This window comes from Eublepharis macularius, chromosome 8 (assembly GCF_028583425.1).
Source record: "Eublepharis macularius isolate TG4126 chromosome 8, MPM_Emac_v1.0, whole genome shotgun sequence".
NCBI classification, from domain to species: domain Eukaryota; kingdom Metazoa; phylum Chordata; class Lepidosauria; order Squamata; family Eublepharidae; genus Eublepharis; species Eublepharis macularius.
Genome location: NC_072797.1, coordinates 137,654,635 through 138,231,350, shown reverse-complemented (window position 1 = coordinate 138,231,350; position 576,716 = coordinate 137,654,635). Strand labels below are relative to the sequence as shown.

Genomic DNA, 576,716 nt, shown 5'->3' with positions numbered 1-576,716 from the left:
GCAGCAAGCGAGGCCGGCAAATCTTGCCAGGCGGCTGGTGGGCCTCCATGGCAGCAGCCTTACCTCCTGGGCCACTGCATTAGCCTCCTGGGCCACTGATGACGACACTCATCTCCGCGGCATCTCCCTGCTGGCGCTGGAGCTGCTGGGCCTGTTGGAAGCCGGACATCTTGGCAGGGTCAGACCCTTATACGGCCCACAGGCTGGACATTTCCCACCCCTGGAGTAAATGAATACAAGTTTACAAAGACAAATTATTAGTAAGGATCCAATATGAGGTTGAAGAATTGCTGAAACAGAACATAATCAATTCTAGGACTAACATTAAACAACATGAAGCACAGGTACATAGGAGTACATATTTAAAGTAGCAAATAATATGTAAGGCAACATAATGGTAAAATCTATGGTTCCTAACTCATTACTGAAACATCTGGGACCCCTTTCCTACAATACCAACCTCTTAGCTGATAAAAAAGGCCTTTTTGAATAATTTGGTTTTGTACTTTTCGCAGAAAGCCAGTAGTGTGAGGGCTCTCCTGACCTCAGGCAAGCCGTTCCATAGTGTAGGGGCCACCACAGAGAAAGCCTGCGTGCAGGTGGCTGTTGATTTCGCCTATGTACAGGCCGGCACCGGCAAGAGACGCTGTTCAGATGAGCGAAGCTGCTGTGCAGGAACATAGGGAGGGAGGCAGTCCCGTAGGTATGCTGGACCAAGGCCATGAAGAGCTTTGTATGTACTAACCAATACCTTGAACTGAGCATGGTAACTGATAGGAGTGACTGTAGAATGGGAGCGATGTTCAAGCTCCTGTTCGCTCCTGATAATAGTTGAGCCGCAGCATTTTGCACCAATTGGAGCCTCCTAGTTAACTTAGGAGACCAATGCATAATGCATTACAATAGTCAAGTGTTGATGTTCATAGAATCATAGAGTTGGAAGGGGCCATACAGACCATCTAGTCCAACCCCCTGCCCAGTGCAGGATCAGCCTAAAGCATCTCTGACAAATATTCATCCAGCCTCTTCTTGAAAACTGTTAATGTTACCATAGTGTGGGAAATGCAGCGGAGATTTGCAAGAGCACGAGCTAGTTTGATGAATGGTTTGGCTGGCTGGGAGAGTGGTTCAGAGGACTGGGATCGAAATTTAAGGCTATACTGATTTTAATAGTAGTATGTGTATGCACTTGCATTCAATGCCTGCCTCTTCCTGCCTCCTGTGCTCAATGTTTTATACCTAAGCCTACACAACAGACCAGAGAGGAGTGTTTGATGATGATGGTGCGCCCGCTGTGTGAACAAAGTGATCAGAGTGAACAGAATGCAGAGGAGCCTCGGTGGGCTGAGCCAACATGTGACGATGCCTTATAGTTGTGGCAATGCACAGTTGAAATTGTACATTCCCACAAAATAAAAAGGGGGGTCTGTGGGAAATGGATTTAATGAAATGTGCCTTCTATGACTGTTATGCACTTTTACTATTCTCAGGAGCTAATGTAGTATTTGTAACGCAACTTGCAAGAAAATGAGACTTGAAACAAAAGACCAAAGCAGAATGTATGTTATACATATAAATCACTGTGAGAAGTAAGATCAAAGTACTGTGAAGCTTGCCACCAGGTAGATTGCGCTTAACAAGCACCTGATTGTTCCTTGACACCTGTTCCTTACTTGATACAGAAACCCCTTTGTGAAACTGTCCATGCAAAATGTTGCAATGAAAGCTAGTCAGATTAGCAGAACCTTCCAAGGCTGAGAAGAAAACCACAAAGCAGAGGAGGGGAGCTGAATGTAACTTTAAGCATATTCCTAGGGAAGGGAGAGCGCTTCTTTCCCATGGAACCCAGAGAAATATTCCCCGCTTGAAGCCCACAAGGTTGCCAGAAGCGACATCGGGGTGCCTTTACTAAATGTTACATAGACCGAAGGAATGGGCATGAATGAGAAGCCTATGGAAGAGATGTGTGGGAAAGGAAGAAAGATGTCCCTTTCAGAGATAGAATCAAGGACAGATAAGATAAGAAATGGCAATCGGGCGATGTTGCAATTGTGCTGTTGACTTAAGTTGTTTCTTCCAATAAGAATACCCTTAGACACTTGTATCATGAGAGGTGGTTGCCCACTTGAGCCAATGGGGAGCCACTGTATTTTCTGAGTCAACAGAATAACAAATATTATAATTAACCAAAAGGTATTAATTGCTTTGTACTGCTATTGTAGCTTTGATGAGCACTGGGCATGAGGGGACCTTTCACTCTTTGTGTAACCATCGTTCCTCCATCGTTTAATAAACGGTTATAGATTGCTTCATCCGCAGGACTCCGCGTCTGTCTCTTATTATGATTGGCTAAAGGGACATTCGGGACACCAGTTGTGTCCAACAATAGCATGGATCCAGATAGCCAGGTTGGCTGTGTTGAGATAAGAAGCCATTTTCCAAGCTAGAGTGAGATTGTAGTAAGCATTTTTTGCAGCTGCCTTAACTTGTTTTTCTAGTAGGATCGCTGGATCCAGTATAACCCCTAGGCTCTTAACCGAGTCTGCAAGGGTCAAACGAACTCCATCGAAGGTGGGGAGTACAATGTTTGGGACTTACCCAGACTTAACAAACAGAGCAAGTATTCATCTGAGTGGGTCATCTTTGTATTGCATTTTGAACACATTGTGAAGAGTGGTGTTTGGGACATGATGTCCAAGACAGTAAAAAGGAGAGAGAGAAAGGAGAAGTAATGAAAGAGTGAAGCAAAGAAGAACCTCTCTCTGAGGCGGCGAGAAAAGAACTGAGGGAAAATACGGGGGGGTGGGGGGCGCTCCAACTACAACGCAACTCGGCGGGAAGAAACCGCGCATACACATTGCTGAGTCAGCGCGCCCTCTAGAGCTTTTAAGCTTTAGAATCTCTTTCCGAGGCTGGCCTGTGGCTGCGCAGTCCCAATGTGTGCCTGCACAGAAGCACGACGATGATTAAAGTGTTCTGCGGTACCATGCCCAAGAATCTGCTTGCCAAAATTAAAGGTCCTGGAAATATGTAACATGAAATACAAAACAAACCCAGGAACATTTGTCACAGAGGCAGTTCTTCATTTCTGGACTCAAAATTGAAGGTATGTTGGGCACCATGGGATTTGAAACAAAGTAACTTGTGGGTCTGATACTTACTATCTACATCTTCTGTTGACAGAGCCACTTATTTGAGGAAACAATTGCAGGCAGTTCAAGCAGTGATACTACTGCTTTTCCCCAGAATCCCCCTGGCCCAGAGAATTAAGTGAATCTAGAAAGCTAATCTCATGTAAGTGACTGCCAGAAAGCTCTCAGATTTGCTGCCTACTCTCAGTCTAGCACAATAGTTCCTCCACACACATACACATCTTTTCTCTCTGCCTGACAACTGAGCAGCCGATTAGTTAACTCCACAGGGGACAAGATCTGGGCCTATGGCTCCAGATGCTGATGCCATCACACAACTGCATTTTCTCCTTCTTTTCTTTCTTCCTAAAAAAATAATGGAGGAAATGGCATGACTTACCTAAAGCTGAGGGTGAACCGTGTTGTGTTTCCTAAAGCAGCTGAAAACAAACCTAGATGGGCTACCTTTTCTTAGCTCTCCAAGCAGCCCCGATCACTTGCCCAATTATTTACTCTATTTACCAATTCTTTGACCTGAAGGCCAACAAACAACCTATTTCCTGTTTCTAGAATTTATTCAGAAAATGTATCTATTTAATTGGCTCAAGTAAAGGTTACCATTTGGGCTGGTGTTTCTCTAACAAAAATAAATAAAATAGCATCATTACATAGCAGAACTGACAGAATAACATTTTTTTATCCTTATATAACATGACAAAACAAACAAAGTACATACATAAGGAAGTTCTTAAAGGGTTTAAATTTGCTCTGCAAAGTATTCACAAACTATTTCCAGGCTGGCTGGCCTGATTGCAGAAAACGGGATGTTTCTGTGCAACACAATGATTTACCTGCCTATGCTGCCACCTTTCCGCAAAGAGCATCTGGTGTTTTGCCATCACCTTCAATCTCTTTGGTATAGATGGGCAAGCTTTGCCTGAAGAGGGATTAGCAGCAATTTTTAATCTAGTGGTTAGATTTTAGACAGAAAATAGGACAGAGGGTGGAAGAACAGGCTGTTGGACAATATTGTTTCTCCAGAGCCGCAATTTGCAAACCCTTTCACATAAATGTCTGAAAAGTGCATTTAAGCCCTTTGTGTTATTCTGTGTCTCATATGAAAGAGACTACTTCACTGCTTTTCAAAACGAATACTATCAAAACTAAAAAGTCTAAAATGTGTTATTTAGATCAATAGTTTAGAATTTATATGACACTATAAAACAATAGTTTTAAACCAAAATGACTGAAAATTTCACACCGATACTCAACAAAATTTATGACAAGTATATTCAACTTATAAACAGCTTCTCTTCTCAACTACATAGGTGCTCCCAATAGCTATAAAGTGTGACAAGTTTTCCTACTGATACCCCTACATATAAAACAACTATATAAAACTGCATCTCTCTTAAATTGTAAAGTTGTTTGACTTTGTTGCATCCCTCAAAGTATAACAGTTATCCATCATTCAGCGAATTATGTGGATTTATCAGATTACTATTCTGAAACTATAGAGAACTGCTGCTCTACTCTGTATCTATAAAAAAGATAACCATAGCTGTTTCCTTTCAATATGCTCAAGTGCAAGAACAGAAAAAAGACACCAAAGGGCAAATCTTGGCGCACACACTCATTCTTTGCATGTCTCAAGCAGCAGAAGGGGGCTGTACAGCAACTTTAGCCAACCAGCTGAGACGTTCCTACAGGAGGAGGAATTCTTGTTCTTGAATTAGGAGCTAAAACTTCCCTTGGCCAGCTGGAAGAATTGGAAGCTTTGCAAGGCTTGGCTGAAAGCCATCTTTCCTTGCTTCCCCCACTCCCCTGGGCTGCACTAAGCAGGACTCGGCTACATCTGAGGCCTGAAACTGTTATTCTAGAATGCATCTTATCTAGTCATTTCATTCTGCGTACATATGGTGAACTGCTTGACACCATTAATTAGTGACCTTAGCATATATTTGTGTATACTCAAGAGTGTAAAATCTGAGAATGGTATCCTCCTTCAGCCTCAAAAGGCAGCAGTATTGTTGTTTGACTTTTTAAAAAACACACGCATAAGCAAATATATTTTAATGTTCTTAATTTTCCTAAAATAGAAGCATCACAGCAGTGAACCATTTAGATGCATCTGGGTAGTAATCTTAGTATTTTAGCAAATAACCGTTGTTTGTAAATTTTTAATGCAGCTATTGTGATTTGAATCATTTTATTTTAATTTTTTTAAAAAAAATATTTTCCTAATTCTGGCAATTACCACTGGAACGAAAATGTGACATTATAAAAATATGTTGCATTGGGGATGAGGGAGTGAGAAGGTAACTGGCTCTCCAACTGTAAAATATTTTTTTCATTTGTCAGTCTCTTCAACATGAAATAAATGAAAAGCTTATGTAAGATAATACTGCTTGCACATGAACATCCAGATGCCAAGAGACCCAAAGCAATTCTCAGTTTAACGTTTTCAAAGGCACAGACTAGTGATCACACGATACTGGTGATACTCTCTAGTTACCCTTGGCAACCCTTCTCAACTGTAACGATGCTCTGCCCCTACAATAGCTCACTGGGCAGCTTTCTCTTCACTTAGCTGAATGCTTTGGGACCATCTGCGTCGGTAAGCATAAAAGGCCAGCCTGCCTGTGGGCCCGTCACTCTGAACACCACCTCTCTGACCCTGATTAAATACAACTTTCAATCCTTTTTGTCCTCCCTGTTGACTTCTCCTATTAAGGGAGCCCTTTGACAAAGAAAGCGGAAGAGTGGACTAACTGCCCCCAAGAAAGGTGATGTCTGATACTGCTCAACACAAGGATTAGCAAGCCAATACATAACAAAAGCAAGTTTGGGGGAGGGGGAGGAAAGGGGGAAAATGGTTTTAGCCAGGTCTTTGACTAATTCAGTACATACACAATTCAACAGATAACTATACAAGAGATCTGCTTTGGAAAAACCTACTACAGCAGAACAACAATTTGGGGAGATACCTTTAACCATCTGACACAAGGCCATGACATTGGTAAGAATGCAACATTCAACACTGGTGTTAAAACACAGTGGTATTTTTTTTTAAATTAAGAAGCAATTTCTTGCAGGAACACGTATAATTAGGAAATGCAAATTCAAGCAAACATATCAATAAGCCACTTTTATGGTAGGAAAGTTTCATTCATGTGAACAGGGCCTTGCTTTTAAGTAACCATTGCAACATATTAAGAAACACCTAGAAAATGTTGCCCAGAATCCAAAGAACTGCACAGGCTCATGCAAAGGGCTTGTCCTAGCCCAATGGAATTCTTGACTTCAAAGAGAAACAGTTGACTTCCATTCCATAGCATTAGCAGCTTTTCATGTTCTTCCAAGTTGCAAGGGAAATTTACCATGTGACACTGGGAAAAGCGAAGAAGGGTTGCTTGCTGCTAAGGGGGGGAAAGTGTAAAACTTGCTTGAGCTCATGAAACTTGTTTCTTTGGACCCTGGCCTATTATGTGCCTTATTAAAACACACTTATGTAATTAAAAGCCACGGAGTCATGGAAGGTTAAAGTTAACAAGGCTAGACAGAAGCCATTTTGTTTGTAAATACTTTAATGTAATACTAGTTTTGCTCCTTACATTCGTTTCTTCACTGGGAACCCTTTTTCTGGAGTTTAGAGTAAATCAGATGCACTTTTTGGAATGGTTAGAAAAAGTAGGTCCAAAACTGTCTCAGGTACAACCAACTGGACTTGTATGAGTAGAGAATTGCAGATTTGCATATCAACTTAACCATGAGTATGTATTATAAGGTCACAAGCATAAAGTGTTAAAAGTATTTGTTTTCCTTTTTTAAAAAAATAAGTCTGAATATAGAATTTTTACAGAAAGTAAAGTTTCAGTATAGTCATTTTCTTGACATTACCCATAGACAGGGAAGACCTGGCCACCAATATATAGCAAGAAAGTCAAGCTGAAGAAAGTTCCATAGCAGAACTATGGAACTTTTACAAGATCAATAGTACCTGTTGCCTTATTTCTCCAGGTTTTACCTAGGATGGCTGACCAGGTAAGCAGCACTTTGAAACAGTAAAGTGATATGGTTTCTCTGCTATAAGGCAGAATAGGAGTGGCAAATTTAGAGATTTCAGATTCTTACTATGTTCCCAGACAGAAAAGGTATAAAAGTTTAGCTCACTTCAACTAAAGTTGTGTTTTGTTTTTTAAAAGGCAGTTCATCCTGCTACCAACATTACACTGGCCTAAGAGTAAATCAAGTTAACTAGTTTTCCTGATTGAAAGTGATATTTTCTGATAACATAAGCACAGCTGGACACACCACGGGACACCAATTCTCTAAGCGGTTAGAGAATGAGAGGGTAGCAGGTCCCTCCAGTGTTCACGTGCCTTGCATGAACATGAATAAGATTTGAAACACAGAAGAACAGGAGACAGAGCATCCAATTTTATCTGTGGCAATTTCTCTGCTTGACCTTAGTCAATAACCAAATCTCTCTCAACAATTGACTAGGCAAGTATTGAGTACTTAGGCAGACTGAAAAATATCGAAACAACACTTGGTGGGGCACACCATTTCTGATATTTGGTAAGTAGCCCAATTTATAACGAATGAAGAAAGCGTGTGGTTCTTTAATGATTTTAAATTAGGAATGCAAAACAAAAATGTTCAAAACATTTAATGGTGTCTTAGTAAATATTAGTATTCACTCATAAATCATGGTAATTATAAATTGGGCTACTTACCAAATATCAGAAATGGTGTGTCTCACCAAAATAATGAAGATTGCCATAACACTGGCCATTTCTCTGCTGCTACCTCATTTTGAATATACAGAATTCCTTCCTTATACCTTAAATTTCTGGTCCTGGAAACCGATTTTTTTTTTTACTGTACTCTGCGCTAATAGATTATGGAATCACTAGGAAAAGTACTGAAGTATGTCATTATTATCCACACAACAAAACACCCTGTGAGGTGGGTGGGGCTGAGAGAGCTCCTAGAAGCTGTGACTGACCCAAGGTCACCCAGCGGGCTTTCAAGTGGAGGAGTGAGGAATCAAACCCGGTTCTCCAGATTAGAGTCCCATGCTCTTAACCACTACACCAAACTGGCTCTCCTACACCAATCTTGCTCTTGTATTTTTGTTCAAAATTCCCAATAAGGAGACTATATTGTGGTGTTGATAATATGAAAATATATGTAAATATAAACAATTCATCTATTAAAAACCAGGTGATCAATCAACTAAAAAATCTAATCAGTTGACAGTCCTAAATACATTGTAAGAGAGATTTCTCCTCTCTTCCTGGCACAAGGATGGTACATACTAATATTTGCATAGTCATTTTGCATTGATTTAGAAAGTGTAAAAGCTTATATGATTGCTTGCTTACAGAATTAGCCAAATAATTTTAAATAGTCTCAGATATGAAAGACAAAGGTTTATTATTCCTATTATTCCGTGGTGTCACAGTATCTCTGAACTGGACTTGGTTATATTTTTACTTTCTGACATAGATCCCTATGTTTCCACAAGAGTGGCTTTATTTGCGTTAGCAGCAAGGAAAATTAGACTGAGCTTGGGACTTACTGTAAGTCATTGATTTTATTGTCCATTTTATTCAATTGTGATATTGCTGTGCTCTTTTGTTTTACTGTTTTACTGTTTGAATTGTTATGGCCTATGGCTAAGACAATAAACATGAGTGAAAGTGATATGAAAGCTACCATGGTAAGGGCACATACCAGTAAATTGTTCTTCAAAAGAGATGGACTAGGACAGTGCAAATGCAACCACAGACATACAGGAATGACCTTGAAACCTTTAAGTAAAATTAATTTCACAACTTGACACATGCAAAAAAAAAGCCATTATGGACGGGGTAGGCACCTATTCTCCCTATATGTCCCAAAAGGTATACATGGGTAGGATTAGATTCTAGAGGAGTTAGCTGTGTTAGTCTGTATTTGCAAAATAGTATAATAATAATAATAATAATAATATGTTTATTGCTTTTCCGGCCGAAGCCATAAGCCATACAAACACCAACAAAATATGAACTGTACACTTGAACATACCCAATTCACACAGACATAACTTGTCATTATCACTTTAAACTATCTAAGCTCATGAAGATTTTGTTTCTTGCAAAATAGTAAAGAGTCCAGTAGCACCTTTAAGACTAATCAACTTTATTGTAGCATAAGCTTTCGAGAACCACAGCTCTCTTCATCAGATGCGTGGGTAGGATTGTCCAAGAATGCACCATTTGAGAGACAGTTGTGTGTGGATGAATTAACATACAGGATGTGCACATATGAAGGATAAGAGAGAGAGAGGGGGGATCTTACCATATAGGGGAAATGTAATTATAATCTAAGCTAGTATAAGGGTTAGGGGAATTCCTTTTCAGAGTATATGAATAAGAGTATAGCTAAATGAATATATTAATGGGGTATACTATATATACTACAAATGATATATAATGTTAGTGGATCAGGTTGTATATTATACAATGACTATGTAATATGGTGTTGTGTGCTGTGCCACATTGGTGGCATGGCACACAGTAGGGGTTTTATAATACATATTATATTGATAGTAGTATATTTGATAGAATATATGTTGAAAAGAAATAGAATATGTTTAAACTAAGATTTTTGTTATATATTATAATATATCATACTGGTCTGCTATATTGAGGGTTATAGGATGTATACTATATTGATAGTATAACTGATAGATGTATACTATATTGATAGTATATTTGATATATATGATAGAATATCTGGAAAAAAATTAGAATGTGCTTAGAGTAAGGGATCTTATTAAGTAATAAGAGGGGTTAAGGGTTGGAAAGCTGTTGGAAGTCGATAGGGAGGGGGGAGGAAAAGGGTGGGGGATAGGGTTAATTAGATATTAAGTGATTATATGTATTAAATTTGAATGGTATACTCACCAATAATTTTTTTTTAATTGAAAAAAAGGATGTGCACATATGTGCAACCATACATACTCACTTTGATGCTACTACCAGACAGATAGTACTATCTTTTACAGACCAACTGTCTGATTCAGTATAACACAGCTTCATGAGCACACAAATGTACAATACTTTCACTTGAACACTCACACATAACAGTGGAGGTGAGACAAGGTTTGTAAGGATTCTAAAAAATATAGGCTTGGATCTTAAGCCTTCTTTCCTCTTGTGATCCTCTTCAATCATATCAGAGGCAGTCCTCTAGCATCAGGCAATTTTGGCCTTCTTGAAAGACACTGGCCTTATATGAACAAAATGCCTAATACCAAAGGAGTATGCTCCAAAGTGGGGCAACTGCCTTCGCAAGAGGAAACAAGGCTTAGAAATTTAAGCATTAGCCTTCTCATACTGTACTGAGTTTTTTTTTTAAATGGTACCTGAAAGAGTATGTGTACAGTAAAAAAAATCCCACCACACACATACACAAGTCCTCTGCATTGAAACAAAGGTCTGGAATTCATTACCCCATCTAATTCATTATCCCATCTCATTACCTACAATACATATTGTAACCATGTGGAAGAAAAGGCCAAAGAGATGGTATGTTAAAATATTCTAGAATAAAAGTAATGTTTTCCCAACAGAAGCTTTTCTGTAAAAATGTAAACATTTCCAATATCTGCTTAGTTCAATACATATCTTATTCAATTGTATGTTATCATTCTTCAGCACACTGATATTTTGCCCCAATTTAGCTTTCTATATAGATTGAACTGTTATTTAAAAAGCACTAATAAGAGTGAAAGATGAATGTAATTTCTATATATACTTAAACACGCAGAGATCTTTATGTATTCGATAGCCCAACATTGTGAATACATCGGAGGTATGTCCTTTGATTGTCACTAGTTACCAATTTAGACTACAATTTCTGTCTTTCATTGATGGCTTTATTAATATTAACCACTTCTATGCACCATCAGTTTCTTTTGCTTCTTCTATTGAAATGTGATGTTTTAATGGAATAGGCAACTTTTACTTTTGACATGTTCTTCATTCTTTTCACATGTTGAAGGCAAAGTAATAAATGGGAAACTGTTTCCAATAGTTTTACTTTCTATGTTATCTGAAGAAAAACAGATTCATACATACCAAATGGACTGTTTTAGAAGATACGGCTGCTAAAAATGAAAGACTCTTCAAAAGTAAAAAGTGATTATTGCAGATGAAATGAGAAGCTGTAGAGGAAACCTTAACTGCCTGAATCAGCAAAAAAACCCATCAAAGGTTTGTTCAGAACAGGAAACTGGAGATTTTCTTTTCATTTGCATATCTTTTTTTTCCAGACTATGTTTTAAACATAGGAGGGATTCTGCTGGACACATAATTTCTAGTTTCAAGCATTAGTTTTTGTTACACAGTGGTAAATATTTTCAAGCTAGGCCACTCCCATTAGTACAACTATTAGAATAAATATTGTAAATCCAAGTTTCAGTAATAAAGGCAAAAGTAAATAAATAAGGTTCATAGACAACTGAGTCTCAAAATGTAAGGAAGGCCTTTGGTAATGATTTTCTAGTCACACGAACTCACAGCCCAATCCTAAGAAGGGGGGAAGTGCATAGGAAGAGAACCAAGGCTTAGGTAGGCGTAAGTGGTTCCTACATGGGCGCAAATGCCCTTCCGCTGGCAGAGGCACGAGGCGTGCTACCGCTGCCATGCCACTGCCAGCGGAAATGCCTGGCAGGTGGACGGAGGTGGAGAAGCGGTGTAGGGCCCCACGTCGGCGCAGGAGGGGGCAGGGCAGAGTTAGTTTGCTCCCTAAGCCCTTCCAGAAGCAGGAATGCCCACAGCGGCACAAAAGAGCTACGCCACAAAAAAATAAGGCGTAGCCCATAGGTGCCCATTGAATGGGGAAACCTCAGCCCCCTCTCCGAGCGCCCAGCCCCGCCCCCATGGCCTGAAGGAGCATAGGATGGGAACTACCATGGGGGCCAATCCACGTGCACTTCCAGCATGGACAAGCCCCCCTCCTCGCACCCAATCACCTGCAGATGCACCCTACAAAACATCCGGCCGCGCTGCCCATGACCCCAGGTAAGTGAGCACACGGCTGAAAGCTCTGCCCGTTTGCCTTCTACCATGGGTACTCTGAACACAAGGTGGGAGAGAGGGTACCCACAGTGGCGGGCACTGAGTGCACTTTAGGGGCTTTGCAAGAAAACTGGGAGAACTTTGCACTTGCTCAAGGGATGAAGGGCAAAGTCCAGAATGTCTGGCTAACAATAACCACTCAAGTTTCCTTGCAGGTTATCAGACTCTGAAGTTCCATCTCAGTAAGGAGCGAGGTAGCACTTACAGGTAAGAAGGAGTTAACCTAGCTCGCTGATTTGTGCTGGCTGCCCCATCACCTGAACTTGCCTGACAGTTTGCCTTGGCGGGAGAGAGGATGGCGGCAGCAGCCTCTGCCTGCCCCAGAGGCAGATGCCCAGAAAACTACTCTTGAGCAGGTGTTTGTAACTACCTGCTAACTTTCTCCCTTAAAGGTAAAATTACCCCAAGGCAGAGCACTTCCTAGCTGCACCTGTGGAGCTCCTGCTGCTGCTCTCTACGTGCATCTTCTCAGATGTTGGAGTGTGGGCTTTGGCTCAGCCGAGTTACTTGCTGCACATCTGTGCCTTTTCCTTGCAGGCACGTTGTGACTCAGCCGGAAGACAACCCAGCATGTCTGCTTCAGCCCCCCCCCCCCCCCCGTAATCCTCTGCGAGTGTCATTCAGATCCAGCCCAGGAAGCAATATCTCAAGGCAGTCAGCATCTCCGCCCCACCCCTGGGAGCGCAGAATGAGGGATGCTCAAAATGCGCATGGCTACCGAGGGACAGTGGCACTTTTCCCAGTTCAATAAAATGTGTTGAAAAACAACAAACTTCTGTGTTTGCATGCCTGACTGACATTGCCATTAACCCTTCTCTGAACACCCTGTCACACGTGTCCACTCACCCATCCCCACAAATATATCAAGCAGCACCCCATCCAGCCTCCCTGCCCCCTTCCCCCCCTCAATGTAACTTCAGGCAGAGGGGTGGGAATTGAACTGTGGCCCATGAATGTCTGCAGAGGGGGGGGGGGAGGCACTGAAGACTTTCATTCTCTGATAGTCTGAGCTGCTGGCATCTGATAAACCAGGAAGATGGTCACTGCAGGTGGAAAGCTGTTGCCAGGGGGTGGGGGATGTGTTTGCAGAAGCAGGGATGGACTTGGCGTGGGGAGGGTCTGTCAGTTCACTCTGGGAGGGGGCATCTCCCCAATACTGGGACATGGCTGTCAAGGTTTGGCTCCCATTCTCGCTTTGTAGAGATGTAGTGATGTGTTCAAGTTGCGCAGCAGCAAGTCTGAGCATGCTTTTCATTCCTCTCCCTTCCAAACGGCCTCCCAACCTCCCGCATGGTTCCCAATGGGTGTTCCTGTCACTCATTGACAGCCCCACCTCCCCCCCACCTGCTTCTCCAGAACTTGGGGACTACTTAGGGTTACCAGTCTCCAGGTGGTAGCTGGAGATCTCCCAGAATTAAAATTGATCTCCAGGCAACAGAGATCAGTTCCCTACTATCTGGCCCTACTTTTCAGGGACGGGGAACCTTTTCTTTTGGTGGTGGCAGTGGCGGCGGGTATTTGCAGGCGCACCAAGCTGCAGCCACCAGCCTGGCCCTCCCCATTGGCCGTGCCGCTGCTTGCCCCTCGCTTAAATGTCAGGGGAGGGGTGTGGCCATTGGCTGGTGTGAGTGGGGTTGTCAGGGGAACGGTGGGCAGGGGCGGGCCCTCCCAGACGGGCCCTCCCAGGGACTCCTGCATCTCGCCTTGCCATGCTCGGGCGCTGGCAGGACTATCCTGCAAAAGTCCATACGGAGCCATGCAGCGGCGCCCCATTTACACCGGCGCATGAGCGACGACGCTGCCTAGGGGGTTAGGATTGGGCTGCCCATCAATAAAAAACAGTTATGGATTAAGAAACATATAGGAAATAAGCAAGCATAAAAGTCCCACACTATTCAGGTATGACTGAAAACAGAAAGACACCTGGATATTGCCAAAATACTGCTTTTACTTTGATCCCTTCAACAGAAAAACTTTCCAATATGACAATATCTACATAGAAAATTTCTTTTTTTAAAATCATTCTGTTTGTGTATTATGCACTTATCTCTTAAAATATGTACAGAATAGAAGCCCAGCATGGAAACTGAAATCTGATGTGAGCGAGCAAGCAATGTCCTCATACATTAATCATATTTGTGACATGTCTACCTGAACAGGAGTAAAGTTCACAGCTAACCTGAAAAGAGGGAGGAATAAAGTTTGGAAGCACTGACTGGCCACAAGTTAATCCTCAGAATGTGTGTGTGTGTTATGTACAGTTAAGTCACCTCTGACCTATGGCGATCTTATGAATGAGAGACCTCCAAAATGTCCTATCATTAATCCTCAGTATTTATTTGTTAATTTCTGGATAAGGACTTTTGCATTCTTTGCAACATCTACCTCATTACTGGTTGTAGATCCAGAGGAGTTAGCCATGTTAGTCTGTAGTAGCAAAATAGTAGAGTCCAGTAGCACCTTTAAGACTAACCAACTTTACTGTAGCATAAGCTTTTGAGAACCACAGCTCTCTTTGTAAGATGCAGCATATCTGCCGAAGATGATGCATCTGACGGAGAGAACTGTGGTTCTCGAAAGCTTATGCTACAGTAAAGTTGGTTAGTCTTAAAGGTGTTACTGGACTCTTTACTATTTTACCTCATTACTGGTTGGAAGCTGATATTTGGCTGTTTTCTAAACATAACTCTGGTGTAGGAAAAATATAACATAATTCAAACCCCAGAAGAACTGCTTCATTTGCCACAGCCATAAGACATTTATCCAGATGCCCAATGATAGTATTTTATATAACTACATTGTTTGTAGGGTAGGGGGGGAATAAGTTTCATAGAAGCAAACAAAGAGAATACTTTTTATTTTTTAAAGTCTAATCCAAATGAAAAAAGCAAAAATACAGTAAAATCAATGCAAAAATATGATCTGAGACTGTAAACATTCCGAGAAGCAATTACCTCAATGTATTAACTATACATTAGGAATAGGAAGCTTTCCAAGAAACCATTATGGACATTGTACAATCACACAAAAGAGGACGACGGAAATATTGCAGAGTCCATACTAATGTTCTACATCTGTCACAAAGGAAGGTATCCGAAAGAAACTCAGAGAAGATTTCTCAGACTTGTCACCTAAAAACACATATACAATTTGTCACTAACTAAGGGGCGCACAAGACAAATTGCTAAATTTAACAGCAAATTAGCCACCTAAAATACATGATATTTACTTCAAACTGCTTAAAGAATAAAATTGCTGAACAACTGTTTTCTAACATCAGTCATTATTTTAGAAGACAGGGAAGCCATGCCAATACAATACAGTAACTAAGACAGTCTTGAAAATCCATGCATGAGGCAGCAGTACCAGGAAAACTGACCAACAAGATTGATTAACCCGAAAGTATAAAAAGTAGCATGTGTCCACTTTCCCTTAGTATGGATTTTGTAAGGAGAAGAACATGCTTCCCAAGGGCATTGAAAATTTCAAAATGTCAAATATATGAAAAGGAATTATAGCCTTGTAAGTCAACTTCCAAACATTCTTTGCCAAGCACTTCTAACGAAAGGTCTTAAAAAGCCAAGGAAAGATATCCCTTTGAGGACATAGTTACTACTAAGAGCAGAGAAGAATATGATGGACAAGTTCTACCACTGGGAAAGAGCAAGAAGCTTCTCAGATCTAATCATGGGAATTTTTTAAAAAATTCTTTAGACACGGAAAAAACAACAAAAAGTAATCTGCATCTTAATGCCTTGGATTCTACTAAGTCATAAGCTTACAGCAGGGATTTTTTTTAAACATCTAGATGTATGGCTTTTACATATATATAATGTTCTTTATGTACAAATTCTGACAGATTTTCACATTTTCAGACATGGGTTCACATAGTACCTACATACTATTACCTATGGAAAAAATGGCTAATGTCGCTGTTGGTTAAGACCTCCTATGTGAACAAGAAAATATTATAAATTGCATCAATGCTTTTTATTTGTATAGATGGCTTCTGCACAACAGATTTTTTAAAAAACAAAGAATAACAACAGGCATGGTATAGAACCATTTAAAAAGGCTTTTTTATTTTCGCATTTATGAGCTGCTCTGACAAGACCACACCTTCATCCAAAAGAAATAAATTGCACCCTTATGCAATCAAAAAGTTCCACATAAACCAGAATACAAAAGGACATGAAACCCCTGAAGTTCTTTCCTTGTTCTAACTGCACATGGCAAACTGCTTTTGAAACCAAGACTTTCAAAAGTAGTTTCTGATAGGTCAAGCAAAGAACAGTTTTTAACTGTTCAAAGTTCCACTGAGATAGGTGTTTGCATGAACTTAAGTAGTTCTTTGGATCCTGGCTGTAATGAACAAATCCAACAAGGCACAAGTGTCAAACTGAACTCAATCAATTGTCATATTTTTAAAGAGTATTATAAGTATAAAGGATAGAAGTTTACAGAAGAAACTCTATAGCAGGATGTTGAACTCATTTGTTATGAGAGCCAGATCTGACATAAATGTCACTTTGTCAGGTCGGAGCATGGGTACTATAAAATTTAATGCCAGGTACTAGAGATATGAACTTTATACAGGACAAAGGCAAATCCAATTAATGATTTTTTTTTCAAAATACAAACATGCTTAAAACATTGCTAATCGTACGTACAATAGTTCCTTTAATTGACACTTCTTGCTCTGAACTACTGCATCAAAATCTAGCGTCTGTGCTGTAGCAGTTGAGTATGCTATTCAGGTGTGTCTCTGTAAGCTGAGAATGTACTTTTGATTTACTGACATTCATTACAGAAAAGAGCTGCTCACCGACATACATAGTCCCAAACACAGGCAGAATTTTAGAAGCAAAGGCCTTAAATTAAGCTGGGGGTAATTCAGATCCCAAACTTGATAAAATCTGCCAATGTCAACTTCAGAAAGCTTATTCTTGAGAACAGCATCACACTTTGTAGATCAATTATTTCCATCTGGAGCTCCGCTGGAACTTCATGGGCATCCACTGAAAATGGATTACAGCAAATTCCAAAATCTCTGTGTAGGTTCCTGAAGGCAGAAAATCTTTCTTGGAATTCATTTTTAAGTTCAGAAATTTTTCTCTTGCACTTTTCTGTGGCTATATGATCACTAGACAGAGATTTCATGGTGGGAGAATGTATCAAATTATTTTCTTTAAGTTGCTTTCCCTCCAAACGGAAGCTTCATTTCAAAGGCACAAATGCTGTCCCAACTTTGTTTCGACCTTGCATTAAGGCTAAGCTACAGCACAAGCTTCCTACACTAGTAGAAGGTTTATTCTCAAGTAAGCAAGGCTAAAATGCTATGTAGATTTACTTAGAAGTAAATCTCCTTAAAGGTAATGGGCATTTCAAGTAAACATACATAGAATTAGGGTTATGCAGTTAGGACACGAGAACTGATTCTAAGCCTATTAAGAGCAAGATTCATGTCCAGTGGCACCTTAAAAATCAACTAGATTTCCAGGGTATGAGCTCTTGAGAGTCAAAGCTCCCTTCTTCAAATACATTTAGAAATACCCTGGAAATCTAGTTGGTCTTTAAGGTCCTACTGGATCTAAACCCTGCTGTTGTACTGCAGATCAATATAACTACCCTTCTGGAATTAAGCATATTAAAACTACTACTGAATTTAATGAACCTTACTTCCAGAAAAAATGTGCAAAAGGTTGCAATTCTCTGCACATTTATCTGAAATTAAATTCCAGAGATCTCGACGAGGACCCTCCCCCCCCCCCATTTAGGACAACGCTGTGCAGATGCACACAAAGTCAGGACCATATACCAATGAGCTTCAAAGCAGCTTACTTCCAAGTAAACCTTCCTAGAATCTGGCTGCAAGACTTTACGTCTGTGTCACTTTGTTTCAGATTTTATCAATGGTCCTGTGCACATGTCCTCAATTTTGTGAGTACTGAATACATGAGCAAGAGCCCAGTAGCACCTAGAAGACTCACAAAATTAGTGGTAAGGTATGCGCTTTCGTGAGCCACAGCTCACCTCTTCAGTTGGTATTTGAAAAAGTGAGCTGTGGCTCACAAAAACTCATAGCCTACCACTATTTTGTTAGTCTTTTAGGTGCTACTAGACTCTTGCTCTTTTCCACTGCTACAGACAGACTAACAGGCTACCAATCTTGATCTATTCCTAGGTATGTCAGTTAAAAATAAAAGCCACTGGATTCCATGGTGGTTTGCTCTGAGGTAAAGACTGAAGCTCTCCATCAACACAAAGTCCTCCTTATAACTTCAGCCAGGCTCAAGTTTTGCTGGCTGCCAAAGAAAGCACATGCCTGTCCTGGACCTCCTTCCCAGCTCTCCGCTGGCCCAGCTAATCAAGGCATGGCAGCGCGCAAGGCTGGCTTCCTCCTTCACAACTGCGCACCTAGGAGCACGGCAAAGGCAAGGGAGTGGGCCAAAGAGCTACTTCGCCTGGACTGGCTTTCAGGAGACTATGAGATACTCCTTGCAAGGGGCAAGAGAGTGGGAGGCCAGCACCCTGTGCTGCAAACTGGGAGCAAGGCTGCAAGGCAAAGGCAACAGAAACAAGCAACTTACAGCCAAGGGAGTGCTGGTGCTGCTCCCCATATTGGAGCGGGTGGGAGAGCTGGACATTCCTTCTGTTATTGGGGGCTTTTGCACCTTGGGGAGAGGAGACTTCCTTTCCAAAAGCTCGGTGTAAAGAGCCAAGATTCCCATTGGCTTCAGTAAGCAAACCCTGAGTTGAGGAGGGAGTCGAAGGAGCTGCTCGGGCAACCCCTTGGCATGTCAGTAAAATTTTCCCATTAACTCTTGAGGCTGTTGTCTGCTCCTTCAACCCAGAAGCAGCAGGAAGCGGCAGAAAAGGAAAGATTCTGACTGAAATGGAGCAAGGATTTTTTTTTTCTATTGACCTGCAAATCTAGATTAGCATCTCACTTCTCTTGCGTTAGTCTTAAGGATGGCTGCCATTGATAATTAGCATTGGAGCAGCCTCCAGTCCCCTGCTTTTCCCCCTAGCTGCTTGTGGGCTGGATCCAAGCCCCGGAGAGGCCAGATCCAGCTCGAGCCGTATGTCTGACACTCTTCTCTATAGGAACAATATAAACAATGCAATTAGACATGTGTGAACCCAGTTTTACCACGGATTTCTTAGATGATCTTTGGATACACAGCTAACATTTAAAGACTATAGTTGTATGCATATCCTGAACTGGATGTTTTGATTTCTTCAGATCTTGGAAGCTAAGCAGGGTTGGTTCTGGTTTGTACAGGATGAAAAACCACCAGGTACTATGCAGAGGCAGGCAGTGGCAAACTGCCTCTGTTCATCACTTGCCTTGAAAACCCTATAGGGTCGCCATAAGTCAGCTGCAACTTGGCAGCACTTTACATACACATGTATGTTAAAATTCCAAACTTAACACAACACAGCTACATTTCATTAGTTCTTACAACTAGCAGCCAGTTTTGCTAAATAAAAGAACTATGGGCCGCATTCAGAAATCCAGACAAGTCTCTGATTTTGACTAGCAAACACATAGCTTGTTTACCAAGCTTACACATTCTTCCATCCTCCTCCCCTCATTCCTCCGCCTCTTGTGTATGAATGGAAGTGCATCTGAGCAAACTGGAGTTTGTTTCCTCTCCATACACACGGATTCTAAACTGGTCCAGGCATCTGCATTCAGACATCATGGAAAACTGGAATTTGATCAAAGTCTTCCCAAACCAAGAAGCTTTCAATCCTTCTCCTCACCTGTAGAGTATGAATATTGTACACACAAGCTGTGCTGGTGCCATTGCAAACAAAGGAGGTTGGACATAACATCTGAATGTGGCCATGGAACGTCTGAATGATCAAATTCTCTTTAAAAGAATTGTGTTCATTTTTATATTATTAATACCATCTGTGAAAAGATGACACGTCGGCATACATAATTTTAAAAGTGTAATTAACATCTTGACACATTTTCAGAATCAAGGCATTCCAGTTTCATTGAGAAAAAAGCAAAAAGAAGGATTTAAAATGAGGTTAAGTGCATCTTTTGTTAGTAACCCATATTGCTCCCTGTGGTCTCATAAACGGGCTGCTGCTTTAAGTAATACAACAGGCCTTTAATTTAAATTTATAGAAAAGCTGAACTAGAGAAGCTTGCACTCAAACAATTTTAATAACCTATTAAGTTGCGACTTCAGATTCATGTTCCTCAGGGAGTTGTGCTATCTGGATAAAGATAGATTTTTTTTCTTTTAAAGATAAATAGCATCATTAATCTGCAACATTTCTTTTCTATTATCTTTCAGAATGAGGAGTTATTTTGTTCTGATCTTGAGGTAATTAGCCTTCATTCAGCAGCTAGAAAATGACTGTGTTCAGAAAATTAAAAATATGTCATTAAGTCGAATTTACCATAATGTCATTTATCTTTATATAGTTCATCAGTGACAGCAATGGGCCTGGGAATCCATCAGCTTTTTCCAAGGAAGCATTAAAACAAATTGAAAAACAGAATAATCCCAGGCACTGTTTAACAGAGTCAAAGCCATTTGGGTAATTAAATAGCGGTATTTAAAGTTTTAATTTAGATTTCCACTTCTGTTTATCAACAGTCAAATGAGATGTTCATATTCATCTGTTTGTAATAAAGTGTTTCATAAAGCAAGAAGAGTATGTGTTATTAAAAATGAAGATTTCTTATATATAAAAACTTATTTTCCTGAAACTTTTCTAAAATGATATGAGAATCAAGTATGTTTGTCTTTCTTCCTTTTAAGAATGAGTCCTGAGAGGGTATTTCTCCCAGACTTTTAAACTAATTTGTCACTGCCATGGTGCAGCATAACGCAGGCTCCCTGCAAACTCTGGTTTGTGAATTGTGACCCAGACTTTTGAATGTCCAATCCTACCAATGTCCTCCTCTCAAACTACTTCCCCTTTCCCTTCCCTTCAGAGGTTTAGCAATAGTTTCAAGTTGTTATGTATACGGATGCAAACTATGGCACAACAGCTGTTTTCCTTTGTAATCAGGATTTGCAAATCTACTTCAAACCACAGTTAGCATTTGTCAAGTAACATAAGGCCCAAGGTTACTGTTGAGAAGGGAAGAAAGAAATGGCACTGGTGAGCAAAGGAGGAGGGAAGGTCATGTTTATTTGGGAATGTGGTTCCCAATTTGATCACCACAGTTTGGAAGGGATCAGTGTAATGCTTGCATCCAGTCATCATGACATTGCGTTCTCTGAAACATTTGTTTTCATTGAGTTGGAAGCTTGACTAAAAAATACTACCAATCACAAAATTATCTTCAGTAGTTTTACTGCATATTTATATGCAGGACAAGTGGTGGTGATGGTAGGGACTGCCATCAAGTCATGACTGACTTATGGCAACACCTGGTGGCATTTTCACAGCAAGAGACTAACAGAGGTGGTTTGTCATTGCCTGCCTCTGCAACCTGGATCTTTGTTGGAGGTCTCCTTTCCATTTACTATCCAAGGTTGACTCTGCTTAGCTTTTGAGATCTGACAAAACATCGTACATTTACACTCCAACACTACAGAGGCATGTGACTTTCAGTGTGTTTGTGACTGTGTTTGTCCTCTTGCCAGCCATACCACTGAAGACCGTCCACCACCCATGCAGGAGCTCATAAAGTGTGACACAGGTCATTATGTAAGAGCCAAACCCTGTGCCTAAAATGCTGAATTTTAATATCTATACCTGCCATTTGAGAAATGTTATTGCACATGGAATGTTTTAAATGTTTATTTATAATGTTTTTATTGTTTTAAACTGTGTTATAAATTGTATGTTGTTACACCTCCCTGAGCCCATCCGACGGGGAAAGTGGTCTAGAAATGTAATAAGTAAGTAGGTAAGTAAGTAAGTAAATAAATGACTGAGACTGATAGCAACTGAAGGGGCTTCCTGTTCAGAGACCATGTGTAGCTAAGGCATTATGGTCAATAAGGTTACCATTCAAGATTGTTGGTTGTTGTGGATTTTCCGGGCTGTATTGCCGTGGTCTTGGCATTGTAGTTCCTGACGTTTCGCCAGCAGCTGTGACTGGCATCTTCAGAGATGTAGCACCGAAAGACAGGGATCTCTCAGTGTCAAACTGGGTGACACTGAGAGATCCCTGTCTTTCGGTGCTACACCTCTGAAGATGCCAGTCACAGCTGCTGGAGAAACATCAGGAACTACAATGCCAAGACCACGGCAATACAGCCAGGAAAATCCACAACAACCATTGTTCTCCGGCCGTGAAAACCTTCGACAATATATTCAAGATTGTCTCTGCAAGATAAAAACGTTCATTCCATACAGATCCATGAGGAGCTGAAGCTCCCATCCTGTTCTGCAACATTAATTGGAAGTAAAGTCCCTTATGGAACTAAGATATGGGAAGAAGTTTTATTGCTATCTTCTGTGATATCCTGCAAATTTCCTGAAGACATCAAAGAGTAAAACAATTCAGAAATTTAATGATTGGGGGAGGGGGTAATACCACTTTATAGCAAGTTCCATATCTATAATACTGGGTCCCAGTTATCTAAATGTCTTCAGTCTGGTACCAAGCATACAGGTGAACTGTGGGAAAGAGTCCAATATCCCTTCCATATTACAATAATTATAATAAATATGAACAAGTACAATGGATACAATAAATACACAATCTAGCATTTACAATAGACACTGGCCGAAAGATACAAATCCATAGTACAAATCTTTCTTCTGGTTCACAAATACAAAGAGGCCACCCATCTTAAACTTTCTGTCATCACTGAAGGTAGGGCCTCCGTAGAAGTAAACAGCATGGTTAAATATGTTATTTTCCTTTTGCTACAGATGTTGACATCAAATAAGATGTTAAAGCGCAATAACAGTACTGTGGACACCCAAGTAATTGACTATACGGAGATATGGTGTTACCACAGAATACTTTGTCTCATAATATTCAGTGAGGCAGAATGATGTGTTTGGATGCTCTTTCCCTGTGAAGCGCCAGGTATGGTGCTGGATGTGTAAATACAAAGGAAGAATCTTGATGCACACTGCACATATTTTTGAGCTACACTATGTCAGGGCCACCAAAGATTACTTAGACTCAGTCTCCTCAAACAGAACCACAACTATAAGTAACACTGAAAGGAAAATGGTAACAGATTGAACACGCCCATAAATTGAATTGATAACCTTTGAGAGATGACTGCTAGATCCACAGTTCTAAGGCAAGATCAGATGTTTAAGTTGCTCCGCACAGAGGCAGAGATCCTCAGAAGAGGAGAAAGAACCCAGATGCCCTACACTGTGCCCTGGAGATTGCTATCTATGACTTTTATTAGCCACAGAGCACAAGAAATGCCAATCGTCTCCTGATTCGCCCTCCTAGAAAGGGAAGATCTTAGCAACCCCAGATTGGAAGAGGCTGGTGTGTGAACCAAGGTAGAATTAGTGAAAGAGACAAGCTTTTCAATGAGTTTTTGATTACGATACCTATAAACAAGCACAGATCCATCACCCAAGACTTTTGAGAAAGAATTATCCAGGATAGACTGTTGAAGGTTAATAACACCTTGGAGTACTTATCAGTCAGAAGATATTATAAGTAGTTGTGCTCTGTTACTTTCGCTTTTGGACCTGTCATATAGCAGGCTACCTCAGGTTGCCATTCTAGCTCTGGCAATCTATTTCTACACTTCAATGAGTGGATGTAAATCCTGGAGGTGTTAGTGATTAGTATCAAAGGGCCACCAAATTTATCACGAATCCTTTTAGCAGTAAAGAGAAAGAAACACTGTGTGATAGTAGTAGAGCTGAAAGAGAAGATGTAGAAATTTGATTTGGTACTGTGAAGAGTAACAGGCAAGGCACCAGTCAACTGAATACTCATTACAGGATCTGAGGAGAGGGGAGTAAACCCTGCAGGTACAAAACCATGCACTCAGGTAATCCCTTTCTTGGATATTCTTAATATAAGACTTAACATCTGTGAATTCCAGGCCCTGGATGGTATCAGGATTTAGTCCAATCAGATAGTTTTGAATCAAGGGTCTTGAACCAAGTGGATTTATAAGAATCTACTTTCAATAAAGATATCCAGAGTTGGTATAGAGCAGTTTAAGATACAAATAGAAGGCCAATTTGGCCTCCGAAGATGGCTGACCTAGTTCTGCTCACAGGGACACTCTGGCTACAGAGTTCATACGCAATTGTTGTTGATATGTGATAGGTTCAAAAGTTTATAAAGTCCTCGTTCCAATGAGTTATGGGAAGTGGGCTTTTGTCTTTCCAATATAAGTCTTTCAGCAGTTGTAAAGGAACAGAGGGTCCATATCTGTTGACCATCGGTTAGGTTCCATGACAGGTATATAGTTTAAAAGTACATAAACATCCTCAAACATAAATGAATATTCTAATACAAAATTAATACGAATAATGACTTCTAGGGGTGTGCACCAAGAAAGTTTTATAGGTAGGTAAAGTTTATTGCATTAGGCCAAAGGCCGTTACAAACAATAAAACAGTAACAAAAATATGAGCGATGATGCAGATAAAATATACAGTACAAACTTGATAAAACACTATAGGAATTACACTATAGCCTGTGGACAGCCCTGTGCTGTCACGACCTTCTCTCGGATTTTCCCTGCTACAAGGGCAAAAAGAGCAACCCTGTACGAGGTCTCTGGGTCCACATCTGCTAATGCAACGTTTTCGTTATCTTGTCTGAAACCTAAACTAGCTAGGATTGGACTTAAAAATTTCTTTCTGGGAGATGTGTAGAGTGGGCAGTGTAGTAAATAGTGACACAAGTCTTCTGGCTCTGAACCACCACACGGGCAAAGGCACTGAGCAACTGGAATCTTGGAATAACGGCCTTCGAGTATGGCTGTTTTCATGGACTGAAAGCGGATTGAGGTGAAGGCTACACATAGTTTGCTAACTGAGATCTTGATTAGGTATTGTGCCCGAGTATGGTCCAGCTTAATTAATTTGAACCAAGGCGAGGATTTATTTTCTTGTATAACTCGCTTATCAAGGGCAGCATCTTGCGTGTATATTTGCTCCCTGCTGTTAAAGTCCGCCTGAAAAGGCCCGAAGATTACATCTGGAAGGTTGTATGTTTGCAAAATACTGTTATATGTCAGTTGCCATTTGGGGTCTTTCTGGCTGGCTAGGAAACAGATGGTTGAAAGATGATCTGCAGGGGCTCTCTTCAGTTTGTGCCAGTAGTTGAGGAAGGCATTATGTGCATGTGCCTAGAGAGAAGGAAGGCCCAATTCAGCTCTTAACAATGCAGCTGGGGTATTTGTGGGTAATAAAAGGAGCCTTTTCATGAAGAGATTTTGGATTCTCTCCAGACTGGCAATGGTAGTATCATTCCAGCCCCACACCTCTACACCATAGAGAAGTTAGGCAATTGTCTTGCTCTGATAAAGCTTTAAAGCTGGATCAATCTGAAAGCCCCTTTAGAGCGATAGAACCTGAGAATTGCCCCTACTGAACGGAGGGCTGATGATTTTATGATTTCTGTATGCGCCTTCCAAGAGTGTGTGTCACTGAATGTGATTCCCAGGTATTTGAAGGTTTGGGTTTGCGCAATTGGAACGTCGTCTATTGACCAACGGGAAGTAAGTCTCCGATTTCCGAAGACCATCACCTTGGTCTCAGACACCAAGAAAGTTTCTGTTTTAGCTTTGGTTCTGGGGGGTTCTGGAATACTTCGTTTTCATTACAGGTTTATTCTGGATCAGTCTGTGCCAGCTCAGAACTGATCCATTTATTTTTTTCCATTTTCATGAGTTTTGACTCGCGCCCTTGCAGATCTTTACGCAGATTAATGAAACTGGCGTTTTCCCGTCAGGATGGAAACTGAGTATTGTAGCTCCTATTCATAAGAAAGGTGATAAAGCAGATCCAAAAAACTACCGTCCCATAAGCTTTTTGAATATTACAGCAAACCTTTATAGTAAATATCTTCTGCATAAATTGGAGGACTGGGAAATTTCTAATCATGAAATCCACCCCAATCAGTCTGGCTTTAGAAAGGGCCAAAGTACAGTTGAACACTGTCAAAATCTTTATCAATTAGCCCTATCAGGCATAAATGGCCCCAATAAAGCCCTTTTTGTAGCATTTGTAGATCTTGCTTCTGCATTTGATTCTATAGATAGAAATCGTCTCTGGAAGAAGCTAGCTAGCACAAATATAGATGAACGCTTGCTGTTTCTTCTTCAGGAATTACACTCAGACATCTTCGCCAAATTCAGGGTGGGTACTTCAGGCTCTTTAACAGATGAAATTCCAATTCTTAAAGGGGTTAAGCAGGGATGTGTACTTGCTCCCATGCTTTTTAACCTGTACATTAACGGCATAGTGCACAGGTTATCAGGTCCCGAGTTTGTTGCCCCCTCATTTGGTCATCAGAAAATTTCGATTCTTTTATATACTGACGAAATGGTCCTGCTCTCCTTTACCCAAACTGGACTAAAAAGGTTACTGCACCAACTAGGTGAATACTGCAAAGAGGAGGCCCTCAAAATAAATTATGACAAGACCAAGGTCATGGTGTTTAGAAGGCGGCCCAGAAGGACCACCTGGAGTATTCATGGAATCCCCATTGAACAGTGCAGCTCCTATAAGTATTTGGGAGTGACCTTTAGCGAGACCCTAAGTTGAAATATACATCTGGATATTGTCAAATCCTCCACTTTAAAAATAATAGGGGCAATTCTGAGATTTTACTATACCAAGGGTGGATCTCTTGTAGACCCTGCAATAAAACTGTATTTATGTAAGGCAATCTCCCACCTCCTTTATGGTATAGAGGTCTGGGGTTGGAAAGAACATATCATAACCCATCTGGAATCAATTCAAAATCTTTTCATTAGACGATTGCTTGCACTACCCAGGGGGACCCCTGCAGCCCTAATGAGGGCAGAACTTGGTCTGCCTTCAGTTAGGGCTAGGGTTCATTTGGCCATACTTAAATTCTGAAGCAAGGGTAATACTGTTATTACCAACACTTTCAGCAAGCAATGCTTTCAGCTGATGACACACAGCGACTCACCCTGGGCAGCTTGCCACAATAATATTCTTGTTCATTATACCATTCCAGATGATTTGTTGGGGGTCATAAATAATGGCCCCAACTTACGAAATTGGGTCTACAGATGTGATGCACTTTTGGACAGTCTTACAATTTCCCAGTCCAGATCTTCCCCCTGGTTTAAACTGATCAAAAGAGATCATGTTAGATCTCCTTATTTAATGAATATCACACAGCTTTACTTACAGGAAGATACCCATCAAACCCCAATGGCTCTCTCCGTCTCTGCATATGTGGTGCCTCAGTTCCTGAGGATCTTCTACATTAACCTTATTTTGTCCCATGTATGCAGAGGTTAGACCTAAGTTTCTTGCTAACTTGTTAGTGGGGCGTAACTTTACCTCTGATATTGACAAATTAGTTTTTTTGTTATCTGATACTGATTCATTTGTCACTAGCAGAGTATCCCTGTTTGCCTTAGCTGCAAAAAAGATTAGGGCCAAGATAGTTTCCTCAGAAACCTAACTTTTCTCATAACTATCTGGTATTTATTAAGGTCCCATTTTAATTGTATTTTATTTTTATTATTTTAATAACTGTTTTTTATGCTTGTAAGATAGATTTCTAGTTTTAGTGTTTTTTAACTTTGTATTGTGACGGCCTTTGGCCATATACAATTAAACCTACTGCTACTGCTGACTCGTGCCATGCACGCATAAATGCACACTTTCTTCTCAAAGGGGAGGTGAAAAAACAGGGCTCTGGAGCAGCTATTTTTGCACACAGCAGTACTAAAATTGCACAGAACACAGTCCTCCCTCAAAACCATCAACCCATCAAGTTTGTGAATGGGGTTCCGTGTTTATGGACCGTGAGGAATGTGATTTCGAGACTTAAAGTGATCTTTGTTTGGTTTTCTTCAATATCTCAGGTGATGGCTCCAAAGAATGCCTCAGATATGAAGTAGTACTTGGAGAGTGGGATTTTTTTGCCTGTCAGATCTGACCTAGACTTCAATCTAACCCTACATGGGGGCTCTACCACAGCAGATGGTTTAGCTACTGGAGGATTGGAGCCAGATAAAACTTTCTCCCACAATGCAGCCTTTAAATGGAGAGCCCTCTTCCTTCTGGCCTTAGGGAAAAATTGCTGGGAGAATGTACAGGCTCCGACACTATGGCCTTCTCCCAAGCACAGCAGGCAGAGATCATGCGTGTCATTGTGGGTCATTTTTGCACCACATTTGTTACATTTCCTAAAGACTCTCATCTGAGACATCTGGAGGGATTATAAGGGAAAACAATATTGAAGTCAAACCGAGCTGGGTCAAACCCATTCCAACAACTAACAATATCCAAATCACCAACTCTAAGAGTGGTCAAGGTCAAGTTCAAAGTCAAACCACAAAACAGCAAAATAGTAAGGCGCCCACAAGCAAAGCTCTCCTTGTGGCGGCTAACAGAGAACTGAGGGGAAGAAGTTGCCTCTCCTGGTTAATCATGTGGCCATCTGGGTGGGAAAACAAGCTGCTACAAGACCAGGAGAAGCAGCCCCCTAATGGAGCTTTAGAGAACTGACAGAAACTTCTCCAGTCAGCTGGCCTGTGCATGCTCAGTCCCAATGTGTGTCTGCACAAAAGAAAAAAGATTAATTATTTTAGTTGCTGCCTTCCCTAGAACAAAGTGTATAAATGGTCAGGATTTAATAAAAAACATTCCTAGATGGAAGAATCAATGTTTTTATATTTTGGGGTGACCAGGTAGTGGTATCTGATTTATTTCCAGAGTAGTAGTAGTAGTAGTAGTAGTAGTAGTAGTAGTAGTAGTAGTAGTAGTAGTAGTAGTAGTAGTAGCAGTAGTAGTAGTAGTAGTAGTAATAATAATAATTTTATTTTTAACCCGCCCTCCCCACAAGTGGGCTCAGGGCGAGGTACAACACTGATTAAAATACAGCTTAAAATCAATTATAAAAATAAGATATACAGATAAAAACAGATAAAATACTGTGCCCCTTTCGGGGCAACCGGAGGGAGTGGATTCTCCGTACCCCTTGTGGAGGGAGACCGGTGGAAGGCTCAGCAATGATGGGCTAAACTTAGTCTCCACCATATGCCTGGCGGAACATCTCCGTCTTACAGGCCCAGCTAAATGATATAAGATCCTGGCGGGCCCGCGTGTCCTCAGAAAGAGAGTTCCACCAGGTTGGGGCCAGGATCGAAAAGGCCGTGGCCCTGGTAGAGGCCAGCCAAGCCTCCCTAGGGCCAGGGACCACCAGTAGATGTTTTCCTGATGAACAAAGTGCTCTCTGGGGCACATACAGGGAGAGACGGTCCCTTAGGTATGCTGGTCCCAGTCCGTTTAGGGCTTTATAGGTCAAAACCAATACCTTGAACTAGATCCGGAATTCTACTGGGAGCCAGTGAAGCTGCTCCAAGGTAAGCGTAATGTGTGTCTACACGAAGCTCCAGTTAGGACACGCACAGCAGCATTCTGGACCCGTTAAAGTTTACGGATCAAGCCCAAGAGCAGTCCTGCGTAGAGCGAGTTACAGTAGTCTAACCTGGAGGTGACCGTTGCATAGATCACTGTTGTTAGTTCCTGGGCCGAGAGGTAGGGCGCCAATTGCCGGGCCTGCCAAAGGTGGAAAAAGGCTGCCTGAGCCACAGCCGCGATCTGGCCCTCCATAGACAAGGAGGAATCCAGAATCACACCCCAACTCCTAACCGATGGTATGGGCACAAGTGGTGCCCTCCAAAGGTCAGGAGAAGGATCCCTGCCTCTGACAGTCCACGGCCCAAGTACAGGACCTCCATCTTCGCGGGATTCCACTTCAGCCTCCTCTGTTCTACCCACCCAGACACAGCCTCCAGAGCGCTCAACAGGGTGTCAGGGGCAGAGTCAGGTCGGCCACCCATCAACAGATACAACTGGGTGTCATCTGCATATTGATGACAACCCAGTCTGAAACTCCACACCAACTGGGTGAGGGGGCGCATATAAAGATTGAACAACAGGTGAGAGAGTATTGCCCCATGGGATGCCGCACTCTAGTGGTTGGTGTGCGGACAGTCTCTCCCCCAGCGCCACCCTCTGTTTCCGACTATTGAGAAAAGAGACAAGCCACTGCAAGGCTGTCCCATGAATCCCCACATCGGGGAGCTGGTGGGCCAACTCATGGTCGTCCATGTCGAACGCTGCTGAAAGGTCTAACAAGATGAGCCGCACCGCCCCGATACAGGTGTCTACGGAGATAACCTGTGAGGGCAACCAACACTGTCTCCAACCCATGACCTGTACGGAACCCGGACTGGTATGGGTCCAGGACAGATGTCTCTTCCAGGAACACCTGTAACTGATCTCCCACCACCCGCTCACTCACCTTTCCCAAGAACGGGAGGTTCAATACCAGGCAGTAACTGGATGGGTCAGTGGGGTCCAAAGATGGTTTTTTTCAAAAGAGGCCTCACTACTGCTTCCTTTAGCACCCCAGGAAAAACCCCGGAGCTCAATGATGTATTAATAATGACCTCCAATTAGGCCCCCAACCCATCGGCACTGGCTTTCACCAGCCACGACGGGCAGGGGTCCAGGAAGCACGTAGTGGGCCTCACCAGCCTCAGGATCCTGTCCACCTCCTCCCGGGAGACCAGGCTGAAGTGATCCAAAAATGGGCCGGAAGACAGCCAGGGGGCCTCCAGTTCCCTTACTGTATCAATCATGGCCGGCAGATCACGACAGAGGGATGAGATTTTATCTGCAAAAAAGCTCCCCAAAGCTTCACAGCTAATAGCCGAATTTCCAATTTGACGGTCTCCCTGCAATAGGGAGACCAAGGACTGAACTACCTGGAACAATTTTGCCAGGCGTGAGCTTGCAGATGCTATGGAGGTGGCAAAGTATTCCTTCTTTGTAGCCTTCACAGTCACCTCATAGGTTTTCATAAATGCTCTATAACATGTTCTCGCCTCTTCGCCCTGATTCCGCCGCCACACTTGCTCTAGTCGTCTCAGTTCCCGCTTCATCAGACGTAGCTCCTCTGTATACCAGGGAGCCAGTCTGACGCGGGCATGGAAAGGGCAACGGGGAGCAATTTTGTCGATGGCTTTTGAGAGATGGTCATGCCAGTTCCCCACCAGCTCATCCAACAAACCACCAGGAGGCATCGGATCCCACAGGGCATTCTGGAAGCCAATTGGATCCATAAGTCTCCGCGGGCGAGCATAAATCTACTCACCGCCCATGCAGGAGGGGGCTGGCACACCCAGACGAGCCCTCAGGACATGGTGGTCCGATCATGGCGCCGCTTTAATAGCGTCCAGGTCCACCTGAATCCCTGTCCCAATGATCAAATCCAGCATGTGGCCCGCTTGATGTGTAGGAGCTGAAACAAATTGGGAGAGTCCCAGTGCTGCCATGGAAGACACCAGGTCCATGGTAATATACAAACAGAAGTAAGATTCTGAGATGCACTAAGCAGAAAAAAACTATAATGCAAAATGGAACTCATATTTTAGTTAATTGTGATCATCACTGGAACTGTCACAAATTCTGAGAAACAAACTAGATATTACATTCCAGATGCGTATAACTGTTACATATTTTTTTCAATGAAAAGAAGCCATAGGAGGCTGCCATTATGAGTGGAGGAATGAAGGAGATGCTTAGTCTTTTCCCTTCCTTCCCTTTCACTAGTCAAAATCCCTGTCAACTGCTTCTCTATCTCATAAGAAAAAAGACTTTTAGCTTGCATATTCTAGTGCCTGAAATGTAATCAACGACTCAAGCACCAAGAAAATCTAGAGTTTCCAAAATTAATTCTTACCTAAGCTCTCAATTTTCAAAAATGAGGGAGGTCTGAAAAGAAGGTGCCACTAACCTCAGAAAAATCCACACAACATTTACAAATGATGATTAAATAGAATACTTGAATCCATCCCACCTCCCACCGGCAGTAGTTCCCCTTTAAAGTCTTCTTCACCAAACATGTATTTTGATCTTACTATATTTATAATCGTCCTGTGATTTTTTTAATACCCGGAGGAAGTGAATCTCGTGCAAAACATTCATATTTCCCCACCTAAAAACAGACACACCCTCAACATCAGGTCTGAAGAGATAAGGACCTTCAGGGACGTTTGATTCCTATTAGAAAGCCACATCTGGGGCTTCAGAATTTATCTGTTTCAGCTCCATTCTGAACATCAGCAGTGAATAAAAACAGATTATGATTCAGAATTGTTTAACAAATTGCTTCAAGATATTGACTTCAATTACATTTGTTGTCTTGGACATATTTTTAAAAATTTGACAGAAAAAATCCATACCAGCTCAAGCTCTGGTAATTAAAGCTTTACAATGCTAAAGTAATCACACGTTAGAAAACAAAAAATGGCCATAATGCACTCTAAATTCATGCTGTCTGATGTTTAATGAGAAATGATATAAGCTGCTTTGGATTCCCACCAAGATGAAAGACTGGGTATGCAGGACTCATTTGGAAGGGGAACGTGCCGGAGGTAGCCCTGAAAAGAGATCACGTGGATTTTGGCCCTGCCCACGTGATTCCTTTTCCTCAACGCTGCCTCCCTGCTGCCCGTCCCTTTAGCAGCAGGAAGCGGAGGCAGCAGCTGGGCTGCTGGGGCTATCTTTGCAAAGGAGGGCAAGCTACTCTGATTTCACTTGCTTTAGTTTCATTCATGACTTATGAGTGAGTGTGAGAGAGAGAGAGAGAGAGAGAGAGAGAGAGAGAATGACTGCCTGCCTGCCTGCCTGCCTGCCTGCCTGCCTGCCTGCCTGCCTGCCTGCCAGCCAGCCAGCCAGCCGGGCTGCTGGTGTAAAGGAGGGCAAGCTGCTTTGATTTCACTTGCTTTAGTTTCATTTGTGACTCGTGAGTGAGTGAGTGAGTGAGTGAGAGTGAGAGTGAGAGTGAGAGTGAGAGTAAGAGAGAGAGAGAGAGAGAGAGAGAGAGAGAGAGAGAGAGAGAGAGAGAGAGAGACTGCCCGCCCGCCCGCCGGGCTGCTGGTGTAAAGGAGGGAAATTTGCTTTGCTTTCGCTTGCTTTAGTTTCATTCGTGACTCCTGGGTGAGTGAGTGACTGCCTGTAAGCTGGGCTGCTGGGGCTGGCTTTCTAAAGGAGGGTACGCTGCTTTGATTTCATTTGCTTTATTTTCATTTTTGACTCCTGATTGTGTGTGAGAAAGTGTGTGGACTGGAGGGGGAGGGGGGGAGAGGGAGAAAGTGTGTGTGTGTGTGTGTGTGTGTGTGTGTGGGTGGGTGGGTGGGTGGACTGGAGGGAGAGAGTGAGTGCGGGTGGTATAGAGAGAGAAAGAAAAATCAATCCACAGATCATGAATATAAATATCCACAGATATCGAATTCATTTCATCTGAGGCTCAGCTCTACTGCTTTGGTTATCTGCCTAGCGTGCCATTTTCCTACTTGAGTTGCCCAGGAGATGCAGTTGAGGTCTGAACTGTGTTAGAAAGCTCTGTGCTGGCCTAGCAAGTCCACAAGGTGCCCACTTAGAGAGGATTGTAGAGTTAAGCGACTTACAGTGCAATTTTAAGCAGTTACTGCAGTCTAAGCCCATTGAAGGGACCTCTCCCTCAGTTTGATCGTTGCCACTGCAAGGACAGGGTTGTTCCTTAGTGTGTACTACACTGTGCAGTGACTTTTTTCCTCTGAGGTTATTTTTTGTCATCTTTTGATTGTTATCTGTTGATTGTCATCTTCCAGAAGGGCCCTAGGAATACGTATCTGTATTCCTCTGGAGGGAGAAAAAGGGCACTCTGGAGGGTGATAAAGCCTCCCCCAGTGATGTCAGGGGGTGTGGCATACGCAAATCAGTTATGCCAATGGCACACTTCCGGCAATGGCAGTTGCTACTGAGTTATGCTACTGAGTTCCTGCAGTTCTTTTTCTACGAAATGACACCTGTGGGTGGGTATGTATGTATGTATGTATGTATGTATGTATGTATGTATGTATGTATGTATGTATGTATGTATGTATGTATGTATGTATAAACAAACAAACAAACAAACAAACAGGCAATTTATTTTGAGCAGCATCTTAACAGTGGCTTTGGATAGGACACTAACACATGGAATAAAAAAAATACAGGCCTCATACTTCCTATTTCCTCCACACCTGTGTTGCATCCCAATATGCCTTGTGGTTGAGTTCAAGTAATACTGTTAGAAATTTAGGATCACTTCAAAAGTGAAATATAATAATCATGCTATAGATACATGTATAGATATAAATCATGCTATAGATACAAGTTTGAAACTGCTATGAGTGCGACATGGGCTCTTAACACGGATTACAAATACATCTAGGTCTAGCTGCTTTGGGCCCCTATTGTGGAGAAAGGCTGGGTACAGTAAATAAATAACTAGGAACTATCAATTACAGCTGATGATCCCCAAAAGTGGTGGTGATCAGAGCACCACCTTCTCCAACTTTTCCATACTACACTTCTCCCACCTTAACAGAGTGATATGCAAGATTATTATTGTTCAAGGCCAGACATTGAGTCTATGACTATCCAGCAGAAAACCAGGGAGACACTTCAATGCCATAAATACTTATGTAGAAGGGAACATTTTGGTATGAGCAGCTTTATGCATCAGATATCTCCAAAACTGCCCTAGAAATATAAATACAGCTCACACTTGAATATGTGCAGTTATACTTCCCTCACCACTAAATAACTACAATCAACATCCATTTATATGTGTTTACATAATATGGCAGTTTGCCAGATAAAATAATATGAACACAATACAATTTTAAGTTAGTGAATTTTGACTGCTTAAGTTAGCATTCTGTACAGATCCATTCAAGTACACTAAAACATATTCTGGCTTTCTTTCCAGGTGCTGTAATGAAGTTGAAAATACTATTTAATTTGAAATGGTGAAGGATCCACAAATTCACTCACAACACCAATCTTTGATTAGTGACTGTACCTTTTCTTACCTGGTTTTATGCATTCCAAGCCTGCTAGGCACAATGTGAAGTTGGAACAAAGACTTCACCCCTTTCTCTTTTTCTCTATATAAACAAAAGGGTTCAGGAATGGAGCAGGGTCACTGGCAACCACAACCAGTGGCTGGCTATGACAGCCAATCAGAATTTGTGGACCCAGACACACTGGGTTGCCATGAACAGGATTTTTTTCTTCATACTCAGTCCTACAGCAGACAGGATGGAAATTGGGATGCTAGTATAACCACACTTAGAATTACTGAAGTTACATGTATAGTAAGTTCTGCAAACTAAGCTTTTGAATACGAACAGCTATGGAAAAAACTTTCTATAGCTCTTCCAGTTTAATATGTAAGGCTGATCTTACTGTATTATCCATATAGCTTGAACATTACCAAAACTGATAAGTATTTTGACTTATGCAGAAACTGCGAGTCTTCTCTTGGGTGGGGGGGAGCCTTGTTTGAGGGCCTTTATTAAAAGCAGGGAAGTATCAGGAACTCAGAATTGATGATGCCTTCTTCAGTCTTATCTAAGGAAATAAAATACAATATAGTAGAGCGGTAGGATTCAAATCTGGAGAATTGGGTCTGAATCTGATTCTCCACTCCTCCACTTGAAGACAGCTGGGTGACCTTGGGTCAGCCACAGCTTCTCAGAGCTCTCGCAGCCCCACCCACCTCACAGGGTGCCTGTTTGTGAAGATAATAATGACATTGTAAACTGCTCTGAGCATGGAGTTAAGTTGTCCTGAAGAGCAATATATAAACACAAGGTTGTTATAAAATTTAGTAAACAGCATATCAAATAAACTAGGTAGGAGGCATGTCCTCCCCCCGCCCCATGAACTATCAGGATGAAAAAGCAATTTTCAAAGGACAAATTTAACAGGGGTCTTAGACCACATATGCAAACCCCTTTCAAAAACAATCCCTATAAAGCAACACTGTCCCCTCTAAAGAATGAACAAAAAGCACCAAGAATACTGAAGTTAGTAGTGGTAAAAAATATTGTAACATGTAAACACTTCCTTTGCAAAATCCAGCCAGCTGATGTATAAGTAAGCACAGAACTAAATTTCCATTTTAAAAATTTACATTCAACACTTCTAAGTATAGACTAACTTATACCACAATTCATCTGCTCAAAAAGAAAAGGCCCAGTAAGGCTTCCCATGACTAAATGGATTAATTCTTTAGTACATCACAATTACTGTTTTCCACACTGTTTCACTGAACATCTAAACATTTCAGTGAACATCTAAATAAGCATCCAAAGCTTGTTTTGTGCAGTGAGAAGATTTAAACCAAAGAATAATCCCAATGTTAAAAAGTTCACACTTTGTATGAAGTAAAAAAAAAGTAATAATAAAGAAAATCTATAGTACAGATCAGAATAAGGAACAGACATTTTAGGAAGATTTATGGGTGACATCTATCGACTAATGGATATCTTTGTCAAAGCAGTAATGTCAAATGTCTGTTGTATTTCTGGATGTCTCTTTCAGAGTAATGTTTTCCTCCCTGAAGTTGGGAGCTTAACTTCACATCGTCCCACACTTTTAAGCAAAGAAAAGCTCTGCTTGGCAAACAGCAAGATCTATGAAGAGAACTATCTTGCAAGTCATTGCGAAGCTTCTGATCCAGTAGAAACACGGCTTATTATAATACCAGCTAACAGCTGGCTATCTATTTTGGTATCCTGCTTCTGACGGTGGTCCTCCCAGGTGTTTATGAGGAGAAAAGGCAGTTCCTTTTCAAATGCACTGCTGCAGACTTAAAATTAAGTTTGAAGAACTTCCACCAAACAGAAACAGAGGAGCAGCCTTAACAATTTTCTCAACATGTTACCTAGCACAACTTAATTCTGATGACACATAATGACCACCACTTCCATGAACAAGCGTATTTTAATCACAAGTTGTGTAACACGAAAGCAACCAAGTGAAGTATGATCATTCATACCTTTCTGTTTTTTAAGTTCAAAGACAGGAAAGAGTGATCACACTTGAGTTGAGTTCCTTGCATGTTACACAGCTCGCAACAGTGGTTGTTTGTGGAAGTCACAGTCACAATGTATCAATAGTATCTCCTAATCATTATCTTAGGTCTTCAGGTTTTTTTCTCAAATGGACCTAATATAACTTTTAGAATGGAATGTATCATATGTGAATGTTGTTAATGCAAAACAGAAAGTACACATCATCTGTAGCGTTTTCATTTGAATTAAAGGCACAGTAAATACAGAACCTGGTTTAAGTGACACCCTTGGCATCTGAAGTCTTCCACTATATTAGTGTATTTTCAGGAAGCACACAAAATATAGTCATATTTAGGCATACAAACCACTCTGTATGCATGAAGCCAAAGACAGAATCTTCTTTGAACAGAGAAAATGTTATTTGTTATATTTTCCCAGCCTTTGATAGCTCTAAAATATCAGGACAAACCAAGCACATGCTTATTTTTACAAAATAATTTAGTAATATTAGAACAAAAAATACAGCCTCTTGTCAAGTTTCACGTTATCAATTCAGTTATTTTAATTGAAAAATTTACCTTAGGATCAGCAGATAAATTTTTATTATTGATGCTCATAAATTTAATGCCGAGGCCTGTTTATTAAGACAACTTAAATGCCCCAAGTCAAAGTCATTCTCGCCCCCGCTCCAAAGCACAGTGTCTTGAGAATTGTTGGCAGTGGCACCAAATTTCAAAGTAATTATTACAGGGATGGCCTCTTGCCTCCTGTTTTGCTCCTTTGTATTTTTCACCTGGATTTTACATTTTTAAACCACTGTCTTCTAAGGAGCTCAGGGTGGCATGCAAGTTACCCTCTTCTTTCTTTTATGCCTCGCATCCTTCCTATGAGATGGGGTAGGCTAAAAGATAGTGACCGACCCAAGTAATTTTTACAGCTGTATGGGGATTTGAATCCAAGTTCATCCATTTCCGCTTTAATCACCCCGCACACTGGCTTCGCCTGTGCTCACTCCTTGTAATGGTCACATCTGGTTCAGTGCTTGTACGGCAGACATTCCCTCCAACTCAAAAGTTCCAAAGGGTCAGAGGCTATTTGAGACCTGGAGAGGCAGAAACTGCCAGCTACTTATGAGTTTAGCCTAATCCATGCAGGGTACAGGTCCACCCTCCCATACGCAGCAAGTAAAAAAGAAGCTTGGAGGGGGCCATATGCCAGCAATACTATTCCCAATGAACTTCCACTCTGAGTGGGAATACCTAGTTGGCAGCAGAGGCCAATGCATTTTGGATTTGACCTGCCGTTCTATCCAGCTTGATATATGTATTCTGCATGCTAAGAGGGAAAGGACTGTACTGAGGTGAGGAGGCAGACTCTTTGCATTATGTCTGAGAACAATGAAATTAGCATCAGCACATGCTAAATCTACAAAACCAAAAACCGTGTTACCAGTGCAACCAAAATAACAGTTTTGCTGGTATCTAGAACCTATGGTTATTTTGTCTCAGCAGCAAGAGGTAGTATATTTTTTCCTATAAATTCATATCAGAAAGATTAACACTATTAACATGCAACTGATACATTATATAAGGCAGCAAGTTATTGCAAGAGAAGCAGTGCTTTCTTAACTTTAATTGTGTGAATGGGCCAATTATCCAGTTAGCAACGTATTAGTATATTTTCTCTCTACAGAATTCAACATGTATAACACCCGGCTTTCTGGTCTCTTAACTAGGTAAACCAAATCCTTGTTTCAAATTCTGGTTGAAGGCTGAGAAACAGCTGCTTTTCCTATACTGGCTGTTCTACCAATGTGTAGCCTGTTCATATATGCATATGAGAATGCATCTGCACCAATCACAGGCAGGAAATTCTAAAAAGCTCTGAAAGTCGGGAAGCAGAGTGTTCCTATTCAAGTCTGACTACCACGGACTGTCACAATCAGCACGGCCAGTTAACATACTAGCAGATGTTATGATGTATAGACAAAATCCTACTGTGTAGATAGAGGACAAGCACGATCCTCTCAAATCATTATTAGTAAGCACCTCTATTATTCTTTGTGAATTTTGTGCCCTCTTGTGTATTGCAGATCAGTGAACTCATTTATCAGGATGTGAGAACAGGAAACAATCAGGTGAAGAAACAGTTGAGAAGCACTCTCCCGAAAGCTGTACATCTCCATGGTAGTAAATCTAATTCTTAATGCTTCACGAGTAAGTACATGGGAAGGACCACATCACTGCTCTGCAAATTTCAGCAATTGATCGGCCTATAGCATAAGATTGTAGACATAGCTGGAGACCTAGTGAAGCATACCAAAGGCAGACTGAGGCACTGCATGTTCTGGGGGGCTGCTGCTACAGGAAAACAGTTTTAACAACCAACAAAGATTCTGTTGGCAAAAACAGGACTACTCTTGGTTGAATCACCATAAGCAATGAAGAGACATTAAAATCTGTGCACAAACCACCTCTTATTGCTGATTCAGATAAAGCCTTATCATTGTTCTAGCAACAGAGCCCACTGTGTAGGCTCTAGAAAAACGGGCTCTAGAAAACTGATCTGGCAGTTGCTAGTCCCCCACTGGGGGTGGGGGATTCCCTGCTCCCACTCTTCATCCCCACACCCGCTTACCAGGCCAGCGGGGCCTTAGGAGGCAACACCACCATGATGGGCCTCTCTGTTGCCTCTGTGGCAGCTGTGAGGCCTTGGGAGGGCCGTGCTGCCACGCCAGGCCTCCTTGCCCCCTCCGTGGCCCCTCAGAGGTCTGGCACAGGCATAGGGTTGCCAAGTCTCCTTACCCTTCGGGCGGAACACTTGGCACTCACCATTGGGCTGTCCTTGTGCGCAAAGCACATGCACTCCTGGCTACATGATGACATTACGTGACGTCATTGTGTAGAATATGTGAAGCCCCAGGGAGCACTCCTGTGCACTGCAGCAGGCCAAACTGGGCCCAATTCAGGCCAAATCAGGCCACTGCGCAGCCAGGAGTACTGCTGAGGTGGCATGACAGGCCCTGGAGTGCTCCTACACTCCACAGGGGCTGATTTGGCCCACAATTGCCCCAATTCAACCTGAATACAGCCATTGTGGAGTGCGGGAGCACTGCCGGGGCAGCGCAATGGGCCCTGGAGTGCTCCTGTGCTCTGCAGCAGCCTGATTCAGCACAAAATGGACCCAATCGGGCCGCTGCAGAGCCCGGGAACACTGCTGGGGGAATGCAATGGACCTGTAGTGCTCCTGCACTCTGCAGAGGGCCAAATCGGTTGTTTTGGGTCAAATCAGGATGCTGCAGAGGCCGGGAGCACTGCTGGCATGGTGCAATGGGCCCTCAAGCGCTCTTGTGCTCTGTAGTGGGCCAAATGGGCCTACCAGCAGGGAGCATGCCCCAGGAGGTGCGTTCCACCACCTTATCTCCTCTGGCCAGGTAAGTGGGGGCGAGGAAGTAGGGTGGGAGTGGGGGATTCCCCATTCCCAATAGGGGACTAGCAACCCTATGCAGGCGGCAAGGAGACATAGCATGGCGACAGGCCCTCCCAAGGCCCTGCAGCAGCTGCATCACCATGCTGGGTATTCCCACCGTCACAGGAGCCTCCTCAGGGCCTCCAATACAGGCAGTGTTGCCAATGACTCATCTTTTATCCCACCAGAGCAGCTTGCAAGTGCGCCTGTGCACGGATAAGAAGTAAGTCGTTGCCAATATGGATTGCTTTTTATATAGTAGGATTACCTGTGGTAACCTGCACTAAAAACCCTAGAAGGAGGGAGTAAAGGGCCACTTTTCTAGCTCTCGCAAGCTTATGCAAGCTTCTCTTACTAAGGGGGACAAGAGACCCTCTGCTTAGGGGTTGGAAAAGCATAGTAACTATTGTACGGTCTCCATGGAGCTGCCACAGTAAAAACGGAAATACAGGAGATAGCAGTGGAAGAATCTTAAAATGGCCTTTCGGAAAAGCAAAATAAATAGCTGCGGAGTCCTCAGTTCCAATTCTAATGAAGTAATAGCTATTCTGTTCCCTTTGGGGGCTAGCTGAAGATGTTAGATGGTTTGAGGATAAGTGATTACTGGATACTAAGAAAATTCTATGGCTGATTCATGGCAAAAGACTCAGCAGTCCAGTCTCCACCAGGAAATAAGAAGTATAGGAAATATCAAATTTAACGGAAAGCAAACACTTCAGTGGGGCTTAGAAGCTTAGGCAAGAGAACGGAAAGGAACTGAGGCCAACATGAGAACTGAATTAGAACGTATAGCTTTGGTTGGGTTTTGAATTTAGCTTGGAGATGAAAGACTTAGTTTGGAGGATGACAGCAATTGACACAGCCAATAATGGGAGGCTATGGTTTCCTGGAATGGTTGGAACTGAAGGACTGTCAAAAGTCATGGTAGGTGAGTGAAGACCTTTACTTATGGTAAGAAGAATCTGGTTGCAATTTTGATACCTCATCCTTCTGGAGAATACAATTGAAAACTCTCCTCCACTGTACTGAAAAACCAAACATGGAGCCATGCATGATACTGCAAAACAATGAAATATAGAATCAACCAATCTACATTATTTTCAGAGTCTAATGGTATTCAGCTGCTGCTTAGGTAACCCAAAAATCTTTAGATAAACATTTGGTCCAAAAACCTGTCATATTCTGAAAGATTATTAAGACATTCATCCCCTCATCCCCCTCCAACCCAGTGGGACTGATGATTTACCATAACTATTCTTATAGGTACAGAAAATTAACACTTCTTGCTCTTAAGCAAAAGTGTTAAGACAATTACTACCAGGGCTTTTTTTCCACGTGGTGGAATGGCATTCCAGCACCTCTCCCAGCAGCCCACGGCTTCCCCGTGGGCCAGCTGAAGCCAGGAAAGCCCCCAACGGGCTTTAAACTTCAGCTGAGAGGAGGGGGATTCCTTCCTTCCACCCACCCTCCCTCTTTCCTTCTTTCCATGTCTTTCCTTCTTTCTTTCCTCCCTTCCTCCCTCCTTCATTCCATGTCTTTCCTACTTTCTTTCCCTTCCTTCCTTCCTTCCTTCCTTCCTTCCTTCCTTTTTCTTTCTCTTCCTCCCTCCCTCCCTTTCTCTTTCCTTCCATGCCTTTCTTTCTCTTTCCACTCCTTCTTTCCCTCCCTCCCTCGCTTTCTGTCTTTCCTTTTTTCCCTTCCTTCCTTCCTCCCTACCTCTTTTCTCTTGCCTTCTTTCCATGTCTTTGCTTCTTTCCTTCCTTCCTTCCTCCCTCCCTCCTTCCCTTCCTTACTCTTTCTTTCCTTTTTTCTTTCTCTCTTTCCTTCTTTCCATGTCTTTCCTTCTTTCTCTTCCTCTCTTCCTCCTCTCCTTTTGTCTTTCCTTCTTTCCATGTCAGTCCTTCTTTCTTTCCCTTCCTTCCTCCCTCCCTCCCGTTCTCTTTCCTTCTTTCCATGTCTTTCTTTCTTTCCCTTCCTTCCTTCCTTCCTTTCTTCCTCTCTCCATCTTTTCTTTCTTTCTTTCTTTCTTTCTTTCTTTCTTTCTTTCTTTCTTTCTTTCTTTCTTTCTTTCTTTCTTTCTTTCTTTCTTTCTTTCTTTCTTTCTTTCTTTCTTTCCCATGCTTTCTCTCTCCCAGGGGCAGCCACACTGTGCGTGATGACATCACTTCCCAGAAGTGGCATCATAATAGGGTCTCGGGAGTGCGTGTGCGCTTTGCACGCACATGTATATTGACAGGGGCGCCATCTTCTGCTGGGAATTGCCCCAGATTCCTCCACCTCTTTCCCAAGAAAAAAAGCCCTGATTACTACTCTGTTTGAGTTGACAATAACAATTAGTCTGCACCAGAAGACATCTATGATAATAACAACAACAACAACAACAACAACAACAACAACAACAACAACAAAATTTATTATGGTCATTGACCAGTAAACAGTTTGAAAGGAAACAAGAAAATAACAATTAAGAAAACAGTGATGTTAAAAACAGAATACATTCCCATATAAACAGAGGTTTAAAATTTCAAATATTCTAAAAATTAAGTTAAAAAATCAAAATTGAAAATACAATTTAACCTATCTATACTTCTTTATCTCTCTCCTAATTCGGTAAGTCAACCATCCAGAGTTGGCAACTATCCTGGTCAACTTTGGATTGTTTCCCGTCAACATAACTGAGAAAATAGTTTTTCTGTTGTGACCTGGATAAGCATAGGGTTAATAAAACTTCCCTGATGTTACGGTATAAACTACAGTAAAAAAAGACATGTTCTAATGTTTCGTCAATTCCTGTCCCACATATGCGTCTTTCTTCAAGGATCTAGTAAATCTAGCCTCCAGGATAGCTGAGGGAAGGGCATTATACCTTAATGATAGGAATTCTACCTATGATTAGAATTCTCTAGGAATTTAATATATGATCTTAAAATTAACTTACTAGAAGTACTTACATCAAATAGAGGATTCTTGATACTGCTATCGTCCACCTGTCCAACTGTCTTGTCCACCTTCAACATCTAATATTCTTTGTTTTAGAATGCATCTAGCCTGAGCATAACCTAAGGGCTGCATAAACTGTTTAGTAAAACCATAGTAAGACAGTTTATTCTCTACCTTCTTCCGCCATGGGGGGGACAAACCTGTCTTGCATCATGGTATGAGTAAGGCCGGTGGGTGAAAAAATCAATTTTAACCAATAGTAGAATGCAGAAATCCATAACTTTGCCTCTACTGAAACCAGACCAGCCTCTAAACGAATTGCAGCATTTGAAACACTTGTTGAAACTTGGAAGATAGCTCTTAAGAATTTCAATTGTGCTCTTCCAAGCAAGGTCAAATCAGTCTGAAGGGATAAAGGTGCTCCATATAATAACTGGGGCAATACTGTAATAGAAAATAGCTTAATAGCAGCTTCTAAATTATGGCCTCCTTTAGACCAGTAAAACTTTTGGATAGCATCAGCACTTTTCTGAGCATTAGCAGCCAGGTAGTCAATATGGCATTTCATGTGACTGGATGACTGAAATACTATTCCAAGATATCTAGAACCTGCTCTATAGAACAATTGTCTATACACTAATTAAACACCCTAGACTTGTTGGCAAATGCCATTATTTTGGTCTTAGTGTAATTTATTTCCAGACAATTTTGTCCGCAATATTCAGAAAGAGCACGTAAGGCTCTATTAAGGCCGACAGGGGTCCAAGAGAGCAAAACTGCATCATCTGCATAAAGTAATAATGGTACATGCCTATCTGCAAGCCTAGAGAGATGGAAATCAAGTTTATGAAGACAATGGGCCATGTCATTAATATAGATATTAAATAGAAGTGGCACCAGTATACATCCTTGTTTAACTCCTCTGTTTGTACTAACCATCTTTATTAGACGACCTTGTGAATTACATCTTACAGAAGTAGTTTTTTGGAGAGCTCTCAGTAGAAACAATAGGCTCCTATCTATTGTAGTAGATTTCAACTTATCCCATAGTATAGTTCTTAGATAGAGTCGAACGCAGATTTAAAATCTATAAAGGCTGCATACAAGGAGATTAAGGAATATTTTGAAATTAAATAGTCCAGTACCACACATTGATCTAACCACGATTGCCCCTCTCTAAAACCTGCTTGTTCCTGTCCCAAAAGACCTTCCTGCTCCATCAATTCTTTTAACTTCCAATGTAGATGTTTCAAATAGAGCTTACTTATTACGCTCAAGAGACTAATTGGCCTATAATTGGCAGGATTCTCTCAACTTCCTTTTTTATAGAAAGGCACAATTATTGCCACCCCCCAGTCCTTAGGTATTCTACCCGTTCTATCTATAGTGGTAAATAAAACAGTAAGAACTGGAATCCACCACTCAGGGTTTCTCTTAATTAGGCTCACTGGTATTTGTTAGATTTCAGAGTCAGTATAAGATTCTTGATTTCTTGCGGATGCACAAGAGGCCACAAAGGTAAGGTATCTATAGCCATCTCTTCCATTACAGCCTCCTCCTGCCCTTGAAAAACTGCTCAAAATACTTTCCCCAAGTTTAAGGAAGAATTGTATTGCTACAGACTGAAGGAGATTTGATAGAGCAGTTAGAGACTGTACGCCAAAATAAAGAGGATTTTTTTATCTTTGGTTGCTGAGCTAAGTTGATCCCATGCAAGGGCTATGGCTTCTTTCTTTTTCCGTACTGTCACAGCCTTATATTGCTTTTTCAAATTTTTCATTTCACAAAATCACAGAATCACAGAGTTGGAAGGGGCCATCTAGTCCAAACCCCTGCCCAATGCAGGATGAGCCTAAAGCATCCCTGACAAATATTCATCCAGCCTCTTCTTGAAAACTGTCAGTGAAGGGGAGCTCACCACCTCCCTAGGCAGCTGATTCCACTTTTGAACTACTCTGACCGTGAAAAAGTTGTTCCTAAGATCCAGCCGGTACCTTTCTGCATGTAATTTAAGCCCATTGCTTCGAGTTCTATCCTCTGCTGCCAACTGGAACAGTTCCTTGACCTCCTCCAAATGACAGCCTTTCAAATATTTAAAGAGAGCAATCATGTCCCCCCTCAGCCTCGTCTTCTCCAAACTAAACATTCCCAAGGCCCTCAGCCTTTCCTCACAGGGCTCAGTCTCCAGACCCCTGATCATTCTTGTTGCTCTCTTCTGCACCCTCTCAATTTTGTCCACATCCTTTTTGTAGTGAGGCCTCCAGAACTGCACACAGTACTTCAGGTGGGAGTGGGACTATGACCCACTGCGATTTCAACGCAATGGCACTTTTGATACAACCCAAGACTGAGTTTGCCTTTTTTGCCACTGCATTACACTGACTGCTCATATTTAGTTTACAGTCCACTCTTACTCCAAGATCTCTCTCACATATACTACTACCTAGAAGTGTATCCCCCATCCTGTATTTGTGCTTCACATTTTTGTGGCCCAGACGTAATACTGTGCACTTATCTATGTTGAATTGCATCCTGTTCACAACCATCCACTTTTCCAGAGTATTCAGGTCTTGTTGAATTTTAACTCTTATATTCTTGGGGTGTTTACCACTCCTCCCAATTTGGTATCATCAGCAAATTTAATGAGTAGCCCATTTACCCCTTCATCCAGAGCATTGATAAAAATATTGAAAAGTACCAGGCCGAAAACCGAGCCCTGTGACACCCCACTGGACACCTCCCTCCAATCTGATGCAACGCCATTGATCACCACTCTTTGGGTGCAGTCCTCTAACCAGTTCCCTATCCACCAAACTGTCCTACAGTCCAGTCCATTTCCTTTAGGCTATCCTCCTCATCATTACACCTATATTTAATATACATGGTGTTACAAAGCCTGACAGTTACAAAGAAAAAATCTTTACAGTTAACTCTGTGGGCCTCTAAGATCTGCTTGTACATCTACCCCTATAGGGGCAGGACACCAGACTGGAGTACCAGAGTGATGGCCATGAATCATCTGAAAGTCTTGATGGGTGATAGGCCAGAGGTAGGTGAGTTAATGGATCTGGAAGTGCTACATGGTGTTAAGAGCACCTTTCATAGTTCTATACTCATTATCCTACCAAGGCTTTGAGTTATATTTATTAACACTATTTTTTTTAAACAAGGCTTACCCATGACCTTTTGTAATTCCTTTATAATTTGTGCATAGGTGTCCAATTGTGAATCTTCATAGTCCACTCTTCCCAGCCTATTTAGCTGATCATCAAGGACACCCGAGTTCAGATATTCTGCAACCACTGCTTCCCTACTACGATTCCAGGGTACTCTATAATATTCATTTCCTTCCAGAGTACCTTCCAAATGTAATAATTTGGGAGTCAGGATTAGGCATCACAAATCTCAAAATAATAGGTAAATGATCGCTATCCAAATAAGTAGAAACTTCAAATAATTCAACCAGACTTAGTATATTTCCTGAGACAACTATGTAATCAATAATGCTCCTCCTGTCACCACAGCCATAAGTGAACTCTGCCGGATAATCTGTAGGGTATGAACCATTTAAAATATGGCAATTAATTCTATTTACCATTTGTAGAAAACTATAACTGGCAGAATTAGACTTTTGATCTTTTGAGCATCTCACAAGTGGTAGAGAAAGTGTTTGCTCCACCGGAGGGTAAGTATTACATCTTTTATAGACAACACTATTATCCAGCCCTATCCTCGCATTGAAATCTCCCGCAACTATCAAATATGCCATAGGATTATGCCTAATTAATTTCCAAATATACATTTCAAGACCTACCCAGTTAATTTCAGTCTGAGGAGGACAGTATATGTTAATAATTAAACATAAAGACTGAATATGTTAACACTAATGCCATAGCCAGATGATTAAAGGAGGCCAATTTACAGTGGAGGGGTGATGGTGGGTTTTATCACAGTTCTTTGAATTCTTCTTTGATTACCTAAAATAAGGATATCACAACAGATTGGGAAGTCTCCAAAACCAGACCAAATGCCGGTCAACTCCCTGAAGATGCAGGCACTTACAGAACACAGCAATTTGCTGAGTGGTGGTAGGCACAAGCCACCCAGTATGTAAATCTGAATGGTGTTAAGTGACATTCTGGCACAACTACCACCAGAAGCAGAGAAGCATATTTGTGGGTCCTTAGGAAGAGAACTAATGGGCCCACCATCATGGCTCCTCTCCCCACTATTCCACCACCCCTCAATCTTACCACTGCCTTCCTCTTCCCAACCCACATCATAACTCCACAGAAGAACTGAAGTACACATTTTCCAGCACTCCTGTTAGCTCCACTGCCAAGTGAACATCACTGCATGGGTATGGACAGCTGTATAAACAATACGTGAACTCTATGAACCAGAGTTCAGGAAAAGTGTTTGGTGTTTTCCTGAAAACTATATTGCAAATGAACAGCTGTTCTGCCATAACTTGATGCTCAATATTTCTGTAATATTTGTAATTCTTTAACTGTTTTTTAATTCTGAGGACTGTTCTTCATGTGTTTTGTTGCCTAACGGTAATGTACATGTCTTCTCTCATTGTTTTAAGTTTCTCTTAAGTGTAAGAATGCTCTATGTAATAAGTGTTGCAATTTTCTTTCAAGGTTTAGATAAAATTTGGAGAAAACTCTCCCTTTTATCTTTTTGAGGGGAAAGAGCTCAAGAAACTGACTTGTTTCAGTCTGTTTCTTGGTTCAGTTCAGGCTTTGGGTCTGAGAGAAGCCTGTAAAGTCATCACGACTCTGCAGTTTCAAAGCTAGGATGGAACTGGGCAGCTGCAATGAGGTCATAGCTTCAAGGTCATGTACTTACATTGCATCATTCTAGTAAAGAACTTTGGGTGAGAATACATCCACTGTCTCTGTCACTGTCCTTTACTGGCTAATCGGGATCAGGCGAGTTGCTACAGTTTTGGATAAAACAAGGGTCCTCATTCTAGCTTGTCTGGGGGGAGCCTGACAACCCCCTCCCACCAGACCCTTGTTGTTTTTGGCCTCTTAATGGTTGCTGGAGGGTTTTCTGCTACCTGCTTTTGTGCTCTGGACCTGCTCACCTGGATTGGTGACAGCCGATTTCTATCTCTGGCTTCTGAGACTTTGGACCCTTGTTTAGACACCTTTGCTTTAGCCTGAAAGGTAATCTTAGGCTGGGGGACTGAAAGTCTGTTTAAGTGTGTTTGTCTAATTATCTAGTGTTCATTGTTTTCCTCTCTATTGTAAAGTTATATATCCGTGCCCGTACTTCTATTAATAAACTCTTGTGTGCTCTTTGGGAACTTGCAAGCTTCAATCTGAATCTGGTATTTTGGCCCATTTTGGTCACAGTTACCCAAATATTTGTTTAGTGGAACTCAAACCTTGCAGGGCTGATGTCCTGGTTAAACCTGGTAGGGCTGGGAACTCCAAGCGGCTTGTGGATACAGATGTCTGTTACATCAGCCATCAACAATGTAGATGAAGATGGGCTATGCCTGTCAACCTTCCCAAACCTATGCCAAGCCCAAGCCAGGTGACTATGGCAGCGCTAGCCACTCTCTTGGCCATCGTAGTCTACCTCACAGGATTGATATAGGACAAAAGGAAGAAATGCCACAGTGAGATCTCCTGGGAGAAAATAGTGGAACAGTCATCCCTAGCCAGCTGCAGAATAATATGTAGAGGAAAGAACACGCCACATTTTGAGCATGCAGCTAAAAACATACAGTGTGTTTCTCATCTACACGTCAAGGTGATCACTGGGGATAGCAGTCAATGGTGTGTGATTGGCAGCAGCTTTTGTTGATGCTTGATGGCAGTTATTTAGCCTTACACCATTCGTCCCCATTCTTGCATTTTTAGGGGGTATCAGTCACTCATTTTTCTGATCAAAACATGTTTCTTTGAATGTTAGTGGGGGGAAAAGGCCTTTAGTCCTGCATCCTCCTATCTTGTTTTGGCAGTGATGGGGGAAATTCAACTACTCTTTCTGTTATAACCCCATTTTTCAAGGTATATCCCAGCAAGGTAACTCTCCTCTGTAATTAACTGAACAAGAGTTTCATGCTAGTGAGAGAATACTACATTTTATGCTGAGGAGGGGGAAAGTAGAGCAAGTTTAGAAGTAGCCGCCACTTTGAGAAATTTGCCTTATTAGTTGAAAGGTCAAATCATTAAAAAGTAATAAAGGATTTGAAATCTAAAAATGCAAAGAAAAATATTTTTTTCATCTACACCTTGTTTCAAAACCAGATTAGCAAGATACTAAAGAATTAATAAGATGTTCTTAGCATGGAGTATAAAGAGAATAAAATACATCATCGAGTATGAAAGTGAAGTATGCAATATTTACCATCTATAGGAAACTACACTCTGGAACTGTGAAAAAAATCAAGTTTTGAATATATTGCACATTTTAAAAAATATTTAATGTAAATCAAACATTTGGCAGATACAGGCTTTTAAAAAGTTAAATTACAAAGCAGTAGTAAAAACAGATGAAAGTACACAGTTCAGAAAGAAAAATTATCAAAAGAATGTGAAATCCCACTGGAAGAAAAACTTCTGAGCGACAGGAGCCCCAGTGAGAAAGTTTCTCAATATATTGCACATATTAAATCTCTACAGATTTTGTATAACAGCTACAGAAATCTTCTAAAAATTAAGATCAATAATAAACATAGGAGGATTGGCTACAGCAGAATCATGTTCAATACCGAGAGCTAAGGTACTGGGAACAGGATCCTGATGGTCAAAAAGTAGGATATACATAAATATTTTATGTTATATTTCCAACAGAGAATGAACACCTTTTAGCCTTTAATGATAGGTAAAATGAATGAGCTGCTTATGTTCTAATTCTACTACAGCTGTATGTTCTAATACTACTCCAGGCAAACTGGAGTTACTGCCAACTATGTTTGATGTATTTGCAACACCCTAAAGATTAAACAGTATAATATAATAAATCCTATTACAGTGTATAATCTCCAAATTACATTAAAGGGGATAAAAATACACAGCGTATTAATGAACTTTACATTTTCCACAACACCATTTATTCTGCATACAGGAAGCCAGTTACTTTGGATAAAAGTTTATGAAAATCCATTTCTCAGGGCTATTCAGTTCAATGTATTCTGTTCATCCTTGGAATCAGTTACTTTGGTAATGTTGTCAGCCTTAGAATTGGATTACTTTTCCATTTTAAGGATTTACTCACATGGCATACTGTTATGTGAACATCAGGGAGCGGGTAAGGAAAGAAGAGACGAACAGAAATTATTCTGAATACCAAATACAGGTGAATACTTGGAATAATCTGACTTGTAATGCCACAGGAAAAAAGATCAAACTAACAATTATCTCAGCAGGCAGCTTTTAAAGCACTGATGGTATTAAAAATATAATGCAACATGTCCCAAGACAAATCACCAAGATTACATTCTCATTTAGAATGCCAGATGGGTTTGGAAATGGTGAGAAGAGAGACCATGTCTGATAAAGTTCCTCCAATTTAAAGCACTGCTTTATCTTATCCATAAAAGAAAAGAACACTAATTTTTTTATACTGTAGAACTCAAACAACAAGCCACCACCACCCCCGGAAATAAAAAGAATACTAGCCTTGTATAAAGGGCCTCTTTGTAATGGATGAGTGACCCTTCTCTCTGTCCCATACAAATAATATGGAAACTAATGTAAATCTGTGCAATGAGAAAAACTATACAGACTATTGACTGCAAGGCAGTGAGGGCTTCCAGTAGCAAAGGTAAAAAAAAAAAAAAACCCAACAACAGTTCTGCATTTACATCTAAAGATTTGTCTTATTTTAGAAATAAATTATTTGGAAAATAATTCTGGCCAAATAAAGAAAAAAACATTAGTTTACATGCAATATCACGGTTTTTAAAAGGGTTTTAAGATGTAAACAATTTTTTTTTAAAAATTGAGTAAAGCACTTCTAGAAGCCTGCCTACACAAACCTTACTAAAGACAACCAATGTACATGGGTACAAAAAGGGGGCGGGGAGATTACTCCAAACTTTAAACTATAACACACAGATACTGACATCATCTCAAAATAACTGGCACCACAGCCTCATAGATGCATGCAAAAGCTGCCGCACTGCTTGATCTTGCACCTGTTAACATCTTATTTCTAGCCAGCATCTGTAGCTTGTTGAACTCTGGCACTGAATATATAAATAAATGTGAGAATGGGTCCCTGATCGTCTGCGGTCTGTAAGAGATATTGTTATGGTGATTTTACTTCTGTTTTATTGTGGGTTTAAATAGCACTATAATATGGCCTGCATCACTAAAAAAAAAGGTAGTTAATATAACATATAAGTAGTCAAGTGTGCTTTTTGTTCACTCCTATTTTCATGCCTTTTCTTTTAGATACTGTGATGACAGCGAGGTCAGGTCTGTAACAATATCCAATTATGATAGTATATTTTATGGATGGTGATGTGACCAAGACTCCATCCTGTACAGAGCATACACATCAAGTTAGAATGTTGGGCTAGAATCTGGGAGACCCAAGTTCAAATCCCCACTCTGCCATAGAAGCTTGCTGAGTGCCCTTGACCCAGTCACACTCTCTAACCTACCTCACAGGGTTGTTGTGACGATAAAACAGAGGAAGGGAGTGTGTTGTAACACAATTTGGGTCCCCACTGGGGAGAACAGTGAAGGAAATAAATAAATACAATTGATCTCAAACCTGAACTTCTTAGCGTTAGTGAGAAATATACCATTACCATTACAATTTTCTTAAGGACTCATTCCCACACAAGGCTGAGCAGTTTCCTGGAATCCAAACCATACTTACTAGGAGTAAGTCCCATTGGCCCCCACAATAGGATTTACTTTCGAAACTGATCTCATCAGATCTCAGAAGATAAGCAGGGACAGCCCTGGTTAGTACTTGGATGGGAAACCACCAAGGAAATCCAGGGTTTGTAAGCAGAGGCAGGCAATGGCAAACCACCTTATGGAGTCACCATAAGTTGGTTGTGACTTGACAGTACACACATATGAGCTTAGGATTGCACTGTAAAAGACCAGCCTTAAGACTATTCAGTGATGTGTGAGTGCAGTGATCTATGTCACAATACTAACCGCACTTTGAAACTCCTTGCACTTCCTGAGGTATGAGATTCCGGCAGTTACCAGACCCTGACCCTGACCCTGGCGAAACGAGGACGGGGCTGCATTCTGCCTGGCTGTCCCAGGAAATTTCCCAGAGACCGGAGGAGAGCTGCGAGATTTCCAGAAATGTTGAAGTCATTGGGGGAGGGAGAACAGGAGGGGGGGGGGGGTTCAGGAAAATAAAGGAAATTGGGGGGGGGCTGAAATATGTGCAATTCTGAACTTTTTTTTTTTGCTGTATTAATATAAAATGCATCATTTATAACTTAGATAGCATAGTTTTCCACCAGCCAGACTGCAAACACATCCAGTACTTAGGAGAGAGGAACAAACTGCAGCATCCTATACCAGCTTAGCAGATATTTCAATTTTTGCCAAAATAAGAGTTGAAATTAGAAGCCAAGTTTTCTAAGTGTATAACTGAGATAGAAACAGCCTCATACAGTCAAACATATTTGGATACTGAATTAATTTTTAATTGAACACACTGAACTCTTAACAACTTTATTATCAAACTCATCATTGCATTGATTGATGCCAAGATTATCATTTAAACAGCAATAAACATATCCATGAAAATATGTTGTGCACTATACACAGGAACACTTCATTATCTAATCTTGTAGTTTGCCATAAAAATCTTCACACTACATATATTAATTGAGTAAAACTTTGTCTTAAAATGCATTTTACGTATTTCAAAGGATTGGTTTCCTGTGTCCCCCAAAATAGCACTGGAAGCATCCCTCAGGAACCAACCCTCCCTCATTTTTCTGTCCCCCCTCCTGGGGCCTTCCCATCTCTATTCCACAGCATACTGTTATCAGATATCGGTTCCTTGATGTCATTTTCTGTCGCTGGTCATCCTCTGTTTCGGATCATGTCCCAAACCCTGTTTTCTCTCAACTTGGATGGATCAGAAGCATGGCGCAGCAAAGTCCTGTAGAAGCATAACTGGGCTTTGGCATGCACTCCTAATCTTATTTTTAGCATCTGGTCTTATCAAAATAAACATGAATATGGCTAATGTTGCTACTTTCACTACAGCTACAAAATGACTGATATTCTGCATGTAAGTGTACTGCCTCACCACAAATATGCAAAGAAGGTGGCAGCAGTAGCACAGTGCTCTATTTTCTGGCACAGATCTTACCACCTTTCTTCTAAAGATCATGGTACACTTTGTTTATAACACAAGAACAGAGCTATGACATAATGCAAATAATCTTATATGTCTGACCCCACTGAGCATGTTTATTTTGTATGAAAGCTATTTTAAGCTACTTTTTGATTTGCCAAAAATGTAAGACTCATGTGCTATGACGCATGACTCTTACCAAAGGCACACTATGAGGTCCTTTCCATCCCAAGCTGGTACAAAACAACTTGATACCAATTGATTATATAGTGCCATACAATATTAAACCTTTAAAGTCAACCCTTTTCTGACAGTTAAGAAAATTCACTTATGGAAATTACCAGACTGTGTAGTCCATCATAATCCTGCATATAATGGATATGGGACGTGTCTGTTTGTTTGTTCGTTCTGGATGTGGATATGGTGTATGTGTGTTCACTCATTCTGGATGTGGCAGATACCAGGAGGGTAGGATAGGTTTCCATTGCTGAGCCTAGGGGGCATAAATTCTCTGAACTCTTCCATCTTTACCTCTTCTTGTAATCAGGGTTTCTCTTCCCCTACGTCCTTTCTGCTAATGGTAGACGTTGCTTCAAACACACACAGACACACACACCCCACCTGATGAAACAAATGGAGCCAAATTTGGGTATTTGCTGCATTGTAAAAAGATAGTGGATTCCTATAGCAAATACCCAAATTTCATGGCAGTTGGTTGAAGTTGGGCTCCCCCCTGCCCCTCCCCCCAAAAACTAATTTCATTGCCACTGCAACCTCTCCATCTTCCCGTTACCCTCAGCACAGATGGCAAGAATGGTGTGGAGTAGGAGTGAAGGGAAGAGAGACCGGTCAGAAAGAAGGCAAAGAAGGAAAGAATGTGAAAGACAGCAATCATTCTAGAAATGGAGAATGTGAGAATGGGTTACAGAGGACGAAGAAAAGACAGAAACTTGAGAAGACCTATGGAATGTAGAACTCATTAGAAAGCAGAGCAGTTACTGGGCACCAAGAAACACACTGGAAATCACTGGCCTAAAGTAATAAGATCTGTGTACAGTTAACATGCATGCCAAATGACTATTCAAATATTGTCTATTGACTGCATATTATTGGACCAAGACCAAATACTATCAAATATTCCATGAAGTCAAAATTAGGGGTGTGCAAAATAAATTGGGGAAAATACATTAAATACTTTAACTCCTCTCCCTCACTCCCATTATAAGAGGGGGGGAAAGGAGAAAAAAATAAGCTAAAATACTGCTAAATATATTTGATAACCTATTTTTAGGGGGACAGCCTAAGTGAAACTTTGAACATTTTGTATTCTACATTATATTCTTTCACACAGTATTAGGTATTAGTTTCACTATTTACTTAACTGTTAGTCTATTTTAATATCAGTCTAAATTTCATAGATTAGCCTATTATATGTATAGTAAATTGATCCAATCATATGCAAAGAGAGCACAGAAATGATAAAGAGATAATAAGGACATAATATGCAAAAATAGTATTTAGAAAAAAAAGAAAAATTGACAATTTCTTTGACCAGATATATAAATCACATTAATTATAAGTAACAGAATATATAAGCGTCAAAATAAAATTTCCCCTCCATCATCAAAGAGTTACATCTAAGTAAAATATTGAAAGGTATCTTTAAAAATTGTCAGAAGGAGAGACTCCAAACATTTTGCTTTCAGCATTTTACTCAGCCTGATAAAACTTTTGTATCTTAAATTACTAATTTAATTATTTTATTTACCTCTTAATCTGGTTTTAATATTAGTTATATATATCAAATCTTACAATAAGAAAAGAAATTGAGTAACAAAATATATAAATTCAGAATATATATAAGTGAAACTTTAACCCTTCTGTAGTCTATTTAATATTAATTGTGTATTCTAAATTTGCTTGGCTAGCCTGTTATTTGTATAGTAAACTGATCCAGTCATACAAAGAGTACAGAAGAATAATAAAAGCATAATAGAAACATAAGAAAAATAATAAATAAGAAAGAAAGTTGACAATTTCTGTGGACTAGTTATGTAAAAACTGAAAGTATATTTTTGCTTCAAAGATCCTTGAGGTCTTAATAGAGAGGGCCTTCTGTCCTGGGTCAAAGTTGCCTTGAACCATCATGTAGTCTTCATGGGAGCCCAAATTGTTGCTTCTAAATTCTATTTTTAAAATTTGTTTTCCTTCATCTGCCCTTTTTACGGGGTCTGCTTGTAATGGTTGTGATAGTTCAGCTTCCTTTTGTGACTCCCTAAATTTCTTCAACTATTTCTTAAGCTCTTGAATACCTTGATTGGTCCCTTGAGTTCCCCGATTTGTTTTTTGCCATCCAAAAGGTAATTCAGATCGAAGCTCCTGATCTTCGGAAAATCCATTCATGATCTCATCGCTTTGTTGTAAATTTGGTGATGAGTCCTTATTAGTTAGTTAGAAAACCAGTAAGAAAGGGACAGTTGATCCAGTTGGCATAACAAATGCACACTCCAATTTGGACCCCCTCCCCACACACACACAAACCACAAAATCAACAGCCCAAGTTAGCACAAATTTGTGCATATAATTGAGAAGAGAGACCCCAGAAATGTTCTCTTGCCACTGTGGTGAGAAGAGGCAGAGACCATGTGCCACAGAGGAAAATCCACAGAATCATCCAAATGAAGTCTACACTATGCTGTTGTGTAATATAATATATAATGTGTTGTTCTAATGTTAACTTTCCTCGTTGCAGGTCTGGGAGGGATGGCCAATGATGAAAGGCTACTGCAGCCTGCACCTCAAGGCCTTGAGCCAGTGAAGGCAGCTACAGAGAGAAAGGATAACTTGGGTTTCCCAAAAGTACACAGATCCAGAGGAGTTAGCTGTGTGAGTCTGTAGTAGCAAAATAGAAAAGAGTCCAATAGCACCTTTTAGACTAACCAACTTTACTGTAGCATAAGCTTTCGAGAACCACAGTTCTGTTCGTCAGATGCATGGAGGGTATAAAGAAATTGGTCAGATATATATAGGTGGTGAGGGGAGATGGGCGTAGATGCAATCAGTAGCTTCTGATAATGGGATCAGTTTGCTTCTGATAATGAAATCAGTTACTTCTGATAATGAGATAACCATTCATAGTCTCTATTCAATCCAAGTCTGACTGAGTCAAAGTCAGAATTGGATTGAATAGAAACTATGAATGGTTTGACTCAGTCAGACCATTCCTCCCATCCCTCCCAGGCACCAAGCCTACTCCCCTTCTTCCAAAGATAGAGATAAAAACCTCAGTGAATCTACAACTCTCAAACCCAGCAGATGCAGAAGTCCTCCAGGTGCAGCAGTAGTCTAGGTCTAAGCAGGCAGGAATTCTCTGGGCATCAGAAATCCATTTCAGCAGCAGGGCAGATTCAGGCCAGAGAGAGACAACAGCCAGCAGCAGACAGGCATTATCTGAGATCTTCAATGCCAGACCAACACACACACCACTCAAAACGGAGGCTGCTCTCAGGCAAGCCTGCCTATTTATCTCCTGGCAGGACTGTTTAAAAAATGCACTCTCCTTCTAAAGAATCTCTTCCTCCTTCTTAATTATTGTTTCCAAGACTAAAGTAATAAACAGTGAGCCATCACCTACTAAAGGGAAATCTGGAGTTTACTGCCAGAGTCACAACTTGATTTTACTATAGCTGCCAAAAATTTAGCCACACACAAAGTAACTTGTTTAACTTCAATTTTTAATAGCCAAGAAGATTTAGCTTCAAGAGAGATAAAATACTTCTTAAACATAGGAAGGATCAATTTAGCTTTCCAATCTAGAAATTCAGGACACTCCAAAAGAATATGATCTATAGAATCAATTTGGTTATTGCCACATCCACAAAGTCTGTTAAGAGTATGGAATACCACAAAACCTTTCGAAGAACACCACTGATGGCAAGGCAATCAAATGTGGGAACATAAATGTCCTTCTGTATTTTGTGAGAGTTAACTCAAACAAATAGTTTGGCACTTTTATTGGAGGACGGATACCAACTGAAAAAGAACATGCTCTGAGAGCTATAACCAACATGTTCTTATAATCAAGATCCCGCAAAAGTCTTTTAACTTACTCAATTCACTGCTACTCAAAGTTTCTTTCATATCATGGTTGATTTCCAAACATGATAAAACAGGGTTGTACATACCTGTAACTATTGTTACATTCGCAGCAAAAATGAACCATCAAGCAACTATTTACATACAGATGTCTTGAAAATGTACACATAATAAAATACTCTACAATGATAATGAAACACCTTGTGTTCCTCTGCTTTCATTACCCTTATCATACATCATGAAATACAAATCTTGGATTGTATATCACACAAACAAAGAGTGTAACACTGCCCTTGCCGCTGCAACGTCTCGTGTGACATCCACATCCATTGCATAGTGCCTAGCAAAGGTCTCCGAAGAAGACCAGGTTGCAGCCCTACAGATATGAGCTACTGACACACAGACACCCCCCCCCCGCCCCCGAAGAAAAGCAGCAGAAGCTCTGAGCCGCAGCGGGCTCTGAGCCACAGCGGACATTGTACGCCCACTTGCTGGCAAGCTCTCTAGATTGCTGACACAATCTACCATGATAAGGTTTGGGACGAAGCCCACTTCACTTTATTAGGCCCACCAAAACAAACAAAAGGATGTGTGCCCGTGCAAAACTCCTTAGTCTTATCCAAATAAAAGGATACAGCTCTTTTTAAATGCAATGCCCTCTCTGCTCCAGACTTAGGAGAGGGCTAGAAAACAGGAAGGACAATCTCCTGTGAAACATGGAATGGTGACACCACTTTAGGCAGAAACTGTAAACTAGGCCGAAGTACCACTTTGTCAGGATAGATTCTTAAGAAGGGAGGGTCCTTCCTGAATAAGGAGAGCTCACTCACCCTCCATGCGGAAGTTATAGCTAACAAGAAGCACACCTAAAGGACATGTAGCCAGAGGCTCAAAAGGTTTTAGCATAAGTTGTGAGAGCCCCAACGACAGTGACCACTGGGGAACAGGGGGTGTGACAGGTGGATGAAGGTTAAACATCCCTTTCAGGAATTTTTTAGAAGGGTAAGAAAACACTGTATGCCCTTCAAATTGTTCATGAATGGCTGGAATAGCTGCCAGGTAAACTTTCAAAGAAGATGTGGCCAAACCTATGGACTTCAAAGAACACAAATAATCCAAGATGTCATATAATGAACATGTAGATGGAGACAGGCCTTTCTTATCAGCCCAATACATAAAGCGTGTCCACTTTGATGAAGCGGACCTCCTGGTAGAAGGTCTCCTGGCATTCATGATCACCTTTTGCACCTCCTGAGAACAAGTTAGGGATTGGGGTATATACACCTGACTGTCAAATGGAATTTCTCTGGGTCATGGTGAAATAAGTCCCCCCACGTTAGAATGTCTGGGACCACAGTTAGTGTAATGTAATTCCATTTGGACAGTTCTAATAACTTTGGCAACCAGATTTGTCTCGGCCAAAAGGGGGTTGCAACATGAAAGATGACAGGCCATGGCAGATAGACCCCCTGTATCCTCACAGCAAAAAATCCACATTCTTGGTTGAAAGGCTTTTATTCAGGAATCAATTCAAATCCACAGATATGTCCATAGGATTGCTCAGCAGGAAAGCAAGCAGTTAAGCGGGTTGACAGGAATACTTAAAAGTGTGAAACCCATTCTTCTTATAGAGCCCAATTGCTCATCCCCCCTCCCAATAGTAAAACATAACTTTCGGCACAAAACAGTCTATGGTACTCCTCGCATAGTTTACATCCCCTGTCTAGACACTAGGAAGGCATAAGATTAAAGTTGGAACACAGTGATTCATGAAAACAAACAGTTTACAAGGTTAGAAGCCCTGGGAGTTTCAAAGTAGTTAGATAAGGCACCTGCAGCTTTAGTAGGCCTGTGAAAGCAAGGCAATGTGACATCAAGGTACAGGATCAAACAATGGTTCACAGTAACAGCTTAAAATAATGGCATGGATGAGGTGCAGACATGACAGTAGCACTACCCTGTGTATCATCCAAAACAGCACCAATGTAGGCCACTGTTCTACTGGGTTCCAGTTTAGACTTGGAAAAGTTAATTACCAGACCTAGTCTGTGACATGAGTTCACCAAAAGTGCTACATCCTGTACTAGCTTTTCCCTAGTTAGGGCTGTAACCAACCAGTCATCTAGGTTTGGAAAGATAAAGCAGCCTTGAGCCCTGAGATGCACCACCACTGGTGCCATACATTTAGTATCCTTGAAACAGTAGATAACCCAAAGGGTAATGGAGCGTATTGAAAAACTCTGTCCTGATATTTGAATCAGAGATACTTCCTATGGTCCCTTCTGATTGCAACATGAAAGTATGCATCTTTAAGGTCCAGTACTGCAAACCAAACATCCAATAAAGGGAGTATAGCAGAGAGGGTTACCATTTTAAATTTAGATACCTGAAGAAACCAATTAAGGCCTCTAATATCTAAGATAGGCTGTAGGCCACCATCCTTCTTAGGGATCAAGAAGAACCTTGAGAAAAACCCTCGGATATGTTCTACCTCATGCATCTCTTGGATTGCACCTTTTTCTAATGAAGCAATTTCAGCCTCAAGTTCCTTTAAGGTATTGTTCACAGCAGCAGAAGGCATAATGAGATCAAGAATCGCCACAAACTCCAACCCATAACCACACTTAACAATAGTTAAGACCCAAGAGTCAGTTGTTATAGACTCCCACTGAGAACAGTAGGTGGACAGTCTCTGAGTGAAACACGGACTTTGGTTGGGTGTAGCTGGAACACGTTACAGCAGGATAAACTCAAGGAAAAGGCACACAGTCCAAGTCACCAAAAACAGAGTTGAAATCCATAAACCGAAGTCCAAATCCAGTCCAAAGATCAATTTGTTCGAAAATCTCCGTTAAATGATCAATAAAGCATAAGAAAAACTAGCGAGCTCAAAGCAAAGTTCCTCTCTTCACAGTGGCTAAGAGAGAACTGAGGGAGAGGGGGGTCGCTCCTCCTAGGTCATGGGACCCGTTTTCGGTGGGAAAAAGAGTCTACGTGTCCGGGGAGAGGCAGCCCCTAATAGACATGGGCACGAATGGGAAAAAACCCACGAACACACTGTTTGTTGTTCGTTGCCATCCACGAACAACGAACAGAAGCAAACATGTCCCCTTAACGAACATGTTTGGTGTTGGTGGCCCTTTAAACATCCCTTTAAACTATTAGCTGGCAGGTGGGAATTCCCCCTTGCCATCTGCCAGCTGATAGTTTAAAGGGCCCTTTCCTGCCACCCCACAACCCCCACCCCCACCCCCCTGCCTCACCCCAGTCACGCCAGGCTGCTGCTGCAGGGCGCAAGAGGGACAGAGATTCTCTCTGTCCCTCTGACAGCAGGCAGAGCCAGCGCTGCGGGGCTGCTTCTGTCCGCTGTCAAAGGGATGAGGAGGCTTCCCTCATCCCTCTGACAGCGGGTGGAGCCAGTGCTGCCGCAGGGCCGCTTCTGCCCACTGTCAGAGGGACGAAGCAAAGCCTCCTCGTCCCTCTGACAGTGGGCAGAGCCACCACCACCACCACCATGGGGTCACTTCTTCCTGACAGCGGGCAGAAGCGGCCCCGCGGCAGCGGCGGCTCTGCCCGCTTTCAGAGGGGCGAGGAGATTCTCCTCATCTCTCTGACAGCGGGCAGAAGGAGCCCTGTGGCACCGGTTCTGCCCGCTGTCAGAGGGACGATGAGAGACTCCCCTGGTCCCTCTGACAGTGGGCAGAGCCGGTGCCACAGGGCTCCTTCTGCCCGCTGTCAGAGAGACGAGGAGAATCTCCTCGCCCCTCTGAAAGCGGGCAGAGCCCTGTGACACAGAGATCTCTGTCTTTTGGTGCTACACCTCTGAAGATGCCAGCCACAGCTGCTGGCGAAACGTCAGGAACTACAATGCCAAGACCACGGCAATACAGCCCGGAAAACCCACAACAACCATCAAATTAATTCTGTTCAGGAATACCAAATCTGGATCAGCATTCCTTTTTCAATTCAGTAATCCCAAATTTCACTGAATCAAGTAGAATTTGGTATTTTAAAGGAATTATCAAACCCAAATTGCATACCCCTAGTCAAAATGCCACTGTCTATGCAAAATCAGAGTCCGGTAGCACCTTTAAGACTAACCAACTTTTACTGTACCATAAGCTTTCGAGAATCACAGTTCTCTTCATCAGATGCGTCTATGCAGAAGTTTACCTTCTGTATTTCATTATGGTATAACATGTTGACAAGTATGGGCCCTCCAGCTGTTAAGTCAAGCAGCATAGTAAAGCTTCTCTTACTGACCATGTGACAGTCACCTCCAAACAGGAACACAAGTTATCATTAGCCAAGATTATTGCCAATATAATTTCACCAGGTTGGATCCTACCACTCTTTTCTGCTAAGTGAGGAATTTTGCTCCAGCAAACCTCTCTCTCCAAACAGGTCAAGACTCCTCACATAGTGGACAGGAGTTATAGGGTCCAACCTATTGTTTCACACTGTTAACTAATTTGTTTTAATAATTAGCATAAATATCAAATCTGTTGATGACGAAAGCATCTTTTGTTGTTCTAATAAGGTTAAATTTTTACTAATACTTAACCAATATTTCACCAGTTAACTGACCAAATCTTAAATGGTCAGTCCTAGATCCATGATACAATATATGACTGAGGACTGTTCTACTGTCTAATTCACATATATAGAACAATAATTTGCCAAGAAAAGCATTTTGCAATTCTCCTTAGACCATATTGTAAGTTTTCTCCCCATTCCCTTCATGCAAGCAATCCCTTCTGACCACAGGAAGGATTACTGTTGATCTCACATGACTAGTATCAACTAACAGCCACACAGGCCGGGGGACTGCCTCTTCTGTCCTCTTTTGCCAGCACAGCTCTGCTGACAAAGAGGGGGCAGGGGGCAATTTCCCACATTCTCTCCTCAGTGAAAAATCATCAATTCTTGCTTCTTTATTGCTCTTCCTGGTCATATATGTTTTTGATACAGCAGATCATGTCATCCTGTTGAGGCATTTGTAGGCAGAAGTAGGTATCAGGGAATGTGCCTTGAACTGGTTTAAATGGAACAGATTTAAAGGGTTGCTACTGGTGACCAGTTATCTTCAGTGAGGGAATTATCTTGCAGAGTTCCACAGGGCACAATCTTACCCCCTATATTATTTAACCTCTATATAAAGCCTTTAGGAGAAATCATTAGTCGCTAGTGAACTGGATGCAACTAATATGCAGATGACAACCAGCTCTATATCTCACTACCCAAATACCCTGTTGATGCAGTAGAGGTCCTGAGTTACTGCCTGAACATTGTGGTCGAATGGCTGAAAGCAAACAAATTGAAACTGAACTCAGACAAGAGATGATGGTTGGTTGTGAACGTGGAGACTTGGTTAAGAGCCATGTGGCTATACTGGATCTAGTATTGCTGCTACAGAAGCAAGTAAATGCAGATACAAAAAAGGCTTTCTCCACCTCAAGACTAGCCTGAAAGATGGCCCCCTACTTTGACACAGTTGATCTGGCCACCTGGATTCATGCAACAGTAACACAGAGAGTAGACTACTGTAATGCACTCTGCATAGTTCTCTATTTAAAGTCAATTCAAAGACTCCAGCTGGTGCAGAATACTGCAACTCATTATCAGGAGCTAGGCAAAGCATACATATTATTCCCATTGTACAGCCACTCCACTGGCTACCATCAATTCAAACACTTGGTTCGATTCAAGGTTTTGGCCATTACCTACAAAACCCTTCCTGGCCTCGGCCCCTCGTATTTGCAGGACCTACTCTCCTCCTATGCTCCACCTTGGCAGCTTCAGTCACCTGAACGGGGTCTTCTGCAGATACCACCCTGCAAATGGACAAAATCAAAAGCTTCCTACACACACGTATTCTCTGTGGTGCCCCCCACCTTATGACTGCCTGAAGAAGTCAGGAAAGCTCCCACTTTCTTGGCTTTCCACTAACTTTCCACTCAGATTTGCACAGTTATTCCTGAATAACTCAGGTAATAGGGCTACGCTGTGAGAAACGGCTCAGAGAGATATTCTGTAAAAAGGACAGGAACTGTAGTATGGGGTACTGTCTGTCATTGTTGTTTGATATGTTCCTACTGTTTTCACATTGTTCAATATGTCATGTCAAATTTCTTGTTTTGTTTTAGCAATGTTTCACCTCTATATTTGTATTTATGCTTGTTTTCAAATTTCTGCAAACCATACACTAATGTGTTATTTATTTAATCACCCAGCCACTGATCATATTGACTTACACTGTGTAATTTACCTTGAGTCTCAGTGAGAAAGGTGGGCTACAAATAACAAATAAATCTCATGCATTGTAGGATCCAAACCATTATCAAAATCTGAACAAAATGAGAGCATATCTCCTTAAGTGGGATCTATCTTTTATCCTTTCCACCTAAATGTGCACGCTTAAGAGTCTCTAACTGGAACACTGAGGACAATCAAGTACGTGTGTATGTGGAAACAATTTATCAGGATGAATTCTCTACACCAACAACTTAACAATATTTAATCACACAAGTCCAACAGAATCAGTGAAGTTTCTTGGCATAAAACAGAATTTAAGAGGTCACAGGACTGATACTGAACAAACTATTCTAGCAATAATAAGAAAATAATTCAAAATAGTGCAGTAGGAACAGTCAACATGAAAATACCTATTACCAGATATCTATGACATCTCCAGAAAAACAGTAACAATTATATAAGCTATGATGAAAATACAATTCATTTTCTTGAAGGGCATGCAAATTATCGCTGATTATGCCAAGAAAAGTTTTCTTAAGTAAACTTTTCTAAGACTGTGAAAAATGGAGGCTGTGGATTAGCAGCCATGGAAAGATGAGGTCATCTTAACATACTGAAAGAGCATTCTAAAACCTCAATGGCAGACAATAGCACAACTTCAACAAATCCTCTGAAGTACCCTCCCTTGTTTTTTTATACAGCTTGGATTAGTCTCAAGATTTCTTTAACAGTTTCTAAGTTGAAAAATACAATAACCTTTTGTCTCAAACACAATGAGAAAATAACAACTCTAAAGAAAAAGAATCTATTAAATTTTTATTTACACGATCTATATATTAAATACTTTTTAACTATACTTTTAGAAGATAAGGTTTCTAATAAAATCTAGGATATGGAAACAGCTGAAAACTTTATTAGTATTTTCAGAATTTCCCAAATTATTTTGAAATTCAAATAAATTTCACAAGTCTCATCTCAAATATGCATATGTCCTAAAGCACCTTCATTTTTATTCCAGGAATATTTAGCAGTATATCAGCAAGCTGCTAAAGCTCTCCTTTATAGGAACCTATTTTTTAATGAACATATAACAACTCTGCCAAACATTTGCCTTTGGGAAACAGATACATTCACAGGGTCTGCCTCAGTCTGAGTTTTTCCACTGGCTTTTACAGAGTACAGATCAGTTACTTCCAAGCATTAAAAAATACAGGGAAATTATTTTTCTCATTCTTTTTCTCTCAATAGTTGTGTTTCTGTTTTTATAATGGGAACTTTAATTTCAAAAGAATACTGCTTAAGATGCACTTCTTGCAATTTCTATAGAATTCTAAATTTTGCCAGATTTTATATAAGCTTTCAATGTTCTTGACAACTTCTTGTTAATTCAGTAGAAGTCAACAAGCCAAGCCGAGAGGTGCAGAAAACATAAAAGAAGAAATAATTAAAACACAAGGAGAAAGGAGAAACTGTGCAGGAAGTTGACGGGTATAAACAGAAAGAGGAACTGTGGGTGTGTAAAGAAAGAAGTACAGCATACACTCTGGACCCTAGATGGCTTAAGGATTTTGGAACACTACTTAACAAACAGAACGCTGCAAAGTAGAACACAGTTTGCAAATAAAAATCAGTATGTGTTAAAAAAAACCTCGGAATAGGTATATTTTTCAGATTTCCAAGTCATTTTTCCCTCAGCAATAGATTTTTTAAAAAATAGGCAGTGTTCCTCTCACAGTCCTCTTAGCGAATGATATAATGCAAAAGAGCTCTCCTCTTACCATGATTCCTTAAATACCATTAATAAGATTCAATTTGACAAAGTAATTTCTATCCATTATTCTTTATTTAAAAACTTTAAAATAATAGGTACAAAATTACTCAAGGAAAGGAATTAAAGGCTATTACTTCAGAAGTTAGTATTTTAGTTAGAAAAGAGCATGGAAGTACCATCATAATGCAATTCAGCAAGTATTTTCTTAAAAGGTGTGAGCGTGAGCGTGCACACATCTGTAGAGACACAGAAAGACTTTCCTTCTATGTTGCAGAGGCTTGCCACCAATAAAGAAACATATAAAGCAACAGATAGATGTGAGTGGAATGGGGGCAAGAGATACAAAACTGATGTCAATAATTTCAATTTAAAGTAACAAACACATTAAATTTTTCAATTTCCACCCAATTCTGAAACCAGCGAAGAGTAACATCTGGACATCTCCTATCCTTAGGCTGCAATCCTATGTAGATTTCCTTGGAAGTCCCACTGAGCTCAGGATTTCTGAGCAACCATGCACAGGAATCCATTACACTAGGTGTGGACTACCCTCTGATCCAGCAAGCCAAACGCAGCCCACAAACTAAGCACTACAGCCTGCTAAAGGCTGACAACCATCCTGGTTTTGCACTTCCAAGCAGGAAGCAAAATCAGGAGATTTACTGAACCTCTGGCAACGCTGCCAGACAAAGCTAGTGGGCCAAATTTAGCTGGAGCGAGTCAAACTGGGAAAGGCTGCTCTTCAGCAGCAAAGAAAAAGCAGAAGCCTCCGCCATCCCTGCTCTCCAAATGACCCATTTCTCTCAGCAGAAGAGGAGAAAGGGAACAAAGAGAGAACACTTGACTTATTCCTAATTTTCTTAGCTGTTGCTCCCCAAGCATTTGAATCGGTTTGGGTATATTCATTCCACACGTTTGCCCTCTTTTTGCCTTTTTATTCTGGTGGAGTTGGTTTATTTTGTTCTGTATGTGCTTTAAATAATTAGGATTTTCAAGTGAGGATGCTGGCATCATTGAAGATCGAAATGAACCCATGAGAAAGTCTTTGCGTGGGGAAGCGTAAAAGGGGAGCAGCTCCACCACCCATACCTAAGCCTTCCCTGCCCAGGCTGACCCAGAATTAGGAGGCGAGGCGGAGGCTGGCAACAGTGGGGCAAACAGGTCTCTGCCGGAATGGGGCCTGGAGTAACAGCACCTTTATGCTTTTCAAACCATGCTGCTTTTAAAAAATCATTTTCATTTATATTGACCTACCAGTGTAAAATATATGCAGCAGATTGTCTGAATTCACAGCTTTCATTTTAAAAAAGAGTAAGTCTTTATCCCCTTCCCTCGTAACGGAACAGGCTAGAGGTGGGCTGATATAATGCTCCAAAACTGACGATTTAAAAAAAAGATAGAAAACAAAACCAGAGGGAGGGGGGTGAAAGTTGGGGCGAGGAATGGTTCGATGATGATGAATGTTCAATAATTGAAAAGTGGGCTGGAGGTGGGTGGGAATGGGCGGGACAAACCAAACCAAAAGAAACATGCACAAGGAAGAAATCAACTCAAAACTGGCTTCCAGAAAAGGACTGGAGTAAAAGTGGTCTCAAAGAAACTGGGGGAAAAACAGGGGGAACTCAAAAAACTCAAAGTGAAAACTAAAGGCAAAAAAAGTGTGCAGAAATCAGGGGATAAATCAAAGCAGTAAGGGGCCAGTTCTGATAGGGGGAAAAAACTATGAAGAAAACCCCTACATCTTCTCTGGTTTAATCCATTGTAAGTTTATGTCAATGGCATACATAATAGGCAAGACTGGAAAAGCTGCTAGATACTTGGAAAGGGGCTAATACCATTAAAAAGTCTGGCCTTTTTTTTTTTGAACAGTCATATTAAACATTGTTTTGGAAACACCCCTGTGTTCCAGAATCAGTTTGCCATGTCGGCGCTGCTGTGTGAAGAAAAACCAACCTGAAGGTCAAGGATTGAGCTTGCAGGACTTATTTCATTGCAGAACTTTGGATCTTGTCCGAAAATGTATATGTTCACTAAAAGGATCCTCCTCAGCCTACTGGCTTCTACTAGTTGTGCCATTTTAGCCATGTTGTGACTGTTAAGGTTGTTGCTCTTCTTGCAGAGAGAGCACTGGTTTTAAGTAAGGAAGCGAAAGATATCACACAAATTTTACACAAAATCCTATATACATTCAACAAGCTATTGTGTTAAAAGATTAGTGTGTTTTAGACACTTATTTACTCACTCAGGCATTCAGATATTTTTCTTTTGACTCAAATTAGTGCTTGATGAAGATATGGAGAGTTCTACTAAGCAGCTCCATATGTATAATTTATTCAGAATTCTCTTAAATCATAACCAAAATTATAAGTCTGGAAATCTAATTTCTGTGAAATACCCATCATTGAAAGGTAAATATCTTTCATACATGCCACAAGGAAGAAAAGCTTTCTTCCTCCACCCATGGCAAAACTGTCAATCATCTTGATGAACAGCAAATAAATGAATGCCCTGTGATGGGATTCTGCATTATCCTTTTAAAAAATCCATCCACTAAACATCAACAGGTAAATAAATGCTTATACCTGACAGCCATCAATTTCAACTATTCATGCAAAAAAAAAAAGTGAGTTAGACTGGTAAACCTCGAAATTAGAGAAGTATTAATCATCCATTTACAGCTAATACGATTTTTAAAAAAAGTTAAAATCATCTCCTCCTCTGAACTCTATTTGCAACAGATAACATTCTGTTACATTTTAAATCAAACAGATTAAGTTATATTTAAATTGAAAATCTGCTGCACTCAACAAATCAGGCAAGCAAAATTCCAAAATGAGTGAACTGCATTATAAAACACACTATTACAGGTAAATTGTAAAATTCATCTTTCGTGCCACAAAAGTTATTGTGTAGCCAGCCACTGCATCTGCACTTGGAAGCAGAGCTAAGACAAAAAAAAGGGATAGGCTTGTTAAATATATTTAAAAATCTATAATATTTTATGAAAGCACTACTAAGTTTTGATATGGTGAGGGGAAAACACCAGCTGCTCCCTTATGAAAAAGTCACTGAATATTGGCACTGGATATTCTGACCTGTCTTGCTAGCCAAATTCCATTCCCTGTTGTTTTAAGAAAAAACATGAAAGCTCATACCATTTTTTTCTTAGTAAAGAGAAAGTATCTTCAATCAACATTTCATTTTTGACTATCAGATGCTTCCTGATTGACTTCTGCTAAGTCACTACAGCTAACTGTACCTTTCCATTCCATCTGTAAAACATGAACAATACTGAACAGAGTGGTTAAATAAATTCACTGATTACATTTAACTATGAGAATAATTCACTTTATATGACGAGAGGTTCAGAAATGCTTAGTATTACTTTAATAATGAATTTACCTCCACAAGAATACGTTTTCATCTTATCTATACAGCAAGAGCCATACTGACCTATATATATGACATTTATAAATTATGTATACCTAAGCTTATTTCAGCCATCTTATTAAAATGAGTGGCAGCACAGCGTTCATCTGGACAACTGTCAGTTGCCCTAGTTTTAGACGACAGTGGAGCCCCTTAGTTAGCTACAAATATTACAATGCTGACATTGAAGGGAGACTGTACCACCTCATTTATCCCAATCTTCCATATTTGGACTCCTCTAATTATTACACAAACATTATCTCCCAAATCATATGGATAAATCCATATACATTTTAGGCCTTCCTTTAAGTCCTATACCCCACCCCCAAGTTACCCAGGTGAAGAGTCAAGCTATTCTGTATTAGAAGCTTTAAACAATTTGTTATATGGTGTCATATGATAAAGGCTAAGAAATTGTCCTATTAATGAAATAAGCTGGTCACAAAACAAGGTTTTAATCTATTTCTCTGAATCGCTCTTTTGTAACAAAGAGATATATGTGCATGTGAGTACAAAATAGTTGAAGAACATTTTTCATCATTCAATCCCATCTAAAAGGTGTAAGGCAAAACTATTTAATCTAACAACCGAAGTCTTCAATTTATAAAAGCCCTTTAACAATGTTGTGAAAAAGACATATGAAGAATTGTGAGGTTGATGTCAGATTTATACCACCAGCAATCCTATCGAAGAGTAGAAAACAAACTTTTTCTCTGAGAGTCAGCTCTTTTTCAAAAAGCAACAGGCAGCATCCAGAACAAATTATTTCCTGCACAGCTTTTAGAAAAGTTTAAAAATGTCTTCTGTAATAATAATATTCAAAAGATTTGATATGATTATCTTTTGAGTTTCAGCAAGAAAGGCAAATTATACATGAAGTAAATAAATATGATGGCTGCACTGCATTTGATTTCCCACAGACACGGTACAATGTACACTTAACCACAAGACATTGAATGATTTAAAAGTTTACACTGAACAGCTATAACCAACTGATTCTAACAAATTTCATTCCCATAACGCCTTTAACTGGTGATGGGAAGCATTAGGATTGACCGAACACATGATTTCATTGTGTATGCTATTGGATATTTAAGAAAATAACATTTGGTCAGATCCAAATAACCATGAGCAGAGCTACACTGGGGAAGCAGGGTGCTTCCTGCCTTCTTCTGTATTTCACATCCCCTCACGCCATCCAAAAAAGCCTTGTTCCTGAGGGTTGGCAAAATCTGGAAACAGCGTGGACTACACAACACGGAGCTGCAACTCAAGTGGAAGAGCCACAAAAGTCATGGTTCCCTCCATGCACAACAGCAAACCACTTGTGGAAGTGCAGCTACCACTAAAAAAGAGCCTGGGACTGTAAACCTAAAGCCTGGAACTGTACACTCTGAAGTTAATCGCACTGAAGTCAACAGAACTTCCCTGAGTAAATGTAATTAGGACTAGACTGTAAGAGCTGACCCTGTTTGCTTCAAATGCCTATTCAAAGTAGAATTGTCACACTGGGAGATTTTCAGGACATTATTTGCTATTTTACAGGGGGACGTTGCACAAGAGAAATCAACTGACACTAAAAGCAGCGAGAAAGACAACCCTGTAATATTCAAGACTTTGTAAATATAATAAAGTGGAGATCCCATACAGAAAAACTGCTAATAAAAGATTTCACTAACTCTAGAATTTGGTCAGTATATGCAGTAAAAGTGAAATACACAGCGAAGGATATTTGCCAAGTGTCAGCAGAGATGGATTCTGAGTCCACTTTTACTCAGGAGCGTTACCTGAATCAAGCTGGCCTGCTCTTCAATAAACATGGTTAGGAAGGGAATCTGAGTCACCCTACTGCTAGTTTCAGAAACAGATCTTACTGGATACAAACAACTTTTCACACAGAAACTTTATATTTATTTGTATTGGTATATTTATTTGCACTATGTATATGGAATTCCAATTTCATGTTTGTTAAAATTTAATTAACCTCCACAAAAGTATTAGATGTACTTTATAGAAATGCAAAGTGAATAAATGAATGCCATGCTAGGGTTAATATGGTCATGCATTTCCCCATGAAGGTTGATTTGGGCCCAACCTGCCAACAGAACCACTCAGAATATACAGGACCGCAGTCCAGTTTTACTATGTTACATGGACAAAACAGCCTCATCTTCTGACCAAAAGGCAATTCGCTATGGTATCATTAGCTTTTTAATAAATACTGAAAGAAACTCACATGTATCTGAGAAATGTAAGACCTTCCCTGAAAAATGTCCAAGTAAAATTTTAATCTTATTCAACATTTTATGAAAGACTGTATATTCTAAAAGAAATATTTGTTCTCTTAACATCTGAAAGTTCAGAACAAGACTGTGTCACCACACACATTTATTTATTTATTATTTATTTATTTTATTTGACTTATATCCCGCCCTCCCCACGAATGGGCCCACATCACCACGCACATCCATGCACAGCGAGGGTCACAGGCCTGGACACACATTCAAAGTAATTCCATGTCAAAAAGAAAAAATACTCTGTTTGTGGCCATCCAGAGTCATCATTAATCTGAAATTTTTACCACCAAATTAAAAACAGCAAAGGCAGTTCTGCACATATTGCAAATGAAAGTTTTTATTTTCTTCTGAGGAGATGCCAAAGATGATACACAGACAACTGTAGTCTGGTCAAATGCCCACTCTTCAATAAAATCCACAACACAGAAATAGGTTAATTATATATGTATGGGGATAATTTACATATGTTTACAAGGAGAAACCTTAACCAAGAGTATGTAAATAGTTCCACAAAATAATGAATCCCCAAAAATCTTATATCCAGGAGTTAGCCGTGTTAGTCTATAGTAGCAAAATAGCAAAGTCCAGTAGCACCTTTAAGACTAACCAACTTTACTGTAGCATAAGCTTTCAAGAACCACAGTTCTTCTCTTCATCAAAAATCTTATAATTAATTGTATAAATGCCGATCTCCTGTATGTATGTTAGAAGCAACATAAGCATGTGGAAGACAAATTACTTCCCCCTGGGAGCCTATCAAAACCTGAAGAAACTCATCAAAGCCTGGACATCTTTTGGAAGCATTATAAGATCTTTGTTAGAACTGACTTTGGGGTGTGGGAGTTACACTAGTAAAAAGGCTTTACTGTTATTTCTGAGGTAATGCTTGTTAATCTACTGTTACTCTTGCCAAGTCTTTGATATAGCTGATGACGAACACAAATGGAAAAATAAACCTTTTTGCAAACATTTAAAAATGAAATTGCCTCAAATTCAGATTGTCATAATAGCACACATTGTATCAATTTTCATGGTAATTAGACATGTAATTCTGGATATATTTAAACTTTTAGTGTCACATGCTTCTGAGGCAAAATTAAGCTTATTATCAGACAATGCCAGTGCCTTGAACAATACAGCACATTCAACGGCTGAAAGGGACTAGGCCTGTAGTAGGCCCAGATGTTATAACCAGAAGTATTCACTACCTTGGTACACCCTCCTTCTATATTAAAAACGAAATTAATTGATGTTTTCAAAGAATATTGCACTTAACCTATATCACAAAGTATTTTCATTGTCACTACTACAACCAATATTTCAGGTATCAAATTTCAATTTAGAATTGATGGGAAATACAGCAAACCATAACAACTTTGGAACTCAAAATAAAAATCACTTTAATATTTCTGTAAAATGTACAAGACTGTTGCCTTATGGGAACAGTTCAAACAACATAATTGTACATGCTTATCCATTGTTGTATATTGATTTTTACAGGCATATCAATGCTAATACCGCTTTTCTATTCAATGTGGACCCAACGGCATTTACAACGTTCTTCTCCCTCCCTCTCCTTTATCCTCATAACAACCCTCTGAGGTAGGTTAAGCCGAGATACTGGTCCAAAGGCAACCAGCAAACCCACGAAAGTGTTGATTTGACCCAGGGTCGCCGAGACCTTCGTCCAACACTCTAACCAGTACACCTTGCCAGCTCTCAACATTTTAACAGAAGAAAACTGGTTACATTTTTTGGATGTGATGAAACAGCTCTTATTAAGCCATTTCTGGCATAAACTGGCTAATGAAAGTCAGGGTGGTTCAGTGGGGAGGCGTAGGGTGGTTCAGATTCCCATTCTGCCAGAAAGATCGCTGGGTAAATAGAGAGGTAAAATTTCTGGAAATTTTGGAACCACGGGGGGAAAACCCTTACTCCCCCTCCTTTAAAAAAAAACTTAAGAAATTTGGGGGGAATTGAACTATATGCAATACTTAATGTCCTATCAAACCTGAACTACTTTTACTGCTTTAAAAATATAACATGCATCTTTTATAACTTAACATATAAAATTATAATATTTGACATATTTATGGAATTTCAAAGTAATTCTGCAAATTAGAGATGGGAAAGAACCAAAATACAAGCCAAAGTTTGTGACAAACCAGCCCTTCATCAGAGCCCATTTCTGACGAACTGCCACGAACTTTAGGTTGGTTCGTTGGTTCATTTTTTGGTTTGTCACTGCAGACAGCCTGGCGCTGATCAATCAGTTTCCTAGGCTACAGGGGATGGACTTCCTGCCGACCTTGTGTTGACCTGGAAGTGGCCTTCTGCTGACCCAGAACTGACCTTCTGCTGACCCGGGAGTGACGATTTGCTGGCCTGGATGTGACATTTTTATGAACCAAATGAACCAGTTCGTGAACCAGGGCAGGTTCATGAATATTCGTGGTTCGTGAAATGCAACGAACCACAAACCGCACCGTTTGGTTTTTTCCCGGTTCATGTCCATCACTACTGCAAGTATACCCAATACTTGAAAGAGAACTGCAAGCTGATGCTTTTTGCTACTGAGCATATTTATCTTAGTTTTTGCTGTCTGAACAATAGGAAAAATAATAGTTAAACAAAAAGCACAAGCTTTGTGGTAAATAACACAGAATATATTTGGTTCGTAAAACAGTCACACACAAAACTAATAACAGTTTTTGATATCTAGTTAAACTTTATAATATTAAAGAACTGAACTATTCAGTAATGTATTACCAGCATATATGTTATAAAATTTTGTGCCTAAAATTAGCCACATATAAAAATAAATATATCAGCACCACAAGTGTCTAATCAGAATCAGTTTTTGCAATTTCTGATTGTGAACCTTCACTTTTATCCTCCTGTAGCTCTTTGGTAAACTTGAAATTTGCATGAATTGAAAGAAGCTTCTATATTCTTTCACACTTTCAGAACAGAAGTGTATTTTGGATTTAGGAGCTGTGTATGTCCATGGCATACCCACCTTGTCTTTAAAAGCATTTCACTCATTTTTAGTCATTTAAGAGAAAATATTTCATAGGAATTTTTTTCACTACCTCCTCCCCAAAGGGCCTGGGGAAAAAATGGATGACCTTGGGTCAGTCGCCCTCTTCCAGACTGTCCTACTTCACAAGCTTGTGGGGATAAAATGGTGGATGGGAGAACAATGTATGCCACCCTAACATCCATAGAAGGTCAGTGTAAAAATGTACTAAACTTCTAGCAGATGGTCACTAGTTGCCTTTTTTAAAAACAAATTCAAATTTTACTTGTCGAACAGAATGGGATTTCCCATGCCAGATTTATAAACGGGGAAAGCAAGAAGTTACAGCAAAATCTTCAGATTATGTCGTCATTTTCAATGGCATGTCTTCATTAGTCTTCTTTCTACGGAGGAATGCACACCATAAAAGACTGCATAGAATGCAGGAGTTTCTTGAATGTACCCAAACCAATACTTGTTATTTAAAAATTCCATGGTAATTCATAATTAGGTGGCTGCTGTGTGATGAAGATACACGTGTCTTATAATGAACTTGAATAGCAAAAGGTAAAATCTAGGACACAAAATAACTTGTAGTTAAAGAACTTTTATAGCTAAATTAACATTTTCTAAATTATTTCTACTGCGTAGCTGAAAACTAAAATCCAAAATGTTGAGTATACAACTTTGTATTCATTTTAAGATCCGCAAACTGCTAACCCAATACTTACTTCTTATTAGAACTAAGAAAAGCTTATGTCATTTCTGATGTACAACTTTTAATAAAGAATAGTTGCTCATCCAATCTTACTGAAATAGATTACCCCAGGGGTCTTATATCTACTCTCTAAAATTGTTTTGAATATTGTGAAAATAACTGTGTGAGTGTAAAAACTAAACATCTCACAAGTACTCTCTAAATTATAAATCTAAATTATAAACATGAATAACATGAATGTTTCTCTGAATTCAAGCATATGATCAGGATATTTCATTAGTACTTTTCTTATTTCTGCCTGAACTATTAGTTTTGCTGAATCTTGCAATCTGTTCCATAGTGTCAGCAGAAATGCCTCTAAAGGGTCTTAACTACCAAGGTGGCATTTCCTAGCTTCCGCTAAATGAACTATTGTTGTGAACCTTCAAAACAGGGTGCACAACTCGAACAATAACATGGGCTGTAATTGATCTTGACTAGAGCTACACTGGCTGCCCCATTACAACATCTGGTTCCATTAAGGCCCATAACTGTGTGTGTTGGGGAGGGATCAGAATGCCACCTCTAAGCTGTTCTCTGGGCTGAGTCAGCATTCCAACCACCAGTATACTGGCAACATTTTGCCGCACCCTTTCTACAAAGCATGGTAATTTCCATCTCAGAGATGAGAACTCACTTCTTGGAGAAGAAAGGGAGTCTATCTTTTTAATGAGTTTATGTGCCTTTTCCCAAGCACAGATTGTTCAAATATCTTTAAGATATATTTTTTCATTTATATTATTGGCAGAATTTTACTATGTAGTATTGCTTACCTGTTCCAGTGACTCTCTCTGCAAGCACATAGGGACACAAATCCATACACATATTCTAGAATTTAACAGAATTCAAAGGTGGTCCCCCCTGCCCCTTTCCTTGACAGACTACACATGAATGATACAGCTAAGGTAGCATCTTCTCTTATCTTCTTCTTTCCACTGTAACAGCACAAGAGAAACAACCCTTTATGGCAAACAAGGAGCGCAAAATGTTTGAATGCAAAGACTACCACTTCAAGACCACAATTACAGGAAAGCACTTTTTTCTTTTGTGGCCTCTGTGCAACTACATATATGGCTTTACAAAAAGCAGCTCAACAGAACCACATGTCCAAAGAGAGCATCTCATCATGATGTGTAATCAGGGCTTTATTTCTGGGAAAAGAGGTGGTGGAACTCAGTGGGTTACCAGCACAGGTGGCAACTCCTGGCGGGAGGTGGTGCCCCTGGTACCACACGCACACACAAAGTGCACGCATGCTTCCAGGACCGCACAATGACATCACTTTGGGTCAGCTGGAACAAGGGGAGGAGTTTTTTAAATTTAAACAACCCTCAGTGAAAATGGTCACATGGCTGGTGGCCCCGCCCCCTGATCTCCAGACAGAGGGAGTTTAGATCACCCTCCGTGCTGTGTGTGGAGGGCGATCTAAACTGTCCTCTGTCTGGAGATCAGGGGGCGGGGCCACCAGCCATGTGACCATTTTCAAGAGGTGCTGGAACTCTGTTCCACCGCGTTGCGGCTGAAAAAAAGCCCTGTATGTAATATTTAAAAATTATGGAGCAAGACTAAGAGATATTGCAAATGATGCAAACTAAAATGCTATTCAAGATAAGCATCTCAGGGAAGCTGATTGGCCCCATTTGTTCAGCGCGTACAAATAATCTTTGCAAGATTACTGGGGTTTGTAGAGATTAAAAGGTCTCTCACATACAGAATGTGAGAAGTTTTAGCTTGCCCTTTGGACTATGGAAAACAGCCCCTTGGATACTCACCGTGAAGGGTCCTTCTCCTCTGAGGTAAGGAGGACATCCTGGGTGTTTCCACTGTCCAATCAGGGAGGCAGGAAAGTTGATCTTTCTTCCACTTCCTGGCTGTATGTGGGAACACCCCCTGTGCTTCCAGTTCCGGAGGTATCCCCACAGCAGTCATCGTGCCAGACACTATACAAGGTAAATATCCCTGAAACGAGAGGGACTTCAAACAAAGAAACTGTCAAAGGGCTATGATTAACCAAGACCCTTTATAACTAGTAACTGTTATAACAAGAGAATAATTTCAGAAAATAAAGGTCGTTAGTGCAGCGGTAGAAGGAAAAACAGTGTTAGACAGAGGACGAAGAGCTCGGGAGGGCAGGATGTCCTCCTTACCTCAGAGGAGAAGGACCCTTCACGGTGAGTATCCAAGGGGCCGTTCTCCCTCTGAGTCGGAGGACATCCTGGGTGCTCCCAAAGCAGTCTCTTCAGGATTCGAGTGGGAGATGCTCTTCGTCCTCCACGACATGTTGCAGGATTCTTCTACCAAACGCTGCATCCGCTGACGAGTACGTGTGTAACTGATAATGTCTGATAAAGGTCAACACAGACGACCAGGTGGCCGCCCTGCAGACTTCTTCTATGGAGGCGTTCCGTCTCAGGGCTGCGTTAGCGGCTGTACACCTGGTGGAGTGAGCTGTAATGCCTGATGGGACTTCCATCTTGAGAGCCTTGTACGCCTCGCTGATACAGGTCCTGATGCTGTATGCGATGGAAGATGAAGACGTTCTCTGTCCTATTCTAGATGCAGCAACATTAACGAATAGTGAATCTGTCTTATGAATCTGTTCCGTCCTAATAATGTATGCCTTGAGTGTTCTGCGCACGTCCAAGGTGTGCCACTCTCTTTCCCTCGGATGCTTAGGATCCGGACAGAAGGAGGGAAGGACAATCTCTTGCGTACAATGAAATCATGTATACGCCTTGGGGAGGAAGGAAGGGTCCATCCTGAGGACCACTTTCTCTTTATGAAATATGCACAGATCTGGTCTAACAGACAATGCGCTCAGCTCGGAGATTCGACGTGCTGAAGTAATGTCCACTAGGAATACAGTTTTTAATCTCAGCCACCTGAGAGAGATGTCTCGCACAGGCTCAAAAGGTGGTTTGGTAAGGGCCTTGAGAACGATGTGTAAGCGCCAGGTCGGAAAACGATGCACCGTAGGTGGGTTTAGTAAGGTGGCTCCCCGAAGGAATTTCTTAACGTGAGGATGAGTGGATAGCGGACATGACTCAAATCTTGGAAGTACAGTGCTGATAGCGGCAATCTGCTTCTTTAGGGTAGGTGGTTTCAGACCTCTGTCCAGTCCTTCTTGCAGGAATCCCAAGACGTCGCGTATGGACGGGGACATCGGGTCGATCGTCTTACGTTTTCCCCATCGTACGAAGGCCTTCCACGAGGAATTATAGATCCTATTTGTAGATCTCTTTCTTGCTGCTAGCATCGTCTCCACAATACTCGCTGGATATCCTATTCTAAGTAGAGACCGCCTCTCAACCTCCATCCGGTCAAGGACCACCATTCCGGGTGAGGATGCCAGAATGGTCCCTGTTGTAGCAGATCCGGACATACTGGTAAGTGGAGTGGCGAATGGGTCGACAGCAACAGGAGAGTCGAGAACCAGGGTCTCCTAGGCCAGTAAGGAGCCACTAGGATTACTGTTGCTGCTTGCTCCTGGATCCTTCTCAGTAACCTTGGTAGAACCGGAAGGGGAGGAAATGCATACAGCAGGCCCTCGGGCCATTGTGATGTCATGGCATCCGTGCCCTCCGCCTCCGGGTGAAGGTATCTGGAGAAAAACCTCGGTACTTGATGATTCTGAGGTGATGCGAAGAGATCCACCGCCGGAGTGCCAAGGTGGTCTGTCAGCAGTCTGAACGTCTCCCTGTTGAGAGACCATTCCCCCGGGTGTAGAGACTCTCGGCTCAGCCAGTCTGCTTCCACATTGTCCACTCCCCTGATGTGTTCCGCCTGCAGGGATAGAAGATTGTCCTCCGCCCAGCTGATAATCTTGTGTGCTTCCCTCTGAAGACGGGATGATTTGGAACCTCCTTGCCGGTTGATGTATGCTTTGGCTGCCACGTTGTCCATGCAAATGAGAACATGCTGGAGGTACAGATGTTTCTTGAAGTGAATGAGAGCCAGACGGATTGCCCTCAGCTCTAGGACATTGATGGGTAGCCTCCGTTCTGTCGTAGACCACCGGCCCTGTCCGGGTAGACCATCCAGCGACGCTCCCCAGCCTGAGAGGCTTCCGTCCGTGAACAACTGTATGGGCTGGGGAGTCAAGAAACCCTTGCCTTGCCTGAGGTTGGAATCGATGGTCCACCAACGTAGGCTGTTCTTGACCCACAAGGGTACTTGTATCTTGATGGGTCTTTTTTGAGCTATCTGGTGTTGGTAGGGCCGCAGTAGAGCCTGTAGGGACCTGGTATGAAAGCATCCCCAGAAAATAGCTTCTGAGTTGGCCACGAGCAGACCTAGCACTTTGGTTAGCTCCATGATGCAGGACTGGTGTTGTCTGACGACGGCCATTGCTCGTTGTTTGGTCTTCTTGATCTTCTCCTCTGGAAGAAAGAAGGAGCACTTTCGCGTGTTGATAACCAGTCCCAAGTGTTCCAGACTTTGAGACGGTTCTAGGGAACACTTGGACCTGTTGATCAGGAAGCCATGCTGTTCTAGTACCTGTATTGTCAGGAGAGTGTCCTTGATCGACTGTTCTCGGGAGCTGGACCGTATTAGAATGTCGTCCAGATATGGGTGCAGGTGGAGGCCCATCTCCTGTAACCGGACAATTGGAACTACCAGCAGTTTCGTGAAGACCCTTGGGGCTGTTGCTAGGCCGAAGGGCATGGCGCGAAACTGGAAATGAAGTCCCCCGACGCAGAATCTCAAGAAGCGTCGGTGAGGTGGAACAATGGGCACGTGAAGATAAGCCTCCGTCAGGTCCACGGATGTCAGGTACTCTCCCCGTCTCAACGCCTCCGCAATGGACCGCAGGGTCTCCATCCTGAAGTGACGAAGTTTGATGAATCGGTTCACGAACTTCAAATCCAGGATGGATCTCCAGTCTCCATTCCTTTTGGGGACGGTGAAAAAGATGGAGTACACCCCAGTTCCTATCTGGTGTTGAGGTACCGGCTCCACGGCTTTGATGTCCAACAGGTGAAGTACCGCTTGGATTGTGATCGCTCTCCTGCTCGGGTCTTTCTTAGGAAGCGCTCCGGTGGAAGAGAGTAGAATTCGATTGAGTAGCCAACTGATACCACCTCCATAGCCCAGGCATCCACCCGAGAATCCTTCCATTGTTGGCGAAACAGAAGCAGTCTCCCTCCCACCGGGGCCTCTCTCGAGTCAGGGCTTCTGACCCGTCCTCCGCTTCCAATCTGAAGCTGCGGGTTGTCGATGTTTTGTGAGATCTGGAGGAGAAGGCACCTCTGCGTGACTGTGACTTCGGAAAGGACCAGGTCCTCTTGGTCTCTTGTCGGTGTCTGGGCAAGGTATGGTTCGTCCCGAAGGGCTGAAAGCGAAAGGAGCGTCTCTCATTTCCTCTGATAGATCGAGGTAAGGCTTTCTTCTTGTCCTTTGTTTCCACAAGTATTTTGTCTAGCGCAGGGGTGGGCAAATTGCGGCCCGCGGGCCACATGCGGCCCGCTACAGAGTTTTTTTTGGCCCGCCAAGACCGTCAGAAAAATCTGCCTTGAACCGAGATTTCCTTCCCGTGCACGACCGAAGATTCGTCTCATATTTTCCACTAGGATGGCTACGTCAATACGCATGCGCAGTGTAGATACGCGCTTTTCCGGTGGATCTGGTTAATTTCAATTTTGTCTTTGCAATAGTAAAACAATAAATAAATTGAATAAAACTACCACTATTTTATTTAATTCATATTTATTGATTTTTATGATACAATTTATACCTTTTCTGAAATGCAAAGTTAACTAATGAATGCAATCATTTTAAAAGGTGTGGCCCTCCGCTAACCTCCACTCCCACAAAGTGGCCCCCGAGCCAAAACAATTGCCCACCCCTGGTCTAGTGGGTCTCCAAACAACTTCTTCCCCTGGAAGGGATAGGATGACAGTATGACCTTGGATTGAATGTCAGCCTGCCAGGCTCTGAGCCATAACAGGCGGCTGGTGATGGTGGTAGATGCCATAGCCCTGGAATAGAAGGACATCGCGTCTAGAGTGGCGTCCGCTGTGAAGGTGCTGGCCTTCAACATCCTGTTTGCTCCCTCCAGGAGGCGCTTGCAGTTGTCGGGTAGCAATTGAATTAGTCTCCTGGCCCAGACCACTGAAGCTCGTGAAACTGTAGATGCGATGGCTGTTGCTTTGATTGCCATAGCAAGCGCCTCGTGGGTTCGTTTCAGGGCTATGTCACCCTTCTTATCCAGACTGTCTTTAATCGCCCCTTGTCCATCTTCTGACAGGAGGCCGTGAGACTGTAATGCGGCTACCGGTGCGTCCACAGCGGGAACCTGCAAGAGCTCGGTGGCAAAATTGGGAAGAGAATACAACTTCTTAACATTATTAGAGAAATGCTTGCAAGAGGTTGGAGTGGCCCACTCAGCCTTTAACTGTCTTTCATAGAATTCAGGGAAGGGGAAAACTTTGGACTTCTCCTCTGATCTAGGGAAGAACTCTCTACTCCCCTTGGGCCTGTTCCCGGGGTCCCTAGGAGAGGCCTCTTCCTCCCCCCTGGATGGCTCTTGGAGTTTGAGGGCAGACAGAGTCTTTGCAAGAAGGTATTGATACTCCTCTGCCTGGAACAAGCTGTTTGAGTGTTCACTGTTAGAAGACTCCTCATCCTGCTCTTCCTCAGAAAGGAAGTCCCCGCCATCAGATTCCTCACTAGGGGAAGGGATCTCCTCTATCCAGCCCTTTCCCCCCATAGTGGCATTGGATTGAGTCTTTCTAGCTGCCTTGGTGGGCCAAGGTGTTGTAGAGCTGGATCTCCCTTGGGAATCTTGGCATCCCCTGGAGCAGGAAGGCTGGGAAGGCTGGAGTTCTTCAGACTTCCGTAGGGCCAGGATCTCTTCTCTCATAGTGGGGCGTAAAAAACCCATCACTTCTGGGGGCATAGATAAATAGGCGGCACTTACTTGGGCATCCTGGGTTTCTGTCTCACGATTTTTTCCCATTTCTCCCACCGGGAGGTTGGGAAGCGCGTTGGTCGGCTTAGGCGAGAAAACGCTAGCCGCGCTGTCGTTTGCCGCCAAAAGGAAGCTCCCTCCGTCACTGTTGTTCGGAGGCTCTTGCTGCTTGGTTGAAGAGCTTCGCGGTGCCCTCTGCTGGAGACGGGCCCATTTCTTTGAGGGCTGATCTTCGCTGGGAGCCATCTTCTCGCCGGGGAGCCGCTCAGCTTCGCAAGGCAAGCCGGCGCCGGCTGAGCACACCCCCGCCATCAGTAAGACAGCTCCTGGGGGGTGGCTCGCCCTCTCCATAAAGCTCTCCTCCGAGTCTGACGAGGCTGCAGATGCCATCCTGGATCTTCAGCCTCCAATCTTCTCCTTGACTGTCTCCTCAGTAGAGGTAAAGGAGAAGGAGTGTAGAAATGAAGAAGTAGTAGTAGTTAAGGGGAAGAAAGAAAGAAAGAGAAATGGAAGGTATAGGATAGAAAAAATTCAGAAAGGCAGTGCAGAGCTAGCCTAAAGCAAACTGCTCCCCCTGGAGGCAGGAAAGGAACTGGAAGCACAGGGGGTGTTCCCACATACAGCCAGGAAGTGGAAGAAAGATCAACTTTCCTGCCTCCCTGATTGGACAGTGGAAACACCCAGGATGTCCTCCGACTCAGAGGGAGGAGGAGGAAAGAATGATGACCTTGTTAAAGAAGTAAGATTTCTAGCAACAGCTGTCACAATCAATCACCCAGGGTCACATCATCCTTCCCTAGACTCAGTGGAAAACACTCTTCCTTCCTTTGACAAGAGAAGCATCCCTCCAGTTTTCAGAAAAGGGTAGTAGGTAATACAACCCATCACCACTTACCAAGACACTACAGGTGACTGACTGACTTACTAAGGGCTTGTAGAGAAACCATGGAAACCATGGTCTTGAAGTGGTAGTCTTTGCATTCAAACATTTTGCGCTCCTTTGGTGCTACACCTCTGAAGATGCCAGCCACAGCTGCTGGCGAAACGTCAGGAACTACAATGCCAAGACCACGGCAATACAGCCCGGAAAACCCACAACAACCATCGTTCTCCGGCCGTGAAAGCCTTCGACAATACATTTTGCGCTCCTTGTTTGCCATAAAGGGTTGTTTCTCTTGTGCTGTTACAGTGGAAAGGAGTGTGTATAATGGTAAAGAAAATGAGTTTACAAAGTGTAGTATAATGAACATGGACTACAGTATTCTGAGTTCAAACATTCATTCATCCACATAGCTCATTAAATAGCCTTGACTGGGTTACTATATTTTAGTCAGATTGCAACAAGGATAAAACGGGAATATCCATTTATTTCACCATGAGCTCCTACTTTTTAAAGGTAGGGTTCTAATAGAATAAGCAAAAACAACCTTTAAAAATCCCTTTCATGATTTTAACCTAAGGTTAAGATTATTTACTGATGTTTCACAGACTTGGTTCAAAGATTAAAAGGAACTGCTCTGAAGACATTAAAAAAAATAAACATGAGCTCAAACCCTGGGCCTATAGTCTAATAATCGAGCTGTAGTGTTCTGCACCAGTTGGAGTCTCCAAGTTGCCTTCAAAGAGAGACCTATGTAGAGTTCATTATAGTAAAGTCTCCTGTTACCGCAGCATGGATCCAGGTGGCCATGTAGGCTCTGTACCCTAGCCACCTGAGGCCATCTTCTAGGCTAAACTAAATTTGGAAAAAGCTTTTTTTGCACATGCATTAATTTGTTTCTCCAGCAGCAATGCTGAGTCCAGCATAGCCCCTAAGTTCTTAGTTGAGTTTCCAAGGATCAACTGAAATGCACCAAAAGTGGGGAGCACAATGTCCTTCAATATCTCTGCCTTCCCAACCAGCATCATCGCAATGAAAATCTTGAGAGTATGCGCAAGCAGTGAAAAAGGCAAAATATAGGGATTATTAGGAAACAGATGGAAAACAGTCACTAACACTAACACAATGCCCATTTTACAGGTCCACAGTGCAGCTGAATTTGGAATACTACATTCTCAAAAAGGTATCTCAGTTGGAAAAGGCACAGAGAAAGGAAACAAGACAAGGATTCTAAAATTATGGATGTCATGGAGAAAGCTGATAGAGTACTTTTTCCTCTCACGCACATCATGCTACAATTCCGGGGCTCACAATGGAATTCGTGACTACTTGACATTAAATGAAGCAATTCCTTGTGCAACGCTTACATTGCGTGTGGGGCTCAATGCCCACAGGATGCAATCATAGTTTCAAAACAACATCACGCAAATTCATGGAGGACTGGCCCCTTCGGGGGCTACTAGCTTTGATGGCTAAATGGAATATCCACATTCAGAGGTATTCTGTCTCTGAATACCAGTTCCTAGGAGACAACAACAGTGGGAAGCTTTACCATCCATGCCGTGCTAGGACTCCTGGCCGATGTGGGAAGCTGGATGCTAGCCTAACAAGTCTGGAAAATGACAAAGCAGGAAAGGGCTGAGCCCCTTCTTCTTATGAGCAGCGGCTGGATGTGAAGCGGGTCCACACATGCCTGGTAGGCAGCGATTCCAGTTTACGCCGTTCAATAGAACCCAGGGACATCCTTGAGGAAAACATAATGTGTAGTTAGGCCCTCCATGTGCAACCAAATTATAGTGAGTTTATTCAAGGCAGGTAAATGGTTTTTACTGTACTGTCCTACTGTTTTTGGTACTGAAATTAGAGGAAGATTACTTTCTAATGATGAGCCTTTACACATAGACTCCCCCTCCAACCACTAGTTAACACTACCCAATTTAGCTTCCTGGAAGTGATGTCATTGCACGGGCTGGAAGCGTGTGCATGATGGAAGAAGGGGGGAAGGTAAAAGCCGAGTCCCCTATCTCCCACCAGGAGGACAGGGGGACCTGGAAACTGTATTGGGGGGGAGAGGCAGAGAATAAAGTAAAATTTAGCAATAAATAATAACATGGAACAAAAGACAGTATTTGATCTATTTTTTAATTCATAATTCCAAGAAAGGGTTTCCAGCTTGGATTTTTAAACCTGATTATTGAATTAAAATGTGTATTTGATACAATCAGTGAAAAGCTTTGATCATATTAATCAGAACAGCACTTTCAATATTTGTTGCTGGGAAGAAGAACATATTGGAAAGAAGACCTCATTACCAAAGGATGGATAAAAATTTCTTAAACATCCTTAAAACTCTTGCTCTCAAAATGGAGAATTTCCTTCTTTGATCTCAACAACAGAACATTAGAGTGTTCAAATCAGTTCATATACATCATCTTCTTGTAATCCACCCAATAACCCGGTAAGATAATACTAACTAACCTATCATCCCCATACTGTAGGACAGAGAAGGAGGGAACTGAACTGTAGGAGTGGCTTTTGAGTTCATGGTAGGGATGAGATTTGAATCAGGCTCACTGACCCTATGTCATACAAACTCCTAAGTAAAATTCTTCTGTATAAGAAACAAGACAAATCTGTTCTTGAATACGCACAAGGATGCACAGTTGAATGACATATAAACAACAAACACTGCCATTTCCTTCAAGAATAAGTAAACTGAGAATCCAGTGGCTTCCTACTTGACCCATTCATGCTGTGTTGCAAACTGCAGTAGACATCATGGGTTGCAAGAGAACGGCCACTCAACAACTATGCATAAATAAAGTAATTGAGAGGCATAAAGTAAGCCAAATCAATTTTATAGTTGATCATGAATGTAGTTATCAGTTTTAAAGTGGTGGGCTACAACTTAGGCAACAGCTCCAAGGTAAGACAACTAAATCTAATACTATCCTACATAACAGTAATAATTCTTTTGCATAAGAAAACAATATACGCTGTGTCTTTTAATCTAATATTACAACTTCTTTGGTCCAAAGTTCAAGGTTAAGAATAACTAAGCTGCCTGTGAAATATCAAAGCAGCTGCCCCCTTTTTCCATATAGTGCTGCTATCCAGCCTACTAGAATGAATTTCAATCAAGTTTTTAGCCAGAATACCACCAAACCTATAAATCTGGAACTCATATGAATATTCTTCTCAGTGATGTGAAGCACATATTTTTCCATAGCTTATAAACCATCAGAATCAAGCAGAAATACAGATATTCAATAAAAAATCTGCCAAAACACTATACAACAGGGTTTAAAAGTACATGCTGTATCACTAGAATGAAAAGAGAGTTACATTTTGTAAGATGTAACTATATTTACTGTAACTAGGTCTCACTAAATCTTTTATAAAAAGTAGTTGTGTAGTTTATGCCGCCAGACTGTTAAAATTTGGCCAGTTACGTAGATAACTACATAAGAAATGGCACAACAAACCTCTCAACAGCACAGGCATTTGTGCACACACAAATGCACGATGTTTCTTTAGCTGGTGTCATATATGCAGATTTAACATCTCAACATGGCAAAAGTGAGTGGAGGAAAATACCCAGTTACAGAAGAGGCAATGTAAGTAAGGTTGTTTCACATATCCTGCCTTCCATAATGGTGTCTATGGTTCACTCTTCATTTTACCCTCACAACAAAAGCTTTGCATAGATTTATAGCAATTGCGTCCAGCATTTTTTGAGCATGTTAAAAGTTTCTCTCATTCATTCCATATTCTTTTTCTGAAGACCAACTTGGCTACAAAAGTCTGATCATTATTCTCTCCCTATGTTTTCCTACAAAATAATTTCTCATACATACTATTGTTCATTGCCCCTGTAATATTCTATTAATTAACATTTTTTGTCTATACCCACTTCTCTACAATTACAAGTATGATCAATAACAGTACTACAGATCATATTTTTGGCTGCTTTTCTAAATCATCAGAACACTGGCTTAGGAACATTCTAAAGAAGGATCTTAACTACAGGTAAAATTTTGAATAGTAACTTTTAAGATAACATACTACATTATAAAGGATGCAGTTATACACAAATTTAGGGGGATGTCCTTTCAAAATACACAAAGAACAAATGTTAACAAATTTGACAATTTTACTGTATACCTCTCAGACACAAACATGGCTAATACATATTACTACAGTGCACAGAAAACATTTTTCTAAAGAAAAGACTTTACAACACTTTTGTAACCATATCTCCTCTATAGCAAATGTTCTGAAAGACAACAGGGAAAGAAAACCGAGTGACAGTTCTCAATTACTAAAGATTTAACAGCTAATGAAATATTAGGAAAGAACTACAGTTCTAAGGATGATATTTCAGTGAAACTCACAACATTTGACAGGGAGCACAACACACAGTGTTCACTATTATTTTCCAAAGCCCATCCAAGTATATAGTATCTTCTTGTCTGTAACCATTGTGTATTTGGATGTGGCCTGTTGATTTCAATGGGAGAATTGCAGCGTAATAGAACTTACAAGAAAGCTAGTTTACCTCTGAATTTTATGTAACAAACTACGATTGGAGAAATACTGTGTGCGCTGATAATTTTATCATGAAGTGATAAATAAGCCAACCAAAAGGTTATAAAACAAACATCTGCAATTATTAAATAATCCCAGTTCCCTCAAGGCAACTTCCAGGCTGTTGTATTACATGATAGGCCTCATACTTCACACCGCCAAATATTCAAATGTTTTCCAACCTTTTTTTTAAATCAGAAATTATCTGAATTTAGTATGCCAAGTAATTTCCATGAAACAGAAGCTGTTATCCAAAGAAAAACCTGAACGTTTTACTATTCTGTTATTGTTGACACATTTTAAGATGTAACGGTAAAACTATTTTATTCATGAGACAATTTCATCCTAAATTCTAGAAAATTTGAAAATAAGCAGCCTGGAAGGTGTAGAATGAAATTTTGAACATATATTATTCTGTCTAGAAGCATTTAAGCCACATATAGCCACTGAAATACATTAGATAAGGAGTGTAAACTGTGTGCTCATGTGTGCACGCATGCACATACACTCATACATTTCTTAAAAATATAGACCAAAACAAATCAATGCCATATTTGATTAGATGATCTTAAACAATGTTCACTGCGTGTACCATCTGTGAAACAGTCACTTGCGAGACTTTTAAAAATGAAGCAACTAGCACATATTTTAAACAGTCATATCAGATTCTCTAAAACTAATACCAATGTTTACTTTTTATTAGTGTCTGAATATTTGATGCCCAAGAGTGATACAACACATTTTGTACCTCTATCTTAAAAATTTGATTATCAAAACTAAGTTCTGTTTCTGGCTGGCAGGATTTCTTCAAATAGGGCAAAAGACAGCATTCAAAGCTTTTAATTAAGCATGATGCTACTAACTTAAGGAAAAGTAAATGAAGAATTGAACACTATATTAAAGATACAGCTCTAGAAAGGCTTCCTTTCATTCTCAAACATAATTAAACACTAAAAAAATTACAAGACGAAGATTGAAAAAAAAATCATAATGAACCTCTCAGATGAGAAACTAATTGGCACTAAGTACACAATGGCTTACATTTAATCCTGTTAATAATCACACAAAAAAGAAATAAAAGACTCACTTTTCAGCCATCTCTCTGGACGACTGGGCTAAAATAACAGCATGACTAAATCTGACATTGACCCCTTGGCCCTGCTAGAAGTTTAAAGAATTCCTTTGAGTCTTCTGAGATCATTTCCTCCCACCACCACCCCCTGCTCAACGACTCCAAAAGAGTGGGCTAGTCCCATACATTTGACAGCCTTTTCGCAGAAAGGTAGAATAAAGAATGGCTACGCAGAAACTTGTTCTTGCTGTAATAGTGACCTAACACGATTTAAGACACACTCAAGAAACAGTAGAAACACTACATTAAATATCTAATATAAATTTCCTTGACAAAGTTTGTTTAGACAGAACAAATAACTTCTATAGTAGTAAAAGAGGGTCGACATGAGAGTCAGAACAAGTGGCCAACAAACAAATTAAGTCTGAACAAGGAAGCACATATTTTAAAATTACAATGAACATAGACCCTGTTAAACTGATTTCAAACCTGCTGAATGGGAAAGTGTTCTGGCAAATTATTTTCATGGTTAACCTTCCAGTTTCATATTATTATTATTTTTAAAAAAGAACACTGGAAATGTTCATGTATAGAATCTTACAAGGATGCAGTATTACTATTACTAGTGAGTACTATTCTTTTAAAGAATGAAAAAATATAATGATCTAAAGTATGTTATAAAACACTTTCAATTTTTAACAAGCATGCTCATTTGTGAGATCCTGCAGAATAACATTATAGCACTGTATGCCAGTACAGTATGATAAACTTGATTGTGGTAATAATGTTAAACTTCATAAAAAAGGTGGTAGAAAATGGGTTAGCAGAAGAATAGAAATCCTTGCACACTGTATTTGATAGCTAAATAAGTTATTGTTTGGCTCTCATGCCCCCTGTCCCTAAACTTTCAGTTCAGAGACCTAAAAGAGATGTGTCTAAAACCTCTGCTTCATAAAGAATAATGTAATACAAAGAATAACGTAATACAAAGAATAACATAATACAAATTGGCAATAATCCTTTTTACATGAGAATATTTTAAGAACTCACATACTACAAATGTAAACTGATTTTCTCTCTCTGCTTCAGTGAACTGCCCTGAATGTCGTTCCTCATATCCTATCATTGTCTCCCTGAACAGAGCGCAGACCCTATCTAATCCTTTTAACTTTTTTCTTCTGTTAAGACAGAATTATAAATACATGTCAGAGTAACTGTGGACACTGTGGATAAATAAAATAGATGGCCACCAGGCCTACATTATACAGCATTTTTATCTGATTATTATAATTGTTCATACTATGTAGAAGGATAATTTAATTGTCAAGAAACTGTCTACTTTATGAGCCGAATGCATACCTCACATGCAAGAAACGTGTCACCTAAATGAAGGAGTTTGATCTAAGATACAGCAAATCACTACTTTAGTATACTAAAGAACATTTTTCTTCATGTATTGTTTAAAAAGCTTGCTGATTATTAAATACTTTCTAGTTTCTGTGGAAGGAAAAGATTTCAGCAGGTCCATCCATACCTGTCCAACAGATCCTAATACATAACAGTATGTTGTTCCTACTATACAGAGATGAACGGAAGGAAGAATCCAAGCCTTATATCCTCTGTTAGGTAGCCAGCACTTTCTCAGGACTCCACTGATCCTAGGTTGTACTCCCAGAAGATACATCCAGGATTGTCGTCCAGTGGCACCTTAGAGGCCAACAAAATTTTCCGGGTATACGCTTTCAAGAGTCAAAACTCCCTTCTCCAGATACTGCATCTGAAGAACTAAGCTTTGACTCTCAAAAATTTATACCCTGAAAATCTTGTTGGTCTCTTAAGGTGCCACTGGACTACAATCCTACTGTTCTACTGTAGACCAACATGGCTACCTAACTGATGCAATACACAAGCCTTGGTCATTATACCTGGGCACGATGCAGGATAGGAGTCTCCCACAGCACCCTTTTAAACATAGTAGGGCAGTACAGAGGCAGAATCCACATAGAGGTGCACTTTTTCCATGCACGGAGTTTTATGACACAAGAGGCACTGGACAGATAACTATATACTAGCTGTATCATACTAGCTGTGAATGATGGTAAAAGTCATCTGAGGTTGATTTCGTCACTCCTTTAGCTTTGCAAAATTAAATGTTTGGTGTGTATTTCTATATCCTAAGGGTCAGACTTTTTAAAAGGGAAAGTGCTTAAGAGAATGTGTCAGGTCCAAATAAGGATTGCTGGCAAATATATATTTATTTTACTTAGCACATTTCTATGCTGCTGCTGCTGTAGAACAACCTATGTCTAAAGGCTGAAATGGTGAACTAATGTAATGGAAGACGTTTTCTACAACCTCAAGTACTTTAAAACACCAAAAAAATAAATAAAAAATAAAAATTTGTCCAGCGCAGACAGACAAGGGGAGGGAGATAGTTGATCATTTACACCAGATAAGAGGCTACACTCCAATCTGTGTAACACCTCTGCACTGACTGGAGTTTATTATTTAGTACCGTAGGATCAGAATGTATATTTTTTTATGGAAGATGACAATTTACAAAATAAATCAGTTTCAGCACTGCAATTTTGAAAAAGTTTACTTAAGATCTAGTTCTACCATAAAACAAAACTTATTTCCAGACCTGACACACACACACACACATTAAAAAAAACCCTTTTAAAAAGATTTTCCAGTAACTGATTCATTAACAGCATCATCATAACATGCAACAAACTGAACAAAGTATCACTCTGGCTCCAGGACACTCTTGTTGCCCAGGAGAACTAATTAAGCAAGAAAATCACAATACAGTATTATTTATAAGGCCTTTTACTTGGATTGACATTTGATGGCCAGGGTTAAGCGAGTAGGAGTTTTACTTGTCTCTGTTTCATAAACACTTGCATTGTTTGTTACCCAACAACCATCTTTGAAAGGGAGTTCATCCTGAAATACACGCCATACATGAAATCTGGTTTTTACACCACTCTGCTGATGGAAATATTATCATAAATGTGTCATGATGAGGCAACCACAGCACAATAGATGACACTGAATCAGGGCTTTTTAACTCAAACATAGTAGGACAGAAGGTTAACTAGTTCTTTAATTTTATTTATTTTACATTATTATTTAATGTTTTAGTATGTTTTAACATATTTTTATTACATTCACATTAGCATCTACTTTGCACTTTACAGTATTTTATTCAGCTGTTCTTCATACTTTAAGAAACAAATTTATATATTTTCTTTTACTGATACTTTCCCAGAAAGACAATAAACAAGTTATCAAATTACATAACACCACTACATTACTTAAAACGTGATTTTATCATGTCACAAACTGCCTTTTGTCACCTGGTAAAGCAAGTGTGCTGCACAGTTGCTATCATCTTGTTTCTAAGAGAGCAACTAAAAACATCTGCCTCTAAATAATTATAAAATTTCATGTAAAAACAGACAAAATTAGTTTTCCCACCAATCTTCAAAGCTCAAACTACAATGCCATGCTTCTCTCAGACCTATACGAAATATAAAGAGATCGGGATCAGGAAGAAAGATCAAACTGATTCAAGAAGTGGAAAAATTCCCTTCTTAACAACCAACAAAATGACAAAAAGGGGAAAAGTGAAAAAGCACCCAGAATATGACCATGTAAGCATGGGCACTCTTGCAGAAAACGTAGTCTGAAACCAAAAGCCACGGGAAATTTAAATTAGTTAAAGCCAAGGTCCACAATAGGCAGAGAAATCTACACAGATTGAAAGAGGGCTGTTTGGGCTGCAGGTAGACTTAGTCTAGATCACCAGAGATTTTCACAAGAACATTATTAGTTTTATTAATTTTTTTAAAAAACAATCAAGAGATTCAAGTGTATCCACATTACACTGCAAAGAAGATTAACTTTTTTCTTTTAATCAAATATCCATATGCATGTGTTGTTCCAAGCGATGGGTATGTGGATTCCCATAGCTTATTACAGCTCCAGGGTGCATAGTGCTATAATAATTCATGCACAAAAAGCTTTTCTTATGTTTAAATAATGTTAGCATTCCCATGAACAAAAGAAAGGAAAAATGTAAGTTGGAAATAAAGCATCAGATTTAAACTGGATTTGTTCTTCTCCGTGAAAACCAAAACAAACTATATCACTGCAAAAATTATTCACTAGTTCAGTGGCACTTTGGTGCATGGACACAAGTCGTACTTAATGATATCTGCCTTAATTCTGAATTTAATTCAGCATAGCTCTAATTTACTTCCACCTTTCTTATGTATGTTAGGGGGGGAAATCAAGATTTAACTCTGAATATATATTTTTAAATAAGAAAATCACACTCTGTTTTATGCATACATGATCTACTTGAATTAGAGTCAATCCTTTAAAATAATAACAACATTCGATTTATATACCGCCCTTCAGGATGACTTAACACCCCTCAGAGCGGTTTACAAAGTATGTTGTTATTATCCCCACAACAAAACACCCTGTGAGGTGGGTGGAATAGAAGACACCTGGCAACCTGAATGTGCAATTACATCCTGAAATACTAACAATTATTCCCAGAAGAACTTAATAAGTAAAGAGTGGAACTTTGTAATGATAGTTTACTTAAAAATTTATTATATAAACTTTGAGGTACAAATGTATACAAGATACAAAAGATTTAGGTCTACAAACAACTAGCACAGGTAGACTGTTAAATCTAATCCTGAAAAGACTGACACTTATCCTTCCAAGTGCAGATTCTTTCAAAGGTATACAGTGAGTTCTTTGCAGCACTAGGCCTCACAACGTCCTCTCAATTTAAAAATGCTTACCAAGTTTTATAGTATTTAAAAATAAGTTTTGGTTTCAAGCCAAAAAACCCTGTTTATCAAGTGAAAATAATTCTCCAGAAAATATTTTATGGCCAAAGTCATCCCCTCTCTAACTTAGTAAATGTTTACCTAAAAGATGTCTTAAGATGACAAGTATGGTTATTGACACAGCAATAGTAAACTGATTAAAATAGTTACTTTTTCATGCAGTGCAGCTTTTCTTGCTAGTAACTGTGTACAGTTGTTCAAACTGTGCTTTAGCCAGCCACCCCTTAAACTTTCTTTCTATGATTCCAGAATGTCAGAAAATGGGATGATGTAAATTTTAATAGGACTTTACAGAAATAAAACGTTTAGCCTAGTTTTTATTAAAGCAAATACTTCTTTTATTGTTCTGATAGGAATATTTAAAGCTGCCTTCCCAATCACAGAACTTATACACCCCCAAGGTATAGAACAAGCAATATTTGTACCTTTTTTTTCTCTACTGCATGAACTATTTACTATGTAGTCAAAAACAAAAAACACTATTAAGGAAATGTTCTACATTAGGTATTGCTGCATTTTTCTAAAAAATCCAATGCAAATTGACATGGGAAAAGCAAGAGCAAACATGGTAAAGAGGTGATTTTCAGCTGAGGAGCTGTTTCCCAGCTTGTTCTTTGCTTTTTCCCTTCCGTTGGTACAAATAGAGTTTAAAAGATGGTTGCTTAGTGGGAGGCACATACTACAAACATGGTTAATACCAGAATTTGATCTTCTATTAGATTGCCCTTTTTGAACTGACTCAAGTGTTCACTTACATTAGCAGTAAATTGCTATTGCCAAATAAAATCTCATTCCTATTTCTGAGGTTAAATTTAGTAGATGAATCCTTACAGAATCTGTATTTTGTCTCCTTAACGCCAAGTGTATAACAGTTTCGCTGCATACAGGTAAGTTCAGCAAATGGTATTCACTAAAATAGGGAGCTGCTCTTAGAAACTTGTTTAGAAAGAGCAGGGCTGATGTCTTTTTCTCTCTTTAATCCATGATTTAGAAGCCCCATAAATGGCAGTATGAGCAGAAGGCACTGCCAGATAAAAAGCAAACTGATTCAAAACATAGATCTATGCTAACTAAACAAAATTCCATGAAAATGCCTCCTTCTGAATTTTATGTAAGAGTCACCATCAAAAATTCTATTTAAGGCACATCTAACCATCACTAGTACCTATACAATATGATCTTCACATTTATTGTTCTTCATTTCTCATTTCCTAAAAACTAGTTCTATTAACAGGTGTGGGGGCGAGGGGAATCCTGTACACTTTGGAAGCCAAAAAGAACAATAAATAAATTTGTTGTTGTTTTGCCATTAGTCACAAGGGGGGAAAGTTAAAGTACCATGGTAAAACACAGATCTTTCAATAAAGCAGAACACTATTCTGCAAGCATTGTGCCCTCCCCCACCCCTGTTTCTTATAGATTCTGGACTGACATAGGATAGAATTAAAAAGTAGCCCATATGGAAAAGGGTGTGCGAAATACTGGTGTAACAAATGGTAGTTGCAAAAGACATGGAAACTAGTAAAAAAAAAAAAACCTTAATGTTATACCAGCTTCCAAAATTTCTTTAAAATGCCAGTCAATGCTGCTATGAAAGTTCCAAAGCCTCTAATGATTATTTCAATTTGCTGGGCAGCTCCAAAATGAATTTCAGTTTAATACTGATCACAAAATACTATTTCATTATTTCACAGTATGAAAATACTGGAATGTATCTATAATTAAAGACAACAATTTTTTTAAATGTGTTGTCACAAACTGTTGGACACTGTAGGATGTTTCTGAAATATCTGGTTTCTGTAGAGATCTTCTGTAGAGACCTCACAGGGTGATTGTTGTGGGGTAATAATAACACTTTGTAAACCGCTCTGAGTGGGCATTAAGTTGTCCTGAAGGGCGGTATATAAATCGAATGTTATTATTATTATTATTATTATTATTACCATTTTTTGCAAAGGAAAACAGAAAAGCAGCCATGTTATTCAGCCTCATGAGAGACAGAGCTAGCGCTGCAGCACTGAGAACAGTTTCTAACTAAGATTCAAGAAAATCAAGATTACTCCAGCTATCGGTGGGTCAAAAATAACACTTTGAGGATAGTGGTACAGATGTTCACTGCTGGAGAACATCGAACCTCTTGCCAAAAAAATTTAGACACTACAGTAACACTTTTGAGCCAACAAGACTCAGGAATGTAGCACCTGTGTAAATCAGAAAAGTTTTAAAAGAGTTGGAAGGGGAAATTTCCAACTTATCACTGGAAAAAATTCACCAAAACAAAAAGAGGGCTTTAAAAAAGATAAATCAGCATCACGCAAGGAATGATCAGGACAGGATGTCTATTTCTTCATTAAACCAACAACTTTATCCATACAAAGCAGTGAAAAATTAAGGTGAATGGCAACAAAGGGATAGTGCCCCTACAGAAACTGTAGATATTTGCAGAGTTTTAGATGTCTTCGAGGAAGTCAAAGTGGTGTAATGACCCAACTACTTTGCCAAAATAGAATTATACCACAATCAAATTCAGAAATGTTCACATTCAGGTAGGATTAAACCAAAATACAAGAATGTTCACATTCAGGTAGGATTAAACCAAAATACACAGAACACCAACACGGGGGGGGGGGGGCGAGGAACCAAACACAAACACTTTAATGGTTGTATCTAGCAGCATGTACAAGCAAAGAAAGGATTTCAAAAGCATAGATCTGATCTTTCCCATAGTGTTATTCCAGAAGACAATGGATGAAATAATTTATACCAAGTTCTACGATATCTACAGTCATTCAAAGAGAAACGCAGTTTTTGTAAAATCTACACAAACTGGCCATAATACACCAAGGAGTTTGGCCTATTTAAACTCACTGATTTCAATGGGCTTAAATATACCTAACTCTATATTTGCTTATGAAGATAACTGTTATCAAAAGCGTTATTTTCTGTGTGTCCAGAGCTTTGGGGATACCCAATGAGGATTTTATTTCCCCAACGACAAATCACGAACTGCTTCAAAAAATCCCCTCGCTTTCAAAAGAGATTTGCCATGCAGCATGTGGAGTGGAGGGCGGACTGCTCAAAGAACCCCTGGAATGACTACATGGTTCTTTGGATCCCAGCTATATTTTACAGCAATTATTTCCATCCCCCTACTATGGTTAAATATCCAAGAGAGACTAAAGATAGGGAGACAACCCCCTTCCCAGAAATCTGAATGCATAATGGTGGTAGCTCAAAAGCATTAAACCACGGTGACAACTGCATGCTGGAAAAACATTTTTCTGGACAAGATACAAGTAGCTTTTAATCTCTTCCTTAAGTACTAATTTCTGGTGCTCGTGCAACTTCAACAACTCCAATACAAAAAGACTTTTTTCCAGGTGATTGACACAGCAGGCCTCTGTCAGTCACAGCATTTATGTTTTAGTCCCCAATTTATAATCAAACTAAGCATGACGCATACTAAGGCAGTACCGGAAGGACAATGTATCAGTACAATCCTCCACTACTTCAGGAAAAGGTTATGCTTAAATTCTGAAGTAGACTCTCTTCAAATTTAAATTTTGAAAAGCAGGAAACATAACTTTATCCATCCTGAGCAAGCAGAGTTTAAGAAAGAGGGAGGCACTACTGTTCACTGCTTGACCCTTTATCAGCCCGTTCAACCTAGCATTAAGGGCCCCACCAAGGTTACATTCACAGCATTTGTGGATCTGACTGCTACCTCTGACTCAGTAGATCAGAACCAACTGTGGGCAAAACTAGCAGGCACTAATATCAATAAACAACTATTGTTCCTAATTCGGGAATTTCATTCCAATATATCTGCTAGAGTTAAGGTAGGCCCCACAGGCTCATTAAAAGAGGGGATTCCAATTACAAGGGTGTGTTTTGGCCCTCTTGCTCTCTACTTGCCAGGGCCTTTTCAAGGGCCAGGGCCTTTTTGGTCCTGGCCCCAACCTGGTGGAACTCTGTCTGAGGACACTCGGGCCCGCCAGGATCTTGTATCATTTAGGCGGGCCTGTAAGACAGAGATGTTCTGCCAGACATATGATGGAGGCTAATTTTAGCCCATCATTGCCGAGCCTTCCACCGGTCTCCCTCTACAAGGGGTATGGAGAGTCTGCTGGTTGCCCCAAAAGGGGGACAGTATTTTATCTGTGTTTATAACTGATTTTAAGTTGTATTTTAATCAATGTTGTGCCTCGCCCTGAGCCCACTTGCGGGGAGGGCGGGTTTAAAATAAAATAAATACTTAAATGACAGTTCGAAGCTTATCAGGCCCTGAGTGCGTCGATTCTCCTATATGCAAATGACATGGTGTTGGGTGTCCCTACCTTGCATCAGTTTAAGGTGGATGCTGTACAAACTGGGCAATTTCCCTATGGGTGAGGCCTTAAACATCAACTTTGCCAAGACCAAATTGATGGTCTTTGGGAAGAGACTTCACCAATTTAAATGGTCAAATCCCACTGAACAATGCAGAACCTTTAAGTCTCTTGGGGTGACATTTAATGAAACCCTCTCACAGAAAGCCCATATGGCCATAACAAAAGTCTCAGTTTTGAAAACCATAAAGGCCATCTTTAAATTTTACACTTTGAAAGGAAGATTTTTAGTTGAACCAGCCCTGAAACTGCTCCAGCATAAGGCCATTCCGCAGCTTCTATAAGGTGCAGTGATCTTTTTATAGAGGATTCTAGCTTTGCCGCGTGGTACTCCAGTGACTTTAGTGCAAGCTGAACTTGAGTTACTTTCTATCAGAGCCCATTTGCACTTGGCCTTATTTAGATTCTGGAGAAAGCAAAGGAGTCTGCTGTTAAGGCAAACCAATGCACAACTGCATTCAGATGTCGTTTGTTCTGTTGGTTTTAACAATATCCTCTGTTGTTATTTCCTAGTGGATGACTTTCAGGGAGTCCCTTGCCCGGTCTCAATATATGAATATTTAAAAAGGATGCTGCATTGGACAGAAGTTCCAAATTTTCTCCCTGGTTCAAGTTTTTTAAGAGGGACCACGGCAGAACTTCTTATTTGACCAAAATCTCCCTTCCTAGTCTTAGAATGGCTTTTACTTCTCTGAGGTTTCAAACCATGTCTTCAGCCATTCTAGACTGTCATTACATACAAATACTAATAGATGCCCATGTTTCTATTTGTGGAGCTTCAGTAACAAAACTTTAATGGATTAAATTTAAGTGGATAAAACAGAGCATTTTAACTGCTGCCATTTTATGATTTCTAAAAGGATTAAAGATTTCAAAGCCACACATACGATGAAAGCTGAAATAAAGGTCTGAATAGAACCTAGCTCTGCACTAAATAACTCTTGCATTTCAAACTTAACAAAAGTAGCATGACTACACTAAATAACACATTTCTTAGAAAACTCTGGCTTATGTTGGTATTAGGGTTTCCAGGGGCCTGCTGGTGGTGGATGAACTCCCAGCAGCTTACTCGTCTGTCTGCCAATTGCTGGAGATCGACAGGAGGTGGCAAATTACCTGGCAATGGGGACCTCATTCCCCTGGTGGGAGCAGGGGATCCCCCACTCTCAGTCTCCGGCCCCCCACCTCTCACCTGGCCAGTAGAGGGAAAAGGTGTGAGGATGAGCCTGGTAGCCCTGCAGCACGCTCCGGAATACTTGCTTGTCATGCCAGGAATGATGTCATTCCCAGCGAGACACAGAAGCTATGGGTCTCGTGCGGGGCCAATTTGGTAAAAATCAACCCCGAACGCTAGATTGGGAGCTGATTTTTATCAAACTGGCCCCCGTGCGGGAACCAACACTTCCACATCGCACCAGGACGTCATTCCTGGTGCAACAAGGAATTGTTCCGGAGTGCACCCCCCAAGGCCCCCTGTCCCCTGGTTTCAAGCCTGGGAGACCTAGCATCCGTCTCTGGCAATCATCTGCCAGCGGCACACATCCCATGCAAATGCTCCCAGCTGGGCGCGTCATCACTGCTTAAAAGAATCGTCCCTATGCAAAAGATGGGAGCACTCCCACCGTCGGCACAATGACATCACTTCTACAAAGAAAAAGCCTGGTAAGTACTGGCCCCCTTCTCACCAGTTGCCAGAAAGACCTGGCAACCCTACTATGTATTTGTGTGTACATCCTGATCTATCCCTGTCATGATAGTTGGCCTGTAGACCTCAAGAAAAACTGAAGCCTTCCAGTAATTTTCCAATAGGTCTAGATGCCAATCCCCCTGCAGGCTTGTATTTCCCAGGATCCTTCCCACTTGTAGGATTAGATTAAGGAAAAATGGAAGGCAAAGAAAGGCCAATCATCACCAAGGAGGCTGGGCCATGAGAAAAGTAACATAAGGACTCCTGAAGGGAGAAGGTGTTCTCCCAGGAGCTGAGTAGGAAAGAGGTCACTACAAGCAGGAGAAGTTCCCTCCCCACAGGAGGGTGGGTTGGATCCAAGAAGGTCCAGGTATTATAGGGATCGGTCAGTTAGAAGCGTTAGGAGGTTTTATCATATGCTTACTCGCTCTTTTAAGTGTTAATTTTGCCCTGCTTGTTGTAAATATCTCTTGTTAAACTGCTTCCCACAAGCATTTCTTTTCCCACCTGTTTATTATTTTATTTATTTATGTCATTTATAGTCTTTCTCACTGAGACTCAAGGAGGATTACACAGTGCAAGATTAGTACAATCAGTATCACAGACATTACCATACAGTGTCAAGGACGGTTCCATAAACAATGCCATAGGGTAAATATATACAAGTTTACAAAGTCTCAGCATTAGAAAGGATCCAATACAGAGTTGAAGAAGTGCTGAAACAGAACATAAATCAATTCCAGGACTGACATTAGACAACAAGCAGCACAGGTAGTACATAGGAGTACATATTTAAAACAACAGATAATATGTAGTGGTGAAGTCTATGGTCCCTAACTCATTAGCAAAGCATCTGAGACCTCCTCCCTACAATATAGCCCTCCTATCTGAGTAAAAAGCCTTTTTTAATAATTCGGGTTTGCATTGTTTGTGGAAAGGCCAGAGAGTGGGGGCTCCCCTGACCTCCTCAGACAGGCTGTTCCACAGGGTAGAGGCCATCACAGAGAAAGCCCATGTACAGGCTGTCGTTGACTTCACCCATGTGCAGGCTAGAACCTGCAGAAGATGATGAGTGAAGCTGTTGTGGAGGAACACAAGGAGGGAGGCGGTTCCACAGGTATGCCAGACCAAGGTTGTGAAGAGCTTTGTATGTAATAACCAATACTTTGAACTGAGCATAGTAACTGATAGGTAGTCAAGAGAGTGGCTGTAGGATGGGAGTGATGTTCATGCTCCTGCTTGTTCCTGTTAACAGTCGAGCCACAGCATTTTGCACAATTTTGCACCAATTGGAGTTTAGTATTGCCCCTGTTTAATAAAACAGTTTGCTTTACATTCTCTTTATCTGGGTTCTCACGCCTCAAGCTTGACCAGTCACCTAGCAATGTCCTCACCAGCAGATGCTGTTAAAGAGGGTGAAGAGAAAGGGGGCATGCTCTGAGCTCTGTCTAGCTGAACTCTCAGAGCAGAGTGGTGGCAACCAGTAAGGCCCTTGCCTGCTCCAAGGCTGAAGGGAGCAGGAGGAAGAGGGGTGTGTGTGTAGATAAAGGACGCCTGAGGGAACACTCATGGTAGACAAGCCCCACCCCCATGGCCTCTTACCTGCAACACTCTCACTGACAGGGTCACAATTCAGGTAATTAATGACAAGAGCTCAGGTAAAAGAAAGCAAGTGAAATAAATGAAACATCTATATATGACAATGACAACAAATTAGGATGTCTAGGAGAGCAATTCCTTTCCTCCAACTAATATTTACTTGCTGCTGCTACTCCTCCCTCACAATACCCATTTCAACATCCTACTCACAAGCAATTGTCCAATCACATTACGAGTTCTAAGCTAAAATTCTGAACTTCCATTTTGATAATTAAAATGTTATTTTATGAAGACACAATGTGAAGTAATAATTGAAAATGCTGACTGTATTTCCCTCAATTAGTGTATGGTAATTAGTGTATGCCCCTCAAATGGCCACGGGCCGCCGCAGCCATTTGAGGGGCAGGAAGGGCCAGAGGAGGCAGCTCTGGCCTTCCCCACTGCCCTGCAAGCCGCTGCGAGCCCAAAGGAGGTGGCGCAGTGTCACTGGCCCCAGCCTTCCCCGCTGCCTTGTGGGGGCGCACAGCAGCGGAGGAGGTGGAGAAGACCCTTCCTGCTCCTCAAATGGCTGCCGAAGTGGGAAACCCAAGTATTTTCAGGGTGCACACCCCTAATGTTATCTCAATTGCTAAACACATATATTAAGCTATGACCCAAAGAATCCTAACTGGTGTGTTTGATGGCCTGAAAAGTATTAAATCTAAATCTCAGAAGTCAATGTTCATACTTAAGTGGCTGACAAGGAGCACACTAACAAAATTCAACTACAAACAAGCATAACAGGACATACAAGAACAGGAAAAAACAACAAACTGCCAATTAAATGTTTCAGTATTCTCCATACACAGTGCTTAAAATATACTGTGGAATAAAGCTTGCTTGTTAGGTGCTACTGATGTGTTACAGATTGTATTTTAACTTTTGTACCTAGCTCATTCCCTTCTACATGTCCTCAGTATTTGTCTAGAGGTTTGGTTTAAGAAATACCAAATGTCACTTGTCAGATTATTAGAAGATTTAGAACCACTTCACAGAATTTTTTAAAATGGGAATACCCAACACAAGGAAACTGAAATTTATATAGATAGCAAATGCCTGGTTTTGGTTACAAGCATTTGCTCAGCACAAGTGCCATGGGCCTACAATTGCCTAAAATTCTTTGCCAAGAATATACAAAATAACAAAAGCACTCTGGTGCTGCATATGAACAGGTATACAACACAAGGTCAATGTCTGAACTGTGCCATTTGTCTTAGTGGTATTTACTGGAGTTACTATATTCCATCCCAGTTGAATTCTTCGACAATTGAGCTAGATTCAATCCTTCTCACATGAGCAGAACAATTTTTCACATGTTTGGGGGATTTCTGAGTGGCTTTGCAGGGGCTGCAACAAAAAGGAAGAAGAGGCAAAAATCCTATGGATTCATGCCAATATCTGATTTGTCCATTTCATTTCTTTCAGTTGTGCACTATACTGTGACATATTTAATTTCTTTGTTCATAGTATTATAGCTGTGAGTTAAAATTGCTATCCCAAATGTTGCTTGGGTCTCTCTCTTCCTACTGATAGTTTAGTTCTTGTTCTGAAACAATAATATAATTTCTCTAACCTTTGCAACTGCAAACTTTTTCCCCTGTACATCCACACTACTGCAGTGTGAATTACACTGCAGGTAGAATATAATTGACAGTCCTATCCTTATTTCAAAATCACTTCTATCAATTTGATGCAATTTGATCACTAGTAAGCTTGCTCAAGACCTCCTGATTGTTCTGTGATGATTCAAGAAATCATAACACCTATTTCTAACAAGAAACAATATTTCCTCGAGTCTCAGTAAGAAAAGCGGACATAAATATACTACACTCTTCACACCTTGGTTTTCAATACCTAGACTTGTCCCTTTTTTTCCTCTTTCCATTATGGCCATCAGATCTCAATAGTTTTCAACTCGATTTGGTGTTACCAACTACAAGAGTATACTAACCTTCTGTGGCTGACATTCCACAGCCCTTAAGGTTTAAGAGGATGCTTTTGTCTGTGTCATCTCTGGCACCTCCCAACAACATCCAGCTCTCCACATCATCACTTTCAGAGACTGTGCTTGCCGCATCTCCATCCTCATCACTGGAGCTGTCCTCTATTACTAGGATCTTGTGGATCATGTGAACACCATCACGGTGAAAAGAGACAGACTTCTGAATTCTTTTCTCTTTTCTTGAAATCTCTGTAGGCGGTCTCTTTGACTTCAAGGTAGTCTGAGAAGAATCTTTAGTTGGTTTCACTGAAATGGACTCAGGTGGAGACTCTGGGGTTGTTAGCTTCAGGAGTTTGCTTTTGTAAACACTATCTTCATCAGGTGTATCAGACAAGATGAAGATATCAGGACTATCTGAAATCTGAATGACCTCGCTATCTGAAATTACTACAAAGTTATCTTTCTGATCCTGTTTACTCCCTGAACTCTGAATCTGCTTCTCTAGAGGTCCAGCTTCTTCAGTTCCTTCTTGTCCGCTGACATCTGCAAGAGCCTGAGCATAATGCACTTGGCTGTAAAGATGAAATTCTATTTCACTGTCAACACTTGAGTCACTGGAGCTCTCTTCACAGTAAATTTCATCTTCAAACGCTTCTACATCATCATAGCCACCAAACATTGTGGGAAAGTATAGTTGTATCTGTTAAAAAAAGAACAACCCCATACAATCGTAAGTTGTTGAAATAGAAATTTAAATAAAACATAGTTGTTTCCATCCTTAAAACTGTAGCCTTTAAAACCATCCACTCTTTACTTTGTTTACAGAAAACTAAATACCCATGTTAAGGTCTATATATAATATTATTTATTTTATTACATATATAATGCCCAGTGCAGGCTGATCCTGCACTGGGCAGGGGGTTGGACTAGATGGTCTGTATGGCCCCTTCCAACTCTATGATTCAATGATTCTATATTCCATCCTCCCTACAGAGGATGCTCAGAGCAGGCAAACATCTCTAAGCACTCTGTGGTTGACAATTCCAGGGCTTCTCAGGTAGATCTTAACCTGAACAAAGCTGTCGCTAACCCTTGGCTAACTCAAGCGTGGGGTGAACTTCCCCTACTTTGAGGTAAAATTCTTCTCCCAAAGCATACGAGGCTGTTTACTGGGCAGGGAAGCCTTTAGTAGCATGGTTGGATTTGTAATTTCAACTTTCTTTACTTTTCTAAGAGAACATGATGTTACCCAGTGAAGTCTGGGGGGTTTGCATTTCCCTTAAAAAAGAAATTGGGACATGAGGCTTAAGGAGTTTTAAAAGGAAACTAAGAGGGTTTTGCACAGATTACTTTACTGGTCAGGCAAAAAACACTTGGTATGGTTTATTAGGTTGCTGACTTGGATGAGAAAGGTTGGTGTTATCAGACTTAAAACATTTAATGTAGGTTCTTTCTTTTGACGCTCCTTCACAAGTTAGGTGCTCCAATTTTGCCCACACACAGCATGTTCTCCTTCTTACTACAAACCTCAGGGTACTCCACTGGGTCAAAACCCTTTCAGATACTGCACAGTAGTTATACCAAAGCTATAAGCCTTTTCCTTTGGCAGCAAGGGAGACTCCTTTTTACCCACTTCCTTGGCCCACTACAAGTTCCCAGATCTCTTGTGTTTCAGCAAAAGTTAGTGCTGCCTGTCCCACTTTAGTCCAAGGACTAAAAGTGCTTCATAAACTTAATGTTTTTTTCTGTAAGGGTACACACAGAGGACTCTGGCCGTCTCTAGTCAGATGCCAGGCTCTAACACTCGACCCCTCCTGTTAGCACCAACTGCCAGCTTATCATTCTAGCACCAACTGCCATTTCAGGCTAGCCCCAGAAGGGGGAAGGGACACGCCCATCACCCTCCCCTCCTTGCGTTTCAAGGATCCACCGGCCTCCCACTGGATGCAGTACACAGCAATCCCAGAATTTTTAAGCCAAATCCATCACAAAAGTCTTTGCTAAATAATGTTTTAGTGTAGTGGTTTGGTGTAGCAGTTAACAGTGGAAGGTCTCTGATCTGGAAAGCCATGTTTGATTCCCCCTTCATCCGCTTGAAACCAGCTGGGTGACCCTGGGTCAGTCACAGCTCTCTTAGAACATTCTCATCCTCACCCACCTCACAGGGTCATTGTTGTGGGGATAATAATAACATACTTTGTAAACCGCTCTGAGCAGCATTAAGTTGTCCTGAAGGGCAGTATATAAATCAAATGTCATTATTATATTATTATAATTATCTAAATTTATTTTAAGAATTTCAATCCACTAGTTTCTATGATAAAAAATATGGCTGAATCCAAACTACTGACTAGAGCCAAATAACAGGGGAAGAAAATTTAACCCCAAACAAGACTGATAATGCAATCCTAAGCAGAGTTACTCCAGTTTAAGCCCATTCAATGGGTTTAGACTAGAGTAACTCTGCTTAGGAGTAACTAAAATGCTGAGTTGAAAGACGGGGGGGGACTGTACAGTTTTAATAAAATCTCATCCAAATGCCTGAAAAATATGTGGTGTATATAAACATCCCTGACCAGAAAAAGGTGTGAATTAATTATCTGAAACCTGGACAAATGCACTTCAGCACCCCTCCCCCCAAACACTTCATTAGTGGGCAACACCCTTCATTAGTTGCCAATTTAAATACAAGATAGACATATGTGCAATCATAGGTAATTCCCCTTTTGAACAAAGTTAAAGGGAACTGCAATTGGTTACTCAATGAATCCAAACTACAGCTGGCAGAGTGCAGCTGACACAGAATAGTTACTTTGCTTCCCCACTCATATTGCAGCCCTGATTCTACCCTCCCACCCTCTCCCCCGATCTGTTCCTAAGGTTCAAAAAAAAGTCTTCAGCAGAGAATCTCATATTTTCTGTAACCCCTCTCATTATCCTATAGCCAAGGAGGTACAGTTCTTTTTTTTCCGTATTACCAGATTGTTTTTATTCACTGATCTAAAGTGGTAAAAAGTACATTTTTAGGCAACTGCCTATTATTTTTTGTCATGTAATCAAGAAATGGTAGCCATTTTATATTAAAGTCAGTTTCTTTTGGGTAGTGTTCTGCTTGATATATTCTATCATGTATTTTATCTTGTACATAGTAATCCCATTTTTTCTCCAGCCAGTCCTCTATTGAGGGCATTTTAATTGTTTTCCAATTTGAAGCTATTAAGCTTTTGGTGACCACAAATAGATTGTTAATCAATTCTCTTCTAATTAGAGGGATCTCAATCGCGTCCCATTTGTCTAAAAATAAAATTTCTGGGTCGAGAGGGATTTTATAGCCTGTTATTTCTTTTATGTATTCTAAAACCGTTTTCCAAAAGATTTCAATCTGAGGGCACTCCCACCAACAATGCGCAAATGTTCCTTCATTGCCGAAGGAGGTACAGTTCTGATGTGAAATAGACACAGTATCCACTAGCTCCATGTGTTTTCTAAACAGATACTGCCAGCGTAACAGAGAATCCAATCACACAGAAATGATGTTACATTGCAATAGCTGTGTACCAATCAACTTTTTACCATAAACAGGGGTGATGTTTTCACTCCAAGCATTACATTTTAAAAGTTCTACACAAATGCCACTGCAAAAAAAAAAAAAGTCACAACCATTACTATATTTCCATGAAAACCACACACACCTATGTGCATAAAATCTTCCCTCAGGGTAAAAGTTAATGTTCTGGGGGCAGCACCTCATGATGTGGCACCTCTAAAAGGACCCGGGAGGACTTTGGGAAGGCATTAGAGGGTGGATGCTAGAAAGAGGAGCCAAAAAGCTGCTGTGTACAAGCGAAGCACTCATTACGCAATGGCCTCATATTGCCATGACTCAGAGAGAGTGGTGAGGATCAAACTGGATGGAAAAGATAAACTCTCCTGTAGGCTGAAGAATCTAAGTACATCTAAACTACATTTTCTGAAACAGGCAGCAGATTCTCCAATTGTGTCTTTATGTGTGTGTGTTTATTGAGTTATTCTTACACTGTTTTAAGTGTTTTATTTATTTTTTTTAATGTTTGCCGCCTTGGAGACCCTATTCGGGTAGAAAGACAGCAAACGTTTTAAATAAATAACCTATTGCTGCCTAAATTTGCTGCCCCATTCCCAGATAACCTGCTTTAAACTATGTTCTACTTAAAGAAGGAAACAACGCAATTAAACAGATTTGCCTTGTAATTACCGGCAACCAGATATTTGCCCCCAAATAACTAAGTGACTCACGGCCAAACCAGATATAATGGCATCTACAACTCCAATCTGTGGGCAACAATGCCATCTTAGATCTGAATTTGGCAATTTAAAAATGTTGCAAGGGTGCAGCAGAATCAGGCAATCTTGTTGTCGTCCCCTGCCCCGCATGCCTTTTCACGTGCTGAAACCACCCCAGCTCAGACTGGGCAAAGATTGGGCCCTCACAGCCTTTTTAAATGGCAGAATTCAGCTCTAAAATGGCATTGGCATCCACGTTGAACCCACGGATGCTGTAACATCTAGTTTGGCCCTCAGAAAGCCCTCAAGTGCAGCAAATTCCCTCTATGTCTAGACAATCAACAAAAATCTCTATCGGACATGATGAACTGAATGATACTAAACTCTCAATCTTTTGCACTATATGTTTTATTTTGGGGAGTTAATCCAAACCCAGTACACTGCAGTGGGTCTTGGCATATTATTTATGCTCTGTGTGAAGCTTGTCTTTGCAAGAAAATATTATTCCCTTCTATTTACCCTGTCCTTTACTTGTGGCTGAATGATAAAAGAGTGAAGCGAATTCTCATTGGCTGGTTGCATTTGCTGCAGCTCTAAGATTTGAAGGTCCAGGAGAAAAATCAGGACACTGAAGGTGGGTTTAAAAAAAAAATTCACAGGAAAACTGAACAAAAAACTGGTGAGTTATTTTGTTTTAGAATTATGAATTAAATGTTGTTTAAGCAAGGTTTGGTGAAAGATAATCAACACCACTATTCACAGCAGAAATCAACTGCAGGTTAAACAGTCAAGCTAGTCAAAAGCTCTCTGAACAAGAACTGCCCAGGCCTAGCTTGAGGCCTAAACATCAGGAGGGAAGCCTCAAGGCAGACCACAGGATGGTGCTGACACAGTTTTCATGCCGCTCTGTCCTCCATAGCCACCCACCACATATCAGATGCTGAAAGCACATGGAACACGAATGAGGACCTCAGCTGTGTCTAAGTTCACATGGAAGCAGACAGCTCTTCACATAACCTGAGCCTAGACCCTTTAGAGCTTTAAAGGCTATAAACAGCACTTCAGATTGTGCCCAGAAGCAAACTATAAAATTAACATGAAACACTCCCTGCAGCCCACCATAGTCGATTCTCAGGCAGTCACATTTCTAAAGAGCTATATAGTTCTAGACCTACTTTAAGACAGCTAAACATAGAGCACCCTATAGTAGTCTGGTGTGGCTGTCACTATGGCAGGAATTACCATGGCTATGCTGGCTCCTGTCGAGGAAAAGTCACAGCTAGCAAACCATCCTAAGCTAGTAAAATGCTTTTGTAGCCACCAACTGTACATCCAGATGCAGCACCAGTTTCAAAAACGCACTCAAAATACAATCCTGAATCTTCTGGACCGGATGTACTCCCAAGTTAACAACACTGTCATGTCTGTGCTCCAACTATGCCATTATTTTCATGCTGAACCAGTGATGCTGATCTGAACCAATGTTTCATGTTGTAACTTGATGCCATATTATCAATGCCATAACTGTTTTGCATTCACAGGCTTATAGAAGTTACAGGTGTCTTATCTAGCAGACTGCAGAAACTCTCAGTGCTCACTACCATGCACGGTTATGTTACAACTTTGATCTCCTGCTTTCTCAGTGTCTAGACTTGAAAGTACAAATATGTGAGATGTTCTCAGGACGTGTTTGTGCCAAAAGTCCTGTTTTACTTTTGGGAGGAAGGAGGAGTAAATGTGTGAGGAAGGGTTTTCTCACATGTTGCCATTCCTGTCAAATTGATCCTTACTGCTTAGTAGCTTACCTTGCTTCTGAGTAACCCTATGGACGTATCTGTGGAAATGATTTGATTTCTGAATAAAACCATTTTACCAAGAGCCTGGATTCTTGCTGCAATGGTACAGGAATCCATCTGCCATAGCCTGTCATCCATAGCCTGACAAACACTTTCATCTTGTCTGGATTAAACTTCAGGTTACTTTCTCTCATCCAGACATGTGTAGTATGAGCTTATGCCTACAGTTCAAAATACACACATCAGATTTTGTTCCTTTGTTTCTGAATGATATAGCTCTACCGACAAAATTACAATACTAAAAACAACCAACTGGCACACAACTTTTTAACATTTGTGAAGTACCTAGAGCTTTGAGGTGCTCAGTGTGTAATAAATATTGACAGACATTTTTCACAGTTCAATTATGACCCTATAATAGAAAGCTTTTTTCACATTTTATAACACACAAAACCCCTAAACTGAAATGGCGCCAGCAAGCAGCAGCTAAACTTCCATATCTTAGGTAAAGCTAACAGGCCCTGGCACTATAACGGCAGGCAGCTTGCACTCAAAAGAGCACAATATATTCTGGGAGGGACTTAATTTTCCACACTCCGGGCTCATTCATATGAGTCTTAGCTTGAGAGGGTATTCCTTAGAAGAAATGCCTTGAGTTAATAACCATCCCTATGGCATCAGACAAAGCCAAAGATGAAGGCTCTTGAGTCAAGCCATACTACCAAGCTACAAAGATGTGGATGAACAATGTCAGTGAACCAACCAATGTTAGATGGAAACACAGATTGCCTGTGACAGAATTGCTGATTTTCACAGTATATAACTAAATTTAAACACTATATAATAACATCTGAGGACTAACATTAAAATGGTGAACATTTCAGCTCTCAAGTGTTAAGTTTTTGGTACTCATGCCTGCAAAAAGGTTTGAAAATTGGAAAGGACTGTGAGAGCCAGCTGAAAAATTTAGGATACAGTTTTCAGCCTTCAAGGTTTTGCATTTTAATGACTATATTTTCTAACTATTTCTTCCACAAAACCTAATTATAAACTTAAGCTTCCTTTAATTTTATCAGAGCGATGACAAAGGTGTTATAGTATATAAATATGGAATAACCCTAGTTATCATTACAACAAAAAGCTAACCTAGCCTATAACCTAAGTTCTTCCCTGTTTCTCATAATTTCATTATGGCATTAAATAGCTTCATTGAATGCAGCACTGGAGCCAGTAAAGAAAGCACCTGGTTAAGAAATGAATTCATCTTACACCACTGAATGGTGTAAGCAAGCAATGACAAGAAGTTCACAGACATGCATTTTTAGGTCATACAACAGAAGAGTCTATGAAGCGGTGGTGATAGCAGCAAAAAAGTTACTTTTCTACTACCACTGCATCAGCTTGTTCATGACTATCCCAATTGTTTAAGGTAGCTCAGCATCTGCCGACCCTTTATTGTCTCTGAAACAACCAGTTGTGATACTTTCGCAAAGTATTTTGCTGATAAAAATATTATGAATACCCGTTGATCTGCATGCCAGTTGTAACAAAAGTCAAAGGAAATACCTAAATCTACTGCCTGGTCTGCTTACATACCTTTATGACCCAGTTTTTGTAACGGATGCTGAAGATCTGTGAAGACTGCTACTTGTGCCCTGGGTCTCTGCCCACCTTGGATGCTAAAATCATGTACAGACCACAACAAGCCTTTAGTTTCTATCATCAACCAATCAATAACTCAGGGCACCTTCACTCAGCCACTCAAAGAGTTGGTCATCCATCTACTACTTAACCATCAGAAAACAGAAAAGTGATACAACCTATTATGACCCAGTCTTATCTCCCTTTCTAGGATGTGGTTGAGAAGATGACTTATTCAACATGAGCTGGAGTACCAGACCAACTCCAGCTCATGTTGGATAACTCATCTTCTTCTGGACCCTTTTCAGTCTGGCTTTAGGCTAGGCTATAGGGCAGAGACGGCCCTGGGGGCTTTAGTTGATGGCCTCCATCTGAATGTAGACAAAGGCCATGACTCTGTTGCTGCTGGATTTATCTGCAGCCATTGATATAGTGGATGATGCTATTTTGTTGAAGCCACTGGAGGCAGAAGTAGGTATCAAGGAATATGTTTTGGATTGGTTCAAATCATTCCTCACAAACTGGACTCAAAAGGCTGCCATTAAAGACCCGTTATCATCAGTGTGGGATCTATTTTGTTGTGTTCCACAGGGTACAATTTTATCCTCTCATGCTTTTCAATCTCTGCATAAAGCCCTTAGGACAAATCATTTGTAATTTGGGGGTTGCCTGTAATTAATATGCTGGTGATAGTTTTATATTTCCTTATCCAAATATCCTGGTGATGTGTTAAGAGATCTTGAATTGCTGCCTGACTGCTCTGGTTAAATGATTATGAGTGAACAAATTAAAGCTAAACTCTGCAAAGACAGAGGTAACCATGGGTGGGAAGGTGGAGCTCCTGAAAGACACTGCGCTCCCCATTCTCAATGGGATTCAGCAGACCCCTGTTGACTCATTTAAGAGCCTAGGGGTTATATGCTGAATCCAGCATTACTGCTGGAGAAGCAAGTTAATGCAGCCTACAACGTTGCTGGCAGGCCTCCAGCATAAACCCCTGCACTGACGTGGGAGTGGGCAGGATGGGTATTAGGTGGCTTTCTAAGCCACTTCAGGCTGGCTATTGTCAAACTCTTGGAGATAAATGAAGACAAATCCAAAATCATGGTGTTCTCAAAGTCAACAAAATGATTAAACAAATAGAAAATTGATGCATATGAACTACAGAATCACAGAGTTGGAAGGGGCCATACAGACCTTCTAGTCCATCCCTCTGCCCAATGCAGGATGAGCCTAAAGCATCCCTGACAAATATTCATCCAGCCTCTTCTTGAAAACTGCCAGTAAAGGAGAGCTCATCACTTCCCTAGGCAGCTGATTCCACCTTTGAAATACTCTGACAGTGAAAAAGTTGTTCCTAATATCCAGCCGGTACCTTTCTGCATGTAATTTAAGCCCATTGCTTCAGGGCCTATCCTCTGCTGCCAATTGGAACAGCTCCTTGCCCTCCTCCAAATGACAGCCTTTCAAATGTTTAAAGAGAGCAATCACATCCCCCCTCAATCTCCTCTTCTCCAAACTAAACATTCCCAAGGCCCTCAGCCTTTCCTTGTAGAGCTTAGTCTCCAGACCCCTGATCATCCTCATAGATGCAGAGGAGTTAGCCGTGTTAGTCTGTAGTAGCAAAATCAAAGAGAGTCCAGTAGCATCTTTAAGACTAACCAACTTTATTGTAGCATAAGTTGATCATCCTCGTCACTCTCCTCTGCACCCTCTCGATTTTGTCCACATTGTATTGTCGAAGGCTTTCACGGCCGGAGAACGATGGCTGTTGTGGGTTTTCCGGGCTGTATTGCCGTGGTCTTGGCATTGTAGTTCCTGACGTTTCGCCAGCAGCTGTGGCTGGCATCTTCAGAGGTGTAGCACCAAAAGAGAGATCTCTCAGTGTCACAGTGTGGAAAAGATGTAGGTCATTTGTATCTACTCAGGAGGGGTGGGGTTGAGCTGAGTCATCCTGTAAGAGTTTCCCAGGGTGTGGAATGCTAATGGCGGGAGGCTTCACTGTATCCTGAGGAGGTTCTTTTGCATATGGATTGGTACTTGATGTGCTAATCTTCTCTGCAGGGCTATTGTCGGGGATAGAATGTTTTGTTAGCCTGGTGTTTTTCAGAACTGGAAACCATGCTCTGTTCATTCTTAAGGTTTCTCCTTTCCTGTTGAAGTTTTGCTTATGCTTGTGAATTTCAATGGCTTCCCTGTGCAGTCTGACAAAGTAGTTGGAAGTGTTGTCCAGTATTTTGGTGTCCTGGAATAAGATACTGTGCCCTGTTTGAGTTAGGCTATGTTCAGCCACTGCTGATTTTTCAGGTTGTCCAAGTCTGCAGTGTCTTTCATGTTCTTTTATTCTTGTCTGGATGCTACGCTTTGTGGTCCCAATGTAAACTTGTCCACAGCTGCAGGGTATACGGTATACTCCTGCAGAGGTGAGGGGGTCTCTACTGTCTTTTGCTGATCGTAGCATCTGTTGTATTTTTCGGGTGGGTCTGAATACTGCTTGAAGGTTATGCTTTTTCATAAGCTTTCCCATCTGATCAGTAATTCCTTTGATATATGGCAAAAACACTTTTCCTGTAGGAGACTGTTTTTCCTTGGTTGTTTGATTCATCCTGGGTTTGATTGCTCTTCGGATTTCATTTCTGGAGTAGCCATTTGCCTGAAGTGCGTGGTTTAGATGATTAATTTCCTCATTGAGAAAGTGCGGCTCACATATCCGTCTTGCACGATCCACTAATGTTTTCATTATGCCTCTTTTCTGTCGGGGGTGGTGATTGGAGTTTTTGTGTAAGTACCGATCAGTGTGAGTTGGTTTCCTGTAGACCTTGTGACCTAACTGAAAGTTTGCTTTGCGGATGACCAAGGTATCCAGGAATGGGAGTTTTCCCTCGATTTCTTTCTCCATTGTGAATTGTATGTTCAGGTGGATGTTGTTGAGATGATTCAAAAACCCCATCAATTCTTCCTCCCCATGGCTCCAAATGATAAATGTATCATCCACAAAACTCTTACAGGATGACTCAGCTCAACCCCACCCCTCCTGAGTAGATACAAATGACCTACATCTTTTCCACACTGTGACACTGAGAGATCTCTGTCTTTTGGTGCTACACCTCTGAAGATGCCAGCCACAGCTGCTGGCGAAACGTCAGGAACTACAATGCCAAGACCATGGCAATACAGCCCGGAAAACCCACAACAGCCATCTTTGTCCACATTCTTTTTGAAGTGGGCCTCCAGAACTGCACACAGTACTCCGGATGCGGCCTGACTGGTCAACTAATTCAGATATCTAGGAATCGTCTTCCAGTTGAATTTATCCTGGTTCAAGCATATTCAACATCGTACACAGAAAATAGGCTTAGCTCTACTGACTTTAAGGAAATTCTTCTTTATCCAAGAAGCTCAATATGTACTAGCACTTTTGAAGGCATACAAGGCTCTTGTAACACCACGCATACTATATGGTTCCCTGATCTGGTTCCTGGGCCCAACAGAACAACTTGACAAGCTCCAGCTAACATCTTCCAGAAAATACTTGCTCTACCACCATGTATAGCCTCCACAGTCACATGACTTGAATTGGACCTTCCAAAAATCTCAACACAGATCTGGAAAGCCATAGTCAGTTTCAACTACAGACTGCAAAACTCTGAAGACCTTCCAGTCTTCACTAAATCAGCAGCTCAAGAGTACTGCTGGTTAAGGCAGATCAAAACTGTGGACACGGAAATGAACAAATTAGGTTCATGGGCCCCAAGAGCTTTAACTGGGAAAAGACAAGAACTACTTATAGAGAAGCTGCTTAAGCAGGACTGGGGCTCCCTTCTAAAGGACGTGGCACGAAAATGCTCCCTGCTTTATGTGGGAAGTTCAATCAACCTCATTACCTCAGTATGTTGGTAAGGGTCTATGAGCTGTTAAGCTGAATAAACTGAAACTCCACGCTGGGTAAGGCTCCCAAACAACAGCAGAAAGTTAAGCCATGAAACAAGACAGCTTAGCCCATAGGTGCCCATGCAAAGGGAAAAGTCAATTCCACCCCACATACCTGCATGGCTCTGACCAAATGGCCCAGCGGACCTCAGGATGCCATCTACAGCTGCAATCAATCTTTTCATGCCCCAGCAGCAGCCAATCCCCATCCCCAGCAGACTGCAGGGTACCGGGTGCAACTTGCGGGGTTGCTCTAGATGGTGTGGGACTGCTCAGGAGAGGGGCATCTCTGAGGGGGTCTCACATTTTCATAAAGCACTGCTGGCTTCCAATAAGCCACCCAGATTGTTAGTACATGGCTGAGATCCAGGATGGATGCTAATGTGCTACAGCCAAGAGTGCAGCAGAAGGAGAATTGTGGAGCCACATCCTGACCAAAATGATGGATCTCTGGGGCACTCCATCATCTTGCTCTCCCATGTTGTTAACTGGGGGGGTTCAGAGGCGGGGCTTTAGCCTGCTTCTCCTTTCTGCACGTGTGACATTTGAACCAGGACCTCCAGCCATGCTATTCCATTGCCTTCCCACCAGGACAAACCTATCCCTCACCCTATCGGTGTAATATTCCCAGGCCTACCCCATGTGGGCAGTGGTGACATCAGAGCTGCAGCAGGGTGTCTATTGCCTGCTGGCATATTCTTGAAAACCTCCTCTCCTGGTCCTGGAGTTAGGGGGCTGGTTCGGAGTGTCAGGGGCTGTGGGTTAAAGCCTGGTCTAGGTCTTTTTGTACTTTTTGCCTTTCTGCCTATACTTTTTCCAGGGGGAGTGTGCAGTTCCAAGTGGGGGCATTTGTGAGTGGGTGGCACTTTTGCTGCTAGTCTGGCCCTCACTAGTGATGGAGGGCATCCTGTCTGCTGCTGCCGCGAGTGTTCCTTTCCAGGGCTCGGGAGGAGTGTCTCAAGCCAAGTGCTTCTGTTGGGGTGCTGCAGTCGCTGAGTCTTTCCACCCTGTCCACTGGCTCTCCGAGGGGGGGGGGGAAGAGTGGCACTGACAGGCAGCGGCTGCATTGGCAGCCAGAAATCAGCTGTGCCTGTGTGTGCCACTCACAGAACAGTCATCAGCTGCTGTTGTGTGATTGGTGGATGCTGGTGATGTTTCTATGGAGACAGGAGAACTCGCTTTGCTGCTGTGCCCGGTCAGATTCATACACTGATGTATCTCCCTGCAGAATGTCCTTAGGGAACAGACTAGTGCTGCAGAAGTTACAGAGGCATCTAGGACGCCTCTGCCACAGCGCCCCTTAGGATTGTGCTTCCGGCCTGTGAAGATCATATGTCACAGACAGAGCTGGAACGGATATGCTGGATATGACCACGAAAGTCATAGAAGATGCCTTTGCACACAGAAACAGGGCTAGCCGACCCCATGACTAGACACAAAGGGAGTCTAGAGGCCTAGAAAAGAACCACCTTGGAGAGGGGCGTGGAACAGTCGAGGAACACAGTTGTATGGCCTTGTGTAGATTAGAAAAACCATCTGACTTGTATCATTAAATACAAAGTACTACGGCCCAGGTGCAGAAAGAGTCTGAGAATGGCAGGAACGTCTAACTTCACAGAAGTTAGAGACAGCAGAACTCAAAGACTGATATATTGCTTGACGCCCAAAAGATATTCATGTATATGAGAAACTTGTGAATTATTTTTATACATTTTAAGATGTTTCAAATATGGAAAACCTTGTCTGGTGTTTGAAGTTATAAGATAGTAAAAGAATATGAGCCTTTGAAGCACGGCAGATTCTGAAGCCCTATAAATATGACAAGCTAAATTGATAGGGATTTTCTTCCGAGAAGGAAGAATCTGACGAAGAGAGCTGTGGCTCTCGAAAGCTTATGCTACAATAAAGTTGGTTAGTCTTAAAGGTGCTACTGGACTCGCCTGTGCCAAAAATGGGCATGATGTCCTCAAACAAGCCATTCTCTCTCTCTCTCAGGCCTCTCTTCCTCAAATCTTAAATTTGAGGCCAACACTGGTGTACCTTTGTGGAGGTCCGATACTATGTTTAAAACACTCAAAATAAACTACCTTATGCCTGCATGTTTGATTATCCACGCATGTGCCTGTGTGGATAAATGTCCAACACTGGCACTCTTTCCACACCTGATGAAGTCGCACACTACACCTCCAGAAAGCTTAACACCCAATAAATGCTCAGGAACAGAAGCCACAGGACTAACATTTGTTGAAAGCCTGAAAAATCTATGTATTGTACAGAATAGACAGAAAAATGGACCCTGAGCCCTAGTGTAGACAACAAAACCAATGTGCTGGATCCTACTGAAGTGTAAGACTACTTGCTGAAGACGATATTTACAATCTTCTTTTCTCCTAGTACTTCTTGAGAGCCCCCCCCCCGCCAAAAGCTGATGCTATGGGTACTGGGGGGCTTGCAGGCAAAATGCAATGGGGCATGGATGAACTGCAGTGAGAGGGGAATCAAGCTGGAAACATTTGCGTCTGCAGGAGCCTTTTTCTTGCTGTGTGTAGAATCTAACCCCAAATTAAAAAACTGAAGGAAGAGTAATTCTTTTGTTTCTGTTTCTGCCTTCCGCTTTGGACCGGCGCGGCCCCTGCAACCACAAACGTGTTCGTCTGGACGGAGCCGCGCGGTCTCCAACACGTTTCCAGAGCCAAGTTTGCCTCTTTGCCCTTCTTCCCCCAGGCTGCCTGCCCGCCCTCAGAGCACGCGATCGAGGGGGGGGGGGGCAGAGGATTTGTAAAGGCCGACGGAGAAGCACTCTGGATAGGAAGCAGTAGGGGGGGGGGGAGTGACCAAAGGGCGCCTCTGAGCATGAGCGAAGTGCTCTCTCCTCAAGAGAACCATCGTTCCCTTTATAATTTTAAGAAAACAAAACCCAAAACCCGTATCTTACAAGAAGTAAAATAAAAAAAGCGGCACCAACTTCTCACCGCCCGCCCCCGGTCCTCCGGCTCCTCAGCGCCCGAGAGGCTCGGCTGCTGACTGGCCGAGGGGCGAGCGGGAGAGGCCGGGGCGAGGGGCCGCCGCGCCAACGGCCCGCCTGAGGGGAGGTGGGGGAGGGGAGCGGAGGCGACCTCTCTCCCGCGCTCGCTCACTCTCTCTCGCGCGCGCGCACCCGCGTTACTCACTAGCGCTGCCTGCTGCGACCAGGAAACCCCCTCGCGACCGGAATAGGCACCTCCCCCTTCGCTCTCCTTCCGCCTCTCTGATGGGGCCGCGCTTCCGCCTGCTGAGGGGAGGCCTAACGGAGGAGGAGCCGCCACTGCCACTGCGCGTGCGCGCGCACTCCAGGTGGGAATGGCGCGTGCGCGCTAGCGAGCGAAAGAGCGGCCTCACGCGTTCTATGGAGGGGGGGGCAGAGATGAAAAGGCTCAAAGGCGCGCTCTGATTGGCCTCCTCGGTTACCCCAACCGGCCGGAGGAAAGTTGGGTTCTTCTTCGTTTTGATTGGGAAAGCGCCCCCGTGACGTCACCCGCGAGGCGAGGGCGGTGCTGGGCGCACGTGGGGGGTATGCGCGCCGCTTCCGCCTTCCTCGCGCTCTTCTTGCCTGGAGCCCCCGCGCGACTGCGGTGCGTTCCTGTAGTGCTTTGAGCCGACCGGCCGTTGCTGCTCCGGTTTTACTTTTCCAGCGAGGAGAGGTCCTGTTGCTTCGAGTTTGGAGTGGAAATTAGAGTCTCCGTATATGCTGGCCTTGTCCTTTATTTATTTCTGTTATTTATTGTCCGCCTTTCTCACTGAGACTGTGAAATTAGCTCAGCCAGTATAAAGGGCATTTCTGTAAACAACGACATAGAGTAAGTAAATGCAAGTTTACAAAGACATAACACTTTCTCTCCCAGTTGAAAGTCTCCCTTCACTTGAGCGTCTGAGACACTTAGAGAATCTCCTGAGTGCTGGCCACAGAGCAGCACTGAACAGTGAACTGGAAGTGTGGTAGCCTACCTCAGTTCACTCCCTCCCCACCACATAATAACAACAGTATTTGATGTCTATGCTGCCCGTCAGGACAACTTAATGCTCACTCAGAGCGATTTACAATATCATTATTCTCATCGTGACAATCCCCCTGTAAGGTGGGTGGGGCTGAGAGCACTGTGACTGGCCCAAGGTCACCCAGCTGGCTTCAAGGAGGGGGGAATCAAACCCGGCTCTCCAGATTAGAGTCCTGCTGCTTTTAACCTCTACACCAGACTGGCTCTCCCCAGTTAGTTCCCCTGTTAGATTGGATTGCAATGGGGGAGAGTTGGGAAACTCACTGCCCTCTTAAATTGTCCATCCCCGCCCCTGGAGACTGCACAATCACAGGTCCGCAGTTTATACAGGAACAGATCTCTGTGATTGTGTCACCCTCCTCCCCCCCATAGTTTGGTTTGCATTCTGGATATGCTCAGAGGGATGCCTCTAGAGGCCAGGTGTAAGACTTAAATGGCCATTTTGTGTAGCAGATAGTATCAATATCTATCACTGAAACTGGGTCCACATGGTTCATAAGTGGATCAGGGAGAAGCAGTGGTCAGAGTTGTAGGGGGAGAAATGAACAAAGTAGACGCTTGAAGGGAGAGATGTTGACTGAGGGAATATTATTCCATCTTCCAGAAGATCCCTGCCACTAGTACTCTTTGGCAATCCTTGAAACACAAAGGCGGAAAAATATGATCAAGGTAACGTAAGACTGAAAGGTATCCTCTTCCCCCTTCACATTTACATTACTTCTTTCTGGTCTGACCTGTATTGCTTTGGTAGTTCTTTGCTGTTGAAGAATACCCCCTAAGGAACACCGAGTGATGGCTCATTCGAAGAATATATGAACAGTTGATGTTATGTAATGCTTTGACATTTGGCATTCCCATGGCATCATCTCACCACCAATGTGGAATAAACTGTCAGAGCATGAAATTATTATTTTCAATATTCTAAGTGTACAAATGTCATTCTGCAAACCATTCACTGAGGTTAAGATGATAGTCTTTGTTTCTCTCCATTCAAATGTGCAAAAAGTGTTTGCGTGTTAGGGGTAAAGAAAACAGCTCTTTCAAAATACAAATCCCCTGGGCCAGATGGTGTGCACCCAAGAGTACTCAAAGGATTTTCTAGACAATTTACAGAGCCTCTGTCCATCATCTTCAAGGCCTCCTGGAGGACTGGGGATGTGCCACAAGATTGGAGAAGAGCGAATATTATCCCAATCTTTAAGAAAGGGAAGAAGGATGAGCCGGGAAACTACAGGCTGGTCAGTCTGACTTCTGTTGCTGGGAAGATATTAGAGCAGATTTTAAAGGGATCGATCTGTAAGCATCTGAAGGACTGTTTAGTGATCCGGGGAAGTCAACATGGTTTTGTCCCCAACAGATCTTGTCAGACCAATCTGGTTTCCATCTTTGATCAAGTGAGGAGCTTACTTGATTGTGGGAACTCTGTTGACATGATTTATCTGGATTTCAGTAAAGCTTTTGATAAGGTTCATCCTTATCATCCTAATGGGTAAACTGGAAAACTGCAGACTGGACGATAGGACAGTTCGGTGGATAGGGAACTGGTTAGAGGACTGCACCCAAAAAGTGGTGGTCAGTGGCGTTTCATCAGATTGGAGGGAGGTGTCCAGAGGGGTGCCACAGGGCTTGGTTTTGGCCCAGTACTTTTCAGTATTTTTATCAATGATCTGGGTGAAGGGATAAACGGGCTACTCATTAAATTTGCTGATGATACCAAATTGGGAGGAGTGACAAACACCCCAGAAGATAGAGTTAAAATTCAACAAGACCTGAATACTCTGGAGAAGTGGGCGATTGTGAACAGGATGCAATTCAACATAGATAAGTGCACAGTATTACATCTGGGCCACAAAAAAGTGAAGCACATATACAGGATGGGGGATACACTTCTGGGTAGTAGTGTATGCGAAAGAGATCTTGGAGTAAGAGTAAAGTATTTACAGTTCGTTCCTGGGCAGATACAGTCCCCAACTAAATTCATCTACTTAACTCCGATGGACTTGATTAACAAACTGTCCCTTTGTGCAGCAGTAGAACAAATTTTGCATTTGCCTTCACATGCCCCAGCAGCTACCAATCAAGGTAATCAAACATTTTGTTGGTCCCAGGAACTAGCCGTTGGAATCTTTGTTCCAACAGCTAGGTGGGCCATCCCACCTCAGGGCATGTTTTACCTATAAAGGTAGTGCCCTGGCCCTATTCAAATTGTGCATGCTTCCTGGCTGCTCCCTTAGGGTCGCTTCCCTAAGCCTCTGTCTCTTGGTGCACGCTTATAGGATCCAAAGCGCTGTTCGCTTGAGGTTTGCCCTAAGCCTCTTGCTCCCTTGGCCAAGAACACTGGTGTTTGAAGCTCTCCCTCCGTGGACTTCCCTGTTCTTTGGATAGGTGATTATTGCCTTGCAACCCCGGCCCCCCCCAATCTATTCCACCTTCACCACTTCTTTTCCTAGGCCTCTTGTGTGTTTGTGTGTGTATGCATTTACCCCTTGAATAAAAATTACCCTTTAATTAAGAACACCGGTTTTATGTGTGTATATCCTTGGGAAGGGACTCTGTAAATTATTGATGAAGAGATCCCATGATTACCGGCCTCTAACATAGTTGTCTTCCTTGCTTGCTAATTCCCCTCCACAAATTCTATTTACTAACAAGGAGACCAATTCAGGTAACAGAGGACTGGAAGTGCTCAGTCTACATTACAATCCCCAAAAAGGGGGGATGCCAAAGAGTGCAGCAACTATCGAACTATTGCGTTAATTTCCCATGCAAGCAAAGTGATGCTCAAAATTCTAAAGCAAAGGCTTACCATATATGGAAAGAGAAATGCCAGATGTTCAAGCTGAATTCAGGAAAGGAAGAGGCACTAGAGATCACACGGCAAATTTACGATGGCTAATGGAACATACCAGGGGATTTCAGAAGAAAATCAGCCTGTGCTTTATAGGTTACAGCAAAGCTTTTTTCTGTGTGGATTATGAAAAGCTATAGACAGTGTTAATAGAAATGGGGGTGCCACAGCATCTGTTTTGATGCACAACCTGTACTCTGGACAAGAGGCTACTGTCAGGACAATATGGGGAAACAGAATGTTTTCCAATTGGCAAAGGTGTCAAACAAGGATGCATATTATCTCCCTACCTGTTCTACCTCTGCAAAGTATATCGTAAGGAAAGATAGATTAGATCTAGAAGAAGGTGGAGTGAAAATTGGTGGAAGGAACATTAACAGTTTGAGATAAGCAGATAACACCATGTTACTGGAAGAAAATAGTGAAGACTTGAAATGACTACTGATGAAGATTAAAGGAGATAGCACGAAAGCACAATTACAACTGAACATCAAGAAGACAAAAGTAATGACTACTGAGGAATTACACAATTTTGAAGTTGACAATGAGGAAATTTAAGTTGTTCAAGATTTTCTATTCCTTGGCTCAATCCTCAACCAACAGGAAGACTGCAATAAAGAAATCAGAAGAAGATTGAGACTTGGAAGAGCAGCTGTGAGGGAGCTAGAGAAGATCCTTAAAGATAAAGATGTCTCTCTGGGAACCAAGATCAAGATAATCCAAACTGTGGTATTCCCCATTACGATGCATGGATGTGAAAGTTGGAGAGTGAAGAAAGCTGACAGGATGAAAACTGATTCATTTGAAATGTGGTGCTGGAGGAAAGTTTTGCAGATATCATGGACAGCAAAAAAACCCCAAATAAGCGGGTACTAGATCAAATCAAGCCTGAATTCTACCTAGAAACTAAAATGACAAAGCTGAGGCTGTCGTACTTTGGTCACATCATGAGAATACAAGATTCTCTGGAAAAGTCAATAATGCTAGGAAAAGTGGAAGGCGATAGGAAAAGAGGAAGATCTAAAATGAGGTGGCTTGGCTTGACTTCCGGTTTGGGATTAATGGCGATCTGAGGAGCCTAGAGATCTGGGCTATTCGAGGCACTGTTTTTCTGGAAAGCAAGGTGCTGAACGCCTGCTACCAACCCAACTTCAGGGAGAAGTTGGGCTTGAAAGCTACGCATCCCCGAGAGAGTGTTATCTCGGTGAGCGGGGGGCGGGGTTCTGAATCAAGGATTCTCCCCACCAGCTTGAGGTCCCCTCAGAGAAGGGCGAGCTACTATCTCTGCAGTACCTCAGGAGTCATTTAATTGGCTTAAGATCGTCAGAAACCAAGCTTCAGTAACAGCTTTAACCAACTATAAGTGAAGGATACAGCACAGACAACCCGCAGAATCATCACAAGGTAAGGATCATTATTGTACTTTGTAAATTAAAGCGGCAGTGAAAAGACCAAGATAAAAATTTCAAAAGGACAGAATTTAACAGAGTAAACGACAAGGAACAATTGTTGAGTAAAATTTTTGGGCGCTGGTGAAGTTTTAAGGACTAAAAAAGCGAAACGAAATATTGTTTATACATACTTGCGGTTAGAAGAGAGATAGCCAGCGTGAGAGAGGAGGTGTGGACTAGGGGAAACATCACGAGACGGGAAGTAAACAGGCGAGGAGACAACTTGGCACCTAGAGAGGACAGCAGAGGGTAGGAAGTAAGAAGACCGACTGGAAGAAGGAAGACCCGGAAGCAAAACAAAGGAAACACTGGAGAGGCTACAAGGATTACAGGAACAGGAAGCACGCCATTTTAAGTGAGGTATGAAGCAAAGCCAGTTACCATAGAGAAGTGGCAGAAAAACCATAGAGAAAAAACGCCCGACATTTTGGAATTAAGAGAAACTATTTTTAATTGCCAAATAAGAGACATTTAAATACATTGAAAGAAGAGAAGAATAAAAGAAGTCAAAACGGATTTAAGGAAAAGAGCAGATACGTGGGGAGGCACGAAGCCAAGTCCCACGATGGCCGGAAAAAAAGCAGATACAAGAATGGCAAGCCTCAGTAGATGCAGCGATTGAAGGATTAGAGAAAAAAGTCACAGAAAATCATAAAGAGCTGCTGCAAAAAATGCAGGAAATGCTTGCAAAAGATTTAAAATATATGAAAGATACTATTAAGGTGGAAGTAGCGGGACTGGCAAAAAATATTGACGGAATAAAAAAGGAATTGCAAGCAACTAACAACAAAGTTGAAGAGGTAGAGCAAAAGACTAAGGATATAGTGGTGAATATGAAGCAGGAAAACCAAGTGATGCAAGAAAAAATGGCAATGATGGAATGTAAGGTGACGGAGAGGCAACTTAGATTTCGGGGCGTGTAGGAATCGGACACACAAACTGTACAGGAACAAATGACAGAAATTCTGGCAGAATTCCTAGATAAAGAAACAGAGGAAATAACAGCAAATATGGATCTAGTATACAGAATTAAATCAGCTTATGCACAACAAAAGAAGATACCAAGAGATATTATTGTGCAATTAGTAACAAAAAGAATGAAAGAGGAAATTATTAAAAGGCATTTTGAAAATCCCTTAACAGTGGAGGGAAACAGAATCAAGATAATGAAAGAGATGCCAAAAAGGATTCTCCAAGAAAGGAAAAAATATAGAGAGTTGACCCAGAAACTAAGAGAAAAGGACATCCGATACAGATGGGAGATACCAGAAGGACTAAGTTTTTACTATAAAGCTTTAAGAGTCATCATCAAGACAAGAGAGCAGATGGAAAAGTTTTTTGAGGAAAATGCGGAGGATTTTCCCAGACCATTAAGAATGTAACATAATGGAATACAAACTACTATCGTGGAATGTAAATGGACTAAACTCACCCCAGAAGAGAAAAACAATATTTCATTGGCTAAAAAAACAAAATTGCAATATAATTTGTTTACAAGAGACACATATCAAGGATCAAGACATAAAATATTTAAAAAACAAACAGTTAGGAAAAGAATATATAACATCATCCAAGCAAAAGAAAAAAGGAGTAGTGATCTACATTAAAGAGGCTATAGACTCTAAATTAATTTTTCAAGATCAGAATGAAAGGTATGTGGCTGTGGGAATTAATGTAAATGCTAAAAAAACATTGATAATAGGTCTTTATGCACCCAATGATGCAAAAGACCAGTTTTTCAGAGAAATAATGGACAAATTGGATCAAGACTCGTATGACCAGATGATAATGGCTGGAGACTTCAATGGTGTTGTGGACTTACAAATAGACAGGAATATAAAGGGAGGTAACAAGAAATCCGGAAAGTTACCAAAAATATTTTTTGAATTGGTGCAGCAAGAACAACTTGAGGATGTGTGGAGAAAAGAAAATCCTAAAGGCAAAGATTTTATATACTACTCCGCGAGGCATTCATCATTTTCAAGAATAGACATGATTTGGACATCAAAAGAGCTAGCTCTATGGACAAAAAAAGTGGAAATTTTGCCAAGGGTGAGTTCAGACCACAATCCAATACTATGGAAAGCGATAATGGGTCGGAGAAAGGTAAGATGGAGAATAAACGAAGATCTATTAAAAGATCAAGAAAATTTGAAGTATTTGACAGAGGAGACAAAGCAATATTTTCAAATAAATAATAACAATGAAGTTTCAATCCAGATGGTATGGGATACATATAAGGAAGTAATAAGAGGAAATTTAATTTCACTAAATAACAAGGACAAGAAAAGAAAGCAAGAGAAATGGCATGAAATACAGGAGAAATTGTATAAAAAAGAACAGGAACTAAAGAAAAAACCTGAGAAAAAATCAATAAGACAAGAGATCAAAATACTGCAGGAACAAATAAGAGCCATCAGTAACAAGGAACTAGAATGGAAATTAAAGGTATTAAAACAGAAGTCATTTGAAGGAGCAAACAAACCAGGAAAGTACCTAGCCTGGCAACTGCAGTTCCAGTCTCTGGCATTGCCTGCAGCGTTCTTTGGGCATGGGCGAACCCGGGGGTGGGGGGGTGGAGGCCCCTGGCTGTGGTGCACCTGTAGCCTGGGATGTCCCTGGCTGAGCTTCCCCCGTGGTATTGGGGCCAGAGGGTGCTGGTGTCTCGGCTGCTGGCTGTAAGCTCTGATTGGCCAGCAGCTGCTGCTCCTGATTGCCGGCTTCTGCTGATTCAGGGCTAGGGGTGGTTACACAGAACTCCTCTTCTTCTGAGGAGTCCTAGCTGGCTACACGAGGTTCCTATCCTCCCGAGGAGACCCCACCCTCAGACTGGGCCATGACACCCAGATGGGACCGTCTAGTTGCAGGAAAACAAGCACAGGGCTCCCACTGATTCTGCATTTTGGTGAGTTGTATAATTATTTCATTATATAATGTAACAATAGAAATAAAGTGCACAATTGTAATTGTATCATCCCGAAACCATTCTCCCCCGCCCCAGTCCGTGGAAAAATTGTCTTCCACGGAACCGGTCCCTGGTGCCAAAAAGGTTGGGGACTGCTGCAATAAGGGGTAAAAATCACCTCCAAGAGTGGGGGGGGGGTCACAGTAGGGTTCACAGTCCCTTGGACTCCCACGCGCTCCAGAGCCGTTGTTGTTGAGCCAGTTATGATGTCATTCCAAGCTCGACAACAAAGGGAAGGCCCCTGCCCGGCGGCATTTTCCTTAAAATTGGTCCAGTGTCATTCCCGGCATGACAATAAAGGCTCTGCAGTGCACGCCCGCTTCCTGCGCCTGTACAGTAAGTTGCCTCCTGAGCGTGCCCCCCCCAAAGACACCCCTGTTCCCCAATTTGGACCATGGAATAGTGTTGGGGGGAGTGAGAAAGAGAGAGAAGCTGGTAGTTCTTCTGAATAGACAGAGATACGCAGTAGAGTCAGAGTGGTGACTCATGAAAGCTTACGCCATAATAAATAATAATGTCAGCCTTTAAGGAATTATGAGACACTTTGTTGTTTTGGATGCCACAAACAAACAGTTTCTGGGTGCAGTTAGTTTGAAATGGGGTGCTGCTGGTTAGGCTGCCTAAATTGCTCTCCGGAAATGCAGGGATACTGGATTTATTTATTTATTAAACCATTTATACCCCTTTCCACTTGGCTCAAGGCCAGCGCTAGAGCACATACAGTGCGATCCTATGGTGAGTTACTTCAGTCTAAGCTCATCAGAGTCAATGGATTTAGAGTAACTCTCTCTAGGACTGCACTGTTGGCCGCGGCCTCTTCCCCTCGTAACTATTGTGTAGGAAGTGCCAACGTTTCCTGCTGTTCCTTCAAGAGTCGGAGGACTTTTATTGTAAGATCGTGTAAGTCATTACACGTAACCTTAACCAAGGAACCACTTAACTAGTATGGTCTAACCTCAGATCCATGACTGAGGGCCAGACTAACATCATGTTGAAACTTGGTGATCAGACCTCTTGCTGTGTTTTTTTAACCTGAAATGTATTATTTACCTGCAAGCTGTGTACCTAGTCCTTCTCCAAAAAAGCACTCTGGAAGGCTCTTGACAGAAATCGCAATTAAAAATAACAGGTCTGTATAAAAATACGAAACAACCAACAATAAATTCATACTGACAAAAGGCGGCAAACTATGACCCCCTTGGCAAAAGCTCAAACTTAAGACATGAGCAGCCACAATAACGACAATAAAGCCTAATTTTACTGAAAAGACCAAAAGCTGATAAAACCATCAAATAAAGCCTGACATAAAACAAGTAAGCAGCTTCAAGGGGCCTGTTTCAGGCTGGGACAATGATGCTGGGTAGACAGTGTAACTGTTTCCTGCTAGACCTTTTTTCTGATTGAAATCCTAGCAGTTTGGTGTAGTGGTTAAGAGCAGCAGGACTCTAATCTGGAGAGCCAGGTTTGATTCCCCATTCCTCTGCTTGAAGCCAGCTGGGGGACCTTGGGTCAGTCACAGCTCTCTCAGAGCCCTCTCAGGCCCATCCACCTCTCAAGGTGATTGTTGTTGTGGAGATAACATACTTTGTAAACCTCTCTGAGTGGGTGTTAAGTTGTCCTGAAGGGCAGTGTATAAATCGCACGTTGTTGTTATTATTTACCTGCCCCAGCTGCAATCGGACCCCCTGCAGAGAAGATTTTCCGGTCGATGCCGTTTTTGACAGTATCCCTGTGGCTGCCCTAACTCCAATTCTCTGTGCAAGAGAATCCACCCTTTCTGCCAATACCCGCTCCCTCCCTTCTTGTAAATTGTCACAGCTGTGTTACCCTTGCTGTGCGACATACTTTCTGAATGACCCTGGAGAGTCACGCCTGGAACAAGGGGAACACATTCTAATGTGTTTCAGAGGATTTGTGAAATTCTCAGCAAGTGTAAAACTCAAATCACCCCCACAGGCCCACAATCTGTTGACATGTGGAAAGCTTTGCTCACTGTTTGTGCTTGGAAATGTATAAGTACAGAACCTAATCCTTTTTGGGATAAATCTCATTTATGTGTTTGTCTCCTCTGCAAGGTTTATCCTACTTCATTAAGTTTTGGCATCTCAAAGGGCAACAGCTGCCCCGCCACCCTGCCGTGGCTTGAAGAACCTCCATTCATGGTAATGTTTAATGCAAAATTATTCTTTTCTCTAACGGCAGGAACATTAAATCAGATTTTCCTTCCCTTATTACTATTTGCTTTTTAAAGTATTTTGATTTTAAACAAAGATACTGTACCATATCTTCAGCTGGTATACCCTGGCAGAGATCCAATAACTTGAATACCGCAACTCCCAATGATCTCAGCTATGAATCTGACCCAATTTGGAAGAGAACTGTGGGTTTAAGGGGTGGGGAGCGCTTGACACCATGCTTGTTTATATGGGACAAAGAGTGGCATTTCTTCTTATTTAGGATATTGTAGCACATAGTCTAAAGAGCCAAAATATAGCCTGTAGAAAACCATCTCATCTTCTATTTGACTCTAGAAAATTATAGCTGTTGCATGTCTTTACCCTGGTCTCATGATATAAGAACTCAGTCAAACATAAAATGTATTTAGCTATTTAAAATATTTTTCTGCCACTTTAGCCCATACACAAAGTCGTCTAAAATTCAATTAAACCATTCAATAAATCCTTAAAAACAATAAATCCTGAAAAGAATTTTAAAACATAAACTGCATGCTATATCAATTTAATTCCTCCTCCTGAAGAAGAAAGTCTTGCTTTCCCCAGAGAATCTTACCTAAAATCAATACAATTTTCCACATAGTCTCTGATGAAGAATTTCAGGGGGTTATCAGTGCAAAAGCTCTGCCGTAAGCACATGGCAGAGTGGAAGCGCCTCCTTCCAATAGCAGAAATGTCATCTCCAAGTGGGAAATGATCCAAGCTCAAGAACCTAAATCTAGAAATCAGCATCCAAAGGAGCAACATACAAAGTTTTGGGGCTTGGTGACAACAGTTTCTTTTCTAAGAGAAATAATTGAATAAATCTCTTTGTTAAAATGAAGAGATGGCGCTACAAATCAGGAAACTGCTGTATCTAATGTTTCTTTACAAAAATATTACACATTCGCAATTACTTTCTAAAGAGATTTATAGTGAAACTGCGAACGTGTGTGCTTGAAACTACTGAACTGTATTTTAATGCGCCAGGGCATGGGTCCTTTAACCTTGCTGAACCTGCAGGCACTTTTTGAAAGTTGAGGAATTTTGAGGAGTGAGTGCCATGTAGGATTGCCAGCCCCCCACCCCCCGGGCCGGGTGCATGGGGAAATTGCATCTTTTTCCACACATGCATGCCTGCAGTTCCTGCTGATGACATCACTTCCAGTGTGACCTGGCAGTGACAGTGTCACACCAGGTCTGATTCTTTAGGAACTAGCGAAAAACATAGCAACTCCATTGAGTTCCAGGTTGCACCAGAAGTGGCATCATTGGCCCAGGATACAGGTGCGTTTGTGTCCATCTCCCCAACTTGCCTCCTGGCCTCTGCCGATGGCAGGTAGTGTCTGGGTGGCCTGCCTTCTCCTGCTGATCATCATGATCACCAAGTAGCAGCTACAATTGCTGGAAAATTGCCTGTCATCAGCAGAAACCTGACAAACCTACTGGCATAAGGGGGACAGGATCTGCTAGTCAGTCGGTAGAAGGGGAGTGACCCAGAGTTCCTTGTTTTTTCTGTTCCATTAAGACTCTTTGGCTTTTATCCACAAGTGGGCACCAGAAAGTATCTCAGTGGGTGCCACGGTACCAGTGGGTGACAGCTATTAGAAAAAGGGACTGGCGATGTCTGTGGCTCAGACCTTCAAGACTACAAACAAAACAAAAGGAAGGCAAGAACCATACAGTTAGACATATAGATAGGCTAGTATCAGTCTCCTTCCTGGCTACTCTATTATCATTCACTCTCTCTGATTGAAGTTTAATCTCAAGAAAAGGCACCTGGAGAAACGCCTCACAGAAGGCCCACCATCCGAGGGTGACAAGAAAGTGAAGTGGAACCAGGAAGATGATGTAGCACAAGCAGTCATTGTGTTTCTACCAATTATCTAGAATTGATTCAGGACTAGGGATGTCAGACCCGCTGGTGGGGGTGGGGGATCCCCCGCCCCCACTAACCACACCCCACCCCACTTACCTAACCAGCAGTGCTGTGTCCTCCCATGCGGAGCAGCCGCCGGGTTCGGGCCCATTTTGGCCTGGATTGGGGCAGCTGCAGAGCGCAGGAGCACTCCACAGCGCTTCAAAATGGACCAGTTTCGGCCGAAATCGGGCTCATTTTGGGCCCGTTTTGCCGTGGATTGGGCCCGTTTTGCAGCGCTGTGGAGCGCAGGAGCACTCTTGCTCTCCACAGTGCCTCAAAATGGGCCTAATCCACAGCAAAACAGGCCCGTTTTTGGGTGCAGGCCCGTTTTGAGCCCCTGCGGAGCATAGGCCCGCTCCCAAGGGCTGCGCAATGACGTCACTCCCAAAGTGATGTCGTCGCGCTTGTGCGGGTGCGCACGCCCCCCTCTCCCCCAAGGTAAGTGCCAGGCCCCTATCCCCCCCCGCCAGGAGGTTAAGGAGGCTTGGCAACCCTATTCAAGACTGTGAAGTTGCTAAGCAGAAGAGCTTACTTAAGCAGAAGAAGCATACTCAAAGAGGATGTGACAACAGTGATCAGTTCCCCTGGACAAAATGGTTGCTCTGAAGGGTGGACTCTATGGTATCATACCTCATTGAGGCCCCTCCCTTTCCCAAACTCCACCCTTTCCAAGCTCCACCCAAAAAATCTCCAGGAATTTCCCAATCTGGACCTGGCAATTCTATGTCTCTGACTCAGACCTTTGAGACTACAAACAATACCAAAGGAAGACAAGAACCACAAAGTTCGACAGATAGATAGGCTAGTATCAGTCTCTTTCCTGGCTACTCTACTATCACTCACTTTCTCTGATTGGTAGAATGTAGTCTAAGGGGACTTCCTTCCTTCCTCTCTCATCTTCCTTTTCCCTGCATGCACCAGGAGAAGCAGTATGGTATCTTCTCCTGGGACAAATGAAGCAGATGGCCTGTTATCAATCTGAAACCATCCTAGTTAGCTAGATTAGTCACTTTTTCTCTCCACTATACTTAAGTTAATGCACTTCTCTAAATACATAGACCACTATTGGTTCTTTAACTTGAAGGAGAGGCTCTCTGTGTGCAATTTGTAAGATAGTGTGGTAAATACTAGTTTAGGCCATGCTGCTGCGCTGTGGCTCAGGAGAAGCACTCTGTTAATAAAGAAAGGAAGGGCTGTCTGACTGGTCCAGCCATCCTTAACTGAACCCAACAACAGCTGCAGTAGGGGATTTTGTAGTGGGGATGGAGATGAAGCAGCGGATATTTATGGCTAGCTGTCTGCTTGTCACAAAGATGCTGGCCAATCAAAAGTGCTACAGACAGTTATTGGTGCCCTTTTTGTTTCTTGAAGAGAAGCTAAGCAGCTAGAAGTGCCTCTGGCACTGATTGGGCAAGCCGGTCTGATCTGAGACTAAAACTAGGCGAGGCAGAAGTTCCAAAGGAAGGCAGAGTAAAGATGATGAATGCAAGCTGGGAAGATGGAATGTTTTAGTAAGGGAAAGTAGAAAAGCCCCAAGGCATGCGTTCAAGAGAATTAAGTGGCAGAAAGTTAGGGTTGCCAACCATAGCTGACACCCCAGCAGGAGAATTTAACAGGTGTGGACAAGATTCTCAATGCCAATGCATGACGTTAGTGTTAAGCTGGAAGTGATGTTATTCGTGCATGACAAAACTCTAGGATTCACCCAAAACTCTATGGTTAAACCTCAGCATTTTTAGTAGGGTTGCATCTGATAAATCTTTGGCGAAAACTATTGAGCATTTCTTCTTTTTCTGTGTAATTTATTCAGATCTGAGGAAAAAAAATTCTGGCTCCTCATTTGAATAAGCAGCCTGTTCGCTCTTCTAACTATCATTTAATGATCCTATTAGCAGACCTGAATTTCAATACAACATCATGTGTGTGTAAATATATAGCTGTTGCAATTAAACGTCGTCTGTTTTTAATGAATATTGAATAGCAATAACCTTTTAGTCATATTGCTGTTTTTGATGTATATTGAACAGCAGTAACTTTTTAGTTGTATTGCTGTCTTTTTCTGGTCAAACAACCTATTGGCTTTAAGACCTAGATGGGATGGGGTGAGTAGGGTTGCCAACTCTAAGTTAGGAAACTCCTGGAGATGTTAGCGGGAGAGCCTGGGGAGGGCGGAGTTTGGGGAGGGCAGGGACCCTAGTATGGTGTAATGCCATACAGTCCACCCTCCAAAGCAACCGTTTTCTCTCAGGGGAACTGATCTCTGTTGTCTGGACAATTGTTGTAATCCTGGCAGGTCTTCAGGAATCATTTGGAGGCTGGCAATCCAGACTGCCATGCTGGTGTGATGTCATCACTTCCAGTTTCATGCTAGAAGGGATGTCGTACATTAGCAGGACACCAGATCTTTCTCCCTCTCTCTCTCTCTCTCTCTCTCTCTCTCTCTCTCTCACACACACACACACACACACACACACACACACTTTTCCCCCTACCAGCCTGTTAAGTAGCAGTAAGGAATAGGCCACTAATAGCAATAACGGACCTAGGCCACAGTTAGATCAGCACTGGGAAAGTCAGATAAATACAGCAAGGAACAGAGGCCCCTAGCCCGCCTATGGAAAGCTGAGGTGATAAAATGGACTTTACCAATTGATCCTGCCGGCGGAGAATCACATCTTGGAGTATCTCCTAAGTTAAAGTCTCTGGAAAGAGATACAAGCGTAGCAAACAAACAGAAGGTGGTGTAACCTTTGTTCCTGCTATTGTATATTGAGATTAACTGCTCTTTATTATAACAAACATCTTTATTGGAGACTGGAAGCAGACAGACTGGAGACTCAGGCTCAACAGTAACTAATTTATACTTGTAGAAGAAACCACTCCCACTTTTACAACAGCCAATACAATGTAAGCAGCCAGAATCCTTCATTTGCATGAACTATATACAAGTATCTACTTTTCAGCACAGCGATTGGACTACAAAGCAGCAGTTCGGATTGGCTGTGCCAGCACCCAAACTAGGGTTGCCTGGCCCATGTTTGGAAATTCCTGGAGATTTGGAGGGTAGAGCCTGGAGAGGGCGGAGTTTGGGGAGGGGCTTTAGTGGGGTATGATGTTATAGAGTTCACCTTTCAGAGCAGCCACTGCCTTATTCTCACAGCATTCACCTGCATGCACGGACCAGGCCGAAGGTGCAAATAGAGTTACCAGCCGCCAGATAGCTTAGCTAGTCAGGGTCAGCTCAAGGAACTGTTATCTTCTATCAGGGCTTTTTTTCTGGGAAAAGGGGTGGTGGAACTCAGTGGGTTGCCCTCGGAGAAAATGGTCACATGGCTGGTGGCCCCGCCCCCTGATCTCCAGACAGAGGGGAGTTGAGATTGCCCTCCGCGCTGCTCAGCGGCACGGAGGGCAATCTAACCTCCCCTCTGTCTGGAGATCAGGGGGCGTGGCCACCAGCCATGTGACCATTTTCAAGAGGTTCTGGAACTCCGTTCCACCGAGTTCCCGCTGAAAAAAAGCCCTGTCTTCTATCAACATCTAGAACTGCCCTGCCATGAGGTGAGCTGAAACAAGTGGCAGCGCAGGCGCGTTGAGGCAATGCCAGTCACCTCCCATACCAGCGGATGGCTGGGAATGATCCAAGCTGCTGCAACAGTGCCCTCCTCTGCATGCCACCCCTAACAGATTTTGACGGCACAGCCACATAATCAGCCCTGTAGCTAATGAGACGAACTTTGGACTGAGTCATATATGGAGAAGACTGAGAGGAAAGATGGCAGGCGAACGCTTCAGAAGGTATACGGAAGTTTCAAGTATGTGGCTAATTCTTAGGATTGCCAAGTGAGCAATTTGCTCTCAAGGCCAATGGTCATATGAGGGGGGGAGGGGAATCAATGAATACCATCAAGAACTAGAGTTGCCAGCCTCCAGGTGGTGGCTGGAGATGTCGCAGAATTACAACTGATCTCCAGGTGACAGAGATCAGTTCCCCTGGAGAACATGGCTGCTTTGGGGGGTGGAATCCATTCTGAGGCCCCTCCCCAAACCCCGCCCTCTTCAGGCTCCACCCCCAAAATCTCCAAGAATTTCCCAACTTGGACCTGGCAACTCTAGGTGCAAAGTGCGTTGACATCTGCCATATGATCACCGCAGGCAATGCCAGCTGTGAGTCCCCCATGAGAACTCAATTCTGAAGTGTTGTGAAGGCCTGAGTTGGATCAGGACCATGATGCAGAGCAGGGACACCTGACTTTCCCTACGCCATGTTCCTGACCTGAAAGTCCCCCAGGGGATTCATTTGCCCTGAGAAACTGCATGCACTGTGAATGCTTACATACGTAGCCCCCTCCCATGGGGCAAATAACACCCCCCCCAAGCCATTTTGGATTGAGAAAATGGTGGAGGGAGGTGAGACCATCTCTTCCTCTTGTGGCGTGACCCTTTGAGATGCTTTGGAATTGAGTTCCAGCAAGGAACTTGCAGCTGGCATCCGGCTACAGGTCCACATGGTGGTAATGTGATGAACATACTATGTCGTTTGGCCCTCAGGGAATGAGCACAAAGGAGAGGGATGCCTTGGCAGGTGAAGGTCACATATTTGGGTGGATTTAAAGTAATGAGCCAAATCTTTGGCTGCCAGACTCCAGCAATTCTAAAATTTAGGTGGCTAATGTAGCCCATGGTTACTGATCAAATCAGTCTTTTTACTGACATATTGTAGATAATTCCCAAAACATCGCTGGCATTCCTGGAAGATCTGGAAGATCTTTTCCTGGTTTATTGCTGTATTTACAATGAGAGTGTTATTCATTAAATGCATTTACTCTGGCTAACCCAACACAAGAGAAATTATCTTGTTTACAGTGGAATCTTGACAAATATACGTGCGGGAAAGATAGACAAACACATATGAATCTGAACTGCTTAGTGGAACACTAGTTCACTGCCACATCCAATTTTTCTCATTAGAACTTGTTTTATTTGAACATGACCCAATACCCCGTGTAAAATGTGAAGTTGCTAATCGTATTACTATATGGAAAACAAATTAATTATGTATGATATTGGAAATGGGTTGTTGGTTCAGCACTGGGAAGATTAGATAAATACAGGCATGACTTCAAATGCAAGTCCCTATTTTAAGATCATTTGCAATATGCAGCTACGAAAAGTTGCAAAAGGGGGGGGGGAAATTCCTTGACATCTTTTTAAGAAAATTGCAAATAACACTTTGAAGGTTGCATTAAAAGCTACACACTGTATGTGCAGTCACAGGAAAGCACCGCTGGTGCTAAATATGTTGTAGTGAATGTCTGAAATGTGAGGGGTATAGAAGTCTGCATCTGAATACTGCCAATCTTAGGCATTTTGTGTGTGAAAACACAAGGCAGAACTTGATAGTTCAGCAGTAAGCACAGCTGCCACCTCTCTTCCAACTTACGGCTAGGGATACAACACACAGTGTGATATCACTGTGCTGTGATGTTATTCACCCCACAAGAAGCAGCCAATGCAGTGAAGTTGAGGAGGGGGACGCTAGGAAAACTCATGGTGTCTTCCCTCAGGAAGGGGATTTTGGGGTTTCCCTGTTGCTGGTGGGACTGCAGATAAAGCACAGCAGCAACGAGGCCTCTACATGGCAGGTTTCTCCACAGTTCCCCTTACCCAGTTCCCTGGATGTGGCCACCCACCTCCCCTGGGCCACCAGGACTTTTGCACTTAAAAATAATCTGCCCAGGTGTATTGTTATATTGCTATTCCATTGTGCCAACAGGAGTAGCATGTTCTCCAAATTCTCATTCTTCATTTTTAAACAAGTAACTCTCTAGCTCCTTCTCTTCCAGAGATATAAGAAAAAGGCATATCTTTACAAGTGTAAAATTCAGGGGACCTGCTAACACATTGTAATAATGGTATATCCAGGGCTTTTTTTCTGGGAAAAGAGGTGGTGGAACTCAGTGGTGGAACTCAGGACCACACAATGACGTCACTTTGGGTCCGCTGGAACAAGGGGGGAGTTTTGTAAAGTTTAAATCACCCTTGGCGAAAACGGTCGCATGGCCAGTGGCCCCGCCCCCTGATCTCATAGAGTCGTAGAGTTGGAAGGGGCCATACAGACCATCTAGTCCAACCCCCTGCCCAGTACAGGATCAGCCTAAAGAATCTCTGGCAAACATTCATCCAGCCTCTTCTTGAAAACTGCCAGTGAGGGGGAGCCCACCACCTCCCTAGGCAGCTGATTTCACTTTTGAACTACTCTGACCGTGAAAAGGTTTTTCCTAATATCCAGCCGGTACCTTTGTGCGTGTAATTTAAACCCATTGCTTCGAGTCCTAGCCTCTACTGCCAACTGGAACAGCTCCTTGCCCTCCTCCAAATGACAGCCTTTCAAATATTTAAAGAGAGCAATCATGTCCCTCCTCAATCTCCTCCAAACTAAACATTCCCAAGGCCCTCAGCCTTTCCTCGTAGGGCTCAGTCTCCAGACCCCTGATCATCCTCGTCGCTCTCCTCTGCACCCTCTTGATTTTGTCCACAGCCTTAACTGTACACAATACTCCTGGTGTGGCCTAACCAAGGCAGTATAGAGAGGGGCTATGACCTCCTGCGATTTCGATGCTATGGCCCCTTTGATACAACCCAAGATGGAATTAGCCTTTTTTACCACCGCATCACACTGACTGCTCATATTCAGTTTACAGTCCACTCTTACCCCAAGATCCCTTTCACATATACTACTGCGCAGAAGTGTATCCCCCATACAGTATTTGTGCTTCCCATTTTTGTGGTCCACATGTAATACTGTGCACTTATCTATGCTGAATTGCATCCTGTTCACAACCGCCCACTTCTCCAGAGTATTCAGGTCTTGTTGAATTTTAACTCTCTCTTCTTAGGTGTTTGCTACTCCTCCCAATTTGGTATCATCAGCAAATTTAATGAGCAGCCCTTCCTCTCCTTTATCAAGATCATTGATAAAAATATTGAAAAGTTCTGGGCCCAAAACCGAGCCCTGTGGCACCCCTCTGGACACCTCCCTCCAATCTGATGAAATGCCGTTGACCACCACTCTTTGGGTGTGGTCCTCTAACCAGTTCCCTATCCACTGAACTGTCCTATTGTCCAGTCCACAGTCTTCCAGTTTACCCATCAGAATGTCATGGGGGACCTTATCAAAAGCTTTACTAAAATCCAGATAAATCACATCAACAGAGTTCCCCTGATCCAGTAAGCTGGTCACTTGATCAAAAAAGGAAACCAGGTTGGTCGGGCCAGATCTGTTAGGGACAAAACCATGCTGACCATGCACCCCATCCGGCCCAGAGGATTTGTATTCATCCAGTGCAGCCAGATGCCTCTCCACAACCTCTCTGTCAATGTCAATTAGCCACTCAGGGGTCCTGCCACATTTTCTACTATCTCTAGATGTGCCTGAGTTCTTCAGGGAGAAAACAGAGGCAATTGCCTCTTTTACCTTGTGTTTGCTTCTCACATATCTGTAGAGGTTTTTCTTATTGTAGCGAGCCCTCCTGACCAGACCCAGCTCGTACTGAGCTTTGGCTTCTCTGATGGCTGATCTGCAGTACCTAGTAACCCTCATATGCTCCTCTTTAGAGGTCTGTCCTTCTCTCCATTTCCTGAACATTTCCTTTTTCTCCCTCAGCTTATCTCCAGACAGAGGGGAGTTTAGATTGCCCTCCACGCCACTGGCGCGGAGGGCGATCTAAACTCCCCTCTGTTTGGAGATCAGGGGGCAGGGCCACCGGCCATGTGACCATTTTCAAGAGGTGCTGGAACTCTGTTCCACTGCGTCCCTGCTGGAAAAAAGCCCTGGGTATATCTATATAATGATATTCTGGTGCAGATTTTTTTAAAATTAAGAAATGCGGGGAAGGATGCAACGGATGAGGTGATGCCCATTGCCAGCCCCGCTGCACTGACTTAACCCGCAGTGCTTGTGATACGGCGGGGTCAGGGCACCTTTGGTTTTCTGTAGGGCCATTTTTGCTTCCCAGTCCACTCGTGACTGCTCATGTTTACTTAAGTCCCAAGTTTTCTGTTTAAGGCATGACAGGAAGCCAACACAAAAACAGCTTTCCTTATCCTGACTGGAAAATATATAAATTATTATAACTATATATTGACCTGATGGAGTTAGTATTGGAATATTGCTCTGTTTTTAATTTGGATTTATTGATTTTGAAATTTAACTAAAAGCAAAAAAAAAAAATCAATTACAGAAAAACCTTTTTCATATAGCTGTATAATGGGGTGAAAGAGGATCTGGAATTAATTAATACATTATTTTTAAAGTCTTTGCTTAGCTGAAATATACATTTTAAAAAATAAATGAAGTGTCTTTACCTTTTGGCAGTGAACATGCATGCACATATATATATATGCGCGCGCGCGCACACACACACACACATATGCACACATATAAAAACATACATACCCAGCTTCAAACAGATGAATACTAACAGAAGGATTTGAAAATACCAAAAGATGAAACATAGCAACAAAATATCTTGGCACAGTTGTGTTCAGGGAGCAGCCCTAACTGGTCCTATTGAGAAGCAAGTCCCATATTATTCCAGGAAAGCATCCTAAGGACCGTAGGCACAAGGAGTATGGAAATAATAATAAAAAATAATCATTCTAATTCCATATGAAGCCATTGTTTAGTGACCTGCCATCAACCATGCCCTCCTGTTTGCTAGGGTCTAATTTGCCTTCTAGCAATAGCGTGGTTAATTGCTTGGCATCATGACAATAAATAAATAAATATATTTCATGCATTTAAATGTGTCAGCCACAGTTTGGCTAAGAATTCAGCTGTACAGCATAAATCCCCTTCTGACATTTATTTGTATTTGATATTGAAATTTCCAAACTGCAGTTGATCAGACGGAAGATTTTAAAGCCTTTACCACTGATGTATATATCTTTCTTGTAAATGATAATGACTTGCCTGTGCTGAAACTAAACCAAAAGAACAAAATTCTCCCTGCAGCAATAGTTATCTAGATGTCGAAGCTCTTGAAAAGAAGCCCCACTATAGATTTTTCTATGGTTATCGGTGATCTTAACGAATTTTTCTTTTAGCTGTATAAGATTAAATGTGGTTTGCAAGATTCTTTCCCCATAAATCATAAAAACAAGCATTTCAATCTTAAATGAGGCAGGTTAATCTTCTAGTCTTCATGGTTGCAAAGACAAGTGCAAACGAGCCCTAAAGACTCATACAATGATGAGCAAAGAAAAACATTTATTTTTATTTCATAATTTTAAGACAATACTGTGAGTTTCAGCTGCTACTTCCTAAGTCTCCAGCATCCCAGCGGTCCGTAATGTAGCAACTGGTGCCCATCCTTCACACCATTGATTGGCTGTGCGTTGAGGACAGACAGAAGAAAGCTGTGCTCTTCCCAACACATCCTTAACTTGTGGAATTCACTGACAAAAGATATGGAGATGTGCAGTGGCTTAAGCAACTTTTTAAAAAGAGATTACCCTAATTCAGGAAGGAAAAGGTTTATTTAAAGGACCGAGGAATCAGCTTGTCCCGGAGGGTGTTGCACCCAGAAGAGAGATCCTGTGTGGTACAGCGGCTAGGATGTCAGACTAGGGTCTAGGAGACCTGAGTTCAAATCTCTATGTTGCTATGAATCTTTCTAGTTGATTTTGGGCCAGTCACATTCTCTCAGCATAACCTACCTCACACGGCTGATGTGTTGTAACGATAAAATACAGAAAGGAAAACCATATGCACTTCAGCTCCTTGGAGAGTGGGATAAAAACATACTAAACTGATGAATAGATAATATTACTAAAGGACATCCGTACTGAGGTGTTTGTGATATGAAATGAAATCCAGCCCTCAAGTCAGAGTTGACTTATTGTGACCCCGGCAAGGTTTTCATGGCAAGAGACTAACAGAGGCGGTTTGGCATTGCCTGCCTCTGCACCCTTGGTGTTCGCTGGAGGTCTCCCATCCAATTACTAACCAAGGCCAGCCCTGCTTAGCTTCTGAGATCTGAGGAGATCAGGCTCTCCTACAAATGTATATAAATATGATTGATTGATATCATATTTGTATTCCGCCTTCCCCGCAAGCAGGCTCAGGGCAGATAACAACCTTAAAATCATTTTAAAACATTCCATATTAAAACATTAAAACATCATATAAAAATAGCAGCATTCTTTTGCCTGGCAGCAGCAATACAAATAACAATACAGCAGAACAACTAGATATAGCAGCACAGTAACAGCAGCTGAAAAACAAACAGTGGTGGGCAGGTTTCACAGGGAGGGGGGTAGATGTTGCATCCTCTGGCCAGCAGAGGCCCAACCTCAGCCATGAGCCTGGCGGAACAACTCTGTCTTACAGGCCCGGTGGAAAGGTAGTAAATCCTGCCAGGCCCTGGTCTCAGGAGACAGAGCGTTCCACCAGGTAGGAGCCAGAACTGAGAAAGCCCTGGCTCCAGGCGAGGCGAGGCGGGTCTCCTTGGGGCCAGGGACCGAAAACAATTGTTTTTCTCCTGATTGGAGGGCCCTCCAGGGAATGTACGGGGAGAGACGGTCCCTCCAGTACACTGGCCCCAGTCCTCACAAGGCCTTATAGGTCAATACCAGAACCTTGAACCTGATCCGGTACTCCACTGGCAACCAATGCAGCTCGCATAGTATTAGTGTAATATGTGCCCTATTTGGTGCTTTCATAATGATGTGCGCCGCTGCATTTTGCACCAGCTGCAGTCTCCAGGTCAGGCTCAAGGGTAGGCCAGCATAGAGCGAGTTACAGTAATCTAACCTAGAGATGACCATTGCCTGGATCACTGTAGTTAAGTCACAGGTAGACAGGTAGGGGACAAGTTGCCTGGTCTGCCGCAGGTGGAAAAAAGAAGACCTGACAACCACTGCGACCTGTGCCTCCATTTTCAGGGAGGCATCCAGGATCACCCCCGGGCTCCTGACCCTCGGAACTGGCAGAAGCTGTGCCCTATCGAGGGCCAGGAGCCGGAGTCCTGAACCCAGTTGCCCGTGGCTCAAGTACAGGCTTCGGAGAGCCGGCATTGCCAGTCCTCCACCAGCTCATCTAATGAACCGCTGTGAAGCGTAGGATCCCACAGAGCGTTCTGGAATCCAGTTGGATCCATAAGTCTCCGCGGGTGAGCATAAATCAGCTCACCGCCCTTGCAAGGGGGGGTGGTATCCCCAGTCGAGCCTTCAAAACCGAGTGGTCTGACCATGGCACTGGTTCTATTGCCTCTAGATCCAGATCAAGCCCCATCCCAAAGATCAAATGTAGCATGTGGCCCACTTTGTGTGTGGTGGGGGGGTCGATACAAATTGGGAGAGTCCCAGTGCTGCCATGGAAGCTACCAGGTCCGCAGCCTGCACAGAGGAGGCATCTTCAGCATGGATGCTGCAGTCCCCCAACACCATCACTCTGGAGTACTCCAAGGCCCACCCCGCTACCACCTCTAGCAGGCGTGACAGGGTATCTGCTGGTGCGCTAGGCGGTCGGTACACCAAGCAGATGGCCAAACTTTCCTTGGCACCCCACACCAGGCCTACATGTTCAGTGCCAGAGATCTCAGGGGCAGGAAGCCGTTTGAAGGAGAAAGACTCTCGAGCGAGGATTGCCACCCCTCCCCCTGGCCTCCTATTCGGTACTGATGAAGGACCGAATACCCGGGGGGGCGGGGTCAGTTCTCCCAGGGCAACCATTTCATCGTCCCTCACCCAGGTCTCGGTCACACATACCAGATCCATATTACTCACTGCAAAGAAGTCTTGCAATGTTACAGTCTTATTATTTATGAACCTGGCATTGCACAACATCGGTGTCGAAGGGAGGTTCCTTCTCCTAGCTCCATCCCCAGCGTATTTCGGGATGGGACACTGGTTAGAAGGGCACCAAGCCAAACCATATCTCCATGCCCTTCTCAGGCAAGACCAGCTCCCACCGCCATACCTCCCATGTCCCCAGAGGACTGGGATCCCTGACTCCATGCTGGCCCCCCTCCCTATGTCCACCATCATCCAGTTCACTTCTCGTTTCCCCCAGCAATGGTGGGCAAGCTCAATGTCAGTCCAAGCAGCAGTGACATATAGCACTGATATTAATATAACACTGATATTAATCCCATACAGTATAACAAAACCCAGCCATGTACATATCTCAGCCCTATAAACATTCTGTCAAATACAATTTACTCTAGAGTCAATGTATTTGAACACAATCCTCAGCAGTACAACCCTAACAATTTAGTTTGACTCCCCTCCTCTGATCAACTTTTTGAAACTCCAGTTTGCAGCAATCTAGGAAAACTTTTCTTTCATCTCTCTCTCTTTTTATTATTATTTCCTATATTTTTAATAATTTCGGGAAAATATTTCCTTTTTTAGGCCACACTAAACTGATTAGTTCTTAATTAGTAGCAAGTTTTAAAAAATAATTATTTAAACCATTTTTATCTCATCTTTCCACCCAATAAGGGCTAACAAGGTAGCAAATAGTTTTTAAAAAAATATAAAAGAAAAAAAAATAACTTATAAAAGTTTGAAAAAAAAATCCTATAAAAAAGCCATTAATACTTGAACAAGAAGAAGGGTCAGTAAGGGGCTGTCAAAGGAAACAAAAATTAGCTTAATTAGCTCAAATGCTTTGATCAGTAGATAGCTTTAGCAGTAAATAAGAGTACTACATACATGCCCACTTATAGGAGCCCTGTGGCGCAGAGTGGTAAGCTGCAGTACAGCAGCCCAAGATCTGCTCACGACCTGAGTTCGATCCTGGCGGAAGTCGGGTTCAGGTAAACAGCTCAAGGTTGACTCAGCCTTCCATCCTTCCGTGGTCGGTAAAATGAGTACCCAGTTTCCTGGGGGTACAGTGTAGATTCAGGTAAACAGCTCAAGGTTGACTCAGCTGGGTAAACCCAGTTTCCTGGGGGTAAAGTGTAGATGACTGGGGAAGGCAATGGCAAACCACCCCGTAAAAGGTCTGCAAAGAAAACGTCGTCATGAGTCAGTAATCTCTCGGTCTTGCATGGGGGACTACCTTTACCTTTTTTCATACATGCCCACATAGAAAAGGTGCTATGAGGAGTAGTCAGAGTTAATTTTTATTACAGAATCACAGAGTTGGAAGGAGCCATACAGACCTTCTAGTCCAACCCCCTGCCCAATGCAGGATGAGCCTAAAGCATCCCTGACAAATATTCATCCAGCCTCTTCTTGAAAAGTGCCAGTGAAGGGGAGCTCACCACCTCCCTAGGCAGCTGATTCCACCTTTGAAATACTCTGACCGTGAAAAAGTTTTTCCTAATATCCAGCCAGATATTAGGAAATTACATACAGAAAGGTACTGGCTGGATATTAAAGGTTTCCTTTACCTTTAATATCCAGCCAGTACCATTCTGCATGTAATTTTAGCCTTTTGCTTCCAGTCCTACCCTCTGCTGCCAACTGGAAAAGCTCCTTGCCCTCTTCCAAATGACAGCCTTTCAACTATTTAAAGAGAAAGTCATGTTCCTCCACCAATCTCCTCTTCTCCAAACTAAACATTCCCAAGGCCCTCAGCCATTCCTCATAGGGCTCAGTCTCCAGACCCCTAATCATCCTCGTCGCTCTCCTCTGCACCCTCTCGATTTTGTCCACATCCTTTTTGAAGTGAGGCCTCCAGAACTGCGCACAGTACTCCAGGTGCAGCCTAACCAATGCAATATAGAGAGGGACTATGGCCTCCTGTGATTTTGATGCAATGGCACTTTTGATACAACCAGAGACTGAGTTTGCCCTTTTTGCCACCGCATCACAATGACTGCTCGTATTTAGTTTACAGTCCACTCTTACCCCAAGATCTCTTTCACATATACTACTGCCGAGAAGTGTATCCCCCATCCAGTATTTGTGCTTCCCATTTTTGTGGCCCAGATGTAATACTGTGCACTTATCTATGTTGAATTGCATCCTATTCACAGCTGCCCACTTCGCCAGAGTACTGAGGTCTTATTGAATTTTAACTATCTTCTTGGATGTTTGCCACTCCTCCCAATTGGGTATCATCAGCAAATTAAATAAGCAGCCCTTCCACTCCTTCATCCAGATCATTGATAAAAATATTGAAAAGTTCTGGCCCCAAAACCGAGCCCTGTGACACCCCTCTGGACACCTCCCTCCAATCTGATGAAACGCCAATGACCACCACTTGTTGGGTGTGGTCCTCTAACCAGTTCCCTATCCACCGAACTGTCCTATAGTCCAGTCCGCAGTTTTCCAGTTTGCCCATCAGAATGTCATGGGGGACCTTATCAAAAGCTTTACTGAAATCCAGATAAATCACATCGAAAGATACCCACGATCCAGTAAGCTCATCACTCGATCAAAGAAGGAAACCAGGTTGGTCTGACAAGATCTGTTGAGGACAAAACCATGTTGACTTCCCCGGATCACAGAGCGGTCCTTCAGATGCTTACAGATCAATCCCTTTAAAATCTGCTCTAATATCTTGACAGCCACAGAAGTCAGACTGACTGGCCTGTAGTTTCCCGGGTCATCCTTCTTCCCTTTCTTAAAAACTGGGATAACATTTGCTCTTTTCCAATCTCGTGGCACATCCCCAGTCCTCCAGGAGGCCTTGAAGATGATGGACAGGGGTTCTGCAAGTTCTCTAGAAAGTTCTTTGAGCACTCTTGGGTGCACACCATCCAGCCCAGGGGATTTGTGTTCATCTAGTGCAGCCAGATGCCTCTCCACAACCTCTCCATCAATGTCAGCTAGCCCCTCAGGTGTCCTGTTGTGTCTACTACCATCTCTAGATGGACTCAAATTCTTCAGGGAGAAAACAGAGGCAAAAAAGTCATTGAACTTGTCAGCTTTTTCTCTGTCCTGCACCAGAGTTTCTCCATCCACTCCCAACAGCGGTCCAATTGCCTCTTTTACCTTGCGTTTGCTTCTCACATATCTGTAGAAGTTTTTCTTATTGTAGCGAGCCCTCCTGGCCAGACCCAGCTCGTACTGAGCTTTGGCCTCTCTGATGGCTGATCTGCAGTACCTAGTAACCCTCATAAACTCCTCTTTAAAGGTCTGTCCTCCTCTCCATTTCCTGAACATTTCCTTTTTCTCCCTTAGCTTATTCTGGAGCTCTCTGTGCATCCACATTGGTTTCTTGGAGCCCTTACCATGTTTCCGTCTTGCTGGGATAGTGAGGGCTTGAGCTTGCAAAAGCTCGTGTTTGAGAAGGGCCCACCCTTCACTCGCTCCTTTCCCTTCCAGCACACTCCCCCACAGAATGACTCTCATCAAGCCTCTGAGTTCATCGAAGTTGGCCCTAGGAAAATCTAACCTACGAGTCTGGCTATGAACTTCCTTGGCTCCCCACAGCAACTGGAATGCAAGGAGGACATGATCACTTCCCCCTAAGGTCCCCATCACCTTCACCCCATCTTCCCTGCTGGTTAATATTAAGTCTAGTATGGCCAAGCCCCTTGTAGCTTCCTCCACCATTTGGAAAAGGAAGTTATCAGCCAGGCAGGTCAGGAAGTTGCGTGATTCTTGTTGCTTTGCTGAGCTTGTCTCCCAGCACACATCAGGGAAGTTGAAATCACCCATAATTATAAGGTTCTGATGTCTGGATACTCTACCAATCTGTTCGAGGAGGGCAGCATCCATTTCCTCTCCCTGGTCAGGTGGTCTGTAGCAGACTCCAGCAACAATACCTTTTTTCCTTCCTCCCCTTATTTCTACCCTTATACTTTCCACTGGGCTGTCCGCCCCATTCTCCATAACTTCTTGACAATCAAGCCCTCTCCTCACATACAACGCCACTCCACCTCCTCTTCTACCCTTCCAGTTTTTCTTGAACAACTCATACCCATCCAGTAGCACATTCCAGTCATGGGAATCATCCCACCAAGTCTCAGTAATTCCTACTATATCGTAGCCCTCTGTTTGCAATGGAAGCTCAAGCTCTTCTTTCTTATTACCCATACTTTGGGCATTGGTGTATAGGCACTTGTAGCCTTGTACCTTTGCTTGATCTGTCCTACTCAGGTGAACCCCCACTGTTATCACTTCTTCATTGAAATCCCCTTGTCGATCGTCCCCTTCCCCTTGCGACATCAGTTTAAAGCTCTCCTGATGAAGATCTCTTTCTAAATATATTTTTCTAGCATTTCATTTTGATCTGTTGCAAAAATTCAGCTTAATCAAAACCCTTTTTTCCTCATCGGTGTTTTTCTACCTTGCCTATGATTGTCTGAGGAAAACTGTTTGGAGATTTAGCTTCATATCTTTCAATCTAATTGCTTTGCCCAGGAAGAAAAAGAATCTATTTTACCTTTTCAGAGAGTTAATAGCCGATGGAACAAACATTCAAGAACTGAATGTACTTGAGCTAAAATGTGTTCATTTCTGCTTCCTCTTGTTGCCACATTCACCTTGGAAATTGGAAAAAGTGTCCATTCTTTAGGCATATCATAGACCTCAGCAGTAACAAAAAGAAAAAGTCACCGTCAACAAGCATCGTTGATGGTGTGCCCGAATTCGGCCTGCTCATTTAAACTTCTCTGTAAAAACAATGTTTGCTTTCCATAGTCCTCTGGGTGGACTGTAAGGGGACAGCAATTTTATTTATTTATTCATTTATACTCTGCCTATATTCCCAATGGGGACTCAAAGCAGATTTCATCATTTCCCTTGCCTCTGTTTTATCCTCACAACAACCCTGTGAGGTAGGTTGGGCTGAGAGTCTGTGACTGGCCCCATGTCACCCTGCAAGCTTCCATGAGAGGATGGGGATTCAAACCTGGGTCTCCCGGATCCCTGTCTGACACTGTGACCACTACACGGCACCTGCTCTAAACGGCGAATGCACCCGTGGCAAAAACTAGGAAATATGCTATTTTTACATGGGAGTGGTTGAAGTTTATTTCTCCATAATCCAAAGCATAGACGTAAATGAAAGAGAAGACCAAAGGATGGAAAGTCAGTGATTCATCCAATTGAGAGATGGTTTGAAGGAAGCGGTTATGAAAATATGCACCATTTTACTGTTGGTTGCGCAGTCATCAAGCAACATCAACAGGCATTATGATGTTCGTTTTCAGACTTCTTCTGAATTGGTCATTCATCAGGAAGAGGTGCAGCCATCGATTCTCACTGTTGCCTTAACATGCTCCACTAATCAATTTTACCACCCATGAAATTCCAAGGAGGGTGCCGGGATTGGCTGTACTCAAATGTACAGGCTGAAGATTATTGTGAACTGAAGGAGTCAGGTTTGGTGTGGCATAGTTCCTCTATCGTGTGCCCATATTGCTTTTCAGGCCAGACCTGAATATCCTTCACTGTTTTGGCAATGTAAGATGCTTTTCTCTTAAAAACATGTTTTTCAGCTTAATATCTGAACAGAGAGAAGGACAGACCTCTGAAGAGGAGCTTATGAGGGTTACTAGGTACTGCAGATCAGCCATCAGAGAGGCCAAAGCTCAGTACGAGCTGGGTCTGGCCAGGAGGGCTCACTACAATAAGAAAAACTTCTACAGATATGTGAGAAGCAAACACAAGGTAAAAGAAGCAATTGGACCACTGTTGGGAGTAGATGGAGAAACTCTGATGCAGGACAGAGAAAAAGCAGACAGGCTTAATGACTTTTTTGCCTCTGTTTTCTCCCTGAAGAACTCAGGCACATCTAGAGATAGTAGAAAATGTGGCAGGACCCCTGAGTGGCTAATTGACATTGACAGAGAGGTTGTGGAGAGGCATCTGGCTGCACTAGATGAATTCAAATCCCCTGGGCCAGATGGGGTGCACCCAAGAGTGCTGAAAGAACTTTCCAGAGAACTTGCAGAACCCCTGTCCATCATCTTCAAGGCCTCCTGGAGGACTGGGGACGTTCCACAAGACTGGAGAAGAGCGAATGTTATCCCAATCTTTAAGAAAGGGAGGAAGGATGACCCGGGAAACTACAGGCCGGTCAGTCTGACTTCTGTGGCTGGGAAGATATTAGAGCAGATTTTAAAGGGATCAATCTGTAAGCATCTGAAGGACCGCTCAGTGATCTGGGGAAGTCAGCATGGTTTTGTTCCTAGCTGATCTTGCCAGACCAACCTGGTTTCCTTCTTTGATCGAGTGACCAGCTTACTGGATCGGGGGAACTCTGTTGACGTGATTTATCTGGATTTCAGTAAAGCTTTTGATAAGGTCCCCCATGACATTCTGATGGGCAAACTAGAAGACTGTGGAGTAGACTATAGGACAGTTCGGTGGATAGGGAACTGGTTGGAGGACCGCACTCAAAGAGTGGTGGTCAGTGGCGTTTCATCAGATTGGAGGGAGGTGTCCAGAGGGGTGCCACAGGGCTTGGTTTTGGGCCCAGTACTTTTCAGTATTTTTATCAATGATCTGGATGAAGGGGTAAACGGGCTACTCATTAAATTTGCTGATGATACCAAATTGGGAGGAGTGACAAACACCCCAGAAGATAGAGTTAAAATTCAACAAGACCTGAATACTCTGGAGAAGTGGGCAGCTGTGAATAGGATGCAATTCAACAAAGACAAGTGCACAGTATTACATCTGGGCCACAAAAATGGGAAGCACAAATACTGGATGGGGGATACACTTCTGCGCAGTAGTATATGTGAAAGGGATCTTGGGGTAAGAGTGGACTGTAAACTGAATATAAGCAGTCAGTGTGATGCGGTGGTAAAAAAGGCTAATTCAGTCCTGGGTTGTATCAAAGGGGCCATAGCATCGAAATCGCAGGAAGTCATAGCCCCTCTCTATACTGCCTTGGTCAGGCCACACCTGGAGTATTGTGTGCAGTTCTGGAGGCTTCACTTCAAAAAGGATGTGGACAAAATCGAGAGGGTGCAGAGGAGAGCGACGAGGATGATCAGCAGTCTGGAGACTGAGCCCTACGAGGAAAGGCTGAGGGCCTTGGGAATGTTTAGTTTGGAGTAGAGGAGGTTGAGGGGGGACATGATTGCTCTCTTTAAATATTTGAAAGGCTGTCATTTGGAGGAGGGCAAAGAGCTGTTCCAGTTGGCAGCAGAGGGTAGGACCCGAAGCAATGGGCTAAAGCTACATGCACAAAGGTACCGGCTGGATATTAGGAAAAACTTTTTCATGGTCAGAGTAGTTCAAAGGTGGAATCAGCTGCCTAGGGAGGTGGTGAGCTCCCCTTCACTGGCAGTTTTCAAGAAGAGGCTGGATGAATACTTGTCAGAGATGCTTTAGGCTGATCCTGCACTGGGCAGGGGGTTGGACTAGATGGTCTGTATGGCGCCTTCCAACTCTATGATTCTATGATTCTATGATCTATCTTATCTCATCACGGTGTCCTGTTATTGCATTGGGCATTGGGATACTGATGAGTTAAACTTATGAACTTGGAATTTTTGGAGCGGGTAGAAGCAGTCCTCATGTTGGACACTTGCCACTTACTGGTTATCAGTTGGCCTTGAATACATCACTCCTTTCCAGAGCCAATTACGGGAAAACAAGAGCACAGGTGCAGCCATGTAGCTTGTATTTACGTCTCAGAGGACCCCTCCACTGGAGAACCTCAGATCAGGCTAAACTACAGAAGCAGTGCTGCTCAGTGGACCAGAACCAAGGGTCTCCCTGTTGTCATTTCCTGGGATTCCTGACAGCAGCATACGCATGTTCTCTGTTCTGTACTGGTTCATTACTGTAAATTGTCAGAGGGATTTAACAGAACTATTTTCCTTCAATACTTGTGTTTTTATTGTCCGCAAATCCAAAAGAACCATTGCTCCTTGGCAACACATCGAACTGGCATCCTTTAATTGGACTTTTGAAGCCATGGGACACGTGCCATTGGCTAGAAATAGATAGGACTGTGATGTCAGCATTCTCACACTACAAGGGAGCTTTGACGGTGGAGAGACAACCCAAAGGCAGTTGGCTGTCTTTGAGGTGGAATGCAATTGGCATTTAATCTAAGCTGATTGCCCTGCACCATGATAGTGGACTGTGCCATCTTATTGAGGCGTTTGGAGGTGGAAGTGGGTCTCCAAGGATGTCCCTTGGACTGGTTTAAATCCTTTCTTATGGAACAGAAACCAGCTATCTTCAGATGGAGAGTCAGGAATGCAATTCCGGCAGTTCTCCAAAGAAGTCACATGTCAGGTTGCCCTGCCCACCTGACTCTCAGTCATTTGGGGCCTGTTTCGTCCTGGATTGGGGCCGAAACAGCCCAGATCGGGCCTCTTGATGGGTGGTGGATCACTCTCCTGTTCAGCAGCGGCCCGATCCTGACCATTTTGGGTCCCTTTTTGGCCATTTTCAGCCCTTTTTTGCCATTTTGGGTCCGATTTCGGTCCTGAATGGCCAGGATTGGGTCCAAAACAGCCAGGATAGGTGATGTCAGGGGGTGTGGCATATGCAAATAAGTTATGCTAATGACACATTTCCAGTGATGTCAAGGGGTGTGGCATATGCTGATGAGTTATGCTAATAAGTTCATCCAGCTCTTTTTCTATGAAATGACCCCTGTTCAGAGCTATGGAATTAGATGACACCCAACTCTATCTCTCACCATCCAAATCACCACAGGATGCAGAAGAAACCTTGGATCACTGCCTGGCAGCTGTGGTCAAATGGCTGAAAGCAAACAAATTGAATTTGAACCCAGACAAGACAGAAGTGATGCTCATTGGGAAGGCAAAGACCTTGAAAGACATTTTTAAAAAATTGCTTCAGCAGCAGCTGCGACCACAACACAAGGATCTTCATTGTGTGACTGAAGATAAACTGTGTACGCAAGAAAAACAGTATATTTATTTTAAAAGGCATCTTATTAAGTGTTGGAATAGGAGGAGTCAGCCTTTCTTCAGGTTTCAGAGGGGGACAAACCAAAGAGTTAGAAAGATAGAGAGGTCACACAGCACTCTGTTTACTGTTTACTGCTCTGACCATCCTCTGATGTGTCGATTGCTAATCTCAGGATTTCCTCCTCCTGACTTCCTCCCTCTCACCTCTTCTCTTCCTCGCATTGTTCCAGGCAACATCTCTCTCCTTATCCTCCCTCCATCTTAGAAGCATGGATGCAGGACTTGTCCTAGCATCCATGCTCATCCTTAGACTAGATAGGTAGTCAGAATCTTTCTCTCCTCCTTTCCTATCAGGGTATGGAGTTCCTACAACAAAGAACTCTTATTTCCTTTCTAAATATATGCAAGTGTATGTTTTGTTATTTTCTCTCCTGCACACACAACAGCTAGCAGAACCAGCTCACAACCACCTATGATCACGCTCCCTCTGCTAAATGATAGACTCTGCTCATAGCTGAAACACGGAATCCTTTAATTAGGTTTCTGGGGTTAACATATGATTTATTTGTCAAGCAGAGATTCTGCCTGAAATTTTAATGTTACAGTTATGCTTGATCTTACTTCCTGCTATTTTGTGCCTGACTCCGCCTCCTCTGGAAGCCATTTTGTAGTTGCACCCACCACCCTGTGCCAGAATTCCAAAGGTACCTGCAGACTGTGAAAAGGGTTGGGGACCCCTGCACTCAATGGACAACCCCCCCCCCCCAAAAAATCTATTCCATGTAGGCTTGTCCCTAATGTGAGGCATATTCAGCAATATGTTGCACAGAGATCACAGCACAGCTGTGTTTTATAACCAAGCACATGGTTGTATCTATTCCCCCCCCCCCATAGAAGAAGTGCTAGTATGTTGCCCAAGGAAATGTCTGGAATCAAATACTTTGAAAATGGTGTCAATCTATGATGCGCCTGTACAATATTGCTGCTGGTTCCTTTAGGGAGAATAAATGTGCTTAATGAATACAGATTTTCTATGCATGAAAGAAAGCTTGTAGTCAGAGAGTCAAATGTTTGGGTGGGGGGAGAACCCAAAATAAATAATTCTGATTGTTGCCAGTCATTTGGTTAGGCACTGATACAATGAGGATCGTCGAGTGTGTGAGCTTTTCCAAGTGGTTGTGCGTATGTGTGGTTTGTTGTTATCCTTTCTTCCACATTTTCTTTTGCTACCTAATTTCATGCATGGGAGGTCAAAAGACAAAAAGGTCAGGCATGGCTTAAGAGCCCTCTGAACAGCCTGCCGTTAGGAAGACGGAGAGGAAGGGTCCTTGGATCTGTAAACATCAGCCAGCTTCTCAAGCCACACCGTTTGCTCTCATTCCCTGTCCCCCCCCCCTCCCCAAAAACCCTTAAGTTACATTTGGAGAAAAGCAAACCAACCTCTATGTATGCAACTCCTTAGGCCCAATTTAGTGCCAGAATTCCTGCAACTCACACTTGACCAACCTAGGAAGGAAAAGATGAGGAGGGAGGGGAGGGAATGCTCTTGAGGCAAGTCAAGATTTTGAATTCTCGATTGCCGGAAGGGCTGCAGTGGCTTTATCAATATTTATCTTACGTCAACATTTCCCAAGGAACTTGATTGTTCCTCCACTTGAGTAACAACTCTGTTACACCGTACATACTACAAATTGATGCTCACTTGGCATCATGGAACTGAACATGTCTGTTAAAGACGCTGCCCCAATTGTTAACTCTTCTAAGCACATGTGACCCTAAATCACAGTATCTGTTCCCAAAAAAAGGCGGTCCCCTTTGGGCATAACAAACGCAGAAAAACTAGACCACCAGCAGACAAGGTACAGGTCCCTCATTGGACTCCCCAGGTAGTCAGGGGAAAAAATGACTTTGTAGATTAACCCAAAAAAGGGGGGGGCGCTCAAAACCAGCCTGATGAGAACTCAATATGCTCTAAAAGAGACAGGATGTTGAGAGAGTCTGAGTATTAGTTAAAAGGGGAAGGAGGAGGGGAAAACTAGCCTACTCAAGTTTCCGAGGTTTTATTGCATCCTGTTGGGTGACATTTTGGGCATAGGTGGGATTTCTAAACTGTCCCCCCATTCTTCCCAATAGTAAAGAGTCCAGTAGCACCTTTAACACTAACAAACTTTATTGTAGCGTAAGCTTTTGAGAAATACAGGTCTCTTCAGCAGATGTATCATCAGATGCTTCTGCCAAAGAGAGTTGTGTACGTTTATGCTACAATAAAATTTGTTAGTCTTAAAGGTGCCACCGAACTATTTACTAATTTGCAGCAACAGACTAACACGGCTAATTCCTCTGGATCTATGACCATTCTTCCCAGACACCCAGCTTGTACATTGCTAATTTTAAAGCCCCTTACAGTGGTTTAATATCCTACCAACATATTTGAATCCCAGTCTTCATGGTGCAAAGGCTTTTCTTAAAGATCTGTAACCCTTTCACTGAATGATGATACCAGAGTCCCTTGAATACCAGAGTCCCTACAGTTATCTTTGTTTAAAAATGATTTATATTTGTAGGGTAAACTAGACCTTTCCTTGGAATACCGTTCCTTGAAGGAGGCTTATGTGCTCCCTGTGTGGCAGTCCATCCGTGTCTGAGCTGTGCCCTCTACACCTATAAATGGGGAGGCCATCACAGCACTGTTCCTGCATATGGAAAACGTTTGCCTAATGGCTGAGACTCTCTTATAATGAAGGTGCTCTAATGTGGTTTCATGTAGTGTTAGCATTATAATTTGTTTGTTGCACTTTGTTCATGGATTTCTTGTATGCTACAATTGTAATGGCCTTTGACTCTATACAATAAAAACTCTGTCTGTCTGTCTGTCTGTCTGTCTCTCTCATGTGGAAAAATTCCCTGCATACAGAAAACGGGACAGGCTTGGATCCTAAGACCCTCCAGCAGAAATCCTTTTCCTCCTGTGGAGGAGGGGAGATGTTTGCCCATTTCCACCACCTTCTGCCCTCTGCATGCTCTTTTGGGTGCACTGGGGAGCCAATTCTTCAGAAGCCAAGAAGACTGCAGTGGAAAGGAGGAGGCAGGGGGGCTGACCTTTCTCTGGCGCGACTCCGCTTGCTCTGCTTAGGATCCAAGCCCTGGTTTTCTATGAAGATGCTGGTTGGGACTCCCATGACTGAATGCTCATAAAAATAAAATGTTTATAAAAATGCAAGCATTCAGTCATGGGAGTCCCAACCAGCATCCTGAATCAGTACAGTCCCCGCCCCCCCTCCTCTACCATTTAAGCAAGAAGAACTACCACTTAGAACCGAGCCTGTTTATTGAGAGTTTGGGAGGCCAGTTCCACTGGGAAAGAGTCTCTGGCTGATCCCGAAGACAAAGGACGGGATCCAACCTGAGTCCAGCAAGTTCAAATTTCAACACTCATCACATTTCTAATCAGGGCTTTTTTTCAGTGGGAACCTGGTGGAACGGAGTTACGGCACCTCTTGAAAATGGTCACATGGTTGGTGGCCCCGCCCCCTGATCTCCAGACAGAGGGGAGTTGAGATGGCCCTCTGCCCCACTCCAGGACAATCTAAACTTCCCTCTCTCTGGAGATCAGGGGGTGGAGCCACCAGCCATGTGACCATTTTTGCAAGGGCTATTTAAACTTTTAAAAACTCCCCCTTGTTCCAGCTGACCCAAAGTGACCTCATTGTGCGGTTCTGAGTTCCCCCACCTCTTTTCCCAGAAGAAGAAAAAAAGCCCTGTTCCTGATGCTGCAATGGGAGGGAGCAAGTCCCACTGAACCCACTGGACGGCTGAGTGAATGCTGATTCCATCCAGCACTGCACATCAAACGGAGGTCAATCAGTGGAAATCACAAAACAGGCTCCATTATCCCATCCAAAACAAGAGGACTTAAAACAATTGGATTGTGCCCGTTGCACAAGACTCATTGCTATATGTTTAGAATATGGTCTTGTGTATAATTTTTTGCTGCCTCACTGCCAGTAATTCGGGTGAGGGGGTATAAGGCAACGTAAGAGTTCTGGCTTGGAGATCCTCGTTCAACAAAGGCCTCATTTTGCTCAGGAGGCAAAATGTTTGGATTCAGGTGAGCTGCACAGGAACACACAGTTTTTTCATGTTAATTATAGCCCACTTTTCTCACTAAGACACAAGGTGGATTACACAGTTTTGAAGGTAGACACGCAAAGTGCCGTAGCAGTCCCTCCGAGTCTGTCCTGCTAGAGACTAGGTAGACGCGTACTTTGGTAGGGAGCTATTTTAAGTGGCGTATTTTAGCCACAGAAAACAGAATAAGAGGTAATAAGACAGACATCTGAGAATGTGCTGAGCCCGTCTCTTTTACCCACTAGTTCTCACGGGGGGAGGGTCCACAGTGCAATTTCCCAGTGGGCCATTTGCCCGGTGGCCAGGAGCAAGTACACGCCAGAGAGGCAAGGCAGACCTTTTTCAACCTTGCTAGGGTTTATATCGGCTGAAGCAGATTCCATCTATCTGGGCGTTGCCGGTTCGATTTCCCCCCTTATCACCCCCCCCCCGTTTTCTTATCGCCTCTTTGAACCTTCCTCCCACCCTAAGAGGGTGAGAGCCCTCCTCGGGGGCTTTCCGCTCTTCCAGCCTTGCGCAGCGACGTCTTTCCGGCGAAATCCACAGGGCATTTTGCAAGAGGAAAGGCGATACAGGTTGGAGCCAAGCGGAGGGCGCGCGCAACAAGAGTTTGCAACGTTTGCGAAGCTCTTGGTGGGGTTGCAGAGCCTCGGGGGCCACCCGGCCCCTCCCCTAACATACACCCCCCCAAAACCCCTGAAAAGTTGAGTTTCATCAGAAGGTAAAGCTGATCCACTCCCCAGGTTTTACTGTGCGCCGGATCCAGATCGCTCCATCATACTCTCTGTTTTAAACCTTAGGCGATTCCTGAGGCTTTCCCACCATGCCCTTTTCTCTGGAAAAGTCAATAATGCTAGGAAAAGTGGAAGGCAGCAGGAAAAGAGGAAGACCTAAAACGAAGTGGCTTGACTCCATAAAAGAAGCCACGTCCTCCCGTTTGCAGGATCTGAGCAAGAATGATAGGACGTTTGGGAGCTCTTTCCTTCATAGGGTCGCCACAGGGGACTTGACGGCACCCCCCCTCTCTCTCCCTCTCCCTCTCCCTCTCCCACACACAGAGCCCTAAAAAACCTCTTATGCCCGCAACCAGCCTAAGGAAGGGTGAGGGACTCTAAAGTTTGTCCAGTGCCTGTGACATTTGGAATGGTCCTGATAAGACAACTTTGCAGTGCTGTTGTTGCTGACGTCAAAGGGGCGCAGGCGTGTCTGTCCAAGGGAGCCCGAGCCGGGGCCCCGCTAAGGCTGCGCCCCCAAAGCCTCCCACTCGCAAGGAAGCGCCTTGCAACGGAGCGGGGCCCTTTCTGGCGGGCTGGGCCGGCTGGGCCCGTGCTGCGAGTCGGAAGCAACCGGTTAAGCAGCCTCCCTTCGAGCGCGGACTCCTGCCGAGTGGCCCAGTGGCACGTTTACTCGGAAGCAGGTCCTGTTGCGTCGCCTGAGATTTACTCCGGAGTAAGCCTTCGCCCTTAAGAACACGGCCTTGCAAGATGCACGGGCGAATACTCCCCGCCCGCGGTGCGCCCGTGCGCCCTGCTCTTCCCTGCTGCCTGCGTCCCGAAGAGCTCGGCCAAGTTCAAGGCAGCCTTGCCCCCAAGAGAAACCGCGTGGAAGCCCCGCGGGGGGGGGGGGCAGCCGTTGGGGGCAAATCCCAGCGACGGGTTCTTCTAGCGAAGCAGGTCCCAGGCGGCAGCTGCAGCTGAGCCGCGAGCGGCGTCCAATGGACGGCTGGAGCCTAAGTCAGTCGGCTTCCTGGAGAGTAAGGGCGTCGGTCTCTATAGACTCCCAGGAAGCGCCGCGGGACTCGCTTCGTTGCTGACCTACTGCTCGGGCTACTGAGGCGCGTTTACTCGGGAGTCAGTTCCGCAGAGTTGACTCCGGTCGCCTTCCCGGGGCCTGGCACGGAGCTCGGCCAGGCTGTGCCTTGTGCTGCCTGTTGGGGGGATGAGGGCTGGCAAGAGTCTTTCAAGTAAAGGCTGCTAAAATCGAGGACGCCCGCCCGCCCGCCCGCCTGCTCGGGAGCAAAGGGAGCATCGCTGGCAGCTGCCCCCCCTCCCCCATGCGAGTTAAGAGACTCGACTCAAAACAAGGCGCTTTTTCAAAAAAGCAAACAAAAGCGGCAGCTCTTGAGTTTGAAGAGGATCCTTTGCAACGTCCTGCACTACGTGGGCGGAGGAGGAGACTTCCCTTGGACCCCATTCATAAAAAGAAAGGCCTCGTCGGAAACGGACGGACTTGCAAACAAAAAAAAACAAAAAAACCCAGAATTGGCAGCTTGCGATTTTTCAGCGACAGTGTTAAAATGCTATTAGAAAAGAAGAGGGTTTACTTCTGAGTAAACGTGCCTAGACTTCGACGGGCAGAAAGCAAGAAGCAGACGCCACGGTCCGAGCTGTGCATTTATTCAAAAGCAAACCCCGTCGATTACAATAGGATTTACTCTCGAGTAAACGTGCCTAGGAGTGCCTCCTTCGTTCTGGGTATCTCGGACTGAGCAATATGTGCGCTGCCGTTTAAATGAATTTCATACTGATGTTTTTACATTTTTATGCTACCCTGTTGATCTTTTTGTTATAATCCGCTTCCAGCCCACTTGCCCAGCGAGCCGGGCGAGCGGAATATAAATCAAATAAATGAGTGATTCCGCACAGGTTGGATAATGCATTTCCAATCCTCTTTATAGATCATTTTGAACAGATTTTGTTGTGTGGGGAACAAAAAATGCACCTCAAACTATTGATAAAGTGCATTGAAAGTGCATTATTCCACGTGTGGGGAATCAGCCAATGAATCAACTAAATAAATAGGTCCCTTGGCTTTCTGATGGACGTCCAAGGGTGGGTCGGCAGAGCCAGAGTCTCAAAAGCCCCCGCAAGCCAAGCCTTTGGCACGGCTTGTCCTGACAGACATTCGCCTGAAGAACCGACCGCGCTCACCCGCCTGTCTACGGAGCCGCGGGAAGCTCCCCAGCCTGGCATAAGACCCGCGCCTTTCCCGGGGGAGAAGTCCCGCCGACCCCCGGAGAGTTTTCTTCCCGAGTTGCTCAGAAGGCAGTGGCTGAGACAGGCTTACTCAGGAGCAAGCTCGCACTCCGCCAGATTGACCGCTGAGTAGGATCGCGCTGCGCGAGGGAACGGGGCTCGGGAGGCGAGGCGAAAAGCTGCCCGGCTTTGCGGCGCAGCCCCGTTCCTTGCGGCCGGTTTTCTTTCGGAGGAGGAAGGGAGGCTCCAGGCCCGCCCGGCCGCAGGGCTGCCCCCGGCCCTAAGCATTCGGCCCACCCAGCGCAAGGGGCTGGCCTCCGAGAAAGGGGCCGGAGAGCTGCCCTGTCGAGCCGAGGAAAACTGCCTTCGACTGAGCGACTAAGCGGCGTTGCCCTTTTCTAAACCCACTCGACTCTTCTTAGGGCTGCGGGGCTATTTGCCGCGAAGTGCTTTGCGCTGTGTTCGGTCTTCAGCCGTGGAAACTCGCCAGGTGCCCTTGAGACAGTCGCTCTGTCTCCGCCTGATCTACCTCGCAGGGCTGTGCTGAGGATAAAAGAGCAGTGTTGGGATTTGCTTTGGGTCCCTATTGTGGAGAGAGGCGGGCACACATATAAACGAACACGAACGAACGAATGAACGAATGAATGAACAAACGAATGAATGAACAAACAAATGAATGAATGAGTTCCTTTGCCCAGAAGCGAGTTCTAGTTTGGCCAACAAGACCCGCTTTTTAATAAGCATCCTCAGAACGCCAGCTTTTGATGTGCAATCCTATGCAAACGCCTTGGACTCCATTGAGCAGAGGCGCAATGCCCGCGCTAATGCATGAGCATTACTTGGAAGAAAATCCCATTGAAAGAAACGGTATTTCCTTTCGAGTATTGTTTTCGGAAAGGAAAAAAAACCCCTCCATGGCACTTCCCCCCTTCAATAAATAGACTTGGGGATTCGCTACTTGTAAGCGAGGAAGCCTCAGGTAGGGGAATTATAATCAACCCAAGGTAAATTTGCCCTCGCAGAGTCGAGACCCCCCTTCTAAACATGTTACCCCTGAAGCCCACGCAGGGGAGCATTTACTGTGTTCCTGCAGTCCGGAATCCCCCTGCCAGTAGCCCCAGTCCCACCTGACTAGTCTTTGTTTCGCTAAAAAGTTTAGGCCAAGGTTTAAAATCCTATTCAAAACATCGTCGCGCTCGCATCCATTTTAAAAAATTACCATCAAGCCTGTTCTAATTATTTATTTATTATCATTTTTATGAAAGTCTATTCTATACAATAAGCGCAGTTATCATACATTGCATGGGGATGCCTGCGACTCTTCCACGCCCTCGGTTGCTTTTCCGAAGTAGTAAAAATCCCAGTAGCACTTTTAAGACTAACCAGCTTTCGTCTCTGACGAAGAGAGCTGTGGTTCTCGAAAGCTTATGCCTCAATAAAGCTGGTTAGTCTTAAAGGTGCTACTGGACTTTTTACTATTTTGCAACTACAGACTAACAGGGCTAACTCCTCTGGATCTTTTCCAAAGTAGTTCATTAACTACATTGCATGGGAAATATGTGTGAATAATCGCACTGCACTGCATGTCGGCCTGATAGACTCGAAAACGGGCTTCTGTAAAGACTCGGGTACGACCCAGCCCCAACTGAAGCGCCTTCCAACGATTTCGGCCAGGCGGTTCGATCGCGGGCGGAACTCCTCCTTTGAAACGCAAATCCTGAGCAAGAGTTACACCCTCCCAGACCCATAGAAATCTCAGCGTATTGTTGATTGGCTTCTAGCCTAGACACGAAATAGTAAAAAGTCCAGCAGCACCATTAAGACTAACCAACTTTATAGCTTTCGAGAGTCCCAGTTCTCTTCGTCAGGTGCATGCATAGCCCAGACACGGGTTCTGAGGAGTAAACCACGTTGCACTCGTTGGAATTTACTTGCCAAGTAAACACCCATAGTTTTTTTTTATCTTGCTTGTCTGAATCATGCCCTAGTAGTAGTGAGGAGAACAACAACAACAACAGTAAGATGTTCCTGCCTCAGGAAATCCCCTCTCTGGACCAAGTAGGAGGGGCGGGCCTGATCCGGCCCCACTCCCCGGGCCTGCGTGCTCACAAGGGGGGGGGGCGGTCGTTGTCCCATCCGCCGGTCTCGATCGCGGCTCCTTCGGGCGGGGATGACCCTGGCGGAGCTGGCCTTTGTCCTGCCCGGCGTGAGGCGCCTTCCCTTCCCCTGGGACGGTGATCTTGACCTCGGGCGGCCCCGGCGGGGGCGGAGGCGGAGGCGGAGGCGGAGGCGGAGGCCGGGCGTTGCTTCCGGGCCTTGAGTTTGGCCAAGGGGCCGGCCGGCCGCGTTTCAGAGCCGGGACTCCCGCCGGTGCCCGGCGCTTGGACTTCCAAGCGGGGCTTGCAGCCAACTCGGCTTGCTGGAAAGCGCGGCCTTTCCCGGGAGAGGGCGGCTTCCGGAGGCCGGGCAGCCCGGCTTTAGCCTCCTCCTCCTCCAGACTACAGGGGGAAGATCCGGCACTCGGCCGCGGGCCTTGTTGTTTGAATGCCTCGGGACCGTCTGGAGCAATAAGAAGAGGGGGAGACACCACCGCGGACGCGGGGCCAATTCGGAATTAAAAGCGCCCTGCTGGATCAGCCCAGGCTCCATCTAGCGCGGCACTCTCGGTTTCCCCCAGCAACAGCCAGATGCCTTCCGCATGCAGCCCTCCTTCGTTTCTCTCCAGCATCTGGTATGAAGGTATACTGCCTCTGGCTGCGGAGGTTCCATTTTGCTACCACGGCTAATAGCCCAGATAGTATCAGGCGCCATGAATGTGTCTAGCTTTGTTTGTTTATAGGCAGCCCTCATGACACCTCGAAGCAGCCAAGTCCAAGGCCAGGGTCGAGAGAGGCGCCCTTGCTCCCCCCCCCCACCTCCTCAGTTTTGGGGCTGTTGGAGATTTGAGTGTGTGTGTGTGCGTGGTGCCCTCAAGTCATAGCTGACTTATGGCGACTCCTGGTGGAGTTTACCTGGCAAGAGACTAACAGAGGTGGTTTGCCATGGCCTGCCTCTGCAGCCCTGGTCTTCGTTGGAGGCCTCCCAGCCAATGACTGACCAAGGCCCGCCCTGCTTAGCTTCTGAGATCTGACACGATCAGGCGCCAGCGACATAAACTTCCATGGGCAAGAGCGGACGTGGTCAGATGGGCGACACTGACCTGTGGGGTGCTGCGTACACATCAGGGGCTTAGGAAATGAGAGAGATTAGAAGAGGCCAGATCCTGAAAGAGAAGAGGCCAGACCTAGAATCTACTGAAGCTAACGAGGTCCAGCAAGAAGTGCCCCCGAGCATGCAAAGCGCCCGAGTAACTGCCCTTGCACCGCGCCCTGGTTTCCTGAGCCAAAGAAACAGGCGCGGCTTTCCCCGGGCAGACAAGGGGGCACATTTTGTGTGTTCCAGAAACCGCTCTAGGTCCGCGAGAAGTGGGCGGCTGAGAGCGGACCTTAAACCCCGCTTTCCTGTTGCGCGTTGGCAGTGTATGCCTGCGCCTCTAACTCGTCCCAAGCGCGTCCCAAACGCGCACGTCCCAAACCCAGAAGTAAATCCCACAAAGCTGGATAGAGTTTACTCCCTAGGAAGTGTGTATAGGATTGCATCTTGGCTCCAATTTCTTTGAAATCTGGGCAATCAATTAAGCAAATTTATCCAAATTTCATATCCAAATTATACCTCTCTACGGGGAGGGGAGAGGGCGGAGGAGGCAGGATCTTGCCCCCCCCCTCCGGACTGCCCTCCCCTCCCCCAGATCCAGCTTTCGGACCTGCACGCATGCGACGCTGCCCTTCCCCCACCTCGAGGCAGGCAGGCAAAACAGAGTTTTAGAGGCAGGGAAACATTCCGCAGCTGCACGAAAACCTGGACTGAAGCCCCCCCCCCGCGCTCCCCGCCTCTTCCTGCCCTGCAGAGCCCCTTTAATTAAAGTCACCGAGTCTCGGGGTCTTCTCGGCGTGGCTTCTCCGGGGCCGGAATCCACTTCCCCGCCCCTGCCCCCTCCCGGCCCTTTCTCTCTTGCTCGGCCGCCTGGAGTCGCCTCCAGTGACTCGGATGTCGTTAGCAGCAGCGGGGACAGCTTCGCCCAGATGTGGGGGGCTTTCGGCGGCCAGATGTGTCCCCCTCCCCCAGTGCCTAACCCTCAGGGCCCACCCCTTCCACTGAGTTTTAACAGCCTTTTGGACCGGCTCCCAGTGTTTGGGGCTCAGCTTTTCTTCGCAGGGCAAAAGGGGTCGAAATTGAGCAGAAGCCCCGCGGCGTCCCGAAGGAGGACCGCATTTAATCCACCCGGATCTTCGCTGAGCCGGAGCTGGCGCCTTTCTTCAGCTGCCGGCATTTCCCGTGCTGGAATAAACGGCGGCGGGTCTGGGAAGGGGCTTCTGCTTGGTTTTGCTCCGATCAACGACCCCTCTGGAAATCACAAAGGGTATCAGCCGGCCCTGCAGCTGGGCCCAGCAGCCGAGTATTAGAGGCGAACCGGCATTTAAACAAGATTAAGTGAATGAATGGCAAACCTTTACACCCAATAAGGAAGGGAGCAATCCTAAACAGGTCTACTTAGAACTAATCCCCATGTTAGTCAGTGGGTCTTAATCCTAGGAAAAAGTCTTTGGGTGGCACCCAAACCCCCGTTGGAACCCAAGGCCCTCCTCGCTTCTTTGAATGTAAAATCAAACAGGAGTTTGAGGCGGTGAGCTTCGGTGGGGCAGAGGCAGCAAGCGACGTGCCATTTCCCCCTTTGGCCCGGCCCCCTCGGTCTCCAGCTCCGGCGAATCCCCGAGGGTGCAACTGCGCTACTTCGGGCCGGCTCCGAGCTGCAGCGTAAGCTCTTCGGGGCCGAGCACTCGCTTACCCTTTAGACAGCCTCGGCCTCCACGTGGAGGTCGGGGCTCCCCTGCCTTAGACCCGGGGCAGCGCAGCCAGCCTTGCCGGAGCGGCGGATCATTTACTCCTTGCGGATAATTCCGAACGGTTATTCGGAGAGCCAGTTTGGTGTAGAGGTTAAGAGCGCGGGACCCTAATCGGGAGAGCCGGGTTTGATTCCCCCTTCCTCCACTTGGAGCCAGCTGGGGGACCTTGGGCTAGTCACAGCTCTCTCAGAGCCCTCTCAGCCCCACCCACTTCACAGGGTGATTGTTGGGGGGGAAATGATGGCATACTTTGTAAACCATTTTGAGTGGGCATTAAGTTGTCCTGAAGGGCGGTATATAAATCGGTTGTTGTTGTTGTTGTTGTTAATTATTATTATTAGTTGCAGAGTCGGCGGAATTTACAGGGCCATCCCATGCAGACTGGAAGTCTAGGGTGGCGCGGTTAGCCTGGGAGTGGCCCTCCCGCCCGCCGGTCAGTTAAAGGGGACTTGGCTGGGCTGCCTTTGCCCCGCCCCCCCACCTCCTGGGAGGCACCGTTCGGCCTCTCTGGTGCTGGCCCCTCCTGGCGAGGAGGAGAGTGGCCCCCCTCTGCCTCCCCCCGGTGACTCTCTAACCCACTCTGCCCCTTTCACGGCTGGTGTCGCCCTGCGCGCCAGTCTTGGAGGGCCCGGCAAAGCCGGCTGTCGGTGCCTGGCCCCCGCGCCAGCTGACAGGGCGAAATGAGCAGCCCTGCAGGCAGACGGGCGGGCGGGCCCAATTGGCAGGAAGGAAGCGGGGCCTTGTCGTTGTTACGGCGCCTCTCCGAGAGCCTGAAGGGGCCGCAGCCCCCATAAGCCCCGTGCAACCGTCACTGCCGCGACAATGGCCGGGGTTTGCAGGGGGGCTGTTACCGATTTTAACTCGGGGGGGGGGTCCTGCCCAGAGCGCTTCACCAAGCCAGGCGCTCCGAAGGCCGGGCCTGAGCTGCATTTTGGGTGCGTGTTGAGAGGTGTTAGTTCCCCTCCTGAGCAGCGGGGGGGGGGGGGGGAGAGGCCTGCGTGTGTACTGAAAAGCCCGTCCGAGGCTGGCATCAGCGCTGGTTGCTGGCTCGCACCCCGCTTTTGAGGGGGGGGGCGAGCTACGGACCGAGCTGGGAGGCGGGGGCCAAACAGGCCTCCACCTGCCATCTTTGGTCATTGTGCTCTGCAGGCCCGAGGGGGCTTTGGCGGGCATCAGCTCCGCGCAACGCAGAGAGAAACGTGCTAGAGCCATCCTAGAATGCCTACTCGGAAGTAAACCCAGTGGCGCTCGTGCCTTGAGGAATTTGCGTAGGACTGCAGCCGAGGAAAGTGTTTGGAGTGTTCAGCGGCACGTAACGGCCAGGAGACAGCCGGATGCACGCGTGTCAAGGGGGGGGGGGTTGCGTGTTAATTGTTCCCATTAGCCTGGGAGGGGGAGCCATTCCGCTTTCGGCTGTTAGAGATCCCGGTATGACTGTTCAAGGAAGTCCCCTTTCTAGCTCTTCCATCGCCGCCCTTCTCTTACTGAGCTCAGCATGAACCCAGAACCCCGTACCCACGTTGCCCTGTAGATCTACAGGTAGCAGCATAGAGCTGTTTGTAAGAAAGAGCCGACACGGGTTTACTTTCAGCATAAAGTGCACGGGGAATAATTCTCATACACCCGTTGAATGTCTATGGTAAGAATTAAACCGCGCTCAGACAAAGAATAATTAATCTGATGGTATTTAGCTCTGTTCACATAGTACAGGGAACCCAGGTATCTCGGCACGTACACCTGTCTGTAAAGAAAGAGCTAAGGCGCTTCCACTTTAGGAATGAAACGGGGGACCAGCACCTGGATAAAGTGGGCTTTTAACCCAGGGGTTCAGCTGCAGGTGCCTTGAACGGAGCAAGAATTCTTGTAAAACAGAAATCCGTACTGTTTACAGACGATTCCTGCGTCCGCTGTAACTTATGGACAGCGCTCCTGTGTTCACTGTATCGTGTGTACAGGAGCCTGGGGGGAGGCGGGGAATGGGATTTAGACAGCGGCGATTCGGTGGCGCTGGAACAGTCACTCTCGCAGCCGAGCGTCTCTCTCAGTGTTGTTGTAAGGATCTAATAAGGTTAACCACCATCTCCCGCCGTGGCGAGATCCTTGGAGCAAGAGCAAGAGAGGAATGGGGTAAAGATGAATAAAGGCCTCTGAAGGCGGCCGAGTCCCGGCTACTCCGGCACTGAGTCGCTGTCAGAACCAGCCTGTGGCCTCTTTACCAGGAAGGGGTAAAGGGGCTTACTTCCAAACCCGCCCTCCCCCTTCCCTCTGCTCCCAGCCGAGTTCTCTGCCTGGCTGTTAATTTCTGCACAAATCCTCACCGATTTTACACCTCTCTCTAGGAACCAGCTTCCTTCCTTCAGGAAGCTCGACCCACCTGCCTATCCCTTTGAGAGCTGTGGATCTGAAGGCAATATAAGAGGGGGCTGGAAAACCCGTGGCGCCGCTTCCAGATACTTCGGCTTAAAAAACAAGCAAACAAGAAAACCCCGACCTGTGGTTGGCAGCCAATAACGCCGATACATGTTGGATCCGCAGACAGCAGCACTCGCCAGCTTTACCCTTTGGCCCCAGTCCCCAAACCAGCGACAAACTCTCCCTTCCTCCGTTCCCCCGCTAAGAGCCGGCTCCGAGGGTAAGACGGGCCGACCTCTACTATGCCACTCGGCCGTCTGATGGGCTTGTTTCCTCGGGAGTAAGTCGCTCGGAGGTCACTACGACGCTGCAGGTGAGCGTGCCGGCGCTCCCAAGGCTACGATTCTGGGCAGGCTGCCTCGGGTGGAAGCTTCACCGGAGGCAGGCGGGAAGACTTCCTTCCGATTAAGGGTGCATACAATTGAGCTGCTCGCTTTTGCCATCCCCTTGGCATGGGAATAAATACTAAAGGAGAGGAGGAAGCTCGGGACCCACCGAAATCACCTGGAACCCTGTGAAAGGCCCGCCCGCGTCGCCGGCTTGGGCAGGGCTTATTGTGGCCCTGTGTCCAGCACACAGAAAAGAAGGGAACGTGGACCGCACCCGATTCTGCTGCTGGGGCAGAATCTCGGCCTGCAGGTACATCTGGCCCAATGTGTCAGCCGGCAGAACTGCGTTAATATAAAAACACGGGGATAGCCAGAGGCGCGCGTCATTCGTGGCCTCTGAGCACTGTTCGGGAGCGATCCGTAGGAGATTTGCCACTGAAATTCAGGGGGTGCCAATGCAGCCAGCAGAGGCATTAGAGGCGGCTTTATAACTGGGCAACACACAGCCAGGCTGACCTATCAGTAAACAATGGGTGTACTCTGCGTCATCCGCCTTGTGTCTCAGAGAGAAAGGCGGACTATATATAAGGTATATAAAAGGTGTGTGCGCCTATGCGCAGGTCCTCCACAAGATACACATATTTGGTGCAGGCCATGCTCGTCCATGCCAACAAACATCTCCTCCTCCTCTCCCATAAATGCAGGTGGCTCTACGAATGGGCAGCTGCAGTTCAAAATAGGCGCTCCTGCCAGGTCCCTCCAGTGGGCAATGGGGCATTCCGACCTACCGCTTAGAGCTGGATTTCGGTGGGGGGGGGCGGCTCCTCAGCCCGAGCCAGATGGCTTGATCCTTGATATCACTGGGATGTGCTTCCACATGGAGTCTGCGCCAGGCCCAAGCCCGGAGGCTTGAAGTGGGCCGGGAGCCCAGAGGTTTCCATCTTGGCCTTCCGAACAGACCCCCTCCCCCAGCCAGTTGGGAACCCTAAACAGATGTACTGGGAAGTCACCTGTCACACCAGCCCTGGCCTCGCCCGAGATTCGCTTCCGAGGAAAAGGGCAGAGCTTCGGACTGCTCCGAAGTGTGGAGGAGAGCCGCGCTGTCAATAAAGTGTGAGAGGTGCTTTTACTCGCAGGTAAATGTGGAGCCAGGCCTAGGCGCGCAGAAGCAGCGCCAAGAGAGGCAGCGGCGATCCAGAACGAACTTGAGGAGATGCGAAACACCCTCCCCACCCCAGCCTCGCCCTGCGCGTTTAGGGGCTTATCCTTGTGTGTGGGGGGGGCTCTTTTGACTGTGTGTGTGGGGGGGCTCTTTCGACTGCTCTTCTGGGAGGCGCAAATTCTCGCGTCTTTCCGGAGGGCCGCTGAACCGCGCGCTTGCTTTCCCGGCGCCCTGCACACCGAGGGGCGAGCGCGCCGGTCTCCGCCACCCGCTTGGCGCTGGGCGTCGGTGCAGCCGTTGGGGCGGGCTTTGCTCCTCGCCAGGGCAGTCCAGGCGCGCCCCTCCGCAGCCTCGGGCAGGTCACACGGCCGGAGGTGGTTCCCGGGAGCCCAACGGGGGCAGCAGGCGCGGCGCGGCTGGGCTTTATTTTTACCCAGGCGAATGAAGTCCGGGGAACGTTAGGAAAAGGGGGAGGAAGCCGCCTCGCAGGCAGCGCCCGGCGCCCCGAGAGCCCCGCGGGCACCGCCAGCTGCTGCTCGGGACGTGTTTCTTGCTGCCATCCGGACGCCCTCCTGCTCGGAGGGGCTGGCGCAGGAGAACTTCCCGGAAAGGGAACTCGCGGGGGCAGGCCGGGCTTGGAGACAGCCCCGTCCAGTTTCGCGCTTTCACAGTCCGACCGCGCGCCTGCCTGCTCCGCGGACGAGCGCCACTGAGTTCAAAGGCCTTACTCCTAAGTAAGCCTGCGTTTGTTTGCAGGCAAAGGATGTGGCCTCTAGGGAGCTTGATCATGCTCTTCAACAGGGCCCAGAGGATAAGGAGGGCTATCTTTCCCCTTCTGTTTGGATCTGAATAACAGATTTTTGTTATTCTGGTTTTTGTTTACACCCCCACCAAGATCTTTAATTTCTAAAAGTCCTTCTTTAACAAAAGCATGTGCCTATGTAGCAAATTATTATAGTAACTTATGTGTGTTAAAAATGCAAGATGTGCTTGAACAGAAGAGTGCTACCTTGGAACATCAATAGGAAAGATGGTTTTCACGCCCGTCCGAAACACTTTCTCATGGACACCCCCCCATTGCTATAAATGGGACTTGGTTGCAAGCAAACGGGCGGGGCGGCGCGGGGGGGGGGGCGGGCGGCGGCTGGCGACGACTGACCATTCTCCTTCGCTGCTAGTAAAGGACTATGGGAAACCGCGGGGATCATCCTTGCGCTCACATACCAGGACCCCCGTGTGTAGAATCGAGCCACTCCCTTTATTTCCTTTTCCTTGCCAATAAAAGACCGGGGGGGGGCACGATCCACCCAACATTTTAGGCCCCCGCGTTGCATCGTCTGCATGCAACTCCGCACGTGATCCAGTCGGTGCAGCTGAAATCAGCGGGCTGGCAATCTTAGGCGCACATCCCTGAGAGTAAGCCCAATCGACCCGAGTGGAGCTTACCTCTGTGTAAATATGAACAGAACAGGTTTGCTGAGGTGTTCCGTTGCGGCTCTTTCGGGAGCTGCTCACGGGGTCATTTAAGACAGAAGGCGTATGGAAGAGCGGGATTCGAAGCAAGGTGTGCGTGTCTGACTGCGTCTTTGTGTCCCTCTAGGTATGACCCGGCCCTGGGAACGGAAATCCCTCCTTCGCATTTGCTTTGGACTCGGCCCGATTGCCTTCGGCACCCCCCCCCCCCCATGACCGAAGAATCGCCCCTCTCTTTGGTGAAAAACCAAACCGAGCTCAGGGCCTGAAGGTTCACTTCCTGCCTTCCAGACTGTAACCGAGGCAGGTAGCAGCTCAGCTGCCTTGCGGGGGGAGGGGGGGAGGGGGAGGGTGCTTTTTCCTTTTTCTTGTTTTGCCTCTTCCTGTAGGGTTAAGAGAACTGCTTTGCATAAATGGACGGTTTGCTATTCTACCGATATGCCGCTCTTTCTCGCCGCCGATATTGTTCACCACCAGCCTGGCCTGCCTCCCCTTTCCTGAAACTATGTCCACTGAAGCATCCTCCTGTTCTGCACTCGGTGAGGGGTGGGGGGTGAGGGAGAAAAATATATAAGGGGGGAGGTCTAGATTAAGAAACTATTTGGATACCAAGTTCAGCTGTAATGGCAGATAGCTAAGAGTGGGTGGCTTAGCTGTCTGCTGGAACAAGTAGATTTATTTTAGACCGCCATGAATATTTCACAATTAATCAGGCTGACTATGGCAGGGAAAGAAATTAAAGTGGAAAGCCACCCCCTCCCAAAATACCGTCGCGGCTGATATTTAATTTTCTCTTTTTTTATGGGGGAGGGAGGACTGGCTCTTCCTTTGTTGTGTGTGAAGACCAGGAGCTTGTTTTGAGGTGTGTTTTTTCTTTAACTCGGTGTGAGAGGCTCTGTGGAAAAGGCGGGCAAAGTACAGGCACACGGACATATATATATATATTTATATATATATATATATATATATATATATATATATATATATATATATATATATATATATATATATATATATATATATATATATATATATATATATATATATATATATATATATATATATATATATAATTTAAAAGCAGTGTTGCTTTCACCGACACAGGATGGATTTAACAGCTTAAGCCTGTTGCACTGGTTCCCGCTGTTTCAGGTTATTGCTTTGTAGCATTTATTTTGCTAATTTGTTAGCTGGAAGATCCCTGGGAAAAAAAAGGCAGACTAATCCTTAACTGGTCTACCCAGAATCCTATTTAGGACTATCCAATGGGGCTTATTCCCAGGAAAGGTTTCTTAGGATTGCGCTGCGAGGTAGCGATGTTTACATAGTGAGGACAAAAAACATGCCACTCTTGGGACCTACGGAACAGAGCAGAGTCTTTAAAAAACAGGCGTGGGCACTCCCCCGCCCCCTAGAACAACAAGCAACCTTTCTTTTAGAGGGATGTACATTTGGACATGCAAATAAAAATACGTTTTTTAAAAATGTGTAGTTTCGTTCTTGGATCCTCCCCTCCCCTCCAAAGGTTTGCCCGACGCTGATCTCGATTCTTTGGAATGTTCCATGTCGGTTTGCGAATTGTTGCAATGAATTGCTTTTCCCTTAAAAAAGAAAAAAGAGACTTCCTCGTGCATCTCTCTCTCATGCTGAGGCTTTGGAGGGGGCTTCGGCCGGGCAAGGAGCACCCAGCTCTGCCAGAGAGCCTCCTGCCTGTGCCTGGCAGCCAAACGCTGACATCTGCGAAGGGGGTTGTTCATTTTGCCGCCGACAGTACAGGATTTTCCACACACATTATCCCTTATCGCACAAGACAGCAAAGTCAGGGGAAGAAATAATAATTAACAAGGCAGCGGGTTAGAAGTTTTTTAAAAGGAGAGAAAAATGCTGCCTTTAACTTGCAGCCGCCTCCCTTTTTAGGATTTAATGCTCCTTCAATGCTAAGGAACGGGGACCCGAAGGGAAAGTGGCCCCGGCGACTGTAGTTCCTCCAAATCCTGCTTGTTTCAGTGGAATCAAAGCGCCCCCCCCCGCCTCCGCCTTCGTTCTCTCAAACGCTCGTCTGTAAATAGCTCCCGCAACAGTTTTAAAAAAGGGCTGCAAACAAACTTTGATTCCCGCCACAACAGATGTCAGAGTTTTCTCGAGTTTTGGCTGCGTCTGGGGACATCTTGCGATGTTTTTAGAGCACAGGACATGAGCTCACATGGCGAGGAGCTCTTTAGTTCCTTAATCATTTCACGGTTCCTTCGGAGGCTTTCTTCCCACCTAAAACGTTTAGTTTCAGCTCACTGATCAGCTGCAAAGACTCGACGGGGAGCGGAAGAGTCGAATTATTCCAACCTGCAAGGAGCCCCGCAAAAAAAAAAAAAAAAACGAAAGAAAGAAAGAAAAAAAAGTGGAAACTTTTTTTTTTTTACCCCTCTCTGCCCATTGCACCAAGTCCTGAAAATTCAGAATGGAATTAGAGAAAAGCTACGCGACTCACAGGACCGGCAGATCAGGTAAGGACTGAGGTGCTCGGTTTTGAATTTGGAGGTTGGGAACATTTTTCTTCTTCTTCAGATCTCAGGCTTTGGATACGTGTATTTCACAGTCAGTCTAGGCGCGGTTGCTTCATGCCTTTGTGGGCGTGTGTGAGTGTAAAAGCGTGTGCGCGGTGGATTCACACGGCAAGGCTGTCCACATTGAAATCCCCTTGCTGTGGAATAGGCGCTCTGGAGTCCTGACGTGTCTGCGGAGCTACTCTCCAGTGAAAGGTTTACCGGTTGCATCCAGTTGATGACAATAACCTCTAGTAGGGATAGGGGAAAATAGCAGGAGAGAGAAATTTCCTGTCATATAAAATCCTGTCATAGCCTCTCTCCTCCCTCCATCGATGCCGTTCTCGGCTTTTTGCCTAGCGGCGTGTGCGCTGCAGCTCTTTTCCTCTGCGCCCGAGAAGCGAGCCTTGTTTCAAACTTGGCAGCAAGTGCCTTTGTGCTGGCCGGCCCTCGTCTCAAACGCAGGCGCGGATGGAGGCGCTGGGCCCGGGCCCGGCAGAGCAGGGCTGCCGCTTGCCCCGGGAACCCCTCCCGCCCTTATTTCCCGTGGCTCCCGGCGGGGCGGCTCCGGCTGCGGGAGACCCGCGTCCCGCCCGAGGCCCCGAGCGGCGCGGCGTGTTTGTGCGCGCGCGTGCGGTGGCGGGGCTGGCCCTTCGCGGGCGGCCGGACAAGCCGGCGGGGGGCTGGCAGGCCGAGCAGCGGGCCTGCCGCGAGGGGGCTTCGGGCGTCTCTGCGGCGCAAGGGCCGCTGCCTGCCACTTGAGCCCCGCGGGGCCTGGACGCGGAGCCCGGGTCCCCCGCCAAGGCGGCCACGTGCGGCTCGGACAGACGAGGGGGCTCCGAGGCCCAGGCCGAGGCCGGGGCGCGGGTGCCTGGCGGCGGCGGCGGGGAGGAAGGGGTCTCCTTGCCAGCCCTTCCCTGCGGTGGAAGGGGAGGGGGCGTCGCGCGCGCGCCTGGCGAGAGCGTCCTGGGCAAGCTGTCTATAAATAATGTGATTTCCAGGCGATCGATGAGGCCTTTTATTAGTTAAATCGTCTGAATAATCGTTTCATCGATAAAGCATTTCATCGCTCTTAGCCGCCGGCCTAGCTGGGGGTGGTGGGAAGAGGGGGGGGGGGGACGAGGCGGATTTCGGATCCCCCCTCCGCCCTGCAGTCGGCCATCCGAGGGGGCTGCAGCGCTGAGCGTCAGGCCCGCCTCCGCCGCGGCCCCCCCTCCCCAAATTGGCTCGCCTCTTTCCCGGCCCGTCTCCTTCCGCCTGGGGTGGGTCGGCAGGCTGGGGAGGAGGGGGCAGACCCCGCCCGGCCCCTCCGCACACGATCGATTACTTCGCAATTATTTCCCCAGGGCGGGGAGGCGGGGCGGGCGCGGGTTCCCGGCAGGTTGCTGGGAGGAAGGGGCGCCCCTGCAGCCGGGCGCTTCCAGAGAGGCCTGGCCAAGCCGGCGGTAAGCAGCCCCCCGCCCGGCGAAGAAGGACCAGGCGGGCCCTCCTCCCCGGCCGCCTCCTCGTTGCCGCCCTCGCGGTGCGGGGCTATGGCTGCGCCTCTCTGCTGAGCGCTGAGCCCCCCCAGCCGCCGCAGCTCCGCGGCCCCTCGCCCGGGCAGCCCCTCTGCACGCAGCTGCGGACAGATGAGCAGATTCGCGCCCAAGGAAATCTGGACCCTATAACAGTCAATATTATTCTGTGTGTGTGTGTGTCATTCCGGGGCCTCCCATCCCCGCTCTCCGCCCTGGCCCAAATTCTCCTCCGGGTTGGGATTCGGACCCGCAGCGCCTGGGGTGCCTTGGGGGCTCCCGCTTCTTTCGCCGCGAAGGCCAGGCCAGGCCAGCCCAGCCCAGCTAAGCGAAGGCGGCGGAGAGGGCGAGCCGGTGCCGCTCCAGAAATGCAACGTGCTTCGGAACGAAGCGGCCGGCCGGCCTGCCTCGCCGCGAGGGGCGGGCGGGGAACCGGCGGTTTTGTTTCGAGAAGGCGGCAGGCCAGACACCACGCCGGGGAAAGGCGGCGGGCCGGAGGAGGAGCAGCGGAGGTCAGGCAAAGGGCGCCGGGGCGCCTGGCGCGCTTCTCAGATGCCGGCTTCTCCTTTCCAGAAGCCCGGCGAGGAGACGCGGGCGAGCCGAAGGACGCGCCTTCTTTTCCAAGAGGGCCACCAACGTTTACGGCGAGCCAAGGGGCACCAGAAGGGGCGGGGGGGGGGGTTGCAGCAGGACCCGAAACGGTCCCGGAAGACGACCGCCGCAGTTCCGTGTTGGCAATGCCCGGGGCCCTCTTTTCTGTGCCGGAGCCCGCCTTGGCCAGACTGCCCCCGCCACGCCAGCCTCCAAAGCGAGATCTCAGCCGCTCTGTGCTCCCCTCCCCTCCCCTCCCCCGACTATGCAGCAATGGGCCCTGGGGACACTGAAGGGGCAACTCCCGATTCATTTAATCCCGAGTAGTCGGAAGATGGTGACTTGTTTGAGGAGAATTGCCCAGGAAGTGTTCTAATGGCCGCTCGAACTGACAGCGCAGCCCTCCGGGAACTTCCGATTGAAATGGAGAGCTGCACTGTCCTTTGGATCGGGTCCAGGGTCAACACATTTCCCCTCAAATACCCAGTGATGTCTTGCTTTTAGCTTGAAGGGGGGGATATAAAAGGTTATTATGTCTTTGTTTTTCATATTTCCCACATGCGTCTTACAGAAGAAAGTCGCATTGAACAATCCCGATTTTAAACACACGGTTTGAAAACAAGATCTCCCAGAAACATCCATGTAAAAACCGAGCTGGGGTGCTGTGGTTGCAGGCCGGCGGAATCCTGCGCTCTAGCTCGGAAAGAAATCCACCGGCCTTGCTCCCTGCTCGACGTGGCTACGAGGGCAGCCTTAATAGACATCATCTCTGTGGGATTTACTTCCTCGTCAACATGCTGCAAACCGACACCAGGGCTAGGTTTAGTCCTGGGGCGCAAGCCCGTCTCTCCTACGCGCCCATCCTCCCTCTTTCCAGTAGAAAAAAGCAAGAGTCCAGCAGCGCCTCTAAGACTAACAACATTTGTGGTAGGGGTAGGATCTTTCGTGAGTCACAGCTCACTTCTTCTTCTTCTTCTTCTTCTTCTTCTTCTTCTTCTTCTTCTTCTTCAGATAGAAGTGAGCTGTGACTCACGAAAGATCCCACCCCTACCACAAATGTTGTTAGTCTTAGAGGCGCTGCTGGACTCTCGCTCTTTTCTACTGCAACAAACAGACCCGCAGGGCTGCCCATCTTGATCGATCTCCCTCTTTCCAGTGAATGTGACTCCGCCGCCAATAACTAGGAAGCAGGGCGCTTTCCCTGGCGACTCCAAAGGGAGGCCCGCGGGAGGCTCCAAGACGCCGGGGATCCCCTGGAGATCGGGTGGGGGCCGGGAAAGGGCGCCGAGGCGCCGAGAGCCGGCCGCGGAGCGAGCGCTTCTGGCCTCCGGGCGCGGGACGGCGGGGCTGCGGGCACTTCGCTGGTTCTCGGCGGAGCCGCTGGCCTCTCTTTCTCCCCCATTGGGGCTAACACGGCGCTGATGGGCAATCCGGGGTCCCGGCGCCTCTCCTGCCGCCGAGTCCAGACAGCCTGTGCGGGGAGGCGCTTTTCCCCTCCGTGACCCGTGAAATAATCGATAGAATTGGAGACTTCCCGCTCTGATCTCCGCTGTCAAAGGCGCTCTCCTCGCTACAACACTCAGGGCAGCCGCGCGTCGCCTCCCGGCGCTTGCCAGCCTGCGTGGGCGCCTCCTGGCCCCTCGCTGCTTGAGGGGGCGGCCCAGGCTTCGGTTCGGGCTAAGGGCGCGCTGGCCTGGAGCCCCCGGTTCGAGCGGGGCCCTGGCGATAGGGCTTGGGGGCTGAGGACCGGGGCAGGGCCTCGGTGCGCGTGGTCGGGCACACCTTTTAGGCGAAGGGTGAGAAACAGCAAAAGGACGGCAGCCTGCAGTTTCAGCAACGTCCAGATACTGACAGTGTGGGGGGAGCGATGAATTTTGGGGGGGCAATACATTTTTCAATATACCTTAGAATAACTACAGTAGTGTTGGGATTTTAGCAAGTGTCCTACGTTCAGTCAGGAAAGAGTTAAATTGTTGTTTTGTTTGTTTAGTCAGATAGCTAGTTAGCATAGGGCCACTTAGCTGTAGAGGAAAAGTTCCTGCCATGGAAAGAGCAGTCTTCCTGAAAGGGTTATCTATTGAATGAAGCAATTTATTGGGGGGCCATTAACTAGTAACATGTACTATGGTTTTATTGCTCTTTCGTCAGTCTTCGGTCTTCATAACAACAACAACGTTCGATTTATATACCGCCCTTCAGGATGACTTAACACCAACTCAGAGCGGTTTACAAAGTATGTTATTATTATCCCCACAACAAAACACCCTGTGAGGTGGGTGGGGCTGAGAGAGCTCCAGAGAGCTGTGACTAGCCCAAGGTCACCCAGCTGGCTTCAAGTGAAGGAATGGGGAATTAAACCTGGTTCCCCAGAATAGAGTCCTGCTACTCTTGACCACTTCACTAAACATGTCTTAGTCCAGTCTGGAGTTTAGTCTCTCTTCTCTTCTAGTCTAATCACCAAGATATAGAGATTCGTTTATTTTTTCTCCAAATGTACCCATTTTCCTGATATATAGTAAAAGTATTTTCTAGAGCTAAAACCACAGGAGTCTGTCTACTTATTTCTACTGCACAAACAACTACTCTGCAATTTTATCCTCCAACAAGCAGCATACTCAAAAATTTAAATGTGTCTTTGGCATGCCCCTCTGGTACATAAGTATATTTATTATTGTTGCTATTCATTATTACTATCCCTGCTAATAATAATAGCTACCGCCGCCTCTTCCTCCCCCTCTTCTTCCTCTTCTTCTTCGGAATCCTTTTACATTCCGGGAATGTCGGTTGCAGCCACCCGGTGAACGTGAGCGAAAAAGTTTGTTAACATAAACATTTTTATTTATTTACATGCAAGTAAAGATTTCAATGGATCTTCCCTCTTCCTGAGAAGAGTGTACAGGATGGTGGGGTTAGTACACAAACACCCTGTCGAACTACAGGACATGCCTAGTTTCTCCGAATATTGTTGAGCTTTTCGCCCTGCGATGGCAACTGCAGGCGCGCGCGCTCTTTTTCTGGCATTGTTTAGGAAGATGTTTGATGCGACTGAAATTAACTAATAACGCGTTAACTGGCTGGTCTTGGGCATTTAAAAGTAGTCATAGACACCTCAGGCGTTCCTCTCCACTGCAAAACCCACCGAGAGGGCCTTGGCCTGCAATCCTATGCTTATGTGTCTGCGGGAGGGGGAACAGGCAGATCTATTTCCAAGAAAGCATGAATTGGAAAGGGCATAATTTTCTCACAAAGCAGCATAACCCCAAATAGACCAAGTAGGAACATATAGGGTGATGCAATTTGCTAGATCTTTTCCACGTGTAGATGGGCCTGTCGGTCTGTCTGTCTGTCTGTCTGTCTGTCTGTCTGTCTGTCTGTCTGTCTTTCTCTCTCTCTCAGCTAAAGGAATCCCTGTGAGGCACCTGCTCTCTGCCTTAAATCTAGCGAAGTGATCTGCATAGAATCCAATTACTTTCGCTTTCTCTACAAACACAACGGGCCTGAAATCCAGTCTCCCCGACCCTCAGCCCCTTGATCAGCTAGAAAGCAAGCAAGCAAGCTTAGAAGATCTTGCAGTGACTAGAGAGAGATGACGAAGAGTCTTGTGCATCCTTTAAGTCGAAGGAATTTGTCCCAGCCGAAGTTGTCCTGAGCCTTAGCCCACCTGGTGGGATGCATGACCTTAGCAGAAAGAGCTACAAACAGCAAAAGGCCTGAGCAGAGACAAAATTCTGCAGGCGTCATTCAGAGAGGAAGTTCTTCTACTTAAATCTCCTGGAGACGGGTGGGGAGGGGGCAGAGCCCATTCCTTTCAGCGCGGTTCTTGCGGAGAACTTCCGGGCAGGCCATGGCTGTGGACAGCCAGGCTGGAGGCAACTCAGAGCAACACGACGACCACGCTCTGACGACCACGCTCAGTTCGAAGTCTCAGCGTCACCCTAATTATTCTAGATGTGGTGGAGATTGCGTGCTTGAGGAGGGGGTTACATGAAAACCGTACCGATCTTACGTTTTCCTTTGTAAGCCGCCTCCAGGAGATTTCCAGGGCAGGCTATACAAACGTTCCCAATAAACAAATTTAGGTGGAACCCCAATCCAGAAACCGACTGTCGGCTTGTAATGGATGTCAGCGGGAAAACGACAGGCTAGGTTCCAACGCCCCGTAACTCGTGATTTTCGCATGCAGAGACATCCCAGGTTATATAGCCCCCCCCCCATCCTTTTAGGAGACGAGGCACAGAGAGCTTGGCAGCCAGAAGCTTAAGCCGGGCCCTGGCCGAAGGGCAACAGGTCTTTTTCAGTGGTGGCCCCAGTTCTCTTGCATTCCTTCACTTCCCAAAGGCCTTCGCAACTAGCCTTTAGGAGTGGTGTCAACAGTCACATTTGTTTTTTAAGGCATGGGGGTGGGGTGGATGGGTTTGTCCTGTTATTGTGCCGGCTTCCAATATTCCTTGATTTAATCCAGTTTTATTGTTGTTTTGGATTTTTTAAACCTAACACATTTTATCTTGTTTTATTGTAAGCCGCCTTGAAGGACCAGGTCAGGACAAAAGGCGGAACATAGACTGACTTAAGACATGAAGCTTTTTGAAGAGGCTAATGGAGAAAGTAAAAATGGCCACTCCTCCCACGGGTATCTTCCTGTGATCCACTTCTTAGGACTGGGATGTGTATAAGAAAGCGCAGAAATCTCTAGGCAAAGCGAGAAAAGGTTGTGCAGAGCGACCGTTCCAAAACAAAACAGTCCTGGCTCTGTTGGATCTGCGGGCAGCTCCGTCTTAACTCTGGCCACAGCCAGCCAAAATTGATGCACTTTGAAGTTCAGTTGATTTCAGTGAGACAATTCAGCGTCTGCTCAGGGCTCTGATTTCAACAATGTAATTGCTGAGAAGTAGCCGAATTAGTATTTTACAGGGAAAGTAAGCATGAGTTCCATGGCATCTTAATGGCTAACAAAAAAAGTGTCCCAGTCCGGTGCCTTTAAAGATACATTTGGAACCAAAATCTAGTCCCATGGCAGCAGCTTGTTGTTGTTGTTGTTGTTGTTGTTGTTAATATCATTTATAGTCCGCTTTTCTCACTGAGACTCGAGGATTACACAGTACAATCAGTATCAAAGGCTTTTCCATAAACAATGCCACAGGGAAAAATAAATACACGTTTACAAAAACATGGCATTAGCAAGAATCCAATACAGAGTTGAAGAAATGCTGCAACAGAACATAATCAACTCTAGGACTGACATTAGGCAACATAGGAGCACATATTTAAAGCAACAGATAATAAATATGCAAGGCAACATAGTGGGGAAGTCTATGGTCCCTAACTCATTAGCGAAGCACCTGAGACCCGCTCCCCACAATACAGCCCTCCTATCTGAGTCATTTGGTTCTGCTGCTGTTGATTTCGTCCACGTGCATCCTGGCCCCTGCGAGAGACCCTGTTCAGACGAGAGAGTTTCTTTAAGGCGCCTCGAGCCTCCTGTAAAGTCTAAGGACTCGCGAACACTGCAGTGGGCGCCCCTTCCACCGAAACCGCAGGGTTTTAAATTGAACTTAATGAACGAATTACTTGATGAATTGCTGCAATCGAAAATTAAGACTCGATTGCCTTCCACAGGGCGCCAGGCGCTCGGCGTGTTCAGGATCGGCTCCTTAGCGAATAGGCGAGGATGTCCCACCCCACACATACCTGGTCTTTACAGGCTTCCGAACCACATAAGCAAGCAACAAAACAAATCGTTAAAGAAAGAGGGCTGCGGCTCCCTCCAAGTGAAGTCTACGAACCCCGCCCCCCGCCCTAACTTCAACGGGATCTCGGCTTTGGGCTGCGAAAACAGGCCACTGTTTAACCAGGTCCCTATAAATACAAACCACTTCAAGTGTATTAGATCCCTCCTAACAGAATCTATTGTGTGCATACAAACTGGCCTTGTGCTTTATTTCAGCAAATCGCATTGAAACTTAGCACGCCCCTAACATCTCTGCTCCCTATTGAGTCGAGCCTGCGCACGTTTCAAGAGCCAAAGGGGACTTCGACAGCTGCCTTAGAGAAAACTTCAAGCGTCCTCGCCAAATCTTATCTAGCTGTGACGAGGGGAGAGGGGATACGAGGCGAGGAATGAGGCTGCACCGCTCCAGGCCCCGCTTCACCTTTCCCAAACATGTTTACTCACAAGGAGGCACGGGAAACTCTGCTAAGATGTGCAAGCGCTCCTAGGTCGCTCCTACTCCATTGGGAATCACTGGAGGACGACATGAATGGGCCTGGTGTGTACGTATGAATGGGCTTGTAACACATCACCCCAACTTCCGTGCTGGTGGGAAGGCCTGGTGGTTGTGGTGAGACATTAAGGTTGCCAACAGGCCTGGAGGGGAAACTGCCCTGCCGTTTGAATAGAAATTTAACGTGTGGAAGTGCACAGGGGAAGGTTTTCATGACATGGAGGCAAGTCACATTCCCATCCAGCCTCTATTAAAGGGACAGGCCATTTTTTTTAAAAAAAAACCCCAAACCCAGAGTTTTTGAAATTTGAGCTTTGAGAGTTATGAAAACGTGATAGACAGAGTAATAAACAAGCCTCGCCGTATATTTGGATTGAGGCTGGTTCGTTTGCAAAAGCAAGTCGCGCTTCGGTTCTACAGTATCTTTATCTGCCCTGAAAAGGTGTTCGGGGTGTTTAACCGAGAATCGCTTGCAATAAGGCGCCGCCGTGTTTGTTCTGAGCGCGCCTCTTCTGTTCTCTCAGCTGGAAATAAGCCCCACCGAGCAAAGAGAGCTCCCCACGAAACGTGCGGAGGCTCCGGCGGCACGTCTGCGCCTTCGCCCCGGGGGCATTTGCAGCGCCGGGTTCCAAGCCATCCCGGGGCGCGAAGACGGGCCGGTCTGGCTTCTTCACAAACAGCGGCTATTTCGCGGGCCTCGAGCAGGCTGCGGCGCAGGGTTCAAATGCAACCGCAGCCAGGAATGGCCTCATTCTACTTAGCGCCGAAAACAACAGCCCTGCAATACTTTAGAGTAAGATTTTATAGTCAATACTTGATAGTGAAAAGGACACCAAATCGGCGCGCGAGCTTGAATCCCGGGCGCTGGAGCACCGTTCGGTGTTATTTCTGTTGGGCTTAAGAAAGGGCTCGTTTGGGGGTGGGGGGTGGGGCTTTCTTTGGACCAGCCGCCTCTATCTGGCCCCAGGATTCTCATTGCAGGTGTGAATGTCACTCCGGTCAGGCATGGTCGGGACGCTGCTCCAATCAGAAAATGAGGCTGGAATGCCAAAGAAACTTACGGTCCCCCCTTTCCTCCACAACCCTTGTTAACAGGGTGAGCGGAATCCCAGAGGGTTGTAGGAAGGAAACCCGCAGGCTGATTGGTTGTGAGGAGAGCCCCTCCGGGTTGACCTTTTGCCAGATGGCAACGCCCCCTGCTGTTAGTTCGGTGAGGCTGCAGCGGTGACTCACCCAGGCCTAGCAGGGCTAGGCTAGGCATATGTTGAGACTACCGCCAGATTCGAGGGAGCCCGAAGGTTTGGAAGTGGAGCTCTTGGGGAAAGTCTGGTTGGCTGTAGAGGCTGCCCACCCCAGAGCAGCTAAACAGGAAAGCTGCAGAGCTCGATCCACGAACCAATTAAGCAACGTTGGGTTGGGAAGCAAGCCAATTTTATTGTAAATAAGGCCCTTAAGGATGGAGGCCTTAACATTTGTTTATTTATTTTACTTTATTTATACCCTACCTTTCTCCCCAAAGTGGCTCACATCATTCTCCTGGCCTCCATTTTATCCACACAATAACACTGTGAGGTAGGTTAGCCTGAGACCCAAGTGTGATTGGCCCGAGGTTACCCAGCAAGCTTCCAAGGCAGGGACTCAAACTCCCAGATCCTACTCCCACACTCTAACCACTACCTCAGTAATCTCAGGTCTCAACATTTGAACGTGAGCTTCAGTGCTCTTTATAGATTACCATTTCAGGGGTACACCTATGATTTTTAAATAAGGGGAAATGTATGAAATGTCAATGCCACCTGCAGATGCCTGAAAACACCCGTTGCCACAGAGGTGCAGCTAAATCCGTCCCCCTTCCTGGTGACTCATTGGTAAGCGGGTTTGTGCAGTGTGTGAAATACCCTACAGGCATGTCTCTTCAGGCTTCTGGAAGGGACCCAGGAGTGCTCAGTTGGTCTAGGCTTCAATAGGAGGGCCACTCCATCTGTAGAAGGCAGTGTGATGCAGGAGAAGCCAGACGAAATCCGTATCTAAATGCATGCATTCTTGCTCTGTCAAGGGAAAGGTATTTCCCTATTTATTTTTCTAAAGAAAATGAGTTCAGGCTCCTTGTATGATAGCAAGAAACTGAAGGTCTCAAATGCTTCTCTTAAATTGGCCTTTGTGCGGGGTTGCTTTAAAATGAGGAGTGACATGAATCTTTCCGCTATGGAGACCAGGTCTTGAGCCTCCACAAGAAACAAGGAGCACAATTGGGAAAAATGCTTTGGTATTATTTTCCTCTATCTTCAGGAAAAGAAGCAAATTACAAAAAATACAAATTGCCTCTGGATGTGCCTGTGAGTCCTTGTTTTAGAAGGGAAAGTGTCAGGGCATTGTCTGTAAGGGTTTGGGGGCCTGGGGATGCCCCGAAAGTGGGCGGGGGGGGGAGAGGGGGGTCTAGGGAACCCAGCCAGGGGATGTGGCAGGGAGGGGAGAGCTGCAGCAGCAGGCCTCTTGCAAGCCGACATCTTGCCTGGGGGCTTCTGAATGTGAAGGGAGCCAGCAGGAATCTTTATCCTTGGGGAGGAGACTGGGCACCCTTGGGGCACCTGTGTGCCAGGAAGGCTGATTATCCTGGGGAATCCAGGTCCTCAAAGACCGCAAGAATGGACAGGCTGTCCTTCCATAGGAAAGCCTCTCCAATGGTTGAGGTGTGTGTGTCCAGGCCCTAGTTTTTATTCCCTAAGAAATCTTGGGCTGGTTGTGTTTCCTCTTTCTCTGGCCTTCCTGAAGTTGCTCACAACCTAATATATGTTGACAGTTCACAGGCATATGCCAAATCCACTGACTCTCAAGAAAGTGTAAAATCAAAAAGAGTCCAGTAGCACCTTTAAGACTAACCAATTTTATTGTAGCATTAGCTTTCAAGAATCAAGTTCTCTTCGTCAGATGCATGCATGCATCTGACGAAGAGAACTTGATTCTCGAAAGCTTATGGTACAATAAAATTGGTTAGTCTTAAAGGTGCTACTGGACTCTTTGATTTTGCTACCACAGACTAACACGGCTAACTCCTCTGCATCAAGAAAGTGTGTAGACAGCCTGTGTTTGCAATGGAATAAAGCTTTCTTTCTTTCTTTCTTTCTTTCTTTCTTTCTTTCTTTCTTTCTTTCTTTCTTTCTTTCTTTCTTTCTTTCTTTCTTTCTTTCTTTCTTTCTTTCTTTCTTTCTTTCTTTCTTTCTTTCTTTCTTTCTTTCTTTCTTGACCACATTCAGACCTCTAATAATAGTAAGTTTAAAAATTAATCCCAAGAAACGCTTTGAACTCTGCTGTAAATTATTCCCCTTTCGAAAAACCTTTGCCTTCCCATCCAAACCTGAAATGGCACCCCTGCTCTTGAAAAAGATGGCAAGCCAGTTGTTGGCTAGATTAGTGGTTCAACTAAAATAAAGAAAACCTAGTTCAGCGAGCCTTTAAAGAACATTTGGTCATTCTTACAAACATTCATAAGATCAACCAGGAAACTCAACATCTCAGTCATCCCCCCCCCCTTTTAAAGCAAAGTTTAGTTGAAGATAATCTTCAGAGAGCTGGACAAAAACTGACATGCCTTAGAGAAATCGTCTCATGTGGCCTAAAACTCTAGATATGCTCCCAAGGACTGCCCTGAATGGCCAGGTAGGACTCCCCCGGTTTAGTCTTGTGGCCAAATAAACAAGGCCAGAGGGGAACTGAGTGCGAAGGGACATTGCTTCAGACTCTTGGGAATGAAACATCCCTTAGGGATTCCTATATCTTTTAAAAAACCTGTGAAACGTTCAAGAACCTCAACAAAATATATCCCAGATGTAGGGATGTATCAACCCCATGTTTTGAGATTTTTATTATTATTATTGCAAAGGTATCTCGAATATATTTCAAAGATCTTTGAAAGTTGTTGTGCTTGGAATGTGCATTCCTCTTGTCCCAGAATCTCCTCACTCCAGTGCAAACCATAATGGGAAGCGCGACACACGGCCCTACTCTTTCCTCTGCGAGGCCTCCCGGGGGAAGTGCAATTTGTCTCGAGAGAGAAGAAAACGTCGTGTCTCCTTAGGCAAGGGTGCGCTCTGCAAACATCGCATTGCCCTGTAAAGGACCCCCCCCCCCCCAAAAAAAACCAGGCCGATCTTGACCGGCGACTGGACCGTTTCCCTCTCTCGCTGAAATCCATCCAAACCAAATGAAACCCGCCTTGGGTTAAAAGTCTGCCAGGCTGTCCCTGAAGGGGTCTGTCTACAGGCACACCTGCTTGCTCCCCACGGCTTCAGGGAGGGAGAGCATCTTGGGCTCCGGAGGACAGCAGCTCCCCTCCTCAACAAGCCAAACGATGCAGAGGGTCCAGCCGCATCCTTGGCCGGCGTCTTGAATCGAGGTGTTTGTGTATGGAGGGCAGCTCTGCAGGAGACTTCTGGCGGATCCCCCTGGGTGCGGGAGTGCTCCCCTACCCAGGGAGAAAAAACCTCTCTGCATGCAATAAGCTGGCCCCGCGGGGAGAGGCCTGAGGAGGCTTTCCCTCCGAGGTGATGGATTTCCCCACGCAGGTACACGTGTCCTTCCCAAACCTCTTGCTCACCCTGCCGTCTCTAGCGGCCCAGACCTCTTGCCACACTCCTCAGTGCGCTAGGGTTGCAGTGGGGGGACTGGGTGAGATTTACTCCCGAGGAAGCGCGCTTACGCTCCTGCCTTCTCTCTACCAGCTCATTCTGCCTGACGTTTAGAAGGGCTGTTCTGAATCTAAACAGTCTCGGACTGGCCGAGGGAATGGGGCTGGGGTCCGTTTGGAGCTGGTCTCCGCCGGCCGTGCCAGGCCAGCTCCCTCCCCGCGCCTGCTCCCCCACCGCCCGCCCCCATCGAGCTGCCCTTCCGGCGCTCCTGACGGGCGAGCCGGCTGCTTCGCGCGAAACGGGCTTCTCAGCCGTGGCCCTCCGGACCGCAGCTGGACGCCCCCTTGCTCCGCCAGCCTTCCCCTTTGGGCCCGCGCCCGGCGGCGGTCCGCCCTGTCCAGAGAGGCCTCCTTTGGCAAGCCGCCCCGGCAGCTCTCCAGCCTGCCCTGAACCCCAGGCCCGGCCCCGGACGCGCTCCCTGCCAGGCAGACTCCTCGCGGCGGGGCGGGGCGGGCCGTGCTCTTGGGTCCCGGCGACGCTGGGCCCGAACTCTCCGGTGGCGCCCAAGCCTCGCCCCTTGGCCCGGGCCCTGCCCTGCTGCTCAAGGGGCGCGAGGGAGCCCTGCCGGGCCGCCCAGCTTTTCACAGGCACCGTCCGACTGACTGCCAGGGCCTTGCGCTTTCCCTGCCCGGCCCGCCACCCTGCAGCCACGCGAGCCGGAAGGGGGTTTTCCCGACTGGCCGGAGCCGAAGCCTGCAGCCGCCCTGCCTCCCGTCCAGGCCTTCCTCTTTGAATGCAGGGGCAAGGAGGCGCCGTCGGGATTGCGGAGCCCCTGCTCGCCAGCACAGGAAGGTTGATCCCTCCGAAGTGACACTGTCTTCGCCCCCAGGCTTGGAGGTTTACGTGCCTTACATGTCTAGCAATATGCTGAGGGGATTCGAAGAATAAACCGGGGACTGTTATCCAGCCTGCAAGAACCGAGGCAGGCCGAGACATCATCCGTCCAGAGACTTTTTTGCTTAGCAAAACCTCCTCAAGCCGCGACTGCAAGGCTGTTGATGGAGAAAAGTACGCGGGGGCGGGGCGCTTAAAACCGAGCCTCCGCGGCCCCGGAGAATGCGGGCGTCGACGCTTTATTTAAACTCAGCTCCGTTCAAATCCGTGGAGGCTTTTGCTTGCGGCTTCTGGATTGGCAACGCTTTCGATATGAGGCAAACGCCTCATTCTTTCTGGCGTTTACAATGAGTATGTGTGTACAGAGAAGGCGCGCATATATGGGCTTGTAGACACTTGCATCTTTGATGAAATTGACTAATCATATTACAGTGCTCAGGATATCATTACGTTGTTCTAATGAGATGCAAATGTATGTAGATGCAAAAATACAACACTGCTGTGTGAATGCATATTTCACACAACTTGGTCGCTCGGCTTGGGCATACACAATAACATGCAGTCTTATAAGACTCTCAGTCATATTTCCGTGACAGCACGTGCAAGCTCTATTCACACATGCAGGCGACCACTTGATTAGAGGCTTTCTTTCTCTGTCCACCCAGCGAAACAGCACTGTTATTTTATCACTACAGCCATCTTGGTTGGATCACGGTTATTGTATTGTCCATGCGTCCTTTGCGTCCATGCTGTCCTTTACACGTCTTCACCAATATATAGAGCTGACGTATATGAACTGCGCTGTTTTGAAGTGAACCCGATTCTTTCCAGCTGCACGTGCTTGTGAAGTGGGCCTGCTTCTTCCGCCACACACCCGGGTCTTGGGGATGCTTTAGGCCAAAGCAATTCCTGGGGACCTGTGCAAAGGCCCTGCTTTTCTTTCCCTGCTGCACACCCAGCTCCCTGCCCTCGCATCCCCCTACCCGTTTCCCAGAACATCGGGATGGAGGAAACATTCCCTGGCGATGCACACGCCCCTTTAGGGTGCTTTCTAACGTGCCCTGTTCCCACAAGAGCAGCCCCAAAGAACGCTTCACTCTGCCACGCAGTTGTCGCTGGCGATCCCGGCACCCGCGCGACGTCTTCGGGAAACCGAGCGAGGAGACCGTACCGAGCCCCTCCTCTGGGCAGGGTGGCTGCTGCGGACCCCCCCCCCCCCAGCCGCGGCTGCCCTCGAAGGATCCTGACCGCCCTCCTCTGTTTTAGAAACAGCCTCATGGGCTGAGTTTTAAAAAATGGCCGTCATGAACTGGGTTTTTTAAAAGAACATCTTTCAAGAAAACTTATGGCGGAATCTTTTATTCCTGGCCTGGCCTAGGGATGGATCCCGATAATCGCCCCCCCCCCCAAGCCCAACCCGCGGCTTTCCTGGCGCCCGGGATGGATGGATGAATGGACGGCTCGACCACGCAGCGGCGGCGAGGGCAGCCCCGAGGCCCCTGCGCGAGAGACGGGCTTCCCCGGCTGCTGATGGGAGTTCAATGGCAAAATCGATGAGGTCCTTCTTGGCAGGAGCAGAGGCGCCGCGGGGGACCGGCGGGCGGGCGGGCGGGCGGCGTCTGCAGGCGAGGCCCGGAACCTCGGTAACCTTCGGGGAAAGAAAACAAGGCCTTTCCTTCAAGGGCCCACGACGGGCCGAGGACGTTCGCCGCCTTCTGCCTAAAGGGGCTCCTGCGAAGGCAGGCGCTGGCCCGGGGCGCGGGGCGGAGGCGCCCACTTCTCTCCCGGCCAAGAAAGCGGGACCTGAGTCTCCCCCGGGCGCACGTGTGCACGCGCGGCCCCCCCTTTCCTGCCTCTTCTGTCCGGGGGCAGCGGAGCCGAGGGGAGCGCGCCCTCGCCGCCGCCCCGTCTCTAGCAGAAGCAGCCGGCGGAGCCCCTGCGGCTCGCCAGGGTCGCGCGGGTCAGCCACCTCGCTCAAGGCCCGCGTCGACAGCGCGATCCGGGGCAGCGAATGGGCCGCGAGTCCCGGTTTTGTAGGCACCGCGCTGGCAGGCACCGAAGAGGCGGGCCGGAGGCGGCGCCCCCCTCGCCCAGGCGCCCTTTCTCGGCCAGACCTTAACAAAGCGGGTCGTGCCCAGACCGATTTGCACCCCACCGCGCTCTGGTCCGGCCCACTCCCGCCGCGGTCTCCCTCGCACTCCAGCAGCTCGCCGGTACCCCCCCCCCCCCCCCAGAAGCTCCAGTCTTCTTTTTGCCAGAGGAAAACAAAACAAATGGGGAGGGAGCGAGCGAGAGAGACAGAGAGCGTGTGTGTGTGATGGGCGGGGAGGGGAAGGCTTGGCTGCTGGCCTAAAGGCCTCGGACAGCGGTCCTTGCGTGGGTCTAGGCGGACTTGATTCGGGAGTCGGCCTGGCCGGCCTCCAAGGCTGACGCGCTGAGACCGGAGCGCCGCCCCCCCCCCCCGCCGCAGCTCTGCAAAGGACCCGGCCCCAGCGGCCCTGCCTCGCCCTCCGCGGCCTCAGCTCGCCCGCCGGCCGGCCGGCCAGCACACCTCCACCTTCCCTCGCAGCCTCCCCTTCGCCACGGAAGGCCCCGCCCCGCTCCGCCCCTGCCGATTGCTTCGCCGGCGGCTGATCAGGCGCCGCCCCTTTCCCCGCCCGGCGCTCCCCCAGCCCCGCAGCCAATGCGCGCCGGGCCGTAACTTTACTTTTCTGATTGGCGGCCGAGCGGCTGAGTGGCGGGTGGGCCCGGCCCGCCTGCCCCGGCTGCCCGCCCTGCCCTCGCGCCCGGCCGGCGGCTCTCCCCAGAGACCGGAGCCCCCGCCGCCGCTGTCCACGCGAAGCCGGGTCCTGAAAGCCGCTCCGGCCCCGCTCGGGAGGCGCACCGCCGCGCCGGGGCTGGCAGAAGCCGAGGTGCCCTCGAGGGGGAAAGTCGCCGGGCGCTGGAGCGCCCAGGTGTGTGTGTGCGTGTGTGTGCGAGCGAGCGAGCGCGCGGGTTGGGGGTGGGCATCCGGCTCGCGCCTCCCTCACACGCGGGGCGGGGGGGGGGGAGACGGCCAGGTGGACACCCAGGCGCACGCGCGCAGGCACACACAGGCAGGCACGCCGGCGACCAGAGTGCCCGGAGGCTGCCTCCTGCGCCGCCCCGTGCGCGCCCTCGCCCGCTTGGCCCTGGGAGCGCCGCAAAGTTTCGGGGCGCGTGCGGGTGGGGTGTGTGTGTGTGTTTGGGGGGGGGGGTGAGCGCGTGAGGCGGGACGCCTGGCGCGCGCCACGAGCAAAACACGCCTCTCCCGCCCCTGCCGGCGCTCTCTGGCGCGCGGCGGGGATGCCGCTGGCTGGCTCGTGCTGCCGCCGCCGCCGCCGGTGCCTCCGCGCCTCCTTTGGCGGCTCTCCAAGCGCAACTTCCCGCCAACTTCTGCCGCCGCCGCCGCCGCCGCTCTGAAGGCGCCGCGGCCCCGGGACGCGCCGGCGAGAGGTCGGCGCAGGGCAGCGGGACGGAGCGCCGCTCGACGCCTCTCTCTCTCTCTCTTTTCTCCTCAGGCGCACTTCGGACGCCCGGCCGCGGCGAGGGGCGAAGAAGACACCTGGCCTCGGCGCCCCTTCCCCGCTTCCCTGCCCTTCTGCCTGCGCCGGCCCAGGGCGCTGGGGAGGGGGGCGGCCGAGGCGGCGGCGGGGGACCCCGGCACGGCCGCGCCTCAGACAAAAGACTCGCCCCGGGCGCCCGCCTCGCCCCGAGGTAGCCGGCGCCTGCCCCGCCGCTGAGGAGGGGAAGGAAGAAGGGAAGGAAGGAAGCAAGCAAGCAAGAAACAGCAAGCAAGCAAGCAAGAGCCCGCCCGCCGGCCGCCGGGAGGACGCGCCCGCAAGGTGGATCCCCGCCGGGGTCCCGCGCAGGTGCTCCCGCCCTGCCCGCCGCGCCTTCCCCCGCCCGGACTGCCCTTCGGCGGCGCCTCCCAGCCCCTGGACGGGATTGCCGGGCCTTTGGGAGGCGGCCCAAGCCGCGACCGCCCGACTCGCCGGAGCCCCGGCCGGAGCCCGCGGGGGCCGGGCGGGCGGGGACGCGGGGAGGCCGGCGAGCCCGGACGCGCCCCGAGCCCGCTCCGCGCCGCCGCCGGGCGGCGTCCCCCTCCCGGAGGCTCGCTCGGCTCCGGGGCTGGGCGTCGTGGCCGCGGCGCGCCGGTCTCTCGCCCGGAGTTTGCTCTTCGCCAGCCGCGCCCGAGAAGTCCGCCGGCCCCCGCGGGCCCCTCCGCGGCCCCGAGCAGCGCGCGCCTTCTTCGCCCGGAGTGCCGCTTCGCCCGAGCTCGCGAGCGGCGTGCAGCGCCCGGCGGCCCCGATGGAAATACACTGTAAGCACGACCCGTTCGCCGCGATGCATAGTAAGTAGAGGCGGCCGGCCGGCTCCTTCCCTCTCGCGCTTCGCCGCGCGGCCCGGCCCGGCCCGGCCCGGCCCTTTCTTTCCCTCGGAGCGGATGGCGGGGCGGGGGCGGCCGGGCGGCGGGGAGCCGAGGCTCGGGGCTGGGGGCATCGCGCTTTTGGACCCGTCCCGCGCGGAAAGCGGCCGAGGGCGGCAGAAGCGCGGGCTCCGCTTGCCTCCCCGGGAGTCGCCGCTCTGCCTCCAGGCCGGGAGTGCGCGGTGCGTGTTCAAAGCCCGAGCAAACTCGTCCAGCCCCGGGAGAAGAATGTCGGGGGGCGGGGGGCGGAAATCGGCACCTTCCCCTCTTGAGAAGAGAGCAGAATAATTTAGGGAAGGGCGATGCGGCCAAAGAGAAGCCTCGTGGAAGTCCCTCCTGATGGGAGCTTGGAAGCCGCGGGCAACAATCATGCGTCGCCTTTGGCAGGGCTGTGTCCCGTTTTCAGCGGCGATTAATTGAAAAACCAAAGACAAAAAAGCACTAAAAACCTTCATGTGACACGTAGTTAAATGTGTCGTCAGCACAGATCAAGGGCTGTTAGATGGGGACACTGAACTTGGGGCAAAGGAATGTTATTAGCACTCTTACCCTAAAAGGAGGGATCCCGTTCAATTCTACTTGCCAGCCGAGCTAATTTTTTTTTAATGTAGAAACGTTTCCTGACTATGGCTTTCATTCTTCTCTTTTACTCATAACCACCAGCTCTTCTCGTCCTTCCATCCTTTCCTTTGTGTGCGTATGCCTGCCTGTGTGTGTCTTACGAAGTTCAGGGCTATCCAACTTGACTTTTTATTTTTGCCATTTAGTCTAAATATGGATTGAAAGGGGGAGGGGGGAAGTGATCTTTTTAATATTAAAAACCATTTTAATAATAGTATCTTTCCAAAGCACCTTTAAGACAGTTCAGGACCAACCCCTCCCCCCCCAGAAAATGCAAACTATATTTAAAAGTTAAAGAAAAAAAAGTTTAATCTGAGGTGGGTTGTTCTCTCCTAAACGTATTTTTAAAAGAAGACAAAATGCAGCTTTGATTAAGGGGGAGCGCGAGCTCGTTTTTTTAATAAAAAGGGGAAAAATGGTTGCAATGTCTAAGGACTGAATGAGGCACAATGTTTAGAAGGGCCTTAAACGTTGGGGCTTGACTGTTTAAGTTAGCTGGCCGTGTGTAATGTGTTTGCTTGAGATTTGTTGTGCTTGAGAGGGTTATAGGAGATTTATCCATTAGCACAATGTTATGTGAAATGACATCTTCTCTCATGGTGAGTTAAACGCCGGATTAGATCCAGAGATTTCAAGGAAATCTTGGGTAGAACGAATCGTATTTCCCTCACACATCACAGCCTTTTAACCAAGGCAGCTGTTCTCTATCTATCTATCTATCTATCTATCTATCTATCTATCTATCTATCTATCTATCTATCTATCTATCTATCTATCTATCTATCTATCTATCTATCTATCTATCTATCTATCTATCTATCTATCTATCTATCTATCTATCTATCTATCTATCTATCATTTTCAACTCTAGATCATTGAACACGCACAGCAGGCATAACAGAAAACCAGGCTGTAACATTTCCTGTGAAATAATGCAAGACGATCCACCTATTTGAAGAAGCGCAGTCTTCCCAGCTCACAATAAGGGCGACATCACAGAAAGAATAAATATTTATAAAGAAAATTTAGATTAGTAGCCTGTAAATGCAGGAACTTAGTATGGGGGGGATGCTTTAGAAAACCGACATCAGAAAAAGGGCATCCCCCCTCACTCTTGGACTTGCCTTTGTGCTAATTTGAAGAGTGACCATGTGCAGGGAAGCTGCCAAGCGACTGGAAGTTCCCCTCATTAACCTAAATAATTATAAATCGATATTTTCTGCAGGAATTTGATAACAACAAAAAACAAACACAGAGGTGGGAGGGAAATCTACCTTCTGTCTCTTCCCTTTTCTCCTCTGTTCTCGCTAATTTTATTTATGAAGCTGTGCCGGGAAAAGGGGGAGAGTTGTAGCTTTTGGTTTCCGAAAGTGGCGTGCTTGTGTTTATGTTATTGTGTAGGGGGAAGAGTGAGAACGGGGCTTCCCTGCGCGTCAGTATCACGCTGTCCTCAGACAGAAAACGCATTTTTAAATTGTAATACGCCGCTTGACACATCCCTCTAGCCCCACCGTACAAACCAACCATTCTGCAACCCTGCATTTCCTCTGCTCGTCCAGAAAAGCTGGCTTTCTGGCCGCTAGGCATAGGCTTTGCTTCTAAAGAACCCAATGGGAGTCTGCTCTTAAACTAATCTCGTTTTAGACGCCCTCAGAACCAAACTGGAGGTAGGGTCCCTTTCCTGTTAAATATGAGAGTTTCCTGTCAAAAGAAACAGGAAAACCGCTCAAAAGTCGTATGCAAAAAGCATCGAAATCACCTTCGGACAAAACAGCAAGGAATTGATTGGAAGGCATAGGGATGTTCTTAGCTGCTCTCAGCTGTATTTTGATCCGAGGAAAAACGAAATATTTCCTCCCTATTAAATCAGAAGTGGTGTCAAAACATACAGCAGGAGAGACCCATTATGCACTCTGTCAAAGCGTAGCAGCATTTTGGCACCATGAAAACTAGACCTTTACAGGTGGGAAGAAAATAAGAAAGGAGAGAGAATGTTTTTCTGTGGTCTATGTGCATATGTTGCTTAAGTCTCACTCCATTTTTCATCATAATTACTCGTAAGTAATTATGTGCGTATCTCTGTGCAGATGAACCTAGCTGATATTTGGGGGGTGGGGTGGGGTGAAGGGAGCATTAAATGGGATGTTTTGCACACTTGAGTTAGTTACTGAATTAGCTTGCATTGACCGGCTTCTCAGTTAGCATGACAGAACCGGGCAGCCGGGAGAAAGGACCTTACAGCTATTTCTAGTGAAAACCAAGATTTAAAACAGTCAGTTTCTCCAGATTTACTATCCCTCACACTGAAAGAAAACTTTTGTCTATTAACTCTTTCCCTTCGTAAAGTTTTACTCTTTAAAAACCTTTCTTTGATCATTTGTATATGATGTCAATACTTTACCCACCTCAAAAGGTGTCATCAAAGAAGAGTTAGATTTTTGGAGATTGCAGAAGACTTTTTGGCTGTGGAGCTTCTATCCGACCAGCTCCGGAATGATTAAGCAAATGATGAATTTCCAAGACAAAATCTCAGTTGCCTGTCTGCTGCCTCCTCTACTGGCAATATATAAAACCCCCTTACAGGATAAATGCATTGTTTTCCAGATTGAGCAAAATACAAACTCTGAAAGCGAAGGGAAGAAAGTTTGAGATAAGGCAAGGAAGACTTAGCTTTAAAATGCTGAGTCAGCTGTTCCTTCTAACGCAAGAAAGACCTGCCTGGAAGCCGAATTCAAGACGCGGTTCTGCATGTGGCCGAAATGAGCTAGAACAGGTGGAAGGTTCCTTTTTAAACCGTGTCCTGATAAGGCCAAAGAGGAGCTGGACAGACGTTTGCATTAAGGCTTGGAAGCATCAGAGTAGAACCAAACAAAACATGTAGAAGCCAAAGAGTTTGGACATAAAATTCAAAGGGAACCATGCAGATTTGTCAGCCTGATATTTCTTACTTAAAAAAAAAACAAATAATGAAAAATATTGTATTGGGTGTTTGTGTGCCTGGAGTTACAGTCGTTTAGGGCAGGCAAAATACATTTCCACCCAATTTGTGCTGGAGCACCTGCATACTTCTAGGAAAGATATCTACTTTTGTGACTTATTAGGGCTTTTAAAAAAAATTATGCCCAAACAGAACCGCTGTTCCTTTAAAGCATGTAACAGTTTCCTGTCAGCTTGGACAGTTCTTTCCTCTTGCATAAAGAATCTCATAGACAATATACTCAATGCATCTTCTTTACGTAAGTCATGTGCCTCGTTTTACAGATCTATAATGTGTGTGGAACGTGTCTGCTCTCGCTGGTATTCCACCTCCCATCTAGGCTTAACTCACACACGCCGTTAGCTTCATTGTGGCAGTTTTTTTTTATCAACACTGGATTAATTCTGCACCAGAGTGGAAACTGCTCCCCTCTCCCCTTGAATTCTAATTCAGCACGCAAGAAACACAGCCTGCCTGGGAAAGATCAGAAGACAGCCCTACTGGTACCAAATAACCAGCAATATCTTTCGGAGCTCAGCTCAGACATCCAGAGAAAGAAGCATTTGACCTTCTGGGTCTCGTGTGCTTTGATGTCTTCTCTTCAATGTGCTTGACTGGTCCTTGAAGCTATGAAGACCCCCCCCCCCAGCACCCTTCTCCCTCCTTTGCCTTTAAAGCATTGAAAAATTCTGTCTGATAATGGAGAAGGTATACACCTGAGCAGAAGTAGGCATCCCCATGGATGGGTCGTTTTCTTTTCATTTAAGCAAGTTATTCCCCTTCCGTCCCATAAATTTCTCCAGCAAGAAAGATGAACGGCATAAATCCGGAGGCCCCATTAACTGCCAGTGAGGGGCTCCGGAAGCAAGCTTGTTCATCCCAGTCTGCAAATTATGTTTTAATGTAATTTAGCAACTACACATCCAGCCCCTCCAGGAAAGGAGTGTTGATCGGTCAGTAGCCCCCCCCCCCCTTTGATAGGAGAGTTTCCTTTTCCTGGCACTCTCTGCAGTCCAAACCAACTGGAACAGAAGCTGAAAAGACTTGCTTTTTCAGAGCTGGATCAAAACCAAAGTGCTTTTGGCTGGGAAGTAGTAAGCCATTGGGACAGGAGAGGGGATGGGTGGGGGGAACTAATTTTTTGGAAAGAGAAATCTGGCATCCTCTGTCTGTGTCTATGCCTGTCAGCAGCATGGTTGTGTATGTTTGTTAGCTTTTCTAAAACATCAGCTTGTTCAAACTTTACTTATGGATTTTAATAGCCATGACTTACTTACTTTTCTTTCTTTCTTTCTTTCTTTCTTTCTTCTTTCTTTCTTTCTTTCTTTCTTTCTTTCTTTCTTTCTTTCTTTCTTTCTTTCTTTCTTTCTTTCTTTCTTTCTTTCTTTCTTTCTTTCTTTCTTGATTCAAGGTGTGTGACCCAAGATACCCAATACCTGCTTCCCCTTATATAGACCCACTATTTTCTTGTAGTTCAATGGCTATTTATCTGAAACAAGCGCTACTAAATTCAATATGACCTATTCTCAAGTAATGAGTATAGGATTACAATATGCAGTCCTTTACACAGGTTTACTGTTTAAATCCTATTGACATTAATGGGATTTAACCAGCCCAATCGCAGCTATGACTGCCTTTTATTAAAATATTTGAGTGAAAACATCCAAGAGATTTATTGCTAGAATTAACAAGTTTTGTGGCCTAGGTGGCCCTTGTACAATAGGATACAAGAGATTCTCCTACATGTTGACATTATCTTCTCTTAAAATATTGGTCTTTCTTACATTCTATTTTGTGCTGACTTGTGGTGATGTGAGACATTTTTTCCTTTTACTTAATGTAGGCGGCCAAAGTTTATTAAATTTGATTTCTTCAAGGTTTCACTTTCACTGAACAGTCTGTGTCAGTTAGGAAGCTGAAACTCTAGGCTACATAACTTTTAGAACAAATATATATGAATACCCAAGTGAACTGATAAATCAGATACATTTCTGGCTGTTGCAACATTAACTTGGATTTTAAATCAATAAGTATGGCACTAAAATGTATAGCTAATCAAGACATAAATGCATATAGTTCCTTTGTCTAATGTTGATGTGCAGATCTGTAACTCTGGAGGCTTCTTTGATAGCAAGCATAGCAGGCACTATTTCTATTTACAGCAAACGGACAATTTAGGAAGAGAAAAAAAATCCTGAAAATCCTGTGCAGTCCATTATATTAGTCTAGCTCTTAATTCAGATAAATAACCCCCCCACCCCACCTTTCCTTCAATATCAATCAAGGGAGAATTTTATAGCTCAAAATTAAGACATGGACATTTCCTTAATTTTTGAGGCAAGAGCAATTTTGAATCCTAGCTAGTCATCTGAAATACATAAATAAACAAAAACATGTATATCTCTTCAGAAATATCAGAGAACTTGCGAGAGGTTGCTCTGTGAGGGCTCAAACTGGCTTTTTAGTCATCAGGTATTTTATTATGATTTATTATGTGTTCTGGTTTAGAAAATATTTACAAAGTTTGACAGCAATTTATCAATGGCAAATGACTGGATTAAAATACCATTTTTATTTGTAACGGATTGGTTTAGAACAGAGACAGTTTGATTTGGCAGCTGACTCTTTACAGCTCAAGGCCCTCTGTGAGTAGAGAGGTTAGTTTATTGGTTTTGCTCATTTGTTGCCAGTAATGCTAGTTGCTGCCGTTATTTGTTCACAACATTGCCACTTCTCTGTAAGTGGTTTGCATGGTTAACAATTTGAGAAGGGAATTGTATTTTCTCGCTCAGCTACATGGCATTATATTTTGTATTCATCAGTTTTACCCAGTTAGCTCTTATTCATCTAGGCGGGACTTATTTCAGACTATATGTTTCCCTTTAAGGAGTCTAGTGAATATCAGGAAACTAGGAATAATACTGTACCACAATTGGCCGAGCCACATTTCCATATTAGAATCTTAATATTTTCAGATGGTTGTATATTATCTCAGCCAAAAGTTATTCCATGAGCATGCAGTGTATTTCTTGAATACATCTGCAATTCAACTGTAAATCTGAAAGAAAAAGAAGCCAGTGCTTTGGCAGAATCCATATTTGGGTCAAATAAGCTACATATACAAAGACAATACTTTGGCGTTTTCTCAGAGTATAGGCATCTGTCAGGATTTAGATAGAAGCAAGTCTGATATAATTTTAACAGGACTTTGAACAGTGAACATGCTGCAGATTTCTGACTTACAGTTCACTTAAATCATATAGTTATAATAGCTCATAATTTGTTAAATGTGTACAAAGATTGGCTTTAAAATAATGTTAGGAAGATGGTTTTTACAAAACTTAGGTCTTATTCTGATTCTACATATTCATGATTACTGAAGTAATTAGAGCTACACAAGTGTAACAAGTGTAAAATTGCTATCAGTGTCAAATTAGGCCTCAGTAAATAGCATTGTTCCTTCTCCTCTCAGCAAGTAAACCATAGCCTACATTTTAAGAAATACCAAAACTCTTGTCAACAATAAGTTCTTCAGTGCTTAATAGGAGAGGGGAATCCATAGCTGAACAGAACTTCTGCAAACATCTTCCAAAAAATCACAAAGATGTTTTTTTCTTTGCTTGTTTTGTCCCCCCCCCCCCCATATGTTTCAGGACATGGAGGAGTGAATCAGTTAGGGGGTGTTTTTGTAAATGGTCGACCGCTCCCTGATGTAGTCCGCCAAAGGATTGTGGAACTTGCTCATCAAGGCGTCAGACCCTGTGACATCTCCAGGCAACTTCGAGTCAGCCATGGCTGTGTCAGCAAAATACTCGGCAGGTAAAAGGATATCAGAAATCACTTCTTTTTTTAAAAAAAATCAGTTGTGGATGCTGTTTTCTGTTACAAAAGGGGAAAAAAAACCAGGGTAGCTGAAGAGTAAGCTGAATTTTAAAGAGATGATAATGTAATGAGGAGAAGAATTTTAGAAAGTTCACTTATACAGGCGATGTGCAACTCATCAGGGATGAGATATTTATTAAATATATTCTTGCAAATAAATTTAAAGGATGGATGCTGTACTTCCTCCTGAATAAGTAGGCAAATCTGTGAGTCATTTACAGAGTACTCAGAAATCAATTACTAATCATTCAGTGGAAACCCTTTTGATTTTTTTAAAAAATCACTTTGCTTCAGCATTTACTGTCATCATTATAAACTCATTTCTATTTCAAGAGAGTTGCTCTAACCCGCTGTTGACATTGCACTTTTGGGGATATACAGGGCTTTTTTTCAGCTGGAACGCGGTGGGATGGAGTTCCGGAACCTCTTGAAAATGGTCACATGGCTGGTGGCCCCGCCCCCTGATCTCCAGACAGAGGGGAGTTTATGGCCACCAGCCATGTGACTATTTTCTCCGAGGGCAACCCACTGAGTTCCACCACCTCTTTTACCAGAAAAAAAGCCCTGAGGATATATATCACAATCCAGAAAAGAATCAACCCTATTTTAATTCAATTGAAATCAATTAGTTTAAAGTTAAACCCTTTACCTGGGATCATGATGATATTTTCCTCTAAAGAGTGTAAAAATAATAAAACAATGCTGTTTGAAGTATGTTTTGTTTATACAATGAATCCGCAAGCAGCGATTGTTCTTAATTTTTGGACATTCAAGTGTACTCATCACTTCACAGTGGCAATTCTATAAACCACAGCAGAATACTTTTTAAAAGTGCAGTTTTCCATCCCCCCCGCCCCCCCCCCGGGTTTAAAATGCAGTTTCACTTAGGCTGAGGAACAGTATGATTTGGGGCATACTGTGTTTTGGAACACAGATCATGATACCATTTTCCAAGTTTTTCTTTTCACTGAAATAAACTGGCCAGATATATCAAACTGATTTAAGCTGACAGACTGATCACAATTATCACCCTTATTCTTGCAAAAAGAGAATATATTTGCCTATTGCTCAAGATCAACTCTGCACACATGGAAAGCTTATAATATGTTAAAATTGTTAGTATTTAAATTGCTACAGGACTCTTTGCTGCCTCTCACCTATGCGATGTATTTGGAAATACCTGAATTATATTTGGTTATTTTGTTTTCTGTTTGTTCTTTTATTCCCCGCACCTTCCTAACTAATAATAATTACTTTTTGGTGAGAACTAGTGATTAATTTGGGATGCAACCCTATGCACACGGACAAGGGAGAAAATTCCCTTGAATAGAATGGCATTTACTTCTGAGTAAATGTGCATAGGCACAGATTAGATTTTTATCAGTTCTACTTAAACAGCATATATGCATGTTAAATTTCACCTTAAGTACTATCTCTCCTGTGTTTTTAATATTCTTTTTAAAAAAGTAATATAATTGTTGTAAACTGTAACTGTAAAGCTAATGCTCTGCAAACATAACATTTATTTGGAAATCTATGTTGTTTTACACTAATTAGAATAAAACTTCCACAAAATGTAATTTTGATAAATCAACTCTCCTTTTAAAAGGACGTTCTTTCCACACCACTGCATACAATTTCTTGAGCATGGGTACCAATTCTACCCTGTTTCAAGCATGGCAAAATCTCCACTGAATCTCATAATTCCGCATAATACCTAGGGCTGGTAAATCTTTTCTCTAGCCTTACTTTGTATGCTATTATAAAACCATGAGAGCCAGTAGTAAGATATAGTTATAAATACCATTAAGACTGACTTTTCTGTCTTATGTCCATGTAGCATAACTGCGTTTCAAAGACTAATCTTAAGCAGAGTGACTCTGGAGTAATTGCACTGTAAATGGAATCAGTCCTGATTTTGTACTGTTGTATAGGGAAATACAAGGCAACAAGTTATGGTTGTATCCTAAAACCACTTATTTTGAAATTGTTCATCTAACTGTAAATGGGAAAACTCTAGCCTCTGGACTGTGGTTTTAAAAATTCTAAGGCATGTGATATTTCCTTAGAAAGATCAGGGTAGTACTAGTGACCCAAGAAAAAGTCTGTCATAAGTATGAACCTTATTAGGACTGTGAAATTACAGTTCCCCCCCCCCCAAGTTTTGCTATGCTAAAACTGGTCATTGGTATTTTTGTGTAATAATAATCTTATCTCAGTGCTGTTTGTTAATGAGTAATATGAATGGCAAGTCAGGTTGGTGACATTTTCCTCCCTCCTCCCCTTTCCAATTTGAAGATTAGCTAACAGCTTCTATTAGTATCAGTGAATAAAACTAATAAACAGGCAACTCATTTACCTACCAGAGAGAACATCAAACAGTTTTTACTGTTTCTGAATAGATTTGTCACCAGATATATTTGCATTACTGTGGAGCTAAGAGTTGTGCTCCGGAGCTTTGTCATTTAAGTTGTCAACAATAAATTGGAATTTCATAGCTCATTATTTTCATAACTAATAATTACAGTTGGCAAAATGTCACTGTAATTGGAGCTCTCTCTCTTTCTGTGTGTGTGTGTCTGTGTGCATAAAAATATAACGTGAACCCACATGTTAAATAAACTCAATTACAAATTTTGGAGTCAATATTTCTTAATTTACAACCTTGACATAAAAGAAAAAGCAGACTATGAACCATCCAGAGAAATAAGCATCAACCGTCGTTTCTGTACATAATGGGCTGTTTCTGAGCCTTACGAACATGCAGGCTGATCCTGCAATGCCACTTCTCTCAATGGGGTCTCTATTGACAACGTGAATCCTGTAACAAGATCTAGTGTTATTTGGCTGCCCTCATCCTGGATATGGAGTTCAATACAGATTTTTCTGTTCTAGATTGGACATTGCACTCTGGGAACTGTAGTGTCCTTCGGCTATACGTTAAATATGAGGACAGCTTGCATAAAGCTGTAGTACGTAGCACAGAGGAAATGATTAGCCCTTATTTTGTCTAATATGTGTTTTCAAATTTGGGTATTGGGGGGAAATAACAATGATGCTAGTTACTGGATCATTTTAAGACCTATCACCCTGGCTTCCGTTTTTTTTTGTGCCAAGATTTATATGAGGCTTAGTAGCCAGTCTGAGGCAGAATCCTGCTTATCCACATTTTCAAAAATGACTGGCATAGGACCCACAAATCAGAACTGTAGCAGGTTAATTTCCACAGTGTCATAGTATTAGGTAGTGGGTGTAGTACATTGAATAAGAGATAACTGTGAATCCAGAAATTCTTTATCTAAAGCTTGCTTCTGCTGTGATCTCAAAAGGTGCCTTAAGCAAACCGATCCTTCAGATAACAGCATCAGCCTACCTTAGAAGGTTGTTGTCAGGATTCCACTAATATAAGGTATATGAAGTGCTTTGAATCCTCTTGAGCGCTTTATAAATATCGAACATTGTTACTGTTTTATCACAAGGTCCCTGACTATTCACTGGGTCTTCCTTTATAGTGCCTAAATTGACAATTAACAAAGATACAGTAATCAGTTATTGAGGTAGAAAGTGTATGAAAGAAGAAACCGGCCATTTTGCTTAAAAAAAACCTTCACGAAACCTAGCAATTGGTAAGAACCTGGTTTATCGGCTCTGAGCTTGATTCATAAGCCGATTATGGTGCATTTGCTTGGTTTTGTTCCTTTGGCTTTCATGGGAATAAATTTGTTTAGTTCTAAGTTCTGCACCGTAAATAGGTTGAGACTGATCAAAATAGGACAGGTATTTCACAAAGGTGTCAAAGCAGTTATATTTCCTATGAGTTGTTTTCACGAGATAATCATGCACCATCCATTAGCTGACCATAAATAAGGTACATTTCTTTAATCCATCCATCCATCCATCCATCCATCCATCCATCCATCCATCCATCCATCCATCCATCCATCCATCCATCCATCCATCCATCCATCCATCCATGTTATTAATAGCCCATCTTTCTCACTCAGACACAAGGCAGATTACACAGTGCAAGACAGTAATGATCAATGGCTGAGACATTCAGGAAACAATATAATAGGGAAATGAATGAATGAACACAAATATATTACAAGAAAGAGGTAAAGCTTTTAAGTTTTTAGGTTTCAGTATTTAGGTTCAGGTATGAAAAGGTCAATCTGTAACAAAGCTTGTCTTGCTCAGAAATTAGGATTTCCCAAACAAGTCTGTATAGAACAGCAGTCCATTTCTGCCCAAATCCTAGAAATAAAGCAGTGAAAAACCAAACCCGGTCCTATTGTATTCAGTTGCAAAACTGTCTTTGATGCTAGTGGTTCTAGGATAGCATTTCAATATCTCATGTCATTTTTATTAACAAGATGCTGGGCTCTGACAACAAAGATTTCGCTTAAAAATAATTGTGCAACTTCATAAACATAATGAGGCACTTGACAGTCAAATGCTGGGTCTAAAGAGCAGTTGGTGACTTGCTCATATCAGAAAGAAAATGGAAATTTGTTCTGTATGAATGTGGTATGGGGTATATGGTTTCTGTACAAAAATTAATTATTATAGAAAAACACTTAACAATACAGATTTATAGATCCAGAGGAGTTAGCCATGTTAGTCTGTAGTAGCAGAATCGAAAAGAGTCCAGTAGCACCTTTAAGACTAACCAACTTTACTGTAGCATAAGCTTTCGAGAACTACAGCTCTACAGAACTACAGCTCTCTGAAAAAGAGAGCTGTGGTTCTTGAAAGCTTATGCTACAGTAAAGTTGGTTAGTCTTAAAGGTGCTACTGGACTCTTTTCTAATAAAGATTTATGATATGTTAGTTATAGAGGAGTTTGGGTAGAAATTGAGAGACATGGCAAAAGGTACACATACTCATATCTTTCTTGTTTGATTTCTCCATTGAGGCTCTATAGGTTTCTCATACCCCAGAAGGCCAGTGCTGTTGTTCAAAACAGCAAAGTCTTGGGTTCAAAGGATGCATTTTATTACCAAAGAATTCCTATAATACACCCTCAGTCAATTCATTAATGTCCATGTGGCAAAAATGCTTGGTAGATTCTACTTAGTGTTTTCATTAGTAAATTACAATTGCGTAATTACGAGAATGGTGTTTAAATACAGTCTTATCAGTTCACTAAATAAAAGCAATGTTTCAGATATCAGGAAATAATTAATAATTAATTTTTGCTTCCTGAAAATGTCAGCTAGTTAAAACATGTGCAACCTTGCAGTCCACAATCATCATGTCAAAAACACTGGAAAAAGGAGTTAATTTGCATTGACATTCAATGCATTGCATTGATTATTTCATTTACTTGAAAAAATATGGCAAGCCCTTTACAATAATTTAATACAAAGGGGACTTGTGCAAAATCCTTGATGCTGGTAGAACTTTTTAACATTACTGTTGCATTACATATTAATAACACATATCAGTTAATTTTCATTCCAAGGTCACTCTTTATATTCATATTGTTTTTATTGTCTTGCCACACATACATGTACATTTGTTACATAAAAAATATATCATGCACCCTCATTTCAAAAAATTAGGGTAAAATCAAACATTTCTAAGTCTATTGCTTTGAATTAGAAAATTATGTATGTGCTAAAATCTTTCCACTTGAAATTGTTGTTTAGATTGTACCTATAATGCTTCTTGTAATTTACTGGAAAGTCATAAGACTATAATTGCTGAGACTATTGAAAATGCATTTCTCTTATGTTGAGCATTAATATATTTTTCTTTCCTGAAATTTCACCCTAGGTACTATGAGACTGGAAGCATCAAGCCTGGAGTTATTGGGGGGTCAAAACCAAAGGTCGCCACACCCAAAGTAGTAGAAAAGATTGCAGAATATAAACGCCAAAACCCCACCATGTTTGCCTGGGAGATCAGGGACAGACTTTTAGCGGAGCGAGTGTGTGACAATGACACAGTGCCCAGTGTTAGCTCAATTAACAGGTAAGGATTTTCTGGACACTTGTTTACTATAATTTATTATTATTGAAAAAGGGAACATGGCTATCAGGCATTTGCAGAATGTTCACAGGTGTAAAACTAACGTATCACAAATTCTTTTTGTGTGTTCTGTTTTCCTCATGCAACATTTTGTGTACAGTAGGAAGAACCTCTTGTGGGGAACAATATAAAATTTCACCCCCTTAAGTAGTACCATAGCCTCTGTCTTGACCTTCCTTGTTCCTACGGTCATCACCCTGGACTATGAAAATTAGGATCCAAAATGAAAACACGAGTAACTTCCTATTGAATGCAATAGGTCTGGCATTCTGGAAATGAGAAAGGTTTAATTTAAGACAAGGACAAAATGGTCTTCATTTTTTCTAGATTTGCTTCTGTCTTTATTACTGAGTCACTGGAAGTGATCCTGAAGAAATCTGTAATGTTTCTGCCAGTATGAAATAAGAGTGGTAGAATCTGAAATGTTAACAATTGTGCTTTTCTGTTTATTGCTCATGTTAATTAAATCATTAGTTTTGCAAGGTACTTTGAGAGCCTTCCATACGATGTGTTATTGAACTCCAGTGTATAAACAACTGTGAACAGTGCGTCAACTACCACTTTTCTCATGACGCAGTCACTGTCCCAGTGAGCATAATTGTAGTTTGCTATAGCAATATATACATTTTATGACAAAACTTAAAAAAAAAAGTTTGGTTATATTTTGTAAACCATAGCTGTTCTATTTAAGCCAAACTTGTCGCCCCAAAATATTTGGACTGTGGAGTAAACTCTGTGTGAATTACTACATTAATTCCTGAAACACCAAACCACAGCAGCAAATTCCCAGTAATATTAAGAGATTTTTTAAAAAAAAGATAGAGAGTCCTATATACAGGATGCCCTGTATATAGTAAATATAGCAGTCCCCCCCCCCACCAGTGATCTGTACATTTGAATGTGTAATTTTACTGGAAATTTTGCATTAGAACTACATCATTTCATGCATATCATTATTTCAGAGGAAGTTGGATACATTTTTTCCATTGAAATTCAATAGACAATTCATGACTAAATTCTGTCCCATTAATTTCAATAGGACGAGTGCATCTTAGTTTGCATTTTGTTAAATGTTGGGTCATTCACATTATTAAAGGTTGTCGTCTTTACAAGAGATTCATTGGCAGATTGCTGATTCACAGCCCAATCACTTAACGAATATGTTACAGCCCTAGTGTTTTTGAAAAGGAAGAACAAGTTTTCTCTGTCCACCCTCTCTACTCCATGCAAAATTTTATAAACTTCCATCACGTTTCCCTTTAGTAATCTCTTTGCTAAAGTGAAAAGTCCCAGACTCTTCAGGCTTTCCTCAAGGAAAGGAGCTCCGCCTTAATCATTTAGGTTGCCCTCTTCTGTACTTTTTCCAGCTCTGCAATGTCCTTTTTGAGATATAGTGATCAGAACTGCCCGCAGCATTCCAGATGAGGCCTCACCAGAGATCTATACAGGGGCATTATGAAATTGGTCATTTTATTTTCAATCTCGTTCCTAATAATCCCCAGCATAGAGTTAGCTTTTGTCAGTGCTGTGGCACACTGAGTTGACATGTTCATTGAGTTATCCACTACAACGCCAGGGTCTCTTTCCTTCTCAGTTTCAGCACATTTAAACTCCATTAGAGTATACTTGACGTTGGGATTTTTATTTTGTGTCATCTGTAAACTTGGCCATTACACCGTTCACCCCCAATTCCAAATAATTTATGAACAAATTAAATCGCTTTGGCCCCAGTTGCGATCCTTGTGGGACCCACTGTTTACTTTACTCCATTGTGAGAACTATCCATTTATGCCTATACCTTTGCTTGCTGTCATTTAATCAATTTTTTATCCATAAGAGGACCTGTCCACTTATCCCATGAGTATTAAGCTTACCCAGGAGTCTTATTATAGGTAGAGTTTCCATCCCCAGGTTGGGAAATTCCTGGCAATTTTTTGGGGGCGGAGCCTTAGGAGAGATGGGTATGGAGAGGGGCTGGAGCTCAGCAGGTTATAACGTCATAGAGCACCTTCCAAGGCAGCCATTTTCTCCAGAGAACTGATCTCTCTAGCCTGGAGATCAGTTATAATTCTGGGAGATCTCCATGCTCCACCTGGAGGTTGGCAACTGTACTTACAGAGTACAGGAGTATTCTTATAGGGCTGCAGGAAGTAATCTTACAGGGCTGGACCTGCTAAATTTGTATTTTATAATCTGACCATTTTTGGACTAACATGGATAGACGAGGATAACATGGGGTAAATGAGAACAAACACAGCTACATATACGTACATTTAATTCCTTTTTCCAACACCTACATCAAAATGTAAAAAAATAGGTTATTTACCTCTGAATCTTAGACACTAGGAATAAAGAACAAGTGTATATCCATCTTGGGAGTTCTCAAAAGTATTTGATCACTGTTGAAATGAGAACGATTGCAGAATGGTCTAGATGGAACTTTGGAATTATCCAGCAAGGAGATACAGAAGGTTCTTTAAGGCATAGGAATTGATGAAAAGTTTGCATGTCTGTTTCCAGCTGTCTATTGACCTTCTGGTTTTTGTCTTTGACTGTTATTGCCTGATACATTTATTTTCTTTTTCTAACTCTTAGTTAAGGCCCAATTCCGCATGCTGCAGTATGTGTGAGAAAACCCCGCACTGTAGTAGTTAGCTAGCGTACACTCTTGCTCACATCCACACTTTCTGTGTGCCTAAAGATGGCTTATGTGGAATTTAATATTTTATTTATAATTCAAAGCAATGACCTATTAGCTATGATTGTTGCTGTAGATTTCCCATAAATAATATGCAGTCTGGTTTAGCTCCTTTTCCTTTATGCTCAGAAATCCCAAGCCCATATCAATTTTGATTTCAAAATAGTTTATGTGCCTTAACATTTGGGGTCGGGGGGGGGGGTTCTGAACAGTTCTGAACAGACACCCTTCTAAGGCCATTGACTTCAGTGGTCTTTGAACATTGTAACTACTTAGCAGGGCTTTTTTTTCTGGGAGAAGAGGTGGTGGAACTCAGTGGGTTGCCCTTGGTGAAAATGGTCACATGGCCGGTGGTTCCGCCCCCTGATCTCCAGACAGAGGGGAGTTTAGATTGCCTTCTGCACTGCAGTGCAGAGGGCAGTCTAAACTCCCCTCTGTCTGGAGATCAGGGGGTGGGGCCACCGGCCATGTGACCATGTTTAAGAGGTGCCGGAACTCCATTCCACTGCGTTCCAGCTGAAAAAAAGCCCTGCTGCTTAGCATTGCCCTATAAATATAATCTGGTTGGATCCTGTATATCATGAGTGCAACATTGTTTCCACTACTACCTTCTTTTGAAGTTCACTCTGATTCTTGATTTTCTGCTCCTGAGAGTCAGAGGACTCTTGGGAAAAGTCTGGGCAGTCTGAGGTGGGAGGGAGGAATCTTGCAAGCATGTAAGTGCCACTTACATGAGTGGAATGATTGAGGTGTAGGCTCCAACCCACTCTCAGGTTGGTCTTTGCTAGGAAATGGAAGCAAAAAGAAAAGAAAAGCCTGCAATTTTATGACTGGTTGATGAAGGTAATGATACCTACACACTGGTAAAAAGAATGGCCTGCCAACAAAATAGAGATACTTCCAGATTTGACTGATTGTGGTCGAAGTTGTGCAGAGAATGGAATTTGCCGCAATATGTGAGAGATAAGAGTTCTTAATTTCACAGTTTTAATGGTCTAAATAGACATGCCTATTATGCATAGTCTTTTTCAGGGCTCTTTTTCAGCTGGAGTGCAGTGGAACGGAGTTCCGGAACCTCATGAAAATGGTCACATGGCTGGTGGCCCCGCCCCCTGATCTCCAGACAGAGGGGAGTTGAGATGGCCCTCTGCACTGCCAAGCTGCGCGAAGGGCAATCTCAACTCCCCTCTGTCTGGAGATCAGGGGGCGGGGCCACCAGCCATGTGACCATTTTCTCCAAGGGCAACCCACTGAGTTCCACCACCTCTTTTCCCAGAAAAAAAGCCCTGGTCTTTTTATTATATGTATGTCTTTTTATTGTGTTGAATAAATAATTTTTTTAAAGTAAAAAAACCTCCGGAAAACCCCACAACAGGCTCATGTGGGCCGCTGCTTAATGCTCCTTGTTTGCTGAACATATTTAAAAAAATTGTTTTGCAGGATGACAGATGCTTAGTGAATATAATATCCTATAGTCATTGAATAGGAAGACACAAAGACACAAGGACAGTTTTACACCATCGCGTTGTGATTCTGGATTTGTCTTTTTTAAAAAAAAATGCTTATTGTAGACAATCTTGGGAAATTCTTATTAATATTATAAACAAACTGACCCAAACAAATGCATAGATTTGCATACATGGAAACATTATCTTATGTTTCTCTTACCTATTTAGCATAATATCCCTGTGAAGGTAAATGTAGTGCTGGTTGAATGAATAAATGCCCGAGTTAGGGGACTGTCACTTTCTTGAAGTACATGCTTAAGTATAGTACTATGAGCCATAATGGAGATTGTATCAAACAGGTTCAAATAAAACTGCAGAGCATTAAACGAGTTTATAGGGCTGGGAGGATGGAATGATTGTTGGAATATTATAGGAACGTTCTAGCCAGATTTAGGGGTGCTTCATATTTTAATGTGGCACTCAGGTTTGTCTGATACAGTTTGCAGCAGTGAACACAGAAATGAAGATTCATGTAGTGGACACATGCCAAAGAGTCGTGGTAAAGTGTGGCTCTCTGGCTTATTCCAACATATGTCCTTGAGCATTTGGATATACAAATGGGGACCTGCAAGGAATGAATGAATGAATTAAATTTATTTCGGTCCACAACCAGCTTTAAACTAGTAAAATAAGACATTCCCTTATTGGTAAGTTTTATACAAGTTAAAACTTCAGTTAAAATAATACAAATATAAATATTATAAAATCTAATTTGCATACATCGTATACTATCTTATAACAGTTGTCACAAATATAGCCCTGCATAAACACTTTAAATTGGGAAGTGGAGATCTTAAACAGCCACCATATAGTAACCTCCTAGAGTGGTCTGAATTAAAGCCCAGAAACCTGCAAGGATATCTCATTCCCCCACCACTGTGTCCGCTTTTCCTTCCCTGCCCCCCATTTCCTCTCCCCTTCACCCGTTTCCTTCTCTCTTCCTACTTGCCTTTGGCTGTCCAATGTGTTCACCTTTCCCCCTTGCCCCTCCCAGCAGCCACTCTCCTATAGCTCAGCAGCATGGTGGTGCTGGATGAGCTGGGCCCAGTTGCACAGTGGGAAACCAGCAAAGATTTGCAGAAGACATTTCCCCCTGTATTCCCTTCCCCACACTGTTTCCTCCTGGCAGCCTCCATATGTTCACCTTTCCCTATGCCCTTCTCTCCTTCAAACTCACTAATCAACTTACCTTTTTGTCGAAGGCTTTCACGGCCGGAGAATGATGGTTGTTGTGGGTTTTCCGGGCTGTATTGCCGTGGTCTTGGCATTGTAGTTCCTGACATTTCGCCAGCAGCTGTGGCTGGCATCTTCAGAGGTGTAGCACCAAAAGACAGAGATCTCTGTCTGGTTAGGGTGAGAGTGAGAGACTGGATCAGTCACCCTTGAGCTTCCACAGCAGAGTGGTGATTCAAACCTGGGTCTCCCACATCCTACTCTGAAACTCTAACTGCTATACTAAACTGGCTTTTGGGGAGAAGGGGGCTGCTGTTGAACAGCAGCAAGCAACCAGGCCTGGGTGAGTCATCCAAGAAATATGGTATCAAGTCACCCAATGGTTGCTTCTGGGCCAGGCCCCAATGAGTTCTCCACTGAAGGCCAAAACAGCCCTGGAAAGGGCCATGGTCCATCCCCCTGCCTTTTACTGAAAGAAACCAAGCCTGGACTACTGGCTAAACTGTTATGGTTGCCTAGCAACAGCCACTGAGGGCATCTGGTCAAAGCTACAGGTGCTCCTTTTATCTTTTTTTTTTAAAAAAACCCAATGTTTGGGGTTTTTTTAGATTTTAGATTTTTCTACAACCTGGGGAATTTTTCAGGTGCATAGGAAGATCTATTTTGTCTGTTCATGCTCCACTCTCCAGATTTAAGTACCCTCAGATCTTTGCTACTTGGCTATTATTATATAAGGTGCTTTCTCTCCTGTGTTCATGCATACATGTGCTCCATTACAATTGCTGGCATATACATGGAAATCATAGCCTCTGCACAAGCATTAAGCTGCCTTCAGAGAGAGCTAAGCCTGAAAACCCCTAGTGGTTTGAGGAGTAAAAGCTAGCTCTCATGTGGAGGTGCCATTTATCCTATTAATTCTACTGATATGCCCGATGATCTCCATCATGTAACCACCAAAAGCATGTTCACCTTGTTCAGCATTTTCTACTGAACTCCCCCACCCCCATGGTATAGTATACTTTGAGAAAAAAGGAATTGTTTTTGACTTCCAGCTTAACAGCTAAAGTGAGAAGTGCTTAGTCACCACTAGACATGGGCATGAATGACCCCCCCCCAAAACACCCTGTTTGTCATTCGTTGCCATCCACGAACAATGAACAACGAACATGGATGAACATAAATTGTTCCCGGACATGTTCATTGTTCGTTGTTCATGGGGGCCAGAACCCCCCCAACCCCCCCACTTAGCCACCCTCCCCTCAAACCCACTTACCTGGCCCTTTAAAGATCTCTTTAAACTATCAGCTGGCAGGCGACAGGGTGGGATTCCCCCCTGCTGCCTGCCAGCTGATAGTTTAAAGGGCCCTGTCCTGGCAAAAATAGCAGTGTCTTCTGGCAGCTAGTTTGAGGGGTTACCAGCTGACCTTCCCAATGTCCAATACCCACCAAATTTGCAGGGGACATAGTCCTCACTGTCCTCTGAAGACCCCTCAAATTTCAGAGAGATTGCACCCTGGGAAAGGCATGATTCATGGGTCTCCCCGTTGGCTGTCATTTTCTCTTCACAGTGGCAAAAAAGGGACTCTCTGCTAGAAGTACTTTGAAGCCAGAAGGAAAGGCAGAAGGAGTTCAGACAGAGTTCAGTCCCTGCCTCCAGTTGCCAAGGGGATTGATTGCAGGTGCCAGACTGTCTGGCTTGATTAACAGCTGCCGAAGGCAACGAACGAGGCTTGCAACGACCACCTGTTCGTTTAGGATGGGGCATCACGAACAGCTTGTTTGCAAACAGCAGATTGGGGTGTTCGTGGGTTTTTTCTGTTCGTAATGCTGTCCGTGCCCATGTCTAGTCACCACCACCCTCCTTGATTATTACCTCTGATTTAGAAACTCTACCCCAAATCTTGTATGTGTGGGTGTTGTCCAAGATTGCTCAGTAAGATGGAAGTGTGCCCTGCCTGTGTTCAAATGTTCTTCTTTCTCATTCCTTATCATGGCAGGAAAAAAAATACCCCAACGGCTTTAGGGGACAAGCTAGAAAGCCCTTAAATTTTTGTGTGGATGACCTACTACCAGTCTTACACTGGCCCCTGTGCACAGTGTGTGTGGTGTAGGAAGTCCGACAGTCAGCTATGTGTGCAACTAGCCCACAACCCTTCCACATTGAGACCCATTGATAATGCTGTGAACTCAACCATCTCATTCATAGCAGTGTGAAAGAAGTATGGATTCCAGCCACCCTATGCACTAATCTTTAAACAATTCCAATCAGCCTGTGCTAAATGGCTTAAATGAATTGCTCATGAAAGAACAAGGAAGGCAATTTTATCAGAGTTCCCCTCCCTACAGCAGCCCTCCTCACAGTACATGGAAAATTATTCAGGGGGGGTCCCTTGTCTCTCAGCATTGGATTTGGGGGGGGGGGGGGCTGTAGCTGGCAGTCTTTCTTTCATAGATTGGAGGTGACTTGACGGCACATAACATGCACAGCAGGCTGTTAGGGAAAGAACTGGAGGGAAGATTCACTGCCCCCAACTCCTTCAGTTTGTGGGAATTAAGATCCAACCAGAATCTTTATTCAAAGGTGGACCCATACATAATAGCTTGTTGACTATTTATATTACTACAGGTACACACAAAAACAATTACATTATCATGGTCTTTAGACTGGTGAATCACACAAAGGAAAAGGGAGATACAATAATTTCGCTTTGTCACCCCCCCCCCACTTCCCCAGCTGCTTTCCTAGAATTTTTTTAAAAAATCAGCAATATTTTGTGAATGTACCAAACACTCAAAAACAAAACTGGATGATAGTCAGACATAAACTGGGAGTGTGGCCAGTTATCTATTCACAGAGGAAATCAACAACCCACAGGCAGCCAGATAAAATATTATATTAAAAGAGGCATCTATACCATGTGGAGAATTACGTCAATTAGCTGTGTGCAATTTAAGTAAAGACCGCTTTATAATGAATGCATCAGTTTTGTTCTTATTTAAATCAATGGCAAGATACCCATTTGTGTCACTCGGAAAAGGTGAAGAGTGAGACCTCCTACGATCATAGTTCTTAACTCATCTCTGTTGTAGATTTTCAGCCATAACAATCTAATTTATTCTTCATTAACTTTTCTTCCTTATCCCAACACAAATGAAAGCCATAACAACCTGCTGGGAGTTTCTTTTTTGAATATGTGCATTTTGAATATGTGCAAATATGGAAACAGAACAGGCTGTGCTGGTGTAAATACATATTTTGATGCTAGGATTGGTCTGGATACCAATCAATTTAAATAAATCAGCACAATGCCTTTATTTATGGTGATGCTCATAACAAGGGCACTTACTCATGTTGCTGTAATCAGCCAATGGGAGCGAACAAAAAGGGAAAACAACCTAATTAACATTTCTTATTATTGGGATTTAGAGCTACCGTTGCTGCTTTGACTGCCTCCCGTGCTGGTCATGCTAGTTTATTTGAACCAGCTGCAACCAGGCACTTCCCCAAGTATGTAGATTGCCACATACTTGGCAATCTAGATGGGATCATATAGAAACCTGATCTACTTTCCAGATCTTCAATCCTGATAACGTCAGCTGAGCTTAAAATCCAGTGCAATTAATGAGACAAAATAGGTGAAACAAATTTGTCTCACATTAATCAAATAGGATTTAAACACAACACATTAATTCAAACTAACTTTATACAAAATAGTGGCCATTTGTAAAGAACTGAGGTCTTGTCTTCAGGCTGAGATTTGTGGTGTGTTGTATTTTACTTCAAGCTATTTATTGATGTCAGCTGCCTTTCCTGTACTCTGTCTTGAGAACAGAATTAGATATCTATGTTAGAATGAATGTACAATATATAGGGAATATATGAATGGGGCAGAATTTCAAACAACTGTTGTGAATGTTCAAAAACAGATATTGCCTACTTTTTAGTAATGCCTTGTGTTACGTATAGGTAACTGTCAGTATTCATTGGTGAACCTCCAAGAGAATCACAACGTTTTGCCTGGGAACTGCAATAGTAATCGATGAAACAGTATCGCTCATCATGTTTGGTTCTTATATATTTGCAAATCTGATTTGGTCTCAGGCATAATATTAAGTAGCCATTTATCTATATATGCAGGATTATACGGACAAAGGTACAGCAGTCCCCCAACCAGCAAGTCCCAGCCTCCAGTCACAGCATAGGTAAGGCAATGGTTTAAAATATATATATATATATATAATACAGTTTGTTCTAAAGAACTTTTAATCACTCTTATGGGCAGATAATTCTGCGCATAAAACTTCACCCCACGTACTAATGCACCTTCTTTGTCATTCTCCAAGGGCTGAACATGGTAAATGAATTTTATAAATACTGCTAAAAGGTTTTGAATTTTACTGATTATTATGATAAATAGCTTTCACCATGAGACAGAAAATTGAAATCTAAACCAAAAAAAAAAATCACCCCACTAATGGGGGTCTATAGAATGTCAGATAATTAAAGTAATAAATCAAGAAAGGGATAGTTATTCATAACATTTTCTGCATCATTAGTCAGTAAGTAGTTTTGAATGTATTTTTTTCTTCTATCAACCAACCCTTCCATAATTCTTTGTGCGCTTGCAATTTTGAGTGAAGAGGTAGCAAAACTTTCAAAACTTTGTGTTTCCCCCCCACTTTTTGCCTAATTCAGATGCAGACCATCTAACTATAGTCACTGAAGAGTGATGGACTGTATAGCGGAGTCCTTCTGGTGGAATCTCTGACTGAGGAATATAGCATGGATGCTTAAAGGCTAACTCGGTTAACGCAAACCACCTGTATAATTTATTCAAGCTGATACAGGCCTGCTGAACAAAATAAGATGAAACCATCTTGAAGCAAAATACTTTGGCTTAACTGAGTTGTGACTGCCTTGATTTGATATTTTTAATCACTCTTTTCTTTTTAGTGAAGATTGTAATCTTTTTTCTCTACATCATCCTTTAGAGCTTAATACAGTAAATTTCATTTGCATTTTTTAAAAAAAAATCACTAGCTTTTCTGAGCTGAAGCCATGTTTTAAATATTAACAACTTGATCCACCGTTCAGCTAAGATGAAGTTCTTAGACTGAGGGTTTGCATAATCCCATTGATTTTAGGAAGGACTTAACTGGTTTAAATCAAAAAAATTGTAGATCGGGCTATAACAGAGCAATCTTTTCACTCTGGTGTGGCTGACAACAGGGCTGTCAGCCTCCATGTGGGACCTGGAGCTCTCTTGGAATTAAAACTGATCTCTAGATGACAGAAAACGGGTGCTTTGGAGGGTGATCTCTGTGCCATTATATCTTGCTGAGAACCCTGACTTCCATAGGGTCTACTCCCAAATCTCCAGGAATTTCCCAAAAACAGAATTTGGCAATCTAACCCCAACGTCAGCTATCCTTTAGAAAATCCCATATAAGGAGAATTAATTCTACTTCACCTCAAAGCAGACTTTGGACAAACTATAGTGAATATTTCTGTATTTGGCAGATCCATACTGTTGAAAAATCAACCTCTCAAGTGCAGGTTCATAAGTAAATAAATGAAGATGGCCATCACCTACAAAACTAAAAATAAATGCTACTGATATGAAAAATTAACCAAGAAAGCAAAGAGAAAAAACACACATAAAGCATATAGAATATCTGGCTTGTGTACTGAATCCAGTAGATACATTTCTTTCCAAAGCTAGGATTTCCTGTGACATCAACGGAGCTATGAGTATCGAATGGGCCCAACCTTACTATTTGGCAGACTCAAGAGGCAGAGTTTGGATATGATTGAAGGACAATAGTCAAGCCTTGATGTTACCATAGCATGGATCTAAGTGGCCAGGTCAGCCGTGTCAAGATAAGAAGCCATATTCCAGGCTAGAGTGAGGTTGTAGAAAGCATTTTTTGCCGCTGCCTTAACTTGTTTTTCTAGTAATAACTCTGGATCCAGTATAATTGCTAGGCTCTTAACTGAGACTGCAAGGGTCAGATGAACTCCATCAAAAGTGGGAGTACAATGTCCTTCAGGATCTCTGGCTTCCCAACAAGTATCACTTCAGTCTTGTCTGGGTTCAATTTCAATTTGTTGTTTTTTCAACCATTTCACCATGGCTGTCAGGCAACGATCTAAGATTTCTGCTGCATCCTGTGGGTACCTGGATAGCAAGATATACAGTGCAATCCTATGCAGAGTTACACCAGTCTAAGCCCATTGAAGTCAATGGCCTTAGACTGGAGTAACTCTCCATAGGATTGCACTGATAGAGTTGGGTGTCATCTGCATATTGATGACTTCCAACTCCATAGCTGCAAATGAGTTCTCCTGAAGGCTTTACGTAGAGGTTGAATAACATGGGAGATAAGATTGCGCCCTGTGGAACCCCGCAAGATAATTCCCGTTCTGGAGATAGCTGATCTCCAATGGCAACCCTTTGAGTCCACTCCAAGAGAAAGGATTTAAACCAGTCCAGGGCACATTCTTTGATGCCCACTTCTGTTTCTAAATGCCTCAACAGGATGGTATGGCCTACTGTATCAAAGGCTGCAGATAGATCCAATAGAAGCAATAAGGAGGCATGACCTTTGTCTACTTTCAGACAGAGATCATCCACTAATGCTACAAGTGCTGTCTCTGTCCCATGCCCAGGTCTGAATCCTGACTGGAAAGGTCCAGAGCGCTATAGTTATCCAAGTGTTGTAAACTTTGGAAAAATATTATTTCCTAAGGATTAGATAAATGGCCCCAGAGCTGTTTCCTTGTTATAAGTGATGCATATGATTTAACAACAACAACTGTGCTTATATACTGCTCTTCTAGACAGATTAGTGCCCTAAGAGCACTGAACAAGTTAGTGTTATTATTGTCTCCACAACACAGTTGGGGAGCTGGGGCTGAGAGGAGTGGCTGACCCAAGTGGGAAAGAGCAAGGCATTTCTGCCCTGCTTGCAAAATACAGTATGCTAGTTTAGCTACTGCAGTAGAGAACCATTCTTTGTGTCACTGCAGCTAAATCCAGTCCTTAGGACTGTGTTGTGAAGCATGCCAGAAAATGAAATTTAAATTTTTACAAAATGCATCCAGGCTGCAAAGCACAAGATTACAAAGGAATTGCAGAAATGAATGGTATTCTGGCGAGGGGTATTTCAATATAGAAATGAAAGATGGCAGTCTTGACAGGAATCAGGAATATTCTCACGCATGCTGGTCTGCACATTGATTCATTTGCTTCTAATTACAGCCTCCACAGGTTCCGTGACACAAGGGTCCTCAGTAAGCACTGACTCAGCGGGTTCCTCCTATTCCATTAGCGGAATTTTGGGAATTACATCCCCCAGTGGTGAAAGCAACAAACGCAAAAGAGATGAAGGTAAAGGAAAACAAAATTGTACATTCCCCCTGTTCTTCCTCATTGTTTATTATAGTCAAGAAAGGATTATATGAAATTGCATCATCAATCTCTATATTCAATACCTGTTTCTCATTGCAAAACCTTGTCCGGGAGGTCAAGGGTTTTTTTGTAAGTAATTTTGATCATATGTTTTTATACGAAAGATCCAAGTAAATGTATACGCACACATACACTGCAACTCAATAAAGAAGATGGATTTAAAATGAGTGTACTAATAACTCATCAGGAAAATTGTGAGTCAGCCTATCAACAAAATAATGAGATTGTAAAAGGATAGTTGTTTGTTAAATTTTCCAGCTGCATTTTTTGTCAGTCATATTTGCTATCATGTTTTCTGGTGATACTAGCATTCAAATTTTATTTTAAAACCAGGGTAGGAGAGGGTTGGGAAAGGATGACACTGTGACATGATACCCATAACTAGAAAGATGTGGTACTGGGCATTTCAAACAACGCTGCCAATTACAGCATGAATTGGCAACATGGCAAAAAAACTCTGTTGCTACATCATGCTAATATGAGAACTGGGCAATGGCTCTAATGATTTTTGCATGATCAGTTTGCCTGATGGCTAATTTTACAAATCCATCTTTAAAACTGGCATTTAAAAAAAGTTTTCTGAGCAATATAAAACTATCTGTTAAATACATTGAATAGATCTGTGTGGTATTTGGAGTAGACTTACTTAGGCCTAGTCTCAAAATGTTGTATCAAATGGGGAAATGATACATTGGAGGGGAAATGTACAATGTAAAACATTGATTAGTATTAATTAAGCAATCTTGCACATATTTCGAACCAGATTTCTGGATGGCTCAACACAGATTCGTTAGGATCAGCATAATATCCAACGCGTCCTGATGTAAGCCCTTTGACTTTTCAGAAAATTATCAGTTGTTCTCTGAATTCCCATTAAACCACTCGCAAGGCTGGATCAATCTGAAGTGGAGTATAACTTTTAACTGGCTTACTTGGTAGATTAACCAACTTTGACTTAGGCTGATTAATTTTTGCAGGCCCATATTAAACAGTAAGGACAAATTGTAATCAATGGAGCTATACATTAAAGGCATGATTGTCTTTTTTTTAACAGCCATTTTGAATAGCGTTCTAATATAGAAGTGAATAATAAAAAGAAAATATTAAAGGTAGTGTTTCTTTTGAACAAAGAGTGATAGGGTTGGTTATTAAAAATAAAAGTTATTTCTGGCTTTCTCCAATATCTCATAAAGTTTTGTTAATGCACAATTTTTTAAAAAAACATACCAGATAATCAATCATTAAAGGGCATTTGCTTAATTAATACATAGTGCATTCCTTAGGATTCCAGAGAATAAGTCCCATTGAGCAGACTTTAGTAGATGCTGCTTCAGACCTAAACTGAGTTACATCCTTCGAAACCCATTAACTTCAATAGACTTTGAAAAGGCATAACTTGGCTTAGGACTGCACTGTAAATTATTTAATCAGTTTATAGCCTGAATGAGTGTGTGAATTCAATTAATAACTTACATTAATTTAAAATTGTAAAAATGTGAGGATGATAATAACAACAAACTTTGTAAACTGCTCTGAGTGGGTGTTGTCCTGAAGGGCAATATAGAAATTGAATGTTGTTGCTGTTATTATTATTATTAAATGGAATACCCTTGAAAACAGTAACACAAATAAGGATTTCTAAAAAAGGGGCTTGAGCTGCGTCATAAGTACTACCACCCTGATCTGGGTATTCCCTCGGAGTATGAAAGGTGCTGGAAAGCATGCATAGAGCTGCTGGGAATAAGGAAAGCTCCTCATACGTGCTTCAAGGGGCACTAGAAGCGCATTTGCAATTACTATTCAATTCCACTTCCTGTGGTAGAAATATTTTGTATTTAGGGGATGGACATTCAGCAGTTCTGTTATTATGTCATGGTACCTTGCATGCATGAATGACCCAAAAGATAGCCAGCAGCACAGAGAGAGCTTCCATATGACCGCAGCCACAAGCATTAGGTAGTTAGCCGGAATAGGCCCTGACTCCTCCTCTCTAGAATTTCCTCCACTCAGCCATTATTTTCACATTGTTGATGGAGGTCTGAGAATGTAGTAGATTGTTTGTTGCCTTGAGCAGTAATAGCTGAGGTGAGATTTGAACCATGGATTTCTTGGTCAATAGTTCACAAAGGCACCACAACACACTAGTTCTCCTCAGTGCATAATGATTTATAATACAATTTGAAAAACGTACGTCTGAAATAGCCTTATGAAATGGGATCAAATAAAGAGGAAGGTGGAAAGCCTAGTTATGTTAGAAGAATTGTAATGCATATTTCCTCAAACTCATTGATTTTTTAATATTTCTTTTCTACTTTAATTTAAAGTATATTCAAATGGTTTATTTCTACCACAAGGTAACTCGTTATCTTATATGTGAATGTCTGTTTCCAGAGTTCACATCAGTTCCTGATCATAGAGTGTGTTAAAGTTTTCCCATGTTTAGTTCAATATGGTTCCTTCCATATGCCAAAAGGGAACGTGCTGCATATATATATATATATATATATATATGTGCAGTTTTCCTATCGCTAAAACCCTGCAATAAAAGTAGCTATACTGAACGAAGGAAATTCTGTCTCAAAAGGAACAGAGGCTCATCTGTTTGAAATATGATCATTGAAGTAACTGAAAGAAGCTTGTGCTAGAAAAGAACAATCATTTTAATCCATCCATAGACCCTTACCACCACAAACAATATTTGTATTGTCTTTAATTTTATTATTGGTCATTTTGGGTGTTTTTTCTATTCTTGCAGCTGTTGCTGCTTTGATAGCTGCCTTGAATTGGGAGAGATAAATTGAGATGTAAATATTTTAAATAAATAAATAAATAAATATGCTACTAGTTCCTTGGAAATAACTCTGGCAGGAATTAAGAAAACAGTTCCTACCATGACACTGGTATGGAAAGTACATGGTAGAAACAGTCTGTTTTCTAAAACTGCCGCTGATTTCAATGCAATGTATTTCCTGGTAATTAGGATGACCTCATGCGACAAAGTGACTACTTTTTTACTAGTTGGTGCAGAGGAAGGAATTTCAGCATGTGACTGTTTTTCACACCTTTGTATCCCAAGCTGAATCTGCCAAAGCTCCCCCTTTTACCTAACTGATACAGGTATGGGGGCCATGTGCATCTGGGAATCCTTCTACTGAACAGAGGATTGCAGCTTTTTACACATACTTTGTTGGTTTAACCATTGTGCTTCTAGGCGAAATACCATTTTAGTATCTTAATAATTATGCCTGGCCATGCGCAAAGTAGTGATTTGCCCCATTGCTTCCCCCCTACTTCCCTACAGCATTGTGGTATTTTTGTGCTTTTTTTCCAAGTTTTCCTTGACTTTTTTGAGATCTTTTGCTGTGATGTTTTAGGAAAAATTGCAGTAAAGCTGTGCTGGTTGCCCTATAGATGGGAAGGTCTGTATTTTCCTGGTCACACCCACTTAGCAGCCATTTTCCCTGCCTTTGTGGTGGCCATTTCCTTCCCCTGCCTCCTGAGGGAGCTTTTTTGAGTTTTTTAAAATTGGCTTTTAAAAATTGATTTAATGGTATACCAGTATATTAATTATTGGTTAAAATACAGCCTAGAAGCATATACAGAAAAAAACCCCTCTTTAGATAATTATTTAAAAATGCTCGAGCTCCACAAAATATTATTCAAAAAGATTATAGCTAATCTCTATATAAAGACAAATGTCCTGACTGACTCATCAACACCCAGCCCAAACCCCTGGACCTAGAAATATGAAATTTCGGAAAAACATTCCTTTCATGATGTAAACACCCACTAAAAAGGAATTTTAAGAAATTCACTACCCAGAGGGGTAAAAAGGGGTAAAAATGTGTTTTCCCAAAGGGATACAGCTTCCCTGTGTGGCTGGCATGCTCCTGCCCGCTTCCGCCCCCTCCCACTGCCAGCTCGGCCACTCTTCTCTGATTGGGCCAGCCTTTCAATGTCATTTGCATATGCGGCCTGATTGGTCCTCACCCCCCACATTCTAAACAGTCTGCAGTTGCTATTGGGAGTCATTGAATGTGTCCTGAGGTCAAATGCACCTCCTAGTCTTCCCCTCAAAGTTCACTAGGGTTGCCAACGCAACAACAACAAAACACAAACCAAAAAATATTACATACCCATAAGTATTATAACTGGATTTTAAGTAGTTAAATACTGTAGTGAAGTACGGGTATCAAGCTTATATTATGAATAGGCAAATTCACACTCCTACTGTTCTCAAGAGGGGTCTTTTAAAACGAATTGTCTAAAATAATTTTAAATTGGATCTGTACATTTACAGCATGTGGGACAAAGCATTCGATTCATTATGCATGGTTTCAAGTTGCAACACATTACGAAACCCATTTTTTCCCATTCTGTTTCCCTGAGTAAAACTTAGAAATCTAGAAATCTCATTTTAAATTTCCACACTAAAACAAACAAAGAAAAAAGCATGCAAAACCCACAAAATTGTTATAGATGTGTATCTGTTGCATTTTATTTGTCCAACAGAAGTATAAAAAGATGAATTTTATCACTAGGGAGGACGTCAAACTTACATTAAGCCATTGCTTTCTTTTGGTGAAAAGCGCATGGCCATTAATTATGGACAGCTTTGCAATCACACAAGGGGGCTGAGTTAGTATTTTCTGACTTTTAAAAAGTCAGCCTTAACTGTTTTTTTTGGTATGGTTGAAATATTTATAGTTTACCTCTAACTAGAAGAAAAAGTAAGCAGTAATTGCGTGACATGCTTACAGGTGCCATCTGAATAAGTCCTGAGGTATGGAATGGGCTGTTTCCTAAGAAAGTATAGCTGTATCCATAGCACAGTATGATTCATTACCTTTTCCTGTTCACCTCACCCTTGACATTCTTTAGCAGATGTCACCAGTCTTTAACTCGGTGGGTTGCATGCGTAGTAGCAACAGGGGCAAACTATATCAGACAATCTTTATTGGTTTATGCAGTTGAAGGTGTCATTTTCCTCCCAGCTGTAATATGGACTCAGAACAGATGTGTCTTGGTAGGGGATCGGTTGTTTTCGCTTATAGCTAAAGGACACACTACTGGAGACTGACAAGAGAAACAGAATAACTAGACAGCAAAAGCTGGCTAAATAGAGATGAATTCACCTTCCTTTAAAAAATGGCAGATGCTTTTATGCTGTTGCCGTACCATGCTTTTTGAACATATTAACCTGTTTAAACTTTGGTAATTTTCCTGTGTATGATTTCTCCTCCTCCTCCTGAGAGATAAGTTAGAATATTGAACAGTTTCTCAGAAAATGCAGAATGATTTTGTTTTATAGCTTTAATTTGCATCTTTGTTTTAAGGAAGTCCTGGCCAAATTTTGGAGAGTAAAAATTTATTATGTTAAAAATAATCATTGCTTTCCTTTCTTGAATACAAAACAAACTGACCACGGAAAGAAAGTGCCTTTATTTCATTGAAAGCTGGCCACGTTTCCCCCCATGGCATTCGATTTTGAAACAGTTGAAATCATCCTGATTTTAGGAGAATGCTGAATACCTACAGTGACTTAATTTTTTTAAAAAATGGAATGTACCTTAACTAGTTTACTTGGGATTTTATGTCCACCAAAGTACATTACCTGGCCTCATGTTTACTGCTGTATAAAAATGAGTGTGTTGCATGTTGCTAGTTTTAAAAATATATACCATTATTTTAGTGTGAAAGGTCTAATGTAAATACTTTCCAGAGATATGTAAGGCCAGTTGTTAGAAGGACTGCTCCACAATTGTTAAGAATTACTTTGCATCTATTCGTGCATTATTTTCCTAATAGTAGCCAATCAGGTGCCCCAAGGAGGGCATGAAAAAGATTACCACCTCATGTCATTTTTGTTTCTAGCAGTCTGTTTTCAGCCAGCATCATGCATGTGGCTGGTGGTCAACTAAGAGAGAATAAAAGGAATATGGAGGCAGATGTGTATCAGTAAGAGTGTTGTGCATTCAAGAAAGCTAGATCAAATAACCAAATAAATGCCATTGTGCAGAGTTTGAACACAGGGGCATTCAGTCTTTGTTTGAATCTGAATGCAATGCATGTATTTGAAGTTGGGCATGAAGTACTGGTTTGGGCACCGAGTATTTGTATGAAATATGTCACATGGGTGTTCCATTTCATCCTGGTCCAGTGAACGTAGTTTCTGTTCAGAAAAAAAGTTTTCTATACACAGATTTCCTGTGCCCAGTGCAGAAAAGCACTTACAGGAGGCAAGAGGAGTTGGGAAATACCGTAGGCACTAACCTCAAAGGAAATGTGTGATCTTAAAGGTTTCTCTATAGGGACTTCCATGCGGCAGCTTACAACTGTAGTGTGGTACATGCAGCATTCCATTGCTACTGTAGTCCTCTAGAAAATGGGCTATTTTGTTCATATGTGCTGAGAACTTGCTTTATGTGCAGCTGTGTGTAGTTGTTCACATACAACAAGCAGTGTACTTAGAGTACACATACAGGCCAGGATCCAGTTGTACCCAGGTGGAAACATAAATAGACTTAGCGCAGTTCTTCTTGCACAAGATGTTGTACAACACCTAGAGCTTTCCAGTGTGGTGTAGTGACCAGAGTGTTGGACTAGGATCCAGGAGATCCAGATTCAAATCCCCACTTTTCTACAGAAAGTTGCTGGGTAACTTCTGGCCAGTCACACACTCCCTGCCTAACCTACCTCACATGATTGTTGTGAGGATAAAATATAGGAGAGGAGAACGATGTTAGCATCATTGGGTCTCTGCTGGGGAGAAACGTGGAGTATAAAGGAAGTAAATAAGTGAGTCAGTAAGTAAATCAACAATGTTATAGTGGTCAGAAATTGATTGCAAAAGATGTTATGCAAGTGGAAACATAAGCAGGGACATGATAAGTTTGCCTTAGAAGAAGGTCCAACTGCAGTAGTTTTCTTGCATTTCTTACTTGTGCAAGAGCTGTAGCTGGATCCAACCTTCTGGGTACATGCATAATGAGCCTTAATGATTAGAGAACCCTGAAAAGGTCATTGCGTCAAGCCCCGAAATGTATTAATGCATACCGTAGTGGCTGATGCATCCTACTATATAAAAGGCGAAGCATGTTCAAGACAACTCACTTCCTACCGTGGTGTGCCACCAGAGGACGCTGCTGTGAAGGGAAGCCCAGATGAGGCAGCCAGGCCGGGATCAAGAGCAGAGCAGGTGACAATGCCCACCCCGCCTTCACCCAGCTGGGATCAGGAGCGGAGCAGGTGGCAATGCCCACATGCCCTTCACGCAGCTGGGATCAGGAGGGGAGAAGGTAGCAATGCCCGCTGTCTTCAATCAGCTGGGAGCAGGAGGGGAGTAGGTGGCAATGCCCACCCCCACCTTCACCCAGATGGGAGCAGGAGGGGAGCAGGTGGTAATGCCTATCCCCCTCCTTTACCCAGATGGGATCAGGAGCAGAGCAGGTGGCAATGCCTGCTCCCCGTCTTCATCCAACTGGGATCAGGAGCGGAGAAGGTGGTAATGCCTGCCCGCTGCCTTCACACAGCTGGAATCAAGAGTGGAGCAAGTGGCAATGCCCTCCCCCTTCACCCAGCCCTGATCAGGCAAGGAGCAGGTGATAATACCCACCCCCATCACCCAGCCGGGATTAGAAGCAGAGCAGGAGGTAATACCCACCCCCGACTTCACCCAGCAGGGATCAGGAGTAGAGCAGGTGGCAATGCCTGCCCCCCCTTCATCTGGCTGAGATCAGACGAGGAAAAGGTGACAATGCCCACACCCTTCACCTGGCTGGGATCAGGAGCAGAGCATGAGGTAATGCCTGCCCCCCTTCATCCGGCTTGGATCAGGTGCGGAGCAGGAGGCAATGCCCCCCCCCCCCCACTTCACCCAGCCAGAATCAGGCACAGAGTAGGAGGCAATGCCCGTCCCTTCTTCACCCAGCCAGGATCTGGAGCAGAGCAAGTGGCAATGCCTACTCCTGCTTCACCTGGCCAGGATCAGGTGCGGAGCAGGAGGCAATGCCCAGTGCCCTCTTCACTTGGCCGGGATCAGGAGATGAGGACGTGGCTATACCCGCCCCCCCTTCCTTCATCTAGCTGGGATCAGTGATGGAGGAGGACAAAATGCCTGCCTACCCACCCTCCCCTTTCTAGAGCTCTACAATGGTCTTTGTTGCTAGTAAAATAATAACTGCAAGCGTTATGTTTATAAATATATTTGAAGATATATACTGGGGGAAACAGCAGGGCTCCAGTAAGAACTAGCCTCTGTTGATGATATTAAGCCGTGTATCTGCTATCTATCTGTCTGTCCCTCATTTAAGTTTATGTATGTATGTATTTATGTACATGTACACACCTACATGCTTGTGTTGATATAATGTGCGTAGTACTCAGTACCTTGAAGGGGATGGCAAAAACCACTCAATTATTGCAACCATTTTGATTTCCATTTTGAATAATAGTTTCAGGTAGGTTACCATGTTGGTCTGCAGTAGAACAGGAGGATTTGAGTCCAGTGGCACCTTAGAGACCAATAAGATTTTCAGAGTATACACTTTTGGAAGTCAAAGCTCCTTTCTTCAGGTACCAAAGAATATCTGAAGAAGGGAGCTTTGACTCCTAAAAGCTTATACCCTGAAAATCTTATTGTTCTCTAAGGTGCCACTGGACTGAAATCCAATTTTGAAAGATTTTGTTTTATACTGAGAAATAAAAACAGTAGTAAGGAAGAGAGAGAAAATGTTTTTTGGATATTGGCACCCTTCTCGCTGTTAGGTCATCCTGTCTTTCTTCCCTGCCCCTCAATTTTTTTTCTGATCAAGAAATCAATTTCCACTATATTTCCTGCTCCTTATTCTTGGAAGACCAGGACAGGAGATTTCCGTAATTAGTGGATCTTCCACCAGGTGTTGCTGCTACTCCCTCTGTTGATGTCATGTCTGTGTCCCATCCATGACATTATTTTCATGCTGAACCAGTGATGCTGTTCTGAATCAATGTTTCATGCTGTAATTTGATGCCATATTACCAATACCATAACTGTTTTGCATTCACAGGCTTATAGAAGCTACAGGTGTCTTATCTAATGGACTGTAGAAACTCTCAGTGTTTCTAACCTTGTACCCCGCTCACTCCCATGCACTGTTATGTTACAACTTTGATCTCCTGCTTTCTCAGTGTCTAGACTTGATAGTACAAATATGTGAGACGTTCTCAGGACATGTTTGTGCCAAAAGTCCTGTTTGGCTGATGGGAGGGGGAAGGAGTAAATGTGTGAGTTAAGAGGAAGGGTTTTCTCACATGTTGCCATTCCTGTCAAATTGATCCTTACTGCTTAGTAGCTTACCTTGCTTCTGAGTAACCCTATGGACATATCTGTGGAAATGATTTGATTTCTGAATAAAACCATTTAATCAAGAGCCTGGATTCTTGCTGCAATGGTACAGGGATCTATCTGCCATAGCCTGTCATCCATAGCCTGACATTTTGACAGGAATCCTTCCTCAATTCCTCTGTACCTGTAACCTTTGGAGAATGGCTACCAGCTTCAAGTCGTCAGAGTCAAACCCGGAGATTATGGAGCCAAGGGACCCTACCAATAACCCAGACCTGCATCCGGGACCAGGTTCAACTCCTGGAGGACATTCTAGAGAGCTGGTGCCTGTGACTCAATTGAGACTGGACTATCTAATGGACTCTAATATATCTGAGAAGAGGGGACTTGGAGCTACAGGGACCCTCCCGATGTATCCTGAACTGGGAGCGATCCCCAAGGCCGGGTCTACCTACCAACAGTGGAACTTACCACCCACCTGTGAGTGGGCTCCTCGCAGTTCTGTAACTGCAGAGGAGAGAATCCAATGCCATGGGAGGATGGCATATTTTTGGCAGTCCCTGGAGATGGAGGAGTATTTCGCTGATCTGAGAGTAATAGAAGGCCCCAGCGACCCATCATCGGTAAGAGCAATTGCTCCCGTGGGGTCAGGGGAGAGGAGCGCACCCAAGACCGCATCGATGGAGCACTGGGTTGCTGAGATCATTGAATATCAACTCCACGGAGTATGAGAGAAAGTGGGGGACCCTGGATTACCCCCCAGAAATGCCACCGAGTATCGTGGGCTTGCATTGGAACCTGGAGAGGATCCGTTAAGCATGTGTGAAATGGGAGCTGCAGCCGGGCCAAGCAACCAGGATTGGGGCCAGACGCCGCAGCTACCCATGCCACAGGAGACGGCAGCACAATTGGTGCTTGTGGATGTACAAATACAGGGGGACCCTGGATTACCTCCTGGCTACGGGCAAAATTTTGTGGATCTTACCCTTAAGGATGAAACTGACATCTTGCATATAAGTGAACTAGGAGCTACGGCCGGGCCGGTAAACCCAAATGGAGGCCAGACGCCACAGCCAATAGGGTCAGAGGAGAGACCCACCCCAAGTTTCTTTACATGGTACCCTCTGCTGGGCAGCACACAAGTCCTGCAAGCGGCATAAGAGATGGAGAATTATCAATCCTTGGAAGAACAGGACCAGGCAATTAGGATACAGCAAGACAGGGAATGAGACATCCAAGTGGTGAGGATCATGCTGGTGGACTTGGCGGGAGAACCGTGCAACCAGGAGCCAAAGCCAACCACTCCCCTGCAGCAGCCGCTGCTAGAGAAGTGAGGGAGAGTCCCACAGCTTGGCCGGAGATCAGTGGACAACATAGGGCTAGCGCCTTCGGGAAGGGGAAGGATGCTTTTAATGACTCCCAAACAGTTCACGAGAGACCAAATAATCCCCCTGACTACCCTCTTTCCTACAGTGATGGGAGCGGGGAGAGGAAGGCCTGTGCAGGCCCCCCTATTAGTGACGGGGTTGAATGTGTCACCCTGAGGAGCAGGGGTCAGTCTGGCTGGGGGAGCACAGCCTTTGATCGTTCACATGGCTGCAAGTGGCACAGAGGTGCACATTGGCACCACGGGAGGGAGATCCATTCTGCCTCCCACAATAGTGACTGCCTCTACCATACCCTTCTGGGGAGTGGGAATGGGTCCATCTGGGGGAGCACAGCCTTTGATTGTTCCTCCAGTCATGAGCAGCGTGGGGGCACCAATTGCCACAACAGGATGAGAGTGTCAAGGAGCCTACAAGTTCAAGCTCCCCCAACAGTAATGACAGTTCCCATCTTACCACCCCATGGGGGAGTGGGGCCCCAGCAAGGGGGGACACAGCCAATGAGGGTACTGCCTGCTGCCAAAAACACAGTGGCATTGGTTGCCACTGTAGGGATGAGGGGCTCCAAACCGGCCAACCACAAGGGACCCCTATCGTAGTCCCAATGGGGACAGGATTACAAATGGGCCATCCGTTCCCAGGAGGCCCCATAGTATACCCCCCTCAAAGAGTATCGGGGGGGGTCAAGCACAAGCCTTTCAAGCTCCCTACAGGGGGGTGCCTCAAGCCACCCGTATAGTGTATGGAGCAAACGGGGTATATCAAATACCCTACATGGCACAGGGTCAGAGCCCCTGGTGCAGGACTGCCACAGGGATGGTTTAAATTGGAAGCCAGATTTGATGGGAAACTTGGGGTTTTTCATAGCACAAGCCATGGAATTTTTTCAGGACTGGGGGCATTTGTTTCCAAGGGAACACAGTCGAGTGAACTATTTAGGATCTCGATTAGGGGGCCCAGCAGCTGCATGGTATGTGACATTATATGCAATGGGATCACCTGAATTATACACAAAATGCTTTTGAGGACCCACTGGAAGAGGAAAGGGCTCGAATAAAGCTGAAAACTATAAGGCAGTGATCTAGACCCGTAATTCTGTTTTAAAGGTCATGTAAACATGCCTGTAGCAGAAGGAATGCAAATTCAATTCATCTCTCCCCCACCTCCTTTATAAAGCAACCTCCCATTTGCTTCACAGCTTTCGCCTAAAAATAAATAAATAAATAAATAAATAAAAATATATATATATGGAGAATTTTTTTTTGTAAGGACCTGTTACGAGAGTATGCTGCTGAATTTAAACAATTAGCTACCAAAGTTCATGACTATCATGAAGGAGTTAAAATTAAACTTTTCTGAAATGGACTAAATGCTGACCTGCTAGATAGAGCACTGATGCAAGACGACCCCCAGACTCTGTTGGGATGGATCCAATTAGCATGTGAGGTTGAAAATAGAAACCAAGTTGTGAAACTCGTGCAAATGCAGCAACATTCGGGGCCGAGGAGACCAACCACCAAAGGAAGAGGACATACACAACTAGGACCAAGGCACCCCATCCAAGGAGCGGGAAGAGAATTACTATGGAGGCAAGGACTAGGTTTGAAATGTGGAGGCGTTGGACATTTTGCAGCCCATTTTGCCTGGCCGAAGATTACCTCTGAAATGTGGGAGGCCTGAAACTGGGTTGAATGCTGAGGATGCCAGGAACCTGCACCGAATGAGGCGGAGGAGAGCCTCTCACCCCCGTTGGGAAACGAGACAGACCTGTCGTGAAAAGGTCCTGATGGCAGATCCCAAAAGAACCCAAGCCGCCAGAGGTGAGAGAAAAAGGGGCCCTGCTGTTTATGCCAGTAACTTTACTGAACCCGAAAAAGGGGACACACGTGTGAGTGCAAGCATTAATAGAGTCAAGATGCACTCGGGACTTGATATCACCAACCCTAGTCACAGGATCGGGGCTGGAGGTGGTGGAACTCAAAGACCCTATAGTATTTGAACAAATGGACGGGTCCAGCATGACTTCAGCCCCTTACAGAACTGAACCCACCCCAACTGGCATAGAAAATCACTGGGAGAATAGAACGTATGTGGTCAGTGATGTGGCCAAATATCCCCTAGTACAGGGAAGCCGCTGGCTTTGGAACCATGACCCATACATCAAATGGTCCACTGGAGAAGTAATTTTCAAAGGAGATCGTTGTGCAAGGCATGTATGGACTAAAGTGTGGGGACAAGAAGCACCCTCCCCATTAGAAACTGTGCTGTATTATTAACCACCGAGGAGGAAAAATCCATTCCCCTCGAATACTGGGACTTAAAACAAGTGTTTGATGAAAAAGAAGCTAATGAGCTTCCCCCTCACAGAGACACGGACTGTCATTGAATTAATCCCAGGGGAGAAGTTACTTAAAGGGAAATTGTACTCTATGAGCCCAGCAGAAAGAAAGGAACTAAGGGAGTTCATTGATAAAAACCTGGCGTGAGGATTCATTCACCCTGCCAGCTCCCCTCATGCTGCACCAGTTCTATTCCACAAAGAGAAGGATGGGTGCCTGAGACTTTGTACTGATTATCGTGGAATAAATGCTGTGTCTATGTCAAATGCGTACCCCCTCCCTTTAATCAGAGACTTGCTCACTGTGGTGGCGCAAGGAAAAATCTTCTCGAAGCTGGAATTAAAAGATGCTTACTTCCGAGTAAGAATAAGGGAGGGGGATGAATAGAAAATTGCCTTTAATACCCTCCTGGGGCAGTTTGAATACCTCGTAATGCCTTTCAGCCTACAGGGGGCCCCAGGTGTGTTTATGAATTTGATTAATGAAGTGCTACATGAATACCTGTACAAAGGTATGGCTGTTTATCTAGATGACGTGTTGATTTATTCTGCTGATAAAGAATTCCATGTGGAATTGGTCAGAAAAGTGCTGACTGCTCTAAAGAAGCATAAGCTGCCAGTAAATTGTCTAAATGTGAGTTTCATAAAGAGGAACTGAATTTTTGGGGGTATGGAGTCTCTCATCAAGGACTAAAAATGGACCCGGCAAAAATCCAAGCGGTAGTGGGGTGGGAACCCTCCAAAACAAGAAGGCAGCTGCAATAATTCCTAGGGTTCGCTAACTTTTACCGACCCTTCATAAAGAACTTTGTGCAAATCGCTCTCCCCTTAACGGACTTACTAAAAACTAAGGGGAGGGGACTGCAAGGAAAAAAAAAACAGTGCTAAGTTGAATTGGTCTACAGAATGCCAAGAGACTTCCGAAAAGCTAAAGAAGTTGTTTATTTCTGAACCGATTCTACAGCACCCTGACGAGAACTGGAAATTTGTGGTCCAAGTCGATGCAAGCGACACTGCTGTAGGTGGGGTGCTCCTACAACTCAATAAAGAGGAAAAAGTGTATTCCTGCGCTTATATTTCTAAAAAAATTCTTTGAATCAAAACGCAATCAGAGCGTATGGGAGAAAGAGGCTTTTGCGGTAAAGTTTGCACTTACCACCTGGCGGCACTGGTTAGAAGGGGCTAAAGTGCCTTTTGAAGTATGGACTGATCATAAAAACTTAGAAGCATTACGTACACCCTGCAAGCTGAACGCCAAACAGTTAAGGTGGGCGGAATTCTTTTCCAAGTTCAGCTTCACGTTGAAGTACCTCCCTGGCCGATCAAATTTCCTAGCAGACGCACTTCCGCACATGCCCCAACATGACAGCCAGGAGGAGGAGATAATTGGTACAATTTTCTCACCAGCTCAACTGGGAGGAGTGGTGACAACATGCAGCCAAGCTGTGAAAACACAAAGCAGCACGAAACCTGATCTCAGAATGGGGAGAAAAGATAAAAGCTGAAACAGAAAGGGAGGGGGGAAATGTGCTCAAAGCCGATCTGAAATGGGAGGGAGGTGGCCACTGGTACAGAATGGGCAAATTATACATCCCAGCCAGCTTAAGAAAATAAATTTTACAACAATGTCTTGATGCCAAAACAGTTGGACATTTTGGGTATCTAAAAACCCTACACTTAGTGCAAAGACAGTTTTTGTGGCCAGCAATGAGAAAAGATGTTTCTCAATATGTATCCTCATGCCCAGTGTGTATAATGGGAAAATCTAGGAGGGGGAACCCCCCTGGACTATTGCAACCCTTCGAAACCCCTCCTAGACCGTGGGCTGTGATTTCAATGGACTTTATCACAGATCTTCTCCCCTCAAAAGGACATACAGTCATTTTAGTAGTAGTGGATTTGTTTTCAAAACAGGCTCATTTAATTCCATGTACTACGATCCCTACAGCCAAGAAACTTGCCAGCCTGTTCATCAAACACGTGGTCAAACTACACTCCTTTCCTAATAAGGTGATCTCTGACAGGGGCCCACAATTCATTGCCAACTTCTGATGGGAGCTTCTCAAACTTGCTGGGATTGAACAAGGAATTAGCTCCGCCTATCATCCTGAGAGTGACGGGCAATTGAAATGCACAAATCGAGTGCTGGAACAGTTTTTAAGATGCTATATTAACTATCAACAAGATGGTTGGACTGATTTTCTTGATTTTGCCAAATATGCATACAACAACTCACTACACAACTCTGCAGGAGCTACTCCATTTAAAATAGTACATGGATATGAAGGAAATGCCTTATCATTTACTACAGTCCCTGACTCCCAACAGGTAGCAGATTTAGGAGAACGGTGGACTAACTTAATCTCCCAATGGGAAATCATACAAAAGACTGAACAAAGCAAAAGAGGACTATAAAAAGTTTGCCGACAGAAAACGTTCTAAGCAATGGACACTGCAACCAGGAGATTTTGTATACATCTCCACAAAAAATATAAGAGGGGAGCAACCAAGCAAGAAATTAAGGTGGAGATACTTAGGTCCATTTCCTATTAAGAAATTAATCTGTGAAGTGACTGTTGAAATAGAGCTCCCCAAAAATTTAAGACAAATCAACCCTATTTTCCACTTCAGCCTTTTGAAAAAAGCTCCCCCCCGACCAATGGCATCCAGAAAAAGGAGCCTTTCATCCAATGCTGGTAGATGGACACATTCACTATGAAGTGGAAGAAATCTTAGACTCTAAAATAAAACACAATAAACTTTTTTATCTTGTCAGGTGGAAAGACTTAGATGAATCTTATAGAGAATGGGTGGAATAATCGCATATGAACGCCCCTAGACTTATTTCAAACTTCCACAAATGTTATCCTGATAAACTGGACCCTAGAAGGAGAGGGGCTGTCTTTAGGGGGGCAGAAATGTCATGCCTGTGCCCCATCCATACCATTATTTTCATGCTAAACCAGTGATGCTGTTCTGAACCAATGTTTCATGCTGTAACTTGATGCCATATTACCAATACCATAACTGTTTTGCATTCACAGGCTTATAGAAGCTACAGGTGTCTTATCTAATGGACTGTAGAAACTCTTAGTGTTTCTGACCTTGTACCCTGCTCACTCCCATGCACGGTTATGTTACAACTTTGATCTCCTGCTTTCTCAGTGTCTAGACTTGATAGTACAAATATGTGAGACATTCTCAGGACGCGTTTGTGCCAAAAGTCCTGTTTGGCTGATGGGAGGGGGAAGGAGTAAATGTGTGAGTTAAGAGAAAGGGTTTTCTCACATGTTGCCATTCCTGTCAAATTGATCCTTACTGCTTAGTAGCTTACCTTGCTTCTGAGTAACCCTATGGACATATCTGTGGAAATGATTTGATTTCTGAATAAAACCATTTAATCAAGAGCCTGGAATCTTGCTGCAATGGTACAGGGATCTATCTGCCATAGCCTGTCATCCATAGCCTGACAGTTGGTAGGAATACTAATTGCCCTGGAAACCCATCAGTAAGACTTTAAATTAGACGCTTCTCTTCTTCCTGTTTTAGAGGTCACAATGATGTGTGTGTGTGGTCCTGAGATGTATTTCAACCTTTTCCTGTTTTTTAAAAAATTGACTGAAACATTTTATCTTTCTAAAAAGGGATTTTTATATGACATGAATGTCCCTTACTTCTTTAAGACACTGCGAATGCTTTGTACATTTATTTTATTCATTTTACTCTGCCTTTCTTGTGTCTGCTCTTTGGAGACATTCTAGAATGTAGGAACCATTCTAGAATTATACATAGGTTATGTCCTTTTAATTATACATAGGTTATATCCTTTTAATGTTTACTGAAATAGAGAAGCCCAGCCCTTGTCTTCTGGTTCTGCTCCATATATTTTGCACTATGTGGCAGGCAACACAACGAACTTGAAACAATCAGAGAATTTGGAGCTTGGCACTAGAAACACAAGTTCTGATAAATCATAGGCAATGAAACTAGATCAAATATCTCAGAATATGGATTTGTTTTTTTTAAAAAAGCACATTAATGAGGGTTTATTAATCTATATGACTATCTCATGACTCATACTCAAGTTTGGGCCATATGGCAGTGGAAAGTACTGTCAAGTCAGGCAATTTACAGTGACCTTATAGGGTTTTGGGGGCAAGAGACATTCAGAGATTGGCCCATGTAGCCTTTCAGATATTGGAATGAGGTACAACTGGACTGCTGGGCAGAGATACGAACAGATTTTGCAGGTTTTGCATGAGTCACTGATCTGGGTAGATTCTTATTTTGAGTTTGGGGCAGACAGGAGCTTTTTAAATGTTTAATTAATCTATTTATTTCTTACTCCGGTTATCTCACAACACATATTAGGAATTCATCATCTATGTTATAGGCAATGATAGCTCCATTCTGCTTTCAGGTTTCTAAAAAAGCGATTGTCTGTACACAGCCTTAGATCGGGGGTGTGCACTGAAGCCGCCTGTCTGGTATAGGATGAATGTAGTACTGGCAATGCACAACTGGTACACAGCGATTTAACTTTTTACTGTATAATAACCAATAATAACCAAATAAGTTCACAGAATGGACAAATTTGAGCAAGTTGCATGTTTGTTTATAGACAATCCAGAGGCAGAATAAGTGACTGAATAGATGATCCTTGCAGATAATTCCCTTAGCTGCAGTGACCCTCCCCTTCCCCCCTGTGGTGGTGCATCCTATTAGACTAAGGGCAATAAAGCTTAATGCAATATATTATAAATGATGCACTGTGCAAGACGCAGACATTTGCTGCCCACCCACCACTTCATTACCTGAAAAGAAATCAAGCTGGATTTAAATACCTCCCCTCCTCCAAAGTAATAACAGCTGTCTAGATGGGTATTTCTAATTTACCATCATACATAGTATTCCTGATATTGAAGAGGGTGTGGAAAACTAAACACAGCATGGGGAGGACTGGGGGGGGGCAACTGTGCAGAACACTTATTCTTTGTTTGTTGGCAAGTGTACACGCACACACACATAGTTCTAGTCCTGAGATAAATTGTAATTTCAGGGGAAATCCAGCCCCCACCTGGAGATTAGTAACCCTAAGAGGTGGCATAATGGTACCACTTTAGGCTATAGGCAAAGGATGCCATTTTTCTCTCCCAGGTAAATTTTTTTTTATCTTTATATCAGTACTTACAAATTAGAAATATTATGTAATCAACACAAGTTGTGAATATACCTCGACTACAAAACAAATGTGAGCAGGTGATGATGCAGTAATCTAAGCAAAAAGACTATTATTTGTTGTAATAATAATAAATTTCATGTATTAAGGGCTATTATAATAATAATTAACTTCATTTATACCCTACCTTTCTCACTGAGGCTCAAGGCACATTACAAAATAGGAAAAGTAGTTCAACCATACAGAAAGGACTAGCTTTACAGGACTGGAAAAACAATGCAAATGAAAGCCAGTCAAAGGCATGACATACCATAAATAAAAAAGGGGTTTACAAAGGTAGAGGACATTGCAGTAAAAATGGAAGAGATACACAGAATAAATAGCCCAATGTACTGCATTACTATCTCATATAAAATTGACCTTCTCTGCCTCTTCCATTACAGTATATGCAATATTAGTTGATTTAGACAATAAAATGCTAATGTATGGAGTATAAATGGGGGAAAGACTTCATGTTTGGCTCAAGATACATAAGAAATAGAGGAACATACCATCAAGTTGCAAACGGCTCATGGTGATCCTATCCATTTGGCATTCCAGGCCAGAAACAAGCAAGGCGATGTGCCATTGCCTTCCTCTGCATAGCAGCCCCAGTCTTCCTTGGTGATCTCTAGAGATGGGCATGAACCGGGAAAATGGTGGTTTGTTGCAGTTCGTGGTTCGTCGTGTTTCACAAATCACGAACCACGAATCGGCATGAACTTGCCTGGTTCGCTAACCTGTTTGTTTGCTTCATACATACGTCACTTCTGGGGCTGCAGAAGGTCTGCAGAAAGCCCACCCCCCTCCCGTTGCCTAGGTAACAGATGGTTGATGCCAGGCTGTCTGCAGCGACAAACCAAAAAACAAACCAAATGAACTGCTCTAAAAATCAGCGGTTTGTTGCGGTTCATCAGAAATGAGCTCTGACGAACCACCAGTTTGCGAACCAAAAACCGGCCTGATGTGTGATGAACTTTGGTTCATATTCCGGTTTGTGCCCATCTCTAGTGGTCTCCCATCTAAGAGATTCTCTTCCTCTTTCCCCACTGAAATTCAGCAATCCTTTTCTTTTCCTCTTTTAGGAATTTGAAGAGAGGAGGAGCTAGAAGGGGGCGGGCTTTGCAAAATTTCAGAATTTCAATCTGTAGAAGTTTAAGAGGCAGGCAATGTCTTTCCAAGTCTTCCTGTCTTCCTGCTATAGCACCACCCTGAAGTGTGTAACATCAAAAAAGAAAGAAAAACCCTGCAAGGGCTTAATTTACAAAAAGGCATCTTGATTCCTCTTCAAAGAGAAATGAAAGAGAAATCCTGCTCCTAAAAGAATAAAAAAAGAAAATAAGTGGAATCAAGGGCTATATCTAAAAAAGTAAATTTCAGAAAAATATTTTTTTAACATTTTTTAACATTCAATTTAGCTACCATCCTTCAGAGCGCTTTACATAGTGTGTCGTTGTTAGCCTCATGACAATCACCCTATGAAATGGGTGGAAATGGGCTGTGACTGACCCACGGTCACTCAGCTGGCTTCAAGCGGAGGAATGGGTAATCAAACCCGGCTCTCCAGATTAGAGTCCTAATTCCCCACATCATAGCAACTCTACATCCAAGTACTAACTATGGTCAGCCTTGTTTAGCTCTGACAAACTGGGGCCAAACTGGACTAAGGTGCATAAAGATCATCTTTGAATGTAGGGATAAGAGAGAATGACTTGAAGATGACGTATAGGTGGTACTGCGTCATCTCCAGGTTGACTAAAATAACAACCACAACTTCAAATTTATTTTGCAAATGTAATACCCTTGATCCTTCCTCCATGTAATGGGGATGCCCTGTTGTTATAAAGTATTGGCGAGGCATACGTAAGCTGTTATGCAAAACAGTGACATACAGAAATCCAGGGCTAGTCTTGGGATACATACAAAATGAGATTAAAAAGATGCTATAAATGCTTTATATAGAATTTGTTTACTACAGCCAGAATATTACAAGTGCAATTAATGGACACACAAAAAGTTGTGCCAAACATTGAGTGTTGGTTTATTACGCCTATGGGCAAATTTACGGTATGCGAGTATTTATGGGAAAGGGAATAGTATTCTCCAGAGGTATTTATTATGAAATTACAAATATTCTTTATCTATTGGAATAAGGTAATGCCTGATGTCAATATAAGTTTAGAAATTTTAACTTTTATATAGAATGATATGATGTGTTGGATTAACGAATGCATTTATATATCTTGTTAATTTTAATGAATGCATTTATAATATCTTGTTAATTAAAAATATTTTTTAAAAAGAAGCTAGGTAGGTGCTAGGTGATAACACTGCTCTACTTCACACCTATACACACCTGCCCAGGGATTTTCTGGGCTCAGGTTGTTTAGATGTGATAGTGTTTGCACTAACCCTTATGTTACTCTTCTTTTAACTTTCCCCTCAGTCTCCTCTTACATTCTTTGTTTCTTCCCTCTTCTTTTAATTTCCCTTGATATTTACTTACTGTAATTAATGCAATTACATTATTTTTGTATCCTTTGTTTTTGCATTGATACCGTTTACTATGTTTCAAATATGGGATTGTTTTACTGACCTGGGCCTCTACTCCAATTTTCAGCCCCATTTTTACAGGAGATTTGCGGTAGTGGTGGAGGCTGTTGCTTTTGTAACAATTGGATACTACTAGAAAATTTGTATTTAGATATGACATCAACAAGGATTATGTGTGGTGTGTTGCCATGGGAAGTTGTGCTGCAATTAGTATCTGCACTTGGAGATAGATTTTACATGGTCTTGAGTCCAGTAGCACCTTTAAGACTAACCAGCTTTACTGTAGCATAAGCTTTCGAGAACCACAGCTCTCTTCATCAGATGCATCTGACGAAGAGAGCTGTGGTTCTCGAAAGCTTATGCTACAGTAAAGTTGGTTAAAGGTGCTACTGGACTCTTTACTATTTCGCTACTACAAACGCGGCTCATGTGGACCTATTTACATGGTCTTATATGCCATTTTCTTGGTCAGGTTCACTTTCCTAATGGATAAACAGTTCGTGCCTCTTTTTTAGTGGGTCAGATGAATTGATGTTAAGCCCAACTGCTTTTGTGCACGATGTGTCTCATCTTACTGCTGAGAGTTGTGTTGATCCGTGCCTTTCATACCAAAATGGGGCCTGCGGATGCTGCTATGTACATTATGGCAAAACTTGTGGCTTCCCCAAATATTACCTTTATACATGTCTCTGGGTGTAGTGTTATGGGGCTGGTAAGTGAAAAAGAACAAGAGGAATGAATATTTATATTTATTGATTGACATTTATATGTTATAGGTAGTCTTTTATATATATTTATTTATAGACAAGGTGGATTACAACGTTTAAGTCAATATGATCAGTGGCTGAGACAGTCAATACTGTAGGCTATGGATTGTGGAAATTTGAAAACAAGCATAGTTCTGAATACAGAGATGAAACATAAGATGAAATATAAGTAATTTGACATGACATTTAAAATGATGTGGAAACTACCCAATAGGAACATATCTACAGCAAAAGACAGTACCCAGTGGTATAGTATACAGTCCCTGTCCCTTTACCAAAGCATCTCTAAGCTATTTCTTTCAGCACAGCCCTATTATCTAAGTAATAATTGCATAATTCAGTTTTGCATAGTTAAAAGAGATTGGGAGCTCTCACAAGTCTTCGGAAAGTTGGTGTTATGGGAGAACCAGAATTGTGAAGTGGTTGGTCTTCTTGGACTGCAGCAGTCTGGTCATTTAATGTGCAGGAAAATTGCAGGAAAATAGAACCACTACTGGCAAACAGAGCCCACCTCTAGCAGCTCTAGCAGAGGCACTGAAGACCAGAGCTCCTCCTGCCTCCTGCACTCTCCCCATTTTTAGCATAGCGGAAGCCCTGGTTTGCAGAACAGCAAGGGCATCTCCATTTGGCTTGCTCTGGGGCCATTTTAACTTATCCATTCCTCTTATTGGACCCAGATGGAGGTGGAGTCTAGCGACACCTGGTGGAGGTAAGGAGAGGCACCTATCAGGTCAGGGGGCAGAGGCTTGCTTTGCCTAGTGGCTTCTGGTGGGCCATGATAGATATGGGAACAGAGCATATAGCAAAAACTCGAGCAATTTTTCAGTGTTTGCTTCGAGATTGCCTAGCCTTTGGTTCTGAACGCTCACCTTGGGATTTCACTCCTTCTTCAGGAAGCCACAGGGAAGGGGTTGAGATTACATCCCAACACTTGACCACCCCCAGATTTAACTATTTATATGAATGGGTTGTGCATTGGAATGAATTGTGAATGCATGGTTTGATGAAAGACAGTGCCAAAATGATTAGTGGTGTTGAAGACATGCGCCAACATTACATGTAGTTAGAAATGTTAAATTTCAGCCATAAACATAGCTTTTAAAAACACAAACGTAATGTCTTGGGGGGACCCTGCAGTTTGAGAGAAACAGGTAATGTGTTCTTTGAAGAATTTGTATCCCAACAGGAGTTCCGCAAGTTTAGGCTATCTCCTCAGAGGATATGATCTAACATCTAAGTTAAATGCAGTAGAAAATTTCCTGGAGTATGTGGGTCTTAATTTGTAGTAATGGTGGCTAACAGCAGCAGCAGCATCAACAACAACACACATTTATTCTCAGTAATCTTTACACCTCTTCAAGATAGGATAAGTTATTGTCCCCATAGTATAAATTCAGAGACAGAGCAGCTTGTTTAAGGCTATCGGTTCATGGCAGGGCCGGATCTAGGGTTGCTGGTGCCCGGGGCAACCCTAGTCCGACATTGTGTGCACGCTGCGTGCGTGCGCACTCCCAGTGCAGCATGATGATGTCGTTTTGATGATGTCATCACACAGGGTGGTGGAGGCAGCATGCGGGGCTGGGAAGCTGCCCGTGCCATTCGCCTCCCCGCAGGCGAATGGCGCGGGCGGCCTCATAGCCCCCCGCGCTGCCTTTCGCCTGCCCCGTGGGACAGGGAGCGGCCGGCTGCCCCCTCTCCTGTGGGGCAGGTGAATGGCATGGGCAGCCGCGCTGTCCCGCGAGCAAGCGAAAGGCAGCACGGGGGGCTGCGAGGCTGCCCATGTTGCCGCCTGCGTGCTCCGGCAGCTGGCAGCTGCTCCTGGCGCCCCCTCCCTGGCAGCGCCGGGGGCAGACTACCCCCCCTGCCCCCTCGATCTGGCCCTAGTTCGTGGATTCCCGTCTCAAACAAATCTGAATCAGTTTCTGGATCATAGTTTATTCTGGTAGCTACTAAAAGGATATGGTTGATAGTTATGTATTTTAGAGGAACTCTCTATGGAAGAAACAGCTAACAGCTGAATCCTAAATAAATGACCAAAAAGCCTGATTTTCTCCCATCCCATCACTTTTTTTTGCCTTTAGTAATTTTAATTTCTAAGTGCCTAACCTGCAAACTGGTTTTTTTAGCCAATCCAAAAGCCCCATATCAATCTTCTATTTTGGAGTTGTAATTGTTTAAGCACTTGTGGTAACTATTGGAAGCTTCTCTTTCTCTCTCTCTCACTGCATGATGTCGGATATAACGCCTTCCCCTTTCCTTCCTCTGTGTTTGTACCCTTCCATTCACAACTGTTGTGTGTATTTTTTTTTAAATACATGGGGACAAACCAGAACAAGATGGTGTGCTGTTTGGCTGTGAAACAGCTGCTTTTGTGTCCTCTCCGGGCTAGCCTCTGAGAGGCTTTGTGAATGGAGCTGTGTTTGCCACGGGGATCAAGTTCTGTGAAGAGCTCATTAATGGATAATGAATTTCCCCCCCTTCCCTCCTCTTCCGCCTCCTCCTCTGGGAAGGAGTTGTGGTGGTGCTGGTGCTGGTGTGTGTGTGGGGGCAAACTCTTAGGACAGGAATGATTTGCTAGCATAGAAAGGGTGACTGGGAGGCAGGCAGCAGCTCCGATCTCTGTTCTGTGGCTGTGACTTTGATCTTTAGGGGGGGGGGGTGTTGGTTTCTGCAAGGCCACCTTTTGAAACCCTTTCCCCCTCCCTCAGGCAAGCAAGCAGGCAAGCAAGCAAACAGAACCATCATCTCATATATACACATATGGAAACATACACAGGGCGGTCAGCAAAATGCTAATGCTTTCCAGTTTAGACCCACCCACTCACAGCCCCCCAAAAAGAGGAACGGAAAGAATAAACATTGTTGTTGAAATTTAATAGGCAAATGGGAAGAGGGTGGGTGTAGATTTCTTTATGAGATACTATTTTTTTAACCGTTACATTTGTTCTGCTTTTCTCAACACAGGTGTAGAACGGGGTATCTTAAAATAGGACTTAAAAAAAAAAGTCAGAGATAATATTTGAATATTTATTTTCCTCAGTACACATTCCAAGTCACACCATGTGAACACACAAAAATTAGTTGAACTCTATACACAAGACACATTTACAATACATATATTATCCTAAGCTAAAAAACCCCCTCTGATTTTAAAATTTAATAAAATAGGGAGGAGATATATTCTAATCGGCTTACAGGATGAGAAGCCCTTATCTGTTGCACTCGATTCAGATTAATTTAATTATTTTTCTACAGGCGTGCCAATTTATTTGGATGCAAAGTTAGTGTAAATCAATAAAGAATCTTCCAGTTATTACTCCACCATTAGAGTACATGGAGTTTTATAGTGCTGCAATCTTTGAGAGAGTTACATTCTTCTGAATCCATTGAAGTCAATGGGTTTAGAAGGGTGTTTAGGATTGCAGTTAATTATTTATAAGCATAAATAAAGATTCTTATCGCCCAAGGTATTTACAGCCTTAAATAGATGGTGGGGAAAACAGCATCGGGGAGCAAAGCCTTGAGGTAGGCTGAACATGTTACGGTAGGACTTCACATAATTCCTTTAACCAAGCCTGCAATTTTGCACCTTTATATTAGGAGTACAAGTATTTCAGATTTCCAGAAGGTTGATGTCAAGATTCTCAAAGGTCAGCTCTTGGATCTATCTTTAACTGAGATTAGAGTAAATGTAAAAGCATTTGTTACTGTTACTTTAAAATATCCTGTAATAACATTGCCTAATATTAATTATTAGCTCAGCTCAATAACATTTCTGCTTTAAGGATGTGTTTGTGCATGTGTGTGGGGTGGTGGTGGTAGGCCTTCAACTGTGCATGTAATTGCTGGCATCTCCAGTTAAAAGGATCAGGTAGTGATGGGAAAGATGACAGAGCCAGAATAATAATTGCCTGTCATAGTAGACAACAGTGACCTGGATTGGGGTTGCCAAATCCAGGTTGGGAAATTCCTGGAAATTTTGGGATGGAGCCTCAGGAAAGATGGGTTTGGGGAGGGGCTGGAACTCAGCATGTTATAATGCCGTAGAGTCCATCTTCTAAGGGAGCCATATTCTCCAGGGGAACTGATCTCTGTGGCCTGGAGATCAGTTGTAATTCCCATGGGCCAATATCTAACGATGACCTTCTGGAAAGTTATGTGTCTGGGATGTATGTATATTCTTTTAGCCCTTAAAAAAGTGGAATTTTGAAACAGGTTGAGTGAGCTGGCTTCCCTGTTGGGCTTTGACGGGGGGCTTGACTCCCAGGATGCGGTATCCGACCTGTAAAACAACACAGAGAAAGAACATTAATAATCTACCGATTCATTGAAGCTTGTATACTTACCAGACGATCTCCGTAGGATAGTGCTTGTTGTCACCTTAAAACCTCAATCCAGCAGCTCTGCAAAAGAAAGAGAGAGAAAATCTTAATTATTGAATTGCATTGTGGCATATGCACGTGTACATATACATGAACATGAGTTTATATTTGTAATAGAGTTAGTTTTGATATTGATTGAAGGTTATTGCTGTTGGAATTATTGGAAAACCTTTTGCTATGTTTAGATGGGTATGAATGTCTTTTGTATAGTGTTGTAAGAAGATTGTATGAGATTGTATATACCTTATTTATTTATTCACATATTGCACTAGCCACTTTAAATATAATTATATAAGGCTATCACTGTGATTTATTGCATTTTCCTCCAGTTCAGGGAAGGTCCTGTTTGATGGCTGCTTTTCTGTTCTGGAGAAGCCTCCGTTGTGTTTACCACCTGGAAGGTGGCAACCTTAACGGGGATAAAACCAACGTTCTGACTCAGTAGAAGGCAATTCCACACGTGTTTTTGAGGAGGAGCTGAGGGAGGGAAGATTGGGTAGCCAACTCCATCTTGGAAAATTCTTGAAAATTTGGGGGTGGAAGGTGGGGATGGTGGAGTATGGGGAAGGAAGGAAGCTCGGTAGGGACGTGATGCAATAGAGTCCACCCTCCAAAGCTGCATTTCCCCCCACTGGAACTGATCTTTGTAGTCTGGAGATTGGTTGTATTACTGGGAGATCTCCAGACTCCACTTGGAGATTGGCAACCCGGAGAGAGGAGCAGGCAGAAAGTAATATGAAAGGGCTCAGCCTAAGACCCTGGAGAATCAGTGCTAATCAAAGGAAGCCACTGGCCCCGAGTTTGCAGGCCGTGGGTGAGGAGAGGGCAGCTTGGCTCCCTGCCTCCCAGCTAGCGGCTCTAACGTGGCTCTCTGGGTTGCACAGGAAGCCATGGGATTCAAATATTCAAGCTGGTTGTCACCGAACCGAGAACAAGTTTTGTCTCGGGTCCAGCCCCGTTGTATTTAAAGGGAGCTGACCGGGAGCATGGGGCAGTTGGGCTCCGAGCAGCGATTCCTCCCACGCACCACTTCATTTAAGGTTTATGTACAGGCCAGTTCATGTTGTTATTCTAATGTTAAATCAAGTCTGGCAAAACATTCTGGCTTCAAATTGCAACATCACATTATTGTCACAGCTTTGGGTGATACTGAGTTTTGATGGGCTGGAACAGTTTATATGTTGGTTGGCTTAACTGTAACGTGTCCTTGAGGAAAAAATGAGTAAATTTTGTTCCTATTGTTTTTGCATGTATAAAAAAACATAAGCCCGTTTAACTGCGTACCCTAAATCTGCCCTTCATTATACTTCAGCTTCAGATGAAGTAAAACAAATAATAAAGTTACATCTCTCACCACAGTAATCCATGCAACGGTCACCTCCAGGCTAGACTACTGCAACTCACTCTACGCTGGGCTGCCCTTGGGCCTGACCCGGAAGTTGCAGCTGGTCCAGAATGCAGCGGCATGTGTCCTTACCGGAACACCACTCCGAGCGCACATTCATCCTATGCTGTGCCAGCTGCACTAGCTCCCAATGGAGTTCCAGATCCGGTTCAAGGTGTTAACCTTGGTGTTTAAAGCCCCTTCATGGACTGGGGGCTGCATACCTGCGGGACCGCCTCTTCCATTACATCCCCTGCAGGGTGTTGCACTCTGCAGACAAGCAACTCTTGGTGGTCCCTGGCCTGAAGGACATCCATCTGGCCTCAACCAGGGCTTTTTCTGCCCTGGCCCCAGCCTGGTGGAACGCTCTCCCGCTGGAGATCCAGGCCCTGCGAGACCTGTTACAGTTCCGCAGGGCCTGTAAAACGGAGATGTTCCGCCGGGCCTTCGGCTGAGTGCCAGCGGGTGTCCTCCTTCTTCCATCTAAGACCACCACTTCTTCTGGGGCTGCCTTCGGCCATCTGCTATGCCCGTATACGGACTCCCAATATTTGTTTAAATAGCCTACTCCTGGACTATTTTAATGATTTTTAAAAAAATTATTATTGATTTTATGTTTTTGTGATTTTAATGTATTTTCTAATGTTAGCTGTCCTGAGCCCATCTGTGGGGAGGGCGGGGCGTAAATCGAATTAAATAAATAAATAAATAAATAAATAAATAAATAACCCTACACAAATTTATTTATTTGTGATTTCAAATATATGTGGCACAACACTATGCCCAGAACAGCACAAACCCATGCAGAGAATTGTTCAATAGGTGGCTATTAGCTAAACAATATCTTCACGTTTAGGAACAATCTTCCTGAGATGACCTGACCCTGGAAACAGCATGGGGGTGATCACTGGCACCTGTAGGGGACTGGGCAAACTGAGGAAGAGAACAGTGGCTGACCAACTCCAAGTCTTCTCAGATAACTCTTGTGCGAGTCTACTAGACCCTTTACAATCTGGTTTCAGGCTGGGCTACAGAATGGAGACAGCTCTGGAGGCTTTAGCTGAGACCTCTATCTGCCTGCTTCCTTGTTGCTCCTCCTGGGATCTATCTGCAGCCTTCAGGAGAAATCATTCGTAGCTATGGAATTGGATGGCATCAATATGCAGATGATATCCAGCTCTATATCGCTATCCAGATCCCTTGGTGAGGCAGTAGAGGTCCTGAGTTGCTGCTTGACAGCTATGGTCAAGTGACTGAAAGCAAATAAACTGGCCCTTTTCACACTACTTACTTGCTTCTGGAACATTGCGAGATGTAGCGCAAAAAACCGCGGAAGATAGCTATCTTCCGTATTTTTTGCGCTACATTTCGCGATGTTCCGGAAGCAAGTAAGTAGTGTGAAAAGGGCCATTGACTCAACCCAGACAAGACAGAAGTGCTGTTGGGATGGCGGAGATCTTGATTCATTGTGTGTGAAGAGTTGAAATAGGACCTTGGGTGTGTACTTGAAATTTACATTCTATGTATATGTTTCACTGGGTGTTTCATTGTAACCCCGGTAGATCTCCTTGAGCGTTGGCTCTCTTTATTAGCGGAGATCTTGAAGGACCTTGCGCTGCCTAATTTATACTAATTTTCTAATTTCTGCAATGCATGCCCTGTTGTATTGTTTATTGAATGTCCTGGTTGTTGATTGTATTTATTTACTCTGTGTAATCCACCTTGAGTCTCAGTGAGAAAGGCGGACTACAAATAACATGGACAATCCGTTTCATCCTACTGGTAGGCTTGGTTCACACAGTGTAGCCGTGCCACATTTTGTGCATCTACCTTCAAAATTATGTAATCTACCGTGAATCTCAGTGAGAAAGGCAGTCCATCAATAACATAAATTTTAAAAAATCTAGTTGGTCAGTGAGGGAGTCATCATGACTTTCTGGTGTTTCACCCTTTTAAGAAGCTTAGTAACACATCCTACACCAGGTAAAGACTCAAAATATTCTATGAGCTATTCCTATAGAATGAATTACCATATAGTCTTCTTGAGACTATGAAAATTTAAGATGCAAATTGTAGAGGGGGAAAAAGTGTTCTTTCAAAATTCTTAGATGCAAACTTACAGAAGCATACCAGAATTTGGCCTCTGAGTATTCATAGGGACAAACTCTATGAACATTTGGACTTCTCATTTAAAGAACTGGCAAACAAGTTTACTTGAGCTTTCAGATTCAAATACAAGGGAGTGGTCCTATATCTTTGTTGTGTAAATAAACAAGATTTTCAGCAGCTGCAATTTTCCCTATAATTTTAACATAGCAACAGAGAAAGCAACATTTTCCAAAAGTCCTTATTCTATGCAAGTGTTAGAAATTAAAAAATGTGGTGCTGTGTTAGATTTGAGGGCCATAATAATTTCTTCATCAGTATTTAATAGTATTTCATCGGTATTTAATAGTATTCCATCAGTATTTAATAAAAATTTCCAGACTAAAGCAAAATTTTGTGGTATTTAACTCTCCTTGAATCTCAGTTTTGTTCAGTTCCTCTTTTCACAACTTTAAAATAATAAGTTTTATTTGTAATATATTGTAAAAAGTTATTTTAAAAAGTAGAACAATGACACGTAAGATGAAGGGGTGGGGGTGTTTTATGTATTTGTTTATGTATTTTATTTATTTTATTTGTAACTTAGGCTTCTCAGTAAGACTCAAGGTGGATTACAAGGAGAAAAACAATGCAATTTAATAGCATGAGACATCCAATAAACATTAAAAGTATTAGATTACAAATATTAGAAACAATGCAAAGAAGTGTCAGGGATGCAAAAAAAAAAAGGAATTACGAAAGTAGAAACCAGCATAATAAAATATAATACATACCATTACAGTGGTACATAGACTACAGTCTTTCCCCCTTTCTAAAAGAGCCTTCCTGACCAGTTCCATTATACTGTAGCCTTATTCCCTTTATAAAAATGTCCCTTGAAGATTTTCTTTTACATCGTTTTCAGACTGACAGACTTGTGGGGACGTTCCTGTTCTCCTCAGACAACACACAACACACAACAGAGTTTGCATGAGTTCTATCCCACCATGAAAATCTAAATAATAATTGGACTAGTAATTTCCTTTAATTGTGTAGTGTCCTATACAGTAATTTAAATGTGGCACATAGTTTAGTCTGATGGAAAAGGTAGAAAAATGAACCAAAGCCCAGATCTATTGTTCAGCTACATAGCACCGGTGGGCCTTAATATGAAAGGAGAAAGAAAACCAGTGTATTTAGGGGCCGGTGCATATCTGAAAGTGCTAGGTCAGTAAAACAGTTCCAGGCAAACAACTTCAGTTGTAAAATCAAAAAGAGTCCAGTAGCACCTTTAAGACTAACCAATTTTATTTTATTGTAGCATAAGCTTTCGAGAATCAAGTTCTCTTCATCAGATGCCTGATCCGAACTCTGGAACTTCAGTTGTGTAATTATAGGTCAGTTGACCTCTTAGTGAAGGTCAATTGGATGAAATCTGCTTTCAATGGGCCAAGGATAAGGAGGTGAATTGTGACACCTGCTGCCAAGCTTGAGCGGAGCAGCCCAGGACATTACATGTTGCTACATAGCTAGCTTGCAGACATCCTAATTTAGAAAGGAAACTTAGGACATGACCAATTATACATTTAGAACCCTGTTATGGATCCTGCTTCAGGGAGGTGTAGAATTATTCCTGGCGGTGCCTTTTCACTTCTTTGTCTGCTTCTCTCTCTCTCTTTTTAATGAGAAGGACAGTAGAATAATGAAACTGGAGTAGTGATATCCGTCCCAGTTCATTTGCATGTTGATGGAACTTATATATCACTTAATATAAAAATATACACAGTGTACCATGAATGCTTACAACACCAAGATGTCAGAGCGACTCAGCCAACCCAAAGTTATAAGCTGCCAGGTCCTTCAAGAGTAATTACTTGAGAAAACAAGTAATTGTTTAATATCTAAGTAATTGGCTTAATATCTAAGACTAAAAACAGATTTGAACCAGGCAGGCCTCTCTTGACATTTCATCACAACGGAGAAGGCCATCCCGTGTACCTAAAGATTGAATGTACGGTGGTGTTGGAACTCTCCACAGGTTTCTTGGTTCAGATTTTCATAACTCTAATGGTTCATAAGAGCAGGAATTCACTGAGGCACTTTGGGTCCAAGCTGTGTAGGACTTTAAAGACCATACTCAGACCCTTGAAGAAGGCTTGGGGAGCTAGTACAACTATACTACAATCAACGTAATACAAGTGGGGATTGAGGAGAATTGCAGAGGAATGATTCCCTGCTCCTGGGCCCATTTTTCTTACTTCAGGTGGCAATTGTTGAAGGCAGAGCTCCAGACACAAATGGGGAATTGTCACTGGGGTGGGGGGGGGATGACGACTGGGGCTGGGTGGGCTTGACGGAGTTGCTACTGCTGTTGAAGTAGGAAAAGTGGGACGAGGTGGCGACTCCCTCAGCCCAAGCTTTGCTGCCTCAGCCATGGTGGTGGTAGTGACAGCAGTGACTTCCCCCAGCCCGCCTGCCGCTTTGTCACTTCAGTGGAGGCAGCACCAGCTCCCCAAATTCCACCCACCCTGCCATTGGTGGTGAAACTGCAGGTGGGTGGGAGAGTCACTGCCACTGTGGAGTCACCGAAGCTGCAAGTGGGAAGGCAGGAGGAGTTCCTGCCTCCTTCCCTGCTTTTCCTACCTCATAGGTGGTGGTGGTGGACTCCCTGCTTGGTTACCTGCAGCTTTGCTGCCTCAGCAATGGTGGTGACTAGAGGTGGGCACGGACTGGAAAACAGACCAAAATTTGACACAGACCAGCCCAGTTTGGCATTTGTGAACCAGTGGGTCATGGGGCGCATGTTTTCCATGGACCAGATGACTTTTGGGCTGATCCGTTGGTCCATGAATCCAGACATCTCAGTGCCTTTTCTGGGACTTCCCCTCCTGCCAGCTGAAACAAGGCACAGGGCTTAAAGTGCCCATTTCCATGCCCCTTGCTTGAAGCTGGCATGGAACTGGGCGCTACCCCACAGAGCTGGCTTCAGCTGACAGGCAGGGACTTCCTCGCCTGCCAGCTGAAGCAAGACTCAGGGTTTAAAGCACTCATTTCCATGCCCCTCGCTTGCAAGCGGCATGGAACTGAGTGCTCCCCTGCAGGGCTGGCTTCAGCTGACAGGCCCCAGAAGTGACTGATCATGGAACGACGAACCGGTCCACAAACTAGGGTGGGTATGTAAAAAGTTCGTGGTCTGTGAAATGCAATGGACCACGGCCTGATGCCCCGTGGTTTTTTCCTGGTCTGTGCCTACTTCTAGTGGTGACTTTTCTCCTGCCGGCTGAGCAGTGGAGAATTGGAAAATTGTCTGAGCTTACAGACAATGCTTTTATCTTTTGGAGATTTAACCCTCTCTCCATTTTAAAGAAGTTTTTAGATTTTTCTGCAAATCTGGGGGGGGGGGAGTCACCCATGTTTGCTGAAAAAACTGCTTTCTGTCAACATGGCCTGATCTGTGGATTTAAGTATTTATTTTTTATTTATTTTATCAAATTTATACCCTGCCCTCCCTGCGAATGGGCTCAGGGCAGCTCATGGAACACACGGCATGTTTTGCATAGATGCAACAATTTCATTCTACAAAAACATTCAGTGTGCCGTGTTATATATTATGAACGTACATTCACATTACAAAACTTTTTCATTAAATTATACATCTTTTTCAAAAATTGAGCCATGTTGTTCTGTTTCATCTTCCTAATACCTGGTAGGTAGATCTGCCTGGTTCCTGTGTGTAATTAAAGAAAGTCAGTCTGCGCATGCCCAAAAACACTGTTTACCTTTTTGCAGATTTTGACTTCAGAACAGGAATTTATTTAGTTTCCTAAAAACCCTGTTTTTCTGTTGTGAGATATAGTGTGTGTTTGTGTGTGTGTGTGAAAACTTTCTGGATATTATATTCCCTCAGCCCTTTGGCTCTCTTCAGTGAAGTAGTTCTTTTTCAATAGTGATAGTTTCTGGTGTTCAAGGCTGCCTGAGTTTGGTGCAGTGGTTAAGAGCAGCAGGACTCTAATCTGGAAAAACGGGTTTGATTCCCCACTCCTCCGCTTGAAGCCAGCTGGGTGACCTTGGGTCAGTTGCAGCTCTCTCAGAGCTCTCTCAGCCCCACCCACCCCACAGGGTGATTGTTGTGGGGATAATAATAACATACTTTGTAAACTGCTCTGAGTGGGTTTTAAGTTGTCCTGAAGGGCAGATCGAATCTCATTATTATTTCTCTTAAGTCATTTAGCCCTAATCTCAGGTTTTGTACAAAATGCAATCAAGGGGTATTTATCAATGAGTAAAAGACATTCTGCATAGGCTCAAAGACACACATTTTTTCACACCAGTAAATTGCAGCAGAGTGGCTGGCAATGTAAGATTAAAAACAGATATCAGGCTGAATGAGACAGGGTACTAATTTTTTTCTCCTGCCCCTTCCCATGGCCCCACCTTCTCCTGAGGCAAATTTTCCACTAAAAGCAGATCAGGCAATCCCCAAAGAGTATAAATCTCACTCAGAGTGTCTGACTGGCCCTCTCACTTGTCCCTGTTGACAGAAAAAAGAGACAACCCCCCGTCCCTGCCTCCAAGGAGAAGGACAAGGAGAAAAGGTTATGGAACATATGAGAACGAACATGACCAGTAGGGGGTCAACAGATTTAGGACAAGAGCTCTTGGGCTGTTCGCAGCTTTCCCATTCATCACCTTCCAAGTCAGCTTAGTGGAAAAAAAATTGCTTATCTCCTTTCTATCTCCGTAGGGACAAGAGCTAGAGACATAACTGGGAAATTCAGAGAGGGAACACAATATATTTCTAAGAGGACATTGTTCTCATGTGCCCCTGCAGATATGAGGCTGACAAAAACCTACAGCGTTTGCAGCAGGCAGCTGAGCAAAAGGATATACATATGGCATTGTACCCTTCCCTTGAAATGATTAACAAAGGCCTTGTGGGCTGGGAAAGTTCATGTGCTCGTCAGATACTCCAGAAGTTAATGTATAAAGCACAGTGTTCCATGCACTGGCCTTCAAAATAAGCAGTGCTGGTACACGTGGTAGTCTCTTCTCTCACCCCATGGTCTGAATGCCTAAGAAGGGCTAGTAGTCTGTACTGTGTGTTGAGTACTCCCTGAAAAAAAGCCTTGAAAATAAGAGAAATGGACCAGGGCTTGAGATGCATTTTCAAGTGTTTCAATTTTTGTAATAAAAGTAGTGCTGTCAAGAAGCTAGAAGTTTTTGTTAAAAAAAGTAGGAAACTGATGTGAAAATCGAAGCTTTTGAGACTGTTTTCTGGAGGGTAATTTCCCAGCATTGGAGATGTAAAGTCCCTCAGGAAGTGAAATTGGAGAAAAATAGAGAAGTCCCCAGTGAGTAAAATCATTTTTTAAAAAGAAAGACAAAAAGAAAAAAGAAAAGAAAGGATGCTGCTTGTCTATTGTGAAAATGAAATCCATTTAAGTGATTTCAGTTCAGCCTTAAATTAGTCACAGAAATATTCCTGAGAGAGGGTGCAGTGTAGCTGCTATTTTTATTTAATGTAAATAATGCAGTGCTAAAAAGTAAAGTGCTTTTACTAAATGACCTGAATTGTCCAGCGTGCAAAATGTCAGGTATATTCACAATAACAAAATGTTGCAGCCACAGCACTGATCTCCTGTGTCTTCAACATTGTAGCACTGGTGTTTTGTTTAAAACTATTATTATTGTTATTATTATTATTATTATTATTATTTCTGAAAATTGTCCATTTTGTCTCATATTTCTTGACAGTTGTAAGTCAATAAAAGAATCCATTTTATCTAATGACTGCTAATGGTTGGACCACGTCTTATGGATATTAACAGATACATGCCTGCAAATGGTAACAGTACCACGTGGAGGTCATATGCATATTTAAAAAACTACATATACATATGGTTGCTAGTGTTAATCAATCAATCACTCAATCAACCAACCAATCAACCAATCAATCAAGCCAGTGTGGGGTAGTGGTTAAGAGTGACGGGACTCTAATCTGGAGAACCGGGTTTGATTCCCCACTGCTTGAAGCCAGCTGGGTGACCTTGCGTCAGTCACAGCTTCTCGGAGCTCTCTCAGCCCCACCCACCCCACAGTGTGGTTATTGTTGTGGGGATAATAATAACATACTTTGTAAACTGCTCTAAGTGGGTGTTAAGTTGCCCTGAAGGGCAGTATATAAATTGAATGTTAATATTATTCAATAAATCAATCAGTTGCAAATATTTGTATCCCACCTAATCTTTTCAGACTCAAGGTGGTTTGCCATAGCCCAAATGGTGGTTTGTCTTCTAAATCTGGGAAATTCAATTTGCATATTAGGCAAAATATGTATGTAAGTGCCATCAAGTGCCATCAAGTGAAGTTTTTATTGATTTTATTGAACATTATATTTCTGTATTGGTTTTAACTGTTGTAATTGTGAACTACTTTGAGATCTTAATTGAAGACAAGCAGTATAAAAACTGAATAAATAAATAAAAATAAAACAAACTGACCCATGGCGACTACAGAAAGTGGCTTTCAAGGCAAGCAAGAAGCAGAGATGATCTGCCATTGCCTTCCTCTGGAGTTTTTCTTGGTGGTCCCCAATCCAAATACTGACCTGGCTTAGCTTCTGAGATCAGATGAGATCAGGCTATACCACGCTGCAACTCCGACCACCGTATGTGCAAACTGCTGCTGGTGGAGAGTGCCCTCAAGTCATAGCTGACTTATGGCAACCCCTGGTGGGGTTTTCATGGTAGGAGACTAACAGAGGTGGTTTGCCATTACCTGCCCCTGCAATTCTGGTCTTTGTTGGAGGATGACTGTGCTTCCAAGATCTGATGAGATCAGTCTTGCCTAGGATAGCCAGGTCAGGAGGCCATTATGCAGCTTAATGTAGCAATCTATTTAGCATATTAATTTTGGGAAGTTTTTAGCCAATTGCTTTGAGTTTGATCATGGCCCAAGCCACAAGACAGATGAGAAAAGAACAGTGAAAAGATCTTTTAATGTAGCCGTTTTCTCATGCCACTAATGAACAATGTTTGCAGGCCCAAATTTGTGATGAAAGGAAAGCAAGTACAACCACTACCCGCATAACGCTCCCCTCCCCTCGATATGCTGGAATCCACCCAGTCCCACAGCAGTGCACTGTGAACAGAGCCCCATTGATAAACGTTCAAGGGAGGGCTGGGTGGGAAGCCGGCCACGAGCCAAGTGAGGGGCAAGGCCTGACTCCCTGTAAATAGTGTTGGCAGTGGACCTGAGAAGAAACCAATGCCTCTCATGTCTACCTCCCCCCTCTGCCCCCACCACCCAGGCCAGTCTTCCCTGATAGGCTGGCCTAGGATTTGAATTGTGGCACCATGAACTGCCTTGCAGAGGCTGCAGGGAGCCTCCCCGCCCCCAAAACATGGTGGCTACCATGCACTTTGCCCTCCTCCCCGTCAGCCCACAACCAGATCCCCCAGGTAAGTCTGGGAGCTGGCTTTTGCAGGCCAGTGCTGATGGCAAGGGGTAAGGTGACAAAACATACCAGACCACCCTGATGGACTTGATAGAGGCCACAACTTTATTGATTTACAGCTCATGGTAGTGCATAGGGCACGGATCCTAGCATAGGCTGACCTGACTGCCAGCTGATGGCCTCCTGCCCCCTTAGACCACCTGCTGAAGGGGGGAACCATGGGAAGACAGTTACTGGGATACCACGTGGGGACATGCCTCCGTGGGGATCCCTTGCCACTTGGGAGTGAGGGTGCCCCGACATCCCCCAAGCTGAGCATGCACCTGCCATGCCTCACTCCCCAGATCCCTTAAGGGGATCCCCGTGATGGGGAAACTGAGCTTGCAGGCCCTTCCCCCCACAAACAGATCCATGCCCAATGCCCAAAACTGCCACAACAGCCACACAATGACTCCTACCAAAGCTCCCAGAGCTGCAACCAACCTAGCAAGCTGTCCTAGATGTCTTGCAATCAAATGACATGTCCCCAGCTGGACAAGTTCGACCCATCAGGTTGGAACAATGCCTCCACTCTGAAAGAGATGTCTGGGTGAGGAATCACGCCCCCCCCTGTGTCAACAACCTGTCCCACATCCCTGACTTACTTCTTCCTGGTCAGGTAAACCCTCTCTAGGTCAGCAGCTCCACGCCATGAGCAACATGCCAGCAACTCCGACCACCGTATGCACATCTGAGGGAAATGTCCCCGGAGAAGTTCCAGATTGGCCACAATAGAATGCTTCAAACCCACACCCTGCTGTCTCCCCAAATTGTTTTTCTCAGCTGGGTGACCAGGGTTTTGGCGGCCCCCGATGACTGGTGTGGCAAAGAACCATCAGAACCAGCAAGTCTCACAGCATTCTCCTGACGACGATCCAGGCAATGTCACCAGCACCATCCGGGCCAAGCTGTGGGCTGTCATCTGGACAAAGATGCATAGAGATCTGCAAAATTCATTCCCCACTTCTCCAGACTTGCCAGCTTGCTCTCAGACAGTCTACAAAAATACCAGCCGACAGCATATGGTGGGTCCCTGCACAACAGCAGCCCTTCCACGTCCTCTGTACACCGTTATCACAGCCCCGGGTCCTCCAAAACCCTGAATTCTTCAGACCCTTTACAGTTCAGAAGGATGCCTCAGGCTTAGGATTAGGGGCTGTGCTGTCTCAAGAGGATGGTGGTCAAGAGCATCCCATCATCTTCATTAGTTGCAATCTACAGCTCACTGAAAAGAAATAGCCACAGCTGAGAAAAAGGCATTAGCTATAAAGTGGGTGGTGGGGGCGTTAAAACATTACCTCACTAACAACCCCTTTACCTTGGTGACAGATCCCCCCCCCCTTTTTGTGGATATTATGGATGAAAGAGCACAAAGCATGTGTCTGGAGACGGTACCTGTCTCTCTTGCTTTTTAGTTTTATGATACGCCACTGGCCAGACCAGCAGCATACCAATGCCAACTATTCCTGGTTGTTCAACAGCAATCTGCAAGCTACTGCTACCCCAAGGATGTGTGTGTGTGTGTGTGTAACTGGCTCTTCAATGTGACTTGGGCAGCACTGGTTGTAACTGCCTTCCAACACTGCCAGCAGCACCCATCCAGGACCAGAACAGCGCAACAGCTGGGAGGCCACCAAGGATAGCCACGCTGGGGTGAGGAGAAGTGGTGACACCGAGTCTCCTAGCAACCCGGAGAGAGGCAGGTTGGGAGAAAGGGCTAGGCCACCTCCGTGGAAGTCAGCGACATGGCAGGACTCAGCAGCAGCGAGAAAGATGCCACTGCGCCCACTGGCAGGGGCAGCCACTTTCTCCAGCGAACTCAGCCCAGACTTGCTGTTGATGGCTAGCATGGGATTGTGCCACCAGGCCATGGACTATGCCATGGAGAAGATGGCAGCATGAACATGAGCCCCTGGTGTATGTTCTCCTGAAGAAATATCAAAACACCGCGAAATAACATGTCATTGGAAATTTTTGACCTCCTAAAACAACTCTGAGCTCCTAAAACAACTCCTGAAACAACTTTACTAAGCTTAACCGCAAGCTGTGCAAGCTAAACCGCACCGGAGTTAAAACTACCCTGCAAACAACTAAACAGCAATGGAGCTACAACCTCCTGCAATCTAACAGCAACAGAGTCACACAACTGCTTACCGGCAAGTGAGTTGGGTAGAAAAATAGTTGTTAAAATTGAAAATAGAGTTAGTACTGTGTCTTGGAGGAGCCGGACGACACTGAGGCTGTTTTTGAGAGGCCAGCCTAGCCCGAGCTTGAGTTTGCCACTCAATTGCCCAGAAAATAAAGATCTTACCTGGAGATTTGGGAGCTGATGGAAGAAGCTGGGGCAAGACAAAGAGGAAGCCCTGCGGTGGTAAATTGGAGTGGTTGCTGTGAGGCGAATGGGAAGAGAGAGTGCTGTCTTGGAGTCGTGGAGAATTTTGGAGGCTATCAGAGAGTATTAGAGACCTTTGGAGAGCTGGGTGGCTTTCGGGAGCTTCAGAGACCACTTGGAGGCCTTTGGAGGTTGTCGGGTTTTGCGTAACAACAGAATTGCAGCTGTTGGTTTTGTACAACAACAGAAGAGATGGCCTGGACTTGTTGAACCACTGGAGCAGCTGGAGAAGCCTAAGAGTAGCCAGCCCCGAAGACCGTTGAACCACCCGCTTTAGAGTAGGGTCGAGATTCGGAAGTTAAGAGTTAGTTTGCATTATAGAGGTGGATGATAGGCTTCCCAGAGGCTTATTAAACTATCGTTCCCTGAGATGGAAGGATTGTAATTATTGCAACACCCTGTTTAATTGTGGTTTTAAAGTAAGAAAAAGAGAAAAAAAGGGGAGGGGAATTAGAATAAGAATACTATTGAGTAAATTAATTTTTGTTGCTGCAATTGGCGCTTAATGTGGTGTTGATTTGATTGGGGAGGAGCTTTTGCTTAGGTTAATTAGACTAAATTGAATGAATGGCTTTTTGGAATAGATCAAACTAGGGGGTTGTATTTATTGCACCAACTTGTTTAATTGAGGCCTTAATAAATTATTTTTAAAAAAGAAAAAAAAAGAGGGAGGGGAAAAATTAGAAATACAATGTTATATGTTCTGCGGCAATTGGAGTTAATATTAGTGGTTAAATCAGATGTGGTGCTAATCAGATTAGGAGGGTGGGTGGAGTTATTGATTAGATAAAAATGGATTAAATTAAATTGTTCAGGGATGGAGCCACAGGGAGTGGCTTAAGGAAAACATTATTTTATGGTGCAGATTTACCTAGGATTGGATTATTGTGCCGGAATTAGTGTTGAATTAGTTATAAAGATACTCACTGATGATGATGATATGTTCTTGTTAGTTGGTGGTGGACACTGGGAGGGTGGCTGGTATGGAGCCAGGGATCCCAGTCCTCTGGGGACGAGGGAGGTATGGCAGTGGGACACAGTCTAACTGGAGAAGGCCGTGGAGATATGGTAGGGCTCGGTGGCCTTCTAGCCTACATCCCATCCCGAGATACGCTGGTGATGGAGCTAGGAAAATTAGCCCCATTTCGACACTGATGTTGTGCAATGCCAGGTCCATAAATAATAAAATCGCAACACTGCAAAACTTTATTGCAGAAAATGATATGGACCTGGTAGGCGTGACTGAAACCTGGGTAAGGGAGGGTGAGATGGTTGCCTTGAGAGAACTGACCCCCCCCCCCCGCGGGATATTCGGTCCTTCATCAGTCCCAAACTGGAGGTCAGGGTGGAGGGGTGGCAATCCTTGCCAGAGAGTCTTCTTCCTTTAGGCCGCTCCCTGTCCCCTAAATCACTGTCATTGATTATGTAGGCCTAGTGTGGGGTGCAGAGGAGAGTTTGGCTATCTGTCTGGTGTACTAACTGCCTAGCGCACCAGCAGAAACCCTGTCGCGCCTGCTTGCGGTGGTAGCGGGGTGGACCTTGGAGTACCCTAGATTGGTGGCACTGGGGGACTTCAATGTCCATGTCAATGATGCCATCTCTATGCGGGCCACAGACTTAGTGTCATCCATGGCAGCACGGGGACTCTCCCAAGATGTATCGGCTCCTACACACAAAGCAAGCCACACGCTAGATTTGATTTTCAGGACGGGGTTACATGTGGTTCTGGAAGTGGTAGGAGCTGTGCCATGGTCAGACCACTCGGTCCTGAAGGCTCAGCTGGATCTACCGTCCCCCCTTGCAAGGGTGGTGAGCTGATTTTTGCTCACCCGCGGAGACTCATAGATCCAATTGACTTCCAGAATGCTCTGCAGGATCCGATACTCTACAGCGGTTTGTTGGATGAGCTGATGGAGGTCTAGCAAGGCTGGCTCTCCAAAGCCATCAACGGGATCACCCCCTGTCGCCCTCTTCACCCTTGGATCCAACGGACTCCGTGGTACACAAAGGAGCTATGCTGGAAGAAGCAGGAGCTAAGATGGCTTGAGCAAGTGTGGCAGCGATCTCGTGATGAAGAAACAAGATCATCTTATAGGATGCTTATGAAATCCTATGAGGTGGCGGTGATGACTGTGAAGAAGGAATTCTACACAGCCTCCATTGCATCAGCTAGCTCATGCCCAGCAAAATTATTTAATGTGTTTCATTTGTTGACCTCCTTGACAGATGGAGATAATCAGATTTTGAATTTGGATATAAGCTCTGATGCTTTGGGGAGCTTTTTTACTGATAAAATCTTGTCTCTCTGCCATGATTTGCCAGCCATGGTTGATACAGTACGTGAACTAGAGACTCCTTGGCTGTCTTCTGGGCCAACATTTGACCATTTCAGTCCACTCTGCGGGGATGAGATTGACAGGACCCTATGAGCAGTGAGACCCACCACATGCTTCCTGCACCCATGTCCATTGTGGCTGGTAAAGGCCAGTGCTGATGGGGTACAAAGTCACTTGGAGTCCATTGTCAACTTGTCCCTGAGCTCCGGAGTTTTCCCTGGGGTGCTAAAGGAAGCCATGGTGAGGCCTCTCTTGAAGCCATCTTTGGACCTCACTGACCTGGTCAGTTACCGCCCAGTTTTGAACTTCCTGTTCCTGGGTAAAGTGATTGAACGGGTGGTGGAGGAACAGCTGCAGGGGTTCCTGAATGAAATCTCAGCTCTAAATCCCTTCCAGTCCGGCTTCCACCCGGGGCATGGGACAGAGACATTGCTGGTCGCCCTCACAGATGATCTCCGCAGACACCTGGATTGAGGTGGATCGGCGCTGCTGATATTATTGGATTTATTGTCGAAGGCTTTCATGGCCGGAGAACGATGGTTGTTGTGGGTTTTCTGGGCTGTATTGCCGTGGTCTTGGCGTTGTAGTTCCTGACGTTTCGCCAGCAGCTGTGGCTGGCATCTTCAGAGGTGTAGCACCAAAAGACAGAGATCTCTCAGTGTCACAGTGTGGAAAGGATGTTGGCAGGTCATTTAGTGGGGTTGAGCTGAGTCATCCTGTAAGTGTTTCCAGGGTGTGGAATGCTAATGGCCGGAGGCTTCACTGTATCCTGAGGAGGTTCTTTTGCATATGCATTGGTGCTTGATGTGCTAATCTTCTCTGCAGGGCTATTGTCGAGTATAGAGTGTTTTGTTAGCCTGGTGTTTTTCAGAACTGGAAACCATGCTCTGTTCATTCTTAAGGTTTCTTCTTTCCTGTTGAAGTTTTGCTTATGCTTGTGAATTTCAATGGCTTCCCTGTGCAGTCTGACAAAGTAGTTGGAAGTGTTGTCCGGTATTTTGGTGTCCTGGAATAAGATACTGTGCCCTGTTTGAGTTAGGCTATGTTCAGCCACTGCTGATTTTTCAGGTTGTCCAAGTCTGCAGTGTCTTTCATGTTCTTTTATTCTTGTCTGGATACTACACTTTGTGGTCCCGATGTAAACTTGTCCACAGCTGCAGGGTATACGGTATACTCCTGCAGAGGTGAGGGGGTCTCTACTGTCTTTTGCTGATCGTAGCATCTGTTGTATTTTTCGGGTGGGTCTGAATACTGCTTGAAGGTTATGCTTTTTCATAAGCTTTCCCATCTGATCAGTAATTCCTTTGATATATGGCAAAAACACTTTTCCTGTAGGAGACTGTTTTTCCTTGGTTGTTTGATTCATCCTGGGTTTGATTGCTCTTCGGATTTCATTTCTGGAGTAGCCATTTGCCTGAAGTGCGTGATTGGAGTTTTTGTGTAAGTACCGATCAGTGTGAGTTGGTTTCCTGTAGACCTTGTGACCTAACTGAAAGTTTGCTTTACACAAGGTCTACAGGAAACCAACTCACACTGATCGGTTCTTACACAAAAACTCCAATCACCACCCCCGACAGAAAAGAGGCATAATGAAAACATTAGTGGATCGTGCAAGATGGATATGTGAGCCGCACTTTCTCAATGAGGAAATTAATCATCTAAACCACGCACTTCAGGCAAATGGCTACTCCAGAAATGAAAAAGCATAACCTTCAAGCAGAGGTCCTGTATTTGAGTCGCGGTGTGTTTGTGTTTGTGTTAGGTGCTGAACTCTAATTCCTGACCCTCGACAGGGCGCTGCTTATGCCAGTGTCGTTGGTTAGGAGTTTGGGGATGATTCTGGATGCCTCCTTGAAAATGGAGGCTCAGGTCACAGCAGTTGCCAGGTCCTCTTTTTTTATCTACGGCAGACCAGGCAGCTTGTCCCATACCTCTCAGTCAGCGACTAAACTACAGTGATACAGGCAATGGTCATCTTTAGGCTGGATTATTGTAACTTGCTCTATGTGGGTCTTCCTTTGAGCCTGACCCAGAAACTGCAGCTGGTTCAGAATGCAGCAGCGCGTGTTATTGTAGGAGCGCCGACGAGTGCATATAACACCTATATTGCGCCAGCTGCATTGGCTGCCAGTGGAGTACCGGATCAGGTTCAAGAGAGCTAGTTTGGTGTAGCGGTTAAGAGGACTCTAATCTGGAGAGCCGGGTTTGATTCCCCACTCCTCCACTTGAAGTCAGCTGGGTGACCTTGGGCTAGTCACAGTTCTCTGGAGCTCTCTCAGCCCCACCTACCTCACAGGGTGTTGTTGTGGGGATAATGATGACATACTTTGTAAACCACTCTGAGTGGGCATTAAGTTGTCCTGAAGGGTGGTATATAAATCGAATGTTGTTGTTGTTGTTGTTGTTATTATTATTATTAAGGTTTTGGTGTTAACCTACAAAGCCCTGTGTGGACTGGGACCAGCATATCTGCGAGACTGCCTCTCCCCATAGGCGCCCCAGAGGATGCTCCAATCAGGAGAGAAACATCTATTGGTGGTCCCTGGCCCCAAGGAGGCCCGCCTGGCCTCAACCAGAGCCAGGCATTCTCAGTCCTGGATCCAGCCTGGTGGAACTCTCTGTCCACTGAGACCAGGGCCCGGCAGGATGTGTTAATCGTTTCGCTGGGCCTGTAAGACAGAGATGTTTCATCAGGCATATGGTTGAGGATGGGCTTGGCCTCCACCAGCCGAAAAAACGGAGAAGAATAAAATCTGAATCCCTCCCTACTAGAGTTGTCCACCACCGTATCTTGTTGAGCTGTGTCTGCTGCTATTGACTGCCACCATCTGAATGTATATTTTTACATGTGAAGTTTTAAAAAATCTATTTATGGTTTTAATTGTATAAATTAATTTTAAATGTGTTTTAAAATGCTGTAATCCACTCTGAGCCCTTCATGGGGAGCGCTGAATAGAAATCCAAAGAAAATAAATAAATAAAATAAAATCATCACCCAGCTGGGATTGTGCCACTAGGACATGACATCATCACCCAGCACTGTGACTGGAAGCAGTTGCCTGGGGGCACCTAACAACAGCAGGCTGGCAGCAGCAGCCCCTCGACCAGCCTGGATCTTTCCCAGCAAGGAAAAATGCCCAGACAGGGAGTGAGGATTGGGCAAGATGGGGGCCATTGACAAAGTGCAAGGGCAGGGATGGGGCAAGGCTGTATGGCAACCCCTGGCCCAGGTGTTAAACCTTACTCTGGGAGTGAGAACCTGGAGAGAGGGGCAGAATATCCCTTAGGACATTCTGCCTAGAAAGGGCTCAGAACCCTCCAGTTGTGGAGGCGAAAAGGAGGTCTGTCCCAGCCTGCTAAGGGGTGGCCTCTGAGGCAGAAAAGAGGTTTCAGAGGTGACATAACCCCAGCCTCGCATCTGCCATTTCTGAGGCCACATGAGGGAGCTCTTGACAGGTGAGGAAGCCCTGAGGGAAGTGGCTGGCAGGTGGCCAAAGGCAGAAGGGATCTCAGGGGACTGGATGGAGCAACGACACCATGGTGGAGGGGTGGATGTCGGACCTTGCCCTAGAGGTGCCTCACACAAAGCATATGCTGAAGATGTAAATGAACAGGAATAATGTGGTTATCACTTTGGTATCTGTTCGCTATGGGTTAGACCCATCAGCTTTTCTGCTGCCAAAATTACAATGTAGGTGTCCTCTTTGAGCATCCCAAAAGGTTATGCTGAGAATCATGGAAGATGCATGTGCAAAAACTATGTGGAATGGGGCCTGTACTATGAAGAGGAACTGGGAGAGACTGAGTGAAAAAGCTGGCTGGATCCAACCCTATGATCCTAGATATTGTTTATTGTTTTTATTGTTTATGGTCAATGACCATTAAGAACCATCAACAACAGTTACAACATCCTAAATTCCAGTATATAAAATATGAGATATAAAAATACCTCATTGAGTTTAAAATACATATTTAAAAGCATTAATATTGTTCATATCCTACTAAAAGGGAGGGAGCCATAGGTCTCTATGTATGACCTTGTTGCTTGCTGTGAGCTTTTATCATATAAGCACAAAATGTGGCTATAAGCCTGGAGACAGTTGGATATTCATCAATTAAAAGTTTCTCCAAGCAGGTCTTATCTGCATAAACTATAAGAATGATCGCATGATCCTAGGTATGTTTGCCCAAAAGTTTCTGTCTGAGTTCAGTGAATCTCTACTTCCTTAAGAACAGGTGTTTTTATAATTGCAACCTTAGTATACAACTGGCAACCCATTGTTATGTTTTTTGATAGAAGGGCTGTTTCCACACTTTCCACGTTTTTTGTAGAAGGGCCGTTTCCACACGTTCCGCATTTTTTGCGCGATCTTCCGGGTTGTTACGAGCAGCAGGGAGCCGTGTGGAAACGGCCAAGGAAATCTCAAACAAACAAAGTGTGTGTGAGATTGTTGTCTAAAAATAACAAGAGTCCTTATTTGAAGAAACATTATCCTGGAGTTGAGTATTTGCGAATGCAGGTTTTTTTGGCCACTTCTAAGTTCCAGTGAGTCAAAGTATTCATTATTCTAATCTTCAGCCCATGGTTTGGGACCTCATGTGGGCTGTGGAGCCCCTTCTGATGGTGGTGGTGGGACCATTTGTGATCCCTTATTGAGATGACTTCATTTGCTGCCTTTTGGCATGACTTGCCTCCTGCCTCCCTTTGCATGCATGCCTCTTTTCACCAGATACCCAACAAAGGTATTTGATGAAGGGAGTCTTTCCTCTTGAAAGCTGATATCCCTGAAAAATGTTGTTGGTCTTTAAAGTACCATTGGACTCAAATCTTGCAGTTCTCAGCAGAGCACTATTAAAGTACATATTGAGGACTGAGCTTGATTCCTCGGTAGGGAGCTCATGCCAACGTATCAGCAATACTGGCATTGTAACATGAACTGTGATATTATGCTGGCACAACAGTTAGTATATGGTAGTGCATAGAGTCTCAGGAGCGGGCTGCAAAAGCCTTTGACGGAAAAAAAGACACTTGTTTCCTTTTGATGCTTTCTGTTGCTTGTGCAGTAGGACAGATCATAAGGGTATTTATGGCTTTGAGCGAATTAGGGCCAAGCTACAAGTGACGAATGACACAGGTTGGACATTTGTCAGCTTCCCTCAAGTTTTGATGGGAAATGTAGGCGTCCTGGTCTTGCAACTTGGCTCTCCGACAGCCGTCCAATGGACTTTTCAACTGTCACTTGTCCAACATTCCGCCAAGCTGCCTACATTTCCCATCAAAACTTGAGGGAAGCTGACAAGTGTCCAACCTGTGTCATTTGTCACTTGCAGTTTAGCCCTTAGTTTCTGCTACCATGGCAGGCTGCCAGCTACTTCATGTTCTGAATCCTATCTTCTGTGCTGTTCTCTGTGTGGGTAACCGTTATCCTTCATTGTAATCGGAAGGGAACTGTTCTACCTCGTTGTAATAAAATTTCTTTCTTCAGTTTTCCTGAAGTTGATTTCCCGTTTTGCAATCATCCCAGTATTAAGTACATTTGGCTAAAGCACCTTCTAAGTTCTTGGGCACTCAGGATTCTTGCCTGCTTGCCCTTAGATTTCCCACTAGTGATTTTGAAGGGAACATGGATAAAAAAATCTTGTACTATGTGACTTTAACAGTGCAGTCTTAAGCACAGTTACATCTTTCTAAGCCTATTGGCTTAGATCTCTGTCTTTTGGTGCTACACCTCTGAAGATGCCAGCCACAGCTGCTGGCGAAACGTCAGGAACTACAATGCCAAGACCACGGCAGTACAGCCCAGAAAACCCACAACAGCCATCGTTCTCCGGCCGTGAAAGCCTTCAACAATACACCTATTGGCTTTGTTAACTTAGAAAGGTATAGCTCTGCTTAATATTGCACTGTAACAAATCTAGCTATGGCATTTTACTGAACTGGTTATAGCTCTAGTAAAAGTATTAGAATACAGTGACAATACATACATGTTTTTTTCTTCTATAAACAAGCCAGGTCATCAAGAAGCAGGGCGCTATGAAATTTGTAGTTAGATAACATTGGCTGTGTCGGCAGTTTTATTATGCTTATGTTTGCTTACATATTAATTCCTTATCTTTGATGTTGTTTGGATTCAGTTTTTGAATTAGGCAAGCATTTCTTTTGTGTGTTTCTATAAAATGCTGTTTTATACCAAGGGTCATTGCATGTTACTATCCATATTCTGTCAGGTTAGGGTTGCCAACTCTGATTTGGGAAATTCCTGGAGGTTTGTGGGCAAAACCTGGGGATGAGAGAGTTTAGGTAGGGAAGAGAGCTCAGTGAAGATGTAATGCCATTGAGCCCATCCTCCAAAGCTGCCATTTCCTCCCAGGGCATTGATCGCTGTAGTCTGGAGATTGAGTGTAATTCCTGGAGGTTGGTAACCGTATGTCAGGTGTTAAATATCATTGCAAGTCAATCATCATAAGCTGTCAAAATAGCAAATGCCACCTGTATGAAATACTAAATATTTTTGAAATATCACAGGAGTCAAGCAGTAACTTAAAGTTTGTGGAGGCCAGGGCTTTTTTTCAGCCGGAACGCGGTGGAACGGAGTTCCGGAACCTCTTGAAAATGGTCACATGGCTGGTGGCCCCGCCCCTGATCTCCAGACAGAGGGGAGTTTAGATTGCCCTACGCGCCGCGCTAAGCGGCGTGTAGGGCAATCTAAACTCCCCTCTGTCTGGAGATCAGGGGGCGGGGCCACCAGCCATGTGAACATTTTCGCCGAGGGCCGCCCACTGAGTTCCACCACCTCTTTCCCCAGAAAGAAAGCCCTGGTGGAGGCAGTTTACAGACGAAGGCCCTCAATGATGGTCCTCGTTTGCATTTGCAACTTGTATGTTGGGACACCCTTTCAGAGGACCAAATTCATGCATAGATTTCAGAACTTGAAATGTTAAAAAACTCAGTGAAAATACTCTTCCCTAGATTCAGTACTAGTTAGATGACTGCAATGTATAACAAATAACAAGGAAGATTCTGACACATCTGCCTTTCTGGAAAAAAAAAAGCTGAAAATATTACTCGAGTCCTTCTTACAGACCCATGGCTGCCAAGATCAAAAAATGGAATGCTTCCGCCTCTCCTCACTTTCTTTACCTTTCCCATTTTTAATAAAACTAGGGACATTTTTAGACACGGGCTTTTCCATCAGACATTTTTGCAGCCCCTAAGTATTTTCAAGTGTTAAATGGCTGGCTAATTCTGCATGCTTGTGGGTGAGATTTAAATCAGGGACTTCCCACCTTACCATCTTGGGCCATTTTCACACAGGAAGATTGACATTTTAAAAAGTTTGTAAATGCAAATATAACATGTACATTGCTCAGAATGCCCACTGTGTTAGAAATTCCTCTCTTTCGCTTTCTTTTCTGCATTAACAAAATAGCTCAGGAGGGACTTAATACCTGTTTGAGTCTCATATATGAGAACATACTTAGACTCTTTTCTACAGTGCCTTGACTCCAGAGTTTTGTTTACAAACATATAATATACAACCAAGAGAATTGTGACTCCTCTGTACTGAGCACTGAATGAAGCTAAAATATCAAAACTCTAGAAGCTGATGATGATATGAATATTTTAAAGAAATAAATTAGTATCCCGAAGATTTATATAACTATGTGTTAACACTGAAACATCATATATTTCTTTTTTTTAAAAAAAAATAGTTACTGGAGTTAGGCATCTTGTCTGGTGGCCACAGGAAAAGGTTGGGACAGTGGGAGGATTTCCAGCAATCCACAACTGCTTCATCTCTGGCACATCACTCCATAGAGAGACAAGGGAGAGGGGAAGGACATGGGCCAAGTGGCAGCTCTGAGCGTACAGGCCGGCAGCAGTGGTGGCAGCAGCTGGGTACATGAAAGCAGCATGTGGGATGGCAGGGGTTAACTCTGTGGTGTGGAGTGGGTAGGGAGCCCAGACCTCTGGAGATGCTGGGCTCAGGGCAGCACTGGTCAGGTCATAAGGGCCCCATGCAATGAAGTGTGTTCCCAGGGCAGGGTGCAGGTTGGTGGGATTCGGTGTGTCCATTAGCTTGCTCTTGGCCATCTTGGTGTTGGCTTTTGCAAACTCTAACCTCAAGGTCTGGAGGTTCTCCTGGTCAAAGCAGATGCCATTCAAGGCATTCTTGGCACCTTCAGCACCAGCCTGGCTGTCAAAGGTAACAAAGCCTACTGGTTGTTTGGATGTTAGTTTGATAAGTGATCCTTCATAACCCGTGAATGGCCGGAAAAGCAGGTAGAGCTCTCTTGGCTTGATATCCACAGGAAGTCCACTGACAAAGAGTGTCCGTACCTCTTCCTCGAGTGTGTTGCTGCTGTGCTCGTTTTCCTTGGGCAGGTAGCTCATGGTGGGCATGGGGCGGGTGCACGGAAGACCCGGGGGGGGGGGCTTGCATGCTGGTCCTGGCTGGTCTTTGGGGTGGGGGTCTCTTTCAGGCCTTCCCTCCTTCCTTGAGGAGGATGAGGGGCTGCCCGAGGCGGCATGTGAGACAGTGGGGCAGGTGCCTGGTGCAAGCTGGGGAGGATTCCGAGGTGCGGTGTGCTGTGCAGTGAGCCAAAACATTATACATTTCTTGACATTCATCACCTCAGGGACCCTAGTTGGGTACAAACACAGCTTAGAAATGTTTTAAATAAATAACTAAGTCCAGGAACTGCTGAGTCTAGCTGCGCCTGAGACACTGGCAACATTGCTGGGACTTGGCTTAGCTTCTTCCTGGTTTCCAGTTGCCCCCCACTTCTAATTCATCCCTAAAAAGGAAGGTCTCTGCTGGCTAGCTAGTAAACCTTGTAAGGGATTCAGCCGAGTACACGTATGTGTGGAGGTAGTTGCAAAGAGGGGAGCCACCAAGAGAGGCCTCAGAATTTCACTGCCCTTGTCTGTGCTTCAGAAACAAGGAAGCCATCAGTTGTCCTCCTCTGAAGATCTTCTGAGGACCAACGTCGTTAATAACAACTTCTCCTCTGCCCTTTTTAAAAAAGGATGGTGACCACATGTCCTTTATCTCCGTGAGGTGTTCAGTTTCCTGAATGTAACTAGCCAGTCTCTCGTGGGAGACTTAAACCAGCCAGGTACAGCAAGGGATGCGGTTGGCCTCACCGCACCAAGAATCTTGTTCCCATCAGCAGACTTCAATAATTGTGTCAGAGGAAGCCAAAGGCAACTCCTATGCAGGCACAGCCGCTAAAATGGAATGCAAGAATGAACCGGAGAGGCAGTGGGGGATCTGCATGTGGGAGAGGGGTTTTTCCACTTGCCCCCTTCCCTCCTATTGTTTAGGGTAGATTGCCACCACATAAATTCTGCCCTTCCCTTGCAATGAGTAGTTTGGGGCACTGATAGAAGCAACCATATGTATGCATGCTAGTGGCTACACACATCTCTCCCCCCCCGGCCTGTTGACTAAGAGCCAAACTACAAGTGATGCTTGACACAGGTTGGACACTTGTCAGCTTCCCTCAAGTTTTGATGGGAAATGTAGGCGTCCTGGTCTTGCAGCTGTAATGGAGAGCCAAGCTGTAAAACCAGGACACCTACATTTCCCATCAAAACTTGAGAGAAGCTGACAAGTGTCCAACCTGTGTAAGGCGTCACTTGTAGCTTGGCTCTAACTCTAACATGGTCAGGATTTCAGTCTATGCATGGATGAAGGGCCAGGTGCTTTGGGTAAGAATCTTTGGTCACAATCTAAGATCTTTTCAATAAGAAAAAAATACCTTTTTTCAGTAACAAATACTTCTAATTTCCAGGAGCACAGAAATATAGGAAACTTTTACCAGAAGATTAGCAAGAATGTTACTGAAATGAATCAAAAGAAACAAAACTAAGAAGCTGACTAGTCACTGCTTTTACCTTGGCATTTTGTTCCACGGAACACAAGCAAAGCTAGAACTTTGAAATCAAGGCTGGCCAAGGCAGACTTCACTTCTCCCCATTCCCTGGTCCTTTGCTTGTATGCCTCTCATAGAGTGTCCTAAACTTTTCAACACTTTCCCTCCCACCTGGGAGGGTTTCTCCTTGATCTACCTTGAACTGGGTTTGAGTTCCCACGTGTGCTCCCCTGCATCTTTCCCAATCAAAACAAGGAGCATATCCTCAACTTTTACAGCCCTAACTCGGGATCTAACTTTGGACATATAAATAGTGATCTATTTTACCCCTTCCTGACAGGTAGGCAAATGGGCATACCTGCGTCAGTGTCTTTTGTGTCTTTCGCTAATCAAGATATCCTACGTTTCTTTGTCACAACACTTCATCTGTAGTCTTTGATATAAATCCACCCCCATTGTTCTTAGGAAGTCCCAAGCCCTCTATAAAGGGGTCGATATGGATCTTGAAGTTTTCTAAGACTATACGTCTGTGGGACCTTAACACCAATTCTGAGGCCAGCTTTACCTGGACAGCAGGGTGGGCAGTATATTTGCAGAATCTCAAATCCATCTCATGAGCACCCTGGGCACTGACTCAGTGTCTGATGAGAAATCAGGGGCATGAGAATCCTGTAATAGTCTACTGAGACCTTCTCTCTGCCCCTCAAACTCCCATTGGTTCAGGACTGAGGATGCAACTGCACATTACTGTAACAAGCTCGAAACACCTGTCTTAGGTTTCAATAATACTTGCCAAGTCTGTCTACTAGAGATGGGCTCGAACTGAAATATGAAGCAAAGTTAATCACGAACCGGGCCAATTCATAGTTCGTGAACCAGCAGTTCGTCAGAATCCATTTTTAACAAACCACAGCGAACTTTATGCCAGTTTGTTGGTTCGTTTTTTGGTTCATCACTGCAGACAGTCTGGCACTGATCAAACAATTCCCTAGGCAACAGGGGTTGGGGGGATGAACTTCTGCAGACCTTCTGCAGCCCTGGGAACACCAATGTCAGCCCTGCAAAGCTTGATAGGCAGCTCTGGCTGCCAACCATTCGTCCCAAATGAGAGATGGTATCCCATGATGCACCTTCTCTTTGCCTTTGCAGCTTTTCTGAGAGGGAGACTTGTTTACTCAATTGGACATATCAGAGGAAAAAACCCGCCGGGTTTCTTGGGGAGGGGGCTAAAAACAGGGGTTCCACACATCTGCTGAGATTTTGCAGCTCAGCCCACCAGGAAGGGGGGCATCTATGCAAAGGGGGGGGGGCGATCAGCCAGAATCAACTCTTTCCTGCCTGTTTGTCCTCAGCCACCTCTGTTCTCCATTATTCCCTATGGGGAAAACTATGGGGGCTATCCAGGGGGATGGGGGTGGCATTTTGCAAAATATATCTACAAAATTTTCAGGGGACTTACTGCTAACTGTCCTCTAAATACCTCCTAAGTTTCAGGGAGATTGGACCTTGGGGAGCCATTTTATGCCCCCCACAAAAGGTACCATTAGCTACCGCATTTTTTCCTGTTGTGGAGAAACACTGACAGCAAGTGGGGAAACTCATAGATCATGCCTATCCTGGGGTCCAATATCCCTGAAATTTGGGGGGGGGGTCTTTAAAGAACAGTAAGGCGTAGGCCCACTGCAAATTTGGTGGATTTTGGACCTTGGGGAGCCCCCCAAAGAAGATGCCCCGAGCCACCCTATTTGGAGGATTTTGCTTGCAGGAGGGGAATAACTTTCCTGGAGGCACCCAATTTGGGGGTCTAACTTGGACATCCAAAATGCAATCTTCACCAAACTCGGAGGGTGGCTGGAAGAGAGACTCCTAAAGAGTTCTTGCGAGTTTGGCACCTCTGACTGTGAAGGGGGCTGTTCTAGGGCCCCAGAAATTTACAAACCACAAACCAATGAACCCGCTCATGACCTGGGGCAAATTTGTGAAAGTTCATGGTTCGTGAAATACGACAAACCATGAACTGCACATTTCGGATTTTTTTTCCGGTTCATACCCATCTCTACTGTCTACTCATCCAGCACCAAGCTCTGGTCCATAATTATTAGGAATGTCATGAATTTTGCAGTGCACATCATGTTCAACAACTGAATTTACCATTTCAACTGTTATTATCAGATGTAACCCAATCATTAGGTCTGTTCAGTTTACACAAAAGAACACTGCCAAATAGGTTGTTATTTTTTCCTGATCTGACATGCATGAAAACACTGCAGATCCGAACAGATCAGCAGCTATTAGCACAGTTAAGGGAAATGAACCTTCCTCTGATGGGTGATGCTCAAGAACAGGGTCCAGACTCATATTTTTCTCTCTTCTATTTGTCTCCTCTTACTCTTGGTACTTGTGGGGAACCCTTTTGCCAAATTTTAGTGCACTTTTTGAGTGGATAGTTTCCTGTACCTAACAGCTCTACAGAAAATAATTGCATACTGTTCATGATGTAGAAAAGGAGACTATATCTGTGTCTATAATTTGAGCATGGGTCAACTTTTTGAACGTCTGTCAATTACGTGTCCTCTTTCTTGTATATTGTGATAAATTGCTAACACGGTTGAAGCCACTTGGCAGTTTAAGTAGCTGCTTTTTATTTCTTTAAAAAAGTTGTACACACAGTCATCCCAAATGCTGTGCATATAACAATGACTGTCAGTTATGAGTTCAGAAGATATTATTATTATTATTGATGATTTACATTAGCACAATAATGGTGAGGTATGTGGGTCTTAGTTCAACTGTCACAGGCATGATGCTAATGAGCCAGTTTATAACCTTTTTTAAAACAGGAAGTTAGAGTAGATCACTATATTTTAGAATAAAACATTCCTGACCTTAGCCCCTGAAATGCTTGGGGAAAAGTATAATGTATAAATATTTCAAATATATTAATACAAACAAAAACTATAGCCAAGCACCAAGTTTGCCTGGGCTAAGGTACCCGAGGACATACCCTGACTGTTAAGACAAACTGTCTTATCCATCACATAAAAAGGAATTCCAAGAGGCTCTCTAATGTCAAAGGCACATTTTTTTACGTAGTTATTTTGTGTCTGATCCAAGAGACTCCTTGTGATGCGTTTTCCCATGACCAGCAACCAAAAACTTCTTGGTTGCTGGTCATTAATGGCTGAAAATACAACATGCAATGCAGGGCCTTTTTTTCTGGGAAAAGAGGTGGTGGAACTCAGTGGGTTGCCAGCACAAGGAGCAACTCCTGGCAGGGTGTGGTGCCCCTGGTATCATATGCGCATGTGCAAAGTGCACGCACATTCCTGGGATTGCACAATGACATCACTTTGGGTCAGCTGGAACAAGGGGGGAGTTTTTTAAAGTTTAAATCACCCTCAGCAAAAATGGTCACATGGCCGGTGGCCCCGCCCCCTGATCTCCAGACAGAGGGGAGTTTAGGGTGGCGCGGAGGGCTACCTAAACTCCCCTCTGTCTGGAGATCAGGGGGCGGGGCCACCGGCCATGTGACCATTTTTAAGAGGTGCCGGAACTCCGTTCCACCGCGTTCTTGCTGAAAAAAACCCATGATGCAATGTGAAAACAAATATATATGATTACTAGATGTAAAGGAGGACAGCACACTGGTACCTTTAGTAGTTTTGGAGCTGAGGAAATTTCAGCAGCTTTCCATAGAGGGAAAAATCGGCACATACTTGAAATCCTTTTTAATATAACTGTTAAAGATGTGGGGTCCTTTGCATCAGGATGAACAGACAAAAACAAAACAACCCCCCCCCCCCAACGTGTCTGGCCCACGCATGTAGTCGAATGTGTTCTGAACAAAATGGAACGGTTGTATCCCATATGTTTGTATCTGGATGCCTTTTGCTACTGGATTGCGTGAACACAGACTGTTATATCCTTTAGAGTTCACAAAGGCCACTGATGGTTCACACACAGAGAATTCACTTTTCCCCACCTGCCTTTTTCATTTTCCGAAGGCCTTTCATTTAGTTATCACAGAAGAACACACCGCCAGCAGCCACTAGCCTCTTTTGATATCCTCATCTACTCTTGAGATTCACATCTTCAAAGAAAGAAGAGGGTAAAAAAAGATGACAGCCAGTTCCTTTTAAGTTTACTAATAAAGTAGATCTCATCAAGTGAGTTGCTTGTGTGTGGAGGGGATGAGGAAATATCATTTAAGCTAATGAAGTTGAAAGAAAAACAAAGAAGCCTGATGGTGACATACTTTTCTTAAAAATAAATAAATAAACTGAGCAATCCTGGATACAACTGCAGGGAGGTGGCAGAAGTATTTAGGAGAGCTGATAGGCTGCCGATAGTCAGCCAAAACAAATGGCTTGATGGCATGATACCTCAGCTCCCAATAACATAGGGCAAATGGCCTTCCATGAGGAGATATAGATTTTCTTACGAGATATAGAAAGGGAAATAAATTAAATTATGTTGGAACATAGTTTATAAAAAAAAGAGGTGAAGGGAGGGAATGAGAGGGGGATGCACAATGTGGTAAAAAGGGGAGTGTGTGTGTGTGTGTGTGTGTGTGTGTGAGTGTGTGAGTGAGTGAGTGAGAGAGAGAGAGAGAGAGAGAGAGAGAGAGAGAGAGAGAGAGAGAGAGAGAGAATCAGCTTCCGCAGGCATTTGCAATTTAATTGATATTTGGCGGCAGGAAGCCAATCAGTATAAGTAAATTGACGTTATAAGATAAAAATAATTGCTTAATGGGATACCTTCCCCCATGGCTGAAGCTGGGCAAATGAATGTAGCCAGGCACACAGAACCAGCGTGATGGCCGTTACTGGGTACGGCTTGCTGCTCCCTTACTGGCAGGGTTCTGTTCAGGCTGCCGTTTATTTTTATGACATCTGCTTCCTCTCCCCGAGAGAAGGCAATGAGCGGTTTCACATTGATTGCTGCTCCAGCCAACGGCGGCCAAGAGAGAGGGTCATAATTAATGACTTTATTTGCCGGAGCACTGCTGAGAACAATTGAGTTTGTTATGGTAACAACGGATGCCAGCTTTCCTAGAGGCTCAAGGGAGGTGTTTTAGAGTGGAGTCCAGCCGCAAGGAACCGGGCAGTGTACCAGATGATCCACATGCAGTGGGAGCGCTTTGGCAGATGAAATGTCAATAAGGTTGAGTGATTCTTCCTTGCGCTGATGGAACCAGGAGTAAAGCACGAGGGGCTGGGATGAAGCACTGCTGTTTCAGATGCGGACTTCCAAGATTCATTATTATGATTCTCTGTCTTTCTTTTAAAAAGTGGCTGTAAGGGCTAGTCATCGTGGGAGAGCCAGCTCCTCGGGTTCATTAATCTCCCTATATATATTATATCCACAGCAACGCTACAGCTAAGAAGCATGAGACCAAATGTATGCATGCAGCAACAATTTTAGAGGAACACAAACAATAACAGCAACAAAACAACTCTCCCCTGTTCGGATGGTGAGCAACAAAAATATGTAAGGAATGAAAAGGAAGAAGCTGTCCAACAACCCTTCTATAGGCTGCTGCCCAAACCAGAATTTCCATGCTGGCAAAAAAAAAAAGTTATAGACTAGAGATGGGCATGAACCGGGAAAATGCCACGAACTGTGGTTCGTGCTTTGTGGTTTGTCACATTTCACAAACCACGAACTTTCACGAACTGGTTTGTTTGGTTTGTGGTTTGTCACTTCAGGGGCCTGTAGAACGCCCCCCTTGACATTCAGAGATACCAAACTCACAGGGAGTCTTCATCAGGTTCTCCTACAGCCACCCTTCAAGTTTGGTGAAGATTGGATTTCGGATATCCGAGTTATAGACCTCCAAAGCAGCTGCCCCTGGGAAAGCTCCATTGCCAGTTGACTTACACTGGCTCTATTGAAATATATTGCAGCACCAAAAAGTTGCAATGAAAATGTGGGATGGAGAGGAAGATTCTGTAACTCCATTCCATGTTTCCATTGCAACTTTTTGGTGCTGCAATGTATTTCAATGGAGCCAATGCAAGTTGTTCCATTCTGGTGGCTGTCATTCCAGCCCCAGAGAAGTTTTTCTGCTCCCAAGGACTGTCCTCAGAGGAAGATTCTGTAACTCCATCCCATGTTTTCATGGCAACTTTTTGGTGCTGTAGTGTATTTCAATGGAGCCAATGGAAGTTGTTGAAGACTCCCTGTGTGTTTGGCATCTCTGACTGTCAAGGGGGCCATGAACCAAACAAACTGCTCTAAAGTTCATCATGGTTCATCAGAAATGTGCTCCCACAACCACCGGTTAGCAAACCATGAAATGGCCCAGTTCATCACGAACTTTGGTTCATATTTCGGTTCGTGCCCACCTCTATTATAGACTGGATCCAAAGGAGGCTTTGCAGAAACAGAAGGTACTTCTGATCCTGCAAAGGTGAATTCATTATTTCTGCTGATTTTCTCTTTGAGCTACAACTTGATGGGGCTTGGAGTTTTCCTGGAATTACAGCTGATCTACAGAGATCAGTTCTCCTGGAGGAAGGAAGCTTCGGAGGGTATATGCTGTACCATAGAGACTCTTTGGTATACTACACAGAGACTAGGATAATTGTCACCTTTAAAGACACATAAAGGCCAGTCGGGGATAGAGAGAAATAAAACTGCTGTTGGTTGGTATCTTTCTGTAGGTCTTCAGAGTGGAGTAATATCAGCACAGATATTTAGGAAAGAGGGTTAATATGACATTCAGAACATATGCACACAGACGCCTACTAGTGATGTAAGGCAGGAAAAAAGATGAGAGAAATGTTATGGGGGAAAATTTAAAATTGATTTTTAGTGGGAGGAAAATAGGGTTGCCAGATCCTTTGGGCATGAAAGTGGGGGATAGTGTGTGTGTGTGTGTGGGGGGGGGATGATCCAGAGACTTACCTTGCACGTGCAACATATTTCAGGCTCCATGCTGCATTCAGTTCCATCACGGGAAATGTCTTAATTGCATTGGGATTGCCAGGTAAAATAAGTTTAGCAAACCTGTTCCCCATGTGGGAGGGGATGGGTATGAATAATTTTGTGTCAGATAATGGACACATGCCTGTATTCAGTATACTTCAATTTGAACTAGTTTAACAGTTGCTCCATATCCTCAGAGAAAACTGGAAAATGTAGTTCTGTGGGGGCAGCTAGGCATTCCTAACTAGGGGTGTGCACCTCAAAAGGATTTGGGTTTCCAAAACTCCCTCCTCACTCCTCCCGTCAGTTAAAAAAAGGCGTCAGGAAGCTTGAAAGCTGCCGCCGCTCTTCCTGAGGTGTTCTTGAGCGTTCTGAAGCACTTCAGAGGGCTTTGCTTTGGTATTTCGGAATCGGCTCAGCAGTGCTGGGGCTGATTTGGAAATATCAAATCACTCCAAATCAGGCCCAGTTCGGGTTAAAAACCCAGATCAGAAATCCGAAGTGCACACCCGTATTCCTAACTGAGAATTCTCTGTGTTCTTATCAAACTGCAATTCCCAGGACACTTTGGGGGAAACTATAACATCTCAATGAGCATAATGATCCCAACAAAACAGAGGTGCTACTGGTGGGGGAAAGGTTTAACCATGTAGCTTTGAGTCATGGCCAGAATCTGCAATTGGTACGGAGTGATGTAGCCAGAATGTTGACGGGAGAGTGTTGCAGGAACTCTGTTGCTCCAGCGTTCTTCCATTTGCACTGGCCCCCAATTGGCTTCCGGGCACAATTCAGGTTGCTGATATTGACTTTTAAACCCTGGGGCCATCATACCTCAAGGGCTGTCTTCTCCCATATAAACCTTCCTGTCTACTTTGGCTATCTTTGGAGGCCTTGCTTTGGGTTCCCCCACTATCTGAGGCTAGACAGGTGGTAACCTGAGCAAGGGCCTTCTTAGTCACTGCGCTGAAACTTTGGAATTTTCTCCCCTGGAAGATTTGCCTGCCTCCCTATGTCATTGTCTTCCACTAGCAGGTGAAGACTTTTGAATTTCATTTGGCTTCCCCCACCAAACTCTTATTGGCCCTCCCTGGGTTTTTTGTGTGTGTGTGTGATTGTATTGTTAATGAATTCAGCTCTAATTGTTGTTTTAAGGTTTTAAATGTTTTAATGCCTGACGTTTGCCACCTAGGGGACCCTATTTGGGTGGAAAGGCAGCATATAAATGTTTTAAATAGCAATACCATTTGCAGTATGAATGGGCTTTTAAGGTCTAGTCCTTACTTTCAAATATGTTCATGTATGCAGCCTCCAGTTAGCTCCTTTTTCCAGGAAAGCCACTTCAGGAGGTGGGGCTTTTCAGCAAAGAAGAGGAGGCACTATGTGCTTAACCTTTTCCTATCCAACCTTTTCCTGCCAACTTTAGGTTGAGAAATTCCTGGACATTTGTGGTTGGAGCCTGGGGAAGGGAGGGTTTAGGTAGGGGAGGGATCTCAGCAGTTTATAGTGCCAGAGAGTCCACCCTCCAAAGAAGCTGATCTCTGTAGCCTGGAAATCAGTTGTAATTCCAGGAGTTATCCAAGTTTATCCAAGTCACACCTGAAGGTTGCCAATCTTACCCCTGCTTTCCCCTCACTGAGTTCCAACTTCATATTTGTGCCTGTGAGGGGAGAGCAGAATAAAAACAAACCAACAAACTAACCAACCAACAAACAAACAAACATTAGGGCACTCCTCCCTTGGGGAAAAGCAGCTTGGTGAGATTTGAAATAGAGGGTATGAGGGTAGGTCAAGGGTATGAAGGATTCTGATATAGCCTCTGAACCGTTGCCACCTGACATGCCAACAGAAGAATCTGCTGTATCACCCAGCAAAGATGGTTGGAAGTATACTGAACAGTTAGTGAGAACAGCAAAGTCACTGGAGATCAATGTCACTTGTTCGGCTCCAACATCATTGGATCTGGTGTTCAGAGTCCTGCATTCAGAAGCTGCATTCAGAAGCTGCATTTCCCATAATACTGTGTGTCCTGTGGCATTTCCCATAATGCTGTGTGTCCTCTGGCATTTCCCATAATGTAGGGTAGGCTTGATGTGACCAAAGATGGACTAGACCTCAAATCTAGCTACATCAAAAAAACTTAATAACATACAAAACCAGGCAACGAGGGTCAGGGATCCTTTTCACTCCATACTTATGGAATCGTTAAAGGCCAGAGGCCTCCAGAAGAGCACAGGTCATTCAGTACCCCTCAATAAAGGGGGTAAGAAGCTTGACATTCTAGATCATAAGATATATGCTTCCTCAGCTCTGGCCTCCCCCCTAAGCAACTATGAAGCTGTTATGGCAAAGTGTCAACTTTGGCTTTGGTAGAAAATAGGCCCTTATGTAGATCTTATTACAGAGGAAAAGAAAAGGCTGGCTAAGATCTTACAGGGGGAAATGGTAAAGTTTGCTAAACAGCAAATCAACACAGCCAGGCACATTGCTGATTGTACCTCCAGAGCTATTGCTCCACCGTAGTACATGGCTCAGAACCACAGCTCTCGCCCATCACCATAAGATGAAGGTAGAGGACTGACCTTTTGAGAGGTCTGACTTTTTCTCCTCCACAACTGATGAGGGTACCCCTCAAAAAAAGATTAAAGATGACAGGGTGACCAAAAGGTCACTTGGCATAACCCCTCTATATCCCCATCCATTTAGGCATAGAACTCTGCCTTCCTCTTATTCTTTCTACAACAGATATCCTAGATACAGCTCTAAGCAACCTCATCACTCCTTCAGGGGTTCACAACCACTTCCTTCCTCTGTTTCACAACCTCACAGGAGGTATTTCAGAGCCAAACCTAAGGAAGGTTCTCACTCTCCCAGAGATCAATCTGGCAATACCAAGCAGGGTTTTTGATGATACACCTTGCCCTTTGGCATCCAAACTCTCACTGTATGTGCATGGGAGCTAATTGCTCAAGAACCTGTCAAACATACTGTCTGCAGTTCAAGGCAACTCCTCCAGCTGTTCTGCCCCTGACCAATACGCCCTCCCCTCCCCTACTGCTGATAGCAGAAGAAGAGTCCCTGTTGCTAAAAAGTGCCATGGAAGAAATTCCATCCACCATTTCAAATGGGGACTTTCCCTGATACTTCCTGATGAACAAAATGTTGGGTGGTTCTTGTTCTATATTAGGCCTTCATTTGTTTAACCAGTTTATTGTTGCAAAAAATAACTTTGTTATTCCTGACAGATGTTCTAAAGATCAAGTTTGGCTCAGTCACTACTGTAGATTTAAGAGGTGCCTGTTTTCATGTTTTAATACATACAGAGTTCAAAACGTTTCTTGGCTTCCAGTGTGTGGCTGTAGAAGGTACCAGTACACTTTTCTATCATTTGGTCTCTCTTTGACCCCCGCCCCCGCAAGAGTTCATGAAACTCATGTCCATAGTTGTACGCCACCTCAGGGAGAAGGGTTGCATAGTCTTCCTGTATAGAATCATAGAATCATAGAGTTGGAAGGGGCCATACAGACCATCTAGTCCAACCCCCTGCCCAGTGCAGGATCAGCCTAAAGCATCTCTGACAAGTATTCATCCAGCCTCTTCTTGAAAACTGCCAGTGAAGGGGAGCTCACCACCTCCCTAGGCAGCTGATTCCACTTTTGAACTACTCTGACCATGAAAAAGTTTTTCCTAATATGTGCATGTAATTTAAGCCCATTGCTTCAGGTCCTACCCTCTGCTGCCAACTGGAACAGCTCCTTGCCCTCCTCCAAATGACAGCCTTTCAAATATTTAAAGAGAGCAATCATGTCCCCCCTCAACCTCCTCTTCTCCAAACTAAACATTCCCAAGGCCCTCAACCTTTCCTCGTAGGGCTCAGTCTCCAGACCCCTGATCATTCTTGTCGCTCTCCTTTGCACCCTCTCGATTTTGTCCACATCCTTTTTGAAGTGAGGCCTCCAGAACTGCACACAATACTCCAGGTGTGGCCTGGCCAAGGCAGTATAGAGAGGGGCTATGACCTCCTGTGATTTCAACGCTATGTCCCCTTTGATACAACCCAAGATTGAATTAGCCTTTTTTGCCACCGCATCACACTGACAGCTCATATTTAGTTTGCAGTCCACTCTTACCCCAAGATCCCTTTCACATATACTACTTCCCAGAAGTGTATCCCCCATCCAGTATTTGTGCTTCCCATTTTTGTGGCCCAGATGTAATACTGTGCACTTGTCTTTGTTGAATTGCATCCTATTCACAGCTGCCCACTTCTCCAGAGTGTTCAGGTCTTGTTGAATTTTAATTCTATCTTCTTGGGTGTTTGCTACCCCTCCCAATTTGGTATCATCAGCAAATTTAATGAGCAGCCCTTCCACTCCTTCATCCAGATCATTGATAAAAATATTGAAAAGTACCAGGCCCAAAACCGAGCCCTGCGGCACCCCACTGGACACCTCCCTCCAATCTGATGAAATGCCGTTGACCACCACTCTTTGGGTGCGGTCCTCTAACCAGTTCCCTATCCACCGAACTGTCCTATAGTCCAGTCCACAGTCTTCCAGTTTGCCCATCAGAATGTCATGGGGGACCTTATCAAAAGCTTTACTGAAATCCAGATAAATCATGTCAACAGAGTTTCTCCGATCCAGTAAGTTGGTCACTCAATCAAAGAAGGAAACCAGGTTGGTCTGGCAAGATCTGTTAGGAACAAAACCATGCTGACTTCCCCGGATCACTGAGCGGTCCTTCAGATGCTTACAGATCGATCCCTTTAAAATCTGTTCTAATATCTTCCCAGCAACAGAAGTCAGACTGACTGGCCTGTAGTTTCCTGGGTCATCTTTCTTCCCTTTCTTAAAGATTGGGATAACATTCGCTCTTCTCCAATCTTGTGGCACATCCCCAGTCCTCCAGGAGGCCTTGAAGATGATGGACAGGGGTTCTGCAAGTTCTCTAGAAAGTTCTTTCAGCATTCTTGGGTGCACCCCATCCGGCCCAGGGGATTTGTATTCATCCAGTGCAGCCTGATGCCTCTCCACAACCTCTCTGTCAATGTCAATTAGCCACTCAGGTGTCCTGCCACATTTTCTGCTATCTCTAGATGTGCCTGAGTTCTTCAGGGAGAAAACAGAGGCAAAAAAGTCATTAAGCCTGTCTGCTTTTTCTCTGTCCTGCATCAGAGCTTCTCCATCTACTCCCAACAGCAGTCCAATTGCCTCTTTTACCTTGCATTTGCTTCTCACATATCTGTAGAAGTTTTTCTTATTGTAGTGAGCCCTCCTGGCCAGACCCAGCTCGTACTGAGCTTTGGCCTCTCTGATGGCTGATCTGCAGTACCTAGTAACCCTCATATACTCCTCTTTAGAGGTCTGTCCTTCTCTCCATTTCCTGAGCATTTCCTTTTTCTCCCTTAGCTTATTCTGGAGCTCTATGTACATCCACATCGGTTTCTTGGAGCCCTTACCATGTTTCCGTCTTGCTGGGATAGTGAGGGCTTGAGTTTGCAAAAGCTCGTGTTTGAGAAGGGCCCACCCTTCACTCGCTCCTTTCCCTTCCAGCACACTCCCCCACGGAATGACTCTCATCAAGCCTCTGAGTTCATTGAAGTTGGCCCTACGAAAATCTAACCTACGAGTCTGGCTATGAACTTCCTTGGCCCCCCACAGCAACTGGAATTCAAGGAGGACATGGTCACTTCTCCCTAAGGTCCCCACCACCTTCATCACATCTACCAATTCTTCCCTGTTGGTTAATATCAAGTCTAGTATGGCCGAGCCCCTTGTAGCTTCCTCCACCTTTTGAAAAAGGAAGTTATTGGCCAGGCAGGTCAGGAAATTGCATGATTCATGACGCTTTGCTGAGCCTGTCTCCCAGCACACATCAGGGAAGCTGAAGTCACCCATAATTACAAGGTTCTGATATCTGGATACTCTACCAATCTGTTCAAGGAGGGCAGCATCCATTTCCTCTCCCTGGTCAGGTGGTCTGTAGCAGACTCCAACAATAATACCCTTTGTCCTTCCTCCCCTTATTTCTACCCATATGCTTTCCACCGGGCTGTCTGCCCCATTCTCCATAACTTCTTGACAATCAAACCCTCTCCTCACATACAACGCCACTCCACCTCCTCTTCTACCCTTCCGGTTTTTCTTGAACAACTCATACCCATCCACTAGCACATTCCAGTCATGGGAATCATCCCACCAAGTCTCAGTAATTCCTACTATATCGTAACCCTCTGTTTGCAATAGAAGCTCAAGCTCTTCTTTCTTATTGCCCATACTTTGGGCATTGGTATATAGACACTTGTAGCCTTGTACCTTTGTTTGACCTTTCCTGCCCAGGTGGGTCCCCACTGTTTTCACTTTGCCATTGAAATCACCATGTCGATCGTCCCCTTCCCCTTGCGGCATCAGTTTAAAGCTCTCCTGATGAAGTATCTCAATGATTGGTTAATTGTGGCTCACTTCAATGAGACCTGAACTCAACAAGTTGCCTTCATCCTCAGACTTCTAAATCAACTAGGCTGGAAGGAATCTAGAGAAATCCTCCCTCACACCTCAGCAGAGGGTGAATTTATAGGTACAGTTCCAGACTCTACAAGAGGTCCTGCCTACTCCACCCAAAACAGGATCTTCTCCTTTTCTAGCAGCCATTGCGTCTGCCAAAAGGGTGAGTGAACTGCAAGCCCTTAGATAGGACCCTCCGTTTCTATAAAAGTTTCTTGATAAGCTTGTCCTCTGGCCCAGCCTCCGTTTCCTGTTCAAGGTGGTTTCTGCTTTCCACTTCAACCTGAACGTCATTCTGCCAGTGTTTTTTTCCATTTCCTCAGGACAATAAGGAAAGACTACTCCACATGCTGGATATTAAACATGCCTTATTTTATTTAGATAGAACAGCTTGCTTCTGCAGAGATCCAAATAATAACAACAACAACATTAGATTTATATACCGCCCTTCAGGACAACTTAACACCCTCTCAGAGCTGTTTACAAAGTGTATTATTATTATCCCCACAACAAACACCCTGTGAGGTGGGTGATGCTGAGAGAGCTCTGAGAGAGCTGTGACTGACCCAAGGTCACCCAGCTGGCTTCAAGAGGAGGAGTGGGGAATCAAACCTGGCTCTCCAGGTTAGAGTCCCATGCTCTTAACTACTACACCAAACTGGCTCTCTTTGTAGCCTTCGGAGGAGTCAAAAAATGTCAGAAACTCTCTCCTCAAACTATTTCAAAGTGGATAGTTTGACTCATCAGGAGTTATGCCCAATCTAACCTGCCTTGTCTGCTACAACTCCAGGCACATTCCACACAAACCCAGTCTGCATCTGTATCCTTCAAGGAAGGTATTCCTCTAGCTGTTATCTGTAAAGCATCCACCTGGTCAACTCCTTCGACCTTCATCAAACATTACGTTGTTGATGTTGACTCCAGACAAGATGCAGCAGAGGGTAGAGCTGTCTTGAAGAATCATTTCAATTGAAGAGCATCACACCCTCCTCCAGGATAAGTCAGGTCCCTTATCTGCCCAGAAGCCACGACAATGAAAACAAGGTTCCATTTAGCTGTAGCTGTTGTTGGTTGAATGGTCTTCTCTGAAGGCACACATCTCCCCCTCTGAAACCACTGTGGGCTCTTCTTCCTCTTCTCCAGCAGTGGTCTTTAGAACTGAAGGAGGGAGCTGCTGTGCCTTGGGAGAAAAGTGTGCAAAAAGAACAGGTGAGAATCTCATACCTCTAGGTATGTGCAGATCCCATGTGTGCTTGTACAGAAGACAGCTCAATGAACAATAGTTTCATGTCAGTGCAGCCCTGATTTAGGCGCTGGACTTAATGGTTTTATTGAGTCCTTCAGATGGTAATGTATCCTTCAAATGCAAAACTATGCTTTTGGGCTTTCCCTACTGTGTCCTTATGCAATGTGGGCTCAGACTTTCACCTAAAGTTCAGTCTTGATATGCCATTGCTGTCAAGATTAGGTTATAAAGATGTGCAAGCAACATGTAGTTAGAGGAGCTGGATAGTTATTCAATTTATGTTTACTTGCAAGAAAATGAATTTCACGTTCAGCCTTGGGTTATGAGTAATGTATTTACTAATATATTATTATTATTAACAACAACAAATACATTATTAATGTATTTATGGATCACATTACTTGGAAAATTCCAAGTAATGATGGATGAAGATATAACTATAAAAGCACAATGAAAAGCAGTTGCAAACAAATATAAAATCTACATCTACATCTATATCTGTATCAGAACAGTTCTTAGTTTAAATATTAAAAACTTTCACTAAAAATAAAGCCTTGACATTTTTCCTGGATTCTAACAAAAAGTTTTCTCTGAAGGTCCATTGAACACTAGTGAAATGTTTAGATTGTAATTTGGAAAAATTAAAGACAGGTTATTTTGGAGCAATTTAATATGATTTCACTGAGAACACCTCTAAAATCTCTGAACAAAATATTCCTATGTATTCAGTCATAAGCTGATTGCAGTTATAAATGATTTCCAAACAGGAAAAAGTATTTGTCTTTAATATTTTAAACACAATATAGATCTGAACAGCAACTTTAAATCAGAGCTATAAGTTTTACAGTACAATCCTGAACACAGTCACGCCCTTCTAACCCCTTTGAAGTCAAGGGCATAACTCTGTTTAGGATTGTACTGTTAATCTCTTGAATAAGTAGTTTAATCAACTAAAACTGTAGTTGATTAACTGGTAGGGGCAAACAGTCAGAGAGTTAAGAGCATATTTTTGGGGTGCTACTGTAATATGGAATGAAACAATGACATTCATTTAAACAATGAAAGGCAGCATACATGTTTGCTTAATTTGGCCCTCCATATTGACCATACTCCATAATGACCATATTGACCATTTATGGCTCTCCACAGTAGTGCTTAAAAAACCTGCCAAACCTAGTGACCATTTATGGTCAATAGGTTTGGCAGGTTTTTTTAAGCACTACTAAAACTTGCTAGACCTGTTGGACTTGAAATCATAAGTGGTAGAGAGCCAGTGTGATGTAGTGCTGTAGTGGTTGGGCTAGGATCTGGGAGTCCCAGTTTCAATCCTCACTGCCAAGGAAATTCATTGGGAGACTTGCTCCAGCCACATGCTCTTAGCCTAACTTACCTCACACAATTTTTGTGCAGATAAAATAGAGGAGAGGAGAATTATGTAAGACACATTAGGTGCTCATTGGGGAGAAGAGCAAGGTATAAATAAAGAAAATAAAGTACATAAATAAATAAACAGAAAAAAGGAATACAGCTTTGTGCTACTTCCTTCAACTCTCTGAAAACTATCATTTTATATCCAGTCTTTCAGTATTGCAAATGATTTTTTTTTCTTTCTCATGGTTTTAAAACTGCCTGGTCTATTGTGAAAACCAGAATACATGCGATAGCATTTTTTTCTAGATATTCCTGCATATAAACAGTGAGAAATTAAAATTATTATTGTTTTTAACTAGGAAAATGCAATGGATTGATTATGAAACAGATGACAAGAAAGGCAGGAGTAATAGAGGAAATTTTAAGAATAATCCTAAGATTGTATTTCATGGAGTTATATTTGCTATAGTCATTATGGCTGCAATATTGCTTGTATGCATGAGATAAAAGACAAAAATTCTCACGTTCTTGCACACAAGACAATAGACTTTGGTAGCAATGCTGATCTCTGTGTATCTGAGACCAGCAGTGGTCCAACTATATCTAACAGGTCAAGCTTTGAAATGAAGAAGCAATAAGCCAGTGAAATGGTACTATCACCGAAACATGATTGATCAATTGAATTCTATCAGAGACAGTGGACAGTGAGATTAACTCAGGCCTGATAGGTTCAATGAGTTAAAGCATGATGTTCATTTCAGCTTCATTTCACCAGTCTTTGCTTGTGAAATTGGTCAATCAATAGAGGTTGAAGATCATATATATATATATTGGTGACCATCTTATAGGGAATATAATCTACTGTTGTCAACTCCCGACTCCGGCTGCCTTCAGTGGGTAATGGAGACAGAGCTGAGACTCTATCAGTGCCATCAAAATGGTCTGATATCTTCTCCAAATGAAAAGTATTTTTGGATCTCTGATGATTTATCTTTTCTTTCTCTCTCCTCAACCTCTCCCTCCCTCCCTCCTCACTTTGATCTACAGCAAAAACCTATACTCATCTTGGAGAAATATAGTGATTTCTCTTGAAAACATTTGTGCAATCATCAGTCGCGTGCACTGCAAAATATAAAGCTTTTTCTTAGTGATATTGTCCTTCAGAACATAAAAACCTTACCCTACAACAGCATTTAGAAAGCTCCAACAGAGTACATGCAAAGAACTCTCCCACTGCTTTACGATATTGAAATAACTGCTTTGCTATTTAAGAACTGCATGCCAGATGAAGGTAGTAGATATACATAACTCTACAATCTTTAGTTTGTAAACAAAGCCTTCCGAGTGGTGAACAAGGTCTTTTATCCAGTCTCAGTTACAGGCAGCAGGGAAAAGAAAGTGGGTTTTACATCATGGTAAAATATTTTAAAATGTATAATTAAATCATTTCCTAATTAGCCTATATAAGGTGAAATAATGTGGCTATATTAATCAGGTGAAGAATCTGGACAGAGTGAGTTTAATGTGGGAGTGGGGGGGGACCCTACGCTTGTGAATAAGGACTACTCAAAGTATTCTGTTCTATAGCTTCTTCATTTACTAAACTATCAACCTTAAAAATCACATAGTAGAATATGTTTAATAACATCATAGCAGTAGAGTGGAGTCGCTTACATATTTCTTATTCCAGTTTTATTTATTTTGTCTAGCATAATAACAGGAGCTTGGAGCTGGTCTAGCCCTGAAAAATGTGGCCAGAACTGGCGGACCAGAGTCATTAACGGAAGATCTCCCCAGAATTTTTTCTGAACTGGATCTAAAAACCTTGATGAAAAATAGGTTTATCTGAAAGTAAACAACATAATTCTATGTGGTGAATATGTTTAGGGTTACTGCCTAAATGGGACACATTACTTTTCTTGGGCCTGAGGGATGTAGGGGAGAGTTTAGTTTCAGGATCAAATATGAAAGCACAGATTCCTCCTGAACATAAAACAATCTCAGGGGAGGGAGGGGTTGACCTGTAAGTTATTCTTCTGGTGGTCCAGTTATGTGATTCGTTCAATAGAGATTGCTTCGGTTTACATGAGAAATGGGTATTCTCTGATCAGATTTTTCTACAGATAGATTTATTCAGGGTAATGGCTAGTCTTTCATGATAAAGCACATTTCAGAGTAGAAAGTTTTCAGGAAAGGACAGAATGAATGACATTGAGGTGTTACTGTACACATTTGGCTTCTGTCTCATCTTTAATAATTTGACTTTAGTGGAAAACTTGGAGGGACGTTTCAGACTATTAAAGTAAAAAATCCTAATAATAATAATTTTCAGTAAAGCCATCAGTTGCCCAGTGGTAGGCCTATTTACATAATCAAGGTGGTCAAACATTTGTAGCCATACATTTCTGTTTGAAACTTGAATCTTGGTGATATAAGGCTGGACATGGATGATCTCAGCAGAAGGTCTTTCTGCACATTGTAGTGTTTAGAGTGTCAGGATCTGGAAAACCCAAGTTTGTTTCCTAAGGGCCAAGCTAGAAGTGACGGATTACACTTGAATGGCAAGTGAACAGACTCACATGTATTCCTCCCTGTTCACTTGCACTCCACTTGCACTCCACTCGATCACGGAGCGCAAGTGAACAGGGAGGAATACATGTGAGTCTGTTCACTTGCCATTCAAGTGTAATTCATCACGTCTAGCTTGGCCCTTAGTCTGCCATGGAAGCTTGCTGGGTGACTTTGGCCAGTCGCTCCCTGTCAGCCTAACTTATCTCATTGTTTTAAGGGTGGCTGTTTTAAGGATAAAACAGAGGAGAAGATAACAGAGGTGTAAGATGCTTTAGATCCTCTTTGGGGAAAAGGGGGGGTATAAAAACATGAATAAATACATAAATATAAATAAAGAAATAATGGACTCATTGGGCTAGGTGGCCTTAGGCAAGTTAATAACCAGCAGCTGCAGCTGTAAAATGAAAATAACAGTAACCTACCACACAGGGTTGTTGTAAAGGCCAAGAATGTAAGGGTTTGGATTGTAGCACTATTCGAAGTTTTAATCATTATTACTGACAAAACACAAGATTTTTTTCCCCTTTGGATTTGCTCAGAACTGAGATGTAGACAAACATGCGAGTAAGCCCAACTTAAAATATCAGCGCTTACTTCTGAGGTACACTGCTGTTAAAGACAAACTCACTGCCAGTGTGGTACAGTGGTTAGGGTACTGGACTATGCTCTGGGAAAGCCCAGGTACAAGTATCTGCTTAATCATGGGGGACCTTGAGCCACTGTCTCTCCATGTAACTTACCTTACAGGACTGTTGTGAGAATAAAATGTATATTGCCATGAGATTCTTGGAGGAGGTGGTAGGATAAAAATATCGATTTACTTCCACATGAGCTGAGGCAAAAGGCAAAGGGCTCTCTACCATTTCTGCCCCAGTGTGGGCAGAAATAAATGCTTTGGCGGAGATCTTTCTTGACTCCACCCAGTGGCTGTTTTTCATTTTTTCCTGTGTTTTGCATGTTGTGGACTGTGCAGCTGAGTTGCACACAGGATTCCCAGCTCTGGCTTGGGAAATTCCTGGAGATTCAGAGATGGTGCTTCATAAAGGTGGAGTTTGGCATGGGGAGGTTCTCAGAGTGGATATGATCCCGTAGAGTTTGCCCTCCAACGGTGCCATTTCCTCCAGGAGAATGGGTCTCTGTAACTGTTGGCACCTCGTGGAGGTTGACAACCCTAAGTGCATGAATGTCTTGTCAAAGGCTTTGACCTTGCAAGAGGGAGAGGGGCTCAAGAGATTTTTACAAGAGTCTCGGCTAGAGAGAATGCGGCTGAGAGGCATAATGGTGTTTGTCTGTGTCTGTATATGTGCTGAAACACATCTGCACCATCCCAGTCCTAACCGTGGGTGGGATCCAAAGAGCTACTGATGCTCACATCAAAAAGCTGGCATTGTCTCAGTGGAGTCTTTGGGGGTGGGTGGGACTGACTGTTATATCATCATTGGCTTTTACAACTCCACTCGTTCAGTTTCAAATGCAGTTTGGAAAGCTGTATGGAAAGATTTCTACTCCAATAAAACAAGTGTAAAGCTCCCTTGGTTTCATGATTCTCTGGATCCCTGGCACTCCCGTATTTGCTTAGAAGTGCATCCTGTTGATGTCAGAAGGATACGTAGGACTAGAATGCTAGTGGTATATGCGAAGGCACAATTTTCCAGCATGATGGAATGACTGGATGAAGAATTCCTTTACCGCTCCCCGGAGCATATTTACAATGTGAACTATTAGAAGTCTGCCAACACTATTTTTAATTACCAGAGACGTTCTGGTGCACTCAAAACAATGTCTGATGGTAATGGTAATGATCTCACATTTATGTGAGTATTGAGATAAATTATTATAGGGATGCAGATTTTGACAAATTCCATACAAGTGCCGTTGTCACATTCAGTTCTGAATTATCACTCATTATTACAAATCACACACAACCTGGATTTTAGTGATGACTCTTATATTTTGCCTTCAAAACGGTTATTGAGGTGTTGACACTCCAGTATTTGGCAACATAAATGAAAAAAAGATTGATGTTTATGGTAATTTACAGTACTATCCTAAACAGATTTAAGTGTAACTCTGATTGGGATTGAGGTTAATTTTGTTATTGCAAAGCCATGGAAATATTACTTTTTAAATGAATTTATTTCGTATAGTTAGTACATTGGCTTTTGGCTACTCTTGTCTTCTAGACCTCATTTGAAAAATCCTTCTTTCTTTACAATTTGTACATGTAAAAAAGTAACAGTGTTAAAAATAGGATGTTGGAACCTTCCTAATGAAATGTAACAAGCATTTAACAGCATAAAGCGGTAATGCCTAAATTTGTAAGAGAAATTAAAATGAATATTATTATACTTGATTGAAACTAAAATGGTTGTGCTTGTATGTGCATAGCTATTTACAGGGCTTTTTTCTGGGAAAAGAGGTGGTGGAACTCAGTGGGTTGCCCTCGGAGAAAATGGTCACATGGCTGGTGGCCACGCCCCCTGATCTCCAGACAGAGGGGAGTTTAGATTGCCCTCCACGCTGCTCCAGCAGCGTGGAAGGCAATCTCAACTCCCCTCTGTCTGGAGATCAGGGGGCAGGGCCACCAGCCATGTGACCATTTTCAAGAGGTTCCGGAACTCCGTTCCACTGTGTTCCAGCTGAAAAAAAGCCCTGGCTATTTAGGGCAGAAGGTGAATTTTGTAGAACTGGGCAGCACAGATACAAGTGGAGAAAGAGCTCTGATCCTGTTGTGCTTTTTAGTCATCTTTTTACCTACCTAGTGAATGCACATATAAACAAAAAAGTGCTTCGGGAACCTAAATAATCAGTTCAAACCTAGCCAAAGTGTGGTGCAGTGGTTAGAGTGTATGATCTGGGAGACTGTGGGTTGAAACCCAATTCTGCCATGGAAGCTTGCTGGCTGACCTTGGGCCAGGTATGCACTTGGGGGGCAGGCACACACTCCTGCCCCTTTCAGCTCTATCTGCCACCATTCCATTGGGCAGTGGGAAAATGCTGTGGGGAAGGGGAGGCAGGAGGATAAGTGTTGTGCCAGTGCCATGGCATCATTTCTTTCCCCCCATCCAAAAGTTATTTTTATTTTATTAATAGAAATAAAATACCATAGAAAGGGCAGAAAATAAGAATAAAGAAAAAGTAAACAGTAACAGTTCTAAGTTCTGCCATGACATCGTCTCTGGCACAACCTGGAAGCAATGTCATTGCATTGGGCAATGCTCTAGCATTTGTCCCAAACTCTAATGTAAAACCATCATGTCACCCTGGTGTCATGACATCACTTCCAGTTTGAGTTGGTGTTGGTACACCTCGTGATCTTCCACCGGTTGCAAGCGATGGGCTGGCAGTCCTACTTACGGTAGTGTTACTAAGAGAGCTGTCCTAGGTGTACTCAGAAGAAAGCCCTATGTTATCCAATGTGGCTTACTTCCAGGAAACTGTCTTTAGGATTGCAGTCTTAGTTCCCCAGGGGCCAAAGCAGGAGTACAGAGGGTTGGGGGAGGAAGCCGTGGGGTTTTCCCTGAATGATGCGGAAGCTGGGGGTGATGTGAGAGCTGAATTAATTAAAAATCACCTCTAAATGGGCCATTTTTAATTAATTGGGCTTCAGTATGACCTGAAGCTCCACTGTCATGCCAGAAAATGATGTCAGAGAGAGAGAGAGAGAGAGAGAGAGAGAGAGAGAGAGAGGCACAGACTATGACCTTCTTGGCATTTGGACATGGGTCTCCTAAATAATAGTCCAATACTTAACCAGAGGGTAGGACATCTTAGATGAGTCTTTGTATAACATATTTATTGTAAAATAGTAAAGAGTCCAGTAGCATCTTTAGTCTTAAAGGTGCTACTGGACACTTTACTATATTTCTTGTAAAATCTCTCATAGTAATTGCCTTATGCTAATTGCAGTCACATCGCATTTTTTTTCAAAATATGTGTGTCTGTCTTGCTAGAAATAACAGTAGCCTGTATCTGACCGAGTGGAGCATTCTTCCAACCTTAGGAAACTTCTTCCAACTTTCAGCTCTTCTGTAGGAGGAAGAGCCACTTGAGTTGAAGAAGGCTCCTTAGTCTGGAGGAAGTGTCGGATACTGGCCAGCAGGGCTTTTTTTCAGCCGGAGTGCAGTGGAACGGAGTTCCGGAACCTCTTGAAAATAGTCACATGGCTGGTGGCCCCGCCCCCTGATCTCCAGACAGAGGGGAGTTTAGATTGCCCTCCGCGCCGCTGAGCGGCACGGAGGGCAATCTCAACTCCCCTCTGTCTGGAGTTCAGGGGGCGGGGCCACCAGCCATGTGACCATTTCCTCCAAGGGCAACCCACTGAATCCCACTACCTCTTTCCCCAGGAAAAAAAACCTGCTGCCCAGTATGTCTTTACTTTTCTAAAATACTAGTCATACGCTCCTACATTAATTCAGCAGTAAAGTAACCCATTCTTCTACTGTCTGCACTACCCCTTCAGAGAGGAATAAATGACCTTGTTTTGTTTTGCTTTGCCGTGTTGCTGAAAAGACAGATGGTCCTATAATCCCATGCAATAAGCAAGGGAGGAGGGACAATTCTGTCTTTTAAAAAGGACAGTATATGGAACTATGTTTTGCACCAGAGGGCAGAACTGTGTATTTAGACAATGTATATGCTGCCTGCCCAGAAATCTGATTATGGCAGCTCACAAGGTGAAGTCAACACATAATAAAATCATAAAAACAATAGAGCGTAAATACGTTCAATATTAAAACCAGCAATAAAACAAAGATCCTATAAGGGATATAAAAACAGCATAAAAAGAAAATTTTTAGGAGAGAACGTAAAACAGTATTTAAAATTAACACATCAGGCTAGAAGTGGCCCATAAGATCACTAAAAATACAAATAGCCTTTTCATTAAAATCATGGATGAAGGTAAAATGATTTGATCTGGTTCCTAAAAAAAATAAAATAGGTGCCAAGTGAGTTTCAAGGAGGAGGGCGTTCCAAAGGCAAGGTGCCCCTTCTGAAAATGTCCTGTCTCTGGTTGCCCTACAGCTTACCCTTCAACTGCTGCTTGATCTACTTGTCCTGGGGTGCTATTAAAGGTACAGCATCAGGAATAGGGAATGGTTAGCTCTTCTGTCTCTGAACATAGTTGTAAATTACATCCAAGCAGGTGCAGCTGTAATTCCCACTTACTTTACTCTTATTTGTGATGAGCACGTGTACAGTTACAGTACTCCTGATTTATTACTTGTTTACTCCATTTGTATTCTTCTGTCCTCTAAAGAAATTTGGGTATGATTCCTTGGATGTCTTCCCTACGGGGGCAGTATTGAACAATGCAAAGGAGAGTTGCTCCCTCAAACTTGATAAGGAGTAAGGACTCGGCATCTGTTCAATTTCCAAAATCCTTCAGAGGGGCAGGTAACAGTTAATGCTGAAATTGGGTATTCAGTCATGGGATCAGATAAAATCTGGAAATCGGCCATGTGATCTGGCCACACATAACCGATTCCAGTGTTAAGCCCCTTTGTTGCCTTTATATTGCCTGATCTGGCCTAGAAAAACTTATAGGATTGTGAATTGTGTCATGCATCTTTATGTCATATTCTAGACAAAGTGTTTCAGGATGCTGCTTGTAAAGAAATTTGAACAATAACCTGCAGCAGTTAAGATGAATGTGTTACCAAGAGTAATGTTTTTGTTACAGACAATACCAATCATCAGAGACTCTAAACAATTTGAAAAATGGCAGAGGAAAATATCAGATTTTGTTTGGGCAGGCAAGAAGCCTCGAGTGAAAGTAAAAGTTTTACAAGATGCAAAGGAGAGAGGCGGAATGCAACTGCCCAATCTGAGACTTTACCATGATGCAATCTGCCTAGTTTGGCTAAAAGAGTGGATGACATTAAAGAATAAGAAACTATTAGCCCTAGAGGGATATAAAAAAATTTTTGGATGGCACGCATACCTATGGCATGACAAAGTAAAGGTCAACTCGATGTTCCTGCATCATTTTGTAAGGAGAAGTCTATTTACAATCTGGAAGAAGTATAGAACTTACTTACAAGAAGGAACCCCCTTGTGGGTGGTTCCATATGAGGTGATAGATCCGAGAGCTGTGGATAATGAACAACAATGTTTAACGTATAAAGAAATAACTAAGATTGAAGTATCTAAACTTAGAATAAAGACGCAAGAGGAACTATCAACTAACTATGATTGGTTTCAGTATAGACAGATTAGAGACTTATATAACTCAGACTTTGCAAAAGGGGGCATACGAACAGAGAACTCGGAACTAGAGCAGACCCTTCTTAAAGAAGACAAGAAAAGAATATCCAAGGTATACCAAGTATTGCTGAAATGGTATACTGAGGATGAGATAGTTAAAACACAGATGGTGAAATGGGCTATAAATTTTAATAAAGAAATAACAATGGAGGCATGGGAATACTTGTGGAAAACTACAATGAAGACAACGACATGTATTAATATTAAAGAGAACATTTTCAAAATGATCTATCGTTGGTACATGACACCAAAGAAGATTGCGCTAGGGAATTTGAATACTTCTAATAAATGCTGGAAATGTAAGAAACATGAGGGCTCCCTCTATCATATGTGGTGGTCGTGTGAGGTAGCTAGGCAGTTCTGGGGGGAAATAATAAGAGAAATGAGTGAAATTTTACAGTTTCAAATAAATAAGAACCCAGAACTCCTGCTGCTAAACTTGGGAATGGAGGGAATTCCAGCCCATCATAGGACGTTGATTTTTTATATGACTGCAGCAGCTAGACTTTTGTATGCGCAGAAATGGAAAGTACAAGAAGTACCAACTATTGAAGATTGGATCTACAAATTGCTGTATATGGCTGAAATGGACAAGATGACAAGAAAACTGAGAGATCTGGACTCAGGGCAGTTCAACACAGACTGGGAGAAGCTGAAACAATACCTGGAGAAGAAATGGGAGGTGGGAGGAAAACTGTGGCAGTTTGAGAACTACTGAAACATAATAAAAGTATAAAAGAGAGGGGTGACTTTACCGGGGGAGGAAGAGAAATGTGAATTTATAAGCAGTTAGATTAATTGATTGAGATATATATAGATATGTATAGGTCAACTGATAGAGAATAATTAATGATAAGGTTTAAACATGAGGATTGACTAACTAACAATATTTTCTTTCTTTGACAAGATTTATATGCACCAAACTGAATGTATAGAAGAGTTAAATTGATTGAGTATCTGAGGAGTTATATAGAATTACCATAAAAAGTTGAAATGAGTAATATATAGAGAACAAATCAAATTGTTTGATTTAAATGTGGGAAATTTTTATGGTTTATGATATATAGGTTTATATAGAATTATTCAAAACTGGAAAATGGGATAAATTGTTTATCTAAAGACGTATAGTTTGGGTGTATAATAATTAAAGGAGTTAATGATGCACTGCTTAATATAATGGAGAATGTATATCTGTTTTAGACAGAGGAATTTAATAGAAGTAAGGGAAAAGGGACAGAGGGTGGGAAAGCTGTTGGAAGTCAACAAAAGGGGGGGAAAGGGAGGGGGTTAGAAACGAAAAATTAGGGGAAAATTGATTGTAATGTAAAAATAAAAATGTTCTAACCCAATAAAAAATTTTTCAAAAAAAAAAAAAAAAAAAAGAAATTTGAACAATAACCTTAACATCATTACTGACTTAGTAATTATGGCATTCTGAGTAACTTCACATAAACCAATGCATGTACCCTACGAGAATGATGATACCATTCTCAGTACAGCAGAAGTAGAACTTTTATTTTTGTTTCAACACCACTGCATTATATAAATATACAACTTTCAAGCCCAATTGCAAATAATGTTGGTTTAACCTGGAATTTAAAACAAACATTTCCATGCTCTGCAGAAAGGGGTTTCTGTCCTTTTGCTACCACGCAACTTCCAAGCAGAGTTTTAATTTTATAAGCCATGGTTGATTAAACCCAGCACTTGTTCCGCTAGACATTATATTATTTGGAGAAGTAGAGAAAACGATTCTGTGCGCTTTTACATATTTGTTTCTTTTTGCCCTTTGGTGTACTAGAATATAATTTTTATTAGGTTTCGACATCTCACAATGCAAGTACAAGAATGGATGACATTTTTTTTTGCTTTAAAGAGAACAAAACCGGTCATTAAAAGATACGACTACATGTACCTTGTGGCTTGGATTCTGCCTAGACTTTCTGTACATGCACGGAGGGCAGTGATTTTCACAAATTCCCCCCTCCTAAGAACACATCCCAAAATGTTGCTCCTGCCTGGGTGGGGTGAGGTGGGATGGAAGGAATTGCTCAGAGGTCTCCTGTGGGAGGCGCAATCAACAAAAATTGTCCCCCTTGTGCCTGCAGAAATTCTAGACAGGAAGGATCCAGTTTTTACTGTTCTGTAGTATGGATTTACTCTAGGAGGCAAGCAATTGTATTTTGTGACTTTTTTGTCCTATGCTATAGATACTTTTGACTCCTTTCACATTTAATTGTCAGTTATTCAATAGCTGTATGATCTTGTTGAAGCTGTTCCCTTTGTCGCGTCAGAGATAAATTTCTCTTATTAGTATAAAAACATACAGTTAACTATATCAAATGTTCTAATGAAATTAAATAAAATACACATCTGAGTTTTATAACTTCTGTTATAAATTTATAGAAATCAAATGTAAAAAACCCAGTTATTGCCATTTTAACAGCTATATATCTGTATCTCTATTTTTTCCCTCTTGGAAAGGTATCCAGGAGTCTCCAGTACCAAACGGCCATTCTCTCCCGGGTAGAGATTTCCTTCGGAAGCAAATGCGGGGAGATATTTTCACTCAGCAGCAGTTAGAAGTGTTGGATAGAGTCTTTGAAAGACAACATTATTCTGACATCTTCACAACAACTGAACCAATCAAACCAGAGCAGGTAATATTTTAAGCAAGTTTTCCTTCTTTACTTTGCCCCATACCTACCTTTTTTATCCGCTATTCATCAAACAGTGTTTGATACCCAATATTTGATGTTTCAAAACTGATTTCAGCGTTTTATAATCTTATTTGATATTCAGTAGTATTGGATAATCTATACATTGTTTTTGATATTTGTTGATAACTGATACCTTGTATTTGATATTGTCTCTTTGAAACCTACCTACATAGAACCTTTGAAATGATGTTGCAAATGAGGAGAAATCAGGGCAAGAATAGAAGAATCACTCAGGAGAATCTCCCTCCCTCCCTTTGACCCCCTGATTGAGTCTCTCTCTCTCTCTCTCTCTCTCTCTCTCTCTCTCTCTCTCTCTCTGTGATTGAATACCTGCCTGGGTTTTGAGTTCTTTGCACTGTGAATTCACTGATTTTCCTTTGAACTGGAGACTTTTAGTCTGTGTTCCATCTGTAATATGGATGAATTGTGTCCCAGAGTGTGTTCTAAATTCCTAATGTAAATTGCTTACTTCCTTAATAATGTGCTGTGTACGTATGTCTGTGTGTATGTATATATATATATATATATATAGAGAGAGAGAGAGAGAGAGAGAGAGGTTGGGGGGAGAGGGAGAGTGCACATAAACTACGGTGTGCTCACCTGCTTGAGTTACATGTCCTTTTGATTCTTGCTTTATTCCTTTAGCAAAATAGGAATCTCTGACCATATCAGGTGAATTTCTTCATGGAATAGCAGTACACTTAGATGGATAGAGCATTTTCTGTAGGTTTTACTCTTTTGACTTTCAGCTCTGCCTCTGGGCTAGGGTTGCCAACTCTGGTTGGGGATATTCCTGGAGATTTGGGGGCAGAGTTTAGGAAGGGCAGAGTTTGGGGAGAGGAGGGAGTTCAGCAGACAGAATGCCAAACAGCCCACCCTCCAAAGCTGCCATTTTCTCCAGAGGAACTGGTCATTGTGATCTGAAGATCAGTCATAATTCTAGGAGTACTCCAGGCCTCGCCTGAAGGTCGGCAACCCTGCCCTGGGCATACATACTCCTCATTCACTCCAGTGACTCTGACCCGGGGTGGGTGTGCTCTGTCTTGCCCCACCCCTTGACCTTTTCTCAATTTGTGGCTTCCAAGAATTAGCCACCCTATTTGTAAACTAGCTTCCTGTATTTCATAGTGGGATATGATGTAACAAAATTAGTGTGGTTCTTTGATGTAAAAACAGAATCCATGTCTTAACCACAACAAAACAATCCTATTGATTTAAATGGGACCGATTCGGACTTTTACTTATCTCTCCCGTTGCTTTCAGTGGATTTTAATAGGGCTCAGTTATGCTACTGCATAAACATATTTTTTTAAAGGAGTATCTGCTACCTGTGAAGTCATTGGTGTGCTAGGAGATAAAATGGGAAGTGATCTGTCAATGAAGTGTGGGATACTTTTATTTCTTATTTTATTTCATTTACACTCCATCTTTCTCCCCGATGGAGACCCAAAACAGCTTACATTATTCTCTTCCCCATTTTGTCCTCACAACTACACTGTGAGGAAGGTGAGGCTGCAAGTATGTGACTGGCCCAGGGTAATCCAGAGAGCTTCCATGGCCGAGCAGGGAATCAAACCTGGGTTGCCCAGGTCCTAGTCCACTAATCTTGTCACTGCACCATACTGGCTTTCCGCTGTATCTCCATGTGATGCTGTGGAATACTCATGGTAATATTGGCCTGTGTCCATGCCATTGCATGGAAAACCCCCTCTCCCCCACCATAGTTTCCTCATGCAATATGACATCATGCAATACATGACATCAGACAATAGTCAGGGCAGTGAGACAGAGATTATAAATTTGATGTTGATGCAGAGTTCATCATGGGTTGATTACTAGTATCACTGCATAGCAAAAAGTTATTATGCCCAGAATCTACGTCACAACACACGTCCCCCTATTCATCAAGGACTTGATGCCATTTATATTATGACATGTAGTTCTATTCTTGTGAAGTGTCCCTGGAGTTCAGTGAAGTGTGACAAAAACCTGTCCAAAAAGCAAGAAACCCAAGACAATTTCGAACGAAACTGATAAGTACCGATCTCTCTTTCTTTAAATCCTTTAGCAATGTTATCATTACAGGTTATGGTAATACTTATAACCCACACTGTGGAATAATCAGGGCTTTTTTTCAGGGGTAACGTGGGGGAACGGAGTTCTGGAACCTCTTGAAAATGGTCACATGGCTGGTGGCCCTGCCCCCTGATCTCCAGACAGAGGGGAGTTGAGATTGCCCTCCGCGCCGCCAAGCGGCGCGGAGGGCAATCTCAACTCCCCTCTGTCTGGAGATCAGGGGGCGGGGCCACCAGCCATGTGACCATTTTCTCCGAGGACAACCCACTGAGTTCCACCACATCTTTTCCCAGAAAAAAAGCCCTGGGAATACTGATATCCAGTTCAGTTACGAATAACTGACCTGATCAGTCAAGGGTGAGCTAGGAGCAGAAACTGGTTTTCCTATGGATCAGATCTGCACAAACAACAGGATGGACAGTACCAATCTCTGGTACTCAGTGATGCACATGTGGTAGGGTTGCCAAGTTCCCACTGGTGGCAGGTGCTTCCTGCTGTGACTCAGCTGGGTGATGGGAGAAAAATGATGGGAAAATTGGGGTCAGTTGGGCAGTGTCCCAGCACACTAATGCCACTCCCCATGTGCCTGGCGTGATGTTGGCGCGTCGCAGGAACACTTCAGTATTTGAGCAAAACTCTATGACTAAACCATAGAGTGATATCAGCTGGTAATGTCATAATGTTGCTGGGAGGTCCTCCCCCCATCACCTAGGAAAGTCTTCCACTAGTTCCCAGGCTTATGCTGGCAATCTTAGTATGTGGTGCAGGTAATGGGTGATGTCGGAATGGGTGCTGGTCTTTTTTTTATTTTGGTAGGGCAGGTAGCAAATTAGCAAATATAATCAGGCAAGAATTTGTATGCTGGAGAAGTTCCAAATGATATCAAACAAGTCTTGAAATGCTATTGTTGTGTTTCCCTGAGCATTGGTTTTATTGGTTTGAAATTCCTGTTGAGTATTAGATATTTGTTCCTAGAACATGTATATAAGCAGTACGACTTAATGTATCTGAATACTTGTGGTAGGAGGGAAATAAATGTATTCCCCCCAAATCTCCTGGTGATGATGTTGGATGTACATGAGATATTTCATACCTATATTTGACATGCAATAATATTTGGTTTCCATATTTGATTGCATTGTGATATTTGACCAACTGTGTTTGATAAATGACCTTTGTTAATTGACAGCTTATGGGGTTGCATATTTGACACCTGCAAAATCAAAATATTCAGAAGTTTCTAACCAGTCTAAAACCCTTGAATTGTGAATTACAATTTTGTGTTAAAATTTTCAGTTTACATTAAGAATTTCAAAATTTGAACAGGGACAACCAACACATTGTAAAGAAGCAGACACAAAGAATTGTGTATCAGAAACTACTTACTACCAGAGTATCGTGTATACCTGTTCCTGAATCAGCAGCAGATATGCCACACACAGTAGTTTTCATCCAGTGGTTTGTGAATGCATGAATGTAAACAGAAATGATAATATAGGATACAGCTTCTTTGTTTTTGTATGATTAACCTTAAATTTGCCTCAAAATCCGGGCTTTTTTTCAGCAGGAACGCGGTGGAACGGAGTTCCGGAACCTCTTGAAAATGGTCACATGGCTGGTGGCCCCGCCCCCTGATCTCCAGACAGAGGAGTGACATGGAGGGCAATCTCAACTCCCCTCTGTCTGGAGATCAGGGGGCGGGGCCACCAGCCATGTGGCCATTTTCTCCAAGGGCAACCCACTGAGTTCCACCACCTCCTTTCCCCGAAAAAAAGCCCTGCTCAAAATGATATTAGATGAAAGGTCAGCTATAACCCCAAAAGGATTATTCGTAACTTTAAAGCAATTTAATCATTATTACAGTTGTATCTCCTTCAAGTGAAATTACATTTGTCCATCAGTAGTTATATTGGGGGAGGTGGGAGAGAAACGACAATCCCTCGCAAGAAAGCTCAGCCGCAGCAGAGAAAAACCTTCCCTTATTTACTCTCAGCAGACTATTAAACAGCACCAGGCTATTAATTTGGATTTTGAGTCTTCACTAAAGCCCATAAAAGTGCACAGTTGTCGAATGGAGTTCATTTTAATTTCCTTTCAATCACAGTAAATTATTCAGGTGATAAATCAGCTGGGGCAACCTCCTGGCTGTAATAGAAACCCTAATTCCTGGCTAATTATCCAGCACATTGCCGCCAACAGATCAATACCTCCACAAAATGGGAAGGGCTAAGACCCTGCAATGGGCAGAGTGTCAGAAAGACAGCTGGGAACAGTGACATGTGTATGACCCCCCTCAGAGTTCAAAGGTCAGTGGAGGTTAAACTGTGCAATGGTTGTCCTCTTCTCTCTTTCTTTTTAAAGGAATGCATCCTCTTCTGATTACCAGCTCAATCCCAGAATTTGTAATGTTTTCTTGAATGAATTCGAATGTCGTGTTATGAAACTGCACCAGTGCTCTGTTTTTGCATGTCGTTATAACCATCCTAGTTAATCTAATAGAATACCCATTGGCTATTTGAGCACCTCCTAGGCATTGCCTGCAGAGAATCTGATTTTGTTTTCCAGTCTTTTATTTTAAAGGGATACATGTCTGCTAGGATATTTACAGAGAGGCACATGTATGCCTTACCAAAATACCCATGATGTTGTGGTAATGTAACTCATTTTATTTATGATACCCAGGGCTTTTATTCAGCGGGAACGCAGCGGAACAGAGTTCCGGAACCTCTTGAAAATGGTCACATGACCGGTGGCCCCGCCCCCTGATCTCCAGACAGAGGGGGGTTGAGATTGCCCTCCGCGCCACTCGACGGCGCGCAGGGCAATCTCAACTCCCCTCTGTCTGGAGATCAGGGGGCGGGGCCACCGGCCATGTGACCATTTTCTCCGAGGGCAACCCACTGAGTTCCACCACCTCTTTTCCCAGAAAAAAAAGCCCTGATGATGCCTATCCAGGAACTGTATGATTCTGATGGAATATGGGAGAAACCCCCTATTAAGGATGGTTCTTCGTATGCCATATGACATTTCCGGAGACGATTTTGCATCTTTGAAGAGATTAGATAGGATTATCAAATCAGTTATTTTAGTGGCCTAGCTGATAAAACTTTGTCTTGGTGGACAAACAGAGTTTGAAATGCCGGACAGAGCTCCCTTCAGATCCCACTTGACAAAGACTTTTTGCCATTAACTTCTCCCACACCCCTCCAGACTGTCTATTTATGACCCACCATTTTATCCCCTTGGTTCTGTCATTGGCCCTTCTGCTTCCTACCCAGTTCCAAATTCCTACTTCTCAAGATACTATCCTGCTATTTTTGAAATGAAACTTTGGCAAGCCTAGTAGTAGGTATATTTATTTTGCAGCCCTGACTACTACTTCATGATATATATAAAATTATATTTAAAATTTTTATTCTAAAACATTACATTACAAATACAAGGCTGCTATAAAATACAATATTGTGAATCAATTTACATTAACACTAGTATAGTCTACAGGATAAGAGGTAGTGTAATGAGATTATAATATCTAACAGCAGATGAAACAGTGATTACAGTGCAACAGTTTCTTTTAGTTTAAAGATACAAAGGAAAGGTGCCTAGGAGGATGAATATCATTGCACGTTAAGTATCCAAAAAATGGGAACCATTTAGAGAAAAAAACAGTTTCTTTCGGGTAGTTTTGTGATTGATACAAGCTGTCATAGATTTTCTCTTGAATATAGTGCTACCATACTTTCAGCATCCAATGTTCAATTGTGGGGATTTTTGGGGATTTCCAATTGGAAGCTATTAATGATTTAGCTGCTGACAAAAAACTTTCAATTAAGTCTTTTCTAATAGTGGGAACCATAAGGGATCCCATTGATCTAAAAAAATCAATTTAGGATCGAATGGAATTGTATAACCTGTGATCACTTTTATTTGTTTTAGGATTTCTGTCCAAATTTTTTTTAGTTGAGGGCATTCCCACCAACAATGTGCGAATGAACCCATAGAACCACAGCCTTTCCAACATAGTGGTGGGTTTGGGGGTGATATTAATGAAAGCTTCTTAGGTGATATGATATTTTTGGTATGAAATAAATCAGTGTGATAAAAAAATCCCTCAGTTTCTTCATTAATAGACATTTTCCTATTACAGAAATGTGTTGCCTAAATTTTGTTTCATGTTCAGGGTTTACCATACCAATAGTAAACAAATATAGACTGTCATGTTTGAAGTCGGGGAGGGATTTTCTCCTGAATCTCATTGTCTAGTAGCCTCCACACTCTTCCCATGTGGTACGTGGTTGGCTCACAAGGTTCAAATAATGAGAAGTTACGTACGCCAACACTCCAGACCTTGCACACATTGTGTGGCCTGGAGTTATTTGGATTAACCTGTTGAAAGGTGGAGAATCCTACTTTACAGCAGATATTGTACTTTAAGGTACTTGTCCTTTCCAGATCATCAAATTGTATTAAATTATTTTTAGGAATATTTTGTGATGCAAATATCAACAGCAGGGCTTTTTTTCAGCAGGAACGCGGTGGAACGGAGTTCCGGAACCTCTTGAAAATGGTCACATGGCCGGTGGCCCCACCCCCTGATCTCCAGACAGAGGGGAGTTTAGATTGCCCTCCGCATCGCCGAGCGGCGCGGAGGGCAATCTCAACTCCCCTCTGTCTGGAGATCAGGGGGCGGGGCCACTAGCCATGTGACCATTTTCTCCAAGGGCAACCCACTGAGTTCCACCACCTCTTTTCCCAGAAAAAAAGCTCCGATCAACAGCAATAGTATTTTGTACTCTCCAGTTCTTTAGGAAGCAAGAAGTTCTAGGGTTGTGCCGACTTTTCTTGCGAGGAGAAGGTTCTGGAGTCTTGTGTTTTTGCTGGCTCAGCTGTTTTTGCAGAGCAGATAGGAAGCAAATAAGGCCACTTACACCAGCTGCACCAGTCCAAAGACAATGTCAGCCTCCAAAACCAACTGTGGTGCCACTGTTGCTCCCAAAGGCTGCTTCTTGCCAGCCAGTTCTCAAACTGCTTTCTATTTCCCTGGTCAAATTACCCCACCTCCACCCCGTCAAAACAAAGTCAGTGCAAGCAAGTGGATACAGCGTCCCTCATTTTTCTTTTTACAAAAAGAGCAACTGAATGACCCATCACAGATCAGGCCACAAGAAGACCCAAGGAAGGGGCCTCTGGTGCATAAACACGGAGCATGTTTGCAACAGTGGAGAAAGCAGAAGGGGCTTTTCATCCAGTTACATTAACAGGGTGATTGCTTGTATTATTTGCCATCTTGCCGTTAAAGGGGCAACTTCTAGAGACCCAGTTCTGTTGCTTTGATCAAATCTATTATAATTGTGTAAATTGGCTGTGAATTGTATGGCTTTTAAAGTACATCAACTTCTCCCTTCATGGGCCTCCGCCTCCACCTCCTCCCCACACGTTTCTGACAAGCAGGTTTTGTGCAAGCAGCTTTCCTGGAAAACTGTATAAAATTTTCTTACGTATTGCACCATGTTGCAGCATGTCAAGTTGGGTGGCGTCAGTCATATTGTGTTATGTTATGTGACACAACATAACACAGTGTGATTGATGCAGCCTGGCGTGTTGCATGACAATCGACTTGTGGTTACTGAGAAATGTTGTGAAAACAATAGCCACTGGACTCATGTATACAGCTAACAGGTTTCTTCTTTTTTCTGCTTTTAAAAAGGATACAACTTGTGAAAACATTTAAGCATCTTTTTTTAAAAAGCAGCCTGCTTTGTTTCTTCAGCGGCATGTTCGAAAGACACATTGTGCCAGTATGTCAGCACTTACCAAGAGATATACGTTATTTAGCAACAGCTATGCTAGTAGAGCATCATAAAGCATGAAATGACATCTGAAATAAAATCTGATATGCCGCCACAAATATCTGGAATAATGCTCCCTCATTTAATTCAGCCTATTTATATGTTTGCACCCTTATTTAATTCTTATTCATTGATTGTTTGCAGCAAAGATTGTCCTAATAGAGACTTTTTAACCATATTATATCTGACTTAAGAAAGCTTATACCCAGGAAAATTTTGTTGTTCTTGAAGATGCTACTAGACTAGAATTTTGTTCTGCTACTACAGACTAATACAGCTACCCTCTTGAAATATACCACTGCCGTAAACGTAAAGCTTCCTGGGTCAGCATGGTTCAACTTCATTCATTTATATCACTTGAGCTTCTGGGCCAGTATGCTTTTGTTACACCTATGCTTTTATGTTGGTATGTTTATGAATGTCAGGTAATGATGTTACCCAAACTGGTCCCTGTGTTGGGATATGGATGTGAGAACATCCCATACATGCATAGCATTACTCATAGATACTAGCAGGTCTTCTCCCTCTATTGCATACTCAGCTCCAAGTTCTTGGTGTAAATAAGTACCTAATGAAAGCTAAGGGAAGGAGACAGGTGTTTAAAAACGGAGTAATTTTATCGTCTTAACAAAAGTACAGACTAGCAAGAAAAGTAAAATGATAGCAACAAAAAAGGCAAAACTAAACCTTTCAATGATAATAAAACAGTTAGGCTGCCAAACTGAGATGAGAGTTTGCCTGTAAGACGACTTGCGGAAGAAGAAGAAGAAGAAGAAGAAGAAGAAGAAGAAGAAGAAGAAGAAGAAGAAGAAGAAAGGGCCCTGTTTTCGGCTCTGACACAGAAAAATCAAAATGGAATGTTCCAACTAGTTCTCGGTCACCTGTTTATGTTTACTTGTGGAAGTAATTGGATTATTCATCCAAGAGAGACTACACTATCCAAGGACAAGAATGTTGGAGGTCTGCGCCCTTATGGATTAAGATAAATAATTGAAATTTCCCCCCCACGAGGCATTGTAAATATCCTTTGCTTTCGTATTACCCGAAGATAAGAATTTTGGCAGTGTTCCAGTTTGGAGGTGGAACTGATTATTGAATCATTTTGTATATTGTATATAATATTTCCTGGAATTGTTGTATGATTTGTCAACTGAAGATGAAACTATATACATAATGACTCTTTTATAGTACATTTATGAATATATGCGATTTTTGTATATGTAGTGATTTATATAGGATGTTGTGACACATTATTTATAGACAAGATACAGTTTTGAAATGATTATTTTCACATGTAGGAAGTTCATCATGGTTGTGTTCTTTGTATTTGTGGTTCTTTTACCATGATTCTCTCCTCCTTGTATTGCTCTCCCTGCCTACTAATCCACTCACTTGTCTACTGATGCTTATTGTTGCAGAGGGGAAAAGTTGGGTGGGTGGGTGGTGCTGTGTCCAAACCTGTAAGTGACAGGGAGCACTCTAGGCATCCCTCCAATGTCTATTGTCTTTACCATAGAGATTTTGGGCATTCCTAGAGTGTCACCTGGAAGTGACATCACTTTCAGGTTCAGATGCAGCCCTCCACTTTCTTCCACCGTGATGATCAGCAGGCTTGGCAACCTTAGTTTAGACTAATGCCTCATTATAGTTATTATAACCCAAAATTCTGTTCCTCTCATTTGGCTATTCTGAGAAAACCAACCTAGCTAGCAAAGTAGGTGTGTGGTTGCCCAGAAAAGGACCAGAATATGTGGCAGGATGAGCAGGGAAGAGATTTCAGGATAGGCAGGGAAGGAATTCCTAGCCAAGTAGGGGAAGCTGGCTAGCTGTAAGGCTGACTGGTTGGAAGGTGGGGTGGATGAAGGAGGAAACAGGTGGAAACAGGTAGCTTTAAAAGAGCTGTTGAATAGAGAAGATTCACTCTTTTTGTAAAACAAAGAGTTGGGGGGGGTTGAAAAAGAAAAGACGCTTTTGGCTAGTGCCCTTAACTCCGTAGTTGCTGAACTACACAGTCTCCCCCACCATCTTTATTTTAAGATCTGGCAGATTCCACCCAGAGGGGTTGCGGGACTACACAGTCGCTCCCCTCCCTGCTCCCTCTGGGTGGAATCCGGCAAAGGAGGGAGAGACTGTGTAGTCCAGCAGCTAACGAGTTAAGGGAGCTAACTAAAAGTTTCTTTTCTTTTCCACCCCTCCCTCCCAACTCTTAGTTTTACGAAAAGAATGGATCCTTCTCTCTCCACAGTGATCCGACCCAGTGGCTCTTTTAAAGCTACAGCTCCCAGGTAAAATTTCAGGACCCAACACTTAAATAGCACGTGCCAGGCGTAGCTATGTGGTGAGACCCTGAGACATAGCTTCCAGGCAGGGATGGGCAGGTCTGGGGTAACAGCAACTGGAGGATTTTAGTCCATGACAACGGGTGGAACTGACTCTGTTAACTTTAAATTATGCAGTGTGCTATACCCAAGAGTTGCATGTCAGTAACACATGTGCAAGGGATTCTATGTCTCCTGGTGGGGGTGGGGGATCACCTGCTCCCACCCTCTGCCCCCCACCACTGGTGGGGGGGGGGAAGAGAGAGGAGAATAGGCCTCCCAGGTGCGCTCCTGGGCAGCACAATGATGTCACTTCCTAGAAGTGATGTCATTGCACAGGGGCCAGGAGCACTCCCGCTCTTTGCAGCAGGCTGATTTGGGGCCCTAATTGGCCCACTGCAAAGCATAGGAGTGCTCCCAGCCCCTGCATGATGATGTTACTTCCGGGAAGTGACACCATCACATAGTCCTGGGAGCTCGTGCACACTTTGCATGCGTGCAAAGACATTGAAAAAGGTGAGTGTTAGGTCCTCTTCCTCCCACTGGGAGGGTAAGGGGACCTGGTAATCCTAACATGTGCTGATCCATGTAAGTGTTCAGATTTCTCTTTCACTCATTTACACTAACATGGATGAGTATCGTACATCCTTTCACACATGTATATGATCACACACACACAGGCGTACAACCTCTTGTGCCCAAAAGCTGTCTTCCTTCTGCCAGCATGGTGGTTAGAACTTCACCTGGGAACTCTTAACTGGATGTCAAAGCCCACAGGAATGTGGTTGGGGCCAGATCCAAACCAGATAGGGGCCAAATATCTTTTTTGGTTATCACTATATTCTAAGAGGTGAACGGGAAAGATGACCCTATTAGACGCACAGGCCTGAGATTTAAGAGGTTCTGTTCCTGTGCTCAAGGGAATTATAAATGTAAACTGAACTGTTGCACTTGTCAATAAGAAGGGCTGTTACATTGCTCATGAATTTTAGAAGTTTGTTAAATACTTCTGGGCATTTTGCTGGTAATTTTCTGTTGGTAATTTGAGATCTACATACATGAGTTTAAATAGCCCTCTCTTTTAAAACAAAACTGAAACATGGATAGCGTTGAAAATCACTGGTTCTTTCCTAGCTCCCATATGTTTTTTAGACAGCTAATGGTAACTCTCTTAAGTCCCAAATGTCATAGACAGTAGCGAAGTAAACAATGGACTCTGCACATGAACTGGGGCAGAGCAGTGATTTACTGGCCATACATCAGATTTTCAATATCATGTCAAGACATAATATATGATTGAGATGAGTACAATATAATTGCTCACATAGTCTTTGTGCCTTTGAAAAATAATAGAACCAGGGAGATCATCCATGCGATTTACAGTTTGTATGTGATGTTCACTGCCGGTGCTCTGAAAATAGATATAGAAGTGTCTGGAAGTGGACTTTATAATAAGGATAAAACCATGTTGCATTCTATGGAAGCTTCACTTTACACAACATTGACCTATTTCCTGCTGCCTACATTAACCCTACCGGAAAGTAAAAGAGAAATTTATAAGCAAATAAAGTTGCCTGTTGACTTGTATAATGGGAAGCTGCAATAACTCAGAACCTACTAATTTAAACTGAAAATCTTTGTGCTGCGTTGTGGTTGAGTTTTGGAAATGTCAGGAAATATACACTTAGCCTCAACTAATGGGAGAATCCTGTTATATTAGTTCATAGCACAGCTTTTGCAATTATCCTTTGCTTTTGTTGTTTTGACTAGGCCAGAGTAGAATTCTCCCACGTTTAGGTCTGTAAATTGCTAATATTCTCCAGCTCATTTTGTAGGCATTTCCCACATTTATGAGGCAATTTACACTCCAAGGGGACATATTTCAAAGCAATATTCACCATATAGCTATTAAAGTGTGGTGTCTTGAAGTAGTGCCAAATTGCTTTTTAAAGGGATTCCTAGAATTTGGCAGTGTTATTTCAAGGCTTGTTGAGCAGTTGTGGTGCTAACATTGTACAAGTGACCATGGATCCAGATTAAACATGACTTATCATAGAGGAAGGGCCATCTTATAGCCTCTGTGGACTTAATAGATATGATATAATAGCTGATACCCAGGGCTTTTTTTCTGGGGAAAGAGGTGAGGGAATTCTCACTCGGGGTAAATCCTGGGAGGAGGAGGTGCCCCTGTCACTACATGTGCACGTGCGCTCCTGGGTCTGTGTGATGACATCACTTTAGGGAAGTGATGTCATCATGTAGGTGGTGACTGCCCTGGGAGCGCTCCCGTGCTCCATGAGGGGCCCGATTCGGCCTGGATCCGGCAAAGTTTGGCCTGGATAGGGCCTGAATTGGCCTGGAACAGGCTGCTGTAGCATGGGGGAGCACTCCCTTGCCTGGCAGCAGCCTGATCCTGGCTCTTTTGGGCCCAATTCTGGCAGTTTCAGGCCCAAACTGGGCCAAACTGGGCCTAAAATGGACAGGATCAGGCCCGAATTGGCCTGGAACAGGCTGCTGCCACATGAGGGAACTCTCCCCCGCTTGGCAGTGGCCCGATCCTGGCCATTTTGGGCCTGAACTAGGCTGCAACGGGCCTGAAATGGCTGAAAAGGGCCCGAAGTGGCCCAGATTGGGCTCAGATTGGCCTGGAACAGGCCACTGCCATGAGGGGGAACCCTCCCTTGCCTGACAACAGCCCGATCTTGGCTGTTTCAGGCCCAAACTTGACCAAAAGGGGCCAAAACGGCCAGGATTGGTCCCCTTTCGGCCTGGATCGGCTGCTGCTGAGTGGGGGAGTGCTCCCCCGCTTGACAGTGGCCTGTTCCAGGCCATTCCCCCACCCTCCCACCAGGTGTGTTTCTCTCCCCCCCACTCTGGAGTAGGATTAACTTTCCTCCAGTGGAACTGATCTCTGTCTGGAGATCAGGGGGCGGGGCCACCACACAGAAAAGTGTTCTGGAACTCCATTCCTGAGCATTACAGCAGGAATAAAGCCCTGCTGATATCATAATTAGTGATTTAAAAGAAGATACTCTCAAAGCTGGCAGTTGACCAGCTTTCTATAACTAATTGAACACTGCAGCATATCACTCATTAAACTGATTACTGATTTTCTCCCTGAAGAAAATGGCTGCTTTGGAGGGTGAGGGCTAGGCAGGGATCCCTGGAGCCTGCCAATGGCGAGTTGGCAATTTGCTCGCTTGCCTACTAGGCAGGAGGTTTCAAACTGCCCAGTGATTGCCCTCCACTAGTAGGCACCTCAGGAAGAAGCATAGCGTGTATGCTCCTGGCAGACATGACAACATAACTTCCAAAAGCGACGTTATCGTGCCATCCATGGGAGCGTTCCTGCGATTTGCTTGGAGCCATGCAGCTGGAGCAATGACGTCACTTCCAGAAGTGATGATGGATTGGCATCGGGAGTGCTCATGCACGAGGATCACCGTCTGGTGAGTACCAGGTCCCCCCTCCCACTGGGAGGGTATAGAGACCTGGCAGCCCTAGTTCTATGGCATTATGCCCCACTGAGCTCCCTCCTCTCCCCAAACTCTGCCTTCCCCAGGCTCCACCCACAGATATCCTGGGTTTGGCTAACCTAAAAAACCTAGCGAGTATATTAATGATTAGGGGATGCTGAGAGTTAACCAGGGCTTTTTTTCAGCCGGAACGCGGTGGAACGGAGTTCCGGAATCTCTTGGCCCAGATTGGGCTCAGATTGGCCTAGCGCTGAGGGCAATCTAAATTCCCCTCTGTCTGGAGATCAGGGGGTGGGGCCACCCACCATGTGACCATTTTCTCCGAAGGCAACCCACTGAGTTCCACCACCGCTCTTCCCAGAAAAAAAGCCCTGGAGTTAACATATAACATATTATTATTTCCAGGGCTTTTTTTCAGGGGGAACACGGGGGAACGGAGTTCTGGCACCTCTTGAAAATGATCACATGGCTGGTGGCCCCGCCCCCTGATCTCCAGACAGAGGGGAGTTGAGATTGCCCTTGCACCGCTGAGTGGCGCGGAGGGCAATCTCAACTCCCCTCTGTCTGGAGATCAGAGGGCGGGGCCACCAGACATGTGACCATTTTCTCTGAGGGCAACCCACTGAGTTCCACCACCTCTTTTCCCAGAAAAAAAGCCCTGATTATTTCACTGGTAAGTTGTGCTATATTAATGGGATCTGATATTGCTTCTGACGATCATGGTATTTGTTAGCAAACCTTCTTTGAGGATACATCTGCATGCTGTGACAGTTCATATGACGTGAAATCATGGTTTATTTGAACTATGTTTGGTTTGTGAAACCAGGATTCAGGTTGTAAATGATCATTCTGATGCTGATTTGCCTCTATGAACGCTGGCTTCACCATCTTCACTGGAGAGGACGGTGCAACGGAGTGATTCATATTTAAGCCAGTATGGCTGTGTTCACACACCGCTAGAGTAGCCAGGCTCTAGGCGAGGACTGGAGTTCTTCTGGCACTACAACTGAACTCCAGTCTACAGAGATAAATTTTCCTGGAGAAAATGGAAGCTTCAGAGGGCAGACTGTATAGTATACCATTGATTTTAGATGAAATTTCTACCCAAATTCTCCCTTCTACACGGGTTCCGCCCAGCTGACCCCAACTGTCCAGGCATTTCCCAGGCCAGTGCTGGCAACCCTTCATTACCCAAAAGCAAAGTTAAAGTTAACTATGGTTAATAACCTACTTCAATGCATGGTTTAAAATCCTGATTTGACAGATCCAAACTTATCGCAGCAGCTGACATTTAGACAATCACATTAACCATTGTTATACACAACCATGGTTTCATATGATGCTTGAACAGAGTTTATTGGTGATAAGATACAACAGCATTTGAGAAGGAGTGACATGGTGCATACAGTTATGAGATGTTTGGATCCTGCCATATACCTGCCACGGGGAGTGAGGTGTACAAAAGATAAATGTATGAATGCATTTACCAAATCAGAATTGCAATATATCTTGTTATGTGTACAGTGTATGTACCCACACAAATGAACAAGTTTTACTTTCCCCAAATATAGTCCACTACACATTTTTTTTTGCCCTAACCTGGGCAAAACCCCCCCGTGGCGCAGAGTGGTAAGCGGCAGTATTGCAGGCCAAGCTCTGCTCACGACCTGAGTTCGATCCTGGCAGAAGCCGGGTTCAGGTAGCCGGCTCAAGGTTGACTCAGCCCTCCCTCCTTCCGAGGTCAGTAAAATGAGTACCCGGTTTCCTGGGGGTAAAGTGTAGGTGACTGGGGAAGGCAATGGCAAACCACCCCATAACAAAAGTCTGCCAAGAAAACATCGTGATGCGACGTTCCCCCATGGGTCAGTAATGACTCGGTGCTTGCACAGGGGACTACCTTTACCTTTCTACTGGGCACACTACCTCTGAAAGTCTCTTGCCATGAAAACCCTGCCAGGGGGTCGCCATCAGTCAGCTATGACTTGAGGGCACAAACACGGCTACACATCTATCTTTATATAAATGCCATTGTGAATAATTCTGTTTTACACATTTTGTGGAATGATAAAAGTGGGAGCCTTCCTGACCTCTCCAAGAAGACCATTCTACAAGATGGGGGCCACAACAGACAAAATTCAGGTAGGGCAGCTGTTGAACTTAGCCTTCAGGAGATTTTACTCAGATATGTGAAGCTGCAGCATAGGTTCTAGGCCATGAAGAGTTTTGTAGGAGATAAATAGTACCTTGAACTGAATCCAGTGAACTGAAACTAACTGCATCCCTGCGAATCGGTAACCAGTGCAGTGATTGCAGAATATACATACTCTACCTAGCTCCTGATAATACATGGAGTGTAGTTTCCTAGTTGTCTTTACAGGGAGACTCATGGAGAATGTATTACAATAGTCTAGCCTTGAGGTTACTGAGGCATGAATCCACAAACGTTGCCATACGTAATGTTTGTTTTATTTCGGTTCATTTACTTAATTTCTACCTTTCCTCCAAAGGGGACTCAAAATTTGTAAAATTCTCAAGCACTTGGAAACCTTCAAAATGTCTCGGCGTGGGGCTCCTGCTGGCTTTGTCCTCTGAATTCTGAAAATTGCCTTTGAGAATTCATCTCAAAAATACACCATGGAAATATGGTTGCTCCTTCCCTTTGACCTGTCATTTACTCACTTACGGATCCAGCAGAGCACAGCTTGTTTAGCGTCTAGGGAGAAATTGGGAAGTAGGGCCTAGTGTGCCAGCAATGTGCTGGTGATCTGTGGATGTGTCTGTGGTTGCTGTAGCACTTACAAAAACTCTATGGTTTTATCATAGAGTTTTAAAAAAAATACTAGAGCATAAGCATGCTAGTACAGCACCAGCACACAATCCATCCCCTTCCCCATTTCCTCCCGGGCCGATTCCAGATGACTAACCTGAAAGCGCTGCATGCCGCCATGTTCCGGATCGCGACGGGGAAAACGCGATATTTCAGGTTAGTCGTCTGGAATCGGCCCTGGTGGAGCCTCAGATGCCAGCGTCAGGATGTCAAAACGCTTCCTGGTATAGACCTGGCATCCCTGTTAGGGTTCCACACGTACATAAGTGGCAAATTTCGGTTGACAAAAAGATACAGATTCTCAGCATGTAATTGCACGCTCACCCTGCTCAAAGACATGAGAATCTTATTAGTAATGACCAAGCATTATTCGTCAGTGCCTACTTTCTTTTGCAATCCCTGTTAAATCATTATCCATATATTGTCCCCAGTTTTGGCCTTGGGCGTGCCTTTGTAAAACCTTATTTGGGATTACAAGAGGCTGAGTTTCAACAGCTCCTTTCCCTAGGCACGTTAACATTTAACTCTGGTTGGGGTGTGTGAATACATCTCAAGCAAATGCTGCAAGTCGCTATTATCATTTGTGAACATAAGGAGTCCCTCTTGCTGGCCCAGACTTTTCTCTAGATTGAGACTTCCAGCCTAAGTGTGCTGTTTCTATTTTCTAACCAGGAATGGCCACAGAGGTGGACCTCAAGTGAGCCTCCTGGTGGTGCTAGAGCGTCTTAATTTCCATTCCTTAAATAAAAACATTCAATAAACTGTTTTACTGAAGTGTTCCCCCCTCCCTATGTGCTGGTTAGACTGAGAAAGAATGACTGTCTTAGAGTCACCCGGTGAGATGTACGGCTGTGTTTTAAACCAGACACCTGCTGAGAATTCCATGTTCATAGCTTAACTTTAGCACGTGGGCAATTTGCTAGTTTCATCTTCTAATTGTGTGAACCTTTTGATTTTGAATTGTGTTTATATGTGTATGTTTTTATTGAGCCCAGCCTAAGTCCAACAAGCTGTTGTGCTTTATGTTCTATTTTATTGAGAACAAACGGCATTTGGGTGCAATGGCTGTGTGTTTTTTAATCCTTTTCCCTGTGCATTTTTACCCCAATGGAAAAAATAATAGCTCACTTGGGCTGTTTCAGGTCAGGGAAACTGCATGGGGGGAATGCTTAGACCCCCATGATCTCATGTGCCACGATCTCAGTCTGAATTGCGCACCTCACATGCCTGAAAATTAAATTTGAAAAAAATTCTTGGAGCTTTGAATACAGAACTTCCAGTGCATGTCGGGTTTAGCTTGGAATAGGGATTTGAACACAAACCTCCCCAATCCTAGTCCTAAACTCTGACTGTTAACACTGGATATTAGTTCCAGATAAGTGACAGCTGAATAATTCATTGCTGCATTGAGTACTCAAAGTAAGAGCCAATCAAACATCTATTCCTTCTTAAGAAACAAGCAGTAGTTAGTGCTTCTTCAAAATGCAAATCTCACACATTCCTTTTATTCATTATGTGATCTTTTCCTCTTAGAATTTCCTACAATAAGTCAATTTTAATTTCCTTGTCATTTCCAAGACTTTCAATTAGAACTGCTAGTATTAATTGACTTAATTGATACATTAATCAATTAAAGCTTCAGTCCTTAATGCACATTTACTGAAGAGAAAGTCTAATTTGGTTTACTTCTGAGTAAATTTGCTTAGACTTGCATTGCACAGCTTTAGTTGATTAATCAGTCTGAGTTTAGTTAAGGCAATCAGTGAGGGCTGTGAGTTAAAAGGAATACTTCATTAAACCTGTTGTAGTTCTAGTGTTTTACATTATGGACAATGAAAAAGAAGGTAAAAACCAAAAAGCGATGTTACTGTTCTTTCAGCAGCCCAAACAAGCTGAGGGTTATGGTGATATTTAAATTTAACCAATTAATCTATTAAAGGACAGGTGATTAATCAACTAAAAATTCTTTAACCGGGTCCAGTAATCAGAGTGTAACTGGAATTAGATTTGACTTGCTGCAACACTGAGCTGTCAATAGATCTTTTGCAGAATATGGAACACTCTAAACAACATCCATGTGCAGTTTAGTGAGTTGGTTGGTTTTTCTAGTGTTTTTAGAATAACAGGTGCTAGAATTTCACTGATGATATGAACAATTCCTCCCCCATACAATTTCTCCCCCACACTAAATGATTCAGCCAACAAAATGAGGGAAGGGGGATCTTGTCCTGTCTGCCACATACCTCCAAAAATGACTACTAGGGTAGGAGTGCATGTTGCAGTCCACATGAGTATGCTGCCCAAAACATACAGACCTCTCCTGTTTTGAGTTAGCAGCACACCCTCATTTCTACATTTCTTATGGCATCTTGTGGGTCTGTGGAGTATCACAACATGATGCAAAGTTCTTGAACAAATTATGCCTTGGATAGTGATTGCTTTTCAAAAAGAGTATTTTCTGCAACATGCCATGTGCTTGTAATGTATACATTGGCTCTTATGCGCAGTAATACCTGAATTCTTTGCATTCAGATCTAAAGTGTGCATTCTGTCTTTCTGGCCTACCTTTTATGCAACGAGCACATTCATTTTTCTCCACAACACTCCTGTGAGGCAGGCTAGACTGAGAGAGAGAAAGACTGGTCCAGGGTTACGCTGTTAACTCTTGTGGCAGAACTAGGATCCCAGTTTGACATTATACCACAGTGATCCCCTTTAACCCTCAGTTGCTGGAGCAGGATAAATGAGCTGTATCCTAACCAGACTGAGCACTTATGCTGGAGACTGAAGGGTGGCGAGCAGAAGACAATTCTCTATTGAGCAGGCAGAAAAGAATGGCAGGCTTCTAATATTGATAGTAGGCCCAGCCAATCCAGGTTTTTCATATCTGCTTGACAGCTAGAGAGGCAATATTGTACTGGCTGTGTTTGCTATTCTCTTCTGTGCCTGAAGTTGGTTTTAAGACTAGAGATGGGCATGAACAGCAATACGAACAAAAAAAACCCACGGACATCAATCTGCTGTTCGTGAGCAAGCTGTTCGTGAGTCCCCGTTCCCGGAAAACATGTGTTTGTTCCAAGCCCTCTTTGTGGTGTTTGTCAGCCATTCATAAAGCCAGACAGTCTGGCACCTTTCAATCAATTCCCCTGACAACATAGGCATGGACTGTCTGAACTCCTTCTGGCTTTCCTTCTGGTTGTAACCCTCAAAGTAGCTTCCAGCAGACAGTCCAGTTTTTGCCACTGTGAAAAGAAAATGACATGAAAGGGAGAGACCCATGGATCATGCCTTTCTCGGGGTGCAATCTCTCTGAAACTTGGGGGGGGGGGGCTTCAGAGGACAGTGAGGACTAGAATGAATGAATGAATTTATTGTATATGGCCATAGGCCTTCACAATCCAAAATGATTAAAAAGCAAAAAAATACAAGAATACAGATATAACTACATACATATAAATAAAATTACTATAAAATTCATTTTACCTAAAATGTAAAAGTTAACAATATTAAAACCAAATAATTTCTACAGTTTGTAACCCCTCAAAGTAGCTTCCAGCAGACAGTCCAGTTTTTGCCACTGTAAACAGAAAATGACATGAAAGGGGGAGACCCATGGATCATGCATTTCCCGGGGTGCAATCTCTCTGAAACTTGAGGGGTCTTCAGAGGACAGTGAGGACTATTTCCTCTGCAAATTTGGTGGGTATTGGACATTGGGAATGTCAGTTTGTAACTCCTCAATTAGCTTCCAGCAGACAGTCCAGTTTTTGCCACTGTGAAGAGAAAATGACATGAAAGGGAGAGACCCATGGACTCTCCTTTCCCCAGCTCAAGTTCAGCTAAGTCCCAAGGGGTCCGTTCTGGCTCTCATGAACCTCCAACTATGAACATGTTCATGAACATGTCATGAACGTTGATGTTCGTGAATCCCTGTTCGTGGATGGCAACAAACCACGAACATCTTGTTCAGTTTTTTCCCCTGTTCATGCCCATCTCTATTTAAGACCTGAGTGCTCACTTTGCAAGGTGGCTTCACAGGCTTCCTGCCTAAAACTATAGCCTTTAAGCTCTACTAGCTAGGGTTGCCAACTCCAGCTTGGAAAATCCCTAGAGATATGGGGTTGGAGCCTGTGGAGGGTGCAGTTTGGGGAGGGGAGGGAGCTCAGCAGGGATTTGATGTCATAGAATCCGCTCTCCTCCCCAGAGCTGCTGTTTTCTCCAGGGGAGCTGACCTCTGTAGCCTGGATATCAAGTGTAATTCTAGGAGATTTCTAGGCTTCATTGGGAGGTTGGCAATCATAGTCAGCAGCATCCATGTAACTTTTTAAATCCTGGAAGGTTCCCTTATGTTCCATTTTGGAAGGTTCCAAAATGTGAGTCTGGTGTTAATTCCTGCCCTGCTCAAAGGCAGCTAAAGTTTACAAGGAAATAACAAACTGGACTTTTTTGTTTGATGCAGGGCTGCTGCCACCATACCCTGAATAGAGGCAGCTGCCAGGATCCAGGGCTTCTGACAGAGTCCACTGATGCTGACCATGCCACCCACTCAGTTGCTACTAGTGCTCCACCACCCACACTCCCAGTTGCATGTACTAGTGCCCAGTTCCACCAGGAAAAGGGCTGCAGACAGCTGTGTGTGTGGACATTTGGAGGGCTCATAATAAGCTGACAGGGGAAGGACACACAGGCAGGCACACAGGCAGGTGGAAGCATGCAGGTGGGTGGAAGAAAGAAGGGTATGAGCAGGGGGCATGGTGGTGGGCAGAGGAGAAGACGGTACCTTGGGAACTGTCTGCCTTGGACTTCCCAAATTCTGGAATCTGCCCTGGTTAGATGCAATGTATAAACCCAATATTAATCATCATATTACCATTACTTACTTATTTTAGAACTTGATTCCAAAATAGGTTGGTTTGCTATGTAGAATCTTCTTGCCCTAGCCTATGAAATGTCACTGTGGCCTTTGTACTCTCCTACATATTCTCACAATTCCATGAAGGCCTACTAGGTTAAGTTCTCTCTACGTTATTCAGAAAACAATTAGGGGCCCAATCAAAGCCACAAATATATTTTGCTCCTACTTTTTTTTGGTTACATCTCATACCATATGTGTTTCAATGTGCATTGCTGTTGTATTTATTATTCCTCACTTTCTCCACTTTTTTCTTAATCATGTTCTTCTGTATCAACTTCTAAAAAATTCTTCCACCCATCCCCAGTCTCAGAAATTGTTTTAATCTCTAACCCCATTTCTGTCAAGCAATTTTTAATGGCTGTGACTAGATAGTTGCAGTTTTCAAAATGTATGTTCAGCTAGCTCTATCCCAGTATTCTATAATGCTTGCCCAAATGCTTGGCTTTGCTTAAACTTCCATTAATTTTTCTGTGCATGTCCAAAATACGTCCAATGCTGTCAGTTTCATTTATTCTTTGTGCTTGATCAGAGATGTGCATGCCCCCTTTTCTCATCCTGTTGCCTGTCCCCCCCCCTAAAAAAATCACCATCATGCGTAGGTAATGATATCAAGCAGGGCTTTGTTTCTAGGAAAAGAGGTGTTGGAACTCAGTGGGTTGCCCTTGGAGAAAATGGTCACATGACTGATGGCCCCGCCCCCTGATCTCCAGACAGAGGGGAGTTTAGATTGGCCTCCACGCTGCTCAGTGGCACGGAGGGCAATCTAAACTCCCCTCTGTCTGGAGATCAGGGGGCGGGGCCACCGGCCATGTGACCATTTTCAAAAGGTTCTGGAACTCCGTTCCACTGCGTTCCTGCTGAAAAAAAGCCCTGATATCAAGTAATAACAATTTTGTATGAGCTATGGTTCCAGTTAAAAAAAAAAGATGCCAAAGAGTGCAGCAACTATCAAACTATTGCGTTAATTTCCCATGCAAACAAAGTGATGCTCAAAATTCTACAGTGGACTCTTACCCTATATGGAACAAGAAATGCGAGATGTTCAATCTGGATTCAGAAAAGGAAGAGGCACTAGAGATCACATTGCAAACTTATGATGGCTAATGGAACATACCAGGGAATTTCAGAAGAAAATTAGCCTGTGTTTTATAGATTAAAGCAAAGCTTTTCACTGTGTGGATCACAAAAAATTGTGGATAGTGCTAAAAGAAAAGGGCGTGCCACATATGATTGTTTTGATGTGCAACCTGTACCCTGGCTACAATTAGGACAGAATATGGGGAAACAGAATGGTTTCCAGTTGGCATAAGCGTCACACAAGCATGCATATTATCTCCCTACCTGTTCAATCTCTATGCAGAGCATATCATAAAAAAAGCTAGATTAGATCTAGAAGAAGGTAGAATGACAATTGGTGGAAGGAACATTAACAGTTTGAAATATGCAGATAACACCGCATTACTGGTAAAAAATAGTGAAGATTTGAAATGACCACAGATGAAGGTTGAAGGAGAAAGTGCCAAAGCAGCATTACAGCTGAATATCAAGAAGACAAAACTAATGACTACTGAGGGATCACATAATTTTAAAGTTGACAATGAGGAAATTGAAGTTGTTCAAGATTTTCTATTCCTTGACTAAATAATCAACCAAAAGCTCTGGGTATTCCTCCCCTAATGTCCTTCATTGATCAAGACTGGTTTCTCCCAGGAAAGGATTTAAGTGAATTTAGTCTGGATTGTCAATTATTATTAATTGGATTAAAATGGGGCAATCTTGGATAAATCCATAGTGGAAGAAAGATTTGAAATTAGGATATCTTGGTTTAGATATCTTCAGTAGAAGCATCTGATCCCTAATCTGATCAGGTCCAAAGATTTGCTTTGGCCACTAACTCCTTTTGAGGAAATAATTTGGAGTGGGAACGATGGTAAACAGGGCATGATTTCCACCCTTTACAAGTTATTACTAAGGGCTACTCATAAAGACCCTTTACCATATAAAAAAGATGGTCTGGCTCTTTGAAATGGGTCTTCTCGGAATCTGATTGGAAACAGATATGGACGCCCCTCCCCCAATGTAGTTGTTGGAATATTAAACTCCAATTTTACACGTTGTTGTCCAACTAGTATTTAACACCACATAAATTGAATCAGTTGAATAGTTCCTTGAGCCCACTATGTTGGAGATCTTGTAAGCAGGAAGGCACAGCACTACATATGTGGTGGGAATGCCATCTTGTTCAGGAATTTTCGGAGGGCGGTTCATAAAGAGATATCCAACATGGTGGGTCTTTCATTGCCATATTCCCCAGAATTTCTGTTATTGGATTCCTGGTCCAATTCTCTGCTGGATAGAAATACTAAATCTCTTCTTTCGATCTTGGTTGCCTTTGTTCACTTGGTCATTGCTAAGAACTGGAAATCCCTCATGGGATTATTGCTAAAAGAAATGGTATCAGAAAATCTGGGAGCAATATTTGATGAGTAGGATTATGCATAATACATTTTGGGGGGACTTACCTGTGGTAGTTCCTTTATTTGAGTATGATAAAACATGGAAACCAGTCCTGGATTTTTAAAGTGCTAAATTTGTAATCCCCTCAATGCAACAAAGTTTAGATGCTTGTTTATTGTGATTCTTGGGTTTGTAACAATTTGCTAAGTGTTGTTTTGATTACTCCTTTTCATGTTTTAGTTTTATGATTTTTTCCCCTGTCTATATTTCATGGTTTTATGGTTTCTTATAGTTGGTAAATAAAATGTGTGTGTGTATAAACTCAAAAGGGAGACTGAAACCTAGAAATCAGGAGGATATTGAGACTTGGAAGAGCAGCTGTGAGGGAACTAGAAAAGATCCTTAAAGATAAAAATGTCTCTCCAGGAACCAAGATCAAGATAATCCAAACTATGGTATTCCCCATAACTATGTATGGATGTGAAAATTGGACAATGAAGAAGCTGACTGGAAGAAAATTGACTCATTTGAAATGTGGTGCTGGAGGAGAGTTTTGCAAATACCATGGACAGCCAAAAAGACAAATAAGTGGGTTCTAGATCGCATCAAGCCTGAAGTTCCCTAGAAGCCAAAATGACAAAACTGAGGCGATCATACTTTGGTCACATCATGAGAAGATTCTCTGGAAAAGACAATAATGCTAGGAAAAGTGGAAGGCAGTAGAAAAAGCATCCCATTTAGGGAGGAATTATCAGCCCCAATCTGCCCCCAGGAGAAAAAAATGGCCTCCATATAGTGACAGTCTAAGAATTTCTACTAGTCTCTAAGTTAAAGACTACGTTAGCGAAAGCATAACCCAGAGTGACATTCCATGCTCCCCAGATTTCACTTTCCCTAGCCCCCCCCCCTGCAAATATCCTGGCATTTGCTGAGGCAGTGTTGAGAACCCAAATCACTTTGTTTTCCTACTCACTCCACTCATTTGCTGCACCAGTGTACTAAACCAATCTGTTCCCCCCTTCTTTCATGTTGTTTTTGTCTGAACCACTTTCCTCTTTATTTTGTCTTTCACATTATTGTACATGTGTTTTCCTTTCAATTACCATTACTGCTTTTAAGTGCTCAGGTGCAGGAAGAGGTGCCCCCCCCATGTTTTTAAAAAACATACTGAAAAGCCGCACCCCCAGGATCTCTCTCTGCCCCTGATCCAAAGAGGCACTTCTGCCCTCTTCCTTCACCTGGGCCATTTCCAGACGGCTTACCGGCCCCCGGAACGTCACGCCACGTTGCGGGGAAAACGCGAAATATCGCGTTTTCTCGCACGAGTTTTGTGTGACGTCACATGACGTCATCAGGGTGCATTTACATGTAATGTGCTCACTTTACAAATAAGGGAGTGGGAAAAAACTTCCACACTTTAGTTCATTTTGTTTAGGTAATCCCTGAGATGGGAACACACTCTCTGATACACACTGAAAAATTTACACAAGCATTAGAAAGAAACCTCAACAGTTTCAGCCCCAAGTCTCAATAAATTTCATATCCATTTGTCTGCTTTGGTTCTTACTTTAGAAATGTTTTGTTTGTGTGTGTGTGTGTGAGAGAGAGAGAGGAGAGTGAGACAAGGAGAGTGAGAGGGTGTGTGTGATTTACGAATCTGTGACCTGTCATATGCCTTTAAAATAACAGTGCCCATTTTCTGCCGAAATAATTTCTACAAAGAGTGGCTCCTATTATGGCTGGAGGAGTGCGGATGTCATGATTTATTATTATTTATGGTCCCAGGGCCTTGTTTATGCACGATGGGTTAGGTGCGCAAGATAGAAATGCCATTATGCAAATGACATTGAATGTCCTTACCGAGCCTAAATAATTTTTGTGTTGGACGATTAAACCTCATCTGTTATTGATATGGGCTGCAGTCAGGCTATTAAAGAGTCCCAACAGTACTTACTCCCAGTAATGGGAAAATTGAGAGGAAGAGGCTATACAATTGCCTCAAGTGTGCGGTGATTGTCTGGTAGGAGTGGAACATAACAAACCCCCTGAATGGAAATCGTGTTCACTACTTAGGGATAAATAAAGAAAGGAGAACATGCAATAAATTATACTTTGTGATTTGAATCAGTGCACTAGAGAATTTGTGTACGTTCAATTTGTTTACCTAAATATTTTGGGGGGTAGGAGAGAGGGGGCTGTCATTGAAAATACCAGGGACTAGTGATGGTCTACATACAGTGTTTTCTCAATTCTCCCTCTCTCTTTCTCCCTTTCCCTGCTCAGGAGGGGTGCGTGGAGAGGGGGGTTAGAGTGGGGAGATTGGAGGATGGACTAGAGAGCCAATCTTCTCCGTGAACAAGGGAGCTACGTCGTCATTGTTCCTTTCTTTTTTGACACAGCTGTGCGGTCACATTTTGATCAGTGTTGATAGCTTATGAATTCCAAAATTGACAAAATTTACAGAAAAATGAGGATAATCCATCTTCCTTAGCGGCCTGTCAGGAGCTGGCTATACTTCATAATCCTCAATTACAGATGCTATTTTCAGACATTTACATGCAGATATTAGGAGAAAATGAAAATGAGAAACAAAGAGAGAATGGAAATGCAGCTATTTATATGTATAAAAGGAAAACAACAGGTAAATTCTAGGCATTTAGATTGGATTTGGGGGTCCCTTTACAAAAAGGCTCAGAGTGACTGTAATATATTTGCAGTTTTCAGTAGGAAACTGTAAAATGTGGCCTGTGTAGCTTTCGGCATGCAAATAATAAGAAGCTTTAGGTCAAAAACAGGTCAGTTATTCTGAAGTATCAGAGTAAAAGTGTTCATGGCAGGGTACACGAAATAATTCTCACGCTTTAAAAGAAGATCTCCAGGGACTGTCGTGATTCTAATTGGATTTGGGTGAAAATGAAATACAGCTGCTAATTTTTAAAGAAAATCTTTTAGAAGATGGAGATTTAGAAATAATTTGTGCGAAAGGGGGAGAAATTATTCCAACTTTGGCATGGAACTCCTGCTGCTTTTTGAAAAGCCGATTGACAAATGTTATGTAAAACAAAGGGGATTTGGAATGCTGCCGTAATTGGCTGTGTAAATAGGACTTATCCCAAAGAAAAATTAGTGCCATTGATAGTGCAAAGTGGAATTGAAAATGTGATGTAAATGATAGATAGATGAGGACAGGGGTGAGGGGAGGACTCAGTTTTGATAAATGGTCCATCAGAATCTTTCCACTTCGGATATGGGGGAGGCACGGAGGAGGTGCTGGTAATGAAATTTCAATTCCTATAAAATTTAAGACAGAGGAGCATCAGTGCCCAATACAGCTGCACATGGCACAGGGTTTCTGCAAAGCTGGAGAGATTAATTAGAACTGCTTTGGATTAAAGTCTCCGAACCATGTCAAATGTTACAATTTTTCCTCCTGTCTTTGTGGCTTGACAGCAGAGCTTTTGTGGAAAAACCTGCTTGCTAATATAATCCTTATATTCTCTCTCCCCTCACCCCATCCCGTATTTGGGCAACATGACGTTGCCTATTATTACTTATATAAAGAAAATCCAGATAATTCAAATGTAATATCTAATGCAGGGGTGACGGTGGATAGATGAAGTATTTGTGCAGATGTTAGTTGGGGGTAGGGGGTTAAAATATTTTGATTATATATATGTTCTAAAGAAGAGATAAATTTTTTCTTAATGATTTTTTTCTAGTTGTTTTTATAATTTATTGCATGTTCAAAGAATGGTTGTGAATGGAAAGAAAGGAAAAAAAACAATATAAAATTGTAATGTCTTTCAACTTCTTGGAAATGTTTTGGATTCAGTCGTATGGTTTTGGAAGTATTTTGGATTCAACCATGCAAACAATATTTTATATAAGCCAAACAACAGCAAATTTTGTTTACAGTGATAGTTTCATAAACTGGCATAATATTTTCCTTTTGCTGCCATTAAAAAAAAAATTAAGGGGACAAAGTGTTTATAACATTCAAATTACTCAGATCAGTAAATAACATAAATACTTTTCTCTGTATAATGTAGGCCACTGTGTACTGAACCACAAAGGGATATTTCCATTGTTCATTTGATGTGTCCTTTTAACAAGCTTATGAAATACTGAAGTTGAAGTTAATTGGTAAGATAAAGAAAAAGTTTGATTTTGACCGTAAAGATGTAGGAAAAATTATTCTGACCAATGTTCATAACCAATAAGATGGCAAGAATCTGAGCTTGAGAATACACACACACACACACACACACACACACACACACACACACACACACCACACTCACTCACAGAGTTCTTATTATCTACCTCAGTTGCAATGGCACAAGGTCAGATGGGCGACCAGTACAACTCGGCAGGTAGCCTACTTAATATTCCCTGTCTGTTTGAATGGGTCAGCCACTGTTGGAAGTCTGTAGTAATGGTGAAGTGCCCTTAATCTTGAATCTATTTTTAATTGCTGGGGGAAAAAGAAAGTGAGCTTATAAGCAATGAAGAATGTATTGGTACAGAATCTAACCTCTTCACTCTCCTCAACTTCTAGGGTCACAGGAGTCTTTAAAATGAAAACTTAAACTGTAGATTGTTGACAATGTTATGTGACCCACGTATCCAAGGCCAAAATCAACATCTAATAAACAGTAAGATGCTATCTTCCATCTACATGTTTCTTCTTCTGTTATGCATTTAATGCTGCATTGGAGGAACAGGCTTTGTCAGGGGCCATCTTAGCTAATGAGCAACAAGGGCTGCTGCCTGGGCCCCAGACATGGAGGGGCCCCAACTACCCATGGTCCTACCTGCCCAAAGGAGTAGGGAAACAAGGTAGAGGAGGGTCCTGATGCCACATGCACACACCCCATCTGGGGCTTGGCCAGCTGGCTTCTGGTAGCAGCTCCTGCCTACCTCTCACAGGGCAACGACTACCCCTTACTTGGTCCTGGAAGAAAGGCTGGCTGTGGGGTGTCATTGATTCTGGGCCCCCACCTTTTTCTTTTTGCCCAGGGCCCCAGAATTACTAAGACTACCTTTGTGTATGGTGCTTAGTAGAGATGGGCACGAACCAAAATACGAACCAAAGTTCGTGACAAACTGGGCTGGTTCATGGTTCATGAACTGGTGGTTTGTCAGAGCCCATTTCTGATGAACCACCACGAACTTTAGGCTGGTTTGGTTCGTTTTTTGGTTCGTCACTGCAGACAGCCTGGCGCCAATCAGTTTCCTAGGCAACAGGGGATGGACTTCCTGCAGACCTTCTGCTGACACAGAAGTGACCTTCTGCTGGTCCGGAAGTGATGATTTGCTGACCTGGATGTGACGTTTTCACGAACCAAACAAACTTGTTTGCGAACCAGGCAGGTTCGTGAAAGTTCGTGGTTCGTGAAATGTGATGATCCATGAACTGCATGGTTCATTTATTTCTGGTTTGTGCCCATCTCTAGTATTAAGATTTTGAAGACAAATTGGGCACAGTCCTACAGGTAATTCTCCTGAAAAGCCCCGTTAATTAAAGCCGGGCTTGTGCAGGAAAACATTCCAGTGGATTTTGAACAATGGCATCTTTATTATCTGACAAAGGGAGCTCTGACTAGACATGGGCACGAACCAAAAAAATTTAATGTACCAGCGGTTTGCGGTTCGGTGCCGACGACAATCCCGAGATTGTGAACCGCAACAAACATTTTCCGTTGCCGAACTGGTTTGCAGTTCGTGGTTCGTTGGGCACGGAACAGCCCCTGTGGCACTTAGAGAGCCCATATTCCCAGGGAGTGTTTTGCAAGCTCTCCTACAGCCATCACCCAAGTTTGGACAAGATTGCAAAAAGGATCTTGGGGTTATACCCTCTCCAATCCAAGGCCCCCAGGAAACTCCCACAAAAATCCAAGCTGAATTATACTCTCAGTCTCTCTCCCCAAAGGCTGGCAAGTGGCAAGCAAGAGCTCTGTCCCACTCCACTGCTCGCTGAAAGTGAAACCCAGCCTGGGAGCCCATGGCTATTTATAAGCACAGGTCCCATTGAGCAATGCAGGAGGTCTGTGTTTGTCCATCAGAGTTGCTTATCATGGTTTGCAGGGATGAGATTGGAGTGCCTGTGGCTACAGAACACCCCCTTCCCCCTCCCTCCCCTGGGTATCTTCTCCCAACTTGTAACTGCTTTGTAGCTCCGTGGTTGGAAGGAAGACCTGCCAATCAAGGTAAGCTGGGCTTCCATTTGGGTTTCCAGGGCAACAGAAGGAGTGCAGACAGAGTTCAGGCATTCCCCTGGCTCCATTGCCAGGGGAATTGATTGCTGGCGCCTGAGTGTCTGGCTTCCCGAACCACAGCCGAATGCACCAAACCAGGCTTCTTCCGAACGCTGGTTCGTTGGCCGTGGACAATCACGATGTGCCGGTTCGCAATTGTGTGATCACCAATTTTGTGGGTTTTTGAAGTTCGTAATGCAGTTCGTGCCCATCTCTAGCTCTGACTCTTGAAAGCTCCTACCATGGGGATCTAGTTAAGGAGCTACTGGGTGTGAATCTTGCTCTACCCCCCTGAAACTATCTTAATTTCAAAAAGTAGACAAGACTTTATATATTTGAAATCTACTGTTCTAATCCAATTGTATGCATATGTAATAGTTAAGAAGGTCCATGCATATCCTTTTTTGAGATAACAACATCAACAACATTCGATTTATATACTGCCCTTCAGGACAACTTAATGCCCGCTCAGAGCGGTTGACAAAAGTATGTCATTATTATTCCCACAACAAACTCCCTGTGAGGTGGGCGGGGCTGAGAGAGCTCCAGAGAGCCGTGACTAGAGATGGGCACGAACCGCATTACGAACTTCAAAAACCCATGAAATGGGCGATTGCGCAATTGCGATCCTGCACATCGTGATTGTCCACGGCCAATGAACCAGCGTTCGGAAGAAGCCTGGTTCGGTGCGTTTGGCCGCGGTTCGGGAAGCCAGACAGTTAGGTGTCATCAATCAATTCCCCTGGCAACGGAGCCAGGGGAATGCCTGAACTCTGTCTGCGCTCCTTCTGTCACCCTGGAAACCCGAATGGAAGGTCAGCTTACCTTGATCGGCAGGTTTTCCTTCCAACCATGGAGCTGCAAAACGGTTACAAGTTGGGAGAAGACACCCAGGGGAGGGAGGGTGGAGGGGGTTGTTCTGTAGCCATGGGCACTCCAATTTCATCTCCGCAAACCCTGATAGCCAGCTCTGACGGCCAAACACAGACCTCCTGCGTTGCTCTATGGGACCTCAGCTTATAAAAAGCACTGCGATCCCAGTTCTGGTTTCACTTTCAGCGAGCAGTGGAGTGGGATGGAGCTCTTGCTTGCTACTTGCTAGCTTTTGGGGAGAGACAGAGAGAGTATAATTGAGCTGGGATTTTTGGGGTAGGCATCTATCTCCTCTGGTGCCAGGGCTGCTGCCAGGCCCTGGGGCTAAGCTCAGTGGGCACCTCAGCTGAGGGCTCACATTGATTATTATCACTGCCTGATCTGGTGGTCAGACTTGTAGGTGTGCTGGGCTAGGGCTGTAGCCTCAGCCTCTGGTTCCAGGGCTGCTGCCAGGCCCTGGCGCCAAGCTCAGTGGGCACCTCGGATGAGGGCTCACATTGATTATTATCACTGCCTGATCGGATCAGGTCTGTGGGAATGGTGGCCTAGGGCTCTAGTCCCTCCCTCCCTCTGGTTTCAGGGCTGCTGCCAGGCCCTGGGGTCAAGCTCAGTGGGCACCTCGGCTGAGGGATCACAGTATTATTACTAGTGCCTGATCTGGTCAGGCCTCTGGGAGTGGTAGGCTAGGGCTCTAGTCCCTCCCTCCCTCTGGTGCCAGGGCTGCTCCCAGGCCCCGGGGCCAAGCTCAGTGGGCACCTCGGCTGAGGGCTCACCAAATTATTATTATTATTATCACAATCATTATCATTTTCATTATTATTCTTATTATTACTATTATTATTATTAGTCTCTGTGCCTGTTCTGTCCAGGCATCTTGGTGTGCTGGGCTACGGCTATAGCCCCAGGCTTTGGTTCCAGTGCTGCTGCCAGGCCCAGGGGCCAAGCTCAGTGGGCACCTCAGCTGAGGGCTCACACAGTATTATTAGTGCCTGATCTGGTCAGGTCTGTGGGAGTGGTGGGCTAGGGTTCTAGTCCCTCCCTCCCTCTGGTGCCAGGGATGCTGCCTGGCTCTGGGGCCAAGCTCAGTGGGCACCACGGTGGAGGGCGCACAGAGTCATCTCCTTTCCTGTCCTCCTTAATTCTAGTTTGGTGGCACAATGAGTCTTCCTGTTGTCTTGGCCGCCAAGGGTGGTTGTGGAGTGAATTGCGATGGCAGTCCTCCTGGTTCAGTTGTGGAAAGCAGCGTTGGGTGTGGCTCGGGGGCAGCAGAGAGTCCTCCCGCTCCCCCCAATTCACCTATGTGGGCTGTGGAGGAGGCCAAAGAGGTCTTTCCGTAGGGGGGAGAGAATCTCTCTCAACATTTTGAGGGGTAGGTGGGCGATGGATCCCTGGAGGAATGGTTTTTGTGTTATGAAATATCCCTCCCGTCCCCATCCCAAACTCTTGGTGGTGTCCCCACCTGCAGTTCACCCCTCACCCCGTCGTCCGTGGCCAGCTCCGCAGTAAAGCCTGTAACCATTCGTCCTCCTTCCCCTGGGACAGTTAGTGGTCCACGTTTCAATGCCTCCGTATGGAGGCACTTTTGGGCCCTTCCTAATGACCCCTGTGTGGTGTGGTGCCATGCCTGTGATGTCCTGGTGCACAGGTGCAAAAACCTGAAGCACCTGGCTTCGACGGCCCTGACTCGGCACCTGAAGAAGCACCACCTGAGCCTGTCTCCCTCCTTACCCAGTGAAACATCCATTGGGGGGAGAAAGAGGTCGACCAACTCTTCTGAGCGGGGGTCAGTGGGAGGGACACTTTGCCCTGAGGGTGACGCTGGTGGGAGCAGAGTGCCCTGGCAGGCCGCGCTCGTGGAGGTTGTCCCCTCGGGGTCTGGGACAGTGCCGCTTAGAACCTCGAGGCTGATGGCTCAGGAAGTGGGCCTTAATGTCTTAGCAGACAATTGCCCTACATGGATTGCCCCTATCCAGTGTGCAGTGCGTGGGCTTCCACAGGCTACTAAAACATTTCGCCCCTTGGTTCTTCATGCCGTTGCCACGCACCCTTGCCCGTCAAGTCCTGAGGGTATCTCGAATGAGGGCTGACACATTCGGGTCAGGTGTAGCCAGGTCCAGTCCCACTGCTAACAGGTTTCTGAGACCTTGATAGGCCTTCCTGGCACAGCCTGATCATCATGGCACCTCCTTTCTGCAAAGGCAGGAAAGTGGGTGATGCTGGAGGCATCCTCCTTTGGGCACTTGCGCAACAGCTCAGGAGCTGTTGCACATATAGTTGAGCCGTACAGTGCCCCTATCCATCGCAAACACTGAACCCTCTGAGCAGGGGGGAATGGGTCCCTCAACTCATGTCCATCCCACAAAGGCAGGAAGGTGGCCGATGTCAGCTGCTGCTGCTGCTGTCCTGTTTCTGTCTCCCCCTCTCAGGAACCACTCTGACCCATCCAAGCAATGTCTCCTGTCCTGCATATCCCCTACTTTCCGCGAAGGCAGGATGGCGGGTCATGTCAGCCACTGCTTCATGAGGGACTATCCTGTTACTGCTCCCTCTTTGGTTACACAGCTCAGTTGCAATCGTGCATATTGTATATGGATACAGTCGGTTGCACAGCGTGGCAGCTCCCCTGTCAACGGGGCTGATGGGACCCCTTTCAGCTGGGTGGGAATATGTCGCACAACTCCCATCCTTTCCGTCAAGGCAGGAAGGTGGGTGGTGCTGGCTGCTGCCAGAGAAATCCTCAGTGGGACCCTCGAGTGAGGGCCCATGGTTGCTGGGGGATCCTGCCGTTCCCCCTCCACATGTTGGACAGAAGACAGAGAGATGGAAAGAAAGATGTATTGAAAAACAAAAACAAAACCATTGGGAAAAGATGGACACACGAGCATACATATAGATGAAGATAGAGAAAGGAATGTAGAAAACAATATAGTTATAGAAAGGGGGGGGAAGACAGCTAGAGATGGAAACAAATAATAAAGGGCAGATATACATAGAAAGAGATAGATTCCGATAAATAGTGGTGGAATCACATAGGAAGAAACAGAGAGAGATAGAAAGTTGCAAATAGACAGTGAGAGGGAGATACAGAGAAACAGATAGAAAGGGGCACACAGATGTCGACTGTTCTAGAACTAGAAACAGAATGCGAATGCATCAAGGAGATATAGAATCGAACAGAAAATGCCACATCCATGGAGAAAAGGATTGAAAATCAAAAACAGAGAAAGAGACAAACGTTTCAGAATGTATGAGTAGAATGAACAATACGCTAGAATGTATGTACATATATTAGAGAATGTCTGTTAACAGTGAGAGAGTGGTATATATTGGGATAATTGAATGTAGAAAATGATAGAGATTGAAATAGAAAGAGGGGGGACATCACCCGCACTCCGGCCATCGTTGGGAATAACTGCTCGCTCCTGTGAGGTCAGGCAGTTGCAGGGGGATCTCCCTTCCATCCTTTCCGGCAAGGCAGGAAGGTGGGTACTGTCAGCTGCTGCCGCACTGTTCCTCAGTGGATCCCTCGGGTGAGGACCCGTGGTTGCTGGGGAATCAGGCCCCCGTCTGAATGACATGTCCTCTCCCTCCCACACCAGGAATGCCACCGCGCTCCTCTTTGGCCTGGTGGGCAGGCACATGGAGGGTGCTGCCGGCAAGCGGCCAGACCCCCCACCCCCTGAGGGGAGGTGGCACGTTGCCACCTCCCCATGCCCACTAGGCCTGGCAGCCTCCGGCAGTACCCACCGTTCCTGCCATTGCTGGGAATACCAGCACGCTCCTCTGTGGCCTGGCGGGCAGGCACATGGGGGTGCCGCCGGCGAGCGGCCAGACCCCCCGCCCCCTGAGGGGAGACGGCTTGTCACCGCCTCCCTGTGCCTGCCAGGTCTGGCAGCCGCCGGCAATACCCACTTTCCCTCCCACGCCGGGAATACCAGCGCTCCTCTTTGGCCTGCTGGGCGGGCACATGGGGGGTGCCGCTGACGAGCAGCCAGATCCCCCGCCCCCTGAGGGGAGGTGGCTCGTCACTGCTTCCCCATGCCCACCAGGCCCGGTGGCCTCTGGCAGTACCCACCATTCCTGCCCTTGCTAGGAATACCAGTGTGCTCCTCTGTGGCCTGGTGGGTGAGCACATGGGGGGTGCTGCCAGCAAGTGGCCATACCCCCCACCCCCTGAGGGTTCGTCGCCACCTCCCCGTGTCTGCCAGGCCCGGTGGCTGCTGGCACTACCCACTCTCCCACACTGAGAATACCAGCGCGCTTCTCTGTGGCCTGGCAGGCAGGCACATGGGGGGGGGGATGCTGCCAGCGAGCAGCTAGACCCCCACCCCCTGAGGGGAGGCAGCTCATCACCGCCTCCCCATGCCCACCAGGCTCGGCAGCTGCCTGCAATACCCACTGTTCCTGCCCTTGCTGGGAATACCAGCAGGCTCTTCTTTGGCCTGGTGGGCAGGCACATGGGGGGTGCCACCGGTGAGTGGCCAGACCCCCTGCCCTCTGAGGGGAGGTGGCTCGTCGCTGCCTCCCCATGCCTGCCAGGCTCGGCGGCCACCGGCAGTACCCACTCTCCCATGCTGGGAATACCAACACACTTCTCTTTGGCCTGGCGGGCGGGCACATGGGGGGTGCTGCCGGTGAGCTGCTAGACCCCCTGCCCCCTGAGGGGAGGTGGCTCGCCGCCGCCTCCCCATGCCCACCAGGCCCTGCGACCGCCGTCAACACCCACCTTCTGTACCCTGGTCCAACGTCAACCGGTATCGATTGGGAGTTTCCTGGGGGCCTTGGATTGGAGAGGGTATAATGCCAAGATCCGTTTTGCAATCTTGTCCAAACTTGGGTGATGGCTGTAGGAGAGCCTGCAAAACACTCCCCGGGAATATGGGCTCTCTAAGTGCAACTGGGGCTGTTCAGAGCCCCACGAACCACGAACCGGTTCGGAAAATGTTTGTTGCAGTTCACGACCTTGGGATTGTCATTGGCACTGAACCACAAACCGCGGAATCATTAAATTTTTTTGGTTCATTCCAATGTCTAGCCGTGACTAGCCCAAGGTCACCCAACTGGCTTCAAGTGGAGGAGTGGGGAATCAAACTGTGCTCTCCAGATTAGAGTCCTGCCACTCCTAACCATGACACCAAACGGGCTCTCAAACTGGCTCTCACCAGACTTAAGGCTCAGCATTGGTCTGTGAATGTAAGTCCCGGATAGGGAAACATGACATGAGCCTACTCCCCAATGGAACTGGAGCATCTGTTTTTTTACTGAAAGAATATGTTTATAGAGGTACCCAAGGTGGCCCTATCTCAGCCTCTGCCTCTCCAACTTCTCTGTGGTGGAGCAAGGGAGCAAAATTGGAGGGGGGGGGATGACCCAGGGGAGTGGGCTGGTGGCGTTGCACCAATGCTGCAATTTCACTTCCAGCATGAACTCAGAAGTTAACAGAAGGGACATTGCAGTGTTGGCACAATGCTGATTTTATCGTCTGTCCCTCACCATTTCCCTTTGGTTCCCAGAGCTTGGCTGGCACCCTAGTGATACCTTATAAGAATGCTAGAAAAAGAGCTGGCACCCCTCTTTGTTAACATGTTACTGAAAATATTCCTGAAACATAGTAAAGAGTCCAGTAGCACCTTTAAGACTAACTATATTGTAGCATAAGTTTTTGAGAACAACAGCTCTTTTCATCAGATGCTGTGGTTCTCGAAAGCTTATGCTACAATAAAGTTAGTTTGTCTTAAAGATGCTACTGGACTCTACTATTTTACAACTGCAGACTAACACAGATTCCTGAAACAGTAATTTGAGTTAAAACTTTTGAAATGGTTCATAACCTGGAATGCAGTCTTTCTGTGTAGGTACTTAAAAATTTAATTCAGACTTCAATTTTCAAGCCTGTGTCATGGATATAGCTAGAAATATAGGGAACTGTTGCTGGTTTTGACCCAAAAGATTGCAGAAGATGTCTCTACACACAGTAACAGGGCTAGCCTGGCCCCACAGCTAGATATGCCATGAAGAGAGTCTGGAGACCTAGCATAAAACAATCTTGGAGACGGGCATGAAACAGAGGAGTAACACAGTCGTATGGTCTTTTGTGTATCTAACGCATATCAATAGATACACTATGTTGGGGCCCAGGTTCAGAGAGTGTCTGAGAATGACAGGAATGTCTAACTTCCTGAAGTGGAGCTATTATTCAAGAATGGATGTATTGATTGAGGGCCAAAAGATATTCATATGTACGAGAAACTAGTAATCACTAATTTTCCATGGACTTTGTTAAGATAAAATATAGCAAGGATGAACTAACAGTTTTTTATATTCTTGAAGATGTTTCAAATATAGATAACCTTGTCTGGTGATTGAAGTTATAAGATAATCAGTCAGCCAAGAATGTGAGCCCTCCTGGAGTGGGGAAGTGACTGTTAGGAGATGATTTTGAAACCCTGTAAATATGAGAAGCTGAATGGATGGGGAGCCTCTTCCTTGGAGGGGCTCCCTGCCTGTGACCTGCTTATCTTTGGGTAAGATACTTTCTTGGACTCATGTTCAAGAGTAATTGGACATTGTAATTGCTCTCCTTTAATGATCTATGTAGTTATAATGGATAGTATGATCTTCTGTTGATTGAGCTAATATTAAGAAGGCTGAATAATCATGTTTTAATAAAGGCTTCAAATGGAAGCTGAGATTCTATAGTTGCATTAACTTGTGTACAATACCTGGTATTGAATCTAGAATATTATCGAGGCATTCCTCTCACCATAAGTTAAAGGGCTTGATATGGGAAAGCTAACTAGATTCTTAGGGTTTCGTATATATCTGAATCAAGTCTGACTAGAGTCATGCAGAACACCTGGCAGACTTGACTGGGTGAAAATTTCAAGAGGGGGTGGGGGAAGAAGAGCTGGAAATTGTAAATTATAAAGCTACAGTTTAAAAATAACATAAAAAGGTGGGGATAATCTTCCAGTTTAGGAAATATACCTATATGACATATATAAATATGTACCCCGGTAAAGGAAGGAGAGCCCCTCCATACTAGGAAGGCCAGGCCTTCAGCTTTGGTGGTAGACTTAACACCCCTGCTGGTGCTGCCTGCCACTGCCCAGTTCGGCTGCAGAGAAAATGCTTGAGGAAATTGGGGGAGCAATTGGCATCATGCTGACACCATGATGTCATTTCTGGCATGATCTGGAAGCAGGGTTTTTTTCAGCTGGAATGCGGTGGAATGGCATTCTGGCACCTCTTCAAAGTCATCAGGTGTTAGGTGGCCCCACTCACCTGATTCCATTTCCTCCAGTGCAGCTCAAGACTTCCCCACTGGCCAGCTGAAGCTGTGGGCTTTAAAAGTTAAAGAGCCCCTTTCTCTAAGGCTTGCAAGCCACAAGAAAAGGGGCCCTTTGCAACTCCTCCCCTGCTTGCTTCAACTGGCCTGCGGGGAAGTCCCCATGGGCCAGCTGAAGCTGGGGGAGCCCCAAACAGGCTTTAAACTTCAGCTGAGAGGAGAGGGATTCCCCCTCCCAGCTGAAGCAGGGAAGCTCCAGCCACTTATTTCACCTGATGGGAGGGGGAAGGATGGGATACCCTCCCCCCATAGGGAGAGGGAGGAGGGGGAGGAGGGAACCCCTTCCTCCCCCTCCCATTGGGGGAGGGGGAAGAGGGAAGCTTTGAAAACTCAAAGCTGCGCTTTTGAAAAGTGCAACTTTGAGCTTTCAAAGCTTCCTGCTGGCTTTTTCACCCAATGGGGAGGAGGAGGGAGAGAGGGAGGAGGAGGGGAGAGAAGTCCAACTTCAGCCAGGGGGTTAAAAGTTAAACAGCCTCTTTCCCCACCCGGCAGCCCTCCCAGCCAGATCAGCTGAACTGGCGCACTCGGCCCTGCAGCTGGCTGGGTGGGGAGCCATGACTCGGCTGGGGGCCGTGCACACCCTCCCTACAGCCTCCTTGGGAAGCAAAGGGTGGGAAGCTGCCAGGTATGGCAGGGGCCATGCTCAACAGCTCTGTGGCCCTCATGGCCATGCACCATGTTGACAGGCCCTGGACTGGCAGGGGCCACATGCGCCAGCTCCTTCAGCCTTCCAGGCTGTCCAAGGAGACATCTGGCCAGGCCTGCGGTGGAGGGCCCAGCTGCCAGGTGCATGTGTGCGGGTCTGAATCGCAGGAGTGCTCCTGGGGGATGGCCGTGCCATGCACAATGATGTCACTTCCTGGAAGTGATGTCATCACACTGTTCCGGGAGCATGCATGCACTTTGCATGCATGCGTGTAGTGACAGGGCCACAATCTCCTATTGGGAATGGCCCCGGGTGAGAGTTCCCCCACCTCTTTCCACAGACAAAAAGCTCTGTCTGGAAGTGACATCACTGTGTCAGGCGAGGCTCCAGCATTCAGTCAAGGGAATGTTTGTTATTTCTGGGTAGCAAAGTCACCCCCCACCCAGGTAAATCTTCCACTGGTTGCCAGTCTCAGGCTGTAGTGGTAACTCTACGTAATTCCTTTTGCTAGAAAAGCAAAAGTAAAAGCAGGTTATTAACATAGGCATAAACATAGGCAGTTTATTAACATTTAGCATAAAATTAGATGTATGTAAGCCTACCTTTTGCAATCCTGTGCAGTAATGCAGCTCCATATTCCTAAGATATTGCCCTGATAATTACTTCTTTTAAGTTCTTTGGGCAAAATATGTCAGGTGCCATTGAGGTTGACACAGAACTAAGCTGAAATAAACTTTCAATGTCTAGATTTCCCTTCTCATCAGTTTTTGAATGCTAACCAGTTGTATACAACTTACATCAGTCCTTGTGTTTATTTTAGTATATTTATTTTATACCCCACCTTTCTCCACAATGGTGTCAGGTGATGATTAGCATCACCTGTCATACCCAACAAGAACCTGTGTAATGTTTGTGCTCTAATGCTACGGGTATAGCTGAAGGCTGACATTATTTCTTGACTGTGATGTAAAAGTATGCAAGCTAGTGGCTGTCTCTACTGTTGTCTGTATGTTCTTCTAAACTCCTCTCTCCTTAGCCTGGGAAGAGATGCCTGCATGGACACTCACAACCTTGAAACTCCTCATACATCAGCTCTGCTTTTTCCCGCCTAGATGCCTCCTCTTGAACTTAGGTGACCGTTACCTCAAGGGGGTGGGGGGATTTGGGAATTCACCCGCACTTAGAATCCTATATATACTTTATGCCTGTAGAGAAACGTCATTCCTGCCAAAGATGGAGTAAGATCCTGACACTGGTAGCTTGTCAATAAAGTTCTTTAACTCATGCAGTGAAGTCTTTTTGAGTTACCTGGCATATCCTTAAAATGGAGACCCAAAGTGGCTTACGTTGTTCTCCTCTCCTCCATTTTATCCCTACAACAACCCTGTGAGGTATTTTAGGTTGAGAATGTGTGGCTGGCACAAGATCGCTCAGTGAGCTTCCATAGTAGGGTGGGGATTTGAACCTGGGTCTCCCAGATCCTACACTGACACTCTAAAGCATACCACACATGATAGCACAACAATTGAATAATATGTCACAATGTACGGATACAGTTATGGCACTGATGTAAGTGTGTTCGTCCAGATTTGTCATGATTTGTAGAGATTTTTATGTGCTGAACTAGGTGAGAGAAGTTTTATTTCTTTTTGACTGTATGTTTTTGATGCTGGTGTTTCTGAATTTTGCCTCAATAAATCTTTCTTTGGTTATGTGTTTTTAATAAGTGCCATCCTAAGCTAAACTACACCAGAGCAATCCTTAGAAGGTCTACTGAAAATCCTACTCGGGTTTATTCAGTGGGAATTACTCCAAGGAAAACATTTTTAGGATTGCACTGTATGTTGAGTAACATTAATGGACTTACAAGAATGTTAAACTCTGCTTAGAATTGCACTGTAAAGAACTAAACTTGTTATGTTATTGGGCTAGGAGTCTTATAGGAGTGGTTACTTTGGCAAAAGAAGGGAGAAATTTTCACTAAAAGGTAATATATTTCTCCGAGAGTCTATCTTTAAAGTAAATTCTCCAAGTGTTCCCCTAACTTGGAGTAATACAACCTAGAAACTGGTAGCAGTGACATCCTTGAATATCTTCTCTATGCTAAAGCGGAGAAATACTTTGATTTAAAAAAATCCTATTCACATTATTAGTCATAATCCTCAGAAAGCAGGTTTAACCTGGTGAACGTGTGGCTAAACTCCTGTTGCTGAGCGGATTATTGGTAGTCATAGCAAGTCTGAATAATCCAACATATCTTTTGATCTACTGGCAAACATTCAACCTGCCGTCCATCGGTCGTAGTTCTGCAGGAGGTTAATAGAACCCCTGAGTTTTTTTTCCTGGTTGCCTCAGACTGCAAACCAAGATAATTGTGAACAGGGCTTTTTCCTGGGAAAAGAGGTGGTGGAACTCAGGACCGCACAATGACGTCACTTTGGGTCAGCTGGAACAAGGGGGGAGTTTTTTAAAGTGTAGATCACCCTCAGTGAAAATGGTCACATGGCCGGTGGCCCCGCCCCCTGATCTCCAGACAGAGGGGAGTTTAGATTGCCCTCCGCGCCACATGGTGCGGAGGGCAATCTAAACTCCCCTCTGTCTGGAGATCAGGGGGCGGGGCCACCGGCCATGAGACCATTTTCAAGAGGTGCCGGAACTCGTTTCACCACGTTCCAGCTGAAAAAAAGCCCTGGTTGTGAAGCATCTTGCAGTCTGCAGTGCTTAACTGGTGGGCTGAGCTGGGCTTAGTGAGTTAAAAGCTGTTCAGGCATGATTTACAAGCTTACCGCTGCAGGGACAGATGCTGATGAACATAGAAAGCTGGCTGATTCACAGACTGCTGGACCATCTAGTAGAGTGGGAACACTGTCTGTGAGTGACTGGCAGCCGTTCTCCAAGGTTTCAGGCAGAGGTTTCTCCCCCCTCCCTCCCACCTCTGCAATCTGAAATCTTTTTATGTGGAGATATTAGGGACTGAATGTACGCGCTCTACCACTGCACTATAACAGTAAGGCTCTAGTCTAGTAGCACCTTAAAGATCAACAAGATTTTCAGGGGATAAGCTTTTGAGAGTCAAAGCTCTTTTCATCAGATACCAAATGAACTTGAATTATGCTGTTCTGCTGCAGACCAACCCAACTACGCACCTGAAACTACCTTCACTGCATTCTGGCTCTTTCCCCAGGAGAAGCTTAATGGTGAACATGGCTACTTTTAAAAATATTGCATTAAAAATAGCCTTTGGCAAATGCAGCAACTTGCAGGAGGAAGAAAGAGAAAGTCCTATATCAATTACCATATTGTACGGAGTATTTAGAGTTGCCAGCCCCACAGTCCCCTGATGGGTGGGACATTCCCTGCACTTCATTTTCCACAGCTGCTCTAAGCATCAGCTGGAGAAAAATCTTTAAAATTGGATATTGAATCAATGACATTGACATCACTCGGGAAACCCAGAAATGATGTCACACTTCTCTAGGAATTGCTAGAAACTCTGGTCACAGATTTTTCAGCAGTTTCTAAACAGGCATGATGTTACTTCTGTGAACATCAGTACTCAGTTTTTTCAGGAAGTCATGTCACACTTCTCCAAGTTTTTTCCTGGAAGTGACATCACACTGTTGCTGATATCCCCACCTCCGTTCTCCAACTAGTTGTTAGGCAGGGTCATTTCACATTTCAGTGAAACTTGTACATCAGACCAGTAGTTGCTGTGAGCCAAATGCAGCCCACCAACAATTTACGGCAGTCCTCTGAGGGTTTGATACACTTCCTACTTTTGCTGTATGCCAAATGGGTAGGATTGTCAGACACCTGATAGGCCAGATACAAATGGTAGAATAGGTTGCCAACCTCAAGGTGGGGCCTCAAGTTGTCCTGGAATTGCAACTGATCTCTGGACTACAGAAATCAGTTCCCCTGGAGGAAGTTGAGGCTTCTGGGGGAATAACTCTATGGGATCACATCCCTGGTAAATTCCCTCCACTCTCCAAACTCTGCTGTCTGCAGGCACTGCCCCAAATCTCCAGGAATTTTTCAAACGGAATTTGGCAGCTGTGTGTTGTATTCTTTTCGATGTCGTCGTGGGTCACAAGATGTGCAAAGTCGAGTATAGTGTCATGGGATTTCTGCCACAACACCTGGGCGTTATATAAAGCTAGGCAATAGCTGCATTTCATAATGCATAATACAGACATGTCCATTTCCTGCTCTTTGTAGGTTAGGGCACAGGAACTAGCGTTAAAGAAATAATCATTCTTTTGAAGTACTCAGTGCACACTTTATAGAAAAAATATTCTCCTTACATTTCTGTTTTTTTTTTTTCTCCTTCATGCTATGGCAGTGGTGCTCCATGCTGATGAGGCAATACTTGGTGCAGCCCCAGGCAGTCATTTTTCAGGTAATTTCTTAGGATACCAAACCCCCGACTCATATGCTTAAAGGTATGATGCAGGTCGGGTATTCCTGATTATGGAGGGGGTACTGTCCCTGTACCCGGGTAGGTCGGGTATCCTGCTTTTGGCCAGCCCGATGGTTATGGTGCTGCATTGTAGTAGGTGGAAAAGAAAACATAGCATTCTTGGCTATTTCTTATATTTAGTCGATTAGAACAGCCGTAGGTCAGATCTGCACAGTGCGAGCCTCAAAACTGAACATAGTCCATTAGCTATGCATTGTAGCCTTCTAGGTGTTTGACAACCTCCCTGCTTTTGAAGTTTCAGATAGTTGGCAAAAACAGTAGGTATACAAAACTGCCATACATGGCTGATGGGCTGTGCTTGGCCTTGTGGTCCACAAATTATGCAGGCTTGCCTTAGGTCAACCCATTTCCCGCCCTGCACCATCTGTGTATTGTGTAATAAATGCATTTTTGTGGCTGATGTGCAGCCTAGCCCACATGCCAGTTACATCAGTTGCAGGAGGATGTACAGACCTGCTATTTCAGACTGAGTATCTGATACAACTCACATTTTTGTGTGGAACATAGTTGCAAGCGTGTCACAAAATCCTGTCGAATATTGTTTGTGATCTCATTAGCAGTGAAGGATACAAGTGTTCTCCCTCATGTCTGCATGCTCAGATGCAGAAGCACCTTTGTACTGGTAAATACCAGCAAGCATACCCCCTCTGCTTCCATTCAACAGGGCCTTACTCTGCAAAAAAAAAAAAATTAACAAGTTTCTGCACTGGGTGCATTACATAGTACATTTACTTCAGAAGCACAAACAGTGAGAGAATTGCCTCCCAAGCAGCCATAACTCCTCTGCAGCAAAGCTATCCTTCTGTCATACGCAGGCAGGATATTATATTATTGCCCCTGAAAAGGGATTTGAAGGAAAAACGGTATTGGTCCTATTTCGACAGGTTGCGTAGAAAAGCCTCAATTGTGATTCATCACAGTTGGGACTTTTGGTATAGTGGTGACTAAGAGTTGTAGGATTCTAATCTGGAGAACCGAGTTTGTTTCCTCACTCCTCCACTTGAAGCTGGGTGAACTTGGGTCAGTCACAGCTCTTTCGCAGTTTTCTCAGCCCCACTCACCTCACAAGGTGATTGTTGGGGGGATAATAATAACACACTTTGTAAGTTGTTCTGAGTGGGTGTTGTTGTCCTGAAGGGCGGTTTATAAATAGAATGTTGTTGTTGTTGTTATTATTATTGTTATCAATGATGAATTTAATTACAAGCAGGAGGCCTGCAAGGACTCATGGTGACGCTGGGGAGGGGAAATTCCCCTGCTGAGGCTTCTTCTCTTGCTAGCTTTGCTTTTGCTCTTTCCCTCTCCCTTCCAGCCTCTTTGGCTTCTCCACTTCCCCTGCTTTCCCACCTCTAGGCTTGTTCCTGACAGCGGGAAACAATACAAACCAGAGAAGGGACCGGGAGGAGGGGGGTGTTCCTAAAGTTTCACTTGGTTCAATGATGTTACTTCTGGCTCCTTCTTCCCCTCCAGTTCATCTTCAGATAGATTCAGAGTGAAATTGTGGCAGCCATTTTAGATTGCTACTTTGCCATTTGTAAAATGGCTGCCATTTCTCACAAGATCTTGGCATTTTAAACAGATTTTATTTCCTTTTACTCCCACCCTTTTAAGATTTTACTGCACACCTAGGGGTTTCACTCAGGTGTGTAAAACACCCCCCCATCTGTCCCAGCCTTGTCATGTGGATTTTTTGGTGTGTACTCTTGGGCCAGCTTCGAAATTAGATTCATAGATAAAAGCAGGGCTTTTTTTCAGCTTGAACGCGGTGGAACGGAGTTCCGGCACCTCTTAAAAACGGTCACATGGCTGGTGGCCCCGCCCCCTGATCTCCAGACAGAGGGGAGTTGAGATTGCCTTCCGTGCTACTCAGCTGTCTGGAGATCAGGGGGCGGGGCCACCAGCCATGTGACCATTTTCTCCGAGGGCAACCCACTGAGTTCCACCACCTCTTTTCCCAGAAAAAAAGCCCTGGATAAAAGTCAGGTGATTCAAAGGATGGGGGTGGGGGGAGCACAGTGGCCTGCCCTGCATGCAAAGCTACAAATGAATGTGGGCAACTGGAATTTGAAATTTCCATGGCTTTAAATCACACTGTTCAAGAGGAAAATGGCTTTTGGGTTGGAAATGTGGCTTGCCTCTGCAATAGAACATACAGAGGAATGTCAGTGAAACATCTTCCTACGCTTATATGGTTCTGTTTAACTAGATAGTGGCTTAGTGGTTTTGTTTGTAAAAGTAAACGCAACTACAGAATTCATAACAAATTCTTTTTTGTTTGTTTGTTTCTTCTGCCTCTGAGATAACCAGAGTAAAGTGGGGGTTTTGAGGTTAATCTGACTGAAGCCCATAACTAGCACCAGGGCTTTTTTTTCTGGAAAAAGAAGTGGTGGAACTCAGTAGGTTGGCAGCACATGGGGCAACTCCTGGCAGGAGGTGGTGCCCCTGGTACCACCTGTGTGTGCGCGCTCCTGGGGCCGCGCAATGACGTTACTTCCGGGAAGTGATATCATTCTGCAGGGTGCAGCAACCCCCAGGGAGCCCTCCCGCAAAGGGGGGGAAAAATTTTAAATTGCCCTCTGCACCGCTGGCAATTTAAACGCCTCCCTTGTTCCAGCTGACTGGTGCCAGTCAGCTGGAGCAAGGGGGGGTGTTAAATTTTAAATCACCCTCCCGCTGCTCCCCCCTCCCTTGTTGAAGCAAGGAGCAAGGTGCTTCCTTCACCTGGTGAAAGAGGGGCGAGGGGATCCCCTCGTCCCTCTGGCATCAGGCAAAGTGGGCTTTTTTCAGGGAACTGATCTCTGTCTGGAGATCGGGCACAGGGCCACCGGCCATGTGACCGTTTTCAAGAGGTGCCGGAACTCCGTTCTGCCGCGTTCCAGCTGAAAAAAAGCCCTGACTAGTACTATGACTTGGGGAGAGGGTTCTTGTTAGATAGGCTATATGAAGATATTGTAAGAATCTGCCAAGACTCTTCCCAAAAGTCTTCTCTGGTTTAGAAAAACTTTATTGGAATTGTCTAGTATCATGATCTTACTAAGAGCAAATTGTCAGGAATGAGGCACAGTCAGATTTCGTAAGCATATAACATTCACAACCTAACCCTTCCCCCCCTTCCTTAAACATCCGAGTTCAAGGTTCTTTCTCAGCTGCTGGGAACCAGCATAGTTTTAAGAGAGGTAACTTCTGACAGGATCCACATCCTGGGAGGGCTGAGAGTCCCAGCTGCAACAGATAAACAACTCCCAGCTTCCCCTCCCCCCCAAGTATAGGTTTGGCAAGATGCTGCCGCCATCGTGACAGGCATTAGTTTCCTTCGAAATTTACATACTGTTTATTCAGTTTCCATAATATTACAGCTTTATATAATATTCAGGAAATTAAAGTTTTAGAAATTTGAGATGGCCCGGAAAAATCCAGATTAGGAAAGTGAAGAAAAAAATGAAAATATATCTTATTTTTATTGGCGATGGGGAGACAAACACATTGAACGCGTGAAGCTGCCCTATACAGAGTCTAACTATTAATCCGTCAAGGTCAGTATTGTCTGCTCAGACTGGCGGGAGCTCTCCAGGGTCTCAGCAGCTTTTAACAGCATTCACGTCATCTACTGCCTGATCTCCTTCGGTGGAGATGCTGGGGACTGAACCTGGGGACTTCCGCATGCAAAGCAGAGGCTCTTCCATTGAGCCATGGCGCCTCCTCTATTAGACAGGGGTCTGTGCTTTTCCTATGCTTAGCTGCTTCAGGTAACTGCAGGGATCACTTCATTGCTAGGGTAGGTGAAATGGCTATTATTTTTTAACCAACTTTTGAACACCATTGTTAGATCAGGTTTCAATAATAGTCTGTTGGTTCCAAGGCCTGAGGGTTTGTTTCCCAGATTCTATTGCTGTACAGGTTGAGGACATATTGACTAAAAGATATTTGTGTTTTGGGAACATTGCAAAGACTTATCAAAATTGTCAGGGGCTAGCTGCTGGGATCATATGTTGCCTGTTTTGAAACAACAGAGCCAGTTTGGTGTGGTGGTTAAGACTCGAATCTGGAGAGCCGGGTTTGATTCCCTACTCCTCTGCTTGAAGCCAGCAGGGTGACCTTGGGTCAGTCACAGCTCTCTCAGAGCACTCTCAGCCCCACCCACCTCACAGGGTGTTTATTGTGGGGATGATGATGGCATATTTTGTAAACCGTTCTGAGTGGGCATTATATTAAGGGCGGTATATAAATCAAATGTTGTTGTTACAACAACAACAACAACAACAACAAACAACAACAACAACAACAACAACAACACACTTTGTAAACTGCTCTGACTGGGCATTCAGTTGTCCTGAAGAGCGGTCTATACATTGAATGTTGTTGTTATTATATTGTTCGCCAGTTTGTTTCAGACTCAATTGAAGGTGCTAGTTAAGATGACCTTCGAAGGCCTTCATGACCTGGGACCCACATGTCTGAAGTACCATTTCCTTCCCTGTGTCCCAGTGTGCCAGCTACAGTCTTCAGGCAGCTGTCTGCTGGTTATCCCACCGCCTCTTAGGGTCCACGGCACGGGCTCCCTGAAGAAGTGAGGGGAGGTCCCAGCTTGGATATCTTTGGAGGCACTGCAAGGCCTGACTGTGTGCCAAGGCTTTTGAGGGAGTTTGACAGCCTCTTTTAAGAGGGGGAGGAATTTGGGGGTTGTTATTTTAACTGTAAATGTTTTTAATCTACCTTGAACCATGAAGGAAGACAGGGTAAAAATAGAAATGAATGAAATTGTCCTTCTCTACGGAAGTGCGTAACAGAATACTAAGGGCTTCTACTGCCTTTGTGACACTAGGAATTCTTAGATTAATCTCCACTTTGCTTTTGGGCCTAGCAACCAACACAAGGAACAGTGAGTGGGTATTGGTGCTGTGGCTTTTGAGGTCATAAAGAGAATTGTTCTCATCCCTGCTGTTTATTTGCCTGACAACTAAGAGCCAAGCTACAAGTGACGCCTGACACAGGTTGGACACTTGTCAGCTTCCCTCAAGTTTTGATGGGAAACGTAGGCATCCTGGTCTTGCAGCTGTAAAGGAGAGCCAAGCTGTAAAACCAGGATGCCTACATTTCCCATCAAAACTTGAGGGAAGCTGACAAGTGTCCAACCTGTGTAAGGCGTCACTTGTAGCTTGGCTCTTACATACCTAAGAAAAGGGGCAGCCTGCCATGCTTGGGTATATCTCTCCTGGATGAGTGGATATGACTATCAGGCTGTCTGAGTCCGACCGCCAAACTCCTACTACAAAGAAGTAGAAAGAGTCTGCTGGCAGGCCGATCCACAGCGGCACACGTTACAATTCTGTGAGGGGTCTCTGGATATTGGAATGCTGGAGAGGAAGGGGCCTGAAGAAAAAGTGCAGATGGGGCAGTGGGTTAAGGTGACAGCCCCAAAGCTTGAAGCAAGGGGTGGAGGAAAAGAGAAAGTTGAGGAAGATCCAGATTGGGAGGGATGTGAGGAAAAATGAAAACATTTCCACCTTGCACCACTTGGTTGAATCTTGCTAGATAAGTACAACAATGATTAGTAAATGAAAGGTGAAGTCACACTTGCTTGAGAGAGTAAGTCCTACGGATTATCCCTTCTCATGTAGTTGTAGCACACACTGTGGTCATGGGTTATTATCATAGAAAAGTGACTCTGCTTTGAAGAAAGGGATTAGACAAATTCATGGATTGGTCTGCTACTGAACATTATTAGTTATGATAACAAAACAGAAGCTGTATGTACTAACATAGTTGATGTCAATCAGTCAGCCAGTTTATTTGGATCCACAGTAGGCTAAACATAACCATGTTTAGCCTACTTGGTGTAGGCTTCAGGGCTTTTTTTCTGAGAAAAGAGGTGGTGGAACTCACTGCGTACCCTATGTGTCCAAGAAGTGACATCATCACGCAGGGTGTGGCCACTCTGGGAGCGCTCCTGCATTCCACAGGGGGCCTGATTCAGGCCAAAATCAGCCTGGAACACACTGCTGCCATGTGGGAGAGCACTGCCTGGCAGCAGCCCAAACCTGGCTGTTTGGGGCCCAAATTGGGCTGAATTGGGCATGAAATGGCCCGGATTGGGCCTGAATCAGCCTGGAATGGGTTGCTGCCATGTTTTGGAACCCTCCCCCTCCTGGCAACAGCCCAGTTTGGGCCATGGGCCCAAACTGGGCAAAAAATGGGCCCCAAACAGCCCCAAACGGGCCCCCAAATGGGCCCAAAACAGCCCGGATCAGGCCCGAATTGGTGTTGCCATGTGAGAGAACCTTCCCCCACCCAGCAGTGGCCCAATAAAGGGCCTTGAATGGGCCACTGCTGCACGAGGAAACCTTCCCCCACCAGTCAGTAGCCTGATCCTGGCTGTTTTGGGCCTGAATCGGGCTGAAATGGGCCCAAAATGGCCTGGATCAGGCCCAAATTGGCCTGGAACGGGCCGCTGTCACACGAGGGAACCCTCCCCTACCTGGCAGCAGCTCAATCCTGGCAGTTTCAGGCCCAAATTGAATCAAAAGAGGCCCCAAATTGCCAAAATGGGCCTATAATGGACTGGATCTAGCCCGAATCAGCCTGGAACTGGCTGTTGCCACATGGGGGACCCCTCCCCTGCCTGGCAGCAGCCTGATCCTGGCTTTGGGCCTAAATTGGGCTGAAATGGGCCCAAAATAGCCCAAATGGGCCCCAAATGGCCCAGATCAGGCCCAAATCAGCATGCAACCGGACACTGCCAGGAGGGAGAACCTTCCCGTGCTTGGCAGCGGCCTGATCCTGGCCATTTCCGGCCTGAATTGGGCTGAAATGGGCCCCAAAGGGCCAAAAAATGTGGGTATTTTTAAGAGGTGCTATAACACCATTCCACAGCGTTCCGGCTGAAAAAAAGCCCTGGGCTAAATGGTTTGGTGTAGTGGTTAAGAGCAGGGGGTTAATAATCTGGAGAACTGGGTTTGTCTCCCCAATTCCTCTGATTGAAGCCAGCTTCTCAGAACTCTCTCAGCCCCACCCACCTAAGAGTGATTGTTGTGGAGGTAATAATGACACACTTTGTAAACTATTCTGAGTGGATGTTCAGTTGTCCAGAAGGGCGGTGTATGAATTGAATGTTGTTATTATTATTATCATAACAAAAACCTGCACTACATAATACATACAATAATGCATAAAAACATACAGTTTGGTGTTGTGGTTAAGAACATGGGACTCTAATCTAGAGAGCTGAGTTTGATTCCCCACTCCTCCACTTGAAGCCAGCTGGGTGACCTTGGGCTAGTCACAGCTCTCTGGAGCTCTCTCAGCCCTACCCACCTCACAGGGTGTTTCGTTGTGGGGATAATAATGACATACTTTGTAAACCACTCTAAGTGGGTATTAAGTTGTCCTGAAGAGCAGAATATAAATCGATTTTTAAAATTATTATTATTATTATTATTACATAAAATACATAAAACAACCTCTATGTACTAATTTAGTAGATGTCATTCAGTCATAGTTTATTATGGTTATTATTATTATAGTCATAGTTTATCTGTTGTTATTTACTCTGAAGCCACTTGCACTAGCTTGTTTGGTTTTTCTAGCTTTTTGAAGGCCAGAAGCCATGAGATTAGATGTGATAGGCTTTCCGCCCACCAAATAGCTGAGAGGTGGAAGAGGCCTCAGTCGCATTCTGAAGTCACCAGAGTACTAGCTACACAGGCATATTTGAGCAAGCGTCTAATAGTTAGCGTCGCCAGGTGTCGGGTTTTGGCCCAGACGGTCTGGTATTTTGGGGGACTGTCTGCGAAAAACATCCCCCAAATACTGGACACCTGGGCAGGCCCCTCCGCTCCCCTGTCGGTTGTCCGGCCTGGCACCCATCCTTCTGCAGCTGCGCGGCGCTACTGCTGGGCCAGGAAAGTGGCCTGCTTCCCCCGGGAGCCTGAGCGGCCTGCTGCAGTGACACAGAGCCACCTAGGTGTGGCACCTAGAAGTGTGCGTGGGGGAGTCGGCATGATGATGTCACTTTCTAGAATGACAGCATCATGCTGCCCCGGGAGTGCGCACATGAATGGTAAATTCCCCCCTGCCTCTCCCCAGGGTCCGGAATGAGGCTGGACCCCAACTGGCAAGCCTACTAATACTGGGTAACTACTACAGCTACATATCTGAAAGCCAATAAATGTCTCTTTTCTAGAGGTTGAGGGACAGAATGGTAAACTGGGCAAAGTTTTAGACTTGGACTGTGGCAATACGGATTCAAGTACCTGTACTCTGCCATGAAGCTGACTGGCTGGTGTGAGCCGTTTGTTATCAGGGCTGCCCCCTGGTGGGGACAGGGGATCCTGCACTCCCAACCTCTGTCCCCCACCACCACTCACCTGACCAGCGGGGGAAAAGGCCTGGGGAACGGGCTCAGGAGGCGAAAAACCTCCTGGGCCAGCATGCACTTCCGGAAGTGATGTCATCGTGCCACCTGGGAGTGTGCTTGAGCTTTGCGCATGAGAGAACAGCAACACGGTAAGTGCTAGTTTCTCTCCCTCTCACTGCAAAGCCCACGGAAGGTATTCCTGGATGAGTGATGTGCTGTGTGCAATTTTGGGTGAGAAATTCAAGATACAATTGTCAGTTGTGAGAGGCTTCTTCCCACAGGGTCTCATTAATAATACGGCATTCACTGTCACAGGAGGTAATAGTGGTCATTGGCTTAGAGGGCTTTAATATGGGATTAAATACTTTTGGAAAATTGTTCTATCCATGACTATCAGCTGTGATGGCTAAATGGAACCTCCATATTCAGAGGCAGTGTGCTTCTGCATGTCAGTTGCTAGGCAACAGAAAGGAAGAATGGCTGCCTTCCGGCCTGCTTGGGACTTCCCAGAGGGATCTGGTAGGCTGCACTGGGAAACAGTATGCTGGTCTAAATGTACCCATGGTGTGAAGTAGTAGGGCTGTATTAATTTAACTGCTCTGAAGTGAGTGTTGTGTCTTTGTTTCCTAAAGGGCCTATCACTTGGAATGTGTGTGTGTGTGTGTGTGTGTGTGTGTGAAATGTTAATGTTTAACATGAGAGGAAGCAATTTATTCCTCATACATGACAATTAAAACTGTGTTCCGCAATAAATGAAAAAAATGAAAATGATGGTAGAAGAGTTTTCCTCTCAAGCAGAAGTGAGAAAGCACAATGCTGGACCAACTGGACACACCACTGATCATAACTCAGAGGAAGTTATGGAAACCCATGGGAAGAAGTTAGCCATGATTGACTTTGGTCCCAATCATTTCAGAGGGACGGAACCACAATTAACTTTCTCTGGATTTGGCCAAGTGGCTTCAGACAGACGTTGTTTTTTATAAGAACTGCAGGTGGTAAAATAGATCCATTGTTGGACAGGGGCCGTTTTCACATGGCTTACCGACCACAGAACATCGCGCCGAGCTCCCAGAATGACAGCATCTTCCTGGCGCAATTTAACGCGAGACTGGCGTGAAGTTCTGTGGCCAGTAAGCCATGTGAAAACAGCTAGGGGGTGTACAAAATCATTCCTTTAAAATTCTGTGTTTTATTTTATAGTGTCAAAATCAACCAATACAGTTAATTTAACTGAACATGCATAAAAACAGCTTCATTCAGTATCTTATGCAAGCTGGCATATGATTTCATTTATTTATTATTTATTTACTTAGGGAATTTATATATCTCCTCTCCATAGACCAGCTTGGGCTGGTTTTCAAGTAAAAAAAATTCCACAAAACCTTAAAAAACACAATATAAGCAATATAAATAAGTCATTAAGAGCAACAGTGATATACCAGATTTCTTTGGGAGATAGAGAAAAATAGTTCTTAATAAATATAAACTAGTTTTTCTTATCTATCATCTCTGAGCAGATAGAGCTTTTCTGTAGTTGGTTCTATCACACCATCTCCAGCAGCGCTGACAAATTCATTTGGAAAGTATGGCCTTGTTAACTATTGCTAGGGGTGATGGTTGCGGATGAAGAGGAATTCTTCCGATAACAAATGCTGAAAGATTTCAGATCCAAGCTTTGTCAAGGAGTATATGTGACTCAAGATTGTAGCATTACATCCTTATGTTTAAAAAGGGAAGAGGATGTGTAGACACTGGGGATGGGAGGTATACAAATTGAAATATAAATAAATAAATAAATAAAATAAATATATGCAGGCTAGTTGTCTGGTTGCCATTAGCCATGTTAGTCAGAAGGGACTTCTGGGTATGGCTCCCAATATTAGATGCTTGGGAGGGACCAGTCAGTAAGCCCTGCAGGTGGGCTTCCTTGAGGTACTTCACTGGCCTCTGTTGGAAAGAGGATGCTGGGCTAGGGACCATTGTTTGATTCAGTATGTCTGTTAGTAATAGGTTGCCAGGTCCCCCCGGGCGGGGGTGGGGGGGTGGGGGAGAGACCCGGTTCTTACCTCCTTCTTGCTTTGTGTATTGTTTCCTTGTACATATGTGGTGCGCATGGTCCCATGGTTGCATAGTGGTTGCACACTTCCAGTGACAGCATTGCACAGGCTCAGGGGGTGTGCCAACTTCACAGCAGGCAGATTTGAGCCTCAAATGGACTCAACTTGGCCCATTTGGGCCCCAAATTGGCCTATGACAAAGCACAGGAGCGCTCCTGGGGCGACACGATGATGTCAGTGACGTCATTGCATCACCCCGGGAGCATACCTGGGAGGCCCATTCCTGTGCCTTCCTCCTCTGCTGGCCAGATCAGTGGAGGTGGGGGGTGGAGGGTGAAAGCAAGGGATCCCCTGCCTCCACTGGGGGAATGGGATCCCTAGTTAGTAAAGAAGGGTTGCGTTTAGATATTTTCCTCTTGCTTATAAACTGTAAACCCGGTCAACATACTAATCAAACTGTTAAGTCTAGTTTCATTTCTTTAAAGCAGTTGTCAAGATGAGAGCTTTATGCTTTTTGTCGCTTGCATGAATAATGCCAGAAACTATGGATAGATGGTAATTTTTCAGAGAGATTTGAAAGGACATTGGATAAAGTCATCATCACTCATAATTCCTTGTACTCAGAGCAGAACCACAAGTGACAAAAGGCACAGATTGGACACTTGTCTGCTTCCCTCAAGTTTTGATGGGAAATGTAGGCATCCTGGTCTCGCAGCTTCGCTCTTTGACTGCTGTCCAATGGACTTTTCAACTGTCACTTGTCCAACATTCTGCCAAGCTGCCTACATTTCCCATCAAAACTTGAGAGAAGCAGACAAGTGTCCAATCTGTGCCTTTTGTCACTTGTGGTTCTGCTCTCAGTTTTTTCTGTCCAGTTTTTGCTTTCCCCCTTTATAGCCTATTATAGTATCTGGTCAAATGGGTTTTGTAGGTACTAAGTATTACTAAGTATTAAGTAATGCTCTGTGCAGAGCCTAGCTGTGTTACAATCCCCTGCCACAAGGGGGCTCACAATCTTAAAAACAGAGATGGAGGCAGCAAAACAGAGGACAGTAAATAGAACAGACAGGTAAGGACAGGAGAAAATTAATCGAAACTGGAGAATACAGGATATTATTGTTCACAAGAGGCTTTGCTGACAATATGATGTGGGAGTGTGACAGAAAGCTCTAGAATGTGCAACTGGGAGAATGGACAACAGTGCATTAATAGGATATATAGCAAGAAGGAGGATAAAGAGAATACACGAGATGCCTGTACACGAGATGCCTTGATGTGTGTTTGTCAAGTGCTGGGAAATGCAATGTTTATTTATTTATTTATTTAATCATATTTATATTCCGCCCTGCGGAGGCTTGGTTGATTCAAACTTTTAAGCAGCAAAGGTAGCAGGGTAAGGGCTCCAGGAGACAGTCCAGCACACCAGAGACGGCAGAGGGCTGTGAGAGAATCTCATCCTCCGGAGTGATCTCCGCTGGCTCTTTCAAAACTACGTTTCCCAGCTAACATTGCATTTTCCAGCATGTGAAGAACATGTATCAAAAGTCTTGTGTAGAGACACTCCGAGACAGGAGATATCTGCAAGGTTGTTTGTATACTTCGATTCTTTGGTGGCGTGAGCAATCTAATTTGTAAATTGTGGTACTGATCACAGTATTCAACATCCTAAGAAATTTAGCTTTCATTTTAAAGACAGAGATTGATAATCTAGCCCTTATTGTTGTGCAGATATGGGAAATTATATGGACAGCACCTGATGAAATCTTAGGAATCTGAAGAAATGCTAAACAGGATTTTCAGGCCTGAGAAATGCAACTTCAGTGCTGCTTTTCTCTTTCTCTCCTGCCATATGACGAAGCAGAAGCAGAATAAATTATGTAAAATATGAGAAATCTTGCAAATTAGCATAATTTATACGGGTTGTAGAATCCAGCGTTTCTTGGCACAAAAGTGAGGCTATCTTGGCAGAGGTTTTTGGTTATTACTTTTCAAGTGCACAGGACACAGAGTTGTGAATAAGGCCTTGCCAAGGCACACACCTGGAACGCCACATGGCCAAAGCAGGCGTCCTGTAGTATGCAACCTTCATCAAGGCCTGATGACTTCAAGTTCTGACCTCACGGTACTGGTATCATCATGAATCTCTGCAACCTCCCTCTCTATGTCTCCATTAACCACAACTTTTGCTTAAAAAAAATATCATTCCCCCTGGATGTGGTCAGGGATAGAGCCTGGGATAGGTTGGAGTATACTGGACTCTAACACAGACAGAGGCCACAAAGCAAAAACTATTATCTTAGTTCTGTGGCTGATGCTGGTCAGCTACGTTGAATGAGCCTCTACTGGGGTTTTGGGTGGGGTGAGAGGGTTAGTTACATAGGAAAGTGGGTGGAAGAGCCAACCTTGCCCAGCTTCCAGTCCCAAATTGCTCTGTTGAATGCTGGTGTGTGTGTTTTTGTGTTGGCTACAGAGGAAGCAAACATGTGCACTCCACAATTTCTCATGCAGCAAAGAAGCTGAACTTAGGAACCTGGCACCTTAGTAAACAAAAGTGAGAAAGTGATGATGATTTTTACTTTAAAAACTCCAGTTTTACTCGTGATGCATCTGGCAGCTCACTCCAAATTCTAGCTTTCACATAGAAAATTTGGTGAATGCCTGGAGATAAACAGCATCAAACCTTAAAAATGTACATACATCTATTGCAGCAGCAACAGTACACAAACTCCTGCAACACAAATTACCTGTATAATAATAGCCCAGAGCAAGAAAGAAAAAATAAGCGCAAAAAAGAAAAGCAAAATCTTCTCTCCTGTTTTTAGGCAGCTGTTTTAATGCAATTTTATTAATTTTAGGCAGCTGTTTTATGCAATCTTATTTCAGCACGAAGGCTGCAGTCCCGATCCACACCTGTTTAGGAGTGCATTCTATCCAGATTAGTGAGATTTACAGGCTTAGGAATGGAATGCACATTCTCAATTTAGGACATAATCTTCCATGTCACCAGGGCCATTTCCACACTGCTTACCTTCATCCGGAAGGCTGCGGAACGTCGCAAAAAAAATGCGGAAGATAGCATCTTCTTGCACGAGTTTTGCGTGATGTTGTGCAAAACTCGCGTGAGAAAACGCTATCTTCCGCGTATTTTTCACGATGTTCCGCAGCGTTCCGGATGAAGGTAAGCAGTATGGAAACGGCCGAGGCCTAAAATCGGTCTGCAGTCATGACATTTTCTAATCGCTATAGTCACATACAGAGCTGGTTTGCCACTCTTTGCAATGCTTTGTTATTGGTTTGCTATAGCTATTACCAACTTTTACTGCATTGTTATAGACTTTGTAATCCACTTTCTGTATAGTATATAATATAGTTTTGACTTGGTTTGTAGTTTGCATTGTTTTGTACTCCTATAATCCTAATTCTGTTTGTTCATTGATTGTGCATTGGCTGTCTAATTACTCTGCTTTAAGTCCTATAATCAGTCTTGAGTATTAGCAAGAAAAGTGAACTATAAATTAAATAAATAAATAAAAAGTTACTATATAAAGAATACATTTCATTTAAAAACAGCAATGGATAATGAATTAGAGAAACATAAAGTCTTGTTCTGGTTGAGCATATATCTCCCACGTGAGTAAAGTTCCTTTGTTATGCTGAACAATTCTAGAGCCCAATTTTTGTGGATTCACACAACAATTTTTCTTGCACAATGAGTAGACCTTTCATAAGTTGCCTCATGTTTTTAGAGATCAAGAGAGGTTGGGGGAAAGGGGCATCAACTTCTTGAAACCTAGCTCGACAATCTGAGTTTTGCAGAATTCATGTTGGCATAGATATGAATCCAGCGCAGATTGAAAAACCTTTCTATGGCTTGTTGCAAATGAACAAAAATTTATCTTACACCTTACAAGGATAAAAAGAAGCCTTTGTTTTATTATGCATTAGACATAGATTACTAACCCCCCAAAGATGCCTTAAACTGTCTTCTTCTTCATTATCTCCAGACAACAGAATACTCAGCAATGGCATCGCTAGCTGGTGGATTAGACGAGATGAAGGCCAATTTATCAAGCCCTACTTCAACAGACATAGGAGCCAGTGTTCCAGGACCCCAATCATATCCTATTGTGACAGGTAAGGAGTACTTGATGATGTAACAAGAGTGTATATTAAAAGTGGAGATATTTGTGGAAGTGTTTCATACTTGGAGTGATCAAATGTGTCAGCACGGGCATGTTACTGCAGGAGGTGCTGCTGTTCTTTTGCAATAGTTTTGCTTTTAATATTTGAACTTTGGGCCTAAGGTATGCAAGGCTTTAAAAAGCCTTGTCTTTTAAATGTAAGGGAGTACCTTCTCCTGTTTGTACTTCTTGGTTTTTTGCCCATTGGCTAAAGCAGCTCTGTTCCCTATTGCCATATATACAGACGGACCTTTCTCTGCTATGCTCACATTATTGAGTGCCCTGTTCAGCGAGGCCTTCTAGGTTACTTCCTTATATACTTTCTGCAAATCGGTGACGATTTTCCTGTTTGCAAGAGCTTTCTCTGGCTTTGTGTCAATAGTAGTCAATTTCTTAGTTATTGTTGAGTTTCTAGTTGTAAATTTTGGAATATATGTTTACGATATTGGATTGGATGTTTTTGATTTCTAAATTGCTTTGGATACTTTGTGTAGAAAAGCACCCAACAAATGTATATATCAATAAATTAATTAAAATGATTGTTGAGTTCAATTCCTGTGGTGAAATTGGTTTGAAATGACTTCTATGAATTTAATATTGTTTGCAACAGGAGAGAATTTGCCTTCGTTTTACTTTCTCTCCTATTTCTCGTACTATGTCCTAAATATATACCCTATACACAGTGAAGATTTGGCGTGCCTTTTTGTTAGGCACCTGGAATAATGATGAATATAAGGAGGAAAACTGTAGAAGAAAAACTTCTACAGATATGTGAGAAGCAAATGCAAAGTAAAAGAGGCAATTGGACCGCTGTTGGAGTAGAAGGAGACAGTCTGATAGAGGACAGAGAAAAAGCAGACACGCTTAATGACTTTTTTGCCTCTGTTTTCTCCCTGAAGAACTTGAGCCCATCTAGAGATGGTAGTAGACATGACAGGACACCAGGGTGGCTAGTTGACATTTACAGAGAAGTTGTGGGGAGGCACCTGGCTGCACTGGATGAATACAAATCCCCTGGGCTGGATGGTGTGCACCCAAGAGTGCTCAAAGAACTTTCTAGAGAACTTGCAGAGCCTCTGTCCATCATCTTCAAGGCCTCCTGGAGGATTGGAGATGTGCCACAAGAATGGGAAAGAGTGAATGTTATTCCAGTCTTTCAGAAAGGGAAGATGGATGAGTCGGGAAACTACAGGGCAGTCAGTCTGACTTCTGTGGCTGGGAAGATATTAGAGCAGATTTTAAAGGGATCAGTCTGTAAGCATCTGAAGAACCGCTTAGTGATCCGGGGAAGTCAACATGGTTTCGTCCCCAACAGATTTTGTCAGACCAACCTGGTTTCCTTCTTTGATCAAGTGACGAGCTTACTGGATCGTGGGAACTCTGTTGACATGATTTACCTGGATTTCAGTAAAGCTTTTGATAAATTTCCCCATGACATTCTAATGGGTAAACTGGAAGTCTGTGGACTGGACTATAAGACAGTTCAGTGGATAGGGAACTGGTTAGAGGACTGCACCCAAAGAGTGGTGGTCAATGGCGTTTCATTAAAATTGGAGGGAGGTGTCCAGTGGTGTGCCGCAGGGCTCGGTTTTAAGCCCAGTACTTTTCAATATTTTTATCAATGATCTGGATGAAGGAGTGGAAGGGCTGCTCATTAAATTTGCTGATGATACCAAATTGGGAGGAGTGGCAAACACCCAAGAAGATAGAGTTAAAATTCAACAAGACCTGAATACTCTGGAGAAATGGGCGGTTGTGAACAGGATGCAATTCAACATAGATAAGCCATTGTCTCCAACCTATGGTGACCCTATGAATGAAAGACCTCCAAAACATCCCATCATTAACAGATTTTGCAAACCGAAGGATGTGGCTTCTTTTATTGAGTCAAGCCATCTCATTTTGGGTCTTCCTCTTTTCCTTGTCTTCTCACGATGTGACCAAAGTACAATAGCCTCAGTTTTGTCATTTTACCTTCTAGGGAAAATCCAGGCTCGATGTGATCTAGAACCCACTTATTTGTCTTTTTGGCTGTCCATAATATCTGAAAAATTCTCCTTCAGCATTACATTTGAAATGAGTCCATTTTCTTCCTGTCAGCTTTCTTCACCTCCCAACTTTCACATCCATACATAGAATGGGGAATACCATAGTTTGGATTATCTTGATCTTGGTTCCCAGAGATACATCTTTATCTTTAAGGATCTTTTCTAGCTCCCTCACAGCTGCTTTTCCAAGTCTCAATCGCCTTCTGATTTCTTGGTTGCAGTCTCCCTTTTGCTTGATGATTGAGCCAAAGAATAGAAAAACTTGAACCATTTCAATTTCCTCATTGTCAACTTAAATTCCTCAGTAGTCATTACTAGAGGTGTGCACCTGAAAAATATTCGGGTTTTCCTGCTTTGGGTTTACCTGAAGCAGGAAAACAATTTGGGATAACCCAAATCCTGAATTCCGAAGTGGGATCCCCCTCCCATCTGCTGGTGTTGAAATCAGCAATAAAACAACAACAACAACAACATTTGATATATATATCGCCCTTCAGGACAACTTAATGCCCACTCAGAGTGGTTTACAAAGTATGTCATTATTATCCCCACAACAAAACACTCTGTGAGGTGGGTGGGTCTGAGAGAGCTCCTAGAAACTGTGACTGACCCAAGGTCACCCAGTTGGCTTCAAGCGGAGGAGTGGGGAATCATACCTGGTTTTCCAGATTAGAGTCCTATGCTCTTAACTACTACACCAAACTGGCTCTCCAACATGATGGTCCGATAATTGCTGCAATCTTTGGCATCCACTTTTTTTGTAATTGGAATGTAGACTGAGCATTTCCAGTCTATGGGTCATTGTTTTGTTTTCCATATTTGTTGACAGACTCTTGTTAAGATTTTGATGAACTCAGTTTCTGTACCTCTTGAAATTGCTCTCTTGGTGTCACTCCAGGTGCTTTGTTTCTCCCAATTACTTTGAGTGCAGGTTTCACTTCCTGGTTTTTCATGAAAAGATTCTTCTTTGAAGGTATCTGTCATCCCTCCATCTCTTCTGTATCAGTCTTCAGTGTATTGTCTCCATCTTTCCTTTATTTTGTCCTGTTTGGATACTGTATTTCTGTGCAGAGGAGTTAGCCGTGTTAGTCTGTAGTAGCAAAATCAAAAAGAGTCCAGTAGCACCTTTAAGACTAACCAACTTTATTGTAGCATAAGCTTTCGAGAATCACAGTTCTCTGACGAAGCATCTGATGAATCACAGCATCTGATGAAGAGAACTGTGATTCTTGAAAGCTTATGCTACAATAAAGTTGGTTAGTCTTAAAGGTGCTACTGGACTCTTTTTGATTTTGTATTTCTGTGTTGATCTTTCAGCATCCCGAGCCATGGCTTGAATTTCCCTTTGCTTTCTCTGATCTTTTGGAACAGTTCTCTTGTTTTTGTTGTTGTTCTCTTCTATTTTTTTGCACTGGTTATTATAATAGATTTCTTTGTCTCTGCATGCAAGTCACTGAAAAGTTGCATTTAGAATTCTGACTCTATTTCTGTCATCTTTTGCTTTTTGTCTGTCATTAGCAATTTTAAGAGTTTCCTCGGTCATTCGCTTATGCTTCTCCTTTCTTTTGGCTACAGGAATAGTCTTTGCACATTCTTCCTGATAATACTTCTTGTTTCAACTCATAGTCCTTCTGGTTCATGGTCAATTAAACTTAGTATTATAAATCTGTTCTTTACATGACCTTTAAATTCTTCAGGAACATTATTTAGGTTGTATTTTGGCACTATGATTCTTTTAGTGTTTCTCTTCAGCTTTATTTTAAGTTTTGCTATTAGCAACTCATGATCTGTATCACAATCAGATCTTGGTCTTGTTTTAGCAGAGAGAATAGAGCATTTCCATCTTTTGCTTCCAATTATGTAATCTATTTGGTTCCTGTATTGGTCACACAGTGATTTCCATGTATACAATCGTCTTTTTGGTTGCCTGAAGCGTGGGTTTGCAATGAATAAGTTGTTGGCTTCACAAAATTCCATGGCTTCGTCTTCTGCTTTGTTTCATGATCCTAGTCCAAATTTTCCAACACTGTTTAATTCTGCTTTGTCTCCTACTTTAGTATTCCAGCTACCTATGATTATCAACATACCTTGTTTAGGCATATGTTTAGGCATATGGACACTTGCATACAAGTTTTCAATTTCTTCCTCCTCAGCATCTGTAGTTGGGGCATAAACTTGAATGATGGTTATGTTAACAGGCCTTCTATGAAGTCTGATTGATATTAATTGGTCAGACTTTGTGTTGTAGCTCTTGACTGCTTGTGCTTTGTCTCGCCTCACTATTAAAGTAACCTCATTTCTTTTGAGTTTGTCATTTTGGTAGTAAAACACTGTGATTTTGTGACTGAAAATGTCCTGAGTCGGTCCACATTAGTTCACTCTCTCCCAAGATTGCAATGTTTAAATGCTCCATTACTTGTTTTATGATTTCTAGCTTACTTGTCTTCATAATTCACATATTCCATGTTCCTATTATATGTGTCACATAGCTTTGGACGTTCCTTTTGCAATAAGAATTAATTAATTGAAAAGACATATACAATAACTTTAAATATCTTTGAATATTTTATGCTACATAGCGCTAGGCATAAATAGCACCATCTCACTACTCCTCTTTATACATTAATTATACCTTCTTGTTCATTGCATTTGACTTTTTCTCTTGAGACTTTAGAATTTTGATTATTAATACTTTGTTTAGGAAGGGCCAAAACTTAGAATAATGTACCAATACTTGGGTTTCTCACTGGGTGCAATCTACAATACAAAAGGCAAAAGATAAGCTTTACTTGGAAGCCTGTACCAAAAGCAAAAGAATTTACTTCCTTGCAATCTCCTTGGCTCAGTCACAGAGACCCACCTCACTGGATCCACCTCTTTGTTCAGCAGTTCTGTATGGTGCCAGCCTTGTATGGGAATGAGAGGGGGGACTGATACTGCATGTCAGTCCTTGGCAGGTAGATTCCCCAAGTTCCCCACAGCAAACACGCAGGTGTATTGGTTGAAGTAACTTTATTAGAAATCCATCAGATTCAAGGTGCTCAGACAACTGAATTGGCAGAAGTGACGTGGATGGAGTTGGTAGTGTTAGTTATAGGGAAGGTTCCCACCATCAGGATAGGGACCGTTAAAGTTTGGGCGTGAAGGAGCCGTGTGTGTGAAGAGGAGAAGCTAGGTTTAGGCTAGACAGAACAAAGAATGAAATCATCTCAGTTCCCAAGAAGGATACATTTCGAGGCGGCTGCAGCCGGCCTTCAAGGACACTTGCTGGAGGCAGCGTGGAAAGAGAAAGTAAATACTCACAAGCCTACTGCCTTAACATCAATAAGAAACTTCTCATGCCCTCAGAGGACCAGTACATAACACAGAATACATTCTTGGCAGATATGCAGACAGGCAATTTTAACACTGCACTTTAAATGACACAGCTGTACAATATGTGTACGAAGGTTGCTGGTTCAATCCCCGCCATCCGATTCTGTCTACAGAATGAGACATCTATAATTTCATAATTTATTTAGGTTTCAGTGGACTGCTTTCTTCATCTGCTGTGCTCTTGGCTCTTTGGATAGATTGGGATGATTGGTCTATATGTGCAAATAACATTCTAGTGAAGTCGTAATTCCCATTAATGTTAGCAAATTAGGAATTCGGCCATTAGCTGCGAGGCTTTTGGGAGCTTCTTTGCAGATAAAATCTTATCTCTCCTGTGCGATCTGCCAGCCATGGTTGATACAGTGAGGAAACTGGAGGCCCCTTGGCCATCTTCTGGTCTGATTTTAGATCACTTCGGCCTGGTCTCCCGGGAGGACATGGACAGGATCCTGCAGCTGGTTAGGCCCACTATGTGTTCCCTGGACCCCTGCCTGTCGTGACTGGTGAAAGCCAGCGCCGATAGGTTAGGGGCCCAATTGGAGGATATTATTAATTCATTGTTAAGCTCTGGGGCTTTTCCTGGGGTGTTGAAGGAAGCCGTGGTGAGGCCTGTCTTTAAAAAGCCCTCTTTGGACCCCACAGACCCATCCAGTTACCGCCCAGTATCGAACCTCCCATTCCTGGGAAAGGTGATTGAGCAGGTGGTGGTGGAACAGCTGCAGGCTTTCCTGGAAGAGACTTCTGTCCTGGACCCATACCAGGCTGGTTTCTGTCCGGGCCATGGGACGGAGACAGTGTTGATTGCTCTCATGGACAATCTCCACAGACACCTGGATTGAGGCAGGTCGGCACTGCTGATATTGCTAGATCTCTCAGCGGCGTTCGACACAGTCGACCATGAGTTGTTGGCCCACTGTCTCACCGATGTGGGGATCCGAGGGACGGCCTTGCAGTGGCTTGTCTCTTTTCTCCATGGTTGGGGACAGAGGGTAGCACTGGGGGAGAGGGTGTCCACATGCCAGTCACTGGTATGTGGCATCCCACAGGGGGCGATACTCTCCCCCTGTTGTTCAATCTTTATATGTGCCCCCTTGCCCAGCTGGTGTGGAGTTTGGGACTGGGTTGTCACCAGTCTGCAGATGACACCCAGTTGTATCTGTTGATGGGTGGCCGACTTGGCTCTGCCCCGGATGCCCTTCTGAGAGCTTTGGAGGCTGTGTCTGGTTGGGTGAAGCTGACTGAAGTTGAACTCTGTGAAGATGGAGGTCCTGTACTTGGGCCTTGGGCTGTTGGATGTGAGGTTCCATCTGCCAGCCTTTGTGGGGGGGGGGGCGTTAGTGCCCGTCTCATCGGATAAAAGTCTTGGCGTGATCTTGGATTCCTCCCTGTCTATGGAGACCCAAGTTGCATCTGTTGCCCAGACTGCTTTTTTCCATCTGCAGCAAGCCAAGCAACTTGCCCCCTATCTCTCAGCCCAGGACTTAACGACAGTGATCCATGCAACGGTCACCTCCAGGCTGGACTACTGTAATTCACTCTACACAGGGCTTCCCTTGGGTCTGATCTGGAAACTACAATGGGTCCAGAACGCTGCTGCTCATGTCCTGATGGGTGTTCCATACAGGACACATATTACACCAATCCTACAGCAGCTTCACTGGCTCCCCATGGAATTCCGGATCTGTTTCAAGGTTGGTTTTAACCTAAACATCTGTTTAGCCGTAAACAGATTGGGACCAGCATACCTGAGGGACCGTCTCTCCCAGTATGTGCCCCGGAGAGCGCTTCATTCAGCGGGTAAGAACTTATTGGTGATCCCTAGCCCTAGGGAGGCTCATTTGGCCTCGACCAGGGCCAGGGCCTTTTCAGTCCTGGCCCCAACCCGGTGGAACTCTCTGTATGAGGACACTTGGGCCCGCCAGGATCTTGTATCATTTCGGCGGGCCTGCAAGAAGGAGATGTTCCACCAGGCTTACGGCTGAGGCCAGCGTCAGGACCATCATTGAGCCTCCCACCGGTCTCCAGTATTCGAGTACAGCTCGTGTGTCTGTCTGTCTCCTCTTTGTATGCTGGGGTCAGGAATGTGTGGCCAACTATATCAGGTTTTTGTATATATATAATTTTAATTGCTGGATTTTATTGTAGAATTTGCTATGCAATTGTATTTTATGATTGTTGTACCCCATCCTGAGCCCACTTGTGGGGAGGGCGGGATAAACACTGAATAAACTAAACTAAACTAAAACAATTCTTGGTATCTCCTGTTGATCTCTGGAGGACTAAATAATTATTATCAAGATCTATACAGTAAAACATTTAGAGATTTTTGAAATTGGTGGTTGTGTTGTTGCTGTTGTTGTTGTTGTTGATGATGATGAATGCTGTGGCAGTGATTGGCTCATTTGCATGCCCATCTTAGGGGGCTGAAGGGTCACAAGGGCTTCTGGTGGAAATTGGTTCTGCAGTCTGCCTGTCACAAGGGCTGAGCAGTTCAAGGGTAGAGGAGGGAGAAGGGCAGAGTGAAGGAGAGAAAATGTAGGGACTAAGAAAGAAAGCTTGAATGGAGGAATGCTCCAGATAAACGAAGGAGAAAAGATTTGGCATGCAAGGAAGTTCACATACTGATCTGAAATAACCAAATATTTATCTGTGTGCCAATAGTTGATTGCATTGGCTTAGTTGAATTATATTGCATTGGCTTAGCAAGCATCGCTGCCCAAAAGAGCTCACATTCTAGACTGACAAAATCTAAGGATGTCACTATGGTAGCCCTTCAAGTCTTATCATTTGATTCCATCCCAACTCAACAATGAACCAAAAAAAGAGCAGAATGAACAAATAGCACAAAATAGCTTGTGCGTTTAGGAGATATTTTAGTTTTGTGTCTGTAAATGGTTCTCACAGGTCTTGTATTATCTTTCTTTGAATTATTTCTAACCATTGTTAGAAATAGCTACTTTGAGTTATTTTTCAGAGCTATATTTGTTTAAAGAGACCTGCAGACCAATTCTAAATATGTCTACTCAGAAGTAAGTACTATTGGTTTCAGTAGTGTGCCAAGTAAGTGTGCAGAAGACTGTGGCCTTAGTGAAATTACATGTTGGAAATATGTATTTATAAGAAGTATGTGTATGTATATTTAGGGATTACTGATGGAATAATTCTTAGTAGGTCAGTTATCAGCTAATTAATTATTTGATTACATAAAACCTCTGAGAGCCAGTTTGGTGTAGTGGTTAAGAGTGTGGGACTCTAATCTGGTGATCCAGGTTTGATTCCCCACTCCTCCACTTAAAGCCAGCTGGGTGACCTTGGGCTAGTCATAGTTCTCTGGAGCTCTCTTTGTTGAGGGGATAATAATAACATACTTTGTAAACTGCTCTGAGTGGGCATTAAGTTGTCCCGAAGGGCGGTATATAAATAGAATGTTATTGTTGTTGTTGTTGTTGTTGTTATATTCCCAAAGTATCAGTTCTATATTTTTAAAGATATTGAAGACTGAGATCACAATGTAATAAAGAAAACCTGCTACTTATAAAAGCCATCTAACATTTTTCTGTTTTCCATCCCATATTTCAATGTTCAAACCTAAATAGCATCAATCTTCCATATAAGCTACCAAGGTAGTTGTAGTGCCCCAAGCAATTAAAATTGGGCCCTGTCAATTAAAGCTTTCAAGTACTATCAAGAGAGAACTTCTCCTGCCCAAGCCTCTTTGATATGAATGGGTGTTCTTGTTCTTCTCTCATTCATCCCAGTGAACTTTGGGTAGGAGAATTTTCTGCAAGATTATGCAATAGTCATAATAGTAATAATAGTAATAGTAATAGTAATAGTGATGATGATGATGATGATGATGATGATGAATAAAATAACATAGAAAAAGGGATCTTGCCAGAATGTGTCACAGCTCAGGGGAGATACATATGCTATCATCAAGATAATAAAAAAACAAAAACTTAACCAATAACTATGTGGGCATAATTATTAAAATTAATGGAAATGACTCCTGAAAATACTGTGTTATCATTATTTAAGTCAGTGGGTCATTCTCCATTGTAGGTACTCTACCTAAGGAAAAAGTGCAGCTGAAATAAATAGAAACCTCCAAAGGGCAAATGAATTAAGGTTGCCACCTTTCTCAGAGGGGAACAAAAAACTGCCAGAACTTATTTGCATATGATTTATTTAAGCATTTGTCCTGTAAAAAAAAAATCCACTGACCAGGATTGACTGGGTGAAAAAAATGATCTGGTCAGTTGAAAAATCAATCATGTTTTAAAAATAAGAACTAGTTCATTGCATAGAATGCTTTTAGTAAGGGAAAATGATTAGTTTGGAAAGCTAACAAGTGAGCTAGAATCATATATAATCATTATAATGTGGTGAAATGTCTAAATTTATTTTTTCATTTAGAATATTTCTATGCTACCTCTTCAGAGTCCTGCTGAGTGCTAAAACGAGTGCTTGTATTTATTTTATGTAACACAGACCAATCTTATGCACAGGGCTTTTTTCTGGGAAAAGAGGTGGTGGAACTCAGTGGTGGAACTCAGGACTGCATAATGACGTCACTTTGGGTCAGCTGGAACAAGGGGGGAGTTTTTTAAAGTTTAAATTGCCCTTGGCAAAAATGGTCACATGGCCGGTGGCCCCACCTCTTGATCTCCAGACAGAGGGGGGTTTAGATTGCCCTCCACGCCACTCTAGCGGTGTGGAGGCCAATCTAAACTCCTCTCTGCCTGGAGATCGGGGCAGAGCCACCGGCCATGTAACCATTTTCAAGAGGTGCCGGAACTCTGTTCCACTGTGTTCCCACTGAAAAAAAGCCCTGCCGGTCAGTCTGACTTCTGTTGCTGGGAAGATATTAGAACAGATTTTAAAGGGATCAATCTTTAAGCATCTGAAGGACCGCTCAGTGATCCGGGGAAGTCAGCATGGTTTTGTTCCTAACAGATCTTGCCAGACCAACCTGGTTTCCTTCTTTGATCGAGTGACCAGCTTACTAGATCGGGGGAACTCTGTTGATGTGATTTATCTGGATTTCAGTAAAGCTTTTGATAAGGTCCCCCATGATATTCTGATGGGCAAACTGGAAGACTGTGGACTGGACTATAGTGTCAGACTGTGGCTAAATAAGGCACTCACTACAGGGTTCCCTTTAGAAGCAAACACAAGTCCATTGTTTGGAAAAGGAAACTTTACTGCAGAAAAGGTCCATTATAGTCCACTGTCCTGAATAGGAGAATCAGGATGGTACATGATCATTGTTACCAATGAAGAGCAAGCATAAGATACAGAGTAACAATACCCATCTGGCTCAGCCTCCCCCCACAGTTCTCAAAACAACATCTCTCAGTCCTGGGAAGCTGCTCTCCTTCAAGGCCAATGCTTGGTGGAACGGTGTTAGACAAAACAGTCTCCTCCGGTGGGAGTGCTGCCTGGGAACTGGTGCACCTGGGAAGAAAACACTCAAACACTAGAAGCATTAGAAAATGGAGTCAGTACAGTTTAGATATACACTGGACCTGACATTCTGCCCCCCTTAAAACAGATCCCCCCCTGGCTTATATGGGTAGCGAGTATGAAAAGCTTTGGTTAATCTAGGAGCATGAACATGTGCAGAGTTCACCCATTCATCGTAACCAGAATCAAAGTCCTTCCATCTAATGAGGTAAAAAAGCTGATTTCGTTTGAGTTTAGAGTCCAAGATTTGTTGTACCTCATAGTGTATTTGGTCGTCAATCAAAGTTGGAATGGGTGGAGCTTTGACGTGCCATTTGTAGTCGGTGGGAGCTCTCTTTAGAAGACTGACATGGAACGTATCATGCACATGGCGCAGGTTCTTGGGCAAAGTTACAGCAACAGTCACTTTATTTATTATCTTGCGCACAGGAAAAGGTCCTAGGAATTTCAGAGCGAGTTTGCGGCTGGTTTGAGCAAGTTTCAGATTTTTTGTGGAAATATACACATGATCTCCGGGTTGTAATTCCCATTCGGCCGCACGATGGCGGTCTGCGTATTTTTTGTAATCCAGTTTGGCTTTGTCAAGGTGCTTCTTAATAAGAGTCCATTGCTGCGCCGCCTCCCCCCACCACGAAGATACATCTGGCAATTTAGAGGAATGGAGGGGGGGGGCATCCAACGGGAAGGGATTGAAGTGAGTCCCGTAAACAATTTTGAAGGGGGCCTCCCCCGTTGAAGCGTGTACACTGTTGTTATATGAGAACTCGGCCAGAGGGAGAAGGTCCACCCAATTATCTTGTTGAAAATTAATGTAGCAACGAAGAAACTGTTCTAATATTTGGTTTGTTTTTTCGGATTGCCCGTCGGTTTGTGGGTGGTGGCTTGAACTGATGCCTTGTTCAATATTCAACATTTTCAAAAGCTCCCGCCAGAAGTTGGCAACGAACTGTCCGCCGCGATCCGAAATCACCTTGGACGGAAAAGAATGTAATTTTACGATGTGTTTTAGAAACAAATCTGCTAGTTTTCGAGCGGAGGGTATGGCAGTACAGGGGATGAAATGAGCTTGTTTGGAGAACAGATCTACCACCACTAAAATGCAATTATGGCCTTTTGAGATAGGTAGATCAGTGATAAAGTCCATAGATATTATTTCCCAGGGTCTGTTTGGCGTTTCCAATGGTTGCAGGAGACCCGGAGGTTTCCCTTTTCTGGTTTTGGCGCTGAGGCAAATAGGACAGGAACTAACATATTGGGAAATGTCTTTGCGCATGCCCGGCCACCAGAATTGTCTTTGGATTAGGTGCAAAGTTTTCAGATACCCATAATGTCCAGCAGTGGGAGCATCATGACAGCGCTGCAAAACTTCCAGTCTGAGGCTGTCTGGCACATAAAACTTGCTCCCGGCTAACCAATCCCCTTGTGGGGTTTGGGTCAGTTTGCTTCGCGGAGCCCTATCCCCCTCCTTCTCCACCTCGGTTTGGAGTTTCGATTTCCACTCTTGGTTGGCCGGGAGGGGCTGCTTGGCATGGCTGCGAGTAGTCACCACGCCCCCAAGTTGCGTAGGGGAGAAGACAGTGTCGACAGTCTCCTCCCGTTTGCTCTTATGTTGGGGCATGCGCGATAGGGCGTCTGCCAAAAAGTTAGTTTTGCCCGGGAGATAATTTAGAGTGAAGTTGAATTTGGAAAAGAATTCCGCCCATCGCAATTGCTTGGCATTCAGTCTGCGTGGGCTTCGGAGGGCCTCCAGATTTTTATGATCCGTCCAGACCTCGAAAGGGTATCGCGCCCCCTCCAGCCAATGTCTCCAGTTAGTAAGGGCCGCTTTTACTGCAAAGGCCTCCTTCTCCCACACATTCCAATTCCTTTCCGCCTCCGAAAATTTTCTAGACAAGAAAGCACACGGCCGCAGTCTACCATCCTCCCCCTTCTGCAGTAAAACCCCCCCTATCGCTGTATCGCTGGCGTCAACCTGTACTATGAAAGGGGATTGTTCGTTGGGGTGGGAGAGGATGGGTTCTGTTACAAATTGCTTTTTTAGACAATCGAAGGCCGTTTGACAATCGGGGGTCCATTGCAGTTTGGCAGAGGGTTTTTTAGCTTGGTCCCCTTTATCTTTGGTTTTCAGCAAGTCCGTTAAAGGGAGCGTGATTTGGGCGAAATTTGCTATGAAGTCTCTATAGAAGTTGGCAAAACCCAGGAAGGATTGTAGTTCTTTACGGGTGGTGGGTTTCTGCCAGTCCTGGATCGCCTGTATTTTGGCTGGATCCATTTTCAGACCTTCTTGGGAGATGCAATACCCGAGGTAAGTGAGTTCGGTTTTATGGAATTCACATTTGGACAGTTTGATGGGCAGCTTATTCTTCATCAGGGTGGCTAAAACTTTTCGTACCGTTTGAATATGTTCTTCCTCGGTGTCCGAGTAAATTAACACATCATCAAGGTACACTACCACCCCTTTGTACAGAAATTCGTGTAGAACTTCGTTTATCATGGACATGAATACGGACGGGGCTCCCGTCAAACCAAAGGGCATAACTAAGTATTCATATTGTCCGAGGGGCGTATTGAAAGCGGTTTTCCATTCATCCCCTGCCTTGATACGAACGTGGAAGTAAGCATCTTTTAGATCTAATTTCGTAAAGATCTTACCTTGGGCCACGACGTTGAGAAGGTCTCGGATGAGCGGTATAGGATAGGCGTTGTTGGTGGACACTGCATTCAAGCCTCGGAAATCTGTGCACAGTCGAAGTCCCCCATCCTTCTTTTTCACGAAGAGGACTGGAGCGGCGTGGGGGCTAGCGGCTGGGCGGATGAACCCTCGTTGGAGGTTGGTGTCGATGAATTTCCGGAGCTCTTCGCGTTCATGGAGACTCATGGGATAAAGTCGTCCTTTGGGCAGTGAGGCTCCGGGTAAAATTTCTACCGCACAGTCCGTTCGTCGGTGCGGGGGTAGAGTATCTGCTTCCTCTTCAGAGAAAGCATTTAGAAAAGGCCAGTACGGTTCGGGTATTTGGTTGACTTCTTCTTGGGTGAGAAGGGCCTTTTCTTTATGAGTTGGATCTTCGCCCCAGTTTTGATTCCAACGGTGATTTTTGCAGTTGGTATGACTGAAGGTAATACATCCTTGTGCCCAGTCTATGTAGGGATTGTGATCACATAGCCATTTGCTGCCTAGAATTAACGGGTACTTGGCAGTAGAGCTGATGACAAAGGACCTCTTTTCCCAATGTTGTCCCATGCCTGTGATCACTGGGATGGTTTCTGTTGTTACAGGATTCATGTTGGTACCATCCATTTGCTCAAAGATCACTGGTTTTTGTAGATCCCGAGTTGGTAGGACTAGTCCATTGACTAGAGCAGGGGCAATGATGTCTCTTGAGCAGCCCGAGTCAATAAGAGCTTGCACCCGAATATGCATCTTTCTCTCTGGGTTGATTAAAGTCACTGGCATGAATAAGATGGACCCAGGCGGCCGGTTCCGTGCAGGGACGGGCTTAGGGCGGATCTGTCGTTTGGGTCCTTTCACGACAGATCCATTTCGTTTCCCGACTGGGGACTTTCTGGATTAGCTTCTGCGGATGGGGAAGCGGGATCGTATTCCATGACTTCTTCCGCTTCCAGCCCTCTCTCCGAGGCTCGCCTTTGGGAAGCGCCGCGGCCTCTGCTTGTTCGTGGTGCTGGAGTCGGGCGTTGGAGCGTAGGAAACGGAGCAAGGGTTGGACGCCGTAATTGGAGCGGAGGTCTTTGCACAGGCCGGTAAGGGCATTGTGCTGCAAAGTGACCAGCCTGTCCGCATTGCAAACACAGCCCTTGTTGCCATCTAGCATCTCTCGCTCCACGGGTGGCGTAGCTAGCTCCCCGTGTTCCCCTCTGTAAGGTCAATGATCTTCTTTGTCCCGTTTGTTGTTGTTGTTCAACCAAACGGACTTCCAGAATGCGATTTTCTACTTCGCAAACAAGTTGGATCCACCCTAACAACGTGGGGGGATTGTCTTGCATGAGAGCTCTGTCCAAAAGTCTCGGGTTAAGGCCTTGTTTGAACAGAATAATCTTGGTGGACTCCTCACACCTAGGGCACTTGGCTGCTAATTGCCGGAATTTTGTGACATAGTCTCTTGCTGACATGCTGCCTTGTTTGATGGCTTGCAATTCTGTTCGGGCCCGAGTTTCTTCTAAGGGGTCTTCATATTGCGCTCGGATAGCGTCCACTAACCCCTGAAGAGTATCGAGTTCTGGGGCCCCGACATTGTATAGTCCTACATACCAGTCTGCTGCTTTACCCTGTAAACGAGATCCAAGATGTTCGATTTGACTGGCCTCACTGCCGAAGAGGTGCCCCCACCGGTTGAAAAACTGTACCACTTGGACTAAGAAAAATCCCAATTTGGATGGATCCCCATCGAAGGTGGCTTCCAGCTTCACCCAGCCCATCGGGAGTTCCTGTCTCGGAGCAGGCGCTGGGTAAAAGTCCATCGGCAGTCTTAGTTGCGCCTGCGGCACAGGAGGAGGTAACTGGAGTCTCGGTCGGGGCAACGGTGCCGGCTGTACGGGTGGCGGTTGAACCGGCAGTGCCGGCTGGGGTTGGGCTGGTTGTGCGGGCGGAGGTTGCCGTGGTTGCTGTGTCGGGGTTGTTCTTGGTTGGGCCGGAGGCTGTAGTGGCAGGCGAGCAGGAGGCGGCAGTCTCGGTCTAGCCGGTAACACGGGAGGCGTTAGTGGCAGCTGTCGAGGTGGAGGAGGTTGGTGTAGTTGAGTGGAAATCGGCCGCTGAGGAGGGGGTTGAAGGTGTCGTAATGGTGCAGGCCGTCCCGGTTGGTTCGGGGTTGGTAAAACGGGCTGGTCCTGGGGCTGCTGCAACAGTATGAGCTGCGGTCGAGGTGAGAGGGGCCGCAGCGGCGAGGGTTGAACAGGTGGAAGGCCGCGCGGGCTTGCCCCTCCGGGCGTTGTTAATCTGGGAAGCAGCGGCTGGCCTCTTGGCGCTGTTAGACCGTCCCCCGTAGGTTGCCCGACGGGGACAATGTCTCGCGGTTGACGAGGGGCTCCCTCCTCGGATGGAGCCGCGTGTGCTCCCGCTTGGTCCGGCCGGACCGTTATAGGAGAAGTAAGAGGGGGTCTCCCCGGTGTATCACTGGGCTTTCCCTCCCCTTCCGTGGGCCTCTCAACGGGAGTCTCGTCTGGCGGCGCATCCCCTGCCTGGTTAGGAAGTTCAGTGGGGGTCTCTCCGGGTGGCTCAACCGGGTCTTCCTTGCTCGGTGGAATTTCCTGCTGTGCTGGAAGTTCCTTGGGTTGCTCTCCCGCTTCGCCCGGATGGGTGTCCCCTTCGCCGGTCGGTGACGGCCGCTGCTGGACGTCCTCCATCGGATAGGAGATAACACTTTGAAGGGTAGCTATCTGTATCGCCATCTCTTCAGGGGACAGTCTTTCCCCTGCTCCCATTGCCGAAATTAAATGGATGGCATGAGCCAAACTTTCTTCCATATCCATCAGTTTAGCTTCTAACTGTTGCATTCGACTTGCCCCCGGTTGCTCGCTTATGGCAGCTTCATTCGTTGCACTCACCGGGGACAAGGGGCCCCAAGGAGGAGGGTCCCCTTGGACGACTCTCGATCTCGCAGCTAGAATTCCCTTGGCCATACCCGTCACGGCCGAGATGCTGGTATCCACAGCATAGGTGCGACCTTGTATCTGCTCCCAACTTTGTTCAGGGACCTCCGTTGCCTCTTTCCACGGAACAAGTTCGGAGTAATCCCAACTCAGGGCGCCGCGGCGAGACGTGTCCCCCTCCGCCTGCTCGGACGTCCTGTTCCAATATCGCCATGGTTGGCTGCTGTCTAGCTCCGGGACGGTTCCTAGGCTTCGGCGCCCTTCCATCGAAACTAGTGGATGGAGTCCACCTGCCCGACGCTCTCTGGTTTCTCGGGGTCTGGCTCCCCACTCCGACGGGGTGGGTACCGAAATCAAAGGGAGAGCGGTCGCTTTCGGCCTTGCCCCGAGGTCGGCTTCGGTCTCGTTCCGAGTACTGAGTTCGATGAGAGGCGGGGTGGAAGTGGAGGCTCCGGTTCCGTTCCCGGCTGCTCCCAGCTCCTGGGAGTCTTGGGCTTGCACGGGTTGCACAGGTTGATTGTCGGGAGACGCATACGGATCAAACAAAGGATCCCTGTCCGGGACAACCTTGGATTCCGCTGGGCCCGACTCAGACATGATTGGTAACAAAATGTCAGACTGTGGCTAAATAAGGCACTCACTACAGGGTTCCCTTTAGAAGCAAACACAAGTCCATTGTTTGGAAAAGGAAACTTTACTGCAGAAAAGGTCCATTATAGTCCACTGTCCTGAATAGGAGAATCAGGATGGTACATGATCATTGTTACCAATGAAGAGCAAGCATAAGATACAGAGTAACAATACCCATCTGGCTCAGCCTCCCCCCACAGTTCTCAAAACAACATCTCTCAGTCCTGGGAAGCTGCTCTCCTTCAAGGCCAATGCTTGGTGGAACGGTGTTAGACAAAACAGTCTCCTCCGGTGGGAGTGCTGCCTGGGAACTGGTGCACCTGGGAAGAAAACACTCAAACACTAGAAGCATTAGAAAATGGAGTCAGTACAGTTTAGATATACACTGGACCTGACATATAGGACAGTTTGGTGGATAGGGAACTGGTTAGAGGACCGCACTCAAAGAGTGGTGGTCAACGGCGTTTCATCAGATTGGAGGGAGGTTTCCAGTGGTGTGCCGCAGGGCTCGGTTTTGGGCCCGGTACTTTTCAATATTTTTATCAATGATCTGGATGAAGGAGTGGAAGGGCTGCTCATTAAATTTGCTGATGATACCAAATTGGGAGGAGTAGCAAACACTCAAGAAGAGAGAGTTAAAATTCAACAAGACCTGAATACTCTGGAGAAGTGGGCGGTTGTGAACAGGATGCAATTCAACAAAGACAAGTGCACAGTATTACATCTGGGCCACAAAAATGGGAAGCACAAATACTGGATGGGGGATACACTTCTGGGCAGTAGTCTATGTGAAAGGGATCTTGGGGTAAGAGTGGACTGTAAACTGAATATGAGCAGTCAGTGTGATGCGGTGGCAAAAAGGGCAAACTCCGTCTTGGGTTGTATCAAAGGGGCTATAGCGTCGAAATCGCAGGAGGTCATAGCTCCTCTCTATACTGCCTTGGTCAGGCCACACCTGGAGTATTGTGTGCAGTTCTGGAGGCCTCACTTCAAAAAGGATGTGGCCAAAATCGAGAGGGTGCAGAGGAGAGCAACAAGGATGATCAGGGGTCTGGAGACTGAGCCCTACGAGGAAAGGCTGAGGGCCTTGGGAATGTTTAGTTTGGAGGAGATTGAGGAGGGACATGATTGCTCTCTTTAAATATTTGAAAGGCTGTCATTTGGAGGAGGGCAAGGAGCTGTTCCAGTTGGCAGCAGAGGGTAGGACCTGAAGCAACAGGCTTAAATTACATGCAGAAAGGTACCGGCTGGATATTAGGAAAAACATTTTCATGGTCAGAGTAGTTCAAAAGTGGAATCAGCTGCCTAGGGAGGTGGTGAGCTCCCCCTCACTGGCAATTGTCAAGAAGAGGCTGGATGAATACTTGTCAGAGATGCTTTAGGCTGATCCTGCACTGGGCAGGGGGTTGGACTAGATGGTCTGTATGGCCCCTTCCAACTCTATAATTCTATGATTCTATGCATATTTAGACTGAAACAGTTCCCAGACTATGTGCATAGGATCACAGCATCAAAGAGAAAGGATGCTTTTTTAAAGTGGGCTTGCTTAAGAATGCCTATGGAGTTCATGGATGGAGTGATATTTGAAAAATAGCATTTGTTGCTCACAGCTAACAGTCTCTACCACCACAATCAGTTCTTAATTTCTGAATGCTTCTTGTTTTCCGGGGGAGAGGGGAGAGATCAGCTTTTGCAACTTTAGTGCTTGATCTTTTTTTTACTGATCATTTTGCAAAAGAACATGCAAAGTTGCCAGAACAAATTAAATGATTCAAAAGTAAAGTTAGCAAGCCTCCAAAACTCTGTATCAGGCATAGGCAGAACATAGATGTTAAGATCCACCAGTAGAACACCAGCCAATTTCCAGTTGATCATCTAGCATCTACTGGTTTCTGGGCTTCTTGCAAAGAGTACTCAGCTGGGCTGAATTTGCAGGACACATATTCTTAACTAGGTGTCCCTTAACACAGATCAGTTATACCATATCAAGAGATAGGAAGTATTAGGGGTGTGCAAAACAAAACTCCCGAGCCAAAGATGTACACGGAATTTACTGTTTTGAATCATTACCTTGATTCTTCAGAATAGTAACACACATTCAAGATGCTTGGGCATAGCAAAAATCCCTCCCCGAAAAATATCTGTTGTTTTTTCAAGTTCCAAAGGCTCACCAGTCATGCAGCATGAGCACATTTTTTTCCGGACTGTATTGATTTTCTGGAAATGGCATCTCTCCTTTCCAATCAGACCCTTGCAAGAGAGGAGCACAGAACAGTTGCAGCCAATCCCGAGCTGTGGAGAGCTGCCATTCTCCCCCCCCCCCGCCGACGTTTGTGGGTTGGAGCTTTCTTTCCTTCTGAAAGTAGAAAGCCGAGGCTTGTTCAGGGATCCATAGAATTTTACACCCATTGTCCAATTTCTTTGAAACTTGGGGGTTCTTTGGACAGGGAGAAAGAAGCCACTCCCCTGCAATTTTATGACATTTGGTTGAAAAACAACTTCACTCCCCCCCCCCCCGAAAAAGTCCACAATGGGGTATAAGTGAAAAACTGCCGATCTCATGGCAACAGAAAGGTAAACTTGTTTTATTATCAGTCAGTCAGTCAGTGTAAGAGTAGGAAAGTGAAATGACTGCAGATGGGGTTGGGGAAGGGGGCTATGCTGATCCCCAGTTTGGAACTCTCCTGCTAGGCTGCCATTAGAATCAGTGGAGGTAAGTGCAACTGTGCAGAGAGGGACCTACTTTGGGACTCATTAGCTCCCATTGATCAATCTGCTTGAAATTTAGAGGTTCTTTAGACTAAAGCCAGGACTGTGTTCTGTGCAAATTTGGTGCTATTATATTTATAAACAGCTGCTCCAGACCCTTGAATAGATTTCCCATTGGAAATAATGTTCCCAATGAACCCCTCCTCCCAGATTTTACTCCTGGACTGGTAACATCCTACCCTGAAATAAGCAATCATGGTAAAAAAATTCCTCTTAAACTAGTCCAGATCAGAAATTATAACAAAAAGTTTCTCAGTGCACGCCCAGTATGCATTCTTACTTTGTAAATTTAATGTACTTGGCAGACCAGAGGTTAAAAATATTCAGACCACGCAAGGATGATGAACCCTATCTGTTCTCTAGATGTAAAACAGAACCAAACTACCTATATCTAAAATCTGGCCATCTCTGGGTATCTGGTATTTCTCCATCAAGAATATTGTATTTCAGTATTATAAACCTATATGTTACGACGACAGCTTCTTTCAGGGAAGGAGACCAAAAGTAGTTTTTTTGGGGGGAAAATACAAATGAATTCTCAATGGCACCAGAAATCATTGACTGAATAGAAATAGTTCTGTTTCATGTGAATAAAAAAACACCGAATTCCTTCGTGCTCCACGATTCAACACCAAGCAGGATATTAATGTGTGAAATGCTTAAAAGCCCCCATATTCTGGGATGAAGAGAGTTTGAGAAATGGGTTTTATTGTGGCCAAGAAAACTAATCTGGTTCTTTTGATAGGGCTCAGATCTGCAGTTCAAGCTTCAGCAGTTTTTATGAGAATGTCTAGGGCCGGAGCTTGGCTTCCATTCACAAACTGACCTACGTCTAGTTTGTATTGTGAGTCCTGAGTTCTTAAGCCAACTCATAAAATAGTTTAATCAATGCAAAATAGGCTGAGAACCATGCAGATAAGAGAATTATGACCACAGTGTTTCATTGTTCTTGTTTTCAAACCCTTGGCTGCTGTAGGAAAGCAGCATTGAGGAAATAATAACGTCAAAGATCCCTTCGTGCAGCTGTGGTGTCAGTCTGGGGTTTGCATTTCCTAGCAGATTTGCAGATCTGATCTGTTGGTAATATCATTTGAATGAAAAAGTACTGTTTAGACATTGGCATTCACATCAGGGCATCCACACAAAAAAAAAAGAGGCCTAAATGATGGTAAAAGGAAAATTTGACGACAGTTTTCTATACCGTTTCATCCACCAACTTGCTTGTGGTTATGGACCGCTGGCTGAACATCTGATTAGAGAACTAGTTGATTTCTTTCCATCGTTTTTATGCCACATTAAATATTAAGTAAAAAAAAAAAAACCCCTTGCTCTTACCGCCTGCTGCCACGGTTCATAAGCGTGCTCTCCATTTGCAAGCCAATGACATGTGCCCAGCTCATTACTGCTGTAGTCAGCAGTTCCTGAGCAGCCCCTGATTGTTACTAATTACCTGCAGATGCATTTTCTCTGCTCTGGCTGTGCTGACTTCAGCTTGGTCCGCGGATCACTTTGAGAGGACAAAGTGGCACAGGAATTGACAACTTTACTCTCCTCTCCAATAAGGCACAGAGGGCAGATTGACAAATCCACAGGCGACTCTGGCTGCAGCTGGTTGGAGACTAGTCACTTTGCATTAGTGGCTCCCAGAAATTACTGGATAAGAGAGCGGAGCGACTTTGCAAAAAGAGCTGAATGAGATTATTTCATTACAGTGGGTATAGATACAAATGATACATCCAACAGTTTTAAACAGCATCAAAGAAAGCTTCCAAAACACCTTTTAAGTATGCTTTTACAGCTGATGTTCAGACATAGAAGCCAGGCCATGCATTTCTTCAGATGTGTTTGCAGATCCAAAGTCTCCCTTTCCATAACACTGGTCTGTAAACTTTTACAACTAACAAGCCAAACTATGTCAGAATTCAGAGCAAGAGATCAACAAAGAGTGAGTATAAGAATGAAAATATAGAATATATCATTACTGATTGACATGTGGATTAATAACCCGTAATGGTTGTTGGGGGTTTTCCGGGCTGTATTGCCGTGGTCTTGGCATTGTAGTTCCTGACGTTTCGCCAGCAGCTGTGGCTGGCATCTTCAGAGGTGTAGCACCTCTGTTTTTGAATCATCTCAACAACATCCACCTGAACATACAATTCACAATGGAGAAAGAAAGTGAGGGAAAACTCTCATTCCTGGATACCTTGGTCATCCGCAAAGCAAACTTTCAGTTAGGTCACAAGGTCTACAGGAAACCAACTCACACTGATCGGTACTTACACAAAAACTCCAATCACCACCCCCGACAGAAAAGAGGCATAATGAAAACATTAGTGGATCGTGCAAGACGGATATGTGAGCCGCGCTTTCTCAATGAGGAAATTAATCATCTAAACCACGCACTTCAGGCAAATGGCTACTCCAGAAATGAAATCCGAAGAGCAATCAAACCCAGGATGAATCAAACAACCAAGGAAAAACAGTCACCTACAGGAAAAGTGTTTTTGCCATATATCAAAGGAATTACTGATCAGATGGGAAAGCTTATGGAAAAGCATAACCTTCAAGCAGTATTCAGACCCACCCGAAAAATACAACAGATGCTACGATCAGCAAAAGACAGCAGAGACCCCCTCACCTCTGCAGGAGTATACCGTATACCCTGCAGCTGTGGACAAGTTTACATCGGGACCACAAAGCGTAGCATCCAGACAAGAATAAAAGAACATGAAAGACACTGCAGACTTGGACAGCCTGAAAAATCAGCAGTGGCTGAACATAGCCTAACTCAAACAGGGCACAGTATCTTATTCCAGGACACCAAAATACTGGACAACACTTCCAACTACTTTGTCAGACTGCACAGGGAAGCCATTGAAATTCACAAGCATAAGCAAAACTTCAACAGGAAAGAAGAAACCTTAAGAATGAACAGAGCATGGGCTCCAGTTCTGAAAAACACCAGGCCAACAAAACACTCCACACCCGACAATAGCCCTGCAGAGAAGATTAGCACATCAAGCACCAATCCATATGCAAAAGAACCTCCTCAGGATACAGTGAAGCCTCCCGCCATTAGCATTCCACACCCTGGGAAACTCTTACAGAATGACTCAGCTCAACCCCACCCCTCCTGAGTAGATACAAATGACCTACATCTTTTCCACACTGTGACACTGAGAGATCTCTGTCTTTTGGTGCTACACCTCTGAAGATGCCAGCCACAGCTGCTGGCGAAACGTCAGGAACTACAATGCCAAGACCACGGCAATACAGCCCGGAAAACCCCCAACAACCATCGTTCTCCGGCCGTGAAAGCCTTCGACAATACAATAACCCGTAATGTTTCTGCAGTCCAAAGAGTGGTCACTGAGTGTTCTTTATTAGAAAGAGGCCACACAAGATCTCACAATAAGAGATAATGTACACAATATGATTGTTTTTGTGCACTGGCATGAATCTATGCATGGTTTGTCCTTGGATGACAGATTACCTGTATGATTGCCCTTTCTGTAAACAATTTCTAAGAAGTCCTTTAGTCCTGTAAAAATCCTTACCTGTTGTTCCCTTCACATATCAGTTATTCTGGTACCCCCCCATACAGCCTCATGTAAACATTTAATTTTCTTTTTTTGTGAACAATATTTAGTTCTGTGCTCAACTACATTTGGCTTTGGAGTCATAGGTTGAGACCCCTGCCCTAATACTTCCCCCTATAGTCTGTCATTCTAGGTTCAGTATCACGGTCATATGTGTGACTAAGAGTTAGTTTGGTAAACAATATACAGTGAATTTCTCAGATATACCAGCACTTCAGAGTGTGAGTAGAGAAATCCTGTGCTTGAATGCTGTCCTGTGAAAAATATAATTTAGCCTAGAAAGAGGTGGGCACAGACCAGGAAAAAACCACAGGCCGTTGGACCATGGTGGTTTGTCATGTTTCACAGACCATGGACCACAAACTTCTCACAGACCTGCACTGGTTTGCTGACTGGTTCATTGGTCCATGGTCTGTCACTTCTAGGATCTGTCAGCAGAAGCCAGCCCCGTGGGGGAGCGCCTGTTTCTCTGCCAATTGCAAGTGAGGGACACAGAAATGAGCACTTTAAACCCTGCACCTTGATTCAGTTGGCAGGAAGGGAAATCCTGGGGAAGGCTCCAGGATGTCTAGATTCACAGACAAACGGACCAGCGGACCAGCCCAAAAGTTGTCAGTAGAGATGGAAAAAAACCTGAACAAGATGTTCGTGGTTTGTTGCCATCCACGAACAGGGATTCATGAACATCGACGTTCATGACATGTTCATAGTTGGAGGTTCATGAGAGCCAGAACGGACCCCTTGGGACTTAGCTGAACTTGAGCTGGGGAAAGGAGAGTCCATGGGTCTCTCCCTTTCATGTCATTTTCTCTTCACAGTGGCAAAAACTGGACTGTCTGCTGGAAGCTAATTGAGGAGTTACAAACTGACATTCTCAATGTCCAATACCCACCAAAACTGCAGAGGAAATAGTCCTCACTGTGCTCTGAAGGCAGCCCAAGTTTCAGAGAGATTGCACCCCAAGAAAGGCATGATCCATGGGTCTCCCCCTTTCCTGTCATTTTCTCTTCACAGTGGCAAAAACTGGACTGTCTTCTGGAAGCTACTTTGAGGGATTACAAACGGGCCTTCCCAATGTCCAATACCCACCAAATTTGCAGGGGAAATAGTCCTCACTGTCCTCTGAAAATCACCCAAGTTCTAGAGAGATTGGACCCTGGGAAAGCCATGATTTATTATTTATTTATTTTATTTTATTTTATCATATTTATATTCCGCCCTCCCCGCAAGCAGGCTTAGGGCGGATAACAACATCAATGGGTTCCTCCCTTTCCTGTCATTTTCTTTTCACAGTGGCAAAAACTGGACTGTCTGCTAGAAGCTACTTTGTGGGGTTACAAGCCAGAAGGGAAGCAAGAAGGAAAGCCAGAAGTTCAAACAGAGTTCATACAGTCCATGCCTATGTTGTCAAGGGAATTGATTGAAAAGAGCCAGGCTGTCTGGCTTTATGAACGGCTGACGAATGCCACGAAGAGGGCTTGGAATGAACACATGTTTGCCGGGAACGAGGCCTCACGAACAGCTTGCTCACGAACAGCAGATTTGGCCATTCATGGCTATTTCCCCCCCGTATTGCTGTTCATGCCCACCTCTAGTTGCCAGATCTGTGGAAAACGCATGTCCCATGACCTGACACTTTGTTGTTATTAAGAACACAAGTAGGACTTCCAAAAACAATGCAAATATTCATCAATTATTGTAGCTCTGAGGGATTGTCAGTTAATTTTGAAAAATCTAAAGTTATAGCATTCTCAAAAAACAGAAGAGTGAAGTGTAAGACTTGCTATATAAATGGAAGGGAAATTGAACAAGTAGTCTTCTTTAAATATTTAGGTGTCATGTTAAGTTACAATTTGTCATGGAAGATGCATATTTCTTTAGCTCAGAATATTACCAAAGTTGGTATAAATGGTCTGGTATTTGGATAAGTGGTGTTTCTGAAGCTATGGCTTATCCACTTTTATTGTATCTCTGCCTAATTGCCAGAGTACCATCTTGTGTTGCATTAAGAATGGAATTTGCACAAAATCCACTGGATTGACTTTGTGCCTTTAATCTGAGATAAAAGTCCCTTTTCTCAGTATCAAACTGCTGTTGAGGTATTTTACTTCTTTTGAGGGAAGACACCTATAAAGAATCTCTGTTTAAAGCTAGGGGATAGCAAACTCGTGTGCCTTGGTCTCTTCCTCATTATGATCCAAAATTTGGGCTATAATGAAGCTCTGAGAACAAAAATAGGGCAATATAACTTGATAGTTGTACTCAGTCCTCAGCACATCAAGTATGCTCCACCTTAGCGCTTGGGAATTTCTTCCCCCTGTTAGTCTTCCCCATTCTTAAAATATCTCACTGTTCCTAGCAACCACCATGTTTTCATGCTTGGCAGACTGAACGTTCTGCCCACATCTGAACTGAAGAGGCGTTTTGTTCGCTTTCCATTTCAGACCGCCTTTGCTCCTGTGCTTCTGGCATGATTGAGGCCATTGATCAGTTTGTTATTTTGTGAACATTTGGTCTTCATATCAGGATCTTTGAATCCTTCCTGTTTGAGTAAACACTAACTTGTCATGGAATCCAAATAGAATCCTTTTTCCTGGCTGATGTTAGGCGAGCTGTAGCCAGGCTTTTATCTACAGTAGTATTTCTGAGAAATTCCTTTGCTATATATTAATGGAATAATTTTCTTTATTTGTTATTTTCTGCTTGTTATTGATATATGATCTGAGATTTTATAAATATTGTACTGTTTGGTTCAAGACTTCAGGTTGAAGGCACTTACTGTTAATAAAGGAAAGGCTAAATTCTATGCTTCCCCCCGTCATGTCTGCAGGGAGTTATTGTTTAAACTCATGAGAAAAAAGAACTATCAAAAACCTGGTAGCTGAGTTCCCTTGAAAAATGTCATGCGAAGAGGTGGGGACTGGAGAGGAATTTACTGAATGTCAGTCATGTTTGATTTCCTTTTGTGGGTTTTGTGAGGAAGAACCTATCATTTAGCATATTTCATTCACAACCCCAGTTTAAAGTGAAGTACAGCGAGGGCAATGCACCCACCTAAAATGCATTAGCTCTCTTTCATATAGCAACATGTACTCTGTGAGTTAATGTGACTTTAATGGACTTCCGTCAGGATTGCTAAGTAGGGCTTTGAACACTCTGAAGTGCTATATATTACACAATGATGATTATTACTATATTAATGTCTTAGATCCCCCTGGATCACTTTTGAAAACTGGTGCTAGATTTGCTATTTCCCAATTTTCTGGTACGGAGGCTAGTTTTAGTGATTAATGATATGTTTTAGTTAAAAGATGGATAATTTCATTCATGGGTTCTCAAGGACCGTCAGATGAATGCCCTCCACATCTGGAAAGTGGAAAACAAAAACAAAAACCACGTTGTGCTTTCTATATACATGAGTGCTTCCTATATCACATGAGTAATACAAATAACATTTATCAGGATAACCATAATGAATTATCTTGCATGGTGTATATTAATACTTTGAATAAGAGTAAATGTAAACAATTCATATGTATCCTTGTCAGAAGTGATATGGAAGTTGTATCTAATGTAGCAAATAAAAAGAGAAGAAATGCAGGTAATAAAATAAGGCAAGCCCTAAAGAAACTTGCAAATCAACTTGCTAAGGATAGGTCTTTGAGAACCAGTGTTAGATAGTGCTTAGAGTGTTGAACTAGGGCCAGGAAAGATCTAGGCTCAAATGTTTATCAACCAGAGGTTCAAATCTCTAGTTGGCTCACTGGATGACCTTGAACTAATCAATCTCTCTTGTTATGAAGGCAAAATGGAGGAGTGAAGAATGTTGTAAATTGCTATGAGCTCTTTGAAGGAAGTTGGTGTTCTGGGTGACTCTGGTCAGACCTGCTTCAGATATGTGCATGCACCGAAGAAGCCCTGAGCCTCTTATTAGCTTTCCTATATGAAACATTTAATTCCCGGCAAGAGGTACGTCACAGATAACATTTTAGGTTCATTAACGGATATAGTACACAAATAATACTATCACAGAATCTCTGCTTCCATTCTAGGCCTTTATTATTACAACATAATTATTCAGCATTCTTAAAATTGGAGGTTAAAGTTTTTGGAGTTGATTATCATAAAAATGCTTATTATATCCAGGTGCCCATTCTACAGATCTTGGTGAAGTCCTTGAAGGTGAGGTGGCTAGAGTAGTGTGTGTGTGTTATGTGCTGTCAAGTCGTCTCTGACCTATGGTGACCCTATGAATGAAAGACCTCCAAAATGTTCTGTCTTTAACAGACTTGCTCAGATCCTCAGATCCAGACTGGAGGGCGTGGCTGGAGGGAGGGACTGGAGGGAGTCAAGCCATCTCATTTTAGGTCTTCCTCTTTTCCTGCTGCCTTCCACTTTTCCTAGCATTATTGACTTTTCCAGAGAAACTTGTCTTCTCATGATGTGACCAAAGTATGTTAGCTTTAGTCTTGTCATTTAGCTTCTAAGGAGAATTCAGAATGATTTGATCTAGTACCCACTTATTTGTCTTTTTGGCTGTCCATGGTATCCGCAAAACTCTCCTCCAGCACCACATTTCAAATGAATCAATTTTCTTCGTGTCAGCTTTCTTCACTGTCCAGCTTTCACATCCATACATGGCAATGGGGAATACCATAGTTTGGATTATCTTGACCTTGGTTCCCAGAGAGACATCTTTATCTTTAAGGATCTTCTCTAGCTCGCTCACAGTTGCTCTTCAAAGTCTCAATCTTCTTCTAGTTTCTTCATTGCAGTCCACCTGTTGGTTGATGATTGAGCCAAGGAATAGAAAATCTTGAACAACTTCAATTTCCTCATTGTCATCTTTAACATTGTGTAATTCCTCGGTAATCATTACTTTTGTCTTCTTGATGTTCAGTTGTAATCCTGCTTTGGCGCTTTCTCCTTTAACCTTCATCAGTAGTCGTTTCAAGTCTTCATTATTTTCTGCTAGTAATGTGGTGTCATCTGCATATCTCAAATTGTTAATGTTCCTCCCACCAATTTTCACTCCATCTTCTTCTAAATCTAATCCAGCTTTCCTTTTTGGGAGGGAGATAATATGCATCCTTGTCTGACACCCTTGCCAATTGGAAACCATTCTGTTTCCCCATATTCTGTTCTGACAGTAGCCTCTTGTCCAGAGTACAGGTTGCGCATCAAAACAGTCAGCTGTTGTGGCACCCCCATTTCTTTTAAGACTCTCCATAGCTTTTCATGATCCATACAGTCAAAAGCTTTGCTGTAATCTATAAAACACAGGCTGATTTTCTTCTGAAATTCTCTGGTACCATTAGCCATCGTAAATTTGCAATGTGATTTCTGGTGCCTCTTCCTTTTTTGAATACAGCTTGAACATCTGACATTTCTCTTTCCATATATGGTAAGAGTCTTTGCTGTATAATTTTGAGCATCACTTTGCTTGCAAGGAAAATTAACACGATCGTCCGATAGTTGCTGCACTCCTTGGCATCTCCTTTTTTGAGGAATTGAATGTAGACTGAGCGTTTCCAGTCTGTGGGCCATTGTTTTGTTTTCCATATTTGTTGACATATTCTTGTTAAGATTCTGATGGACTTCATTTCTGTGACTTGAAATAGTTCTATTGGTATTCCATCTTCTCCAGGTGCTTTGTTTCTCTCAATTGCTTTGAGTGCAGCTTTTACTTCACTTCTAGGATTTCTGGTTCTTCATCAAAAGATTCTTCGTCAAAAGTATCTGTCATCCTTCCATCTCTTTTGTATAGTTCTTCAGTGTATTGTTTTCATCTTTATTTTGTCCTGATCAGATACTGTATTTCCATGATGATCTTTCAGCATCCCAAGCCATGGCTTGAATTTCCTTTTGATTTCTCGGATCTCTTGGAACAAGTCTCTTGTTCTTCCTTTTTTGTTGTTCTCTTCTATTTCTTTGCACTGGTTATTATAATAGATTTCTTTGTCTCTGCATACAAGCTGCTGAAAAGCTGCATTTAGAGGTTTGACCCTATTTCTGTTGCCTTTTGCTTTTGCTTCTCGTCTGTCTTTAGAAAAGAAAAAGGGGGAGGGGGGTGTTTCACTTCCAAGTCACGTATGCAACAGGAGAAAAAAGAAGTGAAAGAGGCACAATCGTAATAGTACTCGTAATTTACATATATATTTCACAATTTTACAAGTACAACCTCCACGATCGCTACAACATAAGCGTCCAAAATCCCAGTCAAAGTCAATCTTTCACCACAATGGGTGAGTATGGTTCATAAAGATTCAAGCCGTAGCATGGTACATATTAAACACTCGGAGCAAATAGCTGTGTAGAGGCACCAACATTACCATCCAAAATTCCAATTGAAAACAATCTTTAGCCACAATGGGTAAATACACAATTTCTAAAAGTTCAAGCTGTGGCGTGAACGCGTTTTCAAGAAGACAGCGCTCAAAGCAGATAAGTGGTGAAGTAGGTAGATGGTAACGAGTACGAGCCGGCAGTTTTTCTTCGCTCGTTTCAGACCAAAATGTCTTTCTTCAGGCCACCATATATCAAAAGGAAAAATAATTCAATTCAATCAGCATACCGCATCCATAGCTCCATAGATTATCCAGTGTAATCTCAACCCCTCCCTTTCTGTTTAAATATACTTCTTAAGTAATTAATTGAAACATATTAAACACTCGGAGCAAATAGCTGTGTAGAGGCACCAACACTACCATCCAAAATTCCAATTGAAAACAATCTTTAGCCACAATGGCTAAATACACAATGGGTAAATACACAATAAGGTCCCATTGCACTTATTCCCGTTTATCAATTACAAGCAATACATGCATTTTTAATAAATATTTTAATAAAAATTTTAAATAATCTTCTAAAATGTAATATCTCTTAACAAGGAAAACAGCAATTGGGAACCAGGGTCCAGGGAAGAGGAGAAAGAAGGAAAAAAGGGGGGGGGGGAGAGGACCTCTTGAATCTTTATGAACCATACTCACCCATTGTGGTGAAAGATTGACTTTGACTGGGATTCTGGACGCTTATGTTGTAGCGATCATGGAGTTTGTACTTGTAAAATTGTGAAATATATATGTAAATTATGAGTACTATTACGATTGTGCCTCTTTCACTTCTTTTTTCTCTCGTCTATCTTTAGCAATTTTAAGAGTTTCGTCAGTCATCCATTTAGGCTTTTCTTTTCTTTTGGCTACAGGAATAGTCTTTGCACATTCTTTTTTGATAATATCTCTGGTTTCAGCCCATAGTTCTTCTGGCTCACAATCAATTAAACTTAGTATTGCAAATCTGTTCCTTACCTGGCCTTTAAATTTTTCAGGGATATTATTTAGGTTGTATTTTGGCACTATGATTCTTTTAGTGTTTCTCTTCAGCTTTATAGGCTGGGAAAAGACTGTCCAAATAAGATGGTGCTGTTGATGATGGCCAGCCAAGTTTATCCAAATGTAGATGGTTTGGGATGTTTGTGTTTCATGTTTTCCCAGAGGGAACAGCTTTGCATTTTAAGAATGTGTCTGTGTTTTGGTGTGCAATGCCTTTTTCTAACTGTACTTGATATCCCTATTTCCTTGGAGAACATCTGACTCTGTCCATTCTGGTACATGCTGTGGCTGGTACATGCTGTGGAAATGACAATATTTGAATGCTTGCAAAGAGCTCTGTGTGAGGCTACCTTTGTAAAGTTCTTGTAAACTTAAACTGGTGCAAATTGCAGGGGCTATCCCTCTAATGGCATCAACTGCAGAGAAGACGTCACAGCTATGTTAAGTATTTGAACTGGGGCAATCTGAGGAGAGCCTGTATAAAGTCCCTTCATTTATTGAAAGAAGGAGTGGGGGGCAGATCACAGTTTTTTGTGCTGACGCTTTGGCCTATAATGTTGTTCTGCAGAGGTGCATCTGTAGGGCTTGCTGTCTTCCCAAACTTTTCAAACAGAGGCAGACTGGGAAGTTACAATGGCCCTGGAGCAACCCAGTAGGGATGCTATTACCCCACTGGGGGTGGGAGATCCCCCACTCCCACCCTCCATACCACCTCTACTCACCTGGCTGGTGGGGGAGGAAAGCTGGGGAAATGCCACCATGGGCACATTCCTAGGGCAGTGCAATGACATCACCTCTGGGAGTGACATCATCACACTGCCCCTGACAGCACTTCTGCACTTCTCAGCCAGCCCAAATCAGTCCACTGAGAAACACAGAAGTGCTCCTGCACCTGCACAATAACATCACTTCCTGGAAGCATCTAGGAATGTCTAAAAGGTAAGTGCAAGATTCCTTGTGCTTCCACCAGGAGGGTAGGGGGACGTGGCATCCCTACAACCCAAGCTGAGAGGCCCCTGTGGGCAATGACTGGCAAGCAGTGGGAGAGAGGTGGGGTGGGGTGGAGGGATTGGGGAAATGGCATTGCTTCAATAGCCTAATATCAGTTCCTCACTCCTCCACTTGAAGCCAGCTGGGTGACCTTGGGTCAGTCACAGCTCTCTCAGAGCTCTCTCAGCTCCACCCACCTCACAGGGTGTTTTGTTGTGGGGATAATAATAGCATACTTTGTAAACTGCTCTGGGTAGGCATTAAATTGTCCTGAAGGATGGTATATAAATTGAATGTTATTAATGTTATTATTGTTATTATTGAAATAGATTATAGTGTATTACACTATGAGTTGTATTTATCACTTCCCCCTTTATTGCAGTGTCTTTTATTTGTGACTCCCTTTCTGAATTACGGCATGTTATGCCTTAGATAGTTTTTGTTGCCTTAGGCAATCTTTTCTTTGCATTGTTTTCCAGTTCTGTGATCCCAGTCCTACTGCATTATTTATTAGAGATTTTTGCTATCTATCTGAATTTTTATTTTGGATTTTGTAATCCACCTTGAGTTTCAATGAGAAAGGCAAGCTATAAATGATGATGAAATGGTGATGATGATGATCAGGGCTTTTTTTCAGCAGGAACACAGTGGAACGGAGTTCCAGAACCTCTTGAAAATGGTCACATGGCTGGTGGCCCCGCCCCCTGATCCCAAGACAGAGGGGAGTTTCTATTGCCCTCCACACCACTCAGTGGTGCAGAGGGCAATCTCAACTCCCCTCTGTCTGGAGATCAGGGGGCGGGGCCACCAGCCATGTGACCACTTTCTCTGAGGGCAACCCACTTAGTTCCCAGAAAAAAAGCCCTGATGATGACAACAATTTGCTTGGATGGATGGGGGGTAATATTTGGAGAGCAGCAGACAGACAGGGCAGTGCAGACTACAAGGACAGGCTTTGGGAGGAAGGGGGAGGTCATTAGCAGTAGCAAGACTTGGGCAGGCATTAGTGCAGCACCAAGAATTGGATGGATACTTCTGATGGGACATCCAGACATATGACACAGACTGAGTTACACAAGACAGACAAACTCCAAATTAATTGTAATTTTTAAAGAAGCACAGCAGCTTCAGCAGTGGGTAGAGGGGCACAGTTAAATATTAGAAGGGTTCAGTAGGACAAAGACACACTCAAGCAACATGAAATTACAGCAAGTCACATGCTGAAACTCTTAATAAAGATCGACTAAAACAATTTTTACGGTGAGGGGAGATAAAAAATTGGGCTCCAAAGAGCCAGAAGGGGGCGGAGAAAGAGATACAAAGGGCAAGCCATACATCAAATAATAAAAGTGGGGAAGAATGGGGTGAGACAGCGAGCCCCAGTGAAATGCTACAGAAAGAATTTGAGAACACAGCACACACAAAATAGAAAGCTTTCAAGAAGAAAGCTAACCTAGGCCATTTCCACACAGCTGGTTGTTTCCACCCTTTGCCCGCTTTGTGTGTGTTGCTGAGTTTTTCCGAAAACTCAGCCGCCACACACACTCACCTTGCGCTTTGAGGTTGCAGGATAGCCTCCATAGTTCTTAGAAAAGATGGTTTGGGAGGGGAGGTCAGGCACTTTTATCATTGTCACCTGCCTCCCTTTCAATTTTTTTTGTTCTGCACATGTGCAATTGCATGCTGAGAGCTTTGGGGGGAGGAGCTAGGCAGTGATCGGATGTGAATGGTTAAAGTGTACCTTTAACCATTCACATGCCAGGAACTCAGAAGAAGCGCTCAATCAGCCTGCGTCAAAATAAAAGACCAGAGAAAGTGCGGTCCCAGAAAAGGTGCCAACAATTGGAAACCATGCAGCCTGCAAGCATTTTGCAAACAGAGACATCTGGAATCGTGGGGAAAAGCCGCCAGTGTTCTGTGAGTGGACTGTATAGGACTATAAGGACTTATGGAAATGGCCCTAATAAGAAAGGAAAAATATAGTATAAAATAGTATAATTGTTGGTTGTTGTGGGTTTTCCGGGCTGTGTTGCTGTGGTCTTGGCATTGTAGTTCCTATTGTAGTTCCTACAATGCCAAGACCACGGCAATACAGCCCGGAAAACCCACAACAACCATCGTTCTCCGGCCGTGAAAGCCTTCGACAATACATCAGTATAATTGTTCTTTGGCACAAGAAAAACCTGCATTCTCTCTCAATCTTAAAACCTTCGATACAGGCCAGCTGCATTATGTGAAATCAGCTTCTATCTCCCACTTTATATGCTTCAGGATTGGACTAGCTCACACATGTATGCAATCTTCGCGGCTACAGTCTGCAGTCAGTTAAGAAAAGTCAGAGTCTTTCTCCCCTCTCCCCCTAAGGAACATAACTTTGAATGTCCTTATTAGGAACACAGCAGAGACAGAAAGTGCAAAAAATGAAAGCTCCTGAACAAAACAAAAGAAAATCATAGTTCCCCCTCATTATACACTTAGATGGTAAATTTGTTTTGTTTTAATATTAATGTTAATATAATTATTAAACACCCCCTTTTCATAATTATTGTGATTAATAACAAAAGAAATGCACAAGTCTAGTGGAAAACATGCCAGCTACAAGATGTCACTTATGGGTCTTTGCCTCCAAGACAGTTTAAAAAAGATATTTTATGTTTTGTGACAATGAAAGGAAAATGGTACTAAAAAAAATTGGTTTTGTAATTACTCTGTGGTAATACAATAAATTGCTGTAATCCCAGGAGCTGCTGAATTTTCAACCAATAAGGAACTAACACAGAAAAGGAATGTAAGTAAGAGAACAGTCTAGGGGTGGAGTTTTCCTTCATCCCGCAATCAGGTTCCAGTTAACTGTTTCCTATCCATTTTACTAGAAATGGCATACTTCTGTACCTGCTATTGCACACAGGCATTCAAAGCTGCTATCAAAGCAATAACACATTTAAGACAATCAAAAGCCAGGAATAAAAATAAAGCAATAAAACAGCAAACAAAAGTAACTCAAATTCATTATATATATTTATTTTTTTTTAAAAAAACATGTATATGCTGCCTCTCTAGAGACCTGCTTGCAGTGGTTCACAAAGTAAAACATGATAAAACACAATAAAAATAATTTAAATTAATAAATCACAACTAATACAGCCATTAAAAACAGCCAGAACATAAAAACAGCAAAGAATGTTTAGCGTCCTAAGACAGTTCTCCTAAAAGAGTATTCAGGCTAGAAACAGACTGTGAAACAATTTAAAAAGACCAAAACCATGGGTAAAAAGGAACATCTCAGCTGGAATTGGTACCTTCAGTATCTACTTTTAACAACAACAATTTATTGAGTACTTAAAGGAAAAATAAGTGCTGTATATATCATAAAAAGGCACCTATTAATGCATCTTTGCCCATTATTTCCTTTGCTATTTCTGTGCTACTTGATGTCTTTGTCTCTTTATTAGTGGCTTCTTGCTGCCCCTTTATGTCCAGGGAGATTTGATGGGTTTCTTGGTCAAAGGGCTAAGTTAGACATGCAACTTAGGTCTGATGTCCACTTAATAACTGCTGTGAAGATTGTCAGCATGTTAAATTATGTGCTTAATGGGTGTTTCCTTGGCTTCTAAATGCCACATTAGTTTTTCTTGCTGTCTGGGGTCAGAGAGAATAGGCATACTTTAAAAAGTCAAAAAAAATTGCTGTTCGATAGTGTGGAGGATGCCAAGGACAGTTGAAGTCTGTAGAAGGTGACTGAGAGTGGAAGGTAGGTTTTTAAGCCCCATTAGTTTGTTTTCTTCCCACATTGTGGAGAAATACAGAGATTATGCTAATTATGTATTTGTAAAGAACAGGGCTTTTTTTCTGGGAAAAGAGGTGGGGGAACTCAGTGGGTTGCCCTCAGAGAAAATGGTCACATGGCTGGTGCCCCCCCCCCCCGATCTCCAGACAGAGGGGAGTTTAGATTGCCCTCCACACCGCTCAGCGGTGCGGAGGGCAATCTCAACTCCCCTCTGTTTGGAGATCAGGGGGCGGGGCCACCAGCCATGTGACCATTTTCAAGAGGTTCTGGAATTCCGTTCCCCTGTGTTCCCCCTTAAAAAAAGCCCTGGCAAAGAGGACTTTCTTTTCTCTGTCCTCAACCTTATGCCAATCAGTTTCATTGGATGATAATTTTCTCTGTAAAAAACTAATGTCCTGGCTCATCCTTTCCTAAAAAGATTAATTGTATAGTTTCATAGATGCCAGTGCCTGAGGAGATAATGTGCCCAGTTGATTGAGTAAAATATTTCCACCCCTATGCGGAGCACAGGAGTGTTCCCACGGTCAGTGTGATGATGTCTCTTCCGGAATTGTACAGGGAGGGTATAGTGATGGACCTGGTAGAGATGTTGAGTTATCAAGGGATGCGGAATGAGCTGTGGTACAAGCATGCGTGAACTATCTCATAGTCAGAAATGGCATTTCAAGTATTCATACTAAAATGTAGAGTATATAGATCTGGGGGAAGTGTTATTTTTTAAGTTGCTGTTTTTATCCCATTGCATAGGATCTCTGAAATTATGTCTCCACAGCTCAACACATCAATCATATTAATTAAATGGTTAGCAATAGCAAAAAAATAAAGAAAACTAATGTGCTGTGTCCCAAAGTGTTTCTTTAGGCAGCTCAAAGGCCTGGAGTGGGATGTTTGACTCTTTCCCCCCTTTCTTTTGAACAACAAGCCCTATGACATACGTTGAGTGGCTTTGCAAAATTCTGTCAGTTTCTAAACTACTTTTCCCTAAGGCCTAGAGGATTGCTGTTGAAGATATACTAGTCCAGAGACTATTTAGGTACATAGAACTAACTGTGCAGCTTTTCAGGTTGCAGTCATGATAAAACCTAGCCGAAGTGAAGAAAGAAGAAACAATTGCAAAAACAAAATGGATTCTAGAAATTTTCTCTGTTCTTGATTTTTTTTGGCCACACTCTTCCTTTTCTACTTCTGATTCAATTCCACAGTTTGACATTTGTTTTATGTATTCTCTGTAAATAATTAAAAATTATAAAATGATGGTGATTGTTGTGGTGATGGTGAGAATGGGGCAGAATAAGGCATTAATGTTAGCCTACCAGTGAATGTAGTCGAAGATAATCATTTAAAAATTGATTAACAACTTAGATTCACTAAGGCAATGATGGATCTTTTTACTTGGTGATGTAATAGATTAGGGCTATCATATTTTGGTCACATCATGAGAAGACAAGTTTCTCTGGAAAAGTCAATAATGTTCAGAAAAGTGGAAGGCAGTAGGAAAAGAGGAAGACCTAAAATGAGATGGCTTGACTCAATAAAAGAAGCCACATTCTGCAGTTTGCAGGATCTGAAACAAAAAAACCAAAACAGCACAAAAGGGAGAGGTTCGGAGATTGCACAACACTGTAACCTAAAAAGCCCTCAAGAACCTACTTATCACACTACCAGGTGTGTTGCATTAACAATATCCTATCCAACTAATACACAAAATAGCAATATATTTGTAGTGAATCACCATTCATATACAATATACACTCATAATCATTTATACATAGTCCTCAATCTGTTTTACAAGAAAACCAAATCACAGGTGTTCGACCTCAGTCCATGTATGAGGTCTTTCATTCATAGGGCTGCCATAGGTCGGAGGTGACTTGATGGCACATAACACGGACACACACACACAAAATAATAATAGGAAATGTTGGACTCTGAATGGCTATTCTCAGTTTTTACTTTAGCAAGACTTCCAGTCAGTTTTACAGTCCACTGAAATATAGCCAATTGTCATGTCTGTGCCTCATCCATGCCATATTTAATGCTGACCTATTGTTTCTGAACCAGTGTTTCATGCTATAACTTGATGTCATATTGCCAATGCCATAACTGTTTCCTTTCACAGGCTTATTGAAGCTCCAGGTGTCTTATCTAACGGACTGTAGAAACTTTCAATGCTGCTGACCTTGTATACTGTGCTCACTCCCATGCACTGCTATGTCTCAACTTTGATCTCTTGCTTTCTCAGTGTCTCGACTTGATAGTACAAATATGTGTGACATTCTCAGGATGAGTTCGCGCCCAAAGTCCTGTATTACTATTTTACTGTTGGGAGGGGGAAGGAGCAAACATGTGGGCTAAGAGAAAGAATTTTCCCACAGGTCACTATTCCTGTCAACCTTCTCTTACTAGATGCTTACCTTGTTTCTGAGTAATTCTATAGACATATCTGTGGAAATGATCTGATTTCTGAATAAAGCCATTTAAGCAAGAGCCTGGATTTCTTGCTACAGTGGTACAGGAATCTATCTGCCATAGCCTGTCATCCATAGCCTGACACCAATGACTCTTGTTGGACTGTGTATTTTAAATAATAAAATAATTGTGCCTGATCCTAGAGATGGATATAAACCGGGAAAAAAATGAACCATGCAGTTCGTGGTTCGTTCGCATTTCATGAACCATGAACTTTCATGAACCTGCCCTGTTTTACAATCTGGTGTGTTTGTTTCATGAAAACATCACATCCAGGCCAATAAATCGTCACTTCCGGGCCAGCAGAAGGCCAATTCCGGGTCAGCAGAAGGTCTGCAGGAAGTCCATCCCCTGTTACCTAGGAAACTGATTGATCAGCGCCAGGCTGTCTGCATTGACAAACCAATAAAATGAACCAAATGAACCAGCCTAAAGTTTGTGGCGGTTTGTCAGAAATGGGCTCTGACGAACTGCTGGTTCGCAAACCACGAACCAGCCTGGTTCATTACAACTTTGGTTCGTATTTCGGTTCATGCCCATCTCTACTTGATCCTGAAGTGAGGTCACTGTACTCTGTGGACAGCCCCAAGGAATAATAGGAGCCAAAACTCTAACATCTAGCCAGGTTGCCAATGCAGCACAATATAGCCCCTGAAGGCTCACAAGGATTCATGTGCTATATATAAGTATTTAGTATGTTCTTAATCTGTTCTGAGTCGGCCTGCAGGAAGTGCAGACTATAAATCAAATCAAATAATAATAAATTATAAAATAATTTCAGTCACCTTTGCAATGGTATTGGTGTGCAGTATGTTCCAGAAGTATACACTTTCTTCCCATTCATGCATGATCCCACTGCACAGATTTTGCTGTCCACTTGGAGATTGTGGAATCAGATATTCTAATATTTATATTTATTGAACAAGTAACTAAATTTAGATACTTAGGTTTGTTTTTCTCTCAAGATTTATACTGGAAATCTCAATTTCAATTTGTTTCACTTTTTCACACAGTAGGAGGAAAGTATTATTCAGCAAGCCATCAGAACCTTTTTTGGGGAAGATTAACCAAACGATTCTTTACGTTCTGGAGTTTGGTTAGAAGGTATTTCAGAGGCCATTGACCTATTTCTTTTTAAATTTTTGAGAATTTAAAAATTTTGAGAAAAATAACCAGATTGCCTAAATATGTATCCAGTATAGCTATCTGGCAAGAATTTGCAATTCCCTCATTAGAATCAGAAGCTTGGCTAGATGCATTTAGACTCAGAATTAATATTTTTTAAAATCATAGAGCTAGGCTTCTTCTCAGATTATTATGAGAGGATTCCTTCCTGAGTAATTAGAGGAGGTTGGTTCATCAAAAATTAGAACAGTTAGGTTTTACTTTTGATCTTTTACTTTTGATGGACAATGATAAAATAGCCTTGTGGTGGTGAAGAGAGCCCTCAAGTCATAGTGGTGACTATGACTATGGTGGGGTTTTCATGGCAAGAGACTAACAGAGGTGGTTTGCCATTGCCTGCCTCTGCAGCCCTGGTCTTCACTGGAGGTCTCCCATCCGATTACTAACCAAGGCTGACCCTGCTTAGCTTCTGAGATCTGATGAGATCGGGCTCACCGATAGCGTTAGCTGGAGTTTAAAAAACAACTATTAGAGCTCAGTTTTATAAGTACAAATTTCTGAGCTAGAAGGGTGTAATCTCTTTCCAGTTATGATTTAGAACCTCTGTTGACTCTCTCTGCATATTTAAAATGTTTGACCACCTCCAGATATTGCAGTTATCTTTCTGACTGCTAGATTAAATGCTGTGCTATTGCCTGAATTAAAGGGCCATGTTGAGGGAATTTCTTTATCAGAGGGTTGGTTTTTATACAATACAAAGGAGATGGGCACTTTGGCTCACTTGGTTGTGGAATGCCCTCTAATAAAGATAGAGAAAGATGGATAACTCCACTGGTAAAGAAGAACGAGTCTATAAATAATGGCTTTTCTTTTGTGTGATGCTGACCCAAATATTACCAAGTCCATGTCTTCTGATCTCTTACTGACTCAGCATAAAATTAAAATTAGAAAAGTTTTATAATTTGAGTGAGTGGGGTTTTTTTTGTTTTTGGTTTTTTAATCAGTGTGGTTAGGCTTAAGGCTGTGGCCAATGAAACCATACCCTTAAAGGAAAGTAAAGGCTAATATTTATATAATTATCCCTCTCCTTCTCTAGTTGGCACTTTGGATGGTTTAAATTCACGGTGCAGTCCTAAACAGAGCTCAGCTGAATACAATGGTTTTAGAAGAGTGTCACTTTATTGAGGATCGCACTGTCAATAAAAATCGTGTTGTGTGCATACTGTACACTCAAATCGTATAACTGTTTACTCAGAAGCAAGTCTCAGTTCACTGAAGCTTTTTTTTTTTTTTTGAAAAAAATTTATTAGGTGAGAATATTAATACATACAACTTTCAAATAACATCTCAGTATCATTTCCCCCCACCCTTTCCCTCCCCCCTTTTTCAGGACTTCCAACAGCTTTTCAACCCTATATCTTAATCTATTCCTAATCTATCCCCTTTTTCTATAACTCATTATATCATATTTACATTCTGCTTAGTTAAGCTAAGCTCTATCTGTTAGCTTCAGATCTATTATTATTAACTTAAAATCTGTTATCTATTACTATCTGTTAACTTCAGATATATTTAAATTTAAGCTAACAATGAAATAAAATATCTACTTTATTAATTTTACCAATATCTATTAACTCCAAATCCACTTAAATTTAAGCTAACAATTAGCTAATATGGTTGTTGTGGGTTTTCCAGGCTGTATTGCCGTGGTCTTGGCATTGTAGTTCCTGACGTTTCGCCAGCAGCTGTGGCTGGCATCTTCAGAGTTGTAGCACCAAAAGACAGAGATCTCTCAGTGTCACAGTGTGGAAAAGATGTAGGTCATTTGTATCTACTCAGGAGGGGTGGGGTTGAGCTGAGTCATCCTGTAAGAGTTTCCCAGGGTGTGGAATGCTAATGGAAGGAGGCTTCACTGTATCCTGAGGAGGTTCTTTTGCATATGGATTGGTACTTGATGTGCTAATCTTCTCTGCAGGGCTATTGTCGGGGATAGAATGTTTTGTTAGCCTGGTGTTTTTCAGAACTGGAAACCATGCTCTGTTCATTCTTAAGGTTTCTTCTTTCCTGTTGAAGTTTTGCTTCTGCTTGTGAATTTCAATGGCTTCCCTGTGCAGTCTGACAAAGTAGTTGGAAGTGTTGTCCAGTATTTTGGTGTCCTGGAATAAGATACTGTGCCCTGTTTGAGTTAGGCTATGTTCAGCCACTGCTGATTTTTCAGGTTGTCCAGGTCTGCAGTGTCTTTCATGTTCTTTTATTCTTGTCTGGATGCTACGCTTTGTGGTCCCGATGTAAACTTGTCCACAGCTGCAGGGTATACGGTATACTCCTGCAGAGGTGAGGGGGTCTCTACTGTCTTTTGCTGATCGTAGCATCTGTTGTATTTTTTGGGTGGGTCTGAATACTGCTTGAAGGTTATGCTTTTTCATAAGCTTTCCCATCTGATCAGTAATTATGGTTGTTGTGGGTTTTCCGGGCTGTATTGCCGTGGTCTTGGCATTGTAGTTCCTGACGTTTCGCCAGCAGCTGTGGCTGGCATCTTCAGAGGTGTAGCACCAAAAGACAGAGATCTCTCAGTGTCACAGTGTGGAAAAGATGTAGGTCATTTGTATCTACTCAGGAGGGGTGGGGTTGAGCTGAGTCATCCTGTAAGAGTCAACAACCATTGTTCTCCGGCCGTGAAAGCCTTCGACAATACATTGATCAGTAATTCCTTTGATATATGGCAAAAACACTTTTCCTGTAAGAGACTGTTTTTCCTTGGTTGTTTGATTCATCCTGGGTTTGATTGCTCTTCGGATTTCATTTCTGGAGTAGCCATTTGCCTGAAGTGTGTGGTTTAGATGATTAATTTCCTCATTGAGAAAGTGCGGCTCACATATCCGTCTTGCACGATCCACTAATGTTTTCATTATGCCTCTTTTCTGTCGGGGGTGGTGATTGGAGTTTTTGTGTAAGTACCGATCAGTGTGAGTTGGTTTCCTGTAGACCTTGTGACCTAACTGAAAGTTTGCTTCTCTTTGCAGAGAAGATTAGCACATCAAGTACCAATCCATATGCAAAAGAACCTCCTCAGGATACAGTGAAGCCTCCCGCCATTAGCATTCCACACCCTGGGAAACTCTTACAGGATGACTCAGCTCAACCCCACCCCTCCTGAGTAGATACAAATGACCTACATCTTTTCCACACTGTGACACTGAGAGATCTCTGTCTTTTGGTGCTACACCTCTGAAGATGCCAGCCACAGCTGCTGGCGAAACGTCAGGAACTACAATGCCAAGACCACGGCAATACAGCCCGGAAAACCCACAACAACCATCATTCTCCGGCCGTGAAAGCCTTCGACAATACAATTAGCTAATACTTCACTTCATATGGTAAAGATTCCATCTCTTCCAATAAAAAGAAACCCATTCTAATAATTTTCAAATTGTCATAGTTCCCCTTTCACGTCCCACTTCTTTTCTAAATATGTTTTCAGTCTTCCCCAATCAGTAAAGAATTCTGCCAGATTCTGATCTCTCAGCTTTCTTGTAATTTTATCCATTTCCGCCATGTACGGCAATTTATACATCCAGTCTTTAATAGGTGGTATTTCTTGCACCTTCCATTTCTGCGTATATAAAAGTCTTGCTGCCATCGTCATGTAGAATAGTAATGTTCTGTATTGCATAGGAACATCTTCCATAGTTAAATTCAGTAGCAATAGCTCTGGGTTCTTCTTTATTTGGGTCTGCAAAATCTCATTTATTACTTCTAAAATATCTCCCCAGTACTGTCTAGCTACATCACACATCCACCACATATGATACAATGATCCTTCATGCTTTTTACATTTCCAGCATTTATCTGACATATTTGCATTTCCAAGCGCAATTTTCTTAGGCGTTAAATACCATCTATAAATCATCTGATAGACATTCTCTTTAATACTGGTACAAGTTGAAATCTTCAGTGTAGTTTTCCATAAATATTCCCATGACTCCATTGTTATTTCTTTGTGACAGTTAATTGCCCACTTCACCATCTGTACTTTGACTGTCTCATCCTCTGCATACACTTCAAAAGTATTTTATAAATTTTAGATATCTTCTTTTTACTTTCTTGTAGTATAGTCTCTTCCAACTCTGAGTTTTTCCATTTGATTCCTCCTTTTGAACAATCCCAAGTTGTAAAGGTCTCTAATCTGTCTATATTGGAACCATCCATAACAGGAGGATAACTCTTCCTCCGTTTTGATTCTTATCGTTTTTTGTTCCATAATCAATATCTCTTTATATGGTAAACATTGTTCTTCATTATAGATAGCTCTCGGATCGATCACTTCAAACGGTACCACCCAAGAGGGGATACCTTCACCCAGATATTTTTTATATTTTTTCCAGATCGTGAAGAGGCTACTTCTAATATAATGGTGCAAAAACATAGAGTCAGCTTTTATTTTATCCTGCCACAAATAGGCATGCCATCCAAACAACTTCTTATAACCTTCCAATATTAAGAGTTTGGGGTCTTTCAGTGACATCCACTCTTTTAGCCAAACCAAACATGTTGCTTCATGATATAATCTAATATTCGGCAACTGCAGTCCACCTCTTTCTTTAGCGTCATACAGAACTTTCATTTTTACTCGAGGTTTCTTGCCTGCCCACACAAAGTCAGAGATCTTCCTCTGCCATTTTTCAAATTGTTTGGTATCTCTAATAATTGGAAATGTTTGTAATTGTTTGTAATAGGAACATAATCCGTGGTAACACATTCATCTTAACTGCCGCTATTCTTCCCAGCCATGACAGATTTAATTTATTCCATTTAATCAAGTCTCTATCAATCTGTTGCCATAGCTTTTCATAGTTCTTCTTAAGTAAATCAATATTTTTCGCAGTTATCTCAATTCCAAGATATTTAACTTTGTGTTACTTCACAATCAATAAGTTCCATTAACTCTTGTTGCTTTTGTTTAGTCATATTCTTGCATAGTATCTTTGATTTCTTCTTATTAACATAAAATCCAGCCAGATCTCTGAACTCTTTTATCTTATCAAGCAACTTCGGCATGTTTTGTATTGGATCTTCCACTATAACCATCACATCATCCGCAAAAGCTCTAACCTTGTAGGTAAATTCTTTAATCTTTATGCCTCTTATAGTATCATCTACTCATATTTGAGTCAATAGCAGTTCCAAAATCAAAATGAACAACAATGGAGATAATGGGCACCCCTGTCTTGTACCCTTTCTTATTTCCATTTTTTTTGTTAAATCGTCATTTACTACAATTGCCACACATTGGTCTCTGTATATTGCTTTTACTGCTTGAATAAAATCTTTTCCCATTTGCAGCCTCTCCAGCCTCTTCAGTTCACTGAAGCTTTAATGTTGCAGCCTTAAATGAAAATGATAAAAACCTAAACATATAATTTATTTTTTATTTTACTTTATTTATACCCCACCTTTCTCCCCAAACAGGAACCTAGGTAGCGCACACAATTCGCCTTTCCTCCATTTTATCCTCACAACAACCCTGTGAGGTAGGTTAGGTTGTGTGACTGGCCGTAGCTTACCCAGCCAGCTTCCACAGCAGAATGGGGATCTGAACCTGGTTTTCCCCAATCCTAATCTGACACTCTAACCACTATACAACACTAGCTGAGAGGCCCAAAATTTTATAAAGATACAGCTTTAAAGATATATAAAACATCTGATGCACATATGTAGGGTTGGTACTATGATAGAAGATATAAACACAGAACACAGTTTTCATATAGAATAAGTTCAGTAGTGGTAAAAGCACTTATGCCATCTGCTTCAGTATATTCCCCCCCGAAGGGTTTGATGAACAGGTTCATTCTGTACCATGATAAGTGCTTTTTCCACTTTACCTCATCTTCATTCTAGTCATGAGGAAAAGAGAAGAAAAAAAAAGTTTAACTAACAGTGCTCTGCTCCTTTCAACCCTTCTGGGATTGATGCCAAAGGGGCTACGAAAGGGCTATTTTTCTTTTAGTGAGGGCACCATATTTGCCCTGCCTTCATGACCCATTTTTGGAGTATGAGCCAAGACAGCTAAATGCTTTTTGTGCCAAATTGAAAATATAATCTGAAAGTAAGGAAAAAGTGAAAGAAAGAATAAGAAATGATCTTGTGTTTATCACTGAATAGCAAAATATTTTAAATAAATACCCAAATTAATCATATATGAGTTGAATCACCCTAAATTCTAGTTGATGAAGTCAGTTATTGGGCTGAGGGGGAGCAGGAACATGAGATGCGCACAGGTTGATTAGATCATGTTGAGAATGTAATAAAATGTCCAAGGAATAATATTACAGAAAAACCTTTTGTAGAAGCTGTTGGGGAAATAACTCTGTTCTTCTGATGTTGTAAGATGCCCATGGTTATTTTTCTAACTTTAAAATGTTTGTTTTGCTCCATACTGACAAATTTACATTTTCCTTCCTTCTATTCCCTCCCACCATGTCCACAACAACAAAATCAATCATTTCAAGCACCATAAACATCAAGATACATCAAGTGGAATGCATTTAGTATTGGGGGCCAGCAGGGCAGAGGCAGAGAGATGGGAAAACATGTTTGAGTGGGCATACTTATATTAGGTGGCTTTGTTAATTCAGGCAGAGATGAAAGTAATTTTATATTTTTTACTGATATTATTGCTCTTGGAAGGTACAAAGCAAAATATAGTTTGTGCTACTCTGGCCAGTATCATATCAGTACTACATACTGGCCCATCCTTTCACTTTTGCATACTTACTTCCACTCTTGCAAATGCGACCATATTTGGTCTGCAGTTGAGGACCTTAAAGGGCTATATGATCTAATGTATACGTGTGGAAACAGAGAAGCACTGGAGAGCCATTTTGATTCATTGGCAGAAAGTTTTGGGTGTGATTTAGCCCCTCCATTTCTGCTGTAGTGACTTATAATGAGTTTCTGATCTTTCCCCAATGCATAATATTGCAACACATCAGGCTGGAAAATTCCTGGAGATTTAGGGGTAGAGGGGGGGAAATGCAGGGGTCAAGTTACAAATAAATAATTTGTATATTTGATTTGATTTGATTTGAACAAAGTGAAGCATGTTGATGCCTAAAACTGATGAAGCGAATTTCAAAATGTAACATTCATTGAAGATATTTTTAAAAGGAAAAGATTATACTACAATAAATAAAGTGAAAAATACATACAACCTTATTTTTCTACTGAAGGACCTCTTTGTAGACCTCATTGGTGGTTTCCCCTCACTTTGGAGCCCCCACTTCGAGGAGAAGCTTGTGGGCTGGGAAGCCAGGAGGGTTGAGCATGTCGAGGAACTCCACAGAGTAGTGGACCGCAGCCATTTCCACACGGCTTACCTTTGCTCATAACGACCCATAAGGTCGCGCAAAAAACGTGGAAGATCGCTTTTTCTCGCGTGAGATTTGCAAGATGTCATGCAAATCTCGCGTGAGAAAACGTGATCTTACGGGCCGTTACGAGCAAAGGTAAGCCGTGTGGAAACAGCCCTTATCATCCATTTGCACCACTGAGTCCACAGATCTGTACTCCATTTCTGCCCCTTCAAGGGAGTTAAGTTGTGTTTCATTAATTATGGCAGGCTTGTCTTTCTTGGGGGTGAGAGTGGCACACTTGCACAGCCCGACCATGGACTTCTTTATGATAGTGACGATATCAGGGTATATCGTGGCTATTAGGTCTGCTAGGGTTGTCACTACTGTGCCCAGGCCTGCAAGAATGGTCACTTTTCCCTTGGACGTGAGACTTGCTGGTACTTAGCCACTGCTGCTCAGTCCACTGCAGGAGTATGATGTGCATATTTCTTTGCCACATCTCTGCGTCCTCCTTTTAGCATCGATTTATCTTGCACGACATCTGCTAGAAGACTTATTGGCGGCAGTAAGAGGTGATGGCCATGAGAAGTGTGACTTGGAGTTTGACTAAGGAAAGGGTGGTATGGTAGGTACTTTGGCAGGTTCATGTGAGAGGTTCACATTGAAATGGCCCCTAGAAAGGTTGTGCATTATCTCCCCATGAACATTTAAAAACTCAGTTGCCTTACTGACTTTTATATAAAATCCCTATTCAGGAGTCTTGTACTGTCTTTCTTCAACTTTCTGTAGTGTCCTTGACCTTATTTTTACCTCAGAACAGAGTTCTACAGCTGACCCATCAGAGAGAGGGAGGTGCAAGCAGGCAGGTCGCACAGTAGGGTTGCCAGATCCAGGTTGGATAGAGTGGGATTTGGGGAGGGGCCTCAGATTGGTATAATACCATAGAGTCCACTGTCCAAAACAGCCATTTTCTCCGGGGGAACTGATCTCTGTCACCTGGAGATCAGTTGTAATTTTGGGAGATCGCCAGCCACCACCTGGAGGCTGGCAACCCTACACCACAGGGAGATTGGTAACCCTAGTGAACTTTTACGGGAAGATTGGAATGTGCATTTTACCTCAGGACACGGTCACTGACTCCCTTAGCAACTGTTTAGAATGTTGGCCCCATATGCAAATGACCTTGAACGCTAGCCCAATCAGGGCAGAGTGGCAGAGTTGGCAGTTGGCAGGAGAGAAGAAGCCTGCCAGCCACACAGGGAAGCTGTATCTCTATGGAAAAACACATTTTACCCCTTTTTACCCCCTTAGGGGGCGAATTTCTTAAAATCCCTTCTTAGTGAGCCTCCACAAAAGGAACGTCCTCCCCAAATTTCATGCTTCTAGGTGCAGGGATTTGGGCTGGGTGTTGATGAGTCAGTCAGGACACTTGTCTTTATATATGTATAGATTAAGCAGTTATTTGAGTGGATTCGATAATAATGAGGTTTATTGATTTGTTTGGGCACTCTTAAACTGCTTTTCTCCATTCAGTGTGGGCTCAAAAGCAGCTTATAATGTTTTGAAAAACAACAACAGAAAACCATCACACAAATATTTTTACTCAGGAGTGATGGTTAGAATGTGAGACTAGGATTGAGAGGCCGAGGTTCAAACCCCATTCTGCCATGGAAGCTTGATGGGTGACCTTGGGCCTGTCCTCCTGTTTCAGCCTAACTACCTCACAAGGCTGTTGTTTTTGAGATAAAATAGAGGACGAGGAAACAATGGTGTAAGTAAATAAATAACAACAAATCTAGCTTCCCTCAACAGACAAATCCGCGGGGTGTGAAATGGGACCAGAGCTGATGATAAGAGCTGTGCCCTAGATGGGAACATTCTTTCCTCTCCCTTGTTTCCTTGCTTTCTTCCTTCCAGAAGGCAGCTTCCCTTTAAACTTCTACAGGCTAAAAGGCTTAATGGCATGAAATTTAAAGGAGTTAAATGCTTGTCAGTATCTGAGCCCCTTTAAAGTCATTGGCCCAAACCCCAGAAGGAGAAAGGAACGTGTTTACTTCTTAGTATTTGACCAGAATATTGCTTACATACTCTTTCTTCTTCTTAGATTTTTTTAAAGCTGAAAAAAACTCAAGGAAGTGGAAAACCTCTGTGGCTGCAACCCTGCCTACAACTTAGCTCAAGCATCTCTGGTTGGAAAAGACACACTCTGTGTCTGGATTTGGGTGTGGTTGCCCTAATGGTGCCAGCAAAACATTTAACAACAACAACAACAACAACAACATTCAATTTATATACTGCCCTTCAGGACAACTTAATGTCCACTCAGAGCGGTTTACAAAGTATGTCATTATTATCCCCACAACAAACACCCTGTGAGGTGGGTGAGGCTGAGAGCGCTCCAGAGAGCTGTGACTAGCCCAAGGTCACCCAGCTGGCTTTAAGTGGAGGAGTGGGGAATCAAACCCAGCTCTCCAGATTAGAGTCCCATGCTCTTAACCACTACACCAAACTGGCTTTATTTATTTACAAGATTCAAGGTACCAGGAAGCGGTTGCAGGTAATCAACACATTGCTTCCACATCTGGCAGTTTCTCCAGACTGGCTTTTATAGCCAGGCGTGGTTTTCAGCCAGCTGCTGGGGCTCCATCCTGATGCTACTCATCGTCGCTCTCCAGCAGCTGGCGTCGGCTCAGGAGACAAGCACTGTGCCGTCTCTCCAGCAGTTCCAGTCTCTGGCGTTGTCTGTGGTGTTCTTTGGGTGCGGGTGAACCTGGGGGGGTGGAGGCCCTTGGATGCGCTGCACCTGTAGCCTTGGATGTCCCTGGCTGAGCTTCCCCTGTGGTAATGGGGCCAGAGGGTGCTGGTGCCTCGGCTGCTGGCTGTAAGATCCTGATTACCAGCTTCTGCTGAGTCAGGGTTAGGGCTGGCTACACAGAACTCGTCTTCTCCTGAGGAGTCCTGGCTGGCTACATGAGGCTCCTCTCCTCCGGAGGAGACCTCACCCTCACTGAGTCCAGACTAGGCCATGACAGCCACCTGCTCCACTCCTAATATCAGCTTGCTGAAAGTAGGGGGTGGGCATTGCCACCTGCTCCACTCCTAATATCAGCTGGGTTAAGTTGAGTGGTAGGCATTGCCACCTGCCTCACTCCTAATATCAGCTGGGTGAAAGCGGGAGGCAGGTACTGCCACCTGCTCCCATCCTGCTCCTGGCCTGGGCTTCCCACCATGGCACATTTTCTGGAGGGACATAGTACCAGTTTGGTGTAGTGGTTAAGAGTGCGGGACTCTAATCTGGAGAGCCGGGTTTGATTCCCCACTCCTCCACTTGAAGCCAGCTGGGTGACCATGGTCAGTCACAGCTTCTAGCTCTCTCAGCCCCACCCACCTCACAGGGTGTTTTGTTGTGGGGATAATAATAACATACTTGGTAAACTGCTCTGAGTGGGCATTAAGTTGCCCTGAAAGGCGGTATATAAATCAAATATTATTATTGCCTAGGCTTCCCTTCAAGGCAGCGCCCTCTGGTGGCGCACCAGGGTATAAAGTGAGTTGTCTGAAATACGCTTACTCAATTATATAGTAAGATCATATTTGTATCCCGCCCTGAGAACAGGCTCAGGGTGGCTCACAACAATAAAATTAATATCATTTTAAAACACAGTAAAATTATTTAAAAAGCAAAATCATAAATGACTGCAGTTTAAAGGCATCCATCATCAGATACCAGAGGCTGCAATCAAGGTGCAGCCATAATGCAGCATCCAGGATGGTAGGGTTTAGAGCACGGCAGAAAGAAGGGAGAGATCGCTAGCCTGGTGGAACATCTCAATTTTACAGGCCCTGTGGAACTATAACAAATCCCTCAGGGCACGGATCTCCATTGGGAGTGTGTTCCACTGGTAGGGTTGCCATGTCCTTCTCAACTCACACTGGAAGGGTAGGGACAGCTTGCACTTAACTCCTGCTGTCCAAGAGGATCCTTTGCATGTGCGTAATGACGTGACTTCCAGAGCTGACGTCATTGTGTCAGCTGCACGAGTGCTCCCGCGCTCTGCTCGGGGCTGCTTCGGTCTATTTGGGGCCCAAATCAGCCCCAGACGAAGCGCAGGAATGCTCCCATGGCTGGTGTGCCGATGTCACATCTGTAAGTGACATCGCTGAGCCTGTTGGGAGTGTGCATGCGGTGCACGTTCCTGAGGTGCATGACAGTGGTGAGCAACCTCTGGGAGCTTGACACCTCCTGCCCATTGCTGGGCGATCAGTGGATGAGAGGGCAGATCCCTGGGAGTTTGCCCACCACTGGCAGGCACCTGGGAACCCTATCCACCAGGTCAGAGCCAGAGCTGAAAATGTCGAGGTCAGGCAAACATCCCTTGGGCTGGGGATCACCAGAAACTGCTTGTCCACAGAGTGCAAGGCCCTGCAGGGGACATAACGGGAAAGGCAGTCCTGCAGGTATGTTGGTCCCACTCCATTAAATACCGAAACTCGCCCTTTGAACTGGATCCAGAACTCAACTGGAAGCCATTGAAGCTGGCACAGCACTGGATGGATATGTGCCCTAATTGCAGTTCCTGTAGGGATACATGCCCCTGCATTCTGGACCAGCTGTAACTTCAGGTCAAGCCCAGGGGCAACCCTCTATAAAGCGAGTTACAGTAGTCTAGCCTGGAGGTGACCCTTGTATGGGTCCTAGGATGAGAGATGGGTGTCGGTTGCCTAACCTGCCAAAGATGAAAAAATGCAGATCTGACCTGGGCCTTCATTGAAGGCATGGCATCCAGGATCACACCCAGGCCCTTCACAGTGGATGATCCCTAAGCCCATTGTCCCACGACCCAGATGCAGGATCTCGGTCTTCAGAGGACTCAACTTCAGGCAATTCTGTCTCAACCATATCACCATTCAAACCCTAAGCCAAGGTATCCAGCACCATGTCAGGTTGGCTGTCCATCAACATCTGCATACTGGTGACAGCCCAGCCCAAAGCTACAGATCACCTGAGCAAGGGGGCACATGTAAATGTTAATTTTTTAAAAAAAATGTGAGCAGATAATTGTTGGTTGCTCTAATTTGTCATGTGTTATATTACACAATAATAGCAGCTATTTCTTTTGGGACTTTTGGATAATAGCAGAATATTGTCATCTAATACTGGTCTGTAATATGACGTATGAATGGGTATTGGCAGGTGCCTTCTCCAAGGCCAGCACAAAGCCGGATTTACAGCCCCTTCTCACTATATTTAATAGATAAAGGTGCAGATGCATTTTCCAATAATCTATTTGTCACTCTGAACAGGCCCTGTCATGTTAAAGACTTAGAAAAGAGGCACATAAACTCTCTTCAAACTACAGCCAGTCTCAGAAACATTTTTGTCCCATTTAAGTGTTCTTGTCTATCCTTTAAGAAGGAACTACAGACCTAGATTTTTTTTTTTATAGATGTGTTATAGATGTGTTAGAACTACTCTTGGGAGTTATTTCAAACAGTAGGTGTTCAGACAAAATCATATATGCCAAAAGTGGTACAAGGTTTCATAGTGCTCCTAGGCTGGGGCACATCTTGGTACCCACTTCTTCAAATACAGTTCACCAGCTATGCACGGCAGTCTTCTGGTTTTAGAGCCTGTTTCTAGGATGGATTGCAAAATTATGGGAGTTGAGAAGCACCTGGTAAATAACTTACTCAACTCATTTATACCCCACCTTTCTTCCTAAAGGGACCCAAAGAGGCATACATCATTCTCCTCTCCTCCATTTTATCCTCACAACAACCCTGTGAGGTAGATTAGATTGAGAGTATGAGTGGCCCAAGGTAATTTAGCAAGCTTCTTCCATGGCAAGGTGGTGATTCAAAACCGGGTCCAGATCCTTATCTGATATTCTCGCCACTACACCACACTGGTAAGCCACACACATAGCTACAGTACTTTGTTCAGTTTATTGTAGGGTGGCTAGCCAGTGGCTGCCAACCAGTGGAAGTCTGGGGGTCAGGGTGGTGCTAGGGATGGAAGTCTCCCACCAGGGGCAGGACGTCCACTGGTCTCACCCTCCACCCCCTATCCCGATTACCTGGCTGGCGGGGGAGAACGTGCCTCCCAGGGTGCACCCTCGAGTGGCATGGTCCACTCCCAGGCAGCATGGTGCACTCCTGCATGCCACAGTGGCCCGATTCAGCTGGATTTGGCCCAAATCAGGCCACTGTGTGGTGCAGGAGCACTCCTGTGCTTTGCAGTGGCCAGATTCGGGCCAATTCAGGCTGAATCTGGCCAAATTGGGCCTCAGCATAGCGTGGGAGAGCTGCCACGCTCTGCAGCAGCCCAAATCGGGCCTGGATCGGCCCCCTGGGGAGCGCAGGAGCATTCCCAGGGTGGCCCTTGACCCGTGCGACGATGTCACTTCCCAGAAGTGATGTCATTGTGCAAGTCGGGAGTGCACACGCGCTGTGCGACAACCAAAATAAAAATAGCTATGCTGTTATATACTTTGAATACATTTTTCTGATAGTTTAAATCTAATTCAAATGTAGTGCTTGTATAAGATTCTATGCACTTTTTATTGTTATTCATTTACTTTACATCATTTCCAGGAAGTGACATAACTGTGCTCTAGGAATTGCCCGAAACTCCAAGGTAAAACTGTAGAGTTTCTGATGGTTCCTAGAGTGGATTGATGCCACTTCCGAGTTCCCAAAAGTGACATGACACCATGTGAAGAAAATAGTCTTTTTCTAACTTATATCAAAGCTATATTTCTTAAAACTTTGGTCAAGAGGCCTCCTGCTAGGAAAATTCCTTTGCTCCACATTCCCCTCCTTTTCTTGCTAGAGGCCTCTCTGAGAAACTAGCTGTCTTCAGAGTCTCAGCTTCTAGCAGCCTTGAGATAAGATAATGCATTCAGCTCATTAGTGAGTGAGCCTCCATGTACAGTTCTCCTTGAATCAATTAACGAACAGTTTGCTCCTGCAGGGCTGGGTGAGTGTGTCAAGAACTGCAGAATTGGCCTCCCTCCTCCTCCCTCATGTAAGCACCTACCTTTGAGTGACATCAGCATTTGGACACTTGATTGGCTAACAGGCCTGGGCCACTTTAGTTTCCAAATGACACAGAAGTAACTACTCAACATGGAGCTTTTAAGCTTTTGGTAGGTTTCAGGGCCAAGCTACAAGTGACACCTGACACAGGTTGGACACTTGTCTGCTTCCCTCAAGTTTTGATGGGAAATGTAGGCGTCCTGGTCTTGCAGCTTGGCTCTCCGACTGCTGTCCAACGGACTTTTCAACTGTCACTTGTCCAACATTCCGCCAAGCTGCCTATATTTCCCATCACAACTTGAAGGAAGCTCACAAGTGTCCAACCTGTGTCAGGCGTCACTTGTAGTTTGGCCCTCAGTGACTTGACTGTAACCTATCCCTGGCTTCACTTCTAACTCGAGATGCTGTGGATGGACACGCATGCACCCATCACTCCGTTTTGCTCTGCTGCTTAGCTGTTTTGCCTCTTAAATAGAGATTTTCACTTCTGTATTTTTGACACCTTATTCTGCCTCCTTTTGGAATACTGTGGTATGTATTAGTAAGTGCTTATATGCTTTAGGATTTATTGTTTTATCCTCACATTCTGTCTCGTGTATTTAGATAACCTTGCACCTTAAAATAAACAATTATATTTTACTTTTGTTGTGGTTCTTGACTGTGAAGTCTCAAAGTTATAAATAATTCTGTTGAACCCGCTCTGTGAACTCACGAACCACCTACCATAATAACATTCTGTTTTTGAACTCTACTTGCAAGCCAACCTTGCAAGGTAGACATCTGTTTGGTTTAGTTCCCTAATTGGCTTGGAGCTTTGTCCCTTTACTCCGTTGCCTTGGGGCAGTGAAAGGGACTAGTGGCAGTCTACCCAGGCAATTGTGAGACTTTCTCTCATTGCCAGTGTTGTAACTTGTGTGAAACTGGCCTATAGGGTACTGTGTGGTGGCTCTTCCCTCAGCTGGGTCAAGGTGGCGGTATCCCATAGTTTGTGACATGCCATCATACTGCCGACCATTTTTTAAATATTATTTTTCTCCCTCCGTCTAACAGAGCAGCAGCAGGCAGCAGGGGTTCCTGGTGGGAGGTTTCCCACCATCGCAGGAGACTTGGAAACCCTATTTCGTGGGTCACAAATTGTAAAGACCTGACATGGGGCTACGCCTACCTGCCTTTGTTGCGCTGCTCTGCTGCTGCAGGTTCCTTGGATCACAGGCGAAAATCAAAATCATCCCTAGGCACCAACTGCTGTTCATTTACTGTACTCCTTATTTTTTTTACAACTTATATACCAGTATATTAAATATACCAGTATATAAAATATCCAGTTTTGCTTCTGTAAAGACTACCAATGTGGTTGTAGTGGTTAGAGTAGGGTTACCAGCCTCTAGGTAGGGGCTGGAGTTCTCCCAGAATTACAACTGGTCTCCGGGCCACAGAGATCAGTTCACCTGGAGAAAATGACTACTTTTGGGGGTGGACTTTCTGGAATTATGCGATGCCAAGGTCCTTTCCCTCCCCAAACCCCACTTTCTTCAGTTTTCTCCAGGTTTCACCCCCCAGATCTCCAGGAATTTCCCAACTTGAAGCTGGCAAGCCTAGGTCAGAGTGTCAGGCTTAGGTTCAAATACCCACTCTGCTGTGAAAGTTTGCTGAGTAACTTGGGGCTAGTATTGTCTCTCTCTTGTCTAACCATCCTCACAGGTTTGTTGTGAGGATACAATGGAAGAGAAGAGGATGATGCTGTAAGCTGCTTGGTCTCAGTTGGGGAGAAAAGTAGAGTACAAATATCCATCTACAGGGCTTTTTTCCAGGGAAAAGAGGTGGTGGAACTCAGTGGGTTGCCCTCGGAGAAAATGGTCACATGGCTGGTGGCCCCGCCCCCTGATCTCCAGACAGCTGAGCGGCACGGAGGGCAATCTCAACTCCCCTCTGTCTGGAGATCAGGGGGCGGGGCCACCAGCCATGTGACCATTTTCAAGAGGTTCCGGAACTCCGTTCCACCACGTTCCTGCTGAAAAAAAGCCCTGTCCATCTAATAATAATAATAATCTTTCCCTGCTGCACTCAACCTTTAAAAGGACCAGTGTGTTTTCTCTGGTGTTAGAGAAACATTGTGAATTTAAAAACTACTGGTTTTTATGTTCACAGCAGCAGCTGTTATTGGTCTCACCTTCATCCCAGAAGTCTTAGGGTACCTGGTAACAACTCTGCCCAGAGCCCCAGAGCATCTTAAGTCTGCAGGGCTCCAAACAAGAGCAAACAAAAGGCCTCAACATCATAGCCTGATTTATTAAAAAAAAAAAAAGTATGTCGACTGATGAAGAGTCCTGGAGAACCTGAAAGCTTGCACACTGTTTTATGTCATTTTGGCTGGTCTTATGGGAGGTAATAAGTGGCTTTTATTTACTGTATGACTCTGTATGTATGACTGAATGCAACTATCAGATACTTAGGACTTTATGACAGGTTTGGCCAAAATAATGGCCACCATCAGTCCCTATTTAGGATATTAATCTGGGCTTGTCACAGTTTCTGGGATTGATAATTGACAGCAGAAGCTTTTGGCTAGATACTTCAGAGTAAGCTCTGTCTGGAACACGATCAGAATATTGTTACAAACTACTGTGTCTGTGGGATAAGGTATGCTCAGACAACAGAGAGGGCTATTGGATGAGTCAATATGTGTGAAATAGAGTATTGCGGGTCACATGATCATGGTTATCTTGACCTTTGTAATACCTAGTAAGTTTTTCTTGCATTTCATGGGTTGGAAACAAAGATAAGAAAAATGATGTAGCTAATAAATAAATTAGAGCTGAATTATTGTTTCTGAGATAAAAGAGTAATACAAAAGGTTAAAGATTCTGCTGTTTCTGTGAAGTAAAATTTCTGGACTGAATAGTCAATACATAAAAATAACATATACAGACATTGACTTCAAAGGAATTAGACTGGAGTAACTCAGCATAGGATTGCACTGTAAGTCATTAAAACAACATTTAACAGTGAGCCTGTAGATCAGAAGAACAATAAAAATTCCCTATGATGACAGCAATGAAAGAGATTTAAAAAAAATACTACCCTGGAAAGTAATAATGGGCAAATTCAATTGCCCAAATAATAACTATGTTCTGCTATGACTTTAATCTGCTAAGAAAGGCAATTTATTGACAACAGAACTAATTACTTTCTGGGGCACACTAAATGAAAGGGCACCTCTGACTAAGTCCTAAGTAACGCACTAGGACTGGTTCAAAATTGAGCCACTAAACAGTGACCTATCTTATAATTAAAGTTGAACACTTCTGTTGGAAAGATTATATCATAAACTAGGACACTGACATTCTAGCTTTTAATGATTTTTTTTAAAACGAAGAAATCTAGTTGGATGGAGACTGAAGATACAATATTAAATGAAACCATAGAATAAAAAGGAAAGCTATATAAGCCTGCCATGTTGGAGCTGTAGAAAGTTTGAATGCCAAAACATACAAACAGAAAGATGAAAAAACATTGTGTCAAGAAATATGGTTAGTTAGCTCCGGATAGGCCAGGATGAAGCGTCAACAGATAAATCATCAATATTAAACTCTCCTTGGCCAGACCCAAATCTGTATGACACACAGGGCTTTTTTTCAGCAGGAACGCCGTGGAACAGCGTTCCAGAACCTCTTGAAAATGGTCACATGGCTGGTGGCCCCACCCCTTGATCTCCAGACAGAGGGGAGTTGAGACTGCCCTCAACTCCCCTCTGTCTGGAGATCAGGGGGTGGGGCCACCAGCCATGTGACCATTTTCTCCGAGGACAACCCACTGAGTTCCACCACCTCTTTTCCCTGAAAAAAAGCCCTGATGACACAGACTATGTGGCTGAGACTGAAATTGGCTTTAAAACAGCTACAAGGACTTTAAAAATTTGTGTTTGACTACTGTTATTGCTTCTCTAATAATTGTCTTCTCTTTCTGGTGCTGATCCTGATATACCTCTGAAAAAAGCTGCTACTTTGCTAAGACTGGTAATGGAAAGTGCTGACAAGTTGCAGCCCACTTATGGGCGACCCCATAGGCTTTTCCAGGCAAGAGATGTTCAGATATGGTTTGCCATTGCCAGTCTCTTTGTAGTTACCTTGGACTTCCATGGTGTTCTCCCATCCCAATACTAACCAGGTCAACCTTGCTTATCGGCCAAGATCTGATGAGATCAGGTTAGCCTGGACCATCCAGATCAGGACTGGCTAAGATTAGTTTAAGACTAAAAAAAAAAAAGTAGGACTGAGTGAGGGTGACCAAGGATGGTTTCCTACTTCCAAAATCCGTATTGCTATGGTGAAGTGGCAGTACATCTGCAACTGAAGCCACATTCAAATGTTCAATTTTGATGTTTCTGCTGTGTATATTGGAAGTGCATGCTCTATGTGATCTTAATATGCATTTTATGTGAGATGGGCAACATTGTATATTCCATATGTATCTAGCTTTGGTATGTAAAAACTGAACCCCAGATTTTGGATGAAATGTCTTTATGTGTACTGAAGCTATACACTTGGGCAATTCACATTTTGCCCAATGAATACAAAATAGAAACAGTTCATATCACAGGGCTGCCAGCTCTGAGTTGGGAAATTCCAGGAGAATTGGGGGAGGGGGGAGGCTGAGAAGGGGGGGTTGGGGAGGAGACAGACCTTAGCAGGATATAATGCCAATGCAGCCATTTTCTTCAGGGGAACTGATCTCTGTAGTCTGAAGATCAGTTATAATTCTGGAAAATTGCCAGGCCCCATCGGGAGGTTGGCAACCTTAATGTATCAGTAGGATCACATGTCACATATACTTCCATTATGTGTGATTAGAGCACCAAAATCAAACATCTCTACTTCTCTTCTTCCCTTTGTCAAGTTCCTTGTATTAAACATTAGATTATAAGCTCTTTGAGGCAGGATACTATGTACATACATCTTCTATAAACAAACAAGTAAAAGCAGTAAGGGAAGGAAAAGGTGGCATTAAAGCTCAGGGAATGCAGGGTCTCTGGAAGGGAATGGAGGATGCATGTCTACTTTGTCCTAGCTGCCATTCCCCTGCCACCACTCACCTAAGCTGGCAGCTGGGCGAAGGTGCGGCGAGGCTGGCCAGAGCATGTGGTGGAATGGCCTGTGCCTACTTCATGGGCCCCTGATGATATCACTTCTGATTTAAACTGGAACAGATGGGGTCTCAGAGGTGGTTGATTCTTTAGGAATCAGCCCCAAACATATCAAAATGTTTGCTTAGACCTGTTGTTTCTAGTTTAAAGAAGAAGCGGAATCACCAGGGACCTGTGAAGCATGCATCTTTGCACAAGAAAAGCAGCCCCCCCCTCCGGTTTCAAGGTAGAGGGACCTGGCAACCTTGTACAAGTCCCAGAAAATCCTGTTTATCTTTTTCATGCCCCCCTGCCACCTGCCAGCTGATAGTTTAAAGGGACCTGCTGCTTGCAAGCAGCAGGAAAAGTTTAAATGGCCCTTTCCCCAGGGAAAGGTCCATTTAAACTGCCCTTTAATACAAACCAGTAGACCAGTTTGTGGAAGTTCGTGGAAACGAGCTTCCACGAATCACTGGTTCGCGAACCACGAACTAGGCTGGTTAATGAGTTTTTTGGGTTTGTAAACAGGTTCGTGCCCATCTCCAGTCAGGGCACCCTGCCTACTGTAATGGAGGCTAGACAGGTGGCATGTGGTGACCTAGCCTTTACCTGCCTGGGAGGCTCCAAACTTATGAAGGGAGGTTTAGGGTGGGTGGCAAGGGGTCTGAAAGGTTGAGAGAGGGTCGTCACTATACATGGAATATGGGACTATTTTTTTTGGGGGGGGGGAGAGTAAAGTAGGAAGAAAAGGAGGACAGTGTAAAGAGATAGATTTGCTTCCTGGCTGTGGATTAGATCTGGGATCATTGGGAAAATAGGAAAAAATTTGCAATGTTTTGTGTTTGTTCCCCTCCAATGGCTGTGGATAGTGAGGGGCTCTCTGGAAAGATTTGTTTGTAATGCTTATATAAACAACACCTCCAACTGCTAGATGGTGCTGGTACACAATATTTAACTAGGTAGGTTCTCATATTGTTCTTGGACAGGGAGTGGGGAGGTTCTGAAAAGTTTTTAGATCTGTGCTGGTGTCTGTGCTGTTGGCTCTCTTGCAAGCCTTTAAGCAAGTTTGATTCCTTTAACAAAGGTTACGGTATACAGTCAGTCACAGCTCTCTCAGAGCTCTCTGAGCCCCACCCACCTCACAGGGTGATTGTTGTGGGGATAATAATAACACTCTTTGTAAACTGCTCTGAGTGGGCATTAGGTTGTTCTGAAAGGCGGTATATACATCAAATCAAAAAGAGTCCAGTAGCACCTTTAAGACTAACCAAATTGGTTAGTCTTAAAGGTGCTACTGGACTCTTTTTGATTTTGCTACTACAGACTGACATGGCTAACTCCTCTGGATCTATATACATCAAATGTTGTTATTGTTATGTTATTATTATTAACATCTTCCGTTACATGATCAGGGTTGTTAAAAGAGTGCTGAAAAGATGATCCTGTGCTTGCTCGTATGGATAAACCAAGAATTTTAATTTCAGTTTGGGGGGCATTTTTATAAAGGGAAGGGGTTGTGGTATAATGGAATATACCACAACCAGAATGCTTTTTATGAAAGGAACAGGACTATAGCCTATTTCAGTGTTTATTGTATGTGTTCTCTTGCTCTACAACTTTGTCTTCTATTTTTGTAATTCAGTTTTCTGCATTGTTTAGGATATATCACGTTGCATTTTTAGAAATTGTTTTCCTAACTTTTGTAATCCTACTCCTATTGCGTTGCTCTTTGGATGTCTTATGCTGCCTGATTACATTGTTTTATGTCATGTGATCTATCTTGAGTCTCCTCATACTTCTACATAAAGTATATACTGGTTCATACCTTACTCCTTACCTTTGAACCTCAGGACCCCTTGGCAAACTGAAAAAAAGATGTAGTGTTTAGTTGCACCGTATTACAGTTGGGAGAAAATGCACCTGAAAAACACCACTATTAGGGGGTACCATATTCAGGGTTATGGAGATGTAGGGGTCTCTCCTTAAGTATGAGCAATAGGTGGTATAACTAGGTTACTGTGTTAGAACTTTGCCAGCTTCCAGCTTTCCCAGAGTTCTTTTTCTTAGTAACCCAGACAAACGCTTTAACATGTGGTAAGAGAAATCTTGCAGTATCTCCACAAGTAGAACAGGCAGGTTTACTTAAACCAAGAAGCTAGGTTTATTATTTAGCATACAAAAAGAATATGAATCTGTGGTGAAAAAAATGAAGAGCAAAACTTTGTTTCTATTTTAACTTAATTCTTTAGACGGAGGGCAGTAAGGTCTGAGTTTACTATTACGACGCTTGACAAACATGCCTCTTTTGCTCAAACTAGAATTGTCTTTGGGAGTACAGCTTGCTGGCGTACAGAATGGTTGATTAGGCTCCTCCTCCTGAAGATTGTGAAGATTTAAAAAAAAATATTGTGGGGCTTTAAGGAAGAAGGGACTCATTTTAAATATGTATGATGAACAGTAAAAAAATAAGGTCAGTGTGCTTACAATAACCAGTTTTGTGGAGGGATCATGATGCAGTTGATAGCCTGTGCTATTTGTAGCTTCCTGAGGACTGACAGTTTCATGCATAAATAAACATTTTAACTGTATTACAAACAGGGCTTTTTTTCAGGGGGAACGCGGGGGAACGGAGTTCCAGAACCTCTTGAAAATGGTCACATGGCTGTTGGCCCCGCCACCTGATCTCCAGACAGAGGCGCGGAGGGCAATCTAAACTCCCCTCTATCTGGAGATCAGGGGGCGGAGCCAACAGCCATGTGACCATTTTCTCCGAGGGCAACCCACTGAGTTCCACCACCTCTTTTCCCAGAAAAAAGCCCTGATTACAAAGCAAGAAAATGCATGAAGCTAGGCTATCCTATGATCACTGTCAGTAGGAGGTTCTTACTTTATTCCCCCCCGCCCCCACCCCAGAGTTTTAGATATTGCAAAGAGTCAGGGAAGCATGTGAAAAGTAGCTTAATGGGGAAGGTGTGCAGGTGCTCTCCCTCCCCAAATCTCCTCCTCTAATATTATATGAATTCTCAGGGGACTGAGCAGGTTAATTTCCACTCCTTCACCTTTCCTTCCCCTCTTTTACTTACTTTCAGCTGCTCTTAACATTCTGTGCTCTTGGGCCATGTCCAGACCTCCTCATCAGGCCATTGAAAAAAATTACACATGTTCATATTTTCTGCATACCTGGAGAGTCCCCCAAGATGCATAGACCTCCTAACACTGGTGTGTGTCCTGCTTTTGCTGTTTTTATGATGGGCATGGGCACTCACCCCTTAACTATAAGATAGAGTGATATAGAAAGAAGGTGTCACGTTCTGATTTCTCATGTTCAGATTAAGAGTGGCAGCACCACTCCTATGGCAAACACTTTAGAGGTTGTCTTCTCTTAAATGGGTACCTCAAGGGAGAGACAGGAAAACAGCAGTTACAGCCGACTAAAATAAGCTGGAGTAGAGCCCAACAACTACACCATTGCCACCAATAAATAATAGAAGTAATAATGGAAAATAAAATCATTATGATATATTGTTGAAGGCTTTCCCGGCCGGAGAACGATGGCTGTTGTGGATTTTCCGGGCTGTATAGTCGTGGTCTTGGCATTGTAGTTCCTGACGTTTCGCCAGCAGCTGTGGCTGGCATCTTCAGAGGTGTAACACCAAAAGACAGAGATCTCTCAGTGTCACAGTGTGGAGATGATGTTGGCAAGTAATTTATATCTACTCAGGAAGGTGGGTTTGGGCTGAGTCATCGTGTAAGAGTTTCCTGGGTGTGGAATGCTAATGGAGGGATGCTTCACTGTATCTTGAGGAGGTTCTTTTGCATGGTTATACAGCCCGGAAAATCCACAACCAAAATCATTATGGTCCATACACAGAAAAAAGGAGTCCTGTAGCACCTTAAGGACAAACAAAATTTTATTTCAGCATAAGATTTTGTGTCCTCTAGTCCATGAAAATTTATCCTGGAATAAAGTTTTGTTAGTCCTTCAAGTGCCATGAGACTCTTGTCTATTTTGGAAGGAACCCTGCTAGGGGGAAAAAAAATTACTGTGAATCAGTGAATATTTAAAAACCAGTATTTATAGTTTCTCAAGCTTCCAATCTGAGTTTGGCTTGGCAAGTGTATTTTCAGAGCTTGCATTTCAGGGTTTAGGTTGTTGTTGCTGTTACATAAAAATCAGGGGAACTGATATGGAGGAACACCTTGCCAGCTGCACACCGTCTCACCTCTCTCTCTCTCTCTCTCTCTCTGTGAGATTCCTCCTTCTTGTCTTCAGGTATAAGGGCTGGGCATAGCCTGAGGTGTGAGTCCTTGGATGTCAGCCAAAAGGCTCTTGGCTCTTAGCCTGTGGCTCACAGCTTTGGCCTTCAAATGAGCCAGCCACTGAATTTAGGACTGGCCCAGGCCAAGACTGAAACATTGCTTGTTATTCTCTTGGTTTATATTATGTGTGGATATAAATATTTAAATAAATAAAATAGAAAAGAGTCCAGTAGCACCTTTAAGACTAACCAACTTTACTGTAGCATAAGCTTTTGAGAATCACAGTTCTCTTCGTCAGATGCAACTTTATTGTAGCATAAGCTTTCGAGAACCACAGCTCTCTTCGTCAGATGCAACTTTATTGTAGCATAAGCTTTCGAGAACCACAGCTTTCTTCGTCAGATGCATCTAACGATGCATCTGACGAAGAGAGCTATGGTTCTTGAAAGCTTATGCTACAATAAAGTTGGTTATTCTTAAAGGTGCTATTGGACTCTTTTCTATTTTGCTACTACAGACAGACTAACACGGCTAAGTCCTCTGGATCTATGACCATGGAAAGCATTAAATAAATAAATAACCCTAAGAAATGGAACACAGGTGAGCAGATCCCCAAAGATTTCAATTGCCAACAGGGTTAATGTGGGATAAAGCATCTCCTAAGTTATGGTCCACAAACGTATTCAAAATGAAACTTAGTGTTCTCTATCAAAAAGAGTCCAGTAGCACCTTTAAGACTAACCAACTTTATTGTAGTATAAGCTTTTGAGAACCATAGCTCTCTTCGTCAGATGCATCATTAGATGCATCTGATGAAGAGAGTTGTGGTTCTCGAAAGCTTATGCTACAATAAAGTTGGTTAGTCTTAAAGGTGCTACTGGGCTCTTTTTGATTTTGCTACTACAGACTAACACGGCTAACTCCTCTGGATCTTAGTGTTCTCTGCTTGCTTATCAGTCTGCCTTATGTGACCAGATACGCTTGGCTCCTGGATACAGCATGGCTTTACAAGAATAACACTTTCCCCGTGTCAGGGCTGTGGGCTTTCTGTCTGCTAAAATACAAACTTGCCTTCTAGAGGGATTCTTCCTTTTGACCTTTATAATTATTCCTGTTCTATCTTTCTTCATGTTATTTTTCCTCCCCCCCCTCCCCCGCTCCCCTTCAAACTCCCGCACTTCTCTCCAGAGTATTAGGGATGTGAGTGAAATTGATGACTAGAACGTCTCCAGTCTTTATGATGATGAATGACTTTCACTGCCAAAGCTTTTATTGTCTGTGATTTGGGAAGAAGGGGGAACTGATTTATCATGGCTCACTGTCATGGCGTTTAATACAGTTATAAATCCTGACGTCACCCACTCTACAGCAGAATGAACTACTCTGGCTGGATCTCCCCCTCCCCTCCCTTCAACCCCCATCTTCATTAAACTTTTATAGATTCTTCCTTTTCACAGCTCTTGACTTGACTGTCACTATTATGCTCATCACAGGGTAGTGTTCAGGCTATAATTTAAGAGCATGGGAGTCCCCAACAGCCCAAATTCCTACCAGATGCTCAAGAGGGGAGGCAGGGACTGGTGCGAAGAGGTGGAGCAGGGATCATATCAAATGGGTGATTACATGGGGCTTTCTCATTGCTGATACTGCCATGGGATTTCTGCAGTGCGAGACAGCATTCTGTAAGGCATGTGTAGAACCAGCCACGCCATACACCTAAGAGCCAAGCTACAAGAGACAAATTACACGAGGACGTGCACATGAAGGGAGTCACAATGTTAGCCAGGAAGCTGAGTTTTATAAGAGATCGGAAGGCTTTGTCAATTTCCACTCTCTAAAGAGCCAGCAAAGATAGCTCCTCAGAGGGTTTGTTAATTTCTTCTTTGCCTCTGAAGGCTCTGTCAGTTTCACCTCTCCTTCTAGGAGGTGAAGAGGAAATAAACCCTCCAAAGAGCATTCTTTGCTGCTCTGTAGAGAGGTGAAATTGACAAAGCCTTCCAATCTGTCTTTTAAAACTCAGCTTCCTGGCTAACATTACGACTTCCTTCATGTGGGTGTCCTTGTGTAATTTGTCTCTTGTAGATCAGCTCTAAGTGTGGTGCTAGTCACCGGGTCAAGACAATCCATTCTGGCATTAGAAATCTGCAGGGCTGCTATGATGGAAAGTAACTTTAAAAAGTAACTGTAACTCAAATGATAGGAAGCAACTGATTTAAAGAGACTTGAGGAAAACAATGCAGGCTTCATTCAGACATCAATACCAGGTCCAATTAAGCCAAGATGCTGCTTAACATGGCTTGTTAACATGGCTTGTTTCTATGATTATAGGTGTGATTATATATGTGCTCCCTTTCCCCTTTGCTCCTGGTTTGAAACAGATTATGGTTATCTATGATATGAGAATTCAGGAACCCCAGTGAACTGGAGTCAGTTTACTTTCCACAAACTGGGTTTTAAACCAAAATTTAATTTAAGTATAGAACCTCAGTTTTTGGTGAGTAAACAGACTCTGATTCTCCCAGGTACCTGTGTTCTTATGTCATGGGGAACCAGAGTTTGTTTCAAACAAGGAATTGTTACATATGAAGGAGGAGGAGAGTAGTGCTCATGTGCGAGTGCACCAACAAGCCATGTTGTGTGCTAATATTGACAACCTTGCAACCTTGCTATGTATGCTCTGAAATAAACAAATAAAAAATTATATTAGCTCCAGACCCACAAAAGGCAGCTTGAAACAGACACTTCTCAACTTATCTGGTATAAGAAAGCAGAGTCTAAATTGACTCGAGGTTGTGCAGTGCAGAATGCTATGAGTCCAAGCCAATTCAGGGCTGATCAGCATGAATACTCAGTACTATGGGCTGAAAGTGTGCCATGCGGAATGGACCATAGTAAAGGTAGCTGGTACATAACAAGAGATCTTATGGTTTACCTAGAGTGATAGTAACCACAAAAGAAACTTGCATAGAGTTTGTTTATGGGGTTTGAATAGGCTTTGTACTAACCATTTGCATCCGAAACTGCTGCTTATGGGCAAAAGAGAGCATGTAACAACAGTAACTACAAAATTTTGTGCAACTGTTTGTTACACTTGGCAAATATCCGAGTTATAAAATGGACCAATGGCTAATTTTTATCAAGCCACTGCTCATGGGGGATACATTTTGAGATGTTTTATTGCTATTGTGTGTACATCTACTTGTTTTTAATTCATCCTTATGCAAATATTTTTCTTTTGTTTTTAACTTGTTGGTGGCAGATTTTATCAACTAATGGCAAGTGAATCTCCTGTTTTTATGTTATGCTGGTCAAATGACTGTAATAAATTATTTGAATTTGAATTCACAGCCTTCTGCCAAATGACAAATGAATGCTATATTTAAATCAGAGGTCAGATACTCTATATCAAAGAGCCTATTTCCAGATATGGCTGTGATCATAGAACCCCGTAGAATGGGTATGGGGACAGTGCTTGTCAACTGCCAATATTCTAAAAGTGCCGTGCAACTACAATAACGACTTTCAAAGCCCTTCTGGCTGCATGATGCTTCTCCCCTGCTTGCATGATGACTGTCTAGAACTGTGACTTGTGGTGGCATTTTCTTCCTGCCTCCTTATTTTGCTTGGCTTCTAGCCTTATAGGCCATTTATCCCCAATGTCAGAAATGATCTTGTTGTATTTTTATTATAATGATGTTTCTTACTATGTCAACTTGCTAACAGCATTGTGCTTTATAAGAAAAGCAGTAAGTGACCATGCCTTGTTTTGCAGTACTGTGTAAAACTCACAAAAATTAGGAAAATTAACAATTATTTAGCATAACTGAAGTGTCCAGAGCAAGGTCCAGACCACAGCATACTGGCTAACAGAGTGAGCTATGAACAAAAAATGACCCTGGTCTAATTTTTTTGGATCTGCTGTGAATTTACTATGTATAAGACAATCTTACATCTTTCACCCCAGTGAACTCCCAGTCTGCAGAATGGGTAGCATAACTTAAGGAGTCCCCTGCTGGATCAGACTTGAGGTCTATCTAGTCTAGCATCCTGTTTAACACAGTGGTCAACCATGGAGTGCCCAGAAACACAGGGCCAAGCTACAAATGACACTTGAACGGCAAGTGGATCAAATGGAGAGCAAGTGGAGGGCAAGTGAACAGGGAGGAATACACTTGCCGTTGAAGTGTCATTCGTCACTTGTAGTTTGGCCCACAGTCTAGAGTGCTTCCTAACACTGATATTCAGAGGTTTACGGTATTTGAATGCAGAGGTTCCTTTTAGTTAGCATGGCAGGTAGCCATTGGTGGACATTGGTCAGGCCCCACTTGGAGTATCGTGTGCAGTTCTGGAGGCCTCACTTCAAAAAGGATGTGGACAAAATCGAGAGGGTGCAGAGGAGAGCGATGAGAATGATCAGGGGTCTGGAGACTGAGCCCTACGAGGACAGATTGAGGGACCTGGGAATGTTCAGTTTGGGGAAGAGGAGGTTGAGGGGAGACATGATTGTTCTCTTTAAGTATTTAAAAGGCTGTCATTTAGAGGAGGGAAGGGAGCTGTTCCTGTTGGCAGCAGAGGGTAGGACTTGCAATAATGAGTTTAAACCAGAGGAAGGAAGGTACCGGCAAGATAGTAGGAGAAATTTCTTCACTTTAAGAGTAAATCAGCAATTAAACTGGCTGCCTACGGATGTGGTGGGTTCCCCCTCATTGGCAGTTTTCAAGGAGCATCTGGACAAATATTTGTTGGGGATGCGTTAGGCTGTTTCTGCGTTGGGCAAGCGTTGGACTAGATGGTCTGTAAGGCCCTTCCAACCATAATTCTGTGACATATCCTCTATGAAGATATCGAATCCTCTTATAAATGCCACCACCACCACCACCACCACCATTCGATTTATATACTGCCTTTCAGGACAACTTAATACCTGCTCAAAGTGGTTTACAAAGTATGTTATTATTATCCCCACAACAAACACCTTGTGAGGTGAGTGGGGCTGAGAGAGCTCTTAGAAGCTGTGGCTGACCCAAGGTCACCCAGCTGGCTTCGAGTGGAGGTGGGGAATCGAACCTGGTCCTCCAGATTAGAGTTAACCACTATACCAAAGTGGCTCTGTGTTAGTGGCCATTCCTGTATTGTTCTACAAATCAATTGCTTGTTGAGTGAAGAGGTACTTTATTTTGTTGAGTATTTATCATTGGGTGTTCCTGAATACTAATAATATGAGAGATTCTCCCCAAACACTTTTCCCATACCCTGCATCATTTTATAAATCTGTATCATATTTTCCATTAGCCATTAGATATTTTGTCTTCTCCTTGAAGGACAGGTGCTCTAACTCCTTAATTATCTTGGCTGCCCTCCACTGTACTTTTCCCAGCTCGGCAATATCCCTTTTGAGATACGGTGAGCGGTGCTGCACACAGGCTGCCTCACAGCTTTATACAAGGGCACTGCAGTACTGGACTTTTTATTTTCAACCCCTTCCTTAATAATCTCAGCATGAAGTTGGCTCTTTTCACTGTTGCCACACATGGTGCCAGCCTCCTAGTGAGGGCAGGGAATCCCCACTCCCATCTTTTGCCCCCCCAGTCCCACTTACTTGGCTTGGGAGGGGGAGAAGGGGTAGGCAGGCCTGAAGCCATCAAAGCACAATTTATTAGATCCTCTTGGAGTTCTTCACAATCCATTTTGTTTTTCATCATGCAGACTGTACTAGCCTGCATTACAGGGTGGTTAGAAGAAGTAAAAAGTTAGCCCAGTCTTGTCTGATCTTGGAAGCTAAGCAGGGTCGGTCCTTGGAATGGAGACCTCCAAGGCAGTCCTGGCCACTTACCCAGAGGCAGGCAATGGCCAGTCACCTTTATTTGTCTCTTGCCTTGAATACCCTCCGAAACCCAGAGCTGGATCCAGGGGAGAGGCAGGGTGGTCACCTGACCTGGACAGCAGGTCAGCCCCTTTGCAACTGGGGCAGCCATGCAGGCCTCTTCACCAGCAAACAGGTGCTCGTGCTTACCTGCTTGTGTTTTTGCGGTCTCTGGTGATGCTGAGGTGCTCGAGGTGTGCCAAAGTTGGAAAGGTGCAGAAAGTGTGCAGTGGGGGAGGGAAAGGGCTCTGCCACCACCGCCCCAGCAGGCACCTCTAGTTGCTTGGCAGGCCCGGAGCTTCACCTCCTTCATTTGGCCCAGGCTTTGGTGCTTTTTTTGGGGGGGGGGAGGTTGTGGAGTGCTCTTCCTCTCACTTCTACCGCAGGTGGCTGCTGCGAAGAGAGTTTCTTGAAATAATTAACTGGCCACTCTCTGGCCTTTATGTGGCAACCTCTGTGGCAGCATTCTGTTAAAGTAGTGCCAGGAAAATTTATTTGACTTTATATTTCAACATATTTTGGAAGGTGCTCTTGGAAAGCAGCAATAAGGAAAACAGCAGTCCAGCTGAAAAATGGACTTGCCTGACATGGTGGATATTTGTACCAGGCAGAATGGGCTCTGGCAACAGGTACATTTTTGGACTGGTGATTTAAGCTGTAGAAGAGGGAATACTGACTGTGCAGCTCCTACAGATAACTGAACCTTTCCTGTCCACATCATGATAAAACCTGCAGTTTTCCTGGTTACAGTTTAGTTTACTGGATAAAAGGTGTAATTAATTAAAACATGCATTCCGAACTAAGCAATTAAACTGCTAATCCCACACATTTTCTTTCCTTCTTCTGTCATTTCCTAATTCCTGACTGCATTTTGTTGGCCAAAAGCCTAAAACTGGTAATAATTTTTCTCCTCCATTTTGTCGTCATCTTCATTTTGCTGACCAAAGTCAGAGACGTTTCTCACGGGGAACTGCATGTTTTGTGTGTGGTAGTGGTGGTGGGGGGTGTCTTAGCAGTAATTCTTTAGGCAAAGCCATCATGCATGCAAATCAGATGTTAAAGCTCAGGGCTAAGCGTAATCTTTCCAAACCCTAATATTAAACCCCCTGTTCATTGCATTTAAAATTATCTTGAATTCTGATGTCTCTCAATTCCAAATTAATTTCGGAGATGCAGATCATAAATATTGATTTTTGTGAAATAGGAAATTTAACATGGGATTAACTCCTCTGTGAAATAAACCAATTGAAGTTTTCATTCCCAAGGCTTTTGTTGTTACTTTAATCATTGACTTATAATATATCTTTCTGGTTCATAATTCTGACTTTGTCTGTATTATGGAGCATTTCTTTAGTGAATTCTATATGCTAATTCATGATTCTGAATGTTTCTTCCTTTTAGTGCCCCTAGCCTGCCCAAAAAAACATAGTCCCATAAGAAATGAAAGAAACTACTTGGTTTAGTAGAGAATATGTATATAGGTGACATTTTTATTTTAAAGTGTGTACTTTATCAAGGCCAGATCAACCAGGGCTTTTTTTCTGGGGAAAGAGGTGGTGGAACTCAGTGGGTTGCCCTTGGAGAAAATGGTCACATGGCTGGTGGCCCCGCCCCCTGATCTCCAGACAGAGGGGAGTTGATATTGCCCTCTGCACCACTGAGAGGTGCGGAGGGCAATCGAAACTCCCCTCTGTCTGGAGAATAGGGGGCGGGGCCAACAGCCATGTGACCATTTTCAAGAGGTGCCGGAACTCCATTCCCCCGCATTCCAGCTACAAAAAGCCCTGAGATCAACTACAGCAGAACCATTATTGATGTGCCTGTTGCATTAATATATACAGCATGTCTTAGTTTTACAGAAGGCCGCTAAGTTCTCTCCACTACCACACCTTGCTCTGCAAAACTGGGAGAGCAATGTCTGCACTTTTGCAGACATCACAACTGATACAACAAAAGTGGCACCTAAAATTCTCATGAGATCTTAGCAACTACTTTGGGGGTTGCTAAGCAACTCCAAAACATTCCCTGCTCTGTTATCAGCAGTGAAAAGGGAGGCATGAAACTCCCTTAGCCGCACTCCGGACGAGGGTTGCTAACTTTTAGTCTTTTCCAAATGGGGCTTTTTCATTGGTTCCCACCCCATACTGCATTGATTTCTCTCCAGAGTTCTGCATGAATGGTCAAAACACCCCATTTCAGTCTCCAAACTGCTTCCCAGACTTCTTTGCCTTCTGCATGGAGAAAAGCTGCGCTGCTGCAGACTGAAAGTGGGGCCGGGAGGCACCCTCCCCATTAGAAACAGTGTTGCCTGCTGAGGAGGAAAAAGCCATTCCCCCCAAATATCAAGATTTAAAACAAGTGTTTGATGAAAAAGAAGCTGATGAGCTCCCCCCGCCGCACAGAAGCACCGACTGTGCTATTGAACTCATTCCAGGGGAAGAGTTGCCTAAAGGAAAACTGTACTCTGTGAGCCCAGCAGGAAGAAAGGAGCTGAGAGAGTTCATTGATAAAAACCTGGAGTGGGGATCGTCTGCCCTGCCAGTTCTGCCCATGCAGCGCCTGTCTTATTCTGCAAAAAGAAAGATGAGGGGCTGAGCCTGCGTACTGATTACTGAGGAATAAATGCTGTATCCATGTCAAATACTTACCCCCTCCCTCTAATCAGAGACTTGCTCAGTGTGGTGGCACAAGGGAAAATCTTCTCAAAGTAGGGCTTAAAAGATGCTTACTTCCAGGTAAGAATAAGGGAGGGGGATGAATACCCCCCTGGGGCAGTTTGAATACCTCATAATGCCTTTCGGCCTCCAAGGGGCCCCAAGTGTGTTTATGAATTTAATCAATGAAGTGCTACATGAGTACCTGTACAAAGGAGTGGTTGTTTACCTAGATGATGTGCTGATTTTTTCTGCTGATAAAGAATCCCATGTGGAATTGGTCAGAAAGGTGCTGACCACTTTAAAGAAGCGCAAGCTGCCAGTAAAATTGTCTAAATGTGAGTTCCACAAGGAGAAACTGGACTTCTTGGGGTACCGGGTCTCACATCAAGGACTTAAAGTGGACCTGGCAAAACTCCAAGCTGTAATGGGATGGGAACCACCCAAAACAAGAAGGCAATTGCAATTATTTCTAGGGTTCGCTAACTTTTACAGGCCCTTCATAAAGAACTTTGCTCAAATCGCTCTCCCTCTCATGGACTTGCTAAAAACCAAGGGGTGGGGAACACAAGGGGAAAAGGCTAGTGCTAAATTGAATTGGACTGCAGAGTGACAAGACGCTTTTGAAAAGCTAAAAAAGTTGTTTATTTCAGAGCCAGTTCTACAGTACCCAGATGACAACTGAAAATTTGTGGTCCAAGTAGTTGCGAGCCGCACTGCCATGGGGGGCGTTTTATTACAAGTAAATAATGAAGAGAAGTTGTGCCCCTGCGCATACATTTCTAAAAAATTCTCTGAGACAGAACGCAACTGGAGCATGTGGGGAAAGGAATCTTTTGCAGTGAAATTTGCACTCACCACCTGGTGACATTGGTTAGAGGGGGCTACAATTCCTTTTGAAGTATGGACTGATCACAAAAACTTAGAAGTGTTATGCACTCCCCGTAGACTGAACGCCAAACATTTAACATGGACGGAATTCTTTTTCAAATTCAACTTCATGTTGAAGTACCTCCCTGGTCGATCAAATTTCCTAGTGGATGCCCTTTCGCGCATGCCCCAACATGACAGCCAGAAGGAGGAGACAGTTGATACAATTTTCTCACCAGCTCAGTTGGGAGGAGCGGTGATGACACACAGCCAAGCTGCGAAAACACAAAGCAGCACAAAACCTGATATCTCAGAATGGGGAGAGAGAATAAAAGCTGAAACCGAAAAGGAGGGGGGAAATGTGCCCAAAGCCGAACTGAAACAGAAGGGAGATGGCAACTGGTAAAGAATGGGCAAACTATACATTCCAGCCAGTTTAAGGAAAGAAATCTTGCAACAATGTCATGATGCCAAGACAGCCGGACATTTTGGAGATCTTAAAACCCTACACTTAATACAAAGACAGTTTTAGTGGCCAGCGATGAGAAAAGATATTTCTCAGTATGTATCCTCCTGCCCAGTGTGTAATGGGAAAATCTAGGAGGGGGAACCCCCCTGGACTCTTACAACCCTTAGAAACCCCTCCTAGACCGTGGGCTGTGATTTCAATGGACTTTATCACTGATCTTCCCTCCTTGAAAGGACATACAGCCATTTTAGTAGTGGTGGATCTGTTTTCAAAACAAGCTCATTTCATTCTTTGTACTACAATCCCTACAGTTATAAAATTAGCCAGCCTGTTCATAAAACACGTGGTAAAACTACACTCCTTTCCTAATAAGGTAATATCCGACCGAGGTCCACAATTCGTTGTCAACTTCTGGCGGGAGCTTCTCCAAATTGCGGGAATTGAACAAGGTCTTAGCTCTGCCTACCATCCCGAGAGCGACGGACAATCGGAACGCACAAATCAAGTGTTGGAACAGTTTTTAAGATGTTATATTAACTATCAACAAGATAACTGGATTGATTTTCTTGATTTTGCAGAATATGCTTACAACAATTCAATACACAGCTCTACAGGAGCCACCCCGTTTAAAATCGTACATGGATATGAGGAAAACGCCTTGCCGTTTGCTACAACCCCTGGATCCCAACAGCCAGGAGATCTAGAGGAGTGGTGGACTAATTTAACTTCCCAATGGGGAATCATACAAAAGACTCTGGACGAAGCAAAAGAGGACTATAAGAAATTTGCTGACAGAAAATGCTCAGAACAATGGAAACTACAACTTTGTATACCTTTGTATACCTTCAAATTTGTATACCTTTCCACCAAAGACATTAAAGGAGAACAACCTAGCAAGAAATTAGGATGGAGATTTTTAGGACCTTTTCCTGTAAAGAAATTAATCAACGAAGTAACTGTAGAAATTGAGCTGCCCAAGAGTTTAAGACAAATCCACCAAGTATTTCACTTTAGCCTTCTGGAAAAGGTTCCCCCACCTGACCAGTGGCATCCAGAACAGGGATCCCCACACCCAATGCTGATAGATGGACAAATTCATTATGAAGTGGAGGAAATCCTGGATTCTAAAATAAAACACAACAAACTTTTCTACCTAGTCAGGTAGAAGGACTTTGATTAATCTTATAGGGAATGGGTAGAACAATCCCATATGAATGCACCTAGAATTGTGACACTGAGAGATCTCTGTCTTTTGGTGCTACACCTCTGAAGATGCCAGCCACAGCTGGCGAAACGTCAGGAACTACGTTGCCAAGACCACGGCAATACAGCCCGGAAAACCCACAACAACCATCGTTCTCCGGCCGTGAAAGCCTTCGACAATACATCGCACCTAGAATTGTTTCAAACTTCCATAAACATTAGCCTGACAAACTGGGCCCTTGAAGAGAGGGGCCATCTTTGAGGAGGCAGAATGTCATGTCTGAGCCCCATGCATGCCAATGCTAATGCTAATACTGACCTGTTGTTCTGAACCAATGTTTCATACTGTAACTTAATGTCATGTTGCCAATGCCATAACTGTTTCTTTCACAGACTTAATGCAGGTGTTTTATCTAACGGACTGTGGAAACTTTTAGTGCTCATGAACTTGTAGGCTGCTCACTAACATGAATTGCTATGTCTTGGCTTTGATCTCTTGCTTTCTCAGGGTCTCGACTTGATAGTATGAATAGGCGAGACATTCTCACACAAGTTTGCGCCAAAAGTCCTGTTTACTGTTGGGAGGGGGGAAGGCGCAAACGTGTGTGTTAAGAAGAAGGATTTTTCCACATATCACTATTCCTGTCAATCTTGCTCTTACTGCTTAGATGCTTACCTTGCTTCTGAGTAATCCTATGGACATATATATGGAAATGATTTGATTTCTGAATAAAACCATTTAACCAAGAGCCTGGACTTCTTGTGGCAATGGTACAGGGATCTCTCTGCCACAGCCTGTCATCCATAGCCTGACAGGCACTGCTGCAGAATCCATCTTTCCCCAGCTTTTCTGCAGCTTTTATCCCTGTGCACATATCTGTATGTTTTTTCTCCCCAGCAAAGTCAAAGCAGGGCTTTTTTTGAAGTGCAGAATGCTTTCGTTGATGTGTGGCCTGGCCCTGGCCCAGCCTTTAACCCTTGCAATGGCCGGGGGTGGGGAGGGAGGGGAGGGGGGAACACAAAAATTCTGCAGAGAGACCTGAATTCCACTTGATATTTTAAAGTTCTCACTTGTGCTTCTTTTACTTTTTAGACCATTCTTTTTTGGCTTAAAAAATTAAACAGTAATGTTGCAAGGTGGGTGCCATTAAAAACACCCCCCTGTAAGTTTCCTCAGCCATCAACTGAGAAAACTGATCTGTCTTCAGTGAATCCATTGAGGGCTGCCCAGACCTTAGCCCATCAGCTAATGAAATCGACATGATCTTAGCTGATCAGCTTTCGAAACCGATGTATCCTCAAAGTCTGCCGCAATACCGGGGCATTTTTGTACTGCAGGAATAAAAAACAGACACCGGTTTGTTTCGACTCCCTCAAAGTGTAGAATTAAGGAATCAAAGCAGTATCAGGCCAGAATGATGAATAAAACAGATCCAGTCCTCATGTGATGAATATAAGAAAGCTGAATGTAAAATTCATCATGAAGAAGACGCCTCTAAGAGGGGCCTGGAGTTCTCTAGGAATTACAACTGATCTCCAGGTTACAGAGATCAGTTCCCCAGGAAGCAATAGCAGCTCCAGAGGTTGGTCCCTGTGGCATACCTGAGATTCTAAGTGAAATCTTTCCCCCCAGATTCTCCCCTCCACAGACACTGCCCTCAAATCTCCAGGAATTTCCCAGGCCAGAGTTGGCAACCCTATGTCAGACCCCATCTGAGTGGTCCTTGCAGTGGGAAGGGCTGCACTTTGGGTGGTGATCCTTCTCTATACTGAATCCTGCTTTGAGCAGTCCATCAGCTGGCCTGCGGGGGCGGGATTTCTGCTCCAAACCAGCCCTTCTGTCAGCTTTCCAGCAAGGTGTGAGTGTGTGTGTGTGTGGGGGAGTTTGTGTGTGTGTGTGCATGAAGTGGACAGTGTATAGCTTCTGCTCCAAGCTCCACATATCAGCGGGACGTACGGTGACCAGCTCCAGGTGGCGGGAGATCTCCGGGAATTGCAGCTGATCTCCAGGCAACAGATATCAATTCCCCTGGAGAAAATGGCTACTTTGGAAGGCTTTCTCTGTCCTTTCCTTCCCCAAGCCTCACCCTCTCCAGGCTCTACCCCCAAAATTCTCCTGGAGTTTTCCAACCTGGAGCCTTTATATTAAGGACAAAAAAAAAGGAAAAAGGAAAAAAAAGAGAAGGTAGAGAGGGAGCTTCCATCCAATTGGTTATAAATTAACATAAAATAATTAAATCTATTTCTGAATGATAATATACTCTAATATAATTATTCAATGCCTTAGTCAAATGTTCAAGTATGGGTTTCTATCCAATTAGAAAATATTTTTAAAAGAGCTATATTCTAGAAATTCCATTAAATAAACTATGAAGCTATTCTAAATTATCTTGAAATCATCTTTCTTTTTTCACCTCTAAATTAATCTAATCCTGTTTGTTAATTTTTCAAGTGCTGCTATATTTCCTAATTTATTGCATTACCTATCCAAGGAAATCTCTTTAGCATTTTCCCAACCCTGAACAATAAGTATCCTAGCTGCAGCTAAAAGATTAATGTGTCTTTTCTTTACGCTGGGAATTTTCATTGGCAAATAAATTGAGTAATACTAATTCAACAGAAGGTTTTATTTGTTCCTGGGTTATTTTAACAATCTCTGTAAATATTAATTTCTAAAAATTTGCTGTAACTGGGCAGGACCACCACATATGTAAAAGCATGCCTAATATTAGCTGCATAGATTTTAACTGGATAAAGCATTAAATATACATTCCACATGGGAACTTTTTATCATACATTCCCCCGTGCTTACTAAGATATTTTGGGGGAGTCTATCGGCCCAAGAAATACAATCTGCACAGGGCACAAAACGGGTACTCTGGTTGGAGAACTTGAGCCTTTAATTCTTTCAGAAGACAAGTTAAAACGTTCTGCTTAATCAAACATTCTATTCGATCTGACTTTAGTTCATGTGAGACAGATTTATTTTAATATTGTTTTCATTGATACTGTGGATTATGAAATTTTATCTGAATGTTGCCTTTAATTTGTTGTTTGCTACTTGAATTTCCATTAGGAAAAGCCTTGTGTGTTTGGTGGGATCTCAATTTCTCGTTCCTCTTGCTTGTTCTCTTTGCCTCCCCCAGCAGTTCAGTCTCTCCCTCCCACCCACTTACCTTTCTCCCCCTGGCAGCCTCTGCTTCCATTCTTTTTTGTTCTCCTCCCTCATCTTCAACTCCCCCCTTTAGCTTTTCTTCTCCTCTCCCTCTCCAGCTTTACCTTCCTACCCTCCTATCTTTTATATTGCTTAAAGTTTCTTTCTTTTCCCCTTCTTCTGTGTTGACGCTAACAGAGCCTCAGCAATGTTGGTTGTGGGTTGCCTAGTAAATGCTCGCCAAGATCTCACAGTTTAGTCTTGATCTTTTTAATCTCATGCTATAGTGCCATGCTAAGGATACTGTGCTGGCTTCTAAAATACTTTAATTGCAGTTAATTGCAATTGCTCTTAGAGTATCCAATAACAACAAAATAGCAATGTATAAATTAAGTATTCTTAGATAATACATGCTACTAGGCAATGGGAATTATTATTCTGATCTGGAACATACTGTCATTTAAGCTTTTCATTTTAAAACATACTTTTCCTTGTTTTAGCTGAACTAAAGTTTGCTGCTCTCGTTCTCCTCTATCGGACTGATGCTGATGTTCATGTTTATCATTCAAGGCTATAGCAACATGGTGATTTCCATGTATGAATCATCCACCAAATACCAAATATTGCAAAGAGAGTGTACATATCACCTCGCAGTTACCTTAGACACAATGACACTTAATGGAGTTAAGGCCAGGTAATAAGTTCAAACCAAGTCAGAAACATTCAGTTCTACCTAGAACGTTGACTCTTCCATAGTTTGTTCCCTATATAAGTATACTTTTTTCTTATTAAGGTGGCATTGTTGTTTGTTTAAAAAAATGTGAAGGTAGATATAAAAAATATGGCTGGTACTGTGCCGTGAAGAAAATCTAGCAGAACTGACTGTCAAGTTATTCTAGGTTTCTGTCATCAAGAATAAGTTGATAGAACATGGAATATTCAGCATGCCAGCAAATCCTCTGACTGTCATTATCTGCCAATGTTGAATAATCTTTAAGGAAGTAGAAGCTTGAGCAGTCTGAATGACTTCCCATAGCCTAATTAAAAGTTAATCACAAGAGATGCACGCTGAGAAAATTTTTGTTTCAGTTTCAAATCTGGGATTTTCAAACAAATAATTTACTCTTATTGGTATTTTCCAGGTGGGACATTGCCAGTTCAGCTCAAATCTGTTTGGTTTTTTTCACTGCCATGAACTTTGTTCTCATTCTTTGCAGTGAGACCTTTGAAGTTCTTTCGGGCAGTTGACACCAAAATACATAGTCCTTCCCCTAAACCTTTGACCCTCTGAGGAAGGGTGTGCGATTTGGCTTTCTGATTCGGGAAAAATATCCAAATTGGACCCAATTTGCAAAGATTCAGGATTTCTGAATTGGTTTCAGCATTCCAGGCCCATTTCAGAAACCCTGAATCAAAACTTCCTGAAGTGATTCATATCGCTTCGGGTAGTTTCGGATCAAGGAGTTCAAATGCCCTTTTTCATGCTGCTGCACAGCAGCAGGGAAAGGGAATTTAAACTCTAGCTTCAGCTGCTTGGCGGGGACTTCCCCACCAGACAGCTGAGCCAAGCTGGCTGGGTTTAAATGCCCCCTTTAAATGCCTACTAGAGCAGCAACATTGAAAATAATTCCTGCATTACTTTCAGTTTTTTCTTTTTCTAAGGGATGATAATGACAATAATGAAGAGCCCCGTGGTGCAGAGTGGTAAGCTGCAGTACTTCAGCCCAAGCTCTGCTCACGACCTGAGTTCGATCCTGGCAGAAGCCAGGTTCAGGTAGCCGGCTCAAGGTTGACTCAGCCCTCCCTCCTTCCGAGGTCAGTAAAATGAGTACCCAGTTTCCTGGGGGTAAAGTGTAGATGACTGGGGAAGGCAATGGCAAACCACCCCGTAACAAAAGTCTGCCAAGAAAACATCGTGATGTGACGTCCCCCCATGGGTCAGTAATGACTTGGTAGTTACCTTTTTTACCTAATGACAACAAATTATAACCTCCGTGTCCTGCTGTTGCCTCTTGATGCCAAGTTTCCTTGTGCTTTGCAGTTTCATTCTAATGATGAGAGGTGAATCCTTCCTTTTGACGCTCAGAGTTCTACTGCAAAATTGGGTTTTATATGTGTTCTCACATTAATCGCTGCCAATCTCCATTGCCCAAGTGCAGGCAGGGATTGTGTGAATCTCCTCATCCAGACCTTTGTTTTCCGTAAGATTTCCTTTTGCTGTGGGCATGCAGTATTCTTTTTGAAAGGGGGGAGAAGGACAATGGCTCGTGGGGCTTGACTTAAGATGTGGAGATTTTTTAAAAAATAATGTTTTGGCAGATGCTGGATGCAGGGGGAGCTTGTAGTAGGGTGGAAACCTGACGAGAAAACTAGGTTGTTTGTTGTGTAGGTGGGAACTTTGAAGTAGCTGAAGTTTCATAGGGGTATATATTTGCCATTTGACTCAGAGAAAGAGAGAGCTCCGAAAGACTATGATTGAACCCTTCCAGGGCTTTTGTCAAGTTTGATTGATCAAGCAGATCACTTGCACCCCTCCCAGTGGCACTTCTCCTTTTTTAAAATTAAAAGTTTTATATAATTAAAAACGAACCTTTAAAAAACTACAATTACACATATACTGATAAAAGAAACAAAAACCAAAACAACTAATCAACGTAACAAAAACATACATAAAACAGAAAAAATAACAAAAATAACCCATCTAAAAAGGTTTCTGATTTTCTCCAAAACAAATATTCTTATCATGTCAAATCTTCACTTTCTCTAAGTAATGATCAACAGTGCTCTTTTTTGTAATGTCAAAATCCCTTAATTCGTAAATCCAGAAATCATCAAATCATTATTATCTATTTCATATTAACAGTCTATGAAGGGTTTCCATTCATCAACAGACTTATTGACTTTTTCCTAATCAGTGTAGTAAGCTTTGTCATCTCAGCCAGTTCCATAATCTTTGCCTACCATTCTTCCATTGTAGGCAGAGTTGAATTCTTCCAGATTTTTGCATATAGTAGTCTTTGCTCCTGTGATCATATATAGAAAGGGAGTGCCAGCACCTTTTTCCAACTAAAAGTGCATCATTCCCAATAGTAATGTCTCAGGTTTCAATTGCACTTTAATCTTTAAAATCTTCTGTATCAATAATTGTATTTGTTTCCAAAAGGGTTTTGCTGGCTTACAGTGGCACTTCTTACAATGGCAATTGTGACCAGAAGTCCAAGTGCCTTGATGGAGTGGGGGAGACAGACCGCTACAATTGTGCCGGAGTGGTGCATCTTTCTGGCTAGCGTGCATCTTTCCTTCAGGAAACTTCCATTCCAGAGCAGACCAGACTGGTCCAGTACCTTTCCTTGTGTCTTTTTCAGACAGCAATTTCACCCCTTATATTCCCCCAACCCTCTCCCACTTCCATCCAATGGAGTTAATTGAACAAATGTTTCTGAAGGTGGTTGGGATCTGTGCTCCTTCCCTTGCAAGGACCCAGTTGGCAGGGAGACCATGCCTTTACTCAGGTAGGGCTGCAAAAATGGGGGATACGCATTCCCCCTTCCCTACAAGGGAATCAAACAAACGTTTCCGAAGGTGATAGGCAGAGAGGGGTTGGTGTGCCTCCCCTTGTGAGAATACGATTGGCAGGGAGACAATGCCATTGCCTAGGTAGTGCCACAAAAATAATATACACAATCATGAGCATATTCCCCATTCCTTCCCACTGAGTGAATTCGGTGGAATAACATAAGGGCTCTGCTCAGGGTTGGAAGCCCCTACACCCCTAGCCTGGAGAATGCTTCATGGAGGTGCAGGATCAAGACTGCAGTTCAGTGATAGAACTGCCCTGTAGTGGCAAGCACTATGACCATGGCCAGAAGGCTGCTGAGGAATGGAGGGAGCTGGCTATAGCCAATGCCAGGAGCTACATATATCGGTGTGCCCTGCCAGAGAAGCCACAGCATTGGCAGCAGGTGAGCCCATTGGCCCTTCTCTTGGGGACAGCAAGGTGTGGCAGGATGGGGGGAAGCCCCAGGAAGTGGGGGAGCTTTGAACCGCAGGTCATGAGACAGCCTCAGAAAAAGCGGGTGCAGTAGCTATGCCGCCCAAGTCATGTGGCTTGGAAAGGGCCAGCCAGCCTTGCTCTGCGACCTGGCCATAAGCAGCTGAAGAGGGGCGGGCCAGGAAGAGCCCCCCAGAGCTCAGGGGTAGGCTCCTAGTCCTGATAATCAGCTCCAGGGAAGGAGGGTCTACCCCTGAAAGTAAGTAGAGCCTGGGAGGAAAGGAGCCTCACCTTAGAGGAGCCTGTATAAGTGGAGCTGGTTGGGTGGCCAGGGCAGAAACGAAAGGCAATTCTGGGGGTCAGTATGAGAGGCACCAGGCTGATCTATGGGGAGAAAGGGTGCAAGAGTGCCATAAATCCCCCTCCTCCACTTTTCTGAGGTGTACCTGGTAGTATACCTCAGGGAACAAAGGGACCCTGGAGTGCAAGCCACCCCCCACCCCCAGGCCTTGACCTCCTGTTGGCTGAGCCTGACAGCTCTCTCCTCGTTTTGGTTCTTATCAAGCAGCAGCAAGCAGGCAAACACTCGGTAGGAGACAACGCCATTAAGGAAAACAAGATGTTGCCAGCCCAGTGCTTGCCTGCCTGCTGCTGCTTGGTAAGAACCAAAATGAAGAAACACAGACTTTTTGGTGGAAGAGTATTTGTTATAACTTGGTTTCTGTCAGGATGCTAGCATCTCCCTTACCCAGGGCTTTTTTTCTGGAAAAAGAGGTGGTGGAACTCAGTGGGTTGCCCTTGGAGAAGATGTTCACATGGCTGGTGGCCCCGCCCCCTGATCTCCAGACAGAGGGGAGTTGAGATTTCCCTCCGCACCAGTGGCACGGAGGGCAATCTCAACTCCCCTCTGTCTGGAGATCAGGGGGCGGAGCCACTAGCCATGTGACCATTTTCAAGAGGTTCCGGAACTCCATTCCACCGTGTTCCAGCTGAAAAAAAGCCCTGCCCTTACCCATGCAGGAGGGGTGGTGGTGGTGGATGGAGGTTTCCATGAACTGTTTTCACTAAACTGCTCCTAGCACTGGGAAAGGAGTGTCTCTCTGTGGCCTTTGCGGTTACACCCTCCCCTGTACACACAGTTCCCGGTGAGGAAGCGGTGGAGGAATACTAGCCTGGGAGGGATTTATGTGTCTATGCAGTTGTAGTGCCTATTCTGGACAAAGACCATTTTAGGATGATCATTGTAAGATTATGATTGTAAGTTCAATAAAGCTTTACAAATCTTGTGGAGACTTTTGGAAATGTGTCTTGGCATGATCCTTACAGTTTCCAAGATTTGGTTCACCATTCTGGAAGCCACTGTTACAAAATAAAACAGATTTCTGTGTGTATTTCCAGCTCCCCCCACCCCCCACCCCGCCCCGGCACGCCCTTATAAATCACTCCAGATGGCTCCTGTAACTTTTGGTTGTGTTCCATGTATCTGAATAGTAAAAGACTTTGAAAGTTCATATAACAAGTGGGAGGTTATCTTTTGTAATCTTTGTAGCCTGCTAATTCTGGCAGAGAGCTACTATGGAGATGTCCTTTAAGCACCTGCTGAGCTGCTCTTAATAGGAGTATTGCTGTGCCACTGAAAAAGAAACAACAATAGAGGGGAGTGTGTTGCTCTGGCACGTGTTAAGTGCACTGATCAAACCACATGAGATCCCATTTTGGGCATAATGTGCATCAGAGGGCAAAATTAGATTGAGAAGTAAATGGAGCCTAAAATTTCCATAGCTTTATCCGTCAAAAAGCTGTTTCATTGCTTGGTTTTAATTCTCTTAGTTCTTCCATTCACTGCCTATAGCATGCTGGCTGCAGTGCATTTCAGAAATAATGGGGTGAAAAAAACCTCATCTTTAATTTGGTGCTGGTGGTGAGGTGCATCAGGGCAGTTCGACGCTGAAATGGAAGAAGATATGAAATAAACAGAGAATGTTGCACGAAAGCAGAAAATGGTCCTTCCCCAGAAGTTTCCTTCCCATTATTAATGTTTTATGTCTTTGGAGGTTATCCATTGGATTAAATTTTCATTTCATTCCCGATTGCAAAACTAAGGGAAATAACATAGGCCTTTTTTTTTTTGTAAAAAGATAATTTGTTGGAATTTAAGCTTTGTTTTTGGTAAGACCCGCTTATTTTTAAAACTTCCTTTTGTTTCACTTTTCAACCCATCTCCATAATATGAGATGTTAAAATGATGTGTTGAGTAAGTAGACACCTTTTTTTTTTGTAGTTAACTCTTGATGTCAGGTCAAAAGTAACACAAATTACCAAGCAGAACACTGTTGTGTTCTGAAATTATGGAAATCGTAGCTCTGCATAGTTGACAACCAGGTTTTTACAGAGTAAAGACAGAGAATTACTTAATTTTTCTTAAGCATTTTTTATGGAAAGGTAGAAGATGGAAGTTTAAATATTTTTTTGTTCTAGAGGGCCTTTTGAACAGTTCTTGTTTTGAATATGTTTGTTTTAATACATCTTTAGCTGATATCTAAAAGATAGAGTTTATGACCAAATTTCTCCTAAGATCGGGCATAAGGATCTTGGCATAGTTGCATAGATACAGTGATGGACCAGGCTCCATTCCTGATCAGCCATGATAATTTCTGATAGTTAGCCATGCCATAGACAATGGTCCTTAGTTATGCAGTTTATGAAGTTTTATTCTTTAAAAGAAAGTGGACCAAAATGGCAAATATGGCAAGTATGAGAACTGGGAAGCTTGCCCCCATGCCAAATACAGAATGTGTTTCAATATCAATGGTACAAAACAGAATTTTCAAATCAGGAACTAGTTGAATGTGCATTTCTGGGCTGCTAACCTTCCTTACTATGTCCATGCAGTTCCTTCGCCAGTGGTATGTTTTAGGGATGATAAACCTTTTTTGTGGGTGGGAGTTACTTTGTAATCCAGACCGTAGTCTGGAAGCTGGCACCATCTGATCCATTCAGGTTGCATGAGGACGTTTGCCATCATCTAACTTTGCCATATGTAGAGTGAGATGGTATGAGGCCATTCATTCATCAAGGGAGGGTGGGCATGGAGACTCTAATCAGCAAACGTGCTTCCTGAAGGATCTCTTTGGAAGGTATATTGGTAGTTAAACACATGTAGATTTGTTTCTTTTTTCTTGCAAGTGAGAGAAAAAATAGTTTTAGTTGTCCGGGGTCTGAGGCACAGCCCCCGGCCTCAACAAGAGGAAGCAGGGGGAGGCAGCCAGGAGACAGCAGTCCTGCCACCTCAGCCAGCAGCCAGGGCCAGAACCTGCCTACACCAAAGGGAGAGGGCAGAGGCAGGAAGAATTGGGACCCAGCAGCAGCCCAAGCAGGGCCCTTACCTGCAAAGGGGGAGAAGCAGCCACAGCAACTCAGAGCCATGCCCCAGCATCCACCCCAGCTTGAAGATGGCAACCTGACTCAGGAGGTGCTCAGAAGCCAGCCCCTCCGGGTAGAGCTGCTGAGGGCACTCTGTGGGAAGAGCTGGGCAGCCAGCCAAGGGGCCGCAGCTGGGCCCACCTTCCCTAATCAGCTCAGCCAGAGAAGCCCAGTAGCCAGCCAACAGGGTGCAGCTGTGGCTGATCCCGGCAGCCCAGCCAGCTACCCCTGCTGCAGCAGCTTGAGACAGCCCATGGCCACGCCAGGGCTAGAAGACAGCAGCCTGGCTCAGGAGTTGCTAGAAGCCAAGCCTCTACGGGGGGGCTGCCACAGGCATTCTGCGGGAGGAGATGGGTAGCCCCGCCCAGCATTGCCAAGCAGGCAGCACGGAAGCTGGCTAAAGCAGCTCCTCGTGAGCAAGGCCAGGCAAGCTCAGTAGCTCAGAGGCTGGCTGGGGCAGCCCCTCGTGAGCAAGGCCAAGGAGCCCTCAGCTGGGGATGGCTCACACTCAACCCCACCCTGCCAGCTAGGCAAAGGAGCCCAGAAGGGATTAGTGGTTGGAGGGAAACACCTGGGGGAACGCACAGCTGGGCCCGGTCAGGAGAGGGAACAAGCCTGGAAGGAGGGCGGGGTGGAGATAGGAAGCCCTATAAAGGGTGGCTGGGAAGAGCTCTGAGGTGGTGGGTGTGAGTGAGGAGTGATGATGTGGAATGAGAGCAGTAGGATGCAAGGGTGGAGGCTTGGAGGAGAGTTCTGGAAGGAGGAGATGGAGGACACAGAGGGTAAGCAGGCCAGGTTGAGCAGGCCAGCGAGTGGACTGAGAGGGAGTCTGGGTGAGGTATACCGCCCCTCCTTCCACAGAGCAGGGTCCTGCAGAGTCCCTGGCCCCCCTGTGACGTCAGGAGCAGACCGCCCAGTGCCACGCCCAGCGGCAGCCGCGGCAAGCCCTGACAAGTTGGTGGCCCGTACGGGGAAGGTCGTTCCAACGCAGGCGCCAGGCGAGGGGATGCACCCCAACGCCACGGTACAGCTCAGACCATGGCTAGAGGCACACCTGGACGAGATGTGGAGGAAGCTGGAGGCAACCTTCCAAGCAGCTCAAGTGGAGCTAGTGCAGGCGGTGGAGAACCAGATACAAGCCTGCACCCCTGCAGCCACCCCACCAGTGGTATGCGCATTTGCGTGGGAAATTAACCCACCAGCCGGCGAGGCGGTGCAGGGTCTGTGCGCCACCGTGAGAATAGGACGGCAGACCCTACAAGCCCTATTGGACTCAGGGAGCGCAGTATCAGCAATTCGTTCCCAACTCATCCCAGCTGACACCCCCGTGCACCGCTGGGTCCCAGTGACAGACGTGATGGGCCGCACCCAGCCGTACCCTATGGTCTGGATCACAGTGGAATACCTGGGAGCGCTCCGCCGCCTGGAAGTTGCCAAGGTAGCCCACTTACCGCTCCCTATGCTGCTGGGGAGAGATGCCCCGGGGTTCTCCAGGCTACTTAGGGAGGCAGCCGAGGGACTGGCAAACCCACAGGTGGCCCCAGCGCTGCAAGTGGAGGAGGCTCCCGACCCAGACGAGGGTCCCTCTACCAGGCCAGGGGCAGGCCCGCGGGCCAAGGACCCAGCGGGACCTCCGGCCGACCGCCCCTTCTGCGAGGCCCAAGGGGCAGATGAGTCCTTACAGCGCTTGCGGGAGACAGCAGCTCGTGAGGAGGACCGAGTGCAGGATGAGCGGAGGTCCCAACGGCTTCCCCGCATTGAGAAGCAGGGAGGGGTGTGGGTCCGCCTAGCCCGTGCCCCAAACGGCCAGGGAGAGATCCGCCAGCTACTGGTGCCAGCAGCTTACCGGGCAGAAGTCTTCCGCACGGCCCATGAGCACGCTTGGGCCGGGCATCTGGGGCACCACAAGACCCTGAAGAAGATCCTCGAGCGGTTCTTCTGGCCCTCCGTGAACGCGGACGTGAAGGCCCACTGCCGCTCGTGCCCCACCTGTCAGCGGGTGGCAGCCCGGCGCCCACCGAAGGCCCCCCTCTCCCCGCTGCCCGTCATGGAGACGCCCTTCCAACGCATCGCGATGGACTTTATCGGCCCACTGCCACGCACGCCCCGGGGCCACCGCTTTGCCCTGGTGATCGTGGACTATGCTACACGATTCCCTGAGGTCATCCCGCTTAAGACGATGCAGACCCCGGGGATGATACGAGCCCTGTCCAAGCTTTTTGCCATGGTGGGACTGCCTGATGAAATCTTGACAGACCGGGGGGGGCCGTTCCGGGCCAAAGCCATGCGTCAACTCTGCCAGAATTTGGGGATCCGGCAGGTATTCACCTCGGCATACCACCCTCAGACTGACGGTTTGGCAGAGCGTCTGAACCAGACCGTCAAGGAAGCCTTGAGGAAGATGACACGGGACAAGCCTCGACAGTGGGACCTATACATCGACCCCCTCATGTTCGCCCTTAGGGAGACCCCGCAGGCGTCCACCGGCTTTAGCCCCTTCGAACTGCTGTATGGGCGCAAGCCGCGGGGGATGCTCTCTCGGCTGGCGGAACGGTGGGGTCCCCGCACCAGCAGCCCTGCTCCCCCCATACCGGAGTACATGAGCCAGCTCCGTGAGCGGGTGCAGCAGTCCCAGGCCGAGGCCAACCGCCAGCTGACCCACGCCCAGACAAAGCAGAAGGCGGCCTACGACCGGGGCGCAAGGATGAGGACCTTCCAGGTCGGAGAGAAGGTCCTGGTACACCACTCGGTGTTCCCACGGGAGGAGGGGGACCCGTGGAGGGGCCCTTACCAAATTCGGAGGGTGCTGGGCCCCACCACCTATGAGCTGCAGTGCGGGCCAGGCCAACGCCGACGGAGAACCCTGCACGTGAACCTGCTCAAGCGGTGGCATGAGCGGCCAGAGGACGGGTGCGCCTTGGCTGAAGACCCCTTAGACCTCCCAGACAGCGAGCTGCCATGGACCGCTGACGCCCCGGAGTTCGAGGAGCCGAAGGTGGATCCACAACTCAACTCTGCACAGAAGGCCCAGCTACAGGCCCTGTGGAACCAAGTGCCCGGGGTCTTTTCAAGACGCCCTGGGGTCACGAACCTGGTGCACCATGCCATCCCCACCCAGCCGGGGCAATCTGCACGGGCAACCTGGCGACCCTTCCCCCGGAAGCAGTGGGAGGCGGTGGATCGGGAGACGGAGGAAATGCTGCGCCTGGGGGTGATTGAACCGTCCCGAAGTGAATGGCGCAGCCCCATCGTGTTGGTGCCGAAGCCAGACGGGTCGACTCGGTTCTGCGTCGACTACCGCGAGCTGAACAAGGTGGCCAAGTTCGACGCGTACCCCATGCCCCGGGCGGATGTTCTGGTGGGGCAGTTGGGGCCCGCACGGTACCTATCCGCCCTCGACCTAACAAAAGGGTACTGGCAGGTGCCAGTTCGCCCCGAGGACAAGGAAAAGACAGCCTTTGCCACCCCCCGGGGCCTCTTCCAGTTCCGCCGCATGCCCTTCGGCCTCCATGGGGCAGCGGCTACCTTTCAGCGACTGGTGGACCAAGTCCTGGGGGACTGTCGGGACTTCGCAATGGCTTACATTGATGACATCGTCATCTTCAGTCCCGACTGGCCCACCCACCTGCAACATCTGGAGAGAGTCCTCACCGCGCTCCAGAAGGCGGGGCTGAAGGCCAACCCCAAGAAGAGCCACTTGGGGTTCCAAGAACTCAAGTACCTGGGGTTTGTCATAGGGGGTGGGCAGGTCCGCCCTCCCCCTGAGAAGGTGGCCTCCATCGGGGATGTCCCCCAGCCTCAGACCAAGCGTCAGCTCAGGCGGTTCCTGGGGCTCCTCGGCTACTACGGGCGCTTCATTCCCCATTTTGCATCCCGCGCAGCCCCCCTGACAGACTGCCTGAGGAAGGGCAGCTCTAGTCGCCTCAGCTGGACGCCAGAGCGGACGGCTGCCTTCCAAGATTTACGCACCGCCCTGTCAGACACCACAAAGCTCTGGAACCCCGACTTTGAGAGGCCCTTCATCCTGGCAACTGACGCGTCGGCCTCGGGCCTCGGGGCGGTCTTGATGCAGGAGCGAGACGGGGAGAGGGTGCCCATCTTGTTCTTAAGCCGCAAGCTCCAGCCAGCAGAGCAGAAGTATGCCACCCTCGAGAGAGAAGCCCTCGCCATCAAGTGGGCCGTGGGGGCTTTGAGATATTATCTGGCCAATAACCCCTTTACGCTGGTGACGGATCATGCACCGCTCCAGTGGATGCACCGCATGAAGGAGCACAACCCCCGTGTCCTGAGGTGGTACCTGTCCCTGCTGCCATACCGATTTGCCATCACCTACCGTCGGGGGGCCAACCACATGGACGCAGACTTTATGTCGAGACTCTTCGAGCCAGACCCCCCGGAGGTGGCATCCAGGCTAAGGGGGGAGGTGTGTCCGGGGTCTGAGGCACAGCCCCCGGCCTCAACAAGAGGAAGCAGGGGGAGGCAGCCAGGAGACAGCAGTCCTGCCGCCTCAGCCAGCAGCCAGGGCCAGAACCTGCCTACACCAAAGGGAGAGGGCAGAGGCAGGAAGAATTGGGACCCAGCAGCAGCCCAAGCAGGGCCCTTACCTGCAAAGGGGGAGAAGCAGCCACAGCAACTCAGAGCCATGCCCCAGCATCCACCCCAGCTTGAAGATGGCAACCTGACTCAGGAGGTGCTCAGAAGCCAGCCCCTCCGGGTAGAGCTGCTGAGGGCACTCTGTGGGAAGAGCTGGGCAGCCAGCCAAGGGGCCGCAGCTGGGCCCACCTTCCCTAATCAGCTCAGCCAGAGAAGCCCAGTAGCCAGCCAACAGGGTGCAGCTGTGGCTGATCCCGGCAGCCCAGCCAGCTACCCCTGCTGCAGCAGCTTGAGACAGCCCATGGCCACGCCAGGGCTAGAAGACAGCAGCCTGGCTCAGGAGTTGCTAGAAGCCAAGCCTCTACGGGGGGGCTGCCACAGGCATTCTGCGGGAGGAGATGGGTAGCCCCGCCCAGCATTGCCAAGCAGGCAGCACGGAAGCTGGCTAAAGCAGCTCCTCGTGAGCAAGGCCAGGCAAGCTCAGTAGCTCAGAGGCTGGCTGGGGCAGCCCCTCGTGAGCAAGGCCAAGGAGCCCTCAGCTGGGGATGGCTCACACTCAACCCCACCCTGCCAGCTAGGCAAAGGAGCCCAGAAGGGATTAGTGGTTGGAGGGAAACACCTGGGGGAACGCACAGCTGGGCCCGGTCAGGAGAGGGAACAAGCCTGGAAGGAGGGCGGGGTGGAGATAGGAAGCCCTATAAAGGGTGGCTGGGAAGAGCTCTGAGGTGGTGGGTGTGAGTGAGGAGTGATGATGTGGAATGAGAGCAGTAGGATGCAAGGGTGGAGGCTTGGAGGAGAGTTCTGGAAGGAGGAGATGGAGGACACAGAGGGTAAGCAGGCCAGGTTGAGCAGGCCAGCGAGTGGACTGAGAGGGAGTCTGGGTGAGGTATACCGCCCCTCCTTCCACAGAGCAGGGTCCTGCAGAGTCCCTGGCCCCCCTGTGACGTCAGGAGCAGACCGCCCAGTGCCACGCCCAGCGGCAGCCGCGGCAAGCCCTGACATTAGTAACCACATCTTGAGTAATGTTTGGTGAAATTTCTTTGCCATATAGATTAGGCAATCTGGTTATTCTGGTTTTATCCAACCATTTACATTCCATGACAGGAGTCTAACAACATTAGAACTGACTAGTCAATTATGTCCAATATCCTGGGATCCCTCTGAAGTGGTATTTCTTGAAATGACTTCCTTAGCAGTCGAAGAGATGACCTCGATTTCCTCCGAGATCTGCTCCTCCAACACACATCCATTTTTCCGCATGTAGGCACTCCTTGTGGGGAGGGTTTCCACCCTTAATAGTCTATTTGGTGCGGGTTGTAAGATTGAAACTTGCTCGGCTGCTTATGAGGGTCTATTGAAATGAATTAAAAGCAGGATGCTTGGAGCGTGTTGTTATTGGATGATATTTAATACTTAAATTCTCTGGTATCTGAAAAGTCTTCCTGGATTTGAGGTTCTACTGTAGCCAAGCCTCAAATAACACATGGACATACCGCAGTCTAGAGAGGTTAAATGGTATTCTTATTCATTGCTAGTCCTCATAGCCAAGCAGGGACACTTCCAGTTCATGAGGTCATTGATGTCATATTGGCACGATGCAATTCACATAAGTATGGAAACCAATCAGAATAATTTCAGAGACAGAGGTAAGGTGTAGAATCCACACTGGAGTTTAGATAGATTGGAATTAGTTTACTCCAGTCAGCTAAATATTTTTTGGCGCAGATTCCAGTGGGTCCACCAATTCTCACCTAATTTTGCTGTGAATAACAAACATCAAATCTTCAATATTATATTGCTGTGGGCTAGGCAGAGAATATATTGAGCATGAATAATGTAAAGATATGGGATTGAAATGTGGGAAGGGAAACAAGGAATGGGTATCCCCAAAATGAAAGAATGAGAATAGCTACTTGCTTTCTTTTTGTTAAGTAGACATCTATGTCTTTTGTTGATCAAAGTAAATCTTCATTGCTTTCCAACATTTTTGTGTAATGTTTAATCAAACCACGAGTTTGTATTTTGTTTATTACTTCTTGTATTATTATTTGTACAGAGACATGAGATCTCACTGTAAACATTTTAAGACTCAGTCTAGTAGAAATTGCCTGAATACTGATGGAAAACCGATTATTGCATCCATAGATAGATAGGCAGAGATCTTGAAGGACATTTTGCTCTCCACTTTTGTTGGAATTTGTCTGACCCTTGCAGACTCAGTTTAAAAGCCTAGGGGTTATACTGGATCCAGCACTTCTGCTAGAAAAGCATGTTAAGGCAGCCGCAAAAAATGTTTTCCACAAACTCTGCCTAGCGTGGAAGATGCCCCCCTACCTTGACACAGCTGATCTGGCCACCTGGTTCCATGCCATGGTAACATCAAGACTCAACTACTGTAATGCACGGTACCTAGGTCTTCCCTCTAAGTTAATTTGGAGATTTCAGTTGTTGCAGAATGTTGCAGCTTAAATATTATTGGAAGCTAGGAGGAGCATAAATGTTACTCCCATTCTGCAGCCATTCCATTGGCTGCCTATCAGTTAACCAGGCTCAATTCAAGGTATTGGCTATTATATACTAAGCTCTTCATGGCCTTGGTCCAGCATATCTATGGGAGTTCCTCTCTCCTTATGTTCCACCAAGGCAGCTTCACTCACCTGAACAAGGCCTTCTGCAGGTGCCACCTGGCACATGGGCAAAATCAACAGCTGCCCATACACGGGCATTCTCCCTGGTGGCATCCACCTTAGGGAACAGCCTACCTAAAGAGGTTAGGAAAGCTCCCATTCTCCTGGCTTTCTGCAAATGATGCAAAACTGAATTATTCAAGAAGGGTTTTTACTCGGATAAGAGGGTATAAGGAATATATAAGAGGGTATGAGGAAGAGGTCACAAAGAGATGCATCACTGAAGAGACAGGGAGTAACTACAGACTTTGCTACTATTGCTGTAAACTTGATCCTACTGGATAGGTCCTGTGTTGTTAAATATGTCGGTCTTAGAATTGTTTATGCTTGGTTTCAGCATTTTTTCCACACTGTATTGGATTTGTGTTGGTTTTAAATCTTTGCAAATTTGCTTGTTTGCGCCCTATTACATGCTTTTTGAATTCTTTGAAATTGACTGTACTGACTCACAGTGTGTGATCTGCCTTGAGTATCAGCGAGAAAGGTGGATTATAAGTAAAGTAAATAAAAATAATAAAATATATAAAAATAGTAGAGAAGGAAGGTTTCAGTTTCAAGCATCTGTATTCAGGTTAACTTAAATGTAAGTAAAACCATTTAACATTAAAGAAAAGAAGAATTTTAAGCTAAATAGTTTGACTTCATCATCAAATGGGGAGCTGAACCAACAAAACGAATGTAAGTCAGTGAGCAGGCAGCACGCGTTCTCTCCTTCGCCTTCTTTTCAATGACAAATGTTTGCCTGACCGTGGCCTTGTTTTCTGTTTAAGAAAAGCAAAGCTAAACTCTACAACCGTTGCCAGAGGCAGGAATGAAGACTTTGGTGTCCCTGTTTTATAGCAAGCAAGAAAGGGAATAGACAAAGCAACATCTGGACTATGATTTCAGCAGTGTTTGTAATTTGAATTTTACGGCTTTAGATAGGGGATACCAATAGTGCTGTCAGAGGCAAACGGCAACAGGGCTGGTGGCTACTGTGCATTTCAACACATCCTCTGCTAATCTTTCCCCCACTGCTCCCATTCCCTGGCTGCTAATTTCACGCAGGCACTTAAACATGATGGATAATTGTGTTCTGCTTATCAATGTTTAATTTAAGGGCTGTTCTGTCTGACCTGGATGCCCTCTGCAAAGAGCTATGCCTCGTTATTGATTTCACGGTCACACCTGTGACATTACCTGCTTTGTAGAAAGAAGACTTTGACATTCCTGTGAGGCCATGGCAGCCGGACCTAATTGTCAGAAGAATAATCGAGCTAACAAAATCATTACAGCTGATCTGTGTGTTACCACTGTTTTATCTGTCTCCTAATTAGGTGCAGGGGAGGTAGAAGATCATAGAAAGCATGCTACATGAGATTTGATGCCTGAACATATTTGCTGGGGAACATGACAAGGGGGGAAAAAATCATGGACACTTTGACAAGTTCATTTTGGCATTTGAATTTTGATCTATTTTCTCAGCTCCTGTTGCGCTTTCGATTTGGAGATAGACATGCAAGAGCTCTTTGCTCCAAATTTTTTTTTGAAAAGATAATGTTGATCTAGGATCCAAAATAAGTTCCCAATAGAAAGTCCACCACAGATGGAAGTGGTGACCTGTGAGATTTATTTATTTTTATAAATAAATAGGTTTATATAAGCAAGGTGATTTGAATCCACCCATCTGTCCTGTATTGTTTGTGTTTTCTTTTAAAAAATAGTTTAGTTTGGAACTCCTCCTGTCTCACTTGTTTGACCAGCTGGACCTGCCAAAATAGCCTCAACATATACACATCCTCCTTTATATCTTGTCCCATAATATTCTCTGGTGTCTCCAAAGTTCCGAGTTTTTGGCTACGACCTGGATACACCAGAGCATTTCTAGGGGCATGAACTGCATGGGGGGGCGGGCGCATTTTGGACTGAAGTGAGAGGGAAGATGTGAGAAAGTCGCTCTCCGTGTGGAAATCCTTCCATCTGGGGAATGCTCTGGTAAATCCAAGCCATGGGCTTGCTATGGTCTCATTTCAAGAAGAGCTTCTCCAAGACAACACACAGTCCTGAGGACCAAATTTCATATGATATATAGTTATGTGTAGTTCAGCCCAACTTCAGAGCCTGCAGGCTCCAGCAAAAGACCTGCACAGGGAAGGGACCTCTTAACCTCTCTCCTGCAGTTTTTCTTAAAAACCGCTCGCAAGCTTCTTGGAGTTTAATGCAGTCTTCAGGGTCTGTTTTGGTGTATGATAAGTTGTCTGTTTAGAGCTATCCATGGTTCTGGAAATCGTGTTCCGATTGTTTCAATTTTGCTTCTTGCGTTCTTCATTTGATTGCCTTGACTTGCTCTAGGGGGCCTCTAGTAACAAGTTCCTGTAGCTGACAGACTTCTATACTCTACCTTGAACCAAGGGCTGTGAATTGCAATGAGTAGGCACAGTGATTCTCCTAGGTCTCCTAGTCTTGGAGCTAAGGCAAGATATAATCTTCCAAGAAGCCATCTTACTAGAGGCTGGTTCCTTGAGATCCCAAAATGAAGGACTTATCTCAGATTTCCTCACTCTGAGTATCTATGGCTGCTGAGAACATACTCATTTCCCTCCCAATCCCAGGATTCTACTTTCTAAATTACTTCTAAGTAATATACTATGGCAGGGTTCCCCAACTTTTTTGAGCCTGCAGGCACCTTTGGTGGATGCGACCATTAAATGGCTGCCTCAGGAGATGGAGCCAGCCATGAAATGTCAAGGACTGTGATCATGTGTAGCTCTAATACTAACTCTTCAGCATTTTAGGCAGAAGCTTTGTTTAGCCTTTTAAAATGAACATCTTGTTTAAAAAACGTTTTCTTGCATACACACAGTGTACCTTCAGTCATGGAGTAAAGATTCTTGTGCTACTGAAGCAACTTTAAAAAAAAATCTGTACAGATAATCAGATCTCCAGTGGCCAACTGGAAACTTGGTTGGGCAAAAGCCCCACCTAACTCTGCTCCCTTTCTAAAAATACTTGGTGGGCATCATGACAAGTGTCGAGGGGTGTTCATGGGCACCATGTCGGGGGCCTCTGCACTGGTTTTTGTCCTCCATGGGGCAAAAAGTGCACCCAGAAGTAGTCCAAAAGAGGATCTTGTGTAAACCTCTTGGCTTGGTTATCTCCAGGAACAAAAGATCGAGAGTGAATGGAATTTCTCTGCAACTCATATATGAGGGGGCAATCCAATTAAAGTAGTAAACTGCAAGAAGCAGCAGCCAGTGCAATATCCTTTGTTAAACCTACTAGTTGCTTCTATGTTGGTTCTTATTTACTCACTATCTAGATATTTATACCTCACTTTCTGTTCCCAGTGGGGTTCAGAGTGGCTTGCAACACCATTCTCCCTTTCTCCGTTTTATACACACACATTGCCGGCACCAGCGTTTCTGGCGCCTGCGGCAACCCCACCACACGCGCACAGCGCGTGTGTGCCACGGACTGCATGATGACGTCATTGTGCGATGACGTCATTGCACAGCACAAGCCGGGGGCATTCGCTGGCGGATGGCTGGGGTGGCGGGCGGAGGCTGCTCTGCATTCGGCATGCCGCCCTGGCAGTGGCTTGTGGCTGCTGCGCCTGGCTGGGTCGTGTGGCGGCGGCGGCGGTGGCGGCAGTGGCACGGGGCTGACTGGCTGCAGCAGCTGCGGGCCAGCCACGCCAGCTCCGCGGTGCATGCCTTCGCCCCTGACACCCCCTCCGGCGCCTCTCCAGTGCCCTCGTGCCTGAGGCCACCGCCTACCTGGCCACTATGGGCACGCTGGCCCTGTCTACACAACAACACTATGAGATGGTTAGGCTGAGAGCGTTTCCTCTACTTGTCACTAGATCTGCTTAACTCTTCACCTGATGGAGCACTGCACCCTGCAATGTCCTTGGTTGGCTGTTGAACATTTAACTCATGTCCTGCTGGATTCTCATCCTGAACCTTGACGCCTCTCAGTCTTCTCTATACCGGCTGCAGTCATTATTGTTTAAAGTATTGATTAAAGTTCCAGACTAGGGAACTATTTTTCTCCTTTTTGTAAAACAAACGTATTTTTATTTACTTCATTTATACCTCATTTTCCTCCCCATTGGGGACCCAAAGTGCCTTACTACATTCTCCCCTTCTCATTTTTAACCTCACAACAACCCTGTGAGGTAGATTAGGCTGAGTGTGTGAGTGGCTTAAGGTCACCCAGCAAACTTCCATGGAGGGGTGGGGATCTCAACTTGGGTATCCCAAATCCTGGACTGACACTGTAACTACTGTATCACTCTAGCTCTCATTAGATAATAATGCTATAGTTTATATAACATGTTTGAATTTCCAAAGAATTTCACATACCTTAATCCTGTAATAATCCTTACAATAACACTGCAATGTTTGGTAGGCCAGGTTTATTATGTCCATAATGCTGATGAGAGGCTCATGCAGAGAGACTTTCTGGCTTGCCTAAAACCACCTTTTTGGTCTAGGGCAGATTCAAACCAGGATGTTCTTAATTCATGGCTCAGTCTGTCATCTACTACACAATACCTGTCAGCTATATAATCATCTATATGGGTATAAGTCTGATAGAAATTAGACTGGTAGTGGGGAAGAAATAATTTCTACCATGTTGATTCTCTTTGTGTTTTTTAAATATAATATACTTTTATTTTGAAAGACAAAATAATAGTAAAAGGGGATTCAGAAAGAAAAAAAGGGATTGTATGACATAGTTGTGTAAGTCAGAGATGCTATATGTAACAGAATATATAATATACAAAATATTTCTCCCCACCATCTGCTTCTTTAAAGTTTTAAGGCCTTCTATAAGATGCAATTAAAATTACTTATATTAAAATACATTTATATTCAACATTTTAAATTACAAATTTGATAACTAATCTATTTTACTGATCATTGTTCTTGGTTTGTCTTAATTTTCAGCTACGTGATCAAAAAAAGCTTTCCATTTCCCCTGAAATTCTAGGATTGGCCTGTTATACATAAAAGATGTTAATTTTGCCATCGACACATATTCATATATGGTTGTTGTGGGTTTTCCGGGCTGTATTGCCGTGGTCTTGGCATTGTAGTTCCTGACGTTTCGCCAGCAGCTGTGGCTGGCATCTTCAGAGGTGTAGCACCAAAAGACAGAGATCTCTCAGTGTCAATGTGTGGAGAAGATGTTAGCAGGTAATTTATATCTACTCAGGAAGGTGGGTTTGGGCTGAGTCATCCTATAAGAGTTTCCCAGGGTGTGGAATGCTAAGGGGGAAGCATCACTGTATCCCAAGAAGGTTCTTTTGCATATGGATTGGTGCTTGATACGCTAATCTTATCTGCAGGGCAATTGTAAGATGTAGAGTATTTTGTTAGTTGGAATTCAACAGGAAAGAAGAGAGTTTAAGAATGAATATGGCATGGTTTCCAGTCCTTACTAACAAAATACTCTACATCTTACAATAGCCCTGCAGATAAGATTAGCATATCAACCACCAATCCATAAGCAAAAGAACCTCCTCAGGATACAGTGACGCTTCCCCCCATTAGCATTCCACACCGTGGGAAACTCTTACACGATGACTCAGCCCAAATCCACCTTCCTGAGTAGATATGAATTACCTGCTAACATCTTCTCCACACATTGACACTGAGAGATCTCTGTCTTTTGGTGCTACACCTCTGAAGATGCCAGTCACAGTTGCTGGCAAAACATCAGGAACTACAATGCTAAGACCATGGCAATACAGCCCGGAAAACCCACAACAACCATCGTTCTCCGGCCGTGAAAGCCTTCGACAATACATATTCATATAGCTTATTCATCCATTCTGTCATATCTGTACAGGATTCTTTTTTCCATTTTGCTGCCTGTCTTTGTTGAAGGATTTCTCTGGTCGCATAATATTCAAAAGCCGCTCCCAGCCTTTAAATGCAGCCACGTGCATCTCTCTCTCTTTTTTCTTGGTGGTGGTAGGACAATTCTCCAGCTGTAAGCCCAAGCCAGTAGCTTCAGCGGCAACAGCAAATAGGAGTTTTCACTGGGCAGAGAAGGAAGTCATAAGCTCAGTAGGCTGAAATGGGCTTGTGGTGCTGGAGGGCCCAATCCTGCATGGAGGCCAATTCATGGGAATTAGAGTGAATGGGCGAGAAGATGGTAGTGGAGAACTGAAAAAGCCCATAGACAGGGAGAAGACCTGTCCCCTCCTACGGAGGGTTTTCAACACCAACAATGGGCACCACTGCCACGTGGATAAGTTTGCCGGAGGAAATGTACCCTCCAGTGATATTCAAATCTACACCTGGATGGATTCACCTCTAAAAGAACTGTCCCTATGCATATCTCATTCATCATAGGAGTACCCAAAATATGACGCACATACTGATGCAGAGGTACGTGCTTAAAACTAGGCTTCAGATAACGGGATATCTAGTCATTTGCAAAGTATGATGGCTTATAGGGAGAATCTAAAAACAAGAATCATGCAAACGTGACTGCCACATTTTCATATTTGAAGATTTCCATTTCTCTAGTAAACCTTGAACTAAAGTTTGGTATTTATTGAAAATCAAATATTGCGTCATTTTTGTCTGACACCAGCAGACCTCTGAAGATATCTAGGTGAAGAATTTGGAGATAGGCTCTCCTCCTGACCTGCAGGGCCATTGAATGCATCTACCCTCGAAGAGCCCTTCCCCCAGCCTAAATATGACAGGTGTAGTTAATCATCTGCTAGGGGAGAGGGTTTGCCTGGACTTAGGATGTGGGTGTGGCTGGGAAGCCATGAACACAGCAGTAGATGCGTAGTTTTCTGATGTGTTCATAGATCTCTGGACTGGAGTGAACATTATGCACGCAGTTCTATGAGGAGGGAATCTTCCCATCATTCCAGCAGCCCTCCTGCCTGTGCCGTCTGGGAGATGTACCCATAAGACTCCTGTTCCTGCGTGCAGATAATTCCTGGTTTCTTCTCAGTATGAATAAAAGCTAAGGCATTCAGATGTAGATGTCCTGAAATAAGGTTTTGCATTGAGTACCACAGCCCTGTAAGGTAGGCCAATATTATCCCACAGGGCAGATGCTGAGAGGCAGTGGCTTGCTAAGTTTATCTAGTGAGTTCATGTATTAGATGAGATTTGAATGAATGGTGGTGGTGAATTCAGAGACAGGGAAAGAGGAGTTCCCAGATGATAATTCACAGTCCTAAAAAATATGGAACACCAGTTGTGTCTTCTATTTTACATGATACACTGCACTGAATACATCAGTTTTCGGAGTATACGCTTTAGACAGTCAAAGCTCCCTTTGTCAGATCTGACATAGGGAGCTTTTACTCTTGAAAGCTTATATCCTGAAAATCTGGTTGGTCTTTAAGACTTGACTGTTGTTAGACTACTTGCTACTTGCCGTTGTACTGCAGACCAACATGGCTACTCACCTGAAACTGTTGAGTAACTTAAGAAAACATACCCAGATCTCAAAGATTCTGTCTGTGTGTGTACAGGGCTTTTTTTCTCGGAAAAGAGTAGGAGGAACTCAGTGGGTTGCCCTCGGAGAAAATGGTCACATGGCTGGTGGCCCCGCCCCCTGATCTCCAGACAGAGGGGAGTTGAGATTGCCCTCCGCGCCGCTCCAAGAGGTTTTCAAGAGGTTCCGGAACTCTGTTTCCCCCGCATTCCCCCTGAAAAAAAGCCCTGTGTATGTATATGTGCACTGATATCCTCCAATATTTTTGTTTTGTTACATTCCTGTCTATGAAATTATCCATTCATTAGTAAATATGATTCTAAGGCATTTCTGACAAGCACTTGCTTCTGTGATTAGACCAGATACATTCAACATACATTCAACTTTTCATGCAAATATCGACATGTAGTGAAGTCTTTAATTTGTACAATTCCAGGCTTTAGAAGTACAAGAGTAACATGAGTGGTAGGCTGGCTGAGTGAAGAGAATACTTTGCATTGTTATTGGTAAATTTATTTAATTCAGTAATCCTCTTGTACCCTATGGAATACAAGAATTAAAGTTAGTATACTTTTTCAAGGGGTAATATTTCTTGGTCTACAGACAGACTATCTAAATGAAGAATGGCTTAAAACAATTCTAATATAAACAGCAAGCAAAATATCTTGTACTGCAGTCTCTAAACCTTGTTCTAGAACTAGTTAAAGCCATGTAATCATAGGGCAAATTTGCAAATTGCCAGTTCCGGAACACTGTTACAAAATAAGGGATAGTCTATAACTGGTAAATTCTATTACTACACAAGCCACAGTTCTACACCTGAAGTTATAACCACAGCTCAACCCTGTTACCTGTTTTAAAAAGACTGGGAAGAAAAGAAGCAAAACAGGTTTTAAAGGAATGTCTGAAATGATACTTCTTGAATATTGTACTTCATTCGAGTAGTTACTTGTCTGTGTTGGAACTGTAAAAAATTAGGGCTTCGTTGTATATGGGTAGTTTTGTGTCTGCTGTAGATAGCTTCATCGGCTTAGATTGTGAGGTAAAAGTATGAAGGATCATCAAACCAGGTTCTTTCAGAAGCTGACAACCTTGTGATGGTTGTGAGTTGAACAAACACCCACTAGGGATTAATCTGTGACAATCAAAATCATTTTTGTGTGTGACCTATTCTAAATCTGAACCCTGGCCTCAAGGGAGGAGAGGTTAGTTTATTAACCCAATCTGTTGTTATCCTGTCGGACCATGACAGACTGCATTCAAATATTAACTGATAACTGCCTGTTCTGGCAAAATATGTAAAATGTAGCGCCATTTAGTACTGAAGTAAAGGGTCCCTGTATTGAGGGAGAGAAGAATAAGGAAGTGAAGCTTCGGTAAGTGGCTTTGGATCCCTCCTTCTTCCTGGCACCTGCACCCCCCTCATTTTCTAATGTATCTTTTGCAGTAATTAATTACATCTCTTGTGGATTCCTTTCTTTTGTACTGTTGCTGGCAATCAGGTAGATAAAGTGAAAAAATGGTTGGTGCCCTATGGTATTAAAAGTGAAAGGTTTTCACACTGTCAGGGTAATGAATTCTGCAAGGGTTTGAAGCGCTTGAGCGCAGGGGACTCTCTCTGTGTCATGTGTCTGGGAGTGACAACCCCCAGTGGTTAATTACTGCCATGGATGAGAGCTGAGCTGGTAGCAAAATGAGATAAGTTCATTATGAGCTAAATTTGAAGTTAATTGGATTCACGTTTTCACCCATTAGTATACAAAGATACACCAAGAAAAAGCTCTTTTTAGTGAGAAGAAAGTTGCACATAAAGTGAGACATAGAGAGATACCCTGCTGCCCTTTTATTTCTTTGTGCATTTGGAGTGTGTGTGTGTGTGTGTGTGTGTGTAATATATCATCTCCATTCCTGATTTTCTTTCAAAGCATTTTACAAGATTTTTGCTGCAATCTTACACAGCTGGGCTGTGTTAATCCTATTTAAGCAGCTTGACTTTGTGCCCAGCTAGGACTGAAGCTCACAGGGTAACGTGGCTAGAGCAGGTCACTGGTCAATCTGGTCTAGTGTCCTATTTGTGGCAGTGGCCACATCAGGATGATGATAGAGGAAAATTAGTAAATGGTACAAATGGGGCATGCAGATTTCCAGCTATTAGCAATAAGACAGAACTTAGTAAAAGTAAAACATTGATGTTCTGCTATGTACTTTTAAAAGAAATATATTTGTTTTCATTCTGAGTCATAATACTTCAGGTTTAAAAAAAATGGTCTTCAGCCTCTTCTTTCTTGTTGCAGTGAATTTTTGTACATAAATCTTTTCGAAAGTTGTAAGCACTTCTCTGCATGCAAATTCCTGTATTTTTATTTTTCTAGAAATATGTACTGGCCTATATATATATATTTAAAAAATGTTATTTGAACAGTTGGACAAAGGGTGTGAATCCATCCAAAGATAACATAGTTTATGCCCCAGTAATTTCAGTGGAAGAACTGAGCATATGCTGAAATATTTCCCATTGCAATAAATGAGACTTAAATGGAATGTTTTGATCTAGCCGAAGTTAGTTAACTTCAGCTAGATCAAAACCTTAGTTTTCCAGAATCTTCTGAAAGGAGGTTTTAAGAATATGTGAACTTTGCTCCAAAAGCAAACAAACTCTTAAAAAATCTGTAAGAAGTATTGGAAAGACCTATAATTTCAATACGGATGTGTGGAAGCATTTCTCTCTGTCATATTTCAGAGATAAAAAACCAGGGGAGATAAGCAGGCTTCCTTATGGTTGTGAATCAGCTATTTGTGCTATGTACCAACTAACAGGTGATGATTAAGGCATAGTGAACAAAAGACACAGCCCAGCACAGTTGCTATGATTTTGATGTTCTGGCCTCATGTAATGAGAGAGTCCACTGCCTGCAGTGGTTGCCATTATGTATGAATAGGAAAAACATGTATTTTCCAAGTTCAGTTTGGGCGTGAGAGCCAGTTTGGTGTAGTGGTTAAGAGCGTGGGACTGTGATCTGGAGAGCCAGGTTTGATTCCCCACTCCTCCACTTGAAGCCAGCTGGGTGACCTTGGGCTAGTCACAGTTCTCTGGAGCTCTCTCAGCTCCACCCTCCTCACACGGTGTTTGTTGTGAGGAGAATAATGACATACTTTGTAAACCGCTCTGAGTGGGCATTAAGTTGTCCCGAAGGACGGTATATAAATCGAATGTTGTTGTTATTATTATTATTATCCTCAGGGCCAAGCTAGAAGTGACAAATGACACTTGAATGGCAAGTGAACAGACTCACAGGTATTCCTCCCTGTTCACTTGCACTCCATTTGCACTCCATTCGATCCACTATGTGATCAAGTAGAGTGCAAATGGAATGCAAGTGAACAGGGAGGAATACATGTGACTGAGTCTGTTCACTTGCCGTTCAAGTGTCATTCATCACTTCTAGCTTGGCCCTCAGACATCTCGGTTTCTGTTTGTGCATACTGAAGCTGGAAAATATATGCATTTCCTATTCACACAAACTAGTGACCACAACATGCCTCAAGAGGACTGTGCTGAGTTGGATTGCTAGAATGGTAATGACTGGATAGTGCTTTAACTAAATTTAGCTATTTATCTCCATTTTAAAATTTATTTACACTATTAACAGTCAACCTTTTGTACTGAGACTCAAGGTGGATTCCATCATGTAAGTCAATACAATCAACAGCAGGGACGTTCAATAAATAACACAATAGGGTATACAATGAAAACTTGCAGAGATATGAAAGCAAGCAGAGATCCAATACAGAGCTAAAATAATGCTGAAACAGAGTATAAACAATTCTAACTCTGACGTATTAAACAATGCAGGAACATTGTTTAACGGTTACAGCAACAGACAGTTGAGTAGTCTATAGTCCCTATCCCTTCACCAGTGCATCTCTTTGAAACCACTTCTTTTCAGTATGCCCTCCTATCTGAGTGAAAAAGCCCCTTTTGAAGAATTTGGTTTTATGTGGTACGCAAAAAGCCAGAAGAGTGGTAGCTTTCCTGACTTCTTCAGGTAGGCCGTTCTTTATGGTGCGGGACACTACAGAGAATGCAATTCTGTGGGCAGCTGCTGATTTTGCCCATGTGCAAGGTGGCACCTGCAGAAGGCCCTATTCATGTGAGCAAAATGTCACGGTGGAACATAAGGAGAGAGGTGGCCACATTGATATGAGGGACCAAGTCCATGAAGGGCTTTATATGTGAAAGCCAAAACCTTGAATTGGGTCTGGTAACTGTTTGGCAGCCAGTGGAGTGACTACACAACGGGAGTAATATGCTTGCGTCGCCTAGCTTCTAATAATAACCAAGATTTGACATTCTGCACCAGCTGGAGCCTCTGAGTTGAATCTGAAGGATCCCTGTGTAGAATGCATTACAGTAGACCAGTGGTGTGGATCCAGGTGGCCAGATTGGCCATGTCATGCTAGGGGGCATTGTCTGGGCTAGGCAGAGTTTGAAGAAGGCATTTTTTGCAGCTAGTTCATCTCCATGAACTGATTTGAGATGACATTGCCAGTTTTTTGCCATCCACTGCAGTATACAGCTTGCACATTCTGAGTCTGTAGCTTCATTCAACATTTGTTTAGAAGTATATCCCACTGATTTCAGTTCTGTTTCCAAATAGGTATGGTTAGGACTGCAACATGAGTTTTGTGGTTTCCATTCCTTTACATTGTTATAGATAAGAGGCTGCTGCAGGCAGACTATGTTTTGGGGCTGGAGCTAAATGTCATTGTAAAGGCATTGTTCTTTTTGTGGACTCATATATTCAGAGTCCTTGTGTAGAAATCTGGAATGAAATAGAAAGAACTCCTCTAGATACCTGTGTATCTGTAGCAGCGGCTCAGTTAATGTTCATGTTTTTAGTTATGCATATGTCACACATTTTGAATGAATGCACTACTTTCACCAGTAACTTTCATCAACCAGCACTGACTATAATTAGTTGTAGATTTTCCAGGCTGTATGGCCATGGTCTTAGCATTGTAGTTCCTGATGTTTTGCCAGCAACTGTGACTGGCATCTTCAGAGGTGTAGCACCAAAAGACAGAGATCTCTCAGTGTCAATGTGTGGAGAAGATGTTAGCAGGTAATTCATATCTACTCAGGAAGGTGGATTTGGGCTGAGTCATCGTGTAAGAGTTTCCCACGGTGTGGAATGCTAATGGGGGGAAGCGTCACTGTATCCTGAGGAGGTTCTTTTGCTTATGGATTGGTGGTTGATATGCTAATCTTATCTGCAGGGCTATTGTAAGATGTAGAGTATTTTGTTAGTAAGGACTGGAAACCATGCCATATTCATTCTTAAACTCTCTTCTTTCCTGTTGAATTCCAACTAACAAAATACTCTACATCTTACAATTGCCCTGCAGATAAGATTAGCGTATCAAGCACCAATCCATATGCAAAAGAACCTTCTTGGGATACAGTGATGCTTCCCCCTTAGCATTCCACACCCTGGGAAACTCTTATAGGATGACTCAGCCCAAACCCACCTTCCTGAGTAGATATAAATTACCTGCTAACATCTTCTCCACACATTGTCACTGAGAGATCTCTGTCTTTTGGTGCTACACCTCTGAAGATGCCAGTCACAGCTGCTGGTGAAATGTCAGGAACTGCAATGCCAAGACCATTGCCATATAGCCCGGAAAATCTACAACAACCAACATTCTCTGGCCATGAAAGCCTTCGACAATATACTGACTATAATCTTTGCTTCATTTTTCTCTTAAAGTTTAGAAGATATATATACCAAGAGAAGAAGAAGCTAGTTGCTGTGTCTATTCCACCATGTTTGTTTATTTCCGTCCTTCACCAACAGAAATCCAGCAATGAGCTACACAAGTACAACATCAATATATTGACTGGCTACACTCCTTGGTATTGATAGGTCCAAATACTTCAAATATTCTTTCCGTTCTGATCCTTTCAGATAGGACTAATTTAGTGACATTCTAAGTTAAGTAGGGTCGGCCTTGATTAGTAATTGGATGGGAGACCTCCAATGAAGACCAGGGTTGTAGAGGCAGGCAATGGCAAACCACCTCTGTTAGGCTCTTGCCATGAAAACCCCACCAGGGGTCACCATAAGTCAACTCTGACTTGAGGGCCGGCTTTCATTTTTTTTCTATATGCATTAGCTTTGCAAACTTATTATGTAAACAAATGAAAGATAGGATTCCTGAGATTTTAGCAACAGTCTGTGACAGTGCTGTCCTAAACAGTTGTGCCCTAAAAATCCCATTGACTTCAAGGCATTTAAAAGGATTTAGCTCTCCTTAGGATTGCACTTCAAGTTGTATAAAACTGCTGGGGTGTTTGTGTGTAGAATCAGTCTCTATGGGAGACAGTCATGTTTCTTAAGGAGTATATGTTTTTCCATGTGCTATATAATGTATATCTCTGTTTTGCCACCTCTCCTATTCTATAGCCATTATAATATTGGCTGTTTATTACCCTGAGCATCTCTATTAAAATATGATTGCATTTACCTTATTTACTTATAATACATATTAATGTATTAGTGTATACACATTTACAGCTCACTCCTAACCCAGGGCACCAGTGCATCATCTACACTGCTGAGGCTCTGGCATAGATAGTCCATATCCAAATGCCCAAGAAGACCCAGGTTCAAGGAGCTGAGAGTATAGCAGCTGCACTGAAGTCCAGACTTCCATCACTTACTCCTACCGGCCATGAAGCAGCGTGCTGTTGATGGATGCAAGCAGCCAGTCAATGCACACAGCAATGCTGGCGTGCCTTTCCAATGTCATCCAGCCTCCACCCACCAACAGAAAACAACAAAGGAAGGAACAAAGGCAACACAGCATCCTCCATCATAGGGAAAACTGTGGTGTGCCCAATAGAAGTCCTGTAACTACCACACTCCTGGGAACTCTGCAGATGGAGGGCGGGGTGGGGGGTGGGGCTGTGTTAAAATCCTCCTGCAAAATTTTTTTGACAGGCCGACACAAAAAAGTGTTGCCAGTACAACCAGGCCACTCAGACACCTCCACAGGTCACTCGGCAGAGGAAACGACCACAGAAGAGCCAGGGCCAGATGGGAAGTATTGCCCTAAGGAACAATTTTATGAAAGGCAAAGCAAGGGGAGTGGAGGATGCAGACACTAGGAGATCAGCAAGAGAATATCCACCGGATGCATTCCTGTCTTTTCTCCCATTGGGAAAAAAATATACTTGATCAAGAATATTGTTGAGAGAAACTGTAATTTAAAACTTATGACTGACAAAATTATCAGATGTTTCTTTTTGTTGGATCTTAGTGAAGATAAGGACTTTTCTTGCAACGGATGGTACATCTTTTCACGGCTTTTTTTGTGACCAGTGGGCATGCTAACTTTGTGCAATGTTTCAGGGTTTTCACTGCTTACACTACAATTTCCGTGGTTCTTTTTGAATACAAAAGTCACTTTGATGATAGATTTTATCATTCTTCATATCCAAGAGATATAGTAATGCTTTGCATGCAGTTGATGGGTGCCAGACAATGGGGAAAGTGGATTACTATATTTTAGTTTTAACAGTAGCCATAAGGTACATTAATAACAGGCATTGTTGGGAATGAAAAAGGATATAATCCAGCAAGGTTTGTCCAAGCTCCATTGGAATGAATGGGAATTCCATTAGAAAAACTCCGATTGCACATAGCGGCAGTCTTCCCCCAAACGGCTTCCACTGAGAAGTCTGTAACTGATTATGCTCAGTATATTTTAAAAACCAAATTTTAAAAAGTATCTGGAAAATATTTATCCCTATATGAAGTGGAATACTAAAAAAGAACGGTAATAACATCCTTACTGCAGCGAGTGTTACCTTTGCACAGAAGGTCGGAAGCAGTTGATTATCAGCAAAATGTAAACTGCCATTTGTCAGCTAATCAATTATCTGGAGGGCTCAGCAGCTAACAGTAGACAATACTCTTGTTACAGATAGACAAGAGTGAGCTGTATATGTTCCCTCTGTCATTGACAATGACATACAGTCAGCTCTGTCTGAGATGACATAAGGTCATCATTTCTTCCCCAGTGAGACTGGGCAGTTTTAAGAACTGTCGGCTGCTGTTTTTAAACTGTGACATTACAGACTCCACAGGTTCCTGTGATCTGTTTTACATTCCTTTGTTACTGAGTATCTTAAGCGTGTGGAGATAGAATCAAAGATTTTTTCCCCTGATTTTTTGAATTCTGTACTTTCTCTCTCATACCAGATTTAAGTAAAGAAAAACACAGCCCAAAATTTCTGACCAACTGTTGGTTCAATTCCCAGTTCTCAGCCAATTAAGGGTTGCTAATAGATAATAATTCAGTGATTGATTTTTGCCCCTCTTATCCAAAGTAACGGAACATCTCACCATGCTATACTCAACTGACACCATTGTTCTAAATGACTGCAGAATCCGAATGCATTTGCAACTAATTCACAACTGCAGTGGAAGGTCTAGTCTGCAAGTAATTTACTATTTCCTCTGCTACCACTACACTGAATGCAATTAGCATCCACAGTATAATGAGCTACTTGGCTCTTGTTTTGATAACTTGTAGTCAAACTATATTAGCATGATAACCAGAATATATGCTTCAATTACATCTTTAAGGTAAGCACGGTTCAAGTCCAATAGCACCTTCAAGACCAACAAAGAGTTTCCAGGGTATAAGCTTTCAAGAACCAAGTTCCAGAGTTCAGCTCTCAAAATCTTGTGCCCTGGAAACTCTTTGTTAGTCTTTAAGGTGCTACTGGATTTGAACCTTGCTCATCTACTGTAGACCAGCCTGGTTACTCACCTGAAACTATCCTTGAAGTAAATTCACAAAAAACGTGATTTTTGCATGAGATAGGTAAGTTGTCTAAAACTTTTTCTGTAATTGTTTTTTCAATATATATGAAATTAATATCTGTCAATGAGAAAAAGTTTTCTCTGAAGAGGAAGGAAATCAACATGCAATAGGGTCATTAGTGGGTTGTTAATATGTTCCTTTGGAAACTAGTTTAATATCTTAACTTCTTATCTGCAAATGATAGATAATTCTACCTTTATTCGTTTTAATTGGGAGTTGTTTAGTTTTACATACCATACCTTTCGCATATAGTACATTTATGTTTCACATGGTTACTCCTAACATCCTTCAGCAGAGAGAAGGTTTTAAGATACTGGGGTGATCCAATTAAAGTTAAGCACTTGATAATCCTATTATTTCACTCAAAGCACTAAGCATATGCTTAAATCTATCCCATTAAAATCACTTAAAATTGTTAATTTTAGGCTGCATTGTGCCTTGTACAAATATACTCCACTGTTATCTCAAAGGCTAACCATTCAGCTTTTGAAGAAGCAATAACCAGTGACTGATGTGCATTAGAGAAATGTTTACCAGGTTCTGGTTGTGTGAAAGGTGCTGTAGTGTGAGGATTACCATTATTACTACAGATCTGTAAAACGTTTAAGAGCACAAGGCTCAATGATGATTAAGGTTGGCCTTAATAACAAACGTTTCCCCATGGGAGGATTCATTCTCCAGGTTCTTAGTTTTTGAAGTTTTTACAAGAATGAAATGATGAGAACAAAAGAGTCCTCATCAGCTCTTCAGCCAGGACTCCTCTGCAATTCTTTATGAGCAAGACACCAGCATTTCAGAAATCACAGATGGTTATAAATGGAATATCTTCCATCATCATAGATGGTTGGGCTCTGCGCTCCATAGATACGAGAGGCCAAGACCATGAAGGGCCAAAATCTTGACTTGAACCTGGGTAGCTGATGGGCAGCCAGTGGAGTAACTACAGAATGGGAGTAACATTTATCCTTTATCGAGTTCCTGATAATAATTGAGCTGCGGCATTCTATCTCAACTGGAGTCCCCAAGTTGACTTTGAGGGGAGACCTATGTACAGTACATTACAGTAGTCAAGTATCAATGTTAACCATGATTTGGATCCAAGTGGCCAGATCAGCTGTAGCGAGGTTGAAGGATATCTTTTGGCTCTACTGAAGATAGCCTCTTTTTTTTTGTGCAACTGTATTAATTTGCTTCTTTAGCAGTGACGCTGAATCCAGTATAATCTCTAGGCTCTTAATTGAGTCTGCAAGGGTCAGCTGAACCCCACTGAAAGTGGGGAGCACAATGTCCAATTGTGTGCCAACCTTTGTTTATCCCTGGCCCTTACTATGGAAAACCCTTTTGGCTACAGGGCTAGTAAAAAGATAATATTTTTCTTCATTTTCTTTTCACAGAAACAAGCTGTAGCAAACTATCTTCTTGAAAGCTCAAAGTCTTCATTGCTTCAAAACTCAGCAAATAACAAATTTATCTTATTTGAAAATGCTTTCCTTGTGTTAAGCTTACCCCTTGCTATGACATAGTGTGTGTGTGTGGTGCGGGGGGGGGGGGGACAGCTCACAAATTGCAGCTAAGTGGTCTCTTAAGAACAATCAGCCATTTATTGGATCTGACAAAGCTTCAATGCAACCCTCAGGCCAGAAGTTTCAAACATGGGTGCTGAGAATTAGTTACCTGAGTTCATAATTAAGCATTTGCACTAAAATTACTGTCCTACTTCTTTAACTTGCTCACTTACTGCAATCCCTCTTGAATGCTGGGCATCTAAATGGTATTTTGAGAAAACTGGATGGATCAATTTTATTTGTCGGTATTTTATGTTTTTCACCCTGTCTTCACACATTTTTTTCCTGTAACCTGCTTCAAACAATGATGCTGCATCATAAATATCTATATCTATAATTTAATTCATTAACTGAAATATAAATTGAAATATAAATAATGTAATTTAATTGAAAATTATATTGGAGAAGAAGTCTCATCAAGTCTGGGAGATCCATTATGGAACATATGACCATTATATATATTAGATATATATTAGATTGAGTGGTTCTTCTAAACAATCAGCAGAATCTATAGACTAAAATTGTATGATTGAACAACTGCTGATCCAGATTTCTAGTTATGTCACTCTCTAGATCTAATGTGTGTTACCAGAACTGCTCTTTATTATAATGGGGAATTAGCTTTAGCAGTCTGTAACTAAAATTAGCGCGGATCTGACCTATATATACTGAGGTCCCGATTCCAGACACTCTAGTGAAAAAGAGGCAGACTACAAATAGGTTCCAATACGTGTATTTTCTAATAGTGTGGCGTAAGCCTGAACTTGCACATACATACAAGAAAGCATACAAGGTCTAAGAAATACAGAGTCGGAAATATAGAGACTTTCGCATTAGCAGGTTCCCAATGATGGTAGGGGGAATACTCACTTATCCTGAAGCGAAGCAGAGACACAACAGCGAGGGTGGTCCAATGCCAGCAATGGAACCACGGACGGACAGCGAGGGGTTCTGGATAGGAATGGCCTAAGCACCGTGTGGTCTGAGAGACCAGCTTAAATACCCCAAAACGTACCCTGGGGCTGGTGCTTTACTTGGTGGTTCTCACAGATTAAAACAAAGGTTCTAATGGGTTACTGAATGGCTTGGATGGGCCACTTTGGTAATCAGATTGTGATAAGTGACACCTCAGGAAGAGGGGACAAAAGAGGGAGGGGGAAATCCGAGTGGGCTGAATGGATGTTCCAGCGGACAGGGCTTGCCCTGATGTCATCAGCTCTGGAATGCGGAGGTTTCTTTGAGATGCATTCTCTAAGTGCTTGGGATGGTCGGCACTTAGTTCCTTCTCCGGGGCGGCTCCTAAGATATGCAGAGCGGGGCGAGGTACTCTCGCTGTGGACGTGGTGTGCCCGCTTCGCCGAAATGGCTTCCCAAAGCAGTCTTTTCCTCTTGGTCTTCTGGCTGCCTAAGAACATGGATGCCGGCTGGGCATAGCTGGGGCTGGATAGCAGGCTGCCCGGTAGTGAGGGCAAGCTCGGCGACCGGCTCGCGGGAGGCTCCAGGCGGGAACTGACCAGGGAGCGCCTAGCCAGGCTCGCTGGAGGTTTCCCCGGCAGGCGCCCGGCTGCCAGCAGCGGCTTGGGCCCATATGAGGCAGGCTTCCATGGAGGCAGGGGGAACAGCACATAAAACACAGTTCAAAGCAGGGAACAGGCACGGTCCGTGGCAGATGGCAATGCAGGCACGGGGCATACTTGTAATAAAAGTCCAAACACACTGGGAAATCCAGCTATAGGTCTGGGCAGGGCTGCCCAGGAAGAGAGTCCTTTGTGCAGTTAACCAAACATGGAGCCAGGGAACTACACAGTCTATTGCAGCAGCAAGGTAATTAACACGCAGGCAGGAAACTGACACGTGTAACAGAACACACACGTGCAGGGCAGTCTTTGGTGCAGCAGTAAAACAGTAACGCAGGAAACTTTAACACAGTTCATGGCAGGCCTTAAAGCAGGAGAGGGGGCCTGCTTGGCAACATGTGATAGGGGAATCCAACCACTTTCCTGTTGTTGAAAAGAGACTTTGGATCACTCCCAAAGGCTGTGCTGGGACGTATGGGACCTGCTTGTACCAAAGCCATGTGGAATGTGGGATGCAGTTTGGAGAGGAATTGGGTGAAGCTGAGTGAAACTGCAGGCTAGATCCAACCTAATGAAAAGAAAGCAGAAATAATAATACCCCACTCTCACCCCACCTCTGGGGAATAGTTTTATAAGACTGTCTAAATACAACAAAATAGAAAAAGATTGAAGGATCTCTCTCTCTCTCTCTCTCTCTCTCTCTCTCTCTCTCTCTCTCTCTCTCCTCTCTCTCTCTCTCTCTCTCTCTCTGGTATTTCTGTTTACCTAAATGTGAGATAAGAGAGAGAATCATAGTTTATACTTTCCATTTTAGGGCTAGACTCTTGCTTATATTATGTCTAATTTTCTAGATCTTCTGTATCTACTGTTGAAATGTTTCATTAACATTCCATTACATGGTAAAGGCCAACAGAAAAATCATTTTGAGACACCTGAGGGATTTAGGGACAGCACATTGGTTTCCAGCAGGAGGGTTTCCCACTGATCACCCTTGATTCCTGCTGCTGTTCATATGAACAGTGGGGTGGCATGGGGAGGGAAAGGGAAAATAGTGTCAAGCAACTCCATGATTTCATTTCTAGCCCAAAAAATGAAAGTCATGTCACCATATTTCAGTGACACTCTGGGAATCACCCACATCTCTATGGTCAAACCATAGATCATCACTGCAGCATCACTTCTGTTTTTCCCCCAGCCAGAAATGACATCGCACAACAACATTTCTGCCCATCCCCACTGCTGGAGTCTCCCACTGCTGGAACCGCAAGGCCTGGCAACCTTAGAGGGCTTATAATAATTCCAGGGGTGGTGGTGGTATCTGAAACACACTGTCTGTCTTGGATTGGGTTGCAAAGTAGTAGTGTATGTAGAGAGAGGGGGATATTTTTCTTTTATCTATTTTTGGAGGTCTTCACTAAATACAAGGATTCTGTCTTCCTTACAACAAATACATTTTCAAAGAATCTGCAGGGTGTTGACAAAGACCATGAGGAACTGCTTTAGAATAGAGCACAATGCAGGCAACAAGGAACAGCTTACTAAATAGCCAGTCAAAGTCCGAGATCCCAAGGACAGCAGAAATGTCTCAAGCCAATATTCAGATGAGACCATTTGTTACACAGGATTACTCTATAAGTGAAATTGCATGAAATGTAGAGGGTGATGTTTGGCTTGGATCTGTACTCTGTGTTTCCATAGGTTGATCAAGTATGTCTAGGGGGAACCGGACAACTTCGAGTGAGAGTCGGGTTGATTCGGATGACTCAGCTGAAAGGTCTCTCAGTCATCAGTTTAAGGTTCACAACCTGGTCTCGCATCCTGTGCCTTGGAGGGAGTTTGTGTTCTTCAGTTTCAAATACATTCATTGGTGATTTAAATTTGAAGTCCTTAATAGAAGGGCCACTATCAGTGATGTCTGTGGATTAAGTAATGGCAGTCTTGATTTTCCTCTTGCCTCTAATTCTGTTTTATGAGTAGCTATTCTAGACACTAAGAGGATTTGCAGAACTCTAATTCATTTCAGCATGGCCAGCTCAGGATAAAATCCCGGTGGACTGTGCCCAACATAAGGCTTCTTACTTTTGCCAAAAATATAGCAGATACTTTAGTATACTGAAAACCAGTAGGCATGAATATGACACATTCCTGAGACTGACTGTTATAGAATTCATTGCTGCTTCTACTTCAGAACTTCCGAAATTTATTTTTTTCAAATCAAATTTTGCTGACATCATACAAAAAATGGTCTGGAAATCCTTAGTACAGAGTTAACAAGTGGATGAAAGGACCATAGCTGTTTATCATGATCAATGGAGCCTTAAACAGTTGAGCTTAACTATAGATAGAAATGGTGTTAAGTGGAAATGGATGGCATTAAAACCTCTAAGCTTCTAAATTCCAGTTTCGGTTACCATTTTTTAAAATAAAAAGCTCTTTATATTTTCTTATGTTAATTTTGTTGTGCCCACAGGTGAGGGCAATTAACAGCAGTTTAATAAAACTCAACAAAAATGAACCGTAGGCACAATCCAAAGCACGTTTGATTTCCATTGATTTAAAACATGACAATTAAACATGAGCTTAGATCTCTCCCACTGAAATAACTGCAACTTTTTGGGAGCCATCCTAAAGCAGGTTTACTCAAAAGTAAGTCTCATTCAGTGGGGGTTATTACCAGGAAGCTGTCAGTAGGACTGCAACCTAAGACTACTTAACTTTGGCTGCATCATACCTATATTAGGAAAACAAGTATGGTCCAGCCAAACTCAAGACAGATTTATTTTAATAAGAAAATGTTAAGGGATTTTTGGGGACCCCTCCTCTAAAATTAATATGTGAGCATTCATTCTCGCAAGACACCCCCACAAGAGGTAAACTTGCCTTGGTGGCAAATTCTTTCTCCCTCACTTGCGAAATTAAACTGCAGGTCAGCCCGATCTCACAGTAGGTGAGAAAGTTCCTTTCCAACTGTAAACATTTTTTCTTGTTTTCATTCTATAACTAAGATAATAGAGCTGCTTTCCAGAAGTGTCTGGAACCCATAACAAAAGTATGGCTTCAGCTTTTGAAATGTTTGTATGACTGACCTGTCACTCAAGCTTGTTGAGTGCCATGCATTCTGGGAAAATGCAATTCTGAAGAGATGTTTGTATTAACCTTTTTGATATTTTATTCTGTAAACAATTAGTGTTCAGGTATACAAGGTTCTCTGATGTAACTGTTCTTTATGCATATGAGCTAAGGAGAGTGTGCATCTGAGCTTTACTTGGAAATAATAAAACTCATATTTCTTTTGTATCGCTCTGATTGGAGTCTTGGAATATATTTGGTTAAGTGGTAGTAGGGAAATTTGTAATTGGCAGCAGAGTACTATTTAAAAATTTCTCCTATCAGAAAATTCAGCCTATGCCTAACAATACAATCCCGTGTGGAGTTACTCTCCTACTGAAATCAGTGAGGCTGCTTAACTCTGGCTGGCTTACAAGACTTGTGCAGCAGCAATCCTTTGATGGTGTTCTTGGGGAAGAGAGTCCTGTCATTGTTGGACAATGGCTAAGAATGCTTAATTGCTTCTCCTGTCCCAGCACAATTGCATACAGTACAATCAAGGAGGCACTCTTTGTTATTCTTGCATAAGATGCAAGATGGTTTCTGAAATATGTAATATGAACTCATGCAGCTGAAGGTTTTTATAAACCCAAACTAGAATCCTAAATTGTGTTTTGAAAGTGATGGGAAGTCAGTGTATGTGACCGAGCACGTGTGCAATGGACACTTACCAACATACCTCTATTTCTTGCTTGTCTTTTTATTAATAAATTTTTACCTCATAAAAAATTATAGTTCAATTTAGTTTTATTTTTTAAAATACTATGATTGTTATTTTCCTAATACTGAATAACCTGTGAAATGTACAAGTTCAGAAATGAGGGGAAATGTGTAGGATAGTTGTCACTTAGACCTTCAAAAAAGACATTCAGTCAAGCCACCAGCATCGTAGCAGCTAGTTACTAACAGCACATGCCGTGCACGAAGGTCATTGCTGATTGGTTGTCTGATTTAATGCCTATCCTTGCAGATTGCCTCTGAAACTATAGGTATGCCTGTATGGAGTAATTTATAGTCATTATTTTTGTAATGCGCTGGAAGTCCTATTCTTAGTGAGCTTAGTAGCATAAACATAGCAAAGCAAATATCAGTTTGTCGATTCATTAGAATTCTATTCCATATAAAACCATTTTGCATCTGGAGTTTATTTTTTTTCTGATTTCATTATGTCCAGGTTTATCATCGCTGGTTTTTGCTATGACTTGCTCTGCTGGATTAAAACACCCTTTAGTGCTGACATTTCTCCCTCTCAAGATCATTATGAACTGTGATAACTGGCTAAGCTTTTTATTTAAAAAGCCAAGCAGGTTAGTACACTAAAAGTGTACTGTCTGCAGATTAAGAACCAACCCACATTTTATTTTTTAAAAATGTGGTACAATGCTGTTGGGTCTGTAACACTTGAAGATGGGGAAGGAGAACCACAAATTCACATACATAAAACTGATTTATCCTGAGTCAGACCATTGCTCAGGATGGAGGACTCATCAGGGGCAAGGCAACAGCAACCACACGGCAACTTGCTTTCTACCAGGAAATTTGAGCAACTCATCCAGGAGCATCTATGGCTGCAACTTGATGCCACACAACTCGCCTAGGCCCAGTGGCAGCTTCATAGCATAGCATAGAATCATAGCATCATAGAGTTGGAAGCGGCCATACAGACCATCTAGTCCAACCCCTGCCCAGTGCAGGATCAGCCTAAATCATCTCTGACAAGTATTCATCCAGCCTCTTCTTGAAAACTGCCAGTGAGGGGGAGCTCACTACCTCCCCAGGCAGCTGATTCCGCTTTTGAACTACTCTGACCATGAAAAAGTGTTTCCTAATATCCAGCCGGTACCTTTGTGCATGTAATTTAAGCCCATTGCTTCGCGTCCTACCCTCTGCTGCCAACTGGAACAGCTCTTTGCCCTCCTCCAAATGACAGCCTTTCAAATATTTAAAGAGAGCAATCATGTCCCCCCTCAATCTCCTCCAAACTTAAACATTCCCAAGGCCCTCAGCCTTTCCTCGTAGGGCTCAGTCCGCAGACCCCTGATCATTCTTTTCGCTCTCCTCTGCACCCTCTCGATTTTGTCCGCATCCTTTTTGAAGTGAGGCCTCCAGAACTGCACACAATACTCCAGGTGTGGCCTGCCCAAAGCAGTATAGAGAGGGGCTATGACCTCCTGCGATTTCAATGCTATGGCCCCTTTGATACAACCCAGGATTGAATTAGCTTCCACACAACTTGCACAACTTGGCTTGGCCAGGCCCACCAGTGGCCACCACACATTTGCCTGAGTAACTTGCTACCCCACAACTTTTGCAACTTAGCCAGACTTTTCCCAGGGAGAGACTGACAGAATGAAGAAAGCAGGAAAAGCTAATAGCCACTGTGGTGCAGTGGTTAGAATGTCAGATTCTCACTCGCCATGGAAGCTTGCTCGGTGGCCATGGGCCAGTCACTCTGTCTCTCAGCCAAATCTACCACTCAGGTTTGTTGTAAGGATAAAATGCAGGAGAGGAAAAAGATGCAAGCTACTTTGGGTTCCTACTGGGGGGCGGCATCTGAGGTATAAATGAAATAAACAATATAGGTGAAGAGTGGGCAACAGATAAAATAAACATTGGCTGATGAGTGGAAAGGAAAGAAGGAAGCAGAGGGAGGGGATATGGAAGATGCCAGAAGGAGAGACGGGTGAAATAGTGTGGGTAGGGTTGCCAGGTACCCTTACCCTCCCAGTAGGAGGGGGAACCCTGCAGTCATCTTTCTTGTTGTCTTTGAGCGTGTGTGCTCCTGGGGAAGCACAATGACATCACTTCCGGGAAGTGACACCATCTCACTGGGCCTGGGAGTGCTCCTGTGCTTCTCAGTGGGCTGATTTGGTCCCCAGGCTGGCCAGTTTGGGGTACAAATTGGCCCACTGCAAAGCACAGGAGCTCTCCCAGGATGGCATAATGATGCCCTAGGAGCACGCTCAGGAGGCCTGTTCCCCCGACTACTTCTCCGCCAGCCAGGTGACTGATGGTGGGGGCAGAGGCTGGAAGCGGGGGATCCCGTGTTTCCACCATGGAACCTGGCAGCCCTAAATGGAGAAGGGATACAGGAGAAATTAAGTCTTTTCCTGTATCCCACTATTCAGTTGGTATCTCCGTCATACCTCTATTTCAGATGAAATCTTCTCCTCTTACATTTCTCTAATTTCTGCATAGTTCTAAAAGTTCTGAATCTGGCCCCACCTTATTTATCTCTGTAATTAATGAACATACTTTTTAGAGGGTGCAAAATTCATTTCTTTCAATGCCAAGTGACTGCAGAGGGTCCCTCACAGTGGGGAGTACAAGGTCAAAGGAAGTTATTTCCAGATATTGAGTCTCAGAAATTCTTTTTCTTAGAAATTATGTACTATTTATAAGAATAAGTTTATTGGTATGAAGAAACAGTTTTGGTAGCACTGAAAACTATTGAAATTGTGATATTAAAACTTGTGATAAGTTTTAAATTTTCTTTTATTCTTTCCTACTAAATAAACAGAGACATTCCCCATAAAAATAAACAATAACGGGACAATGCTTTTGGGAAGGTGGGAGGGTTAGAGGCGAGAAAAGACCTTTGGAATCCGCTTCAGTTCAACAATTCAAAATTATTAGCCTCTAAAATTCATCCAAACAATATTCCATATCGTATCTCTAAATTAGTCTCAAGCTGACCCATCCAAGCACCACTTTTAAAAGTAATGTTTGTTGGGATCTAACTTACTAGAAAGTTTGATTTAGATGGCAGCCTTTGTCAAACTGTAAGGGATTATTTTTCTGGAATGAAAATGGCAAAAAAGCTCAACAGTTCCCTGCCTTTACATTTTTTATTTTTTACTCTTCTTATGTAATAGTACAATTTATCCTACTTTTTAAAAAAGATGTTGGAGCCAAATGAGATTTAAGCGCACGATGCTTCACACATTCACAGATAAGCACAGGATGTCAGTCTGAACAGGTGGAAGCACTCAGATAAGATTTGGCCTCTTTTGGCCAAATAGAAAACACCTTTTCCATCATCTGTATTTCTTTTGTTGAAAATGAATATCTACAACATTTCTGTGCATACTTATCTATCCTTGCAATGAAGTCTCAAATTCCCATCTACAGTTCTTGGGCTTATTTGAATAGAACTAATTACTAGAGAGCTCTTCAGATTTTCTGCCTCTACAATCCCCGCCTCCCCGCCTGTTTTAAGTGCAATCAGTTTATTTGACAAATTGGGAACACAACTTGTGTTCAAAGTAGTGCTAACTGGTTTGTGATGCTTTGTGTCACTGTTCTGGCTCTTATTCTGTGGGAGCTTCTAAGGAAAGGGAAATTTTTTTTTTTACATCTGCCAAAGCCAAGACTGGGGGAAAAACATCCCACTTTGGTATTCGCAGTACAGTTATGACAAATGCATGGCCTGTGTTCTGAGTGTTAAGGGAAATGTAAAAACATGTCTAGTGGTTGTGAATGCTCACATGGTGATTTGTTGGTTTGATTCTTCAGGTCGTGATTTGGCAAGCACAACCCTCCCTGGATACCCTCCGCACGTCCCCCCTGCTGGACAGGGCAGCTACTCTGCTCCAACGCTGACAGGAATGGTGCCTGGTGAGTTTTTATTTAAAAAAAAAAGAAGAAGAAGAAACAGTCTTTTAGCGGCAAAGCCGAGCGCTTCCTTTGTGTTCTGTTTTTATGCCACAGGCAGACAGAGTTAGGGCAATAAAAGGAAGAGGAGATACAAAACAGGGCAAATTAAACAGCTGTCTTTCTCTCTGCTTTATAATTTCATCTTCCCACATTGATCTATAACCCAAATAAGATGAAGAATTTGAACCCAAACTGATGCAGCCTTGTTAAGAGTTGGTAGGAGACTTATATCCATGTACGTGGGATTAACTGGAATTGTGGATAAGGTTGTAAGAGAATATAACATTCAGTCAAAATATTCTGGGAAAAGAAGTAGCTTTACCACATGGCTCTTAGAGACACATGATAAAATACATGTAAGGTTAATCTGAGGCTTACCTCGCTTCTCTGAATTTTTGTAATGTGAATCATTTTAATTAATTTTGCCATTAATAGAATCTCATACTTTGAAATTATGCTGCTTAATATGGGTGCCTGCAAATGATCTTATTCAAGGCTTTTTACACATGAGATCTTAGCCATTTAATGTCTCCCCTGAATCACCTAATATTCCTCCATGTTCCCCTTTGCTCTTGATTGTATCTTTTTTCAGAGAAGTCAACTACTTCCAGGTTGCTTTTGAAGGAACGGTGTCTCAAATTGGGGGGGGGGGAGCATTGGAAATACTGAGTGCCCTCTGCCATAGGCAGGGCATCCAAACACTTTTGCAGGTGTGGAGAGGTGGAAAAGGTGTAACAACATTTCCTGAAGGCACCCAGCACTTGGTTCTATGAGAACATTGCATTGCAAGTGCAAATTAGATTATATTTTATTTAAATGTGCAGCCTGCTTGCCTGCCATGTGAATTAAATGGAATCTAGACAAGGTAGAGGTGTTGATGGTCAACAATATAGCCTCCCAGGTTGTGAGACTCCTTCTTCTCCACTGGCTGGCCTTCAGCTGCTCCCATTCTGGAAAAGCAAGATGTGACTGTGGTTGTCCATGTTCTAGTCGCATTCAGGTTAGATGACTGCAGTGCATTTTACTTAGGGCTGCCTTTGAAGACTGTTCAGAAATTTCAGTTGGTCCAGGTTCAAAATGTAGCTGTAAAGTTGGTTACTAGAACAGATTACTGGGAAAATACCTCGCTAGTTTTGAAAAAGCTTTGATGGCTTTGCTGGTTCTTATATTTAAAGCCCTGAAATGAAATTCTGAATTAAAACATTTTTCAATAGAGAATTTCTTTCCTTTTGATGGATTGTTTTAACATTCCCGGGCTGTAGTTTAAACATTTTTTTATGTTCACTCTTCTTGGTTTTTTTGTGGATTTTATGGTATGATGTTTTGTAAGCCACTTTGAGAATTGTGTTTAGAAACAGGATAGAATTGTTTCAGACAAAAAAAAAAAACAGAGATCACAAACTGCTTTTGAAACTTTCCTGAGTTTTAAAAGTGGTTGGGCATTTAGCATGGTGTGCTAATATGCAAGGGTCTAGAAGCGCCACTGAGAGTCTGGAATTAGAGCCAAAACACACGTTAAGAAATACCTAGGTTCAGCACGTGTTCTCTTACCTCAAGGTTTGCCGGGATCTGTAGGTGTCCTGGAAGCTTAAAGTTTAGCATTTACAGAGCAGCAGGGAGGGAAATACAGGCGCCTGTATTTCCCTTCCCCTTCCTGCTGCTCTGTAAATGCTAAACTTTAAGCTTCCAGGACACCTACAGATCCCGGCAAACCTTGAGGTAAGAGAACACGTGCTGAACCTAGGTATTTCTTCTCGTGTGTTTTGGCTCGCAGTCAACTACTTCTCTGCAGAACCGCCCACAATCCTTGTTCAAATGATAAAGCCAACTGAACCCATAGCATCTGAATCAGTTTGGGTATGGTTCTTGTGCATGTCTGCCCTTCCTTTGAATTTTTGCAGTTGTGGAGTTGGTTTATTTTGTTCTGCACGTGCATTGAATAATCAGGAATTTCAAGCAAGTGTGCTGTTGTCATTAGCGGCATCATCAGTGATGTTACAACACCCTGATTTTTATTTTTTGAGCATGCTTACATCAATAGATCAATAGATCAATATAAGGGCTGAAATGTTTAAAAAGATTGAAAATTTCGACATGGGGAAGTCTTTGTATGAGGAAGCCTAAAAGAGGCGCAGTTCTACCAGCCATATCTAAATTCCCCCCCCCCCCCCCAATCCGAATCAGGGCTAACCGAGAGCAAGGATGTGGAGGCCAGCACCAAGAGGCAAACTGAACTCTGTTCGCGCAGAGCCAGGAGCAGTAGCAACTATGTGCTTTACAAACCACACTGCTTTTCTGGTGCCAAAAGCAGCCACTCACCCCCCTTCCCCTGGGGTACCAGGGCTACTCAAATTGCTGTTTGAGGAAGTTTGCTGTGTGTAAGCATGAGTTCAAGAATTCACACTATTTTAAAAAATACAACTTAAGTTTGAATTTCAGCGATCTGGGCTCCATTGATCTAATTTCCATACATAACAGACTTTGTGCACAAGAGCACACACAGCCCCAAAGATTGCCACGATCCCTCCTGCTCTTCCTTTAATAAAAGCTTTCTGCTGTAGAAACATGGAGGTTATCTGCAATTCTTCCCAAGCTTTCTTCCTCATTTAAACTAGGCACTGCTAACTAGCATCCCAAATAACTTCTCGATCCTTTCTTGTCTCTTATCATTTAGAGGGCCAGTTTCAGAACCCTCTTATGAATTCATGCAGTCTTTTGTGATTTGGCTCTGAAACAGCCGACAGATCAGCTTTATTACACGCACATCAGTGGTTGTACTCTGATATGACTGGATTATTCTGTTCTGACATTTATACAAGGAGAGCTCATTCCACCAGTTCTCAGAGACCCACTTCCAGATGTATTCAATCTCCTGTAATAATTTTCAAAGCATATACAAAAAAGAAAAAGCAGTTATGACGCTTTAATAATTAGCCTGTAATTGTAGAATTCTGAAGTTATTAACTCACATGCAAGATAAGAAATGAGTGGGTCACAAGGAAGTTTTTCTTTCATGTTTTCACCTTGCGATAACAGCCTGGTAGTGCTACTGTTGATAGATGTAGATAAGCTATCATTTATCAATGGAGGAAGTCTTTTCTTAATGCATGTGCTAGGTAACTTGGAAGCAAGGTTTGTGTCAGTCATCAGAACTGAAAGTCTGCTCACTCGGAACCTGATGCACTATAGCCAGGAGAGAAAGGGTTGGAGAGGAGAGCTGCTGTAGCATAGAGGTTAAGAGGTTCAGCTGCAAATTAGCACTCTACTGGTTCAAATCCCACTATGGCCATGAGCTCAGTGGGTGGCCCTGGGTGAGCCACACATCTCAGCCTGAGCTCCCCAGCTGCATTGTGGAGATAATAATAAAACTAACTTGTTCACCACTCTGGGTGAGGCACTAATTTGTCTAGAAGAATGGTATGTAAGCGCAGTTGTTATGATGATGATGATGATGATGATGATGATTAAACAGAATCCCTATCAGGAGATGGAATATAACTTGACTTGCCATTTGCTCACTTGCAGTGGGCAAACCCCAATCCTTGGCTCTCGAGAAATTGAGAGACCGAAGAAAAAAAATGACCTCTGTAGTGATGCCCTAGGAATTGTCCCATGTTTATGTGGTCTTTACTGTAGAAATTAGGATGGAAGAGCATCCAGAGCATCCAGAAGTGATGTCATGTCCTCCCCAAACTCCATCCTCATCAGGCACCACCCTCAGAACCTCTCAGCATTTTCCAAGAAAATGGAAAATTTTCCAAGAAAATGCTGCCAAGTGTGCCAGTGTAGTGTAGCAGTTAGAGTGACTGGCTAGGATCTGAGAGTTCGTCACTGTGGCTTCGGTGCAGACCCAAATGGGAACAATGCATACGCAGGCTTGCTAGAGATATTTCAAAAGCTTCTAGAGGTGAAGTCTCTCATGCGTTCTTTTCCTGTGCTTCCCCCAGCATCTAGAAAGAGGTAGGTGAGCAGCTTCCTCCCTCAGTTAATTTGCTGCCACTGAAGAAGGATGTTCTTTTCTCCTCTCCTTGGATCCACTACGCTCCTATGCGAACTGCTGCCTCTGGTTCCATGGTGTTGAAGGCACTCTTTAAGAAATGCTCCTGCTGTGGGATGAAGACGGTCCAATCTGATGACCATGACGAAAGCTTGATGTGTTTAGGCAAAGCACACAACACCACAAGGTTTATTGTATGCAAGCAATTCATGGCGAAAGCACACCATGAGAGAGCATCAAGGCTTAAGGCTGCATTGTGGAAACTGGTCATTAAAGGTTCCACCTCATTGGATCCAGCAGCCGTCAACAAGGAACCAGAGTGCCTTGAACGTCCCTCCCACTGATGGACCCAGCTCCTGAGTCTGGTTCTAAAGAACCTTCTATTTCAAAAGCACCGGCCTCAGAGCTAAGCTACAAGTGAAGCCTGACACCCCTTCCGGCCTCTGCTGCTCCCCTCCTGGCCTGTCTCGGACCAGAGAGCAGCGCGAGATCCAGCAGGAGGTGGGGAGGCTCAGGAAGTTTTCCACGCCTCGCATGCCCTCAGCTCTCTCCCTCGACTCCCCAGCACCTCTCCTGCCGCCCGCCCGCCTGCCCACCTCTGTCCGCTGGTGCCTGGCTCTCCAGATTCCCCTGGCGAGTGAAGCAGTCACGGGGCATGCGAGGCGCGGGAAGCTTCCTGTGTCGCCGCCAGTGGGAGCGCTCCCAACTGTCCTGGCTGCTGGCAGCTTTGCCAGCTGCTGGCAAAATGGCATAAGGGGGCTTGGAGCGACAGCAACTGCCAGGGGCTCCCTTGGGCCGGCAGAAGTGAGCTCCCTGCACCCCGCCACCAGCGGGCTTTGCTTGTAATAAACGTATGTGGTATGCAGGCACTCTCCCTCCAACTCTGCAAGTTGGATGGGTTTTATGTTGCTAACTATGTGAATTCCTTTGGCAAACTCCAGCTCCCAGTGGCTGGGAAGAAGCTGAGTTGTCAGCAGTAGTCAGAAAAGATGCCTACACTTCCCATCAAAACTTTCGGGAACCTGACACATGTCCACCTCATGTCAGGAGTCACTTGTAGCTTGGCTCTCAGTTACACGGAGGAAAAAAGCAAAAATGAAGACTAAACACCGTGAAAAGTCTCACCTGCCTTCTACAGGCCTAGTCGTCCTTTGTCTCAGCCTGCCCAGCCTGCCCAAGATGCAAACCCAGTCTGCATCTTCAGCTTTCAAGCAAGATATTCTAGTTGACATCTGTAAAGTGGACAACTGGTCAACATCTTTAACATTCATCAAGCACTAACATCGATATAGTCTCCAGACAAGATAGGGCAGTAAGCAGAGGTTGTCTTGAAGAGTCTTTTCAACTGAAGAGCATCACACCTTCCTCCAGGGTAAGTTAGCTCACTTATCTCCCATGTGGGGCTACACAGAAGACCCGACAATGAAAACAAGGTTGCACTTACCTGTAATTATTGTTCATCCAGGGGTCTTCTGTGCAAGCACACATCCCTCCCTTCAACCCTGCTGTGACCTCCTCTTCCTCTTCTCCAATGGCAGTCATTACAACTGAGGGAAGGAGCCATTTGAATGATATACTTGAATCTGAATCCATCTATGAAGACCTAGGTGGCTAAACATCCTAGAGAACTAGACATGGGATCCTAAATTCAGTCTGCATTCTGGCCCTGTGTCATGTTTGCTGGTATAAATGGACTGTAGCCTTGTTCTTTGATATAAATGGCTTCATATAAGTTCATAGTGACTTGGATAGCCCAGGTGAGCCTGATCTTGTCAGATCTCAGAAGCTAAGCAGGGTCAGCCTTGGTTAGTACTTGGATGGGAGAACTCCAACAAAGACAAGGGCTGCAGAGGCAGGCAATGGCAAACCACCTCTGTTAGCCTCTTGCCATGAACACTCAGGCAGGGGTCACCATAAGTCAGCTATGACTTGACAGTGCTCTCTACCACCAAGTTTATAGCAGGTGGAAGATGGAAATTTACCTACAATAGAGCTAGAAGAACATTTTCTGTCCGCTCATTTATTTAGTGGGATTTAATGGGCATTTGACATCATGCATTTATCATAGAGTTACTGGTGATTCCTGGAGCTAGTGACATAATGATGTCACTGATGTCACACACACACACAGACAGACACACAGACACACACCGACACACACCCTTACTTGCCCCCAGCCCTCCTGCCACATTGGGTCTAGACTCTAGAGCAGTGGTTCCCAGGCTTTGATAAAGGGACTACTAACTTTTCAATTTACTGTACTTCTTGGACTCCACTTGCAAAGTAACTCCGTGCTACTTTCTCCCTTTCTAACATAAAACACAGGAATTGTGTATCAGTTATCATCAGGCAAGTTTATATATTTTTTTTCTTGTTTAGCATTTATCCAAATACAGCATTAGTCTTAGTACCAGGCTGCATTTCTTAGTTTGCTTTTGAAACTTCCAGAGCCTCTTCTCCCAGAGCTTTACCCCGTTCCTCCTTTTCCCACTTCCAAGCTTTGTGATCCCTCAGAGAAAGACTCTCAGCCTGCTTTTGTTTCTCACCCTCCAGTTTGAAAAGAACAGTACACTAGAATTCAAAAAAGTGTTAGCCCTTTTGAACTTGTGAAAGGAAAATGAATGAAGTGACATGATATCCCATCTACCCAGGTAGATGTTTCTGCAGATGGGAGCACTGCTCTAAAATACATTTTAGCCAACAGAGAATGGCTAATGCTGTTTGGTCTTTCTTGTGAGGATCCCAGGGGCATATGGCTGACCTCTGTTGAAGTGTTTGCTTAAATGGAATCTGGGCCTGGTGCAGCATGGGCAATATTCACAGTTGTATGCAAAAGAGCTTAGATTACTGGAGTTATTTGGCCCGGGGGGGGGGGGCTGCACAAGCAAGTTTTCAGTGCACACACATCCCCTAATTACACTATCCAGTACCATTTAGGGTCAGAAAAACAGTGCAGGTGAAGGCAGTTGGATTTCCTCCCCACAGCACTGCAGTCTCAAACAGAATAGAGCCCCCATGGCATTTCTAAATCGAGTTCCCAAGGGAATCTTGTGGCTGGTTTATAATGGCTGCAAGTCCCCATGGTGACCATGTGGAAGATGTAACGTGTAGTTCGGCCCTGAGAAGCCACATAACTGTATAGTTCTGGTGACTCTCCAATTAGTGGTTTTCTATGTTGCAAGTGTGGTTGTGGGAGCTATCACCAGGGAGGCCGGATCGCTGCAATAGGTGTGGTGCAAAAGTAACATTGGGTCAAAGGCCGATTCACATTGAATGGCAGCGGCACAGTGTCTTCCTATGCCATCTCCATGATATATGCACCCCTACAATATCCAAAAGGCATCTTTGAATGCTGTGGTTTGTTCTCATGTGAGCATTGGCTGGCTGAGTAGGAAGGTGGTGCTTGGGAAAAACCATGCAATTAGCCCCCCCCCCCCAGTTCTTTCATAAATAATTTCCTGGAACATTATAACAAAACTCTAGGGAAATAAATTTCTTGTAGCTGTTCCCAAGCATGAGTCGGCACTGTTATCTTTATTCAGCTTCTTCATATATTACCCCCATTTTTCTCCTGAATGAGGACCCAAAGCCACTTACATTATTCTCTCCTCCATTTTATCCTCACAACAACCGTATGAGGTAGTGTGTGACTGGCCTAAGGTAACCCAACAAGTTTCCGTGGGGATTCAAATAAAGATCCTAGTCCAGCACTCTGGACTACACCACACTGGGTCTCAAGAAACAGAAAAAAAATTCTGGACCAAGCAGATTGCTTATTTATCTAACAAATATTTTTCTGCCATTTTGTTTGCTTTTGCACTTGAGGCATACCCTATCCTGCAAGGTTTGTGTTAATTGGCTTGGTGTTAGTGGATGAGATGATATGTAGTGTGGATCTGGACTATTTTTTTAAAATTTTATCATACACACATGCACATAACCTATAAAACATAGGCATAAACTAAACATATACATTTAAACATTAAAAAACTAAAATTATTTAAATCATATAGTTCATATATCTGTATAGAGCTTGCCTTATATATTCTTAATTTTTCACTTCCATTTTGATATCTCTATTCGATCTTTACTGTTTATCTTCATATCCAAAGGTGATTTTATTACAAACATATATTACAAACATATATTGCCGATTTCTTTACTTAATATTCTAACTAGCTTGAAACCCGTGCTTTGCTAAGGTATTTAACTACTTTAAATCCAGTTATAATACTTATGGGTATGACATTTTTGGGTTTGTGTGTGTGTGTGTGTGTGTGTGTGTGTGTTTTTAGTTGGCAACTAAACTTTTCAGGGAGGTGCATTTGACCTCAGGACACAATCAATGACTCGCAATAGCAGCTGCAGACTGTTTAAAATGTGGGGGGGGGGGGTGAGGACCGATAAGGCCGCATATGCAAATGACTCTGTGTTCCAAGTGTCTGTGGGGGTGGGGGTGAAGTGTGGAATGTTGTGAGCTCCAATCATGCTGCATATGCAAATGACCTTGAAAGACTGGCCCAATCAGGGAAGAGATTGGCAGTGGGTGGGGGCGCAAGTAGGCAGCAGCCTGCCAGCCATGCAGGGAAGCTGTATCTTTTTGGGAAAACACATTTTACCCCTTTTTACCCCCTTAGGGGGCGAGTTTCTTAAAATCCCTTCTTAGTGGGTGTTTCCACCATGAAAGGAATGGTCTCCCCACATTTCATGTTTCTAGGTCCAGGGGTTTGGGCTGGGCGTTGATGAGTCAGTCAGGACACTTGTCTTTATATATAGAGACAAGCTTGATACCCGTGCTTCACTACAGTATTTAAGTACTTTAAATCCAATGATAATACTTATGGGAATGTAATTTTTTTGGTTTGGGGTGATGGCTGTGAGAGGTGTAAGGTGGAGTTGGGCTGAGGGAGGGGTGGGGTGGTGGGCACTTCAGCAGGTTCATGTGAGAGGTCTGCATTGAAATGGCCCCTAGAAAGGTCATAATCCATCTCTCCGTGAACATTTAAAAACTCAGTTGCCATACTGACTTTTATATAAAATCCCTATTCAGGAGTCTTGTACTGTCTTTCTTCAACTGTCTGCAGTTTCCTTGACCCGATTTTTACCTCAGAACACAGAATTCCACAGCTGACCCATCAGAGAGAGGGGGGTGCAAGCAGGCAGGCCGCACAGTAGGGTTGCCTGGGCCAGGTTGGGAAATCCCTAGAGATTTGGGGATGGAGCTTGGATAGAGGGGGGTTTGGGGAGGGGAGGGGCCTCAGAATGGTATAATACCATAGAATCCACTCTCCAAAGCAGTCATTTTCTCCAGGGGAACTGATCTCTGTCACCTGGAGATGAGTTGTAATTCCGGGAGATCTCCAGCCACCACCTCAAAGCTAAGCTATGCAAACAAACAGGAATTCAACCGGTAAATCAGAGACTGACAAAACAACAACCCGGAAGATACAATAATCAACCACAATTACAAAAAGTGCATATATTCTTATAATGCAAAGTGCAAGGTGCAATATGAATAAATACAATTGTTGTACAATAAAATAAGGACAAGTTCACAAAGTATTCCGTCTCCAAAGTCCGTCCATGACAATAATTATACCATTTTAAGGCTTACATAAGTTACAGAAGGTACATCACTCCACAAGGGTACAGAAAGGTGCAGCAAGGTGAACGTAGATAACACAAAATAAGCGGTCACCAGTCCCGTATTGGGTTTAGTAATGCCGAGGGGCCATATGCCAATGGGATGATGCGGGGCACAATTTCCAATTCCCGTTTCGCATGTCTTCTTCTCGGGCAATTATCTGGTGAGCTAAGGGAGTACAATATCATGAACTTAAAAACGTTTCTTACAATATAGACCACAAGGTCTTGTGATATATTACATAACAATTTATACATCATGCAACAAGGTACTCACTCGCTGATCACCTGCACTTATGCACCCAATGAGCTCGAACGACGGTTAGGAATACGACTGTAGCTTACTCTGCCTCATCCCTCTTAAATACAGAACACAAATCTAAATTTAAAGGCACACTACTCCCCTCCTGCTGTATTATTGGTCAGGGAATGTTTACAATTTGCAAAGACTACTCCTCCATCAGACTCTATTGGCCAATATAGCAAGAAAGATCTAGTTCGTTATTAAGTCCCCGTGGAGTCAAAGATTCCAGTTTGAAAATCCATTTAGCCTCCAGCTGTAATAACTTCCTAGAGCAATCAAGGGAGAGGTGATCCTGAACGACTTCCAGTACTGAGACCTTAAAGTCCCTGATCCCCCTGTGATCTTCAATGAAGTGGGATACTAAGGGAGCGTCCTGCACCCTATGTCTAATGCGGGACAAGTGCTCCTGAATCCTGGTCCTCAATTGCCGTGTAGTGCTACCTATATAAAGTAAATTACAGGTACATTGTATGACATAGACCACATTGGTGGTCTTGCAAGTTGAAAGGGACTGTGGTATGATCCATCTGATGTTCATATTATCTAGTCCAACCATCAAGCTGCACACATTACATTTCCCACAAGGAAAATGTCCCAGGGGCATGGGCCGCGATGTTTCAGTCCCCTTGAACTCTGAGTGCACTAATATATCTTTTAAAGAACGAGTACAATGCAAACCAATCGCCGGTAATTCCTGACAGCCCGGGATATCATTTAATAAATGCCAATGGGTTCTGATAATATTACAGATGGAACCTGCCAATGTGGTATGGTCTAGTGCCCAGTTAATTGAACTACTTCTAGGGCGTTCTCTGGGACATAACAATGTTGATTTTTCAATGGCCCTAGCACACGTTGTGGCAATGGACAGATGAGGATAGCCTCTAGAAATAAAGGCTGAACCTAGTTCTGTACTTCTAAGGTGAAAATCCCTGGCGTCCGTAGAGTTCCTCTTCAGTCTAAGGAACTGGCCGAGGGGAATGTTCCTTTTCAGATGACCGGGATGGAACGATGTATAATGGAGATATGAATTGCGGTCAGTCGCTTTCCTAAAGGGGTGCACCCCTAGAGTGGTTAAACTACGTTTGTAAATGGTCACATCAAGGAAATTTACACAGGTGTCGCTCCCTTGCCATGTAAAATCAATATTGGGATTGAGGGTGTTCATCCACACACCGAATTCCTCGGCAATCTGGGCCGATCGTAGGATGACGATGACGTCATCAATGTAGCGGCGAAACAGAACTACATGATCTTTAAAGGGATTGTTGTTAGTATGGAAAATCCATTCATTTTCAATATCAGCCATATAAAGGGTGGCGATACTGGGGGTGGCTGCGCACCCCATAGCCACCCCCTTTATCTGATAGTAATAACGATCCGCAAATCCCTCGTGGGGGATAGAGGTGTATAGGGATTTATCGTCTAAAGTCATGAGGTAAGATGAATCCGGAATGGTCAAGGACTCAAGCAATGTAATCAAGGACGTGGTATCTTTAAGGTAACTTTTAGTACAGTGGACCAGAGGCTGCAGAAACGAGCCCAAAAATATAGACAGAGGTTACAAAATTGAATTAGTTCCCGAAATAATCGGGCGTCCTGGTGGCAAGTTTCCAGCTTTATGGATTTTGGGAAGGGTATAGAAGACAGGAGTCCGAGGATGTGCCATACTGTTTAGAATGTTGGGCTGAGCCCCAATCAGTCCACATATGCAAATGACCTTGAAAACTAGCCCAATCAGGGAAGAGTGGCCAAGTTGGCAATCGGGGCGGGGGGGGGGAGCAAGCAAACTGCCTGCTAGCCACACAGGGAAGCTGTATCCCTATGGGAAAACACATTTTACCCCCTTTTACTCCCTTAGGGGGTGGGTTTCTTAAAATCCCTTCTTAGTGAGCCTCTACCTCACAAAAGGAACATTCTCCCCAAATTTCACATTTCTATGTCCAGGGGTTTGGGCTGGGCATTGATGAGTCAGTCAGGACACTTGTCTTTATATATATATAGATTTAAGCTTAAATATATTCTTACTTATCCTTGATTTCTAACTAGTCAAAAAATACTTTCCATTTTTCTTGAAATTCTGAGATTGTTCTATTATGTACATAAGATGTTAGTTTTGCCATTGTCTCATATACATATAATTTGTTCTTCCACTCCTGCAAACCTGGACATCTGTCTGCCTTCTGTTTTGCGGCTGTCACCATATACGTAAATAATTTAATATGTATTTTTATAATATTGTTTGGTATAAAATTTAACAACATATTTTTGGGATTCATCACAAATTTAAATTTTTAATATCTTTTACATTTCTTCAGGGATTCCTATCCAATATGTTCTTGGTTCAGGGTTAATTTGTTGGGGATCCTTTCTTAGGGCTGGGGCTTGTCCCAGATAGTTGTCAATTCCTTTTCAGTCTTAGTATAATTCTGTTCTCCATGATTCTTATGTTGGCACCGAGACTGTCAAACAGTTTCATGGATGGCTTTGTAAAAGCACAAGTTCTATTACAGGTTAACAAGGTTTGAGGATGCATTTCTTATGGAATCACTGAATATGTCCCACAGAAATGTTCCACATTTTGTATGCTTTTTGTCTTTTACTGTGAACACGGAAGGCAAGAATGGTCAAAGAGATTAATTCAATGAACCATAAAGAACAAAGCAATAGATTTGCCTCTGCACATCAGTTATGCTAGTACTTCAATCAGACTACATTGATGGGATAAGATGCCTTTAAAGCACAGAAGATGCCATGTAGCAGAACCAGGGAGAGAGAGAGAAATGGGTTGCAAAGTGCTAAACTGTGTTCTGAGGAACTCTAGTGTTTCTCCAAAGCTTATTAGGGATTGCTCAGTACAAAGCCTAGAAATGGTGGATGGTATTGTTCACAATCCCACCTCCCTCCGCTGTGTCTATAATTCCTCTCACTGCACAGTCTAGTCTGAGTTACTCGAGACTAATTTCAATGGGCTTAGACTGGCATAACTCTGCACAGAATTACACTGTGAGTCTTTGTTTTATGATGATTGTCCCACAAAAAGTTTATAAATCTGTTAGTCTTTAAGATGCCACAGCTCACTTTTTGGATCCTGTGCTGTAAAAAAAGGAAATAGGTATGTCTGTGGGGGGAGCATTCTAAGGCCTCTTCACACATGCAGGAAAAGAATGAAGGAATGAGGTGGTAGAATGAATGCAGGATTATGTTTTGGAATGTACACACCTATGTCATCATCATTTATTCCGCTTATATGGCCATAGGTCTTACGCATAATTTAATACAGTTAAAATCAAGCACAAATATGCAATTACCAATTAACAATTTATCAGGTCCACGCCTGGGCATAGCTGCGCCTGATGCCTTACTGCCCAATGGGGACTCTCCTGCATCTGCCTTGCCCCCCCCCTCAGCTGGAGCGTAGCTGTGTGGGTTGCCCTTGCCCTTGAGGTAAATGGCCTTGCCTTGACTTGGCTGTGGCCCTGCTGCTCTGTGTGTCTGGGCGTCTGTCAAGGGTTCCTGGGGAGTGGCTTTCAGGGTCATAGCTAGCATCAGGATTGTGGCCAGAGGGGTGCGTGTACCTCACCCTTGCACCCTCTCATCTACCCCTCTGCCTGGTTGGCCTCTTGCCTACTCTCCCTTCTCTACAGAACATCCTCCTTTTCCTCCTCCTCCATTCTCTCTCCTTCTTACGCTCACACTGATCCACTCTCCTCCTCTCCACCTACAACCACTCCTAAACAACCCACCACGACCTCTCTACTGAGCCTGCCTTTATAGGTCTTCCTCCAGCTTCCCCCTCCCTTCCTCCCAGGCTTCCTCCTATCCCTGGGCAGCCTCCCAGCCCTGGGACGATTGCTTGTGATGCCCTCCAGCTGGGGAAGCTCTCAGGTGTTCCTCCTCTCTTTCCAGTTCCTCCCTGCTCTCTCATCATAGAATCATAGCATCATACAGTTGGAAGGGGCCATACAGACCATCTAGTCCAACCCCCTGCCCAGTGCAGGATCAGCCTAAAGCATCCCTGACAAGTATTCATCCAGCCTCTTCTTCAAAACTGCCAGTGAGGGGGAGCTCACCACCTCCCTAGGCAGCTGATTCCACTTTTGAACTACTCTGACCGTGAAAAAGTTTTTCCTAATATCCAGTCGGTACCTTTGTGCATGTAGTTTTAGCCCATTGCTTCGCGTCCTACCCTCTGCTGCCAACTGGAACAGCTCTTTGCCCTCCAAATGACAGCCTTTCAAATATTTAAAGAGAGCAATCATGTCCCCCCTCAACCTCCTCTTCTCCAAACTAAACATTCCCAAGGCCCTCAGCCTTTCCTCGTAGGGCTCAGTCTCCAGACCCCTGATCATTCTTGTAGCTCTCCTCTGCACCCTCTCGATTTTGTCCACATCCTTTTTGAAGTGAGGCCTCCAGAACTGCACACAATACTCCAGATGTGGCCTGACCAAGGCAGTATAGAGAGGGGCTATGACCTCCTGTGATTTCGATGCTATGGCCCCTTTGATACAACCCAAGATTACAACCCTTTCTTGCAGGATGGGGCTAGCATGGTCTTTCCAACTAATGTAGCTTAGCCATCTCCTTCTCTGCTCGCGAGGTGCCAGATTGGCCTCCAGGGTTCTGGCTGCGCACACCTGGCCGGCTGCCCAGACCGGCTCCATTTCCCCTTCACTCCCTGCTGGCCTCCCCCGAGCTCTCTGGACCTGTGGCTAGGATGCTGGCTTGGGCAGCTGCACTGCTGTCTCCTAGCCGTCTCCTGTCCTCTTCTCCTGGTGAGTCCGGCGGCTGAGCCTCTGACCCCATACACAATAGTTTAAAAATACAAGATCTATAAAATGGAGAATATATGGTAAATAGGATACTTTATAAAATAAATAAAAATGGACCATATAATTAAAATTCTGCATTTAAATATAAGAAGAATAAAAACTTGACTATACCTAAGTGCAGATGACAGTATAGAGTCTCATCTAAAACTCATTTGAGATTGATTTTGTATTTCAGTGAAATTATTATTGCCAAAAAAATTGCCACTGAGATCATTATTTCTGGAACAATGTCTGCCAATAAATAAGAAATCATCCCCAGCTCCAGTGGAAGATGGTATTTTGATAAAATGGGATGTACCCAGTAGGATCTAAGTTTCTTACTCAGATAGACTTTGTCCTTGTGCGTCTTGTATGATAGAGACCTTAGCCCACTTGTTATTGTTTTTTCCTCAATAGACTGCTCTTAGGTCCACACCTATGTGAAAACCTCCATGCAGACAGAAAACCTGGGCCGTTTCCACATGGCTTACCTTATTCTGCAAAATAGTGAAATCTCGCGAGATTTCGCTCGAGATTTCGCTATTTTGCAGAATAAGGTAAGCCGTGTGGAAACGGCCCTGCACAGTAAATAAATGGGTGGTGGTGGTTTGATCTTTTCTCAATTAGCATAAAATACTTTATGTGAAAAAAAAATCCAAACTGGAATCTCCTCACCTGTCATTTTATTTATTATTTCAACCTCCTCCATAGAGCTTAGGCTGTTGGTCTTTCTGTCTGCATTTTTGTCTTTGTAGCAATCCAGTGAGCTAGGTTAGGCTAAGAGAAGGACTGGCCCAAGGTCACCCAATGACCTTCATGCCTTCCCAGTCTGATGTCATGCTTTCCAATTCTGTCTTCTCAGGGCTTAGCTATTTTCATTGCCTTCATGCTTTCCTGCATGTGCCTATGACATAGACTCAGTTTGCCCTGGGCCAAGTTGAATACTAGTTGGCCACTTGTATATCTTGCATATGATGAGAGTTCCCTGTAGAATGATCCCAGAATTATTTGAAAGATACAAGAGATCCATGGCCACATGCAGGGCTTTTTTTCTGGGAAAAGAGGTGGTGGAACTCAGTGGGTTGCCCTCGGAGAAAATGGTCACATGGCTGGTGGCCCCCACCCCCTGATCTCCAGACAGAGGGGAGTTTAGATTGCCCTCCACGCCACTCGGCGGCACAGAGGGCAATCTCCATTCCCCTCTATCTGGAGATCAGGGGATGGGGCCACCAGCCATGTGACCATTTTCAAGAGGGTTCCGAAACTCCGTTACACCATGTTCCAGCTGAAAAAAAGCCCTGGCCACATGTATGGCTGCTGCTCAGTGCACAAACTGATATTGAAAGGGTTCCCTGGGGACAGAAAGTTTGCAGACCACTGCTCTAAATTGCTTCATTAACTATGAAGAATTTGTTCACTGATGAGGATCAAGTTGAAGTTCAAAAAAAAAGGAGCTCGCTCCATCAACAGAGAATAATGGAATCATTATGTACATTTTTGTAAAAACGCTCTCTCTATATTTATCAAGCCCCCATCATCTACTCTGTAGAAAAATGGCAGAGATCTTGAGGGAACAGTGTAAAAGATATCAGATAAGCCACACAATATTTTATTACCTCAGAAAAGTTTTTCATAAGTATCTTCCAGTACATTGGCTACTGGTAGAGTTGACAGGGTATCGCCTGCATGCAGAAATCAAAGAGAGTGTGTATGAGAGAGAGCATGTGGTAATTGTGGGAGGTTTCTAAAGTTCCAGGAACCATCCAGGTAATGAGCAGGTGTTGAACAAATTTATATAAAACAAAGATCCCCTTTGACTTCCCCTGGTCAAACATTGGGTGGCTTTTAATGTATTAGGCATGTACATGTGAGCCATCAAGTTTCAACTGATTGCCCCCACAGTCGGAAGAATGAGACAGACACAGTAGTTGGAACTAAGGGCTGCTTTATTAAACACAACATTAACAATAAACTGCGGCAAGGCAAACTGGCGGTACAGGTAAAGCCACGGGGTCATACCTGGACCTCCGCCCTGACATGCATGGGCGAACTCCACTGCCCCAGGCTTGAGCTATTCCAAGAATGGTCTGGACCCAGCTGGCCAGGCAAAGGGTTCCCCCCCATCAAGCTCCTAAAGCCTCAGCCGTACAGCATGAGGGAAGGACTTGCACCTGGGGTTCCCTGGAGGCGGTCTAGACAGGTGGTGGTAGCCATGAAGCATACCATCCCTCCTGAGAGACCCCTTTCTCCACCAATGGGGAATTGCCAAAGGGGTGCTCACCAGCCTGCTCCCTATTCTCCAACTTTCTCCTACCCTACAAATGCATCGAACCCCTGCCTCAGTACAAGGTAGGTGAAAAACCCAAACCCCTTCAGGCAATACGAGGAATGGGAAAAAATTCCTACCTGGCTCTGGAACAGCAGCCGGCTAATCCTGCACTGAAACAGGGCGAGGCGGGTGGGCCGATCACATGGAGAGACTGGAGCTCAGGGGCGGAGATGCCTCCTAAGGCTCTTGTCTCCGCCACCCAGCAGAAACCTGGATAACCGGGAAGCCTGTCTGTCCCCTCCTCCATCTGAGGGGGCAAACTTCGGCCCCCAGCTTAAGCTGCGGGGCAGCTGCTGGGAAAGAGACGGATTACCCCAGCAAGCAGCTTTAAAGGCAAGTGAGAAGCAGAGATGGTTTGCTATTGCCTTCCTTTCCAGAGTCTTCCTTGGGGGTCCCCCCTCCAAGTACCAACCCTGCTTAGCTTCTGAAATCTGATGAGATCAGGACATACCATGCCACTTTCCCTTTTAATGCATTAACCGTGCTGATACAAGAGGGCTCCTTGTATATACAAGGGATGCATCATAGCTTAATAGTCATATAAATGTTTAGTAAGCATCATGGGTAGAGGTGGGCACGATCCAAAAGAAATTACCAATCAAGCTGATCGGGGATCGGCACCAGCGATGACCCCAAATCACCGACCCACACCGATCATCTCCCGTTTCCGATCCGTGGATCGGGGATCGGGGAGGCGACCGCCGGGCCCAGCGGACACGGGAAGGCAGCGACGAACCGCCTCCCCTCAGGGAGGGACGTTCACACAGATCAGGGGGGGGAGTTTTTAACCCGGCGACAAGCTGCCTCCCCTCAGGGAGGGGACGTTCACACACACACGCACACTTAGAGCAGGGGGGGAGTTTTTAACCCATCCCTTCCTCTCCAAATAGAGAGAGAGAGACACCCCGTCAACATGTTTCAGCCAGCTTTTAAAAAAAAGCAGGGACAGAATCCTCCATTCCTCCCCACCCAATTTTAAAAGCAAGCAGCCAGTCTTCCAAAAGCATATTTTAAACACACACACAGAGCCGTAAATGAGGTTTTCCCACAAAATACAGTGTTTTAAAAGCAGGTTAAAAACAGAGAGTGACAGACAGAAAAACAGCCAATCCTCCTACAAAGCCCCGTTTTTTTAAAAAGCAAAAAATGTTTGGATTGCCCATGGCTACAGAACACCCCCTTCCCCCTCCCTCCCCTGGCTGTCTTCTCCCAACTGGTGAGTGCGTTGCTGCTCCGTGGTTGGAAGGAAGCCCTGCTGATCAAAGCAAGCTGGGCTTCCATTCGGGTTTCCAGGGTGACAGAAGGAGGGCAAACTCAGCTCAGGCATTCCCCTGGCTTCATTGCCAGGGGAATAGATTGCTGGCACAGGAGTGACTGGATCCCCGATCAGATACCGATCGCCCGATCAAGCCCCGATCAAGCCCACCCGCCCAACCGCTGGATCGGTCGCCGTGGATGGCACCGATCTGCCGGGTCCCGATCGCGTGAACGCCATTATCGTGGGTATTTTTCTATCGTAATGCTGATCGTGCCCATCTCTAACCATGGGTCACAATCTAATGTGATCTTTGGCACTGGTCTTTATCCAGCCCTTGCGTGCACAATGAGAGCAGCAGCAGGATGGTTAGGCAAAGTCATTCAGAGGTGGGTTCTTTTTTTAAAGCGGGTAGGCTTAGATTCTTTTTCTCCTTGCCCTTCATGTCACATGACTTACAGTTCAAGTTCAAGGCAGGTCCCTGAGTGCAGAAAGGTTGGAAATCACTGGTGCTAAATGTTCTTAAACCCGTTGATTTTCAGTGTTATTTATTTATTTACCTGCTAACTTTCCACTCATCTGAATGTTCAACAACATTTAAAAACAGGATGGTAAGATAAAAAGCATAAAACATAATAGCAAACAATATTGTAAAGAACTAGCTGGAAAACATACTGAGAACCAGTATGGTATAGTGGTTAGAGTGTCAGACTAAGACCTGAGGGACCAAAGTTTGAGTCCTACTCTGCCATGGAAATCTGCTGGGCAACCTTGGGCCAGTCACACCCTCTCAGCTTAACCTATCTTGCAGGGTTGTTGTGAGGATAAAATAGGAGAGAGGAGAATGGTGTAAACCACTTTGGGTCCCCATTGGAAAGAAAGGTAGGGTATAAATAAAGTTTTTAAAAAAACCTTGTTCATTCCTTTATACATTTATTATCAAGTCCCTCCCCCCCCCCATTTCGGGCATGGGAATGCTGGGAACTGGCAATCTTATTCCCAAGACTAATTTAGAATAAGTAAGATTTTCTAAAAGCATTTTTATGCTGAACAACAGACTAATGTCCCATCTCTCTTAACATTTCTGTTGGTGGAATGGCTTGTTGTGTGGTATCAGGAGTGTTGTATGGTATCAGGTACAAGCCACATAATATAAAGTTTTCTTGGGTGCAGGGAGCACTGAGCCTATTCCAGTGTTCAAGCAAATCCTCTCCCCTTAGCTTGTGTTTACTTCTCTTCCACCTTGCCCTGTTAGTATGATTGCAATGAGCTAATTTTAATTGTTGCCAGCCTGCATCTGAAGAGATGCAACTGAAAAGCTTCTTATAGTTTTTTGACCCATTAAAAAAACAACATGAAATTAATTATATGAACACATCTGCTATGAGAGGAATGAGCAATGTATTTTAATGTATGGGACTAATGTTGCTTTAAAAAAAACACGTTACTTCAAAGCAACAGAAACAGCAAAACAGGACAGTACTCACGGCAGAATATTCCTTCTGTAGTGTTCTATCTTTAAGTTAACTAAGAGTTAAGAGTTTTTGGTCCCTTTCATACAGGATCTTTAACCTACTTTGGTCTCTGAAAGCAAAAACATTTTTTAAAAGATTTCTCACACCTTAAGGATAAAATGCTGCCCTCCCATAGTTACTGAAACTGTAATCTGCCTTGTGGCATACAAAGGTTTTAAATAAATAAATAAAAACTGTCTTGGTCTGCTTTTCTTATTGCTGCACTTCAGGTGCATGAAACCTTTTTAAAAAATCTGTTTGCCTACAGAAACCAAAGTGGGTTTAACAGTCTAAATTCAATGTTGTTTTAAATCATATTGTAGTAAATGGAAAGATACCATTGGATGGATCCAAACAGTGATTGTTCTGTGTGTATATTTATGTGTTTCTCTCTCTCTCTCTCTCTCACACACACACACACACACACACACACACACACACACACACACACACACACACACAAAACCAAAACACTGCCCTTTGTAATTTCTGTCAATTCACTCATGTATTCTATGCCTCATAAAATCACACCATGCAGCAAGCCTTTTAGACATTACTTTTTCTTAGGGAATTATACTCTATTGTGTACAATGTAAAGGGGACATATTTTTTTTGCCTCATTATATCTTCAGGTTGAAAACTTTCTAAACCTCTATGTTGCCCTGAGGGCTTGTAGGATTTTGTAATTGAATTGAAATAAGGTTGCGCTTAAATAATCAGGCTTGTTCATTTAAATATTGTTCTGGTTCCTGTACTGGAAAAGCTCAGACAATGGCCCTTCTTACCCTCTGGATTTTTAAAATTTTCTCTTGTACCTTCTTCCTTTCTCTGGGGACTGAGGTTTTGGCCTCATCCTTCACGTTTTGCCTTTCACTCGACTGTCAATCTCATTGTCCTCTCGGGGCTCTAAACAGAGGGTGACAGGAAAGGATAGACCGTCCAGGACAGTGATACTGAAAATATAGTCATTAATGGGACCTGAGAAACCCAGATGTCCTTTCTGAACATTGGTAATTTGTTTTTAATGAAAAACCATGCAGTGACCCTGAACAAATGAATTTCCTTTATACGAATTCTATGTGTGCAATTACCCGACTAAAGCGATCTGAAAATGATCAAATTCAAACCCTGGGTTCACTACAATATCTATCTATCTATCTATCTATCTATCTATCTATCTATCTATCTATCTATCTATCTATCTATCTATCGAGAGAGAGAGAGAGAGAGAGAGAGAGAGAGACACACACACACACACACACACACACACACACACACAATAGATAGTGTATCCTTTCATTTAAGTTGCTGGTCAGAAAAGTACAAAGCATTCAAAAGCCATATTGAAGCACAGGTACTTTTTTATTTAAAAGTGTGGTGGGAGTAACAGTGCACTTGTTAATAGTATTCAAGAACTATTTGATAGATTTGTTCTTTTGCGAAACTCTTGAGTATTTTTACCTGTGAGGCTTAAAATGGTTGTTGGTTTGATAAGTTTCCCTTTCTGATTAGAAACTGACATTGACTGTTTGAATTATGTGAGCTTCTCATGTGTTTTAACAAAGATCAAAATGCTCAAAGAAACAGAACAGCAGAGGCTCACAGGCCATGCTTAAGCTCCATTTGTGAAAAGTGCTTTATGGCTCACCTACCTCTGCAAAGAAATATATCCCTCAGGCTTCTTTGCAAAGATGAAAATGAAGTAAAGCTATTCTTTCTTCTTTTTTTTGGTGCAAAAGCATGAATTTACACATAATGTCAGAAGCAGGGCTTTTTTCTGGGAAAAGAGGTGGTGGAACTCAGTGGGTTGCTCTTGGAGAAAATGGTCACATGGCTGGTGGTCCCACCCCCTGATCTCCAGACAGAGGGGAGTTGAGATTGCCCTCCGCACCGCTGAATGGCGCGGAGGGGAATCTCAACTCCCCTCTGTCTGGAGATCAGGGGGCGGGGCCACCAGCCATGTGACCATTTTCAAGAGGTTCTGGAACTCCGTTCCACCACGTTCCAGCTGAAAAAAAGCCCTGGTCAGAAGATAGATTTTTTTTTTAAAAAAGCTCTTTTAGAATTTAGCAGCTTTAAAACATCTAAAGGGTCCATGAGGCAAAAGTGCCGTATCCTTTTAGGCTCCTGGAGCCAGAGCACACTCCCCTAGCAGTTGAGGAGGCAGGGTTAAGAGCCAGCATCATTTCCCTCTGACTTATGTAACTTTTACACGGGTGTGACTTTATTGAATTTAGAATTACACAGATATAAGTGGAAAGAGACACATGCTCTTTTCAATCCAGCCAGTCTCTGTCCTAGCTCTGCTTCATAAACTGATAGTGTGACAAATGGTTTTTCAACACTTGTGTGGAGAGAGCTGATATCGTCCTCTGGCAAAAGCACCGTTTTACGGGCTCGGTACACTTAACTGTGCAAGCTGTATTCCTCTCATTCTCATTTGCTCCAGATAGATTTTCTGTTAAGAATAAGAACAGAAAAATCATGGCTAAGGCTTATGTGTTGCTGTAAAGCTAGCAGGCTTTGAGGGTATTTGTGTAGGAACAGAAGAATTGTCATGTTAGTTGGAATTGCCATCTAATCCAGATTTCAGCCTAATAATGGCCAGCCAAATGTTTCTGGCCTTGCAGCATGGTGCCCAAGTTTTGTTACTCAGGCATTTAGTACTCAGGGGTACACTGCCATAGAAGCTGTAACCTTGATTCTGCAATCCTTATGTTTCTTTAGCACCTTGACCTGGATGGCCCAGGCTAACCTGATCTTGTCAGATCTTTGAAGCTAACCATGGTTGGCCCTGGTTGGTACTTGGGATGGGAAACGACCAAGAACGTCCAGAGCAGCAATGGAAAACCACCTCTGTTTGCCTCTTGCCTTGAAAACCCCATGAGGTTTCCATAAGTTGGCTGTGACTTGACAGCACTTTCCACCACATCACTTCATCATGAATTATTCAATCATGTTTTATGGGAAAATTACAACACTGAAGTAGAGTTCCTTTGGCAGTACAGTTGAGTTATACGGTAGTTATTTTAAAAAGGGCACATGTGTAGTACTTTGGTGTAGTGAACAAAGTGTTTGGTGGGAAATAGGGTGGCAAACTCTGGCCTGGAAAATTCCTGGATATTGGAGGGGGAGGAATTTGGCAGGGATTTTACCTAAAATCTGTGGTATATCATAGAGTCCACTCTCTGAAGCTGCCATTTTCTACAGGGAGATTTTATTTATTTATTTTATTTGACTTATATCCCCGCCCTCCCCACAAATGGGCTCAGGGCAGCTCACATCATCATTAAAACACAATAAATTAATAGTCAACTTTAAAAACAGATCTAGTCTAGCTGCACTTTAGATTTTCAGAGTAACCTGGAAATCAGAAGTAATTCCTGGAGATCTCTGTTCTTCCCCTGGAGTTTGGCAACCCTATGTCCAAATATCTGCTTAGCTTTAAAGCTTACTAGGATTGATCTTTGGCAATATCTCTCAGCCTAAACTACCTTACAGGGGTGTTGTAAAATGGGATTACTTTGTGTACACTGCAATCCGCTTCTTGGGGAAAAGGGAAAGGCAGGCTACTAATATGATAAAGGAATTACTGTATTAAGACTAGAGGCATGGTGTGTGTGTGTGTGGGGGGGGAGCGGAGCTCACAGATAGGCCCCCAGTTATTTTTACAGTTCTTCAAGTTGGTATAAGAAATACCAAATAGTCTATAGGGGGTTACTCTTAGGCTATAGAGAACTGTTTAGTAAGCGATTTAATTTAATCTAGTTTATAGTGTATTAATCAGTAAGTAAAAGGGGATAGAGTTAAGAGAGGGAGGGGGAAGGGAAAGGGGCTATTTTAGCAAAGTTCATAAGGGCTGTAATAATGGTTACAAATTATTCTTGTTTTTTTCTTTTTATTAATATGTGTAACTGATCCATAAAAGGTTTGACTTTATAATAATACCTATTTAATCATCACTATAAAAGAATCTATTTCAAATATTATCTTCAATAATAATCTGATTATTATAAAAAATAATACAATCGTTTATGTATATATAAAGAATTCTCAATAGTAATGTCAGGTTTTAGAATAACATTTAAGTATATTAACCTCTATTTGAAATCCAAAGATGAAACATCTACTTGTAAATAAACTCATTGTTATCATGGTATGTAAACCATTGTTACCATATGTAATAGAAAATTTATTAGATACCATTGTATAACAACTTTCCTTTAATATTGTAACTGTTTATTAAGAATAACTAAATAAAAATTTGGGGAAAGTTTTTTTAAAAGTAAAATGTTAAGAGCAAAAAATAAATAAATGGAATTACTGTAGTAAATTATCAGGGATTATCATCTCTTTTTGATTCAGGGGTGTTACCAACCAGTGGAGACCCTTGCTTGGGGATAATGAACTTGTTACATGCTATCAATTAAACTAATCTTCCTAGGTAAAAGAACCTGTTTTTCTTCAAGGGAGGCGCTGTGGCTTGGGGGCAGAACATCTGCTTGGCATCCAAAAGGTCGCAGGTTCAACCCTTGGCATCTCCAGCTAAAAGGTCTGGGAAATAGCTGGCATGAAAGGCCTCTGCCTGAGACTTTGGAGAGTTGATGCCAGTCTGAGTAGAAAAGTATGAGGCACCTTCATGTGTGTAACCTGGTATGATCCCTAGGTGGCAATGCCAGCCTCCTTTCACCCAGCTGGGATCAGGAGCAGAGCAGGTGGCTATGCCCACCCCCTGTACCTTCCCCTGGCTGAGATCAGATGAGGAGCTGGCATCAGGAGGGGAGAGGGTGGCAATGCAAAGCAGGAGGCGATGCCCACTCCTCACCTCACCCAGCAGAGTAGGAGGCAATCCCTACCCCCACTTCACCTGGACAGAATCAAGTGCGGAGCTGGTGGCAATGGCCCCCTTCACCTGGCTGGGATCAGGAGCACAGCAGGTGGCAACGCCTGCCCCCTCTTCTCCCGGCCGGGATCAATTATCCGCTTGCCCACTCTTCCCTTTCTGGAGCCCATTGTATTTTTTCCCACAACGGGCTTTATTACTAATATAATATAATATAATATAATATAATATAATATAATATAATATAATATAATATAATATAATATAATATAATATAATATAATATAATATAATATAATATAAAACTTTGCATTTTGAATTAGTTGACTGAATGTCTCTCCACTCCCCTCGCACATTGGGTGGGGGCTGTGTTAGGGTTGCCAGGTGCATGCCTGGAATCCCCAGAGACTTTGGAGGGCAGGGCATGCAGGAAAAGACATTGCATGATGCACAATTTCACTTCCTGGTAAAAACCCAGCAGAGATGTCACTGTGTCGAGTGACACTCAAGGAATTCCAACAGTCTCTATGGTTTTCTCTCGGATGTGACGTCTCTCATTGCAACATCTTCACTTCCCATTTCCTCCCTGCTGCTCCCTTGAGTGCCGGCAGGGGATTGGGAAAATATCCAGTAAGCCTGGACTGTGTGCGAGGCTAAATGTTGCCCTTATTTTCAAAGAAATGTTGCACAGTAAAGTGGAAAGTAAGCAGAAAAAGCACAGGAAACATACTACAAGCATTAGTCATTACTGACTGAAAAAGAGATAATCGTGTGAGTAAGGAAAGGCAGGCAGGTAGTCGGGGTTGTCCCTTAAACAGCAGCTGGCTGGGATGTTCTTTACCAGTGACGTATCCCTGTGTCATGAAAAACTTAACTATTTCTATACATTCAGCTGCTGTTAAAGGGGCAAGAAACTTTTTCTGCAGGGTTGTTGGTGATCTTGCAGGTAGGCTGCCATGCCTTCAGGTTTGTGACTAAAATGCTTAGGCCACTGTTAAAGCAGTTGCACCTCTGAGGAGAACAATGCAGCCATTTCTGGCCTGCTTTATCCATGCTATGTGGACATGTTACCACAAACGGCCTATGTTGCTACAGCACTTCCAGTTACAACCCAGGACTGACAGAGGTTTTACCTTAGAGTTTCCTGTAATCCCTAGAGCTACCCTTTGTCATTTTCAGGTAGTACTCAGAACTGATGCCACGATGTCAGTGATGTGGCTGAGGTCATGCACCCCATGTCCCCAGTCCGCTACCAGATTGTCAGGCTCAAAGTGGCAACCCTGCCTTCCAGGGATAAGTGCCATGACTGGTTTGGCTGCAGGCAAAGGATGATTTTATAGTCCAGAGCATGTCCCAGTACAAGTGCCACCTTTTCTAGGGTTGATAGAGCACGAGGTAGGCCAAACCATTGGGTGGCAGGTGCGTAGGGTTGCAGGCCTCCCACTATACAAGGGAGGCCCACACCCCTCTTTGTTCTGTGCTAGTTCCTGAAGTTCCAGTGGGAGGAAATTCAGAATTCACACAGAATTCACAGAATCACAGAGTTGGAATTGGCCATACAGACCTTCTAGTCCAACCCCCTGCCCAATGCTAGATGAGCCTAAATGGGGAAGATGGGGGCATGCAGTGGCATTATGCCAGTGCACTGATGTCACTTCCCATTTTACCATAGAGTTTTGAAATTCCTAGAGTGTCCACAGTGCTTATGACATCTCGTCAGTTCCTGTCCTTTAATTGATCCCAGGGGTTGCCAGCTGTAGCCTGACAACTCTACAGGTATGAGAGGAAGCAGACAGCAGAACTGTGCTTGTGCTGGTTTATGACTGAGATAGTGAGAATGGAGAATCATGGGTTTAAAAAAGCTTTAAATAAATAAAAAAATCTGCACTCTCTGCTTCGCCCAAGAAACTCAGAGTAGCACGCATGTTACCGATTTCCCCTCCTCACAACACTCCTGTTTCTTAGATGTTTCTTGGATGTTATTGATCAGGGAACAGTGAATACTTGTTCATGACGGAGGTTAGCCTTTGTAAAATGGAAATCCATACATTACAATAAAGTAGTCATGGGCCATAATAACCAAGCCCTTTTTAAGACTCTGAGAGCCAAGCTACAAGAGATGAATTACACAAGGAGGACCATGTGAAGGGAGTCACAATGTTAGCTGGGAAGCTGAGTTTTAAAAGCGATCAGAAGGCTTTGTTAACTTCCCCTCTCTACAGAGCCAGGGAGGTCACTGCTCAGAGGGTTTGTTAATTTCCCCTTTGCCTACCAAAGGCTCTGTCAGTTTCACCTCTCCTTCTAAGAGGCTAAGAGGAAATAAAACTTCTGAGCAGCCATCTCCCTGGCTCTGTAGAGAGGGGAAATTGAGAAGGCCTTCCGATCTCTTTTAAAACTCAGCTTCTCTGCTAACATTGCGACTCCCTTCTCATGCTCCTCCTCGTATAATTCGTCTCGTGTAGCTTAGGTCTGAGAGGCATGAAGGCTGAATTTTCATTCCCCCCCCCCAACATCTTGTGTCATATCAATTTTTCTCACAGCAAAATATATAAAAACAAACAAAAAATTGGCAGCGCTGCCTATTAGGACCTTGCACTGAGCTGGTGAATATCCCTTGTTGCTATAGGCTGGAGTGGTTGCTCCCGTTGAGCTATTGGTTGGTCTGGACTCCTGGGGGGCCAGAGGAAGTGAGTTGACACGTTCATTAAATTTGCAGAGGAAAGAGGTTGACATGAGCAGGTCCCTCCCTGAAAGTTAATGGCCCAGGAAATGGAGTACTGGGCACATCCAAATTGCTGAAATTACTTCTAGTCCTGAGGTTGTATTTTCACTAATGAGCGCTACTGCCTTGTAAGGAAAAAGATCTGAACATTTCAAATATTGTAACATAATATTGTTTTCCCTTGTTGATATGCTCCCTTCCATGTGTTAGATTTGGGTCAATTGCCCTCATTCTGTTCATATAAAAAATCTAACGGTCCACTACTTTCATTAAATAATTCTCAAAATATCCTTTCAGCCATTAATGAAAGGAGGAAAACCAGTTTTTTCATTGGAGCAAGAGTCTAGAATGGTGTCAGATTTATATCTCCCTGGAACACACATTCAGAAACAGCTGCCTCCCTTATTGCAGGATGCTAGGAACCCCCTCCTAACGTTTTCTGTGGGACCCAGCCCTGCTGTGCTTCCCTTCCCCTGCTGGCAGCCATTTTGTGATGGTTGCCAGGTCTGCGCTGGGAAATTTCTGGAAATTTGGGGGGGGGTGGAGCCTAGAGAGGTGGGGTTTGGGGAGGGGAGTGGCCTGCCCGTCCTCCTCTTTCTAAAGCCCATTGTATTTTTTCCCACAACAGGCTTTGTTGCTAGTTGGGGTATAATGCCATAGAGGCCACCTTCCAAAGCAACCAGTTTCTCCAGGGGAACTGATCTCTGTCACCTGGAGATCAGTTGTAATTCCGAGAGATCTCCAGCCACCACCTGGAGGCTGGCAACCCTAATCACTACCTGTTTTTAAAATTTCTAAAGTTCCCTCAGGTTCAACAAAGTTTGGGGACTCCTTTCTTAAGGTTCTATTATTTCCAGTGAGCAGGTTAATTCTCTTTGATAACTTCCATCGCTAATTATAATATGAATGCCCATATTTGTGCATTTGTAGCATATAGAGCTTTATTACATTACTGTAGATTCTTTATAACATTTTCTAAATGTCTTGATATTCAGTATCCAGGAAAACGATCGACATACCTGTGTAGAATTTAGATTACATAGTTCTTGGTATTCCCATAATTTATAGGAATGGGTGGGGCGACTCCATCTATCCCAAGTGGTATTATTTGTAATGAGGTACAATCTCAGCTGGTATAAATAGGCATGGTTCTATGTTGATTTTCATAGATCAGCACTGATTTACACCACTCAAGGACCTGGCAACATGTGCGGAAGTGCTACTCTACTTTTCCTTTGTTATACAACCTCATTTTCTCCTCCTTCCATTTAAAACTGAAACATTATGCATATCTAAACATAAGTAAGCAAGGCGAAGTGTGTATAAACAAAAGCCTCCATATTTAGAAATGAGGAGGAGGAAAAGGGGAAAAAAAACATATTGTATTGCTCCAGTCTTTGGAAATTTCTATGCATTTGTAATAACAAAATTACCATAATTTGCTCGTTACTGCTGCTAGATCAGTCAAGCATTGTTCCAAACATGCGGAGACTGCTCCTCGCTCTAGGTCTGCCAGTGAGTTAAGCATGGTGAAAATTAGCATGCAAATAGCCCTAATTCAGTACTCTGAGCTGTCAGATTCACATTCAGTGACATGTTTCCATTTGAAATCCCTGACAGGAACGGTTTTATGCAATCCTACCCTCAAGTAGTTCCAGCCGGAGGAGGCACCTAGGGGGCACTTGCTGAGTGACAGTTTGGCCAGCCCCAGTCAAATAAATCAGTCACGTCAACTAGTAGCAGTAAGCAAGCCTAAGCTAGAGGGGAAGGGGGAGGAGATAGGGCCAGAAGGCCAGCCTTTTCCAGCAGACCCAATAACCCAAACTTTCCGTGGCCCATGGAAAGGCCTACAGCAGGGAACGTAGGTCTCTTGGTGCTCCCTAAACAATTTGTTTGAAACATTGCCTATGGGGGCAAGGGAGTGCATCAAAGGATTTTTATATTCAGATATTGATTTTCAAGAACAGCCACTGTGTGCACTGCAAAGAGACTTCCTATTCATAGGTATTTAATGCTGATGGATGAAAGCCGGTGCTTACAATTATTTCTTCTGGTATCACATTAAAGTCCCCTGTTTTTTGTTTTTTTTTAAATGGCAACTGCAGTGTCATTGTTGAGGCTTCCACACACTCGGCATGGCCAAGAAACAAGGAAGTGGAGGAGAAACGTTAGAGGGAAGAAAACCTTATTCAGCATGTGAATTATTTTCAGGGCATGCAAAACAGAAATTGCCCATTGTCAAATAGTGGAGGCCATTGTGTCTCAGCAAGCTGGTGAATTTCACAAAGAAATAAGTCACGTGTAAACTTGGCCCAGCCCTATCAAAGTAGAATAAGGAAACAGAATTAATTGTGCATTGTGTTTTTTAGCCCACCTCATTCCAAGTGGGGGGCCAGGGGGTGGGGACACTACAGAGATCAGTTCCCCTGGAGAAAATCAATATACGCACGAATGTGGTCTCCATATATGGGACATCATTTGAAAGATTTTTCTTTTGAAAATTAGAATCTCAAATTTGGTTTCCCAAATTTTAGTTAGGCTCTTAGCTAGAATCAAGGTGTAAAGTTTCTGGAAATTTTGAAAAAATTCCCCCATTTCCCCCCAGACAAAAATGGAAACTTTAGAAAAAATTAAAATATATGCAATACCTACTTTCCTATTAAACCTAACCCTCTTTTGCTGCTTTAATAACATAAAATGCATGTCTAACATAGCAGCTTCTTTTCCATGCTTCCCAAAATTTCCATTGGAAAAATGGGGGGGGGGGCTCACACTTTCATGCTATACCTTTTGAATGAGTAAACTTTCTTTAAAAGCATTCCACTCATTTCAAAGAAAAAAAATCAAAGGACAGTGTATGTTTGTAGTCAAATACACACTCAGGATTTCCAGATTTGAGCATGCCATCGCTCCTGTCTTAAGCAGAAGTATAGCCCTTGAAGGCCATGGGTTTAGAAGGGTTATCTCTGTTTAGAGGAGTTAGCCGTGTTAGTCTGTAGCAGCAAAATCAAAAAGAGTCCAGTAGCACCTTTAAGACTAACCAATTTTATTGCAGCATAAGCTTTCGAGAATCAAGTTCTCTTCGTCAGACGCCTGATACATCTTAAAGGTTAGTCTTAAAGGTGCTATTGGACACTTTTTGATTTTGATCTCTATTTAGGATTGCAATGTAAATATAAGATTATATTATCAGGCAAACATTTCATGCCAAAATAATAAACAAATTAGATCCTTGCAGTACTTTTTCATGCAAAATCTTTTGTGATCTGATACAGTGAACATCAGTGAATTAGTTTGTATGCAATAAATTTAGGGTTGTGCATAGCAGAAAAAGATTAGGGGCATTCCAGCAAAACATGTAATCCTTTTTCTTGGTAACAGATTTCCCCTTGAGGCCTCACACCTAGTTCTTTGCTTTGATGTGACCTTAGCTTACTAAACGGGTAATTTGTTTGTGAAAGCTCAAGACTAACTTAGTCACCCTCAGTCACCCAACCTTAACCTCTTTTTCCACAGTATTTGACCACTGAAAAATCTGACTGTTCAGCATGAAGAATCCTGTACACTCAGCTTCTATCCAGCACACTTTTTTCTTCATCCAAATAAATCAGAAAACACTGGTGAAACAAAGCAGCACAAATGTATTTAATATTTAATCTCACACATTCATTAAAGAGAATCTTGGAAATTAAGGCTGTTACCATGGAACCCAGCCTCGGATTCTTCATCATCATTGGCATAATTTCATAATGGCCCAATCAGAAATTCCTTATAACAGTTTTTCTCTTGGTGGTCTGGTCCCAGCAATTTAGAAGAAATTGTTGAACACAAGTCATAAATCTATTCGGCAACCGTTCTCAAATATGACATTGTTGGGGTTAGGTGGGGAATGTTAATCATGTTGCCGGCTACCCTTAATTGTAGGAGGCCATAATATTTTTCTATTTATAGCACTTGTGAGAAAGGCAACATCTTGCCCAGCTCTCCATCCCCAACATACTTTTGGGGGTTTGGGAAAGCTTTTAGTACTATAAAAGGACATGAAAGTTTAGGTAACCTCAAGTATCATTGAAAGTTGCTGACCGATATCAATGCATAATTTCTGAAGAGTGAAGACCTGTGGTCCAGACATGTCTGGAGGTCACCCTCTCTCTTTGTGAGTATAGGAGGGCTATTGTAGCATGATTGGAGGAACGAATGAGCTGTGACGTCCCTGATTCTCATTTTACCTTAGCCGTGAATTTGTTGGGATGTGAGTCACTCACTATCTCTGGACTAGGCTGATCCACGCAATACAAAATCCATGTGTTCCGCCACATGGACTTTTGGTTAGATACGTGATGGAATTACTCTGTTGGAAACCTAATTGTTAGGTGCACATAGTCCCAATTTGGATTGGGATTGTAGAACACAAGGAGAAGGGACTTAAGTCTTGCCTCATGCATCATTTTCTAGGCTTGAAAAAAGCCCCAGGAAAATGCCATTTGCCTACTAAGGAATCTTACATGTCCTGATGGCTACATGTAAAAAGGGCTCATTTTGAGGGGGAATGTGCAGGAATGCAGTTCTGGCAGTTCCCCAAAGAGATCACATGTCAGGTGGCCCCGCCCACCTGACTCGGCCATTTTGGGCCCGTTTCAGCCTGGATTGGGGCCGAAATGGCCCAGATCAGGCCTCTGACAGATGGTGGATCACTGATCCTGACCATTTTGGGCTCCTTTTTGGCCATTTTCAGCCCCTTTTTGCCATTTTGGGCCCAATTTTGGCCCTGAATGGCCAGGATTGGGTCCAAAATAGCCAGGATAGGTGATGTCAGGGAGTGTGGAAGATGCAAATCAGTTATGCTAATGACACACTTCCGGTGATGTCAAGGGGTGTGGCATATGCTAATGAGTTATGCTAATTAGTTCCTCCAGCTCTTTTTCTACGAAATGACCCCTGCACGTAAGTTTTCCAAACAAAGCAAAGAATAACAGATCCCCAAGGACTGACGCTTCTTCTCCCTATGTGCCATAATCTGAATCAAGCCCATGCATACCCAGGTACTACGTGCCACTGCCAAGGAGTGAACTCGCCTTGCACAACTGATTGAAAAGTCTTGGGAGTTTTCTGCATGTTCCCCCCCGCCCCATCAGTTCTGGCCCTAGAGTGCTTTGATTTATCCCCTGATTTCCACAAACTTTTCTTGCCTTTAGTTTCAGTTTGGGTTTTTAAATTTTTCCCTGGTTTTCTTTCTGGTTCTTTTGAGACCACTTTTACTCCAATCTTTTTCTGGAAGCTGATTTTGAATTGATTTTTTCCCTAGTGTCTAATGTTTCTTTCAGTTTTGTTTGTCCCACCCAGTACCACCCACCTTCAACTCACTTTTGATGATTGGATGTTCATCATCTTTGAACCACTCCTCTCCTGTCCTTTCTTCCCCCCTTCCTGGTTTTATTTTCTTTTTTAAATCATAATTTTATAGCAATATATTGACCTACTGTAACAATACATGCAGGGGTGGGAGGCCTAGGTATGGATGTTGGAGCTGCTCCCCTTTTAGGCTTCCCCATGCAAAGACTTCCCCATTGTTCGTTTTCAATCTTTTTAAAAAAATTCAGCCCTTATATCAATATAATGTTGTAAGCATGCACAAAAAATAAAAAGAGGATGCTGTGATGTCACCAATGATGCCAACAATAATGACAACACCCTCATTCAAAAATCCTGATTATTGAAGGCATGTGCAGAACAAAATAAACCAACTCCACAACTGTAAAAATGCAAAGGCAGACATACGGAAGAACTGTACCCAGCTGGGGATCAACTGCTAAGAAAAACAAGAATAAGTTGAGTGTGTAGAAAAGACCCTTTTGTCGGCCGCATGGTAGACATGAGGTCTTTGTAATTTGTGAATCAGCCCATATGTCAATTGGTAGGGAATTTTTGGAGTGCTCTATTCTTTATGTTACTCTTTGTGGTCTAAATTGACTAAAGAACTTGTGAATAAAACTCTTCTCCCTGTGTGCTTATCACTAGACATGGGCACGAACCGCATTATGAACCAAAACCCCCCACGAACTGCTCAATTTTCTGTTCGTGATCCAGTGGTTCGTGAGCATCCATGGCCAATGAACCAGCATTTGTTAGAGGTCCGGTTTGGTGCGTTCTTCCGCGGTTCGTGAAGCCAGACAGTCAGGCACCATCAATCAATTCCCTTGGAAATGGAGATGGGGGAATGCCTGAACTCTGTCACCCTGGAAACCCAAATGGAAGCCCAGCTTACTTTGATCGGCAGGTCTTCCTTCCAAACATGGAGCTGCAAAGTGGTTATAACCTGGGAGAAGACACCTGGGGGAGGGAGGGGGGAAGGGGGTGTTCTGTAGCCATGGGCACTCCAATCTCATCCCTGCGAACCCTGACCGGCAGCTCTGATGGCCAACCACAGACCTCCTGTGTTGCTCAATGGGACCTCAGCTTATAAAAAGCAGTGGGCTCCCAGGCTGGGTTTCACTTTCAGCGAGCAGTGGAGTGTGACAGAGCTGTTGCTTGCTACTTGTTAGCCTTTGGGGAGAGGACAGAGAGAGTTTAATTGGAGCTTGGATCCCTATTGCAATCTTGACCAAACTTGGGTAATGGCTGGAGGAGAGCTTGTTAAACACTCCCCGGGAATATGGGCTCTCTATTTCCAACGGGGGCCATTCTGACGCCCACGAACCATGAACCTAGAACCGGTTTGGCAACGGGAAAAGTTCGTTGCAGTTCGCTGGTTCGGGTTCATCATCGGCACTGAACCATGAACCGCTGGTTCGTTAAATTTTTTCGGTTCGTGCCCATGTCTACTTATCATCCTTCATTCCATCCTGTCTTTGGGTTGTAAATATAATACAAAGGCCTTGCTGTGTACAGTCAGTTTGCACTCTGAGAACAAATGAAGGCTACACATGTTTCCTTCCTGTCCTGTTCTCAGCTTTTGGTATGTTCTTCCACAGCAATGAAGAAATAACCATGGAGTCTTTCTGACAGTTTTTTGTTTCATGACCTGAAAGGAAACATAATCTTGACCTGTCAATCTATCATGTTCTGAACATCATGAGAGACAGTCACTGGATTGTTTATATATTCTTATAATAATCCTTTCTACTGTAAGCAATTGTTTACTTGCATCATGCCTGTATGATGGTATAAATGTAGGTGCCGCCTGTTTGTTGGCATGCACCCTGCTGTAATAGTGGGTGTGTCAGGCTTATATGTGAACTTCTCATAATAAACCTTTTCTGCTTCTAAGATAACCAAGTCTGAAGCCTTGTTTTATTATTCAGACAAGGAGAAAGCAGAACCTCATCACTGGCAAACAGAGGTAATAAACGTTTTCCCCAACATCAACTTCTTTTCCCCATTAACATCTAGGGATATGGCACACCTTACAAGGGTGTTCTATGGATTTCTCAGAGTATGTCTGAAGCTTTTAGAATATGCCATAGTACTATATGTTGTTTAGCTAATTATAATATTTATATCCCATTTTTCCCCATTTAGTGGGCCAAGGTTAAAAATGCTAAGTATTACCATGAGTAGAATATATTTTGTTTGATTCAAACCACAGGCCTCCAAAATAATTCTGAGTTTCTACAGACTATCAGTTTCTGTAGTGACTAGACATGGGCACGAACCAAAAAAATTTACAGAACCAGAGGATCATGGTTCGGTGCAGACCACAATCCCGAATTCCCGAACAGCAATGACCATCTCCCGTTCCCGAACCCGGATCATGGATCATGGATTGTGGAGGCAAAAGCGGAGCGGCGCCCCGCTGTTCCTAGCAATACAGGAACAATGGGTGATGCCGGCAGCATCTGTGTTTGTGTTTGGCCGTCTGTGTTTGGCTGTCAGAGCTGCCTATCAGGGTTTGCAGGGATGAGATTGGAGTGCCCATGGCTACAGAACACCCCCTTCCCCCTCCCTTCCCTGGGTGTCTTCTCCCAACTGGTGACTGCTTTGCTGCTCCGTGGTTGGAAGGAAGCCCTGCTGATCAAGGAAAGCTGGACTTCCATTCGGGTTTCCAGGGCGACAGAAGGAGGGCAAACAGAACTCAGGCATTCCCCTGGCTCCGTTGCCAGGGGAATAGATTGCTGGTGCCTGAGTGTCTGGATTCCCGAATTGAGCCCGAACGCCACGATCCAGGCCTCTCCCGACTGCTGGACCATTGGCCGTGGATGATCACGATCCTCCGGGTCACGATCGCACGATCGCCATTTTCGTGGGTTTTTGACGTTCGTAATGCGGATCGTGCCCATCTCTAGTAGTGACCACTAAGTGATATAGTAAGAAAGCAATCTGTTGTCCCATACATTACTAACTGTACAGTCCAAATCTCTCTTTCGTATGGTCATTCGAACTTTATTGACTCACAGTGCCAGCCTAAGCAGAGCGACACCCTTTTAAATTATGGGCTTCATTGGATTTAGGCAGAACTACTCAGGTTTGTTCAATGAAAGCATTATTAGGATTTCCCTGTGAAAAACTTCAACTTGAAAAGGAACATTTTACAATTTTTGTCTTCTTGCTTTGTAGTTAAAAGGTGCAAACAATGATTATGTAGCAATGACTAATGAGCTGTGGGTGAAGGTGGACAAACCTTGCTGTGAAGTCCCTGTACTATTCTCGACCTGTGCTGCCTGACATAAAATTTTAATGTTGCTTTAGACATCTTTATGAAATACTTCCACCAAGCCTTTCCAGGGACTCAAAAAAGATTTTTACACCTGCAATTGCTATAAGCACAGGTTTTTTGGTTTGGGGGGAGGGTTTTAAAAAAATTGTTTTTATACACTGTGACATTTCATTTTAATCAAGTTGGACTGCATTTACTAAGTTTTGTTTTATAAATAAAAGGATAATATGTCTGTTTGTCAGTGACTTACAAGAGTGCCTTTCAGCCATAGGAGCACTTGTGATGCTTTACAAGTCCAGGGGACATTACCAGTTCAGATTTTGCTTGGAAGTTGCTACAGCACTGAGGGTTGGGCAATATTCGGTTCTTCTCATCCACCTAAGACAATCTGACTACAGCGGATTCCTTTACAGAGCCAAGCTAAAGTCAAAGATGTTGCAGGCCGAATCCTGCAGGAAAACCTGCTGATCATTTCTAGGGCATCGAACATAAATTATACCTTTCCCTCCTGTATGCCTGTTTCTTTCCACTTAGTACTCTTGTGCTTTAAAACCACTTAATGCTTTTTGGATTGCATGGTAAATTACAAAGTCTGTATCTTCAAAGCACTAGAAGTTTCAGAATATATGCTACTTGGCTTCTTGGCCTGTAAGCGTCATGGTTGAGTAAGGATTTGAACTCCATTTTCCCTTGTCCAAGTCCAAGACTCTTAATATTATCATATGGATATCACTGTGCTAAAGGCTGTAAAACTCTGGTTTCTAGAGATGAATGCTTCATTTGTGGTTTCGTATTGTTGTAAGATTGTGGTCTGAGTTCTGTGAATAGGTCAATTACTGGAGCTAAGATCTATGGCGCAAGAGGATGAGTGTGCTTTAATGGCTTTAAACGTTGTTTTAGAAGGAGCTAATTGTGGGGATGTGACTGCAGGTATTTATTTATTTATTTAATCTGATCTATATTTCCCTCGCCCTGCAAGCGGGCTCAGAGCAGATCAGAAGAATAAAATCAACAGGGTAGCATAAAAGTAAAAAAAAACATCACCAACAATAATTCATTAAAACAGGCAGCTCTCTTGCATGTTGTGCTGAGGAACTGTTCAGGGTTGGAGAAAATAATAACTGAAGAGAAGGGCAGGGGTATGTGTGTGTATATATGAACTAGCAACAAAGCCCATTGTGGGAAAAATACAATGGGCTCTAGAAAGGGGAGGGTCGGCAGGCAGGCATTCCCTCCTCCTCTGCACCTGACCCAAGCCAAGTGAAGGCAGGGGGGAGCAGGCAGTGCCACTGCTCTGCACCTGATCCTGGCCAGGTGAAGGTGGGGATGAGCATTTCCATCTGGTCCGTGCCTGATTCCAGCCAGGTGAAGGGGGGCGGGCATTACCTCCTGCTCTGTGAGTGATCCTGAGTGGAAGAAGACAAGGAGTGGGCATTGCCACCTGCTCCACTATTGATCCTGGCTGGCTGAAGGAGGGGTGGGCATTGCCACCTGCTCCACTTGTGATCTTGGTCAGGTGAAGGGGAGCGGACATTGCCACAGGCTCCCCTTCTGATCACGGCTAGGGGGCATTGCCTCCTGCTTCATGCCTGATCCTGGGCGGGTGAAGAGGGGCGTTGCAACCTGCATTTCCATCTGCTCCGTGCCTGATTCCAGCCAGGTGAAGGGGGGCGGGCATTACCTCCTGCTCTGTGAGTGATCCTGAGTGGAAGAAGACAAGGAGTGGGTATTGCAACCTGCTCCACTATTGATCCTCCATGCATCTGATGAAGGGAGCTGTGACTCCTGAAAACTTCTGCTGGAATAACCAGGGCTTTTTTTTTCTGGGAAAAGAGGTGGTGGAACTCAGAGGGTTGCCCTTGGAGAAAATGGTCACAAGGCTGGTGGCTGCGCCCCCTGATCTCCAGACAGAGGGGAGTTTAGATCGCCCTCCGCGCCGCTGAGCGGTGTGGAGGGCAATCTAAACTCCCCTCTGTCTGGAGATCAGGGGGCACGGCCACCAGCCATGTGACCATTTTCAAGAGGTTCCGGAACTCCATTCCACCGCATTCCAGCTGAAAAAAAGCCCTGGGAATAACTGAATTTTGAGACTGGTACTACCCCCTGGCAACCATTTTGTGGTGATGCTACTATTCTTTCTCAAAATTCTGTGTGTATGAAACAAGGTTTAGGACTAGGATTGCTGGCTTGCCCTGGCAACCACTGGGAGATCAAGGGTGGGGGTTGCGTGCCTGTGCCTCCAGGCCCCGCCATCATGACATCGCTTCTGGAAGTGATGTTATAACATGCTGCGGTGGGAGTGCACTATGTTTTGCATGTGTGCTCCAGCTTCCCTATGCAAGGAGGTCACTTCTAGAAGTGATGTTATTGCAATGGGGCATGGAGGCATTACAACAGGAGGCCTGCTGGCCTGGTCCCCCTATTTCCTGCTGCTGCTTGACAAACTGGTGTGGGGAAAATAAGGGTTGCTCTTGGTGTTCTGCTGAACGTGATGTTACGTTTGGTGCATAACTGGAAGTGATGTCATTATGTTGAGGAACCTGGACCCAACTCTTTAAAAACCTGCACATCTAGTTTGACCCAAGGAAATGTGATCATAAGAGGGGGAAAAACTGGGTACAACCGCTTTCCTCTTTATGAGCCAGAGGAGCCCATGCCTTACTCTACTCTTTCCTCAAACATATGTTTTTAAAGTCAATTGGACTGGGGTGGTGTTCCCATTGAATATATCATAAAAGAAAAAATAGGGGTTGCACAAGAGGATAGCTCCTACCAGCTTTTCCAGTGGTACAAGAGAAAGGAGGGCTGATCTCCCAATCCTGCACTCCATATCCCATGTGGCTTTTAGTTCATATGAATCTTATGATCTCCAGCATATTCTTTGGGGGGGGCACATACAATCCACTCAATAAGATATACACACATTATTGGAGGTGGTGAAGAGTGTCCTCAAGTCATAGGTGACTTTTGGCAACCCCTGGTGGTGTTTTCATGGCAAGAAACTAACAGTGGTGGTTTGCCATTGCCTGCCTCTGCAACCCTGGTCTTCGTTGGAGGTCTCCTATCCAATTACTAGCCAAGGCCAACCCTGCTTAGCTTCTGAGATCTGATGAGATTGGGCTCACCTGGGCTACCCAGGTCAGGACTAGAGATGGGCACGAACCGCATTACGAACTTCAAAAACTCACGGAAATGGCGATCGTGCGATCGCGATCCGAAGGTTCGTGATCAGCCACGGCCAATGAACCAGCGTTCGGAAGAAGCCTGGTTCGGTGCATTCGGCTGCAGTTCAGGAAGCCAGACACTCAGGCACCAGCAATCAATTCCCCTGGCAATGGAGCCAGGGTAATGCCTGAACTCTGTCTGTGCTCCTTCTGTCGCCATGGAAACCTGAATGGAAGCCCAGCTTACCTTGATTGGCAGGACTTCCGTCCAACCACGGAGCTGCAAAGCGGTTACAAGTTGGGAGAAGACACTCAGGGGAGGGAGGGGGAAGGGGGTGTCCTGTAGCCACGGGCACTCCAATCTCATCCCTGCAAACCTTGATAGGCAGCTCTGACAGCCAAACACAGATGTCCTGCGTTGCTCAATGGGACCTGTGCTTATAAATAGCCGTGGGCTCCCAGGCTGGGTTTCACTTTCAGCGAGCAGTGGAGTGGGACAGAGCTCTTGCTTGCCACTTGCCAGCCTTTGGGGAGAGAGACTGAGAGTATAATTCAGCTTGGATTTTTGTGCGAGTTTCCTGGGGGCCTTGGATTGGAGAGGCTATAACTCCAAGATCCCTTTTGCAATCTTGTCCAAACTTGGATGATGGCTGTAGGAGAGCTTGCAAAACACTCCCCGGGAATATGGGCTCTCTAAGTGCCACGGGGGCCGTTCCGCGCCCAAGAAACCACGAACCACGAACCAGCTCGGCAGTGGAAAATGTTTGTTGCGGTTCGCGACTTCAGGATTGTCGTCGGCACCAAACCGCGAACCACTGGTTCATTAATTTTTTTTGGTTCGTGACCATGTCTAATCAGGACACACACATTTTTAGGCTTATGTAAGTATGCATTTAGATTGAGCTTTGGGCCAGAAAAGAATTCCTTTGTCATGGGTGTCTAGAAATGTCAGGGGTATGTGATGCTGGCCTGATGTCGAGAATTGATGGAGCTGCTTCCTAGATTGGGATTTCTCCTTCCTTTTCAGCTGATACCATTAGGTAGTGGCCTGGCATATCTCAAAGGACTGTTTTGTTCCCATTTTACTGCATAACTGCATGACGCTGCTGGAAGAGATTTTCAGAAAAGATGGGTGTTCTGAATTTGTATCTGAGGGCTATGATGGACTGGATGACAGAGTATGAATGAATAACAAGGGCTGAGAATGATCGGTAGAAAGAGTTTTCGTCTGCAATAGAGACTCATTGAAAGATGAAGAATGCAGTCTGTGAGTACGTTTGGACCCAGACTGACTCTTGGATGCCCAATTAGCAGCACTGGTCAGGGGTATTTTGTATCAGTTACAGTTGATTTGCCATACCTCCTTTCCTGGAACACAGGGACATTGCCACTATGACCCGCTGTTTAGTAACCTTCAGTGTTGATTACTGTAACATACAATACATGGGGCTTCCCTTGGAGATTGTCCAGAAAATACAGCTGGTGCAGAAATGCTGCAGGCCAGAAAATGTAGCTCCCTTTTAAAAAGCAATTGCTCTCTTAAAGCACAGCTCAAGTTGCTGGTGATTACTTATAAAACTTGGGTCCTCTGTATAGTGCAGAACACCTTCTTCTGGAGATCTGCATGGGAAGTAAGTATTGTTCTGTGTCATAGCTCTCTCCTGTGGCACAGAGCATAGCTTTGCAGTGGCAGAAGCACTTTGGAATGCCCTTCACATTTATAGAGCAGACATATCCCAACTTTTCTCATGGAGAAGTCAGGGATTTTTTTTAAAGAGCTTGTTCACATGTTTCTCAGCAGTGAATGGATATATGAACTAATACCAGGGCTTTTTTTCAGCTGGAACGCAGTGGAACGGAGTTCTGGAACCTCTTGAAAATGGTCACATGGCTGGTGGCCCCGCCCCCTGATCTCCAGACAGAGGGGAGTTTAGATGGCCCTCCATGCCGCTTTCGGCATGGAGGGCAATCTAAACTCCCCTCTGTCTGGACATCAGGGGGCAGGGCCACCAGCCATGTGACCATTTTCTCCAAGGGCAACCCACTGAGTTCCACCACCTCTTTTCCCAGAAAAAAAGCCCTGACTAATACCATTGGTGAGCACTGGGTTGAGGCGATTCTAGAGGATACCAAAACAATATCATGATTAGAATGTCGATCTAGGACTGGGAAATCCAGGATTCAAATTCTAACTCAGCCATGAACACACTGGGTGACCTTGGGCAGCCATTTTCATTTTAATCTACTCCATGGTAGATTAAACATGGATAACATGGAGAAGGGGAAGAACTACATATGCTGTTCTAAACTGTTTGGATGAATGGCAAAATAAAAAATGTTGTATATAGATTTGCCAGCTAGTAAACTTTTGTGCATTTGAAGTGTTGGCCTAAAGTTGACCTATGGTATACCTGTTTTTCTCTAAGGTATCAAAAGACTCTTTGTTGGTATGGAAGACATAATTGGTTTATTGTTATAATTAGAGGTGGGCACAGACCACCACCGGCCTGTGGTCCATCGTGTTTCATGGACCATGGACCACGAACTTTCATGGACCAGCTCCGCTCACGGACCGGTTTGTTGGTCTGTGGTCGGTCATTTCCGGCAGCCCTGGCTCTGCCCCCTTCACACCCAGAGTCAAACCATACAGAGAATCTTCAGCAGCCTCTCCTCCAACCACCCTCCGAGATTGGTCAAGATTGCATTTCGGACGTCCGAGTTACAGACCCCCAAAGTAGCCACCCCCAGGAAACTTCCAGTAGATACTGGAGTTGCAAATGCCAATTGACTTGCATTCGCTAGCAGCACCAAAAAGTTGCAATGAGGCAAAATCAAACAGAAGAGGGTGGGGAAAGAGCCCCATCATTCACCACACAGACACCTTCCCAGCCATGGCCTAGGGAATTAATTCTTGCTCCTTGCTCACATAGAGAAGAATAGGAGCCCTGTGGTTGGCAGACAGAGCTGCCTATCAAGGTTTTGAGGGCTAAGATTGGTGTTGCCATGGCTACAGAACATCCACCCCTCCATTTCCTAGGGAATTAATTCTTCCTTCTTGCTCACATACAGCAGAATGGGAGCTCTCTGGTTGGCAGGCAGAGCTGCTTATCAAGATTTTGAGGGCTAAGATTGGTGTTGCCATGGCGGCAGAACGTCCACTCCTCCATTGCCTAGGGAATTAATTCTTCCTTCTTTCTCACATACAGCAGAATGGGAGCTCTCTGGTTGGCAGGCAGAGCTGCTTATCAAGATTTTGAGGGCTAAGATTGGTGTTGCCATGGCTGCAGAACGTCCACCCCTCCGTTGCCTAGGGAATTCATTCTTGCTCCTTGCTCCATAGAGCAGAATGAGAGCTCTCTGGTTGGCAGGCAGAGCTGCCTATCAAGGTTTTGAGGGCTAAGATTGGCTGCAGAATGTCCACCCCTCCATTGCCTAGGGAATTAATTCTTCCTCCTTGTTCATATAGAGCAGAATGGGAGTTCTCTGCTCAGCAGGCAGAGCTGCCTATTAAGTTTTTAAGGGCTGCTAAAGGTCTGTGGATATCCTCTCCATTGCCTAGGGAACTGATAGATCGGCGCCAGAATGTCTGGACTCACGGACCACAGACCAACAGACTGGCCCAAATGGACCAAAATTTGTGAAATAGGTGAGTCCCACGAACTGTGTGTTCACAAACCATGAACCGGGCCATACCGTGAAAAATTTGGCCCATTTTCCGGACCATGCCCACCTCTAGTTATGATTGTAAGTGACTTTCAAGGAAAACAAGACACAAACAAATTCATATATTGTAACATGAAACTATGTGACTGTTAGGTGGCAGTTTTGTAACTGCTGAAATTCTGGTTATAAACCATTCAGGAATCAAAATGTGTACATATGAGGGATAGTTTAGACAAAAACGTAATAGGACAATCAAAAAGAGTCCAGTAGCACCTTTAAGACTAACCAATTTTATTGTAGCATAAGCTTTCGAGAATCAAGTTCTCTTCATAATAGGACAATGTTACATATGAAGAATATACAGTCCAAAATTCCCCCTTCACAGCAATTCTGTACATGGATTGCAATTCAAATAAATAATTGGAATATAGGACTTCATGAATTCACTTTCTTGTAGGATTGAATGGCCTTTCTTTCTTTCTTTTTGAAAAATTTGGAACACATTTGTTGGTACATGTGTCTCTGCCTGGCAGTTCCACTGGCACAAACTGCCAAATTGAAAATCCCAATAGTTTAGATTGTGATGGAATCTTGTTATACAGGAGACCGTTATCACCATTCAGTTTATTCACTGGAATTTTCCTTCTTTGTGTCTGGATCCTCTTGCACATGAGGTTTTTTTGGTAATAGATTTTAAAGTTGTGTGTGTTTTATTTCATAACGGGAATATGTAAAATGCAAACTGCTTCAATACACTTTGTTTGTTAAATGTAGTATTTAGCCCTATTCTCCATGCAGTCAAGCATATCTTAACACCCTAGCTAATGATTGTTATTGAAATTTGCTGAAGAAATTTATGACCCATGTTTCTCAAAAAAAGAAGAAAAAGAAAGGAAAGGAAAGTTAAAGTCTGAATACAAAAATTCTGTTTACTTGTGAAAGTTGGGTAGTGTCCAGTAAATTCCTTTGGCAAATTGATATTTAACATCACTGTCCTAAAATTAAGAATGTTTTTAAAAAGTCTACCTGAAAAAGAACTGAACCCATTTTTAAAATATTTTTGTTTCAAATTTTGCTGATGTGAAATTTTTGTCTTCTATCTGAACTAAATCAGTATTAATCTTATTAATTTTACTCTTTATGGCTATGTGTTACTTTTTTCTTAGAAGTAGCTGATGGGATTTTATCATCACCCTTCCATCCTAGAAATAACAAAGATCTTCTTAGGGAGAAAAATTGCTGGAAGACGGTGGGCGATATCTGCCTTTTCACCATGTTTTAATCACCAATTAGGAGTAGAACAGGGTCTTGAAGAGGTGGTATGGGATAACTGTGAGAGGACATGAGCTGCCATCAGCGCTCAGGTTTCTCAGATCACCTACTCTCTCTCCCACTACTTGTTTATTTTGACTGGAGAGGCTGTGGATTGAACCAGGGACCTTCTTGATGTAAAGCAGAGGCTCTGCCACTGAGGCCCAGAGCGTCCCCCATCTTTAACTCTACGAGTGTCCTCTCCTCCTTGCAGGAGCTGTTATTAAATGCCAACCTGGTTTCTGAATAGCTAGGATTTTTCCACTAGTTCTTTAGCACCAGACTGTCTGTATTTTATTTTATTTTATTTTGTACTTCATTTATATCCTACTTTTCTCTTCAGTGGGGACCAAAGGTGCCTTACATAATTCTCGTCTCTTGTATTTTATCCCCACAACAACCCTGTCAGGTAGATTAGGCTGAGAGAGTATAACTGGCTCAAGGTCATCCAGCAAGCTTCCTTGGTAGGAACTTGGGGCTTCCAGATCCTAGTCCAATACTTCAGCCACTACACCACGCTAGATGTCATCGAGTGTATGAGCGTACTGACTGTATTTATCGGATGTCGAGTCCTATGAACAGACTGGGGATTCTATTTGTGTACCACATCAGCATATATCCAGGGTAGATATCAAAAAATACCAGCGGCTCAGTGACTTTGCCCTTGCAGATTCAATGAGGTGCAAGATATTGTTCACTACATTTTACACTGCCCCTATTACGGGCTCATTGGAAACAAACTCTTGAACCCACGCCTCACAAATTTCTCTGGTTCAGAGGAGAAATGCATTAAGTTTGTATTGCCCAATGCCATCCCAGATGTTACTTTTAAGGTGGCCACTTTTATCTTTCTGTCAACAAACATAAGGAAGAGACTGATCCTGGCTGCCCCTACAAGATCTTTAGCTTCCACAAGAATTTTAGCCAAATTATAAATATATTTTATTCCAGGGATTTATTGTACCACTTATTTGTACAGGTATTTTAAATTCTACTAACTTGCCTTTTGTTATGATGGCTGTCTAACTTGTACTGAAATGAATTGTGCTATGGGGATAGGATGTTATGGCCTATGGCTATAACAATAAATATTTTTGCTAGTCTTGCTACTTGCGTGCCACCCTCCCTGTGGCATAACAGATTCTTTTACAGAGATGGTCTCATGCCTGGTATTGAATCCTTCCAGGCTTGTCGCTTTGGAAAATCATAACATTCATGCTGAGGCTTGACATTCCCAGTTTCCATCACAACCGTGGGTTGTCCCAATATACAGCAGACCCTCTGCAATCATGGGGGTCCTTTCCTGAGACGACCTCAAATGGCAAAACCCGTGAATACTGGACATAGGGGGTGAGCTGCCTCCAGCGGCATACTGGGAGGCCAAAACAAACCTGGAAAGGGAAGGAAGCCTGCTCCCCCAGGCTCCCCCAGGCTCCCCCAGGCTCCCCCAGGCAGTGTGCTCCCTCCCTCCCTTTAGAGAGAGTGCTGACAAGCCAGAGATCATGTGGAGGCCGAATGCATGGCCAGCATGCTCATGCATGTTCTCCCTCTCCCAACATGCAGGAGGTCATGTACTCAGGACTAGCTACATCATGTGCTCGGGCCACAGATCATGAATAAGTAAAATTGCAAGTTACTCAGTGAAACTCAGGACAAGATCCATCGAATTGTGCTAGAGATGATTCTATTCTTTGGCAGTGAAGCACTATTTGTTTGTTTGTTTGTTTATGTCATTTATAGACCTCTCACTGAGACTCAAGGCGGATTACACAGTGTGAGAGTAGTAGAGTCAATTTCAAGGGCATTTCCGTAAACAATGCCACAGGGTAAATAAGCACAATTTTACAAAGACATAGCATCAGTAAGCATCCATACAGAGTTGAAGAAATGCTGAAACAGAACCTAATCAGTTTTAGGGCTGACATTAGACCACGTGAAGCACAAGTATTTCTTAGGAGCACATAAGGCAACATAGTGATGAAGCCTATGGTCCCTAACTCGCGAAGCATCTGAGACACTGCCTACAATACAAAAGCCTTTTTGAATAATTCAGTTTTGTATTTTTTGCAGAAAGCTAGGAGAGTGGGGGCTCTCCTGACCTTCTCAGGCAGGCCGTTCCACAGGGTAGGGGCCACCACAGAGAAAGCCCGTGTATGGGCTGCTGTTGATTTCACCCAGGTGGCACCTGCAAGACACCCTGTTCAGATGAGCAACGCTGCCGTGGAGGAGCATAGGGAGGGAGGCCGTCCCGTAGGTATGTCGGGCCAAGGCCATGAAGAGCTTTGTATGTAATAACCAATACCTTGAACTCAGCACAGTAGCTGATAGGTAGCCAATGGAGTGACTGCAGAATGGGGGTGATGTTCACGCTCTTACTCCCACAATTGAGTTCTTACTATTACATCACAGTTGTGTGTTTGCAGAATTATCCAGTGAAATTTTTCCAAGTGATGTAGGGTCTTCTTCAGACATGACCCAAACAATTAATTGAGTATTAGTCACCCACTGTGTGTTCATCGCTTTGCAGATAGAATTACTCTCATCTGCTTTGATCTGGGCTGCACTTTCTGGGATACGAATATCAAAAGTGTCCAGTATGTCTTCCTACTGCAGTTGTTTGGATGTCATTCAGAGCTAAATGCTGAATAAGCAGAAGCTCACTCCTCCTGGTAAGACAATGCTGTTGCTGGCTGATCTAGCAATAGGTGGCAAACCTACTGGAAGGGATCCTACTATGCTCCCCACCCCAGAGCAGGTTCATGGCTTGAGGATGTTTTTTTGAACGGACTTAGCTGCAAGGAGTTCCTTTTCCAGCTATACTTAGAAAAGATCCGGCGTCATTATCTGTGCAACAGTACTTTCAAGACTTGAGCACTGCAGTGTACTCTCTGTCTGGAAACTTCCTGATCTGAACGGTCATGGCTAGATTCCTAGTGGGCATTAGCCACACAAAACATTCAACACATCCTTAAATATCTGCACAGAGGTAAGCTGCTTAGGGTATCTTCGTCTTCGTTCGCTGCATTATGGACGGGAAGAACCAGATTCTGGTTTCTTCTCTGTGGCGATACCCTTCTCCACTCTATGTTTGCAGTTTGGGGGTTCTTCTAGAATCATGGTGGCTACTTAATGCTCTGGTGACATCAGTGGCCAGGTACTAGGTACCTTTCCTCAGTTTCTATGGATCTTTATGATGTTCATTTATTGACGGTTTTCTACACTTACCCCAAACAGAACAAAGTTTGTGGAAGGGTTCTTTGGTGATTTCCCTCCTTCCCATTCTAAGGGAGCCCCTTACTCTCCCTAAAAGGCAAATTCATAAGGATGTATAACAATTTGGGGACAGCTAGGATCAGGGCTTTTTTTCTGGGGAAAGAGGTGGTGGAACTCAGTGGGTTGCCCTCGGAGAAAATGGTCACATGGTTGGTGGCCCCGCCCCCTGATCTCCAGACAGAGGGGAGTTGAGATTGCCCTCCATGCCACTGAGTGGCGCGTAGGGCAATCTCAGCTCCCCTCTGTCTGGAGATCAGGGGGCGGGGCCACCAGCCATGTGACCATTTTCAAGAGGTTCTGGAACTCCGTTCCACCGCGTTCCTGCTGAAAAAAAGCCCTGGCTAGGATGCAGCTTAAGGGGATGCAGTGGGAAGAGGTGGAAATCATTTGAAGCAGGAGTTTGCAATAAAACGGGAGAAATTATTCACACCAAGTCCTCCACCTCCTATAGTTGTCTCCCACATCCCATGCTTTCTCAAGGATCCCCTAACCTTCAGGGGCAGCTTTTGTGGTGAACAGCAAAGTATGAGGGGAGCTCACATTCCTTCCACAAATTCCATTCCATTTACTCTAAGTTTCGATTCACACCAATATATTTATATTTTTACTTTACTGTACCATCACATTGTATAAAGAATACTATTTTGTTTTCCTAGATCTATGCCTTTTTTGCCACTGGTATATTAGGAATTCAAACAGCCCATGTATGAAACAGGACTTATTGTGCTAAGTTTGGCTGCACCATCAATGAGGATAAAGCCTTGACTCCTGTGAATGAGTTCCGTATGAGCTGGAGAGCACACTTTGCTGTGGAGCACACTTCTTCTTCTGCTAAAACTTATAAGATCAGTAATTTTCAATGGGCCCTTGCACAAATAGACGTTTTAGTACAAAAAGAAACATACTCTATGGCACAGTGTATGCAAAACTTGCTTATAGGATCCAAGCTAATATTAGCAGTGTAAAAAAGGCAAAGGTAAGCAAGCACCGAGTCATTACTGACCCATGGGGGGATGTCGCATCATGACATTTTTTTGGCAGACTTTTTTACGGGGTTGTTTGCCATTGCCTTCCCTAGTCATCTACACTTTACCCCCAGGAACCTGGGTACTCATTTTACCAACCTCAGAAGGATGGGAGGCTCAGTCAACCTTGAGCTGAGTACCTGAACCCGGCTTCTGCCAGGATTGAACTCAGGTCGTGAGCAGAGCTTGGGCTGCAGTACTGCAGCTTACCACTCCTCTACAAGAGGGAGAAGAATGTTGGTACCTGCCATTCTTCAGGGTACACCATCCCCCAAAGCCCGGCCAGATTAGAGTGTTCTTCAATTCCAGTGCCCAATTCCAAGGCTTCTCATTGAACAAGGTCCTTCTAACTGGACCAGACCTGACCAGCAGCCTACTCAGTGTACTCATCTGCTTTAGGAAGGAAGCCGTAGCTGTCATGGCAGACATCCAGCAGATGTTCTACTCCTTCCTTGTCAGAGATGATCACCGCAACTACCTGTGATTCTTATGGTTCAGCGATGAGCAACATAACCAAAAGATCACAGAATATTGCATGAGAGTCCATGTGTTCGGCAACGAACTGTCCCAAGCATTTAAGGATGCATTTAAGGTCTGGGTTGAAAAGGACAGCACGTTGAAGCTATCCAGGATCAGCCCCCTTTTTCAGCTGCATGTGTATATGTAAAATCCACTAGTCTTTCTAATAAGCTCTATTTGTGATGCAGGGTAGGTAAACTATTGTTGTTAGTCAAGTTGTTGTGCAGAGCAAAGAAACAAATAGCTTTTGTGTATTATTGAATCACTAAAAGTGTTTGGTTAATGTCTGGGAATCTGAAGTTCAGGTCACAGTCTTCTTCCAGGCTGTGATCTAAAACGACTTTGGCATGAAGAGGTGAAAAAAACCCACATTTTCAGTTTTGGAGCCTTATGCTCCAGAGAGAAATGAAGGGGTGGGGTTTGCTATTGGACCGCCAGGAGGCAAAGCATTTCTTTGTTGTTTGGCACATTTCTGAGAAAGAACAGTTGAAACAAGTGAAAATGCCGGTTTTCTCATTGAACGGAGCCATTTAACACCCTTTCACCTTCTTTCATCTGGAAGGAATATACAAGGAAATGATCAATTTTGGACATGGATGAATATATCTAAGGCTCTGCTGCACTTTTTGGACTGTCTAAAAATATAACTTTGGGACTCTGTGGTTTGTACTAACCTCTGTATATTGACTTGCCCATTTGCACTTTATACTTGTTTACGCTTATTTACTTTATGGAAGTTGGAATTGGAATTGCTAATTAAAATGCTGCTTTTGAAAATTTCTCTTTGAAGAATTGTTAAATTTGGATAGTAAGTTGGCTTGCAGTGGGTAGTTTCCCTGTATAATTGCTGTCTGCGACCGCAGCTCTCTGTTTTTGGTTGGCCTCTCTGTGTGAGCCTGCTTGCTTTCTCCTGTTTTCATATATATTTGTAAAATAAACCTGTGTTTCATGCTCTCTTTCCTTGCAACAAGCAAGATCCTGTAAATTTTTTTTTACTTCATTTATATTCCTCCATTCTCTCCTGTGGGGTTCCAAAGCAGCTTACATTGTTCTCCTCCATTTTATCCTCACAACTCTGTGAGGTAGGTTAGGCTGAGAGCATGCGACCAGTCCAAGATCAACCAAGGAACTTCCATGGCAGAGTGGGGTCTTGGGTTTTCCAGATCCTAGTCCAACACTCTAACCACTACACCAGACTAGCTCTGAAGCATCCTATCATTTGGGAAAGTGTGAAACATTAACAGTGCAATCCAAAGCAGAATTAGAAACTTCTTAGTCCACTTTGGTCACTAGGGTTAGAAGAGTATAACTCTGTTTAGTATTACACTTAGACATGGGCATGAACGGGGAAAAAACCCCGAACACCCTGTTCGTCATTCGTTGCCATCCACAAACAACAAACAACGAACATGGACGAACATGAACTGTTCCCGGACAGGTTCATTGTTCGTGGGGGCCAGAACCACCCCCACCCCACCCCCACCCCACTTAGCCCCCTCCCCTCAAACCCACTTACCTGGCACTTTAAAGATCCCTTTAAACTATCAGCTGGCAGGCAGCAGGGGGGGATTCCCCCCTGCCACCTGCCAGCTGATAGTTTAAAGGGCCCTGTCCTGGCAAAAACAGCAGTGTCTGCTGGCAGCTAGTTTGAGGGGTTACCAACTGACCTTCCCAATGTCCAGTACCCACCAAATTTGCAGGGGACATAGTCCTCACTGTCCTCTGAAGACCCCCCCCCCCCCAAGTTTCAGAAAGATTGCACCCCGGGAAAGACATGATCCATGGGTCTCCCTGTTGGCTGTCATTTTCTCTTCACAGTGGAAAAAACAGGACTCTCTGCTGGAAGTACTTTGAAGGGTTAAAGCCAGAAGGAAAGCCAGAAGGAGTTCAGAGTTCAGTCCCTCCCTGCCTCCTGTTGCCAAGGGGATTGATTGCAGGTGCCAGACTGTCTGGCTTGACAAACAGCTGCCAAAGGCAACCAACAAGGCTCGCAATGACCACCTGTTTGTTTAGGATGGGGCCTCATGAACAGCTTGTTCGAGAACAGCAGATTAGGCTGTTTGTGGGTTTTTTCTGTTCGTAATGCTGTTCGTGCCCATGTCTAATTACACTGTGTCTCTATGCTGATAGCCAGCCATGCCACTCTTCTACTGTTATGCTAGATTTGAATTTTCCTACTCCTTTCTCCCAGTGTTACCTGGATTTGAAGGAAAGATTCCTATTGGATACTATCTGCTGATGTAGATATGCTCTTACTGGGTCGTTCAAAGTTGCTAAAGATGTCATGTTAATTACTTATGTTTTAATCCAGAAAAGTTTCATCTTTGTATTTCGGTTTTATGCTTCTTTTCAAGTTTGTGGCTACCATACTGCATCGTATTCTGTTTTTCAGTGAATGTCCCAACTGCTGATTATATTGTATTTTTTCTGTGAATGTCCTAGTCATTGATTATATTGTATTCACTTGTAGTATGTAGATCTCAGTGAGAAAGGTGGAGTTTAATTAAACAAGAACAATATTCCTGATTTCAAGTCCAAAGTATTGTCTGCTGGGTGTCGATAGCTTTAAGTAACAGTTAACCATAAATCCTGATCTTTTTATGGAAAGTGTATTAAAGTATTTCCTATGGTGATGAGACACAGGACAATCAACATCATTGTTATTTCCTTGTGTCTTGGTGGCTAATGAAGGTGTAGCTCGGGTGATGCAGTTTTTTTTTAAAAAAATAGCAGCTATTAAGGGCTAAGCTGTGTAATATATTGAACTTTCCTTTTGCCAAGTATTTCATCCTCCTAATCTCTGCCCCCCCACTCCAAAAAGATGCACTACTCCCCTGGGTGGCTTGTGCATAGTCTGTCTTTTGACTGGGCTGATCATTAAACAGTGCTGTCAAGAAGTATATCTGATGAGTGCAGGAGTATCTGGAGGAAATCACGAGGCACTCATGCGGCGTTCATTCATCTCATTTAGTTTCACTGTACTACCGCACCATTTGTCTGTCCGAGGCCTGTGATGCTAGCAGTGGGGCTGGTGGCTTTCCTCTCACTCTTCCCCACCCATTTCTGTTTCTTGCTTGCTTCTCTTCCTCCCCCCCCCTTTGCATGGCTGATGGATATGCAGAGTACGTGGGATGAAGCAAGCAGTACTGTCACCGAACTGATGGTATTCAGTGACTCTTCTAGCTCTTGGCTGGTCTGTACTGCAGGAGCCTGACACCCTGACCATTGAGGCATAAAAAACAGAGAATTGGAAGGTTCAGCCTGTCAGGCATTAGAGCATCCCCCAGAGAGGCCTGGAGATGTGTGTGTGTGTGTGTGTGTTTGGTGTGTGTCGGGGGTGGTAGCAGGGAAAGGAGGGGGGGGGGTTGAAGATCCGACACTGAAATGTCAGCATGCTTCCACCGATACTTGCGCAGGACTGTTGATTATTGTTGGGGAAAGTGCAGTCTCCTGCTTGACAACGCACACAGGCAAGGAAAATGGCAGCGTTGGCTTTTTTTGATTAGCCATGACGGAGATTTACTGGAGCCAGGAGAAAGAGATTCCGTGACACTTTGAGCAAACGCTTCCCTTTTTTTGGGAGGTTAACTCCTCAAAGAAACTACTTGTGAGATACAGTGATGGGCAAGAGATGTGCAGGGAGCTCGAGGAATAGAGTCGTGCTTTTCATGTAACCTTAAATAACGTTTCTTTATTAGCTTCCACTTGGGGAATCCTAAGGAAGTTCTCACTTTGACCTTGGGTCCCTTGTTTGCGTGTTTACTTATACTAGGGATCAGGGCTTTCTTTCTGGGAAAAGAGGTGGTGGAACTCAGGACCGTTCCACTTTGGGTGAGCTGGAACAAGGAGGGAGTTTTTTAAAGTTTAAATCGCCCTTGGCAAAAATGGTCACATGGCCAGTGGCCCCACCCCCTGACCTCCAGACAGAGGGGAGTTTAGATTGCCCTCCGCACCATGCGCGGAGGGCAATCTCAACTCCCCTCTGTCTGGAGATCAGGGGGCGGGGCCACCGGCCATGTGACCATTTTCAAGAGGTGCCGGAACTCCATTCCACCACGTTCCAGCTGAAAAAAGCCCTGCTAGGGATACTAGCAATTACACATATTTACCGTCCTGAAGAGTCCAGAATGAGCAAGTTGGTTTCTTTAGTTTTACTACCTCTCTTCATGTGCTGTACAAGTGCTACCTGGATTTCATCAGTTTGGTGTTTGTGTATGTTGGGGTGGGTATAGTGTCTTTAATGATTATGTATTTTAAATGTACTGAGCTAACACTTATTTCTAACTTTTTTTTTTGCATTTCTAGAACCTAATTCTTCACAACGTGCAGAATAAAAGCAAATATTTAAACAACTAAGGCAGGGAAAATGTAAAATATTAGGCAGCACATAATCTTGTACCATATTGTACTGCTTCTGTATAAAATGCATGCCCTTCCTCTGTTTAACTCATACATTTGTGATGCTGTAATTATAATGGCAGAAATAGTCCACTAGAACCAACCTATAGTCTGCATCCAGCCCCTGAAGCACTATTATCTTGACAGTACTAGTAAATTTTACTCTAGGTGTGAAAGAAGTCTGCCCAAAGGGTTCACTTTTAGGAAAATGGGGGGGGGATGCTTTCATGTTGTTCAGGTCTATTACAGGGGATTTCTGGCTGCCACCAACCTGAATATCTCCATCATAATTTTCTGGTATCATCACATCAAACGATGAGAGCCAGTGTGGTGTAGTGTTTAGAGTGTCAAGATAGGATCTAGGAAGGCCCAGGTCTGAATCCTCACTTTGCCATGGAAGTTTGCTGGATGTCTGTTGGCCAATTACATTCCCTCACAGGGTTGTTGTGAGGATAAAACAGAGGAGAGGAGAACAACGGTCCCCACTGACAAGAAAGGCAGGGTATTGAAATTAGCAAACCTTTAGCGATCTTAAAATAAGGCTTGTAAAATAGTTCTCAGATCCGAAGCAGACTGCAAAAACAATTTTAAAAGAACAAATCCCCTAATAAATCCCCTGGTTAAAAAGAAATGCTTTTGCTTAATGTCTAACAGAGAGTAAGGTAGGCATTAGGCAAGCCTCAGGGGAAAGACGTTCTACCGGAGAGAGGTCACCACTAAAAGGTCCTGTCTCTAGTTGCCACCTCTCTTATCTCTGCAGGTGGGGGCACAGAGAGCAGGGCTTGCAAGGCAGATCATAACTGTTAGACCAAACGCCGTGGGAGGAGGCAGCCGTTCAAGTAGCTTGTCTTCAAACCATTTAGGGTCGTCGCAACAATAAAAGCGAGCACTTTGAATCGTACCTGGTAAGAAATGGGAAGCCAATGCCCATCTTTCAGTATAGGGTGATACGATCTCTGTATCCTGGCCCCTGACAGTAGCCTGGCTGCTACATTGTGGGCAAATAGAAGTTTCTGGTCAATTTTCAAAGGCAACCTCACGTACAGGGCATTAAAATAATCTAACGTGGGCCATTTCCACGTGCTCATAAAGGGATGGACCACTCACTGAAAGTTGGCAGCTTTCCCCCAGGAATCCAGACAGCTCTGTTTGCCAAATGTCTGTGGGCCGTTTGGCATCTGACGACAAGAACTGTGATTCTCGAAAGCTTATGCTACAATAAAGTTGGTTAGTCTTAAAGGCGCTACTGGACCTTTTTTGAGCACGCTTTTCTGGGAATGCAGAAAGTACATTCCTAGAAAAGACGCCAAGAAAAGGGAAGGCAAACAGCCTGTAGCTGTTTTGCAAATGGAGCTGTCTGGATTCCTTAAGAAAAGCCGCCAGTGTTCAGTGAGTGGGCCGTCCCTTTAAGAGTGTGTGGAAACTGCTTTGGATGTGATCAAAACATGAATCCCCACAGCCAGATCGAGAAAGAGAGATAGCTGTCCTCTGGAACATCCTGAGGAGAACAGAGCCCCCTAGGAATGTGCGAGTTGGCCATTTCATGATATATGGAGTTAGAGCTTAATTATGGCCGATTCCAGACGGCCCCCCGCCGTGCGAAACGTCGCGTGAGAAAACGCGATATTTCGCGTTTTCTGTGCGACGACGCGCGACGTTTCGCGAGGCGGGGGGCTGTCTGGAATCGGCCAATGTCTGCCATATATGTGTACAGAGCTTTTAGAGGTATAGTGGTAAATCTAACTGAAATATAGCAACAATAACAACAATAAGAAACAACACTGTAGAAATCTGAGAGGTTATGTAGTCAAGGTAGAAATCCCACGAAATGTTTCTGTATACCAAACTATTCTTACGCATTAAACGCCAGAAGGAAGCACTCTTCCCTAAACACTCTGGGGACGAAGAGAAGCGTGTCGCTCATCCGTTCAGTTGCTACATATCTTGCTGTCCCACAGGTCTTGCTACCAAAGCCCTGGCAATAGGACAGAGTCTGCGTTAAGGGGTCTGGGGGATTCACTTGTGGGCTCAGATGAGGCAGGAACCACTTCCAATATGGGAACTCATGGGAAAGGAAATGGAGTTTGGGTTGAGCAGGCAGGCGCAGCTGCAAGCGAAGGGAGTCAAATGTATGGTTTTTGCTAACTGAACCATTTCTAAGACTGAAGTTGAGTTAAAATTTGGGTTCTATCTGGGGACACACCAGTTTTCTTCAGAAGCTCATTGTCATTCATGCCTTCGTGTTTAAAAATAAGCAAGTTGTGTTTTATGCATGGCACTTGCAGTGTGGTTGTGGTTGTTATGCATACCAGCAGGTTATCACCCCAAGTTTTTGGGGTAAAATTGGCCTGGCTTATATGGGAAACATACAAATATAATTCCAAAATAATGTACATGTTCAAAGGAAAATCTCCTATCAACCTAAACAAATGAAGCAGGAGACTTTTTCTGCAGTGGTTTAGTTTTCTCATGGAGTTGTTTTCTTGTGTCTTTTCCTGCAATTTGCCTGGAAAGAGAAGACGTTTTCTCCCTCTCCTAAGCATTTGGAGAAGTTGATCAGCAGTATATTCAGGATAGACAAAATAAAGAACTCCTTCACACAACACATAATTGACTCGTGAGAAGACACTGTCAGAGTACATGACCACTAACTTTTTGTTAATCATGGCCACTGAATGAAAACTCTCTTTTCAGAGGAAGTCTACCTTTGAATACCAGATTTTGGGTGGGTGGGTGGGTGGGGGCAACAGTAGAGGCATTGCACTCCATGAACTGCTCATAGGCCTTTTGGCAAATTAGGGTTGCCAGATCTCCTGCTATTCTTCATCTCTATATAAAAATATTTCATCATCTCATTATGAAAATAGTACATTATCATTATGTACCCTTTAAGCACTGTTTATACAAAAATCCAGCTGATATCACCAAAATAATCCAAACTCATGAGAAAGAAGTTTTCAGTTACAAATAGATATGGGCACGAACGGCAAAAAAATACGAACACGATGTTCATTGTTTGTTGCCATCCACGAACAACAAACAACGAACATTGCTGAACATGACCCATTTAACGAACATGTTTGTTGTTCGTGGGGGCCAGAATGGCCCCCTTGACACTTGGAGAGCCCATATTCACAGGGAATGTTCAGCAGGCTCTCCTACAGCCATCACCCAAGTTTGGTCAAGATTATAATTGGAATCTTGGAGTCATACATTCCCAAATCCAACGCCCCCAGGAAAATCCCATTTGATACAATTGGATCCAGTTGACTTTGACCCCGTTTACAAGTGGTGGACTCCCATAGCGTTCTGCCTCCCGTTCCTGGGGGTGGGAGGTTTGGCCGCTCACTGGTGGCACCCCCCATGTGCCTGCCTGCCAGGCCTCATAGAGACCATATTCTGGGAGTCAGGGAGATGGGTGATGTCGGCGGCCACCGGGCCTGGTGGGCTTGGGGAGGTGGTGGCAGGCTGCCTCCCCTCTAGGGGCAGGGGGTCTGGCTGCTCACTGGTGTGGCACCTCCCATGTGCCCGCCCACCAGGCCTCAGAGTACTTTCCAGCGGACAGCTGGAAGGTGGGTGATGTTGGTGGCTGCCGGGCCTGGTGGGCTTGGGAAGGCGGTGGTGGGCCACCTCCCCTCTAAGGGGCAGGGGGTTTGGCAACTGCCATCGGCACCCTCATGTGCCTGCTCTCCAGGCCTCAGAGTACTTTCCAGCGCAGGCTAGAAGGTGGTTATGTCGGCAGCTGCTGGGTCTAGCGGGCTCAGGGAGGCAGTGGCAGGCCACCTGCTCTGTAATGGACAGGTGGTCTGGCCACCTGCTGGCGGCACACCCCATGTGCCCACCCGCCAGGCCTCAGAGTACTTTCCCGCGCAGACCAGAAGGTGGGTGATGGCTGCTGCTGGGCCTGGTGGGCTCAGGGAGGCAGTGGTGGGCCACCTCCCCTCTAGGCAGTGGGGGGTCTGGCCGCCCACTTGTGGCACCCCGATGTGCCCGCCCAACAGGCCTCAGAGTACTTTCTGGTGAATGGCCGGAAGGTGGGTGATGTTGGCGGCCGCTGGGCCTGGCGGGCTTGGGGAGGTGGTGGTGCACTGCCTCCTCTCTAGGGGGTGGGGGTCCCTCCAGCCAGATAGCTGCCGAGCTGTCCCTCACACCTAGAAGCGGCAGCAGCTGACATCACCCACCTTCCTGCCTTCACGGAAAGGACGGGATGGACAGGAGAGGTCGCTGAGTAGGGTTGAAGTGGTTCTAGAGAGGGAATGGTTGAAAGAGGGACTGGGAACTTGCTGGGGATAGGGGGACTCCTGCCTTCATGGAAAGGACGGGACAGACAGGACAGGAGAGGTCGTTGGTGTCAGGCTATGGCATTCCAGACTTGATAGTCTGTCTCACTCCCTTCTGCAAGAAGACGAGGTCTTTTGATTTCAAAAGGTTTATTGTGAAAGACAGCATTCAAGCCCAGATGTACATATTCCAGGCTTAGAGATCCTGGCCGAGCAAAGTGTTGCTAGGAATGAATAATAGAGTAAAAGTTGTTACATTTCACACTCCCGGAGCCCAGCCTCCCCACCCGAGCTCATACAGCAAAACTTCTCAGAGGAGCGCTGAGCTGGCCAAGGTTGAAACAGCAGATAAGACAGTATCCTTTCCCATGGAATCGGCTCCTTGCAGGTGTTTGCCTGGAGGGAAAGAAGTCTAAACACTACACGATTAAACATGGCGTTACTTAGGTTAAAACAGGTTCTGACACCCACTTCTCCCCGATTCCACATTAGGCTTTTGTTTTGTATATTTCGTCGGCTCAAAGTCCATCATGCGGAATTTTTGACAGGATAAAAATCGATTCCTCATCGCTTTTTCCGGGGGAAGTGTCGATTGATGCACATCTTCATTTTTTAAAAAAAATTTCCCCCCCCAAAACCGTTGCTACACATAAACATTGCATCAAACCAACACATTAGAAAAAAATTTCTCACAAAAAACGTTGCTACACATAAACGTTGCATCAAATAAACATATTGGATAGGCCAGAGCACTTCCTGCCGATATTGTGGAAGAGTATTGGCTATTGACATTTGGAGGGAAAATTGTTACCAATGACCCCGCGTCTATCTTTCCCGCTTTCTTCATGAGCAGTGTGGTTTAGTGATAGGTGTTGTGTTGAGGACGGTCTCTTTCTCCCTCCATGAAATGCCTAGACCACTAGTTGAACGCTGAAGTCCCTCCATCACACTTTCACTCTACCTCAGAAGCTGGCAGCTGGCAGCGAGCAACAAGTAACAAATTTGGCGTGTTGTAAAATGGACTTGTTATTGGTCAGCTGTTGTCATGTGACACAGGATATGTTTCTGCATAGATTTGTAGAAACGTTGCAACGTTTTTTTACATTTTTTTTTTAAAAAAAAGAGGGGAAGGGAAAGGGTAGTGGGTGTAGCTTAGAAAACATAATTGGCCAATCAAATTAAGTTGATTCGAAGGGCGAGAGAAAAGGGCAAGGGTGGGGAGAACGTCGGATAAAGAATTCCGCATTATTAAAATCCCTAATCTGCTGCGCATGGACAAATAAGTCGGGGGAAAGCAGGATGGAAAAAAACCGGACAAAACGTGCAGTGACTTCGAATCTGCTGCTAGGATTGTCTTCCCACGTGTGGAAACACAAGAAAAAATCGAGGTCATTTAGAAGCTGCAGCAGGGAAAACCATTCGTGCAGAATCACCCAATGTCCATTCATACTCATTACAGTTAGTTAGTCTTCATTATTCTGGGTCTTGGTTATCTGGTTTAGAGTTCAAAGAGATTAGAAGAAAGAGAAGAGCGTCAAGAAACATCCGGATATATTAAACTGACATAGACGTTTCCCAGTGCTCCCAGTCAAACAAGTTGTCCTTCTGCTGATAGGTTTTTGTGCCTAAGTCTCACTGTCATGATCAAGCTCATGGCTTTCTTGGTGTGCCAAATGCCTCCCTCTACCCCTCTGTAATGCTGCCTTCCTTCTGGGATCACCGTACATCTGCCTCTGTCTGCACTGCAAGTGAGAATTTAATTGCGTACAAAACTGCCTCAAACAGCACATTCCATCAAAGTCTTCACAACCATGGTTGGATTTCAAAAGCAAAAAGTCAACAGTCATACGGTTTTGTAGTTTCGCTCTCTCTGTTGCTTGAAGATCTTGAAGCAGTCCTGCCAGTGCTTGGGGCATCTCATTCATTCCTTTAGCCACTAGGCAGGCCAGTCCATCCTGCTAAAAGTGTTGCTTCAGTGATGGTGATAAGTGCTAGTTTGGGATCACAGTGGTCATCAATTACTAGAGTCCTTTTGTTGCAGGAGGACAAGGGTCTGTTTATCTCTTTCTTCCAGGGGACCAGTAATGGCGTTAGTCTCCCTATGGTGCAATGTCCTCCCATAGAATATTCAGGAATATAAGAGAAAGCTACAGTTCCACATAACATGAACCAGCCTGCAGGTAGTTCCACATTCTCCTTCTCATGTCCAAGGGGATATGTCTCGTTGCATTTCAGGGAGTGGCCGTGGGACACATCAAAGCAGCCTCCTCCTTGCCTTGTTCATGCCGGAAACTGAAAACATTCTTGTGCAGGCAATACTTTAGAGAGTCCAATCGTCATCATGTGTTGTCTCTGTGCATTCACTGGTCCATGCGTCCATTGATAAAGATATTGAAAGGCCCTCAGTTGAAGAAAGTAGTCATATCGTGTAGTGCTTGAGGGCTAATGGGTATCCCCCAATTAAGTAGCTGACCTAAACTTGCTCTTCCAGTCAAATTAACCCTAGACACCTGTGTCAAAGACTGCAAGCCAATAAGATAACAAATATTAGAATATTGTGATATTATTATAATTAACCTGAGGGTATAAATTGCTTTGCACTTCTATTGTAGCTTTGATGAGCTTTGGACACAAGGAGACCACCTACTCCTGTGTAAAAGGGCTCCTCCATTGTTTAAATTAAACAATCATATATTGCTTCATTCTACAGGACTCCGTGGTGTGTGTGTCTCTTATTGTGATTGGGGAGAGGGACACCTAAGGCACAAGTGTGTGCATAACAAGAGTGTTAAACAATCCCCAATAAAATATTTTACATATAGCTTTTCTAGAATAATTGAACATGTTTGAATTATGTATTACAGCCATCCTTTCCCTGTTTCTTTTGTACCACCTCCTACCCATAATTGTTGCAAACACAAATTTTAGGAGGTGTGAAAAGACACCTCCATCACTCATAAACCTATCTGTGTGTTCCTTGTGTCATGTCATCAGCTGCAGGTTGTGTTAATGGGAAAACTTACAAGTGAGAGCCAAGCTACAAGTGACGCCCTACACAGGTTGGACACTTGTCAGTTTACCTCAAGTTTTGATGGGAACTGTAGGCGTCCTGGTTTTACAGCTTGGCTCTGCTTTACAGCTGCAAGACCAGGATGCCTACATTTCCCATCAAAACTTGAGGGAAGCTGACAAGTGTCCAACCTGTGTCAGGCATCACTTGTAGCTTGGCTCTGAGTGAGCAGGAAGGGAGCTGCAAGTCCTGGTGCCTGGTCAGTCTGCCCATCATACTGCCCTCCTGCAAAGCAGCTCTAGCATGGCTGTACCTGGAAGACTGAGCTGGGGGGGGGTGGCCGCTGGTAACAAGCTGCCCTCCCCTTCCTATCTGCATGCACAAAGATGAGGTGCAACATGGGATTCAATCCCCCAGTCTCACAGGACCTGGAGTAACACTTGTGCCCATCCATCCATAGGATTAAGAGCTGTGTGACTGCGTGAGTGAGTGCACAGACAGCTAATGGGAAAATGTGTAAGTTTGCACACTTGCACAAATACGCAAAACTTGTAGTTCCCCTCTAAGTTCAGTAGATGGACTTGCTATACATTTTAAGGCTATGAGGAATTTTAGGCTTGTGGGAAACACCACCGTGTACCCTTACCTGGGATCATATATCGATACTTTTTTCCTTCCTTCCTTCCTTCCTTCCTTCCTTCCTTCCTTCCTTCCTTCCTTCCTTCCTTCCTTCCTTCCTTCCTTCCTTCCTTCCTTCCTTCCTTCCTTCCTTTTAATCTGTGGAGACTATTATATAGTGGGTTCAGACGCTGGAGTGATTTCAACAAGTTCTTTATTCGTCAGGAACATCACTGAAAGCATAGGCGGCAAGCCGCAAAGATATACACAACTTCAACCCCTAAACCACGCCCCAACTATATTATCACCCAATAAGAACATGCATAACTGGAAACCCTCATTTGCCTCAACTATATACATTATAACTTATTTACAGTACAGTGATTGGTCTTTATCATGCTGCCCTGATTGGCTGCTACCAGCAATACATAACCAATGATAGCGCAGGCTTCAGTATCCTTGTTTGAGAGAGAAGCTTGACTGATACATAACAGTAGCACTTTACAGTGCAATCTTAAGCAACTCAATGGGGTTTTCCCCAGAAAGTCTACTTAGGATTGCATTATTAACGTATGTGGAAGGAGAGAGTCTTTTTTATACTCTGCCTTGGCCACATCTACCACCTCATGTTATTCTCTATGTGATGAACATATCAATATAATAAGCCATCTTTGTGCCCTTTAGATTAATTTTATTTTCTTTGTGTTATTTCTGTGAGTATAGACCAAGCATCATTTCAGAAAGCCAGACTGAAGAAGCACAGGTTCAAATGACTCCTCAGACATGAATGTCACTGGATGAGCTTGACCCACACCCTTTCTTTTCAGCCTTCATCAGCCTTTCTTTTCATACTTCATATGATTTTTTTTGTAAGGGCGAAATAGAGAAAAGGAGAATCGTGTCTGCTACTCTGAGATCCTTGAAGGAAGGGCAGGTGAAAATGAAAGAGGTAGATTTGACACCTCCATCACTCATCGTTTCATGCTGAAATATCTTTATTGCCATTACAATTGAGGGCATTACTATATCCATGTACTGTGTGCACCAGTCTGGGTCATTCCAGATTTTGGAGGGCCCTGAGCAGAGACTGCTTGGGGCTATCCTACCCTCCTTTGCTTGCCCCTGTGCCCTCCTGTTCACACCACCCTGCCCAGCAGCCTATGTTTTCAGCCCCCCCTGCTGTTTTTAGCCGTCCCCCCACTCACTTATTTGCCAGCCTGCCTAGTTCTTGTCCACCCTTTCCTGATTGTGCTGGGCAGTGTATGCAGCTGGAAATGTGGGTGGTGGGAGGGCTCACAACAAATAGATGGGCAGCGGGGAGGTGAGTTGGTGGGGGCAGCTGCAGGGGCTCAACTGGAAGCTCTGGGCCTTGGCAACTGCCTCACCTCAGAGTATGCTGGAACAAGGGCAAATGGTCATGTACATCTGGTGGGGTTGTGTTGAGAAAATGCCATAGAGGATGACTTGGTGAACAGCTCCTTAAAACATTCTGTGCTTAATCTGCCATTAACGGAAGTCCTCAGTGTCACTTCTATGCTTACCCTGTCTCCTGGCAGGTTTTTTAAAAAATGGAAATATGATTTCATTTGTCTTGAGCATGCCTGGAGTTGCCTTCCAGAAGTCCTGCATGACGGCACCTCTCCTCTTCCTTTAAGTCTCTCCCCAGAACAAACTTTTTCTGTGTAGTCTTTGGCACAACCCTTTAGTTGCCATTCTGCACCAAAGCTTAAATGTATAGCTGAAATAGTAGAATATTATTCCATCTCCCTTCCATTATTTAATCTCCCTCCTTATTCTCAAGATTGTAGCCACTTGGGATGATGCACACTGAAGGCATCAGTTATAAATAATAAGAACTTAAGTGTTTTCTTGTAAGTTACTCTAATAATCAAGAGCCGCAGTACCAATCCAGTGCCAAAAACAGAAATTTTTTTTCAGTAGTTTTCTAAGATTGTTGGTAGAAAATCACTACTATTTTTAAAAGACCAAACTATTTTCTGCTTTAAAATTATTCCTCAGAAGCAAAGGTGAGTTGGCTATTAAGGTCACTGGGGAAAGTATGGTGGGCCTAGAGGAGAATGATGTAAATCACCGTGAGTCCCCACTGGGGAAAAAAGCGGGGTATAAATAAAGTAAATAAATATACCTGGTGGCTACTAACAATCACCAGGGCCACCCCAGCCCGTTTCCTTTAAAATGGCATGAAATCAAACTCAAAATATTTTTAATACTAAGTTGTTTATTGCTTGGTTGTAAAATGCATTAAAGCAATCTTTAATGCATCAGTTGTAATTCAGTTTATAAAGAGTACTGCATAGAAAAATTCACTGCTTAACTTTGTCAGGATAGTTCACAATGTTATAAGTGAAGTGTCAGATCTTTAAAACGGCTTCCTTTCTGTAGGGCTTGGTGCAAGTAAGTTGTTACAAGCCAAATTATGACGGATAACCATAGTTTGCTTTTAAAGATGTACAATGCTTTTTTCCCTTGGCAAATATATCAAGCCACCTGCTAGAACATAACCTTTTAAAAAACAAACTCTGTTTCTCTAAATTATTTTGTGTCTTCTTTTTCTCTTTTCTTCAGGGAGTGAATTTTCCGGAAGCCCATACAGCCACCCACAGTATTCAACATACAATGATTCGTGGAGATTTCCCAATCCTGGATTGTTAGGTAAATTTCCTTTTCCTTATAAATGGAGCATCGTAGTCTAAAAGATAGGAGGGCAACCATGGAACTGCAGCCGTATCCAGGAAAGATGTGTAGGGTAGGGATTGGGAATGCATGTTTATATGCCAGCTTTGCAGCAAATGAAACTGTTATCGATGCAAATAACAGAACATCCAACCCAATGCCAATGTACTTAACTTAGTTAAAAAAAAGAGAGCATGAATTGAAGCTTTTTCATCAAAACTAAAACCAACCCCATGTCATACCAGACGCCAGTCTGACCTGCTGGAAGCAATGTGGTGAGATAGATTACCTTCACTGCTAGCTATACTGTCCCAAAGTAGCAACATTCTGGGAAAGAGTTCTAAATGAAATCAAAACAATCACAGGCATGCATATTCCCATTTCATTAGAGACATTGCTCCTAAACACATGGGCATTAACAGGAGGTAAGAAGATTAAGTAAGACATGAACTACCAAAGCAATCATTGCCACTTTCTGGAAAAATGTAAATGCTCCAGATCTTTCTCTATGGCATAAAAAAAATATGGAACAATTATACTATGGCTGCCATTACAGATAATCTCTCATGTATAAACCCCCAGGTGACATCAAGAGACTTTATACCAAGCTGGTACCCAGTCTTAGAATACCTAATGAAACAACAACAAATCCCCAAAAGACTTAAAGGTCTAGATCTGTGATAAATTAGAAGTATATATTCCCTCTATATCTCCTCTACTGTTTCTACACATCCACTTCCACATGCTCAGATACAATAGCACATAACAGGACGGATATTCAATACAGTAAGATATAATATTTGCTAAATGATTGTATACGAATTGTAGATATATGTTATTTATGATTATATGAATGTATAATAATGTAGAAAACATACTGAATATAATAATTGTTTATAGATACCTATTCTTGTAAAAGTTATTTGTATTGTTGAGATTTTGAAAACAATAAACAGAATTTGGAGGAAAAAAAACTAAAACCAACAAGAAAAAGGAAAAAGCAGCACCATGACAGGACGTATATGGGCTGGCTCCTGTATGGATTAAAAACATCAGCATAACAGGACTAGTTATTATGACTCCAGTTTAGGGTTCTGCAAACTAGGTTTTCTGAACTTCCCATGTTTCCTGGAGAAAAATTGATTTTGTAAAAGATAAAATAATGTGGAGGTAACCCTTCCCCAAAACATTAAGAATGATGTCTGTGAATGCTCAAACATAAAAAAAGACTCCCCAGAATTCAGGCTGCGTAGTGAGTTCCTGTGGCAACCCCAAAATAGTTCCTGATATTGTAGAATCAGTCACCAGAACAAAGAGGAGAAGAAGGTAAAGGGAGAAGGAAGTGGAGCCAGTCTGGATGGTGGTAGTAAAGGGAGGGAAGGAGCCAGTGGGAGAACGGGAAGGGGGAGTTGTAGGGGGGAGAAGCATGGTTTGGAGAGGTGGGGGAATGGGATTTCCTCTCTCCCATAAAGTCACAGGTCCCTCTCATGTTCCCTCTAATGCTAAAAAGAGTAGCCATAGGTAATTTATTACCGTGACAAAATGGAAACACCCAAAAACCAGTGGGAGCTTTTTGCATACCCAGAGGGAAATACAATGTATGTGGGAAAAACCCTTTCTCCTTTTCTTCCCCAAAGAACCCCAAGGACATGCAGATTTAGGACTGTGCATGTATGCTACCTTCATGCAACCATGAGAGCAGAGGCATAAGCTTTTATTCGGCTTGGTGAGAGCTCAAAAGGAAGTAAGGGACTTGCTGCTTGCTTCCATTTGGGCTACAGCCTACGGGTAATAGGGAAATTGCCCCGTAGCACTGAGATTAAGAACTAGGTGAGGAACAAGCTCACCTAGATTTTGTTTCAGGTCCCTGTTTTAACCTGGGGCAAAGCCACACATCCCGGCAAGTCCCGGCATCGCGGTAAACATTTGCTAAACTTCCGGAAGTATAGCGTCTTTCTAGCATGATTTCTGACTCATCTCGCCCTGAGCTAGAGCTTTTCAGGCACTGATGCAAATGCAAGAATGCAGGACAAAGTGCCATAGTATGGCAGAGCATATACCATTATGCTTAAGGCATCTGAGGTCACTTTCCAGAAATTCTGTTGTGACGCTGATGATACAACCTTGTGAGTGGTGAACAACGTGTAAGCTTGCTGAGGCGAACTCTTATATGCCAGAGTGACTAGACTGGAACTGTAAGGAACCCACAACCCATTACATGTTTTAATTCTTATTTAGAAGTCTTTCTAATGCCAATGGGGCCCATGTGTTTAGGACTACAGTGTTGTTATGCTATTATTCTTTAGGACAGAGAGAGATGATAATTTTCTACAGTTGAAAACACTTTGGTAGAGTGATCTGTGCATATGACGTGTTTCTCCATTCAGTTTTCATCTGATACACATTTGTAATATGATAAAAATGTAAAAAATGCAAAATCAGAATACAGGTGACAGAGATACAGAAAAAAGTGTTTGTAAGTAAGTGAAGAATTTTTCAACCCCTTTATTTGCTATCTACAGAATTTGTCAGTCCCTGGCAGTTAGGTCCCTTCAAGTTCTCCACAGTTAACACACAGGTGTTCCAGTTGAAGCACCTTTATTAGAGATCTATGCAGTTCAAGGTGTTCACACAAAGGTAGCAATTGGCAGAAGTGACAATTTAAACAAAGGCATTACTAATTATAGGGAAACGGCCTACTCTTTGGGTCCGTTGACATTCTGGCACGAAACCCCAAAGAAGTTACATGGGAACTGATTAGTTTAGACTAGACAGAGTACAAAGTCCCAGTCTCTGGGAAAAGATACATCGTAGCTCGCCTCCAAGGACACTTGCTAGAAAAGTGAAAGTAAACAGTTTCAACAGATACTGGAAGGCTCCACTGGCTCTCCTGCATTTTATGTTAGCATTTAAGACACTCTCAGATGACCTACACAGTATACAGAATATAATTCTGGCAAACAGCCATGACCAGTACAAAATGCAGAATACAGTAATGGCAGGTAAGCTGGCATACATTACAGAATTTGCTAGGCCACCATGTGGATTTCAAATATCCTATAGAAGCTAAAATGGCAAAACTGAGGCTATCGTACTTTGGTAACATTGTGAGAAGACAAGATTCTCTGAAAAAGTCAATAATGCTAGGAAAAGTGGAAGGCAGTAGGAAAAGAGGAAGACCTAAAACGAGATGGCTTGGCTCAATTAAAGAAGCGACATTATCCAGTTTGCAGGATCTGTGCAAATCTGTTAATAATAGGACATTTTGGAGGTCTTTCCTTCATAGGGTTGCCATAGGTCGGAGGCGACTTGATGGCACATAACACACACACACTGTCTAAGAATGCACACAATGGTGCGATTGGGTGTGTGTGTAGAGGAGAAGCCAACATTTTGCTGAAACCATAGATATATTTCTCCATGTCATATCCTGAATACATTCTCACCACATATTTGTCAGCATTCATGATGCTATTGAACAATCCAGTTTAGCTCTTATTTTTCTAAACCATGAGCGTTTCTTCTAGGTACTCCATTCCCAAGTCTCCTGAGTGTTTCATTTTGATTTTTTAAAATCTAGGACCTGTGTGGCATCATGTTATTATAACACAATGCAGGAAACGTTTCTCAAACCCTTTAAAACTTTGCTATGTGTTAGGTGCCACGTTCCAGAAATACACACTTTTGTAGTAAGGCAGAATCTCATTGGTTCTGCAAGTATCTTTTCAGGCTCTCCAGGCAGCAAATCCCAGAGTAGCACCATCTTCCTCCCATTTGACAAAGGAGAATAAGCCACATTCATTTCGCGCCACTGTCAAAATCTGGCCCGTCTTGACCTTACATGTGTGTAGCACATGGTGATTAGAATTTCCTTGCATAATCTATGTGGATGAGGTAAGTAAAATACCAATTAATTGTCACCTCTCTAGCAGAGAGATATTGTGCCTTAGAGACTTTTAGATTTATGGATGGAAAGGTTGCTATGAGCGACCTTTAGCAGAGAAATAATTTTGAATTTTTGTCACTTTTAGAAAAAAAAATCAGTTTCTTTGTTTTAAGTAATTGAGTCCCTAAGTAATTGAGCCACCTAAGCTTTTTACCCATCATATTTTTTGCCTTTAAGTAAATCCTTTGGGAGCAATTGATAGTTACGGTGTTCTGTATCACACTGTTTTTAGCAGTGCAAAATGGCCCTTTACCACGGCTCCCATTCTGTTGTTACTCCCAGCCAAAATCAGGAATGTTTTTCTATTTCCCCTTTGTTTCACCTGATACGCTATTCAATGTCAGCTGAAATATGTATATTTATTATTATTTTACCTGGTGCATTTTTTATCCTAGCCTAACTCCAAGTAGCTTAGAGTGGCATACATTGTTTCTCTCCCTTCCATTGTATCCTCTCAACAATAATCCTGTGAGGTAGGTTAGGCTGAGAGAGAACAACTGGCCCAGCTGGCAAACTTCCATGGCAGATGCAGACTTGAACATGGACCTTCCGAGGGCTGTCAGTTCCCCAGTGGGGGTGGGAGCATCTCCTGCTCCCAGCCTTTGCCCCCTGCCACCACTCACCTGGCCGGTGGGTGGGAAAGATCCAGGGAATGGACCCAGGAGGCTAAAACTTCATGGGCCAGCATGAAGCGGGCTCACTCCCACCGAGCACTTCTGGAAGTGACATCACCACACCCTCTCCGGAAGCACACATGCTCATATCGATGATCTCCACGGTGAGTGCCAGGTGCCCCTTCCTCTGCCAGGAGGGGATGGGACCTGGCAACCCTAGACCTTCCCCATCCAAGTCCAACACTCCCGCTGCTATGGATTGTGTGTGTCATGTGCCATCAAGTTGTTTCCAATTTATGGCATCCCCATGAATTATAACAACCTCCAAAACGTCCTATCATTAGCAGCTTTGCTCAGGTCTTGCAATCTGAAGGCTGTGGCTGCCTTTATTGAGTCAATCCGTCTCATGCTGGTTCTTCCTCTTTCTCTACTGCCTTCCACCTGTCTGTCACGCGTTTACTATGGATTACTGCCCCTCAATTCTACAAAATCCATAGCCCCAAATAGAGCAGATTGTAGTATCAATCCATGTGGATGTGAAACACGTGAAAGAGACAGTCCCTAGCTTCAAATGTGTGGTTTCACAGATGCATGCACATCACTTGCTTAAGTAGATAGCATGATGAATGACAGCCTTGTCTACACATGCAGCCAAGGTGGTAGAGTACACTGTACCAGTTGAAACTATAGGCAGGGGATGCATTCTAAACATTTGAAATGCAAGTTTAAAATTTAAAATGCCACATCTCCAATGCAAGTTAAAAGCTAGCAAATTGGAGCAAAAGATTGCCACTCCACCTACTCCCTGTTGTACTGTTTTTCTATTTGCAGGGAATATTTTTTATTTTGTTTGACAATATAAGTAAATGGACTGCTGTTGAGGGAAAGGTTTTTTTTGAAAAAAACATAAGAGAAAAATGTGGCCTTCCACTTGCACTCTGAAGTCACATGACACATTTGAGCAACCCAAGAGGCTGTCATCTATTTCCCACCACATTCTGTTGCATACATAAACCAAGTCTGAATGTGTGAAATGACTTCATTGGTGAGTGCTATACTTCAAGTTACACATATAGCTTAAAAAACTCTATGCGTGGTGGCTTGATGCATCACTCATTCCGTGATGACCGTGCAACTGTGAGCTGCCCCTTAGAAGTGTAACTACATTGGCCAGATGGATTTGTACATATAACCTCCATTATAATGAGGCAGAGCCAGCATCGTCCTATGTAGAGATGGGCACGAACAGGAAAAAAAACCCCGAACATGATGTTCGTTGTTCGTTGCCAACCACGATCAGGGACTCACGAACAACCACGAACATGGCCCTGTTCACAAACATGTTCGTGGTTGGCTGTTCATGGGGGCCAGCAGGCTCTCCTCCAGCCATCATCCAAGTCAAGATCCCTACTGCACCACTCCCAGAAACCTGACCTGAGCAGGCACCAGGAAAGGTACCAATAATAAATAATAGCTTGGCCCAGAGCCTGGCAGCAGCCCTGGAACTTGAAGGGGTAGATCCCTATACCACCACACACAAAAAAAATTCAAGCTCCAATGCACTCTATCAAAATGCCAACAGCAACTGTATCTCCTTCTCCACTGTCTGCAAACTAAGCCAGAGCTGGGAGCCCCACCCCTGCTCTTTGCTCCCTTGTAACAAATTTGGAGCTCCACACTTGAAAGGAAGACCTGCCTATCAAGCTAAATTGGGCTTAGATTGGGGTTTCCAGGGCAACAGCAGGAGTTCAGACAGAGTTCAGACAATCCCTGCCTAAGTTGCCAAGGGAATTACTCCCACTCACTTCTTTCCTACTCATTTTCAGTCTTCAGTTTCCTCCTTAACATGTAGACATGCCCAAAGAACTGCTTCAACATGGCTTTAGCCTGTGTGTGAGTATTGTGCACATGCAGATTTCAAGGGACTTTCCCTCCCAATTTCAGCTTTTCTCATGATGTTGTACCAACTGGGTGGGGCAGGCTTATGTAATGGGTTCAATAGCTATTGCATTCTCAGGCATATCTTGGCCATTTGAAAGCTGCTGTAGCACAGTGGTTAAGTGATTTGGCTGTGAATCAGCACTCTACTGGTTCAAATCCCACTACTGCCATGAGCTCAGTAGGAAGCTGAGCTCATTGTATGTGTGATGTGCCATCAAGTCGCCTTCAACCTACGGCTACCCTATGAATGAAAGACCTCTAAAACATCCTATCATTAACAGACTTGCTCAGATCCTACAAACTGGAGGACTTGGCCTCCTCTACTGTGTTAAACCCTCTTGTTTTAGGTCTTCCTCTTTTCCTGCTGCCTTCCATTTTTCCTAGCATTATTGACTTTTCCAGAGAATCTTGTCTTCTCATGATGTTACCAAAGTACGATAGCCTCAGTTTTGTCATTTTAGCTTCTAGGGAGAATTCAGGCTTGATTTGATCTAGAACCCACTTATTTGTCTTTTTGGCCATCCGTGGTATCCACAAAACTCTCCTCCAGCACCACATTTCAAATGAATCCATTTTCTTCCTATCAGCTTTCTTCAACTTTCACATCCATACATCGTAATGGGAATACCATACTTTGATTATCTTGATCTTGGTTCCCAGAGAGACATCTTTAAGGATCTTTTCTAGCTCCCTCACAGCTGCTCTTACAAGTCTCAATCTCCTTCTGATTTCCTTGTTGCAGTCTCCGTGTTGGTTGATGATTGAGCCAAGGAATAGAAAATCTTAGACAATTTCAATTTCCTCATTGTCAACTTTAAAATTATGTAACAATTCAAAATAAGGAGGCAACCTCAGCTACAATCTTCAAAAGATTGCTGTTTAAAACTTTTATTGGTTAATTTAAATTCTACTGTTTTTTCCTATTAGAATGGGGTTTTAAAATGAGCAAGATATATTGAATAAAACAAGAATAGGGTGAACAAAAATCTTATTCTACCACTTTTTAAAAAAATTGAATGCCAAATAATTAGATCTCTTCAATTACTTTTTCATGTGGAATGTTTAATTTAAATTCCGCCCCCCCCCCCCATCAAAAACAATCTTTTTAGGGCAAGTACTTTATTTGCTTTTTCTGATTTTATACACCTTCTTTTCTTATGGGCATAGCCTTTCAGCTAATTTGTGAAATAGTTGATCTCTGGTATTGTGCTCACATTTGTTTTTTCCCCCAGGTGTATTTATTCCATAGCTTACAGATATCTCTGTGTGTTCCTTCAACTTTTCTAACAGGTGTGATAGATGCCGATATCATTATTTACTCCACAGTCTGTTCTGCACTCCACGCTGGGGGGGCTTCTGTAACAGCAAAAACAGACCGAACTTACAGCTATCCTCTCAGACTTTTTACAATTTGCATACTTTACAATTTGAATTTCCTCTGATAAGCACATAAGTTACAAGAACACCCAAAGACAATATAAACCATGTGTACTGATGCTAGTAATCTTAGCTTTATAGTCCTTTTGTGTTATGAAGGGCCTGACTGTGTAACCCGTCACTGTGGTATATGAGCCCCTTCCTGTGGCTTTGTAAATGACCTGATTGGCATCTGCTATGTGTCATAATAACGCACAGGTTCATACATTTTGGCTTCCTGTTGTGTTCTTGCTGAAGCCAGAAAGAGTTTTGTTCCTCACTTTCCTTGAGTAATTGCTGCCTCTGTTTCAAAATGAGGCAATTGAAGCCGTGCACTTTTTACTAAAACCATACACACATTTAATCTTACGGTTTCCCCTGTGTTTTGCCACTATCTCCTTTGTTTCATCTGGATCATAACAGTGTTCAGGTGTGGGGTAGGAGACAGAAGAGCTTCAAGAATGACTGTGGGCGAGAGGGAGAGGAACCTGCAGTGGAAAAGGGGGAAAGATCAGGATCCCAGGGGCTTAACTGAAATTCTGTATATGACAGCAGCCAGGCACATTCCTGGAACTGCAGAAATAATAAATAATTAGAACTTCAGGAACCAACAGTTTGTAGTTTGAATTTTCTTATGACTGGGGAATCTAGGACACAACTGTACATTTTGGGCATCTTTGAGATACTAACTGTGCAAAAGGTTTGAAACAAGAATGGCTGTCATAGTTTCTATGAATATATACGCACATGCACCCATGAGGTTTCAGCCACTGAAGCCCAGCACGCCTGTATGTTTAAAGTCTACTTAATACAAACACACTAAAAGTGGATAATAACAACACAGTCTAATGAAGAAAAATGATTCAATTTCATGCTGGTTTGTTGTAATAACTTCTTTACCATTTCAACTCATTACTTTCGACTTGACGTTGATCAGGCCAGATCTTGTTTGATGCTCTGTTCCCTCTTCTGAACTGATGTGACTTGTGTATTTTATGGAATCTAAGTGAGCCTGACAGAGCTCCCTTTTGGATATACCTGGGCTTCTGTGTGTGTGCATGCACGCACGCACGTGTGTGTTTCTGTTGTTACAGAGGACAAGGTTCATAAGATTGTCAATATTGGCATGGCTTCATATAAGGTGAAAAGGTTTGGAACCAGTCAATTAGGATTAGAATCAGTATTTCTATGGGTTTCTATAAAAGGATTAGAGAACAAGTATGAGCCAGAAATGACTGTGTCAAGAAATAAATTGATGATAATATGAATTAGAAAGTAGGGGAAAATGACAGAAGAATGGATGAGTTTATTCTAGAGGAGAGTCTGATGACGGGGGGGAGGGGGGAAGAGTGAATGTTTTACAATGTGGTGTTTTCATTTTTCACTTTAAATACAAGCCTTTTTGATTCCACCACAGAAAAGTGAATTGGGAAAAAAGTCTACCATAGAAGATATAAAGAATGCTGCCAGGGAGCTATAAAGAAAAATAGGGCTTTAATAGTCAGATGGAGTTGAAAACATCAAGCTGCAAGAAAGGGAACAGAAGGTCAAGTTCAGAGAATAATGGGAACTAGCGGCTGATTCAAAAGAGCTTAATTATTTTTTTGCCAAAGTTTAAAAAAAAAATACTGGCTTCTCTTTGATTTTGTTGTTGTTGTTTTTAATATAGCTAGAGCTCTGATCATTTTGCTTTTCTCAGACTTTGTTTGCTGAAAGGTTTTGGCCTTGACCCACTTGCATGCGTCAGTATAATTCTCTGAAATATTTCTGGTAGAGGAGTCTGAGAGAGACAGCGCCAACACACAGAGATGTAAAATTTCCAGAAATGGTGAAGCCATAGGGGAAAATATTTTTCCTCATTTTTTTCAGGAAAAAAATTAAATCTGGGTAAAATTGAAATATGTGCAATACTTAATTTCCTATCCAATTTAAACCTATTTTACTGATTTAACAGCATAAAATGTGTATCTTCTACAACTAATGTCGAAGACTTTCACGGCCGGAGAACGATGGTTGTTGTGGGTTTTCCGGGCTGTAGACCACAGCAATACAGCCCGGAAAACCCACAACAACCATCTACAACTAAGTTTGCATATAAAATTGGAGATATTATGAAATTTAGAAGTATAAATGTCTTAGTTTTCTATAAGGAAAACTGCAAATATACCCAATACTTGGAAGAGAGTTGCAGACTGCTGTACTCTATAATATCTTAGCATGTGTCTTAATTTTTGCCATCTCAGAGGTAGGAAGAAATAGAAAAGGACAGTAGAAAATAAATTCTGTAGTAAACAAAACACTCTCATACGTATATAGTATGGTAGGCAAGTAGCATATCTAGATATCAAGTTATACTTCTTAACATCGAAACACTGAACCCTTAATAATGTATTATCATTAAAGACAAAGCATATTCACTTTTACCAGTTATTCACATTTAAACAATAAATGTTTGTTGTATATCGCTACAGTATATAAAGGAATACTGTAGATTGTCTTATATAAAGATTCATACTACACATTTTGAGTAAAACCTTGCCTTCAACATTTCAGTCATTCCCCAACAGAACCAATTTCACAGGAGTTATTTCGGTTCTCCCTCAAATTTCTCATTTTTTTCCATTTGAAAAATGTTAAGAAGTCTGCAGACTTTTTCATGGAATACATTTCAAGTAAAGAAAAAATATTTTAAGAAGCATCTCACACATTTTAAAAGAGAATTTTTTAATAGGAGTATTTTTTCCCCAGTTCCCCTCCAGATTTCCTAGTTTTCCAGCTGGAAAAGTTGAAAAAAGTCCTCAGAAACGATCCTGTTCCCCACCCCTGAACTTTCCATTAACTTTACCATCCTCTCCACACCCCTCAGTCTTCATGTCTCTTTCAACACTCAGCGAATGTTAATGGGCTTCTGAGAACTGCTTCAGTCATGCACTCTTCATCTTTGTCACTGGCTGCATCTGAAACTCCAAGGAATGTAACTTAGCAAGGTCACCATGACCTTCAGCGTACCTTGCCACGCAGGGATGTTGTGAGGACAAAACTGGAGGGTTGACAGGTCCCCGCTGGGGATGTGGGGCACCCTTAGCTGCTATCCCCTGCTACTGTTTACTGGGCCAGCAGGAGAGAAATAGAGGGGGCAATTGGGGCAATTTACCCACTGCTGTGAGTGCATATTGGTAATGTTGTCACATTGCAGGCAACTTAATACCATTTTCATTGCACCTGGAAGTGATGTTAAAATGTTGCTGGTGAAGCAATGGTTTTTAGGCAAATCCCATAGACTTTCTGCCCCCAAATCAGAGCTGTTCTGGTGTGCCAACGATGTGGTGGCATCACTTCCAGAATGTCATTACATCACCAGCAACATAATAACTTCATTAGGAAGGGCCTGCAGCAGCAGGTAAATCTTGCCTCTGTGTTCTCCCCTGCCCTCCACCGTTTGCCAGGCAATACCTGGCAACCCTATAGGGGAAATACCATGTATGTCACCAGTTTCAGGTGGGTTGACATGTTACTCTGCAAGATCTAGCTTTGATAGCACCTTAAAGACCAACTAGACTTCCAAGGTATGAGCTGTGAGCTTGTTGAGGAAGCAACAGTGTAAAAACAGTTTTGCTATGTTTATAACTCACTCACAGTGCAATCCTAAGCAGAAATTCTAGGTCCGTTGGGAATGGAAAGATGTAACTGCTTAGAATTGCACTATTGGTCAGATATCTGCCAATGTAACTTCATACATCTTACTTCATAAGATGTATGAAGTTACATTGGCAGATATCTGACTAATAGTCAGTCCAGGAAAGCTTATCTCGCATTATGTTTGCTAGTCTTTATGATACCAAAAGATTCTGTTGTTTTTGCTACGGCAGATGAACGTGGTGCTATTTAGAGTTCTGCTGTATTTCTTTTAGCGATTGCAGTTCATTTAGGGGAGCCAAAGAACATTCCCAGTCAGCGTATATCCCTTTGTTACAAATATTCTCATGGAATGATGTTGGGAAGGTGTTTGTTATTTTTTTCCTTGCCCCTAGTCTGGCTAGCAAGGTGTCCAGTGGGAAAAGTTCTTTCCTATTTTGAAATATGTGTCAATTGGCTCCCTTTAGTATTATACAGAAAGTCTTTCTCATCAGTCTTGACTCGCAGTGGCTCCCCCAGCCTCCTTCTGCGAGCTCATCTGTTTGAAATATTGGTCCTTTACACGTGTCTTGAACTTCATGACTTCTCCATGATGTCTGTCACTACGATATTGATTTCTCCGTTTCTCCTCCTTTAAACTGTCAGTAGAGTCCTCTCCAATACAGAAGGTTTTACTGGTTAACAATTTCATTACTTCTCTTTCTGGAGATTTACATGTTTTTTGTTTGTATGGGACTAGCATTTGGAAGAGTGTAATTTTTTTTAAAAAAAATTAAACGGGGTATATTTTTAGTATCTGTCTAAGATATTTTAATTTGTACTCTGAAATTAATAATCTGTACCTGATTTGGCTGTAATGCTTGATTGTCTGTTTCTAACAGACTAATTCATAATGCAGAAGAAGCATGGGGGTATAGCTAGGGTTCCCAGGTGCCAGCCAGTGCTGGGGAAACTCCCGGTGGGCTGACGCAGTGCCTTTGGTGGGAAGTGGCAAGTCACTCAGCAATTGACTGTCCCCAGCAAGCAACCTGGGCAGGCATGCAGCAGGCACACTCCCGGTGGGGCATGGCGATGTTCCTAAGTGGCATTGTTGCGCTGGCTGTGGGAGTGCTCCTGTGCTTCACAGGGGGCAATTTTGGCACCAAACAGACAGGTTCTGAAGGAATTGTCCATGTGTGAAATGCAGCACTCCCACAGCCAGCACAATGATATCATTTCCAGAAGCGGTGTCATCATGCCGAGTTCAGGAATGACTTTCTACCAGTAAGTGCCGGGACCCCTCCTCCAGCTGGGAGCCTATACGGGCCTGGCAACCCTCAGTATAGTACTCATGGGATTGTAAATTTTAGAATGCCCCTGGCAAATGGCATGCTCTTTCACAACAAGCTCTCCCTGCATTTGGAAAGTTAGGATTCCAGGGAGAAGAGCTTGAGTCAAGCCTGGGGATGCTTTAGGCTGTGCCTGCATTGGGCAGGTAGTTGGATTAAATGGTTCGTAGAGCCCCTTCCAACTCTAGGATTCTATGATATGATTCTATTATTCTCAGGGTCAAACTAGACGTTACATTTTAAAAAGAGTCTGTCCCTTGCAACCACACAGCAGCTGCAGGGAATGTCTCTTTAAAAATGAGGGAGAGCCTGATTATCCTTGGAACTGCAGTGTGTGCCCCCCACTGTGCAATTTTCCCGTGCTCCTCCTACCCCTGTGCCACAGTTCCGAGAAAAATCGGGCTCTTCCTCATTTTTAAAGAGACATTCCCCACAGCTGCTGTATGGGAACTCTTTAATGTCTAGCTTGGCCTTCAGCCAGTTTTCCCAAACAGAAAGAAACTTGACCCCTGCTGACAGGAATGAGTCCCTTGATTCCAGCACTCTGCCCAGAGCATACTCCTTTCACAGGCCCACCAGCTAGTTGGAAAAGCATTGCTATAGCAGATAACTACCAGCCTTCATTTCTCAAAAGTTTGGGATATATAGTATAAATTGATCTTACTGAGAGACTTTGTGTTTGTACACACAGTAAGAAAACAGAAAATAACATTCGTTTTAATTTGGTATCTGCCTTGGTGGCCCTATGAGGTAAAAATCTCGTCAACAAATACATTTCAAAAACCATGTGCGTTAACTAATTTCTACTTGGCATTTTAAAGGAGCTTGGCACAAATCATGAGTGGAGATTTTGTTCATTAAATTAAGAATGTATCAGTTTTGAATAGTAAAAAAGAGCCAGTTTGTTGTAGTGGGTAAGAGTGCGGGACTCTAATCTGGAGAACCGGGTTTGACTTCCCACTTCTCCACTTGAAGCCAGCTGGTGACCTTGGGTCAGTCACAGCTCTCTCGGAGCCCTCTCAGCCTCACCCACCTCACAGAGTGTTTGTTGTGGGGATAATAATCCAAACCAAACCAAAAGAGCACGCAGGCTCAAGGAAGTCACAGCAACATGCAATTTATGCAATACAAATTAAATAGCTATATCATACAGTCCCAAGTTTTTCCCTACAATAGCAGAACTCATACTGTATGAAATTGTAGTATACCATTTCATTGTTTGGGCACTACGGTTCTGCAAACTTGGGACTGTATGATATAGCTATTTAATTTGTATTGCATAAATTGCATGTTGCTGTGACTTCCTTGAGCCTGCGTGCTCTTTTGGTTTGGTTTGAAGTATATTGGGAAGTCGTTCCCTTCTGTTGGTTGATTGTGGGGATAATAATAACATACTTTGTAAACCGCTCTGAGTGGGCATTTAAATTGTCCTGAAGGGTGATATATAAATCAAATGTTGTTGTTACTGTTGTTGTTGTTGTTATTATTATTATAGTTAAGAAATTATATGTAGAATATCCTCCTATGTAGTGAAAAAAGTGCAAATCAGAAACTTAATTTAAATCCGTTATTACAAATTGTTATTTTTCTCATGGTAACTTAACAATGCGGCCCTAAACAGAGATAACACCCTTCTATGTCCATTGCAGTCAATGTGCTTAGAATATCATACGTGAATATATGAAGTTGCCTTACCCGGAATCAGACTATCAAAGTCCATCCTCAAGACTGAGAGTGGCTCTCGAGGGTTTCAGGTTGAGCTCTTTTCATATCACCTCCTACCTAATATTTTTAATTGAAGGTGCCAGGGATTGAAACTGGGCCCTTCTGCATGCCAAGCCGGTGCTCTGCCACCAAGCCATGGCCTCAGAGACATAGCTCTGTTTAGGAATGTGTTACCTAAATTTCAGTCAACTGACTTTTGCTTGGTAAGTATGCAAGCTGGATGAGGGATAGGTAGCTTATTGATATACGAGTTACAGACAGTTTCTGACTGTCCATGCATTCTCTGTCTTGTAGGTGTTTCTGTCACAGGGCACCTACTGGCTTACCCTAGACTGAGAGCCAAAACAGACGAGATGCCTGACACATGGAGGGCATTCTTCATTTTCCCACAACTTTCCATGGGGAATGTAGTGAGAAAGAACCTCTGCCAGGGAGAAAATCCCTCTTCTCCCTGGCAGAGGTTCTTTCTCTAGGCATCTCATCTAGTCGGCTCAGCTGCCTCTTGCTGCTGCCAGTGCACTCTCATTGTTCCCCTAAATGCACTCAGGAGCCAAGCGCACTGACAGCAGCAGCTAGAGAGAGGGGGGATTCTCTCTCTTTTCCCTGACAGAGGTTCTTTCTCACTACGTTTCCCATGGAAACTTGCAGGAAACTGATAAGTGTCCTCCACGTGTCAGGTGTCTCGTCTGTTTTGGCTCTCAATCATGACAGTTACAGTGCCAATCAGTAGACTTAGGCATAACTCTGCTTAGGATGGTACTGTTAACCTTTTTAGTTATATTGATCCTATCTTGTTGCTGGGGCTAAATAACTCACTGCAGAGGCTGTCCATGTTGCCTCTGATTGCCTCATTGGCTTGTCGAACATGTTAATGCTGTTTGGTTCATGCAGGATATTGTGTCTTCTCTTCTAGGCTCTCCGTACTATTACAGTGCTGCTGCCCGAGGAGCCGCACCCCCAGCAGCTGCTGCTGCTTACGATCGTCACTGACACGAGGAACCAAGAAGCACTTATTAAACATATCATACCGCATGACACCACTGGAACCGCCTAGAATGCAACCACAGAAAATCAGACTACAAGGAAGGACAAAGGAAACCCAAGCAATGGCTGGAATGTTAATCTTTCAGCTAGGTGAACTGGTTATTACTTACTGTTTTTTAATCAATGGAATTCTAGTGACCTTAACTGAATCTCCCATAAAAATGTAAAACAAACAAAACAATCACAGCTTTGCTTACGTTCCTTGTGGGTCTCCTTTGCCAAGGTGTTACGCCCAGCCATCTTGCTCCTGGACTAACTAGTGGCCTCTAGTTCTCCTAACCATGCCAGGAGAATAGGAACTGTTCTCATGTCAAGTAGTCCTCCTCAAAATATCTCTTTATTGTGCATTGTTAACAGGATTTGGTGATTCAATAGAAGACTGTCTGAGTTGGGGTTTATTTTGGGAGGCACTCCGCAAAGAAAAAAAAAGTCTGCTCCAACGACAAAGCACCACTGTAAATAACTTGCTTCTTTTGTGTTACTATGGAGAGGTTTAGCCTAAAACATCAACATGGAACGAACAATGAGCTCAAAACACACTAGAAAAAAAAATGTGTTTTGAAATGGATGCACTGACTCCTAGAATTCAGTAAGCTTTAAACCAGCTCTGAACCAGGTAAACATTCATTGCGACTCTTTCTGGGGTGGTTCTTCTAGATACTTGATCCTGATCTGATGATTGTGGAGGCCCCTGTGTTCCATATGCTGGCATTGAACGTGCCAGCAAATGACAGACCTGGGCAGTTAGTGACATTTTAACTGATGAATATTAATTTATGCTTATTTGCAGGGCTTTTTTTCAGGGGAAACGCGGGGGAATGGAGTTCTGGAATCTCTTGAAAATGGTCACATGGCTGGTGGCCCCGCCCCCTGATCTCCAAACAGAGGGGAGTTTAGATTGACCGCCGCGCCGCTGAGCTGCGCGGAGGGCAATCTCAACTCCCCTCTGTCTGGAGATCAGGGGGCGGGGCCACCAGCCATGTGACCATTTTCTCAGAGGGCAGCCCACTGAGTTCCACCACCTCTTTTCCCAGAAAAAAAGCTCTGCTTATTTGTAATCACAATTAGCACTGGTACATACTCTCTGGCTTTAAGTTCGACTAAATGTCAAAGAAGAAATTCCAAATAACCGAAGCCTTACATACACTGGGATGAATTAAATGTAAAAACTCAAGAAGTTGGATATCTCCCTGTCTTCTCAAACAGTAGTATCTTGGGACTATGATGAAAACCACAAAACAGTATTCTGGTTTCTAAAAGCAAGCTGTCTGGAAAGTAGGGCAGTAACAATCTGAGATGTTCATTCATCTAAGAGAAGATGTTTACCTCTAAAACAACATGGCCATGATGTATTTTCCCCAAATGGAGCCAACATAATTTCACCAGGAATAAATTTGCTCCATTCATTGTACAAATTCTCATCCTCAAAAAATAAAAGAGGGATAAATAGCCCAAAGTGACATTTTGTTCAGTGTTATTTTCACCTTCATACATATAGAACGTTCCAAATTACAGTATATGATGGATATCAGTCAATCAGTTGTGATGCCGTAAAACTTCCCTGACTCAAAGCAGAATTCATTTTATACATCTCTTTCTCTATGCTCAGTGATGGTTTGTCCAAACAATCATGAAAACTACTAGAAGAGAGAGAGAGCCCTTTGTCCAGTCTATACCAGGGAGTTTTCTGTGCTCATTTGACATTATTTGTGCATTCAAGAAGGATACCAAGTGTGTTTGGCATATTGAGGTGTTAGCTTTCCACCTCAAGAATTCTGTGATTATTTCCTGTGATCTTTTTGGCCTGTGGCAGTTAGAATATTTGCATCAAGCTCCTGGGAAAGACCATTTTTTGGCCACAGAGTTCTGATTCCAAACCATCTGAAAGAATGGCAATGCTCCAGTTGCCGAGGTGTCTATGGTTCTTCCCCAAAATAATGGCTTCTACAATTTCTCTTAGTAATTATTCCTGGGATATGGAACCTCTTTAGCAACAAGTGAAGGGAGGGGGAAGCATATCATGAAGGAAAAGGTTTTTGGTTTTTGTTTTTTTAAAAAAAATCCTTTACACTGCACAATGCATATGACTGTTTGCAAGGCTTTTTTTCTGGGAAAAGAGGTGGTGGAACTCAGTGGGTTGCCCTCGGAGAAAATGGTCACATGGCCGGTGGCCCCGCCCCCTGATCTCCAGACAGAGGGGAGTTGAGATTGCCCTCCGTGCCACTCAGTGGCGCAGAGGGCAATCTCAACTCCCCTCTGTCTGGAGATCCGGGGGCGGGGCCACCAGCCATGTGACCATTTTCAAGAGGTTCCAGAACTCCGTTCCACCACGTTCCAGCTGGAAAAAAGCCCTGACTGTTTGGAATGATTAACACCCATGGCGAGTTCTCTCGCCAGGCATCAGGAACACGGCAAGCTCTCTTGTGTAGATCAGGCTCTTTTCTCATAAGCTGGTGGGCAGAATGGAAGTTGAGCGCTGTTAGTGGAAGTTTCACATGCCATCCCAAAATGTATTACCCTACATTACAATCAATTGTTGTAGAATATATGATGTGCAAACATTTCAGTTATTTCATTTTACATTAAATACATGTTTATGTGCTGCTTTTGCTGGCATGGAAAGGACCAGCTCCTTACTTTTGGAAATAAACAGCAGCAGTGGCTCAAGTCCTGCATTAAAAAAGCATAGTGCCCAAATAAATGCTTGGTGGAAGATTCAGTTGTGCTGAACATCTAAACAAGTGCTGCAGTTTGGAAGGGAGAACTTCACAGGAGGGGGGCATGTTTAAATCTTTCACTTGTCATTTCTCTCCTAAACTGCCTTTTACCACCTACCTGTGTATTTGCCGTGACTGGGAGAAAGATTAAGCTCTGCCTCCCACCCCAGCTGCTGTTTCACTCTGAGTCATGGCTTTCAACTGCAGTTTTGGAGATGTTTGCTCCTCCTAATATCTAGTTTGGCCTTTCTATGTAAATTACAAATAAACCTTTTTGCACGCTTTGTTTCCCAATAGCTACTGAGGAAAACCTGCTTTTTCTATCATGTTAGAATTTACCCTTTCCAATTCTCATTGTAGGAACAGGCAAATTTATTTCCTAATAAAGAAAAAAATAGTGTATGGTACAAAGATAATCAGTGACTACTCCAAGCTCTCCAGGGGTCATTGAAATGTGACAGAACTTGGAGATGGAAAAACTTTTTGTGGAAGGCCTTCTGGTCTCATGAAGGCAATCTGGCATATTAGCCAGAGGTAGATGTGCCCACAATCGATCAGGCCTTATGCATTTGCCATCCTACTGAAATGCATGTGAAAGCTTTTCATTATTTGATTGGTCATTTCCATAACAGACTGCAACTTGCACCCCTATTTAAAACTCACATCATGTGAAAGAAAGTTTACAATAATAGAATTTAAAGATTCTTGAGTAAAACATTCTGTCACGACATTGGTTATAATAATAATAATAATCTAAATCTAATAATAATAATAATTAATCTAATTGATGACACTATTAGCACACAGAGCATTTACTAGAGATGCATGTTGGGTTCTGGTAAGTTGCATTCATATTGCTGACAGCTAGAAAGAAAATTGTAATATTGTAGAAGAAGAAACAATTTAACCAAATTTTTTATATTTTTTTTGTGTGAGAAAAAGGAGACACATCCTACATCTAACAGCTTCTGTGAAAAAGAGGTGTCTTATTTCTTCATTTCTAACAAACATTGGAATGTGACATATTTAAACAGTTTCCCAATCATTTCTCATTCCAATAAAAAACTATAAATAGTCATGTTTACCCTTAATTTATCTTTGCTAAGCGCCATCTCTACCCCTTGTTTGTGCAAAATATACTGCCCCCCCCCCCAAATAACTACGAATTCATTTGAATTACAGCGGGCATTCATAAGCTTTAAAAGTTCTATTAGCTTGCGTCCTTTTTAAAACTAGATAATGTGCTACATTTTAGCATATTTAACCAGGGCCGATTCCAGACGGCCCTCCCCATCCCGAAACGTCGCGCGTCGTCACGCGGAAAACGCGATATTTCGCGTTTTCCGCGCGATGACGTGCGATGTTTCGGGATGGGGAGGGCCGTCTGGAATCGGCCCTGGTACTCTTATGTTTTTATATGGATCTGGAGTGGAGATCTGGTTGTACTGGCCAACTCAAGCTGTACAAAGTTTAATATTTGTTTGCAAAAAAAAGTATATTGCTTGAAGTTATCAGAAATCTATTTTTTAGTTGCAGTTCATTGAGCCCTTGTATATACACATATTTAAACGAATGGGACTTGCACAAAAGGAAAAGACTGAGTGTCCTAAGGACACTTTCCTGCGAGTAAGCCCCAGTGAATAACATGGGTCTTACTTCCAGGTAGACCTGCTAAGGATTGTTCCCCGAGAATACCATTCTCTTCTGTGCAGAGGAGACAGTGTAGGGGAGGGTTGCCAGGCCCCTTTACCCTCCCAGAGGGATGGCGGGTACCCAGCAGCACTCACCTTCTCTTTGTCCCTTGCATGTGCGCAATATGCGCGTGCTAACACGCCTGCACTATGATGTCACTTCTAGGTGATGTCTTCATGCAGGCATAGGAGCATGGACAAGCTTCACAGTGGGCCAATTTGAGCCTCAAACAGGCTCGGCCCATTTGGGGCCCAAATCAGCTTGTTGTGAGGCACGGGAGCACTCTCAGGGTGGTGCGATGGTGTCACTCCCAGGAAGTGATGTTGTCATGCTGTCCCACGCCTTTTCCCTCTGTCAGCCAGGTGAGTGGTGGCAGGGGGTGGAGGGTAGGAGCGAGGAATCCTCCATTACCACCAGGGGACTGGTGGTAACCCTAGTGCTGGGCCTTGCTTCCACCAAACTCCTGTTTCATCTCAAACTCATAGTCTTACTGGAATTCTCTAAGCAGTCTTCCTTAGGTCAACCTTTTACATATAGTTAAATTTTATCTTGAATGCATTTTCCACAAACACGGACCATATGCTTTAAGACAGAATGAAAAGCACCATAATATTGTAACATAAATGTTCATTTCACAGATTAAACTGAAGCAATTTTAGCATAAGATTAGAAGGGATCCCCCCCACCAGTACTTTACGCTAAACCTCTCTTAATTAGTATATCTACAAGTGGAAAGCCTAAAAGACTATTCGTGCCAAATCAGGGCATTTGAAACCATGAATTAAAAATGAGTCTTCTGTGACAGGTACCTATGCCATACTGGCAGGGGCTCCTGTAGAGAGTTGACCTCTCCATCCACTTCCACTATCTTTCAAGACCCTCTATACAAGTGATAAGGAGAATTTAACTGTTATGGATTCCACAAAGTGCTCTGTTACAGCTTTTTGGTTGCCTGTGCCCAGAAAACGGTGTGGTCTAACCAGTACCTTGCTTTTGCTTCCCCAAAGAATCCACCTCATTGGGTCCTATTCATTGAGTGTCTCAGCTGGCCTGTGGGTAGCCCCTAACCATATTGGAGTGTTTGTTTGGGCCAGTGGGAAGAGATAGGTAACGGTGCTGGAGGGATTGTAATAGCAAGGATAAGCTCTCCCTTCCTCTATACAGATACATTATCCTCTGCCGTTTTTTAAACCCATCATTGCCCTAAATCCTCTGCGGTTGAAATTTTTTTGAAACAGCGTGCCTTGGTGGAGAAAAGAGGACATCCACATACAGCTCTCTTTAGTAGACAGTGACTAACTGTTGAGGATTTCATGAACATCTAAAACAGGTTTTTTTCTTTGTGTCCTCTCCCGCTTCCCCCCATGTACGTTTTAAGGATACTGATCAAGAACACGTAATTTAATATTTCAGTGCACCACTCATTTTATAAGCTTCTTTCAGAGTCAGTTCAGATAACCTGGTTAACATAAAGCACAAACCGAAGACCAGCTGGGTTCAATTCACTCCTCTCTCTTGGAATCTCATAAACAAGGAAGGGCAGCAAATAGGGTGTGATACTCACGTACACCTGACTTCTATGATTCATCATCTTTTCAGGTGGAACGTTTGCAAGGATGTGGTGTACATGCTATGGAAGTATATACATACACCTATATCACACTTTTAAAAGTGCATATATGTGTGCATGTGGGGGGGGGACACATATGTGCAATATAGAGCGGAACCACAAGTGACAAAAGGCACAGGTTGGACACTTGCCAGCTTCCCTCAAGTTTTGATGGGAAATGTAGGCAGCTTGGCGGAATGTTGGATAAGTGACAGTTGAAAAGTCCATTGGACAGCAGTCGGAGAGCCAAGCTGCAAGACCAGGATGCCTCCATTTCCCATCAAAACTTGAGGGAAGCTGACAAGTGTCCAACCTGTGCCTTTTGTCACTTGTAGTTCCTCTCATAGAATTCCCAGAAAAGCAAATGTATGTAGAAGCCCATAGAGTTTATTATTGTATAAACACAGTGCCTGCCAATGGAAGTATGCTAACATTATCACTTGCTAACACTGAAGACCAGTTTGGCTCTGGCACTACTTCAGTGAGTGCTGGGTTGGCCCCGTTCATCTCTGATAGCATGTGTAAACAAGCATCACATTGAGTGTGGGTGTGTATGTCTATGTGTGTATTTTTGTATTATCCCATGCTACTCTTTCAGCCCTATGCGGGGTTATTTCAGTCTTATATAACTGGAGTAACTCTGCATAAGATTGCACTAGAGTTCCACAGCAGAATGAACCAGACTACGGTCGAATCCACATTCACCCATTACCCGCATGTTTATCGGATATCTTCCGTTTGCCTCCAATCCGCGATTATTTCCTCTTTGTTCACATTCCTGCTTCCAATCCGTCTTTCTCGCGCGTCCCTCCGGTCACACAGCTGCTCGAAAACCGCTTTTTTGGGCGGGACTTTTTTTTCCCCGCCCATTTTTTAAAAAAATTTTTGAGTGCACTTTTCCGTTATTTCGATCTTGCCTTATAAAGAAACATCATTGAAGATAATAATGCCTCTCTTTCCCCCACTGACAGCACTGATGGCTCTCTCCTGTTTCTTTTTTGGAAATTTGGAAGCATGTGGGAAGCTTTCGTGGGCATTTCCTATGCAGGACAGTTCAGTGCCTGAATTTTACTGAAGTTTCACTTCCTTGGAGTGTCATTATTTCGATATTTCGTAATTTCGATATTACAGTAATATAAAATAAAAAAAATAAAAAACAGTTAAAAAGGAAGTTTTGCGAGTCTGTTCTGAGGATGGATTCACCCCAAAATGATTTTTCAAACTACCAGATTTGATTCAGAAACAGCATAATCAATAAATCCAATGCTATGAAGTCAAAAACAGTCTTTTGCAGACTACGGAGCACTTGCAAGTTGAATCAGCCAATAGGAACTCTCGGAACGGCCGGAGAGACAGGAAGGGGGGTGTTTTTTTAAAAAAACGCGTAAATGGCGCATTGGCCTGTTCACGGCCACCGTGAAACTCCCGTTGAAAACCTGTGACCACATATGCGGGAGAAATGCAAATGAAATGTGTCTGTTTAATGAGGTAATGTGACCGGCACTCCGGATTGCATGGGGAATGCGGGGAACATGCGACTTAGAATGAGTAATGTGGATTTGACCTACATTGAAGCAGCTCCCATCTTGCAAAGGTGAATCAACCTGTTCCTTTTATTTTATTTAATCTAGCAAATCCACTCACATTAGTGAAGTTAGTTAATATACATCCACTAGAGATCTGGAAAATGTGCTTAATAGGGTGTTAATAGAAGTTCTGCATCCTTTGCCTTGTTAACAATGTGACGTGGAGAGCAATTTCCTTCTCCAAGACCCTTCTGGGGACGCTTTGCAAAAGGCTTAACCACACTTAACAGCGCTCTTCCATGCTCTGAGAGAAAATCACTGAAGGAATCCTATTGGTAGCGGAGGGAAAGTTGGAGACAGTATTGCTCCATTTCTGAAATCACTTATTCTGGGGGGGTTTCCCGCCCCCCTCCCCTTCCGGCTTTAACTGTAAAGTGCATGGTTTGATGGTAGCAGCAGCCATTTATGTCTATTTAATAGTGATCTGTCATTCTCAAAAGATTTGGAGGTGTGCCTCTCTTTTGATAAGCCCTAAAAAGTGTGGATGCTTATCTGAAGCATCTCCACTTCTTTTGAGGTTTAATTTGCCCAACCCTTTTCCTGTCCTGGAAGCTTTTTTCCTGTGGATCTGGTTTAATTATTTTTCAAGGAAAATAAAAGCTCTGTACAAAATTTGTACTTCATATAATGCCTATATCCTATCAGGTCTTTTTAAATATCTTCTCTAGGATCCTTTTATCTTAACAGATTTTTTAAATAAAATACTGATGTTTTCCAAGCTGTAAAAATTTCACAGGGAAAACTCAAACTAGATAAACTTTATGAATTTACAGTGCTGAATCTGAATTCTCAGTTGCTTCTGGATTGTTCTATATATCAGCTTTACAGTGAGAGTTCCAAACTTTTAAATGCATGTTCTGAAAAATGAAAAGTGGTTGACTTTCTGAAAACAGAAATCTCGACATAGGAAATCAAGCCTGGTTTAGACATGCAACAGATTGAGGCGATCGAATGTTGAGGTGGTAGAATGGGCTAGGGCTATATGTTACCGTAGACTGCAAGGAGGGTTGTAATACCCCCCCCCCATGTTTAAAACTCCTTGCAAGTAAAAAACCAGCTCATCAGTAAGAAAGGTTTCCAGTCTAGTTCTTCACATACACTGCTAGTTTCCCATTCAAAAGGAATTATGGTGCAGAGTGATCTCAAGTCATAGGTAACTTATGGCAACCCCTGGCAGGATTTTCATGACAAGAGATTAACAGAGGTGGTTTGATATTGCCTGCCTCTGCAACCCTGGTTTTCCTTGACGGTCTCCCATCCAATGACTAACCAAGGCCAACCCTGCTTAGCTTCTGAGACCTGATGAGATCTGGCTCACCTGGGCTATCCAAGTCAGGGCATAAGGAATTATTAATGTAGTGGAATTTTTGAAAGTGTAATCTATCCTACCATCTCAGAACTCTAGCTAAGTTCACATGTGAACACACATACAATGTGTATATAGTACATACTTGATTTTTCTTTGTCTGTGTACAGCCGAATGTGTGATCGAAATCACACATTTATTTAGGTATTGGTTCCTGGTTTCAGGTTAACATGAACACACGTTAACACTTTCTCACAAAGAGATGTGTGCACAAACAGGCAGGATGTGTGTTCACTTTAACATGTGGACAGGGCTTCTGCCTCCTCATTCTGCATGTATAGACCAAGCCTGAGTTTGATTCTTGTTTCTAATTAGCAAGAAGCCCAATTTGGTTTCTTTCCATGTCCACTGATTCTGTGGGGGCTTTCTTTGTTCTAGCACATCCCAACCCAGCAGAGCATTTAAAATATATTCTTACCTCTCTTAAAATACATAGTCACTCTGAAATGCAGAATTAGCTCAACCGTCTGGATCTGCAGTCCCATGGACTCCCCCCCGCCCCCGCCCTTCACAGCCAGTTTTTGACTTGGCAAGTTGCAGAGTTCTCACCTTTGCATTCTTGGAACAGCAGTTCCATTAGGCAATTCTCTTATTTTAAAATCAGAATACAACTTAATGACACTATTGTAACATAGTGGCAAGTTTAACATTCTGAATAATCAGTTGTCAACTTTAGTTGCTTTACACACAAATAAGACACCTGTGATACTTGGCAAAAATGGCAGCACACATATACAGCCCCTTCCCTGGTTTTAACAGAATATTAATCCCTTGCGTCATGCTATGGCTGACATTAATATAGCTTGAAAGGGGAATGCAAAGAAAATGGAGTCATGGCGGTATCAATAATATAATAATATGTTTATTGCTTTTCCGACCGAAGCCATAAGCCATACAAACACCAACAAAATATGAACTGGGTATCAATAATATCTTTAAGCTCTCACTTGGCTCAGTTATCCAATTGTGCTTCAGTTTTTTCTCATTAGTCCCTAGAAAGTCATCTTTTCTGCGGTGTTCAGTATATCAACTAACCCAGAACACTTTTAATGGACAACATATTGCCTAAGTGTGTGTGTGTACACGTTCATGTTCGTTTCAGCAATGAATGAACCATCATATATGAACAGGTCCAAAGCCCATTTGAGTCAACATGATTTCCATTTACTTTGTTAGATTTTTCAGCTACACTGGAAGTCTTTGGGAAAGCAAAAAATGGCCAAGGGGCTCTTGGGTCTTGCCCACACATTATTTTTTATTCCTTTCTGTCTGTAGCAAGAAGCAATGGCTGTGTTTGCCTCTAGGTGGCCATAAGCTCATGCCTAAACAGTCACTAGAGATGGCTCACTGGTGAACAGGGAGAATCTACCAGGGAGGTTACGATGGCTTAACTCTAATGTAAACAGATGGTAACTAATAAAGGATAAAACTAATCCCACCCCCCCAGATGAATACTTAAAAAAATACAATGCATTAACAAACAGTAGACCTTTATGTTGATCTGCTCAGTCTTGTACTGGGAAAAAATATACTGTCCTTGTTTGTTACTTTCTGGTGGCCTTTGAAAATGCAAAACACAGGGCAGCTGGTATTCCTCTCTAAACAAATATTTTTTTCTTATAGACAAACTTTGTATTAAGAATCAACATCCAACAAATAAATGTGAAACTTTACCCACCGAAGTCTCTGATGGCTATTTAGGAAGCTTACTTTTAAAAACCAAGAAAATAGACAAAGAAGTAACAAAAACACCCCCACACACATACAAATACAATTGAATTGCCTTTGAACATAGGAGATGAATTGGTCTCCATAAAGATAAAAATTGCTTCTTCAAATGTGTATGTTTTGTATTCTTTTTTTCTAGTAGGAAAAAGAACTGACTTGAAAATATTGGTGTTTTTTTCTTAGTGCTGTGTGTTGCTTTTGTGTGTAATAATATTTGAATGTAATGACAGCAGTGCCAATTTGCCAAAGATGTCGAACATATTTTTTTAATTTTGGTTTTATTTTTATTTGGGATTGGGGGGGGCGGGTGGAGCAGGGTGGGTAAGGTGTAGGTCAAGGGGGCATTTGGGGAAGAATTTGATTTCTTTTGGTTTTGGTTTTCAATTTTCTTGTCAATACTGGACTTTGTGATTTTTATTCTAAGTTAAATGGTTGACTGCAAACATTTTATTTTAGATTAGTTGAAGAAACATGCAATAAGATTGGCGTAGTTTCAATATCTGTGTGTCTTTTCATGAGAGTGACTGTTACTTGTGAACATTTTGATTTTATGTAACCTTTATGTGAGATAATTATTTGTAAATATTTACCATAATTTTATTGGTTCCAAAAATAAAAGTAATTTTTTAAGTTCAAAGGATCTAACAGTGTTTTAATTTAAATGCTAGACCTAAATGATTACCAAAGGTGTTAACAGTCCCTGCCCCAGACTTTCACCCTATGATTCCACTCACCAACATTTAAAGTATTCCTCCACCTTCAGAAGTGTTCATCCAACTTAACTTTAGGTGGGCAGTTGTGTTGCTCTGCAGTAGAACAGTAGGAATCCAGTGGCAGAGATCAACAAGATTTTCAGAAGATGAGCTTTCGAGAGTCAGAGCTCCCTTCTTCAGATACAAGGAGGAATGGAGATCCCTGAGTCTTTATTAGATATGGGCATGAAAAGCATTATGAACAGAAAAAAACCACAAACCGCCCAATCTGCTGTTCGCGAACAAGCTGTTCGTGGTGCCCTTGGCAACCGGAGGCAGGGACTGAACTCTGTCTAAACTCCTTCTGACTTTCCTTCTGGCTTTAACCCTTCAAAGTACTTCCAGCAGAGAGTCCCGTTTTTGCCACTGTGAAGAGAAAATGACAGCCAACAGGGAGACCCGTGGATCATGCCTTTCCCGGGGTGCAATCTCTCTGAAACTTGGGGGGGTCTTCAAAGGACAGTGAGGACTATTTCCTCTGCAAATGTGGTGGGTATTGGACATTGGGAAGGTCAGTTGGTAACCCCTCAAACTAGCTGCCAGCAGACACTGCTGTTTTTGCCAGGACAGGGCCCTTTAAACTATCAGCTGGCAGGCGGCAGGGGGGAATCCCCCCTACTGCCTGCCAGCTGATAGTTTAAAGGGATCTTTAAAGGGCCAGGTAAGTGGTTTTAAGGGGAGGGGGGCTAAGTGGGGGGGTTGGGGTGGGGGGTTCTGGCCCCCACGAACAACAAACATGTCTGGGAACAGTTCATGATTGTCCATGTTCGTTGTTTGTTTTTCGTGGATGGCAACGAACGACGAACAGGGTGTTTGGGTTTTTTTCCCCGTTCGTGCCCATGTCTAGTCTTTATATCCCAGACAAAAGGTGGGAGGGGTGTTATGAGGAAGTGCAACAGGATGCAAAAGTACAATACAGTTTGATGAAATGGGAGAGGAGTAGAGAAGGAAGTTGTCAGGGTATAAAGGTACAATGGACTGGATTAGAAGACTTCCAGTTTTAAGGAGAATTTTTTGTAAGATGATGTATCGGTGGTATGTGACACCTGAGAAATTGGCTAGAATGTATGTTGGAAATGTACTCAACATGAAGAATTGTTCTTTCATATATGGTGGTCTTATAAGTTAGCAAAAACCTTTTGGAATCAAATACAATTATTGATACAGAAGACTTTGTAGATTAAAGTGCAATTGAAACCTGAGAAATTTTTATTGGGAATGATGGACTTTCAATTGGAAAAAAGTGCTGGCATTCTCTTTTTATATAAGATTATGACAGCAACAAAATTGCTCAAAATTGGAAGAATTTGACTCTGCCTACAATGGAGGAACGGTTGACAAAGATGATAGAACTGGCTAAGATGGCAAAGCTTACTTCACTGATTAAAAAAAAAGTCAATACGTTCATTTGTTGATGAATGGAAGCCCTTCATAGGCTATTTATATGAAATAGATAATGATTTGATGATTTCTGGATTAAGGGATTTTGACATTAGAAAAAAGTGAGCTGTTAATAATTATTTAGAGAAAGTGTAGATTTGACATGATATGAATATTTGTTTGGGAGGAACTTAGAAACCTTTTAATTTAGATGGCTTGTTTTTGTTGTTTTTTCCGTATTATGTATGTTTTTGTATTTTGATTAGTTGTTTTGGGGTTTTTTATTAGTATATGTGTAATTGTAGTTTTTTAAGGTTTGTTTTTAATTATATAAAACATTTTAGTGTGTGTGTGTATGGGGGGGGGTCCACTGTTCTAGACAATTTGTGAATGACCTCCATTACAGCAATCGCATGTTATAATCTCCCCTTGAAATTTCTCTGTTTGGGGACAGCCATTTTTAGGTCAGCAATGGCTTTGTCAATCAATTTCCTTACTACTTCAGGTGGATACTGTAGTTCCAGAACTGTCTGTGGTAGATACTGCAGATGAGAAGCTGCCAGAGGGTTTGGAACAGATGCAGTTGTGACATAGAGCTTGGCTGTAGACAACGGATTGTTTGGTGTGCTTAGGATGCTAACTGGAGGCATGTAGATACGTTTGCTGATCAGTAGGTTTTTGGTATAAAGTGGTTCTTATTTGTACAGTGGTGTCTAGAAAATGTACTTCCTGTGTCGATTGATGGTAGGGTGGAAGTTGCTGAAGGCCTGGAGAAATCCTCCCAATGTTTCTTTCCCATGTGTCCAGATGATAAAAATGTCCTCAATAAATCTCAAGTATAGGAGGAGTGTTAGCAGGTGGAAGCTTAGTGCTGCTTGAAGCATGAAAAAGTTGATGTATTGTGATGCCATGTGAGTGTCCATAGCTGGGCCATTCTTTCATTGGCGGAAGAGCCACTTAACTTGAAGGAAGACTCTTCCACTGGAGGAGGAGCCACTTAAGTTGGAGGGAGACTTCTTAGGTTGAAAAAAGGCTTCACACTTTGCTGAGCAGAGATGTCAGTTCCAGGCCACTGATGCTGCCATCATAATGGTGCAAGAATGTATTGGAACGTCTCCTGGTCTATTTCACAGTGCGGTCCTCTTCATTTGACTAGAATATGCCCACCAACAGCACCTTCTTCAATGGGTTTAGAAGGGTATAACTTTACTTAGAAGGGCACTGCATGTCTCCTCCCAGTTAGCAGGTGCCGGAACACTTTTTATCTTGCTCTGTGCTTCCAGAAAGATTTGATTACCAGTTAGAACCAGCAAGTGTCACTATTGATACCATAGCCAAGCTCAGCTATAATAATAATAATTAATTGTATCCTGATGGACCTAATATATACAGAGATTTCTTATGTGTCTGCTATAAGCAATTCACAATTGCTTAGTTATTCTGAGAAGCTGCATTTAGTTACATTGAGTAGTGAAAGCAAGAATTCAGAGCTTTGTCTCAGAAGATGATGGTATAATAATATTGTTTGTTTGCCAGAGACATTCATCCAGAAAGGAATTCTTAAAAGATAACATGCTCAAGACAGTGGCCTATTCTGTAGGATCACACATGCACAAATGTGATATGAGCTGACTTTGCACTGAAAAGGTGACCTGCGTACTGAAATTTCTATCTGCAACCTATACTATGAACCAATCATATTATAATTAAGTACACTGATATTCTGGGCAGTGTAATTAAGTACACTGATATTCTAGACAAACTGTAAGGATCATGTCAAGAGTCAAGACGCATTCTCACAAGTCTCCACAGAATTTGTAAAGCTTTATTAAACGAGTCTCATATAAAACATGCAGTCCTCCTGAGTCATGCTGTAGTTCTATCTAGATCCAGGCAGAAAGGATTTTCCTAGCACTTGCTCTCTGGGATTTATTTATTCATTTGCTTAACTTATACCTCACCTATCTCCCCAATGGGAATCTAAAGCAGCTTACATTGTTCTCCTCTCCTTCCCTCATAACAACCCTGTAAAGTAGGTTAGGCTGAGGGTGTCTGACTGGCCCAGGGTCACCCAGCAAGCTTTTATGGCAGACCGGGGATTTGAACTCGGAGTCTCTCATATCCTAGTAACAACAGTGGCTTGAACTGTTGAAGCTGGAGATGCCAGAGACTGAACCTCAGATCTCCTTAGCTTACTAGTGGTTTGAATCCCCTGATACTCAGTTGGGAACAGTTGCTACTTGGAAATAAAGAGTTTAGCAGAACAAGTATAGATCTCTGTCTTAGTAATCCTGGAATTATTGCCAACTCTTCGCTTCTAGTCCTGGCCCTGATGTTCTACCTAGCTATCGTAATAACTGTAGCTAGCTAGCAAGCATTTCCGCCCCCCCAACCCAAGCACTGTTCCTTTTGGAAAATACCTAGCCCATTCTGGGCTTTCCTTCTTCTTGCCCGTTTATAAACCTCCCCTTGGACTTATTTCCTGTCACCTGTACTTGGACACATTCTCAGAGATGCTTGTTATCATTGGTCAAAGTGTGACAAGCCCAAAGGGATGCACATGACATCCTAGGAAGAGAGGTTCCTTTATACCTTCCCCTTTTCTTCTGTAGTGTGTACAGCATTGTTGAACACTTTTTCATGAATTTCCGCTGGCTGAGTTTTAACTGATAATATTAAATTAACTTTAAGATAAAATATCTATGATTACACACAGAAACCCTAGTTAATGAAGGATTAATTATTTATTCTTACTGAATTATGAATAATCTGATTATTTAAGGTTCTGCCTAGAAGTAAAGTGTGGTGGGGACACAGATAATAAGATATAGTACTGGCTTTTCTTATAAGCAAATAGTTTTGTTCCGGTCTCCCAGTGCAAAGGAAAATAGAGCGACCTGTGCTTCCATTATAAATTGTGTGTATATAATGTGCCAAAGGGTTTTTATAAATCTTTAGTTATGAATGCAAGGGGCACTCCTTACGGCATTTTTGTTCTGGTTTATCTGTTCAACAAATTTAGTGACAAAACAGCACAATCTACAATGATTGCCTCCTCTTAAGCCCCACTGGTATTTGAGAACAATTCTTTTGTTTTTGCATTAAAAGTTTTCTTTTTGTTAGTGCTTTCAATGGAGCCATTCAAGGTTGTTTTTGCCCCCAAACATTTTGTTAAAATATCCATCTAACCACTGACATAAAGGTGGTTGTGAAGGGTCCCCCCCTTCACCCCCCCCAGCTCTCTTTTCTTTTTGGAAATAATCTTATCATGTACATTTTTGAAACCCAAGTTGCATGATACTAACAGACAGCAACATTCTGAAATTACAAACATTCACAACAAACCTGTGATTAATCATGTAACTAGTAAGCATTTCTGACCATTTCCAGAAAGAGGCTGCCAAATTTCCTACCTGAAAAGCACCATTTGAAAGCCCTTGGAGAACGAGCTTTGCATCAGGGTTTTAATTTACTTAGAATTCAGATTCTATCTTCAGTAGCTTCCTTAGCACTCCAATTGATTAAACCTGCTGTGACATCAGAGCAGCTAATTCAACAGAATCCAGAAGTGCCGTAATACCCTTATCCTATGAGATCAGAATAGAACTGTCAATGGCATCCAAAGAGATGGAGCAGGCATAGATATCAGAGACTGGGAGAACAAGACCATTGGGAAGATGTTTTAGAAGTAATCACTGTGTCACAACTGTTGACCACTTTACTAGTTATGTATTAAGAGAACGGGGGTGGGGGGGGGAGGACATCAACCGGATACCTAAATAAACTTAGATATTGTGCTCTAATCACCAAAGAGTGCTTTCACACACAGATGGTCACACACACACATGTTCTTAATCCTGCGTTCACAATTGGCCATGTAACAAAAGGTGAATGACGGAAAGATTATATGTGCATCACACACACACCCTCCACTCAATAATCTCCAGGCTCCCACAGAGTCCATTCACTTGCCTAGAGATGTGACGTAAGAAAAATGCCTCTTTGCATACATCTCAGCCCTGAGCCACATTGTGTTAGATGTGGCTGCTTTGGATCATGGGAGGTGAATTTCTACCAAGAATCTGAAATATTGAACTCTCAATGAAGTACTAGATATCATAGTTTGGTACAAAATTTGAAAAGCAGCATGAAGATTATTTCTCCTTTACGGGCAACTCTTGCAATAAAATAATGGGGAAATGCATGAGTTAAATTATGATTCACCAACCTGATGATTCAAGTAGGCCGTTCATTTAGAACTGCACCCAAGTATGTCTTAAGAGCAGCTGCACTCATGGCCAGATGCAGCCATGTGGCCCAGTTTTTCTGCAATGAACATAAAGAGCAAATGGGAAGAACATGACATCCAACCTTCTTTTCCATGTGTGAATTGGACAGCCCCTAAAATGAGATTTATCACACTCTAACAAACTGAGACACTGATAGTTAATTTTCAAGTCCTGATATGAAGAGCTACATTGTACTGCAAACTACATTCTGGAAGGGGCAGGTAATTGAGATTCCCATTTCAGACTATAATTTTTATACTTCAGACATATTTCTGTCAGGCAAATGTATGAGTGGAGACATCTATTGGTTCTGCTGTGTTCAGTCTGTTTCCTCTCCTAATGAAAAACCCCTCACCCTATTCCACTTGAACTGCCTTTTAGAACGGTTGGAGGTATCACATCCGATTAAAATACCCAATAACATTTCTGCCTGAGGTGCAAAGGACATTTTCTTCCCTTTAGGTGTAAGCGGTCCCATGCTGGGCCAGTCATTGCTGGATGCCCTTCAAACATGCAAATATGCCTTTAATGGAAGCTCCCATTGGCTAATATGCCTGAGCATTGTCATTCAAACTTTGCATGAATGCAAAACTAAAAAGATGAAGAGAATGTATTCCAGCAAGCTCTATTATCAAAAGCAAACAAAACAATGAGAAAAAATAGGACAAGTAAAATAATGTTTTTTTCCCAGGACTCAGGATATTTAATTAATATAGACTTCTTCTACACAGGGTGCAAAAATCTCCCCCCCCCCCATCAGAGCAGCAGTGTGCGGCATGGGAATTGTATACATGCCCACCCATTTCTGCATGGCTCACAGCTGCTGCCCACTATCCCCAGTATTCCCCCTTTCCTAATTATACCGGAACCTTCCTTTCCTCTCACTTTCCCCTTTCCCTTTGGGTCTGTGGAGTAGCCACAGTACGGCTCAAGAGTGAAGGGAGGGAAAAGCAAGCAAGGGCTAAAGGGGAGGACCGGATGACGCAGGGTCACACCATCTTGAAAGCAGAGCTTAGCTTCCTCCCCTCCCCATTGGCTGATGGAGAGAATGTCCACAAAGACCATGCCCTACAGGTTTTCCAAACAGTACCCTTTCAACCAGAGAAAAACAGACCCAAGAATTTATGCTCAACTAAACTAAAGTAATACACAATCCCACTGCTAAGTCTTCTCTCACTCAAGCCCAATGATGTGTGTTATAATTCCTCCTTTCTCTCTCTCTTCCGTGCCATTCTCACTTAATCAATTCCTCTGTGTTTACTTTCTGAGGAAGGAGCTGATGTGAGACCATTGGCAGAGTTGTCCGGATACAACGGCCCATAAGAATCTTTGCAGGGCTGTATCCATTTGACAGAGGAATGGCTCTGTATTCCATTAGCCCTTCATATGTATCTGTATTCTTCTTTAAGGAGTGGCACTGGATCCAGCACTGCTGCTAGAGAAGCAAGTAAATGCAGCTGCAAAAAAGGCTTCCTCCCAACTCAGCCTAGCCTGGAAGATGACCCCCTACCAGGACATGGCCACTTCATGCCACATTGATATCAAGTCTTCCCTCAAAGTCAACTTGGAGACTCTAGCTGATGCAGAATGCCGCAGCTCAACTATTATCAGGAGCTAGGCACAGCATGCATATTACTCCCTTTCTGTAGTCACTCCACTGGCTACCCATCAGTAACCAGGCTCAGGTCATGGTTTTGACTATCACATACAAAGTCCTTTATGGTCCGTGGCCCCTCATATCTATGTGATCGCCTCTCCCCCTGTGCTCCGTGGCAGCTTTGTTCATCTGAACAGGGTCTTCTGCAGGTACCACCTTTCAGGTGAGCAAAATCAGCAGCTGCCAGTGGTGGGCCCCATCTTATCGGAATGATCCACCTGAGGTCAGGCAAACTCCCCCTCTCTTGGCTTTCCACAACCTATGCAAAACTGAGTTATTCAGGAGGGCTTTTTTATTCAGGTAATAGGGCTGTGCTGTAAGAAATGTCTCAGAGAGATGCTTTGGTAAAGGGACAGGGACTGTAGACTATACTACTGGCTACAGTCTGTTGATGTACATATCCTATTCCTCCTGGGTAGCTTCCATATCATTAAAGATGTCATGTTTAATTACTTGTGCTTTGTTTTAGCAATGTTTCTGCCTGTTTTCAAATTTCTGCAACTCATACCCTATTATATTTGTTCATTGCCTGTCCTGGCTGTTGATTGTATTGGCTTGCTCTGCGTAATCTGCCCCAGTCTCAGTGAGAAAAGCGGGATATAAATAAATAAATAAATAAATAAATAAATAAATAAATAAATAAATAAATAACGGCTGCTTCAACAAAGCCATTGCTCTTGGAAAACTGGGAACTTGATGTTTGATGTCAAGATCTAGAGTCTTGTGCAAGTTCTGGAATTCTGATTTCTTCAAAGGCAAAATCTAGAACAGCCTCATTCGTCAGGGCACTGGGTCTGTCTATTAAGAAGTCCCAGAGATCAGCCACCAGCAGGGCTTTTTTTCTGGGGAAAAGAGGTGGTGGAACTCAGTGGGTTGCCCTCAGAGAAAATGGTCACATGGTTGGTGGCCCTGCCCCCTGATCTCCAGACAGAGGGGAGTTTAGATGGCCCTCCGCGCCACTGGTGCATAGGGCAATCTCAACTCCCCTCTGTTTGGAGATCAGGGGGCGGGGCCACCAGCCATGTGACCATTTTCAAGAGGTTCCGGAACTCCGTTCCCCCGCGTTCCGGCTGAAAAAAAGCCCTGGCCACCAGGCATAGCTAGTAGCAAAAAACTTGCTTTGCAGCTGCCAACCATTTTGGAAGGAGTTGGGGGCGTTTGCCACTCCAGCAACCCAATCCTGGGATCAGCTCGTCAGTATCGCTGCCACAGAATCAATCATAGAATCATAGAGTTGGAAGGGGCCATACAGACCATCTAGTCCAACCCCCTGCCCAGTGCAGGATCAGTCCAACCCCCTGCCCAGTGCCATTGCATACTACCGAATACCTCTCCTGGCTCACAGCCCTCCTCCAGCCTGCCTGGCTTATTGCGACTGCCCTGAGTCTAAGATTTTTCTTAGCCTTTACTAGCATTGCAATCCTAATCATGTACACTGAGAAGTAAGTCTCATTGAGTTTAATACAATTTACTCCCTAGTAAGTGTGCATATGATTGCAGCCTCACAACACAAACCTATACCTTTCTCAATCCATTGGCTTCACTTGAGCATTAATGAGGTGAGAATCTAGCCTCCTAGAGTTGCAGTCACATTAAGATATGTTCATATTGCTGTCTGTCTGTCTGTCTGTCTGTCTGTATATTTATCTATTTCTCACTTCTAAAACTATGTTAAGGCCAGCTGACATAGTAAGATCCTAAATGAATATTCAAAAGTCACCAACATTTTAACTTACATGTTCTGAATTTAAATTGGTCTTTTGCCTGTGAATTCAGCACAAATGTTAAATTTGGGTGTTTTAGACTGCTATCCCTTGATTATTTCGATATTTGTGGATTCAAATAAGGTCTCAGCTGTCAAATATAAAACACCACTGCATGTTTTCTACCAAATACATCGAAATATTAGCTGTCAAATATTGCAATTAAATCTCATCAGGTGTCAAATACAAATATAATATATTTGGGGACGATTCCCGTATTCAAAGGGAGGAGAAGGGAGTTTTGAGGAAAATTAAAGGAAACAAACTTAACTCTACGTGCTCATTTTTTACTGCTAAAGTTCAAAGGACATATCCCCCTCCCCCAGCAATTTCCAGCATGCTGTTGACCTAATGAATACTGAATTCTGAATTGTGTATTGTGTTACAGAAAGACAGCAGCCATTTTCACCAGCCATGGAACATTGCGCCGAGCTCCTGGAATGTCAGCATCTTCCGGGTGCAATTTTGCACAAGAACTGCCATTCTTGCATGAAATCACGCCAGGAAGACGCTGTCGTTCCGGGAGTTCGACGCGATGTTCCGTGGCCGGTAAGCAGTGTGAAAACGGCCAGCCTCTAGCTTTAAACACTAAATAAGAGAGTTGAGTATATCTCCTGACCAAGCCATATGCTACATCATCATTTAAGCCTACACTTCTCAAAGGATTTCCTGTGGGGTCACTCACTGCACATCTTCATTCACAAGAGCAGTTAGTTCAACATGCCAACAGCCACTAGAAAAGATCCCTTTGTTGATTTCATCACTTTAAAAAATGCAAATCAGCCTGAAGTGTTTCAGATGGCAGCTTAGTTGAGGTGTGTGTGATCTGTGCACTTGTGAACTACTGCAGGTGTTACTTTTGAACAATTTGAAGCGATTCTTTTCTACTTCCAAAGGGGGCGTTGGACTGCATCTTCTTGGCATGAAGCTTGCTGTATGCAAGTGGAAGCCTGTTTTCGACAACAAGAGGCTGGTTGCTTTAGTATTCTTTACTGTTGAAGGATATCACACTATGATAGGAAAAGAAATACAGGCATTCTAGCTATCTAAGCTTAGAGATTCAGGGAACACATGTTGATCTCTTAGAGGTTGCAGAGAGAAAGAAAATGAAGAGGGAGACCACCAGAAAGAAGTTTCCTGAGAACAGTAACCTGGGTAACAAAGAGAGAGCAGCAGAACCAACCATGGAAAGGATACAGAAATATCTATGGGCCAAGCTACAAGTGATGAATGACACTTGAACAGCAAGTGAACAGACTCCCGTGTATTCCTCCCTGTTCACTTGCCATTCGTCACTTGTAGCTTGGCCCTGATCTGCCATCCTTACTAGCTCTGCTGCCTGGGTTCAAAGAGCTGTTGTCCTGTCCTTCACTTTCAACACGTCTAACCCAGAGACTCCTGAAAATCTGTTGAATGATTCATAATTTATCATTCTTTTTTAGTCATTTGCATGCTACATCTAAGACTCATGATGTTCCCATGGCTTTCCATAAGTTTCTTTTCACTTTCGCTTTTGTACAGGGAGTAACCAGGGTTAAATTCTCTGCCTCTGATCATTTATCATTCTTTTGATGTTGAGAAAAAATAATCTCACCTCTTGTTTATTTGCTACTGGTACAGCAGAGTATATAAACCAATAATGCATACTGATCAGTGAATACTGGGCAGAGATTATTCATTTTTAAGATGAGTTGAGTATCTTCTGGGGAATACAGTCATGCCTAAGGCAGACAAGAAAAAGGAACCACAAGACTGTGTTCTAAGCTGCTATAAAAATGGTGCACACAAGAAACCATTTATCGGTCATAACACCTGCATCTTTGATGGATTCCACAACGCTGCTGGTAGAGCTGGGCGTAAAGATGGCTCCAAGTCAGGAGAGGCTGGCTAAACTTTGGCTTGACGCTCCCCAGCAAAAGAGGCAGCAAAGACTTTGTGTCCACAAAGCACTGTGCTGAATGCAGGAGAGGGAAATAGAGAGGGCATTCTCGATGGATTCATAAATGACTTGGATTTTTCCACTGATGGGAAGCTGAACGGAAAGCACTCAACTGGATTTTATAAATAGGGATGTCCGAGAACTTTTTTAAGCATGGGATTTGGGGTAAAATATATAGTTCTGTTCAACTGAAATATTGCTCCTAGATTGCAAACATTGTTAATAAAGGCTGTTTCCACGTGTCCTTAAAGGGACGGCCCACTCACCGAACGCTGCCGGCTTTCCCCCTTCACTACACACGTCTCTGATTTCAGGATGGTAGCAGACTGTTTGGCTTCCATTTTGTCGGCGGCTTTTTGGGGGCCACGGGAAAGTGCGTACTCAGAAAAGGCACTGAAAAAGCAAAACAGCCTGCTACCGTTTTGAAACTGGAGACGTGGAGTGAAGGGGGAAAGCTGGCAGCATTTGGTGAGTGGGCCATCCTTTTAAGGACGTGTGGAAACAACCAAAATCTGCTGCACCGTTCAGTTTTCACCATCATAGCAACAAGCATTCAGAGTAGCTCACATTTTTAAGCCTTTTAAAGCAACTCTATTCTTTCCAGTGGGATCCTCTTGCCATCCCACCCGCCCATCCTTCTCAAGATACCATCAGCTACTGCCTGGACACAGACTTTTTCAACTGCTGCTCCTTTACTTTGGAACAGCCTCATGGAAAAAGTGAAGAGGGGTCTCAGCTTGCTAACTCTCAACACTGAGGAGGTTACAGGCAGGTTGAATGGTATTTTGGAATGTATCTGACACAGAATTTTCACAGCTTGTATTCTTGGGTCATAGTCTGTCTGGTTATATATATTGTTATATTAAGAAAATTTAATTATTTTATTGTTTGTTTGTATGCTGCTATGTCCACTGAAACTGAGCAGTGTTAGGAGAAAGGTAAGCTTAAAAATATTTTAAATAAATAAATAATGGCAATCTTATCCATTCTCTCACAAGACAATCAATTTAAAGCTGTGGATGTTTGCAGTGGACCAGAAACTGATGAGCATGAAAGCAACTGTTTATGGAGGTATTTTAACCCCCTGACTCAACACAGTACCACGCTCAGCGATGGACAAGGCCAGGGCCCCGATTTAACTCAAGCGAGAAAAGCAATGAAAAATGGGCACATACACAAAACAGCCCATGATTTCAAGAAGCCAAAAATGGTGTTGGGAAACAAGTCGTTCAAGGGCTGGAAACAAAACAAATGGCTAAATATGGGGAGGGTGTGTGCCACCAGTCTGGCAGTGGTTGGTGCCATGGGGCCTGCCAACACTTTTCCTGATGCCCACCAAGTGGCCATGTGGGGCTCTTTGCCAGCCAGGCTTCTGATTAGCAGTGCAGACTAAAGTAACTTCTCAGAAGTAGCTGCCACCACTGTGCTGGCTTTAAGTTCTCTCACTCCTGTTTCTCAGTGTGTATGCATTTTATTAATTAATTGCCAGACTTGTCCCCTGGATTTCTTCTGTGTGTATGTGGCTCTGCCTTGTGCAGCAGCTATTTTGTGGTTGTGCTCACTACCTCGTGTCAGAATTCCAGTAGTGCCCACAGGCTCAAAAGGGTTGGGACCACTGGCTTGATATCTCCTTTGGTCTTTACATATAGTCAGAGTTATCTAGCTTAGAAATTGAATGAGCATCTTCAAAACCCCTTAAAGACTGCTCATAAACAAACCAGAATCCAACTTTAACTATGAGGGCAAGATGACTAATGAGCTCAGACGGGAAGAATGCTGCCTCAAAATTGTGTCTGTGGGTATGGGGGGGGGCAGTATGCATGTATGAAATTCAGGGGGGGGGGGATCTATTTGCAAAGAATGTCCAGGGCCTTTCAAAGAGATACTGTTGTAATTCAGAAGAGTTCAACATAGGGTTTTTTGTGCATTTTTACCACTCCAATGATGTCTAAATTCTTTATATGCAATGCAGACTTTGCTCCAGTTATGCTGGAGAAGAGAAGAGACACATTTCCAGCACAGGGCATCATTAATGCTCAGTATGTTAAATGGCCTTTAAATT

General features: G+C 43.8%; 4 protein-coding genes across 5 annotated transcripts in view; 1 reads left to right on the top strand and 3 right to left on the bottom strand.

The window, feature by feature from the left end:
* Nucleotides 1-118,489, bottom strand: part of ZCCHC7 (zinc finger CCHC-type containing 7) — a 292,686-nt gene extending 174,197 nt beyond the window's left edge. Inside the window, exons 1-2 of the mRNA XM_054987272.1 lie at nucleotides 118,423-118,489; nucleotides 103,632-104,322 (exon numbers count right to left, since the gene is read on the bottom strand). Coding sequence (XP_054843247.1) covers nucleotides 103,632-104,301 — 670 coding nt within the window. The 5' untranslated portion in view covers nucleotides 104,302-104,322; nucleotides 118,423-118,489. The remainder of the gene's footprint in view (nucleotides 1-103,631; nucleotides 104,323-118,422) is intronic.
* Nucleotides 118,490-157,445: 38,956 nt separating this feature from the next.
* Nucleotides 157,446-161,815, bottom strand: LOC129335184 (basic proline-rich protein-like). Its single transcript, XM_054987625.1, has 4 exons — nucleotides 161,794-161,815; nucleotides 160,704-161,153; nucleotides 158,686-158,874; nucleotides 157,446-157,546 (listed from the first exon to the last, which is right to left on the bottom strand). The coding sequence occupies exons 1-4, from the start codon at nucleotides 161,813-161,815 to the stop codon at nucleotides 157,446-157,448; spliced, it is 762 nt and encodes a 253-aa protein (XP_054843600.1).
* A 27,812-nt stretch (nucleotides 161,816-189,627) lies between these two features.
* Nucleotides 189,628-552,130, top strand: PAX5 (paired box 5). 2 transcript variants are annotated; one of them, XM_054987282.1, is made up of 11 exons: nucleotides 189,628-189,670; nucleotides 196,997-197,162; nucleotides 203,004-203,201; nucleotides 212,776-212,840; nucleotides 215,900-216,028; nucleotides 295,021-295,196; nucleotides 338,641-338,697; nucleotides 353,196-353,325; nucleotides 472,360-472,461; nucleotides 536,419-536,505; nucleotides 552,046-552,130. In XM_054987282.1, exons 1-11 carry the CDS (start codon nucleotides 189,628-189,630, stop codon nucleotides 552,120-552,122), a joined length of 1,230 nt encoding a protein of 409 aa, XP_054843257.1. In that variant the 3' UTR covers nucleotides 552,123-552,130. The 2 variants fall into 2 exon arrangements, with proteins under 2 accessions (XP_054843257.1, XP_054843258.1); XM_054987283.1 differs by lacking the exon at nucleotides 338,641-338,697.
* Nucleotides 265,469-266,164, bottom strand: LOC129334464 (RNA-binding protein with multiple splicing 2-like). Its single transcript, XM_054986602.1, has one exon. The coding sequence runs from the start codon at nucleotides 266,162-266,164 to the stop codon at nucleotides 265,469-265,471; it is 696 nt and encodes a 231-aa protein (XP_054842577.1).
* Nucleotides 552,131-576,716: the final 24,586 nt, after the last annotated feature.

Coding starts and splice junctions, on each gene's coding strand:
- LOC129335184 (XM_054987625.1), bottom strand. CDS start 161,815: ATGTGTACGCAGCACCCCACAG. Junction 161,154..161,793: donor GTGTACGCAGCACCCCACAG/GTCAGTGTCGCC, acceptor TTATTGCTCCAG/ACGGTCCCGAGGCATTCAAA. Junction 158,875..160,703: donor AACGACCGCCCCCCCCCCTT/GTGAGCACGCAG, acceptor CCGAATGCTTAG/GGCCGGGGGCAGCCCTGCGG.
- PAX5 (XM_054987282.1), top strand. CDS start 189,628: ATGGAAATACACTGTAAGCACGACCCGTTCGCCGCGATGCATA. Junction 203,202..212,775: donor AGTGTTAGCTCAATTAACAG/GTAAGGATTTTC, acceptor CTATATATGCAG/GATTATACGGACAAAGGTAC. Junction 216,029..295,020: donor CAAACGCAAAAGAGATGAAG/GTAAAGGAAAAC, acceptor CCTCTTGGAAAG/GTATCCAGGAGTCTCCAGTA.
- LOC129334464 (XM_054986602.1), bottom strand. CDS start 266,164: ATGAGCTACCTGCCCAAGGAAAACGAGCACAGCAGCAACACACTCGAG.